The sequence below is a fragment of the Phyllostomus hastatus genome, unplaced genomic scaffold (genome assembly GCF_019186645.2).
Source record: "Phyllostomus hastatus isolate PE091 unplaced genomic scaffold, TTU_PhHast_1.1 phas_contig_34, whole genome shotgun sequence".
NCBI classification, from domain to species: Eukaryota; Metazoa; Chordata; class Mammalia; order Chiroptera; family Phyllostomidae; genus Phyllostomus; species Phyllostomus hastatus.
The window spans coordinates 3,818,960-4,395,675 of NW_025333857.1; the positions used below are offsets into that span (position 1 = coordinate 3,818,960).

Here is a 576,716-nt window from a genome sequence, read left to right on the forward strand (position 1 = left end):
CAACATAGGCACTGTATATATCATCTATCCTGTAATAAGCCAAAGATTAAATAGTCTGACCTCCACATAACTTGAGCCACACAAATAATCTCCCTCCAACTTCTCATGACCTCATGTGCATAATCACAACACTGACTGATAGTTTCTATCACAAACTCCAACTTAGCATTTACAGCAGCATGCTTTTAGTATTCAAATCTGACTTCAAAAATCATTTTTTATTTTTCTCAGTTTATGACTTTCATCACTCAATTGGAATGGCATATATTAAGGCCTAACAAAGTGAATACGAGTTACAACAAACTACATGCTATGAAGGGGTACAGAAGTCACAGAGTTTGATGAGATGACAGCTTTTATTGGAATCATAAAGAAAACAGACATCATCATCATAATAATAAACAATAATATAACAACAATGACAGTTATTGAGTGGTCTGCTAGGTGTTGGACAAAATTTTAGGTGATTTTCACGTCTTACTTCTATTTTTCAGAATAGCCTAACACGGCAAGTATTCCATTTCTCTTTGTAGTAAAGGTCAAAAAAGTAAAGCAACGCCTCCACATTCATCCATTTTTTAAATTAAATTTTATTTTTTTATTGTTGTCCAAGTAGTTTTCTGCCTCTTCCCCCACCCCTCCCAACTACCCCAGCCCTCCCCACCGTTCTCCCCTGTTTCCACCCTCCTCTTGTTATCATGCATATGTCCTTTATAATTGTTCCTGTAAACCCTTCACCCTTTCCCCCCATTATCCCCTCCCCTCTCCCCTCTGGTCACTATCAGCCTGTTCTCTATTACAGTGTCTTTGACTATATTTTGCTTGTTTCTTTGTTTTGTTGTTTAGGTTCCTGTTAAAGGTGATATCATGTGGTATTTGTCTTTCACTGCCTGGCTTATTTCACTTAGCATAATGCTCTTCAGTTCCATCCATGCTGTCACAAAGGGTAAGAGTTCCTTCTTTCTTTCTGCTGTGTAGAATTCCATTGTGTAAATGTACTATAGTCTCTTTATCCATTTATTTACTGATTGACTTAGGTTGCTTCCAGCACTTGGCTATTATAAATTGTGCTGCTATGAACATTGGGGTACATAGGTTCTTTTGGATTGGTGTTTCTGGGTTCTTAGGATATAATGCTAGAAGTGGAATTGCCAGGTCAAAAGGCAGTTCCATTTTTCATTTTCTGAGTAAATTCCATACTCTTTTCCATACTGGTTGTACCAGTCTGTACTCCCACCAACAGTGCACTAGGTTTGCCTTTCCTCCACAACCTTTCCAACATTTGTTGTTTGTTGATTTGCTTATGATGGCTATTCTGACTGGTGTGAAGTGATAACTCATGTGGTTTTAATTTGCATCTCTCTAATGTCTAGAGATACTGAGCCTCTTTTCATATGTCTCTGGACCCTCTGTATGTCCTCCTTGGAGAAGTGTCTGTTCAAGTCCTTTGCCCATTTTTTAATTGGGTTGCTTGTCTTCTTAGGGTGAAGTTGTGTGAGTTATTTATATATTTTGGAGATCAAACCCTTATCCAAGATGTCATTGGCAAATATGTCTTCCCATATGATTGGTTCTCTTTTCATTTTAATGCTGTTTTCTTTAGCTGTGCAGAAGCTTTTTATTTTTGATGAAGTCCCATTTGTTTATTCTTTCCTTTATGTCCCTTGCTCTAGGGGACATATCTGTGAGAATATTGTTGCGTGGAATATCTGAGATTTTCCTGCCTGTGTTCTCCTCTAGGACTTCCATAGTGTCACGGCTTATATTTAAATCTTTTATCCACCTTGAATTTACTTTTGTGTATGGTGTAAGTTGGTGATCAAGTTTCATTCTTCTGCATGTAGCTGTCCAGCTCTCCCAGAACCATTTGTTGAAGAGGCTATTTTTGCTCCATTTTATTTTGTTGCCCCCTTTGTGAATATTATTGAACATAGAGACTTGGGTTTATTTCTGGGCTCTCTATTCTGTTCCATTGGTCCATGTGTCTATTCTTATACCATTAGCAAGCTGTTTTGATTACAATGGCCTTGTGATACAGTTTGATATCAGTTATTGTGATCCCTCCTACTTTATTCTTCTTTCTCAAAATTGTTGCAGTTATTCGGGTCATTTATGGTCCCATATAAAGTTTTGAAGTGTTTGTTCTATATCTATGAAATATGCCCTTGGCACTTTAATAAGGATCGTTTTGAATCTATAAATTGCTTTGGATAGTATGGACATTTTGATGATGTTATTTCTTCTGATCCATGAACACGGTATATGTTTCCATTTGTTTGTGCCTTCCTTAATTTCTTTCTTCAGTGTTTTGTAGTTTTTTGAGTACAGGTATTTTACCACCTCGGTTAGGTTTATTCCTAGGTATTTATTACATTCATCCATCTTTAAGAGCCATGTAAAGCTGCTTTAAGACATAATAGATTTTACTGCTTCTCATTTTGAAGTGCCCATTCTCAATACATGATGCAAAGTAAAATATATTCACATATCACATTAAGTATAATGGTATTTATTTATTTATTTATTTGGGGCGAGAGAGAGAGATTGATTTGTTGTTCCACTATCTTATGCATTCATTGATTGATTCTTGTGTGTGCCCTGACTGGAGATCAAACCCGTAACCTTGTTTTATCAGAATGATGTTCTAATCAACTTAAATACCCAGCTAAGGCCCCAGTAATATTTGTAAAAGTTTTCAAGTTTATTATTGTAATTATTTAGCTTTAAGACATCCACTCAATTTATGATTGGCTGTGATTTCTCAGAAATTTGGGGGTATACTTCACACTTAATGCCTAGTTTATTTTCAAATATAATATTTTATGAATATCAAATTTAATAATTATATAAATATAATACATTTGAAGACATTGAATTAAATATTTATTACTTTTAACTTTTTATATTAAGCCAATATATATTTTTCTGGTCTTAAAATATCTTTGTACTTTTATTTTAATGCCTATCAAAAGAAATGATGACCCTGGAGCTGGGACTGGAATCCAGTTTTGTCACCATTAAAGTATGTGCTTTGTATCTATTCTGACTGTTGAGGAAAAACATTATTAAACACAACATGATCTATCTAGTATGTATTGTATACTATAGAGCAGGGTGTCAAACTCATTTTCACTTGGGGCCACATCAGCCTCGAGGTTGCCTTCAAAGGGCTGAATGTAATTTCAACTCCATAACAGTTAAGGAGCAGTTACATTTATAGAGTCCTAAAATTATTTTGGCCCATTGAAGGCAACCTCGAGGCTAATGTGTACCCCAGTGAAAATGAGTTTGACATCCCTGCTGTAGAGCATATCTGTAAGTGCTGAAGACCACCGGAATAATGGAATGTATTTTGTTTATCACTCAGCATCACAGAAATCTAAAGTTTTTATTTTATATATCATATCACCCCAAAAGATGTTGGAGAATGTGGATCCTATTCTACTTTTACTGCTTCTTCCACAGGAGTTAGTTCAAATTACACACATTATTTAGACTTATTACATACTGCCTGCCTTCAAAAATTAAACCATGGCTTCTGAGGAAGAGTGTACTGATGAGGTTGCTGGAGACACAAACATTCCCTAGAAGAATATATAAACAGATAATGGGGTCATGACACTATTATAAATGCAGTATCTTTATATGTATAAATTCCTTTTATTATAAGGTAAAGGGATAGCCTAGATTAGGAAAATACATGCAAAATACATGGTGGCTCAGCCTGGTTTTCCATCAAATACAAGAAAACCAAACTCTCTTTTCCTCTCTGATCTCACAGCCTACTCCTTTAGTCTCTGTGCTAGAGGATCACCTTTCTCTCTAGGAAGCTGGGCAATTTATTTGTTTCCAACATCTCAGGCATATTTCCACCTCAGAGCCTTTGTACTTGCTGGTCTGTCTGCTTGAAATGTTGTTCTCTGAAACATTACACGGGTGGGCCTTTAATTATTCAGGACTTACTCAAATGTTTCTTCCTACATGAAATAGTGAACTCCAAACATAACACAGAAAATATTAAATAAAGTAAGCACATATCCTAACTAGACTATATAGAATATTGATCCCCCATCTACATCTATTTACTTACTTGAATTTACTTTGCACATTATTCATGGCACTTAAATATAAAACTTTGTCATATGATTCAATGAGTCAATTTATGCAAAGTGCTTTGAAACAGTGCTTGGCGCCTGGTAATTTCTATGTAAATGTCTGTTGAATATACAGTATAGTTAATTTACCACATTTTGCAGAGAGGAAATGGAGTCTCAGAAGTGAAGGGCCCCACATCTGGTTGGATGGGATTCTCAGTTTCTATTATATTACCCAAGACTCAGTGTGATTATGGTAGTTAACTGACCCTTTCTTCAGTCTCCTCCTGCTGGATGAACATTCCACTTATCAATGTTTTTACCTGAGACAAATAAATAGGAATGTGATACAAGGTACATTTCTGGCTTTACCAAACAAAATTAAATATTAGAGACCAAAGGGTCTAATATTAATTTTTACATACAAAAAGGAAAGATTTGCTGAAATTTCTGCAACCATGAATGTCTCGACCACCAACTGGCAGTGACCACAGACCACTGCGGATGGCTCGTCGAAACACGAGAAAAACATACACATGGAAAAACGAGTCCTGTGGAGAAATAGGGACAAAATGGCCACTCTCTCTAGTGGGGAGCACCCCATTCTCCCACCCAAACAGGCTTTTATTGGGTTCGTTTGCATAAGAATTCAGGTAAAGCTCATTACTCATTGCCAGGAAGTAAGGATCAAACAATAGACAAGGAAGTCTGAGGGCCTATTCTGAGTCAGAATCAAAGAGCTGTAAAAAAGTTTAAGGAACAAACTTACTTCTTCCTTGGACCCTTATCATTCAACTGACACCATTTTAAATAAAGCAGGTTTCACAGGATTTTACATATTCTTTCTTAGGCCTGATCACCCAGGGAACCCGCCCTTTCCAGCACAGGGCTGCACCACCCTGTCATTGTTTCAGGCTTAGGTGGAGCACAGGAAGTAAGGCAGCCAAGAGATTAGGAGATTTTCTCGCAGACAATGAGGACTCAGGCTATGTCAAAGCCAAGGGGTGAGGGTCCATCACCCCCTTTTGCTGTAGCCCCCAATGTCCTTCCTTGGGGACCTCCGATGTGATCTTGCCTGTCTTAGGTCATTCCCCCCTTGGGGAATCTTAACCACCATTGGCTAACTGACCAAGCATTGGGGGACAGGCAGGGTGAAGTAAAAGGAGCAGAAGCGGTGCTCCTGCCAGGGAGATAAGCTTTTATCTCATTTCTGGCTTATGGTCCAAGGTCATTCCCTCAGCCTTAGCCTTGGCGGGGGTTAAGCTTCTGATACCAGGAAGGCCAGTTCCCAAAAATGAATACCAAGTTCTATAAATACTATTTAGCCTTTTCCTAAAATGTATCCTTAGGACCAGAGGCATAATCTTGACCTATGGAGGTTGGTCTAAACCTAAATGGACCAAATGCAGTCATAAAACTTATCTGAATGCTAATGTTTAATCTCAAGAAGTCATAAAAATTTTGCATTCAACTTTATACAGTATCCATTTTTTAATGAGAAATAAACTTTTATTGCATTGAGTTTACTTTAACTTTGAGTTGATTGTTTTACTACAGGCTAGTTTATCATAACAATAGATAAATTAGCACCAGAAGTAGAGTGTGTTATGATCTAAACCTCAAATACATGTCATTTTGTGTGTACCTTTATATATGAATAATGCTCTAAGTTACTTACCACTAATTAAAACCAGCATTCCAAGTATGTACTAGTTTTGTACATTGACTTGCCATATTTCCTGCCACACTGATATTCATCCAGGGGGTCAGGCTTCCCACTTTGGGCAGCAAGTACTTAGATTTTGTTTCACTTCTGTTATTGCAGAGGAAGTTTGTTCTCATGTCTTTGTTTCCATATCATAGTTGAAATGCTTTGGAAATATGCATTATGCAACAATATCCACATTCTTGGCTACACATACATGTTCTCTCTTTTAAACTTCACACTAATATATTCACATTGAAAATGGGAGAAAATGTCAATTTAGGGTGAGTAATATCATAATTAACAAAATGACATTTTCTAGCACACCTCACATTGAATTTAATAGATAACATTTGTCTTTTATAAGTTATTGGCATACTTGACTTCTGTCATATTTTTGTTTCTGATGAGCACATAATTGACTTGCATTACTTTGTATTTAGAGTTTACTTCAAGGGATAGAATGAAAGAGATTTCATCTGTATACTTCCCATGGGGACAGATCATGGCCTAGGATCATGGCCCGGCTTGCCAACAGGAACTTTATAACGCACATGTAAATATTGTTTCCTAATCTAGTGATTCTGTGTGTTTTAATAAAATAAGAAAGTCTGCCCTATTCCCACATGCCAAGACAGGTGATTGTTTCAGCTCTGATAATCTAATGAATGAGATAGCAATGGCCTCATACCAAATGGGGACTAGGTACAAAAACTTGATGAGTTGAGTTTGGTTCTTCTACCTTGTAATAAATTTAATATATTCTCCACCTCTGTTCATTTTACTAAAGAAAGAAATGACAAGGGGTTTGGGCTGTGAATTCTATTGTTAATTTTGTTCTTTCTTTTAGCTACACTGTACTCATTTGGAAAATGAAAGGGATTATTTCCTTCACAGAGGATTTTCCTTCTTAATAAGAATCTATGTGTATTATATTGGGTAATAAAAAAGAGCTCTAGGTACAGCTCAATGCTAATAATTTTTTTCTTATGTGGTACCTCTGCCTACCTCTTCTGAGATGTAGGTAAATCTTCTGAGAAGCTTAGAAAACAAAAGACATCAAGGGAGGAAAGATGATATTAATCAGCACTCATGTTTCTGCCTACCTTCCTAACAAAAGAAACATCTTCTTTCAAAAGGACTATGATTTTAGGTAAGATTGTGTATACTATAGGGAGAAAAGAAGGAAGGAAGAACAGAGGGAGGAAAGGAAAGCAGGAGGCAGGACAATAGGAAGGAAGGGTTAGAGGAGATAGCGAAAACACTGGAGGTAGCAGCAGCTGGGAAAGGACAGAAGCATTCTTCATTGTGATTTGATTTTGCATCTGTGATGGAAGAAAAAATATCCATTTGATTTGAAAGCAGAAACTACATGTATTACTCCTGAGAGCATTCAGAATTAGAAAGTACTGATGGTGAAGTCCTCAAAGGGAAATGAGCCCATGGATTGTGGTTCAGTCTTTATGCAGAGTGAAAAACACTCCCTTAGCAAGAGATTTAAGGATATATCAGATATGGCTCTCATACTAACCCATTAATTGTAGGACTACTGGCAGGGCACCCTTCTTTAAATGAGTTAATTGATTACTTAGTCTCCCCAGACAAAGACTTTGGTGCAAAGATTCTACTATAGGGAATTTATTTGGCAGTTAACCCCAAGAATTATTGGTAGAAGAGGAGGGAGTAAGACAAAGAAAAGAAGGGAGATAGTAAAAGGTGATATTAACCAAGTTAGCCTTTCTGGTATCTGGAGCTGAATCCTGGTGGGGAACTCTGGCAGCCAGCATGGGAAGTCATTCCTCATAGTTATCCCACCCAGGTGGCAAATGATATGTATATAACCACTCCTATTAGTCATTATTTGATGGTTACTTGAGAAAGGGCAATGAGTGCCAATTTCTGGCATCTCTGGCCTGCCATGCCACACTGAAGCTCTGTATTCTCTAAAGAAAGCTACTGAGCAGGGAAAAGGAGTTACAGGAACCTGAAAGTCAAGCTGAGGTGTTTTGTGTGCTAAGGTTCAAAGTTAGCATCTCACAATTAATATTGCCTTACATTCTACTCTATAGCTCTGCATCTGCCTTTTCTTACTACCAGCCCCTCCAATCTTAAGAATAAATGTTTGGTCTTGCCTTGTATTTCATTCTATTGCTATTAATGTGATCATGCCCTCCCCCCATCCAGAGTTATATTTGAAGTTTTTATTGATTTAGCAATCAGCAAAATACCAAATTTTGATTTAGGTGAGGTAGGCTACACTCTTGGATGTTCAATGTACTATCTTAGTAACCCAATTTCAGCTTCCAGTTTCCTTGCCTATGAAATAGGGACAGTGCCATTCACCATGCTAAATTCCTACAGGAGTTAATGAGATCATAGAGAGAAAGTACGATCTACCAAACATCAGTCTTCTTACCCTGTATTCTAAAATATGAGCTCCATGAGGGCAACATTTGTGCTGTTTATTGCTGCAACCCTGTGGATGATACCGGCCTGCAGTATCTATCTTGGCTGCAGATGCTCGTTGAATCACGAGAAAAACATACACAGAGACAACCAGGGCCTGTGGGGGAATAGGAACAGAAGGGCCACTCCTCACGTGGGAAGCACCTTTGACCACCCTCTCTCCTGGAAGGCGCCCCATCTCCTTCTCCAAGCAGATTTTTATTGAGAATACAGACAGTTTGTGGATTCACAGTCTGGCAGAAAAGATTAAAAGATGTAGGTGACTTACAAAGGTGCAGACAGAACTCCTGCTGTGATTCTGGGCAAAGGTTTGGGGTTTTAACATATGGCTCAAAGGGCTAGTTTTGGTTTCCTGTCTGTGCCTTCAAATTCCAAGTTAACATCCGCCAGCAAACATATCTCACAGGATCTTGCATATTCTATGTCCCAGGCCTGATTACCGCAGGGGCCCACCGTTTCTGGTCTGGGCTGCACTGCCCCTGCAGGCCTGAATTTTTTTTTTTAATTTTATTTTAATCATTGTTCAAGTACAGTTTTCTCCCACTTACTCCCATTCCAGCCCACCCACCCAACTCTCCCCTCTTCCCCCCAACTACCCCCCACCCCTAGCTTTTGTCCATGTGACCTCCAAATTTGTTCCTGTAAACCCTACCCATTCCCCCCTGAAATTCCCTCTTCTCTCCCCTCTGGTCACTATCAGTCTGTCCCCTATTTCAGTGTCTTTGGTTATATTTTGCTTGTTTCTTTGTTTTGTTGTTTAGGTTCCTGTTAAAGGTGATATCATGTGGTATTTGTCTTTCACTGCCTGGCTTGTTTCGCTTAGTATAATGCTTTCCAGCTCCATCCACGCTGTTGCAAAGGGTAGGAGCTCCTTCTTTCTTTCTGCTGCATAGAATTCCATTGTGTATATGTACCACAGTTTTTTGATCCATTCATTTACTGATGGGCATCTAGGTTGCTTCCAGCACCTAGCTATTGTAAATTGTGTTGCTATGAACATCGGGGTGCAAATGTTCTTTTGTACTGGTGTTTCAGTGTTCTTAGGATAGAGTCCCAGCAGTGGAATTGCAGGGTCAAAAGGCAGACCCATTTTTAGTTTTCTGAGGAAGTTCCATACTGCTTTCCATAGTGGTTGTACCAATCTGCAGTCCCACCAACAGTGCACTAGGGTCCCCTTTTCTCCACAACCTCTCCAACACTTGTTGTTTGTTGCTTTGTTTATGATGGCCATTCTGACTGGTGTGAAGTGGTATCTCACTGTGGTTTTAATCTGCATCTCTCTGATAGCTAGCGATATTGAGCATCGTTTCATGTGTCTTTGGATTTTCTGTATGTCCTCCTTGGAGAAGTGTCTGTTCATGTCCTTTGCCCATTTTTTAATTGGGTTACTTGTCTTCTTAGAGTGGAGTCGTGTAAGTTCTTTATATATTTTGGAGATTAAACCCTTGTCTGAGGTATCATTGGCAAATATGTTTTCCCATACAGTTGGTTCTCTTTTTTATTTTGATACTGTTTTCTTTAGCTGTGTAAAAGCTTTTTATTTTGATGAGGTCCCATTTGTTTATTCTTTCCTTTATGTCCCTTGCTCTAGGAGACAAGTCAGTAAAAAAGTTTCTGTGTGAAATATCTGAGATTTTCCTACCTATGTTCTCTTTTAGGACTTTAATGGTATCACGGCTTATATTTAAGTCTTTTATCCACCTTGAATCTATCTTTGTATAAGGTGTAAGTTGGTGCTCAAGTTTCATTTTTTTGCACGTAGCTATCCAGTTCTGCCAACACCATTTGTTGAAGAGGCTATTTTTATTCCATTTTATGTTGCTGCTTCCTTTTTCAAATATTAATTGACCGTAGAGACTTGGGTTTATTTCTGGGCTCTCTGTTCTGTTCCATTGGTCCATGTGCCTGTTTTTATGCCAGTACCAGGCTGTTTTGATTACAGTGGCCTTGTAGTATAGTTTAGTGTCAGGTATTGTGATCCCTCCTACTTTACTCTTCTTTCTCAAAATTGCAGCAGCTATTCGGGGTCGCTTATGGTTCCATATAAATTGCTGAAGTGTTTGTTCTATGTCTGTGAAATATGCCATTGGTACTTTAATAGGTATTGCATTAAATCTGTAAATTGCTTTGGGTAGTATGGACATTTTGATGATGTTAATTCTTCCAATCCATGAACATGGTATATGTTTCCATTTGTTTGTGTCTTCCTTGATTTCTCTCCTCAGTGTTATGTAGTTTTCTGAATACAGGTCTTTTACCTCTTTGGTTAGGTTTATTCCTAGGTATTTTATTTTTCCTTTTGCTATTTCAAATGGAATTTTTTTCTTGATTTTTGCTTCTGCTGTTTCATTGTTGGTGTACAGAAATGCCTTTGATTTCTGCATATTGACTTTGTATCCCGCTGTTTTGCCAAATTCATTTATTAGGTCAAGTAGTTTTTTGGTGGAGTCTATAGGATTTTCTATGTACACTATCATGTTATCTGCGAACAGTGACAGTTTTGTTTCCTCCTTTCCGATTTGGATTCCTTTTATTTCTTTTTCTTGTCTGATTGCTGTGGCTAAAACTGCAGGCCTGAATTAACAGAGAAGACAAAGGCAGACAGGAGACTTGGATTTCTCACAACTAAAAGCAAGGACTCAGGCTTTGACAAAGCCAAGGAGGCAGGGATTGATGTCCATCGCCCCTTCATTTCCACAGCCCTGAGTCTCTTCCCAGAAGCCTTCACATGATCATGCCTGTTTTAGACGTTTCCCTCTGTGGGAAATCTTACCCGTCATTGGCTAACTAATCAAGCCTAGGAGGTTGGGCATAGAACAGGCAGCGTTCATGCCAGGGAAGTAAGTTTTGTCTCTTTCAGTGGCTCCTGATCCAGAGGTCTTTCACTCAGCCAAAGTCACAAGGGGTTACAGCTTCCTGAAACCAGTCAGGGTGGTCCCCAACACACCCCAGTGAACCTAGAGTAGTACCTGCCACATAGTAGGAACAGCACAGATATAAGAAATGTTCATCAAAGAAGGTAAACATTATAATAGATAGTCTCTGGTTGAAATATTAGCTCAACTACTTGGCTCCTTGATTTCAGTCAAGGTTTATATCTCTCTAAGAGCCTTTTTCTGAGACACTCATCAATTAAATGTCTCATAAGGGTGTCTTAAGAATTAAAATTGGCCTTAATGATATATTCTCCCTCAATGCCATTCCATCTCACCCCTGGCATGAGCATTCCTTGAATCTAGTGTTGGAAAAAAGAATAAAGTGTTAAACTATCCATTCAATTCTAATAGTCAAATCCACATTTTCCCACTGAATGCAGTTGCAATCACTTTATTTTGTTGATATTCTGCTCTGAATTAATAAAAATTAACTTGCTCTAGAATTTTGTATTTGATTACCCTATTCACATTTTGAAACATAGCTTTATATGATTAAAATTTATTATATTAAACATATCTTAGATTACTTCTGACATATTCTTAAATTAATATATTTCTAACATGATGCATGCAGTGGGCACTTAATGATAATAATGACAGTAATTAAAATAACTATATTATTGAGCTCCTGCTAGGTGGCAGTGTCTATCTGAGCATTTTACAAATATTGTCATTTCATATCAATCATACAAGGTAACTGTGATTATCCTATTTCAGAAATGAAAAAAATGAGCCATGAATATGTTAGTTAACTTAGCCAGCATCCTAGTTCTTGCCCAGAGAACTATTCAGATGTGAACTCTGGTATTTCTGATGCCAAGGTTTATACTTAATCCATCACACTAACAACTGTTTTTTTTCCTTTTCAGATAACATAAACACTTTTTTATAAGCCATTTATTCTTTTCTTTCATTTTTTGTTGTTCTATTACAGTTGTCCCAATTTTCCCCTGTTGCTCTCCCCTGCTGCCCACCCCCACAGTCAATCCACACCCTGTTGTCCATGTCCATGAATCATTTATACTCATTCTTTAACTAGGCCCTTTATCTTCTCTCCTCCCTTATCCCCCTTAACCATCCTCTCTGATCCCTGTAAGTTTGTTCCTTGTCTCCATGTCTTTGGTTCTATTTTGCTCATTTGTTTGTTTTATTCATTAGGTTCCACTTATAGATGAGATCATATGGTATTTGTCTTTCACTGCCTGGCTTATTTCACTTAGCGTAATGCTCTCCAGTCCCATTCATGCTGTCCCAAAAGGTAGGAGTTCCTTCTTTCTTTCTTTCTGCTGTGTAGTATTCCACTGTGTAAATGTACCACAGTTTTTTGATCCACTAATTTACTGATAGGCAGTTAGGCTGTTTCTCGCACTTAGCAATTGTAAATAATGCTGCTCTGACTATAGGGGCACATAGATTCTTTTGAATTGGTGTTTCAGTACTTGTAGGGTGTAATCCCAGCAATGAAGTTTCAAGCCATTTAATCTTATGTCATCCAAATAAGGCTGGGGCTATTATTATCTTCCTTTTACAAATTTGGAAATCACAGCTCAGGGAGGTTATATGAATTATAAGTGGACGAAGAGCTGGTGAGCAGCACAGACAGGACCTAAAGTCTGTCATCTCTCTCCAAAATGTATTGAAATAGAGCATGATTTTATCTCAAAGAGCCCTTCTTCCTTCACACATATTGTCAACTGGACCCTAATTAAAAGAGTAAATATTTTAATTAACTAAAGATAGTAATATCTGAGGTATTATTTTATAGACACATAATTGTGAATTCAATGAAGTAGGATTTCCTTATTTAAGCATTATTTTTCACCCTAAGATCTCCAGTACAATGCAGTCCACCTTACTATAGTAAATACTTAATAATGTATAAATGAACCAGCTATTGATTGTATTCTAAAAATAATTATTGAGTACCACTGTATTCCAGAGAAGTGTCAGGCATCAGTTAAGAACATACCAGCAATAGAAAAAATATCATTCCTAATTCTGGAATCACAAGTCTAATGATACACACACACACACATATATACACACACATAAATATATTCACTTACACAAATAAATGCATACTTAAAAAACTGTGATAAAAAGAATAAAGGAAAAGAACAGGCAGGGTGTGATAAGAGAAAATAATAAGGCCTTTATTATTTGGGGAGGGCCTTTTTGAGGAAATGGTAACTCATAAATAACAGAATAATAGATGATTCCCAAATACACCAATTCCCATCTACTAGGCAAGAATTTGGTCACTGGATTTTTGAATACAAGATAATACTCCCTATGTCAATTGAAGATCTAATTTCTAATGAGTTAAAACTGGGTCTATGAAAGAAGCATGAGGGAACTTTCTGATGGGATGGAAATATCATATATGCTGATCACTGTGATAGTTATCATTTGAATTTATTAATTTTCACAGTTCATTGATGTTTACAGTTCAACTGTGTGAATTGTATTATATCTAATTTATACCAATACAAAGTTGATTAGAAAATAAAACTAGATTTAAGTTAATGCATCAATAAGCCAGCAAACTGAAGATGAATTAGAATTACTCTGACAATTACCTACATCTGTGTTTCAGTGGTTTTACATGCCTGAGAGTCATATATTGTTGGATTAGCGCCAGCATATAGAATAGATTACTTTTCCATCAGTAACAAAGGTTCCTTCTGACTTGTCAAGTGTATCAGCCACTTTTAAAACTAATGCTGCTAAAGTAGAAGAGCAAAGAAGATGAAAGCTTTTTCAATGATGTGCTAGGCTGGATTTTTTTTCATACTCTAGCTGCATTTGGAAGGTTTTTATAGCACAAGTGAATAATAGCACAAGTATCAATGCTAATGCCTTTTGTTTATAAAATTCTTAGCTCTGAAATAACCAATTTACTCTGCATACATGTCTTAGTTGAATTGTTTCTGCCTACCTGAGAGAAGTTAAACGTGTATTAGCCCATTTCAAAGGGAGGAAATTGGAGCACAGGAAAGTTTAAGAGATGACAGTTTTATGTGAATAGGAAGTTGCAGTGAGGCTGTGATTATTAACTCCTTTGTGAAAGTGTCCTTTTTTATTTATGTGACATTCAGAAGAAATCTTTTTATATTCTGTGTGCATGTGACAATTTAGTAGCGAGAGCAACAGAAGCTGTTTATAAAAACCAAAGCTAGAAAAATTGGTGATGCCATTTCTTTATTTCAAATTTGATAGATTGATACATAAAGTGATTTAACTAGATAATTATTAAATAATACAAGGCTTCAGGCTAACCACCCATTGTGCATGCATGTGAATTAAGATTTCACAGTAAAAGTTTCCTCCATTGTGATTTGCCAAACGTTTTGAAACTTGTTTGTGCTGAAAGACATAATTTAATTCTGTAGCCATCTGCTGGATTTGAACAATGGAGAGGCTATTTGCTCACAATGTCTGGTAGCACTGTGCTGTGTAAGGCAGAGACTGTGCAAGCAGTGACCTCAGGTGGAATACAGCTCAAGCATTTACTAGCCAGGCAATCTGGAGCCATCATGAAGAGTTGCAAGATTTGGATCAGTGAGTGCAAAACGCTAACATGTTGGCTGGCAGATAGTAGACACACACAAAATGGTAACTGTTATTAGTAAAGTGGCCCATGAAGCTATAGAAACTGAGTTTTATTCTAATAAAAATAGAAAACACATTGCTCAGTTACAAGAGAAATACATTTTTCCAGACCACAAAAATATTCTCCATGTGACATCATAATACTCAGGGAAACTTAGCAATGTTCCATGCTCTGACACAGGCAGAGAGGAAGGGGAGTATGAAATGTGGAATGTGGTGCCAGTGACAGAGTGAGGCTTTATTTAGTCCAAATCTAGAAATGTATGGTGCCCCTTATAGTAATTGAAAATGCATGTACCTCTCAACTGCACAAAAACTAAGGATTTTGTTGAATTTAAAGTAGTTTGTAGGTTTTCTAATTGCAAAGTTCTGGATGCATTTATCAGAGTGAGATATTTTTCTTTTATGTAGGGAGCTGAGATGCTGGGTTGGCTTGTTCTCTAGGAAGATGACCAGGCTCCCTGTGGAGTGATGCTTTACTGAGTGGGGGTGACTATGGAATCTTCTAGGAGATGAGGCTAAAGTTGGGGATGCTGATGTCTAGAGGTCCTGAGTAAATGAATGGGGATAATGTCTTTGCAACATGGTTCTCGTGCCCAGGAATCTGGGAAACTAAAAGGCTAAACCTTTGTTTTATAGTAAATTACCATTGGCCATGTACACTCCAGGTAATAGCAAGAATAATTGCCTTGAACCTGGACACTGATTGAGGAAAAAATCCTTAAAAATTTTGGTAGCCATAAGCAGGCCCTCATGTATGGTTTGCAGCCTGAATTTATTCTACTTGGGGGATCCAAATAAACTCTCCAGCCAAATGTTTCAAGTTGCTACAGCTCGATAAGCTTATGATAAGTGTCTGGAAAAAAATGCAAACTCTATTTGGATGAACCCACATTTGGCTCAGGCATCAAAGAATTCCCACAGTTAAAGCTTCAAAAGATATGAACTTAAGGTCTAAAATCAAAACATACACAAAAAAAAAATACCTTGAATAAGCAGGGCACAGATGAGAATCATCATGTATTTTCAATCTCATTAATTACCAGAGAGATACACATCAAAATCAAGAGTGAGATACAAGACCGGCAAAATTAAAAGTCTCATATTATCAAGGTTTGGCAAAGACATGGGACAAACAGAATTTTTTAATGCCATGGTTCAAATAAACAGATTTGGAAAATAATTTGGCAGTAACAGTAAAATGAGCATATGCATACATATGGCTCAGCAATTCCTCTCCTAGCTACAAACCTAAGAGAGACTATTACTTGTGCATCCCACCACTCTTGAGCCAGAAGGCACATGCATAAGAGTTAACTGCAGCAATGTTCACAGCATCACAAAGGTAGGGGAAATCGCAAGTGCACATCCACAGTAGAATAGAGGGGGAGATGTGCCAGTCACATCAGGTAGTACTCACAGAGCAATAAGAGTGATAAGCCATGGTGGCATGCATCTCTTAGGGGCATGGATTGAGAGAAAAGGCAAGTATAGTTACATAAATTTTAAAAATGTGTAAAGTAGGATATTATGTTTGGAGATATTAACTGGTATGGTAAAACTATGAAGAACAGTGAGAGAATGATAAAATACTAAATTTGGTGAATACGGTTGCTTTTGGGGCAGGAGGGTTCATAGACCTGAAAGGACCTTAAAATAATGGAAATTTTTATTGCTTAAACTGGATAGTAGGTACATAGTGCCCATTTCATTGTAGTTATTTATCCCTAAACAATGTTTATAAACTTTCTTATTGTATATTCCATACTTCATTAAAAAAAATTATAAACTGTGTACTCAAAACATGCTTGATAGCCTTATTATTCCAATATAAAATATAAAATCTTCATGTTTACTTTTATCATTTTTGGAATCAAAATAAACACTTGTTACTGTTTTTCCTACATATTCATGTTTATGAAGTATCCTAAGAAACCTCTACTTTATAATAAGGCTTTCTAGAATAGTTTCTTTAAAACCTAGAAGCCCCCATATTGAAGAATGTGTTTACATACCTTTGTTTGTGTCTATGAGTTTTTGTTTGTCTTAGTCATTCACTTGTTGCTTTCAGTTTTATATCTCACATATGAATGAAATCATATGGTTTTTAACTTTTTCTGTCTGACCTATTTTGCTTAGCATAATATTCTCAAGATCCGTCTGTGCTATTGGAAATGGCAGTATATCATCTTTTCTTGTGGCTGAGTAGTATTCCTGTGTGTGTGTGTGTGTGTGTGTGTGTGTGTGTGTAATTTTATTAACCAGTTTTTATTTTAATACATTTTATTAAAATAAAAATGTCTCACATAGCACACATGGTTCTGTTGTGTTGAGGTGACCAGCTATGATCATTCCCAAAGGGTTACATTTTATTGTTTGAAAACCTATTCCTTCAGTTTTATAATTATTCATTGGGTTATGTATTAATCTTATCTTCCTTTATAATTATTTAAAATGTATTTTTCCAATTGCTATGAGTGGGAAGCGGGTATGTGCAGTTTTAGGTGAATAGGAAGCAGAGGAAAATGAAGTAAACACACACACACAAGTTGAGACACTCTTTCTCAGGTAGTTAATGGCAAATGAAGGGGCTAACTAGGTGCTACTAGAAAACTGGCCTCTGTCATGTGCAGAGCAGTCACAGTCAGATTCAGCAGGATTTAAACAGGCAGTCCTTGATTTCTATGAGAACACTAAGTAACCTTTACCTTTAAAAGAGAGTTAAACTGTATCTGATAAAATCTTTGCTAGCAGGTGATCCTCAGGCAGGCAGAAGGATATGTAAGCCACGTGTTATTGTGTTAGGTTTCCAATATTGAAGTCTAACTTAGTTGGAAAAATAGACAGTTGGTGCTTGTTGATATTCCTCTGAAAGTCAATGATCATGTTTGAGTTCCCAGAAGGCCTGTCTATTTCATTCATGATATGTTGTAATAAGATATATATCAAATTGCATTATTTGATTAAAAATAAAGTTCACATAGTTTTCAAGGATATTCAAGTTTCCCTAGTAAATTCCAACTGTCATTCTTTTCCCTGAATCTGTGGCTGACGTTTGTTACAGTTATCCAGAAAGGTAGCTAATAAAACACATATGTATATATTTGTCTGTGATCATATTCTATTTTATGGAAGGGAACACAATTCATAGAGGATTCAGTGCATTTGAGACTTCCAGGACAAGCTTATATTTTGAATATTTATTTTTTATTTACTTCATTTCCTTCTGCTTCATAATTTTCCCCTAGCTGTACAAAACTTCCTAGCCACAAAGACTAATTTTATTTGCCTATAAAGAAAAAAAAACAGCATAACGCTATTTGTGCCTTCTCTACATGTCTCAATTCAGAGTAGAGGAATAAAGTAGAAAACAGCAACCTCTCCTCCCAACTCTGATTGTGGGTTCTCTTTATATCACACTAACCTCTGCATAAATTTACTTCTGTATAACTTTTCAACAGCTATGAGAAAACAATCTAGTCTAGGTAAGTCACATGAACTTTGAATCATTTCAGGTGAGGTTGTTGATGATCTAGCACAGGGGTGTCAAACTCATTTTCACCAGAGCCACATCAGGGGCCACATCAGCCTTGTGGTTGCCTTCAAAGGGCTGAATGTAATTTTAGGATTGTGTAAATGTAACTACTCCTTAACAGTTAAGCCAGAGCTCAGCACTGCAGAGTAGAAACAAGGTGCCAGGCTGGATAAAACAAGGTGGAGGGCAGGATTTGATCTGTGGGCCTTGTGTTTGCCACCTGTGATCTAGCAGGAACAGGGAGCTAGGAGTAGAATTTCAGGTAAAGCAAATGGTATAGGCATAGAGATTCTGAGCAGAGTATTTAAGAGAATGGAATAAAGATAACACTTGCCTTAAGACTGGCCTTAAAAACATTTTCTAGCACATGTTAAGTGCATGCCACTAGAGACAACTGCCAAGAATGTGTATGCCTCTCTGGTTCACTCCCATCCTCCAGTACCTAACTGAGTGCATTGTACAGAAGGCATTTAGTATATGTTAACTGAATACAAAATGAACAGGAGGTAATGATCACATCAAAGAAACAAGAATCAGTATTACATCAGATCCTTCAAGTGCAACATTAGATGGAAGAAAACTATAGAGTTTTTAATTCATTAAAAGCACTAAAGACCTAAAAGTTGATGCCCTGCTGTTATTTAAATGTGAGGACATTGTATTCTTTATCATACAAATCCTCTTACACTTTGCCAAAGACCACACTGGGAACAGTTTAGATAAAGTATTTCATAAGAAAATAGATAAATCCTAGAAGATGTTGAACATAATATATAGTGTTTTAAAAGTTATTTTATTGTTTGTTAAAAACTATTGTTTTAAGAGTTTCTAAGAGCAAACAAGAGGAGAAACTATATATAAACTAATACAAAATTGAATGTGTGGAATTAGAAGCTTCATAATATCAAAATTAAAAGTCTACAATGATAATACCAGGAGGTATGTTTGAAGAGTGGAATCCAATGGATGTGATATGTGCAGAAGTGTATGTTTAAAAAAGAATAATTAAAAATACAAGGGGAGAGCACTACTTTTAAATGTGTAAAAATAAGATCAGTTGAAGTAATTAAAAATGTGGAAGCAGATATATATATATTAATAAGTATAATAAAATGCTAACTGGAGAAAAGAGTCCAAGTGATTACAACATGATTACATTTACTAAGTGAGAAATGTCATCCACACACATGCAAATATACATGTTTTAGTATGAATGCTTATGGATGCAATAAGACTATATAAAGTGAAAAGGAAAGGCAATAATAAGTGTGGAATTCAGAATGCTGCTTGACTGAAGAAATAGATTTATATGTTTGGGGTTAAGGAGGAACATAATGTCAAATTCCTAGTTTTTATTTTGACAGTGTGTTGCTTATTACATTTTTAAGAATTACTAATTATCTAAACATAGCTATCATATTATCTAATTATAGTTTATGATACATTTATCACTAATTTAATATTAGTAAATTTGCACATATCTTCTATTATGTAATATTTTATTGTAGTGAATATGTAAATATATAAAAAGGCTTTCATAGATTTAATCTCGCCATCAAGCTTTATAACCTCATTTTATGCATCAGTATAAGACTGGACGTTTTCTACTCCAAATTCTTTTACCATAAGATTTCTAGGCAAACCTAAACACTGCAACTGAAGTGGAAGAAAATGCTTATATAAAACAGATGTATTTTCCAATTCAGAGATTCCTTATATTAAAGTCCCTGTTTAATTAATTTTATACAATATTATCTGCTTGACTTATTCCCTCTCTCTAAGCACTTCTGGGAATATCTGAAATATTGTACAGATGCTTTTACAGAGAATTACATTAATGTGTCATTAGCAAAAATCAGCATTCAACATTAATTTAGTGGTTGGAGCTTAGAGGTGACACACCCCTCTTTTTTTTCACGTACATCCAAATCACTGTCTATGTTAGTTGCTCTGTGCACTAGATTTTCTATATAGTGTGCTTCTTTTCCCAGATATGGATCTTGTGAAGGGCTTCTTGCTGTCTGGAACCCACAGGCCTCCCTGTTGGTCTCCACTGCCTTGAATATTTTGACCTTTTTTGGAGACCCTCTTCCAATGAATCCACACACTTCCTTTCTTAAAACTTTCTCTACTATACAGCCATTTATGGGAAAGTAAGAAAAGGAGAAGAAAGCATTCCAGGTCAAGAAGGGGTTATACATAAAGACAAGAGGCAGAGTAGAAATCTAAGATATTTTGAAGAAAAAAAAAGATTGGATTTCTATAATGTTTCAATGGAAATGAAAGGGTGAATGCTGCCTGCAAGGTGGGCAACGGCCACCCCACGACCTGCCACAAATGTATGCTAGTGTGAATAATCTTCGATCTTTCATAATGAAGCACAAAGGAAGGATTCACCAGGGCCCTTGGGTCTGGACTGGGCTTGAGGAAGATCAGCTCTATGGCAGAGTAGAAGATCCCTCTAAAAAACAACCACCATATACTCTAGGATTCCTATTCTTTTTGTCCTTTCTGTTCCAACAATCAAGTATGTCGTAAATCTCCCGAAATCTGGTTTAGAAAAAGGTGTGAAAAATCATGATAGTATCTATTTGGTGGTTTCAATGTATCAAGTGCTTTAATTGCAGTTTCTCAATGGATTCTCACAGTAGCCCAGTAAGGTAGATACTCTTTATTACAAACCCCATTTTACCAATCAGGAAAACGAAGCACAGGGGTCAAATAACTTATCAAAAATCACACATCAAGTTAAAGAGCTATGTCAAGCCTGTCTAAAGGGAGAACATGTAACCACTATGCTTAGTGCTTTTCACTGAAACATATAGTGTGGTCTGTAGAACTTAATTGTAGTATTCCTACATGAGGGTTTTAGGTATTGCTAAAAATGAGCTGCCTATAAGGGGAGCCTAATCAAAACAAACAATCAAGCAAAATATAACCAGAAACATTGAAACTAAGAAAAAACTGACAGTACCCAGAGGGGAGGTGGTAGGAGATAATGGGGGGTGAGGGGGAAGGATTTTCAGGAATATCTAGAAAGGACACATGGACAAAGCCAAAGGGGGGTAGGATCAAGAGTGGGAAGTGGGAATGGCTGGAGTGGAGGGGGGATGTGGGGAGAGGTAAAATGGAGACAACTGTACTTAAACAATTAAATAAAAACACATACATACATACACACATACATATGTAAATTAAAACAATGAACTGTAGATGGCATCTGAAAGAACCCCATGAGATTAAGGCTTTGCTTTAAATGTTGCTGACACACAATATAAGAAATAGGAAATGTATTTATTGGTATCCAGTGAACTGTCCCTGTGGATATTATTTACATCTGTAATATAAATGAACATCTATTAATGCTCCATAGTATTTTGTAGGTGGTTGGCTAAACACAGTAATATATAATTTACTGATGTGATTATTTCACAAAGACATATCTACTAAGTTTTTTTTTCATGTGAATCTTTCCATGTGATTCATGCGGCACAAGCACATCTGTATTTAAATGCTAGCTAAACATTGGAGATGTTCTAATAATGCTTTCGTATTTTGACTCTCACAGTCGATAAATGTGACTAGCTGATATAGCTTAATAATCAGAAATAGTATAAAAGAAGAAGCGGAAGTAGTATTAATTTTGCATGTAATAAATATCAGGTGCCATCTGTATAGTATCTTACTGATTTGCCAAACAAAACTTTGGGTAGGTATAATTACCCCCATTTTATAGATAAGGAAACTGATTTATCTGTGAATGAGTAGTAATGTTGGTACATGTGAATCCCAAACTGTGTTCTTTCCACTGCAGTGTATTTACTGTGTTAGGCTTATTCTGAACATTAAAAGTGTGTAGACATCTGTGGTGATTATATATATAGACATACACACATATGCACACATATACACGCATGATCTATATATATATATATACATGTGTGTGTGTTTGTATATATGATATATAAAACAAAATTTGAGTAATGGCTTGAGCTTATTGACCCAACAAGGCAACATTCTAATGATAATCATTTGGGTAATTGATACCTAGGCTAAGGTACAAATTGTGTCTTAGCTCTATATTTCCAGTTTCTGATACATGTTAGAAACTTTGTCCATGCTTGAAACATGTTTGCTAAATGAATGGGTAAATGAATGAATTAATTTTGTTTATCTCTTAAGGCAGAAGTCAGCATTTTTTTTCTACAAATGGTCATATAGTAAATATATCTGTGGGGTTTCTGGTCTCTGTCACAACTGCTCAACTCTGCTATTGTAGCAGGAAAGCAGACATAAACAATAAAAGAAAAAAGAACATAAGGAGTGTGGCAGGATTTGGCAGGCTATAGTTGTCAGCTCCCATCTTTAGGCAAAACAAGCCATTTCAAGACACTTTTTAGTATTCTTCCTTGTGTTGCTTCTGATCTCTCTAGCTAAAATTTTATGGTACTTGTTCTGATTCTAAAACAGTTGGCATGTTTCCTCTGATCATGTTCAATTGCTTCAGCCATTCCTTATATTATTTTGAATTTCTTCACTAACTTAGCCTTTCTTCCAAATTGTGTTCCATTTGTTTGTGGAACACAATCTCATAAAAGCTAGTATTCAAAACAAAAAGCAGTGTTACATATTGATATGGAAACTGAAAAGTAAAGCAGGTTCAATTCTTACTTTCCTGTGTATACTACAGTTGTAATAATAAAGCCTAAGGTAGCATTAATGTGTGGGAGAGACATCAGTCACATTTCCTGTTGATTCAGAAGTCATACTTTAGTTCTATACTCTTGTCTAAACTGTTCTATATTAAGGCATGTTTGGGGGGGAAAGGGTAAGGACCAAGTTCAGAATCTCATATTTTCCATTATATTGCTCTTATTTTTATTTTAAAAGATTGAATGATATCAAGTACTAGTTTAAAAATAATAGAACACCTATAATGATATTCATTCAATGCATCATGTTACATTTAGTTCATTACTCAGTTATTTGTTTTCATTTCATGTATTTCATGAACACACACTTGTTCACTCATTCTAAGATATTTATTGACTGCTTCCCAAGTACCTGTTACTGTGCCAGACTCTGGAGACCCAACAGTGAGAGAGAGGGACACATCTCTTTTGCTCGGAGTCAGCAAAAGTCAGCCTTGACACCAGGTGAAACACTGGATGAACTATGCAATTTCTAAAACAATCAACACAAGTTTTGAACTTCTTAGTGTTACATATAATCTCTAGGATCTTTCTCACTTGTCCTAAGATAATATTATCATGGTCCAATTTTCTCTACATTCCGTGGCTCATATTTATGGTCCATTTCTTCTTTATCTTCCATTTAAGTCTTATCTTCAAAAATATTCCATTTGGTTCCTATTCAGGGACACTGGCTAAGATTCACTCTATCAGCTGTCCTTGATTTGGACTACATCAACTTGTATACCCTTCATGTCCAACTTGCCTCTTGAAACTTAACTTGTTACTCAAGTCAAGGGAAAATTTCAGGCAGAGAGAGTAACCAGTTGGAGCCAGAGTGAAAACCATGACCCAGCTTCCAGATTCTCACCCAGTGTTCAGGGTTTATTTATTTTCTCGTCCTCTTCCTCTTCCTCTTCCTCTTCCTCTTCCCCTTCCCTTCCCTTCCCTTCCCTTCCTTTCCCTTCCCTTCCCTTCCATTTCACCACACCACTCTACTTCCCCAAAGTGGGAGAAAAGTATAATTTCAAATTACTGAACACAGGCAACACTAGTGGCCCTATCAATATGATTTCCCCAAACAAACATACTGAAAAACAAATCTGCCTTACTCTCTTACAAGTACCACCTCTGCAGGTCTTATAAACCTTTTCACCTCCACACCATTACCCAGGCTTCAGGCTGACACCAGTTCCTTCATAATTTATCCTAAAAATTATGACATTTTCCACCCCCTCTGTTAGTTAACTTAAAATACTTGTAAAAATGCATCAAAATGATATTATTAAAACATCAGTCTGGTGACATCTGTCCTAAAGAGAAACCTGTGTTACAAAGTGTATACCATGCCTGCATGTGTAAGTCTTTATCTGTTTGTTGGTGTACTTTTTTGGTATGTACCATTGTGATATACCATTGTGATGTCAAGTATAGAGTACCATGTCACTGTATCGACTTGGCTACACCAGTTCTGGGTGTCATGAGCAAAAATGGACTCTCTTGAATCCAAAAATATTACTCACAAGAAATGGGGGAGCCATTTGCTGAAACCAGATGCACTGGAGTTGTAAGTTAAGGTGATCTCCTTGCAAGTAGGTCATGTACAACTTTGTGTCTTTTCCAACCCCAATTAGAATAATGAATGAACTGATCTGTGTGGAATTCTTTCTGCAGCTCACAGGTTTATATAATGATTCTGCTTAACAAAAATAAATGACCCCAGAATAAATTTAGAAAGCCTGACTGTACAGTTCTATCAGGAGGTAAGCAATAGTTTCATAGAGGTGTTTTCCATGGTCTGGAAGAACCCTTGACTTAAAGGTTCCTGAGTAGATTATACTGTGCAAAACCCTCTTATGTCTTGGTGAGGGTCCCATCCAGTAGTTTCATGTGTCATCTGAAGTGTTTCCCATGCTTCTTGCTTTGCTTTATGGATGCACATCTCCACAAGGGCCACACAGTGCAGCTTCTACACGCAACTCCCATCCTAGTTCCATACTTAAAGCTTTTTACATCTTCTGATGTTTAAGAATTTCTCAGAAAACCTGTCCCCCAAAATGGTTTAAATAACCTTTTGAAGATGAGTAAAATATAGAACTAAAGCTAGTAAGGTATTCCTTGATGTGTAAAAACCACTTTCTGCCTCAGTGCGACCAGGTTAAATATGTTTCTAAGAATTTTCTTATCTCAGTTTTCTGTTAGATGAATTTTCCTGACACCTTGTGTTTATTTATCATGTTAAGTCCTTAATTCAGTAATTCAGTACAGTGGTGGGATAATATCACTAATCCAATGATGCCACATACATTTAAATAGAAAAGTAATGACTCAATCCAGAATTAAGAGTTGGTAACTTAAATAAAGAACTGGTGATGCAGAATTTCTTCAGGAACAGAATGAAGAGGTACAATGTTTTCCAGACAAGAGACTATGGAAAGGTGTGACCAGAGTTGCATTGTTCACTAGTTGTAAAATCCTAACTGCATTCTCTTCAAATTACATAGAATTAGGTAATTCCTTTCTTCTGACTTTAAAGACTGCCTGAAGTAATATTTTACTGGATTGCAAATTGTTCTGACTCCATTTCATGACTGATAAAATTCTTACATTTATGGTAGAAAATGTAAGTCCTTGTTCTGTAACTAATCTTGTAAGTTTTCTGAAACAGAGAGGTCTTGAATTTTTAGTAGAAAAATAGCATGATTAAAAGTATCATTTTGTTCTTTGAAAATAGGCTGGCATAATTAGAGGTTTGGTTCAAACTAACCTTGAAATTAGTTTTGAGATGTATTTTATAGGACATATATCTTAATATTACAAGTTTGCATGTATTTATATATATAGCTACTGATTTACCCATGTTTGGATTTCAAGAGATATACATACATTAGTTTAATGTTCCAATGGTGGAATAATTATAGATATTATATAACACTGAAGAATGTTTTCTGACTTACAGGCTTAAACATATCATTATTGACTGCTTACTGCCTAAGCAAAAATATGTTCAAAATTACCATAAACTTATTTATGGGCGACAGGAAGATATAATGGATAGCCTATGGGACTTGGAGTCAGTCATATCTGGGTTCAGTTCTCAGTTTCATGACTTCTGAATTTTTTAAGCTCGTCTAAGGTCAATTTTTGTGAGAAACAGACTCTGAGATAGAGATTTTATGCAGGAAGTTTGTTGAGGACTGTGTTGGGATCAACATTGTTATAGATATCCCAAGTAAAGAAGAGGTCCCGGCCTTTGTACCCCTATATTGGTCAGTTATTGGATGTGAGCTGCCTGTGGGGAGTGAATGCTCTTGGGTAAGGCAGTTCTCTTTGGTGGAAGGAGGAAAATTCCCAGAGGGCTCAGCAATGAGCCATTGAAAACCAAATAATGTATTTTGTTAGCATTTTGAAAAACACAACAACAAAACAAGCAAACAAAAACTTGGGTAAATAAATTAATCCACAGAGCCTTGTTTTCCTCATTTATAAAATTGAAGTGACAATGTTATCTTACAGAGTAATGGGATTTTTTAAAAGTCTACAAAGTACCGTACATGGTAGGTGTTCAACATGGCTTCTGAACATTGAAAAATCCCACACAATCACTGCCAAGTTAGGGAGGAAAGAACAGGGCTTCCATCCTTGTTTGGGTCGCAGAGATCTGGCAAAGTAAAAGTAAGGCAGGCAGATGAGATGCTTCCCCATCCTACCTAGTGGCTCACCAAATAATATTTTCCAGGGATTAACTTGGCTTTTATTTGTATCTTGGCATTTTTTAAAATATAGAATAATTTGGAGGTTTATTTCTTAATGCCCTTGATTCTTTCTCTCACACATTTAAAAATTTATTTTTGTTTGCCAAAAGAAAAAGCTAAAGAAAGAAAACATGTTGCCAGAAACATCTTGCATGTTGAGTTTTCATTTATCATGGGGGACAAGTTTTCTCCTGGACCTATTAAAAGAAAATAACTACTTTTTTTCTAGATATTTTTATGCAAAATCAGATGCTACATTTACATAAAAATACATATGTTTTAGCAAAAGCAGGATCATATTATGCATACTATTTCACAACATATTTTAATTTATTAGTGTTTCATGGTTATTTTTCTAGAACACATAATATGAATACATGATTTTAATAACTTTAGTGTTCTATTACATTCTATTGTACCATAAAATATCTGGTGGATATTTGGGCTACTTCTATAGGTTTTCACTATTTAAAACAGTGCTATAATAAGTGCATGAGAAAATTTAATATTAATGAATAATGCCAAATTGCATCAAACTTTACTAGCAGAAGTTTTATTCCACTTTCAGGGGTCATGGTGAAAATTCTATTATTAGGAATAAAGGTCACAGCCAAGTGTTTATCTGCCATGGAACAGACCACACTGCATAGGGATTGAAAAATCTCTGTTTTTAGTAAAGAGAGATTGTGGTTGAATCAATCACCAAATGTGCACTAGTGGCATTTAATTAAAATAGAGGCCCGTGACAGTGAGCTCATAAATAGATTTTCAAGTCTGGTTGACCTGGGTTTAAATCTTGACTCTAATACTAATATTACTTACCTTGTGGTATTAGTATATATGTTCAATTAAAAACATGTTTAATTCATATACACCTGTATGTAATACGCATGTATATCATACACATGTCACCCTGATTGTGTCATGCTTGCCATAAAGCAAATATTAGGTATACATTATTATTATGCTTCTCCAGAATGCATATCTGAGATTTCAACAGGATGTTTTATTTCAGTGTTTTTCTCTGACCTCCTCATTTCTCAAAGAGAACAATGGCTAGAAAACATTGGTTGGGTAAATAATGCATTATCATAATTACAATTTCCCTGAGAAAAGTGTCTTGCTATTTGAATATTCAGCATCATAATTACAATTTCCATAAGGAATGTAGAACAGTTATTATAAACAACACAATAATCACTTAGTCCATAAGGGGGAACTGATTATTGGGGTAGCAAGGAGGCAGAAGAATCAAACACTGTGTTCTAATCAGTATTCAAGAGTAGAAATACAGAAACAGAATAAATTATATCTCTTAAAAGACTCTTGTCTGAATTTATTGAAAAATCTTATTATGATGGAAATTTCCATGGGTTGATTAAGTGCTGCCTATATAATTTTTCCTAATATATAATTTAGTTTTGTCATTTTTATTAAACACCCCCTCTGTACCTCTACTTATTGCTATCCACAATGGCTGTACCCCCAGAAATTTTAAAAAGCAAACCATTACAAAATACAAAAAGCACAAAATATTTTTAAAACAGTTTAACAGGAGAGTTTCATCAGGATATTTCTCTTTCCACAGTTAAATGTCTCCTTTGTCAAGGAAAAATAGGTGAAGGTTTTTTTCTTTAAATGCTCTTTTAACTGTGTTGCCTTAATTGGCTTTCACTGAAATTTTCTTTTTCTTACTGTCTTTTTAATTTTTTAGGTGAGATGAGCAAAACAGAATGCAGCTTTCAAGGTTGGTACTTTTCATGGTGTTTTAAAGCCTCTCATTAATATGAAACATAATATGAAAGAAGCAGAGCAAAATATGTCCCTAGCTTTTCACAGATAGTGATTATAGGATGTTATGTTTTTATTTTTCTTACTCATGGATGGAAAAGTACAACATAGACTATAATAGAATGCAATATAGCAATCAAATATAATACCTCATTTAATCCTTAGTGAAACTGTGAAATTAGAAATATCCCCTGGCTGGCATAGCTCAGTGGATTGAGCACGGGCTGGGAACCAAAGTGTCCCAGGTTCGATTCTCAGCCAGGGTACATTCCTGGGTTGCAGGCCATAACCCCCAGCAACCGCACATTGATGTTTCTCTCTCTCTCTATCTCCCTCCTTTCCCTCTCTAAAAATAAAATAAATAAAATATTTAAAAAAAAAGAAATATTCAATATTTCCCCCTCTCTCCATCATCCATACATCGTTCCATCATCCACCACTCACATTTTTCAGTTGATATTTATTGCACACATACTGTGTGCAAGGCCTTGTCATCTGATTTCCTTCTATTCATATGATTTTTTGGCTGACTTTCCCCATATTCCCTATCCCTTACGTGTTTCCAGCCCTTCTTGCTGTCTCTGACAATAAACCTTCACTGACTATGACAGGTCTTCAATTTAACTTGCCATATCTGATAAATGAGTTGCATTTCCACAACATTGCTCAGCTAATATGTATTCAGATATGTCTACTCCCAAATAATTGAGGCAAAGAGAAAATCATCAGTGTGATAATAAGGAAAGGACTCCTCTCCATGTAATAATGAACTGTGTAATGTTTCCACAATTGTGTGATGTATATTATTATATAGAGATTACTATCACATATTTAGTACTATATTTATATATAGCAATCTATAATATCAGTTACCTTTCCTAAAAATTTTAGCATACTGGTCTTCTTTCCCTATACCATTTCATCAGTCTTAAGACTTTCTGAAGAACAGGTTTGTTAGTACCATAAATTTTAAAACAAGGAAAGCATTCCAGACACACATGAAATGGCTTTTTAAAAGAATGTCAGTGGCAGATTCAAGCAAACATCATGGAACCTGTTAAATCAAAATTAATAACAGAGTACTCCTTATAGTAACTTAAGGTTAATAAATATTGTTTTAATCTTGGGGAGACTGCAGGCTGGTGAGAGAGAGGAAATCTTTCTGAAAGGTTGAAAGTCATTCTTCTTGGTAATAGAAGTGATAGGAAATCTGAAGGGCAGAGTGGGAGAGCAGTGTAAAGGAATAGAACCAAAGTCCTTTTGTTTTGGAGAGATCTGTGGAGGGATGTGTGTGTGTGGTCCATGAGTATCAGAGTATATGAGGAAAGAGTCCTCCCTCAACTGAGACTGACTGATTACTTCAGACCAGGTCATCAGTAAGCAAAGACCATGTAGAAGCTACCTCTTGGTGCTGGAGCTCATAGTGAGCCTAAAGGCAGTGGATCTGAGTGAAAGGTCCCATCTTGTTTGACTTTTTTGAGCGAGGCACCTGATAGTCCAAAGCCCACTAGATTGATGACGTAAGTAAGGGAGCTTGACAAACTTCACATACAAGCCCCTGGACTCATTTTGATGCACATCCTGGAAAGTGTGTAAACATGTCAGACTTAGACTCTCTGACATAGTGAAGAAAATGACATTGGTAAGTTGATGTCATTGAAATTGTCAGTTATGTCATAACCTAAGTAAAACAGGATAGTACTAAAAATTCTTAACCTGACTTCTGAGGTAGCAAGATTCAAAACTGAATTTATGTGTGGACACACTGGCTGAAGGGTTTGGGGCTCTGCAGGTTCCATCTACAAGGATCAGAAACACACCGAGTTGAAATGGAATCATGGTCTCCACACCGGATTTCACAAATAAATGGTAAAGCTTTATCATCTTCAATCTTGTAAAACTACAGTGGTTAAGGAGAAATTAAAAAAAAAAAAGAACTTGATGGCTCCAGACCCACCTCCAAGAAATATTTAAATATTTGATTGGAGCAGCCCACTTTCAAATCTGCCTGTGACACTCCATTTATCCCTTCAGTGTCCCGTGGGTGCTCTGCATGTGTGTTTATGCTCTATATAAATGTTTTCAGTGGCTTTTGTTAGACAGTCTAGGTATAGCCAGGCCCTTTTCATGAAAGGATATAGTGATGGCAGATTTTTATATCTAAAAGTACTACAACTATTTTTAACTTTAGTTATTTTTTTTCACATAATAAAACTCAAATCCTCAGAGGTTAAGCATGCTATTCAAAACCACAGGGTTCACTAGAGACCAAATGGGGACCACAATCACATCACTTAACTTCCTCCTTGACTTGGGCTTTCTCAGACTGTTTGGTCAAGAAGACAGGAAGGTCTTGTATAGGGATGAAAACTTCCTGAAACACTGCAATCTGTGTCATCTTGTTGTATGAATCTCTTATTTATCTCATCTCTTGTCCAGCACTTCTTAAATGTTCTTATTTCCTAGACTATATCATGACTTCCATATGGGAAGAGCTCATGGCTACTATTTCTTTGTATTTCACCACAGGTATAAGGTTCCAAAGAAATATTGTGCAGTTTATTTTGATTCTAAACCTTGTGAGAAACACTAAGCCCCTACTTCCCTTTCAGCTCAGTAAATTCCATTAACATTATTTGTAAAAGACCCAAGGTGACCAACAGCAAAAAATAATGTGGTTGTGTTTTGTTTCTGGTTTTGGGTTGGCTGTTTTGCTTTTTGTTTGTCAACTCTGCTACAGGGTTGGAGAAATAATATATCAAAAATGAACTCACTGGAATATAGTGTGCTTACATATCTGTATATTTTAGAATGTGATGAGGAGAAGGTGGTCATAAAGAAACATTTAAATGATTTCATTAGCTGAGATTACTTGGGTTTAATGGCTTTCAGACTAAGCCAACGGAGAGACTGATGAGGACAGAGAATGCCTGTTGAAATATGCATGTATCTGGGCAGGCAGCAAGGAGGGCCTGAGGTTTAAATGTTGGAATGAATGGACTCATTTTTTAAATACAGAAGAAAGGTTACAAATAAGAAAACTAATTTTTATTACAGTTTCTAAATCTAATTTCCTTTTTTCCTTCCTGTGTATTTGAAAATAGGATGTGGCTTTTATTTTCATGTAAGAGCTGTTTAATATTTTCACACTGGGAGAATTGTGTTTGGATTCGAGTACCACAAATTTGAAAGGCTATAAACAAACTATTTTGCCATGCTTCTGTGTAGTTATACAAAGAAGCACAGATTAAATAACTGTTAATTAAAGAGAAGTTCCAATAATCAATTAACTTTTTCAAAGGTCATTTTGGCACATTCTATGGTTTTTCAATGAGAAAAATTAAAAAATTAAGGCAGATTGTAGAAATGTTAGTAAGTCTGGTCCCAGCCACATATATATACATATACAGCAATGAGGATGGTGATGGACTCAATGTTATTGCTATTGATAGAAGGGTTGGGCAGAGCCAGCGTGTATAGTGGACAGAACAATGGATTTGCTTCTAGTTGAATCAGGTGATGAGTTAGGTTATGATTATTAGCATATTATTACTATATTATGATAGCAATATGATTATTAGCATATTATTACTATATTACTTTAAACTATGAAGCTCTGTTACCTTGATAAAAATGAATGCTAAATTTAAATCTTTTTTAATGTAAACAATTTTGTAATTTACTCTAGTTCAAATCCTGGCCTTATCACTTACTTTGAGGAAATAATTTATTCTTTTTTTATTTTTTTTGGCTTGTTTGCTTATTTGTTGGGTTTTATTTCCCTCATAAAAGAGCTATTTTAGGTGCATGATCCCAATTTCATGTTTGACACAAAGCAGTGAGCTCTTCTACAATTCATAACTATTTTTCTCTTTGAGGAGCTGAGAAATGTGGTACCTGTTTTCAAATATCTGCAGTCTTGTGTGGAAGAGAGATGTAATTAAGCCTAGGGCTCCAAGTGATAACAGAAACCAGAGGCTCCAAGAAACATATCCAGCTGAATATAAAGAGGAAATTTATTGTAAAATGTATCTGTCCCAAGGCACAGGTAACTTGAGTTCCTCCACGGCAGTGTTTCAAACCTAGGCTTACTTTCATATAACAGGGATGAGCTATAGAGAAAACACTGGCCCTAGGAGGTGGGCCAGGTAAAGTTCCAGGTTCTTCTTTCCTACAGACTGGATAATGCTATGCCCTGTTTCTACTCCATTTGTGCCAAAACCTCCCAGGGAAGCAGCCTGCAATTGTTAGTGTAGTAGCTGCAGAGATTATAAAACAAAGCAAAAGGCTTTGACTGTTTTAAGAAGTAAGAAAAATGTAAACAGTAAAATAACAATCTGATCCAAATTTGACCACAGATACAACATTGTGGAAAAATCCAAAGACCCTATAAGCATTAAGAGTGATGTTCTCACACCTTTGAAAACAGTGCAGCTCTCCTGGAGGACTGACTGAGGGCCCACTTCTACTATGGACACCATGCTCCCCTAGTTTAACACAAGCAGACTGCCTCTTGTATATATCCTTTGCTCAGAAACACCCGTCCTTTCTCTTGCTGCTCTGGACTAGTCTCAAACTAGGTACACTTAACACAGGAAGAAGAGGGGAGAAATAGAAAAGGCCGAAGAGGAATTTAGGTAACAGTTTATACCATTTCTTGAAGGATTCACCCCCATATTTTGGCAATAAAGCTTCTTGAACCACCATAATAAATAAATAAATAAATAAATACCCACCACAAGGAGGAACTTTTACTTCCCAGCTCTTGTCTTTATTCTTTAACTCTGAAATGGAAAGTTAACCCACCAAACAGGATGAGAAACCCTAAACACTCTTCACTTCCTGAGGCCTCATATTCTCCCTGCCCTCCCCAGCTGAGCTTTCTCCCAAGTCCTTTTAACTACACTCCTCCTCACCAGCTACCTTTGTGTTTGACCCCCACCCAGGTGAACAGGAGGCTATTTTTAGAACAGGGCTGTGTCTCCTGGATTTTGTTTATTGGGACTTTGCAGATTTCCTTTCTGGTAATGGCCCTTCTTGTATCCCCCCACATCCTGTTCAAAGACAGAGACTGTATCTACAACCCAGATTCTGCTCTTAGCTTTCAGCCATATTTCTATTGGCCACCCAATACCTAAGCAATTGATTCCAGTTATTAATTCCAGTTAAGTTTTTACATTCTGATCCAAGTGACATATCTAATCTCCAGTTCTGATCTTCCCCTACTGATCTTCCTGTTTTCAACTATGCTAATCTTTTCTCATTCCCTCTTTTAAGAATGCCCCTCTTTTCATCCACTGGCTGTGTGACCTGAAATATCTCCTGCTCCTCTGTGAAATCTTCTCATACTCCCTTATTAAAACTTAGACAGGAATTCCTGTGTGTTCCCAGGACATCTGGCTCATACTTCTACCATGACACATAACATGTTGTGTTATAATTGATGTCTTTGTGAGTTTATCTTCCCTACTTGTTTTCTCAAATAAAAGCATTTTATTCTTTTTGGTACTCACAGTATCTACCATAGTGTGTGATTCACAGCAAGAACCCAATAAATGCTATTTCAGTGAATAAAATAAATAAGTAAATGAATGAGAATATGTACTACAGCATGTGCCATTTAAACAACCATCTAAAGATTAGTCGTTAAACAGAGAAAGCTTCAGTTGGCATCTTGAACATCTGGACAATTGTAATGTAAAATATTTACTTAGGAGGCAAAAAGATAGTCTCTTTTCCTGTGAAAATAGGGAAGAATTTTTGTTCCCAGGAAAATTACATTGAAAAGAAAATAACTGCCTACAGTAGGAGAGACTACGTTTATATCTTTGGGGACATTCTCTTGACTTTTTATATTACAGGAGTGAGCAAGATTTATACCAAGCAGCTAGTGTGATGATGTTGCCAGACAGCTAACAAAGAGGAAGATTAGACAGTTGTAGAAAATGGCAGGTGCCTTGGCAGATTTCACATCTTAGACATTAAACAGAACAAAGTGATGCTGTTTTCTGAAGACCACCAAAAGTGCTTGATGTCAGCTTCAGCAGTATGGTGCCATTTTGACTGTGGTGTTCATCTTTCCTTGGGTCCCGGTTATAAAGCAATATAGAGAAAGAATAAAGCAAACAGCAGTACATAGCACTCAGAACAGAGAGAGCATTTGAAACAAAATCAACCCCTTGCAAAAAGGAATGAAAACTTTTATTTCTAGTCAGTAACTTGCAACATATCCTTTGCTCTCAGAGAGGAGAATCTCTAATAGTGTAAAACATCTCAAAGTCATCTTCAGAAGATGTCTGCATTGTACAACTCACTTTATAATTCATTTGCTTGGGGAGCTGGAATTATTATTTTAAAATAGAAGAGAAGTGAAGTGGGCAGTTTTACTCCTGATGACTCACATGACTACCAGGGATCAAAACCATCTTTATTTAGCCAAAGAGCAAATGCAGAAAATACTTCACATGTTTGTACCTAATGAACATAGCTACAACAAATATTTCAGCTTTTGAGCTTTCTTGACCAAAAAGGCAACTTCAAAAAAATTTAGTTGGAGATAAAGGCAATGCTGGGAACACAGTGTGCATCTGGGCTGGAAGAGAAACACAAAGCAAAGAGGCAGGCATGGGCTGTATATTAGAGAATGGTCTGGATTTGGAAAGGAAGAAAGGAAAGAAATATTTCTTAGCACTCCTGAGTGCTAATCATCGTGCTAGTAGCTTTGCAAATAATAGATTGCTGCATATCTTTGTCTACTGTGATAATATTTTAATAAAAATATCAGTGTGAATAGCATAGAACAGTATTGTAGATAAAAACTGAACCTATATAAGGCATTAATATGTGTAGAAGAGTTATCAGTTTATACTATAAAAACTCAAACAACAGTTCATATATTAAATTTACTTTCAGGTTTGGGAGTCATGTCCAGGAATCCAAATTGTCTATAGGAGAGAAAGCTGAGCATACAAAACAGTACAAAAACTCGCTAGCCTTCAACATATATACATAAAACATTACCTCATATATTTTAATCACATGCCAATTATTATATAACACAATATTTAAAAGTATTCATCTGCTTAAATCCACACAAAAAATGTCAACCTCAAAGATATCTAGTGAACAAAGAACAAAAGTCTCAGAAATTGATCATTGAGACAAGAGTAGGAATGATTTTAATGTGTAGTTTGTCTTAAATGACATATTTTCTTTTTCAGATAAACATATCTACAAAGTATTGTTTAACTTGTGAATGCTAGTGAATCTACTGATTGGTGGGGAATATTAATCTGAGCTTGTCAAAGAACAAATAATAATAAAGCCCTGGTGTTCTACCTTTTGTAACTGTTAGTACTGTATAAGTTTCTCCATATTTCTAAAGGAAACCAAAACTCTGTTGGTGTGGCTGATACCTGAAGGTGTGCTATTAGGAACCAAGGATGTGTTAGAGGTTTGTCCTGAATTGGCTCAAACTGATTTAATTCCCAGCAGAAACAAATATACAGTGCCCCTTCCTGGTAAGCAATTGCCAATTCAACCTGGTTTTCTGGTTTTCTCATATGTTGTTCCTCCTCTCCATTTTCTTACCCTTGCTTTATTTTTTCTTCCCAAAGTACTGTTACTTATGTGTCATGGTTATTCCACTTATTTATTTGAGAGTCAGTGGAACAGAAGCCCTGGAGATTCTATCTGGGACTTTCTCCCAGTTTTTTAACCATTTATCTTTTGACAAATACATTCTAAGAGTTTCATGAATATTAAAAAGGATGATCTGTTTTTCTTGAGTGATGTGCAACAGATAATAATTGGCATTATCATTGTAATTATATGATTATGCTGATGTAAGGTTAGACACGTGTAAACTGAGTTCCAAACTGCTTAGCTTTCTCTATACGTTGACCATATGCATACACAGTTCCCTTCAGCTCGGCTTAGATAATGCAAATGCAACAGACCTTTCTTCTTTTGCTCAGATGCTGGGAAAATTGGAACTAAATTAATACTGTCAGACTGACTGAGAAGAAAAACTGTTCAAAACACTTCTGTTTATCACCTTAGCTACTAGAATTCTTAGAGTCCAATTCAAAGAAAGGTGACTTTTCTTACAGGCTTAGTTCCTCTGATTCTTCTATTATTCATCCTTTGTTCTTGGTTTATCTATGATTGTACAGTTTTCATTTGTATTTGACTTCTGTGTTCCCAGAAGTCCTTACATTAATTCGTCCCCTCCTCTGTCCTCACTTCTCTAGGGGAATTTAGAGCTTCTAGTGGAATGATACGCTTAATTAGTCTATTCTACTTCTATGGGGACATATTATAAATGCATATTCCCATATCTGGCCCTAAAGATTCTGATTCTGTAGATCAGGGTGAGGTCAAAAATCTTTATTTCTTTAGAAAGTACCATTTATCCAAAACATTCAGATTTAGGTGACATTCTACCACTTTTGAAGAAGAAGTGGACTGTGTAGTATAAAAGGAAAGAGATGGAAGTGAGTCCATCTGCTAAAGCAGATCCAATCCCTATCTGTGTGATCTTAGAAAATCACTCAACCTATCTAAGATTCAGTTTCTTCATTTTTAAAAGTCATAGGAATCTATAAATTTCTGTTCTACATAACTAATAAAGTTGCTATACAAATAAATGAAATGATATGTGTAACTGGAAGAAAAAAATGTATGTACTTAGTATGTACTAATTAAATGATTATCTAGTTTCAAATCCTAGGAAAGAAGCAATATGAGTTTTTAAATTTATTTTTATTGTATATTTTTTGCATTACTATTTTTCCCCTTTACATCCTCGCTCCCCCCACAATCACCACACAGTTGTCTATGTCCATGAGTCTTTTTTCCTTTTTGCTTAATCCTCCCACCCTCCTCACCTCCCCATCTCTGAGAACTATCAGTCTTCTCTCCATCTATGAGTCTGTCTCTTGTGTGTCAGTTTAGTTAGTTCATTAGATTCCACATATGAGTGAAATCATATAGTACCATATATTGCCATGTACAATGCACACTTTTTGCCTAATTTTTGAGGGAAAAATAAGGATGTGCACTATACATGGGTATAATGATTACATACCATGGGTATAATAACTCCATGTATAATATACACAAAAACATGGGTACACATTATACACAGCAAAATATGGTAATTGCCTCTCTCTGACTGACATTTGCTTAGCATAATGTTCTCCAGGTCCATCCATGCAGTCCAGAGGGTAAAATTTTCTTATCTTTTTATGGCCCAATAGTATTCCATTGTATAAATGCCCCATAGTTGTTTTGTCCACTCATCTATTGATGAACACTTGGACTGCTTCCATAATTTGGTGATTGTAAATAATGCTGCAGTGAACATAGGGGTGCTTATGTTCTTTTGAGTCAGTGTGTTGGTTTTCTTTGAATAAATTCCCAGAAGTGGAATTGCTGGGTCATAAGACAGTTCCATTTTTAATTTTTTGAAGTATCTTCATACTGCTTTCCACAGTGTCTACACCAAATTACATTCCCACCAATAGTGCAAAAGTGTTCCCTTTTCTCCACATCCTCACCAGTACTTGTTGTTTGTTGATTTATTAACCATAGCCCTTTTGACTGTTGTGAGGTAGTATCTCATGGTGTTTTTAATTTGCATTTCTATGATGATTAGTGACATTGAGAATCTTTTCATATGTCTGTTGACCATCTATATGGCCTCTTTGGAAAAGTGTCTATTCAGCTCCTTTGCCCATTTTTTAAATTGGATTGTTTGTTTTTTTGGTATTGAGTTTTATAAGTTCTTTATAAATTTTGCATATCAACCCCTTACCAGATGCATCATTGGCAAATATGTTCTCCCATTCAGAGGTTTTCTTTGTATTTTGTTGATAATTTCCTTTGCTATATGAAAACCTTTTAGTTTGATGCAGTCCTGTTAGGTAAGATAGTTAGTAAACTAAGGCAGGGAGGAGGAGGGAGACATGTCTCACCCATTAATTCAGTAGTCCTAAGCCTTGTCCCATAAGATTGCTGGGCATCCCCAAAATTGCAAGCAGGGGTAGCATAGGAGAAGGGGAGCCCTTGAGACTCTGTGCTGGAAAAGGGAGATTCTGTAGCAATTTCATTAACCAAGAAAAAGAGCCCTTACTAACTGAGAAAGAAATCTTTGTAGCTCTACATTACTCCCAGCATTTAGAAGGGGAAGAAGGAGGGGGAACTTAGAAGCTGACTATTATAAAACCTTTGAATCTTAGTAGTTAGCATACTCAGAAAACTGAGTGCTCCCTTGTAGCCTTGGCTTAAGTGAATAGAACAAATTTACTAACAACTTTATTTCCTCTATATGTGGGGCATTCAGACTAGCCAGGTGCCTGCTTGCAGCTTTGTGCTCCTATGTATTTCATAAATAAACTTGCTATTCCATTTCCACCATACATGCTGTCTCTGACTTAAATTCATTTCTTGCAAATGAGGAGAGAACTCAGGAACAAACTCTGGGTGAGAAGGTCCCCTGACTCGGGTCTCGGATCAGTAACACTCACATTTCTTATTTTTTTTCCTTTGTTTTTTACCTGAGAAGGTATATCAGATAAAATACTGCTATGCACAATGTCTGAGATTTTACTGCCTATATTCTATGGTTTTTATGGTTTCAATTCTAACATTTAAGTCTTTAATCCATTTTTAATTTATTATTTTTATGGTGTAAGAAAGTGGTCTAGTTTCATTTTTCTGCACATATCTATCAATTTTCTCAACACCATTTATTGAATAAACTATATTTAGCCTACGGTAACAATCAGACAAGAAGAAGAAAGAAAAGTCAATCAAATTGGAAAGGAAGAAGTAAAACTGTCTCTATTTGTAGATGACATGATACTGTACATAGAGAGCCCTAAAGATTACACCAAGAAACAACTGGAATAGATAAGTGAATTCAATAAAGTAATAGGGTAGAAAATTAATATCCAGAAATCAGCTGCATTTTTATATGTCAATAATGAACCATCAAAAAAGAAAATTAAGAAAATGTTCCCATTCATGACTACTTCAAAATGAATAAAATATCTGGGAATAAAGCTAATCAAGGATGTAAAAGACCCATACTTAGAAAATTATAAGACACTGAAGGAAGAAATTGAAGATACAAATAAGTGGAATCACATACCGTGTTCATGGATAGGAAGAATTAACATCATTAAAATGTCCATACTACCTAAAGCAAGATTCAATCCAATTCCTATCAAGATTCCAATGACATATTTCACAGAAGTAGAACAGATATTTCTAAAAATTTATATGGAACCACAAAAGGCCCTGCATAGCAACAGCATTCCTGAGAAAGAACAAAGTTGGAGGAATCACACTATCTAATATCAAACTGTACTATTAGGCCATAGTAATCAAAACAGCATGGCAATTGTATAAAAACACACACATAGATCAATGGAACAGAATAAAAAGCCCAGAGATATACTCACACCTTTATCGTCAATTAATATTGGACAAGGAAGCAAGTATATACAATGGACTAAAGCTAGTTTATTCAATAAATAATGCTGGAAATGTGAATTTTTAAAGGCAGATAGTATCTTTAGTTTGAAAATCAAGACTATCTAGCTGGGATCCCTGACTGCTCCAGATAGACATAGGGGGTCTAAAATACTGTGTTAAATTGCAGGCATGAATCAGAGGATTGTGAAATCAGTGTGACAATACCTCCAGAATTTTAAAAACAGACTAGAATAGAGTAGATGGAATGGAATAGAATAAGAAATCATAGGATAGGAGAGGAAAGGCAAAACAGGCCAGGACAGAGTAGGACAGCATAGTATAAGATAGGATAATACAGGGTAGAAGAATATCAAAGAACATAGCCCACAGGAAGAAGTTTAAAATAAGATGTCTAATATTTAAACCTAGCTGTTTTTGTGCAACCCTGTATCCTCACCCTACATATTCTGTCTTGTATTTAGAGATCATACTTAGGAATGGGAGAGGTGAAGTAGTGGCCAATGGGGGCAATAGGGGTAGAGGCATAAAACAGGGCAGCCAGCAGACAGCACCCATAGATGAGACTGTGTGAAGAAATCAGGAATATAAAGGGGAAGGACAGGAGAGTATATGCCCTAGTGCCCTCAAAAGTCTTGTGGAAGGCCACTGGACTTCTGAAACCATGTAAAAAGAATTTATGGAACCATTTAATTTGGAATTTTTTAAAAACAGTGGTTCTTGTAAGCTGGGGGTGGTGGTAAGCAGTTCATGTGTGCAAGGTTTGTAAACTATATAACGCACTACAGAGGGAAGATTGCACTTTGCAAGAGTTATTCATTCCTAATTACCTCTACTGTAACCAAAGTCTCAGGTTCCAATGAAGGTTGGAATCTTTCTCTGTCTATTCTTTTGAATAGTGCTCTAAAGTGAGCCTTGAAATTCTTGTTTTCTCATTCTTACTTAATAAGTATGTATAGTTACAATAATGATTAGTATGTACTATTTAGTAGTTATATTAATAAGCACCATATTGTGAGTTTATATTATGTGCTAAGTTTTGTGCTAAATAGGTTACAATTATAGTCTCTTGTTTTTCTAGAACTCTAGAGGAAAAGTTTTAGTGTACACATTGCATAGATGACCTTTTTGAAGCTCAAAGAGATTAAATGATTAACCTCATTCCACATGAGTAGCAAGTGATAGCACAAGACTCACCCAAGCCTCTTACACTTGTAGCTACACTTCACTGCTTAGCTCCTAGTGTGAAGTAATGCTTATGAACTGGTCTGGAAAGGTCATTGCCACATAGGGCATTGGTTCTAAGAGGGAAGCATGCCTGCAGAGAGTCAAGCAATTAAGTTAAACAAGAGTACTGTGCATTACCCCACTGCCTCTACTGAAAAGGCTGTGTTTCAACATCTTCATTTTATAACTATACACATTGTGTATTCATTGTCTCTTTTTCTCTCTGTGGATTCTAAAGGGACTTGGGGGAAAAGCAACTGATTATTCTTTTCTCTTTTAAATATTAATTTTGCGTCATGCTCCAAAAATCTATTTGCATTCTGGCATGCAAATGGTAGCGATTAAGATGAAAGATGCACCCTGTTGCAAATATACAGTATTTCTGATTGTACAGGGAATGTAGTCAAAAATGAATTGTTTCATATGTTTTTGTAGTTACAGAGTCATGATTAGGGCAGTGGTGTGGACCAGGGAAGAGAGTCGTTATGCTGGGATCAATTTTTCTTCTTGTTTGTTTTACATTTGGCAATTAAGAAAGTTGGTGTTAATTGGACCCATAGATTATGCTACATGGAAGGAAGTATTCCTTGTAGAGAGTATAATATCCTCTGGAAAACTTGTCCCAGAGTCTATTTGCTGTGTGCATCCTGTGAGACTTGAGATGAAAGCATGAGGCAGCTGGGACTGGCTGTCAGAACTACAAGAATCTGGGGGGATTGTTCCCCAGTTATCCCAAATATTGCATGGTAGAGAGCAGTTTGATCACCCCCTATTCAAAACTGTGATGTCCACTCTTCAGTCAATGCTTTTGAAAGTGGAGTTTTGGATTAGGTGGAGGAGGCAGGCAACAGAACTTCTGATTGGCAAGGGCATCTTAGCACATGAAAATTTGCATTCTGATTCTCTTCCTTCTCCCTAGTGTCTGAGAACAGTCTGGAATTAGCAAGGCTTGACAACATCTAATGAGAATGAACAGACACGCAGCTTCCCTATTTGCAGCAACTGCATCTAATCTTTACACGGCAGGCAAACCAGCCTAAATAATGTCTTTTTTGAATGAATAAAAAGATTTCCTGGTCTGGACTCATTGTGTACTAAGAAGGGAGTCAGGTAAAGAAACTGAGCTGCAGGAATGGCAATAACAGCTGAGATCTGTGGAGTGTTTATATTAAGCCCAACATATGGTTTTCACATCAACCCCGTGGTGTGGCTACCACCACTACTACCAACTTCAGGTTTTTTAATGAAAACCTTTTGCACAGAATTTGTAAAATCCTTTACTCCATGTGATATTCTCCACATTTTTCTACTTGATTTTTTATTTTTCTCTTTACCAGTTATAATTTACATTCAATATTATCTTCTATTAGGTTAAGTATACAGAACAGTGATAATGTACTTTACAAAGTGTTCTCCCAGCCGCCAGTATTTCCAGTACCCACCTAACCACATATATAGTTACTATAATATTATTGACTACATTTCCTAAGCTGTATACAATATCTGCATAACTATTTTATGACTACCAATATGTCTGATGTATTTTTAAAAACATTAATATGGAATTACTATAGTTAGCATTGAGTTTGCCTATACATGATGCTGTAGAATACCAGATGAATAGTACTCATTATTGATTGAAATGCCATTTGCTCTATTTCTGCAGTTTATCTGCTCATGCTAAAAAAATCATTATTTAAAGTAAAATGTTACCATATAAATATCTGTATCCCAATTCTTATATTAATTGGTTATAATTGTTTACAAACAAACAGAAGTCTCAAATTTAAAACAGTACATTTAAGATTATATTTGGAGGCAAATATTTGTCATTACGGAAAAAAACATCTACGATGAGTGTTGTACACAGTGTTCCTAACACTGAATGTTTACTCTACTAAATTAGTCACAACCTGTACCACATAATGAAATTATATCCCTGAAAGACCAATGAATAGCTGCCTGTAAAGTAAAATATTAATTTTTTCCTTAATTTTTGAAGGTGAAAGACTTCTAGAGGTTTACACAGTAAAAGGCTGTAGTATACTCTAATTGTTCCCATTTTACAGATGGTAAAGTCTATAGATTAAGTAAGCTCAACTCACTTTGCAAGCTTGAAAGACCCCATACCTTAGAAGTCTTAATGTACTTCATCTGTCCTAACTATTATTCATACCAAATGCTCACCAAGACCTCTGATTCTGGAATAGATAACAACAAATGATGTATTCTGTCTGGAATGCATTAGTGCCCTATTCATTTAGGGAAATCAGTTGTGTAGGAACCTAGATATGTACATTTAAATAAATATGATTTGACTTTCAAGCTAGTATGTAGCACTTTTAAAATTATTGAAGCAGGTTTTATATTCCCTTTCATAGTTTTGTTCCAAAAAATAATGTCATGACTCAGTAGAAGAAGATATAAACTCCAGTGTTTCTCAGAGGTTAGACATGGGATTTAGTAGTAAGAGCTGTTGGTAGAAAGATTTTAGATCAATAGAAAGATGAGTTTTCTGATAATGTATCTATCTCTAAGTACATTCTAGCATTAGGTAATTAGATATGATCAGAGTTTTTAAATTTTTAATTATTTTATTTTATTTTATTTTATTATTTTATTATTTTATTTTGTGGGGGGTGGATTATTTCACATAGCCCAAAATGTTGCAGTTTAAAATCTAGTAGAGAAAATGCTCCAGATATTTTCATTTTAATCCACCACAGTCCTAAACTATCTTGTTTCTTTGTATTTTTAAGTCAATTGTAAAACTGACTCAATAAGTATCAAGTCAATAGTAACAGTGATTTTTTTTTGCAATGAGTTTGTAGATCAAATTTAGAAGTAGTAAAATTTGGAAGTATTGAAGGTATATATTTGCTTATTATTGGAAATACTGAGTTTTGCATTAAACGGACATAGTATGTTCCTCAAAAAAATAAATAAATACATAAACCCGAAAAGTGGAGTAGTGACCAGCTGCCATTGGGATTATTCAGGCAGATATTTGGTGATTATCACATAGGGATGTGATAGCAGGAGTAACTCAAGTGCTAGGACATTTAATTAAATGATTTCACATTTTCTTATAACTTTAGGATTTTATTTTTGATTGTAGAAGTTCTTGTTGTGTAGCTCCAAATTGGTTTCCATGAAAAAATGAATGCATAGTGTAGTGATTTAAAAACACCAATTTTATGATAAAAACACATAGACCTAGGATCTTGTCCTGCTGCCATCAATTAGTTGAGTGACCATAAGACACTTATTCAGTTTTCTCACAGTTTCTATTGTTGCAAAAGGAAAACAATATCTACTAAGTGAGTGGTGCAAATTGAGTAAATTCATGTTAAAATGTCTCATGTGTAGTAGGTGTTCATAATGTAATTGGGTCTGGCTCAAAAGACTGGGGAGTTCACATCTTTCAAAGGATAGAGAAAAATGATTGAGAAATGAGTCCTGGTTGGAACTAGGGAAACAACTCTGGTATTAACTGATTCATTTTAATCTGTGTATTTGTTTTAACCTATGGACGCATTCAGGGCGATATGGCTGTAGACACAGTGAAAGACAAATATTCTATAATCTCACCTATAAGAGGAATCTAATGAACAAAATAGAACCACAAGTGTGGACACAGGGAACAGACTGACAGTGGCCATAGGGGAACAGAGAAGAGAATAATGGTGGAAAGAAGGGGAAAGGACTACTGTGGTTAAAGAACATGTATGAATGCCCCATGGACATGGACAACATTGTGGGAATTAACTGTGAGAGTGGGGGATGGGATGTGTGGAGTAAGGCAAAGGGGGGAAATTGTGACAACTATAAAAGAATAATTTTTAAAATCTTTTAAAAATTATTTATTAAAAGTGGTCAAAATGTTTTAAAAAATCTGTAGTGTCATTGGACCACTTTGATACATACATATTTAGGTTATCATAGCCAGAAATAAATATCATTGTGACAGATGTATGATAGTTAAGACACTTTAACAACTGCATGGATGAGGGATTTACAATTGATTGCTTCCTTTCAGAATAATTTCATAATCTATCACTAAATCAATAGCTCTTCCCAGATGCCACAAGTGGTTAAACATCTAACTAAATACTATAAACATCAATGTAATTTTCTGCAATTTGGCTGTCACATACTCTCTCATTCATATTTATCACTCTTTGACCAGCAAAACTCACCTGAACAGTAAAGGCTTTCTTGCATACTTGTGTTGCATAATGGTACTCATGCCTGTGGCAGTAAATTAAAGTTCTGCTGATACATGTTTCCTCTTCATGCACACAGACACATACATGCCTTTGTGCAGGCCTCATGTCCTGAGAGTATGATGTGAGTATTATGTGCTGAGACTACAATAAAACAATCTTTCTTAGCCTTGACTTTCCATCCTTCACTGACAGCACTCTTCGAGTTTGTTAATCAACATGCAGAACCAAGCTCCATAGAAGTATACAGATCTCTAGAGGCTTCTGTCCATCTGTTGGGGGGAGAAAGGCTCCATATATAATTTTTCAGAGCTGTCCTCACTTATTCTTCTCAGGAAAGCTTTTGTTACCTCAGAAGTAGAAATAGATGTGTGTTTCAGTTGGTGTCTAATACATTTAGACAGAGAATTCAAAACTGAAAATGTTCAGCAGTTTACTTTAGGGGCCAAATGTTCTTTTGGAAAAGAAAACTATTCCAAAACAAAGCGTACACACACACACACACACACACACACACACACACACACACACACACACACAGAGCAAGGCACATTTGGAGTCTGAAATTTGTAATGAATCCTGGGGCATTCAGAAAAAGGAATGGATGCAATATAAAGACAGATATAGAGAATTGTAGATGTCTGTGCATTGCACTGATGTGTTTAAAAGATCTGTGTCCTCTGAACTAATGTAGGTGACTTTCTCTTCTATTAAAGGTAGTAGCTTCGGTGTTCCTCCAGAATGCCTGTTGGCACCATTGATAAGTTAGCACATTTCTCTTAGGATGTGAATTAAATCATAGTAGGAGCTGCTGCATATCATTTGGTTCTGGTTTGCAGTATAAATTCAGCAATGCAAAATAGGAAGCTGTTCAGGTTTCAGTTGGCATTTCATTTTCTACATGATATCATTAGAGTTTATTTGGCGGCATTTAGCTGCTGACAACATACCTTACATTAAATGTACTATGAATTAGAAATGGAAAGATGTGGAGTTATATTAAAAGAGTTTTAAAGATGAATTTATATATGGTAGGACAATTCATAAAAACAATTGTAAAAAAGTGTTTTTAACTTGTTTACTGTTTGGTCAAACAAAAGGATACAATTTATATGGTGTCATTACATTGCATTGTGGGTATTGAGGATATTGAATGTCACAGAAAAAAAAAACCCTTTGTAGAACATTCCTTTAAAAACTCATTGCACCCTGTTTGTCTTGAGCAGGATTTTTGACATTTCATTTTATTACTACTGCTTGAAGATTTTTGCATTTATGCCTCAAAAAATTTAAAAGTAAAATTGCATTTAGATTTCTGAAGTTTTAGAACTTCTAACACCAATATACAATTATTTAGGTTCTAAAATGGTCCAATGTCATATTTGCTTTGTATTTCTGATATAATAAGCTAAACTTATTTGCATATTTACCATAAAATAAAGCAAAATTAATAATAATGAACATCAATATGGAACATTCTCATATTTCCTAAACCTATTGGTATGAACACTATCCCTCCTAAAAGGAAAAACCAATATAATATTTGAAAAAACATGGCAAATCTTAATTTTAATCAAAATTCCTATAATGCGAACAACATAGAGTATTTGTGTTTTTATGAGATTTCTTTTTCAGGTTACAATCCCAGCTCATATTCACATTACCTATAATCCTACAATTTATTTATTTAGAGACTTGAAGAACACTTATGCTTTTGAGAGTAATGTATTCTAATATTTGAGGATCAATGTCATACTTTACATCTAAATCCTTTTAATGTGATATTTCCATAAATGATGATACTTAACTACCTCAAGAGAGGAACAACATATAGTTGAAATATCCTGGAGATGCCAGGAGACTTCACACTTCTCAGTAGTAATTCTCAGCACTTGGAACACTTGTAATTACTTGATCAGTATATATTTTTCCACTCCAGTGGTCTTCCACATTGGATGCACATTGGAATTACTGTACTTTTAACAAAACAGTATTGTCGCCTGGATGGAACTCTACAGATTCTTTTATTTAACTTTATATTTTATTATATTTTAAGTCTATTTTATTGATTATGCTATTACAGTTTTCCCAATTTTTTGTCACCTTTATCCCCACTCCAGCCTGCATCCCCATTCCAGCATTCCTCCCTCCATAGTTCATGTGGATGGGTTGTACATGTAAGTTATTTGGCTCCTCTGTTTCTTAGACACTTCTTAACCTCTCTCCATCTATTTTATGCCTACCAATTATGCTTCTTCTTCCCTGCATCTTTCTCCCTCCATTCTTCCCCTCCCCCTCCCTGTTGATAACCCTCCATGTGATCATTTCTCTGGTTCTGTTCCTATTCTAGTTGTTTACTTAGTTTTTGTTTTTGCTTTTTAGGTTCAGTTGTTACATTTTATTGTATTTTTAATTAATCTTAGAGATCAAGATTTTCAAAACCTAGTATTCTGGTTTATTATAACATCTAGCCAAGAAAATCATGGATTTGACTATAAGTTTAATGGCAGAAGGAACTTCTCTTCAGTGAATAACTTACTGTCTGGCACAAAGCAGACCCTAAGCAAATATCAGATGGGTGGGTAGATAGTTGGTTCTTGACAAGTTCTCTTACCTTTATAGAGCATGGTTTTCAGTATGTATATCAAGAAAGTTGAACAATATACCTCTCTCTTCTATTTATTTTTTCATTGTTGTTCAAGTATCTCTCTTCCATTTAAATGACTTACTTGAGAGCCCATAGTAATGTGCCTTTCCAGTCATTGTCTCCTAACTTGAAAGAACCTTAATAATAGCAACTAGGAAATTTTTTATTGCAAATGGCAGTGTTTCATCTTTTCTTATGGCATTGTATAGATGCACCACATCTCCTCTATCCAATCATCTATCAAATGACACTTCAGTTGTTTCCATGTCTCGGCCACCATGAATAATGCAGCAATGAACATAGTGGTGTATATATCTTTGAAAATAAATGTTTTTTAAAATTTTCAGGTAGATACCCTGAAGTTACTAGATCATATGGTAACTCTATTCTTAATTTTTTGAGAAATCACCATACTGTTTTCCATAATGGCTGTACCAGTTTACACTTTCATCAACAGCAAATGAGAGTTCCTTTTTCTCTAAGACCTCCTCAACACTTGATATTATTTGTCTTGTTAATAATAGCCATATTGAAAGATGTGAGATGGTATCTCATTGTAGTTTTTATTGGTAATTCCCTAACAGCTAGTGAGGTTGAGCATCTTTTTTAATATATTTTTCATATATTTTAAAATATCTTTCCAATTCCTTGCTCTTTCTCTTCTCCTTTTGGCACCCCTATGAGGCAAACGTTGGAATACTAGAAGTTGTCCCAGAGGCTGCTTATAATTTTTTTTCTGAACTACCAGTAGCTGGTCTAGATTCACAGCATGGCTTCACTTAGGAATCTCCAACCCAGCATAAGGAGCAACCATCTCAGATTGCTGTATAGCTCAGGCAGGTGGCCCCAGGCAAAACACCAGTAGTAGTTGACTTTGGCCTACACCACCTGGGAAACTCCAAAGCCTGTGCACCCAGTGGACAGCTACAGACCACGGTGGAAACACTACCATGATGCACCTGCACAGCTGATCTTTTACAGAGGGCAGAGTTTGGTGGTCAGTGGTCACAGCCAGTCCTTGCAGCTGACCGGCCAGAGTAAATCCCTCCCATTGGCTTACCAACAGCAACCAAGACTCAACTATAAGAGGAGGGTGTACTCAGCCCACACAAAGGGTGCACCTCAAATACCCAGCTTAGGTGACTGGGGAGTCTGTGCCACTGCACCCTACAGGGTACCTACTACATTAAGCCACACTACCAAGACAGGGAGTCATAGCAACCTTACCTAATATACAGAAACAAACACAGGGATGCTGTCAAAATGAGGAGACAAAGAAACATGGTCCAGATGAAAGAACAGACCAAACTCCAGAAACTAAGCAAAATGGAGATAAACCATCTACCAGATGCAAAGTTCAAAACACTGGTCATAAGGATGCCCAAGGAACACTAATTGAAATAGAGAACAATTTATAGGGAAACAACGATTGAGCGAATGAAGCTGAGGAATCAAATCAATAATTTGAAACAAAGAAGCAAAAACCAACCAATCAGAATAAGAAGAAAAAAGGATCCAGAAATAATCTGTATTTTAAAAAGTACCTTTCATTAACAGAACAGATATTGATTCCACTTATTTATTATATATGTTAAAATTAAATGGTCTTTTTATCTTTGAGCATAAAAGTCAATGTAAACAATTTCATTCAATGCAGAAAAGCAAATGAAAGAATAAAAATAATCTCTAACCACACCATTCAGGAGCAAATAGCATCAATTGTGTGTATATACACAGACACATTTTCCTAATTATAAATAAATGAACAATATATGTGTTTCATGACTTTAAAAAATGGTTTTATACCATTTTACAATCTGCTTTAGTCACTTAATCATATCTGTATATTTTAGATGTTTCTAAGTATGTATATGTATGTATATACATAAAAATCTACATGCATGTATGTATATTTGTATATAAAATGTATATGTATGTATATATAAAATATATTTTTGAGGTCTTTCCAACTATTGTTAATATAACAAGAATGAATTGCAGAACATTGGTATAACCTGGTAGCCAAAAATAGTGGACTGGAATATGTACACTTGAATAAGGATGACTTCACTGTACTAGTAAGTAGGTGTGGTAGATGCTATTGAGTGAGAATGTGTACCATATGGCCATTGAATTCAAAATGATTGAACAAGTAAGGCAACAAACCTGCATCAAAATTTGCATCAAGCTTGAACATTATTCTGCATAAATTATTTGGATAATTCAAAAGCCTGCAGCTATGGACAACTCATGATTGGCAACTTCACCACAACAACATGCCTGCTCATGCATTATGTCTCATGTAGAGTTTTTTGGCAAAATATCAAATCACCCAGGTGACTCAACCCCTTTACAGCCCAGATTTAGCACCCTGAGACTTCTGGCTTTTCCTAAAACTAAAATCACCTTTGAAAAGGAAGAAATTTCAGACCATCGATGAGATTCAGTAAACTATGATGGGGCAACTGATGGCAATTGGAACTGTATGAAGTCCCAAGGTGCCTACTTTGAAGAAAATCGAGGCATCATTTTCCTATGTACCTTCTTCAATAAACTTCTCTATTTTACATATTACTGACTGGATACTTTGTGGACAGACCTTTTATATTGGATGTGTGTGTATTTATGAAGGGGGATCAAAAAATTTTATTTATAAAAATAGTGTATTTATTCCCAAATGCTTAAGCTTAAGTCACCTTCAAGGTACTAGCCACTTAGTGCAATACACCTATTGACACATTTTTTTCCACTGTTGAAAAAAAAAGGTTTTGAATGTATCAATGTTGATACCTTTTAGTGCTTCTGCCATGCTTTGTTTAATTTCTTTGACATCAGCAATATATTTTCATTCGAGGACTTTTTTCATCTGGGGAAACAAAAAATGTAACGTGGTGAGATTGGGTGAATAGGGAGGGTGGGGTATGGGGGTCATGCTATTTTTGTTCAAAAACTACTGAATACATAGTGCTGTGTGGGTAGTTGTGCTTGTAAATCACCCATTATAAAATGGGCAAACGTGTTGAAAGAGTATTAAAAAAAATAGTGAAGCTGAGCACAGCCTCTCACAACAACACCAGCTACTTCACTGATACAGATGGGTTCCTAGAGCACTCATCCAGCTGTGGAAACCTGTATATTATAAGGGGCCTGCCCTTCAGAAGTTAATTCTAGTTTTGGGGGTTTCCTCTCTCTATATGTACATACATATATATGTACATATATATATATTCAGATATAAATATATCTATGTATTTAGATACATATTATACATAGACCTCTCTATGTATATATAAATATATACATAGATATTTAGATATATGTATATATAGAAACATCTATGTGTATATAGACATAGATATACATAGACTTGGATGTGGGTATGTATATATATACATATACAAATATATATGCATACATATAAACATTAAAAAATTAATGACTCATAATATTTCACTGTTTCATGGTCATATATTTTATTTAATCATTTTTAATTGTTAGACATTGGATTATTTTGAATTTTTTCTACTGCAATGCAATAGGTAATAATAGTCATTATAATCAACCTGTTGTCTGATTCCTTCCCCAGGAAGCATTCTTAAAATGAAAACTACTTTAAAGTATACAAACATTAGAAACTATTTATATATTACCAATTTTCTTTCAGAAAAGTTTTATAAATGTTATTAATGGGTAGCCCCAATAATATGTATTAATAATTCAATATTTGCATTTGTTTGGAATGCCATTTTTACCATATAATGAATCATTGATGTCCATTTATTTATTTGAATTTTGCATTATTTTCCATGAATTTCTTTAATATAGTGACTTCAGTACTATGATTATTTATTTTTCCTTTACAACTGATTTTAACATATGATAATGTAGGTTCAACTACTCCCCAACTCAGTTTTATTGTGTTCTCTGTGTGTGTTTATCTTTTTTTTTTAGTGTTTATACCATTACAGTTGTTCCTGCTTCTTCTCCCTTTCTCCATTTCTACCCATACCCACCATCTCCCCTCCTTATGTCAATCCCCATGTCATTATCCACATCCATGGGTCACACATAATGCATCCTCCTACATTATATCTATAAAGTTACCTTCTTCACTACATCATCCCTCATTAAATGCTGTTAGTATTCTAGTTGCAACTGAGGAGCATTTATGAATTAATTTTGGAAGAAATATCTGCACAATAGTAATTGGTTTCTCACAGAGAGTTATGTCTCTTCACTTCCTTTGGTGTTCAATATACATTTAAAAATTTTATCTAGTCTGTATATTTCCTAAGTTTAATGAAGATTTTGTATTTTTGTATTTTATTATGAATACAATTTTCAAAAATATTTTCTTAAGAATATGTATTTGGTTATAATTAATATAGGACACACTTGTTTAAAAATGTTTAAACAAGTCTTATTGCTAAGGTAATATTTCAATATTCATACCTAATCTATTATCATAATACAAATTAAATAATAAAATCAATATAAGTATTTCTTGTCTTAATCTAGAATTCATCTGGTGTTTTATCATTAAACATACATCTGTATTTGTTTCAGATAAATTCTTTTTCAATTTAATTAAAGTTTTTTTATTTGTTATTAAAGTTTTTATATTTCTTTTATTTATTTATTTTATTGTTGTTAAAGTACAGTGGTCTCCATTTTCACTCCACCACAGCTCCCTGCCTTCCACCCTCAAACCTACCCCCTTTGACTTTGTTGATGAGTCCTGCATACATGTTCCTTAATGGCCCTTCCTCTATTACTCCTCCCCACCTTCCTCTCTGGTTACTGTCAATTCGTTCTTTATTTCAATGTCTTCGGTTGTGTTTTCCTTGTTTTTTAATTTACTTTTTAAAGATTTTATTTATTTATGTTTTGATAGGGGAGAAAGAGGTAGAAAGAAACATCAATGTGTGGTTGCCTCTTCAGTGCCCCCCTACTGGGGACCTGGCTCACAACCTAGGCATGTGCCCTGAATGGGAATAGAACCAGCAACCCTAAGGTTTGCAAACGGGTGCTTAATCCACTGAGCCACACCATCCAAGTGTGCTTGTTTATTTTAAAGAAAGGATACTGAGCCTTTTCATATATTTTGGAAATATCAATTAAAATAAGTCACATTTTCCTTTGCCTTTTGAATGTGAAGACTTATTAATGTAATCTATCTTTCAAGAGCAACTGTCTTTACAATGCTAAGATTAATCCTATTAATGTGTTATCCTTTTAGTCTATTGCTGGATTACACTTGATAATTTTCAATTAAGATTTTTGCATATGTAATCCTAATGAGATTAATCTTTAATTTTCTCTGTGATTTATCATGGTCAGATTTTGGTCCCTGGCTTTATGTAATCTTCATAAAATGAGTTGGGAATGTCTACCTGCTAGGGCAAGAGTGGCAACTACAGCCTGCAGGCTAGGACCTGCCAAACACCTTTTTTTTTTGTAAATAAAGCTTTATTGAAACACATCATGCCAGTTGGATCACATGTTGTCTGTCTAGGCCTGCTTTCATCCTATGGCAAAAAGTTGAGTATATAGAAAAAAAGACATCAGGCTCTCTAAGCCACTATATTAATTATCTGACATTTTACAGAAAAAGCTTGCTTCCCTTGCTCTAAAATAATTAAAGGTGCCTGGGATTCTCTTGCACTAAAATAACTAAAGATGCCTTAACAACATGGCACCTTCATGTTTTTTTCTTAAGTTTTACAGAACTCATGTGAAAAATTAAACAAGGCTTTACCTAATTTTCTTGTGAGAGAATAGCTTTTTGAGTGTTCTTCTTTTGTAATGCTTGTTTCAATGATGTTTTGACTGGAACTTTCCAGATTTTTATATTTATTAGTAAGTATTGAATATACTCTATTAAAGCTTCAAGTTTTTCTATGTATATTTTGTTTGTTTTTGAATAATGTGTATAAAAATATTCTTTTTTGTTCTTGATTAGTTTTATGGAAGTTGTTTTATTGTCCTCTTAAAGAACCAATTATTGGTATATGTAAGGTCAAAGTTCATCAGTTTTATCTATGTTTAATCTATTTATGAAACTATTATCTTTATTAATTTTTTCTTTAAAATGTTTTGAGTATTTCATTGTCTTTTTTAATTTCTTAAATATAATGAATACTTAGTCAAGGTATTACAGTTTTTATTTAAATATGAATACATTTAAGATTAAATTTTTTTCTTTGTGTACCACTTAGGCAAATCCCATTTGTATTATAGTTCATATATTAAAAACTCTTAAAATTTATTTTGATATTATCAGATTCATATGAGGATTGTTATAGTTGTTAAAATATTACTAATCATTTGTTTTTGTTACTATTAATAGTAGTATTGTTTCATTTTATTAGAAATTATTGACTTTTTAGACCTAATGTGATTGTTTTCTAAATACACTATTTTTATATGAAAGAAAATTTATAATATTGTTTATAGGTACCAACATTCAATATATAGTACTAAATCAAGCTTGTTAGATATTCTATATTGCTACTTATGTTTTGAATAATTGATCTATTTGACTTAAGCCTGTATGTTAAACAATTCTTCAAGCATGTTTTAATTTTGTGTTTTTCTAGATAGCTTCTAAATAGCTCCTAAGTTTTTGTATGTTTCTGTCATGTGCATAAAGGTTTATTGCTTAGTTCTGTATTATGGTTTATAGGTTTTTAACAGTAGAATATTAAAAATATTAGCTGTAACTTTTGTTTTCAGTTACTAATACTACTCATTTTTTACTTTGCATTTGCCTAACATATACTTACTACATGTTTATTGTTATCCTTTTCACAATATAATTTCCTTTAAGTGTGATTCTTATTAATAGCAAACTGCTAAAATTTCATATGATCATAAACTGAATTCACCTTTTCAAAGGGAAATTTAAGCTATTCACCTCTATTGTGATAATCAATGTTTTTATTTCATTTTTCTTATTGAACTTCATATTATATGTTGTTATGACTTATGATTTTCTTCTTTTAATATCCTAACTTTTCTATGATGATCAAATATCTTAGTCTTCCATGGTTTACAACTATTATCCTGCCAGTCCAATGACTTAAAGATTTTACATTCCAGTTCTATTTTATGTATCATTACCTTTAAAATTTTAAATATATATATAATATATTTGCATATTTTTTAACAATTTCAAGAATGAAAATGTATCATTGGATTCTTCTTTGAATAAATGGAATACTTTTGCAACTCATTGCCTCCTCATCTTCTCATCTATCACTGAAATAACATGAAAGTTTTGTTCTTATTTTTTACACATATATCTAATTCAGGAAAGATGTCTTTGCATGTAAATTAGGCTCAATCACTAGATTAGCAACTGAGAGTACAGTACAAGATTCAGTGATTTAACTAATATTCATTAAGTCCAATAGGAGATTCTAATTACAATTGGTTTCATTTTTCCATCTTTCTACATGGTATCTTCCCTTTCTTGAACCTTTGTCTCATTGACTTGCTGATTGGAATACCTTTCAAAGGGGATTTGTTTCATTAATTCATCAGAAGAACATGTGAGCAATACATAGTCTAACTACTACAAATCTGAAAGTGTCTTTCATTTCCCCTCTCTCATGAATCATACTTTTACTGGATATGCATATCTTGAGTCATATTCTTTTCTCCTCTGAAATTTGCAAATGTTGTTTTATTATATTATGCAAAGGAACTGAAAAGATTGATTTTCATCTAATTCTATTTATAGGTTATATGTATTTATCTGAGTGAAATAAGCCAGTCACAGAAAGATAAATAGCATATGATTTCACTCATACATGGAATCTAATGAACAAACTGAACTAACAAGCAACATAGAGACAAACTCAAAGATGGAGAGCAGGCTGATGGCACTGGCTGGGGGAGGGGCGCAGGTGGGGGGATTGAGCCAAAAAGGAAAAAAGTCATGGACATGGACATCAGTAGTGATTGCAGGAGAGGAGGGTGTTGAGTGGAGGTGAAAGAGGTTATGGAGGAATAACTGTTAATGGAAAAATACAATAAAGATGAGCTATATGATTTTAAAACAAAGAAATTTTATACAAAATGGAAATTCAAAAAATTGTTTAGGATCATTGTTTCTGTCATGTTTTGTTACAAATATAGACCATTAATGTTTAAGTTTATTGCAAAATTTCTTTGACAACTTAGAGAGTCCCAGTAGTTTATAGAGCTGGGGGAAATCTACAGACAGGAAGAGACATTAGTGAATTCAGGAGAATAACTTTTCCTGAATTTTAAATTTTTATTCTTGGCAGAAAATTTTTTAAAACTTTAAATTTTTAATCTTGCTGCCTTAAGATAATTGAGCCAGAAATTGTGGTCCTCCTTTTTATTTGTAATGTCTTGTAAGCTTACCAGGCAGTCTTATAACCTATAGACTGAGTATTGGCTGTAAAGTCTCCATGATCCCCAGACCCCACAGATAATGTGAATCAGTAGGAACTCCTTGTGTTCTGTAAAGCTCTCTTATTTTTCCCCTGCACCATTCTTGCCTAAGGCCTCAAGAATTAAAGTATGTGAATAAGACCTTTAATTCATTTGCAGCAAGAATATGGATGATTTTTCTATTTTGTTGGTTGAGTCATTGTAATGATAAATCGGACAGCGTTTATGATGCTCTAAATCTCAAAGATGAGTTTGAATTCACCTCGGTCCAAAGTACTTTTATCATCATGGTTATAAATAGTTATGTAGGCAGGACAATTTAGATCTCTTTGATTTTGTTAATTTGTCAAAACCCTCAAAATCTTTACTTGTCAGCTCACTCTTTATATTATTTTCATTACATAATAAGGAGATCTGAACACTATAATCAAAGAAATAAGCTGTACTATTTGGTTTATTTGTTAGTTTGGGGTGTTGTGTGTGTGTGTGTTATCAATGGCATTTGATGTTATTGGCAATTTATGTATAGACTAGAAGTAAAATATAAGTTTAATCTGTCATTGTCTCATTACAAACCTTCATTACATAATCTATTGCCCTGACTATACTGAATGATACACACACTACTTACCTGTTTGACCTCATGCTTGTTTCTGTTTTCTAAGTCCTCTGTGGGAAACACTGATGAAAAGTGATTGTAATATGGTTTATAAAATGACCATATAGAAATTCTGTGCTATGATTAGAGCAGGTATTTATATTCATTTTGTAGTCCCTTGGAATTTGCCATTCTCCCAGCAGAAGGCTTTATCTGCCATCAAATGTCTCATGATAAAACTAATCACTTGAAACAGATGAAAGATTTGATCACCAGGAGCAGTTCTAGATCGCCAGTTCTAGTTGGTTTAGGGGAAAGAGGTGTTTTATTTCATCTTGTTAAATGAGGAGAACATGCTCATTCACTAAGGTCTTTCTGGTTGTCCCTTTCACTAGAGGAGGATAAATATTGTGCATGTTCATGAACCATGTATGTTCATTTGCAAGCAATATTAAGATATCTAAACTAAATTTTTGAGTCCTTTACTGACACAATGTCCTCTAAGATATGTTTTAATAACTGACAGTTTTTCCCTGCATATAGTTCTTACGTGATGTTATTTTCTCATGGAAAAACTTTGATATCATTGAATTGAACTCTAACATTTTACATTAGGAGAAGTCAAGCAGAAAGAGAGGAAAGGATTTCACCAAAGATCTAAAGCTAAAAAGCAGCCAAGAGAAGCACTGACAAAGTTTTTTATTCCAGCACAGCTGGTTGTTGGGTCACTGCTGTATTGCCAAGACCAGAACTGTGCATCTTTGGTTGGCATGGGTGCAAGGGGCTGGGGACAGCAAACAGGGATGAGATGTTTTCTGTTTTATGGACTGTATATCTAGAATATATATATACACACACACACACGTGTCTATATGTGTACACACATGATTTCACACACCTCACAGTAGAAATATCTGTCACACAGTGGAAACATACACTTGAAAAGATAAAAGACTGATAAGGATATGGATGACAAGGTTAAGTAAGTCTGGCAAAAAAAGAGCACAGGCAGACAAGCCATGTAAAGAATGCTAGTTTGTTGCAGATTTTGCCTTATATATCCTTAAAGTCCAGAAATGAGAGACTAGTCATTTCTACAGTCAATATTAATCTCAGCATCTCAGAAGTAGTAGAGCTTTCCAAGAGTATTTATTTTAGATATTTTGGAAATATTTTCCTTTTTTTGGTGAGGGGTAGTTGGAAGCACATTGTAGAGAAGGCTTGTACCTTCTAGGCAACTTGTTCAATATTCATCTTAATTCTATTCTGTGATGAAGAAGAGAGGGTAGTAAATGTATACTTAGTCACAGAAAGAATCTGAGGTTGGCAAAAGCTTAAATATGCTATTCAGTTGTGGGTGTATGGGCAAGTTCTACCATTTACAGTGATGGGACACTACAGTTGACCTGTTCATGTGAACTCTGTGGTGAAATGGAAAGAGCTAAGAACTTGTAGTTAGGAAGCCAGTCAGGATAATTGTCTACTGTGTGAGAATTAGAGGAAGCAACATAGACTTTAGGATTCATACAATGCTTAAATATAGTTGAATTTTTAAAATATTTTTTAAGGTGTAAATCAAGGTATACCTCATAATCATTATCCTTTTAGGTACTGAATATTATCTTCAGAAAACGGCAAATACTGTACAAGTCATATCTTTTCTAAATATATTTATTGCCAGCATAGTTTTTTTGTTGTGCTTTTCTCAAATTGTTTTATTAGCTGCTTTCTATGGAGAATTGAGTCTTCATCACTATGAAGTGTGTCTCTCCTTGGATAGTGTTCAATCTGCACTATGTTTTAAAAGTCACTGTCACAGAGTTGTATTTCACAGAACAATATTATTGCAACAATAAAGAGTTGATTTAAGTGAATCTGAATGGCAAAATATAGCAGTAACACATGACTAAAATGATTGCTAACATATATAGTAGTGACATATGACTGAAATAGCATGCAGTATATAAGATAGAAATGAGACTCTATCCTCGGACCTTTATTAGATTGCCAAAATACCTTTACTAGTTATCTCTGTTGTCAGCATATTTTTAAAAAATAAAGTTACAAATTTCACTTTTTTGTATATGATGGAGATAGATTTTAAAATGGCCTAGGCATATCTATTGTATTGGTTAAAGAAAGAGTTATCTCAGCTGAAAACTTGCTTGTTCTACTTATATGAACTTTGTTCATGATACAACCTAGATAATGGTATGTAATGAGGAATTAGTCCTCACTCTCCTTAGTTTTTGTTTCATGATTCACGATATATTTTTCTTTAGAGACTCATTAAGTTGTTTTATTGCTATGCATTATATTTGCCCTTTAAAAAGAGTGAAAAAAGGCTGCATTGGGCTCTTAAACTTATTGCTAGATTTTCTAAGAGCATAATGGCATGAAGGAATGATTCTGTTACTAAAATACCCTTGTGATTATTTTATTCTTACTGTGCTGAGTGTCCTAAAAACAAATTTTTATATTAAAATGTTCTTATTACATTACATGTTTTTTATAATGAACATCAGAAAGCTATGACTTTTCTTTGTGCTCTGAAAATGAGCTGTTGTCTCATGGAGCATTTTTACCTTGAATTATATTGAACTGCTTAAGAATTAGCCAAACCTCTCAGGAATATCCACAATTTGAGTTTAAGTAAACCATCAAAAGGGGGCCTTTTACTAAGTCACAGCTGTTCGGAAAGTTTGTCAGGTATGTGGCAATAAAAGATGTCTCTCACTCATAGATTTCCTCTTTCTTTTCAATAAAATTCCAAAATAACCATTGTTCTATTTCTTTCAGTGTGATGTATGTTGGAATAACACTATTCTGACTTTAAATCAGTTCTTTTTGTGCTTATAAATACTTTATCCTCCATTTAGAAAGAGTGTAATATTTTTTTAGCTTTAGATATATATAAGAATACTGTTTTATTCATGTCTTAATTTAACAAGATTACATTACAAAATTTTTGTTATGATGTATTCTCCTTGACTTTTGCATTTTTTTCTTTTTTTTAATTATTTTTTTAATCATTGTTCAAATACAGTTTTCTCCTTTTTACTCCCAATCCAGTCCCCCCCTCCCACCCTCCCCCACTTCCCTCCCATTATCACCCTCCCCTTAGTCTATGACCATGTGTCCTTTAAGTTTGTTCCTGTGAACCCTTCCCACGGCCCCCTTAAATTCCCTCTTCTCTCCCCTCCGGTCACCATCAGCCTGTCCTCTATTTCAGTGTCTTTGGTTATATTTTGCTTGTTTCTTTGTTTTGTTATTTAGGTTCCTGTTAAAGGTGAGATCATGTGGTATTTGTCTTTCACTGCCTGGCTTGTTTCGCTTGTGTAATATGTTTTAAAGTATTGCATATCTCATGAAAAGTATGCTCTCCTTTGTTATTTCATGTTTTAATAAGTAAAAAACCAATCTCTGAGGGCTTATTTTGTATATACCCGACATTGTGTTTGAGATCTTTGTATAATTTATCTTGTTTAATCCTCACACTAATCCTGTGAGTTAGGAATCACCCACCTTATATCTGTAAGGAAACTAAGACTGAGATAAATTACACAGGTTCCGCATGTTCACAGAGGGAGTGTCAGATTCAAGCTTAGGTCTACCTGATTGCAGAATTTCCACTCTTTGCTAGAATTCTGCCTGATGGTGAATCAATAGTGTGTCTACATTATTCTCCTATTGGACTGAACTGCAGTTACTGACCAGGACTTTTTGAAAGCAGAATATAGCAAGGAAGGAGGCTGACCAAGGGCTTTGAAAGCAGACTATAGCTAGGAAGGAGGCTGACCAAGGGCAAGAGGCTTTGGGAGGTCTTGTGAAACAAAATAGAGCCTGAAGACACCTGTAACTAAATGGGCTACAGTGACAGAGGGGAGAGCGTAGGTACAGTGGCCCCAATCAACAAGTGCCTAGGACCTCTTTTTGCAGTGAATAGAGCTTCCCACCTTTGAAAAACAAGGATGAGAAGTTCTTGTAAAAGGTTCTTATACTGTAATAATTATTGTGTGGAAATAATAAATATTATTCACTATCATTTTCATATACATACTGATTTTATTATAATAATTAAAATACAAATTCATTTTAAAGCATAATTAAATTCAGTGTTTTTTAAAATTTTCTCAGTTGATAGATACTAAAATTACTATTTAATGGGTCAGGTTCAGAAAATGTGTTGATATTAAAATATTTTTCTCACACACAAGAAAATGTCTAGAGCTATAACACTACTGGACTTATATAGTTCTGAATATTTACTGAGGGCTTACTATTTTGCCAGTCATTCAAATAAGCACATTAAATGCACAATCTCATTTAACCACTTAACCATCTATAAGGTAAATTGTATTATTATCTTATTTTCCATAGGTAGAAACTGAGCCTTAATTTCCAATTTCTAAGTACTAACTATTATAAATAGTTTTGTGGACATTGAAATGTACAATAAATTTAAAACAGCACAGATGAAACCCAAGGCAACAATTATTATCTATTATTGGTAGTGGCAGTAAGAGTCGTGGTTTTTACTAATTCCATTGAAGTCACAATCCATTAATTTTACTTGTAAAATTCATTGATAATATATAGCTTGTCTATTCCAAAGAGGGGTTAAGAAAGTTAGCACAAAGTCATAGAGGGGCACTTTGTTGTGTCTAGAGAGTAAACAGCATCTCTTAAATTTTATTTTAAAAAGAAAGACTTGAAAGGAGTTTCATGCTTACAAATTGTGCTTTTTAGTTGATACTCCAAGATGTATGAGATACCAGTTTACACCCCTCTGGTATCATTTTAATGTTTGTTTGTTTGTTTTAGTTTTGTTTGCTTGTGTGTATGTATGTGGGGGTAGGAGGGTTGTCAAAATTAACATGGGAATCAGTAGTATATGACTGAAACATAGTACATGGAAAACAATCTTGTATTAGAATAGTCAGTGATTAAAGCTTATTAAAGCGGTATTTTATCTTTTCTTAGGGCTGAGTGGTATATATATAAATGGTGATAGAAGAAGGTTTGACTTAGGGTGGGGGGCACACAAGGTAATATAGTATATGTACTACATAATATATATGTACCACATTTTCTTTATCCAATCATCTGTCAAAGGACACTTTGGCTGTTTCCAAATCTGGACCGCTGGAAATAGTGCTGCAATGAAAATAGGAGTACATATACCTTTGCGAATAATGTCTTTAAATTTTTCAAGTAGATACTCAGAAGAGGGGTTGCTGGATCATTAGGTAACCCTATTCTTAATTTTTTGAGGAGCCTCCATACTGCTCTTGAGAATATCATGCTAAGTAAATGTCAGACAGAAAAACTCAAGAACCATATGATTTCATTTATATGTGGGATATAAAACTGAAAGCAACAAATGAACAAACAAGATAACAAACAAAAACTCAAACACAGACAGCAGTATAGTTTCCAGAGGGAAGGGAGCTGAAGGAGTAGTAAAGGGTAAAGGAGATCATTTATATAAATGGTGATGGAAGAAGGTTTGATTTTGGGTAGGGAGCACACAAGGCAATATACAGGTGATGTATCAGGGAATTGTACACTTGAAACCTATAAATTTTATTAGCCAATGTCACCCAAATAAACTTAATTAAAATAAACATTATGAATCAATATTAACCTAATTAACAATTTTGCTCTTTCATGGAAGGTCAGTATTATAGTCACTAGCAAACTGGGACATTCAAACATTTTAGAGTTTTCATAAAGAGAGGCTGAATAGAAAATAATATGATTCAAAAAAACCCATGCACCACAATGTTCACAGCAGCACACCTTAAATTAGCCAAGTGCTGGAAGCAGCCCAAGTGCCCATCAGTAACTAAGTGGATCAAAAAGCTATGGTACATTTACATGAAGGAATATTACACAGCAGAAAGAAAGAAGGCGCTCCTACCCTTAGCAACAGCATGGATGGAATTGGAGAGTATCATGCTAAGTGAAATAAGCCAGGTGGAGAAAGGCAAATACTGTACCATCTCACCTATAAGTAGAACCTAATCAATAAAACAAACAAGAAAGCAAAATATACCCAGAGACATTGAAATAAAAAACAAACTGACAGTAACCAGAGAGTGGAGGAGAGGGACAATGGAGGAAAATAAGGAAAGGGCCATCAAGGAACATGTATAAGGACACATGGACAAATCCAAAGGGAGGTAGGTTTGAGGGTGGGAGATAGGAATGGGTGAGGCACAGGGCGTGGTGGGGTGAAAATGGAAACAACTGTATTGAATAACAATAAAAAATGCAAAAAGAAAAAAGAAAAGAATATGATGGTTGAACTTGAGTATTTAAAAATGACCCTTTAATAACCATGCTTAGCTATTAAAAACTACATGCAAAACTGCAGTGTCCTCTTGTCCTTTCAGTGCTCTCCTTTCAATGCAGTTTGAAATACTTGTTTTCTATCCATTAAATATTACAAAAAATTATTCTGAATTCAGGGTGAAGGAACATTTTAGTTTGCAACCTCTTAGAACTATCAGGTCTTTGCATCTTTGTTTCACAAAACCCAGGAAAATGCTTTAATTATGGATAGTGTTCAATAGGCTTTGAGAGAGAGAATATGAATGAAGAATGAAACCTGGACCCTGCTAATTTAGTAGAATTACAAAGTTGTTTGTTTTACTGTACATTTTTTCAATATTAAGTTTTTGTTTTAATTTAGAGGGTCATTTTTTTCCAGTAAAATCCCAACATTTACATTGATTTTATTATTATTATTATTGTTGTTGTTATTATTATTATTATTATTATTATTTATTTAATACTTATTGCTCAATTGTCTTTTTTAACAGGTTTTAGAGAAAGAGGAATAGAGGGAAGGAGGGGGAGAAAAGGAGCAAATTATTTGTTGTTCTACTTATTTATGCATTCATTTGATGATTCTTGTATGTGCCCTGACAGGAGATCAAATCCACAACCTTGGTATATTGGGATGATGCTCTAACCAACTGAGCTATTTGGCCAGGGCCCTAGCATTTATATTTAAATATTGATTCCTTTCCATTTACAAAAGAAATACATGAGCATAGTAGAAATTTTGTAAAATACAGAAAAGCACAGAGAAATTTGTAATAAAGTGGATCATATTGTATTATAGTAGAACAGTTGGCTACTTAGAGAGTTACTGATAGAAGTCATTCTGTGATTTGTATGATCAGCCCAAAATTATCTTAAAAGCTGTGATATTTTTAAGTATGCAATTTTCTTAATTAAAAAAGCATACTGATAATAAGCAAAATATTTTAAATATTTTGCTGTACAAAATGAGGTTTTATGGACACAATTTACACTCATAAAGATTAAATACTTTTATCATAATCATGCTCCTTAATCCAGAAATATATGCACATAAATATACTCAACTGAATTTTGACAAAGGTGAAAATTCATTTCAATGAAGAAAAACCATTTTAACAAATGGCTCTAGCACACTGGACACCCCTAACATGCCCCCTCCAAATGAAACTCAATATAAAACTATGTTATAACAAAATATTTGCTCAAAACGGATTATAGATCTCAATGTAAAATGTTAACTGTAAAACTTTTTTAAAAGCATGTAGACAAAATCTTTATGATCTAAAATAATGGTTTTCCTAGAAAAAAAATAAAAAGTTTTTCTCAGTGAATGGCCCTGTTAAGAGAATAAAAGACAAGTCACTGATTGGGAAAAAATCCCAAATCTAATGTCCAGGAAAAGACTCATATGTGTAATATATAAAGACTTCTCTATCCTCAATAATAAGAAAACAAATGATACAATTGAAATGTAGTAAAAAGATTTAGATTATTTTACTAAACATCCAAATAATATATATGAATGGCAAATAAGCTCATGAAAAAAAAAGATGTTTAAAATCATGAGCCATCAGGAAAATGCAAAGTAAGATTGTAGTGAAATAGCATTACACTTCTACTAGAACACCTGAAATAAAAGATAACATCAGGCCCTGGCTGGCGTAGCTCAGTGGATTGAGTGCGGGCTGGGAACCAAAGTGTCCCAGGTTCGATTCCCAGCCAGGGTACATTCCTGGGTTGCAGGCCATAACCCCCAGCAACCACACATTGATGTTTCTCTCTCTCTCTCTCCCTCCCTTCCCTCTCTAAAAATAAATAAATAAAATATTTTTTTAAAAAAAAGATAACATCAAATGTTTCAAGCAAATGAAGACATAGATCTTCACATTGATCTATTCTGAGTTACACAAAACAGTATATAAAATGGAAGAGCCTTTCAATGTGGCAGTTATTTAAAAATAATCTGAATATATAATTACCACACCCAGTATTGAACTCCTAGACATTGATTTTATACAGAGGAACATTTATGGTAACACAGAAACCTATACATGAATGTAAATATCAATTTTAGTTGTAATAGCCAGAAACTGGAAACAATACAAATGGCTTTCAGTGGATGAACAGGTGAACTGTGGCACATGCATGCCAATTATACTCAGCAATAAAAAGGAACAAACTTTTGATTCTTACAACTTAGATGGATCTTACTGAGAAAAAAAAAGCCAGTATCATAAAAGTTTCATATTGCCGGACTCTTACAATGACACATAAGGGGTTGCCAGGGTAATGTGGAAAGGGAGGAAGGATGCCTATGAAGGGGCAGCGTGAAGGAGTTCCTTTGTGCTGGTGGCACAGCCTTGTACATTGATTGCAGTGGTTGTTACATGAGAAAATCTCTTAGAATTGTACACAAAGACACTTAAAAAATAATTGCATGCAGAAATGGCAACGGTGACTTTTCCCTGGATCACAGAGATCACAGACTTCTGAGTATCAGCTGTGACTTTTCATTTGAGTTTCATATTTTTCAGCTTGTTAACCTTTAGGGTGTATTGTTTCTACCATCTAAGGAAACAATTTAATGAATATCTTTAAAGAGAAAAAAAGGAATGTGTTTCTCAAACTAGGGTAAGATTACAATGAAGGAATCCCCACAGCTAAGTGCTAATCAGTATACAAATCCAAAGCACACTCACATCTCCCTGGAATATCAATTTTCTTTGAAAATTGGAGGTAGTAGGCACATGGGATGAACTTTATTTTCACATTAAACAAGCATGAATATTCTGAGTAATAAAATGTGAAATTCATGTATATATTTGGCATATAACAAATGATTACAAAGATGTGTCTTGCTTGAATTAAGTGCCTTAGGGCTATACTCCAGATCCCTGGGATTTTTGCACTCTTCTCTATTTATCTTCTCTTCTATAAGAAAATGTAGGAGGGAAAGCATTCCCTTAGCACAGGTACACATGGAACATAAGGATGTCTTTTGTCATTTATCTATCTGTCATTCTGCAGGTGTTGGGAATGTGATGCTGGCTCTGGCCCTAGACCTCAGTGCAAGTCCTCTGCCTGAGAAGTCCTAGAGAGTGCAGGTGAGAGTTCATGGCTAACTAGAGAAAGAGGGGAGTGATAAAAATAATAACAATTGTAGTGGTAAGAAGGTCATTTCACCAACATAGATAAGTGAGAAATACTAAATGTCTTCGTGATCTCTCAACTAAGATTTATTCCTGGCTTTTGTCTCACTGGTCAAGAATGCTTGCTCAGTCATTTCCTGGACTTCTTCCAGCAAACCCACACCTCTTCTGCTCTGTCTTCATGCCTGAATTCTGGTGTTTTAAATAATGCCAAGTTCTAAAGGAGGTCCTTCTTTCACACCTATTTGGACACTGTTGCAATGCCCACTGTCCTAATGCTCAGGGCATGGGAGGAGCAAGCCCAGCTCCAATATTCATGCTTCTAGAAAGCCAGAAATAAGACTCCACACACAGTTCTCATCCAACCACTGTCTCTCCCAACCCCACCAGAAGCACATTTCCTAAGGAAGATGCTTATTTAAAATGTACTGTATACCAGGCATTTTGTTTATGAGTAAGTTCTTTATCACTAGTGACTCATTTATTCTTACAAAAATTCTGTGTGGTAGATACCATTATTACCCCATTTCCTAGATGAGAAGGCATGCACAGACTTTAAGCATATAACTTTAGATAAATAAGCTTACACTATTTCATTGAACTGTATCTTTTGGATATTTGACCAGTTATATTTGTTAACTACTATGCAACTAAAAAATGTACATTTTAATTGCTTCAATAGTATGTATTTTACAGCGCTTTTTAGTTTGCCAATTTTCCATCTAAATAGTATAGATATAAATGAAGAAATAGAGTATAGGTTATGAAAATAGAGGATGTTCACTCATGCTTTTTTCACTTATGTATCTTAATTTCCTAAAAAAATAATGAAAGCAAGTGTTGAGGTGAAACCTCTTATATTCCAGTAAATTTTTTGTTGCTTAGCATGCATGTGTCTCCACAAGATCCGTCTGCCAGAACAACTCCAGTGTGTTCAGACAAGGCTTCAGGGCAGAATCAGCTCTTGCTTTTGCAAAGAACCAAATCTTACAGCAATAGTGGAGGCCTATAATCATACCTTCAAATCTGAAATATAAATCAGCATTATATAAATTCTTTATAATTTTTCTAATGTTACTGTGCTCTAATATCATGGTTTCCTTTCTTTTATGAAACAGTAAGCTGACAAAATTATATAATAAGGTCATTTGTAAGCAATATCTTCATTTCCTTTGCTCTTTTCAAATGGATATAATGTTGGGTTTAATGCACTGAGAGGATGTGTGTTCATGTACACTTTTTAAATAACTTGGAGTAAGAATGATACCCTTTTACAATGTCTAACATAGTATTTTTGTGGTTTTCACAGAACTATGTAGGCATAAACCACAGTGTATAGCAAGGCCTTGACATTGTTGCATTTTCAAAGTACATTAACAATATTCTGAGTAGACCATAGCCTTAATATAAACACTTGAGAATTGGCTGATTTTCAATTCAGTTTAATTTTCTGAATAGCAATGTACAGTTTTCATTTGACATACTTTGAAAACTAAGAGTGGCTGGCTTAGCATTGGAATGGAAGGGAAAATGTCTCTTCTCTTCATAGTGCCATCAAGTTATTATTGCGTCTTGTCTTTGCTGGCACCTGTTCTAAGTGTCTTATTGTTTGGTATTTGAGTGTGCCTCAGCCTTGCACCCAGATAAACTGTACACAAAGCTGCCCTTTAAAAGTCTCTGGTGTGTCCTTGTAGAATTGCTGATTAATCTACATTACCCTTACCCTGATGGTCTCATTCTTTTAAGGAAGCCTTGAAACAGCAGTTATTTTCTATCAGATTAAGGATTCTTCCTGTTTAATCATATGTGTTGCAAAGAATAAGTATCTACTTTCAATTATTGAAACATAGAGACATAGGCACAATGTTTGCCTGACTCAGACACTCCTATTTTTATGTAAGCCATGATTTACGAAAAGGCTTGTGTTGTAATGATCCCTGTAGATAGGCCTCCACTTTCCATTGACTGATTTTGAAGAGACCAGCTAGATTCTGATCAGTAAAACTGCACAAATTAAACACAAGTATCTCTGAATCATGACATTTACATTTTTCTGTTAAAATAGCTAGCTTTAAACCTCAGAGGTGAAGACATCTACCTCATCCTCATTTTTTCTTTGGCCATCAGATCACAGAACTAGAAAACATTTCAAGAGGTCTTTGAGGTGGCCCCAGCCCCCACGCTAATAACTGCCTTCAAAATTTGCTTCCTATGGACTCTTCCTGGGCCAGAGTCTTACAGGTCTCCCTAAGAAATCTATTTAAGTATTTAAATATTCCTCCAGGCATGATCCAGTATTTTTATGAGGAAACAGGGCTCATGCTTTAATCAAAATCTGTTCATTTCCTGTTGTTTTATTCTCTGCAGATGGGAGAAAACTGTCATATTTTACAAGATACAACACATCTATATATTGAGGTTGGCTGTTACTATAATCTTTCCCCATCCTCTCTCCTTGCAGAAATTAACTCCTATCTCATTTCAACAGGGCCTGTTCAGTAGTACCATAGTAGTATGATTTGAGAAGTGTCCTTGAAAGAGATTTCCACCATTGAAAATGTGTTCTCTTTTTACATTTAGAGAACCCCAGATGTGAGTCTCGGGCCAGGTACCATTAGAAGAGGGAGCTCATTGTAGTGCCTTGAAGTAGAAGCTATAACCCTCGTCATGCAGCATCCTACTGGCCAGATAACTGTGGGCAGGTTCTTAAGATCTAAGTCTCTGTTTCCTTATTAATAAAACAAATAAGATTCATTACTTTTTTAATGTAATATTTGATGAATATTTCCAAAATGTATTGGTTAGTGTTTTTTAAAAGATTTAATTTTTAGAGTAGTTTTAGGTTTATAGCAAAATTGAGGGACAAATACAGAGATTTCCATATACCATCTCCTCTCACACATGCATATCCTCCCACATCATCAACATCCCCAAAAGAATACTACTTTTGTTACAATTGATTTTACAGTCTACATTGACCCATCGTAATCATCCAAAGTCCCTGGTTAACCTTATGATTCACTCTTAGACTTGTACATTTTTTGTGTTTGGACAATTGTGTAATGACAGGTATCCACCATTATAGTATCATAAGAGTAGTTTCGCTGCCCTAAAAATCCTTCACATTCCCCCTAGCCATCCCTTATTCCCCTCCCCTAACCCTTGGCATCAACTGATCATTTACTCTCTCCATAGTTTTGTCTTTTCTTTTCTTTTTTTAAGATTTTATTTATTTATTTTTTAGAGAGGGAAGGGAGGGAGAGAGAGAGAGAGAGAGAAACATCAATGTGCGATTGCTGGGGTCTGTGGCCTGCAACCCAGGCATGTGCCTTGACTGGGAATCATACCTGCGACACTTTGGTTTGCAGCCTGTGCTCAATCCACTGAGCTATGCCAGCCAGGGCTAGTTTTGTCTTTTCCAGCATGGCCAAATGACTGGACTCAGGACAATTTTTAGCTTTTTCACACTGGTTTCTTTCACTGAGTATGAGGGAGACACTGAAGAGATATTAGGGGAGTAATTTTGTAAGAGGTAAGGCCTAATATTATAGGGATGGGAATGAGAGCCTGAGAAGTTTGAGTGAAGGACATTACTTTTATTCTATTAGCATTCACTAACTGTTTCAAGTCAGGCTACCCAAATCAACAAAATGTGGGATTTTACTTGGAAACTCTGTTTTGCCGAATGACATTAGTGTTAATTCCAGTGTGGCATTGTTCACATTATTTTGTAGTTGAGCAATAAATCTTTTAGACCTTTAACTGTGACCTACCTATCACTTACTCACCTGCTCACTGTGTGATACTGAGATATTCTTAGCTTACTAAAAAACTTTAGTACATAGGATTCTGTAACTTATTTGAGTGCAGATGGATTACCTACAGTGTTTTATGTACATTGAATTACTTTCTTAATGAAGGATTTTTTTTAAAAAAGTGATCTGGCATAATATGATTTTCCTAATGTTGTGTTTAGTGCCTTAAGCTTCTTAATGAGTTGTTTTCATGTGCCATTTCCAAGACTGAAATTAAGGTTAGCATTCTAAATTTCTGCTGTCATTATGCTTTTTTTTTTTTTTTACATTTCTATAGATAGCTTTTTGTCCTTTTCTAATCTCTCTGAAAATGCCTCCTCCCCTCCATGGCTCTCAAAATAATAGTCATCTATTCAGGTATAAAAACCACATATCCCACAAGGATTTTGAAGGCCTGTGTTGTAAAACTGTCTCACATATTCCCTTTGCTATTTATTTAGTGTTGTCCTTTCTTTCAAACTAATTCTGAACTAGTTTTCAGAACACATTGGACTTGTTCATAATGATTGACTTAAGTATGTCACTGACAGCCTTTTTCTTTCCTGAAGCTTTATTGTTAATATCCATTCTCTTCCTCTCAAAATGCAAATAAATGTTTTCTTCAAACTTGCATATTTACCTGAGAACTATTGTCTTGTTCCTATTATACAACCTATGAATGAACCATGGAGTCTTTTCTCAGTGATTTCTCCTGGATTCACTCTAGAATCTTCCTCCTTCATCAAGATCTTCCATTGTGATTCCTCTTGTTTCACATTAGTTATTGTTCTCTTGCCAAGAGCTTTTAGATGCATGTGGTAATAGAGTCAGGAAGTTTGTAAAGAATATTTAGGCCCCTGGCTGTTGAGTGTCTATTTTACATTGACATAACTTTAACTATTCACAAGTGACTTTTACATTATCATCATGGTTTTGTAAGAACAACTGCTAGCACATATCATCTGATGAAATGAGAATCAACCAACTGTTCTACTGCAATACAAAACCCATACCTGTCTGAACTTAATGTAAGTTTAACACAGGGATGGCAAGAGAAAGAGCCTATACCTGTGATTTTCAAAAAAATATAATAATAAAACATGTGGTGGACACTGGCCAGCAGTATCCATCCCTGCTGCAGATGCTCGTAGAAACACAAGAAAAACATACACAAGGACAGCTGAGTCCTGTGGGGAAATAGGGATGAAACAGCCACTTTCTCTAGTGGAGAGCGCCATGGCCACCCTCTCTAGTGGAGAGTGCCCCATTTTCCTGCCTAAGCGGGCTTTTATTAAGAATACAGACATGGTTTGTGGATTACAGTCTGGGAGGGAAAATCAAAAGGGATAGGTAATTTTCAAAGGGTCTGACAGAGCTCCTGCTGGGATTCTGGTCAGAGTTTGGGGTTTTATCACTACAGGACCTAAAAGGCTAGTCTCGTTTCCTGCCTGTGCCTTCATATTCTAATTCAATAGTATCCTCCAGCAAGCAGATCTCACAGGATCTTGCATATTGTATGTCCCAGGCCTGATTACCCTGGGGCTCCGCCAACTCTGGTCTGGACTACACTGCCCTTGTTATTTCCACAGGCCTGAGTCAACAGAGGAGACAAAGACAGGCAAGAGACTTGGATTTCTCACAACTCTTTTCCCCTGCTCTTTTCTCAAAAAGAGCAAGGACTCAGGCTTTGACAAAGCCGAGGGAGCAGGGATTGATGTCCTTCACCCCTTGATTTTCAGAGTCCCGAGTCTCTTCCCAGAAGCCTCTACATGATCATGCCTGTTTTAGGCATTTCCCTCCATGGGAAATCTTACCCATCATTGGCTAACTGATCAAGCATAGGAGGCCAGGCACAGAACAGGCAGCATTCATGCCATGGAAATAAGTTTTGTCTCCTTAGTGGCTCCTGGTCTGGAGGTCTCTCACTTAGCCTAAGTCACGGGGGGGTGGGGGGGCAGGGGCGGGTTACAGCTTCCTGAGACCAGGCAGGGTGGGCCCCAACAAAAACAAACAAAATTCTCGGGGGAGAGTTGCTAGTGTGATGTAAAAAGAATTAGGGTCTGTGGTTACTAAACTCTAGGACAAGAGCCCTCCATACTCAGGGACTTTCCTTGAGAGAGAAGTGGTATTGAATTGTATTTAGAAGGAGACACACATTTTTCACAGTAATTCACAAACTAAGCTTGAAAGAACATTCTTGCTTATGTTAGTATCTTCTTCAGGTCTGGCTTCTTGCATTTCCTGAGCTCCTTTCTTCCTGCCCACATACAGTCGTCCCTCACTATACTGCGTTCACTTATTGTGACTTCACTGTATTGCGGGCTTTAAAAATCCTGCGATACAGTGAAGCCACAATAAGTGAACCGTGATATAGCGAGGGATGACTGTATACTTCACTGGTGAGTACCCATATAGAATTTTATATGTTGTTAAAATTACATAGGTTTAAGAGTGTAGAAAGTGTTTAAGAGCATATGAAGTGTTTATAAGAGTGTGGGAAAGGTTTATAGGAGTGTGGGAAGGGTTCATAAAATCTTAAAATACATATAAATAATAAAATAAATATAACACTGCTACTTTATGGATTTTCAGCGATCTCGGGGGTCTCTGAAACGTAACTCCCACCATAGGTGAGGGACCACTGTAATACTTATTGAGCTGTCAGTGGGGATGGAGGCAGTAGACTTGTGGTTCTGAAGGGTAGGAGGTCCCCTTCTACCTTAATCCTTTCCTTCCCCTAGTGCCTTTCTCAGCAATGGCATCTATGTGCCCAGGACTGACCTATGCAATCAGTATACCACAATTCCAAAATAAATTATGTTTTGTACTAATTCTCTTGTGAATACAATCCCTAAGGAATATTGAGCTTTTTTTTTTTTAAGATTGTATTTATTTATTTTTAGAGAGGGAAGGGAAGGAGATGAGAGAGAGAGAGAGAGAAAGAGAGAGAGAGAGAGAGAGAGAGAGAGAGAGAGACATCAATGTGAGGTTGCTGGGAGTCATGGCCTGCAACCCAGCCATGTACCCTGACTGGGAATCGAACCTGAGACACTTTGGTTCACAGCCCACACTCAATCCACTGAGCTACGCCAGGCAGGGCTGAGCATTCTTAATATTTATGGATCACAGGGGCTATTCTTTATAATTAGAAAAATACCATTGATGCCTTTTAGTCAGTAATTTATTTTTTAAATATTTATTGAGTATGTACTATGCATTAGGACACTGTGTTGGGCTTTGAGTATAAAAAAGCAATTAACAATCCAAATATGGTTTCTTGTCCTGGCCACCATCTGGCAGTGACCGAGGAATGCTGCAGATGGCTCATCAAAACACGAGAAAAACATACACAGAGACAACCAGGTCCTGTGGGGAAATAGGAACGGAACAGCCACTCTCTCTAGTGGGGTGTACCATGGCCACCCTCCCTAGGGGAGGGTGCACCTAAGGGAGATCACCCCATTCTCCCGCCCAAGCAGGCTTTTATTGGGTTCCTTTGCATAAGAATTCAGGTAAAGCTCATTACTCATTGCCAGGAAGAAAGGATCAAACAATAGATAACAAGGAATTCTGAGGGCCTATTTTGAGTCAGGGTCAAAGAGCTGTAAAAAACTTTAAGGAACAAACTTACTTCTTCCTTGGACCCTTATCATTCAATTGAGAGCATTCTAAACAATGCAGGTTTCACAGGATTTTACATATTCTTTCTTAGGCCTGATCACCCAGGGAACCCGCCCTTTCCAGTATAGAAATGCACCACCCTGTCATTGTTTCAAGCTTAGGTGGAGCAAGGGAACTAAGGCAACCAAGAGATTAGGAGATTTTCTCACAGACAATGAGGACTCAGGCTATATCAAAGCCAAGGGGCGAGGGTCCATCACCCCCTTTTGCTGTAGCCCCCAAAGTCCTTCCTTGGAGGCCTCCCACGTGATCATGCCTATCTTAGACCATTCCCTCCTTGGGGAATCTTACCCATCATTGGCTAACTGACCAAGCATTGGGGGACAGGCAGGGTGAAGTAAAAGGAGCAGAAGCCGTGCTCCTGCCAGGGAGATAAGCTTTTGTCTCCTTGCTGGCTTATGGTCCAAGGTCATTCCCTCAGCCTTAGCCTTGGCGGGGGTTAAGCTTCTGATACCAGGAAGGGCAGTTCCCAACAGTTTCTAACCTCATAGAATATATAGACTAATGTAATAAGTAGGTGATAAACAGGAAAACAACAAATAAAGTAATTATTAATTGTGGTAAAAGCTAGATAAGAAATAAACAAGGTACAGTGATATAAAAGGGTAAGTTTTTATAGACAGGAATGTCAAAGAAAGTTAGATTGAAGTGAACACACAAAGAAAGTGAAGAATGGTAGAAGGACAGAAGAACAAGGTTGAAGACTTTGGGGAAAGGAAAGAAAGACATTGATATGAACTAGAACTAAATGCTTTATCTGTAGCATTATAGAAATAATTTGTGTGTCTATATTGTTGAAGAAAATATACACTGGGTGGAGCCAAACAGGCAAGGATGCATGTATTTCATTCATGGTGCAGTTTGCGAGAGAGATTAAACTCAACTCACTGAATCAAAAGGGAGAAGAATTTTTAGCCCTGGGTGAGGTAGTGGCCAAGGACTGGAAGACATTAGGTGGGAGGTTGGTCATAGTGAATAGACCATGTGTGTTTACAAATTTGTGCTAATTAGACTCTTACCCTCCCACAGAGACTAGGAGATATGAGCTCTAGGTTTTTGAAAATTACATTTCAAAAGGATAGCTCCCAGGTTTTTGAGAAAGGCCTTCCTGAATTGTAATCTTGACCAGAGGCTGAGAGAAGACTTACATCTCAAAAGGGCAAAGAATGAATTTATAATTGCAAGATTTCTAAGGTAAATACTCTCAAAATTTTTTTTAAACAAGAGGTCAGGGACCTATAGTTAGGAAGAACATTACTGCCTAAAGTTGAGTCAAGGTGAGGGGAATGATAACTGTGTCTTAGCAAATATGACAAAAAGAGAAAGAGTGGGAAAGAGGGAGAGTCAGAAAAACAGAATCAGGGATGGAGAGACAGAAAGAAAGGGAAGTGATTGAGGGAGATAAAGAGAGTGGAAGAGATGTGAGAGATTAAGATAGTGTGTTTGTAAGAAATTGGGAGAGGACTGAGGTAGAAGGGAGAGAGGGAGATGGCGGGGAGAAAGTGAGAAGAGACAGATGGTAGATAGATAGATGATAGATGAAGATAGATAAATAGATAGATAGATAGATAGATAGATAGATAGATAGATAGATATAGAGAGGAGGGGAGAAAGTTGTGAAATTCAGCTCATCACTCTAAAGTCACACTAATAGTAATGACTATACCTGGCTGTCTTACTATTAAAAATCCAGTACTAAACCCAGAGGCAGATTCAACTTTTGTGGGGCCTAAAACTTATGCAGTTGGGGGAAGGGAGTGTTACTTTTAAAAGGAATGAAAAATTTCTAATACAAAATTAAAAACTAGAACTTGACAGGGCCTCATGCCAGCCAAGGGCTCTGAATCCTAAATTTTCTTAGCTTCTTGGTTAATCCCATTCTGACTCTAATTAGTCACCTCATTCATCTGTTTTGCTTTTAGACAAGTATTTTCCCAGTATTTCACACCAATGCTTTGATTACATAAATGCTTGGGACTTTCTATAGAATCCACACAGAAAGGAAGATGCTTACAAAGTGATTGTATCATTTAGTTTCCTTGTCTATTTCATTATAAATGTCTATATTATCATGCCATAGATTATTTCTGTCAGGCATGTTACTAATCATGTGTCTGATTATCCTTCTCACCCTCTTATTCTCCAGACAAAAGTGATGATTGCAATTGGTCATGCCCTGTGTCCTTGTCAGCCCAAGGTGCTCTGAAAGCGTATTTGCTTTGATGATACTCTTAAGTATTTATAGATTATTTAAAGACTACATTGAGTATTTTTAGTTTGATACTTATGTTCTTTTATCAGAGTTAATTTAGTTATATTAGCAAACATGGAATTTGACTAAAGAGTATAAGAGTTACAGGTAATCCTGGATAACATTAGGTCTACCAAGTTTTAATTGTAATTTTTTTTAACATGTTTTAAGAATTACACAATTTTTTCTTTACATATACATCTTGTAAAAACTGTCTGTTAGAGGCTGTAATAATCATAAACAGCCTACTATCTGATTAATGTTATACATAAAAATTTAACATATTAGAGACCAACACTGTGTGAACATATGCTTCCAGGTTAACTCCCCTCGGGGCACAATGGGAGTAGATCATTTCCTGTCACACTGACAATGGTGAGTATCCTGAGATTTGAAGGAAGTCGGTTTTGAGAAGCTCACTATTTGCTACTGTATGTACACACATGTATATTTCTAACATAAGCAACCAAAATCAGTTATTAAAATGTATGTTTGTCAGGGCCTTAATACTCTCACTAGTTGGTTTCATAATAAAATAATATATCTTGGAGCATATGGAATGGGCATTTTATTTATTTATGTTTTTTAATTTAAATTATTTTATTATTTTTCAATTACAGTTGTCTGTATTTTCTCCCAGCCCCTCCAAACCCACTTCTCTCCCTTGCTTCCACCTTCCCCCTTGGTTTTGTCCATGTGTCCTTTATAGTAGTTCCTGAAAACCCTTCTCCCCACTGTCCCCTCCCTCCTCCCCTCTAGCTATTGTTAGATTGTTCCTAATTTCAATGACTTTGGTTATATTTTGTTTGCTTTTTTCTTTTGTTGATTAGGTTCCAGTTAAAAATGAGCATTTTAATGGTATTCTATATAGTATTTCATTTAAAGAGCAAAAATTCTGCTGCATAAAAGTGAAAAATCTTTTTCCTGTCAAGTGACTCACCTCAAGTCACACAGTTAATGCTACAGAATCAACATATGCCAGCATTAAAGATCCTGACCTTGGATCCAGATAAACCAATCTGACTTTGAGTTATACCATACATAAATTTCTCTCACATGTAAATTTGTTAACCTTCATTACATTCAGTGTTCTCCATGTATGAATGGCCCATGGACATGGACAACAGTGTGGGGATTGACCTTTGGAGTGAAGGGTGGGCTGGGTAGAGGAGGGCAAAAGGGAAAAATTGGGACAACTATAATAGAATAACAAAAAAATTCAGTGCTCTCTTCTAAAAATGGAAATAGTAATGCCTACTGATAGAGTTATTATGAGAATTATGTATCTAATAAATACTTTTTGAGTGCCTAATATGTGCAAGAAATGTCCAGTATGAAAAGAGGTTTCCTACTCTCATGGAACTTTATGATTTAGTTGGGGAAAACAGGCAATACATATAAAGCAGTGAATATATACAATGTGACATGACAGAAAGTCACCAGTGAATTTTCAGTTGGGTGATCATGGAAGACCTGTTTGAGGAAAAAACATTTGAGGTCCAATAATAGGATTCATCCATGAAAAGTAAGGAAAGATAAATATGCCAGGAAGTAGTGCTGCTGATAGAGAGGCCCAAGACTAAGATGAGTCTGGTATGTCTAAAGAGGAGGAAAAGCCCCAGTGTTTCAAGTTCAGTGTATAAAAAGGGAAATTAGAAGAAAAAAATGGAGAGGAGGCTTAGCAAATCATTTGGATTATTCTAAGTAAAATAGGAAGCTATTAGCATAATGTTAATTTTATTTACAAAATAAATCTCATTAATAGATAGGTGAAGAATCATGAATTAGATTTAAATAGTTGTTTTTGTTTTTGTTTCCCCCACCTAGCATCTCATTCCTCATCCTAATATCAACTGGAATTTTGGGGGGGAAATTAAGTCTTTTGTTGATGAATGTAGATGGGTGGGCTCCGACCTTCCCCCAACCCAGGACGTGTCTTAAGATAAGTTGAGCATGTACTTCTGATCTGCAAGTTGAATATGAAGCAGATTGACAATGAAACTTAAAATTCTTGGTGTCTGTTCACAATGAATGGACACTTCCTAAAGTTTCTACTCCCTGGTTCTATCATAGCTCTTACCTATTTTGAAATCTGCCTTTCCATCCCACCAGTTGAGTTGATAAGCTCCTAATACAATACATTTCCAATACATTTTGTTTTGCCAGTGACAGTTTCAGTTGCTTGCAACTAGAGTCTTAACTAGTATGGTACATAAATTACCTGGCAGGCCCTCAATAATGGTTATGATTAATGGTAGAACTGAACTTGAACTCAGGCTTCCTAATTTCAATTTTCATTAAACTTGCTTGTGTGTCTTTTATGTAATTTCTGCTTGACTATCAGCAGTCAGTTTCCTCTATCTATAACATGTTAGCTCTGTGGGCTGAATTATCTTTATACCTTATTTATAAGCAACATGTCTGCCAAATGTTTTGTTTTCCAAGCAAATCTCAGGCTTCTTGATTCTTAAATTGCAGTAGGCAATTTGTTTGGGTATTTTGTCAGGACAGTTATAAACAAATATATGGAACAGTTCATGTTCAATTCTTCATTAAATATTTCTTTAATCAAAGTGAGTATTTTGAAGAAGGGTGTGAATGAGTGCAAATGCATGTATTCCTTATTATTAAAATTATTTTAAAGTAATAAAAAATTGAAGCAACCTAAACTCATTCATCCTAAGAAGTGTGAACTATCTTTTATGCCATGGATTGGCAGCTACAAGACAATGTATGTGTCATTATTGATGCTGTTAATCAGATCATATATGCTATAGTTCTGTGCTGTAAGGATTTGTTTGTTTCTTGGAGCAAGCTGAAAGTGCTCCCTGAGCTTTAGTGTCCTGTCATGATGAAAATAAGGTTTTTTAACAACAAGAAAGAAACAGAAAGGGAACAGATGTGCAAAGGACTTGGCAGGTAAACAAACCCTATTCTGAGGCTGAATGAAAGTCCTGTGTTGAATTGCATCTTTGAGAAGAGATCTTTTGAAGGGAATAAAGCTGTCATTCACAGAGAGAGTGATCTGGCTCTACTCATTAAACCATGCAATATATCACTGGCTCTGCATTTCCATTTCTGTGCATTGTGCCAAAGTTACCTTCCCCTTCTCATTCCTAGAACACATTGGCAAAGACAACACTGAAAAGTATCTGGTTGTTTGACTAATGCCTAAGTCTAACGCTGTATAACTATTCCTCCAGGGTCTAAGAGCAGTATACACATCTGGAAAAGTAAATGTAACTGCTAAAATTGTTTCCAATTATGTGTGCTAACTTTAGAGCAATTCCCAATATATGTGGTTTGCACAGGTGTCTCATTAATGCTTAGGTGTAGGGATTGACAGATACAATTAGAGTTCCCCTTAGATTTGTAGATTCCTTCAGTTCACTGGTAGAATATTTGACTGTAGCTGGGAAACCTGAATTCTACTTCTGACTCTCATGATAATGAGATATGTGACCTCAAGCAAATTACTCAAACTCACTGTTACTTTTTTTTTCTTTAAAATTATGGAAATAAGCTATGTGATCTTTAAGAATGAGGGCAATTATGTTTTTAATTTAAAACTGAGAAAATTGATATGTGATGAAATTTTTCCTGAGTTTAAGAAGTGTATTTGCCTGTGAAAATAAAGTATATTGGGAGCAAGGTTTGAAATCAGGAAAATTATTTAAAATCAGAAAATATTTGAGAGAATTTTGAAATCAGGGAAACCTCAGATAATTACAAATATAGTCCCACCATATTAACAAGGTTGCCCTTTAATTTTAAAATTCTAGCAGTTTTCCATTCAAGGTGACTGTGAACTACTGGTACTTTTTTCTTTCATAGTTTAGGAGGGGGTGCGGGATTTAGGCTTATGATACATAGTAAAATTTGCACACAGTAAAATTGATCTTTTTTAGTGTTTAGTTCTATACATTTGACTAATGTAGTAATATAACCACCACCACAAGAAAAGGATCGAATGTTTTCATCACTGTAAAAAGTTTTGTCAGCTCCTGTGTAGTCACTCCCTTCCTCTCACCCACTGTCCCTGGAAACCACTGATCAGTGTTCTGTCTCCGTAGCTTGCCTTTTCCAAATATTATAAATAGAAGAATGCAGTATGTAGCATTTTCATTTAGCATGGTCCAAGTGGGATTGATCTGCATTGCTGTAATTTCCTTTAATTACTGAATAGGTGTTGTGGTTGGCAGTGAATGACCACAATCCCACCTCCCAAAGTTGTCCACACCATAATCACTGAAGCCTATTAATATTTTACCTCATGTGGAAAAGCAAATTTGCAAATATTAGTATCATAAACCTTGAGATGAAGAGACTGTCCTGGATTATCTGGGTGGGTCCAATCTAATAATATAAACCTTTAAAAAGAGAGAACCTTTCCCAGCTATAGTAAACAGGGAGATGAGATGGAAGAGGAGAGATCTGAAGCATGAGAAGGACTCAACCCACCATTGTTCCTTTGAGAGGTGAAGAAAAGAGGACCACAAATCAAGGAATGTGATGGACTATCTCTATTATTTTTGAAATCTATGTGGAAGCCATAATTTTTCATTTCATATCATGTTCAGTTTGAAATCATCTGCATCTCTTGACTGTTGCATTAAATGTTCCTTTTCCCTCTGTCTGTTGGGCAAATACTTTTAATTAATACTTTTAATTATTCCTAATAAATATAATAGGTAAATACTCACCCACTATAAGGAGTTTTAAATTATTAACTAAAGGGCCCTGGCCAGTGTGGCCTGGTTGGAGCCTCCTCCAATAACTGAAGGGTTAGGGGTTCAGTTCCCAGTCAGCACACATACCTAGATTGAGTTTGTTCGTGGTCTGACAGTGTGTATGATCCCTGTGCTGGGCAAGTGTGGGAGGCAACCAATGGAGGCTTCTTTCTCACATCAATGTTTTTCTCTCTCCCCTCTTCTCCCTCTAAAAGCAATGAAAATAATGTCCTTGGATGAGGATTTAAGAATGAATTATTAACTAAAGAAACAAGCTTTTAAGTCAGCCCTGGATTCTAAAGCTATATTTGCCACTCACTGACCATGTGAACATACCAAGTAGCTGAGCTTCTCTAAGCTTCAGTTTGTAATTTGTATAAGATGGAAAATAATAAGGGTTGTTTTGAGAACTAAACAAAATAATGTTTTCTTAAATGTTTGCATAGAACAGCACCTAGCCTAGAGAAAGCATTCAAGGAATAATGGTTTTATTATTACAATTTTAATTACATGAACATTCGCAAATGTACATTTTTATGAACCCATGTTTTCAAACGTCAGGGTCTCTTTAGTGGGACACACCCTCTAATTAGATATCACAGGTTGGTTGTGCCAAGCGGAATGCCATCACTGGGACAGTCTGTCTTTTCCCCTTTGAAGCTTGTTATCTAAAGAGGCGGTTTTTACTGTAGCTGTGGAGGAGCATGAGCTTCAACTGCAGCCTAACGAGTGCTATATGCTGTTGCTTGCAGTTGCAAGTCCTGTGGCCTGTGGCATGCCATTTATTCTCTTCGAAATTGGTAAAAATAACCACTAATTCCTAAAGTTACTGTGAGACTCCTACCAAGACATAGTACAAATTTTGCAAACATTAAATTTCTCCTACAAAAAAAGAAATTTTTTTCATACATAACAATTCTTTTTTTCATACATAACAATTCTTTTTTTCATACATAACAATATGATGCATACCTGTGAATAAATCAATAATGTTAATAGAAATATGGATATAATTTGATGTTTGTGCTCTGCACCTAAACTTTTTCAAGTTCTAGTTTGCCATGTGGAGTTTTGACTCAATTTATGATGTCCTGAGAAACAGGGAAATTAAAGAAATTCTATCCTTTGCACCTCTTAGGTGTTTATGAGGGTAGAAGTGCTTTGAGTCTTTCTTGTTACAATTGTGAATCAAATTAGTCTTGTTGTAGCCTGGCATTAACTCAGTAAACCTTGAAAGGACATGGGAATCCTGGTGGGATGAAGAGCCAGGTACCTGTTTCAACTCACTTGATTCGTGTATGGCTGCAGCATATGAGTATTACTTGCTGGTGGGCTTTTGATGTGACTCACTGCACAGACGTCTGAGAAAATCACCATCCAATCTACCTCTTTATCTCTTCTTGTTTTGATCTGCTTATTTCCAACAAAGGCTAGTGTTGGATTTGACTGGAGTGCATTATTAAGGCTCCAAAAGTTGGCGTAAATCTATGTGGCAGACAAACGTGTGACTTAAATTAGCAGACTGGGAACCTTTGAAAATTAGTAACTGCTAACACAGCCAGGTGTTCTTGCACTGTGTATGGATTAATAAAATATTTTGTCTTCACTATCAGTCTACTCTTACGTGAACATGGACAACAAAAGAGGAAAGGGCCAAGTAAAATTAGTGCCTGTTGACAACTTCTCTTTTTCTTTTTTTTAATATATTTTATTGATTATGCTATTACAGTTGTCCCATTTCCCCCGTTCACTCCCCTCCACCCTGCACACCCTCTCCCACCCACATCCCCCCCTTTAGTTCATGTCCTTGTATCAAATTTATAAGTTTTTTAGCTTCTACATTTCTCATACTATTCTTACCCTCCCCCTATCTATTTTCAACCTACATTCTATGCTACTTATTCTCTGTACCTTTCCCCCGCCTTTCCTCCTCCCATTCCCCTGTTGCTAACCCTCCATGTGATCTCCATTTCTGTGGTTCTGTTTCTGTTCTAGTTGTTTGCTTAGTTTATTTTGGTTTTGCTTTAGGTATGGTTGTTAATAATTGTGAGTTTGCTGTCCTTTTACTATCCATGTTTTTTTTTTAATCTTCTTTTCTTAGATAAGTCCCTTTAACATTTCATAAAATAAGGGCTTGGTGATGATGAACTCCTTTAACTTGACCTTATCTGAGAAGCATTTTATCTGTTTCCGCCCCTCCTACTGTTCTGGATGAATGGGGTCTATTTCAACTTCTTGGCTGTCTGACTTCCATTCAGATCAATTTTCTGTCAGTTCTGGATGTTATTCCGCCTCTAAATTGTTGTTGTTCTAATCTTGGTTGTGCATGGAGGTACAATGTGTCCACCTATGCCTCCATCTTGGTCGGAAGTCCTCTTTTTATTTTTTAACTTCTGGTTTTCAATGTAAGGAATGACAATTCAGGCCATTAAAATTTCAACTTCATAATATTCATATTTCAAGTTATGTTTAATTGAATTTTCATGGTCACTTTCATCCTTATTTCAGCTAGAATAGCTCTACTTTTAGCTATCATACATATTTTATTTCTAATATTGATCTGAAAAGGTTTCACTAATAAAATAAAGTCATAAAACAACATGTGTAATCTAACCTAGAAACTTTTTTCAGCCACTTTTGTAAGATTTTTACTTAATTCTTTTTAGGATATTATTGTTGACTCCTAAAAGAACTTAAACCCCTATAAGACAAGATTTGTGTCCTATTAATTTTGAATCCCTTCAAATTCTTAACACAGAGCTTGCATACAATAGATGTTCATTTTTACACAACTACATATTGCCTTATCTATTCTGCCTTTCTAGATATATTTAATTGTATAACCTTACCAAAATTTAAAAATTGTACTGCTTTCAAAATATATATAATTATTGCTCTTATAACTAACATTTATCTGGTGTTTATTATATGTCAAGTGCTGTGCTAATTGCTTTGTGTATATTTGCTCACTTAAAGTTTATGGCAATCTTATAAAATTAGAAACATTTATTACCCTCTGTATTTACAAATGAGGAACTTGAGGTGAAGAGGAGTTTAGAAACTTGGCCGACAATCACATGGGTAAGTAGTAAGTAAGAGAGCCATTTTACTTTATTTTATTTTTAAGTATATTTTATTGATTATACTACTAGTGTTCCATTTTTTTCTCCCCTTTATTCTTCCTGCCCTGCATCTTCCTCCCACCAGCATTCCCTCCCTTTGTTCCTGTCCATGGATTATACATATAAGTTCTTTGGTTTCTCCATTTCTTATACTATTCATAACCTCCCCCTGTCTATTTTGTACCCACCCTTTATGTTTCTTATTCCCTGTAACTTTTCCCCACCATTCTCTCCCTGCCCATTGATAACCCTCCTTATGATCTCCATTTCTGTAATTTTGTTCTTGTTCTAGTTGTTTGCTTAGTTTGTTTTTGTTCTCTTTAGGTTCAGTTATTGATAGCTGTGAGTTTGTTGTCACTTTACTGTTCAATTTTGATCTTTTTCTTTTTCTCAGATAAGCCCCTTTAACATTTCCTATAATAACCATTTCAAACTTTAAACTCAGTCTGGCCCTGGATCCTATGTAGCTTAACTGATAAACTCTTCTATATCTCTATGAATCATGTATCTCTATGAAAACCTATAAAGAAAATTGTGTACATTGAAGGTGATATTCACAGTTTTTACTGTAATAAATATGTGTAAAGTAGAAATAAGAAAAAAGTAAAGTAAAAAATGTAAATGAAATTGTGGAATTCTCTTGCTGATTTCCAGAGGGTGCTCTTGTATATCCTTGAGAGTGAAAACTTCCACTTGGATAATATTGTTAAAATGATCTAATGCAGTATCCAATCAAAACTTGCTAAATTAAATTAGATTAACCATTTCATCACCTTTTTATTAAAACCTATGCAATATGAATATAGATTGGGGGAAAGTGGTTTTATAGTTGTATGTAAAACAAAGTTTAATTTTGTATTATTTATTATTGTATTATTTTCCATATGAACAACTATAAACTTACTTTTACCCCACCTGTATAATGTTTTCAAATGATAAAAATAGTTTACACTCTGATTTTACTCCTGGGTGGAATCTAATGAACAAAATGAACTAACAAGCAAAATAGAGACAGACTCATAGATGGAGAGCAGGCTGATAGCTGTTGGGGAGCAGTTGGAGAAAAGAAGCTCATGAATAGGGACAACAGTGTGGTGATTGCTTGGTGGAGGAGGTGAAGGAGGATATAGAGGAGTACATGGTGATGGATGGACACTTGACTTAGGGTGGTGAACACACAATACAGTGTACAGATGATGTGTTGTAGAACTGTGCACATGAAACCTGTGTGATTTTTTAAACCAGTATCATTCCAATAAATTCAATAAAAAAGAAAAGAAAAAGAGCTGTCCAGTTATAAAGATTCCAGAAATATAGAAGCATAAGGTGTTACAGAAAAGGCGACTCAGACGGCTTCAGGGTTTATAAAGTGGAGTTTTATTCACGCATGTGGACCCAGAGGAGGCAGTCTCCAAATTCTGGGCCCTGAGCTCAAGCTGGGGCTTGCTTGTATTCTCACAGCAAAGGCAGAAGCAGGAGAAGGGAGGAGCACAGTCTCTGGCAGGAAGCAGGCTTACAGAAGCAGAATTCAGAGGTTAGAGTGAGACCTTGAGAAAACTGCTATCTAAGAATGGCTACTGCTCAGTTACGTCCTGTCACAAAGCAATATATCTAGGGCATAAATGTTCTATAAAAAGTCGCACTACATCAGACTAAGAGTGTGTCTCTCTTGCTCTATCTCTGATTGTGTTGTCACTAATTTTGGGGGGATTATTATATCATAAAGCATTCTCTTCTTCTAAATCTTTTTCATATTTTAATCTTTGCTATTGATTTCTACTGTGGTGTATAAATTCTGATTTTTAATGTGATATAACATGACAAGCCAAAGAACAATTGACTGCAGAACTCAATTTTATGATGGTCAAATAAAAAAGGCCCACTTACATAAATCACTTTGGGGAAGCCATTTTATCTGTTTGGATGTAATTTCTTTACCTGTAAAATAAATTCAATATCTTAAATACAGAAGGTTTACCATTACTGCCTGAAAAAGAAACAGGAGAAAAGTGGAAAGGAGAAGTTAGAGCTTTGGACTTTGATCATTTGAGGATTCAGTGATCAGTACTTTTTGCCCATCATAACCATGGATCTAACTGCATTCAAGTGTGTTACTCCATGCACATCTTATTATAGGACCTAACATAATCAAAGGTCAGTTCTCACTGGTCATAGTGTCTGAAGTTCTCCAGATGTTCAGCACCTTCATCTGTCCATCCACATTTCAAGGCTTTCTTCAAACAATAGCCATTCATATGCTCATATAGAGAACCATCCAGCTGACTGATAATATGAATAGGACTTCTATTACTATGCACTGGCACTCCTCACATTCTCTTAGTTCTCACTCTGCATTCAGAAAAGCACTTATTACTTAACACTGATCTTATTTAAAAGCTTGAACCTGAGAAACAATTTTTGTCAAAGTAAAATTGGAGATAGACAATGTTTGAAGGTGTTTCTGAGAGCACACAGCCTTTCTGCCTGACAATCTCAGAATGGGCTGCCTTATAGATGATGATGGCAGTTATTGACAGATTTCAATTCCTTCTGATCTTTGCACATGCAACTTCAGGATTTGAATCATTCTTTAAAACTGAATATTTTCACTTTTCTCCAAATTTAATGAAGCCTTCAGAGTTAAAGTTTAGCAAAAAAAAAAACTTCCTTCACAAATTAGTATATACTGTCTTACAGACTAAATTATTAGTCCAAAAAGTATAAAAGTCCTGTCACTAGGTCTTTTCAATCTTGCTCAAATTGGACCTATGATTTTAAATGTGTAAACAGGAGCCCAGAATCTGCTTTCTAAATATACACCTATTTTGTGTGTGACAAGCATCCTCTTGAAGTGATTCAATTTGCTAGTTTAGTAGTCATGCTTCCAGATATAATTATGTACTAGCTGAGGATATGAGTTCTCTCACTTGTGATTATGTGGGCTCATTAGGAAACTGGCTGTGCGATTGGAAATCAGTGATTAAACTTTCGTTGAGCATAGTTTCTTCATCAGTCCCTGGAATACATGTCAGATTTATTCTCTGTTGGTATTTTGTTGGTACCTAGACTATTAATCAGTTTGCATGAAAAGCTGGGATGATATACTCTTTCTGGCTTAAATTCTTATTTTGTGAGTTGTCATGGCATTTAATATAATACATAACTCCCTTTGGGTCATTAAAAGCAAGAAGGTCAGGCCTTTTTTTTGCTTTGTTATGTTTTGGTGTTATTTGTTTCTCCTGACACAGCAGAGCTCTGAGTAAGTATAAAGGCACAAGGTGATTTCTTCCACTGTGACATCTCCAAGGGAAAGAGAGTAATGTAAATGACTATTTGAAATGGAAACAACTGTAATAAGCCACTTGTGAGTTTATTTCACATCAGCACATCCTAATAAAACTGTCAAAGTTTTCTCAGAACTTTGGTAGTTGTACTCTGTCTTGTGTAACAACAAAAACACATCTTTGGTAGGAGGGAGACAATCTTACTTAAACCCAACCTAATAATTTTGTAAATACTACAAAGTCCCTTAATCAAAATGAAATACTTTAATACTACACAGTGCTCTGTGCATGTTAATAAGTCTACTCTTGTAATCCTCTTATTCAGTTACTCTGCAAGTTACTGTGAACTTAAAAATTGAATTCATAATCATCCACTTTAAGTTTTCCTGTTATTTTTTGTTTGTTTTTCAAATTCAATATCCACAAATTATTGTCCTGTTCCCTTCTCCTCATCTGCTCCCCTTCTTCTCACTTTTAAATTTTAAAAGATAGACAAATTTGTTAAAAGCCAATGTCAACAGTTTTAATTCAAAATCTGCAAGTGGAGAGGATAAGCTAGCCAATTAAAATATTCTCTCTCAGTTAAAAAACTTTCAAAGTAAAAGGACTGATTGGATAATCATGGCTATCTGGATACAGGATAAAAGAATAATGAGCTAAAGAACATTATACACCTGACAGCCTACAGGGGGCTACTTAATTTCAGAAGGGACCTTACTATTTTCAAGTTTATTAGAAATTACATGAGTATTTTATCAGAATTGAACATTTCTTCCTAGAAAGTTTTATTGCTGACCATATTTGGGTCATTTTTTTTTTACTAATTACTAGAGATAGAAGAAACTTATTTTCTAAGAGCTTCTCAGATTAAATTTTATACTTATATCTCATCTGTTTTTTGATGGATCAACATCTAATTTTGATGCATAAATCATCAAACTATTACCACAGTTAAGATAATGAACATATACATCACCCTCAGACATTTTCTTGTATGTATTTTTAATTTCTTCTTCTAGCTCTCCATATCATGAGGCAAACGGTGAAGTACTTTCTGTAATATAATTAGTTTGGATTTTTCTTTTCCAGAGTTTTCTATAAATGGGTCCAAAGGAGTTGTACATATTTTAGGATGAGGGAGTTTGACTTCTTTCATTCAACATAATTATTTTGTAATTCATCAATGTGTTGTATTTATAATAGTTTATTTCCTTTTATGGCATAGTAGAATTTAATTCTATGAATATGACACTGTTTGCTTATTGATGGACATTTAAGTAGTTTCCAGCTGGTGGCTAATACCAAACAAACAAACAAACAAACAAACAAAACAAAAAAACCCTGCCCTGAACAGCTATGTATGAGTTTTTGCAAGGACATAGGATTCATTTCTTGGGAATAAATATGTAAAAGTTGAATGACTATATCAATAATTTTTAAGAAACTTCAAACTGTTTTTCACTGGTTGCCAAGAGCTGGAGATTGAGGAAAATAGAAAGAGGTTAAATGTTGATGAATTCTAATTTACTAAATTTTTTAATGAATCATGTTTTTGCTATGGTATCCAAGAAAACTTCACCTGACCCAAAGACATGTTTTCTACTATTTTCTTTAAGAAGGTTTGCAGCTTTAGTTCTATGATCCTTGAATGGATTTTCTGTATTGTACCGTATGAGATAGAGAGTAAAACTATTTTCTTTTTAAAAATGTTTTGGGTCCTGGCTGGTGTGGCTCAGTGGACTGAGTGACAGCCTGTGAACCAAAGCATTGCTGGTTCAATTCCCACTTTAGGGCACATACCTGGGCTGTGGGCCAGGTGCCCCCAGTAGGGGGCACTAGAGAGGCAACCACACATTGATGTTTCCTTCTCTTTTTCCCTCCCTTCCCTTCTCTAAAAATAAATTAATTAAATATTTTTAAAAATAAAAAAATAAAAATGTTTTTGTATACAAACATTCACTTGTTCCAGAAGCAATTGTTGAAAGGACTAGCCTTTCTTCACTGAATTGTCTTTGTACTTTTGTTGAAAATCAATGATCTATTTGCATCTGGGTCTATTTTAGACTCTGTTTTATCTTATTGAATCTACCTGCCAGTCCAGACACCAGACCACACTTCCTAACTTGATAAGTGTAGCCTCTTAATTAAGTCTTGAAATAAGATATCATTAAAACTTCAGTTTGGTTCTTAATTTTCGATGTTTTTTAGGAGGTTAGTCTAAGTTCTTTGCACTTTCATAAGAATTTTAGAATCAATCTGTAATTTCTATAATAAATTCTGCTGAAGTTATGATTGGATTAAATACATAGATTAATTTGGGGGAAATTGATATCTTAATAAGTTTTCTAACTCATGAGCACTGTATATGTCTACATTTATTCAACTTTTTTCAGCAATGTTGTGTAGTTTTCCATGAATAAGTATTGCATATCTTTTGTGTAAGATTTTTTCCCATGTATTTTATGTAATTTTATACTCTTGTAAATGGTATTGAGGCTTTTTTGTGTGTGTATGTAAACTTTGATGCCTAATATTTTGGTTGCTAGAACATAGAATTATAATTAATACTTATATGTAGTTCTTATATTTAACAACTTTGTTAATCTCACACATTAGTCAGTTCCAGTACTTTTATGTCATCTGCAAATAAAGACAGTGTTACTGTATCTTTTCCAATGTGGATGCCTTTTTATTTCTTTCCTTGTGGACTAGCTAGAACTTCTACTACAATAGTGAATAGAAATGATGGGAACTAATATCCTTGCGGTTTTTCCCCCTGATTTTAGGGGGAATACAATCTTTCAACATTAAGTATAATGTTATCTGTAGGTTTCTGTAATACCCTATAACAATTGGTGAAACTACATTCTATTAACAGTTTGCTCAAAGGTAATTTTTTTTTTTTGTATCAGGAAGGGGTGCTGGCTTTTGTCAAATGCTTTCTCTGTGTCTACTTTTGTTACTATGATTACACTAATGACATTCCAAATGTTAAATCAATTTTTCTAGGTTTATTTTATAATAATGGACTTACAACATTGTGTAAGCTTAAGGTATACAATGTTGATTTGATACATTTACAAAATGACTATTATCATAGCATTAGCTAACACTTCCTTCAGGTCACATAATTAGTTTTGTTTTTATTATCTGTTTTTTTTTGTTTGTTTTCTGGGTCTGTGTGTATAATGGAACCATTCTTTGATCTATAAAAGGTAAAAACTAAGAGAGGTTTTCTGAAGGGAGTTATTTAGTTTAATCATGAATCACCTGCAATTGAGGTGCCTGAGTGGTACCCAGGAAACATGAAGGATAGGTGTTTGGAAGAAAAGGTCTGAAGTCCAGAGGGACTTGGGCAGTCAGGAGTTACAGATTTGCAGTCACAGTTGTTATATCTAAGTTTGAGGAGTCCTAAGTGCACCAAATCCAACCACAAAAAGACCTGCTTCACACAGCTCTGGAGATCTGAATGCCCACCCAACTGAAGTTCATACCTGGAGCAAAGAAGTGTTGTGTCCATTGTAATGATGACAGAACCATGGTGAGTGCTCTCCCCCAGTGAGATGAGCCTTAAACAGTATTCAGTTGCAGCAGGCATCATCTACTATAATGTGGACACAGACCTCACGGGCAGCATTACAATGCAGGTAAAACTCGGAGTTGCAGAGAAGATACTTCATTCTGATGATTAGTTACATAGAAATCACATTTCTCCTCTTATATAGGAATCAATATCAAATGGTAAGACACAAAAAAAATTATTTTAAAATTCACAATGTTCCCTGGCTGGCATAGCTCAGTGGATTGAGCGTGGGCTGCAAACCAAAGTGTCTCAGCTTCGATTCCCAGTCAGGGCACATGCCTGGGTTGCAGGCCATGGCCCCCAGCAACCACACATTGATGTTTCTCTCTCTCTTTCTCCCTCCCTTCCCTCTCTAAAAATAAATAAATAAAATCTTTTTAAAAAGTCATAATGTAGGCCATTTGTGTGCAGTCAAAATGTGAAAGTGGCTTGTCATAAAGGGAGATGATGCTTTGAAGGAAATATTTTAAACAAACATAAAAATCTAGTGAATAGTGGAATATATCCCATGTATTCACCATTATTCAGTTGAACAACTTTTGGCATGTTATCATACTTGGTTTAGATCTTTGGTTTTCATTTTTGTTGTGTAAGAGATAAACCTTGGCAGATACCACTGAATCCCCCTTTGCAGCCCTTTTTGCCTCCTGCTCCTGGTGTAACCAGTGACCCAAATTTATTGTGTATTTCTCTTGTCTACATTTTAATATTTTTACTCTATATGCTTTGTTGAAATTATCAATGATAAAAGCATGCATCCATTTCTAGATTTTCTATTGTTTTTAATTGAACAATTGTGCAGTAGGGTGCTCCCATTTTAAAGGATTTACGAGTATGTTTGTTGGTGAAGCAACTCACTTCCAATTTAATATAGCTTTACTGTAAGATTGCTCTAACTATCCCATCATGTCTGGAAATCATTCTCAGTGTTCTCTTTTTTAAAAATTGACAAACTGCATAATTAAGACATCTGCTAAAATATCTGATTTGAAACTCAGTAAAGATTTTCCATTTTGTTGGTAATTTTACTAGATGCATCATGACTTTAGCCACAAATTTTGTTTTTTCTGCTTTTAGTTTTTTGTTGTTCTTTTAAGTATACTTCATGTTACTTTGGGTTAGCCTCCTTGCTGGGCCCTAGTAGATTTTCATTTTTAAAGAGTAAATTTGTGTGTCAGAGTTCTTAGTTATAACTATTGGGAAATGATTCTGGGTTTCTTAAACAGAAAAGTGGTTTAGCTGAGGAGAAGTAGGCCTCACAAAATAGGCATATAGATAGCAAGGAAGCTTAGGAAGCAAGGTGCTAGAAAAATAAAGTAGATCACACTGCAGGAAAGCTATGGGGGAGTTAAATTAACATTATCAAGATATAGTTTGCATACAATAAAGTACATTTATTGAATATTTACTTTAATAGAGTACATGTTTCCAAAAATAAGAGCAACATTTATCTTTAAAGGCATGATTTTAGGCTAGTCATCCCAGTAATAAGCAGAGATTCAGATAACAGAAAATTGGAAAATAGAAGAAAATCAAACCATTTCAAAACCATATTGATTCTAGTGAAAATCATTTAACTTCTAGTAGTATTTTAAAAAGGACTTTCTATGTGTTATGTGTTCATGCTTCTATTTTATAAGCTGGTGTATTTGAGGAGAAATAACTGAGAGAATTATTTTTTTAATATTTTATTTATTTTTAGAGAGGGAAGGGAAGGAGATAGAGAGAGAGAGAAACATCAACGTGCGGTTGCTGGGAGTCATGGCCTGCAAACCAGGCATGTGCCCTGACTGGGAATCGAACCTGCGACACTTTGGTTCGCAGCTCGTGCTCAATCCACTGAGCTACGCCAGCCAGGGCGAGAGAATTATTTTAAGAATTTTTTATTCTGAGCATTTTTCTTAGATTGAAGGTCCTACCAATGTCATAGAATTAGTACTTGTTATGAACACCTGTTGGACTATTTTGAGGAGAATACATACTAATTTTACATATCCTCTTTGAGAAAATATATGAATGACAATACAAACATCTGTGAATCAGCTTGTATAAAACAATCAACTTCTGCTCCCCAAAATATGTTAACATGTGTTGTAGATCACACAGGATTGTATTGTAATGCCTAATATCCATGTTTGGGAGGCAGGCTTACTGGGAAAGACTTCAGGGTGACAGAAAACCCTTATATACACTAAGAACTTTACATGAGTCCCCGGTGTGAACTGGTCCTTTTATTTTTTAGCTTTGCTCTTAGCCTGTAGTGCTTTTTTTTACTCACTGAAAAACTTCATAAAGTCCACAATCCAGTCACATAGTGGTTGGTATATAACATAAAACCAATTATTTTGATACCTTTTGTGGATACAAATATATGTCAACAAATCAGTGTAGAATAGATGCTAACCTGTATAAGGGAGGAGTATGTGTCTTTTCATTTTGTATCTGAGCCCCTAATCCTATACTTGGCACAACTGGATTAATTAAAATTTCTGGAATGAACAATTGTCTGAATGAATAAATCAGTGATATGTGGTCTGTGAAGAATCATCACTACTGGAAACCTACATCATCAAAGAAGAAATCAATAACATCTTCTCTGTATAATAAAATATGGCCATTTTGGAAAGCAAGTAGTTATTCTGATTTACTTATTTGTACTCCTTTAACTGGCAGAACTAAACTATGTCACACTACAGCACAGATGGGTGCTTTGAAGGCAAGTAGCTTTCGAAAATTCCTTACTTTATAGTAAGTTTTGGAACTTAGAGGTTATGTTTATAAACACTCCTCTGTCATGTGGTCGACCAGTGTATGATTTCTTCAAATAACCTGCATGGTAACCAAGAGGCTAAAAATAATTACCACTCATGAAAACTTATTTGTTTTATGGGGGAATTGATAATTTTTGGAGTACCCTCAAAGTAAAGAGATAATTTTTGGCATGAATAGAAACACTTTGCTTCCAGAAGCTTGCTAAAGTTTAGTTTAACAAAATATCAGAGCTTAGATCAATAGATTAGAAAAGTTTAGCCATTTGTGTGTGTATTTATGTATTTAACTAATAGCACCAAAATAACACTCCTGTTTTGAATTGCAAAACGGTCATTTTGTGTCCAGGTACACATGTATTTTTTAAGGACTTATTCTGTAGTGACATGTTTGAGTCTGAGGTATGTGCTTGACTTCAGCCCTTACTATTCTTGCTGTAATAGCACAATTAGATATCTTACTATGTGTCTTTGTTTAACAAAGTCTCCACATTGATTTCTGGGAATACTTGAATTTCTAATCACTGGTGCATGAAGATATATCAGTTTGTGGCTTGTTAATATCAGTTTTTGCACCTGTGCCCATGAATCTGCAGCACATAAAACCACTCACATGAGGCCTCTTACAGACATCATAAATCCTCAACCATTTATCTTGTAATACTTAGAAAATAATAATAATATATTTGTTTTTATATGTGCATAACTAAATATGGTTGTTGTAGCTAAAAATTTTAAGTTATTAAAGGTTATTTTGAAAAGGCCAAGAAACAAATCTGTTCATTAATATCTTTCTAAATTTCTCTTGAACATGTTTACTTGTGTGGGAGGTATCAATACAATAAGGGTTGCTGGTTGTTCATGGATTTTTCTTCTTGAATGAAAGTTAAACATGCCTAAGTAGTTTAAAGAGCATATTTACTCATATACACACAAATAGTTGAACCATTAAATATGTGGTAGATTGCACTAAAATTAATTATCTAATTACTTTCTTGGGCATTTGTGCCCCGAACTCTGGCTACAATATGTTTATTTTGGTGACTGTCTTATAGTCTGTATCTTGATATAGATAATGGTGGCTGCTGAATTCGCAGCACCTCACCTATGCCCCTTGAAACAGTTGTTTATTTACTGCCCTATAGAGATGATGCAATTGCTATATCAGGGATGTTGACATTGACTACAGTGTCAGACCTCACAAAGGAAACCCCCCTTGATCTTCATATTGATTTTCTTCTAGATGCTAATTTTTCTCTAGGTTTTGCCCTGTTGAACTTCATTGTTCAGTTACTCTGAGATTATTATGAATAAAGTCAAAAACACTCTGAGTACTCCAAGTGGTCACCCACATGGAGAAAGGATTACATACTATAAAATGAATGAATTGTAATACTAATAGTGTTTATTTATACTGACAGCTTTAATAGAGTGGTAATTTCATGAAGAATAGGTAGGATGCACCCTACAAAAAACACCTTCTATAGAACATAAACGTCTGTCTTCTGACTTTGTTTATCAGCATCTTTAGAGGTATTTATAGCCAATCACACACTCCTCTATTATTTCTTTACTGATTAAGTAGTGATATATTCTGGACCTAAGATATGGTTCACTATTTTCCATTAAAATGAGGAAACACCTTGTTTGTTACAGGTTCATTCCAAGCAGTTGGCTTGTGGAAATCTCTGAGAGATGCTGCTGTCCTTGACATGTTGGAATTATCATGATCATCTACTCAGTTTGGATTTCACTCAGTGACCAAGAGATTTGTATGGTAGACAGCAAGGACTGGATTTTTAATAAGAGTAAACCAGGTAAGATTGAGGGAGACATCTGATTATTTATCACTTACTCTATGGCTTTAGTATACTGCCAAGATGTATTGGATAACATATAGCTTTGCCATTTGTTTTCTAAGTCTACTGAATGGGTTGTTAAAGAATGGTGATCCCTTGGATTCAGGAGAATATATACAGTAATAATTGAGTCCATTTTTTCTCAAGAGGAAAGAGCAGTTATTTTAAGATTTATATAAAGCAGACAAGAATGCTATGGATGCTAGTTTAATGCAATAGCCAAAATTGCAAACTATAGAGACTTTCTCTTTACATTACTACTCTGAACCACAATGGAATTAACAGTTGTAGTTTTGAAGGTACAGTAGAGAAATGTGCTGCCATTAGGAATTTATATTATAGAAAGGTATCAGTTTATAGCATATGATCTTATAAATATGTTTCAAGGTTACTCCAACTTAGAAGAGTATATCATTATTTTGCCTTTTATTTTTGAAAGTATTTATCATTCAAAATTGTTCATCTAAGCATTATTTAAAATGGTGATACAGTGACATACTCTGTTGTTATTGTGGCTTCTGGAATTTAAAATAGTGTATTCTTATCCAGACCTTCTTTTTATCCACTTTTGCCTACTGCATTCTGGAAATAATTCTCAACTATTAACCATAGTTTGATCAGAGCTTCTTATCTCTCTGTTTAACTCTTTTCCTTCTCTATTATGTAAATTTGTTATCAATAGTTACCTGAGGGAACCACAAGTTATTTTTGTCCTCTGACTTTAAGACCATTAAAACTTTTACAGCTTTTTTGAATTTTATGCATTCCAAAGCAAGATTTTATTTTCATATCAATTATAGAAACAAAAATATAAGTTAAAATTATTAATTTAGAAAATAATCAAGGAAGATTATTCTAGGTCACTGGAACATTTTTAGATTCTTATTACTATAGTTTCCTTACTTTCTGAAAATGAACTAAATGGAACTCAGTCAATAAATTATAGCTTAAGATAATTATTTGTATACAGATGAGAACTTCTAAAGTACTTCAATAAATATTACTTTCCAACTCCCTAAGGATGTACTTGTCTATAAGATTAATTCTCATGAGAGTGCGAAACTCAAATAGTCACAGCATTGAAATGTGTTGGAAATAGTACAGATCACCAAACTCATGGCAGAAATCTTTATTTGATGAACTGAATTAGTAGATAATTGTTTGTTCTCTTAAGCAGTAAGGTATGTTACCCACATTTCGAAGAGTTCTGCCAGTCTGTATATAAAAGTCTGCCAGTTTGCATATCAATATGCAGTGTGCATTTGTGGGATTACGCTTGACCTAGATACATGCTTCATAGCATTAGTATCTAGCAAATAATTATAGCAAGACTGCTTCAGGATAGACTTTCCTATTTCTAAGCTTTTAAGTCTTTTTTTAAAGATTATATGTATTTATTTTTCGACAGAGAGGAAGAGAGAGTGAGAGGGAAACATCAATGCATGGTTGACCCTCATGTGCCCCCTACTGGGGACCTGGCCTGCAACCCAGGCATGTGCCTTGACTGGGAATAGAACTGGCAACTCTTTGCTTCACAGTCCAGTGCTCAAGCTACTGATCCACTCTAGCCAGGGCCTAAGCTTTTAAGTCTCATTTATAAGCCTAAAATAATTTCACCCTGATGATGTTTATTTCAATATTTTTAGCAAAATTGGGTTCCATGTTAAAACAACATACTTAGAAAGAAAAAGAAAAAGGTGGGAAAGGGAGAAAATTAAATCTATTTCAGAGGTAAACAATCATGTGATAATGTAATCATTTGCATTTATTAATGTCATCACAAAACATTCTCTTCCATTTGTCAAATATGTGTTTTTATTCTTTAGAATAATTTATCTTTATTATTTGCATAAGGATTATTACAGAAAAGAAGGTACAAGTCTTTTGACCCAAGTATTAAGAAACATAACTTCTCTTTTTGTCCTACATCTTTTGAAGTGAATCCTGCTGATTAAGAGCACAGAGATAGTAAATTCCTCTGTTCTGCATAAAAACATATGATTTAGAAGGGACCTCTGCACATAAAAGACATTAAAGTGAATTCATATATTTTCCTACTTAAAGGATAACTTTTAAAATGAATGGAAAAATTATGTAGTATAGTTTTATAGCTTACATTAGTTGAAATTTAGTTTTATTCTTTTTTGTAAGAATGACAGGTATATTTTTTTATGGTGATGCACATTAGATTTTCCATAAAGTAAAAAGAATGTCAAGATTTCCCAATTCTATTTCTCAGAAGTTTATAACAAAGCCATATAAAAATGTGCACTGTTCCTTAGCTTAAAAGCAATTTTTCTTTCTTAAAGCATTTTTAAAGTGAACGTTTGCCTACCTTAGGATTACATTACCATATGCTTGTACTCAAAAGGAATATTAAGCTATAAAGACAGATATAAAAGGTGAGATTTTTCAAAGCACTTCTGATCATAGCATGCTACATGTAACAGGATATGAAGTCCCCAAGGTGTTTCATAAGAAATATTTACGTAGCACTTGTGTGTCCCTTACTCTTTGCAAAGCTCAGTGAACACTCTTACCTGTGCAACTATCCTTATTCTGAGGTCTTCTGAAAACAAAACCTTGAGAACTTAGGGAGGCAACTAATTCCATAACAAAAAGTTTCATGTGAATCTTAAGTACTTTTTGGCTACATATTTATGTGCTCTCCAGACTTTTTCCTTTTTTTTGCATGTCAACAACATGTAAGGCAAGTATGCGGCAAGAAACAAATTAGCAACTCCTCCTGCCCTGCCCTCAAGTAGTTCACATTCACAGAGTAAAACAGACATGTAAATACCTTACCTGAGGCAAAATGAACTGAATGTTTTCATGATACGTCCCAAGCAAAATTCTCCAGAAGCGAAGAGGCAGGACTATGAAACTGAGAAGAGGATAATAAAGTCTTTGAGGACTGCGAGGCATTTCAGCTACATAGCTAAAAAGTGGGGAGAATTTTAATTGATGGGAAATAAGTGTGAAGACATTCTAGGCTAGGGGACAGTCTGGCCAAGTCACTATAAGGTAAAAATAAAAGTTACATTTAGAGAACAGAAAGCTTAACAATGCAGCATGGGGAAGAAAGCAAGAAAAATTTGAGTAGATGGGTGAGGGCAGAAATGGAGCATTTTGCATGCCCAGCTGTGGTGGTTATAAACATGAAGGTGATGTAATATACCTTAAAAAAAAATTCTGGCAGAGAGTGTGGGTGTGGGCAAGGAAAGTATTTGTAAGAAGAAAGGATACACTAAGAGCATTCAGTTTCATGAGTGTAGAAATGTATGGTGTGTAGCACACTATATTAACAGTAGAACAGTTTCTGCCCGTCATTGATTCCATTAGTCTCTGTTGAATGCTGCCTAAATGAATGTCTCTTGGGGATAGTCAGTAAACTTCTACATTTGCACCTTTTTCCTTTTTTAGAAATCATTTGAAAATTCTTCATACATAGGATGAGAATAATTTAACTTACATGTTTTCACCTCACATGTATGTATACACACATACACAAACACACACTACACTAAACTCTCTTCCAGCACGTGCTTGAAATGAAACCGGCAGTCCTGTTCCTGAAATGTATCCTTCAGTAAGAATGGGACAGCTACTACCCTACTTTATTTTCATTTTGAGACTTTTATCTCTCAGGCTTTATCCTTCCCTTCATCATTTTATCATCACAGCAATCACTGCACTTTGTTCCTCAGGAACACTGCATGCATGTAAGGCACATTTTTATGGCTAGAAAGCAAATCTAGCCACCCCCCCCCATTGGCATGTATTGCTTACTTAAACCTAATTAAGTAATTCTGCTGAAAGTATCACATCCTTTCATCACAATGCACATTTGGTCAAAATAATAGGGAACACTTGAAAGCTTAGGAAATAACTGGGGGAAGAAGCCTGAAAAAAGACACAAAATGAATGAAAGTGAACTTCAGTCTGACCTTCTTTGGCATAATCCTCTAATGAGCCAGAGCACATTAACACCTCTACTAAAGGAAACACCTAACTCAGGCATCACTTTCACTCCCATTATTTTATTGAAAATTACTATTGTCATGAGGCTCCCCAGCAGTGCACTAGACTCAGTACATTTTGTATGATTGAGTCATCTATTTTCAGAGAAGTTCTGCTATAGTATGGAAAACCTCCAACAATTTCTTTCTAAATAAGCATACTTAAGGAAAGGTAGCTATTACTCACTAAAATGCAATATTTGAGACCAGAATCTTTGTCTTTCTTCTCTGAGATCTTAATTAAAAAGATGCATACATATTCAATAAACATATCTGACTAGTGAATGTGTGAATAAAAATCAAAACCTGTGCTTCAGTTCAAAATCATAATGAGTAGATCAAGAAACATTGTGTACATTTACACAATGGAATACTATGCAGCAAAAGGAAAGAAGGAACTCCTACCCTTTGTAACAGCATGGATGGAACTGGAGAACATTTTGCTAAGTGAAATAAACCAGTCGGTGAGGGACAAATACCACATGATCTCACCTTTAACTGGAATGTAATCAACAAAACAAACAAACAAGCAAAATATAACCAAAGATATTGAAATTAAAAACAAACTGACAGTAACTAGAGGGGAAGTGGGAGGGGATAATGGGTGGGGGGAAGTATTGTCAAGGAACATGTATAAAAGACACATGGACAGAGCCCAAGAGGGGTGGGATCAAGGGTGGGAAGTGGGGTGGCTGGGGTTGGGGGGGATTTGTGGGGGAAAAATGGAGACAACCGTACTTGAACAATTAAAAAAAAGAAAAAAAACACAAAATCATAATTTTTGTATTTTTAACTATAGGAAATATTTCCATCTTTTGTTAGGGTCCTGTTGATACTTGGTTCATCCTGTCCATTGTTAGATCAAAGGTATCTTATCTTACTATAGTTTGCCAAAATTATTGAGTCACAGACATTTTTAAGTCACATAGTGATGTAATAGTACCCAAATATTCCCTAATATTTGGAATGCTTGGGGTATGGAGGATTTAATCTAAAATAAGGGAAAACAAAAAAAGATATTCATTCATCAAATGACTTATTTTCCTCATAAGTAAAGTATGGTTCTCTTTTACATGCTATCACAAACTTTGAATTTTTATTTTTATAGATCTTAAGTGTTTGGTAGAAAAAAAGTAAAGTTCTGTCTCTTTCCATGCTGATGGGTATAGATTTCTCTAGGCAGAAGTCATTGGAATGCAGGCATCCTAGAAAGCTACCCTCTTTTATTTTGAAGATGCTGGCTATTGCAAATTGTGGTTGAAAATATACTATTACATTAATAGTGATACTGAGTTTAACCGACTCAGTATCTGTTTTTAACTGAGGCCTGGACTGACTGAATCCCAACTCTGACACTTAAAATTTATGTGATCTTGAGCAAATTATTTTTTATTTCAGAGCTTTAATTCCCAATCAATAACATGAAGATATTAGTAGTGTCCCATGGTGCAATTGTGAGGATCAAGTGAGATATGCAACATTTAGTAGAATGTCTGACATATTATAAATGTTATTGCTCTAATTATTATTATTACTACTACTACTACTACTATCATTATTATTTACTGTTTATATATGTAGCCATTCTACCTCAAGGTCCATTTATTTCAGCCAAATGTTAGAACATTTTACCCTTGTTCCCCAAAAGTAGATGAGGTAAAGTGCTCAGCAAAACACCTGATACCACTTAAGCACTAGTGTTAGTTGTAGTGGTGGTAGTTATTATTATTATCATTATTTGATTATATAAACAATTTTTCATCTTAGGTTTTTGAGAAGATATTAGTCTACTCAATTTATATCAACAATTTCCTTCTTAGGGTGATGATGGGTCTGTTAGTTAAATTTAGTGTCATGACTTTGAAATAATGTCCTGTTGAACAGTTTATTATTGTTCATGTTATAATTGTATAGATGGATGCCTTGATATTGAGGTAAATGGTATTTATTTATAACCAAAGATCACTAGAATGGTTTTTCATACCAAATTATAATTTTAGAATCAATAAAATACATCGAAAGCCACTAAATGAAACATCCTTCATGGGCAAACAAATCATCCTGATGTGTTGACATAATTCCCTAACGTGGAAATACCACTTTAATGTACACTCATAGACACTGTCTTTAGCAGTCTGTGACATTAATCAAGCATTGTACGTATTTACACCTTTAACCTTTTTTTGGTTAAATGTATTTTATAAGAAAGACTCTTATTTTGAAATGAAATTTTAGAATTAAACTACATTTAACATAGTAAAATAACACTTTAAAAATTGATGGTCATGTTTAATCCTACATGTCTTCTAAAACTCTACTAGGAGAAGAATAGAAGTATAGCCAAGACAATTCCATGAGTTTCTGGTCAGTGCTTTGTAGACCGTTGGTTTTGGGTAGCCCCAGTCTTCTCAGTGAAAGGCAGAAACTAGATTATCAGTTGAGGTGTGAAAGAAGACAGTAGAGACCAGAAAATTGCAGTGGAAGGTGGAAGTAAGTCAACTGGGGGTGAATGAAAGGGTTTCAGGCTTTGGAATCAGAGAGGACTCTGGGTGTCTGCAACAAGCCAGGACTGAGAAGCAGTGCATCTTCCTTCAGCAGTGCAGTATTACCCTCAGTACAGGACAGAGGAAGCCGGTGATGCAAAGGAAAGCAATTTGGGTGCACTGTGGTTAAGAAACTGGCACTGAAATGGTTGGCTGTGGAGTTCTGCGGAAAGTCAAGCAGAGTCATGCCAGGGGCTAATAGTTTGATCAAATATATGTAAGAGATTTTGGACTGAGGGGTAGGAAATCCCTGAGTGAGCAAAGGGAACATTTCATTAAAAGGGATTTATTCATTCTGAGGATAAGACTTAGCATGAAATTAAGTTACTGCTGGAGAAAATCTTGCAAAGTCTCTTCTGCAGAAATGTGAAAGGAAGGATAGATAACCAGTACCTGATTATATCATGTTTCTTTCTATTGAATCCAACATAACAACAGCAGTGAAATAGTAATGATAATCATCCTAAAATGAATATCAGGATCAATGTAGGTCTTTTATATCTGTAACACTGCAATGTATAGGTATTTATTATACACATATTTAAAATGAAGAAACTGAGAATCTGAAAGGTTGCTAATGTTCCAGGCTTACACAGCTAATATGTGTCAGGATTAGTTTCTCTCCAAAGATCCCCTCCTTATAAAATCTGTGAGTTTTCCATTATATTATTATTCTGTTTTGGGGGCTCTTAAAACTAACAGTCCAAACCCTACGCCATTAAACATGTGCAATTTTTTTTTCTATTTACAGTAACACTTTATAATAGTATGTAATTCCCTTCTTATTGAATGTGTGTGTCTTTGATTTTTCATGAATTTGAAAGTACAATAGCTTAAGAATGGAACTTGAGTTTGTTTTCATGGAAGACACATGACTACTATTTTTAGGCTAGATCCTGTTTGCTGATGATTATTGGTATGTGAATAGCTTCTTCCTCTTCTTCAAAGAAGAGAAGAAAACTTTCATACAGATTTCATATTCAATTTCTGTCAAAAAATGTTGTGTATAAGTTTATACAACTATAATTTATTGAATATTTACATGTGGAAAAATTTTAAATTATTTGAATAATACTATGTTGTTTTTCATCTATATAGGATTTTCATTCCTCTAATAGCACCAAAGCAATTTCACATTATTTTCCAGCATTTTTTTGCATTTTTTATTAAATCATTTTTATTTCATTCCATTACAGTTGTTCCAATTTTTCCCCCTCTGCCCTCCTCCACCCATGCCAATGCCTGCTCCCACAGTCAGTCCCCACACTGTTGTCCATGTCTGTTGGTCATTCATACATGTTCTTTGTCTAGTCCTTTCCCCTTCTTTACACTCTTATCCCCCTCCTCCCTCCCCTCTGGTCACTGTCAGTCTGTTCCATGTTTCCTTGCCTGTGGTTCTAGTTTGTTCATTAGATTCCTCTTATAGGTGAGATCATATTGTATTTGTCTTTCACCAGCTGGCTTATTTCACTTAGCACAATATTTTCCAGTTCCATCCATGCTGTTGCAAAAGGTAGGAGGAACTGTTTCTTCCTTTCGGTTGCATAGTATTCATTGTGTAAATGTACCAGAGTTTTTCGATATACTCATTTACTGATGGCACACTTTGGCTATTTCTAGCACCGGGCTATTGTAAATAGTACCTCCGCTATAAATATGGGGGTGCAGAAGATCTTTTGGATTGGTGATTCAGGATCCTCAGGGTATATTCCCAGCAGTGGAATCTCTAGGTCAAAAAGCAGTTCCATTTTAGTTTTTGGAGGGTTTTCCACACTGCTTTCCACTGTGGCTTTCTCAGTCTACATTCCAACCAATAATGCACCAGGGTTCCTTTTTCTTTGCATTCTTACCAACACTTATTGTTTGTTGGTTTATTAGTGATGGCCATTCTGACAGGTGTGAGATGGTATTTCATTGTGGTTTTAATTTGCATCTCTCTGATGGCTTGTGATATTGAGCATCTTTTCATATGTCTATGGGCCATCTGTATGTCCTCCTTGGAGAAGTGTTTATTTAGATCCTCTGCCCATTTTTTAATTGGATTGCTTGTCTTCCTGGTGTTGAGTTGTATGAGTTTTTTATAAATTTTGGAGATCAAACCCTTGTCTGATGTATCACTGACAAATATGTCCTCCCACACAGTCGGTTCCCTTTTCATTTCAATGATGATTTCTTTAGCCATGCAGAAGCTTTTTAGTTTGATATAGTTCTATTGGTTTATTTTTTCCCTTTACTTCCCTTTCCCATGAGATATATTGGCAAAAATGTTGCTACATGGGATGACTGTGCTCTATGGAACACTAGTCTGGGGGTATATGTTCATGGACAAAGGGTTTCCTAGCCAAATATATTTACTGGTGCATTAATTTATAAGGACTGACTCAAAAGAAAGAATTTAGGTTTGCCTGCCATATGAGGCCCTTTTTTTCTGTATAACTATAGGATTGTTTGTAATCAGAGGAAAGTGAATGTTTTTGAGCCATCTTTTCCCACAGATTTCAACTCTGATATTATTAACATAGGCCTTGGCCATATGCATTCTCATTCTCTTTTCTCCTCTCTCTCTCTCTTCCTTTTTCTCCTCTTTCCTTCTCCTCACCATTCTCCCTCTTCTTCCTCTTCCTGCCTACTTACATATATATTCTTCCCTCTCCCTGCTCTCTTTATACCCTATGAACAGGAAAACCTTTTTTCCCCCTGGGCTTCTCTGTGTTTCAATCAAAACAGTTCATTATCTCCTATAATATATCCCTCCTCTGAATCTGTTATAGCCATAAGTGGGGTTATAATTTTTCCATTCATTCAAGCAAAATGTGGACTCTCTTCTCCCTCTCCCTGGTTTTGACCAGAGCAGCACTGTAATTTTAACACAACCCCTTTTACTGGGGAATTGCTTTTCAGAGAAAGTGCTCTCACACTCTTAGCAGTACAACTCTATACACAGGCTTCATTTCACACATTCAAAATGCAGCCTAATTGTTAAGCCAATGCCTGTTCTACCAGTCTACATTATTATTATAGTAGATAATAGAATATATTATCTATTCTATAGATATATAGGTAATATATAATATAGAATAGAATATAGAATATATATTATAATAATATATGTAGCCATCATCTTGAGGATTTTGCTGATAATCTCCTTTGCAGGAGCCTGGGCCACATGAAAAGTAGCAATTTCTGTCTTCTTTGACAACTCTAATCTTAAATATTAACTTCAAAGAGTTATAATGCCAATGACAAACAGAGAAGATATATCATATTACCAACAAAGGAAAAAGTCAGCACTATACTGTCTGGAAAGAACTTGGGTAGATAATAAGAACTACAGAGTTTCAGAGGAAGAAAAACTCATAGTGTGCTGGAGGCTTCAGGGAAGCTTCATGAAGGAGGTAGAATTAGAGCTAAGCCTCAGATTAGAAAGAGTAAGTAAGAATTCTCTTTTTTAAAAAAAGTCTTTGTTATAGTAATCTTTTAATGTTTTTCTGTCTTCAGTTTTGTCTGTAACCCATTCAAACCCATAGCTAAAAGCAAACTCAGCATGTCATTCCCATACCTTGAGGATAAACACTCATATCAAATGTATCATAGGAAACATTCTGTGATCAAACTTCTACTTATCATTTGAGACTCAGGCCTCCTGTGCATGCACCTGATTTGGCCTTATTATTAAGGCACAAAGTTTGTCATGCCCTGATACACACAAAGTCTGTCTAGAAGGTATCCGGCCATGTAATATAAAAAAGATAAATTCATTGAAGAAGATACAAGATACAAGAAACATTGTATGTAGGACAATGACTCGTCAGTCCCCTTCAAAGTAGGCACCTTGGGACCTCACATAATTCTCCCACTTGCTATCAGCTGCCCCATTGTATTTTCCTGAATCTCATCAAAGGTCTGAAATATCTTCCTTTGCAAAGGTGATTTTGGTTTGGGGAAAAGCCAGAAGTCACAGTGTACCAAATCTGGGCTGTAGGGGGACTGAGTCACCTGGGTGATTTGATGTTTCATCAAAAACCTTTGCACAAGATGTGATGCATGAGCAGGCGTGTTGTTGTGATGAAGCTGCCAATCACCAATTGCCCATAGCTGCAGCCTATGAATCATCTGAATGGTTTCCATGGAGGAATGTTCAAGCTTAATGCAAAATTTGATGCATATGCTTTCCTCTACTGAGTTACTTTGAGTACGACGGCCACACAGTACATATGCTCATTCAATGGCTTCTACCACCCCCCAGTGAAGTCATCATTGTTCACACATGCAAATTCCAGTCCACTCTCCTTGGTTGCCAGGTTACATCAATGTCACACAGACTGTTCTCAGTATATTAACAATGGTTGGACTTTTTCTGGACAGACCTCATATATCTGGACAACTCTTATTTTTCCTTCTTGATTCCTTCAACACATGTTTCCTACATCTGATTCTCTCAGTAGAAGGTGAGTCCTCTAAGGCAGGGGCCAGTTCTTATTTATTTTTGTATCTCAGAGAGCTGACATGTAAAAATGAATATATGCCTTTTGTTCTCAATTATATCAAGACTAAGCCACACAAGTAAAGGCAATTTTGATGACTGGAAATCAAACCCTATTCTCCTACTTGCCTTTACTTAGCTGAAATGCCATCATGGGATGGTTGAAAAGAACAGTGAGTTCTAGAATGTCTAGTAAAAATGTTGTGGGCTAGAAAATATGATCTAAATTACCAGGATTGGAAATAAAAATTCTATCTTTGGCACTGGAAATATTGCAAATGTTATTGGAATGTAACTCAAAATGTGATTTTTAAAAAATGATAGTAATTCAAAGTAGATTGAAAACTAATTCTGATATAAAAGTTTTAAGGGTTTAAATCCTTTTTTCATGATTCTATGGTACTGGAATTTAGCTAGGCTTTAAATCTCAGTAAATTTTCTTCAGTATATCCTACTTGGATTAATACATTATCAGTATCATATATATGCCATCTCTGTCTAGATTTCTAATTTGAAAAGTCTTAAAGTGAAGACTAACCCTTCACAATGTTAGCTATACCTATGAAAAGTTGTACCTAAAATCTTGGATTTCAACATTTTTCTTCCCTGGCACATAATTTTCCTACTTCCGTGGTGCAGGTAAAAATTGTAATAAATAGAATCACAAGGATTACAAAAATTCCATATATAATAATTGAAGTACAAAGAGTACATTGTTTTAGTTACTGAGAGTTAGATTGTAAATGTTGAAAATGATATCAGTATGCAATACTTAAAATCATTGTGTATGGGTTTCTAGCAAATCTGCAGCACTCAAGAGGCACAAAAGAATTTCCTAGCCCAGAATCCCAACTTCTGGTAATTCTCAAATTCATACTTAATAGAAATTCTCCTTCCCTATTCTTGAATATCTTCTGAACATAGTTAATGCAAATTAGATGATCAAATCTGATTAGTGTAAGCAAAGGAAGTACAGTTATTATAATACAATGTCTAAGCTAACTTATAGTAATTTTTCTTTAAAATTAATGTTAGTTTCCTGGCATGAGGCTGCAGCACAAAGAAAACATGCTGCTCCAGCCGAAAGAGTAGTGTTTTCTCCATCTGATCTTTCATCAAATAGAATTCTTAACCAAGCCAGAACCTTCTGAAATACATAATTAGAAGACCAAAAAAATGAAACAAAACAAAACAAGAAAACAACAAAAGGAAAACTGTCCTGAACGAGATGGTGAATTACAACTGGATCTCCTTTGTCCTGAGTTCTGGACGGCATTCTCCTGGGAGTCACAGTTGTCTCACCTCTCTGAGACACGTTCCATGACTAGTTCTGGTCAACATAATGCCTTTACTAAGAAAGAATCATATCTTGAAAGTAACTTGACTGTTTCAAACTGTGGTCTCTGGATAATCAAAGGGTAATTGAATGAAGCACCTTCTTTGCTGCTGCCATGTATCATATTCTGCCACGGTGAGTCAGTGGCTGGCCTCTGTATCTGCAGTGCTTTGTGAGATTTAATCAAGGGAATGATTTAAAAAGAACTCTGGGACTGGACATTGAAGTTTCCCCAAATGTTTGGGTTATAAAGATCAATAGCAAAAACAGCTTGCCTTTTCCACAGGCATTTTGTTTCTGGTTTGGAAACAGTAAAAGTTTCAAGCAAATTTTTTTCTACATGCAAAAACCCAGTAACTGTGGTTTGAATATAAGAGGGAAGCATTTACAGTTCAAGTCCAAAAACAAATCCGTCACAAATTAGAATCAAGTAATGCCGGTGGTGTAGCAGTGAATGTAAATATCTGTCATATTGCCTTAACATAGTATTATTCAGTTAGTAACAAAGTATAATTACTTATGACTCTCCATGTAATAACTGCTATCCACATCTCTTACTATTTTTTCCCGTACCAGACTATCAGCATCTTAAGGTTGGGCACTGGTTCTTTCCAGTTGTATCGGTCTTCACTGATAAAACAGTGCCTCACAAATGGGAGATACTGGTAACTGAGTGACTTTTTTAAAATGCCTGGCACTTAATAGTCCCTTGATATGTTCCTATAAATCAATAAATAAACTGATGAAAAAATGAATATGTGTATGACGTTTTATTACAGAGAAATGTGTTAATAGTCAATTGAGCATTTTAATGGTTAGAAAAGAATATGAACTTCTTATTAGACCGTAAATTCATATTTAGATACTGCACTTGAAACTTTGAAAGTAAAATTTCTTGCCAATATTTCCAAATTACAGTTTCTATTATTTTTTAAAAATCAAAGTATCTTCCTACTGGCAAAGAGTGACATCACAGTATATTTTAGGTGTTTGTAAATTTCACTCTCTTTTATCCATGCACCAACTCTCACTTTATCTTTTGTTCAGTAACCCTCACAATGTTTGACAAGAAATTAAAGCAGCCACTTTTCACAGTTTTCAGGGCAGGTCGGGTATTTTTGTATCAAATGAAATTTTTAAAAAGGGTTATTGCAACCATTTAATAAATATTATATTGTTTCTGTCACTATTATTAATGGGAAAATAAAAGATATAAGTGACATGGGTGTTATGTAAGAAAACATAACTATTCTAATATGAATCAATTTGAGGTCTGACTATCCCAGAGAAGATTCAAGAACTGGCTAAGTGGCTTGTAGGGAAATATATTTTGCAATTGTCTGATAGAAAATCCAATGCAGAAATGTAGGCACTGATCTGGCACATTGCATTTACCCACTTGTCAATACTTTCCCATTCATTCATCCTTTGTGAAATGTACAAGAGCACCACCATGTCTACTTACTGGGTACATAAGGATCAGCTCCCAAAACGTTACCAACTATTCAGGTCACCTTGACATCTAAACAACTTTTGGGTGTTTTACTTCCACTCTCAATCCTCCACAGTGAAGAAGAACAAAGGGATGTTGTCTTTTTTTAAAACTACTTTATTGAGATATGATCAACATGCAAGAAGTTGTACATACATAATGTATGCAATTTGATGAGTTTGAGGCTAACTCTACACTCATGAAACCATCATCACGGTCAAAAAGGCCTTAGGCATAAGGAATGTTGTCTCAACTGTTACTAAACTAGCAGTAGCTGTATGTAAAGGAAATCACCCAGAAATGATCTCCTAGTGATCTAATAATTTCATTAGTTTTAAGTGTTTATTTGTAACAATTTAATTTCACAACTATTTAACATTATTTGGTTTCTTTGCAGGTTTTTGTTCTCATATTACCTGAAGTTTATATCTGTTACAGTCATTAAGGCATCAAATTGTATTTTCAAATATATTTAACTCTTTAGTTAGACTGAGAGCTCCTTGTGGCCACTGTTGTGACTTATTTACATGGAATTTCAGACCCCAATGAAGTGCTAAACATTTAGTAGCTTCCCCATAAAGATTTGCTGAATTAATGAATGAGAGTTTTCTTCACACTCTTTTTGCATCATCCTCAGGTGCCCCATTCTTTGACTTTCATCCATGTTTTCAAATAACTTAGAAATTCTGATTATCACTGCACTTAACATTCCCTCAAAACTCACCCAGAAAGAATATTTATTAATATCTCCTATGTCATAATGTATCACTGTGCTTCCCTTTATTGTCCTGAAAAACAAAAACAATTTATGATCTAGATACAGAGATGAGACAAAACTACACACACAAAAAAAACACTAAACTAAATTACAAAATAAAGGAGTAAATGATTAGGAGTAATACAACATCATAAATGATATGAATATAGTGTATTCTCAGATTATGCCTAAGTTAGGTCTATTCTGGATTCATACCTGGAAAAGTCTGAGGTTCTTTGGTGGCAGTGGCCAGAGTGGGTGTGTTTGAATACTGAAGGAGGAGTCTAAACAAAGAGAATGAGAAGACATACCTGACCCGATAACTAAGTGTTAGCCCTGAGAGGGAGCAGTTATATGATGAGTGATATGATGAATTTTTCCTTAATGAAGTAATCTGTCCCTAATGTTTCCTTCCACCGCTGACTTATACAAGAATCTTAGAAAGAAGGAGACAACTATCACATAGAACTGAAACTACTCTGTAAAATATAAATATTCATGAAACATTACTCTCATATCAATAAGGTACTGGGCTCGAAGTTTGTGTGCTTTAATAAAGGATAGCAAAATTGGAGGGAGGCTTTGTCTCCACTTTGTCTCAAGAATACTGTTCAGTTTGGGGAAATGGAGGGTGCAATTATTCACTGGATAATATGCTACCCACACAAGGAGTGACTGGAAGTATTATAGGTGTTGTGCAAAGTCACCAGAACCCAGTGGAGGGATCAGTACTCAACTGAAATATCAGTGCTATGGACAAAGAAGAGAGAAGGGGCAGAAGAGTGGGGTAGTAGCTAGGCATATCTTAGAGTCCTTGGTGACTCTTTTTGGTGATCACTGAAAATACCTGGAGCAGGACTCAACAGAGGGAATCAGCAAGTGACAGGTTCCATCCATAATAAATTTTTAAAGGATGGTGAGGTGACTGAGCCACAGAGCAGTCTGGGAAAACGTCATGAAGCAGGAAGAATTGAATCTACATCAATAAGGAGAGATGATCCCTGGCTGGTGTAGCTCAGTGGATTGAGTGAGGGCTGCAAACCAAAGTGTCGCAGGTTCTATTCCCAGTCAGGGTACATGCCTGGGTTGCAGGCCATGACCCCCAGCAACTGCACATTGATGTTTCTCTCTCTCTCTCCCTCCCTTCCCTCTCTGAAAATAAATAAATAAAATCTAAAAAAAAAGAATCTGAAAATTAGGGTTAAAAAAATAAAATAAGGAGAGATGAAGGTGGTGGGGAGTGATGGCACTAAAAGATGAAGCTAAGCAAATACAAAAAAGCCATCTGTAGCCTGTATGGGAGACCATGACCAAACCTCTGTGTTTAGCACTGTGACTGGCTGCAACTCTGTGTACATTAAGAGAGAATGACAAGCAACTGGTTTAGGAATGGGTGGCAAGGCCAAAGTAAAGAAGCCTATAGCTTCATCACCTGAAGTATCCCAAAATAGCAGGCTCTTGATATGAAGATTATAGGATTTCAGAGAGTAATATTCCCTTGACCCATAGCCGTGCTGTAAGCACTTTACGTACTTTATCTTCAATCTTTAAAATATCTATTATTATTTTATATTTTATAAATAAAAATTGAGACTCAGATAGTTTAAGTACCTGGCCCTTCATGACACAGTAAACTTTGAGTCAGGATTCGAGACCACATGTGTGTGCTTTTACACACCACTGCAATACGTTGCCATCCTTTTCTACTTTTGCTCTGTTAAGCTCTCTGATCTCAATGGAGTCTCATTGGCATTGAATTTTCCCCACTCTGTTCTAATTTCTTGTATAACGTAATGGTGATTCCATATTACATAAATATAGAAAAAACACTAACAGCAGATCTCTAACTTTAGAAATAAGTTATTTTAATTATATTCACTTTACCTGATTTTTCTTGAAGATACTGGCCTTGAGTTTGCAGGAGTTTTTTTTTCCTATTTTGGTGCCTAGCCAAGACTCCCAACATCAGATATAATTGAGTAGCTCACCTTGCTATGTTAGTGTTACAGGAGATAATAATATGCCTGGTATGAAGACACATTCTTGTGCCCTTGCTGACCAAGAGGCAGAGTTTGAGTTAAAGGAGATAAGAATAGGGAAAGGAAGTAAATTTCATAGAGGAACATAAGGCAGGCAAAAGTGTTGAAGATGGATGAGGCTGAAATTAAGGACACCGTGAGGTTGGAGCAATTACACTGAACCTCACAAACTTTGAAGATGGACTTCAGAGTTGACAAGTCCAGCATTCTGGACTGGAAATAGACATGACTTGGGGGCTAGAGATGAAAACACCCACACTGACAAGAAATCAATAAAGGCTTTCTCTACTGCTGAATGAGGAGGAACTTCTATCTACTCTAAATATGTGTGAGGACCTAACAGTTAGTTTCAAAGACCATGTTAGAGTTGCTCTGTGTCCTCTTTAGAATCATCAAGGGCATAAGCTACTGTTGTGATGACCCATCTTGGGGAAAGGTATCAGCAAGAACTGGGAAATTTTGTTCATTAAGTTGGTTGGAAGAAACCAGCACCTTACCATTTTGGGCACCTGCAAGGGAACAAGCAATTCTGCTGCCACTTCTGCCAAAACATATTTACTATATTTTTAAGACTATAAGACTCACTTCCCCCATTCTAAATTTGGGAGAAATAATGGTTGTTAATGCTACTGTTGAATTATATTTACATTTACATTGATGAAATATCATGTTATTTATGTTATTAAATATTTTACCACATTTTTTGCTTCAAAAATTTTTTTCCCATTTTCCTCCTCTAAAACCTAGGTGCATCTTATGGTCCAAAAAATATAACCACATTTTATCTTGATGAATCAGTTTGACTGAGTAAGAATAGCCCCTCACAAAGAAATTGCATTCTAATAAAAATGTGTGCAAATCTGTCTTGGAAGGCTGAAATAATTAGTAGATAAATCTGATTTTAAGAGGTAAATGAAAGAGAATCTTCAATTACACAGTTCAGATAGCATTATGCATGACATAGTTTTCTTCGTATAGCATTATGGGTAGAATTTTCCAAGTTATTTATCAACTCAGTGAAAAAAATTAGAGTGTGCTATCAAAGACATCTTGATGTCAGTTTAACCCAAACATTAGTCACATATTTTCAGATTTCCAGGAGAATAAATTATCCTTATCAATGAACTTTAGCTACTCTTTAAAATGTATCCTCAAAATTGGGCCTTGCAATAACTAGAGTTTTATGTAAGGTACCATATTGGAACAGAAGAGATAATGGCTTAAAATAAATTAGTCTCTAGGAAATATTATTTGGATACTTATGGTTGGAACTAATTTTGTATGCTTTGGTTACTAAATTCATATAGTAGTATGCATTCTAAAAATATATTTACATATGCCATCACATTGTAATGGCCTCTTAACTATTCTCTATAGCTCCAGTCTGGCCCCTGCTTGGTCTGTTTGCCATCAGATGGAACTTTTATCTGGAGGAAAGTGTAGTTTCTCTTTCATCTATTGCTTTCTAGGTAGGGGAGTAAAGCTGTGCCTGGTGCACTTGCTAAAGAAATTAGTGCTAATCCTGTGTCTGGTTTATGAGACTAAACTTTGTTATGTCAGAATAGCACAGGGCTTCCTTTAGGATTACTGTCTAAATTGGAAGGCCAGGAACCGCTCACTCAGGGAAGGCACTGCTAATGGATTAAGCCCTAGTGTCAGTGTTCATGTTACCTTCCCTGCCCACACCTAATGAGGCTTGACTATCAGAACACTAAGGGAAGGGTTTTCCCTAAGTGAAAGGTTCCAGAGAGTTTTTGCAGCTTCCTTTCTCAAGGTAAATGTTAGCCCTGATTCATTTGCCTATACAAAAGAATCACTAAGCTTTTTCCACTGGCAGGATTAGGTGGTCATTAAGGCCATGAAAATGGGATCATGAAGAGCCTCATTTATTGGGGCTGCATTCAAGAGCAAAATAGCTAGTTGATATGAAATAACTGAGGACCAAGGTCAAGGAGCAAGGTACACATAGTCAGCACACATGATAGGCTGAAAGACAGGAACCAAATGTGTTGGATGCTTGCAACAGACTGGTTTCCCTTTTTAAATAAAATTCCATCCACAATTATTTAATGAGCTCCTAACATATGAGAGACATTATCTTAAGTTTTGGTGATGTTAGGGAACCAGAAAAATCTATCCTCATGTTAAGGATTTTAAGAAGTTTAAATTTAATGTAGGGAGGCATATAATAAATGATGTCAAAAGAAACAAATTTAAGTGACTCAAAACAAGAGTGAATACTTGATTCAGCAGATGTATCCCAAAAGCATCTGAAAGCCAGGCAACTCTCTAAGTCAAAGCAGGCCTGGTATCTGTGGTCTGGCCCAGGTACAGTTTTCAATTTCAGCTGCTGTAACTCTTCCAGCTGGTATAATAAATACTGTTTTTGTTTCTTCAGGCCTTTTGCTGAGGGTTATTATCATGAAACCATCCAAAAAACTGTCAGAACATTTCTTTTGAAAGCTATTTTTATGTACCTTTTGACTTTTTGGTTAGTCAAGGTTGAGGGGCAAGAAAGATGGGAGAAGAAAGAGAAAAGGAACTAAAAAAGAAGCAAGGAAATTGTCGAAGGCTGCTTTCCTTCTTTTATAGAAGGTTACAAATAAATAAAATATCTTCAGGGTTTGAAAACTGAATAAAGACAGTGACTTTGAAGAAACATGGAAGAGAGTTGTCAGTAAGGCCTCTCTACAAAGGTGATCAGGTTGAAACCTGACTGTTGAGAAGGAGAAAGCCACATAAATCTATAGAAGACTGAGCAACTACAAGTGCTCTGGAGCAAGAATAGGCTTGGCATGTTCATGGAGAAGAAAGAACAGGGAGACATGTGAAGAAAAGTTTACAGGCTGTGCTTTGATATTTGGTGACATGGGGAGAGAGGGAGAAGTACGAGTACAGGAAAGTTCATACTTGACTGGAATTGTTCTGAATTGACATCAAGCCTTGCTGCACTTGGCAGGTGTTTAGAGCAGACTCACGTGGAGTTTTTGGAGTGCTGGTTCCCAAATGTTGGTGTGCTGAGAAAGTGTTTGGGCATCATGTGAAAATGCAGATTCACAAGGCCTGAGATACGGCTTGTTAGTCTACTTTCTAGTGAACTCTGAGTAGGAAGGCTTCAGAGGCTTCTTTGGAGACCCCTGTCTGCTCTCCAAGTCCTTCAAATACTTTAGTCATCAGAATAGGTATACCCAGGTTTTATTCTCTTCTTCACCATTTGAGGTACCACAAGAAGACTCTTCCTTAATCTATTTATTAGTCCACCTGAAACCATGATCTCCTTCAAGGGTTAGTTCTTGGTAAATTTCCCATTCAAATTTTAAAATGGTAGAAGCCATTTAAATCACCTTCCTTCCAGGTATCTTTAATTTAATATTTTGAGATTATTCTATCATATACTACTTACAAATTCTATGTTGTATCTAAGTGATAGTAATAATTGTTAAATGAAAAATACTTGATTTTTCACTTATTTATTTATAGATCTGTGTCTTTGTTTATTGTGCCCGCCCCCCCCCCCACACACACACACACACACCGGGAACTCTTTTAGACTGCAGAGTACAGATGATGAAAATATCTGCTCCACTATACATACGGGAAATTCTTTCTAAATTATAAGTAATTTAAAACTATTTTTAGCAGGGAAAAAGCATTTGTAAATGCAGATATATAAATGTAGTGATGTGACTAAAACATTGCCTAAGCAAGCTAGGAACAACTGCAAAAACTTCTTTGGTGCTCTGTGATTCATCGATTTAGAAGTCCTAAGTATTTTTAATGATTTCTTACAAATATAGAATAAGGGGGAAATGCCTATTTTGCTGCATTATAAGAATATCTCATGAATTTATAGGTTGCTTAATAACTGGTGTTAGAGAACAATATTCACGCTTCTGATTATCCTATGTTGGTATTTTCATTCATTTTAGAAAAGTATATTATTTAAGAACAACAGGTTTAAAGTACTAATGGGCATAATGTCCCCTCAGCTACCTAGTACATGTGTGAACTTTAGTGAATTGGTAGGCCCTTCTGAACCTCAGACTCCTCACCTGCAGAGTAGTACCTCATGAAGTTTCTGATAATTAAATTGGATGCACGTAAATTGTAAGCATTGTGTCTGGTACACAGTAAGCTTTCAATGGATATTAGGTATTAATATTAGCAGTATACCTGCTAATTATTATTTTCTCAACAAAAACAAATCTAACTCAAGAAGATCTGGTTGGCAGAAGCTTCAAAACATATTTGCGATCTGAAGTTCACATACAAGCTGCTAATTCACTTATTTCATTTGATTTTTCATAGTTGCACATAAGGGAGGTGGATGGCAAAAGCTTAATTTATTTGCCCCTTTTTTTGAAAAATGTGGGTTTTGGTTCTCACACTATTTTAAGGCCTGGCCTGGTGGTAGCACTGGGGATGTGCACAGTTTAGGGAGGTGGGAGGATTGTGTAGCTCTCCTGGTGGCTCTGGCGTCTTTCTTTCCCCAAGTGCCCATCCTAGGTGCTGCATTGCCAGTGCTGCCCGCCAAGGGCCTCTCCTCCCACAGATTTGGAACACATGAACAGAGCCATGACTCACTGGCTACAACTTTTTAAGCTGCTTGAAATAAGCACTGATAGGCTCAGCTCTCCGGTTTTTATAGCCCCACAGGCTGACTAGAGGGGAAAGGGCTCTTTGGTTTTTAAATACAGTGCTTTCTGATGATAACTGAGAACAACTGAGGGATATGTGGAGAGGTTAGGACATTGTTCCTGTTGCCTTTCTGGAGTCAGTGGAAAGGATGATCTGGGGTGACTCCAGGGTGTCTTCAGGTCCTTAGAGGCATGGCATTTGAAGTCCTCGCAAACCTTTCTTTACAAACTGTCAGAGTCCCTGCTTTTTCCATCATATTTTGTACATTTCTCTGTACAAAATTCTCTGTAGCACTTAACTCACCATGTCATCTTTCACTGTGGTAGTTGTTATTGAGGACTGTCTTCTGTGGACTGCATGCTTGCTTGGTTGAGGGTAAGTCTTCTGCTTTTTTAATCATGGGATCTCCAGCCCTAAGCTCAGTGCCTGGTAGACAATAAGTGCTTAAATAGCAATTATTGGCTACATGGATGGATGGATTGGTGAGTGGGTGATGAATGGCTACACTGATCAATTTCGGGAAAAGTAAATACTGCAGCACAGTCCACTGTGATCCACGTGTTAATACTCTTTACTTGTCAGATGGATATTGGTGGGAGGAATTATTGATTATAAAGGCAGTTCTGAAATTCAGAAAACTTACTTTGCTGTCAAACTTACGGCCATAATATTAAACTTGAGGGCAGCTATTTTGTCCATAACCCACCCCCTAAGTAATTCTGGCAAGAATTTGTTTGTTTGTTTGTTTTATTTTTAGAAAGAGGGGAAGGGAGGGAGAAAGAGAGGGAGAGAAACATCGTGTGGCTGCCTCTCACAACCCCCAACTGGGGACCTGGCCCGCAACCCAGGCATGTGCTCTGACTGGGAACTGAACCAGCAACCCTTTGTTTTGCAGGTCAGCACTCAATCCACTGAGCTGCACCAGCCAGGGCAATTTTGGTGAGAAATTAAAATGAAAAAGAAAAATGTCCTTAAAAGTATAAATGGAGGTCTGTGACCGATATGACATTTCAAGTTAACATTAAAGCAAATTTTGTATGTTTAAAGTTGAGGTCTGTTGAATCTGTAGGAGATTTACACAGAATGAAAGCTTAATGATCCATTGAAAAAAGTGGTAAAAGTTCATCCATGAGGTCACTGAGTGTTTTTTAAAGGCATACTTTATACTGAATGCAATGGACTGAGGGATGAATTGATCCACATCTTAGTGCTCTGGATCTTCAGAGTTAAATCAGGAAGTAGACATGGAAATAAGTAATTGTAATAGTGGGAAAATAGAGGTAGGATCATGGCACTATAAAAACACACGGATAGACTTGTTTGACCCTGCTCAGAATATCTAGAAAGAGAAAAAGGTGAAATCTGAACTGGAACTTGAAAGATATATGAGTTTACCATAATAGGAAGGAAAAAGACATTGTACATGTACAGAGATAGAAAAGCTGGGAAGAGCATGGTGCATTCTGGAAAGTGCAAATACTGCTATGTAACCACTGCATTGGCCTGTATGAGGGAAATGAGTAATTATGATCAGAAACGCAGGTGGAGACAATCAGTCAGGACTGCTGCACAAAACTATCAATTTAAAATGTGTCCCTCCAGGTAGATTACATGTAACTGAAGAATGTTGTAATTGGTGCTAATTGCTTCTCCAGATATTGAAGTGTGATGGCTAAAGAGTGTACTGCAGTTTATGTTAACAGGTAGGGAAAATGTGGGTCCAGTGGTTACGCAGTCTTGACCTCATGTACTTTTAATTATGTTGGTAAAGGCAGATGATTTAAAACATAACAATATGATTTCACTTTGTACTGTCAGTTTGATATATGTCATTTTACAGATCCGGAAAACATCCTGGAAAAAAACCTTTCATTGCGATTTTATTTTAAGAAACATGAAGAATCTTATTATTTTCAAAATAGACTAATTGATAAAATCAGGAATAAAATCTAAGACCCCTGGTTTCTTGACCTTGACTGCCTTATGAGATCACCCTGCTCAATAAATGAAGTATCCTGAAAATGGAAGGTGGTGGTTTATCTCTTAGCTATGTTGTGCAAAATCTGTTCTAAGGCTAAATATCACCAAATTGTCCTGCATGACTTTAAGTATCTGTCTCACAAGATTTTTCATTCTTTACCTCAGATAACTTTACAGATTGATCTATATGTAATTTAGTTTAAAATTTTATTTATCTTTAGTTAAATAAATGATTAACCAGATATCATCTTGTTAAAATTGTCAGTGTGTAAGAGAAATTGCTCTTAAAAAATCAAGAGCACATCTTCAAGCTGCCTGGATTTGTTTGATATTTGTTTGACCTATATTTTCAGAGTTTCTTAATGCAAAGCACTGTGTTTGCATGGGATGGTGCTATGTACAAGTAACACTAACGTGGGGAAATACTAATGGTAAATACTGTGTTGCAAGGCATTAGTTTGAGTGCTTTTTATAATAACACGTTTAGTCCTTATGTATAAAATGGGTGCCTTTTTAAATCTCCATTTTATCAATGAGAAAACTGACACTCAGATAGATTAATAAGTAACTTGCTGAGATGATGAATCAGGAAATAGAGGAGATGAGAATCGAACTTGTGTTATCTGGGTCTACAGCCTGTGTCCTTAGACATTGCTGTATCCCTGCCCTAGAAGGACAGCATGCAGCCATTCAGGAGCTGCAATACTTCAGGAATTCAGACTCGGAAGAGAATTCCTATCTGGGGTGATCATGAAAATTCCTAAAAGAGGAGACATTGTGACTAGGCCTAAAGGATTGGTGGAGTTTCGTCAGGTGGAGGTTAAGGTGACCCTGCAGGCTCAGAGTTGTCATTAGCAAAGGCACCACTGTAGAAGAGCACAAACATAAAGGACAGAGCAGGAAGCAGTTTGTTGGGAGGGGAGCAGAGAATCCTTGTAAAAGGGCAGGAGGAAAGTTGTACTAGACAGGAAGTTATAGCAAATTCCAGAGAAACTCAGTTTGAAATTCATTCTGATGTGAAGGCTGTGAGTAAAACTGTTATTTATTTACTTACTTACTTACTTACTTACTTACTTATTTATATAAGCAAAGGAGCAATATAGGTCAGTAATATATAGGACTGATTAGATGGAAAATGGGAAAGATTTGTAAGCAGAAAAAGGTTGGTATTCAAAAGAATTTAAATACTTCCACAAAAATAAAATTTTAAAAGATCAAAGACTTCTGTGTACCTTAACTCAGATGAAAACTGAGACAGTCTGAAACTGTGCTATAGCAGATGTAGCATGGTAACAAAGATACTGTCTTGCCATCCCCACACAAACAGGATCTCTCGCACCATCTAGATATTTGGAAGAATAATCCACTTTTCAGTTCCTCCCTCTGCTCAGAAGCCATGAGTGATGTCATTCCTTAACTTTTCCTCTGTATGTTGATGACAGGTTTGTCCATGACAGGGGCACCAGTAGTACATTATCTTTGAATATCTGTGGCTGCCCTGTGGTCTAGAGTAATGATGTGTGTGCTACTCTGGGGTGGGCATTAATAATGGTTATAGCTTACTCGGTACACAAAAGACCAGGAATGACTGAGCCTGGAGAAGATGGTCAGGCAGTAACCAACATTCTCACCCCTAAGTCCCTGTAGTTTCTGAAGAGGCAGAAAGTGAGGATATGGACAGAATTTTGGGTTCAGCTTTCTGATGGGACTGCCTGTGCCTCATGGGGCCATAAGCATGCAAATATCAGAAGTTGGGAGAGAACCCATGAGATATACATATGAAGAGAACTCTGAGGCTGAGAGTTCTACTTCAGCTTTATAGTCATTGGACTTGGAATTATTCGGCATCTACCAAATGTACATTTTCCAGGAAGCTGAGTTTTGAGAGAGATCTAGGAGATTCCAGGTTGGCTCTATAAACAGCAGAACTGTGTGAACTTTTCTTTCCTAGGTGGGTCACAAATATTTGCATCAGAGAAAATAGCAGGAAACTTATTCTAGAAGTTATAACCTTGTTGTGCTAAGATAAGTAAAATTTATTCTTGTGTAACATTGTACTGTTTGACTGATGCGCTGCATTTAAATGACAACTTCCTTACAAAGCCCTAAAGTATTACAAATGGCCCTCTGGGGGTACTTCGTCAAATGGGGTTTTGGGTGATCTTCATGTCTCATTTCACCCAAGAGGTAGCTTTAACAAGTTAGAATTTAGGAAACATCCTGAAATGATATATAAGTGACTATATTGAAGAAAAAAGAGACAGAGTTTAAGAGTAATTAAACTACATCCATTTTAAAAACTAATATTAAGTCATTTAAATATGAGAATATAAGCCTGTGATGGAGAATGACTCCATGCTTCTCATCTTTAAACTCCATTATGATAATTTCATGTGCTGTCCCCTTCTTTCCACCTTAAATGTGTCTCTAGGTTCAATCAGTTTGTAAGGAAAAGGATTATCAATGAACCAAAAGGCTAAAGCCTTTATGCTTGGCTGAGTTACTTCTGGTACTCAAAGAGAGGTGCTAATAAGCCCAAGCAAGGCTTTGGTTGGGACCATCTATGCCATTTTACTTACATTTTATTTTGCCTTTTTAAAAATTTTGTTTTGGAATAATCTTAAACATACAAAATGTTTGAAGAATCATACAAAGGGTTCCTGAATCCTCTTACCAAAATTACCTATTGTTAACATTTTTTCACATTTGCTTTATAATTCTATATTTACTACATATTTCCACAACAATTTGAGAGTAGGTTGAAAATGCATGCCTCTTTACCCTTTAGTTATTTCAGTGTATTTTTCCTAAAAGCAAGAACATTTCCTTACATAAATTTACTAAGGGTGATACTTTAATTTATAGTCAATATTGAATTTACCAATTTTCCCAATTATATTATTTATATGGATAAATATAAAGTCTAAAATCTAGTCATTGCATTTACTCTATTAGAACTCTAATAGGAGTGGCTAAAGGAAGATAATTTTTATATAATATTTGCAAATGGCCTATAGGAGAGTCAGACTTATTGAGTGCCCTTTTTTCCTCAGAAGAAGTATATCCCCATAAAGTAGTCTATCAATTAGGGTTCCTCATAGAAACAAAGCCAATAAAATATATCTCATAGGGTATATATATATAGATAGATAGATATAGTTTCTCCAGAAGTGTCCAGCCATGTAATATGTAAAACAGAAACATTTTTGAAGAAGATACAAGATACAAGAAACACTGTACATAGGACAATGACACCTCAGTCCCCCTCAAAGTGGGCACCTTGGGACCTCACACAGTTCTCCCAATTGCCATCAGCTGCCCTGTCATATGTTCTTGAATTTCGTCAATGGTCTGAAATCTCTTCCCTTTCAAAGGCAATTTTAGTTTTGGGAAAAGCCAGAAGTCACGGAGTACCAAATCCGGGCTGTAGGGGGACTGAGTCTCCTGGATGATTTGATATTTCACTGAAACCTCTGCATGAGACATGATGCATGAGTGGTCATGTTGTTGTGATGAAGCTGCCAATCACCAGTTACCCATAGCTGCAGCCTCTGAATCATCTGAATAGTTTCCATGGAGGAATGTTCAAGCTCAATGCAAAATTTGATGCATGTTTTTTGTTCTATGATGCAGACACTGGCCTGCAGTATCCATGTCATTATGAATGAAATGAGACATTCACATGGACTACTGAGTCTGGTGGAGGAAAAGGGATAGCATGGCTTTTCTTTCAAGGGGAGCAAAAGCCTTGGCCCTTGTCATGACCAGCCTTTATTGGGTTTCTTGACACATTACATGATGGTCCTCATTTACTATCCACAGGTTTGCTTTAGGCAGTTACCTTTTACAGAAAACAAAGGAGCCAATGCTGCTAATCACATCACAGAAGAGGAATATTTGCAGATGAAAAGGCAAAAGTGGTTGAACCAGTTGCACTCATGTTTGGAAGGTTTAGCATGGATTTTAGGAAGTTACTTTGTAGTAAATGTCCTCAATTCAGGGTGAGGGAGTTTTTTAGCAAAAGCAAGACTCAAAGTTGCCCATTGCAGGCCTGATTCCCCATGGGAGAACCTATCTGTGGGCCTGGGTCCTGTGCATCTCTGAGTGGAAGCTGGGCACACGCCATGCAGAATGGTCTCCTACAGCTCTACTCAGTCATTTTGAATGCAATGGCCACACAGTACATGTGCTCACTCACTGATGTCTACCGCCCTTACTGACTAGTGCAGTGAAGTCTTCATTGTTCATGCATATGCATCCCAGTTCACTCTTCTTACCTGCCAGGTTACATCAATGTCGTGCATACTGTTCTTGTTATATTAACAATGCCTTGACTTTTTCTGGATAAAGTCATATATCCTATAGGGTACATATATGTTATATATAAATGTATACTATATTTAACATACATATATAATATATTAGTATATAATATATAGTAATGATAATAATGATTAAAATATTATTGTGACCCCAATGGAAATGCCATGATCTTTCTTAGAAACTTGTGATGTCACTATTCCTGGTGGAATTTAAATGTGTTTGGGAAAAAGAATGAGATGGAATATATCTCTGCCTAGAAGATTTTTAAATCCATTCCAATTCATAACTGTATCTGTGTATCTATGAATAAATCTATACCTGGAAATAATGGACCCAGGCAAGGCAAGTTAAAGACCAGTAGGTCAAGCCAGGGGATTGGAATCTCTGCCAGGAGTTGATTCTACTGTAGTCTTGAGACTAAAGTCTTTCAGGCAGGCTAGTGGGCTTGAAACTCAGCAGGAATTGATTGAGTGTTGAGGCACAATAGTGTTAAGGCACAATTTCATCTCCTCTATGAAACTTCAGTTTTTGCTTTTAAGGCATTCCAACTGCTTGGATGAGACCCACCCACATTATTGAGGGCAATTTATTTAAAGTCAGTTAACTGTAGATTTTAGTTACATCACAAAACAGGTTTACAGGGGGAAAAAAGGTTTATAGAAACACCAAGATTCATGTTTAAGTATATAATTGGCCTAGCCAAGTGAACATCATCACCCATATTTTATATACGATGAGTCTGAGACTTAGCACCACTGTGTTTACTGAGGACATTCACTGTGCATGGCTGAGCCAGAATATCTAGTGTGTCTCACTCTGAAAATCTGTGCTCCATGACAGTCCATGTCCAGACTTCAGCGTGAAATGATTTAGGAATTGGTCAGCTTCCAGTCACTGATGGTGTCTATACAAAGGCTGAATCAGCAGCTAGCAAGAATGTTCCTTATATACATGGCCAACAGATACGTGGAAATATACTCAACTTCACTAGCTATTAGGGAAATGCAAATCAAAACTATAGTGAAATACCAACTCACATCTGTTAGAATGGCTGTTATTAACAAGACAGCTAGTAACACATGTTGGAGAGGTTATTGAGAAAAAGTAATCCTCATTCATTGCTGGTGGGAATGTAAACTGGTACAGCCGCTATGGAAAACAGTATGGGGGGTCCTCAAAAAATTAAGAATAGAGTTACTCTGTGACCCTGCAAACCCTCTTCTGTGTAGCTACCTGAAAAACTGGAAAACCTTTATTCACAAAAATATATATACACCTCTGTTCATTGCAACACTATCCACAGTGGCCAAGATATGGAAACAACCAAAGTGTCCTTTGATATATGACTAGAAAAAAGAAGAAGTTGTGACTGACACATATAACAAGGAAATACTACTCAGCCATAAGAAAAGTTGAGATACTTCCATTTACAACAACATGGATGGATCTTGAGAATATCATGCTGAGTAAAATGTTAGAAACAAAAAGTCAAGAACAGATGACTTTACTCATATGTGGAATAGAAAACTGAAAGCATCATATGAGCAAACAGGAAAAACAAACAAAAACTCATAGACACAGAAAACAATATGGTTGTTACCAGTGGGTAGGGGGGTGAGGGGTAGTAAACAGTAAAGGTGGTCAAATATATATTGTAGAATTGGAAGATCTGACTCTGGGTTTGGGGTACCCAGCGCAATATACAAATCATGTATCATAGAACTGTATGCTTAAAACCTATATGATTTTATTAGTAAATATTACCCTAATACATTTGATGAAAATCATAATAATAAAGCATGCAGTCAAACTAAAATAATGTTCCAGAAATAATTCAAGCTTTAATGAAAGCTGAGCCAGATGATTTTTAAAAATTGATTGGAATTTATGAATCTACAGTAAGTTTTTCAGATGTGTTTTGAGTTTTCTTGTGTTGGAATAAAACATTTTTATGCACAGATACCTTCACATTAAATTAGCATATCTAACCAGAATAGATTGGTAAATTGTACCCCCTCCTGTTCTGTTTCTTAGGGCTTTATTATTTGTAGTTTTCAAAACAGCATTTCAAACTAGTGCTATTATTTAGTGGATCTATTAAATGTTCACAAAGAAAAATATGAGATTTTATTTAAAAGAACTATGCTGTTCAAAATCAATCATATTGTAAATATAAACTTCATATATCCAAATGAGCTCCTTGCATCATTAAATTTTTATTCCAAGTATTATTTGATGACTCAGTTTTTTTCTTTACTTCCTTCATAGACAGCAGAACTATAATCAGAGCCCATGATTTACCTTGATAATTATTCTTAATATTAGAAAAAGTTTCATCTTTTGGAGGGCATTTTAAGTAACAAATAGTAATCATACAAGTAATATTCACTAAGCCTTATTAGGTATCAAGTATTTTGTTAGTGGTGTGTAAGCATTATACTTTTTCTTTATAGCAACTCAAACAAGGTACTATTGTTGCTTTCATTTTAGGATAAAAAATTAAAAAGCAGGCACAGGAAGATTAAATAATTCTAAAAGTAACATCTTACCCTGATGATGTACATTTGGATATTTCATTTTTTAAATTTTGCTTAGTGTTTTACATAAATGGAACTATTTTATATTTAATTCAAATCATTCTTTAAAAATGTGAGCTTTCTTATTTCAATAGCCATAGAGCAGAGTAATTAAGTGCCTTGTTCATATCACCAGCAAGATGACTGCCAACTTAGAAAATCAATTTTTGACCTTCTAACATGCAGTACAAAGTTTGCCTATTAAACTGTGTCTTCTTATAATAAAACACCAGTGTTATAACAGCTTAACATACAATATTTTCTATTACTTTGCAAATATTAATTTTTATATGGCAGTCTATAATCACTGTCACTAGGCGATTGCATGGTTTTTTGCTTGAGTAACCTGTTGTCATCTAACATTAAAGCAGATTATTTTTTCTCTATGGGTATTTCTTTCTGAATAAGGAATAAAGGGTGACTCTTCATGACTATAGTGAGATCTTGTAGATACAAATATCCTATGTAGCAGAGGAAATGCCTGCTGGGTTCAGATTCAAGGTAGAGGTAATGATTCAAATGCTGCAAATATGATGGAAAGGATATGAGTTTTCTTAGTAACTTGTGATATCACTATTCTGGGTGAGATTTAAGCATGGTTGGGGAAAAAAAGGTAAAATGAAATTTATCTTTGCCTAGATTTTAAAATCTCTTCCAATCTAAATAGTTTTAAATTCTGTTAGTCTTCATTTTTAGGTAATAGACAAGGCCCCCCTTATTATGTTTGCCATCATAAACAAGTAAAATTTCCATTTTATAAATTACTCTGTTACATAGGAATTGAATTGTATGAAATTGTTGCTGTTTTTACAGAATAATCTAATCGTATTTCTGGAGGTATAACATAATGGAGCATTTACAAGGCGTCCGTGATGAAGTAGTTAGGTCTAGGGCATCTTGTTCCACATTTGCCTGATGCTACTCTTATTGGTGCATTAAATTCTTAACCAACCAGACCTAGGATTCCAGATGGTGACATATGATTTTTGATGGTGCCACAAGGGATGTTACTCAAGTCTACTCAGACAGCACTCAATGTGGAAGTTATTATCATACTGCTGAACCCCTAGTTGGCTTTTAAACCCTAATCATCAACTGCATTGCAGAGAAAATAGAATGTGAGACTAATGAAAAAGCTGTCCTGAAGTAAGGCATTGGTTATTTTCAAAAGAGAAAGTAAATAAATAGGTCCATCTGTACCAGAGCTACAGGTATAGATCTGGCTGGAGAGAAAGAACTCTTTGGAGGCAGATTTCTTTGAATATACGTTTCTACCACAAAGATCTAAATGTGTGTGCCTCTCTGAGCCCCACACCCTGATGTGAGGGAGCAACAACTACTAATGATAGCAGAGCACTTCTGCCTTCAAAGAGCCTGTCTTGTAAGACTAAATGTCCATGTTCAACTGTGAGAAGACACTGTCCTGAAAGGGGATCTAAGTGTCTTAGAGAGGCTAAGAAATCTCTAAAGTTAGTATTAAAAGTTCTAATTCACGGTAAATGTGGGGGAGTCAAGTATATAGTGATGAAAGGAGACTAGACTTTGAGTAGCAAGCACACAATAAAATATACAGATAATGTATTATAGAATTGTACACTTTAAACTTATATAATGTTATTAAACAATATCACCACAATAAATGTAATTTAAAAATGAACATGCAAAAAATGTTAAAAGAATCCAAATAGATCTTCAGATTTATTTAAGTAAAAACAAATGGTTCTAATTTGGTCACCATTCTGGTGCAGATCAGCAGATCCAGATAGGGTTTAGAGCAACACAGAAAGTATCATTTTTCAAGAACAGAGTTAGTCCCCTTAGGCAATTCAGCTTAAATGTCTCATCAGTGTCCAAGTTAAAAAAATTATTTACACACACACACACACACACACACACACACACACACACACACACAGTACATGTATGTCACCATCGGATCCAACCCTCAATAGTAGATATGGTTTTTTATATTAATAATTTCTTTCATTCTTTAGGGCAATTAACATATTAATTACCCATTGGAGTTATCACCATCCACTCTCTGATTTTATGAAATCTGAAGTTTCTTCAGGTATGTCCATCCTACCTTTAGTATAAGTGTGGGAGCCCACTGCTCATTCTTGCTCTTACAGGAGTCTAGGGCTTCTTAAAAATGGGTTCCCACAGGAGACAATATTGCTGACATCCTGCTAAAATTTGTGAGAAAACAGTCATCATTTTTGCTGGGTGATCAATCAGTGAGGTGTTAGTCACTGGTGCAGAAGGGAGAGTCAATTGACCAAGGATTTGGATTTAGGAGAGAGGGTCTTATTCTAAACAGGGCTGGTGGTTGCTACGTTTTGACTAGGCTACCATTTGGCTTCTAGACTTTTAGATATCTCTTTCAGTGTTCTTTTCGAATTTCACTTAGTCTTTCCCTTCTTGAAAAATTCTCCTTGGAGTTTCAGGACTGATTTATACCCTCTCCCACCACATATACCTCTAGTGGTCTCCTTTTAATATAATGAGAAGCCTTTTCTCTGTTTCCTTCAATGAATCAGTTTCTCTGTCTTTCTCTTTTTACTTTTTCTTCTCTCCTTCTCCCTTCCTCCTTCTATCCCCTCCTTCTCTCTCAAAGCCTTCTTCTGTTTCCCTAGTAGACCTTATATGGCTCACAAATCCAGATTCCAAACTGTTAGTAAACCAGATTGTCACTTCTCATGCAGGGCTTGGAGAAATTAATCTCCAAACTTTTCCAGGTAGTGGAGAAAAACATTTTCATGCCCTTCTTCCAGTACAACATATAAAGAAGAAAAGGGAAATAATTAGACTTTCAATTTAAAAAGCCTGAGTGTAATCTATATTACCACAATCATACTTTTTGGTTTAAGTTAATCTCAGCTAAATCTTATATTATCCTGAATAAGTGCCAAGTTTAGGAACCTCTGTGGGTATTATAAAAAAGAAATTGTGTGTATTCTCTTGTTAAAGATCATATTTATTTTTTATTTTTTAAAAAGATTTTATTTATTTTTACAGAGGGGAAGGGAGGGAGGAAGAGAGAGAAGCATCAAGGTGTGGTTGCCTCTTGCGCGCCCCCTGCTGGGAGCCTGGCCTGTATCTGAAGCATGTGCCCTGACTGGAAATCAAACTGACAGCTCTTTGGTTCTCAAGCCAGCACTCAATCCACTAAGCCATACCAGCCAGTGCTATATTTATTTTTTTAGAGCAAGGAGAAGGAAGGGAGAGAGGGAAAGAAACATCAATGCAGGAGAGAAACATTGATCAGTTGCCTCTCAGGTGCCCTCAACCTAGGCTCTGGCCTGCAATTCAGGCATATGCCCTGACTGGAATCGAACCGGTGACCTTTCTTTTTGCAGGCTGATGCTCAACCTGCTGAGCCACACCAGCCAGGAAAAATTGTGTGTATTGCCTTTTAATAAACTGTCAGATTTATTCAGGATTCTAGTACCAAAACTAGGAAGATCAAGTAAGCACCTGAACAAAGCCTTTTTCATCAGGGTATGCTATGCATTGCACATGCATATAGATTTATTCTGGGAAGGGAAAATTAAATAATAAAATACAAACAAAACCTGTACTCATTTACCCAAAAGATGAATAAAGGTGGCATGGGACCTATCCTCCTGTGATTTTCTTGCCTCAAGACTTACATTTCTTAACTTATGAAATATTCACTGCATTATTTGAAAAGTTAAAATCATGCATGCCCAGACTTCCAGGCTTCCACATAAAAAGCAATTCCTCTTGGATATGACTTATATACATTGTATAAGCTTTGGAATAGTTGGTAAGTCAGTGAACATACAGATGAGAAGGGGAAAAATAACACCCCAATGATAGTCAAAGATGTTTTGTGTTGTAGTTTACAGCCTAGGTAGAGCTATGGAATTCAGAATTATTTCTAAACCTTTCTGAAAATGCTCTCTGGTGTTATAGCTGTTAATCTCAACAGACAGAGAAAAATTTTTAGAAGATGTTTTTAATGAAGCATACATAAGAAGCCTATGTTGGACAGAATATTAAAGGAAGTTTGGCACATTTCTAATGGGTGTGTGTGTGTTTTCTATAATGGTCTTTTAATATATTTGTATGACAATGTAGATGGGGAAAAATAATGTTCTTTCTACCCTTCTAAACTTTTGGGGCTGATGTAGCAATTAAATTGAAGTGAAATTGATGAACAGAAGAAAATAACCAAACTGACTATGTATATACATACAGGGGTTGTATAAGAAAATGGGACCTAGGACAGATCAAGCAGTTAAGGCTTATATGCAACTTGAGCTTCAGAGAAGGGACTGAGGATTAAGCTTCAGAAGTTCAAAGGGAATAAAGTCAAATAACGTGGAGATGGATATGAAATGTTTGGTGAACAAGTGTTTGGTGGGCCATCTTTAACAACGGGACACAGAGAAAGTTTTGATCAAATAGTCCCTTTCCATCACACATAATTCATACTAAACTATAGCTATCTATGATAATAGCTGCCTACCTGAAGTAAGTCCTTCATCTAAATTCTTGGGAGAAGTTCAAACTTTTTCCTGAGTTTTTTATTTCTTAAAAATAATCAGCTTAATCAATATGTCAAAAAAGGCATATTTTGAGGTTGCAAACTCTGCTTCCCATCAATAATAAGGTGTTTACTAAGTTTTAGATAATTTGTACTTATTTTAGTAACTCTACATTGGTTTCTCAGTCCTATCTCTTGGAAAAAAAAAGATAAGAGTCATGGGTAGTTCCTCTCTTAGGATAAAAGAGAAAGATTTTTCTCCATTTTTATAACCCTTTGTTAGAAATAGGCACAGATTTTTTTCAAAAAGCATTTTTACTACAGTGAATGTAGCAACCTTCTCAATATTTTTATAGCCTTTGTATTTGTGAAGTGCTTTAAAATGAGCTTGATCAGACACACTCCATCATCTAAGAAAAGAATCAGTACAGGGCATAATTTCCACTTGACAGATAACACAGATGCATTATTATTGGGTGTATTTATTAGAAAGAAGTTAAGTTACCTGTTCCAGTTGGTCTTCCAAGTCAATGAAAGAAAAAAGAAAAAATTATGTAGCTTCTAGTGTATTGCCTTAGTTGTTCAGCTTTTTGTCTGCTTTCCATGCATTAATCAACAACATCATAATCATCAGGAATGACAATCGCACACAAATAGTTCATTATTCAACATAAGTACATAAAAGGATTAATGGTACGTGGGCTGTATAATATGAAGAAGAAAAGGTCACTAAATGATGTATTAGATCAACCATGATAACAGAACAACAAATTAAACCTAATAGGAGAGATTAGCATTTGTTGGATAAACCTAATAAAAATCTTGTACTTTATCAATGTTGTTCCCCACTGGGTAGAAATAGCTCTAGGGTAAGATAGAGAAAAAAATAAATGAGCATGGGGAAATCAAGGTAGTCCAAAGTAAAGCTGTAAGTGCAAATATCAATAGATCCATATCAAAATGTTATACATTTGGAATTAATTTCTGTTGTGAATTGTAAAGAAACCAACATTTTTTCTAAACTCTGTATTAGAGACCCTGAAGTCATAATTTTAGTGAGTCTCTCGAAGGCTATTTTCACTAAAGATATCTTTAAATCGCAAAAGGCTCTTTCTCCTTTAACGACCATTCTCCTGCAGGCTAGAATGGTTTTCTCTCTTGATGAATTCTTTTAAAATAACATATAAATGTGTAAACATATGACTGACACAGAAAAAATAGTAGATTCATAAAAGACTCTTGAAAGATTTTGTTTTATACTGAATATGCATTGAGTCTAGTAAGACTTATCTAGGCTCTATGTCATATTGGCGTTTAAGATCAAAATGATTTTCAATTCCAGACTTACCATTTAAGAAACTATACAAAAATAAAGACAAATATATTTCCATAAATATTTTAATTGCAAATTCTATTTCATAGGGAAAATAAACAAACAAACAAACCCAAAAACCCAGCATATGATTGATTACATAAAGGATAATACATTTGTATGACGGAATAATATGCAGACATTACCAATTGTGTTTAGGAGTAGTTTTCATGTCCAGTAAGATGTTCCTTATGATAGTTAACTTCAAAAAAGAACAAAAATCATACACAGCAGAATATTTTATACCTTTTCATTTTCTATGCATGTATCTAAAAATTCTGGAAGGAGGTATACCCAGCCAAAACTTTTAAAAGGCTTTATGTGAAGTGTTTATTTTATTTTTATATTTTCCTGTATGTTCTAAATTTTCTACAATAAGAATTATAAAAGTGAATCTAAACAACAACATAAATGAACAAACAAGATAAAAACAGACTCATACATGCACAGAACAGACTGATGGTTGCCAGATGGGAAGAAGGTTGAGGGACTGGATGAAAAGATGAAGAAAATGAGAGGTACAGATTGGCAGTTCCAAAATAATCATGGAGATGTGATATATACCACAGGAAATGTAAAGTCCTCTCCAGAAGGTATCCAGACATGTAATATGAAAAATAGAAACATTAATTGAAGAAGATACAAGATGCACGAAACATTGTACATAGGACAATGATGCCTCAGTCCCCTTCAGACTGTGGGACCTCACACAGTTCTCCCAATTGCCATCAGCTTCCCCATCGTATTTTTCTGAATCTCATTGATGAACTGAAATCTCTTCCCTTTCAAAGGTGATTTTAGTTTGGGGAAAAGCCAGAAGTCACAGAGCACCAAATATGGGCTGTAGGGAAGCTGAGTTGCCTGGGTAATTTGATGTTTCACCAAAAACCTCTGCAGAAGATGTGATGCATGAGCAGGCGTGTTGTTGTGATGAAGCTGCCAATCACCAGCTTTCCATAGCTGTGGCCTTCTGAATCATCTGAATAATTTCCATGGAGGAATGTTCAAGCTTAAGGCAAAATTTGATGCGTATTTGTTGCTCTACCCAGTCATTTTGAATGTGTTGGCCACACAGTACACATGCTCACTCAATGGTGTCTACTACCCCCAACTGACTAGTACAGTAAAGTCATCATTGTTCATGCACACGCATTCCAGTCCACTCTCCTTGGGTGCCAGGTTACATCGATGTCATGCAAACTGTTCTCGTTATATTAACAACAGCTGTACTTTTTCTGGACAGATCTCATTTGATCAATAACTGTATATGGTGTAGGTCAGTAATGGAAATATCAGGGGAAACTCTGTAAAGTATATGATTGTCTAACTCTTATACTATCTACCTAAAACTAATACAAAATAATATTGAATGTAAACTCTAATTGAAAAAAATAACAAAATAAAAGTAAAATATTAAAGAAAGAATAAAATGTTGCCTTTCAGTCTAAAACAATTAAAATTTTACTCTGTTGTCATTTTTAAGGAACTGCTTCAGTTTCTCAAACATGTAAAGATTATTCTTTGGTGCTTGTTATTCCTACTGTCTGAAATATTCTTTTCCCATTCACGTGGCTGGTTGCTTTATATCATTATTTGCCTATGCTCAAATATCACTCTCTTAGCGAAACTTTCCAACAGTACCCCATGGAATGTACCATGCTCCCATCATTGTTGTCCCATCATCTTGTTTTATTTTCCTCATGGCACTATCTGAAATTACATTATTAATTTATTGTGGAATCTAATTATTTGCTCAGTTTCTATCCATTGCATTAGTAGTCAAATTTATGAGGAAAGGAAGGAAAAAACTTGCCTGTCTTGTCTAATTTTAAGTCACCAGGTCCTAGAACCCTGTTTGGCATAAAGGAGCTATAAGATTTAAATTAGCTAAATAAAAAGATGTGCTCTTAAAAAATAATCAAAACTTCAGGTATACTAAGAGAAAAGAAATTAACATAAACCTACTACATTTTTGGCCACTGGAAGGGTTAAATGCATTTTGCCTTGAAGGAGTATATGAAGCTTAAGAAACCAAAATTAGAAAAATGAAGCAATGGATGGGGATAATTTATATAATGAGTGCTAAGAAATCTATTCAGATGCTATAGTTGGGTCACAAATCTGCCTCAGAACCAGTAGTCCATACCTTTTTATGTTACATTATACATAACTTTGAGGACCTAATAGAAAATCTGAAACATTCCCTCAGAAAAATACTCATGCATATCTGTTCATGCACACAAAGTTTTGCTCACTGTTTCTGCAGATTCACAAACCACTCTTAAGTCAAAGATGAAAATTTGTCCCCCTGCATTCGGTAGGTCAATGAAATTTTCATGGGAGAGATGGTATCTAAGCATTATTTTTTCAGAACAGTCATAATAATAAAATAATAGCTGGTGTTTATCAAATACATTCCACTTACTAGATGCCCTACTAAGTGCTTTACGCACATCACATTTTTAAATTCTTACAATAATTCTGATTTATAGGAAAATGAACAGAGAATTAGAGTGGTTTAGTAACTTGGAACAGGATATTCTAGCAAAAAGTGGTAGAGAAGCCCTCGGAAGTCTAGCTCATCTATCTTTGCCACTGTAGAGCACTGCTCTTGAGAGGGAGAGAGCTGCATCACTGGGGAGGAGGGGAAGGAAGTTCCAGTGAGGAGACACTGTAGCCAGTTGTTACTGTATGCCTAGAAATAGCTAAGTAATTTTGAGTGCTAAGAACACCTTAAAGTTAATTCCCACCCTGGCTGGCATAGCTCAGTGGATTGAGTGTGGGCTGCAAACCAAAGTGTCGCAGGCTCAATTCCCAGTCAGGGTACATGCCTGGGTTGCAGGCCATGACCCCCAGCAACCACACATTGATGTTTCTCTCTTTCTCTCTCTCTCCCTCCCTTCCCTCTCTAAATATAAATAAATAAAATCTTAAAAAAAGTTAATTCCCTTGCGTTATAAATAAATCTATTTTCACAAGAATCATGGCATAAAATGGAGAGAAAAAATATTACTTTCCATGATAAGTACTGGAGGGACTCCAATAAATGAACAGTTTAGCGTATTTAGGTTTTACATGAATTTATGTGTTACATTTAGTAGTCTTGTTGGCTGCTTGTGAAATGGTGGTTCAAGTGACAGCCTATAGGGAACTTTATCTTCTAGCCAAAAGTAAAATTGTCTTCCAGTAAAAAGACATTTCCTGGCACCTTTATAAACAAGTTGAAAGGTGGAGATGATGGAAGTGAGCCCTCTCATGGGATTTAAAGTGCCTCTAAAAACTATCAATTGCTACGAACTGTTTTGTTTTGTTTTTTTCACCATTGAGTATCATCATGATACATTCCTTGTGCTGGATTTAAAATAAATACATTTGTGCCTATCTTTTTATCCATGAAAATAAATCAAATGCCCCAAAGTAGTCTCTTTATTCTGAAAAGCTGAATAGAATATATTAAGAAGTAGTTGAGAGTGGTGGGGGGCAACTTTTGTGCATTTTTTGTCATTTTTAAGGCCATTTCATTGCCATATTCCAATGAGACAGTGAAAATATTACCAAAGTACAAATATTCTTTTATATGCTCTGACACATTTTAGAAATAATAGAATTATTAATATTAATATTAATATTAATAATAGCTGAAATATACTAAGCAACTACAGTATTTTATACTAGGAAGTATGCCAAGCACTTGTATATATTAGAATTTAATTTACACAGTTATGCTCTGAGATGAGCCTTTTATAATTCCTATCAAATGAATGAGCAAGCTGAGACTTGAGACCAGGAGAGAATGATTAGTATTTGGCGGCCCCAGCTGAGACTTCCTAACCAGGGATTTTTAATTCCTACCATCTTAATCAATTTTGTCATTTGTATTTGAGAAAAGACTTTCTTCAATTTAAGATTTATTTAATTTCCAGGAGGACCTATTAAAACATTGTAACAAAAATCTAATGCAAGTAAAAGGAATTGTTAGCTTACCACTGAAAATATCCAGGAATATATTTACCTCCTGACTGAGTGAAGGAGATAAGAATGTCCTTGCTCACCTACTATGACAGACTTATAAATTCTAAAATAATTGGTATGCACTAGACTTTGTTTTTAACTTCCGCGAGGTCACAGGGCATGCCTTTCATCTCTTTTATAACGTCTCATTGTGTTTAGTGAAGTACCCTGCAGAGTTAAGTGGTCACAAACTGCTTGTTGACAGACTTTCTCATCGGGCACCTCTCAGTATTCCACAGTGTACTTTTAAGACTTAATGAAACTGTACTTTTGTAAAAAGAAATGTGCATCTGTTATAATACCCCATGAAGATCAATAGATGCACTATAATGACTTGAAAACATCCATTAGTTCTCTATTTTATTTTTCCACCTATTTGAGGAAAGTAATAACTATGTATCTTTTTAGGAAGTTGAAACATGAGGAAGTTTGGCTTCATAATTGCTCTGAAAATGCTTTCCCTATTTGTTGCTAAACTTTTATTTCAACAGGTAGCTTATAAAACCTTTATTCTTTACATGCTAGTTTTTTTTTCATCTATTTACTTTGAATATGGGGCAAATGAGGTTGTCTATTAAAGTTACTCTGTAATTAATGACCAATCTCACATTATGACTTGTCTGTATTAGTGATAGCCTCCATACAGTCATAATTAAGTACCAGATTTCCCTCATGTTCTCCTATTACTACTCACTATAGAACTTTAACTCTCTGTTATTAATTTCCTCACAGGTCTAAAGTAGATGCTGAAGGATATCATTTCTAAGGTTTTCATAGTGTGATATTTTCTGATAATATGAATTGTATATGGTATATACTACACATGTAGTAAATATAGTATATATTTTCACTTATTCTCTTATTTTACCAGATTTTGTGTTAAAATATGCTGGTTCAAAGTTAGAGCTATGTTAGCTTAGAGTGAAAATATGGTCTACTGAATTATTTCAGCTATGGTTCCCATTTTTTAATAATTCACATAATCATTTGTGAATTTGGGCATTAGGCTGAAGGGTAAAATTTAATATGTTCTGAAAACATTTTAAAAGTGATATGCCACCTTCAGAGTAAGATGTTTACAATATGTTTTATTCAAAAACTTTTTGACTGTGGTTTCTAACCTCTATCCATCTATATAGCTATATAGCTATATAACAATCACTGTATAAATCATTTCAGGTGTTCTTAGAAATATAAAAAATCTACTTAAAAATTATCATCATAAATGTGTGTGCTTGTTCTAAAAATTATTTATTTCCAGGACATAATAAAGCTTATGATCTCAGAGAGATCTAGAATTTTAGAATGGAAGGAAACTTATAGATCATCTGTCTAATCCATGTTTTACAGAAAATAGAATAACTGAGGGTCAAGGAGATTGAATAAATTGTACAAGGTCACAGAGTTATTTAGTGTCAGAACTTGCATAAGAATCAACTTCTGCTAACTCTTGCCCTGACCAGGTAGTTCAGTTGGTTAGAGTGTCCTCCTGATAGGCCAAGATTGAGGGTAGATCCCTGGTCAGGATGCATGCAAGAAGCAATTCTTTCTCTCTCACTTTCTCGCTCTGTCTCTTCCTCTCTTCTTCTCACTCGCTAAAAAGATCAATTAAAAAATCTCCCAACTCTCTGATATTCCTTCCTGTACTTCTCCATGATAACAATTTTTGATATACAGTCTCATCCATAATATATTTGCATATTTTGTAACTCTTTGTTTGCTATGTGAACATTTAGTATTGCTATATCTTCTTGAAGGATTGACTCTTTTGTCATTATATAATGCCCTCTGTCTCCAATTTTTTTTAATCTTAACTCTACCTATTATTAATTGTATTAGTGTTCTCTATTTTACTATATTGTATTATATTAGTATGCCTTAAAATAATACAATAGCCATTTTGTTCTCTTTTGAACTCTTTGAGAAATATAATTCAAAATAAAATCTGCCACTCCAGAAAAGTTCACAGAGGTGGAAGAGAAAGGAAATAATTTTATTACTTAACAGCATTAAAGCACAGTAGATACACAGCACAGGCAGTCCTCTAAAGACATGGCAGAAATAGAAAGAAGCTGGCCAGGCAGACACAGTTTGTTACATTCACATTTTCATGATAAACAACAGCTAATCCTCAAGTAGGAAGATTTAACATTTGTCACACATTGTTCATCTTTTTTTAATATTTTATTGATTATGCTATTGCAGCTGTCCCATTACCCACCTCCATCCCCCTCCACCCTGCACACCCTCCTCCACTCACATCCCCCCTCTAGTTCGTGTCCATGTGTCATAAGCTCTTTTGCTTCTACATTTCCCATACTATTCTTGCCCTGTCTATTTCCTACCTATCATCTATGCTACTTATTCTCTATACCTTTTCCCCCTCTCTCCTCCTCCCACTCTCCTGCTGCTAATGCACCATATGATCTCCATTTCTGTGGTTCTGTTCCTGTTCTAGTTGTTTGCTTAGTTTGTTTTTGTTTTAGGTGTGGTTGTAACACATCGTTCATCTTTAATTTAACTGGTAACTAAGGTGACAATTGGTGTTTACTAATTATCTTTATCCAAATAAAAATTAAACTCATATCTTTAGAACAAGAGGTCATTTTTTTTTGCAATTGCCCTGAGAAATTTAGGTTCCTGTCCTTCCATGGAAACTGGGAGATAGGGTGCTATATTGTTCGGTGATTACACTTCAAAGGAATGGTACCAGGTCCTTGTAAAAAAAGATTCTTGGGTTTTAAAACTGGCTTATTAACTTTAAAAGGATGTAACTACCTCTGAAATGGCAGAGAAAGAAATCACAATACAAGTTCTTAGATCAAATGCTCTAAGCAAAAGGAGGAAGAAAGAAACATCTTTTTCCCTTTGTGTACCAAGGCAAAGTTCGTATTTTTCCTTTGTAAATTTCCATTTATCTTTACAGGAAGGGAGAGGGCACCTCATTACTGCCAAGTGGAGGAACTGAATTCCGGGTTCACCACTTGGCCTTCAAAGACTCTCGAGAGGGAGCGTCCCTCATTACTGCTGAATGGGATGGAAGTTCTTGCCCCCACATGATCTCCACTGAGGCCACAGTCCTGACTCTCCATCATTCCCCTTTAGAAATCCCTTCACAAGAGCACAGGAGGGGTACCTCATTACTGCAGGGTGGGAGTGGAAATGCAAATCTCCACATGGCCTCCACTGGCAGGGACAGAACCTCCAGCTACCTGCTCGACCTTCTCTGACACCATTCTGATGAGGGTGTTGGGGTACCAAGTACAGCCGCTCAAGGGGGGAAGCCTCACCTCCCCACTAGCCTTTGCTGGCATGAGTGGAGGTAGGGCCACTGATTTTTCTATGCTGTTTGGCTGTAGTAGAGCAATTCTTTTCTACAAGTTTCCTGGTCCTTTCACTAAAGAGCAGAGGTTGGGGAGGGAGGGGGCTTTTTATTTTCTGCATCTGTTGGTGTTTCTGTGTTGCTGGCTTATTCAGTTCCAAGTCTGGGAAATACATCACATACAAAGAAAACCCAGGGAACTCACCCTGAGATTAAATGTCCCAGTCAGTCATCCTGCTCTCTGCCTTTCAGAGCCCTCATACATTTGTGTTATAGGCCCTAATCATACTTAGTAGTAGAAGTGAAAATATGTAGACTCACTTCATCTTCCTGAAGCAGAAGCCTCTGCATATTTTGAAAAGCATGACATGGAAGTCATTGGAGTAATGAGACACCCAAAACATGTTATTAATATCCAAAATCCCATTACTTTCCTAACCACTAAATTGTAAGGTGCATAAGGACAGGGGCTGTGAGTTATGCTCACTCTTAGGCAATTTTTAGTCCTTTGTTGTTGGTGAGAAAACAAAACATTTTCATGTTTTTATAGTCAGGTTTTTCAGATCCGAGAGTGCATGCCTAATGAAGAATAGTCATCATGGCACCTGAGTGTTGTTCCTCCTGTCAGAATATGTGTAGCACTCAGGTTGAAAACTCGAGATAATTGTTTTATCAAAGAAAAATTGGCACTGTTTTAATTGATTAAAATTATCTATTTCTTCTATTACTTTAAGAAAGAATTTTAAAGGATTTTTTAATATAAAATAAGTTAATGGTAATAATAGAGGAAGAATTTTTACTTCTGACTAAAAGAATAATAACTCATTTTTTTCTTTAATGAGAACAGTCAGTAAAAACAATTATTCATGCATGCTTGCCATCTCATTTAGCATTGATATAAAATTCTCTCGAATAAAACTCAAGTGGGTTTTTTTTTTAGTTTGGAATTTAAGAGGTTTATTATTTTATTAGGCTGTGGAATTTGATTATTTAATCAACTTACTTCAATCCGAAAATAATCTCTTATGGCCCATTAATTTAAGGAAACTTCTTTGTTTCCTTTCTTCCACTTTTATTCTTTGTTTTAAATAATGTTGCAATTCACTTGCCATAAACTCATTAAACATATTTCTAGCCACAGTTATCCTAAAACTTAAATAATAAAAATTAATATACTACTCCAAATTCAATTACTGGCCTGAACATATCATTACATATTAACCTTCCTGTCAGCATAAAAGTGTATTTTCACCAGAAAAAATGTACATGTCTAGGTTTAATTACTCTAGAGGGTTTTGGGTAAAACTTTAAGGTTTTTCCAATGACAAAAATAGCCACAGGAACTAAAGTGAATTTAAGAATATACATAATGTTGAAAAAATATTTCCCAAAGCAAAATATACTCTGCTTCCTAGTTTTTAAATATCTTTCCACAAGTCATGTAAATAAATGTATGACTGTGCACATTTGTGTGTGTACATGGTTGGGGGAGGGAAGGGGGAGACATTCTAAATGGCAGCTTAGTCTATAGCAGCACTAGAAAACTTACTGTATAGCTATTCCTTTCATAGATGACTTAGATTAAAAATAACTATCTCCCAGCTTTGGATATTCAAAGATCATTGAGGCCTGATCTCCAATTTTGGTTAGTTTATGAAAATTGCCATTTCTCAACACTTGCATGGTTAAATGCTTGTGTTGAATCAACACAGGAACATTTAATAAGCGCTAAATGGAAATGACCCTGTAGGTCAAACTCACACTGTATTCTATAATGATAAATATAATTTTACTTTTCATTTTTAATTAAGTAAGGTTTTTATATGTATATAGGTTGTACATCTTGCCATAGGATTTTATGTTAGGTGTTTGGCAGTGCCCTTCCTCTGCTCCCAAAAATCTCTCTAATGGCAGTCATCATGAGAGATACACCTAAGCTTCTGATAATTTGACTTATGACTGCAATGGCCTTTGTAAAATTAAAAAAAATTCAAATAGAAAATGGTGATATGTTTACCTGAATGAACTCTCTGCAGCTCAAGTTGTTCAATTAATTAGGACATCTATCATTTTTACAAGGTTGGAGCAGAGGACGAAAATATTAGAATAATATATCTGTTGTATATATCAATAGAAATGTGACACACATGTATTTTAAATGTCATGTTGCTTCTCCTGCAAGAAGTGCAGGCCCTTAATTTATTACCTTGATTATGGAGTCATAAAAGCCATCATCTAATTTTGGATGACCCTAGGGTATTTCCCATTAAAATGGGTAACTAGTTATTAATATTCACAGCAACAGAATTGATACAAACTTTCCAATTAACATTACCTTTACAGAATGATCTACTAGAATGGGGTTTAGATTTGAGAATGTAGAGATGATGTCTGCATTAAACTTTTTACTTTCCTTTAAAAGTAAGCATTAAATATTAATATTGAAAATATTAGAGAAACAAATTAGTGTGAAGAGTAGGGGTCAATATATAAGTAATGCATGAGAAGTACCCTCTTTGGTAAAATGCCTAGCAATCAGAATATTTTTTATCTTTTCATCATAAGAGCTCTACTGTGTCTTCTACTAAACATTGAAACTGAGAGTCTTGATGGGTTCATCTGTGAAACACAGATAATCTCTCCTTTTCCTTACTTATCTTACAGGGATATGGGGAGGCATAATGGATGTTTCAGGGAGCTTCTCAAAGCTCATTACATAAACACGGAGTTTCAGGTAGTATGCTTTGAAAGCCATTAAGGATGAGAGTGTTGGACATAATAGAATTCAGTTTAATATCTAATGTTGGTGTTCAAATGTATGAGATTTCTGGAGATACCAATCTTACTCATTTTTTAATTTTAGAAGTTAGGATAATTACTAAATTTTAGAATTCTCACTCTCCTCTAATAAAAATATCCAAAGTTTCTTTGATATTTCAGAATTCTTTAGTGTTTGGCTTTTCACATTATTCTTCCCAAACTTCAAATTTTCTTTGAAATGGCTTATCAGTTAATGCCTTATATCCAGGGAAAACTCCTCTCTCCTACATATGCCACTTTAAGTATATATCTGGAACTCACCCTCTAGGTTAGTGATATCCCTGCATATCTTTACCATTTGTAATGATCATATAGGTGGTATTCTTTCTTTCCTTTAAGGCTAACCTCTTGATCTCATTCTTCTCAATCTCCGACTTTCCACTGCTCCACCTTGATTTGTTTTCCAACTACACACCGAGATCTCCATGTGCCATGTTTTCACTACCTGATATGATAGGCATTCAAGACATGAGCTGAATAAATAAGGGTCAGAGTTTGAATTCTGATTATGACAGAAAAAAATGATTTCTTTCAGTAGTTAAATCGCTTTGTCATCTTTTTTTTTGTTAGCATTATCCTACATGCCATTAAAAACAAGCAAGGTAATATGATGAGAAAATTTTTGATGTCAAAATGTATAAAACATACTTAAGGTTAACCATAGTAAGAATATTTGGAGTGTTGTGGAGAAAAAGCAAAGCATTATTGATAGGCATACAAGAAGAAGGAAATAAATTGGTGTACAAAATTATTTCCTGCATGAGAAGATAAAATTTTATGAATGCAAATTATTTCCAAATTTGTAGATTTATTGCAATTCAAATTAAATCTTGATAAATATTTAAATTTCAAAACTGTAAAATTAAAATGTATCAATAATAAAAAAATCAATGTTTGTATACAATATACTGTATATCAGTAAGATGGAAAATTGCCCTACCAAATATAAAATCACATTATAAAGCTACAGTAATTGAGACATAGATGTTAGGTTATTTTAAGAAAGATATTATACCTCAGAAACAGAACTGATAGTATAATTTCATGTAGAGTGAAGACATTTATTCTCATTTCCTTCCTACTTTTAGATCTGTCTATACTTTTAACTTTTTTCTTTTTTGTTCTTTTTTTAAAGTAGTAATATTTTATTTTTAATTATATTTTATTGATTATGCTATTACAGTTTTCCCATTTTTCCTCCCCTTTATTCCCTCCTCCCTGCACCACCCCACCTCATTCTCCAGCATTCTCCGTCCCCCCACACATACACATAGTTCGTGTCCATGGTTCATACATATAAGTTCTTTGGCTTCCCCATTTCCTATACTATTCTTAACCTCCCCCTGTGTATTTTTCACCTACCTATTCTGCTTCTTATTCTCTATACCTTTCCCCCATTCTTCTCCTGCCCCTCCCTGCTGATAACCCTCCACATGATCTCCATTTCTTTGATTCTGTTCCTGTTCTAGTTGTTTTTTTTAGTTCATTTTTGTTCTTCTGTTTTTAGGTTCAGTTGTTGATAGTTGTGAGTTTGTTGTCATCATACTGCTCACAGTTTTTTTATCTTTTTCTTAGATAAGCCCTTTTAACATTTCATATAATAAGGGCTTGGTGAAGGTGAACTCCTTTAACTTGACCTTCTCTGGGAAGCACTTTGTCTGCCCTTCTATTCTAAATGACAACTTTGCTGGATAGAGTAATCTTGGATGTAGGTCCTTGCCTTTCATGACTTGGAATACTTCTTTCCAGCCTCTTCTTTCTTGTAAAATTTCTTTTGAGAAATCAAATGATAGTCTTATGGGAACTCCTTTGTAGGTAACTGTCTCCTTTTCTCTTGCTGCTATTAAGATTGTCTCCTTATCTTTAATCTTTGGTGACTTAATTATGATGTGTTGTGGTGTGCTCTTCCTTGGGTCCAACTTTTTGGGACTCTCTGAGCTTCCCGGACGTCCTGGAAGTCTATTTCCTTTGCTAGATTGGGGAAGTTTTCCTTCATTATTTGTTCAAATACATTTTCAATATCTTGGTCTTCCTCTTCTCCTTCTGGCACTCCCATGATTTAGATGTTGGAATTCTTAAAGTTGTCCCAGGGATTCCTAAGCCTCTCCTTATTTTTAAAAAATTCTTCTTTTTTCATTTTGTTTCAAATCATTAATTTGAGTCCCTGTGTTCTTCCCTTCATTGCTGGTTTCCTGTATATTTTGCTTTATTTCACTTTGTGCAGCCTTAACTTCTTCCTTCATTTTGTGACTGAGCTCAAATCTGTGAGCATCCTGATTACTCACAGAATTCAACACAGAGTGTTTTGAACTCTGCATCAGACAGGTTGTCTATCTTCTCGTCACTTAGTTCTTTTTCTGGAGTTTTGATCTGTTCTTTCATTTGGTCCATATTTCTTTGTCTTGGTGCACCATCTGGTGAATATTTCTTTAATTCCTTTGTTGTTGGACTTCCATACAAATGTTTTCTGGTAGTTCTGCTGGTTGTTCTTTGTTTTAAATTTGTTGTTATCCTTCTTTTGGTTGTGGGAGGAAACAAAGCGTTTCTGCCCATGCATCCATCTTGTCCATAAAAAAACCCTATACTTTTAACTTTCGAGTAGCTTTTCTAGCAGAGTTTACCTGTTTTATTTTTATGTTTTCAAAGAATTATTTTTTGAATTAATTTATGGATTCAACTCTGCTTTGCATTTTACTTAATTTCTTTTTATATATAAGTATTTTGGTATCATTTTTTCTTTAGTGACTTTAGGTCAGATTACCATTTGTACAAGGTTCCCTTTTCCAGAACTAATTAAATCATTTTTATTTTGCTGTAAAGTCTATTAGCAGTTTTTATTAATTGTATATGGACACATGAAAGGGTAAATTATCTATCAGGGTGGTACAAGTTCAGATTTATTTCATCAGTCTTATGAAATCTTCTGTTACCTAATTTTTCATATTTGACTTGGTCTTTGAGAAAACTGAGAGAGAATGTGTTAGATTTTTCTACTAATAATATATGTAGGTTGAATGATCATTGTGTTTTTACAGTTTTGTTATATACACCTTGATGATATCAAGTTCACAACAGTTTGTGACTGTTATGTCAATAGGTATCGTGTGTGGGGGGGTGGTCTGTCCAGAAAGTATCCAGCCAGGCAGTATGAAAAGTAGAGGCATTTATTGAAGAACATACAAGATAAAACAAACATTGTACATAGGAAAATGACATCCCAGTCCCCACCATAGGCACCTTGGGTCCTCCACAGTTCTCCCAGCATCTCTTCCACTGTTCAAAACACTGCAAAATCCTTTGTTGGAATCATCATCATCTGCCCAGTCCTATGGTCTGAAATCTCTTCCCTTTCAAAGGTGCTTTTCATTTTGGGAAAAACCAGAAGTTGCAGGGTGCCAAATTTGAGCTGTAAGGGGGCTGAATCACCTGGGTGATTTGATGTTTTGCCAAAAATGTTTGCATGAGATGTGATGCATGAGTGGGTGTGTTGTGATGAAGCTGCCAATCTTCAATTACCCATAGCTATAGCTGTTTTCATATTATTGCATCTCTCAACCAGTTGAGAGCATTGATATAGTAATCCTTATTAATTATTTGGCCTGGAGAAGAGTAATTATGGTAGACAACATGTTCCCAATCAAAAGACACAGTTAACACAGTCTTGATCTTGCTGTGACTTTGTTGCACCTTCTTTGACCATGGAGAACCTGGAGACTTCCATTGGAATGACTGGGCCTCTGTTTCCAGGTCATAGCCATAGACCCACAATTCATCTCCGATTTTTACCTTCTTGGCGAAATGTGGTTCATTGGTAGCAGTTTGAATCAAGTCATTAGCAACTGCAGCATGGTGTTTCTTCTGCTCTGATAGCAGAAGATGTGGAATAAATTTAGCCACCACACATTTCATGCCAAGATCCTGTGTCAAAATCTCAGACACAGTAGGTTTTGGAATCCCCAGATCAGCTCTAGTTCTTGTACTGTCAGCCACCAATTTCTGTGGATTACAGCCTCTACATGTTCAACATTCTCAGGTGTTCTGCATGTTGCAGGCCTTCCAGAACATAGATCACTTTCAACAGATTCTCAACCATCTTTGAAGTGTTTGTGCCACACTTTTATTTGAGCTGCACTCATTGAATTGTCCCCCCAAACCTTCTGAGTAATCTGAATAGTCTCCATGAATTGATGTTCAAGCTTAATGCAAAATTTTATGCACATTAATTTCTCTACTCACTCAGTCACTTTGAATGTGACCACCACACAGCGCATATGCTCACTCAATGGCATCTACCACCCCCACTGACTGGTACAGTGAAATCATCATTGTTCACACATGCACATTCCAGTCCACTCTCCTTGGCTGCTAATTTGCATCAATGTCACACAAACCATTCTTATTATATTAACAATGGCTGGACTTTTTCTGGATAGAATACACACACACACACACACACACACACACGTATATATATGCTTTCTTTTGTGTATTTACTGTTTGCCTTATTTTCTATCTAAAATTATCCTGTCACTCCTGGGTTTCTGTTTCAATTTGTTTCTCTAATATTTGTTCCTAACTTTATTTAAAAAATAAAGTGATTTTTTTAAAAAATAAACCACATACATTAGGATTTTCTTTAATAATGTTTTTGTTCTAAATGGATCAGAGGCTTTTATTGGGTAATTCAGCACATTTATTTTTATAACCCAATAATATTTGTTTTCAGTGTTTTAGAAGTTATACATACTGTGTAAAATTAACTTTTACTTGAAGAAAATATGTACATGAAATTTTTAAAGTAAAAGTTTTTAAAAAAACCACCTTTTAATGAAATAAGACAAAATGGTATCATAGCTTGTGCTATATGTGAGAGGAAGAATTTTGCATACTTTTCCCTTTTTATTTTTGGTAAATATGTATATTTAGAATTTCAATTATTTTAAAATTATTGTTTTAAACCCCTACCATATTTTAAGAATAATTTGACACATATTTTAAATACATGTTCACCTATTTTTAGATTTCTCTTTGTAACTAAGTAGCTTTGATATTTATCATAAATTAGTTTATTTAAAAATCTCTCCATTTTTAGTTTAGATTAAAATTTTTTACTGTTTTCCATAGATTGCTTTATTTATTCTAAACTGGAGAATTAAGTGATCAAGAAAGGTTTTAGAAAGTTTCATCTGGAAGTGGTATGTAGTGTGGATATTAAAAACAACAAAACCTCCACAAGAGTTAAACTGAATTCTAAGCACACTCTTGTCCTAGTCAGGTGTCAGCTTAGGCTGAGCTTGATCTGGGTGGTGATGCTGAGGATTGTGAATGATAATTTTGTCTAGAAAAGATATATAATTTAAATTCTGACTTCTCTTTCCCATTATTACTTTCTTGTTTTATCCCAGTTGCTGACTTTATAAAATTGCCAACTTACTTAGCTATGTCCTCCACCTTACCCTTTAATCAATTATTTATTAAGTTTGTTTAATTCTATCTTTGTAGGTGAAATTTTTAAGCTACTTGATATATATTTAAAGAGTGACTCAGAGAAGTAAGATTTCTTGAACTTTTTGCTTTATCTATGAATATCACTGTATTGCTTGTTAATAGAAACAATAATGTTCTAAGTATAAAGTTTTAAATCCCAACCTTTTCCCCTGAGAGATTAGACATACTTAAGCCAAGGTAAGGAATACATATGATGGGTAAAGTCATGATATTGTTGTGTACAAAAGGGATCAGAGTTATCGGTGTAATTTCCACAGGGCAAAACTAAGATTGAAGGGTAGAAGCTATATAGAAAGTTGGCTGAGTAAAAAGTTGATCTCTTTAACACTAAGAGCTTTCTAAAGATAGAGGCAGAGATGCTTTACAAAGTCATAAAAAGTAGCAAAGTGTTCCTGCAGTGATTTTGTGTCTAACTCAAGATATGGTGCAGAGGGAGTTTATACTAAATACTTTTTTAAAAAATATATATTTTATTGATTATGCTATTATAGTTGTCCCATTTTCCCCCTTCACTCCCCTCCACCCTGTACACCCTCTCCCACCCATATGCCCCACTTTAGTCATGTCCATGTGTCATACTTATAAGTTCTTTAGCTTCTACATTTCCCATACTATTCTTACCCTCCCCCTATCTATTTTCAACCTACATTCTATGCTACTTATTCTCTGTACCTTTTTCCCCCCTCTCCTCCTCCCACTCCCCTGTTGCTAACCCTCCATGTGATCTCCATTTCTGTGGTTCTGTTCCTGTTCTAGTTGTTTGCTTAGTTTCTTTTGGTTTTGCTTTAGGTGTGGTTGTTAATAATTGTGAGTTTGCTGTCCTTTTACTATACATGTTTTTTCTTTATCTTCTTTTCTTAGATAAGTCCCTTTAACATCTCATAAAATAAGGGCTTGATGATGATGACCTCCCTTAACTTGACCTTATCTGAGAAGCACTTGATCTGCCCTTCCATTCTAAATGAGAGCTCTGCTGGATAGAGCAATCTGGGATATAGGTCCTTGTCTTTCATGAGTTGGAATACTTCTTTCCAGCCCCTTCTTGCCTGTAAGGTCTCTTTTGAGGAATCAGCTGACAGTCTGATGGGAACTCCTTTGTAGGTGACTGTCCCCTTATCTCTTGCTGCTTCTAGGATTCTCTCCTTCATTTTTACCTTGGCTAAGGTAATTATGATGTGCCTTGGTGTGTTTCTTCTTGGGTCCAACTTCTTTGGGGCTCTCTGAACTTCCTGGACTTCCTGGAAGTCTATTTCCTTTGCCAGAATGGGGAAGTTCTCCTTTATTATTTGTTCAAATACGTTTTCAATCTGTTGCTCCTACTCTTCCCCTTCTGGTACCCCAATAATTCGATGTTGGAATGTTTAAAGATGTCCTGGAGGTTCCTAAGCTTCTCCTCATTTTATTGAATTCCTATTTCTCCATTCTTTCCTGCTTCGTTGTTTCTTGCTTCCTTCTGGTCCACTCTATTGTTTTGAGTCCCATTTTCCTTCCCATCACTATTGGTTCTCTGTGCATCTTCCTTCATCTCTTTTATGGTAACCTGAATTTTTTCATCTAATTTGCTCCCAAAATCAACCAATTCTGTGAGCTTCCTGATCACCAGTGTTTTGAACTGTGCATCTGATAGATTGACTATCTCTTAGTCACTCAAAAGGATGAGTCCTAGGGCATTGATCTGTTCTTCTGTTTGAGACATGTCTCTCTCTCTCTCTCTCTCTCTCTCTCTCTCTCTCTCTCTCTCTCTGGTCTGGTCGCTCCTGTTACGGTGAGGGGCAGAGCCTTAGGTGTTCACTCGGGCTAGGCACCCCAGTCGCTAGATTGTAACATTGTATGTGGAGACGGGGGCGGGAGGGAACAACGGCAGTAGCTCCATTCTCCTGGGACCTCAGTCCCTTCTCTGGTATCCTGGGTTACAGGCTCTGCCCTGGTCCACAGTCACTACCTCAATGGGTCTGCCAGCTGCCGCTTGCATACTCAGGGTCCACTTGCTGCGATATTGTGCACCCCAGATGCCTTACGAGCTCCTGGTTGCCTTATGCACCCAGTTCTCCCTGTTTTCCACGCTCCTCGACCTGCGCCCGGCTGCTCCTCTTCGCCCCTCCTACAGGTCTGGATGAACGGGTCTACTTCAACTTCTTGGCTGTCCAACTTCCATTCAGATAAATTCTCTCTCAGTTCTGGGTGTTATTCTGCCTCTCAATTGTTGTTCTAATCTTGGTTGTGCGTGGAGGTACGGTGCATCCACCTATGCCTCCATCTTGCTGGAAGTTCCCTATACTAAATACATTTTTAATTTTAGTTATTAAAATTTTTAATTATAAAAAATAAAAATTTTATTAAAATTTTGGCATGGAAAAATCTCACAATATAATAAAAATTGACAAACAACTAGTACAGTATGATCTCATATATATACACACATATGTATACATATAATATTCATAGGAAAAAGTCAGGTAAATACATCAAAATGGCAACAGTGATTGTCAGCTATTTATCGGTTATGGGCAACTTTTCTGTACTGTATTTTTTTAATTTCCTACATTTTATGTAACAAGTTTACACTTTTTTATATTCTAAAAACAACCACTAAAGTGAATTCTTAACTTAATGCTTATCAATGAACTTCTCAGAAAGCAAAAACATCACAAACTCTTCTAAGGTCTTATAGCAGATTGCTGACTGACAGCAGTAAGAGGGGATGGGGAGAGAGCTGCCTGAAAGAATGGGAAGGGATTAATCAAAAAACATGTATGAAGGACCCATGGAAATGGACAACTGTGCAGGGACTGACTGTGGGGGCCAGGATGGGTTGAAGGGGGCACGGGGGGAATGGGACAACTGTAATAGCGTAAATGATAAAATACATTTAGAAAAGAAAGTGAGTGCTGAATTTTTTTTAAGATAAAGAGCAACAGAATTAAAATTAAGTGATAGAAACTGGGGAAACATACATTTGCTGCTGCATTTACATTATATTTTGACTTCAGAACAATACATCAAATACTTTTATAATTAAGAAAATCAGCTGCTGGAGTGTTATGTTTTACGTTCTTTTGGTGTGTTAGACAATCTATGGGCTCATGGGCAACTCAAGGTTGTGACTTGTATGCTAACATATGAAAACAGTTTGGCAGAGCTCAAATTAAGTTCCATCCCACTCATTCGTCCATCAACAGGTATGGGCCTTGTGTGACTGGAACTAGCCACCCTATTTAAAATGGTTGGCCTCTGACCATCCACTGCAAACTCAGTTTTTAGGCTGCATAATTTTAAGAGCTGGGGACTTTTAAGGTAGGTACCCGATTCCAAAAATAAAGAATTCATCTTTTTTTATCAGACCTATGTGTTGCTCAGTGCATTGTAGTTAGAAGGAATAATTATAATGAGGTTTTGTATAAATTAAACATTTATTTATTTACTTACATTTGAGAAATAATAAAGCCCTACTTTGGGTAGTTAACAAATAGCTAACTGTCCACCACAGTGTCCCAGGCTTTTGTTCCATGGTAGAATGGGAGAGCTTTGGCCCCTCTGCTGCCCTCTTTCCTGAGCCCTCTTGAAAGCTGGGTGGATGGTAAACTAAGGATGCATATTTGTTACACTGGGATCCTCCAGAGAGTTGTAACCTGAGCAAAAGCCCTCTGGTGGAAGATCTGCTTATAACTCTATTACCTAGTATGTGACTCTTAACTAGAGAGAAACTAAACAGTACTTTTAGGAACCATTTCATGCTTTTTAAAAAGTTGCTTACTTTCCAGTGTTACTTGATTATGTAGTCTAAATAACTAACATTTAACATAGAAGAAAAAGAGAGAATGCTGCTTTTATTTTTAAATACCACATCCCTACCAATATTTCCTCTAGATTGTCTTGATGTTATGTTTTGAAAGAAATATTTTAGATGTGCTCATAGACTTTGTAACTTAGGAGGGAAGAATAGAACAATAATATAGGTTTTACATTTCCATTTTAGAGAATTATAACCAAATGCAAGGCACCATTTTCACTTTTAAGTGGGACATAAATTATAGCTGGACCACATGACATAAAATAACCTATAAGAAAAGAGCAATGAGATATTGAAATTCTATTTTTCCTTTACTTGAACTCCTGCTCTGTCTGCCCAGCCCAGAAGTTGGGCATAGTTAAGGAGGGCCAAAACTTTATTAGTGTCTAAAAATAGTTTGATGACCTCAGGGAATTTCTGAATTTTAGTTCTTATTCTGCCACCTCCTGTTGACTTTGTGTTCATTATCAGAGTTTTGAATACCTCAACTGAAAATTGGAGGGGATAAGCCATATAATAATAGCTATTGATACAGTGAGTGCTTACTATGTGCCAAGCACTATGCTAAGCACTTTACATGTATTATTTCATTTGATCTTCACAAAAAACCCAATGGGTCAGAGATTTTCCCCAACTCCTCTTAGAATATAGACTATAGATTCTAAAATACTCTTCTTAGAATCTTAGCTTCCCTAAAAGCAAACTGATATATTTGAAAACAATATAAATTTTAAACTCTAAAGTTTTATGAGAAATGGCTTAGTATTTACTTCAGATTGCCTGTTTTTGATGAACTGATAAGCTAACCAAACTCCTCCTGGGTAGCTTGGCATTCTTTCACTGTTAGAAAGGCCTTTGGTCTAATCCTCTCCAACCCTTTTTTTTCTGTGATTCATTTTGTTTCCTTATTAGAAAATTCACACTTTAATTGCATTTAAAACTGTCAGTGTTTCCTCTAGATTATCTTGGTGTTATGTTTTTTTTTTTTCAGTTAGCTATAATCACTCCTCAGATATACCTCATTGGCTATGATGCTGCTACTGCACAAAGCTTGATGTTATGTTTTGATTTTATAACTTTATCAAATGGTGAGAAAAGTCCTTTTGGAATTTTCATCAGCATTGCATGTAATATGAACAGCAATTTCAGTAAATTAGACATCTTTATATATTTTCTAAATATTCAATCTTACCACCCAGGAACATAACATATTTCTATATTTATGTTTTTAAATTTTTCATCAATATTATTTATATATTTCAGTAATAACGTTTTAGAGCTAACATATTTCCTGTTAAATTATAGGGATTTGATTTTTATTGCTATTTTCCTTCTCATTTATAGCCTCCTTTTCCTGCTCCTTTCTCTGTTCCATCAAATATGAACATTCAAAAACTTCCATCTTTGTCTGCTTGATTATGCTGTCTTATCTATCCCAGAGATTACAACTATAGTTTTTAAGTAGGTACCTCCACATTTATCTGTTGACCCAGGCTGTAATTACGTATGGCCTTCTTTATCAAATATCATTAGCACTCCAAACTTAAGATACTCAAAACCTAACTCATTATGTTATTTCGGAGAACAAATTCATATATTTGACTCACATATTTGGTTGATATTACTACAATACACATCCAAATTTAAAATATTAGATCTAGCTTCTCTGTGTCTGTGTGTTTCTGTCTCCCTTTCTGTATGCAATCCACAGTCAGGTCTCTAAGTTTTAAGTTCTAAGAAGTTTTCAGCACCTGTCTTTTTGTCTCCATTTCCATGCCACTATCATAGTTTGTGATCTGCTCAACTCTTGTCTGGATTGTTGCATTGGCCATTAGGCCAATTTTTTCTCCTTTCCCTGTATCTCAAACAGTCTAATAACCATCTTATTGTTCTTTCTATGACACAACATGGCTTCAGTCTCTCCTCTGTTCAGGGCCTTTCAATGGACCACAGTGGCTGCTTGCCTGATTTCAAGTTCCTCACTTTAGAAGACAGGAAACACCTTTTTACTCCAATTTTCTATTATCCTTTTAAGGTGAGTTTCTTATTCAAGCCATTACACTATACTGCAATTGGGCTATTTCTACTTACTGTGAATAGTTTTTTTTCTCTGCCCAATTTGACCATACTCTAGTTGCTCCGCAGAGTGCCTTCTTGCTCACCTCTACCTAATGAGTCCTACCTTCTTTAAAACTGTATGTTTTGATGAAGCCTCATTTGTTTATTCTTTCCTTTATGTCTCCTGCTCTAGAGAACATATCTGTGAAAATATTGCTGCATGGAATATCTGAGATTTTCATTCCTGTGTCCCTATGTTATATTTAAGTCTTTTATCCATCTTGAATTTATTTTTGTACATGGTGTAAGTTGGTGGTCAAGTTTCTTTCTCTCTTTTGCATGTAGCTGTTCAGCTCTCCCAAAACCATTTGTTGAAGTAAAATACATTTTCCCTGTATTTTACTGCCCCTTTGTTGAATATTAATTGACCATAGACACTTGGGTTTATTTCTGGGCTTTCTATGCTATTCAATTGATCTATGTGTCTGTTTTTATGCCAGTACCAGGCTGTTTTGATTACAGTGACCTTGTAATATAGTTTGATATCAGGTATTGCAATACCTCCTCCTCCTTTGTTCTTCTTTTTCAAAATTGCTGTGGCCATTAGGGGTTGTTTATGCTTCCATATAAATTTTTAAAATGTTTGTTCTATATCTGTGAAATATGTCATTGGTATTTTAATTGGGATTGCATTGAATCTATAAATTGATTTGGGTAGTATGGACATTTTACTGATGTTAATTCTTACAATCCTTGAACATAGTACATGTGGCAGGGGTCACGGGGGAGTGGTAGGTGGAAAAAGGAGACAACTTTACTTGAGCAACAATTTTAAAAATCTTGAAAGAAATAAAAATATCTCTTAAAAAACTTGTATGTTGTCATCTCTCTCTGCTCCTATCTTAATTTTGGAATGGTATGATTTGAATATAATGCTAATTATATACTTGACTGTTAATCTATTTCTAGATTTTTAATCTCATTAACTACAAAGATTGATCTTACTCATCTCTCATTCTATTCAGCATTTTGTGCACATTTTGAGTCTTCAAAATATTTATTAAACCAAATTAAATAGTCCCAATTATCATAGGAATTGCTGGTGGTTTAGACTAAAATATAAATTCCTGACTTTGATTGAATTCAGAGGGTGACTTGGTTAAAATAAAACCTGAGGTAATGCTGATTTCTTCACAGTGCCCTTACCTAACTCAAGTTTTAATTTAAGGTGAGCAGCTGAGAAACTTTGATTACAAAATCCTGCATGGGAGTGGGTTTTTATAGTTAAAATGGCTTATTTGTTAGAAATGCATCATTGCATCTAGATATTTGATTCAAAAGCTGTGATTTATGACTCAGACTCAGATTTTATAGGAAGAATATAATACCAAAAACTGCCATTTATTTTCATGCACTATTTAAATTACACTTATACCAAGTTACAGCAATACTTAAAAAGTAATATCAGTGCTTCCTTGCATTTGCCACATTTTTTATCACTGTAGAATTGAATTAAAATTACTGAATGGAAAACATTTCTGCCACAAAACTGTTACTGTTGAATAATTAATCAAACAAGAAACATATTCAGGTGTATATTTTTGTCTTTGTTCTACGAATTTCATTTTTTATTTTTAAATAAATATATTCATGCCCCTGGATTTTCCCTTTCGAAATGGGGTTCATAACATATCTCAAAACTAAACTCATAACGCATTTTACAAAAGGTAATATGAATGCATTTTTCTGATGAATACTGTTTTTCCAAAATGGAATGTATTTATAATTCAAACTAATAATTGAAAGTTGAATGTTTCCCTTTATTAGTAGTAATTTATAAAAATTGCCTGATTATTTCTTAAATGATTATGAACCACAGAATAATCTGTCTTTGTGTGGAGGGTGGTTCTATCTCCCACTCCTCCACCTACCCCTAATTAAATATGTTTTGATGCAGAATTTTTGTTGGTTGGTTGGTTTGCTGGTCTTTTTCCTTGGGGTGGAAATGTATATGTTTGTTTTGCAACAGAAGTAAAAGTTTGCCATGGAATCAGTGGCATCTTCATCTCCATTTCCCTACAGGTCAATTGTAGGCATTTATGAGGAGTCTGATGGCAATTTTATAGGTCAGAATTAAAGAATTTAGGTACCTTGTAGAATGGAACAATCTAACCCAACCTACATGGGAATTGAGCTTAGAACTAACAAGCCAAATGGGTGAGGTGACAATAAAGGAATCTTTTTCTCAATTTATTTGAAAAGTTCATAAAATGCAACTCTTCTAAGCCATACACAGAACCTTTAGCCAAAAAAACTCTGAATACAACTCCAAACAATAATATTTTAACAAATATCCAAAGCAAAATTTTATTCACTTATTTGGGCCTATTTAGAGAGTGCCTACTATGTGCTATTGATGCCCAAGGGCCCCCTTTCTCACAGAATTTACTTTTGCATGATAGTAGACAAACAAAAAAAAATCAAGATAATTTCAAGTGTTTAACATGGTCTGAAAAGTAGTACGCATCTTTTTTTTAAAGATGTCATAGCTAAATAAGTTTTGGAAATGTGATGTTAAATAAAGTTAGACTTTTTTTTCTTACTGGACTACTTAGAATTTTTAATGTTTTAATTTTCATTGTTAATATCTAAGAGGGAAGTATATGTATCTAAGAGAGAAACATATAGTAAAATAAAAAATGTCACTAGCCTATGAAAACTTCTTTGCACACAGTGTGTAGCAGCTGCAGTGTTTTGTAGAACACACTCTGTAGAATGTTGTCTACAACATGCATTAGTAACTATGACTGATATAAATACAAAAATTCACAATAAGAAAGCCACATATCTAAACTATGTTTCATGATAGCTTTTTGCAAAACGTTAAACTGATGTGCCAAAACAGAATCCTAATATAATCTTGATAAAAGATCTATGTGACAGGTATTCTGTAGGAAAATTATAACTTGAGGAATATGTATTCACATTGCCTCCAACAAGAAAATAAATATATTGACAATTTGACAGCAATAATATGAAATTTTACTTGGAATTTTTTTCTATTTATGAGGCCTTAGAGAAGAACCTTTAAAATAAGGAATAAGGCAAGCATATCTATCATTTTGAAATGTAATGGAGTGTAAGTAAACAAAAAACCCCAAGGTAAATATCCATTCTTTATACAGGCTAAGGAAAGAGCAAGTATGGAGACAGTAGATAGTCCTACTGAGAGTTAAGCTTCTTGAAAGCAGAAATTATTTCTTTTTTAAAAAAATTAAATCTCACCCTGGCTGGCGTAGCTCAGTGGATTGAGCGAGGGCTGCAAACCAAAGTGTCGCAGGTTCAATTCCCAGTCAGGGCACATGCCTTGGTTGCAGGCCATGACCCCCAGCAACCGCACACTGATGTCTCTCTCTCTCTCTCTCTCTCTCTCTCTCTCTCTCTCTCTCTCTCTCTCTCTCTCTCCCCCCCTCCCTTCCCTCTCTAAAAATAAATAAATAAATAAAATCTTTAAAAAAATTAAATCTCTTAGGGTAACATTGTTTAATAACATTATATAAGTTTCAGGTGCATGGTTTTATAATATATTAACTGTGTATTGCATTGTGTGCTCACCACCCAAAGTCTACTCTCCTTCAGTCACCATATACTTCTTTCAAGCTCCTTTCTATGTGCTCAAGACCTACAAAAGTTCCTGGTGCATAAAGCTATCCATAAATATTTCTTTAACTACGTCAGTGGAATTTGGGAATTATCAGGGGATAGTTTATAGGAATGGACCGCTCAGGCATCAGAAGCCATTGAGTCAGGTTATCCAGACTGTGAAAGCCTATTCAGCTGTAGACACTACTGAAGAAACCTGAGTCTGCCTAGCTGATATGATATCCAAAGGGACAAGTGATTAAAACTTCTGGCAAATGTCACCAATGAACAAAAGTTTTAGGTTGTCCAAGCAAATGGGCAGGGTATAGTCAAAGGAATTTTGTAGTGAGTAACAATCAGAAAGTGAAAGCCTTATTCTTGAATCTGAAATGACGAATGGCCTACCTGTGATGGATGAAGATTCAAAGAAGGATTTCAGCTTCCAGGGCAGCAATAGTGAAACATTAGCATATAAGGGTCTCATGTTACTCTAATGTTCAGGGCAGAAAATCCATTTTAAGAATTGTGGCAAGGAATATTGGGCTGTGAAATCATACAGAATTCCAAAGGCTATGCTTATTATCTCTGTTCTTCATGAAGGAGAACATGTGAATCTTCTACCTGAGGAAAGTTTGGTTTCCATGACTTGGATAGAGCTGATTTTTAAGCTGTGAGCTGACCTGCCCAGACTATTAGGTTGGGTATTAGATTAAGTCACCAAAGATGTACTTCACTTTATAAGTGCATACTTAGCTAGCTTAGAGACTTTGTTTTTCTTTGAATATACTCTATCCAAACTTATACAACTGAAGAAACTGAATTGGAAATTCAGTATTAAATTCTTAACTTCATGTATTAGAGCTATTTGCATATCTGTACTTCTACTTTCACCTCTGTGCCTTTCCAAATTAAGTTTTCCATTTAGTCTATATTTTAAAACATTTTAAGAATAGATTTTTTCCAAATTATTGCATTAGAATCTATAATTTACTTATCACCTTAATTCTCATAATTGGTAATTATCCTTTTTTTCCCACACTTGGATACCTTATTTTTAGTAACAAAAAAAGCATCAGAAAATCACATACCCATCCTTTAGTGAAGACATATATTTTTGTTGTTAATGGTAATCTCAAACATTAAAAGCAGTTTCTATTTAATGTAGTCATAGGTTTTCTCAATACCTGAGAGCTATAATGTTATAGGGCAGTTGGCGGGGGAGGGGGGGGCTTTGGATCATTATAAATCAACAAATATCTTTTATAGGCCTCAAAATGTGAAATCTATTTTACACATCAGGGAAATAAAGAAGACACTATAAACCACCACTTGGGAAAATAAGGGCATTTTTAAGAGAAATATATAAGAAAATATTTCAAGAAAAATTGTTTCCAAGACTCCATTTTAAAACAGTGACTTATGTGTTTTTTCATAGAGAGGAAAAATGTGAAAAGCATTCTATGAAAAGGGTATAAAGTGAACTACTATGTTTGGAAAGCATGTACAAGATTATCAAATCTATTTTTCTTTTCACCTTTGCTTTTATCTCTTCTTGTTTTCTTTTTTATGTGTATATTTGACATCTTTATTTCCATTGGAGAAGTGTCTGTTGAAATCTTTTGCCCACTTTCTTTATTTTTTAAATTGTCCTTATTTTCTTAAATTGAAAACTTCTTTTAAAATTTCTTAATAGTATACTATCCCAGAGAGACACAGGACTTATGTTATTTAAGTTTGGTGTTTGTTAACTTAAAGGCTAAATTACCTCATCAATTTCGCTGGGATTTCTTATTTTAGAAGTGCACCCTGAATATGGTATTTTGATTTTAAAAAATTATACAAAAACAATATACTACACAATGCACTTATATGTATTATGTACATATAATATATATACACACGTACACACAGTAGATATGTATTACATATATTTAACTTTAATTGACAATATCAGCACTGATGATTTTGTGTAATTATATTAATGATTTTTAATTTATTTGACCCTTCTGATTGATCTCAAACAAGTATATTGCAGTTTTTTCTTTTTTATTTATTTTTAATTATTTTAATTTTTTATTGTTATTCAAGTACAGCAGTCTCCATTTTCACCCCACCATGCCACCTCTGCCCCACCCATCCTACCTTCCACCCTAGATCCTACCACCCTTTGGCTTTGTCCATGTGTCATTTATACCTGTTCCTTGATGGCTCTTCTGTTTTCCCCCAGTATCCGTCTCCTGTTTTCCCCCAGTATCCCTCTCCCCACTCCCTGTCTGGGTACTGTCAGTTTGTTCTTTATTTCAATGTCTCTCGTTGTATTTTGCTTGCTTGTTTGTTTTGTTGATTAGGTTCCACTTATAAGTGAGACCATATGGTATTGGTCTTTCACCACCTGGCTTATTTAACTTAGCATAAGGCTCTCCAGTTCCATCCACGCTGTCGTGAAATGTAGGAGCTCCTTCTTTTTTTCTGCTGTGTAATACTCTTTTGTGAAAATGTACCATAGTTTTGTTTTGTTTTTTATCCACTCCTTTACTGGTGGGTACTTAGGTTGCTTCCAGCACTTGGCAATTGTAAATTGTGCTCCTATTAACATTGGTGTGCATAGGTTCTTTTGAATTGGTGATTCAGAGTTCTTAAGGTATAATCCCAGCAGTGGAACTACTGGGTCAAAAGGCAGTTCCCCTTATAGTTTTCTGAGGAAATTCCCTACTGTTTTTGACAGTGGCTGTGCCAGTCTGCATTCCCACCAACAGTGCTCTAGGGTTCCCTGTTCTCTACAACCTCACCAGCACTTGTTGTTTGTTGACTTGTTTATGATGGCCATTCTGACCAGTGTGAAGTGGTATCTCATTGTGCTTTTAATTTGCATTTCTCTGAGATATAGTGATGCTGAGCATCTTTTCATATGTCTTTGAGCCCTCTGTATGTCCTCCTTGGAGAAGTGTCTATTCAGGTCTTCTGCCCATTTTTTAATTGGATTGTATGTGTTTCTGGAGTGGAGTCATGTGAGTTGTTTATATATTTTGGAGATCAAACCCTTGTCCGAAGTATCATTTGTTGTGACTTATATTTATGGCTGTTATCCACCTTGAATTTATTTTTGTATATGGTGTAAGTTGGTGATCGAGGTTCATTTTTTTTTGCATATAGCTGTTCAGATATCCCAACACCATTTGTTGAAGAGGCTGTTTTTACTCCATTTTATGTGTCTGCCACCTTTGTAGTTATTGCAGTTTTTAAGTACTATTTTATGTCTATAAATTATAAAGAATGTTGGCATTAAAATTAAAGTTCTTATGTTCAGAAGGGAATGAACTTTAAAATATCATTGGAATACCTTCAAATATCTTTTTTCTTTCATAGTTCAAGAAATTTCTCATTTATCATTCCATTTATTAGACTGAATGGTATGTTATGTTAAATGCGGCAAACTATGAAAGGCAATAACTTTTATAATGACCATAAATGAGCTATTTGAGCACTAAAAAACTTTGCTGCTAGTGGAAGCCCTTAGTGTATTTTAATTTTAAAATCAATAAATAATATGCTCTATTCCATAAATGTTAAAAATAAATATTTGAATATGCATTGTTATAATTTTTGTTTTGCATGATGAACCTACTAGTTGTTCTTCCTCTGCAATTTGCCAAGAGAAAAAGGATGAATAATGTATTCATTTTTATGGGTGACTTTAGACTACCTGCCATTGAGCACATTTCACTGAATGGCACTCATAGTTCACAGTTTTTGCTTCTTACATCTTTCTTTGGACTACATTAAGCCACTTTTTGCTGTAGGTATGGCTTTTGTTCATCTGCAGGGATGTTTATGCTGTCAACACAGCAGTCAGATTGAAGAAAGACATTTGACAGTGCTGAGACATTACCAGAGAATTATGTTCCATATTCATTTTTCTTCCCTTCCTTCATTTAATTACTTAATAGCACTTTTCTATTGACCACCCTTCCTTCCATAGTAATTGAAATGATATGCTGAGAACTTTATAGATCTGCAAAATTCCAAATTTTTTAAAGGTCTGAAATGTCATCTTGATAGAAAATGTCATCTGCAGAGTCCTAAATTTAAAAAGCCATCTATGGGTTTTGGGCTATGGGGTCATATTTATTTATTTTGACTGTTATGGATATAATAAATCATTCTAAAATAATGTTGACATTTATGCATTTGGCTAACATGGCAGTTTAACAGCCTGCTCTGTATACTGCTGCTGGAGTTACAGATTTGCTATCACGTTTTCCAGTTTAGTTCTCCCAATCATAGCAGACAGAGTTAATGTCAACTGCAGAAGTGCCAAGAGAAAAAGGATGAATAATGTATTCATTTTTATGGGTGACTTTAGACTACCTGCCATTGAGCACATTTCACTGAATGGCACTCATAGTTCACAGTTTTTGCTTCTTACCTCTTTCTTTGGACTACATTAAGCCACTTTTTTTTTCTTTGCTGTAGGTATGGCTTTTGGCTTGATTTAATCCTGCTTTCTCTTTCTACTGACAGGTACACAGACTGCATTAATAAGAAAGATATCATAATTGAAATCAATACTGTGACTTTGAAGAGTGTTTCTGTGATGAGTTCTGGCCCTGAGTATTTTATGTGCTACCATAACCATGCTGATGTAATGGATTAGACATTTCCATCAATTCAGTTCACTCCAACCACACACACAGACACAGACACCTGACTAACATTTCTTTTCTGTTGAATTTATTATTTAGCTCTTTGGCCTGTCAGTTGTTTGATTAGACTGAACCAACCATTCAAAACATCAAAACACGTGCTGTTCTTTCAGGTCTAAAATGTAATTCAAGCATCACCGTGAAAAAATTTTGCTTTAATTATCATGAGTCTAATTCACATGTGCAAATGAGCATACATTTCAACTTATAACTACTACTTGTATAAATATTCCCTCCGGACTTCTAATAATTTTTGACCCTTGAAACCTCCATGGTTAACACTACTGCTCCTATTTCTCTACAGTAATTCATTAGGTGAGCCTTTCCAACACTTTGCCTTGCTGTTGTGTCCTGGCCCCCTAAGGCACAAACTTTGAAATCTTGCATAGGTGAAGTGGGGTGATGACCTCCTTGTGCCTTACTTTACAGTGTGAAATGTATGCATGAATTCTAAAGGATAATCTTAATATTGGACACCAGGGCCAGACAAACCATCTCTGGCTTTGGGAGAATCTTCATCAGCTGGCATCCAGCCCTGGTAACAGAGGAGTGACAGTAGCAGCCACAGGCAGGTATCCCTGCTTTGCTTGTAACCAAGCAACCATAAAGAGAATCATGACACTTACTGGAGAAGCAAGAGAGTCTTCACATTTAAAATTCTCCATATTAAATGCACAACAGGGATTTACAGAACATGCCATTTCATTCCCTGGGTGCTTATATTTATATTTTGTCTTTCAGAGTCTTGGAATGTGGCCTTACTGGTAGTTATAATTAAATTTTATTTTATAGACAAGATGGGATATAAGCTGATTTGTCTCCATTTTGAGATTAGTGCCTTTTCTGGTATAGTACCAGATTGCCCAAACACATGGAATATATATGAATACCATTGACCCTATTCTCAAAGAATGAATTTTCACTTATATGTAGACAATTATGACCTACAGCTTTTCTGGTTGTTTTACATATATTTCATACAATAGCTATATTAGTACCTTTCATCATTTCATTAACGTTTTGCAAGGGTCCTATTCTAGGGCTCCCAGTATGGGCTGGTGGGAATAAAAGGGAAGAAATAGGCCTGACGGTCCCTTAGTAAACATCTCCATATTGTCATTCAGACAGATTCAGAAAGGTCCCCAGAGGGGCCTTTCTGAAATACACTCTAACATTTTCTCTGGAGAAAATGGAATTCAATAGTTGGGATGAAATAAATTTTCATTGGCAAGATGCTAAAATTCTTTAGTGTATTTTTGAGTGTACACAGGACTTTCCATAGGTTGGTACAATATTCCTGGATAAAAATGTGTATAAGTGATTGGAAATTATCTACATGACTTCAAGGACTGTCAGCTGGCAGAAGAGTAGACACTCACACAAAGGGAATACCACAATCCATCAGCAAATTTCATTCTGATGTTTTAATGCATACAAATACAAAAGCATCCTTAATCAAGAAGAACTGATTTTATTTAGTGCTAAAGATGCCAACATACTTTTATATATATATAAAAGTAGATATAGATATATATCTGTCTTTAGCTCTTGTTCTCTCTATAACCTAATATTAAAATTTCATCCCTCTATGTCTCAAATTTTGCTGAGGTTAGGAAAAATATTTTTTCTTCTGTTCCATTTATTTATATTTTCTGAATATAAATGTCAAACCATCTTTTTTATCTCTCATAGCCATGTTTTAAGTTCATACATAGTAGTAAAGCAATGTCCATTCTTTTTAAATGTAGATGTTGAAGGGTGAACTAGAAAATATTGCATACATGAAATGTAATTGCTAACTGCAAAATACAAGCTGGAGGGTAACTGTTTTCACTGAAATATTTACCCTACTATGCTAATAGTAAGATTTGAAAAGCTATTTTCCAGAGGTAAGTGAATCCAATACCACATACATAATAAATAAAAACATAAGATGTTTAAAATAAATGTATAGCTTTAGAAGACATTTATAATGTTTGGTTAGTCCTACAAATATTTATCTTCATTAAGTATTTGACAAGTGACTTCTTATAAACTAAGGTAATAATTTTACTTTTATTAACCAACATAAAAAAAGATAATAGTATTTACACAAATAGCCACTATTTCTTTTTTTAAAATTTTTAAAGTATATTGTATTGATTATGCTATTACTGTTGTCCCATTTTTTTCTTCCCCTTATTTCCCTCCTCCCTGAACCTCCCTACCACCAGCATAACCCCTCCTTAGTTCATGTCCATGAGTTGTACATATCAGTTCTCTGGCTTCTCCATTTCCTATACTATTCTTAACCTCCCCTTATCTATTTGTACCCACCAATTATGCTTCTTATTCCCTGTAGCTTTTCTCCCTCTCTCCCCCTCCCTCTCCCTACTGATAACACTCCATGTGATCTCCATTTCCATGATTCTGTTCCTGTTCTACTTGTTTGCTTAGTTTTTGTTCTTTTTTAGGTTCACTTGTTGATAGTTGTGAGTTTGTTGTCATTTTACTGCTTATAGTTTTGATCTTATTTTTATTAGATAAGTCAGTTTAATATTTCATATAATAAGGGCTTGGTGATGATGAACTCTTTTAACTTGACCTTATCTGGGAAGTGCTTTATCTGCCCTTCCATTCTAATAGCTTTTCTGGATAGAATAATATTGGATGTAGGTCCTTACCTTTCAGGACATTGAATACTTCTTTCCTGCTTCTTCTTGCCTGTAATGTTATTTGGGGGGGGGGGGGCATCAGCTGATAGTCTTATGGGAACTCCTTTGTAGGTAACAGTCCCCTTTTCCCTTGCTGCTTTTAAGAGTCTTTCCTTCTCTTTAATCTTGGGGGATGTAATTTTGATGTGCCTTGGTGTGTGCTTCCTTGAGTCCAACTTCTCTGTGACTCTCTGAGCTTCTTGGACTTCCTGGAAGTCTATTTCCTTTGACAGATTGGGGAAGTTTTCCTTCCTTATTTTTTCAAATAAGTTTTCAATTACTTGTCCTTCCTCTTCTCCTTCTAGCATCCCTATGATTCAGATGTCGGAATGTTTAAAGCCATCCCAGAGGTTCCTAAGCCTCTTCTCATTTTTTTGAATTCTCATTTCTTGATTCTGTTCTGGTTGAATGTGTATTTCTTTCTTCTGTTGCAAACTGTTTATTTGAGTCCTAGTTTCTTTCCCTTCAGTGCTGATTCCCTGTATATTTTTCTTCATTTTATTTTGCATAGCCTTTACTTTTTCCTTTATTTTGTGAGTGTACTCAACCATTTCTGTGAGCATCCTGATTACCAGTGTTTTGAAATCTGCATGTGATAGGTTGACTATCTCTTCATTTCATAGTTTTTTTTCTAGAGCTTTGATCTGTTCTTTCATTTGGGCCATTTTTTGTCTGGGTCCACCTGTTACCTAGTAAGGGGTGGAGACTTAGGTGTTCAGGGTGGGGGGCAACCCACATCACTGTGTTTTGATGCTGTGGGGGGGGAGGGGTCCAGCAGGGCACAATGCTGCTTGCTTAGCTCTCTGCTGGCTTTCAGTCACCTCCTCCTCTACTCACAATCAAACTAGGCCCTTCTGGTACTGATTCCCAGGTGGATGGGCTTGTGTACCATTCTAAGACCAAGTGGGTCTCTCCAGCAAACTCTCCTGTGAGGCTGGAAGTTTCTCCCACTGCTGCCTCAACTCCCACAGGTGTTTTCAGTCAGAGGCTTTGAGGCTTTATTTCCCCACTGGAACCCTGGGTTGCATGGTCTGTCTCACTCTCCAGGTGTTCCTCCCAGTTTATCTGCACTTGAATGTGGGGCTGCCAGCTCTGCCAGCCACCACCTTGCTGTGAGTCCTCTCCACCCCAGCTGCCTGTTTCTTCCCCTCCTACAGGTCTGGATGAATATGTCTTCTTTAACTCCTTGGTTGTCGAACTTCCATACAGTTTGATTTTCTGGCAGTTCTGGTTGTTTTCTGTATTTAAATTTGTTGTCCTTTTTTTGGTTGTGCAAGGAGGCAAAGCATATCTATCTATGCCTCTATATTGGATGAACTTTAAATCGCCACTAGTTCTTTAAAAAAACAGGACCCAGGTACAATATATGTGTGCTTTAATAAGACACTATTATATTACTAGTTGCTAGATCCTCAAGAAACCAGGCAGAAGAAAGGCATGGTGATTTATTTCATTTTTGGTGCTTATTTGTTACTTTTCTGAATTATTTGACCACTAGGCTTTTTATTTCCCCTAACTTTATGGCTGTATGAACTATTTCTGAAGATTGGTTTGATATATCAGGATGCTACCTCTCCTGTCTTGTTAAATTTCCTGTAGGAAAACATAGGGGTTCTTAACCATACTGCTTTCTTCCTTTATTGAAGCTTCTCCAATAATTGAACTCCCTAGGAACTTTCTAATAATGAAGACAACTAATGTTTTACAGGCCTGCATGTATTTTGGAGTGTTCAAGATTAGACTCTATTGAAGTGGATAGGTAATAACATAGGAATATATCTGCTGTGCTTTGTTTAAGAGTGTTGTTGCACATTATAAAGCTTTACCTACAGCATTAGATTCAGGGTGACCATAAAGGAAAAATATTACAGAATGAATTTTCTCTCTATACATTTGGTTTGCATAATTGTGAGTATATGTATGTTTGTGTGTGTTAGGATCTGATATAAGAATTTTCAAATTAAGTGCTTTCTCTTCTGTGACAAAGAATTTGCTCTAGTCAAATCCCTTGATAAACAAATTTCTTCATATTCCCATTGAAATTTATTTAGTTTAGTGTTGTCCACAAGAACCTTCTGCAATAATAAAAATGTTTTATATTTGTTCTGTTTATTATAGTAGCCACTAGCTGCATGTATGTGGCTTTTTTGTACTTGAAATGTGGTTAGTATGATCTGAATCTTAAAATTTTATTTGATTTTAGTTAAGTTAAATATATATAGCTGCTTATAACTGGTGGCTGCTATATTAGACAACACAAGCTTAGTTGATTATGAATGCAATATTTTGTTCAGTGTATACGCACAGCCAAGTATCTTTGGAGACTCAGAACTAAAAGAAGAAATACAATTCTTTCCCTAAATCCAATGTGTGTACTCCTGATGCATGAACAGAATGAGCAAAACCTGTGATTACTTAAGGGAACATGCAGGAGCCATCCTAGATAGTGCTTCAGAGTGTAGGCTTTAGAATGTAACAGATTTCAGTTCAAATCCTATCTCTGATCCTCTTGCCATGATAACTAGAGAAAGTATTTCAATGTCTTTGAGTCTCATTTTCTAAGTTGTATTGTCTATAATGGACTTATCACTCACCACAGAGAAGTGATGATGGTGATGATGGTCCTGCTCATGAGACTGTTATCTCATATTAAATATATTTGGACTCATTTAACCCTAATATCACTTCTATTAAAAATACTATCTACAGCCCTGGCTGGTGTGGCTCAGTAGATTGAGTGCCGGCCTGTGAACCAATGCATTGCCAGTTTGATTCTCAGTCAGGGCAAATGCCTGGGTTACAGGCCAGGTCCCCATTAAGGGGTGTGCGAGAGGCAATCACACATTAATATTTAAGAAAAAAGAAGAAGAAACTACTATCTACATTCCCCACCTGGGAAAATAAAAGCTCAAAATTATTATTTTCAAGATCACTTAGCTAATCCAAAATTTTAATTTTAAGTTTAATTCTAAAGACCTGTTCTTTGCAGCCTGCCACATTGTCTCTTTTGGTGGTAAACTGTAAGACCTCTAGTTAAAAGTCTAAACAATTTATTCTCAACTATAAGTATCTCACCTTGCAGGTGACATGTAAGCCACATTTAAGTATAAAACTACTAAGCAGGATCTTAAGCTGGACTTTTAAAATAAGGGGGGAAAAGCAAACCAAGAAGGGAGAAAGAAAGAAAAAGGAAGGAAAGAAGGAAGGAAGGAAGGAAGGAAGGAAGGAAGGAAGGAAGGAAGGAAGGAAGGAAGGAAGGAAGGAAAAGAATAAAGCAAGCAGAAAAGAAAACAGAGAGTATCTCTCCCTGAATTTGTATTGGGTTGGCCAAAAAGTCCATTATATTTTCTCTGTAAAATAGCTCTAGTAGCACTTAGTTGTCTTTAACTGCATTCAATACTGTTTTGTTAGATTATATTGTGACAGCTGTCATGCATTAAAAAACTTATCAAAACTGGTGAATTTTTGTGCAGCCATTGTACTATTGAAGGTGGAAGAAGATATGTAATGTTTTGGGGTATTATGCTTTATTATTTCAAAAAAGGTAAAACAACTGAAATGCAAAAAAAAATGTGCATTGTGTGGCGAAGGTGCTAATCAAACATGCCAAAAGTGATTTTCAAAGTTTCTTGGTTCTATTGACATTTTGACCAAATAATTCTATGCCTTTGGGCTGTCTTATGCATTGCAAAATGTTTAGCAGCACCCCTGGCCTCTAACCACTAGAAGCCAACAATGAAAAATAGTCAACATACTCAAAATATCTAAATCAAGAAAGTTACTGGTGAAAATGAAAACTGCCTTTTATTTTATGGAAAAAAAGTGTATCAGACTTTTTGGTCAACCCAGTATTTGAAGAATGTGTATCTCCTTACTTCTGAGAGAAAAAAAGTGAAAAAGGTATGAAAGAGGAAGAGAAAAATATGAATCACACAAATATGAATGACTTGTTTTAAAGATTTGAGCTGTCAGGCTCTCATTATCTCTTTCAAGCAAGAGATACTGAAGAAAGGGCAAGAAGGGTTGCAGAATGTGAGATCTTGCCTTTTTAAAAAATCCTTGCTGAAGGACATGCTTATTGATTTTAGAGAGAGGGGGATGGAGGGAGATAAACATCAATGTGAGAGAGAAACATCGTATGTGCTCCAGCTGAACCAAACCCACAATTAGGCATGTGCCCTGACCAGAAATTGAACCCATGACCTTTTGGTTTATGGGATAGCACTCCAGCCAACAGAGCCACACCAGCCAGGGTGTGTGATTTCCTACCTTTTATAAAACTTAACTCTGGCCATGTCTCTTCATTGCCACCATTATATCAGGCTCAGATTAAGCACAATAGCAACTCCTTTCTTGGAGCAGGGCTAAGGTGACAGAAGCCTGACCTTGAGAGAGACCAACATGTCTATTCTCCTATGTTTGACAGTGCCAGAAAGACCTTGGAAATACACCTTCAAAATTATTGTATGTATTATTCTACCTGAGTGGTAAACCTTTTGACAGGTGCTCTCTAGAGAGGAAAGTGATATATGTTATAACTCAATAGCAGGAAATGAAGTTTCCTTATAATTCAAAAAAAATAACAATAGAACTGACATTTTTCTTAGAAAATTCAAAAAATCTAGGTAATGATTCCTAACTCGTAAGTACTCAGCCCTGATGGGCTAAACTAATTAATTGCAAGGGCTTTAGTAATCAATGTTTGGTGCACTGTATAAATAAATATTATCCTGTACATATTTCTTATAATTTTTAAAAAGCATACAGATGTGATTTGATTAAGAAGGAATTGATTGAAAACAGGGAATTCAGAGAGCCTATGAAATTATGTATTTTTTCAATCAACATACAAGAAATATGAGCAATGGCATCTTGGGGAAATCCTTACTAATCAAAGTTCGATGTGAATAGTAGACTTCTAGGCTAGAGCTCAGTTCTTGACTCAGTTAGGTGTTCCTGATAGGTTTTTTAGGGATGATGCTCCTTTCTTGATTATATGGTCATTTCTCTTCCTGTCTAACTGGATAGAAGTCTCATGAATATATTAATTTAAATAAACAATATTTCTCCAAACACCACAAGGTATCCACAGAAATAATCAGTATCCAACATGTAGATGTGCATACAGCATTCTTAGCACTTGATCAGTTTTATAGCTGTACAAGTTTTATATCAGTGCAGAAGCTTGTAATTTGGTCATATGAGACACACCACATGCAGCTCTTCCATTTGAAATAATATGGTTCTTTTATGAGAAGATTTATAAAACTTGCTATTTATTAATTATTCTATCATAGAAACATTATTTATAGCCATCTCTCTCCAAGCTCATTAGCTCATATGAATAACATCTGTTATAAAGAAAATCAATTGTTTATTTATTTATTTTTTATTCTGGAGAAAGAGGGTGGAGGGGGTTGGAGGAGTATATAGCAGGAATAAATGGTGATGGAAGGAGACTTGACTTGGGGTGGTGAACACACAATACAGTATTTGGATGATGTGTTGTGGAATTGTGCATCTGAAACCTGCATAATTTTGTTAATAGCATCATGCCAATAAATTCAATAAAAAGGAAAAAAAAGAGTTATCATACTCATAATGTTATCATATTAACATTATCACATTAAACTGATGAAGTTCAAAGATAGGAAACAATACAATACCCAATTGCTCTATTAGGTTCTGCTTTACAAATTTACCATCCAAAGTCTACTAAAATATGGAGAGATATTTCAAAATTTTGTCTGAAGCTTTACTTATTTAATACCTACAGATTCAATACTTTAGGTCATTAAGAAACATAGCTAGAGCTGTAGTTACCACCAAGAACCCAAAGCTATTTGAAACAGGGGAAACATTGAAATAATTGGGGCTGGCTAGAGTTTAATACAACCAAATCAATGTGTTTTATATTTGTTGCGTAAAGAACATGAATTGTTTCTGCCTTTAAAGGGTGAAGGAAATTCATTCAGGATTTCTTTTTGTTTGCATTAAAACAGCTTTAAAGTAAGTTAACTGGAAATTCTTCTGAATAATTTATGTTCTTTGCCCTAGAGCAAAGAAGATAAGTTAGTAAAATTTTTTACTTTTGTGTGAGTAGTTTCACAGCTTGTCTTCCCAAGATTATAAGCCTGGGATGGTGACTCACTTTTTTTATCTGTTGAAATAAAACAGAAGACACATTAGGAAAGGTGTTCATTACTGAAATATTTCCAGTATCTGGTTAATCACACCATAATATTACCTCATTCCGCCATAATCCTGAGACATTCTAGAACAGTTGTGATTTCCTGTAATTGTTCTCTTTCAAAATGATAAATTTACTACCTATATACTTGTACTTTGTTTCTCCAAGACATAAATATCTGTATGTTTTTATGCTAGCTTAATGTTGACCCAGAATTTTGAAAGTTATTATTAAATTGAACTATTACTAAAGGTGATTTGATTTTTATACTTTCATTAAAATAAATCCACAACTCAGGAAAAAAAGTATTTTTTAAGACTACCAAACTATATATCCTGTTTTAATTTCAGAAAATATGGCCACTGTGACCAGAGAGTAGCAACACGATCATGAGACCAATTTCAGTATGAACAGAAATTCCCAGAGGAAACTAGTGCCATAAGCTATTGGAAGAGTTCTTAAGAGTTATGTGCTCAGGACAGGTGAATCCAATCAACACAGTGAGACAGAAAGAATGACATATACAATGAGCCTAACAAAATGTTTCCAATATCTAACCCAGTTATCATATATATCAGATGTTCAATAGATGTTTGATGTATGAAAATCTTTAATGTGTTAAAACAAAAGCCATTATCATCATAAAAAGTTTAGAAAGTGGTTGCTTTAAAAAAATTAGTGGAGATTGTCAGTACAATTTCATAACTGTTTTCAAAATTATATAAGCTTATGATATTTTTGCTCTCTGTAACAAATGGATTAGAAAAAATATGGATTTACACACATTTATTTCTATTCCCTCCTGAAACGTTACTGATATGTCTATAGAGGAACACACCCAAAAGGAACAAAGGAAAGAAAAGAGATGACAGCATAGAAGTGACAAAATGATGAGAAATGGAAACTATATGGCCAAGTGCTAAGGACTTAGCAGAAGAGAGAGGGATAGGAAGCCTAGATTCTTGCAGAGGCGAGCCATGTGTGAAGTGAGCAGATTAAAGCTGTAAATCCCTGAATGCTCAGAAATTATAGACATCACGTGCATATGAATACACAGATGAATGATGAGACTGAAAACTGGGGTATTGTTTGAAAATATATAAAAAGCAGTTAGAAGCCCAGATTTCATTACCTAATCAAAATAGAAGCTTTATTCTCCTTATAAATTAAATTAGGAAGATTTTGTATATTCCAAGAAACCAGATAGAATAAAGGGAAGGGGGAGGGACAATTTTGAATGTAGGGAATGAGAATTAACTGTGACTCTCTCCCACCCCACTCACACATGACTCTTTACCCCTAGCCAGTCCCTACTGGAAGTTTGCAATAAGGCTTATAATTCCAGTCTCCTCTTATCTTCTTTTTTTTTCTCTGAAGAAATTAGCACAATAAACAGAAAATCCACCACAAGATGTATCATGATAAAATACTTTAAATAAGTTTAACAAAATATTTTTATCAAAATATTAAGAGTTGTATATAATCTTTCCCAAGGAGCAGTTAAATGGTTATTATTTTTGGTTCTAAATCTTGTGGTGATTTTTAAATTCAAATGGAAAATTCTAATCTCAAGGCTCCCTTAATTGCATTTGGAATTGGCAGTTATGTCCTTAGGAACAGCTGTAAGGGTGATTCTTTAAAAAAGAAAAAATCCTCATCTGAGACTGGGGAAAGAGGGAGAGAGAGAGGGAAACATGGATGGTTGTCTCCTTCACCTATCAAAGGTGCGTGTCCTGATTGGGGATCAACACACCACCTTTTGGTGTAATGAATAGCAGCCCAACCAACTGAGCCACCTGGCCAGTGCCAGCTGTAAGGTTTCTTGTATTATTTTTAATAGAAAGTAAACCAGCCACAAAATAATGGACACTGGTCCAATATTGCTATAAAAGGAGCTATATTCTGAGGTGGACTTGGGAAGTAGTTCCAATGGGTACCATTCACTTAATCCAAAAAGCAGACCTTAAATATCCAATCTACTTAGTCATACTTCCATGGAAATATTACCTGGGTCCTATGAAGGCAAAAAGCAGCCAAGTTTCGTTAAAAAGAAAAAACAAAACCTCAAATTTCTCCTTCAGTTCTTTAAATATTGGCAGACACTGAAAGTCTATATTTGGAATTAAACATAGCTAATTATTTTTAGGCATGGCACAAAAAGCTTACGGTCTTCAGATTCAGCAGTTTCCAATACTGGGTCTGGGCTTTTATTTTGAGTCCCTATAGTTTGTAATCCAGAGCTGGGATACATATATAAATGTCAAACATGAGATCTCATCATAAAAATTAATCAAATTCTTAAAAAAACAATAAAATTTAGGAATAAGTTTTTAAAGGCATTAATTTTCTTGTGTAAAATTCTTATAAATCATTTACAATTTATGTAAAGTAACTTAAAAGTTATTAAATTGTATTTTAAGAATCTTAAATGGTATGAAATACCCTTAATCTTCTTAGCAGGCTATGATTATTTCCATTGACTGTTTACAGTGGGAAATTGGAAAATGTATTTGAATGAACTTCAGTACTAACCTGGAAGTAACTTTCTTGAATACTTTTATTTATTAACAATCATATTTTTTAAAATGGTATGTATATAGAAACAAATCACCATAAAGTTGTCATCAATAATAGCAAATAGATAATGCATAAGACTTAAATCAGACCCTCTGATTAAATTTTTAATTTTGTATTGTATAACTTTTAATGCTATTTTGTGTCTCTGTCAGTGAAAATAGAAAAGTTGGAAAAATATTTTATCTGTACTCCAAAAGAGGCACATAATATGTCTGAAACTAATTACCTATGGTCTAAAACAAAATCACACAATGTATTGTAATGAGCAAAATCTGCCAAAACGTATAAAAATAGTTGGGATTGTATTACTATGTAGGCAGAAATCAGTAATTAAGCCATTGGATTAGTAGTAATTTATAAGGTATTTCAATAATTTGTTTAAAGTCGTAAACTAGTAAGTTTCTTGCAATAAAGCTTTAAGACATTGCATTACACCCTTCTGATCTTAATATATTAGTGCTTCAGATTGTACAAACTGGTATAGTTCTTTTCAAATTTCTCAACATATAAAGTTTTCATGATTTGGGGATTTTAAAAAGATAATATTTTATTTATCAATGGAAATATATCTATTAGTTAAGTACACCGGCCAAAGTTGTATTCCAGAGGTATTCTGGTCAGATATCAAAGAAAATCAGAGGTGAAAAACTAAATAAGTTTCTATAATGTGGCGACTCATGTCTCCAGGTAGATTGCCTTTAGTCTCCCCATGATATGTTTTGAAAACTGAGGCAGTAGAGAAATGAAATTTTCCTCAAAATGACTGACATTTTCAACAAACACACAGAACTATTTAAAAGCATTATATTAGTATCAAACAGGGCATTTTCATATTTTTATGCTTGATAGAAACATTACTAAAATTTTAGAACTCTTCTAAAAATATTCTGTATACTTAGAATAGGTTTTCCAGGGTAGCTAAAATTATTCTCATCCCCCAGCCCCTTTGGCAACCATCAGCTAGTCCTCTGTATCTATGTTTGTTTCTATTTTGTTTTATTTATTCAGATTCCATGTATAAATAAAATCATATGGTATTTGTCTTTCTCCAACTTATTTCACTTAGCAGAATACCCTCTGGGTCTATCTATGTTGTCACAAATGGCAAGATTTTATTCCTTTATTACTTCTAAATAATATTCCAACATCCATTCATCTACTAATGGACATCTATGTTGTTTCCATATCATGACTATTAGCAGTAATAATTCAATGAACATATGAGTGAATATACATTTTTGAATTAATGTTTTAGTTTTTTTATAAATACCCAGAAGTAGGTATTTCATTGTGGTTTCAATTTGCATTTCCCTAATGATTAGTAATGTTGAGTACCTTCTTATGTCTCTTGGCCATATGTGTGTCCTCTGGAGAAGTGTCTATTCAACTTACTGTTAGGAAAACAATCCAGGGTAACTTTTTTTGGGTGATCACTACTTTTCAACTTATTGGCCTGAGATTTATAGGACAATCAATTAAAATTATAGCCAGAGGTTATTCAATGCAAGGAATCTGACTTGACATTCTAAAATTTATAAGATATGGGAGGGAGACATGGAAAAGATTCTTTCTTGAAGCCCTCAGAAAGAACCAAACATGCCAACATGTTGATTTTGGATTTTCAGGCTCCAAAAGTGTTAAGACAATAAAGTTCCATGTTTTAAGCCATTCACCTTGTGGTACTTTATTACAGAAGCCCTAGCAAACTATATAAAGGGGACCCTGCATTTTAAAGCAAGTATCCCAGGTGATCCTGATAAACTAGAATCAGCTTATGAGACAGAGAGGATGGCAGCAGGTGTAGAACTAGTGCCAGAGGGTGAGCACATTTATTTTAAGACCTGCTTTTAAGGTAGCAGGGAAATTTATAGAAGAAGAGCAATAGGAGCAGGAGGAGAAAAGGCAGGGGAAAGGAAGAAGACAGGATAGTCAGGGGAGGAAGAGATCGACATCAGGGTACAGCCTAGTTCAAGTGGCAAAAATTCCTCAGAAAAGGAAGAAAGACAGTGGAGACATCAGAATCTCAAAGAGAACAGTATGATTTCAAAATAAGGAAGCAGTAGAAAAACAAAGACAAAAACCTGAATCTTCCACCCCACTAGTTAAAGCTAGTAACCAGAGCAGGGTTCTTACACAGTGATTTAATTTAAAAAATAATTTCTCGCCCTGGCTGGCGTAGCTCAGTGGATTGAGCACGGGCTGCGAACCAAAGTGTTGCAGGTTCCATTCCCAGTCAGGGCACATGCCTGGGTTGCAGGCCATGGCCCCCAGCAACCACACATTGATGTCTGTCTGTCTGTCTCTGTCTCTCTCTCTCTCCCTTCCCTCTCTAAAAATAAATAAATTAAATCTTTAAAAAAGAAACTAAAAAAAAATAATTTCTCCATAGAATTACCTTAGTATTTAAATACATGGAAATTGATCCATTGTTATTAACCAAACTCACTTTTAGTCACTTTCACTTTATTTTCAAACGTTTTATCATTGCAATTTTTAAAATGATGATATTATTCTGCATGTAAAACTTTGTAGTAAAAATAGATGTTTGGAGGGTACTTATTTACTTATGTATCACTTCTTTCTATGTTAGACAGACCATTGCAATTAAAATACTCAACTCCACAGAACAACTAAATTCACATGCAGATTTTTATCAAGAACACCTTGTAGAGCATGAGTCATACCTTTGCAGAAAATATATTCTAACTAAATACTGAATTTTTAGGAGTGATTGTACTGTTGAAGTCATATGTAAATGTTTTGTTTTTCCTTAAGAAGCAGTCTCTGCTTTGAGAAAATCTTTGCTCATGGAGTGAGGATGCTACCCCAGATAAACACTGTGTAAATCATTGTGGAAATGTGATTCTTATTTCTTCTTCCAAATTTGAAGGCCTTTTTATCTTTTTTAAAAGGAAGATAATGATAAAAGTGAAAGGAAGTTTGAGAAAGCATTAAGTCCAACTTAAACCTTGACAACTGCACTTTGTTTTTGCTTAAAATAATGAGGAAAAGTTATCTACCCTAGTCATTATTTGCGGTATAAAACCCTTATTGCAGAAACATTGCTTAAATACTTATTGCACCATATACTTCTGAATAGCTCTGTGTTACTTGAGAATGTAAAACTCATTTTTTTCTTTTAAAAATTCCATTATGAAAAGAGTGTTTTGTTTGCTGCTTTGTTTTCTAATTAGATTTTGTTTTATACAGGAAGTCTCTTTTTTTCCTAAATGAAGTTTAACTGATATTTAAAATTGAATTTCTCTCACACAAAGCAACCTCAAAAGTATATATTTGGTTATTTTTATGACCCATTGTTTAGGAGATCATAAGTACATTATAATAATTATATTATCATTATTATTACTATTATCCTATGGTAATCATTTTGGGGAACTACTATTTTTTTTTTGCATTGGATTCACTAAGATGATATGTCATGAGTGTTTTATTATTAATATAATGTCAGTTTGAGATAGGAAATTTACTAGCATTTGTTAATTCAGATTAATAGAAACAGATATTGACTATGAGGGAGACATTCACTTTAAATATGAAAATCAAGCCAAATTGCCTACATGTGAAGAAAGTAGTCCATAGTCTTCCAGCTACTGAACATATTGGAAAAACTAACCCTTGGATTTAATAAAACACATACCTTCATCACAAAGCATTTATTAACTACCTATTATGCACCAGACAATGTGCTCAGTAGGCAGTGGGAATTAACATAAGTAACAATATAGAGGGAAGTCAGATAAGTAAGTAGGTTGCAATGCCCAATTTTATTAAAACATTACTCCTGTGTATGAGCACATCAAAAATCTTTGCTTATATTTTTCCATCTAAATTTTAGATTTAACTTGTCTAGATTTTTAAGAAATATATGGGTATTTTTGTTAAATTCCATCAATCTTTTTTATTAACTTATAAAAATTGATATACTATACTGTTTAATCTTCCTAAGAAAATGCCATATTTTTTATTTGTTTAAATCTTTTTTATCAAAATTAAGAATTTAACCCATTTAAATTCTTTACATTTTAGTTAATTGTGTTCCCAGATATTATATTTTTGTTTCTATTGTAAATGAAGTCTTTTCCTCTAATTTTCTTTGTGAGTAGTCTTTGTTTATATATCTGTACAGTCAGTTTATTTCAGTATGCTACTTTTGAGCAATGTCTTACACAATTCTCTGATCTCTTTTTATAATTTTAAGTTATTCTCTGGGCTCTTCCAAATATACTAAGAGAGGCCTAGAAATTTTGATGATTATACCGTTTATTTTTAAATATTTTTAACTGCCAATTTTTTCTCTAATTGCTTAGGCTAGTACCCCTGGAGCAATATTTGATATTTGTGATGAGAAAGGGCATCTTTGCCTTAATCTTGAATTTAATGTAACTGTTCCACTGTTAAATATAATGATGTAAGTGTATCTTTGTGTATATTTTATTATATTGATGATATCTATGTATTTACATTTTATCAAGAAATTTTGTCAAAAACAATATTGATATGTTTGCATATTTATCACAGACATATTTAACCAAGTGAGTTTTATATTAATTTATTAATATGAAAATTATATAAATATTTTTTTATGTTGAAGAAGTCTTTCATTACTACAATAAGCCATAGTTTTCCATGGATTATCATTACTTTAGTGTATTGTTGAATTCAGTTTGCTGATCACTTACTTAGGAGCTTAGCATTGCTATATATATGAGTATGTTTTGTAGTTTTGTGTATGTGCACATTTTTATTTTCCTCCCCTCTTCCTCCTCCTCTTCTTCCCCTAAAAAAATGTGAAATCTTTCTTTTCTGTGAAGCAATTTAAGTGGAACTGGACATTTGTGTCCCTGAAAATGGTAGAATTATTCCTGTAAAATCATCCTGGCTATAAACCATTTATTTACAAATAAACAATATATTAATTAATTTTTAGGGTGGAGATGGGGAAACTCTTCTGAGATCAGATCATTCTGCCTATAATAATTCATATGTTCTGGTAACACTATCTTCTTAGAAAATCCTTTTATTTTCTAAGGCTCTCAATTTTATTTGTATAGAAATGAGACAAGTATTTTTAAGTGATTTTCAATATTCTACTTCTAATGTTGTCTTCCATTATCATTTTTATCTTTTAAATATTTATATTTTTTCTTTTTTTTCTACACCAGATTGATTAATGGCTGACCAATTTTGTTGCTGATAATATTGTAACCAAGGCTTGTTTTTTGAATTTGTTTACTAGTTCCATAATACATTAAGATAGTAAAAAATAAACAAGAATAAAGAGGACCTAATTAATATGATTATTTAATGTGGGTTTAATTAATAACTGTCAAATTTCATGTATTTATTTGTCAGCTCTGTTTAGTTGGCTCCCACACATTTGATATAGTGTTTTCACTATTCTTCCTAAACATTCTGTCATTCTAGCTTTGATTTACATTTTGACCAAAAGTTATTTAAGAACATATGTTTTCCACTTTTTTCTGAAAAGTAAATATTTTTGGTTTTGTTGTTTACTTTTTCCTGGCCTTATTAATAATTACTATTTTGCTTATTTGTTTGTTTTGGTCCACTAGTTCTGTTAAGGATAGTAGGAAGTGAATTAAATATCCTACTATTATTGTGTTTCAGTTCATTACTCCATGTATTTGCTGTAGTTTTGCTCTTTGAGCATTGATGCTATGTTATTTGGTACACAGATATGAGAACTGTTGTATCTCAGTGAATTGTACCCTCATCATGGTAAGGTCATTTCCTTGTCTGATGCCTTTTGCCTTGAATTAAACCTTGTTGAAAAGTGCTTTTAAGTTGTATTCACAGGTGTGTTTTACCCCTTCTTTTCTTAATTCCTGTGTCACTTTGTTTTGTGTACATTTCTCAGGTAAAATTTAGTTGGATTTTTCTTTTTTATTGAATTTGAGAGCTTTTCCTTCTAACTAGTGGATTTAGCAACTTTTCATTAGGATACATAGGTTAGGTCTTCATTCTGTCCTTACGAGAAAAATTTAATGGAGGGATAAAAGAATATATTCAGGAGTCAGACTGTCTTCAAATCCCAGCTCAACAATCAGTTAGCTGTGGAGCCTTTGTCAATTTATTTTACCTCTTTCTTCAACTTCCTCGAATACAATATCTGGACACTACTGATCTTTTTCTCAGAATTATTGTGAGGGTTAATTAGGTTAATATTTGTAAAGAATTTAGAAGTCCTTGGCATATATTGTTTGCTACTATTATTACATCTTATGCCATAATTCACAATTCAATTTGTTTTATTATGTATTCCTTCTGACAGTATTGAAGGTTTGCCAAATAGCGTTTTCCACAGATTGACACAAAACTGTTTCCAATTCTATATGTTCCTCTTGCAATTTGACTTTGACAATTCTCTTTCAGAAACATGGGGTCTGTGTCTCCTCCCTTTGAAGCTGGACTGGCCTTTAACTGCCTTGACCAATAATTACAGTAGAAGAGATGCTATATGATTTCCAGTACAAAGTCATAGAAATTCCATACACTTCCATGTTATTGTCTTAGGTTGTTCAATCTGGAAAAAGCCAGCTGCCATATGAGCAGTGTGATTGCACTACCATGCTGTAATGAAGACCAGACTAGCTTATAGACACCACTTAGAGAGAGTCAAATGTCTGAACACCTTCTAGCTGCTCTGCTCCTTGTTTCTCCCACATGACTAGAATAACATAAGGGACCGGAATCAGACTGCTGAAAGTGATTTGCAAATACCTTACTCATAGAACCAGAGATACTAAAGTGATTGTTGCTGTTGTAAGCCAATAGCTTTTGAGATGGTTTGCTATACAACAGTAGTGAACCAGAACAAACAGTTTGTACTTTGGGTCTAGTATTTACAACAATAAATTTGTATAGAAATTTTTAAATTTATTTTTATTGTATTATTTTCAATTACCATTTATCATCCTTATACCCTCACCCCCCTCACTCACCACACTGTTGTCCATATCCATGAGTCCATTTTCTTTTTTGCTTGGTCCCTCCATCCCCTTCCAAAGAGCTGTCAGCTGGAACTCTGTCTATGAGTCTGTCTCCATTTTCTTGTTAGTTCAGTTTGTTCATCACATTACACATATGAATAAAATCATATGGTATTTGTCTTTCTCTGACTGGTTCATTTCACTTAGCATAATGTTCTCCAGGTCCATCCATTCTGTCATGGTAAAATTTCCTTCTTTTTTACAGCTGAGTAGTATTCCTTTGGGTAAATGTCCCATAGTCATTTTATCAACTCATCTATTGATGGACACTTGGGCTGCTTCCATATCTTGGCAATTGTAAATAATGCTGCAGTGAACATAGGGGTGCATAGCTTCTTTTGAATTAGTGTAGGGTTTCTACAGATACAAAATTAATATCCTAAATCAGTTGTATTTTTATATGTCAATAATGAACTATGAGAAAGGGAAATTAAGAAAACAATCCCACTCACAATTGCTTCAAAAAGAATAAAATACCTAGGAATAAACCTAACCAAGATGTAAAGACCTGTACATGAAAAATTATAAGACTAAAGAAAGAAACTGAAGAAGATACAAATAAATGGAAGTATATACTATATTCATGGATAGGAAGAATTAACTACACAAAGCAATCTATAGATTCAGTGCAATTGCTATCAAGATATCAATGATGTATTTCAGAGAACTAGGACAAATATTACAAAAATTTATATGGAACCACAAAAGGCCTTGAATAGCAGCAGAGATCTTGAGAAAGAAGAAAAAAGTTGGAGTAATCATTCTACCTAATATCAAACTACAATATAAGTCCATAGTAATCAAAATAGCATGGTACTAGTGTAAAAACAGACACATATATCAATGGGACAGCATAGACACCCCAGACATAAACCCACACCTTTATAGTCAGTTAATATTTGATGAAGCAAGCACATACAATGAGCTAAAAATAGTTTATCCAATGAATGGTGTTAGAGATTGGACAGATATATGCAAAGAACTGAAAGATCACAGGAATAATGTTCCAGAGACCTCGAGATAGGTGAAAATCTATGAAGTAGTGATGTTATATTTATTTTATTATTTGTATATATTTTAAGGCTTTATAAATGCTTCCCATACTCCTATAAACCTTTCCCACACTCTTATAAATACTTCATATGCTCTTAAAAACTTTCTATACTCTTAAACCTATGTAATTTTAACAACATATAAAATTCTATATGGGTACTCACCAGTGAAGTATACAGTTGTTTTAAAAAACACACAATACAGTGAGGCTGCAATAAGTGAACCATGATATAGTGAGGGATGACTGTAGACCACATGCTTACATCACACATACGAGTAAACTCAAACTGGATTAAAGACTTAAATTCAGACATGAAACATAAAAATCCTAGAAGAAAACATAGGAAGTAAAATTTTGGATGTTGCTCATAATAATATTTTATCTGATATATCTCCTCAGATAAGGGAAACAAAAGAAAAAATAAATAGGACTACATCAAACTAAAAGTTTTTTCACAACAAAGGAAACCATCAACAAAATATAAAAAGACAACCCACAGAATGGGAGAACATATCCACCAATACATCTGGTAAGGGGTAAATATCCAAAATTTATAAAGAACTTATAAAACTCAATACCAAAAAATAAAGAAACCCAAAACAATCCTATTAAAAAATGGGCAAAGAACCTGAATAGACATTTCTCCAAAGAGGACATGCAGATGGTCAATAGACATATGAAAAAATGCTCAAAGTCACTAATTATCAAAGAAATACAAGTTAAAACCACAATGCAATATCACCTCACACTGATCAGTATGGCTATCATCAATAAATCAACAAACAAGTGCTGGCAAGGATGTGGAGAAAGGGGAATCTTTTGCCCTGTTTGCAGAAGTGCAGACTGGCTCAACCACTGCAGAAAGCAGTATGGAGATACCTCAAAACATTAAAACTCTTAATTTTCTATTTCTGGAAAAGTATCTATTGGTTTATAAGTCTTGATATAATTAATAAATTTCTACTTTTTCCCTTATATTATCATCTGATTAAGGTATACAATATATATTTTACTTAGTACTTACTTTTATACCTTTCAAACTCTTTAAATTTCTACTTGCTATTTTCTTAAAAATCTCTTTATCCTAATGATACCACCAAAATGGTATAATACTGCATTTTCTTGCTAAGTCATGCTCACTGTGTGCATATGTCTTATTAATGTACTACTTTGCTGCTGAAAATATTTTAAAAGTAGAGATATCTTAAGTGCTTTTCAAAAGAACATTTCTGCTTGACAGCAATCAACATTAATGACAAAGCCTGTCTATTTAAAATGCATTTTGAGTATCTATCATTCAAGTAATCTTTTATCTCCATATGTTTTTTTTTGCTAAAAAAGATTTTATTTATTCATTTTTAGAGAGAGGGGAAGAGAATGAGAGAGGGAGAGAAACATCAATGTGTGGTTGCCTCTCACGGGCCACCTACTGGAGACCTGGCCTGCAACCCAGGCATGTGCCCTGACTGAGAATAAAACTAGCAACTCTTTAGTTGGCAGGCAGGCATTCAATCCACTGAGCCACCCCAGCCAGGGCTCCATATATTTTTAATATTTAAAATCATAGGAGACATTAATTTCATTTTCATACATTCAAATAACTTAGTTAAGAAAACTGAAGAGCAACATGGGTGTTTGAACAAGAAAGCCCTAATTAATTATATTTTCCATTAAAATAACATTGTAAATAGAAGACAGCCTTGGTAAATGTGAATCCAGCTGATATATATAAGAATGACTGGGACCACTCTGAGGAAAATAATTGGGGTTGAAACCATATTTATGATATTATTAGTCATAGCATGACACAAATATCATAAACCCTTTGGTCTCCCAGCATAAATTTTTTAAAGCATCAGGGTAATCTATCTTTGTGTCTTCATTCCTCTAGGAATAAATTAAATTTATATTATATTAGTAACTATCAAATATAAACAATTCAGCAGTATATATTATTATACACTAGTTAGATTCTTCTATTTCTTCACAATTATTCCTTACCCTTAATGTCTTTAGTATGTGATTCAATGGCTACTGTTAGAATTGTTTTTTCTTGTGTCCCCTGGGAAAGAGCAGCACTTTGAAAGACAAATATTTAACAAAGAAAAATGTATTTTCAAAAATATACAGCTTAAAGCATATATCAAATGTTATGTATTTGTGTATACACTGTTTCCAAAGAGAAACCAGCCTAGCCACTCTGATAAACTGATTAATCAGAAATAAAACCAGTAGTGTGCTTAAATATTTAGTACTTTAAAAGATTATGACCCATAGACTCTTGGCAATGATAACATTTAAAGTACATAGAAATACTGATTTTGGTTTAAAGCACCTACACCAAGTGGAGTACAGGTGACCACTAGAGCCAGTCAAGGGATGATGGCATACCTACAGACAGATTACCCAAAAAGGTGAGAAGGACACAAGGGAATATGCAAGAACTATCCAGCAATAAGCCAGGGGTCATGTAGTCAAATATATAGGTAGACGAGCCACCAATAATTTGAAATTTATTTATGGGAGTTGCTTATGCTAAAAACTCATTTATTATCTAAGTAATTATTTCAACATTCATTTGCTGAATTTCTATTTCTTGGCCTTGACTAATATAAAAAAACTGCTAAAATACTAGTGTTCCCTATCTTTATTTACACACACACACACACACACACACACACACACACAGATGTATCTTCTGAGTTCATACATATATGAGTATGCATATACTGATATACACATATATTTGAGAGATGACTTCTGTTTTTGACTTGATCAATGGGAGAAGGGTGGTGTTATTTAATATGATGGGGAAAAAATGAGAAGGAGACATTGAGTTTAGGTTTGTTTTTATTAAATCTGAGATTCCTTTCAGATATACTTATTTAGATTTAAAGTAGACAGTGGGATAAACAAATATAGTGCTCAGCAGAGAGGCTGAGGATGGCTATGAAAATCTGGGAGTCATTAGCATATAGATAGTATATAAAGCCCTAGAGCTAGAGGAGGTAACTAAATAGAAAAAAAGAAGGTGCCTTGGACAAATTTAGAGGTCAAGTATGATATAAAGACCAAAAAAAATCAGATTGCAAAGTAATTTGTGTGTCAAAGAAAAAAGCAGGTAATTGTAATTTTATGAAAGGCAGTAGAAAATAATGGTTGAAGAAAGGGATGGTTAAATCTTCAGATGCTGCTGAGAGGTCAAGAAAGAGAAGATGTAAATGTTACTATTGGATTTATCATTGAAGTTATTGGTCATATTTATTCATCCTATATACTTTTTCTGAGCTCATATTTCCCTGATATTGAGTATGTACATAATAAATAGTTATCAAATATTTGTAGAGCAAAAAGAAAGAAAAAAAGGAAGAGAAGGGAGAAGGAAGGAGAAAAGAAATGGAGAGAAGGGAGAGGAAGGGAGAAAGGAGAAAAAGAAGGAAGAGGTGTCTGGATAAAAAAAAAGCAACTAATAATGATAATTTATACCTCCTTCTTGCCTAGACAAAAACTGGGATTTAAATTTGTGAACTGTTGGTTAGGGAATAAAATCTCAGGCAGCCGACCTAGGATTATGGCTCTTAGCAGGTTTAAATGATCCCAGTTTATCAGCAGATTAGTACTTGAAAGCTATGAGTTATATATAATGGTGGAGTTTTATACAGATCTCCAACAAATGGTCAAATGTCCAGGAAAGAAAAATGGCAGTCTGCAAAGTTGGTTATAGAATACTTCCTTCCTTCACCACTGTGACTGGGAGTTATTTCATTCATTTGTCTCTTTTAACAGAAATGTCATCTTGGCAGTATGCCTAGCCTTGAATGCCTAGAGCAAGTTTAGCCATGGACTTTTTTCCTAAAATCCATTCAGGGGGCTATAATTTGGGATTGGCAATTATTTTAAAGAAATTAAAAAACAAACAAAGACTGAGCAGCTGCTTTAATGCTTAAGACAAGCTGCCTTCAAAATGCCAATTGGCACCTGACTGGCAAAGAACAAGATAATTCAGTTTCTCTACAGCAAGAGAGAGGATATCTGTTTGGTACATAAGTTATAAAATTCTCTTAATACTTTAATATTATCCTACCTAATTATCTTTATTTTTCAATTACAATTGACATTCAATATTATGTTAGTTTCAGGTGTACAGCATAGTAGTTAGTTATTATAACTTACAAAGCAATCCCCTGCCGATATTTCCAGTGCCCACCTAGCACCATACATAGTTATGGTTGCACCTATGTATGGTGCCATACAACATTATTGACTATATTCCCTGTGCTGTACTTTATATCACCATAACTATTCTGAACTATCAGTTTGTACTTCTTAATCCCTTCAATTTCTTCACCTAGCCCCCCAATACCCATCCTATTTGGCAACCATCAGTTTGTTTTCTGTAACTGTGAGTTTCTTTTTGTTTTGTTTATTTTGTTTTTTTTAGATTCCACATATAAGTGAAATTATATGAATTTGTCTTTCTCTGACATAAAATAGGATGGAATCTTACCATTTGTGACAACATGGATGGGCCTAGAGGTTATCATACCTAAATGAAATATCATTCTATTTTTATTTAGATGTTTCTTTAGCACAAGTATAGGTTATCAGTTAATTTGGTCTAGTAGTGTTATGCCCTTTCCCAACCCCTAATGGATAGCTTACCTTGTACTTTCATATAGAGAAAAAAAAATAGAACTGTGAATACCAGGAACTTTGATTTCCTTTGATGCAGTACTTTTTTGTTAGGGAAACCTGGGATAATCTGCATAATCTATGGATTTTTTTCCTAGAAAATGGCAGATACATTCCAAATTTTACAATTTGAGAAAGTTTATCCACTCCATTTATACACAGATCAACTCGGAAATTCTGATGGTATGGACAAGACAACCTGGCATCAGAATCCCTGTGGATCTGAGATTATTGAAAACACAGCTTTCTAAAGAATTTCTATGCCAGTTAAAGGATTGGAAACCTTGTAATAGTACAATCTGAATAATCCTGCCTAGGGATACATGGACACTAGTTTAAAAATTCATAGTTAGCTGTACCCTCTCTAAGAAGTCCTGTTCTTAAACAAGAATTCTTTTTCCTCCCCTCTTTACTCTCGTCTTCTCCTATCACTATATCACTACCCTTGCCCTTGACCCCCTTATACACACAAACACACTACTTCAGTGCGTGTGCGTGTGTGCATGGGCGGGAGCAAGCGTGTGCACACTTCCCCACCCCCTCGCCCCCACACTGCCCCAGACCTGAGTGACTGCCTTGATTGCAACAGTTTCAAGGTTTCTTTTCTTCATGAAATATCAAGCACTGGTTAAAGCGCTGGAAATGTAATTTTTTAAATCTTGCTTCTTTCCCTCCTAATTAAATTAGGGGGGTGGGAATTGCTGCTTGGGCTTTCACTTCTGGTTGATGTATAAGATGGACTTCAGGAACTTTGTTCTGAACCTGTAGGATACCCTGTGCCTACCACAACGTTGGCCTCGTAATTTGAACTTTCTAACACAAAGTCTCTAATTTTGCAATGATTGTCTTCCTTATTTATACAAATGTTTAGACCTATCTTATATATATTTTTTATTTTTCTATACCCCCTTCCCAGTCTTAAGCAGTGGCTTAAGATAGTTTTTCTTTATAAGCAATTAAATATAGATGGTGTTCCAGAAATCAATTTAAAAGTCCTTTGCTTTAAACTTGGAGTGTGCTGTATCATAGTAATCATACATAAGTGATGATGTGCAGTCGCAGCTTTAAAAGCCTCTTTCACCCATCACAGTGTCTATAACATTATTTCTTGATTCTGGAAACTGGGAACCATGTGCTATAGATAATGGTGACCGTTTCTGCATTTTTCTTGACTTGTCCTCATATTCAAACATTGTATTTAGAAAACATCAGAAATTTGAAGACATTTTTGACATTTTTCTGACTGCCTCTTATATCCAAAGGTGGTAGGGGAAAAATCAATTAATTTTGGGTTATAGAAAAAATAGTAGATTTTCCTTTCCTGAAGTAGAACTTTTCCCAGGAAAATGTATAGGAAAAATAGGAGTCCCAGTCTATTCCCTTTGTCCCCATCCCTCCTACCCCTCATGTCATCTCTCTGTTCCAAGTTGGTGGTAAGAGAGCACAGCCATTCATAGTAGGGACTGTGTATAAATTTGAGGTTCACAAGTCAGGATATGCTGCACCTGAAATAAGGCAACAAGTTAGCTTTTAAAAAATATTGTATTTTATTATTATCAGAAGAAATTATCTGAATTATTAAAGAAGCAGGTAGTCAAGTGTAATGATTACTCACATGGAAGGAGAAGCCCTGAGCAAATGAGTAATCTGAGTTACCCTGGGAGCAGCTCATCCAAAAATCCCTTTATCCATTTATTTTGACACAAAAGTTTTGAGCTTTGAAAAGCAGAAGAAATGATTTAGCATAAAGAAGGGCCAGGTAGAATCATTTAGAGTCCAAAGCAAATAGCAGAGAAAATTTTTAAAGAATGAATGAACTTATTCTAAGGAGCAAGTAATTACAAGCTTGGCTAGCTGAGTCCAGAAGTTATGTAAGTATCTGAGGTGACCAGTACAAGGGAGAAATATACAGAAGCAAATCACAGTTGGGAATTATAAGGCAATTACCTAGTTCTTCAGAGTTTGGGTGTCTTAAAATTAGTTCCAGTTTTAGCTTAAAATTCAGTCTGAAATCTAGACTATAGAAAAACCTTAGAGATCATGCTACCATGTGTTAAGAAGTAATCAGTTACATACCATTGTCTACATCAGCAAGTATGCATGTGTTGCCCAAGATAAAGCTATATAACTTCTTCCTTCTGTCTTTAATTTTAAAACATGTATGTCTACCCTACATCTTTACTGTGAACTCTAGACTTTAAAAGCACTGCAAACTTAAAATGTCAGAAATTAATCTCCTGATCTTCACCCCCAAATTTTCTACTTCTGTAGTTTTTCCCTTCTTAATTAATGGCAGTTCTCTTTATCTAGTACTATAAGCCCAAAACGTTGGAGTCATCTTTGAGTCCCCTCTTTATCTTCCATCCATCAGGAAATTCTGATGACTCTTAAAAATGTACCCACATCTGCCTCTACATGTCTCAGCCACTGATCGCAGCCACCATTATCTATCTCCCGGAAGACTGTTGTAGTCTCCTAATTGGTCTCCTTATGTGTTGGGTTGTAACCACTTTTGGAGCTTTCCCCAGGTATTTCAAAACCTGTCCCCATACAAGGACTGCAGGGAGAGACCAAGAAAAATGTAGAGCACTTCAAAAGGTAGGGAGCAGATTTAATAAGCAAGGGGACTTCAGAGGCTTGTCTTCAATACCCACAAGAGCTACAAGAGTAGATCTCCACACCCACTCACCAGAATCTTGAGAGTTTATATGGGGGCCCTAAGTGGGGTCAATCATGCCCTAAGTCCAGATATTCTCAACACCATACTTCTATCTCAGAGCCATATCATCAGAGCAGCTTTTGGGGACAGGGAAGGCAAATGGAACACACATTTGAAAAGGGGGCAGGAAGTGGGAACCCTCTAATTGCCTTGGTCCAGCTCTGTGGGTCAAATGCTCAGTCACACTTTCTTGATGACTTTCCCTAATACCATGTCTATCACTGACCCCTTCCATCTGTTCTCGACAAAGCAGCAACAGAGATTCTATTAAGCATATGTGAGATCATGCCATTTCTCTGCTCCAAACCTCCAAGAAATTCATACCTCACTCCAAGTAAAAGGAAAAGAAAAATCACAATACCCTAAAAAGTCCCTTAGACTGTATCCAAATCACTTCTCTGACCTCATCTCTACTGCACTTCTCCATGCTCACTCTCTCCAGCACCCTGGAGTCATGGCTGTTTGTCAAGGAGGACAGCACTGCTCTCTCCTCAGTGCCTTTGCACCTGTGTTTCCTCTACCTCGAACCCTTTTTCTCCCCAAATATCTGTATGGCTTCTTTAATCTTTTTTAAATTCTCACTCATTTAAATCTTCCTGGACCACCCTACACAGAATTATAATTCCACACCTCCTACAATCCCCAACTTTCCCTACTCACTTTCCATACTTTCTTTTCTCCATAAATAATTTCTCTATGTAACCTATTATATATTGTTTTTGTTCATTTTGTTCACTGTTTGTCCCATTCATTTATAACATAAGCTTCATTGGAACAAGGGATTATATATCTTTTTATTCACTGCTGAGTCCCTAGCACCTAGAGCAGGCTTTCAAAAGTATTGGCTGAATGAAGCACTTCTCCCATTAGTGATGACAATGACCTATGCAGACAATAACTCTACTTGTTGCACCTCATAGTACCATAAGTAAGATAAGAGTTTCTGTGGGACTTGCCCTTCATATTACGAGCCTCTTTTCATTTAAAGAAAATCAGTTTGCATAGAAGTTCCCTCTTTCCAGACTTCTTCAATTCCTCTATTAGATGAAGTCAGAGCAAACAGAAAGATCAGGAAGTATGTGAATCAATCAGTAAGGACAGCTAAACAGGAATCCCAGACTCTTTTCTGGCAGTCCCTTTTTGATCTAGAATTATAGATGAAGTAAAGTCATTTTTATTCCCCTTTCCCCCTCTATAAGCGCAAAAGAAACCTAAGCCCACTTATGTTTGTGTGGACCCCACAAATCAAACCTGAATACAGAACTTGGTATCCATAGACTGCTTGGAAGGAAGAAGCTACATTTGTGAACCCCAGGGAGATGGGTGGGTATCAGACTTGCTTCACTCAAAAGTCAAATAATCATACAATTAGGTCAAGATGTCAAGGACATGAAGCTGGATCCAGAATAGTATGATGGGGCCAGGAATCAGAGGGTGAAAAACAGCTTTTTCTAGATAAATGGAGGATGAAGAAGACAGGTGGGTAAGGACAAGTCTGAAAGAATCTAACATCTGTGATGAAAAGTCTGTTTTCTGATTTTACCAAATCCACCTAACATAAGATAATTTAGTAATCAAAACCTGGTCTTTCTAGATTGGACAGCCTTTTATCCCCTTTATGCCTCAAAATACAGTCTAACCAATGACCCATATAAAGTATTTGCCAGACTATAAAAGTGCAGGTTCCTGACCACTCCTTAGAGTAACTGATTCAGAACAATGTCTAAAGACTATTTTTAAAAGTCTTCCAGTTAATTCTTATGGACTATGAAGTCATAGGAGTATCCTCAGCCATCAAAGCTTCTGCTGTGACTAAGAAAAGAATCTGTGAAAGGAAAGAAGTGCTGGGGATATTATGGCAGCCCAATTTCCAAAACTGTATTCCAATCTTCTAATGAATGTTACTAGTGAGGAATGGGGGTGAAGAGTCTCTTGGACAAACATATTTGATCAAAATTTGTTAAATATCATTACTATAGGACTTCTCAGAGCCATTTACAACTCTTTCTGATTGTGACATACTATGAAGGAAAAACTAGACAACATCTTCCACACCATTTTTTTTACCATTATTCCTCTTAATCAGACAAAATTATATAGAATGAGTATTCTAGGAAACATATTTGATTGGCATAGCATCATGGCATTTATAAGACAGAATTTAGTATTATAGTAAAAGCATGTAAGGATGCCTCAAACATTTCACATTGTATAGAACACTGGAAAAATTAAAATTTACATGGCAAGATATTATTACCCACCCTTTATTGTTTACACACTGGTAAATTCTGATTGAATGTGTTATCACTGCCAAATTTATTTAGCTTTTAAAAGAAACCCAGAAGAGGCCAAAGCTTAGATTGAAGGAACTATTTTCAAATGATCTTTATTTGAGAAAAGCATTACCTAAAATGGGTGATAGTTCAGAGTAGCCGTGTCTTCCTAATAGTTCTCAAAGCAATCAACCACTTCACCTACCCATAAATCCAGCTCCACTCTGTCTCACCCAAGTTCTGGAGTTTATTTTTGAAATTTTTCCTCCTGTCTTTCATTAGCCACATCATTAGTATGCTCTCCAGAGAATGAAGAATTTGTACATGAATATTTGCCTCCTGGGTCAGACAAAGAAGCATGTTTCCTTATGCTATGTGTAGGGGTACAGTTATTTTAGTCCTTTTTCATCTTGCTTCTTTCCCAATAATTTAATGTAAAGTTTTCTAGTGTTGTTTGCTTTTTCCTTTGAAAAGAGATTTCTATATACATTCTGAATTATGTCCAAAATCTGTCTCTCTATATTTCTCTGTCTCTCTGTCTTTCTCCCTCTTAGAATTAATCTCATGCCCCTCCTTCCCTCCCTCTCATTCTCTCTTCCTCTCTCTTGCTTTCCTTCACTTAGATAAGCTATACTGTCAAATTCAGTTTCAAAAGTAAAATGTAGGAATAGTGTAGCCTTGGGCAAAAGAATGAGTAGCAGAAGTGGTAGCAGGAAAATGTAGGCTTTAGTGTCAGACAAGATGTGCTTCATATATCACTTGTTGACTAGTAAGTTACTTAAGAGCTATGGGTACCATAGAAGAGGGTGATGTCTAATTGGTGGGGGTATAGAGAGAATTATTGAAAAGGCATCTATGAAAGTTCCTGGAATTATCTTTTCTTTCCCTTCTAACTCCTCTACACATTAAAACATCCCAGATGAGACTTCTCCTTCCTGATTACCCTCCTGGGTCCCCTACAACTTTCTCACATAGATTCTAAAGAGCCACCTCAGGATGGCTGACAAGTTTCCTCTAAAGCACCGACTCCAAAAGAGTGGTAATGGCTGCCTAGAGAGCTGCATTGAGAAGAGAAGTGAGGACTGGTTAGAGCTCTGAGAATAGAAGCAACCATTATTGGTTGCCTTTTGCATGAGAAAGATGTTGCAACATATGGATTTGCCAATCCTACTCCAAACCCATTTCTTCTCTTGCCTTTCCAAACTAAATTTTACTATGTAGACCCCATCTTCTTGGGTCCTTGCTGCAGCTTCCAAAATAGCATATTTCTACATAAGCTCATTCTCGAGAAGATACCAGTTTCAGCTGATGGTAACCTGTCTAATTCCTTCCAGGGACACTTACATACTTATAGGCTAGATCTAAATCTAACAGTGGGATTTTAAGCAACATCCTTGCAACGGTTTCCCCTGACCATGTTATCTGATTCTCATCGCCTGCTATAAAGTCTCTGCTGCAATTTCTTAGTTCTGCCATTGCTGCATGAAGGCCATCATAGACACTAAATAAATTAATGTTCTGCTGTATTCCAAAAAAAATAAAACTTTATTTACAAAAACATGGCATGAACTAGATCTCATCCACACATCATGGTTGCTGACCCCTGCATAAAAGGTACATTTCTGTGCACACCAACTCACCTGTGATTCTGGTCATTGGGACATGAGAGTTGGCCCTGCCACTGATACTTTCTGAAAATTAGAACAACCCTTAAGTTCTATGACTTCCAATAAACTATAACCAGGGTATGGTCCTTGCTGTCAGTTTGAAAGCTTTACATTTGGCTTTATAACATTGCCTGTAACAGTGGTTCTCAACATTGAATGCACAACAGAATCCTTTGGAGGGCTTATTAATACACCAACTGCTGACCCCACCATCACCATTTCTACTTCAGTAGGTCTGGGTTGGAGCCTGAGAATTTATATTTCTAACAACTTTTTAGGGAATATGGATGCTGCTGGTTGGGGATCACATATCAAAAGCCACTAGCCTGAGCCATTCTTTTTTTCCTAGAAAATCCAAGGCAGTCAATAATAAGACAACATTATTAAAGCAACAATAGAAGTGGTTAATCCTTCAAACACTGCCCATAGAAAACTTCTAGCACAATATTTCTAATCAATCAGTTTGTGCCTCCAGTTGATAATTTGGGTGCCTATTGCAGGCAGCCCAGAAAGTATAATGTGAAATCAATGGATGTACTCATTGGTGGTAAGAGTTACAATTCAAAGGAGCTCCACACCAGCAGGCTTCCTGTACTTTCTGTCTTCTACCAGGTCCTTCCATGTCTGTTGGCCAGTAGTAACAACTTACTGTAGCTTCTAGGGCAGAGGATTAGAGGAATTAGTCTCTATTAGACTCTACTAGTTTGATAAAAATCAAACAATAGATTTATTTGCATATTAATACAATCTCAATTTTCCATGTGATTTTTTTCATGAAAGAACATAGGAGACTACATTGGCACATAGCTATGAAATGGATTGCTTATTTCTGTCTTATGCAAATAGTATGTGTGTGATAGATGAGGTCTGTCCGGAAGAGGTCAGACCTCTCTAATCTAATGAGAACAGTTTGTGCAACATCAATATAACCTGGCAGCCAAAGAGAGTGGGCTGGAATGCCCATGAACAAACAATGATGACTTCATTGTACTAATTAGTGGGGGTGGTAGATGCTGTTGAATGAGTATGTGTACTGTGTAGTCATCACATTCAAAATGACTGAGCCAGTAAAGCAATGAATTTGCAGATTTTTCCATAAGCTTGAACATTACTCCAAGGAAACTATTTGGATGATTCAGAAGGCCTCGTCATTGGTCATTGGCAGCCTCAAATGGTCATTGACAGCTTCATCACAACAACATGCTCACTCATGTATCACTTGTGCAGAGGTCTTTGGAGACGAAGTATTAAATCACCCAGGTGACTCACCACCCCTAAAGCCAAGATTTGGTGCCCTGTGAGTTCTGGCTTTTCCCAAAACTAAAATCACCTTTGAAAGGGAGGAGATTTCAGATTGTCAATGAGATTTAGGAAAATACCACAGGGCAGCTGATAGCAATTGGGAGAACTGTGTGAGGTCCCAAGGTGCCTACTTTGAAGTGGAATGAGGCATCACTATCTTACGTACAATGTTTCTTATATCTTGTATCTTTCTCAATAAATGTCTCTATTTTTCACATTTCATGACTGGATACCTTCTGGATTGACTTTGAATGTGCCATTCTAGGGGTTCCGTTTTTGGAAGAGGAAAGAAAAAAGGATATTTATTGAATATATGAAATTGACAACCATCCTGTTTCCTCCAAATTTTTTTCCACTCACCAGCTAGTGCCTGAATTCTATGTTTTGAACCATGTTTTTTTCCTCTGGGGGGGTGGGTCTGGGAAAGCTGACCTTTAAGCTGTTAGCAATCACTTATACATAAGCAAGGAAAAGAGAAGATGAAATGAAAGGAAGAACACAAGATAGAGAGTGAATGAAGGTAAAGAGAACAGTATAAAAAGGAGATGCTAAGTACTGACCTATATCTGCCTTTGCCTAAGAATAACCCTAGTGATAATTATGCTAATGCTAAACAGAGGGTAGAATTTGTAAATGCTATTCACATATATGTAGCTTTATACAAAGATATATGTAAGAGATACTTGAAAATTTATTTGAAAATTCACAAAATAGAAAACTTCACACTAATTAAGAGGACAGATGCTCCAGCCAGGTGCTGCTGAGTTCACTGGGAAACTTTCTTATCTCTGAAGATATACCTGGCCACAGAGCAACCAAAAGAAAGTTCACCTGAGGAAGTCAGCACATAGGATGGAGGTAGCCCAATGGTGGCTGATAAAACAGACTCTGCCCTACTTTCCAGTGCTTTTTTTTTTTTTGTACCTTGAAGTGTTACCTGCAGTTTATAGAAAAGTAATCTGTATTTACTTCTTTAATCCAAAATGAAGCACTAGAAGACTGCTCCCTGCCCAAGATCACATAATGAGTAGGCAGATCAATGATGGGACAGAAAATACAGATGTGAGGGCTAATGTTATCATAGTCTTTTAAGACTTTGATTACCTAAGTTGTGCTTATAATGAAGAATTCAAAGAGGAAAATAACTGCTCTACTTTAATAGTTCATTTTAGGAGTTATTTGATTCTTTTTTTTCTAATTTAATATACCAAAGAGTTCATATGCCTGACTAATAGGCACTCTTAGAAATCACAATTTACTAGTAAGGAAAAAAAAAAATAAGAAGAGAGCAAAATGAGTAAGATGTAAGCTAGGTTTCTGTGTGTTTCAATAAGCAATTATTTAAGAGAAAATGCTATATATTTGTGTTATGATGTACAATACACGTGACAAACAAAAGGCCCACAGACCAAATCTGACCTTTCACCTTGTTTTATCTGGCAGCAGTGCCAAGCTCCCTGTCCCTAGTCAAGGAGTAGTTACATTTATACAGTCCTAAAATTACATTCATCCCTTTGAAGGCAACCATGAGGCTGATGTGACACCCAGTGAAAAAAGGTTTGACACCCCTGATATACAATAAAATGAGCTAAAATTGAATGCTTCCTCACACACAATGGTCCAGTTCTAAGAGATTCTATTGGCAATTCTATAAATCCTTTTTAAGTATCAACTTCCAATAAAATATGGGAGGATCTTTAAATAAGTGATTCTAGCAGACACAAATTCCATGTATTAAAAAAAATTAACACTTGCTCCAAGCTGTTACTCAATTCATTTCAGTGGGTTTTATTATATCTTCAAAAACTGTATTATCTTTTGAATCTCAATTTATCTCCTTTTAAATTGATTTGGCTGGTGTTAAAGGTGAAAACTGATATAGCTTAATGGAGCATAGATTCAGAAAAAATGAAACTATAGTGTATATTATTTCTATCTTAGAAATAAGCTAATAGAAGCTACTTTGCTGCACTAGACTTCTCTTTCCCATTGGTCAGTTTCTTGGATTAGAAACCCTCCAGCTATCAATAATAATGTCTACAATATGCATTTGACTAGAATCAATTATATTGTAATCACTAGAATAAAAACACAAGAATCTGGCTTTGAAAAGAACACATTTATAAAATAAAATCCAAAGTCTAAAGGGAACAAAATTTTCAGGGTCAACTTCAACTTTCAGAGATGGAGAGCAAAATGTTCTCTGAACATTGAGGAGATAATTTCCTGTTATCACCAAAGTTTTGTGCATGTTTCTTCTCTGGTTATCAAATCTTATTTCTCCAATGAATATTAATGCTTATAGCACTTTAAAACCAAAATATCCCTGGTATCTAAATTAACTGAGATTCTTTATCCACATTTAATATTTAGCAGGTTTTGCAGAAGCATGTATTTTCATTTTATTATATATTTTGAAGGCATTTATTCATGTGGAGCACTTCATCCTCTAAGTTCAATGAGACTGTAAACTGGTTTCAGGTTTCCTCTCAATATATATGTAAGAGCCCAGGCATTTTAATATAATGTATACACTGTCTTCTCTGAGTTGTGATTTAATTTTATCATAACACTGTGGGAGCTGTTAGTGTTTGTAGCTTGATTTTACCCCATGATTTATGTCCTAAAGGGTCAGGCAGGTAGAAAACACAGTGTCAATCAGTTTCAGCTGGTTAAAGCTCAGGGGGAAAGGCAGAGAGAAAGTGATGGAAAGCTGATGGTTGACAATGATTTACAAATAGGCTTCATAGTTCCCAGGACTTCAGGATCTGTCCAGAGGGCAGTAAAATGAAGAAATATCTCTATGTGCATCATTTCTTGTGTGACTTCAAAACACCTGGTGGAGATTGGATGGTCTAAAACATGTGATGCCCTTTTCAAAGAGTTGAGTAAAAAGCATAGAGTAAGTGGTTGGCTGTACAATAATCAATTGTTGGTAGTGTCATCTATGATAAGTAATAGTGAATGAGTACCACTTCTAAAGCACTCACTATTTGGGCTGTGGTGTCCTTGGCTAGAAAGTGGGGATGCTACTGAAATTTACTTCATAGAGCTTTTGTAAGAATAAGATAAATTGCCTAGCAGGGCACCTGGTCCCTTGGATTTCTGAATCCTTGTCTTTTTATTTCTCTATTATTTTATTTCCACCAGAGTTAATCATAAGAATATTTATTGGGCATTTAATATGTTACAGGCACTATGGCAAACTTTACATTAATCATCATATGCCATGGAAAAAACAACCCTATGAAGTAGGTACTTCTTTTATATTCATTTAACAGAGAAAGATACTGAGGCTCAGAGAGGTGCTTAAAGGTTAGTAGTAGGTTGGAGATTCAGACATATATCTGTTAACCGAGAGGTTCCTGAAGCATCTGATTCTGAGAAACTAGAAGGTGTATATTCTGATTTCCCTAGCAGTCCTGGGAGTGGCTGGGATGAATAAAAAATTGTTTAAAACATTGGCCAATTCCATTTCAGAAACTTTCTGTAAGCCTCATTTTAGCAACTAGTTATACTCAGGGTTTTCTAGCCTGTTTCTATTCATGTGTGTACTGAAAGACTCCATACTTTACAAAAGATTGTCAATAATTTCAACTAAATACATAGCACAGTGGAATATCTTATCAGGAGATAACAGAAGGAATCTTTCATGTTGAAATAAGAAATGCACATTCCATAGCTGCAAGCCCATCTTTTCATAATAACATTTAGGGACTGCATTTATACAGTCCCTAAATTATAAGAGATGCCTAGGAGTAAATGCTACCTCAATAATTTCAGAATTCAGGAGGCTTGGCAAGTAGGTAACTATTATGGCTCTAATTTTATAGGAAAGGGCACCAAGGTAAGGCCAGAACCATATCTTAATTCATATGTGTGTACTGAGTTGTAAGGAAAGATTGAAGACATTATTCTTGAGTTTTAAATGATTGAATAGCATATATGATGTACAGGCTGCTAATGTCAAGTTTAGGAATGAAGACTACATATTTTTTTTTTGTTTTCTGTGAAAGCATAGAGAGCCTGAGCCATCGGCTACTGAGCAATCAATCAAGAAGTATTTATACTGTTTTGGTGTGCTGAACAGATCCTAAATATTCATGAGTTATAATTTCCTCATCTGCAATATAGTAATAATAAAAAAAACCCTGCCTCACTGGGTTGTTATAAGAATTAAGAGAAATAATGCATGTGAAAGCATTTTATAAATGCAAAAAAAATTGCAAATGTCAGATATTTTATTAAATTTAGACAATTAAAACCTTTTTTTGAGCATAATCCACTTGGTAATAGGAATCCAAAGACTAACATGTATGTTATTTTACTCTTAAGAATATTACTATTTAATAAAGAAAATATGTATCTTATCTAAACAATAAAAATTCAGTATGAAAACTACTCAGATAGCTGTGTAAAGCATTCTGGGGCTGTAGAAATAAGGGTCACAATTAACTCAGGGCAAAGAGGCCATTTGTTAAAGAACTTTTAGTTGAGAGTGTTATATGGAGCTTTCTCTGAAAACTATGATGAAAGTTTTTTAAAAAAATATTCTAGGTAAAAGTCTCCTAGCTGGAAAGACTGTGTGAGCATCAATACAAAAGTATAACAAAGCACTACTCTCTTGTGACTGGACTGTCAGAGGCATATGAAGAACTGGGAAGAGATGAGTTTATAAGATATGTTTGAAGATTGTGTGTGAAGCTTTTTGAATGTAATACTTAAGAATCAGAGTGTCTTAAGAACCTTGAATACTATGTGATGTCATGGAATATTTTCAGCAGGGAAGTACCACATCTCTCCCTTTCTTTCCTTTCCTTCCACCCTCATTTCTCCCTCTCTCCCTCTCTCCCTCTCTCCCTCTCTCCCTCTCTCCCTCTCTCCCTCTCTCCCTCTCCCTCTCTCCCTCTCTCCCTCTCTCCCTCTCTCCCTCTCTCCCTCTCTCCCTCTCTCCCTCTCTCTCTCTCTCTCTCTCTCTCTCTCTCTCTCTCTCTCTCTCTCCCTCCCTCTCTTTCTCTCTCTCTCTCCCTTTCTCTCTCTTCTTTCTGGTGAAGTAGTAAGAGTGAAAGTTATATCATTCCTGCCCTTGAGATGTTTATCTTCAGACTGAGAAGGTCATATCATACACACAAGCATGCTGGCTCCTTAGCCATCTTCAGCATCAGGACCAGAACCTAAGAGCTTCACCTGAAGTGTGCCTATATCAACAAAATCAGTTCATTACTTAAGAGATCCATGAAGTCTTATCTGATGACCATAGTTTATACCCATGTCCCTTTTTCTCTAGTATCTTACTGTACTTGCATTCAATATCATTGTTTTGTGTCTTTTTGCCTCTGTGACTGAACTAGAGATTTCTCTATGGTAGAACCAAGATTTCTGGTGTTTCTAGAATTGACACAAAGCATTGAGGCAGTAAGGAATACCTAAGAGAATATCTTTCTTAATTTTTGTTCTTCTTAAAAATAATTTTTAAAATATGGGCATACTTTTAGATTTACCAAAAGTCACAAAGATAGTACAGAAATTTTTCTATATGCTCCTCAAACAACTTCAGTACCCAATGTGATGTTACCACCTTCTGTTACGATGGTACCCTTGTCAAAACTAAGAACCAACATGGTATATTACTATTTGTTACACTCCATCTTGTTTTTCATCACTTTTTCAATTAATGTCCCTTTTTTCTTTCCAGATCAAATTCAAAAATGGTGTTTTTGCCTTCATAGTTTGAAGGTAAGAATATAAACCTATGTCTTGGATCATCTCGATGACCACTTTATAACAGAGTCTCGGTGCCTGGTTTTGATGATCATGTTTGAAATTATAATAATGACAAATAATTCTAATTTTATTGCCCTAAACTAATGAATAAAGGACAAAAAGTCACTGGAGAGAAAAATGAAATATTACCACTAAGTATTGCCAAATGATGTCACTGCCTTAACTATGGCTGTACAGAAACTAAAATAGAGAAAAGCACTCAGAAAATTTATTTCTTTATTAATTATACAACTTTTTAGCAAGCACTAACCATGTGCAGGCTAAATCTAGGATAGAGCAATTGAAAAAATAGACAAGGTATCTCTCACCTCACCTCACCTCACCTCTCCCGTTTTTTTCTCTCTCTTTCTACCTCACTCCCTGAACTTATGTAACATAAGATATAACAGTATTTGCATTCCAAAAAGCAAAAGCCCTGACCTGTGTGGCTCAGTTGGTTGGGCATAGACACAAAGAAAAGGGTTGCTAGTTTGATTCCCCATCAGGGCACATGCCTGGGCTGCATGTTCAGTCCTGGTCAGGCACATACAAAAGACAACCAATCAATGTTTCTTTTTCATATCAATATTTCTTTCTTTCTCTTTCTCCCTCCCTTCCCTTCTCCCTGAAAATAAAAAATAAAATTAAAAAAAATAAAAGCAAAAGAAACTTCCCTAGCAATGACTTCCACATTCTAGTTACAAATGATTTTACTTTAAAAAAAGTCATTCACTATATTTAATTTTGTTAATTCTAATTTTATTGGACTTTCAGCCTTATTTGCATTTAAATTTATTTTATAGTCATATACCTATAGATCTTTAAACATTAGTAATTTACATGTGGCTATAGTATATATTCATACAATTGAACAAAAATTGCATTGATATTATTTTTTCTTTAAAAAGATCCTGAATTTGAAAAATATCATTTAATACATCATTTCTCATGTGGCATAATTATAGGGCATACTTGATGCTTAATAAACCTCTATGATTGCCAACAATAACAGGAAGTATAGGGCAGTTAGAAAATTCATGGATTTCTATGTGGTTTTCCATTTTTTTCTCTTTATTTTTATTGTTAACGCTGTTAGAGATGTCCTCAGTTTTTCTCCATTTGCCCCTCCACCCAGCCCCCTCCCCACTCTGGCTATCACCACACTGTTGTCTGTGTCTATGGGTCATGCATATATGTTCTCTGACTAAGTCCTTCCCCTTCTTTCATCCAGTGCCCCTTTCTCCCTCCTCTCTGACAGCTGTCAGTCTGTTCCATGTGTCCATGTCTCTGTTTCTATTTTGTTCCTCAGTTTATTTTGTTCATTAGATTTCACATATAATTTTAAAGGCTACTATTTGGAGGGTTTCTTCTTTATCTGTTAATATAGAAGTTTGAAAGGTATGACAAGTCAGAGGCTTACTTTGTCAGAGTTCCCAATTGGCCACATAGATGAACAGACCCTTATAGGCATGGCTCAGTTCCTCAATTCACCCTCACAGGGAGGCTTGCCCTCCATTTTGCAGACCCGCAAATCTGATTCATACATGTATTGAGAGTAGGAATGAGGTTCTCTCTCTCTCTCTCTCTCTCTCTCTCTCAAACACACACACACACACACACACACACACACACACACACACAGTCACTCATCATAATGTTCTATAGTTCATCTGCAATCAGAGGTTTGCTTTGGAGTACCAGAACCAGACCCAAAAGAGTATGTTATATGATTCAAATGTCTAATCAGGCTTAGGTATCCTGACATACTCATTTCAATAGTGAACATGTATCTATGACTGAACCAGAGGACTGCAGCCTTGGTGAGGGGGCAGGCCTCTTCTCCCGGAGGCACTTTGAAAGGGCAGTAGTCCCCTTCATCTCTCTGACAATCATTTTTCTCTTTCTGTCATTGGCCAACCTATCCTCCCCTCCCCTCCAGTGACTGGCATATTTTGTCGTTAAATACATTCATCGAAGTTATTTAATTTGAGCACTAATTTTATAAGGATTTATTGAGTACCTTTCACAGAGCAGAGACTGGACCAGGTATATAATAGATATGGTTCCTACTCTCAGCGTCTATGGTCTCCTAGGAGATGCAGACAAGTATTCAGGAGGTCAGCATGCAGTGTGATGTGTGTTGTGAGCAGAGTATAGGATGCAATAAGACAACCTAAGAGAAGTTCATGATAACAGACATAAATCAGAGTCTTCTCCCTGTATGAAGTTATGTCAAAACTGAAATACGAAACTTCAGCAGTAACTAGCTAGGAGAAGTATATGTGTTTATGTGGAATGTGTGCGTGCATGTGTGTTAAAGAAAGAGGTTTGGGAGCAAGAGGGAAGAGCATGCATAAAACCTCAAGAATAGGTGATATTTTGTAAACTAAAAGCAAGAAATTTCTCATAAAGCTATTCTGACCCATTGTGTAGTAATTTCATTGTTTATTTCTCTTTTTTAAAAAAGGAAAATTTCTTTTATTGCACATTTACAATTAATGCAGAAATGAAGGCTTATAATTCAGAGTGTGTCCTCATTTTAGAAATGTCACAGCTCACACCAAGCAGCTGTGACCCACACTAAGCTAAATCATCTTGAGAGCAAGAGCAAGCAGTCTTTGGAATAGCTTAACTGAAACATGGTATGTGCATTTTTTTTCATTGATCTGTAACCCTGTAAAAAGCTAGTTTTGGTAAGCCCTTACTTAGTGTGTCCTGCTTGATTGCTTAGCAAGTATTTATTTTACTGTCTTTTATCTTAAGTGAAAAGATCTTTACTTTTTAGAATCAGCCGTTTCTAATACTGTGTCTATATTTTAGCCATTGAAAGAGTTGGTGGATAGGGAAGTTAAGACTTTCTGACTTTAAATTAATAATTTAAACCTCTAAAAGACACAGGAAATTACCAGTGGCTAAACCAGATAAAACTCATCTGGCATAATGCATATCAGACTCTTAATATATACATGCTAGTCTAAAAAATTAATGAAAAATATTTCTTCACTAACTATACACAGAGTAAAACTAAAACACTCTGCAGTTAAAAGGCCTTGTGTCAGAGCACCTGTGCAACATTTCTAAGTCAGGACTGGTAGTTCATGATTTCTCTGCAGAGAATATCCATCAAAAGTTTGATTAGATGGGGATGTGTCACCACTGTGACACCATCACCCTTGGAAATGAACCTTCTCCTTACCTGGTGAGGTAAGGTAAGGTATAGATGAGTTGCTTGTCTTATGGTCTCATAGTTTCTGTATATAACTCAGAAAGGTGGTTCTAGCCTTTTAAGCCACTATAAAGAGCTTTTTCTGTGATATCTTTTCTTCTGTTAATATCTCACCATCCAATTTTTCACTCCCCTAGACAGAGTTCTCTAATAATCTGCCTCTTAGTATCAAGTTCTGTGGTAAAAGAGAGAAAATGGCAGATGTAATTGCATTTTAAGGAGAGTTGTCTGCCAGGTCTTTTTGGAGCTCAAGGTAAAGAATGTGGGGGAAATGAAGCAGAGATTTAGGCAGATTATTATTAGGTACTTCATTGTTGTTTTCTACTTCTAATTCACTTATAAACTCCAGTAATCTGATAGCATTCAATTTTTCTATAGGATAAAAGACACTTAAAATATTTAAATTGTCTTTAGAACTACAAAAAAAGCATTTTAGAGGGGGCACTGCCTCTGCTGAATTGGAGCCTTCAGGCCATGCAATTTTAAAACAGTTGAGCACCCAGGTGCTGAACCTAATAGCTGCAATCAAAAAACAATCATTTCAACAAGTTTGTAATTACATAATATGGGCTCTGGGAGTTTGGCAGTACCAGTTACTCCAGCCGGAATGCTGAAGAAATGGGTTACACAGGCCTGGGGGCAACAGGCCATAGGCAAAAGGCAATATTTCAAACAATGTTCTTTTCATTAACATTCATTTGTAGAAGATGACAAAGCAAGAGAGTTCTGTCAAAGGCAGAGAGGGAGAGAGAGAGAGAGAAATTCCTAGTCATGGACAACAGTGTGGTGATTCCTGGAGTAGGGAAATATGGGGGCTGGGTGAGGTAGAGGAGAATATGGGAGGATAAGTGGTGATGGAAGAAGACTTGAGGTAATAAAAAGAATATCAAACCAAAAGACAATGAATTGAAGGTAGGCCATACCCTCTCAGCACTGTGTATTGTTAGAACTTTCTTTGTCCTTTACCCTTCCCTGGAAGTTTGTCTTCAAAGTTCCTTTTTCATTTGCAAACTTATGGGTTTGATTATGGATTTACTGTTCTAGGATTAGTGTGTTTTTAATCACAGAAATTTCCAACATATAGGTTCAGATTACACCACTGTTGAAATGTTTGAAATGAAGATGATGGTGCTTTCTACTGAGTAGGGTTCTTGCATGAACTTAGTGAGATAATACACAGAGAGTGAGTACTGCAGTGCCCGGTGAATGCTCAGTTATGTCAGATATAGCAGCAGTGACAGGAGATGCTGTTCTGACTGTATTTCAGCCATGAGGGCTTCACAGCATCCAGAGGTTCATTTCTTTGGTCACAGGACAATGTTGGAATTGGGAGGAGAAAAAAATAACAACAAATTGTTGATTCATAAACACCCAATATATATTTGGACAATATGCAAATCTGCCAGTCCTGGATTTGGGGACGTTCATGCATGCCCTAAAGGTATTTTATCTTTTTAGTGTTCCTGGGAGCCTCCAAGTCACACACTCTCTGGAATGTCTGCAACAACCATTCTCCACAATTTGATGGGGTTTTAGCATTGGTGGAGGGCCTTCCAGATACAACCTTCTCCCTGCCCAAGGATAGCTCTAACAAAAATTGTTCTGGTTTCAGGGAGCAGAAATTCTAAAGATAGATTTAATAAGGAATAAAGATATTGTTAATGAAGGAAATCCTAAAACTCTGCTTCCCTCTTCAAGTTTGCTCCATTCTTCTCTCTACAGAGTTTTTCTGTTTCCTCATCATCTCCAACCCTACCCCTCTCTCCCCTTTCAGGCTGTACTTGGGTTTACAGTGGTGACTATGGCCTTGCTTCTACAAGAGCTTTAGACTTATCACACAGCTAACATTAGTACCTTAATAACCAAAACCAAATTTTTGGAAAATAAAGCTGATTGGTCCATCTTAGACTTCTTGTTCAGAAGCTGTTGTGGGATCAGGATGATGGTCATCTGTCTTAGACAGAATAATGTTTTCCCTCAAAGAATCTCAGTCCTCAGAATTTCTGAATATGTTACCTTACATAGGAAAAGGTACTTTGCTGATTTCATTAAATAAGGATCTTGAGATATAAAGATTACCCTGGATTTTCCAGGTTGGTCAATGTAATCACAAGGGTGCTTGTACAGCAAAGAGGGAGGCAAGAGAGGCAGAGTCAGAGAAGGGGGTGTGACGATGGGAGCAGAGTACAGGGGGCATGCAGGCCAGGAACCAAGGAGTGCAGGAAGCATCTTGAAACTGAAAAGTCAAGGAACTGAATTCTCCCCTAGAACCTTCAGAAGGAATGAAACTCTGAGAACCATTTAAGACTTGTGATGTCCACAACTGTATAAGAGAATAAACTTGCATTGTTTTAAGCCATGGAATTTTTTAAAGAATTTATTTAATTATTTATTTATTTATTTTTAGAGAGGGAAGGGAGGGAGATAGAGAAAGAGAAACATCAATGTGCGGTTGCTGGGGGTCATGACCTGCAACCCAGGCATGTACCCTGACTGGGAATCGAACCTGCAACACCTTTGGTTTGCAGCCCATGCTCAATCCACTGAGCTACGCCAGCCAGGAGCCATGGAATTTTTGGTAATTTTGTTATGGCAGCCATAAAAATCTAATCCACTACCCCTTTCAGAAGTAGAGACAGTTGCTAGAGGAAGTTACTGCTAGCCACCATCCTCTGTAATTTTAAGACTCAGAAAAAATTTTTTTAATAAGAATAAAGTCTAGGGACCTTTTGCCTTACATTTTCTAGCTTTTTTTCTGCCTCTGAGTAGGCTGAATAAATATCCATTAGGTTCCTTTTATGTGTCAGTAGAAGCTATCTTTGTTTCCTGGAGGTAATTATAATAACTGCTTTCTGAGAATTTTTGTGAGGATTAATTTAGATATACACACATGTAAAGTTACTTACAACAATGTCTGGCACAGAGTAAATATCAGTGATTATGAACCCTATTAGTAAGAGTCTTTGAAATCTTGATGGCTGTCACTGAAACATGTGACGATACTGAACAAAGTCAAAGGCTGTATGTATACTTGCACACCTGCATGGCTCAAATATTTTTCTACACGTCACTCATTTATACTTCACAACAACGTGGTAGGATGTATTATCTCCATTGTATAGCAATGGAGCAAACTGAATCTTAGAGAGTACAAATAGATTGCCAAATTGGGAATGTCAGTGCTAGAATTGAAATGTAGGTCATTTTGCTTTAACAGTAAGCCTCTTTCTAGGTCATCATGCAGAATCTTTCTGTGCAACAAACCACTAGCCCCCAAAGCACTGCTCCCATTTCTAATGCATGATATTTGAAAAGGTGATAACTGACATAAAAAAAGCTGTAAACATTAAACATGAAAGCACTGGATATGCAAACATTGTTGCAGATTCTGTAAGTATACACATTGATATGGATGGAATTTAGTCACCCTAAAATTCGTATATTGAAGCCCCAACCCCCAACACAACTGTGAGGAGGTGAGAAAGGTGAAGCGAGGTCGTAATGGTGGAGCACTAACCTGATAGGTCTGTTGACCCTATAAGAAGAGGAAGCATAAATTTTCAAGTAGCATGAATTTTGTGATTTTCTTCTCTCCTTTATCCCACCTTAGCCAAATGGTAATTCCAAAGTTAATTTGTTAAAATGAATGATGTTATTCAAGTAAAACAAAGATATTCTGCAAGTACTGAATATATGAGGCCTGTCAGAAAGTATCCAGCCATGTACTATGAAAAATAGAGACATTTATTGACGAAGTTACAAGAAACATTGTACATAGTACAATGATGCCTCAATCCCCTTCAAAATAGGCACCTTAGGACCTCACATAGTTCTCTTAGTCACCATCAGTTGCCTCATTGTATTTTCCTAAATCTCATTGATGGTCTGAAATTTCTTTCATTTCAAAGGTGATTTTGTTTTGATGAAAAACCACAAGTCACGGAGCACCAAATCTGGGCTATTGGTGGACTGAGTCACCTGGGTGATTTGATATTTCACCAAAACCTCTTCATGAGATGTGATGCTTCATGAGTGGGTTGTTGCAAAGCTACCAATCACCAGATGCCCATAGCTGTGGCCTTCTGAATCATCCAGATAGTATCTGCAGAGAAATGTCCAAGCTTACTGCAAAATTTGATGCAGATTTGTTGCTCTACTCACTCAGTCATTTTGAATACCGTGGCCACACAGTATACATGCTCATTCAATGGCATCTACCACCCCCACTGACTAGTACAGTGATGTTGACATTGTTTACGCATGAGCACTCCAGTCCACTCTCCTTGGCTGCCAGGTTATATTGATGTAGTGCAAACTGTTCTCATCATATTAACCAGTGGCTGGTTAACTCTTTCCAAATAGACCTTGAGTATAAGATGCTGAGCTAGGTCCTAGGTTTGCAGAAATATATGAGACGTTTTTCATTAGGACAGTGTTGTTGTTTTTTTTAACCACAGTTTGCATTTAATAGCAATCTATACTGGTTTAAGATGCACTGGTTTGCAAAGTGGCTGGAAAACTATGCCCTTTAGAGAGTACCCCCCCATGCTTCCCCAAGCACCTACCTGGCCCCATGCACCATTATCTTAATATTATTGACTATATTCTCCATGTTTTCTTAAAAAAATGAAGAAACACCAGAGTTCTTTCTGTATCCACCATATGAGAGCACAGCAAGAAGACAGCATAATGCAAGCAAGAAAGAAAGCTCTCACCAAAAACTAAATCATCCTGCACTTTGATCTTACACTTCCCAGCCTCCAGCACTGTGAGAACCTATATCTCTGTTGTTTAAGTCTACCAATCTATGGTGTTTTGTTACAACAGCTCAAGCAGACTAGCACACATATATAATAGTGGTACAGTTAGTTCTGTATTGGTTTCAACTCCTGGTATTTCAAGGTGTGTTTCTATAAATATGAAACACTTTTCTTCATTTCATGTATTACATATCTGCATTCATTCCACCAACATTTTTTGAGAGTAGAACCTGTACTGAGTGATGGAGATGCAAAATAGGGAAAGACAGGTCATTGGTATTATGATGAAAGAGCAGGGAAGATTTGTGGGTTTTAAGGAAAATGAATAGAAAGGTTCAGCCATGCAAAATTTTCAGGAGTGAATCTTAACTCTGCAAATAACATGCTTGGCCACTGGAAGGCATCAAAGAACTTTTTATGCCTTTTCTCCTAACCATAGTCACAATAGTCACTGTCACCTGACTTCAAACTAGGGTCCTTCTTTCCATCCTTAATGCCATTATGCATTTAATTCATCATCACCTAATGCCAAGGTACCTGTTACCAGTATCCACATCCCATTTTCTCCAACAGCACAGATAAATCTCATGACCCCCAGTGTAAAAGCCTTCAGTGACTCTCCCTATACCCTATATCAAGTCCAGTGTCTCTCCTACCATTTCATTTTTCAGTTCTGGCTCCCATTCTGTATATAGGTTATATCCTTGACTATGTATGATATGCATGTATTTATTTTGTATTTATTTGCCCCATGTATTCCCCCCCTCATAAATTCTAAACTCTATAAGGACAGGGATTTTTATCTATTTTATTTGCTGCAAAATCACCAGAACCTGGAACAGTGCCTAGATACATAATAAGCACTTGATAAATATTTTAATGAATAAATTAGTGAATAATACATCTTGAAAGAATGAATGGGTTAGAATTTCTATGCTTATTGTCCTGCTATTATTAAGTATATTTTCTTCTGGTTTTGTTTTCATAAAGTCATAAACTCTGAAAGACTAATTTTGGCTTCTGTACTATTATATTTAAAATACAGTATAAATAAACCTTATCTACAAAGAATAATGCCTTAACTTCTCTCAACTCTACTTATTTTAAAGAATATTTCAATGTCAGTAAAAAAAACAGTACATGGATGATTGTTGGAGTTTGATCAGGTGTGCTTTTTTGTTCTGCGTGCTGCTGCCTCAGCTATATGGGAAAATGAGCTTAATTGTCAATAATACAATTTAAAAATAAAGAAAATAATAAAACTCTTTATATCTTAAATGTTTACATTTAATGGTTACAAAATGTTTAGTACACATGTCAGTCAGATAAGTATTTTTTGGAGGGTAGGTGCTTTGTTTTGTCCTGTTGCTTATTAAAAGCCTGAAATAATTAAATTCATGGATATAGTTGTTGATATTGATTCACTTGTAAATGGATAAGGTATGCCTACAGGGTGAGATGTCTAAAGGAATTCTGAGTGATGAAACCACGCATGGTTATTCTGTTGGCCTTTATGAAGACACCTTCCACTGTGTAGAGACATGGATGACAATTTTGTTTATTGACTATATTGTCCCAAGTGTAATACATGTGTGTCCTGACGTTTTGTATTTTTAAAAGATTGTATTATTTCTTTTTAGGGAAGGGGAAGGGAGGAAGAAAGAAAGGGAAAGAAACATCAACGTGTGGTTGCCTCTTGCATGCCCCCTACTGGAGACCTGGCCTGCATGCAACCCAGGCATATTCCCTGACTTGTAATCAAACCATGACCCTTTGGTTTGCAGGCTGGTACTCAATCCACTGAGACACACCAGCCAGGGCTTAATTTTTTTTTTTAATTCTAGTGCATGGAGTTTAGGTCCTACAAACCTTTAGGCCTTGGTCTCAACCATTCATGTAATCACTACTGCATGACTCCAAAGCAATACATGTTATATTTGTATTCCATATACATAGCACTACAGATGGGGCACTTGGCCATATTAGATCCCAATTCATAGCCACTGAGAATTAAGTGACTGCCTTTGAAAAGCAGGCTATTAGCAATAAAAATTAGGAATAAATAAAACAATGGTGGCTTTATTATGTTATTTGAGCTACTTAACACAGGAGGTGCATACTATTTTTTCATTTTTTATTTAAATTAATTATCCAAATTTTTTGAAATGTAATGGATATATATCATTATGTAAGCCCAGAAATAAACCCATGTTTCTATGGTCAATTAATATTCAACAAAGGGGACAGAAGCATAAAATGGAGTATAAAAAGCCTCTTCAACAAATGGTGTTGGGAGATCTGGACAGTTACATGCAAAAAAAATGAAACCCAACCACCATACACAAAATAAATTCAAGGTGAATAAAAGACTTAAATATAAGTCACAACATCATAAGAGTCCTAGAGGAAAACATAGGCAGGAAAATATCAGACATTCCATGAAGCAACATCTTCACGGAAATGTCCCCTAAAGCAAGGGACATAAAAGAAAAAATAAAACAAATGGGACTTCATCAAAATAAAAGGTTTCTGCATGGCTAAAGAAAACACCAGTAAAATGAAAAGGGAACAAACTGTATGGGAAAATATATTTGCCAAAGATACCTTGGACAACGGTTTGATCTCCCAAATATATAAAGAATTCACATGACCACACCAGGAAGACAAAATCCAACTAAAAAATGGGCAAAGGACCTGAACACACACTTCCCCAAAGAGGACATACAGAGGGCCCAAAGAGATATGAAAGGATGCTTAGCATCACTAGCTATTGGAGACATGCAAAGTAAAGCCACAATGAGATACTACTTCACACCTGTCAGAATGGCCACCATAAACAAATCAACAAACAAGTGCTGGCAAGGTTTTGGAGGAAAGAGAACACTACTGCACTGTTAATGGGAATGCAGAATGGTGCAGTCACTGTGGAAAACAGTATGGAATTTTCTCAAAAAACAAAAAATGGAACTGCCTTTTGACCCAGCAATTTCACTGCTGAGATTGTACCCTAAGAATCCTGAAACATCACTTCAAAAGAACCTATGCGCCCTGGCTGGCGTAGCTCAGTGGATTGAGCACAGGCTGGGAACCAAAGTGTCCCAGGTTCGATTCCCAGCCAGGGTACATTCCTGGGTTGCAGGCCATAACCCCCAGCAACCGCACATTGATGTTTCTCTCTCTCTCTCTCTGTCTCTCTCTCTCTCTCTCCCTCCCTCCCTACCTTCCCTCCCTAAAAATAAATAAATAAAAAAATTTAAAAAAAAAAAGAACCTATGCATACCAATATTCATAGCAGCACAATTTATAATAGCCAAGTGCTGGAAGCAACCTAAGTGCTTATCAGTGAGTGGATCAAAAAACTGTGGTACATTTACACAATGTAATACTGTGAAGCAGAAAGAAAGAAGGAGCTCCTACCCTTTGCAACATCTTGGATGGAACTGGAAAGCATTATGCTAAGTGAAATAAGCCAGGTGGTGAAAGACAAATGCCATACGATCTCACCTATAAGTGAAACCTAATCAACAAAACAAACAAGCGAGCAATATAGAACCAGAGACATCAGAAATAAAGAACAAACTGACAGTGACCAGAGGGTTGGGGGGAGAGGGATAATGGGGGAAAGAAGGGAAAGGCTCAAGTCAAGGAAAACATATAAAGGTCCCATGGACAAAGACAATGGGACAGGGGAAAGAGGAGACTGAATGTGGAAGGGGTGGTGGGTAGGTCAGGGGAGAGTTATGGCAGGGAAGTGGAGACAACTGTTATTGAACAATAATAAAAAATATTAAAAAATTTAAAAAACAATGAAATTAAATAAAAATTAAAAAGAATGAGCAAAGGACTTGAATACACATTTCTCCAAAGAAGACATACAAATGATCAACAAGTGCATGAGGAGTTGCTCAAAGACACTAATCATCAATAAAAAGAAAATCCTCACCACAAGATATCACTTCACACCTATTAAAGTGGTTATATCATCAAAAAGACAAGAGATAACAATACTGTGAAAGATATTAGGAAAAACAAACTCATGTACACCGTTTGTGAGAGGTGGGTACTAAGTTTAGAGACTCTACAGATTGAAGGTCAAAAGAAACATTTCTTTTCTAGTTTCTAGGTGGTTTTTCTAAAGAATCCCAGTTGTTATGCACATCTTGGATGTGCAGAGTTGTTTTTTTTAAACTCATACTAGTGGTATCAGGATCTTATGATTCTTGAAAAAGGCATATTTCCTGCTCTTGTTTTACAAGCAAAATAGAATATAAACTAATAAGAAAAATGATATTGGCTAATGGACCTTAAATTTCCAGAGCATATAAGTCAGGGCACAAATCATTTCGTTAAGACACTCCTCAAAACTACATCACACCAGATTCCCCACCAGAGAGCAAAAGGAAAATATTTCTTCTAGAAGTTCAAGCAGAAGTCTGACAGAATTAAGTCATGATAGCCAGAAATGTTATGCTCAGGAGCCAACGTGTGATAAGCATGGCCCCATGGGAGAAAATACTTAGCAAAAGAAGCTGAAAGGATGGTGGCTGGCAAAACCACCTTCCCACTCTTAGGGCTAAACTTCCCAATGTGTAGGGAAGGAGGTGATGACTATACCCAATCTAATTGTTTGCAAACTTGGCTTTCTATGAGAATCACCTGTATGTTTCTCAATCAATAGGGTGCCTATTTGAGCAACTTTTGCTTCAGCTATAATGGAATAAGCTGGAATCACACTTATTCTCCCATCATAATCAACCAGAAAACTGGACAAATACATAAAACAACTTTCAAAAATGAAACAGAAGCCAGAGAAAGACTATAACTCCTTAAAGAAGGAAAACAAGCAAAATAAGTTTTATGATTACCCAGAATTTATGCCTGAAGAATTTTACAGATCATGGTGTAGAAATGAGGATCTCTAGCAGAGCATGGGGGTCTTAAGATGATAAAATGTTGACTAGATGGAATCATATGTTGGAAAATCTGAGGCCTCTGGAATTTGCAACATAAAGAGCTGGAGAAAAAGGAGCTACATTGAGAAAAATCTCCAGGAATCTACCTATACACTGTTTTGCATGATAGACCACGTACACATAGGTTTATATGTCACAGGGTGGGAAAAAAACAAGTAGGAAGTTTTATCTTAGCTTCCAGAATCACGAAGAATTTGGAGAAGTTTGAGTTTTGGTTGGACAGAGATGAGACTACCTCATTGACCATCTCTGGCATTTCAGTACAGACCCAAAAATAGTTACACTTGATTTGGTAATTAAATGAGCACTGAGTATTAGTAATAGGAGAAAAAGCAGTTCTTACTTTAAACAGGAATTGATAGAAACTAAATCCCCATTTTTACTACAAGATATGAGGACTCAACTTTAAAATTGGGAGGAAAATATTATTGATAATACTATTGATTAAAGCAAACCACATTACATGTTTGTGCAGTGTCAAATTTTACAGTCCTGAAATGTGACACTTCTTCCATTTTCCTAATTAAAAAAAAAACAAACTTCTACACTCAGTTTGAAAACTCTTCTGTTTTCTGTCCCATCTCAATAAATTATCATCATATTTTTCCTTTACTATGTGTCATAAATGCCATAAAGCCTGAAAATCCTCCTAACACCAAACCAAAAAACAAACAAAAAAACATTTCCTCTGAACCATTTCATTTGAATATTTTATGTCTTTGAAACATTCACGAGTGCGTATGAGAGTGTTTCAGTGCCATTGAGTAGTAGCCATCCCAACAATCATATTTCTCCATTACTGTGGGATGACAGTACTGAGTTAAGTGCAAGTGCACCTTATCTCATTTACCTTTAACAAGGGACATGTGGACCGCTAGCTCTTACTAATCCTCCTCTCTCCACTGAGGGAACTGAGAGGCAGCAAAGCCAGGAGTTCAACTAAAACAGTTGGGTCCAAAAAACAAGTTTTTTAACTCCACTAATGATATATTGTAAGTACATATTTTGCCTCTTGATTAGAAGTTCCTTGTAGACAACAACTGAGTCTTTCTATCTTTGTATGCCCTGAACTTAACATAGTGTTTGAGCTGCACTTGGTTATTGGCAGACATTAATTGATTGTGTACATACAAGCCGAATAACAATTATAAGTATCTTTTGAATGGTGATGCTATTATAAGTCATATTTATGTATAACTGAGGCTTCAGGGTAGCAAGTTTATTCTTGATGTGTTTAGTGATTTTGTGTTTGGTAAATAACTATTTTGCTGAATTGTTTTTAAGCTAATTTATTTGTGTTCCTATTGTGCTAGGATTTGAAGCAAAATACATATTTGACATATAAAGTAAGTTAGGTTCTCAGAGCTGGCAAATTTAGTGATCAATATTCTAATCATTAACTATAAAATTCCTTTAGTAGAATAAGACTTGGCAAATTGAGAAAGAAAAAACTAAAGCCATTGAAAGGAAGCCTCCCTCAGCTTTTTCTAGAAGAAAAAGGCCAGTTTGAATGGAATAAAGAAAAAAGGGAAAACAATTACAGGAGAATGCATAAGCTTTACAGACTCATTGATTTTTTTTATTTCAGAATTCATTTCTTGCATTTATTTTTCCTTCCTTTAAAACTAAAAATGATTAGGGAATGACATGGTAATAACGAATTTGAGATTGCAAATTCTTTTCAGCAAACCATCATGTGGTTTGTAAAGAGAAAAGCAGGCATCTTTGTGTAAATCCGGGGAGGTGGGGGGTGGGGAGTAGTGAAAAGAGAGTGATGAATTATCCCTGACCCTTTTCATACCTCTCTTCCCTCCACAGTCAGATTCCTTAGCCCCAAACTCTGGGCCCTGGCTCTCCCCAGCATGTCACAGAGTTCCTGCAGAGAAGTGCAGCAAAGTGACAAATTTTCCTGTACCATTAGCAAAGGTTTTACTTGGCAGGGAAGGCACCACTTAAACTATTGATCCACTTGTGGTTTGAACAAATGTACAATGAATCATTAAAATATTATTTTTTGAGAAATTATTAAGTTTATAACTCTGCACTTGTCCTTATTTTAGAAACATGGGTTTGCACTTGAAGTACCTGTGTCAAAATTAGAAAAAAAAAATAAGAGACCAATATATCTCCTCTTCTGCATTAGAGATTAGCTGGGAGGAAAAAGGGCCTAGCCTGGGAGTTGCCCAGAGATGAGGCCGTGGCCTCACTGCCTCAAAAAGCCCAGGTGACTCCAGGTAAATCTCATCGAAGGCCCCTCTGGGAGTCATACTGAAGTTGAAAAGCCAAACATTGTTAGTAGAAATAGGAGTAGAAATATCCAGATTCTATAAATGCCTCCTTTTCAGTACCTCTCAAATCAAGCAGTAACTAAATAATTTTGTCAAGAACAGTTATAATAGGCTTAAATGATTTCTCTGCCTCTAGTTTCTTGCTCCTCTTATTAACCTTTCACACTCCTACTAGAGTTGTTTTCTAAAACACAAATATGAATATAACCTTCTCTAGCTTTAAAATGTCTAGGGCATCACTGTTGCCAAAAGGGTAACATCTAAATATTTTAAAGTGTTAGAGTGTTTCAGAGCTTGGCTTCCCCCAAGCAATTCCCCTGCTTCATTCTCATCAGGGTTGAACAGAGCACTCAGAAAGGCAGTCTCATATTTTTGTGTCTATCTTCATTGTGCTACACCGTATTTTGTTGTGTTAGTATACAGGAACAATTGTATTTAAGTTAAGCCTCATGTAGGCAATAGCTTCTACAGTCACATATTGGGGTCCTAGGGCCCCACCACCACTGCCGCCATCAAGCCATCCCCAGAATAGAGTGATACATAAGGAAATACAAATAACACTGAAAACAATGTGTCCCTGAGACAAAAATTTTAATGCATAGTAAATAAATGATCGTGCTTCTCATTAATGTAATAGAGTCGATGATGCTGTTGTATGTCCCCACTATTTGTTCCTTCAGTGAGAAAGGCTTTATTCTTTTCCTGGAGCCATGTAGCTCTGAGAGGGCTTCTGTATCATTCCATATTGCTACCTCATTAGGTTTAGTTGGTTGATCTAGCACAGGGGTGTCAAACTCATTTCCACCAGGGGCCACATCAGCCTCCCAGTTGCCTTCAAAGGGCCAAATGTAACTTTAGGACTGTATAAATGTAATTACTCCTTAACAGTTAAGCAAGAGCTCAGCATTGCTACAGGAGAGAAACAAGGTGCTGGGCCAGATAAAATAAGGTGGAGGGCTGGATTCATTCCGAGGGCCTTGCGTTTGCCACCTGTGATCTAGTGTGTTTCTGACTCAAGCCAGGTGAGTTAGAGTCTTTACCTGTAATTTTTTAACTACTCTCTTGCATGAAAGACAACTTCCTTCATGCCAAACATAGAAAGTATGAAAGATGAGCACTAGCAGTGTTACAAGTAAGCAAGCTTAAGAGATTGAAGTTCATTGAATTCACAGCAGAGAAGAGGTTTGGGGGCTACAGAACAAGAATAGGAAGGTTCAGACTTCATGTCATTCAGGTCCCTGATAGAAATGGCCCCTGAGTCATGCCCTGTCTGCCATTGCATGAAGTTTCCCTTGTTGTCTGAATTTGTCTGGTATTAGCTTCTGTTGTTTGTAACCAAAAGACTATAGGCAAAACACAGTTATATTATGGATTTGGACCCAAAATCTTTTTGAAATTTAGTATGTAAAGTAACCTTCAAAGAAATTTTGAATTCACAGCAGACCACTCACATCTTTCTGCATCTCTCAAAATATGACCTCTATTTTACTATATTTGAGATATTTTTATTGTTGTGTTGAAGTTTTATTGAGGTATACTTGGAAAATAAAAATGTGTACAGGGGATTTTTTATATTCATTGCAATGTCAAGCTAATTAACATATCCATCATCTCACATAGTGAACAGTTTTGTGGGTCTGTGGAAGAAAACTTAAGACCAATTCTTAGCAAATTTTAAGTATTGGTTTGGCCAAAAAGTCTGTTTGTTTTTTCCATAAAATAAAAGACACATTTTTTTTTATTTTTAGCAATGGTTAATGGGATATTTTGAGTATATTGACTAGCTCATGCTACTGGCTTCTAGTGAGTAGAGGCCAGGGGTGCTGCTAAACAACTTCCAATGCATAAGAGAGCCCCACAGCAAATAATTATTTGACCAAAATGTCAGTAGTACCAAGAAACTTTGAAAACCACTTTTGATACATTCAATCATAGCACCTTCTCTATATGCTGCACAAATCTTATTTTGCATTTCAGTTTTGCATTTTGCATTTTTATCTTTCTTGAAATAATAAAGCATAATATTCTGAAAATATACATATCTTCTTCCATCTTCAATATTAAAATGGCTACACAAAAAAATCACCAATTTTGATGTATTTTTAAATGTACACGGACATGACAGCTGCCACAATACAATCTAACAAAATTGTTTCAAATGAAGTTAAAGAAAACTAAACACTACTAGATCCATCACCTGGAAAAAACTAAATGAACTTTTTTGCCAACTGAATATATAACATAGTATTTTTTTTAACTGAAGTGACCATGCTCTATATTAGATCTCCAGAACTTATGTATCCTGCACAACTGAACCTTTGTACTATTTGGCCAACATCTCCTCACTTTCCCCACTCTCCTAGCCCCTGGCAACTACCATTCTACTCTGTTTTTATGAGACTGACATTTTTAGATTCTCCATATGAGATCATGCAATATTTGTCTTCATGTGTCTGGCTTATATAATTCAGAATAATGTCATCCACGTTCACCTGTGTTGTCTCAAGTGGCAAAATTTCCTTGTATTTATTTTTTATGGATTAACAGTGTTCCACCATATTTATATATACCACACAGTCTTTATTTATCCATCAATGGACATGTATGTTGTTTCCATATTTTGGCTATAGTGAATAATGCTACAGTTTATATGGGAATGTAGATATCTCTTTGAGATACTGATTTCATTTTATTTAGATATTTATCTAGAAGTGGGATGGCTAGATCTGTGGCAGTTCTATTTCTAATTTTGTGGGGGACCTTGATAACACTTATTTGTCATTTTGATAATGGCCATTCTAACATATTGGATTCCAAACAGTATTCCATAAATGTTTTGATATTTATCAAAACATTTATGGAATACTTTTTCATGGCACTGGGAAAACTGTTAATCCTTCTCCTTGACCAGTAATAAACTGGAAAGTTTGTTAGCATTAAATAGTTAGAAAATGTTGCTCGAGTCTTTAGAGTGATAAAATGAATGAAATGTTGAAAAGAGGTGGTATTGAAAGGGTCTGGATAACCATTTGGTGATAATCTCACAGAACCTGCCCAAGAATGAAATCGTTTGTTTCTGAATTCTGCATCCTACTGAGTGATGTAAGTTACACTCTGCGTTGGCCAATTCCTATTATACACAAATCCTTCTTTCTGAGTTTGCAGTATTAATGTAGATGGGCAATTATAATCATCGATTTCCTTTTTAGCTTTAGGAAGGTCATCCAATATCTATTTTTTTCTATCAACAAAAATTAAGCTAAAACTGTGTTTTAGTTTGTATTGCTACCAAGTAGTTTGTATGAATTTGTGTTTAAAATATATATTTATTTAGTTCATTGTTGCATGAAATATCATTATACTTACTTACATATTTTATATTTTAATTGGCTAAATAACTGTGAATAGTAATATTAAAGTTCACTACCAACATTTTTTCCTTCTTAATTGTATTCTTAGGATCAAACATCCAAATGTCTTTTTTTTCCTCTACTTAACGTAAGCCCATTTTTTTGGATGGTTTATAGCTTCGTTGTTTTTTCTATGTGGTCCTGAGGGCCTAGGGCACAAATGACTTTACTTGAGAAATTTTACTGGCAATTTAGTATTATAGATAAGAATAAACATATAATTATAGAATTTAAAGCCTCTATATTAGAAATTATTTCACTCAGTAGAAGTATTTATATACTTATATAAAAGTGTTTATATTATTATCTTAACCTTGCCCTCTGTGTCTTTCTACATTTGAAAGGAACATTGTGTTGATGCAAAAGGATTAGATTCTGTGGGGCCCAGGGCTGATTTGGGAACCTAAAACCATTGGAGAGAATAAAACGGGAAGATTGAGTAACACCAAACACTGTTCAGGGACATAGATGTCCAAAATGCTCAGAAGGGAATCAACAGGACAGTAAAATCCTGGTGAACCACAGGGTAATAAATTGGAATAAGGAGCCAAAAATCAGATATCAGTATGGTGCCTGCATGCAGTTCATTTCTCCACCCAGTAACTATTGTTTGATGATGCCATGCACTGAAGATAGAATAATAAACAAAATAAGAAAAACATACCCAGAAACTATAATTAAATAGTCAGTGAATAGATAAATGGCTGTAGAATGAATTAATTAACAATGAACATTTGTAAAGTATCAAATCACAGGTGAAGAGTAAAAGTAACAGATGAGCTAAGGGTAGAACAGAAAAGACAGAGATTCTGATTTTTGTGTTTTATGGGACAACATGGATTTGTGAGTAGAGCCTGATAGGAAGAAACAGAAAGGTAGCAAATGATCAGGATAAAATTTTGTCCCTGTTACTGGATGTAGATGAGGCAATAAATAATGTGACAACCAGAAATTATTTTTTCAGTTTTCTTGTTTTCTCATAATTTATTTTTTAATATGATAGGTCTGAGAGGTCATCATTCCCTTTAATGAGTGGATGCTCTCACAGAAAATTCAGAGCTCTCTCAATATGTCACACAAGATGGATATTAACTCTACTGGAGTCCAATAGACATGCTCAGTTCAGCAGACCTTTCCTGCCTCTTTGAACCTTAGACAATGATCCTCTCAACTTAATGTGCTGTAGTCATTAATTTTCTTAACACAGTTGCTATAGATTTCCTTTTTTATTAAATGTATTGGAGGTAATATTGATCAACAAGATCATACAGGTTTCAAAAGTACTTTTCTATAACGCTTTATCTCTACATTGCATTGTGTGACCACCCACCCAAAGTCAAGCCATCATCTGTCACCATATGTTTGGCCCCCTTTACCCTTTACTACCACCTGTTTTTATAAAGCAGCACTTCCCAGGCAATCATAATATCATGTCAGCAATCATGAGAACAAGCAACTCATGGTCAGTGTCTGGGTTATGAATGTCCAGTCAGTTATCTCTGTTAAACAGACTTTTGTCACCTTTTATAGTTAAAAAAAAAATGCTACCACACGCTGTGGGTAATAGGTTACCTCATAAGAGAGGGCAAAGAAACTATATACAATTATAGCAAATATTCTTAGTTACCTGAAGCTTATTTGAAATAATTGCCATTGTTTTTATTTAGCTGGAGAATTAGGTAAAGTAAGAAACCTACCACTCAGTTCTTGTTTGATTAGATTTCCAAATAATCCCAGAAAATCCCAGAAGTCCATTTAAAAATTTTAAATTTTATTTGTATTTTTAAACTAATATTTTTATAATGTTCAGGTATTAAAATCATGAATTAATTACCCAAGAGAAAAAGAACTTTGCACATATGTCCTTTAAAATGTGTTTGAAACAAAGAACTACTTTCTCTATTTTTTTAATCTAAAGGGATCTTTAAAATATGCCATTCTATTGTTTCAGCATCTTCATTCTTAGTGGATTTACCTCAAATATTTATAATACTTTTAGGAAAATATTATGCAAACCACTTCTTCAAATAATTCATAAAGCAAAATTAAAAATTTTTCTATTATATACAATTTTACAATCCAGATAACAAAATAAGAAAATATTTTCAATCACCACTGTTATATACATGTGAAGCAGTTTGCTATCCCCTCAAATCAAGCATGAAGATGATAGATTAAGGATATAGCAGTTATTCAAGTCTGATCTTGTGAGCTTGTCTGTGGGCAACTCCTTTTAGCTTTGTTTTATTGTTCTACACTTATTTTTCTCTTTGCTCTGATCTTTTTTATTAATTTGTATACCATTCCATTATATAGATCTATTTTGAAATTAAAATAAAAGAATGAGGAATGATCTAAATAAATAAAGCTATGTTTCTCAATTTAGTTCTTTATAAATGTTCGCAATGGAAGTGAAAATTGGAACTAGTCAATTCTTCCTCAGTGAGTACTTTGTGAAGGATGGTGCCTTAGCTGCATTGCTCCTGAATAGTCACACTGTTTCCCTGTGAGACTCATCTTTGGGAAGTGCCATATACCCATGCAGAAAAGCTCTAAGTAAAAATAGCAGTTGAAAAGGCAATCCCCTCTTTCTATGCCTAGGATGGCCCTTCATCACCCCCAGAGATAGCCTAATGCATCAGTATGTGATTGGAATGTATTTATTCTGCCATTTTAATGGAGCATATTTTACAGAAAAAAAAATATCCATTCCCACAAGTATATATTAGGCATATCTTATGTGCAAAAGTTTCAAGCAGGGAGAAGCAGAATCAATTTTGCATTTTAAAAGGACTTACTCTGATTATTGAGTAGAAACTGAGGAAAAATGTATGAGTAGACATATGTATAACTTGTTAGGATTTTATGCAAAGAGAAAAAGAGAGCTTAAGTGAGAACATATGGATGCTCTTAAAGGCATAACTTTTCAAGACTGAGCCTTTGATTTAGCACGTGGCTCCTCAGAGACCATGTTTCCAATTAATTCTGTATTCCTGACTACATTCTGGGTTGTTGAATTTGCTGGAAATCTAAGCGTAGAATGATTGTATTCTTAAAGTAAACCGATTATATTATCAAGACAAGCTTGTTACCTCAAAGCTGGAAAACATTATTTGACAATGGCTTACATTGTCAAATTTTACATTGTCTTTTTTTCTTTTTTTAATGAGTATTAATGCTCTCAGAGAGATTATCTACAATAAACTACCAATAAAGTACTAATAATGAGAATTTCTGACCAGAATTCTCACAGGAAACTTCAAATCCAACAGCAGTTGCAACGGCACCACTATTTTTCAGTTCTGCCTTCTAAGACCTGAAGATTCAATGGTTAAAAATTAAAGCAAGATATTTCTAAAGTTTATCCTAAAAATAAGAAATGAAATAAGATTTTTTTTCAATTTTCTTCATTAGAAAAAATATTGTTTTTCATTCCCAAATGTGTACTCTTCCTTGTAGTCTAATATTGGGGCATTATTAGAGTGAGATTATCATCTCTGTAAATGTCAGTGGAGCACATTGAAAGTCGGTAGGTGTTTGAAAAGGGAATGCTACAAAGTGAAAATTCATAACATTTAATTATAAATTGCACAGTATCATTCATTAGAACATAAAGGCTTTCTTTTCATTATGAAAACACAGGGATTTAATACAGGTAAAAAGTAATTTTGGTGCCCAGAAATATAATATTCTGTGAATAAAACCTCATTTTATCCACAACAGGGAAATAATATCCATTCTGTTTTACATCTTTGTAAATAAAAAGCCCACTTTTAGGCATGTGTCCAAGCAGACCAAATACAGAGGTGGAAATACTATATTTATTCCTAGAATTTCTTTAACATTTGAATCAGTATGTGTTCATCTTTGATTTGCAACCTTTACAGATTGAAATTTGGCCCCAAAAGGGAATGGAGTAGGCTTTATTTTAAGGAGAAAAACACTGCCTTAGTAGTTTGACCCCAATACTCATTTATTCCTTATGGGTGAAAAATACACAATTTGTCACAGTAATAAATATCAGGCTATAAAATTATGTTTTAGATGGAAATTTGGATTGCCTCAGCCAACCTCAACCCTCCTTCCTTCACTACCAAGCAAAAAGCTACTATGTCCTCAACTAGAGGCACCTGCTATACAGTGATATTCATCATGGCAACAGAATAGAGTAACTGAAGCAAGTTCAAGTCTTGACTCTACATTACTTATTGTGGGGCCTTTATTCTTTCTAAACATTAGAAAGATGTTCCCATCTTAAAGATATAAATAGAAATTTAAGAAATAAAAGTGTATGTGAAAATGCTTGCTAAAACTCAGTTCATGAAGTTGAGATAAGTTTTATTTCAGTCATATTTGCTTTCTTAAGTGAAATTTTCTTAGCCATGCTCTTCTTTTTTTCCTTCCCAGGATATAAAATCATTGTTGTCTATACTGTAGTATCTCACTGCCTAATTATTGACTTTTTAAAGATTCTATTTATTTATTTTTAGACAGAGGGGAAGGTTGGTAAAAAGAGAGGGAGAGAAACATCAATGTGTGGTTGCCTCTCACATGTCCCCTACAGAGGACCTTGCCTGCAACCCAGGCATGTGCCCTGACTGGGAATTGAACCAGTGACCCAGGCCAGTGCTCAATCCACTAAGCCATATCAGCCAGGGCTGCCTAATTATTAATTTAATCACAACTAATTTAAGTGTAAATAACCCTCTATAGCATAGCTCTAGTATAAAGGAATAGAGTGCTCTCTTCCTATTTCAATCTTTCAAACACAAACATTTGCATGTTTATTGTTAAACATGTGAGAAAGTATAGAAGTGGACTAATTAGAAAGGAAAAATGTCTTGTAAATTAAAAACTACTGGGCCACTTTTAAAGAGTTATACTTTTTAAAGATATCTGACTTAATGTCAGATGCTATTTTATAATTTACTTTTAGCATATATCAATATATTTGTTCATTCAACATACAAACATTTATTGAACAGTAAATGCCAGATAATGTTCTAGGTTCTGGGTTATAACAATAAATAACCTAGATAAGGTCTATCTAGTTAGAATTATTACCATTTCCACACATAGGGCCCTATCTCCATATATATAGATATGCAATAATGAATATATGCAGTCTTCGCAAATGAAAATTCAGGTTGTTTCCAATGCCTGACAATTAAGGGCAAGAAAAAAATCACAGGAAAGTCTCAGTATGTAAGTCTTTCTATACTTTTACAAATGTTCACTAAGTTATTAGATCAAAGTTATTAATATTTCCTATTTTACTAGACATCGCCTGGTTGCCTTTGAGGAGACTGTGCTAGTTTAAACTCCCAGAAATAATAAATATCATATGATACAGATCCTTTGCTTCTGTGATAAACTGAACAGTTAGCTCTCTGATTAAATTTTTATAACTTTATTAATAATTTGAGCATTGTCAGTCACTTGTCTTTTCCTTATTGATATGTAGGCATTCGATATATCATGTTGGCCAAAAAGTGTGGCTCTAGTAGTGCTTGGTTATCTTTAACTTCATTTGAAACAATTTGGTTAGATTGTATTGTGCCAACTGTCATATCAGCGTGCATTAAAAAAATAAAAACTAATCAAAGTTGGTAAACTTTGAGTACCCATATTAATATTGAAGATGGAAGAAAATATGTAACATGTTTGTGATATTATGCTTTATTATTTCAAGAAAGGTATAAACATGACTGAAATGCAAAAAGAAAAAAGTTTAATGCAGTGTATGAAGAAGGTGCTGTGACTGATGGAACATGTCAAAAATGCTTGTGAAGTTTCATGCTGGAGATTTGTCACTGGACAATGTGCATTATTGTATATTTATTCTTCTAAATCAATTTGAAAACAATTTTGTTGGTCTTTTTATGAGAGGGCAACATTTTATTTTTAGGTTATTTAGGAAACATTGATATTTTTATAGCAATAAATCACCTGTTTCAAAAACAAAATATTGAGGAGGATACCAGCCTGCAGTATCCATCTAAGCTGTGGATGTTCATCAAAACATGCTAAAAACATACACAGAGACAACCAGGTCCTGTGGGAGAATAGGAACAGCAGGGCTACTCCTCACCTGGGGAGCACCTTGGCCACCCTCTCTCCTGGAGGGCGCCATGACCACTCTCTCTCTGGTGGGGAGAGTACACTGTTCCCCCTCGGAGAGGCTTTTTGTTGGTTTCGTTTGAATAAGAATTCAGGTAAAAGCTTATTACTCATTTCTAGGAAGTAAGGATCGAACAATAGATAACAAGAAAGTCTGAGGACCTATTTTGAGTCAGGGTCAAAGAGCTGTAAAACTTTAAAGAACAAACTTACTTCTTCAGGTTTCTTATACAAGAAAAAACCTTATACAAGATCTTATATATTCTTTCTTAGGCCTCATCACCCGGGAACCCACCCTTTGCAGCACAGAGCTGCACCACCCTGTCATTGTTTCAGGCTTAGGGGGAGCAAGGGAAGTAAGGCAGCCAAGCGATAAGGAGATTTTCTCCCAGACGATGAGGATTCAGGCTATATCATAGCTGAGGAGCGAGGGTCCATCACCCCCTTTTGCTATAGCCCTCAAAGTCCTTTCTTGGGGACCTCCCACGTGATCGTGCCTGTCTTAGATCATTCCCCCCTTGGGGAATCTTACCCATCATTGGCTAACCGACCAAGCATTGGGGTTCAGTTATGAATGAAGCAGCAGAAGCAGTGCTCCTGCCAGGGAGATAAGCTTTTGTCTCCTTGCTGGCTTATGGTCCAAGGTTGTTCCCTCAGCCTTACCCTTGGTGGGGGTTAAGCTTCTGACACCATGCAGGGCAGTTCCCAACAAAATATGACTAAGTCTAATTTATAATTTCTTCAGCTTCTGTATTTTCTTAAGTTCATTCTCAAGAATGTTTATGGTTTTATTGTAATGGTAAAAGGATATTTTCACTAAGTTTTCTTATGAGTCATTGTTTAGACTATAAAAAATCTTTAATAAGGTCTATTAAATTTTAAATGGTTTAATTAGTTTGGGTTTTCCAGTTACAGTCATATTAACTTCAAATGATTATAGTATTTTCTTCTTTAAATAGTCATAGTACTGTTGTATTTGTTGGTCCATACAGAATAATATTAAATTACTCTGTTGATAAAAGATATTCTCAAGAAATTACAGAAATGGACTAATTTATTTCAGCAAATGCTGAGATTACTGTGGATGGTAGGTAGTTTGATTTGTTGATGTTTCTTCTTCTTCCCAATCTTGATGCATTCTGATAGCAGGGATTGTTGAGGAAAGAGGCCTAGGGGTGGAAACCACTCTATTTGACTATCCAGGCAGTTAAAAACTGACTATTCACTCCTGGCCTGTGGGCAGTTACATCTGAAGGGGGTTGATTGTCATATATTTGGCAGCTTACAAACAATGAGGGCTGTGAACTCTTGTTGTGAATTGTGCCATACAAGGGGTTGAGTGGGGACAGAACTTTCTCTTGAGATTTGATTTAAAAATAAAAATGAAATGTTATTAAATCATTTTTGACAGTGCCATACAACTTTGTCCCTTCCCATCTGTCTGCTCAACAAAGATATGGAGATCAGAGCTAACCTCAGTGCAGAACAAGTCAGTCAAACAGCCTCAGGCCTAATGTGGGGGTGAGAAAGAGCCTTTATTAGAAAGAACTTTGATAAGCAATTTTGGTATTAGCATGGGAAGAAGAAAGTAGTTTTTGCCACACTTGCAGAAGCTATTCATGGAAAAAATGGGAGAAGGAAGAAATTTTTAAAGATAAAATTATATAAAAAATTTAAAGAATGCATAAGACTGGAGGCTTCAAGATTCCGTGTTGGAAGTTTACATGTTATGAGGAGTGGTGGATTTGTGGGAAAAGAGGAGGGAAAAAAATAACACATGGTTGCTCAAATATGGAACAAAAGTTTTTCCAAGTGTTCACAATAGGTCAGAAGCACATCTCAGAATAGAATTAGAATACAGACATCAAGTCCTAACTAATTATAAATCAAATTTCATTCTTTTTTTTAAAAAAAAACATGATAATGTGGTAATCTTGGAAAAAGCAATTTGATGTTCTTAGAAAATATTATGTAAACATATTATTTTGTAGGCTACTTCATAATCTGCAGCATTAGAGAATTGCTTAATATTCCCAGAGAATCCATAGTACCCCATAGTGTAGGCCAAGGGTGTCAAACTTGTTTTCACTGGGGGATGCATCAACCTCACTGTTGCCTTCAAAAGGCCAAATGTAGTTTTAGGACTGTATAAATGTAACTACTCTTTAACAGTTAAGTGAGAGATCAGTGCTGTCGCTGGGTAGAAACAAGGTGCCAAGCTGGATAAAACAAGGTGGAGGGCCAGATTTGGCCTGCAGGCCTTTTTTTTGCCACCTGTGGAGTAGGCTATAAATGATGTGCTATTTTAAAAACTCTCTATGGTTATCACTGCATCCTCTCTCTCTCTCTCATCTTCTTCCCCAGCAACTCCCAATATCCTCTAATAATTATTGGGGGTTTCTCATATCCCTTCCTCTTGAAATCAGATAAGAGCAGAGCATTTTTTTCTATGACCTAATAGTCCTAGTTCAGAGAAGATTGCAAAGATACAATGAAGGAGGAAAGAAGGTGGTATGCCATGATGTTTGGATGGTCTCCTTCATGGCCTGATAATTTCCGACACTTGTTTCTCTCTCTCTTCTTCACTATGTTCATTTCTTTCAGAGGGCTGAATAGCTGGGTATTGAAATCTCACCTTTCAAAGATCTCTAATGCATAATATTCTGCCCACTGGGCTAAGTTAGTTATGAGTCTATCAGTTTTTTTAACTTTGGTTCAACTCAATCCCACAGTGATATTTCTTTTTTACCTTCTTGTTCTACTTCCTCAGTCCCCAAATGCTTGATCATATACTGTCTTGCATAAGCTTCAATTTGTCTTTGTTATTCATGTTTGTCAAACCAGACTAGAAACTCTTCCTCATAGACAAGAGTCTTAACTTTTGATGTTGTTGTTGTTTGATATTACTACCTGCCTTTACTCAGCCCCCAGCCCCAGCACTTAGCAGGAGCTTCACCTTCAAGTCAGTATGCTTTAGGCCACTGTTGGGGAACTGAACTGAATGTACCTAGCAGATAAAGTATACCACTTACTGTTCTGATTCCCCCAGAGCTGAAATTGACTCTTTGAAAAGCTTACATAGTGAAATCCTTAATCTTGAAATTATGGATGTTGTTATATGAATTCCTGGAACCATAACAATCTCAATAGTGCTTTTTAAAACTCCTTATTCTCAGACTCTGGCTCTGTGAGATTGTTTCAGTGGGTTGGTATGGATCCCAGGAATCTGTATCTTTAACACACATCCCAGGGTTTGTAGCCAAGCTGGAGAAACACTGTACTATGTAAAATAAGCCTACGTCTAGGAAGTCCTGAAAAAAATATTTTTTCATTCATGATTATTTATGACATTCACAACCAAACTAAAAGGAAATAGTAGATATTTCTATACTACAAGACCCTTTATGAAATTATTAAAGGACTTTTAAAATCAATGAATTTTCAGAGGGTTTTAAGCTAATTTTATCTCTTTTTATCCATCCATCTACCTTTCTCTATCCATTTATTTGTCTGCCTACCTACTCAGTTTTTTATTTATTGGCATCCTATGTATCCACTATTAATTTTGTTAATTTAAGGAAATCTTAAATTATGCATATGCTATAGCAAGAAGTCACAACCAAAATTATCATAAGAGTGAACTTGACTCAAAGGTTTTAAGTATTATCTCTTATTTCACTGAGTTTTTTTCTCCTTTGAATTGAAATATGTCTTGGGTATCTGAGTTCTTTGTTGCCCCTCTTATGAGTAACTTGAGTAATCTAATAGACAGATTTTGTGATTAGAAGTATTTACCTGCTCTTTACTCTAAGGCTTCATTTTCATCAAAATCTTTTTATTTGTATGCATTAGTTCTATACTAAACATCTCTTTCTCTGGATGTTTATCTTTCACAGGTAAAACTAACCTGAAAACCTTCTGAGTCACTACTAAGTCTATGTTGCAAATAATAAATAGTTTGATTCGCTAGTTCATCTTTCTATTTCCTTAACGGACTTAAGCCTGTTTACTCATTTACCTTCTCTTTTCAATTTATTTTACTGCTGTGATCTTCTGTTACTTGAAACTAAAGAGGTGTTTTATTAGACTTCCATACCAACGGGATTATCAACTTCAAGGTGTGAAATATCTGGAACTGATCAAATTGAAATCTACCTGAATAGATTTTCAGTAATAAAACTCCATATAAACTAGATAAAATGTTATTAATTCATAATGAAAATTAAGACTGCCAACTGAACTACAATGCTTAGATCATCTGTTTGGCACATCCACTTTGTTTAGGAAAATGAGAATGAAAAGGCAAAGTAGACACTTACTTGATGAGCAGGGAACTAGATAAATGGAATTATTGGTGATCTAAAGGGCCACTGTCCTTATCCTAGCTCATGCAATTATCAATTCTTTGAGATATTGCTGCCAATCAAATCAAAATCCTCAGGACAGAAAGAGAATCATCACAGAATTCTCTTCTTAACTTAATTATAGCCATTCATTAATAAATTAAGAGTCCCTTCACTTTGTTTCATTGGCTTGATATTTCTGCAGATATATAAACAGTATTGATAAGGTGTTTGCTTTCTTTGACATTAACCATCTTATCCTACCTTTGTTTTCTGATCCAGACCCTTTTCTATATACATGAAACATACTATGTTACCTAACCCTGAACAATAGCACTGTGAGGCCTTTTGAGAAAAATGAGGTCAGAAATGTTAAGCTATTCACCCAAAGCCCCTATGTAATACAGGCTTCCTCCGCTACGTGAGTGTTCTAGATCCCATCCTTATCAATGTACCAGCTGGTGGTGGTGTTGTGAGAGGCTGCATTCTACTTCAATGAATTTTTTTGAAGACTTTCAGTGTGTTTATCCATTACATGATAGGTAACTTACAAGCACACCTGCTCACACCGTGCTGAGTGTTCAGCAGTTTCTGACCAAAAACAGCATGACCCCTGTGCCCCACCCTCCCTATTCACTGGATCTCACCTGGAGCAATATTTTTTGTTGTTTACCTGGATGAAAGAAGTCCTCAGAGGAAAACATTTTGCCAATGTGGAAGAGGTGAAACAAACAAACAAACAAACAAAAACAGCAGAAGCACTAAAAGGCATCAAAATCAACGAGCTCAAAAACTGCTTTTGAGCTGTGGAAAAAACATCTTGATAGCTGTAGTGCATCAAAGTGAGAATACTTTGAAGGTGACTGAAATTTAAACAGGTACAAATAAATACACAATTCTTTATAAATAAATTCCAGGGTTTTTTGTGTCCCTCCTCATATATGTTAATACAGTATGGTATATAACTTTAATCACCAAAGAGGAAGAAAGTAAACTTGAATCAGTTTCAGAGAAAACATCTGGTCTTGTGAAGTGTGCAGGAAAATAGAAAGTTGGATAACAAAGGCAGTTTCTATTAGTAACCCGTCCATATATTTCTTCTTGGTTTCATGGCAACCTGGAAATATGCTGAAGTATATCTATTTTTTCCTTAGAATTTTCCAGCAAGAGTACTACTTGGTTAACAATTCTAGCTCAGGATTGTACTTGAAAATGAAATACAATTATATGCATAGACTGACATGAGGAGATTGGAAAGCATTTCATTCTGCAATCAAGTCTATAGAAGTTAGTAATATAAATCAATACAAAATGACTCTCGGGTTATTTAAGTATTACATAATGCAGTATTAAGATTTTAGAGTGGACATTTATTTTTTGTAGGTTTTCCCAAGCATTGCAGAACACTGAACATCCCTAGCTCCTGGTTACTATTAAATGCATCCTCCAGACTTGTGACAACCCATGTCCCTGTGCCACATTTGCAAAAACCTGTGGGTAGGCAATTCTGCACCCAGCTGACAACCACTGAAAGGAGGCAGAAGCATACTTAGTAAAGGGAACATTTCTAATAATTCAAAAGTGATAAGCCAGGCCCACAGTTTCAGAAATATTAGTAAATGCTTTTTCTGTTTTCCAACTCCAGCTAATATCATAAGAAATAAGTTACCCACTCTCTAATCAGCTAACAAGAACTTCCTTTTCACATTCATGTTGAGTAGCCAAGGAAATTTTTTTTTTACACTAGGATACTAAATCAAATGTTAATTTCCATTACTGAATTTTGGACTCAAGATTTTATGTTTCCAATATGAGCTCTAACTTGATATTATTGATGATTGATGGTTATATTAATTATATTATGGGATAAGTAAACTAGCAAAGAACACTTTTCAATTACTTGAGAAAATAATCGTGATTTTTTAAAAAAGATTTTATTTATTTATTTTTAGAGAGGGAAGGGAGGGAGATAGAGAGAGAGAGAAATATCAATGTGCGGTTGCTGGGAGTCATGGCCTGCAACCCAGGCACGCACCCTACCTGGGAATCAAACCTGTGACACTTTGGTTCGCAGCCCATGCTCAATCCACTGAGCTACGCCAGGCAGGTTTAATCTTGATTTTTTTTTGCAATGTGCCAAACCCTGGATAAAGCATTATAGACACATAAATGAGTAAGAACTATTCTTTTTTTGTGGAGCTTAAAACATAGTATGGAGGGTAGAATATTAACCCAATAATAACAAAATAGTTTGCTAAATAATATAGAAAATGTGTGTATAAAATGTTATGGGAAAATTCAAGGAGCAGTGATAACTCTGCGGAGTTAAAGAGAATTTCCAAGATATTTAAGTTTGGACTTGATGTATGAGAAGTTTGCCAGATGGAAAATGGCTTTCTGTGAGAGAGAACTTGATGGGAAAATGCACAGAGGTAGTAATAGAAGTAGTTTCATGGATGGAATAGAAAGAGATGACAAGAAATGAGACTTAAATGATGAGTGTGCATTTAAACAAATAAATGATAGGAAAAATGGCTTTGGTAAATATGAAGCCTGCTGAGGAATTTTAAGTTATAGTGACTTAATTAGTTTTTCAAGGGACTTAATTAGTTTTCAAACTTTGTATCGCTCTATCATACACATTAATCATATCTGGTTCACTCAGTAAATACCTCTGAGTTTCTGTTACAGACTAAGCTTTTTATTTTCTTGGAAATTTGTGAAAAGTGTTTCTGGTTGCCTGTGGTCAGATTGTTCTGGCCCCCTTAGGCTCAATGCCTATGGAGGATATTAAGGAGCTTTTCACACTATCACAAAGTTTTATTTCCCTCTGTCTTATGATATCTGCTAGTTTTTTAAGCCCAACTTTTTAGATCTTTAATATTTAGATATTCTTAAATGAAACATTTAGATTCTGTTTTGAGGAACTCAGGTTACCTACTATAATTGTATACATCTACACGCACACCATTTTTATGTGAAAACAATTTTTACTTCAAAGACATTTCAAGAAATTTAAGAGAAGTGCTGTAAAGTCAGTTGAATGGTATGGGATACTTTCAATTCCTAGTCACATGACTACCTTTATTCAGCTGCATTAATAAATAAGTTGAATGGTCCTTTGGATAACTCAGAATAATCTAATTTTACCTTTTTCCCTGCAAATGGAAACATAGATATCTGTAAGCGTATATTTTCATTTTCCCCTATTTTTAAAATTTTGTGATACTTTGAGATGTGTATGTTGGAAATTGAGAAAGGTATTTTACAAACAATTTCTGTAAACCTTTCTGGCAATAAAATTTATATTTTAAAATTAAATCTCATGGTAGGAAAATAAATAAATTCAATGACGAGCCAAATAAAGAATCTAAGTTTTTCTATTGTTAACCATAGGAAATACTTTACTTTCTGCACTTTAGTTTATATCTACATTTCTCTTAACAGTTTTTTTTATTTATTTTTCCCATGTATTTCTGTTGGGGACCACCCTGCCTGGTATCAGAAGCTGTAACCCCCGCCAAGGCTAAGCCTGAGGGAACGACCTTGGACCATAAGCCAGCAAGGAGACAAAAGCTTATCTCCCTGGCAGGAGCACTGCTTCTGCTGCTTCATTCATAACTGAACCCCAATGCTTGGTCGGTTAGCCAATGACGGGTAAGATTCCCCAAGAGGGGAATGATCTAAGACAGGCACGATCACGTGGGAGGCCCCCAAGAAAGGACTTTGAGGGCTATAGCAAAAGGGGGTGATGGACCCTCGCTCCTCAGCTATGATATAGCCTGAATCCTCATTGTCTGGGAGAAAATCTCCTTATCGCTTGGCTGCCTTACTTCCCTTGCTCCCCCTAAGCCTGAAACAATGACAGGGTGGTGCAGCTCTGTGCTGCGAAGGGCGGGTGATGAGGCCTAAGAAAGAATATGTAAGATTTTGTGAAACCTGCTTTATTTAGAATGCTCTCAGTTGAATGATAAGGGTCCAAGGAAGAAGTAAGTTTGTTCTTTAAAGTTTTACAGCTCTTTGACCCTGACTCAAAATAGCCCCTCAGACTTCCTTGTTATCTATTGTTTGATCCTTGCTTCCCAGCAATGAGTAATGAGCTTTACTTGAATTCTTATTCAAATGAAACCAATAAAAAGCCTCTCCAAGGGAGAACAGGGCACTGTCCCCACCAGAGAGAGTGGCCATTTCCTTTCTACTTCCCCACAGGACTTGGTTGTCTCTGTATATGTTTTTCTCACGTGTTGATGAGCCATCCGCAGCATTCCATGGTCACTGCTGACAGGTGATCAAGATATATTTCCTTCCTTCCTTAGTTTTTTTTTTAAATTTATTTTTAAAGAGAGAGAAAGGAAGGAGAAACAAAGGGAGAGAAACATATATTGGTTGCCCTCTGCATGCCCCCAAATGTGCAACCCCGGCATGTGCCCTTACTGGGAACGGAACCAGTGATCTCTTGGTTCACAAGCCAGGGCTCACTCCACTGAGCCACACCAGGCAGGGTGTTCATCAGTTTTGAATTCTGCATTTGTGCCCTAGTGAATATCTAGTAATGTAGCTGATATACCAGGCTAGTGTCATAATTGGATGAATAGCAAAAGTGAATACCTTTTAAAAAAAGATAGGTTTGACTCATATAACTTGAGTTAAGGAGACCTTATTCCAAATGCTTATGGACATACACATCGTGTGTGTATTTGTGTACGTGTGTGTGTATATATATATATGGTGTATAATTCCACTTCCTATGATAGCAACTATGCTGCACACAACCAAAAATGCACTAACCACTTCTCCAGGGGAGGAAGTAAAGTCCTTGAATTATTTTTTTTTACTCTTTGATATTTCATAACTTAAATACTATGATGTAAAATTAAGAATATTTAAACAGTATGACATGCATATTATGTTACATGATAAAGAAATAAGAGAAAGAAGAAAGCATTATATACACACACTCACGAAATAAGGGAGAAAAAGTCATGGCAGTTACAGTTCTTGATTGTTAACATAGTTGGTATTTATAAATATCTCCTTCTACTGTTCATTCGGTAGCCCCTTTTGCCTTCAGCAAGCACCTCAGCGGGTCATTGTTCTTTACCTTGGTGAAATGACTCACTACTTCATTCCTGAGGGCCATTCATAGTCCTGCCTGGACTGGGTTGTTATAATTTTCCATTGGCATTAATTATAGGGGATAGTTATACTGGGAGATTGGGAGATGACCTAACAGATCTCCTATATTCCAGACATACTCTTCTCTACCTCGATTGTAGAGTGGTAGACCAACATCCCATTGGGAATCAGGATGAATCATTCTAGCCACCACAATAACTCTCTTCTTTTCCTATGAAGAGGCAAGAGTCCCAGCTGGCCAGGTAGTAGCCTTATCGGCCTGTTCTATGAAATCAGTGTATCTCCTACTGAAAGTATTCTTCCTTTTGGAACTAAGACTTCTAGGCCAGCAGGGCATCAAGTCACAGGAACAGGAGATAAAAATCTTTCTAGTGAGCCACTGGAGGTAAGAGGGAGTGGTGTCATGTCCATTTCTACTCCTGGATTCCTGACTTTATGAGTTCTGCCTGTGGGAGAAACATTACCATATATTGGACACTGATTCAAAGCATATACAGCCTTCTAAAGAACCTTCCTCAACTCCTGCAAGATACTGCCAACTAGCTGGCATTACTATTACAGAGTTTTCAACAGACAATTCTACCATTCTTTCAAGCTACCTGCTTTCAGGATGGTGAGGAACATGGTAAGACCAGTGAATTCCATGAGAACAGGCTCATTGCCACACTTCTTTTGCTGTGAACTGAGTTACTTGACCAGGAGCAATACTGTGTAAAATATTATGATGGTGAATAAGGCATTTGCTAAGTCCACAGATAGTAGTTTTAGCAGAAGCATAGCACATGGAAAAGACAAATTTATGTCTGGAGTATCTGTTTCAGAGACAACAAAACACTGCCTCTTCCATGATGGAAGTCATAATTTACCTGCCACTAGGTAGCTGGAAAATTAACCCAGGGAATGGTGCCATACTGGGAATTTAGTGTTGGTCTCTGCTGCTGTTAGATTGAGCACTCATTGGTGGCTGTAGCCAAGTTAGCCTTGGCTAACGGAAGTCCATGTTGCTAAGCCGGTATAAACTCCATCCTGCCTCATGGCCACTTTGTCCATGGGCCCATTGTGAGATGAGAGGAATGGCTAGGAAAAGAGGCTGATTGGTATCCACAGAACAGGTCCTCCTATCCTTCTTGATTATAGTATTATCCTGTATCTATAGGGGTTATGTTCTAAGACTCCCAGTGGATGCCTGAAACTGTGGGTTGTACCAAATCTTATGTATACTATGCTTTTTTCTATACATACATACCTATGATAAAGTTTAATTTATAAATTAGGCACAGTGCTTGCTTCAGCAGCACATATTCTAAAATTGGAATGATACAGAGAAGATTAGCATGGCCCATGCACAAGGATGACATGCAAATTTGTGAAGTGTTCTATATAAATTAGGCACAGTAAGAGATAAATAATAATAACTAATAATAAAACAGTATATTGTAATAAAAGTTAAGTGAGGGTGGTTTCTTTTTCTCTCAGCAAATTAGCACAATTTTTTTCTCTTCTTTATAATTTAATGGATAAAAGATTTGTTCTTATTGTAGATCTTAGAAACATCAACATTTTTTTCTTATTAAGTCTAGAACTTTCAACTATTTACTTGAAGAATGCATTTTATAGCCTCTCTTTTGCATATCTAAATTACCAATATTACTATTCTTGCATTTTAGGTCCATTTTTAAGAAAAATAAGGGTTTTCTGAACACAAGTACTGCAATCCAATGACAGTAGGTCTGATGATAGAGACAGCTAGTGAGTGATTAGTGGGTCGGTGGTATATGCTGAGTAGGAATGTTGAACAAAAAAATGATTCATGTCCTGGGTGAGATAGACTGACACAGCACAAGATTTCATTACACTACTAATAAAGACAGACCATTCAAAATTTATGAATTGTTGATTTCTGGAAATTTCCGCTTAATAATTTTAGACATGGTTGACCATGAGCAGATGAAACTATGAAAGCAAAATCCACAGATAAGGAGGGACTACTGTATTGAAATCCTCCTCTGCTGAAGTTACACTTTGGTGAGCATTCACATGGGACACAGATATCTTCCTGTTTACTGCCCATTCAGAGAGACCTATCCACATATCTTTCCCCAAAATTTACTCATCATCAAATTTCCAACCATGTACCTTTCCAGCCCCTGATCATCTAGCCAAACCATCAGCCATAACCTGTGAATTGGTATTACACATTTTGACATTTCTCCTTCTGAGCAAAGTGAACAACCAGGGTTCAAAGTTCTACCCACTGGAAAAATTACCACTGTTCTTCAGGAATGTTCCAGAAAGGGACTATAGTGCCACAACTGCCTACATTTAGGTGGTGTCTTCATAGTTTGCAAAACTATCTGTAAACTAGGCCCAAGCCTTCTCTTTCCCTATCAGGTGAGCTTAGAGAGCTTGGCATGAGGCCATAGGGGCAGGAGAGAGAAGGTAGAATATCAGGAATGGGAACCATGGGCATTTGGGTACTACTTCTTCATGTAACTTGTGCTTTCAGAACCTTTTGGACTTGACTGTGTATATACCAAATCCCATTTGCTGATGGAGTGTTGCTCTATTCACCTAACTTTATGGTTGGTGGGTCAGATGACAACCAGTTCATGATTGCTTAAGTTTCATGGTAACTTGGTGGTAGTGGTTAAGGTTCAATTTCTATTAAGGCCCAGTAGCAGACCAAGAGTTGTGTCTCAAAAGGAGAGTGGTTGTCCACAAAGAATGGCAGGACTTTGATACAAAATTCTAAGGGCATGAACTTTGATTCACATATAGGAGCCTGTCAAAGTCTCTAAATAGCACTACCATCTGCTACTGACACTTTATGCACCATTGGATCTGCTGGATCAGATGGCTCAAGTGGCAGAACAGCATACCCAGAAACCTGGACCTGTTGTAGAGTCTCTTCTTGTTCTAGGTCCCAGTTAATACTAGCAGCTTTTCGGGTCACTTGGTAAATAGGCTAGAGAAATGCATGTATCAAATGAGGATATATTGCTTCTAAAATTCAAAGAGGCCTACCAGACACTGTGCCTCTTTTTTTTTTTTTTGCTTGGTTGTGGGAGGGGCCAGATGCAACAACCTATCCTGCTTAGGAGAGATACCTTAATATTCCTCATGCCACTGGATCCCTAGAATTTTAATTGATATAGAAGTCCCCTGAATTTTTATCACCTTTATTACCACCTTCTAAACACAAATATCTTGCCAATAAATCTTGAGTAGTCATTACTCCGTGCTCCATGTAATGATCCATTACAGATATCTTATGGAAGGTATCCCTGTGAACTAAATTATGACATAGGTTTGGAGCATTGCTATATCACTTAAGATAGTATAATTGCATTGCTGGTCTTGCCAACTGAAACCAAAAGACTTCTGGTGGGCCTTATTGATAAGTATGGAAAGAAAATCTTTTATCAGATCAATAGCTATGTACTAGATATCAAGGGATGTGTTAATTTGCCCAAACAAAGGAACCACCTCTGGTATAGCAGAGCTGCAGTTGAAGTCACCAGGTGGTTAAGTTCATGATAATCTAGTGTCATTCTCCAAGATCTACCTGTCTTATGTAGAAACCAAATAGAAGGTTTGAATAGGATGTAGTTGGACTCCCCACACCTGCATCCTTCAAGTCCTTGATGGTAGCACTAATCTCTGAAATCCTTCTAGAAATATAGTATTACTTTTGTTTTAATATTGTCTTAGACAGAGGTAATTCTAGTGGTATCTACTTGGTCTTTCCTACCATAATAGGCCTCACTCCATAGGCCAGGGAACCAATATGGGGATTTTGCCTGCTTCTAAATATGTATAGTCCAGTTATACATTTCAGAATTGGAGAAATAACCACAGAATGGGTTTGAGGACTCACTGGGCCCACTGAGAGAAGGACCTAAGCTAAAATTCTATTGATCACCGATCCTCCATAAGCCCCTACTCTGACAGGTGGACCCCAGTGATGTTGTGGGTCTCCTGGAATTAATGTCAGTTCAGAGCTAGTGTCCAGTCATCCCCTAAAGGTCCAATTATCTCCTTTTCCTCAGTGCACAGTGATCTTGGCAAAGGCTGCAGGTACATTTGAGGAAGGCTGGAAGAAAGATTGACAATATTATTTTCGGCAGTGTACTGAGGTCCTTTCTGAAGGGGACCTTCCCTCCCCTTCATTGAAAGACTCTTGGGTCTCCAAATTGGCTCAATTCTGGGAATTGATTGAGGGGCTATGATTTACTTTTTATAATTCAGATTAGACTTTTATTTACTTAATCTAGAATATTTCTGCTTATACAAATCAAGTGAGGATTTAGTAAGCTTCTTATCTATTTCACTCCTACGCCTGGATTAGTGCTCTGACTTTGCTGTCTGTTACAGTACCTATGTCCACTTTGCTTCAGGCAGTTGAGTGCTATCACTTGGCTCCTGCCATCCCAAGATTCAATTACAACTGTTGCATTTAAATTTCCCAATTCAGTGCTTTAGTTTCCACTGGTCTAGGTAGAATAATGATCCCTGAGCTCTTTAAAAATACCAGGGCTCTGCTCACAGATTTGTTATCTTGTAGCAGTGGCAAGAGAGGTAAAGTCTACCAAACCCTTCCAGTGCAGATGATGTGGTTTTACATACAAATCCACTCTAACATTCTAATCTCCATAAGCCCTTGAATCCTTTCCTCTACCAAGGTAGGTCTGGCAGTTCTAATTTATTCACTGTGGGTCACCTTTTGGTTCATGTTACAGACTATCAACCACATTGTTGGAACCCTTCCTAACTCCCTGAGCTGCAACATTAAATGTAGAATCTCTGCTTAATGAATATGTTACTGGGTAGACCAGAGTCAAAGGGCTCTCTTCTTTGTTCTTGTCTTGCTCACAAGAGAAAAATTCAAGCAAGAGACATGTATAGTGGAAAAGAGATCGCAAGTTTATTTATGAAATATATAGAGTAAATAAGGTATTAGTAAATTTGTTAGTACGTTTGTTCTATATACTTTAGCACCTGGCTGCAAGTGGGCACTCAGCTAATCTTAGTGTCCGACTACTGGGGTTCAAGGTTTATACACTTTAGTCAGTTTCTAGGTTCCACATCCTCCTCTCCCTTTCAGACCTTGTGACAGTTACAAAGGCTTTCTTTCACAGCTAGTGAAGATGACATACATAGAATTTCAAGGGCTCCCCTCCTCCTGCACTGTGATATTTTTGCTCATGATGTTTGTGATGCCTGGTAATCTTAACGGACCAGGCTCAGAACTGCTGGGTTAATAGGTAAGACACGCTTCCTTTTGGTTTCTATCTTCATCTTAAGTGCTTTATTAGATTGTAATGGTGGGGGCCCTGCTTTATTTCCTCTCTGGCCACTCATTCCTAGCTACTACTTAAGAAATCCATATTAATTAATTCATCCAGATTCAACTTTATATTCCTTTCACCATTATTTTACAACTTTAATATCATTACACATGTACTCCAGATTTCTCTCCATAAATTTGAAATAGAAAGAATTCATTTGGAGTATAGAGCACCTCCTCATGGGCCACACTTTGTACCTCATCTTTAGGACTTGAATTTAGTTATAGGTCAAGAAGCAAAAATAGCTGGTGAATGTGGATCCTGAGGGGAATCAGCTTTGTCTTACATGGCAACTGCCTTAGGTGAGGACATGACAATTTCCTCAGGCAATGCAGAGTTAATCCCATTAGGTGGGACTAGAGCAGCTACTACCACTAGGGCTGGGGAGGTCACTTCTGCTGGACATTGGGAGGCTACTGGGGATGGAAGGACCTCTTCCACTGGCTAAGATTCATCATAATGTTAAGGTGAGAAATATTCAAACCTGTAGAAAATTTTGGTAAGGGTTTGAACCAAACTGATAATGAAAGATCTCAAATACTTCTGAGAATAACATTTTACAGTTTCTTTTATTCATTTAAAGTTAAGGAGAGGAGTAAGAAAGATTACACAAAGGTGGGAGAAAGCAAGGCAGAGATTGGATTACAAGATCGTTGAAAGATTGTGTGCTCTCTTGAGGGTTTTTTCAAAGGTATGTTATGCTAGATACACAAGAACAGTGGACAGGGATTACTTAAAAACCTTTTGTTGAAGCAGTTACAGGCCTAGTGTGTGACTACCCACCATGATTTGCCCAGTTCAGAATTTATGGCTTATTACAGCGCTCCTTTTTCATCCACAATAATTTAGGAGCTAAAGGTCTGCAGCTTCATTCCCACTCCAACTTGTAGAATCCCCTTCTTTGCCAATCTGTGTTTCACTTTGATAGTAGACAACACTGAAGATTGGAAGTTGAACTTGCCTTGTAATTTAGCTAGTCACAGAAAGACATTCTGCTTTTGATTTTCAACAAGCTTAGCCCTATGGCTACATGAGATAAGAGTCTTCTTGGGGCACACACAGAAAATTTCAGGTCATTTATGCAAGCTTGAGCTGGAAGACTGAATCCCGGAACTCATTCTTTTCTTTCACCACTTTGTCCAATAACATTATTAGCAACCAGCCGATCTCATTATATTTTTAGTTTTCTAAGGATGTTCAGATGTATTATATACACAATAACTCAGTTTCTGGCTTCTTATAAATGATTGATTAGATGTATCCAATAGAGATATTTTCTATCCTCCTATTTCCAGATCCTGCCATGTACTGTTAGTATTGTCTTTACTATTGAAAATAGTTGTTAACATCTTTAAGTCTAATCAGATTAGAGAGCCAATTCCAGAAACTCCAGAATGAAATGAGAAAACTTATCCTTAACATATTTATCTATGTAAACATAGATAGATATATGTAAAATTAGTGATATAATTACTAGCTTGATCAATCAATGTATGCAAAAAAAAAGTTTGTTATAATATTTTGGTGGTGTCTGTCAGCCTTTAAAAAAGGAAGTACTGGATATAAGTACTGGTACATTAGAACTAGCAGGAATCCTAGAAATATGTTATTTTGTCTTCTTCTAGTCATCAGACTTTATCAGGTGCTGCTATGTGCTAGGTGCTGGACTACACCAGCCTCTGTTTTGGGGGCACCTGCATTTCTGTGAAGGGAGAAAAACATCATCTAAATAAACAGTATAATTAAGAAGATAATAGTGGTTGTGGTAAGGGCTATGAAATAAATTAATAAGATGATGGAAAAGAAGATCACTAGTAAAAACCATAGATGTTGGTAAGGGAATAGATGTTGGTGAGGGGATGGATGTAAGGTCTTCATATGACATTATGTTGAGACTTGGCTGCAGAAGTTCTAGAGAACCATGGTGGAACTTGGAACAGCAATATAAACAAAGGAGTGAGGGAGGAGTAAGACTTGTTATTGGTAACAGAGTGGAACCAACTCCACTGCAAGACAGACCATGGTACATAATTTGAATTTTATTCAAAAACCCTCAGTAGGCATTGGAAGGTTTGAAGGATGGTAGTGACATAATCTGATTTTTTAAAAATTTTCTTTTCTTGTTTTGAATTTCATTTGAGTAGATAATAGGCCCACAGGTTTGTAAATAATAGAAGTTTTGTTGTCTTTTCTCATTTCTGTCCTCTTGATTCCACCTCTTTGTTTTCCATCATTTATATTCTTCCCTTTACTTCATTTATTCTTGCCTTTTTTATTTAGTGATTTTATTTTTTCTTCCTTGGTGATGTATTGTAGGTAGCCTTTCAAGATGTGCAGTTCAAAAGCTCCTCCTTCTTTTCCCCAGATTTAGACTGTTTCCTTCCTGTATAACTCAGACCCTTTGAGTTTGTATGTGTATAGCCAGTTCTTTTTTGGCTCTCAAAGCCCAAGGTATCTGGTAGCTTCTACTGCCAGCTCTGCATGTCCTTGTCCCAATCCCTTCACTAGTGACAATGGCTAAGGGAAATATGCTTTTGGTCCAAGGTGTCAACAAACTCCAGGAGACCTTTCTGAGGGACAAAAGAGAAGTGTGTGTGTGTGTGTGTGTGTGTGTGTGTACACATATCTGAATACACATATATATCATATACATGCATGTATATGTGTGTATATATACACATGTATATTAAATATATATATATATTTTTGTTTGTTTGTTTTTGTTTTTGCAAACCAGAGAGGCACAGCTTTCAGTGCAAACTGATAATGTACAAACTGATAATGTGCAAACTGCTGCTCTGTAGCAGGTGCATCAATGGTTGATGTCATTGCATATGCTCAGTAGCACCACTTCAGTTTCTTTGAGAGCTTGCAAAATAAAGTTGTAAATCAAGCCATGTTGTTAAATGGACATTATGCAGAATGAAATTCCTCTCCTATGCAGAAGTCAGAATTCACACTGCAAAGCTGCTTGGTCACTCTAGCAGAATTAGATAAATTGTTAAAAAGTCCAAATAGTTGGCCACAAAGTTATAAAGTTATGAATTTTTAAGTCCACAAAGGCAATCCTTCAGATGGAGGATGTGCTTTGGTAGCATTGTCTTTGAAATGCCACTGCTATTGAACACCTCACCTTGGCAACTGCTCTATAAAGCTGTTGGAACTCAATCCTGTCGATTAGAGCTCCAGTGTCAAAGTTAATTTTTGCTTTTGAAGTCATTCCTCACACTTAGGGAGTGTATTTCTGTGGTGCTTTTTGAAATCTGCTCTCTCTTGGTTTCCAGGCACTTTTCACTTAGCTGCTTATGCTTCCAGGGAGCTCTGCCAGATTTTAGCAGCATTTGGTAAGGTAACATATTATTTGAAGCTGTAATTTCTCTGTTTCCTAATATTTCTGGAAATTAAAATTGAGCAATTTTTTTCTTTACGTATATTCATTGCTTTGTTCTTCTCATGCTTAGTAGCTTCCAAGAGGAGTGATGAGTTGTTCTTAGGGAAACTATAACCATATGAGAGATCTATAACCATTTTTATACTGATTTTTTTCTCTTTTACTTTTTTTTAAATGATCATTGGAGCTGCTCAGTGAAAAATGGATTGTGGAGTACAAGAGTAGAAATAAGGACAAGAACTTGGAATGACTTCAGTAGTCCAGGCTACAATAATTGTGGCTAAGACTGCAGTATGGCAGTGTAGATGATAAGTAATTTGATTTGAACTGTCCTTCCAAATTAGAGTAGAAAGGACTTGGGAAATTGGTAGTAGTGTTTAAGGGAGAAAAAGTTATCCAGGAAAGTTCCTGTCATTTTAGATTGTGGGGAACAGGGTGGATGGTGGTGCTATTTATCAAGAATTCTTTTTGGACATTTCTTTTTAATATGTTGGATAATAATTTAAGACATCTTAGAAATGTCAAGTCTAAAGTGATGGCTCTGGACTGAAGATTTAAATTTGGATATCAATGAATTGCAGATGGCATTTAAAATAAGAAATTTGATGAAATCATATTTGGAGAAAGTTTAATGAATATAAAGGCCCTAATATCAAACCCTAAAGGACACCAACACTTAAAAATGAGGAAAAGTAGAGGAGCCAGCAAGGAGATCAAGAGGAATGGCACTGAGGTAAATGGAAAACCTCATTTCACTTAAAGGGGGTCTGGATCCTGAGACCCATACCTTCAAGCTGTCCATCACTGCTCTCCAAGCTTGTCTCTGAACACACTGCATTTCAGCTCAATGATCTAACATAATTAACACTTCAAAAACTCACTCTTGGTATGCAGGTTTGCCTGGCAAGTAATTTTTGTAATATCTTAGGTTTAATTTTTAAAATTATCTGTATCTTGTTAACTTGAATTTCATATCTCTATTCCAGACCTTTTCTCAGAGTTCATATATTTCCAGTTGACATTTATACTTGAATGTCTAATAGACTTTTAAATACATATTTTTATTATAAATGTTGAACAGACATTTAATATATAAAATAGGTAATTCTTTCCTAGCTTTTTAAAATATTTTTTTAAATTTAATCCTCACCTGAGAATATATTTTTATTGATATTTGGAGAGAGAAAAGAACAAGAAAAACATCAGTTGGTTGCCTCTCATACACACCCTGACCAGGGATTAAAGCTTACCCCTGATATGTGCCCTAAGAATCAAACCTGCAACATTTTGGTGTATAGGACAACACTCCAACCAACTGACCCATCCAACCAGGGCTATTCTAGTTTTTGGTGACAAACCATAGATGTATTCCCTCCCAAACTTAAATAATAGACTACATCAAAGTTGCCTAGTATATAATACACACTGTTAATATATCTGGTATGTCCTTAATATACATATTGTTTTTTACAACATAATTAAATCTTTCAAATTTTTGTTCTTTTATCTTCTTAATCACTTCAAGGGTTACTTTTGATTAGAACAATCTTAGTGTTCTTGATCAATTTTGTTAAAATAAGATGCCTATTGCTGCCTTCATCTGTATTTTGTAAAACTTAAGTTGCTTATTCTTAGAAAATTTATGCTAAAAAATGTATGGACTGAAAGCCTGACCCATAGCTCACTGAGTTTTCTTCATGAATGTGGAGATCAGCTATTGATGGACAGGAGTGTCTGCTCACATTGATGTGATATCTCAGTTTGAAACAAGTGTATGCCATTGCTATTCACCTAAGTGCCAGTTGAAAGCAAACAGCTCAAGGTCAGCTTTGTTTTACCCTCAAAAATCATACCATCCAAAAGCAGGGCATGAAATTCTATGGGATGTTAATGGCACAAACTATGTCCTACTTCATGGAGCAGCAGGTTTAAACTCAATCTTTTCAGCCCTGGCTGGTGTAGCTCAGTGGATTGAGTGCGGGCTGGGAACCAAAGTGTCCCAGGTTCGATTCCCAGCCAGGGTACATTCCTGGGTTGCAGACCATAACCCCCAGCAACCGCACATTGATGTTTCTCTCTCTCTCTCTCTCTCTCTCTCTCTCTCTCTCTCTCTCTCTGTCTCTCTCTCTCTCTCCCCCTCCCTCCCTTCTCTCTCTAAAAATAAATAAATAAAATCTTAAAAAAAAACTCAATCTTTTCATTGAGTCCATATATGAAAACCAAAACCATTTGTAGTTTTGCCGCATGTGAAAAACCTGGTTTATTAAAATGGTGGGCTTTAGAGGGAAGATGGCGGCTTTACTCTAGGCAACGTTTTTCTCAGCTTCTGTGAAGAGGGGGGAAACTCGCGGATCTGTGGAGAAACAGAGCAAGTGGGCTAGGTTACCGAATCACTTTTGAAAGCAGGACATCAAAAATTATTGCACTCACTGGAAAACCAGATGGTAAGGAGATGGCTACAGGACAAAAGGGGCCCAGGGATCAGTGTGGGGTCTAGGGTGTGCAGACCCCAGGCCCGCCCAGTGCTCCAGGGTCTGCCCCAGGGTCTGCCCCAGGGCTCCCGGGAGAGGGAAGTTGCTGCTCCCTCCCCCAAATACGGGGGTGAGCAACTCCAGGGGAGAACATCTTGCTAAAAGGAACAGATTGGCCAGTTGGACTGGAAAAAATCGCCCAGGGACTATGAACACCCACCCAGAGACCTGGGAGGAGTGAGGGACTCTACCCGACAGGACCAGGGGCAGCCTGGAAGGGCGCCTGCACCCCTAGCCCGGTTGAAGTGCAGATCGGTGGAGAGTACAGAGCCGGGCCGCGGCTCTGCTCGCACCCCATAGGGAGGCCTGAATCTTGTGCCGTGATCCCGGGAAGGACGTGGCGCTTGGTGCGTTCCTACAGTGGTGGCTCAGAGATTTCCAGCCAGCCCGACCGGGGGAGCTGGGAAAGGCACCAACACCCGGTTGGAGTGCAGTTTGGCAGGGAACACGGAGCTGGAAAGGGCTTGGCTCGCACACCATCGGGAAGACTGACTCTCCCGTGCTTTGATCCCACAAGGGTCCCGCGGCTTAGGGCGATCCTAGACCCCGAATCTCAAAAGTTTGGGGGAGGGGCGTGCCCTTTTACGATCCCCAGGGAGGGCACAGTGAATCCCAAAACGTCGCGGGTGCCTCCTGAAATCATAGAGCTGGAAACCTGCAGGACCCCGGAGTCCAGAAGAACATAGAAGTGAGATACAAAGAGCCAGTGTGTTCGGGAGCGCCTAGGCTACCTGACAGACTTGCTGAGATCTGGCTGGGAGAAAGAGAAGCATTTCAAAGGTCCCTCAGCCAGCTGAAGCCAGCAAGATCAGAAAAACTGGTCTGGCCAGTTAGAAACCAACAAGAGGTTTTTTGTGGGTTTTGTTTGTTTGTTTGTTTGTTTGTTTTGGTTTTGTTTGGTTTTGTTTTGTTTTTGTGGCTGATGTTGGTTGATTGATTTTATCTTGTGTTTTATGTGACATTTTATTTTTTAATTCTTATTATTTTTATCTTGCAATCCCTTATGTTTCTCTTCCATTCATCCTAATATTATTCTTTCCACTCCAAACTTATCTCTCCTGCACTACATCTTCTGCTTTTCTTTCCTTTTTTTTTAATCTTGCAAGTTACTGTAAATTTGTATTATCTTTTTCTCACTCTTCCGACATTTTTTATTTTAAAAATATTTTGGTATTCTTTTTCTTTCTGTATAATCTTCTTTGCTTGGCTGGTTATACTGTCATTTGATAGGTTCCCCCTGGTATCTCAGTCACAAGGTGTTGATAAGTTACTATCCTTCATCTGTGTTCCATTAATACACCTCTCAAGGTTCTATACTCTTTATTCTTGTTATCTAGACCTCATCGATTCTGCCACAAGACTGTCACTTTACTATTACTACTAGTAAGACCTAGTCTATACAATCATAAATGCTTCTCAATACCCCTACCTGATCTCAGCCCACTTTGCAATTTTCTGAACTATACTATTGTGGGGGTTGTCTCTATTGTTTTACTCACTACTCTTATATACTAATCTTTAGTCCAACCCTACCTTAGAAGCTGACCTCCCACAGCCTCACAGCTTTCTAGATCCAACTAACAATCCTCTTGTCCCCAATAAGAGTCTTACCTTCTTTCCATCCTTTCTAAAACGTGGATAGTGGGGTGGAGGATCACGGTTAACACTATAAGGAGCCAAAGGATAACCCATCTCTTCTCTACTGGCTGCTAAAGTAAATATCATAGTATACTGTCTTGCTGTCTTAAACCATTTTGCCTTACTCCTCCAACTGATCACAAAAAAGAGTAGGGGGAAGCTGTGAGCACCAGGATACACGAAGGAGATTGCACCACTGAATCTCACAACTATTCTACCACAGAAGTTCACACCATAATTACAGGGAATCAGAACAGATCAAATTAACAAACAAGAAGAAAAAAAGAAGAAACCCATGAACAATGAGAAAACAAAAGAAAACAACCCCCCAATTGAAGGGAAATGAGGAAGCCTCAGGAAAAATGCTAAATGAAATAGAGGCAACTCAACTATCAGATAGTGAGTTCAAAACAATGATTACCAGGAAGTTCAATGAACTCACAATGAGCTTTCAGAAATTAGAAGGGAAACTACATCAATCTCACTGCAAAACTATATAAACATGAAAAAGGAAATAGAAACTCTCAACAAAGGTCAAGAGGAAATGAAGAATACAATTTCTGAACTGAAGAACAGAGTAGAAGGAATGAGCAGCAGGACTGATGAAGCAGAAGATCGGATTAGCGAGCTGGAGGACAAAGTAGAAAACAGCATCCAGAAAGAGCAAGAAAAGGAAAAGAGGCTCACAAAGAATGAAGAGGGATTAAGAGAAATGCAAGACAATATGAAACGTAATAATATCCGTATAATAGGGATACCAGAAGGAGAAGAAGAAAAGCAAGGGATCGAAAACTTAGTTGAACAAGTAATGAAGGAGAACTTCCCTAATTTGATGAGAGAAAAAGTCACACAAATCCAGGAAACACAGAGAGTCCCAATCAAGAGGAACACAAAGAGACCCACCCCAAGGCACATCATAATTAAAATGACAAAATTTCAAGACAAAGAGAGAATCTTAAAGGCAGCAAGGGAGAAAAAGGAAGTAACATACAAGGGAGCCCCAATAAGGCTAACAGCTGACTTCTCAATGGAAACACTTCAAGCCAGAAGAGAATAGCAAGAAATACTCCAGGTAATGAGAACCAGAGGTCTACAACCAAGGCTACTATATCCAGCAAGGCTCTCGATCAAGATAGACGGCCAAATAAGAAGCTTCCCAGACAAAAGAAGTCTAAAAGAATACACCTGGACCAAACCAGCTCTGCAAGAGATTCTAAAAGGACTGCTTTAAGGAAGGGAGGAAAAAAGAGAGAGAGAGAGAGAGAAACACACGTACATAAAAGACAATGAATAAGTACCTATCAATAATAACCTTAAACGTAAATGGATTAAATGCTCCAATCAAAAGACATAGAATAGCTGATTGGATAAGAAAAAATGACCCACATATCTGCTGTCTACAAGAGACCCACCTCAGGATAAAAGACCTACACAGGCTGAAAGTGAAGGGCTGGAAACAAATCTTCCAAGCAAATGGACAGGAAAAAAAAAGCCAGGGGTAGCAATACTCATATCAGACAAAATAGACTTCCAAAAAAGGTCCATAAAGAGAGACCCAGAAGGTCACTTCATAATACTCAAGGGAAGAATCCATCAAGAAGACATAAATATTGTAAATATATATGCACCCAACATAGGAGCACCGAAATACATAAAGAAAATCTTAGAGGACTTCAAGAAAGATATGGACAGCAACACAATTATAGTGGGAGATTTTAACACCCCACTATCAAAAATGGACAGATCTTCTAAACAAAATATCAACAAAGATATTGTGGCATTGAACAATACCCTTGATGAAATGGACTTTACTGATATATACAGAGCCCTCCATCCAAAAGAAGCTAAATATACATTCTTTTCAAATGTACATGGAACATTCTCAAAGATAGACCACATGATAGGACACAAAACAAGCCTCAAGAATTTCAAGAAAATTGAAATCATACCAAGCATTTTCTCAGACCACAAGGGACTGAAGCTGGAAACCAAGCCCCTGAAGGAAAAAAAACAAAAACACTCAAAATCATGGAGATTAAATAGCATGCTATTAAACAATGAATGGGTCAAGAATGATATTAAGGAAGAAATCAAAAGGTTTCTGGAAACAAATGAAGACGAACTCACAACAACCCAAAACTTATGGGACACAGCCAAGACAGTCCTGAGAGGGAAGTTCATAGCGATACGGGCCCACCTAAAAAGGTTAGAAACATTCCAAACAAACAACCTAACCCTACGTCTACAAGAACTCGAGGAACAACAACAAAGACAGCCCAGAGCAAGTAGAAGGAAGGAAATAACCAAGATCAGAGCAGAATTAAATGACATGCAGACTAAAAACACAATTCTCAAGATCAATGAATCCAAGAGCTGGTCTTTGAAAAGATAAACAAAATTGACAAGCCTTTAAGCAGACTCATCAAGAAAAAAAGAGAGAAGGCCCAAATAAACACAATCAGAAATGAAAGTGGAGAGATCACAACAGATACCACAAAAATAAAAAGGATTGTAAGAAATTACTACAAAGAGCTGTATGCCAAGAAATTTGAAAACCTAAGTGAAATGGACAACTTTCTAGAAAAAATATAATCTTCCAAAACTCAATGAAAAAGAAGCAGAAAGCCTGAACAGACCAATAACAACAAAAGAAATTGAAGCAGTAATCAAAAAACTCCCAACACACAAAAGCCCTGGACCAGATGGTTTCACAGGAGAATTTTACAAAGCATTTAAGGAAGAGCTAACCCCTATCCTTCAGAGACTATTCCAAAAAATCCAAAAAGATGGGAGTCTCCCAAACTCTTTTTATGAGGCCAACATCATCCTAATTCCAAAACCAAATAAAGACACAACAAAGAAAGAACACTTCAGGCCAATATCACTGATGAACATTGACGCTAAAATCCTCAACAAAATACTGGCAAACCGCATCCAACAATACATTAAAAAGATCATACACCATGACCAAGTGGGATTCATTTGAGGGATGCAAGGATGGTTCAAGATTCACAAGTCAGTAAATGTAATACATCACATAAACAAAAGCAAAGACAAAAACCACATGATCATATCAATTGATGCAGAAAAAGCATTTGATAAGGTACAGCACCCATTCATGATAAAAACACTCGGCAAAGTGGGAATAGAGGGAGCATTCCTCAACATAATAAAGGCCATATATGAGAGACCTTCAGCCAACATCATACTCAATGGCCAAAAATTAAAATCTTTTCCACTAAGATCAGGAACAAGACAAGGCTGTCCACTTTCACCACTTCTATTCAATATAGTACTGGAAGTTTTAGCCACAGCAATCAGACAAGAAAAAAGAAATAAAAGGCATTCAAATCGGAAAGGAGGAAACAAAACTGTCACTGTTTGCAGATGACATGATAGTATACATAGAAAATCCTATAGACTCTACCTAAAAACTGCTTGACCTAATAAATGAATTTGGCAAAACAGCGAAATACAAAGTCAATATCCAGAAATCAAAGGCATTTCTGTACACCAACAATGAAACAGCAGAAACAGAGATCAAGGAAAAAATCCCATTTGAAATAGCAAAAAGAAAAATAAAATATCTAGGAATAAACCTAACCAAAGAGGTAAAAGACCTGTATTCAGAAAACTACACAACACTGAAGAAAGAAATCAAGGAAGACACAAACAAATGGGAAACATATACCATGTTCATGGATTGGAAGAATTAATATCATCAAAATGTCCATACTACCCAAAGCAATATACACATTCAATGCAATACCTATTAAAGTACCAATGGCTTATTTCACAGACATAGAACAAACACTTCAAAAATTTATATGGAATTATAAACAACCCCGAATAGCTGCTGCAATTTTGAGAAAGAAGAGTAAAGTAGGAGGGATCACAATATCCAACACTAAACTATACTACAAGGCCACTGTAATCAAAACAGCCTGGTACTGGCATAAAAACAGGCACATAGAACAATGGAACAGAACAGAGAGCCCAGAAATAAGCCCAAGTCTCTGTGGTCAATTAATATTTGACAAAGGAGGCAGCAACATTAAATGGAATAAAAATAGCCTCTTCAACAAATGGTGTTGGGGAGAACTGGACAGCCACGTGCAAAAAAAATGAAACTTGAGCACCAACTTACACCATATACAAAAAATAAATTCAAGGTGGATAAAAGACTTAAATATAAAATGTGACACCATTAAAGTCCTAGAGGAGAACGTAGGTAGGAAAATCTCAGATATTTCACGACAGAAACTTTTTTACTGACTTGTCCCCTAGAGCAAGGGACATAAAGGAAAGAATAAACAAATGGGACCTCATCAAAATTAAAAGCTTCTGCACAGCTAAAGAAAACAGTATCAAAATTAAAAGAGAACCAACTGTATGGGAAAACATATTTGCCAATGATACCTCAGACAAGGGTTTAATCTCCAAAATATATAAAGAACTTACAAGACTGCACTCTAAGAAGACAAGGAATCCAATTAAAAAGTGGGCAAAGGACTTGAACAGACACTTCTCCAAGGAGGACATACAGAAAATCCAAAGACACATGAAAGGATGTTAAATATCGCTAGCTATCAGAGAGATGCAAATTAAAACCACAATGAGATACCACTTCACACCAGACAGAATGGCCATCATAAACAAAGCAACAAACAACAAGTGTTGGAGAGGTTGTGGAGAAAAGGGGACCCTAGTGCACTGCTGGTGGGACTGCAGACTGGTACAACCACTATGGAAAGCAGTATGGAACTTCCTCAGAAAACTAAAAATGGATCTGCCTTTTGACCCTGCAATTCCACTGCTGGGACTCTATCCTAAGAATACTAAAACACCAATTCAAAAGAACCTATGCATCCCAATGTTCATAGCAGCACAATTTACAATAGCTAGATGCTGGAAGCAACCAAGATACCCATCAGTAAATGAATGGATCAAAAAACTATGGTACATTTACACAATGGAATTCTATGCAGCAGAAAGAAAGAAGGAGCTCCTACCCTTTGCAACAGTGTGGATGGAGCTGGAAAACATTATGCTTAGTGAAACAAGCCAGTCAGTGAAAGACAAATACCATATGATCTCACCTTTAACAGGAACCTAAATAACAAAACAAAGAAACAAGCAAAATATAACCAAAGACACTGAAATAGAGGACAGGCTGACGGTGACCAGAGGGGAGAGAAGAGGGAATTTAAGGGGACAATGGGAAGGGTTCACAGGAACAAACTTAAAGGACACATGGTCATAAACTAAGGGGAGGGTGGTAATGGGAGGGAAGTGTGGAGGGTGGGACGGGGGACTGGATTGGGGGTAAAAAGGAGAAAACTGTATTTGAACAATGATTAAAATAAAAAAAATGGTGGGCTTTGACATAAAGGAGTAAAAATGTATAAAGCAGTTTCTAGCTAATTCATTTTAAACTGTACTTAGAGATATTTATCTGTCCAACCAGGTGACTTCAGAAAAGATCTGGCCACAGAAATGAAAGTTATCTAGGTGAAGCATCTGAAACAGTTAAAACTCTGGCAGCCAAAACCCTTTGCATCTGCCTTCTTGTCTTAGAAAGTCTCTGTAAATCAGGCTTTGATGGGAAGATATAATAGAGTTGAGGGAAATCATATTTATTAAGCTATGTGAAAATTTGGGACACCACATTTTATCTCCTAATAACTCTACAAATAGGTATAACTTGATTTATGTATTTATAGGCTCTCTAAGTCTACAAAAATTTAGAAATGGTTTTCAATTATTCAAGCAGTATAACAAACTAGAAAAGAAATCAGGGCTGGTGGAAACAGATGGCATAGAGGTATAAAATATGGAAAGAGATGATATACACATAGGCAAGCTTTACATGTCTGAATTGCATTACTCATGTTAAGCTGCATATTTAACTCTTTGACACTAAGTACAAATTCACATCTTTTACAGTGGAAGAGTTTGAAGTTCAGAGAAGTTACTTAATTGCTGCAGGGCACAGTGATAGAACCCAGTAATGGAGCTGAGATCTGATCTTGGATTTCAAGGTTTGATCCTTAAAATCTATGCTCTTTCTATCACAATGTGCTGAGCAGTTTTCAACCTTTTTAAATTCAGGTTTTCATCCTTGGTATCTTTTCTTCTTTATTCAATCCTTGTTTTTCTTTTCCCTAAATGCAAATGTCCCTGAATGCTCCTTGGAGGTGTAATGCCTTGACAAATTTTGTTGCCTTTGATACTTTTTAAACTGAAGGACTCAACCCCTAGATGGTGGGGCAGCAACCTATTATTATCAGAATATGTGAGTGAGAATGTATTAAAGGCCTCTGCCCTCTGGCACCTGATTATGTATGAGGATAAAACCAATATATTGTACATGTAACCTTTGTAGAACAATTACCAGTACCAGCTGAACTCTATTATTCATGCCTACATAATCCATCTGCAATTTACTTTTTTAGCCTTAGATCCTCCTTCTTCCCTACATTATATTCAGTTCATGAAATATTTATAAAGCATATACTTAGTATGCTAGGCATTTGGGGGAGATAAAACATGATTTAGATACAGTCTTTACTTTTAAGGAGCTTAAGTCCATTCCTAGTGATAAGCCAAGTACAAGCATATAAAATGGAATAGGTTAAGTGATGTAAAACTAATAGAAAATTTGGTGGAGATTTTAAAGAAAAACATGCCCATCTGATTAAGAACCAAAAAGCTTTATGACTCAGGTGGGTACTTTCTCTAGGCTCGAACAGTGTTGGCATTTGCACTAGCACTTCTAAAGTCACACCGAGGCTGACATCACTAATCGATCATGGATTTTTTTTTTTTGTTTTCTTAAGCTGAAAGTGACTTTAAAATATTTTCCCACATTACCCCAAGAACCCTGTCAATTTATCAGAGTGGTCAACAGAACAAATTTTTTCACTTATTTAATCTTCATCATGAGGAGATATGGAGGAGGGGTAAGAGGACAGTAGAAGATAAGGAAGAAACATCAGCAAAGGTATAGATGGAAAAGCATAAGCATGTTTGGGGAATCGGGTCCCAAGTATACCAGGTTGGTTGTCCTGCAGGCTATGTATGGAGAGAGAGAACTGACACAAATATAGATGCAGGGCCCTATTTTGGGAGGCTCGGAATGTCTGCATAGAAATATGCATGTGTAAACTCCCTTCTGTAGCTAAACTGGGTTACTTGGAATCTAAACTTTTTCCATCTCTGGATATCTGCTAATAAGAACATCTTATTCCTTTCTAGTATCTCAAATTCTGGCCACAATAGCCTTAAGGTAACTCCCCTACCTTTTAGCTTCATACTATGGCACAAACTATTGTTATACTAATGAATTACATTTATGATGTGATTCCTGGTATTGTTTATATTAACATGTAGCCTGTTTTGTTTTGTTTTATTTTGTTTTGTTTTGTTTTCCAGCTAGATTATAGGTCTTTCAGCTAGGGATAGGAATAAATGTCCTATTTTTACACACTCTTCTAACAGAGATTAAATGATTGTCAGTGGTCACATGGTAAGAGGCTCACAGAAATTTAACTCAAATTTAGATCAGGAAGAAAAAAACTTAAATTTTATCAAGTCTGACACTGTCTCCCAGCATACCCTTCTCGATGTGAACACTAAATATATTCTACAGTCTCATAGCTAGAGGGAGAGTTGAATATCAGACTTATCATTGGCTGACCTTCTTAAATAAAAGAGTAATGCAGTAATAACAGAACGTATACAGCTGAATCAAAAAATAAGTCGTAAGTTTCAAAAAACTGATGATAGGTTTTAAGATAAATTTTAGAGGGTCTAGAGTTCAAAATAGCATTTAAAATTGAAGGATAACTCTAAATTTACAAAACTCCTCTATTGTACACTAGAATCAATGTCAAAATTGACAAAATCCCCAAGAGTTTACCTGAAGATCAGTAAATAAATTTATAGAACCCTGAAGCATGTGAAATTGTTTGAAGATGTTACTCTGTGACTTCTCATATTTGGGGAGGTGGAGAATCAGCTAAAATAGAAGTTCAGTGGAATATAAGTTATACCAAAAACACTCATATGTTCTGTGTCAAATCAAATATCTGTTTAGAGTTATTTCTGTCTATATTTAAGAAAGCATGTTCTCCTATATGCTTTTCCAAGTGTAATGAATGGTTTTAATTTATAAAACAAAAATAAATTTAAAAATTCAGTTATAAGTATTTCTTATATATTTCAATCACCAGTACTAGCTGTATGGCACATATTTTTACATCCAGTCAATGAATTTTTTTTTAATTTGCAACTGGATCACTAATAAAAACTAATTAGCTATTAAAACATTTTCCCCATATTGTCCTAGTTTAGGCAATTAATGAGTCTTAGCTGTTGAGTTACTAGAATACAGATCAAGTGAGTTTTGGAGGTGAGGGGTATGGTCCTAGATCTGTTCATTTAGGGACAATCTGGCCTATTCTGGTGACTGACTGTAAAAATGTAACTGGATAGGTCATTCCAGTGATGAGAAATGTTGGCTAATCAAAAGTGTATAGTTGGGAATCTCTCATTAAGTGATGAGTGTTCAGACCCCATGGTAGATGTCAGGAAAATTGGGGGGACTGAGGCAGGGCCCCAAGCTTTTTGGGAGCTATGGGATTATTTGGTTACATAAGGGAGTAACAACCCAACATGAGGGAAAAAGGAAATCTCATATAGTTGGTCATGTGGATGCTGAGAGTTCATCAGAGTTCATTGTCAGCGCTGGTGCAGCCCAGGTCATTAGAGTACAGAGGTCAAGTTCAAGAGACCAGAAGCCAGCTTTGGAATACTACATTCCAGGAAGAGTGAATTGCTGTCAAAAGCCCTAGCCCAGCTTTGGCTGAGACTTTATAAATATTTTCTCCTTAAGTCAGGTCTGGGAATAAGTACAATAAGTAGGGAACGAAGATTAAAGAAAGGCAGGGGAAATTAGTGAGGCTGAAAATTACCTCCTATACATAGAAGAGAAATGCTAAACAGTTTGATTTTTTTTTTTGCACATATTGTGTATGACAAAATTTAATTTAGGCACAGTAATTATCAACTATACTAACTCTATGATATTTCAAATTTTATTTTCTTCATCCAAGAGAAGCTTCAGTTTTTGATAGACAGCCCTCACTGAGGAGTCAGGAAACTTGATCCTGGTGCCTGTTTGGTCACTCCCAAACTGGGTCTTTTTATACAAGTTACTTGCTCTCTTTGGACTTTTCTCTCTCTTTCTCTCTCTCTTCTCCTCTGTGAAGTAAATGGGTTGAGCTAGATGATCTCCATGGTTATTTTTTTCATCTATAACCCAATGACTCTATTAAGCAACCTGACATCTGACCAAAGCTTTCCATACATTTTCTAATGCAATGCCTAATTATATTCTACATGTGAAGGTGTTGGAGAATAGAAATCTGATTAGATTTTTTTAATGGAGATACTTAATGAAAAGGCTATATGAACTCTCTCTTGGCTTTCGAAGAATCATACTTTCTTCATTCCTTTCCACTTTATTTTCTGATCCAGTTTTGTTCACTCTCTTCCAGCCTAGAATTTTCTTTAAGCCTTCTAATTCATTTATTCTAATTTTGATTCATAGCCACAGGAGCATGAGCAATAAATGATAATAACAGTAACACTCTCATACATGCACATACACTCAGATACTTTCATTTAATCCTTGCAACAACTCAATGGATTAAAGATCATTGCCCCCATTTTTGTTCGTATAAGTAAGAAAAGTAAAGAAAGTTTTTAAGATCATAGAGTTAGCCAGTGGCAAGCCTCTACTCTAAACCAGGTCTTTTTGGCACCCAACTTTGCACTCAATCAGAAAAACCATAGCAAAAGTGGCATTCAAGTATACAGATTTCAGTTTTATTTCCATGCTGGGAAATTGTTGTTAGATATGGAAAGGAACATGGGAAGCCCACCATAAAGAAAAGATTCTTCACATGCCTGGTCAGGCATTCCCTATCCTTAGATGTCTTTTCTGATCCTACATGAAATGTCTTCTATGTCTAAACTCCACGTGTGTGGCATTTCAACAAAGAATCTCTCCTTTGTGAATTGTCTACCTCTTCTCTCCAAGGAAAGTTCTTTATGGTAGTAGACAGTCTAATATTACAGTGTTCATTAATAGAAGAACTCTTGCCACAGTTACTTGTTTTGGTTGGCTGGAATCAAATATCAGTGACAAGAAAGTTGAGGCAATATAGCTCAGGAGTTCAGAGTGAGACTCTGATATCAGACTACCTGATATTGACCCCAGAACGACAACTTTCTAGCAGCTAAATACTTATCATCTCTGTGCCTCATTTTTATCACCTGTACAATAGAGATTAAACATAATACCCAATGCACAGGATGACTGTGAGGATAAATGCCCTAAAACAGTGCTCTCACCATGTACATAGGCACTGAATGCACTTTTGCTTAAAATAGCAAGAACCCTTAGAACTCTTCTTTTCCATTGACATATGCTGAGCACTCTTTGGACTGAGCCTAATGTTCCCTTCCCAAATTATGTACTTAGCATTTTCTCTGAATGAGACACAGTTCAGGAAGCCAGGATAACCAGGGAGTCCAGTGTAATGTGATAGAAATAGCCAGCCCGAAAGTTCATTTGTTTTATTCCATAAAATGGCTCTAGTAGCACTTAGTTGACTTTAACTTCATTTGAAACAATTTAATTCAATTGTATTGTGACAGCTGTCATATCAGTGTGCATTTAAAAAAACACTTATCAAAACTGGTGAATTTTGAAGTAGCCATTTTAATATTGAAGATGGAAGAAAATACGTAACATTTTTGGCATATTATGCTTTATTATTTTAAGAAAAGTAAACATATAACTAAAATGCATAAAAAATATTTGTGCAGTGTATGAAGGAGGTGCTGTGACTGAGCAATGTGTCAAAAGTGGTAGTGATCAAATTGAGACATTAAGAAAAATCAACATTATACCTTGCGGCAGATAGCTGACATACTCAAAATATCCAAATCAATAACGTTATTGGTGAAAATGAAAAAATGACTTTTATTGTATAGAAAAAATATGGACTTTTTGGCCAACTCAATAGTTATCTGTTACTGTATAACAGCACTCTTCAAAACTTAGTAAAATACCTTAGAACAACAATGTCCTTCCCCTCCACCACCCATGATTTGACAATTTGAGTAGGGCTAGAGGAAATGGCTCATATCTGCTTCATGTAGTGTTGGCCATGACAGTTTGAATAGGGCTGGTGCAAACTCTCATGTCCATGGTATAGATGAACTTCTCATAGTTACTGTTTTACAAGCGTGAAAATAAGCACTACAAAACCTCTTCAGTTGGGGCTTGAAGTCTCAGAACATTACTTTTACTATATTCTATTAGCCAAACTATCACAAAACTATCTCAGATTTTAGGGAAGAGACATTTGTTTCCACTTCTGAATGGGAGCAGTGGCATGTTCATACAATGAGGGAGGGAATTGGTTGTGTCCATCTTTATAGTAACATTGGAAATTCATGAGCTCTTTGTAATTTCTTCCACCCAATACTTAAGGGACTTCTGTGACTCTTAATTTCCTCATCTTTGAAATAGGTCATTGTAAGATTGTGAAGACTAATATAAATGATGCATATAAAATATCTAACACAGTTTTTCATTAATAGAAAATGCTAAGTATATATTTATTTTAATGCCCTACTGAAGAACAAATCAAAGAGTATTCCAACTATGGAGCAGAGTAATAATCTTACTGCTTACCATTGAGTTTCTCCAGTTGAAAATATATTAATTATTTAAACAAATTTAACACATTAAACCAAAGAGTGCCACTACCATAATTTTCGATTTGTCACATATTTGAAATTGATGTTTCTTCAGTCTCTGCCAACTGTGAGTCAGAAGCCTGTATTGTGTGACTATTTCTTTGAGGCACCCCAGGACACCCCAAAGTGAACTTAATCTCTGCCTACTAGCCTGTTGCTTGTCAAACCATCTCAAATATGCAATGCATATTTAGTAATATGCAGGATTTTCACATGGATATGGTGATAAAGGGACAGAATATCATCTCAGCGAGGCAGATTCATTATGAGAAGGTATAGCCCCATAAACAACTCTCAGTGCACTATCTCAGCCTTGGCCATTAGCCAGGATGGCTTTTCATTCCCCTTATAGGCATCATTTTTGGCTACATCCTTCTGATCAAACCTATTCCAAATACCCAAACAGATGGGATTTTTCAGTAGTTATTCTAGGTTTCACATTTTTATGGTGGCCATAGTCCATAAAAGAGAGTTTCCTAGAATTTTGAATCTTAGGAAATAAATGATTATTGTAACTCACTTTGCTATTGTAAAATACAGCACTGGCTATGATAGTATGTGATATTATCACATACCAACTGTGATATGTGATATACCAGTATGTGATATTATCACATACTATCAGCACAGAGAAATTAACATCACAGACTGTTTCAGAGGAGAGAAATTTTCTGACCTTTCACCAGGATTTTTCTTTCTGACATTATAGTACTGCTTAATATTTAAGGCTCTTTAAGTTAGCCATGCTAAGATGAATTTGAATAAATTGAATTTGAGATTTTATTGATACGGAGTACAGGTGCAATTCAGTGAGTACTTATCACAAATGATGGAATAAGTAGGCTGGCAATTACAGGCATTTGAGGGATGTAAAACTGAACCTGTGGAATTGGATTTGGAAGTAACTGTTCTGTTCTACATTGATCAGCCTTAGGCAGTAGCATAGTCCTTCATTAATGTCACCATTTAGTTTCATAGATTCAATCCACACTCTTTGTTTCTCCCACCCAAAAAACATCACTCAATTTTTTCACCGTCTTTCTTATTTCTCCAAGTTCTGGTCTTAGAAATCTAAGTGCACATTAATGATCTGGAAATGAAATCTCTTCTATTCCTGGGGTGAGACTATGAAAAAGCTCAGCAGTCACCAGCATATGTTTATAATGTTGGATCTAATTTGCCTCTAGAAAAATACTAGGGGAACCATAACAACCTAGCTTCAGCATTTGTGCAGACGTTTCTACCACACTCTATGTCCAGAGTGTCACTAAAATATTCAACAAGGATATGTGCTAAAAGGAGGTTTTTATGTATGTTACATTTCAGTTGTACTACTGTGTGCTGTGTAGAATACCCTCTAAACAAATACACAAGATCTGTCCAGAAGGTATCCAGACATGTAATATGAAAAACAGAGGCATTTCTTGAAGAAGATACAAGATACAAGAAACATTGTACATAGGACAATGATGACTGAGTCCCCTTCAAAGTAGGCACGTGGGGACCTTACACAGTTCTCCCAGTTGTCACCAGCTGCCCCGTGGTATATTTATGAATCTCATCAATGGTCTGAAATCTCATCCCTTTCAAAGATTATTTTAGTTTTAGGAAAAGCAAGAAGTTGCAGGGTGCCAAATCTGGGCTGTAGTGGGGCTGAGTCACCTGGGTGATTTGATGTTTTGCCAAAAAACTATGCAAAAGACATGGTGCATGAACAGGTGTGTTGTCTTGATGAAGCTACCAGTCATCAGTTGCCTGTAGCTGTGGCCTTCTGAATCACCTAAATAATGTCCATGGGGGAATGTTCAAGCTTAATGCAAAATTTGATGCAGATTTGTTACTTTACTTGCTCAGTCATTTTGATTGCGATGCCCACACAGCACACATGTTCCCATACTCACTCAAAGGCATCTACGGCACCCACTGACTAGTACAATAAAGTCATCATTGTTCACACATGTACATTCCAGTCCACTCTGCTGGGCTGCCGGGTTACATCAAAGTTGCACGAACCATTCTTGTTATATGAAAAATGGTTGGACTTTTTCTGGACAGACCTTGTATAATGCTGAAATAGGTAAATAGTTCAGATCAATAGTTATGTTTAATTGTGAAAGAATCCACATACCCTTAAATTCCCTTTAAACAAATGGCTTGTCATACTTCTTGGGCTTTTGAAAAGGTCTTAAGAAATGTATTGTCCCAGTTTCCCTCTGATACTAAAAAGCTTAAATAGCTATATAGCCCATGAACACACATATCATTCTTCCTCCAACTATTCCTTCCAGCATGTCTGTTGAAGAATATATATGTACTTGACTGTGTGTTTTCCACCTCCAAAATTCCAGATGCTCTACCAGAAGCACAATTCCCTCTGACACTGAGAGACTTAAAATGGCATTCAGGAGACTTTTGGCTGTGGCCTCTTTTTTATTGGGTATTGATCTCATTCTATAGGTTTAGAATGAACAATACACAGTCCACTGTTTTATGACACAGCATGTAACCATCTTTACAGTATTACTGATATTATTTATATTTATTCACTACAGATTATTGAATTAAATGAAAAGCCAGGGCAATGACCATAGAAGAAAGTCATGAGCTTTCCTTTACTCTTGTTTTTCATTCCCCTGCACTTGTTCCACCTCTTCTAACAGATGGCCTCTGTCCCAACACATTGCTACTGAGTGTTGGCTGCTGCCTCGATAGTAATCTCATTTCTCAGGTAGCCAATTAGGTATTACCAATGAGGTCAATATTCCAACTCACTGGGGGAAAGAAGTTTCAGTTATATTTACTTGGAAGTAAATAAAAAAATGGTATCTGGACCATATCTGTAAATTATTAAAAAAAAAAAGAAGGAAAGAACAAGATAAATATACGTTGTTCCCAAGGTCCTGTGTTCTCATCTTTTAATAGGAGTGTGCAAATACTATGATATACACCATTAGTAATTGTAAATGTCTGTGCTCAAGAAAACTTTATTTCTTTGCAACTGTTTGATTTTGAGACTACCAGTGATAATAAACAATTAAAGTTCATCTTCCATGCCTATGAAAAGAAGTAAACTTGTACACCCAAAGTCCTATATTATATAGTATTTCTAAACTTGTGTACATAATTTTAACAGGCTAACTTCAAACATAGTTCTTAGAGTAATAGGGTATAATTGGATTTCTAGAATCCAGATGGGGTTAGAACTGTCAATTGTGATCAAGGTTAATGGCTGTTAAGCCACATGGAATTCTTTTAAAACTATTACCAAGCACATTCTTCAAGGAATAAAGCTACTTGTCTTTAAATCCATGTCTTGAGAGAATCCATAATAATATGCCAACTACCAATGACATTTCCATCATAGTGGGAACTGTATATCTATTCCTCAAAATGGAGTCAGACAAGTACTATCACATAAGATATCCTATAAGATTATTGTGCTTTTTTCCATGCCAAGAATTGAAAATTTTTTAAATGTCATTTTTTGTCACATCAAAGTTTAGTTGTCTTTTATAGAAAGGCTTGCATTGTAATTAATCAGAAGATTAATTACAAAAGCATTTTGAATGCGAAGTCTGTGCCAGACATCATACTCTGTGCCATGAGGATACATAGACAAGTGTACTCTTAAATGAAGATAGGCCCCCTGTATTTGGAAAAGCTATCCTCACTCCACAGAATGCAGCTTTGGGAAGGACATACCTGCAGCTGAGAAAAAGGAGAGAGAGGGGAAGAAGATATTGCAGACCAGATATATTAGTGGAATCAATGCTGAAATTAAACCCAGATTGCCCACATGTTTCACATAGTCAAGTAAATCTAAGTTTTTTTTCTTATTTTCAGATTTATTGAGGGATAGTTAGCAAATAAATTTATAAGATATTTAAAGTGTACATTATGCTGATTTGGTATATGTATACATCATGAACAAATCCCCCCCCATCTAGATAACACATCCATCCCCTCACATATTCGTCTTTTTCTGCTTTTAGTGAGAACATTTAGGTTGTAATCTCTTAGCAAATTTCAATCACACAGTACAGAGATGTCAACTATAATTACCATGTTTTACATTAGATCCTCAGACCTTATGCATCTTATAGCTAAAAATTTGTCATGTTTACCAGCCTCCCCCTATTTCTTCTGGCCCTGGCAGTGACTTTTCTACTGTTTCTATGAGTTTTTTTTTTAAATATTCTACGTATTAGCACAGGATTTCTTTATTTCTCATAACTGAATAATATTCTGTTGTGAATAATATTCCATTCAATTCCACATCTACTTTATTCATCCACTGATGGACACTTAGGTTGTTTCCATACCTTAACTATTGTGAATAATGAAGGAATATAAATTGAAGTTTATAGGTGTTTGCTTCTCCTTATTTTGTTAATTAAATTTTCTTTTTGAAATCTCAATATGATTCTACCACCTCCTTGAAGCTAGGAGAAATATTACTCCTTTTAGTTTTAATTTTAAAAGCCTGGGTCCTTTGGCTATTTTTGATTTTTTTTTGCTTTTTTTTAGTTGTATGACTTATTTATATATTTTGAATATTAACCCCTAGTGTTGGTGAAGATGTGGAGTAAAGGGAATCTCATGCATTGTTGGTGGTAATGCAGATTAGTGCAGCCACTATAGAAAACAATATGAAGTTTCCTCAGAAAATTAAAAATAGAACTGCCTTATGACTGAATGATTCTACTTCCAGATATATAATCAAAGAAACACAAAACACTAATGTCCCTCAAAGCAAATGGTCGCTGGTTCAATTCCTGGTCAGGGCACATGCCTGGGTTACAGTTCAGTCCCTGGTTGGGGTGCATAGGAGAGGCAACCCATCAAGGTTTCTCTCTCACATTGGTGTTTTTCTCCCTCTCATCCCTTCTCTTATAAATAAATAAAATCTTTCTAAAAAGTAGTGGTACATGTATAATGGAATATTACTCAGCCATAAAAAAGAATGGAATCTTACCATTTACAATAGCAGAGATGGACATAGAGGGTATTTTGCTAAGTGAAATAAGTCAATCAGAGAAAGACAAAATAGCATATGATTTCACTTACATGGGGAATCTGATGAACAAAGTAAATGAGCAAATAAAATTAAAACAAATTCATAGATAAAGAAAACAAACTTTTGGTTGCCAGCGGGAAGGGGTTATGCTGTATACCTGAAACTAATACAAAATATTATTCAATGTAAAATAAATTAAAAATAAAATATAAACCAAATCAGCCTGGGAGTTCTTAAGTGGTCCCTTCCCTCTGATCAACATTATTCAAGCTGCTTCAACTGTTTAGTTCAATCCTTGTCCCAACAAGAAATACATGAGCACAAAAATGAGAAGAAAATACTGACAGGTAACTCAGTATTTCGAAATGCTGAGAATTTAGCCCAAAGATTAAGAAAAATACATTTAAATTATTAAAAAAATACATTATTTGTATGTCACATGTATATTCTGGTAGATTGAATATTTCTAATCTTAGCATCAAAAAGCAGGTGCCAGAAAGCACATATTCTATATATGTACATCCTTCACAACAAATTACATAGGACTAGAGAGTTACAATACTTGGAAATGTGATAGAATTCTCAAAAGTAGATGAAATAAGCTACATAAATTACAAAACACAACTTGTGGTTTTCTTAATACTGTGATGATAGTGTGGAAATGAAAAAGTCAAGGAAAAGGCTAAGTCACCATCATTTTGAGATGATTTGCTTTTTACTCCCAGGAGGAAGTCCAGGAGGAATGACTGCACAGCAGTGATTCATCCTGAAACTCACAGCGTCACTCTGCTATAGCACTGTATGGGGTATAGGAACCAAGCGTAACTGCTTCTGATTCTGCCTGGATCTGTATCATCCTGGAGCACTTGAGGAAGCTTTCTGATTCTCTGTTTTCTCATACAAAATAATAATGCTGAGACAAAACCTACAAGATGTGACTTTTGGTGAGATTCTATGTTTATATGGCATGTGGTAGACACAAAAATTACTTTCCTTCTCCTAATTTCTGTGTTTATAGGTAGAGCTGTCTCACTATAAATTTTTAATATATTTCAATAGTACCAAAAAAAAGGTTGTACTGCTAATAATATCACATGGCTTATGTTTATTTTTCTTAAAATTACCTTTAATGTCTTTTCAAACAAGTTATCTATCCCCAAAGCTGGACACTAAGAAAACACAATACTGAGTGTTTTATTTTAAGCTTCTTTATATACTATCTCAAGACACTTGACAATATTGAAGTTATAAAATAAAGAGAAATGTCATTTGCTAATTTCATAAAAGCCAGATCTATCATCTCCAAGCTCTACTTTTCCAGGTAAGTTAATTAAGTTGTGAGCTTTAACTCTCCCATATACAAAATGAAGATGATTATGATGGCATTTATTTTTGGCAATGTTATAAATTTTTCAATTCCTTGGAAATTAAAAGAGCATTAAATTTTACATTTTTGCAAGTTATTTATTTTTAATAGTACAAAGGCCGTATTTATAATTCAATGGTTCTGAAGTCTTCATGCATATTTTCACTGATTCATATTCTGGTGGAGAAATGAGAAGAAATTGGATTTTTTAAGTGCTCACTTTCTCTTTATTCACTGATCTCTAGAAAAGGTTTTTTTTTATTTCCCATAAATAAAACAATATTCTCAAAGATATATTTCATAAGAGTTTGAATATTTCTCTGAAAAACATTTTGTAAGAGACATTTTAGACTCTATTGTCCTATTGTCTTCTGTGACACTCTGCCTGGAGGCCCAGCTGATTTCATTTAGATTGCCTATCTATTGGCTGCAGTAGCTCCAAGCACAAAAAGAATTGGGTGCTATTGTTTTCCAGAATGTTCCATGGGAGTACTTCCAATATAAAAAAAATTCAGAAAGAAGTAAGGATAATCAAAGATAAAGGATTTAAACTTTGGGGAGACTGAATTTCTTTGCAAGATCAGGGAAAGAACAAAAGTCCTAAAAGTACATGTTTGGGTTATGCCATGTGGATGAAATCAAACCAAAGACATGCACTAATATTTAAAAACTACTTTTAGTTTAGGGACAACTAAGTAAATTTGTCAAAAAGTCTGTAAGTGATGTGGGGGAGGAAGCCTGTGTACTAAGGAATAGAATATACACACTCTCTTCCTATCATTTTTCTCCATTTATTTTCCTTTTTTCTTATTTCTTTCTAGTTTGTTTTACAGGATTTTTTCCCATGAATTTGAAGTCTGTATTTTATTTTGGCCAAGGGATCCAAAGATCATCTATTAGTGTATCTAAAACATAATTTTGAGAAAAATAACACAGGAAATTGAAGCTGAAAATAGCAGATTCTAAATAAATTAATAAAGAACAGATCTTTTTAGTATGATGCTATGAAGGTTTTCCTTTTTAAAAAATTCAGGCAGGTTTGTGTTTTACTTTTTCTCCTATTTTGCATAAAATACTCACTGTTGTGAGCCATTAAACAATACCTCACAAAAGTACATACATAAAGTCCTCTGATCTGGGCAAGAAGAACCTGTACATTGAAACAGTAGGCTTTTTTTCCCATAAGCTGGCTTGAGCTGTCAGAAGGATAATCATGTATTGTTTCCACTGGAATCAAACAAGGATCTACACACATTTTTTTCACTTCTAATCTAAAATTGCTGTGAATGATAATCACTATATTGCTGTATCAACTGAAAAATCAAACTGCTATTTGGTAGAGCATTTAAACCCAATGGGATGAAGAGAGGAGGGTGAATTTATAGTTCTACTTTAAATCATGAAACCTCAAATGGACCCTTTAACAATGAATATCTCCAACAAACTCAGGGTTACAATTTTTTTTTCCTTTTTGGTAGCCTGCATTCATTGGCATTCAGCCACTAGAAATTAAGACCTGGTTTCCCTGGCAACAATAATATTTCATAAGTCTTCACAAGAGCTACCTCATTCAGATTGTTAGCTACACAAATAAAGTTCCACAGAGAAATTGCCTCAGAATAAAAGAATAAAAGAAATACCATCCCCATCTATTGTGATGGGTGTTAGGGTATTATTTGCAGTACCTTCAATTGGACAATGTGTTTTTGTGATTAACTGAATTACCTTAGATTGATATTCCACATCGCTTTGTCCTTGGGATAGCAGCCTAGGCTTTTATAGTCTAGTTCCATCCTCAGTTCCAGTAGCATCAACCCTACTTCTTTCCAGTTTGTTTTAAGGGAAATGTACTAAAGTTGTCACATTGCCTTTTAAGGGACCACTCCCAAGTGAAACTTAAGTATAACTCAAAGCTTTCAAAATGAAGCTGCATTTTTCATTTGTTCCACCTTACCCCTATCTTCTCCATAATATGTATATGATGAGAAAGGAAATAAGTATTTTAATCTCTTGTCTGACCTGTAAAATAAGTGGAAGTTGAATTGTTTCAAATTTAACCAGAAATCTGGAGGGTATTTTCTTTGTTTTCCACAGGTAATTTACCCATATTTTTAAGGGTATAAGTAATAGAGGTGACTGGTTTAAATTTTACTGAAGAAAAATTGATAAATATATTTTAGACCTTTAATTAACCACGTGCTCTATAATGTTCACCAAAAATAGTTAGCCAGACTGTATGTCAACAGGAAGAATTAGATAGAAGACACAAGTATGATAAAAATCAGTAAAAATTACTCTTCATTGAGTGTTTACTCTATGCCATCCACAGTGCTAAATACTTTACTTAGATACTTTATTTAATCATCACCATACCCCTATGAATGAATTTATATTGTTATTATTAAGCTCATTTTTTTAAATGAAGAGGAAATAGAGACTTAGAATATACAAATCTGCCCAAGGTAACACATGTATTAAGTAGTAAAGAAAGCTATGGGTCAATTCCAGGCAGTCAAGTTCTAGAGTCTATGCTTTGAACTAGTTCTTTTTTTTGCTCAGTTAAAAAATGTAACTTTTAAGTAAAAGTCCAAATTCTTCATAGTTTTTCTTTTGAAAATGTGACGAGCTACTTACCATAGCTTATAAAGAGTCTAATATGAACCAATTTGCGTACAATTTATAACCCTAAACTCAGCCTTTTCAATGTGGGTCTCTAATTCCATGAGCCAAAATAGGACTGCACTTGATACAGACAATTTCTAATGCATGAACATTGGAATTCCAAAACAGGCCCAGATGGATTGACCAATGGACTGTGAACTGTGACTTTATCCTGTATAGTTTTAAAATTAATCATTCTCATTAATTCCATAGGAGTTCAACTCATTCAGTCCAATGAATTCAAATTTGTTCAATTGATAAGTTTATTCCTAAGTTCTTAATATGTACAAAGCTTAAGCTTATGAGAAAATGGCCTAAATATGTTTTTAGCATTCAAGGGTTAATTTAGAGCTTTTGAGTGACAGAATACAAGGGGAACAGAACCAGAGAAGGTGTAATGACACCTGGAAATTAAGTCAATCTTGGCTACTATCTGAGTAAGCTTATATTGTGGCTATTGGGCTTCCGTTTTCTCATCCAGAAAATGAGATTTTCTGGCCACTTTATCTTCAACAGCCTCTGATTCTGGCTTGTTTTTCAAGTAATTGATTGATTGATTGATTGATTGATTGATTGATTTTGTTGTTCAAGTACAGTTGTCTCCATTTTCACCCCACCAATTCCCCTCTGCCCCACCCCTCCCAACCTCCCACCCTTGATCCTATCCCCTTTGGCTTTGCCCTATAAGTGGGACCTAATCAACAAAACAGACAAGCAAACAAAATATAACCAGAAACATTTAAATAAAGAACAAACAGATTCTGGCTTTCTAAGATTCGAAGTTTCCTAAGTTGGGAGCCCTAAGAAGATCCTGGGTTTGGTGATTGCTACCTCTGGTGCTGCAATCATTTGACCCACCTGTGGTTGATGTTCAGGACTTAGATTTTGCCAAAATTTATTCAAAGTGTGTTATGACAAACTCAAAGAAGAAATGGGCTTCTTAAAAAAGAAAAGCCCTAATTTAAAATGTACTTCTAAAGGTAAAATTTTATAATCAAGATTTTTCTGAAGTCAGACTGGTAAAATTTCAAGGACGGGCAAATTATTTTCAAATTAATTTCAAAGCCCTCACCATAAATATGTAGTATCAAGTCCCATATAAGATGTCATATCTTTTACAGTTTTTTTTTTTTGCCTTGGGTAACTAAGTGAAAGAGGGTTCCTTTGCCATTTATATCCCAGATTCATGGCAAGGATCATGTCTATCTTGCAATATATTTATTGTGTATTTGTATTTTGTCCTCTTGCTATATACTCCATATACTAGGTTAGAACCTTGCATGATATATTTCAGTAAATCTTCTAAAAATGATACAAACTAATTAACACTAAGCATACAGTTAATATTTATAGTAATATTGAATGTATATACACATACATGTGTGTACCACAGTTGGAACTTACCCCATCTTCTATGAAGATTACATAACAGTCATTAAGTCTTTCAAAATTTACAATCTTCTCATCATGTTCATCGTCAAGCTCTCTGACTCCTTATATCCAAGACTTTCTACTTGAAACCATAAAATTGTATAACTTATTACATATGTCATTGCACTGTTAAAAGCACTGCCCTATCTTTATTTGACTAAAATTATTCTTATAATTTAATTTGGATGAAAATAATAACCTTTGTCCAAATTAACTTATCTCTCTAATAATAAAGAGACAACCTGATGTTTTGTGTTATATATTATGTGCCACCCAAGAAGGTCAAATTAGCATAAATAAATCTGTTCATTTTGAGAGAAGTAAGACATACAATAGTTTTCTGTCAGTCTTCCACATTCAGTCCATACTCCTGGAATCTCTGATTATTTCATGCTTCATGTCTTTATCCTTGCAATTCCCATTTTTTGTTACCATTTTACTCATCTGCCTGATCTCAATAGTAAACAACTATTCTATAAGATGTGGTTCAAATACCACCTCATATGGCATGACTGACTTCTCCATACATTTTTTATCCCTCTCCTCACTATATGCCCCCCCCCCGAAAATCCCTACATATCTCTATTAAAGCACTTTTTTCTATTTTTAATAATAGAGAAAAACCTCACTTCACTGAGCAATTTATATGGAAGGCTTTTACATGCTGTCTTATTAAGTTATGCTGGTTGTACTACAATTATTAATTCCCCCTTTTCTAGTAGATATAAGCTACTTGAGGAAAGGGATAGCAAATATTTCTTAAATAAATAAATACATATGTACATACATACATACATACATACATACATACTTACCGTTAACTGACCATATTCACTCTGATTATTACCTTCCTAAAACATGATTAAACATGAATAAGACAGTTGGACAGAGTTTGAAGTTCTCTAGAGCCATTTTACTCCTTGCAGTTCCAGTAGGTTCACAAAGGGAGAAAGCAAGTTCTTTGTTTTTTCCAGCATAGAGTGGAAGAAAAAACATAGGCTTAAATCTCAGACTTGAAATGGCTTTGAGACTGATTCCCATTGTGAACCTTAGCATTTTGTTATATAGTTTCCTTGTCTGAAAAGCATGGGTAAAAAAAAAAACATTTATCTTTCAGGGAATATCCATCAAAATGTTCAGAATGCTGTTTGATACTTAATATGTTTTCAAAGACTATTATTTTTCATCCTTTGAAACCCTTATTGCAAGAAACTAATAGTCCAGGTTGATTCTATACTATTTATTGCTTTTTCTTGTTCCTAACAAACCTAACAGGAAAGTAACCTGAGCGGCACAGAGAGGCCACTGGCTCACAAAATTATACTCCTGAATAAGAGTCTAATGCTTCTTTCTGTTCCCTCTCTCCTTGCTAGGTTTGATGTTACTCTCAGACCTTTCTAAGTGAGATGAAGGCACCATAGAGTACATATAAAAGATCAATGGCCAGTGTAAGGAGAAAGGAATTTTCCAGTGTGCTATCCTTACACAAAGTGTACTAGAGCATTAAATCATTGCATCAGGTGTGACATGCCATTTAATAGTTCTAGCACGCTTGGCTGCTTGAAGACTCTTCAAAGGTAATTATATCTGAGAAGAGAGACTTGGCATACACCTTCTTCCTCCAGTCTTTTCATTGGGGAAATAACCTAATTACAACTTTAAAGGGACTTCAGAGTCTGTGTTCTTTTTCAAAGATGGCATTCACTATTGAGATCCTGGGTATTGTAGCTGTGAGAGAGTTTTCAAAATCAAGTGCAAAGGGAAAGCTCATTCAGGGAATGCTGGAAGGCCGATACGTACACCCATTTGAACAAGGTCTGGCAGTGCCACTGGCTTTTTGCTCACATCTGTGACTGAGCATCAATGAACTTGCTCTGCTGTTATTTTCAGATCTGTGTTTCTTTTTGAACAACTCTTACAGACTACACTTTAGGCCCTTCAATTCTATGTCCTGAAATATGAAGTGGTCTCTAAAATGACTGCCATTTTTCTTATAAAGGATAAGTGTAGGAGAGGTTTCAGTGGCTCTGAATTTTAGGCTTTGATCACTCATGTATTTCCAAGACTGGTCAAGTGTATGGGATGTTTCATAACTAAAAAAAATATGTACATACTGACCCTAGGAATGAAGCATAAATAAGGTCAAGCAAATCAACCCATTTGAAGTTTCCATCTGAAATTGTATTGGCAAATTAGCACTAGTCCTTCTAGCTTTGTTTTCTCTGTGGCTAGGAAAGCACTTAGCCTTTCAAATTAATGTTCAAAAACACTCTGCCTGTAGCTATCACAAGTAAATGACTTTTTAAAAGTAAAACAGTAAAACTCATTGACATTAATATATGTGGTGAGGTAGCTCAAAAATATTCAAAGTCATAGATTTTTTAAATGTAGAAGAAACCATAGATATTTACTAACTTAACCCCATGATTTACATATTTTTAAAAAGATACAAAACTTCCCCAAATCATGATATATTATAAAATATGACATTTTAAATGATAATACTAAAGAAAATTATTTAAATGATTTTAAATGTTATTAAAAATATTTTGTGCCTTTTATATACTAAGCACTTTGGCAGGTGCCAGGGATATAGTATTGAACAAAATAAAATGAATTGCTTCCCTCCTAGAGGTCTGATTATTGAGTTAAAGAGCTCAAACAATCACACAAATAAGTGTAAGGATACAATTGTGATGCGTGCTGTATGTGAGGGGCACATGGTGCTGTGAGAACATATTAACAGAGGACAGAGCTGGGATATCAGAGAAACCATCTGGAGGGGTGAAGTGAGATCTGAACAATAACAACAAAGTAGACCAATCAGGGGGAGGAATTAAAGAATGGAGGAGAGGTGCCTGTAACACCTGAGATAAAGAAATGCCATGAAAACACTGTGAGAAAGCTCAGACTCTTCTGCTTGTGTAGTGAGTAGTTATGAGAGACAGGATTAAGACATGGCAGAGAAAAGTATAAGTATATAAAATAACACTCATTTTGCCACTTTTATTTGTGTTATTTTATTCAATCCTCCTAACAGTCCTGTGCTATAGCTATTCTTTTCTTAATTTACAGATAAGGGAAGGAAGATTTGTGAAATAAGCCAGTCAGAGAAAGACGATTACCATACAATTTCACTCACATGTGGAATCTAACAGAATGAACTAACAAACAAAATAGAGACAGACTCAGAAAGAGCAGGCTGACAACTAGGGGTGGGGGCAAGCAGTTGGGGGATTGGGGAATCTAGCAAAAAAGAAACTCATGGACATGGAAAACATTGTGGTGATTGTGGGGAGGTGGGTGGATGTAGGAGAGCATTTGGGGGGCAAATGGTAATAGAAAATAATACAATAGAAAGTGAAAAAAATAACTGGAGAAAGCTTCACACCCACATAGTGACAGAACTACCAGACTATTAGATTTCAGCACACACTTGGTCCTCTGGGGATGGCAGGGATTGTAGGGAGGGAGGAAGAGCAAGGGAGGGAGACAGGCAGAGAGAAAATGCTGGAGAGAAAGGCTGAATGAAGAAGCAAGTAAGGCTAGAGCCATAAACTGGGAATGTGTGCATGAACTAGGAATATGGACATCAGTCTATAGCTATTTAACATCTATAGTAAATTTCAAGGTCAAGAGTGAGATAAAATAACTTTTCCACCTGCTCAGATCTCTTTCATTTTCTCATGGTATCTACTAGAGAAGACAAAGCAATTAAAATTTTTGAAATTTATAGTAAGAGCAATGATCAGACTTGAATAGTCTCTATCTTTGTGTCCAACTTAGAAAAAAGACATTTTCTAAAGATTCTTTCCGAAATTGTGTGAGCTTGTCTTAGTCTGCTTTAGTCACCACAACAAAATACCATAGGCTGAACTCCTAGAAAGAGAGAGTAGAATGGTGGTTACCAGGGACCTGCTGGGTGAGGAAAATGGGGAAATGTTAGTCAAAGAGTACAGACTTCCAGTTATAACATAAATAAGTTTGGGGTGGTGTAATGTATAATAATGTATAATTATAGTTAATAATAATGTATTATATACTTGAAAGTTGCTATAAGAATGGATCTTAAATGTTCTCACCCCCAAGAAATGATAATTCTGTGATGTGAGGGAGGCATTTGCTAACACTGTGGTGGCATAACAAATTAGTATGTTGTACACCTTAAACTTACCTAGTGTGATTTGTAGGCTACAACTCAATAAAACTGAAAAAAAAAAAGAACCCATAGTCTGGGTGACTTAAACAACAAAAGTCTATTTTCTCATAGTTATGGAGGCTAAAAGTCTACAATCAAGCTGCCAGCTTCACATAGACTTTCCTCAGTTTATGAACATGGGGAAGAGGAGGAGAGAGATCATTATTTCTCTTCTTAAAAGGCCAGTAGTCCTATCAAATTAGAACCCTATTTAACTTTAATTACCTGCTAAAGATCTATCTGCAAATGCACTCATATTAGGGATTAGGGATCCGACATACTGATTTGCGGGAGACACAATTCAGCCCAAAGACTCTGTTTACATGCTTCCTGCTTTTAACCATCTATTTTTATAGGTAGCAGTTATTGCTCCTTGGTGTTTTTCTTGGGCACTTTTTTCCTCTTTGATTTTCATTATTATATCAATCACTTCAGAGTAGAATTTAAAGATTCACTGAAGCATTATTTGTGCTGTTTATAATGATACTCTCAGAGCCTAGAACAGTGCCTGATACAAACAGGACACTAGAGAGTATTTGCTGAATTAAAAAAAAAAAAAACAGCCTCTCTATGAAAACTTCACTGGAGAGCATATTGCTGAGCACTTCCTATTAATGTGACTTCTCACTAGTAAAAGAAAAACCAACCCCTGGTGTTTCAGAACAGGAAACAGAAATAGGACCTGTTTTGTCTTTAGTTGTTTATACATTTTAGTTGTGTATACATTATACATTTATACATTTAGTCATTTATACATTATCTTACCTTCTCTCGAAATATACTTTACTGCATACCCAGAGAGTAATGTGTGTTAATCTGCCTTCCTAACTCTAATTGCAATCAGACTGCAATGATGAGATCGGAGTGATACCTCAGAGGACATGCATGTGGCAGGCTGGTCAATGCCTAAACAAGGGTGCTCTCAGTTATACACTGAGCCCCACAGTTAAAGTTTCATATTAGCATATTTTATGAAGGAGAGGACTCTACCTTTTATATTTCCATACTATATTTTATCATTTAATTTTGAAGAGTGAAAATAGAACATTTCTTTCTTTTTAGTTGACTTGTTAAGTCTCTATTTTTTATCTATATTTGTGAGATTAGTTTGTAGTTTGTTCTTTTTTTTAATTTTAAATATTTTTTTTACTTTTCAATTATACTTTACATACAATATTATATTAGTTTTAGGTGCATAACCCAGTGATTGAACATTGCATAACTCACTAAGTGATCACCCCAATAAATCTAATACCCATGTGACACCATACATACTTATAACAATATTACTGACTATATTCCCTATGTTGTATTTTACATCCCGATGACCATTCCATAACTGCCAATTTGTGCTTCTTAATCCCTTCACCTTTTCTACCCATCACCCCAACACCTTCCCATCTTTCACCCAGTCCCCTAAGACTCCTCCCCTCTGGCAGCCACGAGTTCTCTGTCGGGGTCTATGATCTGTTTCAATTTTGTTTTTTGTTGTTTTGGAGTTTTTCTTTTTTCATTTTTATTGTTGTTCAAGTATAGTTGTCTGCATTATCTTGCTATCACTCTCCCCCACCCCACCCACTCCCACCTCCCACCTTCAATCCTTCCCCCCTTTGGCTTTGTCCATGGGTCTTTTATGTATGTTCCTTGATGACCATTCCCCTTCTTTCCCCCATTATTGCCCTCCCCTCCCACCTCTGGTTTCTGTCAGTGTGTTCTTCATTTCAGTGTGCCTGGTTATATTTTTCATCCTTATTTGTTTTGTTGATTAGGTTCCACTTATAGGTGAGATCATATGATATTTTTCTTTCACTACCTGGCTTATATCACTTAGCATAATGCTCTCCAGTTCCATCCATGCTGTCATGAAGGGTAGGAGCTCCTTCTTTCTGCTACATGGCATTCCATTGTGTAAATGTACCACAATTTTTTTAAGATTTTATTTATTTATTTTCAGAGAGGGAAGAGAGGGAGAGAGAGAGAGAGAAACATCAATGTGCGGTTGCTGGGGGTCATGGCCTGCAACCCAGGCATGTACCCTGACTGGGAATTGAACCTGCGACACTGGTTCACAGCCCATGCTCAATCCATTGAGCTATGCCAGCCAGGGCTAATGTACCACAATTTTTGATTCTCTCATTTATTGATGGGCACTTAGGTTGCTTTCAGCACTTGGCTATTATAGATTATGCTATGAACATTGGGGTGCATAGGTTCTTTTGAATTGGTGTTTCAGGATTCTTTGGGTATAATCCCAGCAATGGAATTGCCAGATCAAAAGGCAGTTCCATTTTTAGTTTTTTGAGAAAATTCCATACTGTTTTCCACAGTGGCTTCACCAGTCTACATTCCCACCAACAGTGTACTAGGGTTCCCTTTTCTCCACAGTCTTGCCAGCACTTTTGTTTGTTGATTTGTTTATGAAAGCCATTCTAACCATTGTGAAGGAGAGTCTCATTGTGGTTTTAATTTCCATCTCTCTGATGGCAAGTCAATTTTGGTTATACATTTATTTTGTTCTTTAGATCTCACATATAAGTGAAATCATATGGTATTTGTCTTTCTCTGACTTACTTCACTGAGCATAATACCTTCTTGGTCTATCTATGCTGTCACAAGTTGTAAGATTTCATTATTTTTATGGTTAAGTAATATTCCATTGTATATCTATCTGTACCACCATTGCTTTTTTATCCACTCATTTATTGATGGACACTTGGGTTGCTTCTATAGCTTGGCTGTTGTAGATAATGATGCAGTGAACATAGGATGTGTCTATATTTTTTTCAAATTAGTGTTTTGGGTTACTTCAGACAAATCCCTAAAAGTGTAATCACTGAGTCATAGGGCAGATCCATTTTTAATTTTTTGAGGAAACTCTGTACTCTTTTCCATAGTGGCTGCTCCAATCTGCACTCTCACCAAAGTGCCCAAGGGTCCTCTTTTTTTCTACATCCTCACCAACACTTATTGATTCTTGATTTATTGATGATAGCCATTCTGACAGATATGAGGTGATATATCATTGTGGTTTTATCTGCATATCTCTGACTAGTGACATTGAGCATCTTCACATCTATTAGGCATCTCTATGTCCTCTTTGGAGAAGTGTCTGTTCAGGTCTTCTGGCCATTTTTTAAATTGTATTGCTTTTTTTTATGTTGAATAATATGAGTTCTTTGGAGTTAACCCCTTATCATGTGTATCACTGGGGAATATGTCCTCCCATTTAGTAGGTAGTCTATTGATTTTTTGTTGGCTTCTTTTGTTGTGCAAAACTTCCTAGTTTGATGTAATCCCACTTGTTTATATTTTCTTTCTATTCCCCTTTGCTCAGAGAAATATATCACAAAAATATTGCTGAGAGAAATGTCAGAGATTTTACTGCCTATGGTTTCTTCTACAATTTTTATGGTTTTGAGTCTTACATTTAAGGCTTTATCCATTTTGAGTTTATTCTTGTATATAGTATTAAGAAATGGTCTAGTTTCATTTTTCATAAGTATATGTCCAATTGTTCTCATTTATTTTATTATTAGCATAATGAAAGGAGAAAGAACATCAAGGGTAGCAAGGATGAATTATAGCCAAAGAATGGTAAATTCAGGAAGAAATGTGCAAATCCTTGTGGAAAGAGATAGAAGGAAAACAGTCAACTGCAGAATGATACTATTTTTATCATAAGAATGTAGAAGATAAAGTGTCCCATCTTATGATACTGACATTATAACTGAAAAGAAATAATGTAAATGACATGTTTATTAGAGGTAGTGCCCTGAGTAGGTTCTGTATTGGGGGAAGATCTTGGGACGATTTGGATCAGGTTTATGCCTAAAACCAAAAGTGAGATCATTAGAGTGAGAATTTAAATTATTTACAAAGGAGCTAATTTTAATGACTATGCTAAGGGGTGGCTCCGAGAAATGCAGACCCAATGGCCAGTCAGTTCAGCATCTCTGCTTCTTGGGATTTCTGGCTGTTGGCTATAGGGACATGACAGCAGCTAGGTCATGTATCTTTCATCATCTAACAAGCTAGCCTGATTTTGTTTACATGGTGGGAACCCAGTGGCTCAGGGTTTAAAGAGCCACTGCTGAATAGATGCAGTCTCTTGGGGCCCAGGGTAAGAACTTACATGGCCTCACTTCTACCATATTCCACTGGCCAAAATAAGTCACAGGTCAGCCTAATTCCAGAGATGGAGATATGGACTCTGCCTCTTGATAAAAGGAGCTTCAAAGAATCATGACCATTCTGTTATCTGTCATAATACATATAAACAAAAATGCAGTCTATTTTTCTTTACTTTTTCACTTAATTATGCTTTTCAACTGTCCATAAAAGTTGAAGGAATCTTAGATTATATCTTAGGAGGTCAAATACTTTCAAACACCTTTAAGTTAGCAGAAATTGGTACCAAGAAATCTTTCTAAACTCATGGTTAATATGAATTTGGAAGAATGCTAATGGCCTAGATTGAAGCATATTTTAATTTGAACCCAATAGAATATGTAGTAAGTCAAACCAAGGAGTGTTTTGAATTCCCTATGAATTCTTTGTAGCTAACATTCCAGCTTGGCCTCTCAAGCACAACTTGGAATAGTCACTCTGAAACATGCTGCTTCTACAGTTCTCCAATTTCCAGATCTTAGTTCTTTAGTAAATATCAGACTACCAGGCTCTTCCATGGCAGGATGCCACTTAACTTTTTCTGTGTCCCATTTTTAAATTAGTCATAGTAGCTACAATCTATTGTGAATAAAAGCTTGAGAAACAGGCTAGTGAACCATTTTTTATGCATATGAATGATCATGAGGGGTCTAAGTTGTATGCCTTTTTATAGTTTGAGATGCCCAGTTTATCACTGAGGCTGTGGGTTTTAAGCATCTGTCAAATCTGCGTTGAGCTTATTTATAAGCTGCTCCATTAAAAGATAAAAACCTTTGCCTTGCTGTTCGCAGTTTCTCACACTAATCATTGTTGTGAAACTAATTAAATGCATAGTGTATTTAAAATAAAATTACTGATCTGTTTGTCCTCTTCCTATCTGTAATATCTTACAAATGTTCTCTTGCTTAAGGCAAGGTTGAGTTTTAGAAAATAAAGATCTCAAATAAATTCATCTTTCACCGCATTTCTGGCAGCTAAGCCCATTTCTGGTTTGTGTTTTTCCATCAGAATTAATACATGAATTTAAAGTAGTATTGTTATTTCCACACCAGCTTTCTGTGCTGCCAGTTTCCCACATGGTTGTTTTGATCTATCATTCAAGTACATATACAGTTTAAAATTAAAAGCTGTGTTTTCCCTTAGTCCCACCAGAAATATTTTATAGGAGAAAATGTCACCTTTTCCAGGGCTTCTTCTAAGTTGATTTTAATTGACTGCTCCAGCCCAGGGACAGGCCAAAGCAGTTGTGATTCCAGCGTGGTCTGTGGCAGCCCACCAAAGCATTCACAACACTCAGTGGGAGGGATCAAGGAGAGTTGGAGACAAAGCTGATGGAAAATTGGAAGGCAGAGGCTTCTGTATGTCACACCAGTCTACAGTAGTGTGTTCATCAGGGTTTATATTCCTGGTGCATGCTCCTAAATGTCAAAGTAAATTATCTCAGAGAAAATAAGTGAGTTATCAAGGTTGACTCTTTTTTACTTTCTGGACTTTTCAAAAACTCTGTCTCCTCCCAAACTAAATTTACCATCAGTTCAGTTTTGATGGCAGGGTAATGTAACTTGCATTGGCTTTTAGCAGTGTGTGCTGATAGGTACCATCACTGAGAGATTCAGCAAATACAGGAATAACCAAGACAAACCGCTATTAAAATAGTTTAACTCTCCCAGAGACAAACATTCCAGTGTCAGTGGGCATTCTTGCAACCACTATGCAGGAAATTTAATTGAAAAGCTTAAAACACATAGAAGCAGTGGGAGAAGTCCCCAGGAATTTAGGAATGATGAAAAAGTTTAATCTTTGTCAATGAAAAGTTGTTCTAATTTACTCTTCACACTGTGAGGTAGTAGGCTGTGTAGCATTTGCAATAGCAAGCAATTAGAAGCCTTTTTCTCCCCTTAGCAATAGCCTTGAAGTGACCTAGTTAAAATGATGTTTATAGTTTATTTTGAAGTGCTCTTTACTTTAACTGTGTGGATTAATACTTGGTTTCTCTGTTAATAGATATATATGACTTTTTTTTCAGCTCAACTGGAAACTAACTTTTCTTTTTTCTTTTTTTTAAATATATTTTATTGATTATGCTATTACAGTTGTCCCATTTACCCCCTTTACTCCCCTATACCCTATACACCCTCTCCCACCCATATCCCCCCTTTAGTCATGTCCATGTGTCATACTTATATGTTCTTTAGCTTCTACATTTCCCATACTATTCTTACCCTCCCCCTATCTATTTTTAACCTACATTCTATGCTACTTATTCTCTGTACCTTCCCCCCCTCTCTCCTCCTCCCACTCTCCTGTTGCTAACCCTCCATGTGATCTCCATTTCTGTGGTTCTGTTCCTGTTCTAGTTGTTTGCTTAGTTTCTTTTGGTTTTGCTTTAGGTGTGGTTGTTAATAATTGTGAGTTTGCTGTCCTTTTACTATACATGTTTTTTTCTTTATCTTCTTTTCTTAGATAAGTCCCTTTAACATTTCATAAAATAAGGGCTTGGTGATGATGAACTCCTTTAACTTGACCTTATCTGAGAAGCACTTGATCTGCCCTTCCATTCTAAATGAGAGCTTTGCTGGATAGAGCAATCTGGGATGTAGGTCCTTGTCTTTCATGACTTGGAATACTTCTTTCCAGCCCCTTCTTGCCTGTAAGGTCTCTTTTGAGGAATCGACTGACAGTCTGATGGGAACTCCTTTGTAGGTGACTGCCCCCTTATCTCTTGCTGCTTCTAGGATTCTCTCCTTCATTTTTACCTTGGCTAATGTAATTATGATGTGCCTTGGTGTGTTTCTTCTTGGGTCCAACTTCTTTGGGGCTCTCTGAGCTTCCTGGATTTCTTGGAAGTCTATTTCCTTTGCCAGAATGGGGAAGTTCTCCTTTATTATTTGTTCAAATACGTTTTCAATCTGTTGCTCCTCCTCTTCCCTTTCTGGTACCCCTATAATTCGGATGTTGGAATATTTAAAGATGTCCTGGAGGTTCCTAAGCTTCTCCTCATTTTTTTGAATTCTTATTTCTTCATGCTTTCCTGCTTGGTTGTTTCTTGCTTCCTTCTGGTCCACTAGATTGTTTTGAGTCCCAGTTTCCTTCCCTTCACTATTGGTTCTCTGAGAATCTTCCTTCATCTCTTTTATGGTAGCCTGCACTTTTTCATGTAATTTGCACCCAAAATCAACCAATTCTGTGAGCTTCTTGATCACCAATGTTTTGAACTGTGCATCTGATAGATTGGCTATCTCTTAGTCGCTCAAAAGGATGAGTCCTGGGGGACTGATCTGTTTGTCTGTTGGAAACATGTCTCTCTCTCTCTCCTTTTTTTTTTTTTTTTGGTCTGGTCGCTGTTGTTATGGTGAGGGGCGGAGCCTAAGGTGTTCACTGGGGCTGGGCACCCCAGTTGCTAGATTCTGACGTTGTATGTGGGGGTGGGGGCGGGAGGGAACAGTGGCGGTAGTTCCGCTCTCCAGAAGCCTCCGTACACCTCCCTGGGATCCTGGGTTGTGTGCTCTGCCCTGGTCCACAATGCCGCCTCACTGGGTCCACCAGCCGCCGCTTGTGTACTCAGGGTCCACCGCTGCAATCTTGCGTGTCCTGGAAGGCTTACGAGCTCGGTTACCTTATGTGCCCAGTTCTCCCTGATCTCCACATGTCGTGACCCGCACTTGCTCCTCCTCTCAGCCCCTCCTACCGGTCTGATATATTTAACTTTTAGCAAATTCAGGACTGGTTAAACAAAAGCCAGAAAAGTATGGCTTTATACTGAAGATTTGCATCTAGGATAAAGACCCATCCATAGCATAGTGAAAGGCTAATAACAGAATGAATCCAGAGGTGGGAGGGGAAACAGCACCTGTGTTGCATTGTATTGGGAGTATGTATGCATTAAAAACCAGAATCATTCTACTTCTCTGTCATTGTCTCATGGCCTTGGTTTTGCAATGTCTTGAGTAACTTATTTTTGTATTTTCTTTAAAAAAATCATGTGAACATATTACCTTTTCTCGAACTTTTAAAATTATATAATTGTATAAGGTATTGGAGGGAAACAGTTACTCCCTCAGCTTCTTCTTTCCTCTACCCCCAACTACATGTCTTTACTCATTCTTATATTGACTGCTGCAATAGCTCTCTAAAATCTGTCATCAAAAGATAATTTTCATTGATTTATTGATGATGGCCATTCTGATAGGTATGAGATGGTATCTCACTGTGATTTTACTTTGCATTTCTCTGATGATTAGTGAGCATCTTTTCATATGTCTATGGGCCATCTGTATGTCCTCTTTGGAGAAGTGCATATTCCGGTCCTTTGCCCACTTTTAAATTGGATTTTTTTGTGTGTGTTTTATATATTCTTTATAAGCTTTGGATACTAACCCCTTATCAGTTATACCCTCAAATATGTTCTCCCATTTCATGGTTTGTCTTTTTATTTTGTTGATGGTTTCCTTTGCTGTGCAAAAACGTACGTGGAATCTAATGAATGAACTGAACTAACAAGCAAAGACAAGACAGACTCATAGATGGAGAGCAGGATGACAGCTATGGGAGGTGGTTAAGAGGTAAAGAGAGCAAAAGGGGAAAGGGACTCATGGACATGGACAACAGTGTGGCGATTGTAGGGTGGAGGGTCATTCTCATTCAGCGTAAGAGGGATAAATGGTAATGAAAAAATACAATAATTTTTTTAACACAATTTTCAGGTGTGGGAAGAGACAGCAAATCTAAAAGTAGAACTAAAGCAAACATAATCATAGGCAAAGCTCAATATCAGTACAGAACTCAATCCTAGACATTAGATATTGAAAGAGTTTATGAGATAGATGTTAAACCAACTCATTGAAGATAAGACAGGTGAAAATGGAGGATGAGAGATTGATGTTCCCTGAGATGAAGAAGGTAACTGCATCTGCAATTTCCACAGGGGTCTTTTTGCTTAGGTCTATATTGATGAGACACTATTAATGGCTGCAAACAGTCCTAGGTCAGCAGTGTTAGCTCAAGAGTCTTATCTTGTTATGAACACTGAATACTGTGATTTTCATTTTAAGACTCATTTTATATCCTTATTAAAGAATGAGTTTTGAATTTCTCATTCAGCGTTTGTTTTTTTCCCTCTACAATCCATTTAACATTGTTCAAATCCTTGTTAATATTTATTAAATTATATTCTGGTTGGTCTAATTCTGCTTGATCTATTTACTCTTCTCTCTGCCTACCTTCCCCACCCCCACTAAACTAGCAGCTTGCTGTTTGAACATAAGGAGTATTGCATTTTCTTTGTGTATCTAGTGTCTAACACACCAAGAGCCCTAGTAAGAATCTCTTGATTCTCTAGAATAGGTGGTCCAGCTGGCATTACGATGGAAGAGGCTCTCATAATGTGCTTTTTACTGATTTTATTCATTTCCTCAATTGTCAAATAATTTTTGAACTCCCAATGCTCAGTGTGAAGCATGTAACAGTGAGTATGACAGTCCCTATCCCTGAAGCTTAGAATAGAATAGAAAAAAAAACTGTTGAAACAAGTTATTGCATAAATAATATTTTGAATTTGTGTTAATTACTAAAAGGAGAAATACATGGAACTATGAGCACAGGAAACATAATAGATTCTTAGGCAAGAGCATGTCCTTTGTAGAAGTGATAGTTAGGGTCATACTTGAAGAACATACAGCAGTTGACACAGTGAAGAAAGAATAAAAGAATGTTCCAGATGGAAGGAAAAGCACAAGGGAAGGGCTTAAGTTGAACAAGAAAATAAGAGGGGTTAAATCCTCCTATAGTGACTTTAGGGGAGAGAGGTGGAGGATGAAGTTCAAAAACTGAACAGGACTAGATTATTCCTGGCTTCAAAAGCCATTTTATTAATGTGAGTTGATATACAAAGAGCATAGTTAGCATTTTAGGAGTATTAAATAAAATGTTCATGTGATCATATTTGCATTTTACAGATCATTCTGGATTTAATATCCAGAGTGGAGCAAAAGTACATATGAGCCTTGGCTGGGAGGCTCAGTTGGTTTGAGCATTGTCCTGTACACCAGAAGGTTGCTGGCTGGATTCCCATCAGGGCACACCCCTAGGTTGTGGTTAGATCCTTCTTGGGCAGGTACAGGAGGTGACCATTTGATCTCTCCCCACCCACCTCCCTCCCTCTTTCCTTCTCCCCTCCTCTGTCTCTGAAAATCAATAAAAACATCCTAGGGTGAGGATTTTTTTAAAAAAGTAAGTATCAGATGATAGTGTTATCATATTGCTTCCCCACTGGAAGCTGACCCTACCCAGGCAAGGGATGGTCCAGGGCCTTTCACATCTCAGGTGACCTCCAGGTTTTTGATTGATGCAGGACAAATTTCAAGAGAGGAGTCCAGGTGAAAGTAACTTGGGACAGTGAGGGAAAGTAAGGGCCCCTTGAAACAGGATGACATTTTATCCCTGGATGAGCTGCTGCTGCCCATTGCTCCCCTGGGTGCAAATATAGTAGGGACCCTTAGACTGAGTTTAGTATAGAAAAAGCAGAGTACACACCTGAGAAAAAGGGGGTGTGGGCAATCTCAAAGAAGAGCATGAGCAAATGTTCTTTGTCCTGAGGGTTTTATCTATTTTCTATAGGTGGGAATTTTAGGAGAGATCCCAGGAAGTATCTCAGCAGAATATTCATTAGATTTCAGCCTGTGTCATTTAATATGCTGATGTATTAAAACGAGTATGTAATGGAGTCTGGGTGGGTTTTTTGGTTAGCTTTACCTTTATCATGGATTGGTCTGACTCTGTTTTCATTGTTGTTGTTGTTTTTGTTGTTGTTGTTGATCTCCATGTCTAAGGTGGTTTAAACCACCTGCTCTTAGATATCTTTGGTTAGAGAGGATAGGGTCCTGTGATTTATCAGCAACTGTTAATTGCTCAGCTGTTCCACCTGGATGTTCAGCAATTTGTCTCAGTTTCCTCATTCCACTTGTCAGGAAATTTACCTAGTTTCTTAATAACCTGCCACAAGAAGAGGGCATTATCATAATCCAAGTGAGATGCATGGTTGGCTTGGACCAAAGCAGCAGCAGTTAAAGTGGAGAGACTGGACAGTATCAATATATACCAAGGGGTGAAATCAGCAAGACATATTGTATTCTTTGAAGCCTAGGTTTCTTCTTCTTTCTTTTTTTTTTTTTTTGGAATCCTCACTTGAAGATAAGTTTATTGATTTGAGAGAGAGAAAGAGAGAGAACATCAATGTGAGAGAGAAACATCAATCGGTAGCCTCCTAGACATGCCCGGACTGGGGATGGAACCCACAATCTGGGTGTGAGCCCTGACCAGAAATCTAAGCCACAGATTTTGGGTGCACAGAACAATGCTCCAACCAATTAACCTACCTGGCCAGGGCATTTCTTCTATTATTTATCCACACAGGTCTGACAAATTACACACATTTTTTTTTAAGTAAAAGCCTTTTTTTTTCCTTTACTAATACTGTGTTGTAATAATTCAAATGACCATTCAAAATCATTACTAGATACTTCAACCCAATGATATTCTTAGTCTCAGGGACTTAAGCTTTTCATTGTAGAGGTAACAAGATAAAAAAAAAAACCTTGATTTTTCAGGAATTCACCTGGAGGGGTCTTTGGCTAATCTGTTACTCTAACCAGTAATACCTTATTACTGCAATACTGTAACTGTTATTGCCCCACACAGCCTATGTGGTCTTTCTATAGTCTAAGCATAATGTTTTGAATTAAAAGTCAACATAACCTACAGTTCTAGGGTTTGTTTTAATTTGTGATGCACCCTAGCACCTTTGTAGCATGAAATGCAAGTACCCATAACCTAAAGTTAACTAAAATAGTCAACTGTTACTGTCTATATACAGACACATTCACCATTTCCTCCCACCACGTTGTCATCCCACTATCAAAATGTTCCATATCCCAAGAAAGCCATGGGCCCTTGGCAATATGGGTACAAACTTTGCCTGTGCCACATGCTGTGTCCCATTTAATATTCTTTTCTTGTAAACTCTTAATATCATAACAGCTACCAACTGGTACTCTAAACATGTGCATATATATGGAGCTAGGAAATCCTGACTTGTCCAATTCATATGTGCCTTTGCCAGTAACTAATGTCCCCACATAAAAATACCAGAATTACACAGAGGATGGCTAGCATTCAGAGGAAAGGAAAATCTATGTTCTGAGGATATAAGTATACTCTATCCGGAAAAACTAGGTGCTAAGAAGTATATAATCTGACACAAAGGCACTATAAAGAAGGACAAAATTGAGCTGAACACCAGTTAGACCAGTGGTGCAGATTTAAGAAATAAATAGTGATGAAGAAATGTGAACATCATAGATTTTTAAAATTTGCTTTTAGAACAAATGGAGAGAGGCATTGCCCAATGCTTTAGATATTCTTTAAGCTAGAGGCCCAGCATAACTCACTCTGTTCCTCTCAGCTCTGCAACCCCCCACCAGTTTTTAAGTCTTTGTTAATGTCATTTACCGTGTACTTCCCTTGAGAAAACATCCTTGGTGCTGAGGTTGATAATAGTATGGGGGTGTGGGGCTGGTGGCAGGTGTGGGGGGAGATTGTCCTTGAACTAATGCTAATTGAGTGTGAAGATAGCAGAACATCTCAGTAGTTATGGGCCCTGCTGGCAGGTATATATATTCTTATGCTAATACTGTATTTTTCTTTATTGACTTTTATAGGTCACACTGAATGTGTTACTCTGTCTCTCAGGAAAAATAAGATATTTAGGTTGTTTTGAAAATTTGAATGGAAAATTTCTGGAGTTTAGTTATAATGTGAATGTTAAACTTTTAATTATAAAATTTTAATTAGATTATTGAATTTCTAAAATATCATGTTACTGGTTTAGATATGTCTGATTATCTCTAATTACTTCTAAAATGTGTTTTATGCAGTTAGTGTCCATCTATATCCTATCTCCTGTTTCTACTAAGAGGCCACCTAGTGTGTGTTGTCCTTTTGAGTAACCTTAATTTAACTGAAAGGACTTCTGCTATTAATCTCTTACAAGAACTTCACAATTAACTTTAAGTGCCTGATAGAATGGGAGAAGAGGAGTCCTCCTTTTCAGCACTTTTATCTCAAGTGTTGTTAATAAAAGACATGAAAATTGAGCACTAGTCTAATGTGTAGCTTTGGAAATATTTTAGGATGATCACTGGAAAAAGATATCACCTTTAGCAGGCATAGGATCTCCACTATAGGTTATTAAATGTCTGGAGTCGTCGTAACAGCATCAGAACAGATTTTTCTGGTTTAAAACATATAGATAAACTGAAACATATTTTTTCTCTTGAATTGAGAGACTCTGGGTTGAGGAGGTGGGATAGGGACCTTACAGAGACCAGACAAACCACTTTCTGCAGTTTGCTAGAATATGAGCAACAACAGTATGCATTCATTTGGCAAAACCTAACATTCTTTCCAGCCTTTTACCTAGATAGCCTTTTAAATTAAGTTACTCTTCTCCATTGGCAGTTAATAGCTATTTTCTTCCCTAAATAGGACACATCTATTATACCAAATTTTGTAAAAATAATTCTAGTTCTCACAGTTATTTCACACTAATTATAGCTTTTGGGCATTTCAAAGAGCTCCTCGTTCAAATCACACTTACTGAGTGTCTACCATTTGCCAGGTCCTCTGCTGGGTACCAGGGTTATCTTCCTCAAACATGTACCTTCATTACAACCTCCTAAAGTGTGTCTCTGGCCAGATCTCCAAAGTGATGCACAGCTGTAGATGACTAAATAAAGAGTGTGTTGCTTCCAGGAAAGGCATTCACATTTCCAGATTTTCCAAGATGAGGTTAGCAGTCCTTGCTTTCTCACTCCTCAGTCAGCCAACACTAATGCTTCTGGTAGAGAGTGTAAAAATGACAGTCTAATGGCAAGGGACTATTTATGCTAGCAGCACACTGCATTTTCAGACTTGAAGCTGGGACTTTTAAAATGCCATTTTTCAGAAACAAAGGAGTTTCTCAAGTGTTGAAAAGTTTCATAATGTGATTGACATTTATATTTATTAGAAAAATATTAACAGTTTTGACAAAGGTGACAATGAAAGGAAACTGATGTTTAATGAGCACTTACTATGTGCTAAATGCTACAATAAAAACAGTCTGTGAGTGATTCCTTTTTAGTCTCGCAATGACCCCAAGATGTTGATATGATGAAAGCGAGTTATATTGCAGTGTCATATAGCCTGTGTCACCCAAATGTCCATCTTTGTCATTATCAGAACAAAGAAAACTTTGCTTCTTGTGGGAGATTGCTGCTAATGCTCCTGGTGATGACCAGCAATTTTTTTCCACAGAAGTGTCGGCAGCACTGTGACAAGGAAATGAGTCCTTTCATTCTGGAAGAAAATGTACTGTATAAATTGCCTCCCACAATCCTCTCTCTTAGACAGCAGAGTCTAAGAACTAGTTTCAGAATTCGTGTAAAAGCAGAGCCCAAGCCCCACTGCACACTGCAGCCAGGGCAACAAGCAGACAAAGAGCATGGCCTCGGAGGTCTGTCTCCCTGGGTTTACATCTTACTTGTACAACTTGCTAACTCTGCAGCCCTGGGCAAGTTACTTAGCCTCTCTTGGTGTCACTTATCTCTGTCCAAAAATGGAAATGCTGATAGTACTTAACTCAAAGGTTGTGTAAGAATTAAAAGCATATAGAGCATATGAAACAGTCCAATGCCTGGTGCATAATGAGAGCTTGATAACTATTTTTATGGCCCATAAAAAACTATCATGAAAGGATTTGGCATCCTTACATTTTTCACACAAAGAAGCTGCTTGGTCTTGAAACTGCCTTTGAGTTTTTCGTGTTTGACCTTAATCACATGCTAAGGGCTCTGTTTCTGTGGTCACCAGTATGCCATATATTATATGTTTGTCAATACTCAGAAGACTAGACCTGAGATATTCCAGGTGGTGCAGAGTGGAGGGAGGAAGCCAGAACAGGATGGAGCACTGCTTACCATGGTATTTGTAAAGTAAAACCTTGGTTTTAAATTTTGGCTTTTATTAGGTTGACGATGAAGACCAGAATCTGGGCACAGCTGTGCTGGGCAGAGTCCAAATGTTCCTACTAGAGACAGGTCTGGTGTGCTGCCTAGAGCATATCTGAACTTCAGGTGTCAACAGTACTGCCATTTATTCAGCCCTTAGTTGTAGTAAGCCATTGTCATTATTACATATATGTAACTATGTATATGGACATATAAAGTATAGAAAATGTTTATAGACAATTTACTGATCTAATAGGTTTTCATTCAGTGATTCATGAATTGAGCAGCATCCAGTCTAGCAAACCAAAAGGAATTCTGAAGTGTTGGGGACCACCCTACCTGGTCTCAGGAAGCTGTAACCCCCATGACTTAGGCTGAGTGAAAGACCTGCAGACCAGGAGCCACTAAGGAGACAAAACTTATTCCCCTGACATGAATGCTGCCTGTTCTGTGCCTGGCCTCCTAAGCTTGATCAGTTAGTCAATGACAGGTAAGATTTCCCATGGAGGGCATCTCCTAAAACAGGCATGATCACGAGGAGGCCTCTAGGAAGAGATTCAGGGGCTGTGGAAATGAAGGGGTGATCGACATCAACCCCTGCCCCCTCGGCTTTGTCAAAGCCTGAGTCCTTGTTCTTAGATGTGAGAAATCCAAGTCTCCTGGTGCCTTTGTCACCTCTACTCAACTCAAGCCTGCAGAAATAGGAGAGGGTTGCAGCCCAGACCAGAGACGGTGGACCCCTGGGGTAATCAGGCCTGTGACATAGAATATACAAGATTCTGTGAGATCTGTTTGCTGGAGGATGTTATTAGATTAGAATTTAAAGGCACATACAGGAAACCAAAAACAGCCCTTTGGGCCCTGTAGTCCTTTCAAACAATTAAACTCCAAATTCTGCCCAGAATCCCAGCGGGGGCTCTGTCAGCATCTTTGAAAGTCACCTGTTTCTTTTGATCTTTTCTTCCAGACTGTGAATCCACAAACTAAGTCTGTATTCTCAATAAAAACCTGCTTGGGAATGGTAATGGGGCACTCACCACTAGAGAGAGTGGATGTTCCATCCCTACTTCCCCACAGGACCTGGTTGTCTCTGTGTATGTTTTTCTCTTGTTTCGATGAGCATTCCCCAATCACTGCAGGCCTGTGAGCATGCGACACTGAAGAGCTCTTCAAGGTGAGAGATACTGTATAGGCCAAAGCAAAAAATAATAAGTATACTAGACACTTGCTGATTGTTTAAAGCAGGACTACTTCCCTTTCAAAGAGCAAAGGGAAGTCTTGGAACTGAGTTAGATAATGTGCAATAGGCTGGCAAACTCTGATGGGCTAGCCTAGGCCTTTCTTTTCTGGGAGAGTCAACACAGAAACATAGTTAAGTTCCTGTTTGCTGATATGGGGTCTAGTCTATACATTAAATATATATTTTGTTGGGAATGCTTCAACCAAAGGGCCCCTCCCACTGGTGTTAAAGTCTTATCCTTGCTAGCAGTGAAGGAAATTGGGGCATATTGAAGGCTAGCAGTTATAGCTGGATCAATCATGTCACGGGTCTGGGAACATGAACCAATGAGATGCTGTTTCCAATATGATTGTCTCAGGAACTAGGTAAGGGCCTTCTATCTGCTTGGCTCAAAGCATCTGACAAAGGCATGGCAGTAGATGGAGGGAGGAATCAAGATGCATGTTGGGTTCTGCTGGCAGGTTCCTGTGTGTGAGTGCTGAACACCATATATAGGGATCTATTCCTATATATGGTCATTTAGAAAAAAGATCACCAGGTAGGACCAAGACTGAATGGAGAATGGAAGAATCTTACTCTAATTGACAGGTAACCTTTCAAATTTAGGGAACCCAAAAGAAAAATAACTTTCTCATAAATATATTCTACTTATACTCTGCTCAGAAGTGCTTATTTTTTCATCAACAGAAATGTTTATACAAGTGATTATTAGAACATATATTAGTAAAAGACACATGTTTTAAAAATGACTCATTTTCTTACCATACAATTTACTTCTTGTCGCATTAATGCTGCATGACAAACAACCCCAAAGTAAGTGCTTTAAAACAACTAGTTCTTATTGTTCATGAGTCTGTGGGTCACCTGGGCAGTTATGATGATTTGACCCAGGCTCAGTGAATCTCAACTTATCATGGCTGGGGGCTGGTATGCACCTGTAGGCAGAAGGCAGAGAAGGAGCTGTCTGGTCTGTAATGGCCTCCATATGAGTGACTGGGTCCTGCACATGTTCTCTTATTCTCCAGAAGGATAGCCTGGACTTGTTCTTCTGGCAGAAATAAGAGAGAGTGAGCAGAAGTACAGATGACCATGTGAGGCCTAAGCTTGAAACTGGTACCCTGTTACTTCATTACATTGGATTTGCTAAAGCAAGTCATGAGACCAGCCCCAATCCAGATGTTGGAAAATAGTCTCTTTTAGCAGAAGGAACCTCAAAGTTATGTTGCAAATTCTGTTGATATGGGGAGAGAAAGAACCATTTTATAATTAATCCAGCACATTTGCTATACAAATTGTCCCAGTGCTGAAGGAAACTTCAGAAAGATTACAACATTGAATTGGATGACATGAAAAATGAACACAGCCCTGGCTGTTGTGGCTCAGTGGATTAAATACCAGCCTGCCAACCAAAGGGTCCCTGGTTTGATTCACAGTCAGTACACGTGCCTGCGTTGCAGGCCAGGTCCCCAGTAGAGGGAATATGAGAGGCAACCACACACTGATGTTTCTCTCCCTCTGTTTCTCCCTCCCTTCTCCTCTGTCTAAAATAAATAAATTAATTAATTAAATTAAAAAATTAAATACTTAAAAAAAACTGAACATAGTGACTACACTGTGGTCTCACAAAGATGTGGCCACCTTGGTTTGTGGCCACATTAGAAGTCAGGTTTTTGTTTTCCCAGTCATTCAGGGTTCACTGCAATGTGCATAATACTGATACCATTTAGGACATGTCTTTCTCTCCCTCTGTGTATACACACAGATACATATATGTGTATATAGCTATATATTTAAATTACCATCAAGCTCATTACTGATACATACAAATTCAGAGTTTTTAATGTTGAGATAAAATATGCCTGAACTAGTTTTATTAAGCAAAGAAATGAGATTGGGACCTCATGAAGCCCAACTCACTCAAATTGCAAATTCCATAAATGTATTCCTTGCTTCAAATAAGGAAAAGCAATAGAAGGGCTTGGGAAGGAAAAGCTGCATTTCCACGTAAGTTATATTGTCTGCCTATCTTATAAAGATTGAATCTCAGGACTCATGGCTTTGAGTAGAGAGCAATGAAATGCAGGCTTTTTCTTTCTAGTCTGAGTTTTATCCTCTTTTTTGAATCTGAACCAGCATTATCTTTTTAGTCTGAAAATAGTGCAGCATTTCTCCAGAGCTGGGTTTATTTTTGTTTGTTTCTTGCTCAGACATATCTGGGCATGTATACACACAAATGTTTTCTTTTATTATTAAAATCATTTATTTTCTGTTAAGGTAATGTGCTTGTAGTATAACATAAAAGAGCATTCACACTGCTATTCACCAGGAACTTAACTGGATGCCAACAGAATATATTCTTTTAGGGTTGTCCTATGTATATATAAGCAGAGGCAAATGTTTGTATACAGCTGTGTATATCATCAAATATAAATGTGAACATACTACACCTACACAGAATCCTTTACTTGTTTCACCTAACAATTTATCCCAGAGATTTCCTCATCTCAGTACACAGAGAGCTCTCTCATTTTACTTATAATACATATAGTTTTTCAAGTATCCTCCTGCCCAATACTTCCCAGGCTCCCCTTGCTCTGTCTCCCTCTGCCTGCTGGCCACACATTTCCATTTCCATATTAGGGCCTTTATCTGTCCCAGATGGATCCTGCTGTCTTGGTTACATGCATGAGATAATAAGGTGCCCATTCTTCTCTCCATGTCCCATTTTCTGGGACAGCTGGGTGTTTTCTATGACACAGTAATGATCTGCCTCTGCTTTACCAGTAAAGTCTGAGACTGACCAAAACTGGTTCCAATAATGCAGGGATCAGTCAGTAGAAGTATTTTCTGGTTTGGTTTTGTTTTCTTTCTTAAAAAAATATCAGAAATGCATTTCATCAGTGTTAAACAATTAATCTTACTATGGTGGCTTATTCAGGTCAAAGCCAGACTGTGACAGATCTTGTGCCTCAGAGACCCTCAGAAAAGACACCACAATGTAGAAAAGCCCCATTTAAAGTTCATATGTCAACACTGTACCTCATCCACTTTGTGTTACCCAAAAGTATTTTTCCCTTTTATTGCATTTATTGGGGTGATACTAATTACAAGGTTATACAGGTTTCAGGTGCACAATTCCACAACACATCAATCTGTACACTGAATTGTGTGTTCATCACCCCAAGTCAGTTCTCCTTCCATCACCTTTTATCCCTCTTATACCCTCTCCACATCCTTCCACACATCTCCCCCTGGAAATCAAAACACTGTTGTCTGTGTCCATGAGCTTTTCTCTCTCTTTCTCTCTTGCTCAGTCCCTCCACCCCTCAGCTCCACACCCCCACCAAAGTTTTTGAAGACATCAGGAATGGGCCAGTTGGAAGGCACCCTTCCCCTTCTATTCTCTAGTCTGGGCATTTCAGATAAAACAAAACTTTCCAGGGTCTGCCTTTTGTATCTCAATGCAATCAAATTTATGGTTGATAAGCATCTTATATTATAGAATACAGTATAATATCTAATTGAGAAATACAGTGTAATGTTCATAAGCACGAACTTCAGGGATAGGCAGGCCCTCTCTGCCCTTGGACAAGTTATTTGGCCTCTCTAAGTCAATGAGTCATCATTTGTAAAATGAGATTAATAATACTTCCCAGCTGAAGGACTATTTTGAAGTTGAAATTAGATATTTTGTACAAAATGCTCACAGATGTTCGATACTGCAGTCAATGCTAGCAATAACCTTCAACCAAAGGCCAGTGTGTGGGCTCCTGCAACACATCCTCTCATACCTTTCATCTCCCAGCAGCTTTCAGCCATTTTAAATTCACCCTAACATCTGACTTTCTCCACTGTAAAAGGAATTATTTATGCAGACTCTGCCCCATGGACCTCAGCAGTGCCCAGTAGTGCTGGATGAAGCATCTACTATGTGCAAAGCAACATCTTTGGTATTAATTTTGTAACTAATCAAAATAATTTTATTTAGGGGTTTTGGGGTTTTTTTTTGTAAATGCCATACCATAGTATAAATGAACATCAGAGGGTTTGGATTCTGGCACTTTCACCTACTACTGTGTAATGTTGCACAAAATGATCCCAATTCCTCATATATTATATTATATGGGATGATAAACACCTATACTTCACAAGTTTTTTTTAACAAAATATCTTAGTTAATTCAAGCAATTAAGTAACTTTAATAAGTAATGAGCACATACTATGTGCCTGTTAACTGATATTTCCTTCCTTCACTTCCATGTGTGCGATTGATATCCTTTTAGTTATTTCTTTAGAACGTCTCTTTTAGAAAAACCAGACTATTATAAATTCTGTAAGACAGTATGTGAGGGCTGTGTGCATAGCCATTTTCCTCCCTACTCCTGCTTTTCAGAATACACCGATTCTCTTTTAATTAATATTTCATCATATTGTACTCTAAAGTCCAAGAAGGTCTAGGAAGATATGCACAATACAGTAAAGTGACAGCATAATTATTATTAGTTAATTAAAAAAATGGATTTTAATCTTGAGGTGACACACAATGTACAATTACTCTTATTATGTGAATTTCCCAACATGTGTCATCTTCACTCTTCCTTCTTCATTTTGACTTATACTAGGTCAGTTCCAGATTTGGCTATTATTACAGTTAACACTTTTCAAGGAAAAGTGATCACTATTGATTAATGAATATATCTGATGGCCTTTCAATGTCATACATTTATTAGATTCAGCATGAATGCTCTTAATGTGACATCAGTATCCAAAGTTGAAAAAGAGAAAAACACCTGCAATTGATTAAATACTTACAGCATGCTGGGCATTGTGCCAGGCATTTCACATGTGGTATTTCATTGGTCTTCATAGAAGCCAACTCCAACCTAGAACTATAAAGAGAAAAGGAGTTTGTCTGGCCACGTAGCTCAGTTTGTTGGAGCAGCATCCCTATATGCCACGGTTGTGGATTCAGTCCCCAGTCAGAGCACGTACAAGAATCAAGCAATGTGTGCATAAGTGGGTGGAATAACAAATCAATGTTTCTCTCTCCCCTCCTCTCCCCCCCTTCTAGCCCGACCTCTCTCTCCTCCTCCTCTCTCTGTCTCTCTTAAGTCAGTAAATTTTTAAAAAAGACAATTTTTAAAGCCTTTTTAAAGAGGCTTTAAAAAGCCTCTCTTTTTAAAATTTTTTGAAAAGAGAAGGGTATTCTGGGAAGTGTAATTCCTGGCTTTCCCTCTGAAATACATAGGCTATTTTAGAATGGGGTGGCATCTATCCCGATTCAATAACAATCTGTAATAGTCAACCTATTATGAGAACGGAGTGACACCATTTCTTGGATTCTGACCACTGTGAAGAAGAGTCTTTTCATAATTAGAACAAAAGCATCTCGTGGAAGTAGTTTCTCACACCACCCAGTGGATTAATCATGTGAGAACATTGATTTCTTCTCTGGAGCAATTAGACTTGGTCTACAGAGTCAAAATGGCTGAGGCCTCAACCAGGGATTACAGAGCCCCAAAGTGCTGTCTTGGGGCACATGTTCAAACTTCCTGCCTACAGAATGTTCTTGTGCTCACCAAAAGTGTGCTGTTTGAGAATCTTGTTCACAGATGTAATGTTTAGCAAATCATGAATCTCAGAGTGTAATTCTATTCTTGAACATAGGCACTGAAACCTGGGAGGTGCTTTCAGTTTAGTGGGGAAGCAGACAAGGAAGGAGAGTTATAATGCCATGGATGAGTACTGAGACAGGTAAACCCCTGGGGCAATGGGAGCACCCACATGTACCTGCACTTAGGGACAATATATGACAAGTATCTGTCACTAAGATGATGCCAGAGAGAAAATTTGAACCCACTAATTTAGATCTTAGGTGCACGATTGCTAAAAGTGCATTGGAATTTTGATTTTCCTGACTTAAGGGTGATGAGATGGCAGGACAGTGCTGGCAAAGAGGAAACTGTGAGTCCGAAAAATCCAGAGTGAAAGAGAGAGGTCTGGGCAAAGTGTGAAGGGAAGAATAAAATTCAAAGAGTTAAATAATAAAAGTCAGATTAGATAAATTACATAATAGAGGCTTTGAAAAACCCTGCTGAAATCTTTCAAAGACTACATTACATGCCCATTTATCTGCTGCCATTTTCAAAATGTTTTATTATAAAGCCCTACCTGAATGTGATGCCAATGTTTTATACTTTGAGAGGAGATTAAATACTTTGATTAGCTTTAGACTTTATCAAGTAATGTATGTTCCCACTTTAATGATATCAACTAACAGAATGGAAGTAGTATATAAACATCAAACCAGTAGAGGGAAAAAAATAAGAAAAAATTTAATCAATCAAATGTTTCCAATAAAAATCCTAATGTAATTATAAAATATATACAGAAGAGCAAAGGATGAGGGAAAGCCAATTTATGAAGAAGGAAATGTTTCTGGTGGTACCAAATATCAAAAATTAATTAAAACAAGAGTAATTAACAGATAAACACATTGGTTAAGGAATAGACAAATAGACCATAGAATAATATGACAGACAAAATGATGTCTAGGAAAAAGATGAGTCATTCAGGACGTATTATTAGAACAATTGTTAATCTGTATGGAAAAACAAAAGCCTGAATATTTTTCTCAAACTAACATACAATAAAAAAAGCAGAAATCATAAAGGAAACATTAATGAGTTTGACTACCTTAAAATTGTAAACTACTCATCAGAAGATATTTAGAAAATGAGAAGAGCAAACAATGATAGAAGATATTTATGATGTATAAAACCAAAAAGTAACTAGTATCCATGATATATAAACAACTTCTTCAAATCAATAAAAAAGACAAACTACTTCAAAAGGAAAACATAAAGGCAAAAGAATAAACAGGCAATTCTTAGAAGAGAAAACTCAACATTCCAATAATACATGAAAAGATATTGTCTCATTTTTAATGAAAGAACTTCAAATTCATACCACAAAGATACACTGTTATAGCCACTACATTGGAAATTGTAAAAGAGTAGAATAATAAGTATTGGTGAGGCTGTGGAGAAAGGATAACTTTTATACATTTCTGGCATATGTGTGAACTATCAAGGAGTGTTACTGATGTGCATATTTAATGATCCAGCAATTTTTTCATATATGAATATATACACATACATATATATGTGTGTGTATTTATGTGTGTGTGTATATTTGGAAAAGTCCTACATGTGTACAACAGAGTAAATGCACAGCGTTGATTGCAAAAGTAAAACTGAGAATCAACAAGAGAATAAATAGTTACAGATAAATTTTGGGTTAGTGATTACTAAACAGCAGTGAAATAAATAAAACATTTTTATCAGCATGAATCTCATAATCCTAATGTTGAGTAGCAGAAAGTAAGTCATGAAAATAATACATATGCTTTGATACTGCTCATATAAAATTTAAAAATATGCAAAACTAAACAATATTTCAGACTACATACATATGTATTATAACTATGAAGGAATGCCAAGTACTGATAAGAAGTTTTGAATGTTGATGACCTTCAGGGGGAAGACAGGGAGTGACCTCACACGGGCTCTAATGATCTGTGAAATACCCTATTTCTTATGTGAGTGTCCTTTTAGCACTTCTCATATATTTTGTATATAATATATTATAAATATAATTTCATAGATATGAAATATTTTATAATTACAAAATAAAATTTGATAATTTAAAAGAATAACAAAGTTAAATTGCATTACAATGTCATAAGTATAAAATATCTTATAATTAAAAATAAAACTTGATAATTTAAAAGAATGAAAGTTAAATTGCTTATCCATCTCCTTACCACTTATCCTAATATGAAATAAAACCATCAAAATGAATGCATTATGAATGTATTACAAATGCAGTCTTTTAATTCAAGTTTATTAAAGCAACAGCATTAATCTTTTTTACTAAAGTAGCTTCCTAAAATATTCCAGAAAAAAATCAACATAGAATACATGCAGCTATCATTAATTAGTTCAAATGTCTGGCCTTGAGTCTGGCACTAATCTCTCCAAGCCTGATCTTCATTTGTCAATTGAAATGATTGGATCAACGGACTTCTAAGAAACTTCCTGCAGTGAGTTTTATGTACCAGTCTTGTATCTAACTTGAATGCCCTCTCCATTAAGCAGGAGTACACATTATAAACTGTGGTGTTCTAGAAGGCAGAAGCCATGTCTTTCATTGCTGTACCTTCAGTGCCTAGTCGAAGTACCTGGCATAATGCAGAGAGTTAAATAAAGGGCAGTAGATTAAAGGACTCTGGCATTATATGCTTGTGAATGCTCGACATACTAAAATCTCCTTATATCCTGGAACTCATTACAAGACAAATTGGATGACTTTACACCACCATGACAAGAATCATGGATAACAAAATATCAAAAAGTTACAATACTTATCAATTCTAAGATACACATTTTTCACATTTTTGTCTTTACTGCAGACAAGATGGCTCTTGTAATTCATGACACCCTTTTCAACTGTTGTGAGCCAGCCAGCAGTTATGATGTAGTTGTCATTTCCTGATTCTGAATAAATTTAGGTGTTATTCCCCGGTGGCATGATACACAATAGAATTCCCTTGTTGCTTCACTCAACAAATCACTTAAGGAAAGAATGAGTCCTACTTGTCCTGTGTGAAAAGCTTCCATTGACATATTCTGATATATTCAAGAAAACCCAGCTTCAAAACTAGTAAAACAGGTTCTGGCATTTTAAAAGAGAATCTTGAAGACAATGGTAAAGTACCCTTTAAAGAAAATCTGCATCAAAAAATATTCTTAATGACACAGATTGATTAGAAAAACACAGAAATAGAGAAATCTGAATTGAAAGAAAAATCAGAAGGGTTGGACTTCAAATGTGACTAGACTTTAGGAAATCTTCAACCAGTTTATGTGGCTTATATTTTCTCTATATAAACAAAAATATATTTTTATACACAGTTTCTCTTATCACTGATCTACTCATGGATACTATCAAGACTTAAAGGATTAATTCCCACTGTTATGTCATAGTTACAGAAACTGGGAGCCTGAGAGGGCAGCAGAGAACTAACCTGAAAAGTTTTGTTTTGTATTGTTTTGTAACTCTATAAAGGGCACATTATAGTACATGAAGCTCTTTCATATAAAGTGTCCAGTGCAAATAACACCCCTTTTTTATTATGAAATCATAAGCATGTAATTCTGTAACATAACAATATCACACTCAAGCACACCATATGACATTTTAGGTTAAGTGTTCAAATTAAAACTATAACTCATTACACCCATATTATTACCCTACCAATAACAACCAAGCAGGCATTACTTCTGTGGGACCCTGTATATGAATTTGTGGCACCCCCACAGTAAAAGTGGGGCAGACCAGTAATTTCCATCCTCACTTAGCAAACAGGGATACTGCAACTTAGAGAAATTAAGTGACTAATTTGAGATGGTCCAGCTAAGGGGTGGCCCTTGACATAAACTAATGAGGATAGCTGGACTTAAGTGCCTTCCTCTCTATCAAATGCTGGTAAAAAGCTTTGAGAATCTCAATGAGTAGTCAGGAGGAGCACTGGACAATGGTTTGGCAGAGATCCTAGTCAGCTAATCCCAGGACCAGGGGGTGTGGTGAAAATGACATGATTTAGGATGAAAACGTGAACTAAAACGTCAAACCAAAGACCAAGGGAGATTGAGTTAATACCAAAATAGTTCATTATCACTAGACAGCAGGGGTAACTCCGAATCAAATTCAGGCAAGAGCCAGAAGAAACCCCACAAGGTATGTTCTGCTATCAGAGAGCACACTGAGTTCTGATGGGGTCTCAAATCCTGCTCTTCCTGGTTTTTAAGTGGCCTGGCCTCAGATATATTGAAAAACAGAATAGCTTCTCGCCCCTTGGCAATAACAGTGGAGCAAGACTCCAGGGCATTTTGTACGGGTGAAGTTACAGATGAAATGAACAGAAGATATTTGCTGTGTTCCTGCCTCACTGCCCAACAATTAAAAAATAAATCTAGAGGGAGAGTTTCTGCTCCTTTTACCAAATGGTTATTGTTTTAAAAGCTCAAGTCAGGAAATGGAATATTTTGAAGTCCTACTGGGAAGGCATATATGATTCTTCTCTCCTAAGAAATTGCACTGAACCTTTTGGCCTGAGAGATATAGTTTAGGTGAAGTGTTACTTTATGATATCAAGATCCATTTCTTTACTGGGCAGTCACTTCACAGAGTAGGCTATGTGGCTGGGATTCTGAAGGCTTTTGCTTATGGAAACTCAGAACTGGGAAATGTTCTGAGGCAAATGAGTACAAACTTCTACTTAATGGTTTTCTACTTAGCCAATTCTTGGGGACACCCCTGAAGAAGGTTGAAAGATGTGCCTGCCACTGTGTTTTCTGAAAGGAGATGGGTCCCAGAATGCAGAATAGAGAAGCAGAGCTTCCAGAGCCTTTCCATAGTATAGTCAAGATATCAACTGCAAAATCATCAAATACAAATGTTATAGTAGTCTTCTGATCAGAAATCATGCAAATTGGGAAATTGAAGAATTCAGCATTCTTTATTATTTATTTGGAATAAATCGTGATTTGTTCTGGGTGACAGAAGAGAGGATTGCATGTAGGAGGTTGATGGCAATAGGAGTAGTATTTCTTGTTCAAACAAATTCTGTGCTTCACCCAGACCATTACGTGCACTTTCTGAGGACTTATGCAGCATATAATAGGATACGAATACATCAAGAGCTGAATGGTTCAAACTCATATGATCACTTTCTTAATAACTTGTCTTGAACTCTCCTTTTGTTTTCATTCTGGGATAAAAAATGCACTTCCTAAATATATTTTTATACCTACATCTATGTTCTTATCTACATTTATACTTATTCCCAGAGTAAAGAGAGCACAGCCAAGAAATAGCTCAAGCTTTAGAATTAGATAGACATGAAGATATTATATATATCCAGTTTTTATCATCTATTTATTGGTGAATTTTGCTCAAGGTAAAAAATATCTTTGTACCTTAATTTATTATCTATCAAATAAAGATAAAAACCCCACAGTATAGTATTCTTAAAGGAATTAAATTAAGTATTTTCTGCATGATCTTTAGGTCAAAGCCGTTAGCATTGCATGTCTGTACTACTTCTGACAGCTCCCACAGACCCCTCTCAAGCTCTATAGCCCCTCCTTTAGAATGTCACTCATAGTTTTTTCTTTCTTTCTTTCTCTTTTCCTCCCTCCCTCCCTCCCTCCCTTCCTTCTTCCCTTCCTTTCTTTCTTTTTTGAAATGTTTCCACTGCTATCTTTATTCTTGATAATGCTCAGAAACTCCCATTTCTGGTCAATAAGAGCCCCTTCAGGTTGATCCATATCCCTCTTTTTAACTTTATTTTTATTGTTAATACTATTATAGATGTCCCCATTCCCCCTCCCTTTGCCCACCTCCACACAGCCCCCACCTTGAGTTATTTTTGTTTTATGCCATTAACAGTTCTAGGAGCTTAATGAAAGACAAAACCCTTTTCCTCAGGAACTGCCAGTATGGTGAACTCCCTAGTTCCTCTTTTTCTTTCTTGTTTACATCTTCATTATGCCTACCCTCCAAACTTCACCTCAAGGGATTCCTTTCTTTCCTTTTTTTTTTTTAACCAAAAATTGTCTCTGTATCCTTTGAAAATCTGTAGCATTTTCCTGCTTTTGCTACTCAGCTTTTTGTCTTCTGTTTCCCTGGTTTTGTAAGGTTTTATGTTTGTTTTCTTTTGGGGTTTTTTTGTACGTGTTCTTTAGAAGTTTACATTTTAGGAGGTGAAAGGTCTGGAATATTAGCTTTAAAAGGGCAGCATGATTCAGTGTGTTTTATTCACAGTGTATCCCTAGTAACCATAGAGTGAAAAAGCAGTTCTATAAATATTTGTCATGCATGTGAATGAATGAATGAATGAATGAGTGAATGAATGAATGAATAAATGAATGCCTTGCATCCCTCCCATTACCTTGCTGTACTATATATGGAAAATTAGATTTGGACGTAAAAGTTCTAGATTGAAAACCAAGCTCAGAAGGTGATTTTTCCTCTCTGAGACCCAGATTCCTAATATCTAAGATGAAAATAAGATTTTTGCTTTATTCATATTACAGAATTGTTTTTTAAGCTCAGATAAGTGTGCTGTATATGGAAAGAACTTCTTTGTTCACTGCTGAATTGAATAAAACTTATTACAACTAAGCTTTTAACGATTACTGTTGAATGAGTAAATGCATGTGTTACAGGCTAAATGTTTCTATCCTCTCCAAATTCATATGTTGAAGCCCTAACCCCAGAGTGTGATAGTACTTGGAGATGGGGCCTTTGGGAACTAGTTAGGGATAGAAGAGGTCATGAGTATGGAGCCTTCCAGAAGAGATTAGGCCCTTATAAGATGAGACATGGGAGAGAGAGTTCCACCAGCATCCTACCTTGCATGGGGCACAAAGAAGTTACATGAGCTAGATGCTGGCTACCTGCAAGCCAAGGGCCCAGAAAGAATGAAATCTACTTGCCACACCTTGATCTTTGACCTTCCAGCCTTCAGCAATGTGATAAATTTCTGTTGTTTAAGCCACAGAGTCTAGAGTATTTTGTAATGGCAGCCCAAGCTAAGAGAGCATGAATGAATGAATGAATGGGAAAAAATATGGTTCTTTGAAGTCCAAGCAATTTAGGGATTCAATTCAGAGGTAAATAAAAGAACTCCAGAGGGAACAGAAGCTTGAGTCATTCTAGAGAATTAAATAAGGCTTAAAAGTGCTGTGCTGTGATTTTACTGAGTATGTTGCCTAAAATCAGCTTTGTTTAGAAGTTCAGGACATCATGGAAAGAATTAAACTGTCTATTAAGAGACTGAGGTCTTAGTATATGCCTCTGGGCAACTCACTTTAATTCTCTGATCCTCTATTGCCTTATCTATAAAATAAAGATTACAGTGCCCAACATAGCAGCCTCCTACCATTGTTGCGGTGATCAAAGAACTTTATGTGTTGAAAATTTTATGCGGCTTGTAAACTGTTAATTGCCAATAAAATGTGAGATATTACCAGATGTAGCATGTTATTAAAGAATTTGTGCCATATTCTTTGCTTCTCAAAATTAACTTTCTTACTCAAGGTTGACTTATGACCAAGAAATTTCTAACACTTTGGAATTTGCTGAGAGTGTTACCTTTTGACTCCACACCCCAATCCTGTGCCATACTTCACAGAGAAGAAACTGTCCCATAGAGGCACAGTGATTCATCTAGGGACTCTTAGCTTGCCTATGGCACAACTAAGTTCCCAGCATGTGCGCAACAACTCCAGATATGGAACTCTTTCCATCAAAGCACAAAGATCTGTGTGATCTTGTCTTTAAGTACAATAGCTTTTATTTTCAGTGAGACCTAGTGTTCCTTATTATTACGTTCAATCCAATAAACATAATGCATGAGATTTTATAAAATTTTCTACTACATTTAAGTTTTGGTTAATATGTCATATTCTCATTAGGAACTTGTTTTCAAGGTATAGTTTAACAACGGGCCCCTGGAGATTAGATTTGGAGGGCACCTACCTTTGTTACAGATATTTATCTTTTTCCACAAAGATTTTTAAATGGCCTGTTACTATAAAAATGTTTTATGCTTATTAATATCAAAAAAGTTTATGATCATGTATATTTTGAGACTTTGATTGCTGGCATAAAACAAGAGGTACATTTTCCATATATGCAGATATTATTAAGCAAATACTAAGATGGGTAGAAGAGTCTAGATTGTATTTAAATCTCTGGAGGCAGGATGGTGATGAAGTGAAGAATTTCAAAATTGGCTTTTGAATGTAGCCTGTAACTAGACACATGGTAGACATTAAAGAGAAATTGCTTCACTAAGCACCATTATTCTAAAGAATAGTAAGAATAGCAAGTGAAGACATCGATGACCTCAGAGGAACATGAATAACACATTATGGCTCAGATTATATCGACAGCCTAGCCTGATTCCCAGGAATTTAGAGCAAATTTTGTATTCAGAAGCCAGATGGGTTTCTTTAAGAACCCTTCCATTTTTAAAAGATCTTGTTAAGTCAGTCTTAGAGGAAGAAAAGATTTTTTTCTGAAGTGAAATAAATTTTCTTTCTCCAAACTGTATCACTGAATGGCAGTTCAATAAGGAAAGTCTAAGTCCAGGACTTTGAATGTAGTGTGGAAGGAGAGCTGGCGCAGTTCTCAGGAGCACTCCTATTCTCCTCGCAAACCTTTCCACCTAGGAAGCTCCAAGGGGACTAAGGTCATGATGCACTTTCAGGACCACAAGAAATCCAATGGGAAGTTTTCCATCTAAGCATGAGATCATGGCCTCTGACTGTGATGGCCACTGTGCCATCCCAGAACACAGATTTAAATCATCATGATAAACAGGCAGATAAAAGCCAGGATCTCAGTATCCCTTTGTCCAGGGGAAACAAGCCAGACACTGATATTTCCCAAGTTTCGTTCTCTCCTGCTGATCACAAATATGTTGAAAATATAATGTGTGCTAACTGATCTGACAGTCAAAATCATGGAGAAAATGCTGGCTCTCCCTGTGCTACCAAGTCAGTAGGTTTCATTTGCTTCCAAATAAGGTAAATGAAGGTAACCAGGGTGCTCATTCTGCCACATCAAAGCCATCTGGCCTTTGTGTTCAAAGGTCACATCAGACAGCTGCATCCTTGTGCAGGACACACCCCTCTAATGTGCTGCTTTGGGTAAAGTAGGAACCACAAAGGACCCTCCTTGGTTAGATTTTATTTTTCATATATTGTCAAGATCTATATCAACATCTTTATGTATGTGTGCACATGTGTGCATGTGGACAACTGAGTCAAAGGTCTTTCCTGTTATTCTGAACAGTTGAATGTTGCTGTATTTATTTTGTGAGCTGATGCCACAACATAAATTTTCTTCCTCATCATAATCAAAACTTTATCATCGCTATCTTTGTTATCATCATCACCAGTACCATCATTACCACTAACAATCACTGAGATTTTTTTAGTCTAATATATATGGGGATAAAAGTAGCTTTGGTATTAGCCCCATTTTATAGGTAAGAAATTTATGGTTTGGAGAAGTTAAACAAGTTTTAAAGTTCATGTAGCAAAATTTGGCAAAGTTATATTCAAACCAGGGTCCATGGCTCCAAAGGTACTATGTTTTACCATCATACCACATTGTTCCCACATGCCCACCCTTACCCCCAGAAGACCTAAAATCTGAAAATTAATAGAAGAGTTTTGCTTATTTAGTAACCAATATCTTGAATTCTACCATTTTAGACTTTTAGAAGATGTATGTTTTGAAAATATGACAATATATATGCTGGGTCATCAAACATATAATATACATATTTTTAAAGGTAATAATGTCCCAACCATAATGTATGAAATTAAATCATTGTCCTTTTTACCACACAACTCTCAAATATGTACTTTTGGATGGTTGCTGCCCACCCCTATGCTTTCATCCACAGTAGCCTCTTTTTAGGTCATTCATATATTTATTCAACAAGTGTTTGGGAAGTACCTGCTGTATATCAGTCACTGTTTTAGGGGCTGGAGTAATGAAAAACAAATGCAAATTTCATCATAGTACAGAACAAAAATGTGATTATTAAAATTGATCTTAAGGCAGTGGTTGGTTTTATTTATTTTTCTTTAGAGTCCAAGAAAACCAACAAGTTTTATCTCTTCCAGTCTCATTCTAAAACAACCACACCCACTGTACCTGTCCTGCATGCAGGGCTTTATGCTGAGATCTGTTCAGACATTAGAGAGAAAACATGTCCTGCTCTCAAGTAGCAAGGGCAGGAAAGCTGTGCTTCCAAGAATTAGGATTTTCCCAAGACTCTCTCTAGGACTCATTCTCCAAAACATATCCTTTAATGCCTTAGTAAATCACTCTTTAATATATGCCCTGAACCCTGTGTGTTTTCTAGGTGTTCTTTGGTGGAAATCTTCAGGGATTAGTCATTTCCACTTGCCAATGCCATGCCTAGCAAGATGTGACGCAAAAACCATTCCCCCATCATGCCAGCTGGCAAAGGCATGAGCTGAGGTTTTGTTCAGGCCAACAGATTAGCCCTCCAAGGGTTAATTAGAAAGCAGCCCCTTTCAGGACCTAGAATTGTTTACTTCAATTGCTTTCTTGCAGACTGCCATGTTTCACTTGGGTACTAATTGTGCCTGATGGACCCATTATTTTGTAATCAGAACAGTTCCTTGCCTAGCTCTCTGGGGGTTAATTATATGGATGAGGTAGTGCCCCGGATATTACTAGCAGACAGGACCACTTGAATTTCTCACCAATCTTATTGGAGAAAGTCCTGTTACTATGAACATTCGGGTTTCTCAGCACCAGTGGTGCCTTTCACAGTTGGAGTTTATTAGGTTATTGTGCCAAGACAAGCCCGGCTGATGCATCAATGCAGTCCTGCCTGGCTTGGCCCCCTTTCTGCTCACAGAGGATTTGTGCCAGTGGACTCTGGAATCCCAGTCTGCATATAGGCAGCCCTGTTCACTGCAGAAGATGATTCCTGCTCCGGGTTAAATGTGTACACCTCCTGGAAATGTCGGCGCCTTCAAGCCGAAGGCACTTAAAAGCTAAAAAAAAGCGGCAATCTACCCTGAAACGTACTGTACTAAACACAGCAAGAGACCACAATGATTGGTAAGGTGAGGAGACATTTCTCTGATGTTGTTATGCCACTCTGGCTGCTGATGGGGGCTGACCTTGTAATCTACCATTTCTTTTCCCCTTGTTTCACTCTCCCTTTACCGAATTTCCAGCTCAAGGCACTTATGTAAAGTGATTGCACATTATTTTTCAGTGTTTTTTTTTTTTATTTTACAACAAGCCCACTGGGATTTAATAACCAGGAGAGAGTATTGTGTATTGAGGTGTGAATTAAGAGAATGGTAAATTCCAGAGCTCAAATATCTAAACCCTTCTGCATTTGGGACCACTAGGGAAAACAGCAAACCAGGAAAGAGGGACTTCTTTAGCCCATGAGGCTTGGTACTGAAACTCACTATATCAAGTGTAGTGAAGTAATTCTGTTGCATGTAGAAATGTCTGAACTATAATCATAGTTAACTTAGGAAAACAATCTTGGAGAAGTACAAATTGTTTTTATAGGGTTTGTTCTTGCACAGAGTCTTTCTTTATATAAGAATAACTGGTTCTCTGTCACATTAATGTTTCTCTCTTCCCTTTCCTGTCTCTCTAAAATCAATGAAAACATATGCTCCAGTGAGGATTAAGGAAAAAAACAACCATGGTTGTTTAGGGGTAGAAAATGCAATATGATGGAAAGTGCTCATGATTAGTGTGAAGACCTAAAATCAACTCTTATTTCTCTCATGAATAAACTGTGAGATTTGGGACAACTCACTTTACATCTCTGAATATCAGCTTTCTTCTCTTTAAAACTGGAGTAATAATACTGACCTACTTTCTGCCACAGAAATGGTATAAGAATTATGCATAGTGCTTTGCATTTATTACATGGACTATTTAATATAATGTGAATGAAGGCTAATTGGATTTAAAAAAACAATATTCTAGAAAAATTTTCCAGAGGCATTAAGTATTTATAATCATGTATATATCTTAACAACAAAAGAATTTATAGTGATAGATGACATTTTATTACATTTCTCCATTTCTATACCCACAAACAAAACAGTATGAATTGTTTGTATCTTCATGCTGCAACTTCAAGATTATTTTAGATACTAGACTGATATTGAAGTCTGTTTGCCTAGTTTTATGATTTCCTGTGTCAGAGCAGAGTTCTGTTCTTCTGAAGCCAGGTAGAATTTTTCAGTGTTGAATAAAGAATAAATGTAGTACTAAAAATATATTAGATATGTAAAGTGTCCAGAATGGACAAATCTATAGAAGCAGAAATTTGATTAGTGGTTGCCTAGGGCTGTGGTTTGAGGGAGATAGAAAGAGAATGACTGCTAATGAGTACAGGGTTCTTTAGGAAATTGATGAAAACATGGTGATGGTTGCACAACTCTATAAACACAGTGAAAACCATAGAATTGCACATTTTAAATACATGGATTGTATTATATGTAAATTATATCTCAATCTATTAAAAGATACATTTAGAAATTATGTATATATTTGGTGTGTGTGCACAAACACGTATATATACATACATGTATATCTGTGTATTACATTATCGGCATAAAGTAAACAACTGGATAGATATTAATGGATGGGTGACTCTGAAATGGAAAATGCTGATTCCTTAATGAAGTGCTTCAATTAGAAAAGAGGAAGAGAGCAGAAATTAGTCACCAATCCCGTGGCTCTGAAGAGTAATGCTGGGGATGACTGTGCTCCATGAGAATCTGATAAAGTTTAGCAGTTTCAATTCTGAATCTGAAGTTACTCCATATCTCACTTTTTTTTTCCAGTGTTGGATTCTTTTTTTCATTTGTTTCTATAATGCTTAAATATCTGGACTCTATCAAGCCTGTCTCTCTGTGAGGTTCAGACAAATTATTGGTCCTAAAGACTCTCTGGCAATGAGACAAGAAACCTTTCATACCTTAGAGCCATATCAATTATTCCCAATGCTTAAGATATATTTATGTAATGCCTATAATGTAATAGTATAACACATTATTATAGTAATATAGAACACATTGTGTATAATAACTATTAAAATTTAAACTTGTTAAAAAGCTAAGAAAATACAACTACTTAATAGTAGGTTATATTAAGTTGGAATAAGTTATATTTTAATGTCTTAATATTACAATGTCTTTTTCCCATCGTCAGCTAGTTTTAGCTAATCTAATATATTGATAAGAGTATAAGTCCATATATTTTGTGACATTTATTTAGTTTAAACCTACTAATAGAAACAATAAATTTACTTCAGCAGCTGAACTATGTTGAAAAAACACATTAAGTCACCACTTGTACACCTATGTGTGGCAACACTTCCTCCCTTGCCTAAAAATATCTTGGGTACTTGTGCAATATAGAAAACATATGGGTGACAATAAGTATGTTATATATTCATAAAGATTAAGGTTAGTTTATTTTATTTTGTTATGGCAGTAATTGCATTGCATCTGTCACCCCCACCACTAGTGAGAGCATCTTATTCTGGTGTCCACCAGAATTGAGTTTAGTGATGATGGCAGCAAATGCTTTGATCCATTAACATTTTTAGTATCAACTAGCAGTTGGAGTTATTCATTAGCAAGTATAAGCAGCTAAGAGAGATGAGTTTCCAATTGGCACAGCCATTTATTGAGAACTTACCAAGTTCAGGCACTATGCTTGTCTCTAGAGATATAATAATCAAGTCATGTTTTGGCTTTAGAGTAGCTAAAAGTTTAATGGTGGAAATAAATGAATAAAAAGAGAGTGATGATGCAGTAAGATATGTGCTGTGACATAACAGCACACAGGAGCAGAGAGGACACTAGGGAAGGTGGCAATGTTAGAGCTGATTTTATAAAATGAGAAGTTAACTACATGTAAAAATAGGCAGAGAGAAGATCCTATTTGATTTTCACCAAAACCTACATGGTAAAATATTTAAAGAGGTTGTTAGTAAGTGAAAGAGCTGGTATTCACATCCAGGAATTCCTGATCTTCCATAACACTCCCTTATAAATTGCATAAAGAAGAGATCTCTTCTTGGACAGTTCTCCTACTATGCATTAGTAACTGGCAAGCACTGTATACAAGGCTCATTTTAACAACATAGGCTGGAATTTTACAAAGTGTATCTTGTAGAATAGCTGTCCCTGAAAATGTTTAGTGGCAGATGCTGCCATGGTTAAATAAGCTGAATGCTCTGTTTTTTCTCTTGTAGTTTATAATACACATTAACATAGAGTTCTGAGAAGTTCTGAAATTGAATGAATGAATGAAGGAAGGGAGGAAGGAATGAATGAATACTTTAACTTTGTTTAAATTGATTATTCCAAAACGAGTCATGGAATATATTTTACCCCATATAAATTTGAATACCATGGGAAAAAATTAGTGTAGCCAATACCATATCAGGACAGACAGGGACAATTTGGTTTAGGATAGTTTGAGTTTTTTTGGTAATGGATTATCAGTTATCCCAGTAACAGCTCCAATTTCAAAATGAGAGTAACAAACATTATATCATCATGCAGATTTTTTAATGTTATTATATGGTCCTTTTCTACCATCTATGTAAAGTTATCTATGAGAGTAGTTCTGAGATTAACCTAAATCAAGATATTCTCTTAAAATCTAATATACTTCTCTATATAATTATACATAATTATAAAAATATGTACAGCATTTTAATCTAAGGTCATATTAATTTCTGTCATTATCATAAGAAAAGAATGGACTGAGTTAGTCAAAGATACTGTGTCACTTCATTGTAAAAGAAATGCCAGCATCTCAGCTTCTTTCTGCTTATATCAGGACTTTTTGGAGTTGCAAATAGCAAAAGACAACTCAAATAAGGTGAAGACATAGACCCTGTTTCTTCCATTCCATGCACCAACAGAATGGCCATGGCAGCACCCAGAGCAGTCTTAGAGCTGTAGGTCCCAGAGTGTGTGATCCTTGACAGTTCCTGCCATGGGACGGCAGACTTGGGCCAGTCACTATGCCAGGACTAAAGCTGTCCAGTCAGGTCTGAGCATGTGCAAATTGCTGGGGCATCCTTGGAACATGAAGGATGGGGGCAGACCAGGGGAATCGCCTGAATTCTTTGTATTTATTTAAAAATGTATGAAGGGAAATTTTCCCATTGAAAGAGTAATAAACAGGACAAAAACATGCACTCAATATTTGCTGTATACCTACTCCAAAACCAATACAGGTGTGAGTGACCACATAGACTAAGTAAGACTTACTTTTCTTTTAAAACAAATTATATGCTTAGGCTTCAAATAGGACTAAATAACAGTATTAATTTTAAGAAAAATAAATGTTGAGTATGTATCTTTAAAAAAAGGTAACTAAAAGTTTTTAGTAAATAACACAGTAGATGGCTAACAAAGGAGAATTTTTCGCTTTTTTCTTCCTAAAAATCTAAATTAAACTCAAAAGCAAACCTACTTTTTATGCAAGTCCATGATGCAGATGAAAAGTTATGAGAAAATATATTGAAATCCTAGTGTTCCAATGAAGCATCTAATTCAACATGGAAGCCACAAAAGTTCTTCACAATTTACTGAAATTATGTCTTCTTTAATAACTCCTTATGCTTTATGCAAACAGTCTTGCTGCAAATGCCACTATACCTGACACAGATGCAATGTTGAATATGACAGAAGTGGGCAGTGCCTAGAGTGGCCTGACAGAGAGTCCGTGGTGCAGACTTGTTTACCTGCACCTTTCCCTGTCTGTGCCTGATCTGTCAGGACATTAATGAGCCATTTGAAAACAGAAAGAACCATCAATCAGAAAAAAAAATGCACCCCTATATTACTTGCATTGTTATTTACAATGGCCAAGATCCAGAAATAGCCCAAGTGCTCATCAGTAGATGAGTGGATGAAAAATGGAATTTCACATGGCTGTAAAAAAAAAAAAAAAGGAACTCTTACCTTTTGTGACAGCATGGATGGACCTGGAGATTATTACTCTAAGCAAAATAAGCCAGTCAGAGAAAGACAAATACCATATGATCTCACGTATATGTGGAATCTAATGAACAAAATAGAAGCAGAGGCATGCATACGTAGAACAGACTGACAGATCTCAGAGGGAAGGAAGTTTGAGGGAGCTAAATAAAATAAGATGAAGGGATTAGCTAAATAACATATATGCATAGCCCAGACAACAGTGTGGTGAAGGCCAGGGGAGGGGGTGCAGGGGCTGGGTGGAGGTGGGCAAAGGCAGAAAGTGGGGGACATCTGTAATAGTGTCAACAATATAAATAAATTAGTAAATAAATAAATACAGAGAGGACCATATTAACACAGAGAGAAGGAAAGGAAGTTGAGCCCTTCTAATTCATAGCAAACTAAGTCTGTCAGAATGTATGAAATTAAGCCAGTTCATACATTAGGATAAATTACAAGGAAAGGAAGAAAAAGAGTTTTCAGTATTTTGTTTTCAAGTATATTTTATAAGTAAAGCCTATTATGGTTTCTGGAAATTCTTGATTAAAATCTAGCTTCCCTCTGATAGGGACATATATTTTGGTTTTGGTTTGCATGGTTTATTTTTGTTTTGTTTTGTTTTAATCAGAAAACAAATTATATTCTGGTAATGTCAATGTGAAGGAATTCCCATTTTAGAGGATACTTTCATTTGTAGTATTAGGCATGTAAGCAAAAACTAAGGAATATATAAGAGTAGTATTTGGATAGTTGAAAAACCTATATTTCTAAAATAACAGCATAAAAACTTAAGTAAATATTGAAAATTAAAAACCTTTGGAAATTATACCTTGTAATATGATCATCTCTCCTTATGATTCAATATTCATAGAAAATATCAATATGATGTTTTGGGGTTTTATTTATAAATCTATTTACTATAATTTTCTATGAATTAGTTCACAGAACATAGAACCTGTTCACCAAAATATGAACTCAAATTGATGTCTGTTCCTCATTCTGTTTGTTTTATAGATAGGGAAACAGAGGGAATAATAAAAGACTTAAGTTTCTTGTTCCTAAAATTTTGATAAATATAGACTGAAGAACTTCATGCTTCAGCCAACAAAGATAATATATGTTAGTTCTCCTAACTCCACATTATACACTATGTTACTTAAGGTCTACATGAAAAAGTTATATATATATATAATATATGGGTGTGGAGAGTAAAGCAGATTTTATGAAAGGTCTGTCTCATTTATCATCTACTGCTGATCTTTCCACACCTTCTCTAGCCTCTAACTGAAAGTGTTCAAAATAACCAAACCAACAAAAATGCCAAGTCACAAAGAAAAACTCAGTTATAACCACAGCTCCTTTGGTTCAACTGAGTGAAAGCAAAAGAAGGTGAGAGAAGGTTCCAGGTCCTCCATGAATTTGTCTGTCTAGCACTCTTTGTTTTCTTGTGGTTAATATTTCTCATATGACCCTAATGATAAGTACATGAAAGGCTTACATCCCCAATGACCCTCTCAGGCAAGGTATCCATGAGTTGAGATGGATACTCATGTTGAGTATCTATACTCATGGATACTCATGTTGAGTTGAGATGGATACTCATGTTGAGTATCATGTTGAGTATCCATGTTGAGTTCTATAACAGCACCAGCCCCCAGTATCACACTTACACAGGGCCTATTACATCAGTGAAGCCATGCCTAGGGTTTTGTTCCTGTCACTGGGCTATATATACTCTGTTTCTCCTCTGCAGAGAGTGCTGGCTCACTGGCAGAAAGTGGGCTAAGTTTGCCCTGTGTAAGAGGTGTTTGTAATGAGTGAAAGTAAGTTTATAGTTATTTGTATAGAAAATAATACAATAATTAATAAATAATAATGCAAGATTAAATCCTGTGTTTTACATACTCACAACAATAAATATACTTTTGCCCCACTCCATGTATTTTTAGTAGTAGTACTGGAAAGTGGAGGGGAAGAAGTTTTCAACAAACTAGCAAGTGAGTCATCTATTTCCCAAAAGACAAGATCTCCCTGAGGGGAGTTGTCCATGCCATGCCTTTGGGCAAATCTCATGAACATTCTCAGCATGGAGTACTGGAGAGAGTTTCTACCTTCTGAGTCTGATCAGCTTTGTCTTGAATCACATAATGTTATGACCCCATGTAAGTAACTTATAGCTTAATTTTCCTCATCTTTACAATGGAGATTAACTCATTCATTTAACATATATTTATTAAGCACCTACATTGAGACATATTGTGCTGAGCACTAGGGATACAAGGGTGTATACAGTAAGTTCCAAATAACTGGTAACTGATATTAAGCACAGGTTATATAATACATAGCCTTTCTTTCTCCTCTGTAGCTACTGTTACCAAATACTGTTTTTATTTTATTGAGTATCTGTTCTGTGGCTAGCTGTAGAAAATGAAAATGAAAATGAAAATAATAATAATAATAATAATAATAATAAATAGCAGGAGCCAAAGTCCCCATTTGTAAGCAGTTCATGATCTAAGAAAACAAAATAAAATCTGAGAATAGAGAATAACTTGGATTCTTTCCTGCCTTGAGCATTTACTTCCCTTCTCTTTAAAATTACCAATATCCAATTCCAATATAGACCTATTAAATCAGAATCTTGGGGTAATACCTGGACATCAGTTTAAGATTCCCCAGATGATCCTAATTTGTGGCCACGGTTGAGATCCACTAGTCTAATAGTTTGCAACCCCCAAGACTGGCCACAGTGCCTTAATTATAAACCTACCTGAACTGCAACAAACTGATATCCCAGGAAAGAACTCAGTATTCAGCATTATCAGGTAAATTGGGATTAGTACCTCTTTGAAAATTTTACTGGATTCAGTTTCTATACTATTCATTTTAATAAAAATACAGATAAATACCATTTATTAAATTGTATACAATTAAAAGTTCTTTAGCAAATATATGCTTGCAAAAGTAGTATCTACTCCGCAGTCATTTGTTAGCTTGCTTCTCCTTAAAATTTGTCTCCTTGGATTCTCCTTGCCCATGTGACCAAACCATAACCACACTGCCAGCAGGTTCCCAGAGCTGCCACACCCTCTCTCTAGCCTTTTGCTCACGTTGTTGCTGCTGCCTGAACCGCTCTCTCCACCTCTCTGTCATCTAAATCTTTTCCTTTCTCCAAAATTCAGGATGGATATCACTTAGTCTAGTAAATCTTTCCTATCCCTACATTGGGTTAGGGAGCTCTACCTCTCAACTCCTAAAAGGAGGGGAAAACATACCTTATGTTTCCCCTCCTAGGGCCTATCACGTGGTCTTGCCTATTTATTGTTCCCTATTACTCTCTGGAATATTTCAAAGGCACAGGAAACATGACTGTATTAGTCACCATTGTATTCCCCTTTTCTGTATAGTGACAAGCCTATAGTAGATGCTTAATAAATATCTGTTGGATTAAATATGTCTGAATACAGATATTTATGTGTGCACATACACGCTAAGTGAACTGTGGTATCAATTAGCCAGCTTTTTCACACCCAAATAACTCTCAGAAAAAATTTCCAAATAACTCATATTTTTCCGTGAGATAACCCTTTCATGCCAAATTTCATGCTTTTGATAGCTAATAGATATCCCTTCTTTCTGCTTACCTTTGACCTCCTTGAGCTTTAATTCATTATCTGTAATTGAGACCCTTTTTCTTAAAAAGTTTGGAAATGAATAGCATAGGTCCTTTCTAGGTCTAAAAGCTATGATTTCTCAGTCCCATTTTTGAGGACTGACATATGCCACATAGTCACATAGGAGACTCATGCTGTAACATTAGATGCCTGCTATCCCAAGTGTTAAAGGACTTCCTGGGCTGTACCGTAGCCTCTCTGGCAGATGGTGCTAGTGCACCTCTGGGGAATGAGGTACTCTGTACTAAGAACCTGAAATCCCAGCACTATGCTCTTTAGCTTCTCAGAAGCCCCCCAAATTCCTCACTCTAGATATTGCATCCTATGCATGCAGTGGGAGCAATGTGCTTTGTGTTGAAGCAGAAATAATGTACAAATGATAGCCTAATAAACTAGTCATTACTTCTAATTGCTGGTATTAGTATTTTAAATTTCAATTCTCCAAGATTATTGTTGTTTTTATTATTAACTACCTTTAAACTTGTAGCACTTTCTGATTTTGTGAAAGAGCAAAGTTACCATGGGAATATATTTGAGCTGACATTTCAGAATTCACAATTTTGTTGCTCATTTCACTGCAAAGAACTATGTGCTTCTCAAATGAATTAAAATTTAAGTCTAGAACACTGGCTGGGCCCAATTTATACCCACTGCTGATTCAAAGCTTCTTATCATATCAAAGTCATAAGAGCTGTAGAGCACAGTGCAAACAACCCAAACTGAATAATGAGAGAGAGGCCACATGGAGTTTGAGGCAATGCCTACAGTGCCCAGGGCAATTGTACTTTTGAATATTCTAGACTTATTTTTATTGTTAGGTACAAGATATTTCAATACTTTACTGTGCAAACTCTGTGTCTCAGACTCTCTTGCATATTCTAAGGCAGACAGTATATCTTTTTTTTAATTCGAGTTCTATGAAAGCTATAAATGGAAGTTGCTAGGACTGCTCCCAGAATTCATGGGAGACAGAAACAGTCTATTACTACTCAGTAGACAAAACTTAAGAATATAGAATGCTGTACAGAGACACTTGAAAATGGATTAACTTTTCTCCAGGAGATTGAGAATTTTTCATATGCCTATAAACTTGTCCCAGTAATATATGTAACTGTGTCCTTTCTTATGGGCTCAGTCTTCCCACTGGAGAAAACAATGTCTGTACTGGTTGTGCAGGGGTGAGGAAATCAATGGTGTTTGTCTCTGCTTTATAATGGAATGCAACTCACCTAACTGTGACAGCCAAAAACCTTCTGAAATGATGGTTTTCACACAGCATTACCTGTAGAAAAATGAAATCATGGAGAAAACCTTAGAAAATGATTAACTAAAAACAGAACTTTCATCTTTGTTATATTTCATCTACACTCATTACTGGTATAATAGCATGTTGAACCCACCCCTATCACAATATGTACCTCATGTATTTTCCCATTATTTTATTTTTAAAAAGTTCAAATCTACAATTAGTTGAAAAAGTGATAAAATGAACATACAATACTCTTCATCTAAAATCACTGAATTTGATCACTTAGCCACATTCACATTGGTAGGTGCATTCTCCACATATATTCATAATATCTATTTATGAATATATGAATATTTCAAATAGCATAACTATGTGAATAAGTTACAGACATCATGGCATATTACCCCAACTATTTAACTATTTCAGCATTTATGTCTGAATATCTAGAAATCTCCTCTATGTAACCACCATAGCATTCGTATACCTAAGATTTTTAACAGCAACATGATATTATTTTATTTATGGTCCATACTCAAATTTTCCCAATTATCATAGTAATGTTCTTTTAACTGTCATGCAACAGTGGCATTATTAGTATCCAGTCAATGATCAAACATTGCATTCAGTTGTCCTGACTCTTTAGTGTCCTTTAATACTTACAAAGTATATTTTTGTCTTTCATGACATTAATGCCTTTGTTAATCTTTCCCTTTATGTCCATCAAGATTTACCTCACATGTATAGGTGCTCATATTTTGGGTGTGTAAATGGTCAGTAGGGTTATATGCTCTTGTTGGATTGTTCCTTGTGTCATTAGGTAGTATTATTCTTTGTTTCTTACTATAGCCTTGGTCTTAAAGTCTATTTTTTTTATATAAGTACTGCTATTCCAGCATATTTTCTTTTCCAATTGCATGAAATATTATTTTCCATTCCTTTACTTTTAGTCTGTGTATATCTTTCAATTTGAGATGGGTCTCTTGAAGGCAGCATATCTATGGGTCTTGTTTTCTTAACCATTCAGTTACCCTATGTCTCTTGTCTGGGACATTTAAGACATTTACATTTAAGTTGATTATGTATAGATAGATATGTAATGCCATTTTATTGTTAGATGTTTTCCTCTGTTTCTTCTTCTCCTCCTCCCCTCCCCCTCCATCCTTCCCTTCGCCTTCCTCTTCTTCTTCTTCTTTCGTCTTTCTTCTTCTTCTTCAAGCAAGCCCTTTAACATTTCTTGAAGTACAAGCTTGGTGTTAATAAACTCCTTTAGCTTTTTCTGGTTTGGGAAGCTCCTTATTTCTCCTTCAATTTTAAATGATAGCCTTGCTGATTCATGTAGCCTTGGTTATAAGTCCTTGCTTTTCATCACCTTGAATATTTCACACCACTCCATTCTGGCCTGAAATGTTTCTGTTGAATAATCATATACCAGCCTAATTGGTGGTCCCTTGTAGGTAACTACCTGCTTTTCTCTTGTGGCCCTTAGGATTCTCTCCTTGTGTTAAAGTCTTGGCATTTTAATTATAATGTGTCTTGGTGTAGGCCTGTTTGGGTCCAACTTGTTTGGGACTCTCTGAGCTTCCTGGACTTGTGTGTCTTTTTCTTTCACTAGATTAGGGAAGTTTTCTGTCATTATTTCTTCAAATAGGTTCTCAATCCCTTGCTCACTGTCTTCTCCTTCTGGTATTCCCTTGATGCAGATGTTGTTATGCTTCATGTTGCCCAAATTGTTTCTTAAACTCTCCTCCTTTTTGTAAATTCATATTTTTTTTGCCCTGCCTGGGTGTTTCATTTTTTGTTCGTTTGTTTGTTTGTTTTTTACTTTGTCTTCCAAATCACTGATTTGATCCTCTGTTTCTTCTAACCTACTATTTATTCTTTCCAGTGTATTATTTATTTCATATATTGCTTATTTATTTCTGACTAGACATTTTTATGGTTTTTATGCTTTTTTCATGCTGTTGAGTATCCTTATAATCATTACTTTAAACTCTCTGTGGATAAATTGCTTGCTTCCATTTCATCTATTTCTTCTTCTGGTGAATTCTCTTGTTCTTTCATTTGTAGTCTGTTTCTTTGTCTTCCCATTTTGGCTGCTTCTTTGTATTTTTTGCCTTAGTTGTTAAACTAATCAACCTGTCCAACTTAAATATCACAGCATGGGGCATGGGGCTATTGCTTCTCCTCAGGCTGATGACACTTGGAAAAGAGTGCTGTGCCTGAGAAAGATGGCTTCTGCAGTATGGAAGAAAGATGACTTAGCACAGGGATCCTGATGAATGTTCCTTCAGTTCTTTCCCCACAGCCACCAACCCCAGACTCTCCTCAATCAGCTCTAGTCTACTCTTCCCTCCCTTTGCTGGAGTCTAGGGTAAATGGCTACAAATGAAATTTTGTGTGTTGGCCCTTTAAGAGTCTCTCTGAGTCTCCAGCTATCTCTCCCTGGCAGACAGAAACCCTTTTGCTTTTCATAGCCGGGTGTTATCTGGGTTTCTTTCCAGCTCTGGTGCTATAGGGTAGGAAGTCTAGCTTGGGGTTTAGATCCCACATTTCTCTGACAGAACCCTACAGTCTCTGAATTATCCTTCTGGAAGTACAGCTGCCACCCATGGAAGCCCAGCCAGTCCTCTTGTGCCTCCTCCACAATCCCTAAGAGTCTTGTTGTGGTGAAGTGGTTTCTTCTGTCTGTACTTGGTTATAAGGCTTCTCTCCAGCTACTGTTCATTGGTTATTAATGATTTTTTCTCTACAACTTAGCTGTAACTCCACATTGGTCCTGGGAGCAGTTAGTGTAGCTTCCAGTTACTCCTCCACCATCTGGGATCTTCATTTGTCATTTTAGTTGTTCCACTACCATCTACTCAACCACCCATACCAGAAACCTAATTACGCTTGACACCTCAATGTTCTCTCCTTTTCTCTCACCCCTAAATAATAAAAAAAACCCTACCTGTTATACTGGTTGAACATTTCTCCAAACATTCCCCTCACTTATATTTCCATTTCAGGCTTCCATCTCCCTCTTCAAACTATTAGATCAGTCTGCTAACTAACCTTTCTGCTATGCTAGTCTTGGTCCCAACAAATTCAACTTTAAGCCAGTTTGCAAAGTGGCCCATTTAAAAAGCAAACCTGACAACCTTTCTTTCCTGATAAAAACTTTCAGAGACCTCAGGTCCAGCCTGATAAATTAGCCACCTATAATATGATTTCCCCCTCCCTCCTATCTCATCCTGCCTTATATTTTTGGTTACAGTAACACTGAAACTCCTGAAATAGCATTGGTAGCCTTGATTTGTTGAGGGCCAACCACGTCAGTCACTATAGCGATTGTTTTATGTATATGCTCTCATTTAATCTTTATGTCAATTTGTAAGGTGGTAGAATTATTTGCATTTTATAGATGGGGAAATTGTTTGTATTACCCAGCTAATGAGGTAGAGCTAGAACTTAAACATAAACCTGAAACCCCTATCTTTTCCACCCTGCTAATGTTGTCTCAACTCACCATGCTATTTCTTACCTTCATGCCTACTTTCTGCATGTAATGGTTTCTTCTCAACCACTTATTATTGTTGCCTAGCTAACTCTGCTAATCCTGTTGGACTCAGATATAGTATCTTTTATTATCTCTTTGTTAGATTATATAACCCTTTGGCACTTTCAAAATAACCTAGCATAACTCTAGTGCTATACTTATATTGTTATTTAACTATCACTTTACATGACTATAAGTCTATCTTCTTCACTGCAACACCAGGGCTGAGACCACATTGTGGTGTTCTTAAACATCCAGGGTAGAGTCAGAGTAATAACTCCATAGATACTTGCTGGGTGAGTGCATGGATGATAATGGTGCATAGAGCTCTCAGTGCAGCCCTGTTGCACATCACTGACTTAGATAAAGAACTTTCATGCACTTGTCAAATTTTCAGTCACAAATTTTCAGTCAAAAGAAATGACTAAGTTGTGTGACAGAACTTGAATTCAAAAGCATCTTTAACTTATGCTGAAAACAGAATTTAAACTTTTAAATAATAATGCTTAAGTAATTATGTAGAAATTAACATAATCCTCCTCTAATACTATGAGTACATTTTACATTCACACCCATTTACTTTGTTACACTTAGGATGGAATACATCCTATGTGCCTGTAAAATGCAGAAAGAACACTGAATATTATTTTCATGATTATGTTGTTCTAAACAGCTCTATATATCCTTCATATTATTTTAAATACTGCATAATATTTTACTGAGTTGGTTTTATTCCTTTAATCTTGGACATTTATGCTTTTTCAGTCTTTGAAATCATAGATGATCACAAGAATAAATAAAAAATAACAGATTCATTAAGTTTTTACCAGCAACAGGTACTTTAGGTGTTTAAAGATACCTTCAGATTTCTTCAATAATGGCCTTTTCCCATGTTTCTTTATTGTTATTTCTCTGTAATTTTTGTTTTCATGTCATAGCCTATTCAGTGTTTAGGTCCTTGAGATTTTCTTTCTGAATTTGAACCCATTCTTCATATATTATAAATGTTCATTTGTTTGACATTTTCAGTTCAAATATTTATCTCAGTCAATTGTTATATAAAAAATTGAATTTACATCATTTTTAAATTAATGAAGTCTCTCAATTTCTGTAGATTCAGCTGTGGAAATATGTTCCATTGAGTTTCTTCTATTGATTTGTGTATTGGTTAAGGCATGGCTCTAACACTTTGGTTTTCCAAATTGTTTTATTTTTCTTAGTATACCTGAATAAATAAGCCTTCTTTGCCACTTTATTTTGGGAAAATTACTCAATTTTTAAAATATTTTGGGTTTATTTCTAATTGTTCCACTTTCCTGTTGGTGTGCCATCTTGCATTTGCACCAGCACCACACAGCTTTAAGTTCTCATACTTTCTATAAGCTTACTGTCTGATCTGAGTAATTTCCTTCTCATTTCTTCTTTTCAGATTGTCTGTTATAGTTCCAACTTTGCTCACATTTTTCATACAAATTTTGAATTCCAAAAAAATCATATTGCTATTTTTTATTATAGTTGTGCTAAATCTATAAGTTTCCTTGGAATGAGCAGATAGATTTATAATTGTATCTATTTATTTAAAAAACTTCTAATAAGTGTTTATAGATTTCTGCAAAGTAGCCTTTGCACTTACCTTATTCAGTATAAACCTTAGCATTTTAGATTGCTTTTAATGAAATAATAATAACTAATATTTACCAAGCATGTAATATGTACTAGACATTATGGTAAGTGTTTCTTACATATTATCTCATAAAAGGCCTCTGCAAGGTATCCATAGTTCTTTCCAAAATACCTATGAGAAAACTGAGGGGTAGATTGGTCACATAATTTATCTAGAGCCATGTAATTATTAAACAGTAGAGCTGTAATTTTCACTCAGGACTGCCTGACTTTAAAGACCATGATCTTAATCACCATCCTATACTAAGTAAACTGGAATTGTGAGCTTTTAATGTAATGAAATTTAGCCAGAATAAAAGCAAGATTCTTGTGCTGAGGTCAATATTTCAAATGGTTAAGAAGATGAAGGCCAATATCTGTTCAGAATGTAAAAAAGAGCTCAATTGTTTAGTAGATCTTTTATACATTATTAATTAATAAAGTGACATGGTTACTTTAAAGAAACTAATGAAATCCAGTTCTGCATAAATTCATATATGACATCAGTTTATGGAAGGGGACAGTATTAACAGATCACATCTAGAATCTTGTGCTCTCAGCCTCATGTCTTAAGAGAGGCCTTTACAGCTATGAGTTTCATCAGGGAACAATAACATGATAATGAGGAATTGCATAGAATAAGTGGTTGAAGGATGAGAATTCTCAGCTTGGTTAAATGAAGACATCTGAAGAGCTATTGTGAGCAAGAGGGAATAGACATGTAGTGAACAGAAGTTTCAAGGAGACAGACTCTGGCTCCAGTAAATTCTTGAAGAATTAGCCTATCCAACAGTGAAACTGATTTCCTAGCAATTTAGTGAGCATGTCATCCTTTGAAGTATTTGAACAGAGACCAAAAGTTACAGAAAAGGAATTCTAGGACCAAATAATTAGCCAGAAAACACAGTAGTTAGAAATGCAAATTAGTGTACCTCATCCCAGACTGGTGAATCATAAACTGAGATGGGCAGCAATGTGTTTTAAGAAGCCATCCTGATGACCTTGAGTCATGATAAAGTTTGACAACTACTAATCTAGATAAACTCTATTATCCCTTAGAACTCTAAAATTTAATTCTTATTCCCATTTGTCAGGCAATACATTTTCATCTTTCATCATTCAGTACTATAATCATTGTGCATTGCATCTAAGGAAAGTTAATTATTGACATAACAAAGGGACCTCATCATAAAGTGGTTTCCTCAATAGATGGTTTTACAATGCCAATCATCCTGGAAACAGTGTTTCAACTGAACTTCAGCTATCCCAATAAATGGTTGAAGTTCTCCCATACATACACACCAAGCCATGTCCACTAGTGAAGGTATGGATCATCAATGTTATGGGTCTACTTTTTCTTAAAAAAAAAAAAGAACAAATAAGTAAATGAAGAAATCTCGTTTTCATCCTAGTTTTATTTATTTATTTTTTCATGAGCAAACTCAATTAAATCCTCTGGAGGTGAGTTGGAATACATAGGAAGAACTTTAAATTTAATTTCACTTTTTAATGTTTTAATTTTTATTGTATTTTTCCCTACCATTTAATCACCTTATAACCATCCTACAACCACCATAGTGCTGTCCATGTCCATGAGTCCTTTTTCCTTTTTGCTCGATCCCTCCACCGCCTAACCTTCCTTCCCAATAGCTGTCATGCTGCTCTCTATCTATGAATCTGTCTCTATTTTGCTTGTTAGTTCAGTTTGTTCATTAGATTCCACATATAAGTAAAATCATATGGTATTTCTCTTTCTCTGACTGGCTTATTTCACTTAGCATAATGTTTAATTTCTTATGGCTAAGATACAATAGAAGTTACTTACCCATGCTATTAATCCTTCGGTATTGAGGCCATGTCTCATCCATCTGGGTTTGAAAATGTTATCTAATGTAAAATCAAAGTATTATGATTAAATAAAACACAGAAGACTAGAACCCTAGGCTTCCCAAACCAAGTGCAATCACTATTTACATTTCAGAGTAATACCTCTTGATCTTTTTGCTCATTTTCTAAAGCTTTGTTTTAAATGGTTATAATCATACATTGCATAAAATATTGAATTCTGCTTTTTTGCTTTATCATTCTATATTAAGGAATCAAATTACATGACACACTCTCATGTACAAAAAAAATACAGCTTTTTTAATTGCTAGAGCTAACTTGATCCTTTTCATCAACCAGGAAGTAACTGGAAAAGTTAAAAGTTACAATCAATAATGTCTGAGCCTTTCCCAGCTAAACAGCATATGTCTGTAAAATAGTAAACTCCAACCCTCTCTTCAGGGTTGAGTTAAATAATACCTTGGATGACTGAGCTTATTGCAGTTAAATGCTCAATGTTTCAGATTTCCTTCCCTCCCTTTGCTTCTTTACAAGGTGGCACCTGGATGGGGTTTATTGGGGGAGGAAGTGGAGCAGACAGGTAAATGGTGTATGTGAGATCATGGTGTTGGGGAAAGAGGTCTCAGATTTTTTCCATTGTTCTAATGCTTGGCTTCGGCTGGTTTACTGGCCTTCTCAGAGACCACACATCCCCTCTTCTAAGTCCACTGAGATATTGTGGCTCCAGAATGCACATGCAGGATTTGGAGGGAGCCAGGGGATCTTTTATGGTCAATAACCATCTTCATCAATGAGTATGACACCAAACTGCTTGGGACATGGTCTTGATAAAGGTAAGATTGTTCTAAATGAAGAGAAGGAAATAGTCCTGTGCTTTTAGCTTTCTCTTCAACTTGTAGAAAAGTCTCCTCAGCTCTTAAAACATCTACCTCAGAAGAGAGGTTAAGACATGTGAGCTTTCCACCAGTTTTCCCTAATTTGTCTCCCTTTTGTTTGGCTGTCCACTATGCCAGTATGGGTAAGATGGCTCCCTCCTCTTACTCTTCGGTTGGAACTACCATACCATGCTGTTTGTCCTGTGCTTTCTGTGCACTTACGGAAATGAAACCAAACAGAAAACACTTTTATAAGGCCAAACTCATGATAGGGAGAAAGGGAAACTTGGAGACTTAAAAACCCTTGCTTCTGCTCCCCAAACCTCACTTTCAGATTGTATATATCTTAGAAAAGTCTGTTTTGAGACTTACAGCTGATCAGCAATGTCCTGTCATCTGAGGTGGTGCCCATTCTCTCCTTCCCTGGGACAACAACTCCACTGTTCACCTGTAACCTGGCATGATTTGAAGGAGAAACAAAATATATCTATTTAAAGTTTCTAAGCATTGTACTTGGTAAAGTTATATCAAAAACACTCCTGCATATTCTGGTGTTATTTACTGAGCACCATGATAGGAAATGTACATATTTTAATTTATTTAATCTTTGAGTTTAAGTTATTCAATCCTTTATTCTTATTTTACATTATTACATGGAAGCTCAAAAAGAACTTTCTCCAGGTTTCAGAGAGGGCATCCTTTCAACTACAGCATGTACACCATTTAACCAAATATACACAACACTATGTATATAACCATTACTCCATATTTGGACTTTTGAGTTGCATAAGGGTTTTTTTTTAAATAAAGTTTTACTTTTCAAAAAAAGGATGGTAGGGTCATTCCCACCCTTGGTGTCGCTGGTGTAAATTACTCAAGCTCTATGCTTTGAAATGATTTTAAATGCAAGTCCTTACAAAGGAGCTCCTGAAGGGGGCTCCCTCCATGCTCTCAGGGACAACAGCTGGGGCTATAAGGTTGTAGTTGGGGACTTTTCTTATAGAGTTTGATATATGTCATTTTGTCAGACAAGACTAGGTTATTGAGCTTGTCCTAAACTTCACCATTAGATCACTTCTTTTAGAAAGATTTGTTCAATGGGTCTCTGACTTTCTGGACCCATTTTCCAGCATCTTTCTTCTTGTTATCCTTGGGTGGCCCCACCTGCCATGAGTGCCAGCCAGGCAGTTGTGGGAGCCTCAACTGCACGCCAGCACTCCTACTGCAAGAACCTGGGGCTAGGATTCAAAGGCTTCAAAGGCTGCTTCAAACCAAACAGGAAAAAAACAATAGATTAAATGAAAACTAAAAAATATACCCACAACCAATTGCAATTCAACAATCTAGTTGAACCTTGATTCAAACATAATGTAGAAAAAATCAATTGGGGAAATTTGAACATTAACTAAATGGACAATAATAAGGAATTATTGATGATAATAAGGAATCATCATTTTGTAGGTATCACTGACTTTGAGAGAGTTCTTAGAGATGTATATTAAACTATTACAGATGAAATGAAATCATATCAAGATTATTTCAACCTAATAAAAGGATGAAGTATTGGATAGGAGTGAGGAGGGTAGATAGAACAAAATTGGCCATAATGTGATCACTGTTGAAGCTAGGTGATGAATACAGGGGTGTTTATTATCTTATTGTTTTGTATTTGTTTGAGATTTTTCATAAGACACCTTTTTTTAAATGTGGTAACAACTAGAATAGTATTCTGTGTGCTTCCTGAGTTTTGAGCAGTAATGTTATTAAGCACTTGCATGATTTCGGTCCCAATCACTATTCCCCAATGCCTTATCCTTAACCATATTTCTTTTACATAGTATGTATCACTTGATAAATTCCTTTAGGATGAGCCTTGTTAGATGAAAATTCTTCCTCAATGCAGAGCAGACAGCATCATCAATGCTCTTGAGTGGAGAGAGAGGGAGAGAGAGAGAGTGTGTGGTAAACACAATGGTTCTCTGAACTAGGCCTTGTGGGAGCCTTGTTATCGCACTTCGTGCTGCAATTTTATCATGTGTCTGGAGAAATGTTTCCCCTGCTAGGCAGGAAGGAAATTTAAAAATAAGTGCCAGCTTCAAATACCTGGGAGGCACACAGTGACATCTTCTACTTGTCTGGTTGGTGAAGCCCTGTGTCCTGCGGAGTGTCTCATTAACACCAGGGGCTTGGCCAGGCAGGGTGTCCCAATTTGAGCATGCGTACTACCTGGGCACAGCTTCTATTTGATTCCTGAAATGTACTAAAGTCACATTGCATTAGACCCCCAAAGTGCACTTGTTTTCTATGGAAATGTTTATACAATTTCCTCTCCTCCCCCAACCCCCAATTCCACTGAACCAAGTACCTGACAATTCCAGCTCCACTGTCATGAGAGGAAGCAACATGTCATTAATTACTCTTCCCCTATCAATATTACTCATAATTGTCATTCCTATAAATATCAACATTTGCTCATGGAAAGGGGCAAGGAGAATATACATGCAAGAGAAAGAGAGGGTGATTAAGAATGTAATAGATTGTTCATTGCAGAATATGAATGAAACAAGTACATTATCATCTTGAGATTCTAGTGAAATTCTGAAATGGAGATGAAACACTAAAAATTAGATTAAAGATGTGAAATTTCCAAAAGGTACATGATGAAATTTAACATGTGGGGGAAAATTCCCTTAAATTTTATAGTTTCCTCTCATACAAGCTAATGCCAGGGTGACAGTGAAGGGCCTTTTGTTCTGTCATTCTCTGTCATAGCTTTTCTGCAAAATTCAAAGAAATGAAGAACATGTTATTAAAAATACTCACATGACAGTCAGTTTAAGACATATCTCCTCATCAAACTCCCAGTATATGTCAGTGGTTTTTTTCATATCTTATTCTTCTCAAATCCTATCATTTGCCTGGCCTTTTCAGTTTAATACAAGCTGACAATTTGATATAGGCATATTGGTTTCTGCAGTGTGGAGCTACAGAGAACCAGTTGTAGGTGGTAACTGTAGTGAAGATTAACAGGTATTAATGGGGTGGATTTTCTACTCTAGTTCTTTCAAACACATATTATCAGCAAATGTTTCAGAGTTTTATTTATTTTTTCCTCTCTTTTTTTATTGTTGTTCAAGTACAGTTGTCTCCATTTTCTCCCCACCAGTCCCACCCACCCAAGCCACACCCACCTCCCACCCTCAATCCTAGCAACCTTTGGCTTTGTCCATACATCCTTTGTCCATTCATCATCCTTGATGACCCCCCTTTTCCCCCTGCTATCCCCTCCTGCCTCCCTCTGGTTAATGTCAGTTTGTTCTTTAGTTCAAGGTCTCTGGTTCTATTTTGCTTGCTTGTTTGTTTTGTTGATTAGGTGTCACTTATAGGGGAGATCGTATGGCATTTGTCTTTCACCACCTGGCTTATTTCACTTAGCATAATGCTCTCAGATCCATTCATGTTGTCTCAAAGGGTAGGAGCTCCTTCTTTCTTTCTGCTGCATAGTATTCCATTGTGCAAATGTACCAGTTTTTTGATCCACTCATTTACTGATGGGCACCTCAATTGCTTCCAGCACGTGGCTATTGTAAATTGTGCTGCTATGAACATTAGGGTGCATAGGTTCTTTTGGGTTGGTGTTTCAGGATTCTTAGGGCATAATTCCAGCAGTGGAATTGCCAGGCCAAAAGGTAGTTTCATTTTTAGATTTCTGAGGAAATTCGATACTGTTTTCCACAGTTGCTGCGCCAGTCTGCATTACCACTAACAGTATACTAGTATACTAGGGTTCCCTTTCCTCCAAAACCTTGCCAGCACTTCTTGTTTGTTGATTTGGTTATGATGGCCCTTCTGACTGGGGAGAAATGGTATTTCATTGTAGTTTCAATTTGCATCTCTCCAATAGCTAGAGATGCTAAGCATCCTTTCATATCTCTTTGGGCCCTCTTGGGGGCCTCCTTGGAGAAATGTCTGTTCAGGTCCTTTGCCCGTTTTTCAATTGGGTTATTTGTCTTCCTGGAGTGGGGTCATGTGAGTTCTTTATATATTTTGGAGATTAAACCCTTGTCTGAGGTATCATTTGCAAATATATTTTCCCGTAAGTTTGGCTCCCTATTCATTTTGCTGATGTTTTCTTTAGCCATGCAGAAGTTTTTTACTTTGATGAAGTCCCATTTGTTTGTTCTTTCCTTTATGTCCCTTGCTGTAGGGGACATATCAGTGAAAATATTGCTGTATGGAATATTTGAGATTTTCCTGCCAATGTTCTCCTGTAGGACTTTTATGGTGTTGGGACTTATGTTTAAATCTTTTATACATCTTGAGTTTATTTTTGTGCATGGTGTAAGTTGCTGGTTGAGTTTCATTTTTTTGCATGTAGCTGGCCAGATCTCCCAACACCATTTGTTAAAGAGGCTATTTTTACTCCATTTTATGCTTCTTCCTCCTTTGTCAGATATTAATTAACCATAGAGACTTGAGTTTATTGCTGGGCTCTATATTCTGTTCCATTGATCTATGTGTCTGTTCTTATACCAGTACCAGACTGTTTTGATGACAGTGACCTTTTAATATAGTTTGATGCCAGGTATTGTGATCCCTCCTATTTTGTTCTTTTTTCTCAAAATTGCTGTGGCTATTTGGGGTCATTTATGGTTCCACATAAATTTCTGAAATGTTTGTTCTATATCTGTAAAATATGGCATTGGTATTTTAATAGGGACTGCATTGAATCTATAAGTTGCTTTGGGCAGTATGGACATTTTAATGATGTTAAATCTTCTGATCCATGAACATGGTGTATGCTTCCATTTGCCTGTGTCTTCATTAATTTCTTTCTTCCATGTTGTGTACTCTTCTGAGTACAGGTCTTTTACCTCCTTGGTTAGGTTTATTCCTAGGTACTTTATTTTTCTTGTTGCTATATCAAATGGGATTTTTTACTGATTTCTGTTTCTGTTTCATTGTTGATGTACAAAAATGCCTTCGATTTCTAAATGTTGATTTTGCATCCTACTGTTTTTGTGAAAATTGAAAGAAAATGGAAGAAAAGGATGTATAAAATATGCAGAACCTGACTTATTTGTATACACCATTTTTACCAGTCTTAGGCAGGAACTAACATTTTTACTAGAACTAAGTTTGTGCTTCATGCATTTTATTTAATGAAAGCTTTAGAAGCATGTAGAGAGCTAAATTTATTCTTTCCCTTTTAATTATGAGCAAACTGAAAATTTAGAAAAGTTCAGAAACTTACACAAAATCACACAACTAGGAAGTAATGAACCTAAGCTTCTAAACCAGCTATGTCTGACTCTTATTTGTTTCTTTTCTGCTGCACTTTGTTGACCCTGCAAAGGAGATCATGCTAAAGTAGTTTATGCATTTTCAAGGAAGAAGTTTTTTCATTTGTGGTTGATGCTTATGTCTTCACTCCTTTATTGTTGATTTGTACCTAAGTCCAAAATTCTGGCTGCTTTGTATGAGCCTTTATTGGCCTCCTCCACCTTGAAAACTGGAGAAAACTGTTGATGAAGTACAGTAGAAGGATGGATGGATGCTAGACTGAGACCTAGCAGGTCTCAGATATATTCAGGATATATATCATTTTTCAGGATATATTGTTAGCCACCCACATTGGTAACTTTTAGTATTACACTGTATTTAGATTCTGGATTCTATACAGAAAATGTTACCATTTTTGCTGTGGCATAATTACACCTAGTGAGAGAATAAACTCTTAGCTTGATGAAGTCTTTCTGCCATTGATACCATCAGTATGTTACTGTCTTTCCTGCCAGACTGATAACTTCTGAAGAGCAGAATATGCATCCCAGACATCCCTTTATTGCTACAGCACCCAGCTCATGCCTGATATGTAGGGGGCAGTACATCCAAAAAAGAGCAGCAAGTATTTTGTAGTGGAAAGAAAACATAAATTTTGTAAGGAGGCATCCCTGAGTTAAAAGTTCTGGTTCTGCTAATTAGTCTGTGTGTTTTGCAAAAAGTTGATTAAATTCTGTGAGACTTAATTTTCTTATCAGTAAAGTGGAATTAATAGAACTTCTTTGGAATGTTTCTTAAAGTTCAGAGACAGTATAGGCAAAGCAGCCATTCAGTAGTTGGCTCTCAATGGGTGGCAGACAACAGCAGAAATATTTGAAGTAGGCAATGCTAACTAATGTTGGAACAATAGAACAATTGTAAAAAGTTGGTTTATAAACCACCTTGTCATAATGGAGAAAGAAACTCCTATCAACTATCAAGAAGAAAGAATTTTCACACTTAAAATACAAAGAAAAGCATTTTAACAGTTGAAAGTGATCTGTTTTTTAAGGTAGCAAGACACACACACACACACACACACACACACACACACACACACACACACACACAAAAGACTTCAAGCAGTGTTTGAGCAGCCACATTGGACATTGCTAGGAAACTTTCAATTCAGCCATTTTTAAAGTTCAATTTCATTTTTGGTAGCAAATGCTTCCCCATCCAACACCAAGCCATTTTGTTAAAGACACATTATTAGAAATTTGCCTTTGTTGCAATGGCATAAATTATTTGGCAGAACAAAGGAGACCACAAATAACTTTTAATAAATGTATCTGTTTTGCTAACATCAACAAAAATTAGTAAGAAAGAGGGTAAAATTTAGTTTGTAAGGAGTGAAGCAATAATCATTTAACATTGGATTTGCACACTAAATACAGTGAATATGACAAAATAGTTTTGAAAAGTCTCCCAGGATCCAAATTAAATAGTTCACTTGATCTTGTGATGATTAGCACACAGGTTCAGGCCCAGCATATGTTTTAATAAAGTTCCCACTCTTGAGGACGGTAACAAATGTGTGAAGGAGAGTAAATTCATCTGTGCCTCATGGAGCCAATGCTCCAGCAGAACATGCCAGCAGTGGACAGAGGGAGACAGCAAAAATGACCCTCTCATGTGCCTCAACACTAGACAAGAGGGGCACTGAAATTTGTGTCTGTTTAGGAACACGTTTCAATCAGAAGCTTATTGAAAGACTAAGTTTTTGTCTCTGGTCAAATGATGTCAGAATTGAGACTTACCATGACTGAGCTAGCCCTCACTCAGAGAGAGTACTCCATGAAGTTGCAAATATTCTCATCCCTTCCTCTTCTGGGGTAAACAGCAGCTCTGCCCAGATGTGCAGATGTTTATACACAGCCCTAAAGGCTGTTATGATTCCATTGAGTACATATGGGATCCCATTTTTATTGTGTCCTACTCATACTTACACCACACACACACACACACACACACACACACTCACACACACCTCCTATGTTTCAAGGGAATGTAGATGGCATTTCCTCAGATAACTTTTATTTCCCCTCCCCAACTCTAATTGTGTCTATTTTATAAATTAGAATGTGTATGCAGTAATATGTTTTCTTACATTTTTCCCAAATAAAAATCTCAAATTGTCTTTGCACTTAAGCTTTATTATGTAGAACTTTAAAAGCTTTTTTTTAATTGGTCAAACTATTGACCTTTTTCTGTTAGCCAAATTTCTTCAAATTAAGGGCACAGCCTTATTTCTTTGAGAAACATTTATAGAAAATTATACTTCATGAATGTCCAATTTGCAAGCCCCACAGTCAGCTTAGCCTTGTTTTTCAATTCTGTGAGATGGAAAATCAATTGCTGATTAATAGAAGTCCCCTCGCCCTTGCCTAGACAGGATTCTGGCTTTGCCCTGAACTTCTTCCCCTCCCTGCCCCCAGGAACATCTTCCTATGCCAAGATCTTTGGGATCTCTCTTCCTTGGGGGGGAGGGGAGATCAAAGTGGTAGATTTGGGGTTTTTTGTAGCCTTAGTTCTCCAGGAGGTACATAAATATGCCAAGGTAGCTTAATAGGTATCATTTTGCTTTTTTTTCCTTTTTTATTGCATTTATTTATAACACTAGTTAACAAAATTATACCAGTTTCAGGTGCACAATTCTACCACACATTTTCTGTACACTGTATTGTGTGTTTGCCACCCCAAGTCAAATGTCTGTCCATCACCAATTATCACCCTACACCCTCCTCTACCTCTCCCCTCCCCACCTACCCCTGACCTCCAGGAATTGCCACACTGTTATCCATGTCCATGAGTTTTTCTCATTTTTTGCTCAATCCCTCCACCACCCCACCCAGCATCCCCCTCCCAGACAGCTGTCAGCCTGCTCTTTTTCTATGAGTCTGTCTCTATTTTGCTTGTTAGTTCATTTTGTTCATTAGATTCCACATATGAGTGAAATCATATGGTATTTGTCTTTCTGTGACTGGCTCATTTCTTTGGGATTTCATCATACAAAGCCAAGGATAATGGGAGATTCAGAAGGTTCATTCAGAAAATATTTAGAGAAAAATGCTAGGCAGCAAGCAACCTTGATTTTAAAGAAAATGAATACAGAAAATATAGGGAATTTAATAGATTGCTGTGGTTTGTGAATATCCTTCATCGTGTTTGAAAAATACAAGTTAAAAAAAAACTGTGTTTATTGAAAATTCATTCTGTTTGTTGAAGTGTTTTTCTGTGATATCAACACTGCTCTTGTGTACTACATGAGTTTTAATTTTATAAGCAGTGCTTTTCAATTTTATGAATATGCATATATGTTGCGCGTGGGTCACCGGCCAGCAGTGACCACGGAACGCTGTGGATGGCTCGACGATAAACACGCGAGAAAAAATGACACATGCACAGAGACAAACTAGTTTCTGTGGGGAAGTAGGGACAGAATGGCCACCCCCCCTAGTGGGGAGCGCACCGATTTACAGTCCATACCTGCTTTTATTGGGCTCATGCTGCATAATAATTCAGGTAAAGTACAGTACTCATTAGGGGAAGTAAGGAACTATAGAAAACAAAGAACTCTGCCGGTCTATTGAGTTGGGGGTCAAAGAGCTGTAAGACTGAGGAACTAACTAACTTCCTCCTAAGACCCTTCTCATTCAACTGAGAGCATTCTAAACAAAGAAGGTTTCACAGTAATTTACATGTTCTTTCTTAGGCCTGATCACCCCGGGAAATCCGCACTTCTCAGTACCGAGCTGTACCAACCTGTCATTGTTTCAGGCTTAGGTGGAGCAAGGGAACTAGGTAACCAAGAGATAAGGAGATTTTCTCCCAGACGCTGAGAACTCAGGCTATGTCAGAGCCGAGGAGCGAGGGTCCATCACCCCCTTTTGCTGCAGCCCCCCAAGTCCTTCTTTTGGGGGGCCTCCCAAAGTGATTGTGCCTGGCTTAGGTCATTCCCCCCGTGGGGAATCTTACCCGTCTTTGGCTAACCGACCAAGCTTTTGGGGGTTCAGTTATGAATAAAGCAGCAGAAGCAGCATTCCTGCCAGGAAGACAAGCTTTTGTCTCCTTGCTGGCTTACAGTTCCAAGGGCGTTCCCTTAGCCTTAGCTAGGCGGGGGTTTCAGCCTCTGATACCAGTCAGGGTGGTTCCCAACACATATATGCACAGCTCTACAATTTTCTATATGTTCCCAGTACCTCATATTCTTGGTTTCCCACATCCTTTTCTGTTTCTCATTAGAGGCCCCTTCTGGTCTCATAGTGGTTTCCTTTTCCCAGCCACTTAAAGAGAAGTTCCTTAAATGAACCATGATAAATGTCTGTCCTGCCATGATCTCAAATTAAATTTATTATAAATGTGGGGTTGCTTAAGCTAAAATGTTTCACCACCACAGAAAATGAAATTTCAAGCTCATTTTTTTAGAAGTAGCTAAGAATCTGCACTCATAAATCCTCTTTGTTATGGTAGTATACCCTGGTGGTTAAGAGCTAAGCTCTGAAACTCATTCTCACGGTTCAATCCTCATTCAGCTCCTACTGTCTGTAACCTTGGAAACAGTATTTGGCCTTGCAATGTCTCAATTTCCTCACCTAAATGAGAATGTTAATAACACAAATCTCACAGGGTTCTTTGTGACAGTGTGAATGAATTAGTTCATGTAAGGAACGCATAAGAGTAGTAGCACCTAACGTAAAAAATTGTTAAATTGAAGGTGACCATACTTGGTGATCTCTATTTGAGATGCTGGGTTCTGATTCACCCATTCATTCATTCCATGCTCATTCATGGAGCCCTGCTATTGCAGTTCTGACACTGTACCAGCAACCATGGCACGGAGATGAATAAGAAACATGTGCTGCCCCCAATGAGTTCACAGACTACAGAGGGAATGAACACGTAACAAACATATGAAAATGTAGTGGGAACATGCAAGAATAAAATAATCCTGTAAGGTACAAAGCCAGTGTAAAGGGAGGACTAATTGAGATTGTCCAGAGGCTCTTGGAAGACTTCCTAAAGGAGATGAAAGATTAGCCCTGGCTGGTGTGGCTCAGTGGACTGAGAACCAACTGGCTTGTGAGCCACAAGGTAGTAGGTTCGATTCCCAGTCAGGGCACATGCCTGGATTGCAGGCCAGGTACCCAGTAGTGGGGTGTGCAAGAGGCAACCATACATTGATGTTTCTCCCCCTCTCTTCCTCCCTTCCCCTCTCTCTAAAAATAAATGAAGTCTTTTTTTAAGAAAGATTAGCTAAATTGTTGAAGAGGAGCAGGTGCCCCCAGACAAATAAGCAGAAATCAATTCCAGGCAAAGTAAATACTGTAGAAGTTATGAAATAGCAAGCAACTTAGCTGGGGTCAAAAGTGTGAGTCAAGGAGTGACCAGAGACGGTGATAGAGCAGTAGACAGGAGCAGTGAAGGCCTTACGGGCCTGCTCAGAAGACAGATTTAAGTCAGAGAATCCTGATGTTTGCTGTAAAGCTGGTGTTTTCTTAACTAGGGTGACAGTTCAGATTTGCCTCCATACCCTGAGCAGACACCAGTTATTACCAGGCAGCTATTTGCTCCCACCCCTACTTATGTTTTCCTATATTTAGGACCATTTGAATGCAGTGCTTGAATTTAGAACATTAGAAACAGTAATTTACCCAAAATAAGCAAAGTGGAAACATGGATGAATTACACACAGATATATTAAGGTATGTGAGAGGCCCTGATATAACTAATTGCAATGCATTACACCTTTCTCATTTAAACACTAATTTCTCAAAAACACTAATTTGCAAAAACATTGTTTTCAAATTTTGGAGTCCATGTTTTCATTAGAAACTCTTGTCCAAACTAAGCTATCATCACTTCCTGGGTCTAGGAATAGTCTGGCTTCTCCCTTCCTCTGAAATTTTTTTAAAACTTGTTCTTCATCTCATACATGTGCATATTTGCACTTTTCCAATCATGGTATTTCAGTACACTGCTGAAAGAAACAAACCACTTTCCTCCATCTAATTAAGGATTTAGGAGGCATCTTAGTTTACATTGCCCCAGACTTTGGGCTCACACATATATCCCCCTTCAGTTGTTTGTCTTTGCAGCATTCTGAAGCAGCGCTTTTTCTTTGGATGGTTTTCTAATAATGAAAAGCACTTTTGGCCAAAACATTATTGCTTTCATCAATTCCAAATTCTACCCTCTAGACAGGGTAAAATGCTCCCCGCCAGAGGTCTACTAGAGCTAGATCGATAACTTCAATCTTTCTAGTTTTCCTGACAACGATGGTTTGACTAACCAGAGCCCCAATAAAGAATATGGCTCCCCAGTTAAAGCTAGTTTTGTCCCTGGGTGTTATATGTCTCCACATGTTCTACAAGCCCCTCTCTTTTCCCAGAGGGTTAATCTGGAGCAGCTGTGTGTCTTTTTGCTTTTGATAAGAAAGAATAACTAATTATAGTTAACTGTTGGTAAGATTATCTGCCTCAGAATAGCATATCATTTCTATATGGTCATTGCCTGCTTTCCCTTCCAGAAACTTCCCTTTTCTCTTACAAATGGTGAGCACAAGACAAAATAGCCCCATTTCTTATGTGATGCTTTGGCTTTTCTTCTAATTGCTGTCTCAACACTAGAAAACCCGTTAGGGCTCATTTAAATTCTTTAACTCTTTCCTGTCATGCTGTCAGCCTTAAACCAATTTATTAAATAAACAAACTATATTTCTGTCTTTGGCGCTGTTCGAACAATAATCAATTTTCTTTTTTTAAGTATTTTTATTGATTATGCTATTACAGCTTTCCCAATTTTCCCTCTTTATCCTCCTTCTGCCCTATACCCCCAGCCCTCCAGCATCCCCTCTTAGTTCATGTTCATGGGGTTGTACATATAAGTTCTTTGAGTCCTCTGTTTCCCATACCATTTTTATCTCTTTCTGACTATTTTATGCTTACTAATTATGCTTCCTCTTGCCTGTACCTTTCCCTGCCATTCCTCCCTTTGCCCTCCCCACTGAAATCCCTCCATGTGTTGTCCATTTCTCTGATTCTGTTTCTTTTCTAACTGTTTGCTTAGCTTTTGATTTCATTGTTTTTCTTTTCTTTTAGGTTCATTTGTTGATAGTTGTGGGTTTGTTGTCATTTCATTGTTCATATTTTTTATCTTCTTTTTCTTAGATAAGTCCCATTAACATTTCATATAATAATGGCTTGGTGATGATGAACTCCTTTACCTTGATCTTATCTGGGAAGCACTTTATCTGCCCTTCCATTCTAAATGATAGCTTTCCTGGATAGAGTAATCTTGGAAGTAGGTCCTTGCCTTTCATGACTGAGAATACCTCTTTCCAGCCCCTTGTTGCCTGCATGGTTTCTTTTGAGAAATCAGCTGATAGCTTTATGGGAACTCCTTTGTAGATAACTCCTTTTCTCTTGCTGTTTTAAGATTCTCTCCTTATCTTTAATCTTGGGTATTCTAATTATATGTGCCTTGGTGTGTTCCTCTTTGGATCCAACTTCTTTGGGACTCTCTGGGCTTCCTGGACTTCCTGGAAGTCTATTTCCTTCACCAGATTGGGGAAGTTTTCCTTCATTATTTGTTCAAATAAGTTTTCAAATTTTTGCTCTTGTTCTTCTCCTTCTGGCACCCCTATAATTCAGATACTGGAATGTTTCAGGTTGTCCCAGAGGTTTGTAAGTCTCTCTTCATTTTTTGAATTCTTGTTTCTTCATTCTGTTCTGGTTGGGTGTTTATTTTTCCCTTTTGTTCCAAATACTGGTAGTTGCTTTGAGTCCTGGTTTCCTTCCTGTCACTGTTGGTTCACTGATTTTGCTTTATTTCATTTTGTGTATCTTTCATTTGTTTTTTCATTTATTGAGCAAGCTCAATAAGTTCTGTGAGCATTTTGATTACCAGGGCTTTAAAGTCTCCATCAGATAGCTTGGCTATCTCCTCAATGCTTAGCTCTCTTTCTGGAGTTATGCTCTGTTCTTTCATTTGGGTCATATTTCTTTGTCTTGGAGCACCTGTTAAGCTGTAAGGGGGTGAGACCTTGGGTATTCACCTGGGCAGAGCAACCCTCCGTGCTGTGCCACTGCACTGCCTGTGGGGGAGGGGCCAGAGGGGAAACAGTGCAGCTCCTCTGCTCATCTCTAGCCCACTTTCCAACAGACTCTCTCCTGTGAGACTGGGAGTTTCTCCCACCAAGGCATCCACCCCCATAGTCCATAGTCAGCTCTGAGTCCCAGTTCCTATTCAGCTGGCCCCGCCTGCATGGCCTTGCTGAGGGTTCTTACCAGTCTAATTGTTCTGGTTGATTTTTTCTTTAATTGCTTGGTTGTCAGAGTTCCATGCAGTTTGATCTTCTGGTACTTCTGGTTGCTTATTGATTTTAGGTTGGTTGTTATCCTCCTTTTGGTTGTGTGAGGAAGCAAAGTGTTTCTACCCAAGCCTCCATCTTGGCTGGAACTCCCAACAATAATCAATTTTCAGAATGAAGGATACGTATTGAAAGACCACATCAGACCCAATACCTGAATAGTCAGTATTAAATTTGCATTGCATATGTGTGTTATCTAGTTTCTATTGTTTCCATTTCTTCTGTATTTAAATAATGAGGAATCCAAAGCAAGAGAATATTAAAAAGATAATTTTATAAGCTTTTACATTCATGTGTAACCTTCTAATTAATAACTAACCATGCATTTTTAGTATATATACCCCTACTGTGATGTCAGCTGTGTATGTTTGAAATATTGATTTGACTTCAATTTAATGCCCTAAGAGAGTCTTAGAATTTTAATAATAATTTTACCCCTAAAATACATGTAATTATTAAGGGAAAGGTCAACAAGATAGGTAAAATAAATGTGTAAATTGAACACAAACATGTATAACATTTATTAGGTTAATGTATAATGGGAAATAGCAAGTGTGACTAATTATCAAATTATGTTAAATTTAACTGAAATTATATTCCAGTTGGTTGTTATTACACTGGATTTTATTATATACTGCAGAATACCAAGAACACAAGTATAATTGCCCAAGGTAGTCATGTTAAATGTGAAAGGTTTCCATAAATGAGACATCAACCTTGAAATTATTTATTGAACTATACTGAGAAAGACATTGACATCCAAGTGAGAACTCAGATTCTAAATTCAAGGTAAAGGCATGGGGGTGAGGGTGGAGAGATTGAGCAAAAAAGAAAAAGAACTTGTGGACACAGACAACAGTGTGGTGATGTGGGGTATGGAGGTTGAAGAGGTTATAGGGCATAAAAGGTAATGGAAAAATACAATAAAAGTGAACTATTTTAAAAGAAGAAAAAAGACTGCTTTATATTAAGATGAAAACAAGTAATTTGGAAAAATAAAATTAAAATATTTCCTATAAGGAAATTTGTGGCTTTATCCCTTTTGCCTATACAAATCCTTCCGAAGACTATAAATCACAAAACAGAGAAAGAACACATATGACCTGGGGGGCAGTGTGCTGATAAGAACTAGGAAAATAAAAGCAACTTTAGACCATTGTGCCAAAAGACCCTGAGGGTAAAATTTTCTAGAGGGAAGGTGCTGCAAGCTAATATATATTTTCTGTTTTGGTAGAAAATATCTGAATACCAAAATAGCCACCTTAGTTAAGGAGCTGCACTGACATGGTTAGTTCTGTGATTTGAAATAGGTGTGGAGTGGGGACTCCAGTGACAGCCACTTCATCTGCTCCATGCTCATAGCTAGCCACAGTCACCTGTGTACTCAAAACCTGCAACTGACACGTATTAGAAATTCCTAAGGGATCCACCAAAAATGTTAGTTTGGCTTGGCTTCTAAATACTGGAGCCAAAACAAGAGGAAATAAATGGGTTTCTAAAGAAGAGAAGATAGCAATTATTGGCCTACATATTGCTTTTCAGCCCCTAAGAGAAAATAACAGGTCCCTGAGAATTTCTTCCAAGGGATAGGTCCTTATTCTCCAAATCAGGAAGGGATTCATTCTCTAGTCTGTCCTACAGCCCAGAGACTATCATTGTTTTATAGGTTGACTTGCAAAATCCCATCCTTCAAGTATCACACATAAGGATACTTTAGTTCATTGTGAATTTGCTAAAATTCTAGGCTTCTGGAATACAAAGAAAAACCAGACTGACCTTTCCGAACTGGGACATATATAAAACCTCCAACTAACTGCCTGGAATATGTACATTTTTAGAAAACTCTCTCTAGCAAGGGAACTAAGTGGAATGGGCTCCTGGGGAAGCATTCTAAGTAGGAGCAGGATCCCAAAGCAGAATTTCCAAAGGAAAGAAAATGAATAATCAGCTTTCTTCTGCCCTTCACAGCTTCCCCCTCCCTATTCAACAACCAGCAAAAGAGCTATGTTGTTCCAAGCTGGGCGCTGGGGAGCAGAGTAGCATCTGGTGTGCAGGCTGCTAAATGCCCTGGCCAGCCCTGGCCCCAGGAAACAAACCCCTTACAAGTCCAACACAGAGCAAAAGCAGGGCACGGAGCTGATTCACCTAGGTAGAGCCTCCTAGACTGTGGACAGAGTTGAGAGCCCCAGAGCAAATGAAGCTTTGTGAAGGCATTTCTTGAAAAAAGACCTACAGAAGTTTATAAAAATAAACTGCCCCTTTTTCCAGAATGTGATATTTGAAGTTTTACAAGAATAGAACTCACAAGGGCCCAGAGGAAAGTGATGGACTGCAGAAGGATGAAATAATTATCAGCCAAAAAAATGCCCTTCAAAGGGCCTGAACACATGACTGGGGCTGAATTCACACCAAGTTCCAACTAACAGGACTCAGCCAAGTCTTCTGCTCTCTTCCTAATAAATGTAGGTGATCCTTGTTATTTCTTAGTATTTATTAATATTTCACACAGGACATGAGCTCATTAAGAATGGTATTAATCCTAGATAGAAAGAAAAGACTTCAAAATTTTGAATGTAATTGTTGGGATTTTGCCAATATGAAAGTAATCCATTCTCAAAATTTTAAAAAAAACTGAAAGGAATAACAAAATCACTCCATGAAGAAATTACCTAGTTGGTATTTTCATGTATTTACTTTCCAGGAGCCTTTTAAAATTATAACATGGCAACTTATACCCCTATTGCTATGCCTTGCCCCACCACTAACAAGCTGTGTGCCTGGGTTCAGTGTGGCAAAGAGGAGAGCCATCGCAGGTGGGCAAGAGCCTTTGACGGCTCCTAGCAAGAGATCCTCCTCCTAGAAGGGCTGCCATGTCTCCAATATGCTCCCATTGCAGAGGGCAGTGATTCTATCTTCACTCCCAACTTCCCATCATTACTGAGATTCTTTCAAATACAAGAATTTAATAAATACAGTCCTAAGGACATGCAAGGAGTTCAATGGGCATTTTTTAAAAGAACTTATTAACACTTACCTAGTTAGTGTAACATACTGTACTGGGCCCAGTGCACATGTGCAAAGGGACTGAAGACACATCTAGTCTCACATTTACAATGGACACAACATAAATAACTACTACAGGTTTTCTAGTATTAGTTGCAATACTAGTGGATTCTCTTTGTGCTTGTCTTTTAGTTTTCTAGCACATGGCTCATCAGTGAGAGCTGCAGGAATTTCCTTTGGATAAAGAGTCAGAAAGGTTAAGGCCAACAAGGATGCTTTTGAGGAAACTTTTGAGTTCAAATTTCTTTCTCAAACAAGAGAAAGCAACACTTGGTAGAAAATGTTATTTTACAGCCCTGGCTGGCATAGCTCAGTGGATTGAGCATGGGCTGCGAACCAAAGCCTCACAGGTTTGATTCCCAGTCAGGGCACATGCCTGGGTTGCAGGCCACGGCCACGAGCAACTGCACATTGCTGTTTCTCTCTCTCTTTCTCCCTCCCTTCCATCTCTAAAAATAAATAAATAAAATCTTAAAAAAAAACAACTTCAAGAAGAAAACACAGGAGAAAATTAAAAAAAGAGAAAATGTCATTTTACAATTGTATCACTTTTGCTGCGCCCTGTCTATAATTGGTACTCCTGATCAGACGACTTAGCTAAAAGCAAAGCAGAACTTTTGGATGACACTATATTTGTTGTTACATCTTAGAATTGTGGAGAATGTTTCTGGCAGGATATGCCTATGTCGATGTATGTTCAGTAGTGAGTCATGGATTCTCTTCCAGGGCTCCAGATCTGTCACCAGCTAGTTCAGTGACCTTGGAGAGGATGCTTGACCCCTCTGGGTCTAAGCGTTTCCATCTGTAAAAGGGGCTAAGAAAATCCATGCTTCCTGCCTCAGTAAACTGCTTTAAGGAGGCATTGGGAGATAGAAGCTTTTACTGTACCGAACTCTGTTACCACTGAATCCACAAAGAGTTGTGTGCCTGGAATCATGAGGCATGAGCAGCTAGTTATGTGAATCCTATTTAATTGTCAGCAAGGGCAGCATCTCCCTCTTCTCCCTCAGCGGAGCCCTTCTGTGGTCAGCACCCTGCAGTCCTGAAGGCTGGAGGGGTCTGGGTAGTGAGAGAGAGGGCAGTGTGTGCACTTTCAAAATATAAATAGAGCACCAAATGCCTCCTCAAATGGAGTACCAAGAGAAAACAGCTTGCACCTGGCCCTAAGCTTTATCATATTTTTTTCAAAGAATTGGATTAGGCCCTGTGCGGAATTGTGTGTGCCGTACACCTACTCCCTGACAGGACAGCAAAGCAATCTGTTTTCAAAGGCCAAAGCTGTTTTTCCCCCCAGCTCTGCGGCTTTTCTCTCCTCTTTTCATCCCAGTGAGGCTTTTTTTTTCTTCATCATTTTGAGTCAGCAGCCTGCCGCTAACAAAGGTAACCAGCTGTTCTCTGAGTTCTAATCTCCAAACAACTTTTAATAGGCACTGCCTGCCTTCCACGCAGTTGGCTGCCATAATAACACACCAGATTACAGGTATTTTAAGGAGGATTCTGAGGATTACAGTGAAGTGTGGTTTTTCCCAACAGTTTAAGAACATAATGGCCACTATCTCCCTATAACGGTGTGTTTTCCATGATAGGTGAGTGTGGGTCCTGGGCAGTGCTTGTCGCCATATGGCACTAAAAGGGAGCAGACAGAGTCCTCCCAAGTGCAGCCCACAGCCCTGGACAGATGATAATCAGAGCAGATCATAGTGTCTCAATTCTCCTACCCCAACAACAATGCTGTGTGGCAGATATCTCATTGACCTCACTGCACAGATGAGAAAATTGAGGTGTTGAAAGATTAAGTAACCGCGGTTACACAGCAAGTATATGGTAGACCCCAGGTTCCAATGAAAGCAATCTGACTCAGACAATCATCCACCTCTACTGAGGTGGGTAGAAGCATAGACAGATTGCTCAATTTACACAAAATAAAACAAAGCAGAACATAGTAAGAGGGTCCCATTTTAATGAGTGTTTCCAAAACCTAATAAAGACATTGCTGGTATTTTGAATACATCAGAAATATCATATCACGCACATGGTCTCAGTCTCCAGGAAGAGTTGTTATTCAGGAAAGATCTCTCTCTCTCTCTCTCTCTCTCTCTCTCTCTCTCTCTCTCTCTCTCTCAGAAGCTCAGCAGCTTGTCAAATGTACACAAGTGCATACAGCATTCAGGATTTCTGCTAAACAGAATGGGAGGGTGGGCTAAAGTGTACCTTTGTACCAACTAAGATGATGTTTTAAGCAAATTGTTGGCATAAACATACTTGCAATGGAATATTTAAGCTACTTAAGAGAATAAATTGCTCTCAAGCATCCATTCATATGCAAATGATCGATATAGTAATTATAAGTAAGTCTTAACTTTTATTGGCTTATTTTCCCATATTTCTTATTGTTGTTCAAGTACAGTTCTCCATTTTCCCCCCACCACCCCGAGTATCTCTATTACGTACTTTATTAAAGTCACTATTCCTGAATATATAGAACAACATCTCTGTTTAAGGGAAACTATTTTAATGCAGGTTTTCTATTGGTTTACATAGGCTTCTGGCCATCCTATCCCCAACGCAAATTAAATATTTCACCAAGAAACATATATTGAGTATATTGTACATGCCAAACACTGTGTTAGGTGCTAGCAGTCCAAAGCTGGGTGAGCTATGATTCCTGTTCAGAAATGGCCCACAGAAGTTTAATGTGGTTCTTTCTTCTCAGGAGGTCACACGTTTTCCACTCATGTGTAAGACAACATGGGCATCACTGGGATGGGGAACAAGCATTACAGAATCATCAGATGATATCTAATGTCCTCTGAATAACATGACTCAAGAGTCAGCTGCACTGTGTAGACCAAATAGGTTTGTAAACTGCCACATAAATGTCAGTATTATCCCACATACTAAGAAATTGAATTTTAATTTCCATGAGTAGTATTACAATTTAATTTCAAGTAGAAAGGAGCTTTTAAAGGGAAAAGCAGGGCCTGGTTTTGAAGGACAGTAGTGTCTCTTCTGGCCAACATCTATGGGGATGGAGGGTATCCAGGGACAGAGTTTTCCACTCAGTTGAATCCTCAGGCTTTCAAGCTCCAGATTTGGTTTTATCGTCCCCATTCTGAACTGAAGTATGTTTCAACAGGTGAAGTACAGCTGCAGAATTGTTGAACAGCTTGTACTGGCTTCTTTCAGCCTTTTCATTGTTCAGCCTGAAAGCCTGGGCATCAAGCTCCAGCCTTCTCTTCCTGTCACACTGCATGTCAAGTCTCCCTCAACATCTATCCAGAACCTGACCACTTCTTACCTTCACCACCGCATGGTAGAGTAAGGCACATCATCTTTCATCTGGATTTTCCCAGTAGCCTCTAAAAGCTTTCTGTGTCAGACCTTGATCCTTAGAATCTCTTGTGACCCTTTAAAACTGCACAACATGTCAACACCTGTGACTGTTTTGCATCCAATGCCAGTTGAAGAGTCTATAGAGACCTGCATGACTCAGCACATCTCCACCTGTCTCCCTGTGCTTTCCCTCTTGCTCTTGCTGCCTCCTCCTCATTGTTTCCCACCCCACCAGGTCTACTTCTGCCTACTTCCGTATCTGCTCTCTACTACTAGTATCTGCCTACTACTTTCGTATCTGCTCTCCCTTTAGTCAGCAGTGGTCCTCTTCCAGGTGTCACCTCGGCTGCTGCCTCATGCCCACTATGCCTCTGCTCAAGGCAATCATTTTACAGGGAGGCCTTCCTTACTTAGCATCCCAGAAGAATTGCTGTCCCCAACTCTTCCCCCCACTCCCCCTTTCCTGCCTTATTTTTTCCTACTGTGCTTATCACTGACAGATGATACATGGTGCTGGATTATTTTGATGTTCTCCACACATCAGAATGTAAGCTTCATGAAGGCAGGGATGCTTCCCTTTCTTGTTTACTGCAGTTCTAGCCCCAAGAAGACTGCCTACCACCTAGTGGGAACTTATTAAAATCCTGTGTAATTAATCTGTGAATTGAGCAGGTCATTGTTTACTGTTACGTACACATCAGAATCTCTGTGGGTGCGAGGAAGCCTGCATAGTTTGCAAACAAAGCAGTGCTATGGCCCATTGCTTTGATTTGTTTCCACATTTCAGAAATAAGGGTGTGTGTTTATAATGTTTTAGAAATAGCAGTTTCATGACCTTGAATCCGTGTCTGCCTTTTACAGATTTTTTGTTTCCTCCATCATTAAATGGTAAGCCCCTCTCACTTTTTGCTCATAACCAGTTTCACCTTCTCAAACTACATTCTTGCCTGTTGTTTATAATATGTTGTAGGTTTAGAATATGTTAGAATTTGACCCTAAATAATTTTAATTACTTTTGGAGAAAATTTGTGAGTGACTCACCTCTGGACACTGAAGAGGTGAAACATTACTGCAGGGTCACTGTGCTACCAGGACCCTGCACCACCACTGAACACCTGCTATTAGCCAGTTAAGGCAGGTTGGCTGCACAGTAATTTCTTTTGACATACATCAGTAGTTCCCATTTTCAAACTGTTTTAAATATCTGTGATTGCCAGATAATTAGCTCAAAAAGGAGAGAAGTGTCTCTGGCCCTTTTGTTTCATTTTGGGTGCAATCAAAAATTTTTATATTTCCAGAAGTTTTGTAAGATGTTTTCTAAATTCCTTAATTACCAGTGAACCACCTATTAGTTCAGGGTGTTATAGTTTTTAGTCAATATGTAAATATAAAATGCATTAATTGAAACTCAACATTATTTGATAAAAGGATTTAAGATAAAGTAAATATGCACTTGGTTTTATACTTTTCTGCCTCAGAAATGGCCTCACCCAACAAAAGTGTTTTCTCATGTTCTAGTTTGTGTTGAATGTGAATCATTCAAGCCCAAGTTCATACCTACCACTACTTTTTCTTCCCTCTTATTTTCAGCTTTACCTGCAACTGTTACAGAACAGCCAGTGGGGTTCTACTGCTCACTACCTATAGGCAAAACTCTGGAGTTAGAAGTTTGGTGGAAAAGGAAAGGTGTTGCTTACTTAAAGGCTATATAGTTTTGGAACAATGGCACGTTTCTGCCTCAAAGCCCCTCTCCCTCTGAAACACCCAGAGACTAATAATCCTGCCACCTTTTGCCAGGACAGACCAGTTCAAGGAAGTGCCTGGAATCCCTTCTCCCACTCCTAAAAGTACTGTCCTTCGAGAAACACGGATGTCTGCAGCATGATCATTCAGGCACCTCAATCAGGGCACCCCCCCCCCCCCGCCCCCGTTACACAACTTCAATGACAGCTGGCTATGGCCTAAAGTATAAGGAGATTTTGCAGATCAGAATACCTTGTCCTTAGAGATCAGAATCTGACCACTTCTTACCTCTGTTTCTGATCTCTGGTGACCTTACATCATCCTCACAGATTTCTGGGATTCCAGATTCATTTTCTTGTGCTCATCACTTGAGATTTGTGCTCTTTTTGAATAGGAATCTTACTACTTCTCTCGGGACTGTAGAATTATTTTGTATTTAAGTTTTGCTCTCTGACCTATAACCTTGATTCAACCTCTAGGAAGGGCTTTCCAAGTCATATAATTGAGCATTCATAATTAAATGAATACAATTTGTGAACAATGTCTACTTGCAAGAAACCATTCTAAGAGCTTCTCACACACTATTGTACTTACTCTTTGCCCCATGAAATTTATCCTTAATATCTAAAATAGCAATACATCCCATTAGCGAGGGGTGAAATTGATGTGAAACCTACAGCATTCATATATGGGAATGTGTATATGAAAAAATGTTACTTTATACAGTAAGAAAAATTAATTCTACTTTAAGTAAGAAAATAACAATTCAGAGAAATTTTTAAAGAAACCAAAATCTAAATAACAATCTACTACCTATTTACTAATTATTATAAGCTTTGAATATGTAAATATAAACTTTCTAAATTTATCTTTTATCATGACTTATTTCAGGTCATTTTTCCTATTTCCTGCCATCTTCTTCATCTTAATTTTGACTATTCTTTGTAAGTGTGGTTCCTTTCATAGATCTTCCTGCTGCTGGCACTGAGTGCTAAATTTTCCCACCTGCCTCTCATTTTCTAAGTGGCTTGAAAATTTCTCATGACAGAGAGATCAACAAGCCTTGAAATGTCTTTCTCCTTTTTGTCTTCTGAGTAGTATGAGGAGTACCCTGCTTGTTTTTAATTTACACTTTAGTGATTCTCAATATGTTGGCCACAGGTCAAAGGCAGTAAAACAGCTAGGATGCTTGTTAAAATTCAGATTCCTGGATCCCATCCTCAAGAAAGGATATTTCAGTTACTCTGACCTTGCATTTTTACAATAGTCTCTAGTGATAGAAATATGCAATAAAATTTTAAAATCACTGTTCTAGATAAAAAATTGTCTTATCACTTTACTCTTAGAGGGGACTTATTTGTGGGGCATTTTAAATCACCAAACAGAATAAGAAACAGATTTCTTCATAGGGAGAAAGACACAATTTGGAGTTTGTCTACATAAAATGGTCTGTTATACATTCACTCTTATCTAGCCTGACAGTCCTATTTCTGAAAGCTTCTGTGAGCCTTTCTAGTAAGCATCTAATAAGTGCTTGTCTATGCAGTGTTTGCTGGTTGCCTTGGAGCCTGCTGCGCCAAGATTAAATTGGTCCCATAGGCCCAGAAGAGGTAAATTTCGGAGTCTTACAAATATGTGCTATGTGTGTGTGTATGCATGCACACACACACATACTCAGCACATATAAATGTACATGCAGAACTGCTCCATTCAATGACCATATTATGTATATTGATACTGTCTTCTGTGGATATCAAGTATATACATTTGTATGTGAGCAAATGTAGTATGTATAGAAACCCAAATCCTACTTTTACCATTTGTATTTAAATGCTCATAAATATACTATCAACTCATTATGGTATAACTTTGTTGCAGTGGCAGGCAGAGTAGCTTGAAAAGCTGAGATAGTGAAAGATGAGAATGGATGGAGTATAGATTTTATAGGACTGCATTGTCCCTGCCTAGTTGTTAGAAGGCTATATCAATGACCTACCCACTCAAGCTCTCCAGTTTCATTCAAATGTCAGTTTTTTGGTGTATTTTCCAAACAGCCTAAACTCAGCACCAGAATCATTCTTAACACAGTGGTCAAGATCAAACATAGCATGAGTAATGAAAAAAGTTTGAAGAGAAAAAAATGCAAACAATATTTTCCTTTTCTCTGAATTCTTAGTGCTTAGAATAGTTTTTAACACTTAAATACCCAAAAAATAACTATTAAATAAGTGAATTTTTTTAAAAACTTAATTTGTGAATAATTTTGTGACTCTTAAGTTTGATTTCCTGTTTGGATCAGTACACTGTTCCTGTATAGCTTTTGGAGCCTACCCTAGACATAACTGGTATTCCATCTCGGATATGTTGAGTCACTATTTGTAGCAGCTAAATTCTTCATCCAACAGTATCAATACCAATTCCTGTCTACTGAACAAATAGAAAAATTACTCAAGGTCAGGGACAAGATGATGACTCTCATCTATTAAGGAGGCATGTTGTTTGTTACTGTGATAAGTGCTTTACATACACCCTTCACATTTAATCTGGGCAGAAACTTGGGAAACTAGAGTTTATTTTCCCCATTTTACTTTTTTAAAGATTTTATTTATTTTATTTTTAGACAAAGGGCAAGGGATGGAGAAAAAGAGGGAGAGAAACATCAATGTATTGTTGCCTTTCACATGCCTCCTACTGGGGGCCTGGCCTTCAGCCCAGGCATGTGTCCTGACTGGGAATCGAACTACTGACCCCGTACTTCACAGGCAGTCTCTCAATCCACTGAGCCACACCAGCCAGGGCTATTTTCCCCATTTTAAAGATGAGGAACAGAACACAGAAAGGTTGAGTAATTCCCTCAAGGTCACATGGCTCAGAAAGTGGTGGAATGTGGATCGTCTGGTTCTATTTATACTACTAGGCTGTCTCTCATCTTTTGTGCTATCGCGAGCCTTGCTTGATTCGCCAGTCTGTCTTAGTTCCTGACACATAGTAGGTGCTCAACAAAAAATTTGTCTGTGTATGATTGTGTGTAGCTCAAAAAACTAACACAGACAGATTCTAGGTAATTTTAGGCATCATTTGGGGTACTCCTCTGCCAGTATAAGATGATAGGTAAAATCATGAATTCCTGTAACCAAATTCCTGGGTTTGAATATTTGAGCCACCATTCGTGCGACCTTGGATGCATTACTTCTCTGTGCCTCAACTGCCTTATCTGTAAAGAGAATCCATGGTGTAAGGATTAAAATCTGATATGTGTAAAGGAATTAGAAGAAATCTGAAGTGATTAGAAGTAATGCCAGTTAAGTGCTTTCTAGGATTATTATTATTGTTGTGTATAGAAGGGAAATCTGGTGTTCAAGGATTTCTTTGTTCAGTAATGTTTTACAATGCAGCATTTATGGGTCAAGTTTACATTAGTAAGACCGGTGTGGTGTTTGCCACTATGCAGCTGACAACCTTTCAGGAATGATGGACAATTGGGTTAAGTGCAATAAGCTGTGAGAATTCTTGTGTTGCACTGGGGGCAGGTGGGAGATATACATGGCAGGAAGTCCAGGTTGTAAAAAGCCCTGTATATTGATTATCTTCAGCAAGATTTTAGATAAGGACAAAGCATAGTCATAATGGTCTCTGAGGCACTCCATACTGGCAATAAAATAATTTAAGGGACAGTCAATTTGGGGGACAAGAAAATGACTAGGATGTGGTTATATAGTCCACATGTAAGCCTATAGTGTCCCCCATCCAGAAATACAGCAAAAGAGAAGGAGCAGAAAGATATAGGTGATATGACCAAGAGTGAAGCAAAAGAATTTATTGACCAGAAAGAAAATATAAGGGATTGCTTAAGGACTTCCAGCTGGTTAGATGGATCCACAATGTGAATCTCCTGACTTGAGGTGTGAATGGTGAGAATACAGCTGTAGAAGTGCTACCCTGTGTTGTGCGGTTCCAGCACCACCAGGGAACTCGTTAGGAATGTGAGCTCTTGGTCCTACTCCCATGAGTCAGAACCTCCAGGGGTCCAGAAATCTGTGCTCCCCCCACATCATGCTGATACCCAAACAGTCTGAGATCCACTGCTCTCTTTCATTCACTCATTCAGCAACTGTTTACCCAGGGCTGGCATGCCTTAGGACAATGCATTTGAGAATTGCAGTCCAGGTGCCCTTGAGGAGTTTATAATCTAGAAGAAGGACATGAACATCAAAAATGTCAAATAATAAAAAAAAAGACTGACACAAAAATGTACATGAGCACATTTAATAGGACTTAGGCTTGCCAGAACAAGTAGGAAAAATGTCCTGAACAAGTGACATTTAGGATGAATTATGCTATGAGAACAAGAGCTTCTCAGGTGCAAACACACCGATGAGGACAATTAAAGAAGGCCTGAGTAGCTGGAGCAGAGGGAGGAGGGCAGCAGGAGGCCTGACCAGGATGAAGCATAAGCAGAGACTGATCACACAGGCTCCTCAGCCTTCATCCCATATAAAATGGTAAAGCTATTAAAAGGTCTTGAGGAAAGGAGAAGCTTGATAAGATTTGCATTTTTCAAAGACCACTTTGACTCTACTTGTGTAGGTTATACTTAATACCCCTGTAATCTACACAGGTCTGAATTCAGCCATCTTTAGCTGTGCCCCTCACACCCACAGAAGTCTCCAGTTTGTCTGGCCCTCCACCTTCTGGTTGGGAAGCCAGCTCCGATGCCTCCCTTCAAATCAGTGTGCTTTTCTGATCCTAAAATTCTCCTGACTAGTTCAAAAGCAGTTATTAAGTTTGAGTTTTAAACTGGCCTCCAACCATGAAACCACTAGAGTTTCAATTTAATTTCCCTTTCATGCCCATTCACACCTTGACTCCTTTTGAGAAAAACCAACTATTGATACTGATAATAAGCTCATTTTATTCTTTGGAAGGGGAAAAAAAAACCTCAGCTGAATTCACCATTAAATACACTCCTCTCATGATGGAGTCTATATTTAAGTCAGGCTCCTATTAGCTGAGAAAAGAGTGTCTACTGAGGTATGAAATGTTTATTGTAGCTGATTCCTGCAAGGGCTGCCAAAAGAGATAGTATTTTCAATGGCCAAAAGCTGCAAAGCACAGGACATGAATTATGTATGCCTGTCTCTTTAAAAGAAATCAACATAGATTATCCCATAGGGCAGACTGCAGGACTGGGGGCCCCAGACAGAATTATATTGTCTCAGTCTTCTCAGCATCAGAAACTTTGGAATGTGAAAGTAGTGACTGAATGAGATTCCAGATCACAGCCTTCATTGTTTGAGCAGGGGAAAAGGATAGGAATGAGCAGTGACCTGCATTTCTGAGCATCATCTGTCAAGGTACCAATAATCAACATGTGATTATTATTCTCATCAGCCCAAAGCATAAAAGTAAATTGAGTGAAAAAAATCTTCACATTATATGAGATGATTACTGCCTTTGAGCAATAACATATAATGATCTTGCCCTAGTGCTAGGCAGCAAAACAAATGAGGGCTGCCTGCTGCTGGCACAGTGCTGGAGTCATTACCAGATTCCAAGGCCATGGACCCCTCCCTTCTAGTAAGGGCCCCATGTAATTGTCAGGGCTAGGAAAATGCTGCTTAAATCCCCCTCTTAGGTGCAAACTTTGGCTTCATGTTGAGAAAGTTGGCTGCCTTGCATAAGCTTCCTCTCCTGAACTCAAGTTCATATTTGCCAGTTGGCTTTCCAAAACAATGAGCGTGTCCATTAAGGGGCTGTGATTGTGGAATACTTGTTGCTTTCAAACATTGGTTGTCAACCAGGCTCTTAGAAGGCAAGAGGCAACAGGAGACACAATAAAGGCTGAAGGAATTGGTAGTGGAGGCTCTGATCTTCCCAGAGAGTAAGGTTGGAAATTAGTGAAGCATCTAAAATGACTCCCTACTGATGGTACTCTTCCACTGAGCAATCTCTCAGCAGGGTTGAGAAATTCTAAAGGTGAGTCCTAACTTGGCTGGGAAAAGCCTTTGAGTAGCTAGCTTCACAGGATGGCCATAATTGACAAGTTCAAGCTTGGATCTCCCTGCATAACAGGGTCAGCTGTCAGCACACAGGGCACCTTTGTACAAATTCAATGCCAGCCCTTCTTGCCTGCTAGGCTGGGTGCCCTTGTATAGAGCACCACCTTCACAACTGTAGGCAGGAGGCCTGAAAACACTGAACTGCTTAAAATTATTATATATAGTTTGCTCAAAGGTATCACTAGATATATATAAAATTATGAAACGGAAGGGGCTTCTTCTGATCTTAGTTATGACTTGTAAAGAGTTTAGTGGTGGTCAATCCTATGCTTATGACTAGAAAAGCTGAACAAACTAAAAATCTATGATGTTTCTTGTATGCATCAGAGAATTGAAGTTGAAGGGCAAACTGCCACCCCGAAATCTGGAGAGACAGGTTTTCTTAGTTAAGGCTGTTGTAACAAAATAGCACAGGGTGAGTGGCTTAAAGAAAACAAACATTTACTTCTTTCAATTCTGGAACCTGGAAGTCTAAGATCAAGGCACTGGCAGATTTGGTATCTGTCTGGTGAGAGCTCACTTCCTAGTTTTCAGACAGCAGACTTCTTGTTGTATCCTTATATGGTGAAGAGAGAGATCTCTAGTCTCTTTCTATCCTTATAAGAACACTAATTCTAACACAGAAGCTATACTTTCATGACTGCACCTAAACCTAATTGCCTTCCAAAGGCCCACCTCCTAATACCGTATATGAATTTTAGAAGGACACAACATTCTGTCAATAGCACAGGTGGATCTGAAGTGGCACCGATGAGATATGCCTGCCTGGACAGAAGCTCCTGGAGCCATAAACTGGTAGGAAAAGTTAAATTGTAGTCCTCATGATTTGCTGGAGATTGAGTATGGACTAGCTAAAGAGTGAAAAATTCCTGGGGATCACAGTCTTAGATCTCCATACTTTTGTGGGTTTTACCTCCAGAAACTTCACCACATTCTTATAGTGAAGAGCCAGGAAATATTTCTCAGCTCTGGTGGGGTGGAGGAAGAGTAAAAGTGACCATTGTGAGTTGTGCCCAGAGTGCTCTCTATAGCAAATGTCAGCCTCTTCAGAGAAGAAGACAACCAGAGTTTCTTCCCATGAGGGGAAAGGACATTTCTCTCACTGGTACTCTGGTACACTCTAGTTTTCTTGCTTCTGTTGGTGGGTAAGGAAACTAAGAAATAGATGTGAAGATCATGGCCAAGAAACAGAGGCCTACTGAAAGACTGAGATTTGTTCATGAGATTACAGAACATTCCTCGTCCCCACACCTTACCACCACACTAATAATATTCCAGTGTAATTGCATTATATTACAGCTCAACATTCTTCAATGTGTGGACTCTATTTAAAGAGGAGGCAAAAACAAGGTGATTAGAGGAATATGAGGCCTTTGGTACCTGCAGATTCAGTAAACACCAAAAATAACTCAGCTAGATAAATTTTATCTAGACAGATAAAATTAAAATTATAGGTAAAAGTTTATTTACCTCAGTTTCTCCTACCTGAAGAATTATGTCAATCTTTAATAAAAAATTATAAACTATGCTAAAACTCAAGGGAAAACACAGTCTTCAGAAACAAATTACGCATCAAAGTCAGACTCAGATACGATACAGATTTGGAAATATGCAGGGAATTTAAAATAAATATGTTAAAGTCTTTCATGGAAAATGTAACAAGCATGCAAAAACAATTAGGTAATATAATCAGAAAAGTGAAAACTGAGAGTCAAAATGCTATAAATAAAAAAAGATGATGAATGTCTTTGATGGGCTTATTAGTAGACTGGACACAGTTGCAGAAAGACTCAATAAACTTGAATATAATTTTTATAATACTTTTACTATTTTTGTAGTCTTAGAGTAAAACAGTTGATGGGAAGAAAGTTAGAAATGTAGACAAAGCAAAAAGAATAAATAAGGAATCTGTCATAGCTCTACCACTTCAGGATAAACCCTGTTAAGTTTTTACACATCTGACCACTTTTTCTTTTGGACTCATAAATTAAAGATGTTTGATTATATTATGTATCACTCATAATACTCTTTGCTATTGCCTTCATTTCTTTAATTGGTGAGTGTTGTGTTTGCTCAAATAGTAATGTGAAGAGCTTGATCAGAGTTCTGTTTTTCCTTTGCTTCCTTCCATGGTTGTTTACCCAGTGCTCCCTATTCATAGTGAGCTTTTAGTGTATGTTTCCTAATCCATTGCTAAATAATAAGAAAAAAAATTACCTAGGTCCCAAAATTTAGAAACTGGTATTTCTCAGTATACAAGCTTCAGCCTCTGATTGGAAATGTCATGTTTGTCAAATGCATATCATGTTCTCCTTCCTAGTCCAAATACCACATCTAAGAATTGAACCCTTTGCTTAAGGTGTCAGAGTAGCCTAGGGGATATGAGGGTTTGCAACTCTTGTCCTCAGATGGTCTGATGTAAATGTTTGGCAGTGGTGGGAACTTGATCAGAAACTGCTTCTGCTTAGAGTGCCACCTAAGACCCTGTCATTGTACCCACTGCCAAGTTGTCAAGTAGTTTTCAGTACCATTTGGAACCTAATGCAAATACCCTGAAATTATCACTCATAGTTATTAGCCAGAATGCAGAGGAAAAAGGAAGTTGGAATCAGTAAATGCAGGTCATCGACTACAAAGTTAAAATCAAATGCTACTTCCCCTAAGAAACCTTCTTTGAACCTCAGAAAAGATATTTCAGATTTTCCTGATGTGCCTTTTTTTTCCAATCCCTTTTACATTTCCTTCAAAATGGCTAGCACAGTTGCTAATTGAATATTTGTGTAATCATTTGACTTCTTTTGTAAAGTCAGAGTACAATTTCTCACATTGAATCCCAAACATTTAGCAGTTTGTGGTGTGTAGTTGCATCCAATATATATTTGCACAATGAAAAGTCAACAAATAAGATCTCTTTCTGGCATTAGCCTAAGGCAAGTTGGGATCATCATTTTAGTAATGGCTTCTCTTCATAAGGGAGAAAGAAAGAGACAGCTCCCATTTAATGATTATTCCTGTTTTCCAAAAAGCATATACTGACTTATTCTGTTTATTAAAAGCAAAACTACCCTGTTTAGTATCTCTGCCCTTTGGTGGAAGGATCTTTGATTCTTTCTAAGACCTGTTTTTCTGGTGTAATGAGGGCTTTGAAGCTTTCAACGTCACAAGTAATACTTACCATGTAAATTTGTCAGACAATCTTAGACATTTTGAATTTCAGAAGAAAAGAATAATGGTCCACTTTTCTTATTTAAACATTAAACCTCAAAATTCTTTCATTTAGGATTTGCTATTTATAGACTTTGCAATAAAAATTCTTAATTAGTTTAAAATTTTCAGTACATTACTGTCCCACTATATGCTTGTCCTATGTATTTTTCTAATTCAAATATTTACTAATTCTTCATTTAGAAATCCTGGGCTCCAATTCTGCACATAGTTCTATGAGTATTAACATATAAAACAAATACCTAGACTCTTATAACCATATTACAGACAGAATTATCTCATGGGGACCCTTGGAAATCAGACCCTCCTAACATATACTCATATGATTACCGTGTCACCTAATAATCCAATTTCTAGGAATTTATTCTGGAGAAATGAATGCTTATGTTCACATAAAAACTATTACATCATTGTTTATAGTGGCATTACTGGCACTACTCATAATCATCAGGACTTTAAAAAAGCATATTACCACAAACTAAATGTTACCTTTGTTATATTCTTTCTTTTCTTTCCCAGCATGAAACCATTAACTAGTATATCAGTTGGAAGCTGCTTGTCGTTGCTCATATGCCCAGAAATTGCTAATGGTAGGGTGGTTAGGAGTGCTATTATATTGATCTAATTCAAAGCACTTGAGTGCAGTTAGATAATACTCTGATATTCTTCTGTGCTCTAGTCTAGGTGCTTACAAATGTATGAAAGGGCCTAATGGATCAGTGGCAGGAATTACCAAAACGCTAAGTAGCTCTTGTATCAAGAGACTTTTGTGCAATTATAATTAAAAACCATTAGTCACTGGAATTTTTGTCACTTTTTCCCCTTTGGTGAGTGTTCTTCATTTTCTTCTAGCTCGGTAGGCTAATTCTAAAGAATAATTTAATTTTCCAAATGCTCAAGAACACCAACTGTGTTCATGTATTCCTAAGAATAATTTAATAAAGCCTTTAAATTAACTTGCTATAATTTCTGGTGATAACCACGTCCTACATAATTGTGGTAGGAAGTCTGTACATGCTAGAAATTATTATTTACATGAGGGCTTGCAAGCTGTCAAAGCATTGAGAACTTCACTACAACAATATCAGAGTATGTACCTCTTCACCTTAGCAATATAATCAGTTTCAGTTCTTAGCAGGGATTAAAGACAGAATTGAAAAGAAAATAAGGGCAATGAATGCCCCAATTTTTAGCTAGAAATATCCTTACCTCTAACAATCAAAAGGCTAGTTAAAACCCTATCATCAACAAATTTACAGTGCTAAGGGGATGAAAATAACAATGATCTTGAATTTATGGATTTCCAACTCCAAGTAAAATGTGGATATCAAAAAAATAAAAGTACAAATCCCCTCTTTGTGGAAAGCCTCTACTTCCTATCAGCAAGCTAGACCCCTGCTGTAAAGCAAGGTACAGCTTTCACAATGGAAAGCCCATGTAGACTTGAGAAACTGTCAGCTTCTGTTCACCTTCTGCCCATTTTCGCACATTCCTTTACACAGGTGTATTTAATAGTTGTTAAAAATACTGATAAAAGGGTCAAGCCAAATAGGATGGACATTTGGATGAGTTGCTAATTGATTGATTGGTTGGTTGATAAATTGATTCCTGAGTGACTGGCTAGAAGAAGGAATGACCACAATAGTTTAAATAGCAGAGCTTTTAACTTCCTTGGTGCCTCTTTCTCACACCATTCCTATTATAAATTCCAGTCATTGGGAATGTGGGGAGTTCTTCTCTTGACTCAGGCTTGGCACAGGAGGAAAGAGAATCAATGTGAAAAATTAAAATAAAAAACAATAGAGGAAGGTCAGAAATGGGGAAAAATGCATGTCAAATGTTTTATTTGTCACCACCCTAAAATATGATTATGCCTATAGATGTAGTGCCCAGAAAAGAAATAATTGCAACACTTTATAGTTTTAAAATTTGGAAAGCAGCAGTTCTCAATGTGTTATCCCTGGACCAACAACATCAATATTACCTGAAAACTTGTTAGAAAAGCTAATTCTCAGAAGGCCCCACTACATACCTACACAATCAGAAACAGGGTGCAGTCCAAGAATATGTGTTTCTATAAGTCCTACATGTGATTCTAAAATTTTCCAAGGACAGAGGCTCACAGAAAAGCAACAGAAACTTAGAGAAGATGGTGCTTCTTTTAATAGTCAATTTTAGGTTGACAGTTTTGTTTTGTTTCATTTTTAAGTAAATGGAAAAACAAGAAGTAGACTCCTTAGAAACATTATTGGTTGTTACCCACAGAAGTGGCAACTAGAAGCAAAAGATCATCCTGGGGAAGCTGTGAACACCAACTAAAATAACTCCGGACTAGCCCTTCCAGAGTGACCTGTGGAGTAGAGTGGCTTAGACAGGCAGTCGAGAGGGGTTGACAGGAGATGAGTTTAGTGACGAGGAGGGGCTGTTGCACTGGAGTGGTTTTCTTGAGCATGAAATCAGACTAAGTCAAGTGAGAATCTAGCATCAGCATCACACTCCTTTCACTGCCCTTGAATGGGCCTTTGTAAAAGCTGTAGAGAAGGCTAGAAACTATAAGACCCTGACTTTGACTAAAAAATCCTCTCTCTTTTTTTAACCTTGAATGGTAGGCCATGTGTAACCTATAATTATTTTGGTCACACCTAAAAAGTAAGATAAGCCAGCATTTTTAAAACTCTCCATTCTCTCAGAAGCCACAGGGACACATAATATCAAACCAAGTCCTACATACCTTCACAAGCTCCTCATAAATAAACTCACATATATGTGAACTCAAACACACATCTCAAAATTACCCTTTCCTCACCTTTTCCCAAAAGACAGAGAAATATGTTTTATTTACTATGAGAAGAGGAATCCAATTCCCTCTAGTGACGTCGTAACTCAACTCACATGGGGGAAAAGGGGGTGGATTATATTGATGGGAGGATGGTTTAAAAGAAAATAATCACCAAGCTCCTCTGGGCCCTGGAAGAAAGCATACATTTATAATCATCTAATCATAAGAATGACAATGATACTATCCCTAAGATACTTAGAGTTGGCCAGTAAGACGCACTGATCGCTGGACATGGAAGGCAGTTGTTAGCGCACATGGGCCGGCTTGGGTCCCACCCAGTTCATGCTTTGTTTTCGGCTGTCTGCCGCAGGAGGCAACCTCCTCACCAGAGCACTTCTCTTGCTGGGAGAAGCCTGAAGCTTCCTCATAGTTCATGACTACAGGTATTTAATCTCTCCAGCAAGACGACAATGCACAGGCCTCATCAATCCCTCTAGCCACGGAGCTTCAAGTCCATGTATACATAAAACAAAATTCTCACTTCTGATGCACACAACTGAAAAAATGACCTATATAACCTCACCCATCCACCTGACCTTCTGCTGTTAAACCACCAGTCATTTGTGTGTGCAGCAAAGTTCAGTCAGGATTTGGAGGACTAGAAAGGGGTTTACATCACAGAAATCCAAACTTCTTTCTGTTCTTAAAAAGCTTTTCAGGGGTCCATCCATGTTCCCACTTCAGGGGTTCTTATTCTTTTCCCTCCCTTCACCCTCCTAAATTCCTGCTACTCTGCAATACAGATTAATTTACATAGTATTCGATTCCTTTCCTCCAAATACTCATGCCTTTAGGGCCTCACTTTCTATGCCCAAAAGACTGATATAGGAATTTTCCTAATCAAATGTATTTTCCTTCCTCAAAAAAACTCTAGTGCCAGCAGTTGATTTTTTTCATGTCACAAAAATCCAGCCTTTGTTTCTCACTGCTGATCTGAAAATCAATGTCACCTGCTCCCTTACTTTTTACTTTATTTCTTATTCCCTTGCATCCCACCCTACTCACAGCCTCACTCTGCAGACCAGTGGACTGATTTAATGTCACAGATGTTTACCCAGCCCTTCCTGGTCAGACTCAATTGGGTGCTAAAACCCCCATGGTGGTAGGGAGTAAACACTACAATGGTAAGGTTGGGATGCATCTTTTAGACCATTTAGATGGACTTGAAGAGTATTCTGTGGGACACAGTAGAGTCCACAGTGTTCCCAACATGTAAGAATGAAGCAGGGGCCATCTCAGGAAGAAACCTACGTGAGTGGGATCTAGAAACTCCATCCCCATTTGAACCAGGGAAATGGGGTTCATAATATTTTATTCCAAAAGAAGTTTATGATGCTTAAAAAATAACCACCAGGTGTAATATTGGCGAGGGAAACTGTGAGACCCAGAGGAGATAGCTCTCAGTGTCTAGGTGCCCAGGTTACAAACTAGGTTAGGGCAGAATCTGGCAGATTCAAGGGTCTTACAATTCAAACTACCTGCCTAGGTATCGGTTATACTTAACTTTAAAATAATATATTTTAAAATTTATTTTTAAAGAGAGGGAAGGGAGGGCGAAAGCGATAGAGAGAAACGTGGATCAGTGCCTCTCATGTGCCCTAATGGGACACCAAACCCACAACCCTGCCAGGGAATTGAATCAACAGCTCTTCATCTTATGGGACAATGGGCAACCGACTGAGCCACACCAGTCAGGGCCTTAACATTTTTTTTTAACTAGAACAAATTTATGCCCAAAATTTGTTAGATATATAAAATGTGTGATTTTATGGTTTTTAAAATATTCACAAGGGTTCAGTCATCACCACAATCAATTTTAAAGCATTTTTATCTCCCCAAAAAGAAACGGTGATACAAGGAGACTTGACTTGGTGTGGTGAGCACACAATACAACATACAGATGATGTATTATGTTTTTATACACCTGAACCCTATATAATTTGATCAATCAATGTCACCCCAATAAGTTCAATAAAAAAGTTAAAAAAAAAACAACAAGAAAAGAAATACTTCCCTGACCGGCTCAGTTGGTTGGACATTGTCCTGTGAAGCCCAAGGCCGCTGGTAAGATTAGTTCAATTCCCAGTCTGGGCACATGTCTGGGTTGCAGGTTCTGTCCCCAGTCAGGGAAGAAACAAGAAACAACTGATGTTTCTCACGTGGATGTTTCTCTCCCTCCCCTTCTTCCTCCCTTCCACTCTCTCTGAAAATAAATAATTTTTTTTTTAAAAAAGAAAGAAATGCTCTACCATTTGGCTGTCACCTTCTTATCATACCTCAGCCCCTGGCAACCACAAATATACTCCCTGTCATGGTAGACATTTTATAAAAATTGAATCATGTAATATGTTGTCCTTTGTGACTGATTTCTTTTCTTTGACATAATGCTTACAAACTTTATTCACATTATAACATGTATTTTTTGTTGCCCAAACTAATCCTTTGTATAGATATATTGCATTATATTCATTCATCAGGTGATGAACATTTGGGTAGTTTCCTCTTTTCAGCCACTATGAATAATGGTGCTATGAATATTCACATACTAGATTTCATGTAGGTATACATTGTCATTTGTGTGGATATGTATTGTATGGCTATATGTTGTCAGAATGTATCCATATAGGAATGGAATTTCTGGGTTATATGGTAAGTCTGTTAACACAGTAACTTTTTAAGAAACTGCCAAACTGTTTTGCAAAGATGATGTAGTTTTATATTCCCACTTGCAATATGAGGGCTCTCATGTCTTCATGTCATTGCCAATAATTTTATTATCTGTCATTTTTATTTAGTCCATCCTAGTGTGTATCTAATAGTTTTGATTTGCCCTTCCTGGTGGCTAAGTATTGAGCACCCCTTCATACACTTAGTAGCCATTTTTATATCTTCTTTTTAGAAGTATCTATTCAAATCCTTTGCTCATTTCTAATTGGGTTATCTTGTAAAATTGAGTTACAAAAGTCCTTTGTATAGTCTACATCAAAGTTTCTTATTAGATATATAAATGATTTACAATTTTTTTTACCTTCTTTGGGTTACCTATTTAGTTTATTCCTGATATTCTTTGTAGTACAAAGGTTTTCCATTTTGATGAAGTCCAATTTTTTTTTCACTTGCACTTCTGGTGTGTCTCAAAAGGCTTTACCTAATCCAGGATCATGAAGATGTGTTCCTGTTTTCTTATAAAAGTCTATAGTTTTAGTACTTACACTTGGATCTATGATTCATTTTGAGTTAATTTTTTTTTGTATACTGTGAAGTAGGAGTCAAACTTAATTCTTTTGCATATTGGTATACAGTTGTCCTAGGATTATTCATTTAAAAAAAACTGTTATTTCCCCTTTGAATTGTCTTGGCACCTTACCAAAAATCAATAGTTATAAATGGAAGGATTTATTTTTAGACTCTGTACTCTGTACCATTGGTCTCTATGTTTATCTTTATGTTAGCACTACAGTGATTTGGCTGCTTTGTGGTAAGTTTTGAAATTGGGAAGTGGAAGTCTTCCAACTTTATTCTTCTTTTTCAAGATGGTTATGGGCTACTTGTGTCCCACCTAAGAGGGACACACACTTTCTTGAATACTTTCTTAAAATTATTTTCATATGAACTTTAAGATCAGCTTTTCCATTTTGGCAAAATAGGCGATTGGTATTTTGATAGGGATTGAACTGAATCTGTGAGTGACCTTGGAACAATTTAAATCTTCCAATCCACCAATATACAGTGTCTTTCCATTTACTTAAGCCTTTTCTAATTGTTTTAAACACTTTCTTCTGTTAAATATATTCCTAAGTATTTCATTCTTTTTGATGTTATTGTAAATGAAATTGGTTTTATAATTTCATTTTCAGATTGTTCATTGTTAATGCATACAATAAATACTATTGATATTTATGTACTTATATCAAGAGTATATCTTGAACTCATTCATTAGTTTTAATATTTTAGTGGATTCTTTTGAATTTTCTGTATATCATATCATATAATCAAAAAAGATATAGTTTTACTTCTTCCTTTACAATCTGGAAGCCTTCTTTTTTCTTGCCTAATTGTCCTGGGTGGAAACTCCAGTACAATGTTGAACGGAAGTTGCAAGAGTATAATTATAATTAACTGTGACATGGCCACTGTGATTTGGAAAGGTATCACTGTGCCTTACTGATTATATTTGCATATATTACATTATAAATTATATAAATTATTTATTATATAGGTGATAGATAGATACATGTATATTGTGTAAAAGCATACAAGTTATGGTTACAGGGTGGATAAATACCATAATGCTGAGAAAAAAAAATCATATGGGAGTTAAGTTAAACTTTAGTATTTTCCATCAGTTTGCCACTCAATAAAATAATCTTTGTCTGAGTCTCCCTGGTTTGTAGTTCACAGAAAGCCTGTCCACCTTTGCAGGCCTCTACTGAGAGTGGGGCGGAGTAAGTTTACTGACAGGTATTGTAATCTGGGAGCATGTTAGATCAAGAACAAAAGCCCCTGATTTCAACAGCAACAAAAAAATTGGTGATTCAGTAAGCATGCAGTGAGAATCTGCACTGCCCAGGCTCTGTGGAAGATGCTGCGTGAATGGTCTCATAAGCAAAGAAAGAACCTACCTGCTGAATCTTTTGGATACTGGGTGTTTGTAAGTGGCACCGTGACACAATGGAAAGAAAACCAAAGTGGGAACCTGAAAACCTGGTCTAAATATTATTGTTTTTTTTTAACTTTAAGTCAGGTAAGTGTTCTCATCAATAGAATAGAAATTGTTGTGGTTGTCCATCCAGCCATTAGAGGGTTACTATGAAAAGAGCAGGAGATGATAATCCTTAGGAAACCACACATTGCTCTGTAACTCTAAGGTGTGGTTGTTTCAGTTGTGCAGATTCTTATTAGGTATGAGTTAATTTTATACCTAGGTATAAAAAGAATACAAGTTATTATCTATTTTTTTCAAGTTTTTGTTCTATGAATAAGGGCATGTAAGATGTGACTGAGAGAAGGCCCTCCAAGGGCATCTCACTGTAACTCTCAATAGAGCCTTTTCAGAGCTCCTGAAATAAAGATAAGTGGGGTTGTCACTTTGGAGAGAAAACAACTAAAAGGACATTTGCATAGTCAGTTTTACTGCTTGTTTTTGGAGCACTGAACTGAAGGCTCTATTAGGTACTGGACAGTTTCTTTGCTTTAATCATCTATTGCTCTGTTGTTTTGCTCTTTCTGCCTACCTCTTACACCAATGCAATTATTTTCAATGCTATAAATAATTCAGTTAGTTTTCAGTTTTATTGAGCATGTCACCATTTCTCTGGTTTTAGGCCTCATTGTGACACACACTACAAGGCTCCAAACAGGTGACTCTATATTTTCACATCTCTCTTAAGGAATTGAATTAGGTGATCTTCCTCTGAGCTTTTTAAAAATTTTTACTGAATTTATTGGGATGACATTAGTTTGCAAAACCACACAGGGTTTAAGTGTACAATTCAATAAAACATCATCTGCACACTACATCGGGCACCCACTGCCCCACACAAAGTCTCTTACCATCCCCATTTCCCCCTTTGCCCACCTCCACCTACCCACCCCCTTTTTCTCTGGCAATCATCACACCATTGTCTGTGTCTATGTGTTATGTGTATATGATTTTAGTTAATCCCTTCACCTTCTTCTAGCCAGTCCTCCAATCACCCTCCCTGTTTGTTTCCTATCTATCCAAGATCCTTTCTATCTATAAGCCTGTTACTCTATGCTTTATAAGTGATTTTGTTTGAAAAAGGAGTTATTGGCTTTAGAAGACTTAAATGCAAACTACCTGACAATGAAATGGCTTACTACAAGTCACAAGAGTGCAGATGTCTGTCTCATCTGTTTGTGCACTTCAATATCCTCAGTACTTAGTCCAGTACTTAACACATAATTAGGTGTTTGATAAATAATTGCTGTATGAATAAATGAGTGAATGAATGAAACAAAGGAGACCAGCTCAGTATGTGTGGATTAGCCGCTGCCTAAACTTGTTCATTCATAAGTATTTATTGGACAATGGTTCTGTTTTAGTGGAAGGCATTTCTGAGACACGGAACCATGAGGTTGATTGTGATAAATTATTTTAGCATCCTTTGATCTAATAGCCCCTGAACTGGCTGATTCCTTGGAATTTTTATTTTAGACATGGTGCCTTTAAAAAAGAACAGTAGGAAGTGTTCCCTAACAAAATTTCATCTTTCTTTGAAAAATTATTATAGACATATTGGGGCAAAAGATTCTGTGGTTAGAAGGGTTTGCTGGAATTAATATCATTAATTAATCATCACATTCATCATTTAAACTTATTTTATGGACAACTTGGTTTTCCTAATTTAACAGAAAATCTTCCTGAGTCATGAGTTTTTTTCTATTTTTTATAGTTCTATTCTATTGCAAGCCATTTTATACAGTTCCATAAGTTTTCCATCTTGCTCTCAATGGCAAATAACAAATTATATACATTATTCCAATCCCAAATCATTTGTAAAAGCAATCTCTTTGTGATTTTTCCCTCTTATAGCCCCTCTCTATTTTGATCTCTGGTAAGGATTTTCTTTTAATCTTTGGTAAGGATTTCTCCCCTTAAACCCTTAGAAGGCCCATGTTTTCTGTGGCTCTCCCCCTCACCCATTTAAAATTAACTTTGTGATTATATTTCAATTTTGCATTCAGAATTTCACATTTTGATTGGTAAGTGTTTACAAGAAATATAATCTCCCTTTATGCTTTTCTCTTCCTTTTTTTTCCCTCCTAGAAGGAGTTTACATGGGTAGCAAAACTCTCCTGATAACACTGTAAGTAAATCCCAATGTTTTTGCCCTGTGATAGGCCCAGACCTTATCATTCTTCTTTTTAGTTCAGTGATAATTGCTTATCAGTACATACAGGCATATTTGTGTGTTTCTGATGTCACTGAGTTTACCTTACTAGGAAGATGTAAACTGGCAGTCCACTGAATTCATTCTTAATAGCTTTAATAGAAACCACACACAGAAGGAACTCTGACCAGGTTGAGCATTTCGAAGTGATAAGGCCATCTATGCATCCTGGATGCTTTCTCACGAAGTTTTTTTTTTCTCTCTGCTCTGACGTGGCTGCCCTGGAGAGGTGAGGATTTGCAAAATGCATTTCTGTCAAAGCTACAATAAAATTATAAAATATTATATATTAAAAATATATCTGAATTTGCTGCTATTCTACTTCTTTCAGCAGCTAAAAGGAATCTCAGACAGAAATCACCCAAACATATATGCACTAAAAATATATGGGCCTGCCGCCCAACGGGACACTTGGGAGCACCCACATTCTTGGAATAAAACTTTGGGGGAGAAATGATTGCACATTCCACATACAAAATAAGTGCACAGATTTGGGATATTGGATACTAAATGTTCTGGGATGTGTAGAGAATCATATAAACTGTGAGGAAGAAAGGAGATAGAAAACACAGGTAGCAAAAGAAAGGATGGGAGAAGGAGAAAACAATGGGGACTTGAGAAAAATTTTGGAATCCTATCCCATTTGCTCTGATGTCACCTCAGAGTAGCTGGGAAGTACAGATATGAGATCATTCGCTCACCAGAGCAAGATAAGAACCAGAACCATGGCCAACAGATCACCTATCATTAAGAGGGCTACACATGTTCTAAAGTTCTGAAATGTCCATGGTGGACACAGAACATTGTAGAATAGTGGAAAACGTCTGACATGATGACTTGACTGAGAACCACTGAATGTGTATGACCTCAGCGGATCATACCCTCTAGGAAGGAAACAGTTTACCCAGGTGAGAGTCATGTGCTTCTGGAAAAGCTGGTTACATTTTTCCTTTTTCCAGAGGAGGAAAACATGGGTAACCTGCCACCTTCAGAAACACCGCCTACTTAATATGCATCATGGAAATTTCCTCTTCTTGCATAACAAAGGCAACGTGAAAAAAAAGAAACTCATGCCTGTGATTGTTCAGTGTTATTGGGCTCCTTGATGGCTTTAGAAATTACGTCAGATAAAAACACACATCTGCATCTGGATGGAACTCCTGTTCTGCACATACTGCTGAAAAGACAGGGAGGTCCCTGCTGAGTTAAGTGTACTTCCTTAGGGTCTCCCCTAATATTTCTACCCCCACCCACACCCCCATTTCAAACCATCAGCCCATTTGGTGTTCTTTTTTCATCTTGTTAGGTCAGTTTCTCTTACCTGTCTTCAAAACTCAGCTCAGATTCTGCTTTCTCTTGCATTTCAGTAATTTATTCAGCTACTTTTTTTGGATATTCACTTGGGCCAGAGATGGTGCCAAATTCCAGAGATAAAATAATACAGAAACAGAATAAGACCTTCTCTCATGGTCACTCCAGATGCTGAGGGAGATACACACTAATCAGATAACCACACAAATGTATAATTACAGATTGGGGTGGGTGTTACGAGGGAGCCAGGTCTCTAAGAGAATATGGCAGAGGCCTCTTGTCCAATCTGGAATTCTTTTCTGACCTCAGAATTCTAAAATGTATGCTCTCCATACTATAAACGAATGTTCGGCGTTGGCTGGTGTGGCTCAGTGGGTTGAGTGCTGGCCTGTGAACTGAAGGGTCACTGGTTCCCAATCTAGTGCACATGCCTGGGTTGCAGCCAGGTCCCTAGTAGGAGGTACCCTAGAGGCAACCACACATTGATGTTTCTCTCCCTCTTTTCCCCCCTCTCTTCCTCTCTCTAAAAATAAATCAATAAAATATTTTTTAAAAAAATAAATAAATGTTCACAAACTCATTCTGAATTTGAACAGAGGGACAGGATATAAAAGGTCATGTGGTTGAAATTTTCCTGGAGTAAGAGGTCAGTTAATTGATTAAGTGCATGATTGAATTACCAAAATTACTCAATGTAATAACTTCTCAGATCCTAGTGCATATATTTCACCAGCACAGTTGAATGGCAAATGCCCTAAATGACTCATCTGGTATCAGAATTTAGGTTACAAACTGGCTTAGATTTATCAGGAAGCCATGTCTCCTGGTATATTATTACTTTGAAGCTAAAATCAATCTAGTTCAATGAACATATACTATTTGTATAACACTGTGCTGCAAGTTGTGAGGGAAATAAAAATGAATCAGACAAAAACTCCTACCTTTAAGGAACTAATAGTCTGTCCTCTATTAACAAATATGTTAAATGTAAACAATACACTTTATTCTGATATTTTAAATACAAATGTATAAAAAACACAAAGAGTTCAAGAACCTATCATAGGCAGTGATTAATTACTATTAGAGAGGATTAGGTGGATATTTCATTTGTAAAAGACAATGCACTGTATAAAAAAGCTAGGATAATGAGGAGCTACTGACCCCAGTGTCCCAAGACAGATATACAAGTTGTACTGAAGGCTAATTCAGTTATTCTATTGTCCTTAAAAAGAAAGCATGATAGTGTTTAGTTAAATTATTCATTCAATGGATTCAAGTTCACCCTTTTTTTTAGTGGATAATTTTTTAAATACTTTGAAACCAGCAGCATTTGCGTTTTCTGTGTCTGTATACAGTAGGGTTCAAAACAGAGACAAACTTGGCCCCAACCAAGATGGCTAGTTTTCACATAGTACTTACATCTCTCCAAGGACACTGGCTTGGTTTACACTGACAAGAAACTAGGTAGCAACATGGGCAAATGTTTACAGCATGCAAAGTGATCAGAACAAAAGGCAAAATCACATGACACATCATAATTTCAACTATTTTTAAAATAGAATATAAATAAACTGGGAACACAGATGAAAAGAAACAGTTGTAATACAAAGATGAGAATGACTTTTTTCCTTTTTGAAAAAAATTTATTTAATATCTTTATGGCTTCTAACAGTAGAAAGCAAGTGAATTGGCAAATTAGAAAATCTGTTTCTGATTTCTCAGTTGTAGTGCTTTCTAACTTAGAATCACTTACTAATGGATAAGTTTTATAGGAATGGGTACACCATTGTCTTAAATATGAATAGAATTTTGAATCCAAATTGGTATTAAAGATTAGGGGAAAAACAGTATGTTTCTATGTAGTTGGTGATTCAAACCACACACACAATGCATGCATTTATATACAAATCGAGACAAGTTGAAGTATAAAAGAGAAGCAAGAAGGAACAGAGGGAGGAAGGGGAAGATCACTTCCATCTGTTGAGCACTGACAGTGTGACTTCAGGATGGACAGAAGCAAGGCTGCTGTACAGGGCTGCCAGCACCACGCACCCCCAGGACTCCTTCGCCTGCGTTCAGGGCTGTCCACCTCGGTGGTGCTCACACTGTAATACACAGTCTGGTGACGGCAAAGCTGTGCCCTCACTCAGCTCTGTGTCTTGAGAAGCAACACGTGCCCCTCCCAATGTGTATGCAAGTTTTGGTATAGAGTAACAATTGAGTTTTTTTTTATTTGATTGTCAGATTATGGTCTAAATATTATTTTAATCCCACTTTGATAATGGGGCAGCAAGTTTGCCTCATATATCTGTATAACTTCCAATTCGGTGGGTGTATTCAGTTGTTCTGGGCCTTGCTTTTCTTATCTGGGAATTGAGGGGAATAAATCAATGGAGCCCTAAGGTTCTTCCTGCTCTGCAATCCTGCATTTGTGATTGTCTCTAAGATATCTCCTGACTTAAAAATTCTACGAGTCTGTGCTCTGTTAGATCAGTAGCTGTCTGAGACTGCTGGGTGGGGCCCAGGGGGTCATGTGGAGGTGCCCTGGGGCTGCTGTGGTGTGGGGAACAAAGGAAGGGGGAGCCAGGCAGACTGCTTCGATCACAGCAGCTCGCTTTGATCTATTTTAGATATTGGCCTTCCCAAGTAAGATTTTGTTTGAAGAGACGTTTTTATGATTTTTTCAAGAAAAGTTTTGAAAACCTCTGTACTAGATTTAAAAACTTTTAAAAAAATTGTATAAAAATATGTTGATGGTGATTATGACTCCTAAACAGATCATGTCTAGAATGAAGAAATAAATTGCTATGTAATGAACAGTCCATCTAAAATATTTTATGATAGTAATTTGCAGTTGTCTTGAATATCATTTTAATCACTACACAGCTACTTGTTAAGCTGACATGTCAGGAAAAAACTACGCAGTTGGGAGTATTTTTAATATTAATTTTAGGTACTGCACAGAGCAGCGACTCCCAACTGAGAATCTGGGTGAAGTTTCCACTACACTGCAGTGAAGAATGACTATGAGAATAGATAGCAGTTGTTTTCTTTTTGGTGCACTTTCTTGGCAAATGAAAAAGACTCATCAACTTTATGGTAGTTTCCCCACTTTTAAAAACTCCAAGTCTGTGAGGTTCAAAATGCCACAACTATTGCTCTACAGCACTTAGCACAGTGTGAGGCATTCAGGTCATTCTCCATAAATGACTGTCTCATGGATAGGTGTCAAGAATACAGAAGTTTGTTCCAGTAAATGAAGTTAGACATTTGACAAGCATGGAAGCACCTTAAAGTCCTGTGTCTCATGAAAGGATTTTCAACACTCTCTTTATTTAAAAATTCATTCAAGTCCCATTGACTTAGATTTTAAAAATATTAAAGAAGGAGACAAAAATAAAATAATACCCAACTTCATTTTCTTTGTCTCTCTCCTGTCAGGCCTTTGAATACTACTGCTTGGTCCCATGTTATGTTGTCTGTTTTCTGAAGGTTGTCCAGTAAAACTAACCACCCTATGTGATTTTGTTTCAGTTAAAACCATATTGGAAGTTAGAAAAACTGACTTATGATTTGACTTTGGAATAGTGCCGTTTGGTATTTTGCTCCTATGTCTCATAGTTTAGTGTGATCCTCTCCATAACACTTCAGTGAATGTATGGTATTCATATTCTCTTTCACTCGCATCTGCTTTTTTCATTGAGCTTGTCTTGTTTAGTATCTTAAATCAACATCATAATGGTTGTTGCATATCTGAGAGTTTTTAGAAAACAATCCAGTCTCCTCAAAAGCTCCTTTTAGGTACACAAATTATTTGGTACCATTTATAGAGGATGTAAATATTGAGTAACAGGAGAATTTTGTCATTTAAAATCCATTCTGCCCTCTATTTATGTAGTTATTTAACAGACATATAATTCATACAAGAAAATTATATGTCTGTTAAAAACATGTGTTTGAGGGTTCCAAAGAGAGCCCTGTCTTGAGTTATAACATTCCTTTGAATGGCTCTCTTTTACTGGATATAGGCATAATCATGATAATGCACTTCTCTAACATCCCAAAGGATGACTCTCGGCAGGGCATTCCAGAAGCCTGAGAAGTGTCTGCCATGGAAACATCAAAGGGAACATCAGAGGAAACAAGTCACCCACATAAACATACTGCCTCCAGGGCAGAAGCCCATTGGGTACCCTCCATATTGGGTCTGTCACACCTCTACATAGGCATTCCTGCATGTGTGTGCATGTAGGCAGACAGATGTGTGTACCCTCCTGATTAGACACTGTGTTAAGTAGAAGGTGTCTAGGGAAATTGCTTTCTTTTCTCCACCCAAGATCCTCACGCAGCCATTCTTCCATTACAGTGTGTATGGTTTATGCTTTCTGATGATGGCCTTCTGAAACCATTTTGGTTTCTCTGTCTTGGTTTTTTGTTTTGTTTTGTTTGTTCTTGTTCACTTGACTTTCACTCAGGTGCACTAACTAACCTGGAAGCTGAGGTCCAGGGCCCAATGTGCCTTTCTTCCTCTAGGTACAACAGTGTTCAGGCTCTATGGACCTTTGATTCTTGCTTCTGTGTTCCTAAACATGCCTGAATTCTATTCTGCCCAGATTTTAACCAGTACAAAAAGTAAGAGGGAACACTAGGCTGATTCTCTAATCTAGCCCTTCTAGTAGAATCTAGTATACTGAAGTAGCATAAGAAATAAACTTCTACCTACAGTATCTTCTGAGCTTAGTGTATTTTCTATTTATCTGACATAACAACCCACCCCAAATGCAGGGGCTTAAAATAATAATTTATTCTTCTCTCCCAAGCACTGGTAGGTCGAGGCCTCAACTGGGTAGGACTTGCTTCGGACTCACATAGCTACAATCAGTTGGTGGTTGGTGAGACAGGAGTCAGCGGAAGCTCCCTCCCTAATTCTTGGGCTAGAAAGGCTGGCACAGCTGAGGCCCAGCCAGGCAACTCTCCCTAAAGCTTCTTCACATGGCTGGCTTGGGCCTCCTCACAGCATGAGGGTCTAAGAGCATCTGGGCTCCTTCCATGGCAGCTGGTCCCCCCTAAAGTGGGCATTCCAAAAAGTTCAAGCACAGGCTAAGAAGCTTCATGTGACCTAGCCTCAGAAGTCACATGGCACCACTTTCTCTGTATTGTAATGATTAAACTAGTCATAGGCTAGCCCATATTCAAATGGGAAGAGAAATGGACCTTCCTTTTCAAGGGCAGAATGGCCTGTGTGTACAGGGGGGAAAAGTATTGATGGCTGTCATCTTACAAGGAACTAACACATTATAATTTTTAGCAACTAAATCATAGACTGATGTTCACTTTAGTAAAAAAAAAAATCTTGTGTGAACTCATTTCCTGAAATACATTTAGAATAAATACCTAGAAGCCCACATGTTGAAAAGGATATCAGCTGCTCCTCTAAACACAATTTGGGAATAAAGGATTTACTTGGCAGTTGTAGAATGACTGCATTAAAGTAGTATCCAACTTGCTTTAGAACTATTAGGTCTTAGAAAAGAATAGACTACTGGCTTATCAGTAGCTTTCACATAAGGCAAACATATTTTAGCAAAGATATCTTCATTCTGGTTAAACCCAAGATGGCTTAATTTCAGCCAGGTACACAGTGAAAACTCATAAAAACATATTGCCTGGCACATGGTAAATACACAATAAAAATTAGCTCTAAGTATTTGGTTAAATAGTAGAGAATCATAGTCTGAGCCGAAACAGTACCTAGCGATGCATTAGTAAGACAACTTTATGTTATAAGCAGGAGTCCGAGGTCCAGTAAGGGGAAAGGATCTACCAAAGGGCACACACCTTTTAGGAGCCAGAATAGAGTTCACCTGGACTCAAACCCTCTCACTTAGGACAGGAAAAATCACATCTCAAATTGCTTAATGACCTGGGAGTTTTACCTCAAAATGAATGCCATTATATTTCAGCTGGAGTTTTGCTGAATTCTGCAGAGAACAGCTTGATCCCAATTAATGAGTGTTAGCATATCTTAAGTCTTTCATATCTGCCAGGTGGATGCAAATACAGATAATTTGCCCTGACCTTGAGTAGCCTACGTGGTTTGCCCAGTTACAGATGTTGCAGAAAGTTGTGCTGGGATTTAATTAAATATGGCATAACACCAGCAAGAACCATTATGTGTCAGATGTAAGTGATGGATTTGTAAGGAATCTTGCTTAATATAAGTACATAAATATTAAATCCCTCTTTGGGAAATTAAAAATTCAATTTGACATATTCCTACACAATAGGTTGTTTGAAACCTGTGTCAGCTAAAGCTGAAAACAACAGATATGTATGTATGTGTGATGTAAAAGTCTAAATTAATCTTTTTTTTAAATAAGCATTTAATGAGCGCTTAACCCTAGTACCTATGCTAGGTACTTATACCTATGCTAGGTACTAGGGTTAAGTAATAAAACATAAAATGACTCCCTTTAAAGAATTTACAAGTATAGTAGTGAAGACCAGCACCTATAAATATTCAGACACCAAGAAGTAATCAATTATTAAACTATGTCTAAAAAGGCAAGAGTTAAGAAAAAAATAATTTTTTAGGTTTATTATTGACAGGAAATATTTCATGGCATTGTAACCGAACACAGGTCCAGCTGCCTGTCACTACAGAAGTCAATACTCAAGAGGCAGGTGCTGATGTAAAGGAAAGCTGTTTCTGGCAGGTGCTGACCATCTGGAAGATGGGGACCACAGGTCTCAGAGCCCATCTCCACATCTCAGTGGAGGCAGAGGCTTTTATAAAGAGGAAAACAGAACAAAGAGATCAAGGGAGGGGGTTGAAAAGTTCTCTACATGCAGACTAGCACAGTCCCTTCCTATAGGGCAAGTGATGGTCCACTGTGTCTCATCCTGGTTTAATTATCTGGGCCCCACGTCATCCTGACTCCATGGATGAAGGTCAGAAAATGTCCAGGAGCTGGAATGCCTGAAGTTCAGAGTTTATATCTTTTTAAGTTAGTTCCTTGGATCCTTTTACAAACATGCTGTTTATCTACAAGCTACATATTAGTCAGAGTCAAAACTTACAGACACAACATCAAAAGAATGGTGGGATGGGTTACAATTTCCCATTATAATTTTCCACTGTTACAGAAGGAATGCAGCTTGAGATGGATTTTTAATGATGAATAGGATTTGAACATGAAGAAGGAAGACATAGATATGAGGGCATTTTTCATGAGGAACCAAAGACAAAACAAAAATTTATCCATAACCCAGCCTCAAAACCCTACTGTTACCCAAAATAAATGAGTAAATAAGTTATTTCTTAACCTGGGATATATGTGAAAAGCCAAGGGAAAGAGTGGAAAAAATCACCAAATGCAGCATATGATATTAGAATGCTAAATTCACCTGCATTTCAGACATTCATCCTGCCTCCAGAAAATTAGACAAATGTTAGCATCATTCATAAATTTAGCATGTCAGTCAGTAAATATTGTGCATTAACCATAGTCAAGTAATTCATATCTTTTATCCATAGACTTACTGATTCTACAGTTGGCTTCCCAATGACAACATATTCCAATTCATATATGGAAAATAAAAAGAGTTTCCATCATTCTTCAAGTGGCTTTTTCAGTGGCATTGAAATTGATCCACACATCTACTTCATGTGCCTATCATAGGAAGCCCATCAGTTTGCTTTTGTACCTTTTCTTATTGGGGCAAGATCCGTTTTAGAAAGTGATGCTTCACACAAGGCTCCATGTACATAGTTAATGTCCCCTCACCAAAGTTTCAATTGTTAGAGAGAGATAGGCAGCGAGAAAGAGGGATGTCAAACATGACAGGGACAACAGTGTGGTAATTGCAGGGTAAGGGTAGGGGGTGGTGGAAGAGAGTATGACAGAACTATATGGTCATGGAAAAAAATTAAAATTAAAAAACAATTTATAAGAGAGCAAAACAGAAAACCAACCATAGAGCTGCCACCTCAACCTTTCTGTATCTTCTCTCATTGCCTTTTAATGCCTGTCCATATACATTTACAATATGTTCACAGTATTAATCCAATTTTATTCATTTTAACTTTATATTACATCACTAAACTCTTTTACAGTTGCTACACAGACTTCTATAATTACTAGTTTTCTGGCTGCATTAATCATTTTCTCAATTTTCCTATAGTATGGTATTCTCATCTCCATTATCACATTTACCATATTCTATAATGCTTTATTTTCCCTATGCTAGGCTATTTCTACCAAGAGACAGTTTTCTTTGCCTTGGCTCTAGCAATTTGCAGAAGGTATGGCACATAGATTCAATGAATAATTATTGAGGAAATTAATGACAATGCATGTATTATTTTGAGTCATTATATCGTAACTTATGTAGCTGTTGTTTCTATGGCTGAGATTTAAAACGTTTCCTATTCTTTCCCCTATCTCTGTCACTTTGTGGGATTAGTACTCAAATTTAAGAATATAAGGGTTTGAGAGAGTATATTAAAAAATATAGTCAGTAGTATGTTAGGGCAAAGGACTGGAAGGGTGTTTTGGGTCAAAATTCATCAAACTGACAGTGATTTCTTTGGGGCCACAGAAAACTGCATTATCATTTTGTTGAAATAGTTTGGTCAGTATCTCAACAAAAGCAGAAAAGTTATAGAAACCAATCTGAATACCCACATAGGAGTTTCCTATAATCAGGGTGTGGGGTTAGTTGGGGATGGCTGTGAAAATGAATGTATGATTTTGATGACACCTGAAATCTTTTAGAAATTGACAACCAGGTCAAAGAAAATGGGGAACAAAGTTTTTAAAAATGGAGGACAACTCAGCCTACTAGTAGCAGGATCTGAGACATAATATTGTGATATGATTTACCATTCCCCACAAAATAAAGCTAATACATATTGGGACTTCTTTTAACATAAAATAATATTTCTCAATGTTTGTCTTCAAAAATGCTCTACTGTCCCTAGGAATCCTCTGAGGTGAGAGAGACAGCCAGTGGTAAAGTCTGCCAAGTGAGAAGTTTATACACACACACACACACACACACTAGATTTGCACAGTCAGTGCTTTAGTTGTGGTTGCATGTGTTCACAGTTGCCCTTTATGTTGTCTGCTTCTCCCTTTCTGTCTGCCTCCCTTTCAATGGCTTCCAACTCCGATGTTCTAAAAATAGGGCTGCTCTGACACCTGGCACCTGCCCGGCCTTCAGAGAATTGTGCTAAAGATGGTTGCGGGTGAGAAGAGTGCAAGTGAAGCTTTGAACTGCCTTTGTGTTGATTTATCACCTGAGCAAAGATCTTGAGGACTTATGGAGTAATCTTAGAGGTCACCTGGTCCATTTGTTTGCTCTGAGGAAAAGGACCAAAACCACAAATGAATCATCCTGGAGAGGAAAATTACCCTCTCTCTAAGTTCTTTAGAGAAAGCTATAGACATGCTCAATAATTTACTTTAATGCAGAGAAACCCTTCTTTACACTTATTTGTTTATTTATTGTACTTCACCAAATCCCTTATGTAGTGGTGTGAGTACCTGAACATAAGTACTCTGAGAAAGAAAAACTGAGAATAACCACTAGGGTTTGTATTATTTTTCCTTGATTTTTGATGTTTTGTTGGCTCTTCTGTATAGTGTAAGGTTTACCTGTGATGGCCCTAACCTACTCAACTCTGTTTAATAGGAAATAGACTGAGAGATGCTGCTCACCCCATTCAAAGTGGCTCTTTATACCAGTGGTCCTGAAGTCCTTGGCTTCTTTAAGCAAAGCAAGATGAGTTCTCTATCTTTAGACACAGTAGGGAAAATGAATGCCAGTAACAGAGTTAGTGTATAAGGCTTGTTTCAATGAAACCCCAAATGTCTTATTCCTACAGAAAGCAAAGCACTTAATTCCTCCTTGTTAGGATGATGTGGTATATCAGACTCTGTGTCATACACACCTGGGTTTAATCCTGACTCCTCTACATATTAGCCTGTAGTATTCGTCAGCTAACTGTAACACTAAATGCTTTAATTTCTTCATCTGTGAAATGGGGATGGCATTCCTTCTCATAGGACTATTATAAAGACTCATTGTGAGAATAGATATAAAGCTTAAAATAGTGCCTGGAACATAGTAAATGTATTTATGATTTTTTAAATAGATGTCCTTGCTTTGAATTCTTTTAATTGGCACACACACACACACACACACACTGAAAACTTCAGTAGATGAAGATGTCTACTGAGGTCAAAGTAATAGGAAGATTGATCCCATTAGTGTGGTGCTTTGCAGAGTCACTAAAGCCCAATGGTATTTATAAAATGTATCCAATGTGCTGAGAAATATAGGCCATCATGTCTTCCCCCTACATTTGCATGAGGGACATTGTATTTCTGCTATCATCTAATATGAACAAATATTAACCAGTCAAAAAGTAGTATAGACAAAGGGATAATAGATGTAACTCCTGCCTTCCAAGAATGTACCTTCTATTAGGTTCAGTCATGTGGAATTGTTATTTTTATAGATTAAAAATGGTAGGGAGAAATCCAAGATAGTGGAGGAGTAAGTGGAAGCTACACTAACCTCCTCCCAGGGCCAATCTGGAATTAAAACTAAATTATATAGAAAGCAATAACCAACTGAACACTGGCTGGAGAGAAGCCTTATAACCAAGTACAGGCGGAAGAAACCACTTCACAACAACAAGACTGTTAGGGAGTATGGAGGAGACATGAGAGGGCTGGTTGGGTTCCCATGGACAGCAGCTGAAGTTCTGGAGGGATATTACAGCAGCAGAAGGCTTCCCCCTGAGACGTGTGGGGTCTAAACCATAAGCTGGGCTCCCAACCCTACAGTCCTAGAGCCAGAAAGAAACCCAGATAACCCCAGCTATGAAAAGCAACAGGGGTTCTGTCTTCCAGAGAGAGATAGCTAGAGACTCAGAAAGCCTTTTAAAGAACCATCATGCAAAATTTCATTTGCAGCCACTTACCCTGGACTCCAGCAGAGGGAGGGAAGAATGGACTAGACACACTTGAGGAGAATCTGTGAAAAGAGAACTGAAGGAACAGTGTCCAGGATCCCTGTGCTGAGTCATTCCCAATACTGCAGAAGCCATCTTTGTTAGGAAGAGCACTCCTCTCCACGTGGCATCAGCCTGAGGGAAAGCAATGGCCCCACCTACAGGAATTACTCTGCCTCAGCCTATGGAGGTTAAGAAGAGCTGCTAATCACAGCTTAAGGCTATATCATTGTTTCATTTAACAACTAAAGAAGAAAAGACAAAGAAGCAGCCAAAATGGGAAGATAAAGAAACAGACCCTAAATGAAAGCACAAGAGAATTCTCCAGACAAACTAGATGAAATGGAGGTAAACAATTTGTCAGACAGAGAATTTGGAGTAATGATGATAAGGATACTCAACAGAATGAAAAAATACATAAAAACCATAAAAAAGACCAGTCAAAAATAAAGAACTCAATATCTGAAACAAATAATACACTGGAAAGAATAAACATTAGGTTAGATGAAGCAGAGGATCAAAATCAGTGATTTGGAAGACAAGGTAGATGAAAACACTCAGGCAGAGCTGAAAAAAAAAGGAATTTAAAAAAATGAGGAGAGCTTAAGAAACATTTTGGACAACAGGAAGCATAACAACATCTACATCATGGGAATACCAGACAGAGAAGAGAGTAAGCAAGGGATCAAAAACTTATTTGGAGAAATAATGACTGAAAATTTCCCAAAGACATACAAGTTGAGGAAGCTCAGAGAGTTCCAAACAAGTTGGACCCAAACATGTCTACACCGAGACACATCATAATTAAAATGGCAAGGCTTAAAGACAAGGAGAGAATCCTATGAGCTGCAAGAGAAAAGCAGGTAGTTACCTATAAGGGACCACCAAGTAGACTGGCATCTGATTTCTCAACAGAAACATTTCTGTTTCAGGTCAGAAAGAAGTAGCATGAAATATGCAAGGTGATAAAAAATAAGGACCTACAACCAAGACTAAGTTACCCAGGAAGGCTATCATTTAAAACCAAAGGAAGAATAAAGAGCTTTACAGACAAATAAGAGCTAATGGAGTTTGTTAATACCAAACCAGTACTGCAACAAATGTTAAAGGGCTTGCTTTAAGAAGAAGAAGAAAAAAAAGGAAAGAAAATTAAAAAGAGGAAAATAGTATAGCAATAAAATGGTATATCTATCTAAATATGTGTCTATTAATAATCACCTTAAATGTAAATGGTTTAAATGCTCCAACTAAGAGACATAGATGGGCTGAATGGATAAGAAAAAAAGACCCATATGTACACTGACTCCAAGAGACCCATCTCAAATTGAAACACAAATTAAAAGTAAAGGGATGGCAAAAGATATTTCATGCAAATGGAAGGGGAGAAAAGCTGGGGTAGCAGTACTTATATCTGACAAAATAGACTTTAAAACCAAGGTTATAGTAAAAGACAAAGAATGACACTACATAATGATAAAGGGAATAATCCACCAAGAGGATCTAACCATAGTAAACATTTATGCACCCAACATAGGAGCTCCAAATATGTGAAGCAAATCTTGATGTAACTAAAAGGAGAGATCAACAGAAATACAATCATGGTCAGGGATTTTAACACCCCATTGACTCCAATGAATAGATCTTTCAGAATAGTACAGCCACTGTAGAGGGCAGTATGGAAATATCTCAAAAAAATAAAAATGTATCTGCCTCCTGATCCAGCTATACCTCTTCTGGGAATATATCTGAAGGAACCCAAAGCACTTATTTGAAATAACATAAGCACCCCTAGGTTCATTGCAGCATTATTTATAATCACCAAGTTATGGAAGCAGCCCAAATGTCCATCAGTAGATGAGTGGATAAAACAACTATGGGACATTTACACAATGGAATACTACTCAGCCATAAAAAGGAAAAAAAATTCCCTGACAGAATGGGTGGACCTGGAGAACATTATGCTAAGTGAAATAAGCCAGTCAAAGAAAGACAAATACCATAGATTTTATTCATGTGGAATCTAATGAAAAAGCTGAACAAGAAAATAGAAACAGACTCATAGATAGAGAACAGGATGACAGCTAGTGGGGGGAAGGGTAGAAAGTGGAGGGATTGAGCCCTGGCTGGCATAGCTCAGTGAATTGAGCATGGGCTGGGAACCAAAGTGTCCCAGGTTCGATTCCCAGCCAGGGTGCATTCCTGGGTTGCAGGCCATAACCCCCAGCAACCGCACAATGATGTTTCTCTCTCTCTCTCTCTATCTCCCTCCCTTCCCTCTCTGAAAAATAAATAAATAAAATATTTAAGAAAAAGAAAAAAGAAAGTGGAGGGATTGAGCAAAAAAGAAAAGATGCATGGACGTGTACAACAGTGTGGTGATTGCTGGGGGGAGGTGGTATAAATGGGCTAAATGGTAATAGAAAAAGAATATAATAAAGATTAAGCTAAAAAATAAAATGGTAGAATATTAATGATTTCATAAGGTTCAACCTAATTATTGGACAATGTATATGATGAATAAGAATGGAAAAAACATGTGCTGTTTGTTAAATGAGAGTTACTCTTTTATTCAAGGGAATGACTACTTAACACATGCTGTATCTATAGAGGTAGATTTATAGAGACATGAGGATTATGAGGTCTCTAAAGATATGACTCTTGCCCTGGCTGGCATAGCTCAGTGGATTGAGTGTGGGCTGTGAACCAAAGTGTTGCAGGTTTGATTCCCAGTCAGGGTACATGCCTGGGTTGCAGGCCATGACCTCCAGCAACTGCACATTGATGTTCCTCTCTCTCTCTATCTCCCTCCCTTCCCTCTCTGAAAAATAAATAAATAAAATATTTAAGAAAAAGAAAAAAGAAAGTGGAGGGATTGAGCAAAAAAGAAAAGATGCATGGACGTGTACAACAGTGTGGTGATTGCTGGGGGAGGTGGTATAAATGGGCTAAATGGTAATAGAAAAAGAATATAATAAAGATTAAGCTAAAAAAATAAAATGGTAGAATATTAATGATTTCATAAGGTTCAACCTAATTATTGGACAATGTATATGATGAATAAGAATGGAAAAAAACATGTGCTGTTTGTTAAATGAGAGTTACTCTTTTATTCAAGGGAATGACTACTTAACACATGCTGTATCTATAGAGGTAGATTTATAGAGACATGAGGATTATGAGGTCTCTAAAGATATGACTCTTGCCCTGGCTGGCATAGCTCAGTGGATTGAGTGTGGGCTGTGAACCAAAGTGTTGCAGGTTTGATTCCCAGTCAGGGTACACGCCTGGGTTGCAGGCCATGACCTCCAGCAACTGCACATTGATGTTCCTCTCTCTCTCTATCTCCCTCCCTTCTCTCTAAAAATAAATAAATAAAATCTTTTTTAAAAGATATGACTCCTTATTCCTCCTCTCTTCTCTTCTGTTTTATTCTACTGAGTTTTTCTAGCATTGGTAGCTACATAGAAACAACATTTAAGAGGAAAACAAAGTCATAAAACCTGTTTTTAAATTCTGACTCCACCACTTTCTTGTATGAACTTGGTCAAATTAATGTTCCAGGTCTCTAGTTACTTATCTAGCCTAAATGAGAAAGATATCAGTCTTATTAGAGTGAAGCTAAAGAAGACAATGTATATGAAACTGTGCAGCACACTGACCCATAGTTTTCTGTGTCTTTTTGTTGTGGTCATGGATCTTTAGTTTCACATAATAATAATGCCACACATAATAATGAGACAATTGCCGAATAAATGATGATGGTGCTGGCCTTCTGGAAGGACATCACGTCTGCCCAAAGTATTTCAGCATTTCATTCCCCAGTGCCTGCCAGAACATTCTGCTCATGTATATATTTTTTCTATGGCTTCTGTACACACACACACACACACACACACACACACACACAGTTCAGGCTGTCATTCATTCAACAAGTGCTTATTGAAAACACACTATATACTTTGAAGATGAATCGATGGATAGAATAAAGTTCTCATTAATATAAAGCCAATATAAAAATGTTAAGGCACCTACTATTTTTCCCTCTTCTTCTCATATACAGCCAAGCCAAGACACTGTAGTTGGATCCTAGAAGTTCTTCACTTGCACACTGGCCTGAACAATCAGGTGTGTATATTTTGGTACATTACACAGCTGTGTATATTTGGTACTAAACATAAAGTCCTCATATTAATGAGGGCTTTATTCTACATATTCAACATATTCTGTTGGGAACTAGGCAATCAAAAATGAGCAAACAAACATATAATACAATCTTAGGGCCTAAGAGAGGCTTGGAAAAACATTAAATTGGGGATGAGTGGAATAATAAAGGGCCTTTAGTCCTGAACTTCGTGATGAATATGCCATGTAAAGCTCTGGGAACAAGCTTCCTTGATAGCAAGAAGAAAGATTTCAAATGTTTCTGTGTGGGAAGGATCTGACTATTTTTTAAAATATCAATAAAGTTAGTGTAGCTATAGAAGAAGAAATAAAGGAAGAGGATAGGAAGATGACCATATCAGTCTTGTAATCCTGGTTTTAAAAAAATGTAAGAGTTTCTTATGTGTACTTGGAAATAATAAGAGTAAAGAGTTGGGGAAAGGAGACCTGATTGCTCTAGATGTTGCATGAAAACTAGAAGGGCCAGCAGGGGAGCAACTATACAGAAAAGAGATGAGGAGGCCACCGCAGTCACCTAGGTAAGAGGTAATTATGGCTTGAACTAGCGTGGTAGTAGTGGGAGTATTGAAAAATAATATATGATGGGGGACCCCAAAATAGGAAGTTTATTTATAAAAAAAGTGTATTCATTCTTCTATGTTTAAATTTCAATCACCTTCGAAGTATTCTCCATTTGATGCAATACACCTACTGAGATATTTTTTTCCACTGCTCAAACAGTTTTTGAACCCATCAATTTTGATGCCTTTTAGTGCCTCTGCCGTTTTTTTGTGTCATCTCTTCAACATGGGCAAAATGTTTCCCTTTGGGGACTTTTTCACACAGGGAAACAAAAAAAAAAGTTGCTCACGGTGAGATAAGATGAACAGGGAGGGTAGGGCATGGGAGTCATGCATTTTTGGTCAAAAACTGTTGAGCACTCAGCCCAGTGTGGACAGCTGTGCTCATAAATCACCCATTATGAAATAGGCAAATGCACTGAGTCTCCAAAAAAAATTTTGCTGAAGCTGAACGTAGCCTCTCACAACAGCGCCAGTTGGTCCACTGATATAGATGTGTTCCTAGAACACTCACTTGGCAAGAGAAGCCTGTACTACAAGGGGCCTGCCCTCCAGAAGATAATTTCATGTTTGGGGGGTCCCTCTCTGTATGTATACGTGTGTGTAGATAGATAGATAGATAGATAGATAGATAGATAGATAGATAGATGATAGATAGATAGATAGATAGATAGATGATAGATAGATAGATAGATAGATAGATAGATAGATAGATAGATAGATAGAATTTTTTTAAGAAACAGCAGTTAATCCTACTGCTGATAAATTAGATGTGGGGGTGTGAGAAAGAGAGTAATCTCTGCCCTTTGCCTCAGTGACTTTCTCTCTCTGTCCCTCTCTCACTACTTCTTTCCCTCCTTTCCTTTCTTTTCCTTTCTCTCCTTTCTTTCCCTCCCTATCTTAATTTCTTTTCTTTTCTCTCTCTCCCTCCCCCTTCCCTCCCTCCCTCCCTCCCTCCCTTCCTTCCTTCCTTCCTTCCTTCCTTCCTGCCTGCCTGCCTTCCTTCTTTCCTTCCTTCCTTCCTTCCTTTTTCTTTCTCTCTTTTTCTTTTCTAGAGAATATACTGAAGATAGCACATGGTGGAGGGTCATAAGGGTCACTAGGAGATGACAGCAGACTATTTTCTGTCCTGTGTGTCTCCTCTTATTTCCTCTCTCCCTCTTCAGAAGCCATTCCAACCCAAAGCTTGTACACAGTAATTCTGCCAAACCTGGTACTTCAGTGTCTCATCATCTATCAATAAGCAAAATACTTACCCCTAAAGAGAATTCCCTTTCTAAGAAGCATCTCTGACAGTAACATTCTCTTTGTTATAAACATGGTTTTTGAAAGTTCCCCAGTGGAAAGAAGTTTCTCAGCTAAAGGAATTAAGAATCCTCAGTTCCAGTCAGTCAGAATGACTAAATCACATGTTCAGTTTGATTTTTACCATCAATCCCTCACCATGGCAATTCTTACCTCACTTCTATCTATTTGTACTTGCTATCTTATCTCCTGCTCTGCTTACTGGAATATTCAGGGAGATGTTGGAAAATTACAAAGAGATTTTGCATATGCAGACTATTTTCTCTCAACCAATAAAATAATAGTAAAATAATAAAAATCATAATAGTGATAACAATAAACACTGATTAAGCATTATAAATATTTCCTACCTAGTATGTGTTTTACATTGTGGTAAACTTTTTATCATGTTTTGTGAATTAATACCAGTAATACTCCTGAGAGTTGGGTGTTATCATCCTCAATTTACAGATGACGAAACAAAGACTCAGGATGTTGGTATCATCAATGTACCAAAATATACACAGCTGATTGTCCAGGCCAGTGTTCAAGTGAAGAACTTCTAGGATCCAACTACAGTGTCTTGGCTTGGCTGTTTATGAGAAGAAGAGGGAAAAATAGTAGGTGCCTTAACATTTTTATGTTGGCTCTATACTGTGAACTGCTTACCTGATGCCTTGTTATGGACATGCTAAATTTTTTAAAAGAGGGAAATAGAATCATGTTTATTTATTTTTCCAGATTTATTGAGGAATTGGTATACAGAAAACTGCACATAATTAATGTACACAATTTGTTGCACTTGAACATATGTATATACTCATGTTATCATTACTATAATCCAGGTGATAAACATTTTCATCACCTCCAAAAATTTTTTTTCTGTCCTTTTATTTTTTTGTTTTGTTTTGTGGTAAGAACACTTAACATGGAATATACCCAGATAACAAATGTTGACATATACAATAACTTGTGTTAATGATAGGCACTGTCTTATAGAGCAGACAGATCTCTACAACTTATTATCCTGTGTAACTATAAATTTTGAAATACTATTTTGACTAACAAAAATTATCACACTTCCATATCAAAGCAGATTCAGAACCAAAAAGAAGTGAGAGAAAAAATAAATACATGTTATATAGACATGATGCACATGGCTGATGTGTTATGACACTCATCTTGAGGAATGAGGAGCTCCTGGTAGACCCGCCCTCCCTCCTCCTTCAAAAAGAAGGGTGTCACAACAGCCTGTTGTCTCATTTCCATGTATTTACCTCACATCTAAACTGTCAACTGAAACAGTTCAGAGAGCCAAGACACATGTGCCTAATTTCTTTTTTAAACAGAAATGCTTACTTCAGTTTAACATCTTCCCCTTCAAACATCATTATTTATGGCTGTTATTTTGTAATTAAATACCCCATTCTCTTTTCTTCCCCAACTGTGATAATTACAATTTGAACAAGTCATTTATTTATTTTTTTAATTTTATTTATTAACTTTAGAGAGAGAGAGGATTGGGGGAGGAGTGAGAGAAATGCCAATTTGTTCTTCCACTTTTGTATGCATCCATTGGTTGATTATTCTATGTGCCTTGATCGATGATCAAACCTTCAAGCTTGGCATATTGGAATGATGCTCCAACCAACTGAACTACCCATCCAGTGCCTGAACAAGTCATTTAAACTAAGTCTGTCCTCATTTGCAAAATGGGAATACCATTAATATCACCACATAGGGAGTTGTAAAGATTTTTTAAAAGAGGATGAATATAAACTAGTAGATCTCAGTAAAGGCCAGTCTTCTCACTCAACTCTGTTTCTAGAATGTAAAAGTTTAAGGGACAAGAGCTAGCTATGATGTCTACTTCAGAGCTAGAAGCACAGAAATAAGATCAAACATCATACTGACTTTGTCACTACCCTAAAATAGAGTGCCATCTTCTCAGTCCAGATAGAATAATGCTCTTTCTGTGTCCCAGATCTTAACCCAGAGCCCAAAGATCAGGCTAGTTTCAACCACCAGGTGGTATAATAAAGAAATGATAGACCTGATAGACTATAGCTTTGTTTCTCTTCTAACATAGAGTTTTGAAGGGAGTTTTAAAGTAGCTAGTTACACTTAACAACACACATGTTCAGAAGACCCATTCCATTTGCTGATCCCACTTTCCCTGATAGATATTAGCCACTTGTGCCACAGCTAATTAAGTGCTCACCTATTGGAGATGCATCAGAAAGGTCCACACACAAACTTCCACAGCTAATGAGATGAAGCCATGGTGGTTGTAAGACTCACAGACCTGTGACACTCACAGATCACTTTCAGAGTGATATTGTGCTTAAATGATCACATTCCTAGCAACCAAGAATATTTTAAAACAACTCAAACCATCATTACTCAGTACTGTGAAAAGGACAGGATATACCCAGCAATAAATTTCCTTTTTGGGTTCTTTTCAATCCACTGCTCCACACAATGCAATTCCCTTTCTTGAGCCCATGAAAACTCCACCAACCGTTGTCCTTGCCTCTGCCTCATTGCCCTCGAGCCTGCCCCCAGTGCACAGCTCAGGGACTGTCCGAGACTACACCCCTATGGACAGGAAGCAGGGGAAGGCTCTGATGTAGACCTTGCCAGAAATTTTTAGTTGGTAAACAGAAAAAAATCTGGGAAATTCAAAAATTAATCACTTATAACTCTTTATAAATTGGATAAAATCCCTATCTAAGATATATATTTGTAAAAATATAGCCAATCTGTGGCTTATCTTTTTTAAAAACTGTATCTTTCAAAGAGCAATCATTTGTTATCTTGGGGAAAAAAGTGATATGGCAGTATAAAGTAAAGCCTGGCTGAAGTGAGAAAAAATAATCACTTGCATCTTGACATATAGTAACCAAACTTAAATAACTGCAACAAACTGTGCTGTAAGTTGCAAAATGAATATTCAGATCTACCTGTGGAAAGCACTGAATTGGAAATCTGAAGTTTTCTTCCCAGTCCTTTCCGTGACACCAACCAGCTGCATGAACTTTGAAAGGAGACCTCACCTCTCTGATTCTCCACTTGGTTCCTTTCAAAGACATGGAACCCAAGGCTTTTCTTAGTGAGATGGAATGACTGATAGAAGGTCACATGGCTAGTGGGTGAGCAGGAAACAAGAATGAAGGCAAGAGCTCTGTCTGTATGTGCTTTTGTATCTATTGTGCCTGGCTGACAGGGCTGGGCACAAAGTGAGCATTCAATGGCTTTTGGAAGGACAGAAGATTTATACCTGAGTTTTCTGAGTCCAGAGCCTGTGGTCGATCCCACTTGGTATCTCAGTTACTCACTTTGCCACTTTTCTGTTAAAATACTATGTCAAATGATTGACAAGCACATCTAGTCTATGCACTTACTACCAGTTTCATTGTTTTGGTGATGATAATAGCTCTACTATTAAACACTTTTTGAGTTAATGCTTAGATTTATAGGACTTCTCACTTGTGTGCATTTTCCATAACTCAACAGCAAAATTTGCTCCCATTCCTCTGAAATTAATCCCTCATTGTCTCTGAGACATATAAGGATGTATTAATTATTTGCTTCCTGGTTTATGAAGATATTTCAGGGACCACTTGTATGTATTTAATTAGAAATTGTTATTTTTAAGTGTTCCATGTTCTCCTGTGTCTGGTTTGTTGTGGGGTGGACTCAGGCAGCAGAGGAGAATGAAATGGGAAAGACAGTTCCTGTGTGCTGCATCTGCAGCTGCAGCTGATGCATACAGCACTTGACAGTTTACAAAACTTCTGTTTTCTGTTCACCTCTTCTCAACTATCAGAAGGGGTTGGTGTTACTGTATTATAAACCACAGTTTACAGATAGGAAGAGAGGCTGAGCGTCATTTAAGTGACCTGTCCAAGATCACAAAACCGAGACTGATTCACACCTAGGTTCTCTGCTCTCAGGATAAATCTTGGGCAAGGATAGTAGAGTAGTTAAGGGTACATCCTCTTTACCCAGATTGCTCAGTATTAATATCTCAATTTCTCTCCTTATCTGTGTGATCTAAATAAGGAAAATCACTTCACTGATTTATGACTCAGTTTCCTATTCTCAAAATGGGAAGAAAAGAACACCTACTGCATTGGGTTGTTAGGGGAATAGAGTTAATGCATATAATGTTCTCAGGTCGGCACTGGCATGGAAGAAGCCCTTAATAAGTGTTAATGTGTCTGTATGTGTGCACACATGTGTCTGTGTGTTTATTTGATTTGCATACCTGTGCAGGTTTTCACTAGACTGAACTGTTTCTCACATTTCTGGAAATCTCTCACATGTTAGCTCCTGAAGTATATTTTATTTCCTTTATACAAAAGAACTGATTCCTGTCAGTGGCCTGGTTATGACTTATGTGTAGTATATTTATGAGCAACTTGTTGAGTATGCATCAGGCCATCCATTTGGGAACAGGGCACCAATGTGTAGAAGCGGAACCAAGACAAAGTTCTGACCTCTAATACAATCTTCAATAAGTCACTTCTTAGATAAAATCCTGACGCTCCAGGAACTGATTGCCACAGTACCCCTGCAGCCTGCATAACACAATGCAAGCTGTAATTTAAAATTCCATGCAGGAAGGAAAAGTTACCATTTTCACAGGGAGTCTGTAGATCAAACACAAGGCAAGAACTAAGTGTCTGCTCAGTGCATCAAGCAGGGAAGCGGGCACTATGGCTTTTGAGTTCTTTCCTAGTCAATTTTATTGATTAAACCTCAAACAATCTAACCTGGTGCATAGCACTTCGATGTCTGAAATTCATCTTTGAACAAAAAGAGGAGACTCAATCTAAACAGTCAGGGAGTAGAAATACTGTTTGAAACACTATGTTTGCCTTATATTCACCAAAAACCAAGTCTTAAAACTGAATCTTAAAAGATTTTAGGGTCACATGTGCTAAATTCTTTTCTTGTCTCAGAGTTGCTGTGTTGACTTGCTGGCCCTTTGCTAACATAGATGAACATGAAGCTCTGTTCTCTGAACAAGGCAGAAGCAGCCACCCGCAGGCCCTCCTGGGTGGGTGAAGTCAGCTCCTAGACTTACTGGTCTAGATGTATATCCTTATCAGCCTCATCATTTATCCTTTCCCATCATCATCATTCAAATAAGGCCATGCTACAAAACAAGCATCTCTCTGCATCTGAGAGAGTCTGGGATTGCAGAAATAACATGAACTTCACAGTCAGAGAAAACCAGGTCTGTTTGAGTCCATATTTTGCTTTTTCTTACCATTGTAATAAAGGACAAGTTACTTAGCCCCTCTGCCTCAATTTTCTTATCTGTAAATGGAAATTAAAAATATGACCATACAATGTTGTTAGAAGGCTTAGATGAAATAATAATATATGGGAAAGTGTTTGGGACAAATCAGGTACTTGAGTGTTCAGAGAAAGAGAAAGAAATAGAAGGTAGTAGAATTAACTGGCTTGTAGAAAAAGAGGACTTCTGGAAAAATACAGATGGGTGTCTGACTTGTTAATAAATTTTTAATTTGACTGAGATCAATGACAAGCTCCATGTGTTAACTATAAATACATACTCATCAGTAGTCCCAGGGAAAATCTATCAGGGTTATTTCCTTTCATTAAAGAGCAATATAAATATTGATCAACTCTCCTAATTGACCCATGGTTTGCTTTCATACACTAAACGTCTGTTCTGCTCAGAGGGCACAAATCTTCCAATTACCTTTATTTCGTAATTCATTATGTCACATTAGAAGCTAAACATGAACACAGGGTCCTCATCTAGAAAAAGTACCACTTAAAGAGCACTTCCCTTATTGCCTTCTTATGCCCCCATCTCAACCTTCCTGATCCTCTTCTAGGATGATGTGTGTGGAGTGAAGGAGACATCCTCACCCATCCCAGGTAGGACAACCTCTTACATCTGAAATCAAAGCAACTGCATGGCAGAGCCAAGAAGCAGCCCCCTCACTCAAGACCATAAACAAATAGCATGCCAACTAATAAAAGAGAAATATTGGGCTGGATGACACAAGGAGAGTTGGAAAAATGCCAAGACAAACATCTGTTTCATAAAGATGGCTAAAGGCATGCTAATCATCTGCTAATGGTGGTCAGAACACTGAAAATATTCCATTTACAAGCAATGACAACACATTATGTCTCAGGTATTTAGAAGCAAAAAAATATTAATTTATAATACTGGCTACCCACAATCCAAGACACTGTGCCTCTAATGGCTATGTCTTGCTGTCTTTTTAGAAAGGCAGTTTACTTTGATGAGCTCAGATTTAACCATTGAATTGATTATTAATGAAAGAATTTCTTGCCTGTTCACTGAAGAAGCATTCTTTTGTGGACATAAAACAACACTAGTTTTCACTGATTTTCATTTACATTAAGGGTTCTGTTTGTTAATTCTAAGAAAGAGTTGGTTTTAGTTTTTTTCTTTTGTAAGCCTTTGTCTTTGATATGTGATAATAGGTGATTTCCACTTATTATAATGGAAAATCTGTCATTTTAGTATTGTCATAATTATCAAAGTAGATTACAGAATCAATTACTCTGCTAAATTTTGGTGGCTTTGCAGAGGCAAGCTAAAGGAAAAGTAAATGGAGGATTCTGCTTTATGTAAAGATCACATATTTTATTATACTTCCCTTTTATTTCTCATTTTCAATTGGGTAGATTACTAGTAGAAGGAGAATATAAAGCAATATAAAACAAAATTTTCAATTTAAAAATGATTTAGTTGGTGAAATAATTTTAATATACAAGGTGGGCAAAAGTAGATTTACAGTTGTGAATACATGAAACAGTTTATTCATGTACTATTATTTATTAATTATTGTATAATTTTCCAACAAACAACTGTAAACATACTTTTCCTACCCCTTTATATATTTACCTATAAAGGCTTTAACCCCCAAATTCTAATTTGGGGGTTCTTTGAAAGAATCGAATTCTTTCCAATCATGCAATAGCCCCCTCTTTATCCCAAGGGGATACATTTCAAGACCTCCAATGGGTTTCTGAAACCACAATAGTACCAAACCCTATGTATACTATGTTTTTTTTTCCTATACATACATACTTTCTCACTTACAAGAGGCACTTCATGGCTTCTCTTTGGCATATCCAAATGGCCAGCATCACTATTCTTGTGCTTTGGGGCCATTATTCAGTAGAATAAGGGTGACCTGGGCACAAGCACTGTGATTTCAGTACAGTAGATCTGATCACCCTGATAGCTATTAAGTGACAAACAGGCAGAGAGTGTCTATAGTGTGGACATGCTGGACAAAGAGATGATTTATGTCTGGGTGGAATGGAGTGGTAGGGTGTGAGACTTCATGCTACTCGGAATAGTGCACACTTTAAAAATTATGAATTTTTTATTCCTTGAATTTTCCACCTAATATTTATGGACTGCTAGTTACCATGGGTAACTAAAACCTTAGGAAGAGAAACTGCAGAGATGGGGGACTAAAACAGAGAAAGTGATGACTCCAGGATAACTCAATGAAATAGTAACCAAGAGTATACTAATCATAGGGAGTTTCCACTTATTGCATTTCCTTTCCATACCTGTTACACTCATAGGAAACTGACACAAGAAATAGAGATCAGTGACTGAGAGACAGTAAAAGGGAAGTAAGGAAGGCAAATCCTGGCAGGAGAGATGCCACTTACTTTGCACTGCTAATTGTTCTGATCCTGCTGAACCCACACACAGCCTCAGAAACCATCTCAACTCAGTGCTTCAGGCCATCATTCCCATGTAACAGAGTTATTGCACAGTGTGAAGCATATTTCCTATTTCTGGTGTAGCAATCAAGTGCATGGAGTTTAAGATAACATTGATCAACATTTAGATTCCACTTCCACCTCTTACTGGCTATGTGAACTTGAATGAGTGACTTAATTTCTGTAAGCCTTGGGTTCCTCTATAAAATAGAAATAATGTTCATTTATTCTTAGGTTGTTAGATGATGTGTAAAGTCCTTAGTACATTATACAGCATATAAGAGTTTCAATCAATAGTATCAATTAGTAGTCTGAAAGAATTAATCACTATATTTGCCACTTTCCAGCTTTGCAGCATTAGATTTAGTAAAATATCTGTGGGAGAGTTTTATAGAGCTTCCTGATGGATCTTAGGCATTGGTGCTAGATTCTATATTAAAGATCATTGTAAGTCAGTCTAGGAGAACTGCACTTAGAAATAAAGTCTAGCTATTAATGACCTGCCTGGTCCCTTTTCAGCCACATGCTCAATGTCTCTCCAAAAGGTATCTGTTGCACTGAATTGTAGGCCAGCTAAAGATGGCTCATTGAGAGTCTAAAGAAGCCTGGAAAGTTTTTAGAAAATAGGACCAGATCAATGCCAAAGCTGAATATGGAGCTGAAGTGCTCTTACATCCCATCCCAGGAGCAAAGGGTGCAAGGGACAAACAATGCCCAGAGTGTGGCCAGGTCTGAGGGGCTCTTTTATCGGGTGCTCTTTCCAGAGACACTAGACAGGAAGAGGGAACTAAAAGCAGTCAAGCACACACTCAACTGAACCAAAAATGATATTTTCATCAAAGCCCACTGGGGCTTGTTTGCAGAGCCTGAATCTGGGGCAAACAGCTTGCCACAGCCATTAATGCCTAGTCTCAGCACTTATTTAACATGAGTCTATTTCTTTCCTATTAAAAATAAAAACCATCTCAGTCACTCTTAGGCATGATTATTTTCTGGAAAGCATTGTGCTAATATGGGATTGTCAGAGAGTTGTATGCAGACTGACATTCAGATTCCCATGTGACAGGGGGAGCAGTTCAGATAATCATTTTAAATATTCTACTAACACAGTAGTAAAATATTTTTAAAATGTATAGTGATAGCACTGCTGTTTAGCATACATTCTTTTTATTTCCAATAAAACTTGTCTTCTGAGGATATACAGTCAAGAGCTCTCCCTAGAATATTATCATTTGTAATAGATGCTCCTGAATACTTTATGTTTATTTATACTAGTAGCTGGGGAGTCACAGTAACCTGACGAACTGCAAAAACAAAAACTAATTTTTGATTAAGGAGGTAAGGGTAAGCCCACAGAAGAATTGCTGGGTACCCCTGGAGTGCTCTGTCTGCTGAAGTAATAAATTAGTCATCCAGGAGGACATGACTATTCCCAGAGGTTGAATCCTCCTGGCTGTCTGGGAGGCTTCATTCTCAGATACTTCCCAATAGGAGTGACTGTGAAATGCCTCTCCCCCCTACCCCCACCCCATCTTTGTTTCTATGGTGTGACTGTGAGTGTCTTTTCTCCTTTCTGGTCTTCCACTTTTTGAAAGAGAGAAAGCATTGAAAAAGTCCAAATTTTAGCATGATGCCCAGAGTATTTCCATGAAAACTGCATAATTATTGAGAGATAGCATCTCATGAATTTTCAGGTGTTTGCTTCCTATTCATTTTTTTTAACATTTACATAAACAGTTGATTGGAACACAGGTATTTGTTGTTGCCTTAGTGAAATCTCCTTATGGGATTTCTCACAGGGATTTTATAGGCTTGGAACCAAACTTAGATATAATAATATATACAGAAGTTTCTGCAAAATATCATGGGAGTGGTCCAGCTAATGGCACATTCTTGTCACACAGATATCTCCTCCCACCAGGCTGACTCCCAGCCCAGGATTCACTCACCTGGGAGCTGGATAAAGTGTACAACATTTAAATGTGCACCTGCCTACAACTTAGAGACTCTCCATCCTACAGCTTAATCCCTTTAAAAAAGAGAGTAAAATTTTCAACAGTCTCTTTTTAGAAGGGGGCAGGCAGGTGGCGGCAATGGTGCAGTGGATAGAAATCCAGGTGACAGAGCCAGACTAGCATGTGCATTGGGCACATTTCTTAGATGCTCTGGGACTCGGTTGTTGTGCCTGTCAAACAGGGATAAATAGCGTGACCTCATTTGTAGAGCTATGGGGACAAGTAAGAAGATACACAGGAAAAAGCCAGGACCATGTCTGACATATATAGATTACAATTCTTATTTTATTTTTAAGGGGTTTTCTTAATTCATGCTGTTTGGTCTCAAAATTATTCTACAGAAAAATGAACTCTGGACCTGCTAAGTTGAAACAAGTAGTTTAAGTTGCAATGTGACAATTCTGTTGCAAAGAGAAGACACTGCTTCAAAACTGGAGAAGAATGTAATGTCTTGTGAGAATGCACCCACTTTTCTTTCCAGTAGGGCAACTTTTAGGTAAAGATGTTGAGGACAGTAGCCCTGGTAATATTCAACCCCAGATGCCAGCTTCATCTACTGTAACAGAGGCTAAACAAGGCAGGCTGTACTGTTATAATTCATTGCTCAAGCCATTGCTTAATTTATGAGACTCTTATGTTTGGGCAAGTTCATGTATGGCAATTTTATAGCCTGTGGAAAGGTGAATCCATAATAATTCAGATAAAGCAAATGCTTCCCTTTTGGTAAGGGTATTGTAGGTACATTTAAGTTGAATGTACCCAGTTTTGTTGGAATAATAAACTCTTTCATAGTATTAGAGATACTATAAAACCCATATACTTGTACAACCTGAATGGGATTAAAGACAGGCAATTAATCTCCTCTGCATTTCCTTATCAGGGAAATAGATTTTTAGACATAGCATTGTATAATTTTTAAATAATTTAGAAATTCATTTCCTATTTATTATATAAGATATTTCTGTCCCAACTAAATTCAAAACATTAAAATGTTGTAAATGTGTAATCAATCTATCAAAGCCAGATTTAATTACCTTTTACATCAACTTTGCACTTTACAAATGGTGTCAGATCTAATCCCATTTGTCACAGTGAGGTAGATAGAACAGCCATTAATGGCCCCACTTGGTAGATAAGAAAATGGAAAGAATGGAAACATGAAGGGTCTTACAGAGTTACCCAGGTAGGGGCAGGGCCAGGTTAGGACCCAGGTCACCTGTTGCAAAGTCCCAACAATATCCCACCAATATGTACAGGCTTTCCAAGTGATACAAGCCATAATAATGCCTTCCATTCTTTGCATATGGAGATGTTGCCTTTGTTCTATTAGCCCATTGAAGAGAGCATTTCAGGTCCCATCAAACCAGGAGCACAGCTAGAAAATGGCTGTGGTGGAAATATTCACACTGTGGATGTCAGCAATGGGCTAGGTGCTGCCTATGCACCGTCACAGCAACCAGCACACCACATATTCTGGAATCTACTGCAGGGGTTCTGACTTGGCAGGTTTTATGCTAGATTCTGATTTAATATGTTTTCGGTAAAACATGTAGATTTGTATTTCATATATATTTATATTTAATAAATTAAATAAGTAAAATACAAATTTATTTACTTTATAATTATAACATCATTAATTTCAATGTTTAAAAATTTTTGAAATTGTATATCATTCAAGATTTAAAAGGGACAAGAGTAGATAAAATAAACATTTTCTGACCCAGCCCTGCCTCACATCTACCCAGTTCCTTCCCCTGAAAGTAACCAATATTACCTGTGTGTTTCTTCAGAGCTATTTTATTCATGTACAGGCAAAAATCTATTGTAGAAATTTCTCATATTTTACATGAATGTGGATTATTTTAAACAAGCTCTTCAGGTGACCCTGGTATAGGCAATGTGAAGATGATCAGTGACCTTTTCTGGAAAGAATGTTGCCTCTTCCAGAACACATGAATTCCCACTGGCAATGTGAAACAGTGTTTCTCGAACTTCATTCAGTGTGTGTTGGAACTTCCCACAGGGCTTGTTAAAGCATAGATTTCTCCCCTCTACTGTGAGAACCACCAATGTAAAGCAATATTTACTAAATTCTACATTCATAGCTTTAGTTAATAGTCTTCCCAAAATACATTATCAGTGACCATAAAAATAGCCATATGTGGTTTTTACGAGTTTGTGGACACTGTGCTAAGCACTTTCCATACATAATTTGTTTGAGCAGTAATTGTATGAGGTAGATACTGTTATTACCCTATTTTACAGAGGGAAAATTGAGGCAGACAGGTTAAGTAACTTCCCCAAGTTCAATAGTTCAAGTGGTAAGTGGTAAGTAAGCCAGCCTGACTCTGGAATGCACAGGCTTAACCATCAGTCTGTATTGCCTTGTTGCCCTCAAGATGAGGCCTAATAGACGCATCCTTTTGAGTCATCAGCACCAGACATAATTATGAGCCTCTCTCACCCCACAGTTCCACATTTCACTATGCTCCAAATGCAAAAATGTAACACAAAAGATAAATAAGTACTTTCTTAACAGGAGAAATTTTTATTAAGACAGGCAAATAAAGTTCCTTTTATTGCTCCTGTAATGAAATTGAAAAATTTTCAATTCACCTGTAGCTCTTCAAAAACAGTTTTGTAAAATGAGGCATACCATTATTTTTAACCCAACAACAAATGCTTAAAAATACAATGGGACTTCTGGCCAAGATGGAAGCGTAGGTAGACACAGTGTGCCTCCTCACATAACCAAAACTAAGGACAACAAAAATTTAGAAACAAAAAAAAAACAACCAGAACAGACAGAGAAATGAACTGTATGGAAGTCTGACAACCATTCATCCAGACCAGTAAGAGGGGCAGAGTCAGAGGCCAACCAAGAGGGGTCCAGCAGTCCCAGGAGGAAAAAGTGGTGACTAACAGATGCGGGTGTGCAGGGCACAAGCGACAGTTAGTGGACAACAGGTACGCAGGGGCAGCTGATGGACCCAGTGGCAGACCCTGGGTGTGGGAGGCAACAATCAGACCCAGGGAGGCGCGCAAGGCAGCTGGCTGTCTGAAGTCACACATTGGTGCACAGATAAACCAGGTGAAAAATGGGCAGTGACACAGACTGCGCAACCCAGGGACCCAGCACGGGAAATAAAGCCTAAAAGCACCAATTGAAAACACCTGTGGGGGTTGAGGTGCCAGGAGAGACTCCCAGCCTCACAGGAGAGTTATTTGGGGAAACTCACAAGGTCCTAGAACATACACAAGCCTACCTGCCTGGGAGCCAGCACCAGAATGGCCCAATTTGCTTGTGGGAAGCAGCAGAGGGGACTGAAGTTTGAGAGAGAGTGGAGAGAGATTGGAGCAAGCATCATTGTTCCCTCCCTTACCTCACCCCAACATACAGCATCACAACCTAGCAACTGGATTGACTCACCCTGGTGAACACCTAAGGCTCTGCCCCTCACACATAACAGGTGCAACCAGGCCCCCCCCCCCCAAAAAAAAGAATGGCTCAAACAGAACAAATCATAGCCCCACAGCCAATACTTTTAAGCGACTAAGAGATAGCCAACCTATCAGATGCACAGTTCAAACCACTGGTGATCAGGATGCTCACAGAATTGGTTGATTTCGGTCGCAAATTAGATGAACAAACAAAGGCTACACTAAGTGAAATGAAGAAAAATGCACAGGGAACCAACAGTGATGGAAAGGAAACTGGGTTTCAAATCAATGGAGTGGACCAGAAGGAAGAAAAAAACAATCAGAAAAGAATGAAGAAACAAGAATTCAAAAAAAATGAGGAGAGGCTTAGGAACTTCCAGGACATCTTTAAACATTCCAACATTCAAATTACAGGGGTACCAGAAGGAGAAGAGAAAGAGCAACAAATTGAAAACTTATTTGAACAAATAATAAAGGAGAACTTACCCAATCTGGCAAAGGAAATAGACTTCCAGGAAGTCCAGGAAGCTCAGAGAGTCCCAAAGAAGTTGGACCCAAGGAAGCACACACCAAGACACATCATAACTACATTAGCCAAGATGAGAGATAAGGAGAGAATCTAAAAAGCAGCAAGAGGAAAAGAGAGTGTTACCTACAAAGGAGTTCCCATTAGACTATCAGTTGATTTCTCAAAAGAAAGCTTATAGGCAGAAAGGGGCTGGAAAGAAGTATTCCAAGTCATGAAAGGCAAGGACCTCTATTTGAGATTGCTATATCCAGCAAAGCTTTCATTTAGAATGGAAGAGCAGATAAAGCACTTCTCAGATAAGGCCAAGTTAAAGGAGTTCATCATCACCAAGCCCTTATTATATTAAATGTTAAAGGGACTTATCTAAGAAAAAAAAGATAAAAAATATGAAGAGTAAAAACACAGCAAACTCACAGTTATTAACAACCACATCTAAAACAAAAGCAAACTAAGCAAACAACTAGAACAGGAACAGAACCACAGAAATGGAGATCACATGGAGGGTTAGCACCAGGGGAGTGGGAGGAGGAGAGAGGGGGAAAAGTACAGAGAATAAGTAGCACAGAGGGTAGGTAGAACACGGACAGGGGGAGGGCAAGCATAGTATGGGAAATGTAGAAGCTAAACAACTTATGACACATGAACATGAACTAAAGGGGGTGGGGAATGTGGGTGGGAGGGGGTGGGCAGGTGGAGGGGAGTGAAGAAGGAAAATGGGACAACTGTAATAGCATAATCAATAAAAAAAGAAAAAGAAAAAAATACAATGGATTTGTTACCACAGAAAATTTATGTGCAAATATGTAAAATATATATAAAATATTGCCCTGGTTAATATGTATGGATCTATATAATTTTTAAAAAAGTAGAATCCAGTTACTATGTGTGTTGTATCCAACTAATATCAGATTTACCAAAGTCAGTTGTTAATTTTTCACAATTTTATAAATATGCTAATGCCACAGTGTCATCTAGATGGCTATGGTGGGAATATTTACACCACAGAAATCAGCAAAAGCTAGAAAACAGGGTTTTTCTTTGGATAACTGGCTGTTAAACATTGACCAGCATACCACTGTTTCAGTAGATCTTTTATTGCAAATAAAATACATACATTTTCCCTAACAGGGACTTTTAAAAAGGAAGATATTTTGAATAATACATAATTACTAAAGTTGGCACATTAAATAGAATGTTGATCACAGTATTGAATTAACTTCAATGACTGAATTCTTGCTAGTAACTAAAAATGTGGATTAGACACAACAGAATTTATTTTTCACCTATGAAGTATAGAAATAATTATCTCTGTATTCAAAGTCCCTAAAGCTAAATACATGATGAGAAAAAAAGTGCTCCCAGGTCCTTGCTCTGATAGTCCTAGAATACAAATCACAAGTCTTGGGGGTTAATTACTCCTCTGGCAACAAAATGAACAAATGTGAAGTGTGTCTGGGGCAGGTTTAATAAGTTAGTAAAGTGCTTCTAAATCTCCTGTCTGGCTTTCCTTGCAAGTGTTTCCTAAAAGCCAGTAGCATTTGGGATTTTCTAGCCTTATATAGGTTTGCATTTCTCCCAATTACGTTGAGATTATTGATACAATTGGCCTATTGACTCTTTCCCTAAAAGTGATAAAAAAACATTCTCTTTACTCACTTCAATGAGTGATGGTTGCAGTTTCAACTAATGAGTAAATATCTTTGATGGTATTTTAATTACCTACTCCCTCTTTGTTAAACCCAACTGTTGCTACTCAGTTATTCCATTCAGTGAACAGAAAGAATAACCCTTTGACCCTGGGAACTGTTAGTGCTGCAAAAATCCCTGAATACAAGAGTGTAACACTGCAGGCAGTGACACAGTCATGGTGACTGGCAATGAGAGGATGGTGCAGCAGGACTTTTAAGGGCTTTCCGGTTATCCCAAGGGAACCTGCAGGCCTTTGGTGAACTGACTCTGTCTTCTGTGTTCACATATTCCCTTTATTCAAAAATACACTGAATCCCCAGCACTGAAAAGCCACCCAAAAGCTTTTCCTAAAGACCTGTATGACTTCTAATGAAATAGTGTAGAGAAATAAAAGTTCTTCATTTGCAGCTGTTTTTCTCCATCCCAGCAGAGAACAGAGGAACCCACGGGGACAGGTCACTTAGGATTTCACATCAGGAGAGGGTCTCCTGAATCCCCACTGTGACATCCTGGGACCCCCATCCTCTCAGGTGCAGAAAGGACAAAACCAACTCCCTTATCAAAGTTCTGCACTGTGTGTGTACATGCATTTGTGAAGGGCGTGGCAAGTCATTTTATACCAGTCACAGCAAAAGTGTGGAAGCTGGTGAATGACTGCCCAGATTAACAAGCAGAGTGAATCAATTATTCTTCATATAATGGTATCATTTTTGCTTATTCATAAGTGCATCTGCAGAGAAAAACTGAAAAGGTAGAGTTATTCCAATATATTTGATCTATGGGGGGACCCAAAAAACCCACAATTTATTTATTTAAAAATGTGTATTTATTCTTACACATTTAAACTTCAGTACCTGTGTTGCCACCCTTCAAGGCCAGGCAGGTCCATGGTATTCACGAAGAGGGGAAAATATTCTCGAAGCTGTTGGAATGTCTGGCATGCCTTTATTCACTGGTGTGTGAGCCATGCACACTGCAAGCTGTGTGTCTATCTGCATGTCTCATGTCATGGCCCCTGCTCCCCAGTGTGGCACCCTTCATGGTACCTGTCCCCTTGCATGTCTCTCATCATCATCACCCCCAGCAGGGAGTCCCTACCTGTTTAAGTACTAGAGGGGAACAAAGCCAGAAAACTGCCAAACCCTTATATAACATACTAGTTCTGCACATGTGAGCTCACTTCATGTTATGGGAACAGTTTATCAGACCCAGTCTCAAGGCTCTGAGAACACTGGTTATCAGGCCCCTTCAAGGCTATGGGAACACTGCTTCCCCTATTTACCCAGACACCTGGGTGAGGAAGCCAGACTGCCTCCACTTACCCTACAGTTCCTGTCAAAGTACTCTCCATCTGAGGCAATATACCTATCAAGACATTTTTTCCACTGCTCAAATCAGGGTTTTTGTTGTTGTTGCTTTATAACCTTTTTCTTTTCTTTTTTTATTGTTCTATTACAGTTGTCCCAATTTTCCACTGTTGCTGTTCCCTGCCCCTCTTACTGCCTGCTCCCACAGTCAGTCCCCACCCTGTTGTCCATGTCCATAGGTCATTTATACATGTTCCTTTTCTAGACCCTTCCCCTTCTTTCTCCCCTTACCTCCCACCCCTTTCTCCTCTGATTGCTGTCAGTTTCAAACTGATCAAACTTTGATGACTTTCAGTGCTTCTGCCACTTTTTGTCTCACTTCTTTCACATCAGCAAAACATTTCCCTTTGAGGACTTTTTTCATCTGGGGAAACACAAAAAAGTTGCTTGGGCAAGATGGAGTGAATAGGGAGGGTGGGGCAAGGGGTCAGGCCATTTTTGGTCAAAAACTGCTGAACACTCAGCATGATGTGGGCAAGTGTGTTCATAACTCACCCATCATTAAATAGGCAAACCAACAAAAGAGTATTCAAAAAAATTTTCTGAAGCTGAATGCAGCCTCTCACAATGCCAGCTTGTACAGATTGGTTAGAACACTAGAACACTCACCTTGCAGGGGAAGTCTGTACTACAAGGTGCCCACCCTCTAGAAGATAATTCCATTTTTTGGAGGGACTCCCTCACATGTTACAGACTCACAGTCTGGGAATACACCATACAGCAATACTAGGATCTGTCTTCAAGGACACCTAGTGTCCCCTTTCAGAAGAACCTCAGTACCTCAGAAGCTGCATCTGAAAACCTGAGGGCTGGGCTGCAGCAGCAGTGACTGCCCCACTCCATCCAGTGAGTCTCTTCCTAGGCAGTAACTGACCTTTCCTCTAGAATGATTTCCTTAAATTTTTCAGATCTCCAGTCTCACAACTATTTCTGTAAGTCAGGGACAGAATTCCACCTGTTCCTGAAGTAAGACTTCCTCAGAACAGAGTTTTCATTCTGCACTAGAGCAGATTCATCACCTGAATCAGAATCACCTGAAAGTACCTATTAACAATGAAGTCCCATGGGCACTTCCTGAACCTAATAACTCATAATTACCTTCCCCACTCCCTGACCTCTGAGAATGATTCCTTGATGCACTAAAATCTGAAAACCCCATGCTTTAAGTTAACACTCACAATTCTGCAGGTGTTCTTCAGGGCAGTGTTTATGGAAGTGAGGGAAAAAGCTGTATGGATAAATTGAGGAAGAGCATTCCAGGTATAAAAATTGTTTTGATTTCTGCTATAATCTTCAATGTCATTTTATATGGAATACCCAGAAATTTCTATTGGCATGAAAAATACAGTAAAGCCTTTTATTCCTTGAATTGGCCTCATTGGTAAAAAGGATCTAGGGTTGGTGGTGAGCTAAGTTCAAATCACAAGGTTTCCAGCACTGCACAATTCCGTCAGTGTTGATCCAGACCTTACAAAGCAGGGACTTGTTTTCAGCAGACTGAAGTTGTTTGAAGATTCATTTAGGAGGATTTTTGTGAGGATAGGGAAAGGAGGATTGTGGTAGAAATGGGAAATTTTCTCTTGTTATACAAACTTGCATAGTTTGAAAGTTGCAGACTTGCATACTTGAAAGTCTTTCTTGTGACCCAGGTTTCCCAAATGTTACTGTTCTCATCAGACAATTTTATCTAATTAGCATCTATTTTTCACTTCTTTATGCAGTAATCAGCATTCAATTACCGGAACCCAGCTGCTGATACTAAAAAGCATTAAAAAATAAATTCATACAATAAATCCTTAGGTGCCCTCACAATGTCTTAAACTAAGACAAAGGAGTTTGATTCCTTGACTTCCCTTTCTTTCTTTTACCTACATGGATTCATTTCCTTTATATAGATCCTTCTGTGGCTTTGGCTCCATCCCAGGGCCCATTAGTGAAGGTCACAGGAAGAGGGTCAAAGAACAGAATAAAAACAAATGTTGAGCACTAACAGAAATCACCATCAAAAGATAGTAAGAGACAAATATTAACATATTGTAATCTTTTTAATTTGGTTTTAAAGAATCAAACTAATGTTGAAGACATTTTATCTAAAGTTAATCTACATGTATCTATTTGTTACAGAGAATTGTATTGTCTAGAGGAAAACTGTGGTCATTGCTTTGCACAGTCTTTGTGTTAGATTATAAGGACATGGTCATTGAAATCCTTCTTCAAAAGCCTTATAAACAAACTTGACTTATGCTTCATTAAGTGACTATTTTGATAATAATTTTTTAAAGTCAATTTCTAATTCTGTCAAATTATTTTTCATGTGCACTATGCATATTTTATAATACTTTGGCTACCTTAAGTCTTTCTTGAATGAGAAGGGAGGAAGGGAAAGGAAGGGAAAGGAAGGGAAAGGAAGGGAGGGAATGGGAACATGGGGGAAGGGAAAGGAAGAGAGAGAAAGAAGGGAGAGGTGGGAAAAAGAGAAAAATAGGAAGAGAAAAAAGACAAAAGAAAGAAAAGGTAAAAAAGAAAATGGAGGGAAAGAAGGAAGAAAAGAGAAAGACAGATTGTGTTTTTTTATGTGATTGATGTGGAAGTACACTGTAGATATAGAACTTGGGGATGTGACTTCGCTGTTTTGCTGTTTTAAGTCTGAAGAGAGGAATGGAGAACCAGAGTGTACAAAAGGCTTGTTTCCTATATGCCAACTATTTTATGTACCTCACCTTATTTAACAACCTTAAGAAATAGTTTAAAAATATATTTAATAAGATATTAGCCTTGACATAGGGAACTGAGGCTCCACGAGTTTACATACTATTATTAACATCATTATCACCAGTTGAAAGTCAGGCATTAAAGCCAGATATGATTGTCCAGAATTTTCTATTCCCTTTCCATGCTGTCTCTTTCATGATTGTGCTTCTGTTTCTATAGCTCACCATTATGTCTATGATTTCTTTTTTAAAAATGTATTTTTCAATTACAGTTGACATACAATATTATATTAGCTTCAGGTATGCAACATAGTAGTGAGACATCTGTATAACTTATGAAGTGATCACCCCAATAAGTCTAGTACCCACCTGGCACCCTGCACAGTTATATTATTGACTGCAACCCCTATGCTGTATTTGTATCCCTGTGGCTATTTTTTTAAATAACTGGTCATGTGTACTTAATTCCTTTCACCTTTTCACCCATCCCCCAATACCCTTCTCATCTATCTAGCAACTGTCAATTTGTTGTCTGTATCTATGAGTTAATTCATTTTGTTTGTTCATTTATTTTGTTTTTTTATATTCTACTTATCAGTGAAATCAAATGGTATTTATCTTTCTCTATCTGAAATTTCACTTTGCCTAATATCTTCTACATCCATCCATGTTAATACAAATGGAAAAATGTATGTTGTTCTTTTTCATGACTGAGTAATATTCCATTGTATATATGTACCACCTCTTCTTTATCCATTTGTCTTTCAGTGAACACTTAGGTTGCTTCCAGATCTTAGTTATTGTAAATAATGCTGCAATGAACATAGGGGTATATATAACTTATAGAATTAATGTTTTAGATATTTTCAGATAAGTACCCAGAAGTGGAATTGCTGGGTCATAGGGTAGTTCTATCTTTAATTTTGGAGGGAACCTCCAAACTGTTTCCCATAGTATCTGCACTAATTTACAATCCAAATAACAATGCACAAGGGTTCCTTTTTCTCCACATCCTGACCAACATTTGTTGATTTGTTGATGATAAGCATTCTGATGAAGTGACATTGTGATTTTCATTTTCATTTTTTCTGATGATTAGTGATTTTGAGCATCTTTTCATAGGTCTGTTGACCATCTGTTTGTATGTCCTTTAGGGCAATATACACATATTTTCTCTGGGGTTAATAGAATCCATAAGCATCACTGTTGCCACAGCAAAAACAGAACCCAAATATCAATGTTTTACTTAGGGTTAAAATGCAAACACCTTAGTATTACAGCCTTCTGTATGTAAAGATAACAAAGTGGCTTTGGACCTCTTACTTGATTTTAGACTATTTTTTCCTAAGACTAGATTAATCAATTACGATCAAAGAAATATTTTTTTTCAGATTTACATTGGAAGTAGTCAATTACTTTTGAGATCAGCATCCAGGAGAATAGTTATAACAGAATCCATGGACCCAGGGATGACATGACTATCAGTAAGAAATTCTACATGTTCCCAGGATAGTGGCCATCTCTCCTTCTTTGTTTGGATTTTTCACCTGTTGCCCAGAATTACTATTAATAGTACCCCAACCCCTTCACATAAATTCCCCAATTTGGATGGTATATTCTATTCTCAGTCTACCTGTAGAAAACCTAGCTCACCAGAGCAGATGCAAATGCACCTCTTTCCCACGTTAGGCTTTGCCATGCTGAGAACATGCAATATTAATACACTATAAGACTTTGATAAAATTAAAACCAATAAATTATACAATAAATTCTGCTTATGTAATTTAAAAAATATGTTGAGAGTTAGTACTTCTTTGTTTCTCTGCTATGGCAGATATATATTTTTGTAAAGATGAGCATAGGAAATGCAACTAGGCTATGGAGTCAATGACAGACGGGGGTTAGAATCCTAAACATGTCACTTAGTGCATGAGTGGCCTTGACTTAGTTGCTCAGATCTCTCTGTGCCTTAATTGCATATTCTGAGAAGGGTATTAGAAATACTACCATCTACCACCCAGGGTTGTTTTTACCAGAGTAACTGGGGCTTAATTTAAGACTGATCATTGACAGAGGGGAGTGGGGCTGGGAGAACTGGGTGGAAAAGGTGAAAGGATGCAGAAGTACAAATTGGAAGTTACAGAATAGTCATGAGGATATAAAGTACAGCATAGGGAATACAGTCAACAATATTGTAATGACTGTGTATGGTGCCAGACGGGTACTGGGAATACCAGGGGGACACTTGTCCAACCACCATGCTGTATACCTGAAATTGACACAAAATAATATTGAATGTAAATGGCAATTGAAAAATAAAATGTAAATTTAAAAAAGAAATAAAGGCTTTAGTTTAAATCACACTTCTTTGATGAATGTGAACTTGTATAATTTAACATAACCTAGAGACTCAGTTTCCCCATCTATAAATAGTAACATGACCAGTTCCTATCTCAAAAAAGGTTGTTTTGAGGACTGAATAATGTAATACATATAAAGGAAGCATGTCATAAATGTATTTATAATTTTAATGTATAATATGAGAAGATAATTAATAAGTCCTATAAATAATTTATAGCTGAAATTTAGTTAATATTGCCTTTATTTCTGGCCACATATTATGAGCTACTAGCAGGCCTAGTTTAAATTACAGTTTTCTTATCTGAAAACCAAACTAAACTTTCACTTGGTTTTAAATACTCAAGTGAAGGTTTTGCATAAACATAATGTGTGAATTATACGCCTAAAGTTGCTGAGTTAAGACTTCAAATAACACTGCTTTCTATAAAACAAAGTTAGAATTGCTAGAATTATTTCTTTATGTAAGCTGTTTTATACTCTCTCTGAGCTCTTTCATACTTTATCTGTTTTTTCACCTTCATTTTTAGTCATGAAAATCTCAATTTGCTGAGCCTTTTATTGGTTTTCTTTCAAGATAGTTTACCCAGATGAGGATAATTAGCATGTATATTGCATGAAGGTAAACATAATATTTAAGATACTGTAATTCCCTATGATTCCAGAAATGCTTACCAAATACAAATAAACTGGTATATACCCATGTATACAAACTTCCCTAGTATGTGTGTATCTGTACTATATAGTGTACATATATATTTGTTTCTGCATGTGTATATGTATGTGTGTACATATAACATGTATGTAGTGTGTATGTGCACATATATATAATCTCTAAGGGGACACATAGGTACCAACTCAAACTCACACACACAACACATGCACACAAATGCACATATATAAAAATTATTTTTTATTAAATTTATTGGTGTGATGTTTCACAAACCATACAGGTTTCAAATGTACAACTCAAATAAACATCATCTGCACCCTCTATCAGGCACTCATTGCACCAAGCAAAGTCCCCTTCTGTCCCCATTCCCCACCCATTTTGCCCACCTCCACCAACCCTCCACCCCCTTTTCCCTCCATCACCACATAATTGTCTTTTATACACATACACACACATATATGATTTTTGCTTAATCCCTTCATTCAGCCCCCCAATCACCCTCCCCTTTGATAGCTGTCAGTCCATTCTATGCATCTATGTCTCTGTTTCTATTTAGTCAGTTTATTCTGTTTATTAGATTCCATATATGAGTGAAATCCAATGGTATTTGACTTTCTCTGATTGACTTATTTAACTTAGCATAAAAATCTCCAGGTCCATCCATGCTGTGACAAAAGGTAAAACTTCCTTTTTGTTTTCACTTTTTTAAAAATAGCCAAGTACTATTCCATTATGTAAATGTACCACAGGTTTTTTATCCACTCATCCACTGATGGTTGTTTGGACTGTTTCCAGATCTCAGCTATTATAAATAATGCTGCAATGAACATAGAGGTTCATATATTCTTTTGAATTAGTGTTTAGGGTTTCTTAGGCTTTATTCCAGAAGTGCAATCTTTGGGTCATAAGGCAGTGCCATTTTTGAGTTTTTGAGGAAGCTTCATACTGTTTTTTCACAGTAGCTGCACCAGTCTGCATTCCTACCAACAGTACACAAGAGATCCCTTTCCTCCACATTCTTACCAACACTTGTTGTTTGTTGATTTATTGATGATGATAGCCATTCTGACAGGCATGTGGTTGTATGTCAGTGTAGTTTTAATTTGCATCTCTCTGATGATTAGTGATGTTGAGAATTTTTTCATGTGTCTATTGGCCATTCATATGTCTTCTTTGAAGAAGTATTTATTCAGGTTCTTTGCCCACTTTTTAATTGGGTTGGTTTGTCTTCTTGGTGTAGAGTAGTATAATTTTTCATATATTTTGGAAATTAACATCTTATGAGATGTATCATTGGCAAATATGTTCTCCTATTCAGTGGGTTATCTTCATTTTGTTGACAATTTCTTTTGTCAGGCAAAAACTTTTTATAATAGTTTAATGTAGTTCCCTTTTGCCTTTGTTTTCTTTACCTGAGGAGATATATTGGCAAAAATATTGCTATAAGAAATGTCTGAAAATTTACTGCCTGTTTTCTTCTAAGGTTTTTATGGTTTTACAACTTATATATAAATCTTTCACCTATTTTGAGTTTATTCTTGTGTATAGTGTAAGTTGGTGGCCTAGTTTTATTTTTTGAATTTATCCAATTTATCTCATTTTAATAAGACTATCTTCACTCCATTGTATGTTCTTGCCTCCTTTGTAAAATATCAATTGACCATAAAGGTGTGGGTTTATTTCTGGGCTCTCCATTCTGCCTCAATGATCTATATGCCTGTTCTTCTGCCAGTGCCAGTCTGTTTTGATTACTATGGATTTGTAATATAGTTTAATATGAGATTATTTGATACATCCAACCTTGTTTTTCTTTCTTAAGGTTGTTGAGGCTATTCAAGGTCTTTTGTGGTTTAATTTAAATTTTTTTGAATATTCTAGGTCTGTGAGATTGGTATTTTAATAGGAATTGCACTGAATCTGTAGATTGCTTTGGGTAGTGTGGACATTTTAATGATGTTACTTTTTCCTATCCATGAACACAGTATATGCTTCCACTTATTTGTACCTTCCTCAATTCCTTTATTCAGGATCTTATAATTTGCTGAGTACAGGTCTTTTATTTCATTAAAATTATCCCTAGGTACATTATATTTCTGTTACAGTAATAAATGAGACTACTTTATTAATTTCTCTGATATTTCATTATTGTTATATAAAAATGCCACTGATTTGTGAATATTAATTTTGTATTCTGCTACTTTGCCAAATTCATTTGTTAGATCTAGTAGTTTTTTGGTGGAGTATTTAGGGTTTTCTATATACAATATCATGCCATCTATGAATAATCACAGTTTTACTTCCTCTTTCCAACTTATATGTCTTTTATTTCTTCTTCTTGTGTGATTGCTGTGGTTTCCATGGTACTTCCAGTACTATGTTGAATAAGAGTGGTGAAAGTGGACATCTCTGTCTTGTTCCTGATCTTAAGGGAAACACTTTAGTTTTTGCTCAATAAGTATGATGTTGTCTGTGAGTTTGTTGTATATGGCCTTTACTATGTTGAGGTATGATCCCTCTATGCTCACTTTGCTGAGAGTTTTTATCATAAATGGGTGCTGGAATTTATCAAATGCTTTTTTCTGCACCTATTGATATGATCATGTGGTTTTTATTCTTCATTTTGTTTATGTGGTGTATCATGTTTATGGATTTGCATAGATTGTACCAGCCTTGCATCCCCAGAATAAATCCCACTTGATTGTGATGTGTGGTCTTTTTAATGTATTGCTGGATCTGGTTTGGTAATATTATGTTGAGGATTTTAACATTTTAACATCTATGTTTATCAGAGGTATTGGCCTATAATTTTCTTCCTTGGCAGCATCTTATCTGGTTTTGAAATTAAGATAATGCTGACCTTCTAAAAAGAACTTAGAAGTATTCCTTCCTCTTGAATTTTCTATAATGATATGAGGAGACTATGTGTTAGTTCTTCTTTGAATGTTTGTTAAAATCTGCCTGAGAAGGCAACTAGTCTTGGTTTTTGAATTCTTCCTGATTCAGTTTTGGAAGATTGTATGTTTCTAGGAATTTACCCATTTTCCCTAGGTTGTCTAATTTGGTGGAATATAACTGTTTATGGTATTTTCTTACATTCTCTGTATTTCTTTGGTGTCATTTGTTACTTCTCTTTAATTTCTTATTGTATTTATTTGGGTCCTCTCTCTCTCTCTCTCTTTTTTTTTTACCTTAGTGAGTCTGTTTAAAGGTTCATCAATCTTGTTTATCCTTTCAAAGAACCAACTCCTGGTTTCATTAATGTTATATATATATATAACATTACAAAATATGTATATAAATACACAAAATAATATGTAATAGATATTATATATTATATATAGTATAAGAATTATATACATATAATCAGTCCTATGTATTTATTTTCAGCTGAAAGAAATAAACAAAGAAATTGATTAGGATGTAAATTCTCTGCTTATTATAAATAACTCAATTGAAAGAAAGATAATATTTATAAATACTGTATCTGTAGGGACCAATGTCAAGCTTTGAGAGGAGAATGTTGGAGAAAGAATACAGAAATGGTAGAATGTTGAGAGTGTAGACAGAGAGTTTTTGTGCAAGTCTCATTTCAGCATTTGTTAGTTATTTGACTATAAGAACTTATACTTTCTGTGCTATTGTTCTTACAGAATTCTGATAAATGAAATTATCTGAAGCAAAAAGTTCATTGTATAAGTCTTTAATGTATTTCCCAAGTGGAAATACTGTGAGAGGCATTCAAATGTGATACTCTAATTAGGAGGAGCAAAATGTTTAGAAACACTGAATTAATGAAGATACAGCTATTCCTTTCTAAGTTTATTGTCAATCTCTGATTACAATGAGGAGAAAGACTTGGTTTTAACACCTTTTTAATCCTAGCCATTTTCCCAAATGGAGAAGGGGAGAACCAGAAGATTAAGAGCCCTGGGGAGGTAATTTTTTTTTAGCTAGGACATAACATTATTTTTTTTCCACTGTATAATTTTAAATTACTTTTCAGTTGTTACTTTCCATTTTGATTTTCCATTTGAAATTATAAATTTTTACTTTTAGAGTATTTAGGTTTTTTAAGTGAATTGATTTAAAAATAATACATTTTAAAATAATAATAGGTGCAGGTGATTCAAGGAAGGTCTGGACTGTTATCAAATGGCTGGCATTTGAAAGCACAGTGCTATTACTGTTACCTATCAGTAGAAGGTTGCCACTCTCCTTGATTAAGGTACTGTGTTGAGCAAGAGCACTGTTCTCAACCTTTATTCCTTTGGGAAACAAATAGGCATTAAAAGTACATTTATATATGAAAAGAGCTACTGCACAGATTTTACAGGCTAAAGCTGATGTGTAGTTGCCTTTGTAGTACCATTTGTAGTGCTATTGAGTCCTTTCTTTCCTACTGACTTACGCTACACTTGAGTGTTGGAGGCACCACAGATGAGAACTGCTGTTCCAAAAAGGTGGATAGGTACTAACTTAAAGAGCATGGATTCTAGTAGAGCAGATAAGACATATTCATACATAACATATGGCAGCAATAATAAGGTAGTGATAAAGCACTACAATATCCACGGGAGAAATACAAATAATGACCAAAAATGGGACTTATCTTCTGCCCTAACTTGGTCATGTGACCAATTAATTGATGAGAGACATGGCAGGCAATGTCTATGTGTTAGTTGTCCTCTAGAACAGAGGTGTACTGTGATTAAATTTCAAAGGGTTGTCATATTTTATGTTTTTTTCAAAATTAGTATAGTATAATGTACATTGAAAATCATTTTTTTAATGACCCCCCCACCAAAAAAAAGAAAGCAGGACTGATGGAATAAATACTAATGACTTGTAGCACAATCTAACATGTTGGTGTTTTTTGACAATCTATATTCATAATATAGGTCCAAATTTATTTTATTTTTAAAGACCTATTTATTTTTTCATTTCCATCATTGCATCCTCTCCCCTTTAGAACCATCAACTTGTTCCCTGTATCTATGGGTCTGTCTCTGTTTCATTTTATTTATTCATTTATTTTGTTTTAGATTTCACATATAAGTGAGATCATATGGTAGTTGTTCTTCTCTGACTTATTTCACTTAGCCTAATACCCTCTAGGTCCATCCACATTGTCGCAAATGGCAAAATTTCATTCTTTTTTATTGCTGAATATTACTCCATTGTGTATATGTACCACATCTTCTTTATCCATTCATTTTTTGAAGGACATGTAGGCTGCTGTCATATTTTGGCTGTTACTTGTAAAGATACAATGAAATAGGTGTGTATATATCTTTTTGAGTTAGTATTTTTTTAAATACCTAGAAGTGAAATTGCTGAATCATATGGTAGCTCTATTTTTTAAATTTTGTGAGGAGTCTTCATATTGTTTCTCAGAGTGCCTGCACTAATTTACAGTCCCACCAGTGGTATACAAGGGTTCCCTTATCTGCACATCGTCACCAGCACATGTTATTTGTTGATTTATTTGGTGATAGCCATTCTGACAGGAATGGGGTATATTTATTCAGATTCTCTGCCCATTTTAAAAAAGATTTTATTTATTTATTTTTTAGAGAGGGAAGGGAGGGAGAAAGAGAGAGAGAGAGAAACATCAGTGTGCAGTTGCTGGGGCCCAGGCCCTGCAACCCAGTCATGTGCCCTGACGGGGAATTGAACCTGTGATGCTTTGGTTTGCAGCCCTTGCTCAATTCACTGAACTACGCCAGTCAGGGCTCCTCTGCCCATTTTTAATCAGATTGTTATTTGGGTGTTACCGGTAAGTTGTATGACTTGTATATTTTGGATATTAACTGTTTATCAATTGTGTCATTTGTGAACATCTCCCATTTGGTCACTTGTCTTTTCATTTTGTTGATGGTTTCCTTCACTATGCAAAAACTTTTTAGTTTAATGTTGTTGCTCTTGTTTATTTTTTATTTTTTTTGCCTTCCTTGAGGAGAAATACCCAAAAAGATATCGCTAAGAATGATGTCAGAGTTTACTGCCTATGTTTACTTCCAGGAGTTTTATGGTTTAAGGTTTAACATTTAAGTCTCTAATCCACTTTAAGTTTATTATTATATAGGGAGTAAGTACAGGTACACATCTTTATCTTACTTTTTTTCACTTAATATTTTTATATAAAAAATTTCCAAGTTATTAAATATCTCAATAACCATAATTTTAATTCCTACATAATAGTCTAAGGAGATGTATCACAGATAATGCACTTATTTCTCCATAACTAGACATTATTTTTGCAATATTTTAATATGTTAAATGGTGTAATAAAATGTATCTTTGATGTTTAAAGTTATAATTTCATTCCAACTTAGAAAAATATTAATATCATTAACTTGTTTACTGGACAGGATTTTTCTACTAGACTATTAAGTGTCTGAGAATAAAAATTGCCTTTACACACTTATATGTCCTCAGCTCTGCCTTGCACATAGACAGTAACTAGTATGTATTTATTGAGTTAAATTGAATATACTTTCCTCTCTGACAGTTTCCCACTCTCTTATGGAGGGAATTCAAGCAATCAGTTGGCAGCCATGAGTTACTAAAAATAAAGGAAAATCCCCAAATATCTGTTAGGAGTTTTCTTAGGATGCAAAGAATTACACATTCTTTCTTAGACTAATCCATGGCCTCTAGATTGCCTATCCCTAGAGGTGACTTATATCAGGAAAATATTTTAGTTTGTCATATAGCTATAAAAATGGCATTTGCCTTCATTTTCTCATCTAAAAAGCTATAAAAATAATAAAATTTCTATCATCTAGGAACTTAATAATGGCTTAGTATTAATTAAGAATAGGCACAGAAATGGGAACTTTAGATGCAATTCTCTGTCTAGCAAAGATAGAGAATTGGTTACATCAATAAATGTCAAAGTTGAACTACAGTATGGCAAGATATGATTGTTTTTTTCTCTAACATGGGGAGGGGGGCAGAAGCTAGAATTATTAGAATGTAGATTTACATCAGTGATTTTTTAAATAGATGGTCAAAATTTTAGATGCCTAAATCCTTTCTGAAATAACTTACAAATAAATAATGGAAGCTTAAATATACCCATAAAAATAGATATTTAATGCTAATTTATATTTTTTTCAGCAGAGAATGGCTAATTACTTACCAAACCTGCTTTCTCTTCCTCATACGGACATAGATATACTCACATGACTGAGTTCTGGCCACTAAAGTATGAGCAGAAATTTTGAGTGCTATTGTCAGGTCTGATGGAATAGAAAGGACTTAAAAGATCTAGAAGAAGGTGCAGCTGCAAAACACATACACATAGTTCCCTCAGTTTCCATGGAGTAGAACTAATAAAACCACTGAGGTCCTAGGGTTTATCTGTTACAAAATCTGGCAGAAATGTTTATTTGTTCATTTCCAGGGTCTTTCCTATGGGATTTAAAATACCTATCTTGTCTGAACAGCTTTAAACAAGACAGAAGCTAAAATGTCTAAGTGCCTTCCACATCAAGTAATTAAAACCTGATAATTTCCAGAGAGACTCATTCATGGATGCCCATACCTCAAAGAGCCCTGTTTTCAGAGAACCATAGGTAAAATTGAGGAATCTGAAGGGGAAACTACATAACAGAATTCTCCTTCATTTGATCTTACTTTCCCAAGTAAAATGTAATAATCTTACAAAAGAGAAGGAGCTGTCTTCTGTGGTCACACCTTTCATCAAGATGGGCCTGAGTGGATCTTGGGACTGAATGGTTAGCACTGAAAAGCCAATGATGTTCTTGTTTGTTTGTTTCTTTCTTCATGCCAATGAGAGAGACATATTTTATAATTTTTTCTAACTCTATCTTCAGAAATATTTGAGGAAGTTATCAACAGAAGTTTTTTTGTCCTTGGTTGTTTTTATGTCTTCTCATTTGTACTATGAGATACTTAACAGGCCTTAATATCTACCCAGATAGAATAATCCTGTGCCACCAAATTGCCTAGGACAGGGGTGTCAAACTCATTCTCACTAGGGGCTACATCAGCCTCATGGTTGCCTTCAAAGGGCCAAATGTAATTTCAACTCCTTAACAGTTAAGTAGTAGTTACATTTATATGGTCCTAAAATTATTTCAGCTCTTTGAAGGCAACTGCAAGACTGATGTGGCCCCTGGTGAAAATGAGTTTGACACCCTTGGTCTATGAGGTAGCTACATCAGGAAAGGTTTTTAGTATGTCCTTCAACTGAGAGATGTTATGTCTAAGAGGCATCATTTGCAATATTCTCTTTTTTCTACATAATAATAACCAACATGTATAGAGCTCTGACTTTATATACACTATCACATTTCATTATCAGAATAACCTTGTAAGATAGTTACTATTGTTCTCATGTCAGAGATAAGAAAACTGAGGGTAAGAGAGGGTTAAGATTCATACACATTTCTGTCATTGTGTATCTATGCTCTCAGCCATCAGCTGAAGCTGCCTTCCAGGTTTGGAGCATGGAGTATCACATTTGTGAGGACATCTGCATCTTAAGCCAACCATCTTTTAATTAATAATAATTTCAAACAGACATCTCAAAACTAGACAAAAACCACTTTTATCTTTAAAAGTTTTAAGTGAAATAGGCATACTATATGGCCAAGTATTTCTATGTAGGCCAAAAAGAGACCCAAAACTGTAGGAGAAGAGCAAATAATTTGCATTTCAAAGAGATAAAAATAAACACAAGAATAGAGAGCTCTCCAGTTTTAGGAAAGATTAACAAGCTATTCATGAATGACTTAGGATAAGCTTTGCTAATTGTTTACTAGTCACACAACTACCAGAAGAACTCGTGTTTTGAAATAGATACAGTCCGGTGATTTGGAACCATGAAAAAAGATGCCAAAGCATAGCCAAAAGGAAAGATGAGAAAATGTTAAGTTTTTCTCTTTTTAAAAGGAAGCATTACTACAAAAATTGTTTTTTAAAAAAATTAATTATATTTACTATCTTAGATGAGATGCATTTGTGATAATGTATACCAAAAGATGGAAGAAGTACAGGGTAAAGGTTAGGGTTCTGCTTTTGAAGTTAAAAAATTCTGCATAGAAATATTGGCTCCATTATCACTAGGGCTAACCTTAGAAAAATGACTCAACAAGCTATAAGGGTGCTTTCCCCTTCTTCTGAAGTCAAGAGACAAGTGCTACAAAATAAGACTTGTGGAATTTTTCACAGTCTTTCACCATAGTGAAACAAATATTAGGTTAGATAGCCTCTTTTGTGGTCAAGGAAGTTGCTGCTATAATAAGACTATTCTGCATTGACAAGGGTTTCCTGGGCAAATGATGTTCCCCAAGCCAAACCAGGGCAACATGCATGAAAGAGCCAGAATGAGAGCTATCTTAGGTCCTTTCAATAATGCCATCATGGAGGGTAATGCAGCCTCAGTAAATACAGCAAATACTAGCTGGAACTGAGTATTTCTAGGGACTGCAGAATGACTACTAAACAAACCAGAACAGAGGTTTACTCATCGAGATCAAGGAAACTGCCAATAAGATATCTCTTAATTATGGGTCCCAAAGAGCCCCAGAAATTGCCCCATAAAAGGAATTATCTTTAAAATCTGCCAGTCCCATAGAGCACTAAGTTATCCATGACAGTTCCCAGGAAATAAGAACTTTTCTGATCTCCTCACCTCACCCCAATAAATTACAAAGAGACAATAGAGGAAAAAAATAAGACATTATTTGATTACCTTCATGAGTCTTGCTTGCTTGATTTATTAGTTGTATACCATTTTATATTAATTTCACTGCATTAAATCATACAAAGACCTAATTTTGATACAGACAGACTCTAACATCTATATAGGATTCTAATCAAATGATAATTGCAAGCATTTATTGGTCTGTATCCAAGAAACTAGAAATCAAAATGCTATTTTCAGTTGTTTACAGAAATGTTAGTTTGCACATGGTTAATTGGGAAGTATCTACAGTGGTGGGTAACTGTTTACCTACCTGCATGAGCCACCAAGTAATTTTATCATTACCTTTGTAAGTTTTGCTTTAAAAATAATTTTCTTATAACATAAAACTTATTGGGTATTTTCTAAATCTGGCTTTCATGTTGGCTATTTCCATCTTGAATGTTCTTCAAGTTGAGCCTTAATATTGAAAGTTTTCATTTCCTCCTTACCAAAAATAAGTAGAAAGAAAAAGGTAAAAATATAATGCTTTGGAGTATAACCAGAAACCATATAGAAAGATAAATTTTATTTAGAAAACTAGTTCCAATCCAATGCTTCCTGCCCTGTAGGGAATTTTGGGGTTCAATCTCAAGTTCACTTAGGTCCTTCAAAGAACTTAGGTAAACCTAGTAACTCAAGGCTTGCTCACACTAAAAGTGATTTCTCTTAGTTTTCAAAAGTTTTATACAAGTTTCACAGCTCTTCATTATCTAATATAGGCACAGACCACTACTTCTGAATTTACAGTATTAGACATCTGGAAGTTAGAACCTCAGAACCTCATATGTATTTTGGACACCTTTATTCATTAAATCATTTTTTCCACCTCATCTCTCTTATCACCCACCTCTCTCCATTTGAGAAATAACTTTACTGATAAAAAATCCTATCATCAGCTAGTGTGAGGGTTTAAAGAAATTTCTGTGCTATCCATTTATTGTTCTGTGCCCATGTTCAATTGCCAGAGAACTAAATTAATCTTAGAATTCCCAGGCTAAGCAGTTTATCATTACCCTATCATCCATCAAAACAGCTATTTCTCTTCTAAACTTTCTTCTTAAACAACATACAACCATCACCTCTTTCCTGTTTTTACTTGTGTTTTATAAAAATGGTGGCTGTCTGAAATTCTCCATTTCTCCTCCTCCAGTCTACCAATCGATTTCTCTTTATCACTGTATCAGCTATTTGAGGATCTCCTTTTCCAGTGTCCTCCTAATCTGTCCCCAGAGAAAATCCATGCCTTCTGTCTTGCTGGATATTGCCTCAATTATCTCATAAAAATTATAGTAATATCAGCTATTATTTATGTGCTATGCATCTGATATATACCACCTGTGATCCTTTCTGCTTTGTTTTCAAAGACTAACAGGAGATGATGAGACCATAGATGTTATCAGCCTACCCATGTCCCACAGCTAACAACTGTTAAACTCAGAATTTGAGCCAGATATTATGGAGTCCAAATTTTTGCTATTTCTATTCTTCCACATTGCTTCTTTAAGTCTACTTCCTGAAGTTTTTGTTCATTTTCTTTCACTAATAGAATGAGCTATAAATAAGTATCCAGAACACAAAAAGTATAAGTATGACAATACCCAACTTCATATACCAATCATTGTGCCTGAGTGTCCCTTTGATCAGAATCAATGGAAAGTCCTATATGACCAATATGGATATGACTAATAACACTGAATATTATAGTTTTCTGCTTTATTCTTAACAAAATGAAGTTCTTCTTGTCAAACCTTGGACATAGTTGGACATTATGATAAGGTTTTGATTGTACAACTTTTACTGACAGTGAAATCTAAATGGAGTCAGCAATTTGTCCTTCTAGACTAAAACAGAAATATTTGAGATGAGAATAATAATGTGCAACCTTCCTAAATAGTTTTCAAACTACTTCAAAAAACTATGATGAGCTATGATCCAAAATGATCTCTGTCTTCCTGAGACAGTACTAGAATGGGAGAAGTACTGAAACTGGGGAAATGACTAGTAAGTCTGACTACCCACCACATGAAATCCAAACTCATGCGGTAGGTACTGGTTGAAAAGGAAAGGGGTTTATTCAGGAGTCCACTATCTGAGAAGATGGCAGGCCCATACCTTCAAAACCATCTTTGCATCTCAGGCATCCTGGCTAGGTTATATATGGGAACTGTGGGAAGGGAACATTGCTGAGGAAATTCTGGTGACTTGCAGTTTCTCAGCTCTGCACTTGGGTGGTCTCATTGTGATCTCCTGCATGCGTCATCATGTAGGTCCACTGCTCTATTTCCAGTTTTACTGCTGACATTCAGGAGCAGGGTGTGCAGACAGCCTTTCTGCTGGTTCTGATGTGAATTGCTGACATCTGTCCAGTTCTTGTAGTCAGGATCGTTCCTTGAACTATGATTACTGATATTTACAAATTACTCATAAGGAAACTTTTAATAGATGAATCTTCTATAAGTCCATTAGTACAACTTATTCTATGATTACTACTTGATTAGTATATTATGTTTTTTTTTAATTTTCAATCACTGTTAGAGTATTCTAGATCTGAAGGGAGTTTGCTGCCTACTTGCTAAGTACTTATCTATCCTTCTTTGTAATTGTCTTTCGCTTTGACTGGAATCAAAATAACCATTTCTTAGGGGAAAAATGCTAATACTATCTACCTAAGTTGTGCTCCTGCCTGGTTAAGTTGCTGCTGTGATTGAATTAGATACTGTCATTTCCATGTTAGACACACTCAGGGCCAAATTAAAGGGTTTAAGCAATAAAATGACTTTTCCCTAAATCATTAGTGAAATAGATCAGAAATAGGATGTCATTTATCTCCTTATCTAATAGTAATGTGTATATTGAACAAACACTGCCAGAAAAGACTGTACTCTTCAAATAACAAGCATAAACAACCCATGATGTGGACAATAGTGTGGGGATTGACTGTGGAAATGGGGATGGGCAGCGCAGGGGAGAACAAAAGGGGGAAATTGGGACAACTCTAATAGAACAACAATTAAAGACTGTACTTTTCAGTGAAAATTTTAAAAGTAACTCATTCTTTACCAGCAATTTCAAATAAACTGAAAAGGGCAATGTATGTAATAAAACTTTTATCTTGAACATAGTCATATAATTGTAATAGAAACTATATTTTTCTTGTCTTACCCAAGAAATACTAAAAAGTATTTGACAAATTTTATTTTAAAAAGTATAAAATCATTACTCTGCCCAGGAAACCCACACGTCTTAGCCCAGTGTGGACACATTTGAGGGAACCAGGAATTCCTCATTTTGTTATTGCTATTAAGCTTGCCATCTCAGGGAATGACCAGGCCCAATCCACTTGACAAAAGGCAAGCAATCATCTTTGCCTCTTCCTCTCCTCACAGTCAATCTTTAACTAAAGCATTTTTATTCTGCTTCAAAATCTCTCTTGAAACTGTCCATTTATCCAAGCCCACTCCTATGACCCTGATTGGGTACCACTTTTATTCTGGCTTCATTTAATGTAACAGCTTTCTGCATTTCCAGCTTCAAGTTTTTCCCTCCTGAAAGCTGATTTTTCATGCTGCATTCAGATTAATCTTCTCAAAATGTAAATCTGATCATACTGCTATTTTTCATAAAACACTTCAATGGCTGATCATCGCCCTCAAGATAAAGTGAAAACAGCTTATTACAGTTTGTAATTCATTCCCCCAATTACCTCTTCAGCCTCTATTCTCTCCTGTTTCTTCTCCAGCCATTCCGGAATACTTTAATTCCCCCATCACAGCACATTCTCCATCATTTCCATGTGTTTGCACAGGCTGTTCACTTTGCCTAGAACACCTCACTCCACCGAAAATTGGGGGGAAGGGATATATGGAAATACACTGTTGCAAGGCTGCTATATATTTTACCTGAAGCAATTTGGTAACTCTAAGTAGATTGTTGTAAACTAAAGATGTAAAGCACAATCCCTAGAAAAACAAATAAAAATAATATAAATAAGTATATAGGAAAATTACTAGAGAAATTGAAGTGTAATACTAAAAACTAATTGATTAAAATAATAAGACAAGAAAGGAGAAAGAAAGGAACAGAAAAAATCAAGCCACAAATACACAACAAATAACAAAATGGCATACCTGAATGCAACTTTAGCTTAAATGGACAAATCAGTCTAGCAAAGGCACCGATTACAAAGATCATCAGATGATTCAAAAGCAAGAACTAGCCACCTGCTGTCTAGAGGAGCTCTTTAACCTGTCTGTGCTCCCAAAGACAAATATGGAAAAAGGTTGGAGGTGGTGGGTATAATATAGCATAAATATATATTTCCAAATATAATATTGAATACTTATCTCCAAAGTCAGGTCTATATATTAAATATGTGTAGCTTTTTGTATTGCAATCATACCTCAACAAAGTTGTTATAGTAAATTTTTTCAAGTAACAAAGAAAAAAGACATTCAAGAGAATGAACATGTTAAATGTCAATATGTTGAAGTTTAATATATTAATTAGCCTCCTCTTTGCTGTATCTAAACTCTGGAAAGTTGTTACTAGTTTATATTCCTTCTATCAGTTCCTTCTTCCCTTGTTAATTCTGGGTAAAAATAATTATTGAACTTTGACAACCTGGCAGACAAAAATGATGTAACTCTTATTTTATTTGTATTTCTTTGCTCACTAGTGAAGTTGGTGATCTTTTCATATATTCATTAATTGTTTTTAGTTTTTATTACATTCACCTCTTTTTCTTATTGATTAATTGTTTATTTAGTACTATTTTTAATCTCTCATCTATTAAAAGTCTAAAATGTATTCTACAATTTAGCAATTGCCTTTGTGTACGCATTGTTTAATTCTTGTTATACTATTATTTTTAAGTGCATAAAATTAAACAGATGGTTGTTTCCTTTCATGAATTCTAGCTTTAGTCATAGAAAATGTTTTTTAACTCTATAATAAAATTATTGAAATTTCTTTTAGTACATTATTTTTTCTTGCATTTTAACTTCCTAATTTACCTGGAATTTATTTTATTGAAATTTATTTTAGTGAAGTTTATGTACTTTTCCTACTAAATATTTAGCCAATTACAGCCAATCATCTATACTTTTCTCACTGAATTAAAATGGAACCTTTTGTGTATACTGACATTTCAAATATATTTAGATATAATTCCTTATGCTTCTGTTTCATTAACTGTATATTTTTGTGTTAGTGTCATGTTGCTTTATTATTTGCATTTTTACAACTTACATTTAATATCTTGTAGGGTAAGTCTGTTTTCACTACTATTTTTGTTTCTGATTATTCTCATGTATATAGTCTTCTGAATGAACTTTTAGAATTTTGGGTGAACTAATCTTTGTAAAATATGTATTTATTGAGGAAGAATCATCTATGTAATATCAAGTCTTTCTATTGAAATATATACTATGTCTCTTTTTTGAAAAGTTTTGTCCTGTGAGTTCTGTGTATTTCTTATAAAGTTTATTCTAAAGAATTTGGTTTTATTTTCAAAGATGCAGTGACTGAAATCATTTTTTTCAATAATATTTTCTGTGTTTTATATATAAAAATTATATTTTATAACATTAACTTACTTAATTCTCCTTTGTGTTAGAATTTTTCAGTTGATTTTCTGTTAGCTTTCAAAATAGACATTAATTATAACTCTTATGTTCCTATATAATTGATTTTGCTAGCAATTCTTGTGTCTTTGCCTTGCTTCTACATTTTGGAAAGCATTTTTCTAGTTACTCACCATTAAGTTTGATCCTAGTTTTGTTTTGTTTTTTTTCGGATGATTTGTTCAGATGTAGATAGATATAGCTCTACCAAGAGACATAGACATATATGTAAAAACTGTGACTGGAGAATTATACTCTTACTAACTGTCCTTTTACAATTCAGTAGTAAACATTGAAGTTTATCAAATACTTTTTATCTAAAAAATATTATCTTAAACTTACCTTGCATAAGATAGAGTGTTTGTGGAGGAAGTGTACCCCTAGGGGTCTCAGGTTGAGAAGCACAGCTCAACACACCTCTTGTCATTCAGCTGAGCAGTATGGTCTGGTTTGCTAAGTATCTACATTTAGAACATACTCATTTCTGATCTCACCTGATACCTATTTGATTTCAGTTAACAGGTTCACAGGGTTTGAATTTGAATATGAAAGAATGATAGCTCATTTGTTATTTAAAAATATTTTTCTTCAATTATGATTTTTCCCACTCTTCAATATTTAACCTAAGAACTTAAGGAAGCATTTTCATTATCATACTATTTTGGTGCCTTGATTCTTTCCCATCTCTATGCAAACACAAAGAACACAGAGTTTGAGGATCATTTTGTTTATGTCAAAATAGAAAATCTTTTCATAAATCAAAGTTACTGAATTCTGAAAGGTATACCACCTAATTGAAAGTTCTTTTACTATATATGTAGGAAAAAAAACCCAAGCTCTTACACTGAATGTAAACTTTGTTTTGTCCTTTGAACCTAAGGGCCAGATGTTAAGTGGAGCTTCTATTAGTTTTATTTTGAACACAGGATGATGTCCCAAACATTAGAAATGCAGACACTAATTCAAGCGGAATCAGTTTTCTCTTAGAATTCGACTTCTATTTTATCTGAATTCAGCTTAGAGCCTTTTGTAAAATATGTGTTGCTTTGCCTCACAGTCTGTGCTATACACTGTATTCGTTTCTTTTATAATTGTCAAATACTATAATTGTGGTTACTCTAGGGAGCTTCTATTATCATTCTCATTATTTGCATTTTATAGCCAAGAAAATTGGAGTGCAAGGAGGTGAAGTAACTTATCTAAGACCATGTTGCTAATACTTGAAGCTCTCAAAGTTCAGATCTGTGTGATGCCAAATCAAGGGTTCTTTCTATTATATGTCTGCCTTATTTATGTCCTTTTACCATTTCATGTCCTGACTCAATGTTTCTTCTTCTCTCTCTTGCCTCTTCTCCTGCAGGCCTCTGACCAAGGTGTAGACTAAGAGGTGGAGTCATGCTTCACACGGCCATATCATGTTGGCAGCCATTCCTGGGTCTGACTGTGGTATTAATCTTCATGGGATCCACCATTGGCTGCCCTGCTCGCTGCGAGTGCTCTGCCCAGAACAAATCTGTTAGCTGCCACAGAAGGCGACTGATTGCCATCCCAGAGGGCATTCCCATTGAGACCAAAATCTTGGACCTCAGCAAGAACAGACTGAAAAGTATCAACCCTGAAGAATTCATATCATACCCTCTACTAGAAGAGATAGACTTGAGTGACAACATCATCACAAATGTGGAGCCAGGAGCATTTAACAATCTCTTTAACCTGCGTTCCCTCCGCCTAAAAGGCAATCGCTTAAAGTTGGTCCCTTTGGGGGTATTCACGGGGCTGTCCAATCTCACCAAGCTTGACATTAGTGAGAATAAAATTGTCATCTTACTGGACTACATGTTCCAAGATCTACATAACCTGAAGTCTCTAGAAGTGGGGGACAATGATTTGGTTTATATATCACACAGGGCCTTCAGTGGGCTGCTTAGCTTGGAGCAGCTCACCCTGGAGAAATGCAACCTAACAGCAGTACCAACAGAAGCCCTCTCCCACCTTCGCAGCCTCATCAGCCTGCATATGAAGCATCTCAATATCAACAGTATGCCTGTGTATGCCTTTAAAAGATTGTTCCATCTGAAACACCTAGAGATTGACTATTGGCCTCTACTGGATATGATTCCTGCCAATAGCCTCTATGGTCTCAACCTCACATCTCTCTCTATCACCAATACCAACCTGTCCACAGTACCCTTCCTTGCCTTCAAACACCTGGTATATCTGACCCACCTTAACCTCTCCTACAACCCCATCAGCACTATTGAAGCTGGGATGTTCTCTGACCTGATCCGCCTTCAGGAGCTTCATATAGTGGGGGCCCAGCTCCGTACCATCGAGCCTCACTCCTTTCAAGGGCTCCGCTTCCTTCGCGTGCTCAATGTGTCTCAGAACCTACTGGAAACTTTGGAAGAGAATGTATTCTCCTCCCCTAGGGCTTTGGAGGTCCTGAGCATTAATAACAACCCACTGGCCTGTGACTGCCGTCTTCTCTGGATCCTGCAGCGGTATCCCACACTGCAGTTTGGTGGCCAGCAGCCCATGTGTGCTGGCCCAGACACTATTCGTGAGCGGTCCTTCAAGGATTTCCACAGCACTGCCCTTTCTTTCTATTTTACCTGCAAAAAACCCAAAATTCGTGAAAAAAAGTTACAGCATCTGCTGGTGGAAGAAGGGCAGACAGTCCAGCTAGAATGTAATGCTGACGGAGACCCTCAACCTGTGATCTCCTGGGTGACACCTCGAAGGCGTTTTATCACCACCAAGTCCAATGGAAGAGCCACTGTGTTGGGTGATGGCACCTTGGAAATCCGATTTGCACAGGATCAAGACAGTGGAATGTATGTTTGCATTGCTAGCAACGCTGCTGGGAATGACACCTTCACAGCCTCCTTGACTGTGAAAGGATTCACTTCAGACCGCTTCCTTTATGCGAACAGGACCCCTATGTATATGACCGACTCCAATGACACCATTTCCAATGGCACCAATGCCAATACTTTTTCCCTGGACCTTAAAACAATACTGGTGTCTACAGCTATGGGCTGTTTCACATTCCTGGGAGTGGTTTTATTTTGTTTTCTCCTCCTCTTTGTATGGAGTCGAGGGAAAGGCAAGCACAAAAACAGCATTGACCTTGAGTATGTGCCCCGTAAAAACAATGGTGCTGTTGTGGAAGGTGAGGTGGCTGGACCCAGGAGGTTCAACATGAAAATGATTTGAAAGTCTACCACTCACACTTATTGTTTCTGAGTCATTGTCAGTAACCAGTAGGACAAGCTGGCACAGTAAATTACTAGGTTAAAAGGCAGCTTAGCGTAGCTGCCCCTGTGACAAAGCAGGGTCCATGGAAGCAGGAGGACTTCTTATGGAGACTCTCCACCTAGAGGCAGGCAGGCATGTGTCAAAGCCCTTCACACAGTGGGATACTAATTGTTTGCTTTGCAAATATTGGCATTCTGGGGATCTCAGTAATGAACCTGAACCTTTGGCTCATACTCATGGACGGTTATTCAACATTTTCTACCACTGCAGAAACAAAAGAAAAATTAAAAGGAACAACCTACAATGTAGGATTTACATATTGAAAGACACATTTGTCTAAAATATACTCTACAGAAAAATTTGTATCTATGATTATCATTTATTAAATCCTTGCACCATACCATATTGTCGGTTCAACACCACAAAGAAATCAATATATTCTTTACTCTTCCATTTTTTTGAAACATATATGCTGTATATGTTTTAAAGCAATATGAATGAGAGGTTGTGCTTTTAGTTACCCACCACTATAGCTCCAAGTGTGATTTCACCTTCCTTTACATACAGATAACCTGAAACTAGATCCCCAGAGTTGTGGGTGGAGATACATTGAAAGATGTGCTTGTCTCATGTAGGATGTCAAGAAACAAGACCCAAGGCAAAACTGTTCAACTCTGTTAACTCCTGTTACTTTAAATAAAGGCATGTGCCTAGTTTTGATACAGAATGGAATATTTTTATACTTGTGATATCACACTGGACCAGTTTACTGTAACAAAGCCCTTGGTTTCTCCTGAAGGTGGTAGGCCATTAGTTGTACCTGAAAAACACAAGGTAGGTGGTAAGAATGAAAATGATCCATTTAATGACAACTTGATTTTACTCCCATCAGTTGCTACTAATGGGTTAACAGAAAATGAAAAATAATATAATTGTTATATAGTATACTCATGGGGTAACATTTATCTCATAGCTTAGATCCAGAATTCAGATGTTCAAAAGCTCTCTGGATAAGAAGTTCTCAGATGCCAACACAAAGCAGGGTGACCCATGTGTAACATGATGTTAATGTGATTAAGAATCTGTCTAAAACACGATAGCTGTCTGAAGGCTGGATTGTCAGTCAAAGGAAGCATCTAGCCACTCTTACACTGTCTATTGAATAGACTCTATTCAAATGCTACAGACAAAGTATTACCATGAATGGGCAACTTCAGTGTTTCTCCCTGCTTCCTGACTAAGCAGAAAATTGGATTTTATTTTGAAAATTATCATGTGTAGACCAAGAGAAACCTGTCTTGTTTTTAAACAAGTGAGGAGAAACAAGATAGATTAAAAAACACTTATCATATTTTCCTCTAATGAGGAAAAACTGAGATAACGGCCCTATGAATATGTTAAATTGTGTTGACACTTTTACCCCTCTAACTCAAGGATGTTGCCCAATTCAATTTGTATTAATAATTGTTACTCAAAGTTAAAATATTATAGTTTTTTTAAATGGCATCATACCATTGCCACCAGTGATTTAGTTCAGGAAGATATAATTCCATTTGGCTAAATGTTGAGTGAATGAGTTTTCAAAGCATATATTCATGTGATCTGAAAAAGCATTAAATATAGAGTGTAGTCATGAAATGTGATATATTTAATCAGCATAGAACATAGAGGAAATCTCTACACTTTATACATTTTTAGAGGGAACTGAAAATGAGCTTCCTTTTGAACAGTCTATAAACTGGGATATAAGCTTTTTTTCTTGGCATATCAAATTGGGAGTTTGACTTTCAAAAAGCTGGCATTTGTTTTAATATTTAAAATTTTGAGCAATATCAATAAAATTAAATCCCCCCCAAAAGAGTGACAGGTCCAGAAACTGTTTTGCCAATTGGATTGCAGCATGGTTAAGCCCATTTCTCTCTTAATAAAGGGTGGAAAATGACATAAAGATTGAAGAATTGCTCTTTGAGTCATTTTTAATTTGACTTTCTTGATGATTGTCATAGATCTTTTAGAAATTAATCCCCCACTTATGGCAATTACCAAATTCATGTGTAAGAACACAGATCAATATCTGTTCTAAATTCTAGCAAAATTTCAAATTGTGTGCAAAAGAAATGGGTCTTTCAAATTAAAAAAAAAAGAACAAAGTTAAAGTGGAGACATAGTCTCCAAAACTGAATAGGAAATACTTTATCATAATTTTGTAATATTGTGTGAAGCAAGTGCTTAACTAATTGTCCAACTATAACAAAAAAGAGAAAGGGTGGGGGAAACAAAGAGAGAGAGACAGGAGGGAAAAGAAACACTGAGCAGTTAAAAGGACTTTGTAATTTAACTGCTGTTTTCTGTCAAAATTATCCAAAAATAGCTCATAAAATTGGATTAAAGTTAACCTATCCATGAAAAGATTTAGTTAAAATAAATAATTATTCCATTGGAAGAAGAGAGGATATACTTTCTCAGGTGATTCCATACTTTGATCCATGGAAAAATATTTACTTAAAATATTAATAAATGTTCTTCCAAGAAAGAGTGCCATAAACTAATAAACATATGTGGAATAATGCCACATTCTGTAACCATTTCTTGGAAGTCAAAAAATCTATATGAGCCTAATAAATCCTCTGAAAATTCCTGCAAACAAGAATTCTGTTTAATATTGTTTGTTTTGGAGTTTCTCTAACTTCTCTGAGCATGAAGCACTTCTTTTCATGTTGTAACTGTTATCTTGAAAAATGAGTTCTGCAGAACCCAGTTTGGTTAACATTAGACTTAAAGTAGTACTCTTCTGAAATATCCTCAAACCCAAGGTTTCTAATAAAACTAAGATTACACATTTGAATTGGGCTCCAGCAGATTACAAAAAAACATAATTTTCTTTACAACTGATATAATTATAAAAATGTACTGGCCGTATATTTCTAGGAAAATCTTTCTGCCTGAAACATGATAGTAATGGGTTTATAGGTAGTTGAATGGCCACTTAATTTTCTACTTTCTCACTATTGGTACAGATCTTAAGTTCCTTTATATATCTGCAAAGCTCTGATCTTGGGTTCAAATGACTATAGTTCTGGAGCTCTAGTTAGTATCCAGTTTCACAGAAGGACCTTTTTCTTACAACTTCAGGTTTCCTCTTTGTTAGATCAAACGAGACCATGGTAGAAACTAACAACTTAGACAAGCACATGGGCCAGATTTCCTCTCTAGTAGTCATCTCTGAGTCATCACCTTCCCACAGAATTTTTCTTCTAGGAAGAAACACAATGTTTGTTCAGCATTTAGCTCTTGGTTGACCAGTTCTTTGTTTCTGTGTATATAAGTATTTTCAGAAAAGTATTTATTCTCTCTAGACATTAAATCTCTAAAAGGAAAAATCCCCCAAATGAGATCCCTGATGGTCTGAAACAATTGACTCCTGCTCCCAAATGTCTGAGACATATGTTATTAGAGTTTGATAACTCACCAAATTATTTAGGTTAATGTGTTCCTGGCAAGAAATATCTCCTTTTGCAAATTATCATGTTACTCACTTTTTAAAACTGCTTTCATTTGCATTGTGTTTCTAATTATGAGTTTTCCAAATATTGTCAAAGTTTGAAAATGTAAACTAAGTATTGCCAAGATTTGTACTTCCTAGTTCTTGAAGACATTTTTCAGAACTCTGTTTTTGCTCAAGTTTCCAGAAATTTTGCTCATCACCAACAACTCCCCCACAGTACAAAGACATTCAGAATTTGCTCTATAATGTGTAAGGTGGATTATTTTTTCATTGTTCTGTCAAATATTCTGTTCTCTTCAGTTCTGAGAGGAGCCCAGAATTACAACCTTCTATGACATTTTTTAAAAGGGATTATTTAAATCACACATGCATTGAAGCCTGGCTTTTGTCATTTTCCAAGACTCAAGTAGGAACAAAGATATTTTTAATTAGAAGGTACAGAGAGAAGATGTGATCTTGGACAAGAAAAATTGAGTATAGCCCCATGTAAATTAACTTCCTTTTGAGGGTATCCCTTTATCTATATGTCATGACATTTGTTTTAACTTCAGGGACTGTGCTCAGAAGCTATTCAACATCAAGAATATGTCTTGAGACTTTCTAGGAAAGAAAAAAATACATTATTTTCAGCTTACAAGGCTAACACCTGATGAAAAGATATATCAGGAGTTTAAATAAAAGTTAGAGGGAGATACTTGGATCCATTTTAATTATATCTTCCTTATTACTAATTTTTAAAAGATTGTATATTTTATTTATTTTTAGACAGAGGGAAAGGGAGGGAGAGAGGGAGAGAAACATCAATGTGTGGCTGCCTCTCCTGCACCCCCTACTGGGGACCTGGCCTGTAACCCAGGCATGTGCCCTGACTGAGAATTGAACCAGCAACCATTTGGTGCTCAGTCCACTGAGTCACATCAGCCAGGGCTTTATTACTAATTTTTATAGTTATATTCCAACTGAAGAAAAATCTTAGATTATGCTTTTCTTTAACTCCTATGAGTGTCTTTTTTATACCAATTCACTATTCCTGCTCAGCTTTATATAGCTCACATGAGCTATTCCACATGGATTTGTGGCAAGTGAACTTAGAAATAAAATCTTTGGAGCCAAAGCCATTCATTCTACTCAGTGATCAGGCAAATATTTATCATCTCTGCTACTGGGATTAAGTAAGGTCCTAGAACACCTGATTAGACTAATATATCATGTGCCTGGTTATTTCCATTGACTTTGCAACATTGGCTTTGGAAGTTCCATTCTTTCTGATAAAATCTTGAATATTTTCTGATTGAAGAGTTTTGGAGTTATTTTGCCTCTGTGTATGGAAAGCCTTGAGGAGTGAAATATCTGACTTGTTGATTTTAGAATTGCATCTTCTGTAATTCAGAGGGTGCTGCTTGGTACTTTGGTACACTTGATCTGAATCTCTCAGTTACTCTTTCCTTAAATCCTTCAAAAGCCATTCCCAGGAAAGACTTCTCCTTCTCATTCCAGCAAATGCAGGACAGCAGGGAAAGAACAACTTCATAACCTAAGTCCACAAGATCAAAGTGATAGCTAATATACCATAACATTTAGCCAAGTTACCTAACAAAAACTTGGTCTGGGGACCATAAGTGTAGACTTGCAAAGTGTTAACCTAGTAAATTATACTTTAAATTAATAATAATAGGTTTTCAAATCTGAAGTTGTTTTGTCTGTTTTGGGAGCAGTGAATGTAGCAGCAAATGTTCTCCCAAAAAAAGTTAGAGAATGAAAACTCCTTATTTTGTGTAAGTTTTTTAACAGGTTGCCTGGAACAAAATATTTTCAGCTGTGAGAAAGGGGGAGAGAGAGACAGAGAGAGAGAGAGAGGAAGGAAGGAAGGAAGGAAGGAAGGAAGGAAGGAAGGAAGGAAGGAAGGAAGGAAGGAAGGATGGATGGATTAAGAAGTTTGTAAAAATTTTATTTTTCTTAAGCAGGTCTGGAGCTGATGTTCCTCTTTCGAAATATGGAAGTATGATCAAAAGAAACTTGCATGTGCCCCAGACTGCCCTTTTCCAGTTTGCCACATTCTTTAATACCTCTTCTGCCTTCCTGCCACCATCTCCATGGAGAACATCCTGAATAGGAGGAGGAAAAAAGCAGAGACTACCAACTGCCCTGATACAGCCCACAGAGAGCAGAAAGCTTTGGTATCCCCCATATCCCTGCCTCCTTTCCTGATACCACAATTGAAATGATCCCTCACTCTGCCTTACAACTGTCCCATTCCAGCTGCTGTCATACCTCATCAAAGGATGCTCTCTCCAGAGATGTCTTCTTTCACTGGTACTCAGAAATTCTTGGGTAATTGTTAAACTGGAAATTGCTTTTTTAAAAAACCCTCCAGACTATCTTAAATAACACTTTAAAAGTTTAGACTTACTATTCACATAATCACACTCTGACAGCAATCTGCAAGTTAAGTGATTCTGATTTTCTCTTCTAGAAGCAGGTGGGTTAATATAATGTCAACCTTAAATAGAAGCTTTATTTATAGTCTTTAGCAGAATGAGAAAAGAGCTGGCATAATCAAGAGAGTCCTGCTTATTTTAAGGAAGTCTTTAATTTTAATATGCAAAATAGCCATTAGAAGACAACAAAATGCAAATTTGCATTCTATTAAATTGGCTAACTATATTCCAATAAAGTTCAAAAGATATCTTCCATACTGAAAGTGTGTTAGAGTCAAAGATTTGTGCCTATCCTATAAGGGCCAAAAAACTGGTAGACATTTTGTTGCCATGTAAACTTTATTCATTTATTGCACACCTCCTATTCTAAATTGCTTTAATATCTTTACTCTCCAATATAATCAATATAATTTACAATCCCACATAGTTAATAAATAATAATTAAACAAGAGATTAATTAGACTTGCAAAAAAATTTCCCAATCTTGACAACAACATGTGTCCAGCAACACACAAATTCATGAACATATCTGGGAACTGAGTCATGGATAAGCATTGTTTAGAGACTGCTGGTAAGACAACATGCTCTTTCCTCTCCAGTTATAAAATTAAGTACGCCACACAAATATGGGTTGTTTGATATTCAAGTCAATTGTCTTCTTTTGTTTTCCATTTGATGTGGAATACCCCAATCATAATTAATTAAAAAGCTATTGTTTATATATACATATATAAATATGTGGGGGGCAGGGTTTCTTTTTATGTGTTTAAAATGTAACTGTTTTAAAAGTTGAAAAACTTGAGAAGGAAGGGGAAAAAGAACATAATGTGTGTTTATGTTTTTCTTTAATGTCTTTTACTACAATCTATTCTGGGAACATCCCATGACTGAAAGCTACTAAACCAGCAACCTACAAACTTTTTTTTAATGCCTGTTACCTTGTTTTTGTTCTCAAAAAATTATTGCTAATGACAAGAGTATAAGAATTTAGGTTTGTGCCTCATTGACTATTATTGATTTATTGTTGTGGGCATGTTTTTAATATGTAAAAAGTAAGTTCTTATTAATATGTAAAGTAAGTTAAGAAAACAAAGGGCTTAAGCATCTAAAATCTCAGTTAAATTCATTGGGGTATAATTAAGACATGAAGAAAAATAAAAGACAATTGAAGTCACACAGAGAATAATTCCTTATTGAGAGAGGTAGGTTATATGAGCCTTACAGGAAACATGAGTTTATTTAAATATTGTTAGCACTATTATTAGATCAAATAACCTACAAATAATCTCTAGTCAGAGAATAAGCAGGTCCAGTGGAATCTGACTCTAAAACATGGTGTGTAGAGACCACTCAGAGAGGGATTAGAGGCCAGGCTATCTGGTTCTTCTACCAAAAAAACTCCAAGGGGCCATGGTTTGACCTGCTGGGTGTATAAATCCAGGTACTATCAACCACACTGTAAAGAAATTCTACTTTAGTGAAGATAAATTCTTTGACACTTGCAAATTATCTCAAATTGACTTGGTTATATAAACCAATAACTTTAGATATGACTTTAGATATAAAATAAATTTGAACTAAAAAGTTCAACAAGCCATACATACAACACCATCACCTACTTTTTCTCTCTGAGTTAGTTTTCACTCAGACAACTATCAATGACTCAAGACATTGTGTAAAATAGGAAGCACAAAAAAAAAGAGAAAAATCATTTAATCTCATTTTCAGTCAAATTGGTAGTAAGGGAAACAGAAGGCTATCTAGTATGAAAGAGGAGAATTGAAAATGTAAAAACTACATTTGTACAATCTTTTTGTTGAGAGTGAAAGTGCTTTCTCCTTACCTTCAGTACTTAAAGAAATAGGCTTAAGGGAGATGAGCTGAGTAAGTGCTCATTCTATGGTATCATTTACACACACACACACACACACACACACACACACACACACACACCTTCCCTTATTAGATAACTTCCAGTGAGTGAACAGAGAGTGGTGGAGAAGAAAGCACAAAGCTGACAGAAATGGTACCTGGAAGCCATATTATAAATGATAATAAAGCTCTGAATTCACCTCCCAGCAGTAGCAAATACCCAAATGCTGAGACCATTAGCAAGAAATTTACAAAATTTCCCCTTAGCTCTTCTTTATTGCAAAATGAAGAGCTTGCTGGCCAGGAAGACATTTCCTTCTCCTTGAAGACTTCTTTGTAATGTCAGAGCTGCTTGAGGAAAAGTCACATCTTTGACAATGGGCTGTTGTTTCATATTACTAAAGTAGCATGACTAAAACAAGGAGATTTTCATGGACATAGATTTGAATGTATTAGATATATCCCTATTCCAACAGATATATCATCAAGCTACGTTGTCTGGTGAACTCATTGATCAAGGAGAAGATGATTCCAGCACTTCAGGACTTGTTCTAAAACAATGGGAAAAATATCATATAAAGAAACCAAATTTTCAAATGCAACTAAACTTACATTTAACTCAGCAGCCTCACTTCTGGCTCTGTACTCATAAAGACATTCTGGCCATGTGCTACTTCATGTATTTGGAAGCCCATCATAGTTTTGTGGGGTTTTTGTTTTGTTTTGTTTTCCCTCTCATTTTCCTTGGTCACAAGCATACTGCTCCAGCTAGTTGCCTGTTAATGCTTCTGTGTCATTTGATGTAGTCAAAATAAAAGTCATGAGTTCCTACCTACTCTCTTTAATGCAGATACACTTATTAGATAACCTAATTTTTTCCTAATTACCTTATTGTCAGCCCTAAAATTCAGGACATGGAGATTAATGTGGATGGAGGTCAAGCTAAGGAGGAAATAGAGAAACCTTAGTGGGATTGCTGGGGGGAAATTCACCTAGGAGTTCTGCCACTGAATGGTGGAAAACCGGAAAATATTGGCTTCTAGGGTTTGTCACTCTGGTGCCTTTCATCAACTCTTAACAACAACAAATGCAAAAAGTACAATCCTCTATCAAAAAAACTGAATTGAGAAGGAAATCCCTTGGTGTAGCTATGCAGATTGTCTCTTTCCATAATACTCTAAACTGGGTAAATCAGAATGTCAGGATATGTCAATAAATCTCTCGAAGCAGTACATATGTTTTAATGCCATACACACATATAAATGCATATTACTAAGAACCATCTGGAGAAAGATAACAGAAGAGAAAATGCAGGTGGAAATATGTGGTTTATCTACAGATTTTCACTATTTTGTTTGTCATCTAATAAGCAAAACTATACCAGAACTCAATCACTAAGAAGTCAGGGTCTGAGAGATAAAAACGAAAAGGAGAGTCTCCACAAAAAATAACATACTACTAGATACGTTACCTCCTTGCTTGAAAGACCTAAATCTTATATGGGATTGCAGAAGTTAGATATATATTGAATATATTGAATAATTTTGTTCACTGTCACATTTGGGAGATAAATCTATTTATCAGACAGACCCCAAGAGGTACATTTATATGAGCCCTTTCTAAACACAGCATCACTAGCCGTATTCTTAATCACGATTGATCAAACATGCTAGTGCCATACATAGCACAGAAGCAATTCATTACATTTAATCTACTCCTCTAGCCATGAGCTATTATCTGGATGTACAAAAGAATAATAGGTTACATCTATTAGATGCAGCCAGGGCTAGTACACAACTTAGATAAACACCTTAAATACACATACAAATCCATATCATGGTATCTAGAGTTTCTTTAAGCCTCACTGTCTATCAGTTGAACATCATATTGGGATTTAATCCATTAAGCACAGAACAAACGTGTGATGCAGAGAGCTTACAACTCAGCTCCACTATCTGATTTATATAAGATAAGCTCTTCTGTTTTAGTAACACCTGAAGAATCCAGCCGCCTCTACTTTAGTGGTCTCAAGATCCTTTTATGGCACTGAATAAGAAATTTGCTGGTGTTAATGTGGGACTGGTTTCAATACATGGTAGCTGTTTTCTGTCTTGAGTCTTTAGGAGAAAGAAATGGATTCACAGAAATGGAAAGTAACTCAAAATATACCCTGGTTGGTGAGTCAACAGAAAAGTAGTTCATTGTTTTAATTCAATGTATTTTCAAATTAACATTTGATAAGAACTTGAAAGCACACACTTTTCCAAAGAACAGCAATGAGAAAATAGGTACATACAAGAGAATTTCATTTTGAAGGAAATGGATGGTGTATATGTATGTGGCACTGCCTCTAACATTGATCTTCATAGTGTGGGTTCCAAAACAATAAGTACACAGATTCTATATTAAAAATTATTTTAAATAGCTGTGTATTTACATCATTTTAATGCTGCAAGTATTAGCTCAAACACATGCCCACAGAAAATTCAGAAATCTAAATTCCTTTCTTCTTCTCTTTGATTAGAAATTGAAAATCAGATTTCTCCAGCTTTTGTTTTAAAGTATGAAGAAACCTGGCTGGCGTAGCTCAGTGGATTGAGCATGGACTGGGAACCAAAGTGTCCCAGGTTCAATTCCCAGCCAGGGTACATTCCTGGGTTGCAGGCCATAACCCCCAGCAACCGCACATTGATGTTTCTCTCTCTCTCTCTCTATCTCCCTCCCTTCCCTCTCTAAAAATAAATAAATAAATAAATAAAATATTTAAAGTATGAAGAAAAAATTTAATTGTCTGCTTATCTAAGCACAATCTTCTTTCATTCGTTCATCATTCATGCATTCATTAATTAGATCATACAACATCTACTGAGTATCAGTTATCATATTAATAGAATAGCACATCAGTAGATAAAGTAATTATCAAATTGTCATACAAACTTTAATCCTGCCTTTCTCCAGATTAAGTTCCTTGGCTTCCATGTTGATCACAACCTGTTTATCATCCTATATTCCAAATCATATGATTTAGAGCTGGACTGTAAGTGTCCCACTGGCCAGGCACTAATCTGGCTGTAAGACCTACCTGTGTTAATGATCCACTCTCAGGGAGTCAGAATAATTAATAGACAAGGATCTGGAGTAAGAGTCCAGAGGGCTCTGTCACTGGATTCATGTTTCTTTATGGACAAGCTACTTAACATCCCTGCATCCCCATTTCTCAAAATGACCGTAACACTACCTACCTCACAAGGGTGCTGTGAGGTTTACTGTGAAAGCATGAGAGAATGGAATGTAGGATTGGGGACCTATTACAAAGGTGCTACAGTATGTAGAGCAGCTGGACGAAGTCATTGAGTATGAGCCCTTCTCCCCCTGGGAGTCCCAGGTCTATGGAGATATGTCTACTCCCTTTACAACTAGCATTTAAAATGGCATTACTATCAATTGGCTTGGTTTATCTTTAATATTGATCTCTACATGAATTCTACAAGATTTATCTCAACCCCCTTCCCTTTCTCTTTGAGAAATGTTGGCTTAGAACAATTATTAAATTAATTTTAACAAAAAATAATAAAATGATTCACTTCCAGGTGCTGAGTGTTGGGGAACAGTTATTATTTCAATATGAAACAATAGTTTGAATGGATAACTTCAAGGGGATGTATTTTATTGGGGAAATTTAATGCCTAGGGTTTTCTCTTGTTTTTAGTATGACTCCCTAGCTTTCTGTACCATTGTTTTAACATACATCTCCTTCCCCTTTTATTGCAAAGGAAGCTATCTGTAATCCTCTTCATTTCATGATGATTCTTCATGCTGTCTGTTTTGCTCAAAGGACAAATTCTTTTTAACAACTGTTGTCATTATTTTCTTAGAGGACCATTTTTAATTGTCATATTGTTTAGCTAAGCCCTATTGTCTTGGTGTCCTTCAAAACTCTCAGTTGCTTTAAAATAGAGGGGAGGGAGGGAGGGAGGGCGCTAAGAAACACATTGTAATTGATTTGTACATTTGAACTGTCTTATCAGAAAACAAGGTTATGAATTTCATCTATTGTGACACAAAAATAAAATACTTTCCTAAAAAATTGTATATAGTTTCAAATGTTCCAAAACATCATTTCTTCTCTTCTTTTTAATGTCTCATTAATAGCGTTGCATTATTAATCATATAATGTAAAAGAAGCTTAGCCTTCTACATTCATTGGCATAGCTCAGTTCTTTGTTATATATCCTTGGGAAACAATAAAATAAAACTGTTCAAGGTTTAGAATTGAAAGGAATCAAGAAGAGCCCATTCTGAGGGATCTGCATTCAAGGCTGACCAGGGAATTATGCAAACATATGGATGTAAAGAAATAAGCTACCCCAGGTATATGGTAATATAACTTCTTTTATTTTCTGTGAAAAATATTCACTGCAAGCAATGAGAAATAATCAGGATGTACTGTTTCTGTCAGCTAGGAAATTTAAGAAATGAGACAAAGATAATTGAGCTTGACTTTAAAAAAAGTCTCTGTCCCAGGGTTTGTCACGGTAATTTACAGAAACTTTAATTTAAAAAATAAAAAATAAAACATCATTTATATCTTAGCTTGGGCTACCATAACATACCATAGACTAAGTGGCTTAAACATCAGAAATCCGTCACATTTCTGGAGGTAGGGAAGTCCAAAGTCAAGGTATCAGCAGAGCCAGTGTCTGGTGAGAGCTCTCTCCTTGGGCTGAGATAGCTAGTTTCTCACTATGTCTTCACACAGCCTTTCCTTGGTGCATGCACACGAGGAAAAAGGAAGGTATCTGTTTCTCTCTCTTTATAAAACCCGGAAGTCTTATCAGATTAGAATGCTACCCCTATGACCTTATTTAATCTTAATTTCCTCCTAAGAGTCCTATCTCCAAATACTATCACATTAGAAGTGAGAGCTTCAACATATGAATTTGGGGGGACATAAAGCAGTCTATAGCAGTTGATATCTGCATATTAATTGAAGTACTACACCATCTTTATTTACCATAAGCATGAGAGACAGTATATAATATTAGGAAGACAAGTTAGAGAAGTCAATAGGGTAAGGTGAACATAAAATGAAAAGGCATATCAACAACTAGCAAAAATCCACTCTTTATTTAACTTTTTCCAGACTCTGGCATAGTTTGGGGGCTATCACATAAGATTTTTTATTCTGTATCACCAAAATCCTTAAAGAGCCAAGCTTTCAGATTGCTCACATCATCTGCAGAGTTATCATTCTCAAACATCTTAACCTCTTAAAGTTCTTTCTCTTTTATTCAAAAGCATTAATTAACTTCTTTCTGAAATATCTGTCCCTCACTTGATGCTTCCATCAAACACTTAAGTTCTCTTTGGACTATATCTTCTACCCCATCCACTAAGAAAAGCATTATACAGATTCCATGTTCAAGGAAAAAGATGGCTCTATTTTCTTCATGGTTCAAAATTGGCTCACATTCCAAGTCAACAGTACCATTTTCAGTAGGCAGATTGGCTCACCCATATCTGTGTTAAGACCATTTGTTTGACCTAAAGTGTCCTAGCGAATAAGAGGTAGAGACCCATACTGTCTGTTTGAAGAAATTAAGTGATTAAATTAAAACTTGCTCAAGACTCCCACACATTCCCCAACAGCTCTTGCTATTGGATTTGCAGATAGTGCAGAATCAGGGTGCCAGTCTCAGTGTGATAAGCCAGCATTTATCTGAATTATTCATGAGGTTCCCAATGAACTAAAATGCTGTGTCAGAGGACACATAGGAATATAAAGTTCCAAAACTTAGAGGAAAGTCAGGTAGAGAGTCAGACCCTTCTTGCAAAACCATTTTATTTTTTAAAGATAATATTTGTGTTTACTAAGCTAGATTCCCTCACAGGAAATACTCTGTTCTTTGCCAAGTGTGAACAGTAAATGGGTCAAGAGTCCTGGCCTATCTTGACTGTGGTAATTTCTGAGGCTGTTGTTTGAATTTCTAAACACCTCACATGCTATGTGTGTACACCTGACCATTTAGCTAAGCTTCTCACACATTACTTTTTCAAAAGTCCAGAACAAGATATATGACACTGAAGTAGTTAATAGAAGGTCATTTCATTTTATTATTCCTAATTATAAAATAATATATCCTGGCTCATTGTAGAAAATTTGGGAAATACAGAGAGTCTGAGAAAAAAATTATGTGCCTTCTTTCAACAGCAATCAGTTATAATTATAGTATAATTCCTTTTGATCTTTTCAGAATAATAAACTAGGTTTTAAAATAGAGATTTAAAATGTTTCACTGCTACCATAACTCCTTCCTCTCCCACTGATTCTTCTCCTCCTCCACCTCCTTCTCCTTTTCTTCTTCCTACTTCTCTCCACTAAATATTCCAGAGCTTGTCATGAAATGCCAACAAAATAGCTCACAAAGTGGAAATAACCCACCTACTTTCTCCCCATTCTCATTCAGGTTGTCAGAGAAGGGCCAAGGGAAAATCCTCTGAAGTGATCATAATGGGAATTGTATCCTTAAACATTTATTTTCTTAAAAAAAAGCACTGTTACTCAGACCAGTCTATATGGTCCTTTCAGAAATTTAAATAAATAAACTAGAGTCAACAATGGCTACTGATTCCCAGGTACCTACTACGTATCTGGGATTTTACAGAAACAGGCTCATCAGTCTTCCCAAAAGCCACAGAGTTAAGCACTATCTTTATCATGTTATAGAATCCATCCTCTTTCCACTCCACCACACTGCCCCTCAACTCTCAATCTTTTCTAAGTAGAGCAAAACCTTACCATCATATCACAAGGAGGCTTCTATCATACATATACTATTCAGCTTCCAGCACTTCCTTTGCTGTTCATTGAGATTCTTTTTTTGTGTGTGTGCTCCCCTTCCACCTCCACCCCTTGAAAATACCATGGACACCCTCTATCTTTTATTCATTCCCCAGGAATTCTTTGCAATAACATCCATCCAGGTGAACTTTCTTATTGCTAATGTAGATCTAGCAAGGGATGTTCTGAAATGCAATTGTACTTTAGTATTAATTAAAAACTAAATGATAGTATAGGATACTCCCTGGTTGCCTGCTTGTAAAAGCTTAGACTGTCTTAAAGGTCAGAGGGTCATTTTTCTGCTTCTGAAGTTATCATCTAGTAATTGTGATCACAGCCACCACAGAGAAAAAGTTTTTTGCTCCTCTTCACCTTCCAAAATGTCCTGCCTTCATGTTGATAAAGCTCCTCTTTATTAGCTTATTTGGTAAATTGGTTATGTACTTCATATACAACAGAGTTGTCTGAGTTTGTTTTTTTTTCTCACATATTTTTCTAGATGACAATGGGATTTTCCTGGAATTGAAGTAAAACAGATTATAAAACTAGACTTTTCCTCCTGTAGATAGAGAAAATCCCATCTACATTTTATGGAAAATCATCTCTGTCTGTTCTGCAGAACTCCCATTTTTTTATAAAGAGGAAGTCAACCTGGGGGTAAATGAAACACAGAAGCATATTTGCCTAATTTGGGAACATTGGGTATTGAGTCAGATTGAAAAGTTTTGCAAACTTGAAAAGAAATAGGTAGAAACTGCTCTCTCCTCCTAGAAGTTAATGGTGCAGATGGACACCATGTGGCAATACTCACCCAACCATTACAACCACCACCCCCAGGAGGATGAAAACTTCCTCCCAACTACCAGGAAAGTAAAGATCATTAGCAGTGGCTGCCTGCTGGTGTTGAATAAAGCAGCCTAAGCGCACCGCTGGAACTCATCTCACTCAGGGACAGAGTAGCAGAATGACAGTGATTTCAACACAGAAAGTATAATATCTTCTTTCGGCTTCCAATTAAAGGCCTGCATGTTAAGCAGGGACAAGGGCAATTGTTCATGGATGCTTTGCAGTCAATACAACATGGATTATTCATGTACCTTCTCATGTCTCATTTTGTCCCAGCATGCTCTCACTTGTCAAAGTTATTACATACATATTATGCTTCCCAGATTTTCACAAGCACACGAGTTGGTGCATGGAGAAACCCAGAAAAAGCATTCCAATCTTGAGTGCTTTCAGTGAGATTAGAAACAAGTGTGCTAATATCTGGCCTCTTTGTAAATCATTCACTCAAGGATTTATTGAATACCTATTTTGTGTCAGCTAACTGAGGGACCTACATTAAACAAGACACTTGAAAAAGGAGATAGCAAGTCACTCACTGACCATTCCTTAGCTACTGCTCTATCTGAAAGCCTTTTGGTAGGTTGTCCTTTATTCCAACCTGCCAATTTTGTAAGGTGGAAAACAAGGTAGATATATCAGCTCTGATATGAGAAGCTGGACCAGGCACAGTCTAGCAGCATAGTGAGGAGACCTCAAACAAAAATTGTTGCAAGCCAAAACTTCAATTTGACTACCAAATAACAGATCTATAGGAATAAATAAATTAATGAAATAACTACATTAAAAAATGAAAAGTCTTGGGATGGGGTTAATAAAAACACTTTCCACTTCAGAAATATCAAGAAAAAGGAGATAAAGTGATGTGTGAAAGTCACTTCTCTGTCCATAAAAATGTTTACAATGGTGGTGAACGGGTGTCAACATCCCTATGGTATGGGAACAGCATAATATAGAGTTTGGCCTAAAATAGGTATTACATAAATGTATGTCAGATAAATGTTGTACAACCTAAAAAAAAAGGATACACCATGAGGAACACAATGTATTTATAAACAAGGAGTAGTAGCTTATCTGCATGAAGAACTGTAGCTGATCACCCACTTTTTGGAGGATTTATTTTTGTGAATTTTTAATAACACAAATATATAGTTCATGATAGAAACATTAAAAACAGTAAACAAATTTTTATAACTTCAACATGAAGAGATAACTACTGTTAAAATTTAGCTGGTTAAATAAACATGTATTTTATTTATTTTTTGTTTTAATCTTTTCTTTTTTTAAACATTTTTTATTGTTGTTTAAGTACAGTTTCCTACCTTTTCCCCCATCCCTCTCCACTGCCCCAACTCTCCCCTCTCCATCCCCTATTTCCATCCACTCTTGTTATTATAATTGTTCCTGCAAACCCTTCACCCTTTTCCCCTATAATCCTTTCCCCTCTCCCCTCTGATCAGTGTCAGTTTTTTCTCAATTTCAGTACCTTTGTTTATATTTTGCTTGCTTGTTCATTTCATTGATTGGGTTCCTGTTAAAGTTGAGATCATATGGTATTTGTCTTTCACCGCCTGGCTTATTTAATTTAGGATTATGCTCTCCAGTTCTGACCATGCTGTAGCTAAAGATAGGAGCTCCTTCTTTCTTTCTGCTGCATAGATTCCATTGTGTAAATGTACCATCGTTTTTTGATCCATTTATTTACTGATGGGCATCTAGGTTGCTTCCAGCACTTGGCCATTGTAAATTGTGCTGCTATGAACATTAGGGTGCATAGGTTCTTTTGGGTTGGTGTTCCAGGGTTCTTAGGATATAATCTTAGCAGTGGAATTGCTGGGTCAAAAGGCACTTCCATTTTCAGTTTTTTGAGAAAATTCTATACTGTTTTCCATAGTGGTTGCACCAGTCTGCATTCCCACCAACAGTACACTAGGGTACCCTTTTCTCCACAACCTCTCCAAAACTTGTTATTTGTTGCTTTGTTTATGCTGGCCATTCTGACTGGTGTGAGGTGATATCTCATTGTGGTTTCAATTTGTAACAATGTGAGGTGATATGTCATTGTGGTTTAACTCTCTGATAACTAGCAATACTGAGCATCTTTTCATATGTCTCTGTATGTCCTCCTTGTACAAGTGTCTGTTCAGGTTCTTTGCCTATTTTTTGATTGGGTTGCTTGTCTTCTTGGAGTGGAGTTGTGTGAGTTCTTTATACATTTTGGAGATCAAACCCTTGTTTGAGGTATCATTGGCAAATATGTCTTCCCATATAGTTGGTTCTCTTTTCATTTTAATTCTGTTTCCTTTAGCTGTGCAGAAGCTTTTTATTTTGATGAGATCCCATTTGCTTATTCTTTCTTTTATGTCCTTGCTCTAGGGGACATAACAGTGAAAATATTGTTGCATGGAATATCTGAGATTTTCCTGCCTATGTTCTCTTCCAGTACTTTAATGGTGTCATGACTTATATTTAAATCTTTTATTCACCTTGAATTTATTTTTGTGTATGGTGTAAGTTGGTGCTCAAGTTTCATTTTCTTTTGCATGTAGCTGTCCAAATTTCCCAACACCATTTATTGAAGAGGCTATTTTTACTCTATTTTATGCTGCTGCCCCTTTTGTCAAGTATTAATTGATCATAGAGACTTCAGTTTATTTCTGGGCTCTCTATTCTGTTCCATTGGTCTCTGTCTGTTGTTATGCTAGTACCACACTATTTTGATTACAGTGGCCTTGTGATACAGTTTGATATCAGGTACTGTTATCCTTCTTACTTTGCTCTTCTTCCTCAAAATTGCCATAGCTATTCAGGGTCATTTATGGTTCCATACAAATTTTGAAGTGTTTGTTCTATATATGTGAAATATTCCATTGGTACTTTAATAGGTATTGCATTGAATCTGTAAATTGTTTTGTGCAGTGTGGACATTTTGATGATGTTAATTCTTCTAATCCATGAACACAGTATATGTTTCCACTTGTTTGGGTCTTCCTTAATTTCTTTCTTCAGTGTTGTGTAGTTTTCTGAATACAGGTCTTTTACCTCATTGGTTAGGTTTATTCCTGGGTATTTTATTATTCTTGTTGCCACATCAAATGTGATTTTTTTCCTGATTTAGGCTTCTGATGTTTCATTGTTGGTATACAAAAATGCCTTTGATTTCTGGCTATTGACTTTGTATCCCACTGTTTTGCCAAATTTATGTATTAGGTCAAGCATTTTTTTTTTTGTGGAGTCTACAGGATTTTCTATGTACACTATCATGTCATCTACAAACAATGACACTTTTGTTTCCTCCTTTCCAATTTGAATGCCTTTTATTTCTTTTTCTTGTCTGATTGCTGTGGCTAGGACTTCCAATACCATGTTGAATAGAAGTAGTGAAAATGGACATCCTTGTCTTGTTCCTGATCTTAGTGGGAAGGATCTGTTTTTGCCCATTGAATATGATGTTAGCCATAGGTCTGTCAAGTATGGCTTTTATTATTTTGAGGAAATGCTCCCTCTATTTCCACTTTGCCGAGTGTTTTAATCAAGTCAGTACTGTACCTTCTCAAATGCTTTTTCCACATCTATTGATACGATCATGTGATTTTTGTCTTTGCCTTTGTTTATGTGATGTATAATGTTTATTGATTTGCAATATTGTATCATCCTTGCATCCCTGGGATTAATTCCACTTGATCATGGTATATAATCTTTTTAATGTGTTGCTGGATACAGTTTGCCAATATTTTGTTGAGGATTTTAGCATCTATGTTCATCAGCAATGTTGGCCTGAAGTTTTCTTTCTTTGTTGTGTCTTTATTTGGTTTTGAGATTGGGATGATGCTGGCTTCATAAAAGGAGTTTGGGAGTCTTCCATCTTCTTGAATTTTTTGGAATAATTTTTGAAGGATAGGGGTTAGCTCTTCCTTAAGTGCTTTGTAGAATTCTCCTGTGAAACCATCCAATCCAGGACTTTTGTGTGTCAGGAGTTTTTTGATTACTGCTTCAATTTCATCTGCTGTTATTGGTCTTTTCATACTTTCTGCTTTTTCTTCATTGAGTTTTGGAAGATTATATTTTTCTAGAAATTTGTCCATTTCACCTAGGTTTTCAAATGTCTTGGCATACAGTTCTTTGTAGTAATTTCTTACAATTCTTTGTATTTCTGTGGTGTCAGTTGTAATCTCTCCTCTTTAATTTCTGATTGCATTTATTTGGGTCTTCTTTCTTTTTTTCTTGATAAGCCTGCTTGAAGACTTGTCGATTTTGTCTGTCTTTTCAAAGTACCAACTCCTGGATTTATTGATCCTTAGAATTGTGCTTTTAGTTTCTATGTCATTTAATTCTGCTCTGATCTTGTTTATTTCCTTCCTTCTACTTGCTCTGGGCTGTCTTTGTTGTTGTTCTTTGAGTTCTTATAGGTCTAGGGTTAGGTTGTTTATTTGAAATATTTCTATCTTTTTTAGGTAGGCCTGTATCACTATGAACTTACCTCTGAGGAATGCCTTGGCTGTGTCCCATAAGTTTTGGATTGTTGTGAGTTCATTTTCATTTGTTTCCAGAAACTTTTTGATTTCTTCCCTTATTTCATTCTTGACCCATTCATTGCTTAATAGCATGCTATTCAATCTCCATGATTTTGAGTGTTTTGGGTTTTTTTTCTTTGAGATTGGTTTCTAGTTTCAGTCCCTTGTGGTCAGAGAAAATGTTTGATGTGATTTCAATTTTCTTGAATTTGTTGAGGCTTGTTTTGTGTCCTATCATGTGGTCTACCTTTGAAAATGTTCCATGTACATTTGAAAAGAATGTGTATTTAGCTTCTTTGGGATGAAGTGCTCTATATATATCAGTTAAGTCCATTTCATCTAGGACATTGTTCAATGCCACAATATCTTTGTTGATATTTTGTTTGGAAGATCTATACATTCTTGACAGTGTGGTGTTGAAATCCCCTACTATCATTGTGTTGCTGTCAATATCTTTCTTGAAATCTTCCAAGATTTTCTTTATGCATTGGGTGCTCTTATGTTGGGTGCATATATATTTACTAGGTTTACATCTTCTTGATGGATTCTTCCTTTGAATATTATGAAGTGACCTTCTGGGTCTCTTTTTATGGCCTTTTTTTTAAGTCAATTTTGTCTGATATGAATATTGCTACCCAGGCTTTTTTCCTTCCTGTCTGTTTGCTTGGAAAATTTGTGTCCAGTCCTTTGCTTTCAGTCTGTGTAGGTCTTCTGTCCTGAGGTGGGTTTCTTGTAGGCAGTATATGTGCAGGTCATGCTTTCCTTATCCCTTTAGCTATTCTGTCTTTTGATTAGAGCATTTAATCCATTTACATTTAAGGTTATTATTGATATATACTTACTCATTGCCATTTTTTCATACCTGTGTCCCTCTCTCTCACTCTTTTCTTTCCTTTTCTTAAAGCAGTCCCTTTAGAATCTCTTGCAGAGCTGGTTTGGTGGAGGTATATTCTTTTAGACTTCTTTTGTCTGGGAAGCTCCTTATTTGGCCTTCCATCTTAATTGAGAGCCTTTCTGGGTAAAGTAGCCTTGGTTGGTTGCAGGCCTCTTGTTCTCATTACTTGGAATTTTTCTTGCCATTCCCTTCTGTTTGGATTATTTCCATTGAGAAGTCAGCTGCTAGCCTTATCAGAGCTCCCTTATATTTTGCTTCCTGGTTCTCCCTTGCTGCTTTTAAGATTCTCTCTTTGTCTTGGAATTTTGCCATTTTAATTATGATGTCTTAGTGATCCTCTTTGGGTTCCTCTTGATTGGAACTCTCTGCATTTCCTGGATTTGTATGACACTTTCTCTCATCAAATTAGAGAAGTTTTCCATCATTACTTTTTAAAACCAGTTTTCTACCCCTTGCTCTTCTCCTTCTCCTCCTGGTATCCTTGTTATATGGATATTATTATGTTTTATGTTGTCCTACATTTTCCTTAACCTCTCTTCATTCTCTGTGAGATTCTTTTCCCATTTATTTATTTATTTATTTATTTATTTATTTGCTCTTTTTGGGTGTTACTTTCACTTTGTCCTGCAGCTTGCTGAACCAATCCTCTGCTTCATCAATTCTGCTTTCTATTCCTTCTGTGTTCTTCAGTTCAGAAATTGTATTCTTCATTTCCTCCTGGCCCTTGTTGATAGTTTCTATTTCCCTTTTCATGTTGATATAGTTTGCAGTGAGTTCATTGTAGTTTCCCTGTATCTTTTGGTAATTCTCTGTGAGCTCATTGAGCTTTCCGATACCCATTGCTTTGAATTCAATCTGATAGTTGACTTGCCTCTATTTCATTTAGTATTCTTTCTGAGACTTTTCTCCTTTCTTTTCATTTGGGGATTGTTTCTTTGTCTTCCCATTGTCTGTGAGACTCTTCTTCCTAGCCTTTACTTCTTAAATTGATCTGTTCTGACTCCCTAGGTTTCTGGTGTGAACTTCTATAATAGAAGACCTGTGAGATTCAGTGATGCTGTCTCCTTGATCTCCTGAGCTTGCTGGTCTTGGGCTGTCATTTATGTTGGCTCTCTGTATGTCTTTGGGTTTTGATTGTTTTGGGGTCTTTCTTTAGTGGATCCTTCCCTCCATCTGGTTAACTGAGAGTCACTCCATCTACCATGTGTTGTATTCTGTTGTGCAGGTGTGAACAGGTTGTGTCAAAAGTGGTTCTTCTGTGTCTATGAGGTTTTGTGGGTTCTCTCTCTCTCTTATTCAGTTGTTTGTTCTGGGTAATTTCTCCACCATTTACTTGTATTTCTGATAAGTCCTGGATTGAGGTTATTGTGGCCTCTACTCCCTCCTTCACCTTCTTCCATTGTTATCTGTTGGTGTTTTGTTTTGTTTTGTTTTTTGATAGGTTTCCTCTTCTAGCAGGTATACTGCTGTTCACAGCTCCCACAATCTGATTTTTCAATGTCCTCTACAATTTTTGGTCTCCAATATTCATATATGCTGGGATACCATTGGCTGTTTGCTCTGTTCCTCAGAAGGTCGCCTAGGTGTTTCACCCATGCACTGGGGAAAGTGGACTCCACTCCCTCCTATCTCACTGCCATATTCCTAAAAGTCTCTGATTTAATCTTTATTGTATTTTTCCATTACCATTTAATCCCTTTACAATCCCTCCCCAGCAATCATGAGACTATTGTCCATGTCCATGTATTTTAAATGTGTACATGTTGTTTGATAAACTTTTTCACTTAGCATTTTATTATGAACCTCTTTCCATCTTACATAGCTACACAGAATTCCATTGTTTAATTTACTGTAATTCATCCAACTAATGACCTATTATTGGATGTTTAGATTATTTCTATTTATTTCTTACTATAAATAACTGTGTACTGGGTATTTTTGAAGATAAATATTATTTATGTTCATAATTACCTCCATAATTTAAATTATCTGAAGTGAGATTGTTGAGTCCAAAATTAACACAGCTTTTTGAGATTTCTGATAAGTAGTGATGCCAGAAAGGTACCAATTTACAGTTTGAGCAGTAGGGTGAACAAGGGTTATTTTCCCTGAACCCTCATGAACGACTCTAGGTTTTGATCAAATCATGTCTAGTAAAGATGATCACCTCTCTTTTTTAGGTGAAGTACACTTAGATCCCACCTGAGCCCATATCATTGTCCTACAGTAATACAAAACTCTTTGTATTTTTCATTGTCCTGTGCGACTTTCTCTCAAGTTCTTGCATTAAGTGGCATGTGTCTAACAGGTCCTTTTGAGTTTAATAACTGGTCAAATCCAAATATAGGATTCACTTGACTGTAAGCCAAAAATATTCATTCATTCATTTACCCAATAAATATATAGTGAAAGCTTTTAATTCCCCAGGCACTCTTTCAGACTATGCTATAAGGACTGAACCAGATAGATAAAATGCATAATCACAAGAGCTCATATTTTCATAGATAAGAAATAAAACATTCAAATAAAATACAATATAATGTCAAGTAGCCGTAAATGCTATCTGGTGTTTTAGATAAGGTAGTCAGAGAAATCCTTTCTAAAGAGATGCCTTAAGTGAAACCTGGATGAATTAACTTATCAAACCATACTTACATCTTGGGTAAAACATGGTCAGAAAAAAAAACAAGAGCCTGTGCAAAGGTCCTGCAAAGGAAGTGAGTTTGACATATTCAAATAACAACAGGAATGACAATATACAGAGCAAAGTGGAAAAGACAGATAGTGGTAAGAAATGAGATTGAAGAAGGGATAAAACCAAGTTGGGCCTGGTAGACCATTTAGAGAACTTTGAATATTCTCCTATATGATGAGAAGCATTTGAGAGTCTTTCACAGGGGTGTAATGAGATCTGATTTGTATTTTCTAAATCTCATTTGGATGGTTGAGTGTACAATATACTATAAGCCAAGAGTGAAAGTAGGAAGACAAGCTGAAATAAGCATTTCAAGTTCTTGAATACTATTTTTGGGAGGAGGCGAGAAATTTAAAAATGACATGAATACTTATGGTTAAAAGCAGAATCCAATCATTAAATTACCTGGCTCAGTGACTAAATGATGCCTGATCATCTCCATATTCTACTATTTATCAGATTGGTTTCCACATGAAGATGTCTATAAAGTAAGTGATGAGAATTCCTAGGGCACAAGAGAACTCTTTCAGCGTAGTCCAGCACATATCTAGACCAAATTGTCACAAAAAGCCTGACTCATCATATCCTCTTAAGAAAGAAGTCAAATTATTGGATAGGACTGTAGGAAATTCTGAGTTGCTCTTCCCCTATGACTCTTGGCAGTCTTGCTATTGACCGTGCTGAGCTCTGGATTAAGAACTGAGTTGAAAGCAACATCATCACACATGTAAGAGTCTAGTTATTGAGCTATTTATAATCAAATGTCTTTTAGTAAATATCATAGAACACTTAAATTAAAAGTTTGTTCTTATTTCTAGAAACCTGTCACTGAATGTTATTTAATCTTTTGACAGAGTAAAAGCACAATTAACTGCATCATTTTAAAGGTCATTAAATTTTTTAACTATATGATAACAGGGCATAGTGTTTTTCTTTTAAAATGACATATACAAATACAAAGACTTCTGAATCCACAAGGACATAGACTCAGCAAAAGTCTTGGCAAAATAAAAATACATGGTTCTCTGTAAATATGTCTTTTTAAATTTTTCCTTTGAATTCCTTCTGACATGAATGTGTAATGCTGAGAATCTATGCTAATGCAGAATGTATCCACAAGATGCATAATGCATGCCTTTTCATTAGTTCTGCTGATATAATTAATTAACATTTTGCCTGTGCAATATTATTACAAAGGATGAGAGGTGCAACACTATGCATCTAGTCCCTGTAGGGAAAAAAGAAACACTGAACACTGCCATTGTATAATATCTGCACTACCAAAGCAAGCATGTGTATTCCTATTGTAATTCTGTTGGGAGGTGCTTTAAGCAACCTGGAAAGAAGCAGCAGAAATAAAAGACAAAAGGAAAGGGCAAAAGGCCTAGAAGTGTGAATATGAGAAGTGTTATAAGAGGAGGGAAATAGATCAAGGAGAATATGAAGAGTGTGAAAACCACCATAATTCCATAAGGAATCTGGGGCAGATGGAGGAGATAGAAATAAAAGCTGAAGAAAGAGATTTTGAATGCAGATTGTACGCACATATGTGTATATTGCCATATGTATATGTTCAGGGAAGCATATGTAGGTGAACACATATGAGGTCTGTCCAGAATAAGTCCAGCCACTGTTAATATAAAGAGAGTGCTTTGTGTGACATTGATGTAAACTGGCAGCCAGGTAGAGTGGACTGGAATTCGCATGCCTGAACAATGACAGCTTCACTGCACTAGTCAGTGGGGGCAGTAGATGCCTTTGAGTAAGCATGTGTACTATGTGGCTGTTACATTAAAAGTGACTGAGGAAGTAGAGCATCAAATTTTGCATTAAGCTAGAACATTCCTCTGTGGAAACTATTTGGATGATTCAGAAGGCTGCAGCTATGGGCAGCTGGTGATTGGCGGCTTCATCACAACAATGTACCAGCTTATGCACCTCATCTCCTGCAAAGTTTTCTGGTGAAACATCAAATTGCCTAGGAAATTTAGGCCTGCTACAGCCCAGATTTGACACCTGTAACTTATTGCTTTTCTCAAAACTAAAATCACCTTTGAAAGGAAAGAGATTTCAAACCATCAATGAAATTCAGTAAAATATGAAGGGGCAGCTAATGGCAATTAGGAGAACTGTGTAAGACCTCAAGGTACCTTCTTTGAAGGGGACTGAGGTGTCATTGTCCTATGTACAATGTTTCTTATATCATATTATCTTTTTCAATAAATGTCTCTATTTTTCATATCACATGGCTAGATATCTTCTGGACAGACCTCATATATGCTATTGTATGTGGAATAACAATGATAGATATTATGTATAGAAATATAAGTCTCCAGAACAATATGGAGCCTGCTGATTCAGTGACTTCAGCCAGGGCCAGAGCCACCTTAGGCAGCATTTCCCGCAATCACATACCCACCCCTGCTTGCCCAAGCTGAAAGAAAGGGCCATCTATCAGTGTCTCTCAACCATGTAGAGTGTGTCCTATGTATGAACCTGCACTTGGTGCTAGGGAGACAGCACTAAAAACGGGAGAATTTTTTGCTTCAAGTTGATTACAGTCCAGTGGGGGAAAGGACAAGGAAACAGGGAACTAGGGTGCTATAACCTCACAATGGGAGAGCAGATAGATATAGACTGCTAACACAAAGCTTGGGCAACTCAAGGAAAGAATTTGGTAATTTCTATCCTGAGCCAGTTATATGAAGAGTGGGTGGGGCAAAGGATAGTGCAGGTTAAGGGAATATCCTGCATAAAGGACTTGAGAGCAGAAAATTTCTGGCTTCCACGACATAAGTCTTCTGGTTTCCTCTTATCTATCTGTGATCTCTTTGTCAGCCTCCTATGCAAATTTAGTCTCCTCCTTACACTGTTAAATGTTTAAATTTCTCAAATCTCAAACTTAGTTCTTCAGTCCTCAGCCCACTCTCCATCCTTAGATAGATATGTCTATTTCCACATTCAATTGCATTTTGAAAATTTCTTGAATTTCAATGCTCATCCCAGTTTTATTGCCATCAGTCTACTACCATTTTCTCCTACTATTGTTGTGCCCCCAACTGATCTCCCTATATTGTCTTTGGCACCCTTACAATGCATTCTCCATGCCATAGCCAGAGGGAAAGTTTTATAAAGTAAATATCATTATGTCAACCCTTTTTCCTTCTGTGCATGCACACACACACACACACACTTAGAACATTTTTATAGCTTCCTATCCTTCTTAGGTTAAATACCAACAATACTTAACATGTTTTATGCTCTATATGCTCTTGCCCCTTCTTATATCTCCACCTTCATTTTATACTTCTTTTTTGTTCAATCTCTATGCTTCACTATACTATTATTCACTGCTAGGTTTCTTGAAAACACCATCCTTTCTCCCACCACAAGCTCTTTGCCTATTCTATTCTCTCTGCCTAGAGCACTTATAACCTTCTCTCCCTTTATCTTGCAAATGTCTTATCATAATTTAATTCTCAATTAATTGTAAATTACTTAGAGATGCCTTCTGTGATGACCAGTCTCTCTATCCTAAACCCTGTTTGAAACCAGAGGTCTTATTCTGTACCTCATCATCAAAAAGTAGATAATGCTGAAGAATATTCAACTACATCATTGAAAATGGATACAGTTCAAGCTGGGAGAAAATATCCTGTAGAGTTGGAATTATCTCTAATATATATGCCTGAACCAATGGCCAATATATCATCATGTCTTTTTTTCCTGCAACCAAAATAAAGCATATGGGAACCAAGCTATAGAAATATAGAGGGTACTACTTGATGATACATCTACTGGTCCTCACTTAAAATGTTGGCATCTTGATCCCATACTCAGTACTCCACAAGTCCATGGGTTTAATTCCTGTGGGAGAGGCATTCCTTTTACAGAAAAGATATTTCCATTAAATGAGAACTGAATTGCAGTGTGGACATTTGGGTACCTTGTACAAACAAGGATGTCATGGGGTTGGCTGGAGTGATTGACACTGACAATAACAGAAAATGTTCTTGCTACACAATGGGGGCTGCAAGGATTTTTGAATCCCAAGGATACATTAAACCACACCTTTTGTATGCTAATGTTATGGGCAGACTCTCTCAAACTACATATAGCTAGGACCTCCCCAACTTTGCCTTCTCAGAAAAAAAAATATTTAGGTTATCATACCAGACAAGGAATCTTGACTACTTGAGATACTGGATAGAAGAAAAGGGGCTGTGGAAGAGTTAATAATGGAAAACTAAAACAGCAAATAGCTACCGTGGCCTTATGACTCACTATAGAAATAAGTTGTGGTGTCTACCTGTGTGTCCTTGCTTGCTTCTCTTTCCTCTTCCTTTCTCTTAGCACTTACATTAGGTATATTGCATTGGTTGTCCTTCCCATTTAGTCCATAATGTGCAGAATATTGAGATGGATTCATGACAGAACAAAGTAGAAAGGATATTAACCAGAAATCCTGGATGTAAAGAACAGAGATACCCTATTGCTTCTGTGTGAGTTTTGGAAATGAACACTTAGATCATTTACTCATTAATCCATCAATTCAACAATACACCTAAAATAAATACAAACCTATTTATGGCAGTCCATGAAGTGCTATGTCAGGAAAGGTGGTTTTCAAGCTGGACTCCTGAGATCTCTCCAGCAGGTTATAGCAACACTCTGCACTGCCTAGGTTATGGAGTTTATATTTACTGTGTCCTTATAAACAAGGGCAAGGTCTTCAGCAGCACATAATTACATTTCCTATCTCTTAAATCACAAGTGTCTTTATATGAGTGCTATACACTCTGTTTCAATCTTTGCATATTTTATAGTTTGTGATACTACTGTATAGGAGGGTAGGCTAGGAAGCTCATGATCAATTCCAACAAAATTTCCTGCATTTTTAATAGATAGCAGAATCTGATCTGCAGATGAAGACAGGAGAGACCAATACATATTTCCCTGGGCACATTGCTATGTTCACCATGTGTCTAGAGACAATGCCATTTAGGTTACAGGATTTTCTGCAGAAGTTTTATACTTGCAAGCCAAATGTGGATGTTGCTGTTGGTATTCTGAGGTTTGAAAGGGAAAAGCTCATGTCCTAGAAGGCTTGGATTCCAGTGCCTCCACATTTCCCAGAGAAGTTGGACATTGAAGGTGGGGAGAAAAGTCCCTTCATCAGCATAAGTATTCTTTGTAGAACTTGTTAACCAAAGGAAAATGAGGAACTTTTATAGTGACTTGGCCCATAAAGTTACTCAAAAATGTCTGGGGACAAAATCAATAGTATTAATTTATTAAGCACCCATTATGAATCACACAATACCCTGAGAATTTAGCTCCAAATATAGGAAAACCAAAAAGCTACTCATTTGAAAATGTTAATTATACATTGTGGCAAGAAACTGAAAATAATCTTCATGCCCAATAATAAGAGAATAGCATGGTAATTATAGCCTATCAACAAGCTAAAAATTATGTAACTGATAAAAAGGAAGATTTTCAAGCTTTTATAGATGCATGGATTTATTCATGATGACATGGTAAGAGGAGAAAAGCATGATTCAGAATGTACTTGCAATGAGATGGGCAAAAAAACAAAGTGGTAATATAATTAAAAACAAAAATAGTTCTTGGTGAGGGTTAGTAACTTTAAAGCTTTCTTTTCACTTTTCAAGTAGTAATAAAATATTGTTGATTCAAATCTGTTCCATTATAGAACTATAAACTATCCAATAATCATGCAGTACTTTTAGAGCTACTAAGCACTGTGATTTGTTGGCAGAGGAGGAAGGTCGTCAGAAGTACAAGTAAAATCCTGCCCACCTCCTGGGTGTTTTGGGTCTATAAATTTCACCAAACACATTCAAAACATTAGTGAACAATATAAGATCCTTTATCATAAAGTTCTAAGCTCACAGAAGAAAGAAAATGAACATAAACAATCAATAACAGTTTCACGAAGGAGGTAGTACATCCCACAGACCTTGAAGAATATAAGAAGCCTGACTAGGCAGAGGTATGAGAGGAGGACATTTCAGCCAGGGCAGTTACACACAGAGCAGAGGCCCTGGCACAAGAATTATGGCAGCCTCATTTTATATTTGTCTGCTCTGACAAGGCCTAGGCATAGATAATGGGGAAAGAAAGAGTATCCTGATCAGAGGAGATGACAGATGCTGGAGATTAGGCTCTATTTCTACCTCCACCTCAGACACATAAATAACTGAATAAACTAGGGTTTCTGCTGTGTGTTATGTGCTTAGCAACTAAGAACATTATATTCTTACAGCCCCTTCAAAATCACTAATATCCAGATAGGTACTCAATTGCTGTTGGCTGTAAGGGAGTCAAAGTTTACAGCAAAGTTGATCCCTCTTATGCAAAACTTGCTCTCTGAAGGACTGTGGATATGGAGTGTGCAAAGAAAGGGGTGGCACTTGCCATTCTGTGAGGCCTATATCTACCCTAATGCCCATGAGTCCATGTAAATATAACCATTAGCTAGTGGACAAAAATGCAACAAGTTGTTCATCTTGCTTGAGTCAAAAATACCATGTAAAATAAGTCTTAAAATTTATGGATTCAAATTACAGCAGCTAAAATCTGGACAGAATCCTACAAAGGCAGCCCATTATCCATTAGTGTAAGGTCACATCAATCTGCCATGGTAAAAACGTTTACAGTTTCTTTTTTACCTTAAATTCATCCCTTTTATATTTGTCAATGCTTACCCTTTTTGTCCCAATCCACTTCTCAACCAAAATAGAAAAAGAAGAAAAACTAAGGCAGAGATAGACCAAAAATACTACTTTCGTACCATAAAGCTGATATTGGAAAATGTGGCTTAAAAATGTCTGCAACAGGGGGGAGAAAATAGCAGCCAAGAAGGTGGAAGCTGAGTCCACATGCTCTTGTCCCCAACTGGGATTCTTGGCTGATCTTCTGACAAATAACCTGAACAGTCAACGGAATCTTAGCTGCTATGACATTTTGAGCCACAGAGAACAGAAGACACTTCACAACAGGTGGTAAGGAGAGTTTATAAGTTGAAGGGGAAATACTCCAGGTGTGGCTCATGTAGCAGTGGAGAGATTAGTCAGAAATTGCAGCTTTGTGACTCTCTCCCTTCCCAGATCAGGGGGCCCCAGTCCTGAGGTGGAGGGAGCCCACAGACTCAGTCCAGGGATGACTTGGGAGAATGTATGAGGTCAGGAAGATCCAGGCTACACCCACACAGTGAGCAGATCATCATCCTTAGCCCTAGCACCAACATCAAATGGGAAAGTGCCAGAGAAAGAGAGGGACTTTATCTGCCCCTGGTTCAGGTGGAGCATATTGAGTCTGTTGTGGTTTTTCTTCAATTTTGTTGCTATTGGTTCACTATTATTTTTTAGTTTATTTCAAAACCCATATTATCCTCTTCCCTTTTCTTAAACCATTTTGCTATTACCCTTCCCTTTTTTACTTAAGTTTCAAATTTTATTTTCCCTTTCTTCACCTTATTTCTTTTCCCTTTTTATTATTGCTCCTCCCTCTTCCCTCTCAAAATAATTTTTCTCTCTTTTATTCATATCATATTCCCTTTTTTCTATCTTATAATATTACTAATCTCTTTCCACCTTTATTTATCTTTGCTCATTTGCTATTGGTATTGTTCATGAAGTAGGAAGGTATTTTTGCTGCTTCGGTTTACTTTTCTGGATAGTATTACTTTGTTAACTAACACCTGTACAACAGCATACAAAATGTGGCAGAGGTTATGACTTCCAGTCAGCCAGCTAGAGGGGAGAACCCACCAAAAAAAATGAGCCATCAATAGTCAAAGCCCAAGTACATCAACAGAGCCCACATAAACTGAATAAGGGGACTCCCTAGAGCATCCAGATAAAAGAGACTACACCAATGAGTCCCACAGAATTCTTGCCACATAAGGCCACCCCATGAAGACAGGGAGTCAAAGAAGATCAAAAATCTTCTGAGACACAGAAACAAACAAAAAGAGTCACCTAATGTAGAGAGACAAAGAAATAACTCCCACTTGAAAATAATGGAGGAATCCCCAGAAAAAAAGGAGCTAAAGGAAGTTGAGGCAAGCAATCTATCAGACATAGAATTCAAAATAATGGTTATATGGATGCTCTAGGAACTCAATGAGAATTACAAGGAACATTATGGGAGCTACAAGGAACTTAGTTGGAAATACAGCAGAATGAAAAAGGACATAGAAACTATGAACAAGAACAAGGAAGAAATGAGGAATACAATATCTGAAATGAAGAATACACTAGAAGGAATCAAAATCAGGTTAGATGAAGTAGAGAACCGAATCAGTGAGCTGGAAGACAAGGTAGGAAAAAATACCCAGTCAGAGCAACAACAACAACAATAAAATGCCTCAAAAAGAATAAAGATAGTTTAAGGGAACATCAAGACAACAAGAAACATAACAAAATTTGCACCATAAGAATATCAGAAGGAAAAAAAAAGGAGCAAGGGATAGAAAACCTGTTTGAAAAAATAATGACAGAAAACTTCCCTAACTTAGTGAGGGAAAATTCACAAAAATTCAGGAAGCACAAAAGGTACCAGTAAAGATGAACTCAAAGAGGCCCACTCCAAAACACACAGTAATTACATGGCAAAATTTAAAAAACAAAGAGAGAATGTTAAAGGCAGAAAAAGAGAAACACCTAATAACACCAAGGGAGCCTAAATAATGCTAACAGCTGATCCCTCAAGAGAAACACTGCAGGCCAGAAGGGACTGGCACAAAATATTCCAAGTACGAAAAACAAGGATCAAAAACCAAGACTACTCTATCCAGCAAGGCTCTCATTTAAAATGAAGGTGAAATAAAGTGCTTCCCAGACAAAAGAAAGCTAAAGGAGTATATCTCCTTCAAGCCAGCACTGCAAGACATGCTAATGGGACTGCTATAAGGAGAAAAAAGAGAGAGAGACAGACAGACAGACAGAGAGACAGAGAGAGAAGAACACAGGTATGGAATAAATGGCAGTTAATAAGTACCTATCAATAATAACCTTGAACATGAATGAATTAAATGCTCCAATCAAAAGACATTGGATAACTGCATGGTTAAAAAAACATGACCCACATACATTTGAACTACAGGCCCATTTCAGAATAAAAGATCTACACAGGCTGAAAGTGAAGGGATAGGAAAAAAGTATTCCAAGCAAATGGACATGAAATAAAACACTGGGGTAGCAATACTTGTATCAGACAAAATAGACTTCAAAACAAAACCATAAAAAGAGACAAAGAAGGTCACTTAATAATACTTATGGGAGTAGTACAACAAATATATATTGCCCTTATAAATATATATGCACCCTAAATATAAAAGAAAAACCTTACAGGACTTCAAGAAAGGTATTAACAGCAACACAGCCACTGCAGGGGATTTTAACACTGCACTGCCATCAATGTATAGATCTTCCAAAAAAAAGAATCAACAAGTATATTGTGGCATTGGAACACTCTAGATGAAATAGACTTATGAATCTACAGAACTTTCAAGCCAGAAAATATATATATATGTATATATACATTCTTTTGAAATGCACATGGAATATTTCCCAAAATAGACCACATGGTAGGACTCAAAACAAGCCTCAACAAATTCAAGAAAACTTAAATTATATCATACATGTGTTCAGATCACAGTGGCTTGACACTAGAAACCAATCTCAAGGAAAAAACTCAAAAACACTCAAACTCATGGAGACTGAATAACATGTTATTAAATAATGAATGGGTTAACATGGAGATTAAAGAAGAAATCAAAAAATACCTGGAAGCAAATAAAAGTAAAAACACAACAACCCAAAATCTATGAGACACAGTGAAGGCAGTCCTGAGAGGGACGTTCTTAGCAATAGAGGCCTACCTAAAGCAGGTAGAAAGTCTCAAATAAACAACATAACTCTCCATCTTCAAAAACTAGAGGAACAATAACAAACAAAGACCAGAGTGAGTAGAGGAAGGATAATCAAGATCAGAGCAGAATTTAATGACATAGAGACTAAAAGAACAATTCAAAGGATCAATAACTCCAAAAGCTGGTTCTCTGAAATGATAAACAAAATTGACAAACCTTTAACCAGACTCATCAAGAAAAAAAGAGAAAGGATCCAAATAAATAAAATCAGAATTAAAGAGGAGTTTCAACCAATACCACAGAAATACAAAGGATGGTAAGAAATTACTATGAACAACAATATGCCAAGAAATTAGGCCACCAGAGTGAAATGAACAAATTTCTAGAAACATGCAATCTTCCAAATCTGAATCAAGAAGCAGAAAGCCTGAATAGACTGATAATAACTAGTGCAATTGAAGCAGTAATCAGAAAATTCCCCAAACACAAAAGCCCTGGATAGGGTAGCTTCACAGGTGAATTTTACCAAACATTTAAATAAGAACTAACTCCTATCCTTTTCAATCTATTCCAAAAATATCAAGATGAGAGATAAATCCCAAACTTATTTTACAAGGCCCGTATTATCCTAATTCCAAAACCAGATAAAGACACAACAAAGAAAGAAAACTACAGGCCAATATACCTGATTAACAAAGATGCTAAAATCCTCAATAAAATATTGGCAATTGGCATTTATTAATACTTTAAAAAGATCATACACCATGATCAAGTGAGATTCCTCCCAGAGATGCAAGGATGGTACACTATTTGCAAACCAATAAATGTAATACATCACATAAACAAAATGAAGGACAAAAATCACATGATCATATCCTTAGATGCTGAAAATCATTTGATAAAATCCAGCACCCATTTAAAATGAAAACACTCAGCAAAACGGCAAAACAGGAATAGAAGGAGCATTTCTCAACCTAATAAAAGCCATATATGAGAAATCTACAGCCAACATTATACTCAATGGACAAAAACGAAAACTTTTCCCCTTAAGATCAGGAACAAGATAAGGGCATCCACTTTTACCACCCTTATTCAACAGTACAGTAGCCACAACAGCAATCAGACAAAAGGAAAAAATAAAAGGCATCCAAATTGGAAAGGAGGGATTAAAACTGTTATTATTGCAGACAACATGATACTCTACATAGAAAATCCTACAGTCTCCACCAAAAAACTACTCAACCTAATAAGTGAATTTGGCAAAATAGTGAGATATGAAGTCAATATTCAGAAATCAAAAACATTTTTGTATACCAACAATGAAATATAAGAAAAACTAGGAAAGAAATCCCATATACTATAGCAACAAGAAAAATGAAGTACCTAGCAATAAATTTAACCAAGAAGGTAAAAGACCTGTATTTGGAAAACTATAGAACACTGAAGAAAGAAATAAAGGAAGATACAAGTAATGTAAGCATATACCTTGTTCATGGATTGGAAGAATTAGCATCATCAAAATGTCCACACTACCCAAAGCAGTCTATAGATTCAGCACAATTCTTATTAAAATACCAATGACATATTTCAAAGATCTAGAACAAAAATCTCAAAAATTTATATGGAACCAAAAAGGCACTGAATAGCCTCAGCAATCTTGAGAAAGAAAAAAGAATGAGGGGATCACAATACCTGATATCAACTATACTAGAAGTCCACTGTAATCAAAATAGTCTGGTACTGGCATAAGAATAGAAATATAGGTCAATGGAACAGAATAGAAGCCCAGAAATAAATCCCTGTCTCTATGCTCAACTAATATTTGACAGACAGGGCATGAGCATACAATAGAGTAAAAATAGCCTCTTCAATAAATTGTGTTGGGAGAGCTGGACAGCAACACACACAAAAATGAAACTCGTCCACCAATTTACACCATACATCGGAATAAACTCAAAATGCATAAAAGACTTAAATATAAGTTTTGACACCTTAAAAGTCTTAGAAGACAACATAGGCAGGAAAATCGCAGATATCCCACATACCAATATTTTTGCCAATATATCTCCTAGGGTAAGGGAAATAAAGGAAAAGATAAACAAATGGGACTACATTAAATTAAAAAGATTCTGCATGGCTAAAGAAACCATCACAAAAATGAAAAGGGAACCTACCATGCGGGAAAACATATTTGCCAGTGGTACCTCAGACAAGGGTTTTATCTTCAAAATATATACTATGCAGCAGAAAGAAATCCTAGCTTTTGCAACAGCATGAATGGAACTGGAGAATATTATGCTAAGGGAAATAAGCCAGTTGATGAAAGACAAGCACCCTCTGATCTCACCAATAAGAGGAATCTAATGAACAAAATAACAAACAAAATAAAACCACAGGCATGGGAACATGGAATAGACAATGACCAAGGCAGAGGGGGAAATGGTGGAAAGAAGGGGAAGGGACTGGTCAAAGAACATGTGTGAATGACCCATAGACATGGACAACAGAGTGGGGGTTGACTGTGGGAGTGGGAGGTGGGATGGGTCTAGGAAGGCAAAGGGGGAAAAATGGGAAGAACTGTGATAGACTAACAATAAAAATTATTAAAATTAGAAAAAGAAATACTTCAACACCAGGATGACAAATAATCCAATTAAAAAATTAGCAAAGGACCTGAATAGATACTTCTCCAAGGAGGACATACAGATGGTCCATAGATATATGAAAAGATGCTCAACATCACTAGCCATCAGAAAGATGCATATTGAAACCAGAATGAAATACCACCTCACATCAGTTAGAATGGGCATCATTTATAAATCTACAAACAACAAATGCTGGTGAGGATATAGAGAAAAGGGGACCCTAGTATACTATTGGTAGGAACACAGACTGGTGCAGCCACTGTGGAAAACAGGATGGAATTTCCTTTAAAAACTAAAAATGGAACTGCCTTTTGACCCAGTGATTCAGCTGCTGGGAATATACCCTAAGAATCCTGAATCACCACTTCAAAGGAACCTATGCACCCCTATGTTCATAAGCACTATTTATAATAGCCAAGTACTCAAACAGCCTAAGTGCCCATCACTAATTGAATGAGTCAAACAACTGTGATACAATTTACACAATGGAATACTACATGACATAAAGAAAGATGAAACTCCTAGTTTTTGCAACAGCATGGATGGAACTGTAGAATATTATGCTAAGTGAAATAAGCCAGTTGGTGAAAGAAAAATACCATATGAGCTCACCTATGAGAGGAATGTAATGAACAAATAAACTAACAAAGAAAATAGAACCACAGGCATGGAAACATGGAACACACTGACAGTGACCAGAGGCCAGGGAAGAGGGGGGAAATGGTGGAAAGAAGGGGAAGGGACTAGTCAAAGAACATGTATGAACAACCTATGGACATGGACAACAGTGTGGAGACTGACTGTGGGAGTGGGGGTGGTGGGATGGGTGGAGGAGGTCAAAGGGGGAAAAATTGGGACAACTGTAACAGAATAACAATAAAGACACCTAATAAAAATGTCTGCAACAGAGTTTCTAATAATTGCAGCTAGAATTCCCACAATTACTCATGAATACCCACATACACACACATCCTCAATACCACAGCAGGGAGGGGTAGAGTAGAATGTGTCCTCCTTGCAGACAGGCAGCTTCCAGAAGAAGGGAGACAGGATGGGGCAGAGCTATGATATGTGTCTGTTTCTCCATTCAAGCTCACAAGTTAAATCTGTCAGTCCTTTCAACATGGAAGAAAGCCTCAGAAATATAAAGAAATGATACCCACTCTCCCCCAAGAGATTTGTCTTGGCAATTTTTTTTTCAAGCAAATTCACAGCATAAATTCCTAGCAAAGAGACTTGTAGGTCATTGTTATCTTCATAACTATTGCTAAATTTCCCTCTAGAAAATTTCCAGCCATTTTTCTAAGCAACAAAGTGTGAGGCTTCCTGGTACCTACCCTCTCACCACTAGTTCCAGATACTTAAACATTTTTCCTTTCTCCCATCTAATGGGAAGAAGGGAGAATGGTATTTCATGTTTGCTTTGATTTGCATTTTCTTAATTATGAATCAATTTAAGGTTCATTTCATTCTTTTGTGATTTGCATTTATGTTTTACTATAAACTGCATTTTATGGACTTTTCCCCCTTTTCAAGCTTACCCATCACTTTATTAGTGATTTGTATGAGCACATAGTGAACTAAGGGAGTTAGTCATTTGTCTTGGTTGTTGAAAATCTGTTTTCCTAGATTGCTATTCTCCTCTATTTTTTGCCATTATGTAATTTTAAACTCATATGTAGGTAAATTTATCAATCTTTTCTGTTATAGTTCTATGAATATAATGCTTGTTTTATAGTGGCTCATCCAACTAAGTGAACGTAACAAGTGTAGATTTAACTGAATTTCTTTCCCAGTCTTGACAATAAGTAATATTGCCTTCCTGTTAGACCATGTGCAAGGCTTCCACACAGGCTAAGGACTGGACCTGTAAGCCATTTACCTGCTTTTATAGAGCAGGTCAGATTTTATATATTAATGGTGTTCTATATGAATTTTCATTTTAAAGAGAAATGAAAGTTTCTAAAGGAGCAGAGAGGGGGTGTTGAATTTCATTTGTCTGTTCAGTTGTGATTTAGGAAACCGACATGGACATTCCCAGTCTGCTCTAAAGCCACACTGCCTTATAAGTGCCATGCACTGAAGGTTGTCATCCATTTACCCTCTCTTATCCCACCTCCATGGAGTCTCCCACCTCCAGGTCTAGCTAATGCTCCTTTCTCTGATGATGCAGGAGGGCACATTAACCCAAGCCTGTGCTTTACTCATTCACACGCATTCTATGTTTTACTATTTGTTTGATAAAATGGTAGAGACTGTGAGCAACAGGACTAGAATGAGACAGAGCCAAATAGTCATCTTTTAGCATCTGCCATTAGAGACTCTCTGGCAGGCAAAAATGACTGAATGCACTTGAAGCCAGACACAGGGACTGAGAATCTCCCATGGCACCAATACCCAACTGCGGAGGACACAATTCCTAACTTTCAGGTGGCCATTGGTTGGAAGGTACCTCTCCAAATGGCTGTGTTTCAGAGGTCCCTAAAAAGAACTACATCTTTTACTTAATTGTGTGGTGCTTGACAATGAACACTGAACTCCCATATACAGACTTTCACCACAGTATAATGACAGTATCATTGGACTTGGCATCTGAAAATGTGGTTTCTGCTGTAATACTCTAAGTCATTTGGAGATAGGCAAATGTGTCTTTAAGAGAACACAGGAAACAATAGCAATGAAAATATATATATTAGATTTCATTAAGTTTAGAATCTATTAATCAAAAGAAATTGATTTTCTCCTTTATTTAAAATACATATGACTGCTTGAATTAAAAATTATAACATAGGATCATGGGGGTAAAGTGGGTTTCTGTGGAATACATATAGTTAGGTCTCTTCTAGTGAGTCTGGCAGTCTCTATTTTTAACTAGAATGTTTCTACTATATATATATATTTAATATAATTATAAATATCATTAGATTTAAATCTACTATCTTATCTGTTTTCTATCTCACCCTTCTGGTTTTCTGTTCCTCTTTTCCTACCTTACTGCTTCCTTTGGGCTGACTATTTTACACAATTCTGTTTGTCTCCATGATTGACTGGTTTGATTTACTTTGTTTTATGTTTCAATGGTTATGCTGTGCTTTACAATATGCAACTTCAACATAGCCCAATTTTACTTCAAATAATATTATAACATATCAGGTAAAATGTATTGCATCTATATTCTATCCTTTGAGCTATTGCTGTCATATCTTATTTCTACATATATCATAAACCTCATGCCACATTGTTACTATTTTTAACCATTTAATTATTTTAAAGGAGACTTTAAAAGGAGAAAAACTATTTTATATTTATAGACACAAATTTTTTTTTAAAGAAAGTGGTTTCTTTTTTTTTATTCATTTTTTTTAGGGAATGAAGGGAGGGAGAGAGAGAGAGAGAGAGAGAGAGAGAGAGAGAGAGAAACATCGATGTGTGGTTGCTGGGGGTTATGGCCTGCAACCCAGGAATGTACCCTGGCTGGGAATTGAACCTGGGACACTTTGATTCCCAGCCCACGCTCAATCCACTGAGCTATGCCAGCCAGGGCTGACACAAAAATTTTTAATAAAATAATTCAAATCAACTGCAAAAATATATATAAATTATATTGCATAATTATTATTACGGATGATTTGCCCCACAAATCTCGGTAGTCTTACTATTCAAAATTCAATCATTGTAATTTGCCATATTATTAGAAAAAAGGTAAAAATTCATATAATCATATGAAAAGATATAGGGAAAACATTTGGCAAGATATAATGTCTATTCATAATAGAAAATCTCAACAAATGGAAATATAAGAAAACTTCCTAAGTGTCATAAAGGCAATCTCTGAAAAATCTTGAGCTAAAATCATTCTTAAGATAAAGTATTTAAGGGTTTCTTTTTAAATTATATTTTATTGACTGTACTATTATAGTTGTCCTGATTTTTCCCCTTCTGTTCACCCTCCACCCAACACCCCCACCTTCCTCAGGCAATCCCCACACCATTGTTCATGTACATATGTCTTACGTATAAGTTATTTGTCTAGTCCATCTCCTATACTGTACTTTACATCCGCATGGCTATTCTATAACTACCTATTTGTATTTCTTAATCCCTCACTTCTTTACCCATGCCCCCACAACCTCCTCCCCTCGCCTCTGGCAACCACAATGCTCTCTATATCTATAATTCTGTCTCCGTTCTTCTTTGCTTAGCTAGTTTTTTAGATTCAATTGTTGATAGATTCGTTTTTATTGCCATTTTATTGTTCATAGTTTTTATATTCTTCTTTTTCTTAAGTAAGTCTCTTTAACATTTCATATAATAATGGTTTGATGATGATGAACTCCTTTAGTTTTTTGTTATATGAGCTCTTTATCTGTCCTTCCATTCTAAATGATAGCTTTGCTGGGTAGAGCAATCTTGGCTGTAGGTCCCTGCTTTTCACGATTTTGAATATTTTTTGTCAGTCACTTCTAGCCTGCAAAGTTTCTTTTGAGAAATCAGGTGACAGTCTTATGGGAACTCCTCTGTAGGTAATGAACCGCTTTACTCTTGCTTTAAAGATAAAGATTCTCTCTTTATCTTTAACCTTTGGCATTTTAACTATGATGTGTATCGGAGTGGGCCTCTTTGTATTCTTCTTGTTTGGAACTCTCTATGCTTCCTGGACTTGAATATGTATTTCCTTCACCAAATTAGAGAAGTTTTCTTTCATGATTTTTTCAAACAGATTTCCAATTTCTTGCTTTTTCTCTTCTTCTGGGACCCCAGTGATGTGAATGTTGGACCTCTTGAAGTTGTCCTAGAGGCTGCTTATACTATCCTCTTTCTTTCGGATTCTTTTTTCTTCTTCTTGTTCTGATTGTTTTATGATTCCTTATGTTCTATATCATTGATTTGATTCTCAGCTTCATCCACTCTAATGTTGTTTCCCTGTAAATTGTTATTTTAATTAGTGTGTTCTTCACTTCTGACTGGATCTTTTTTGTGCTTTTGAAGTACTAGCTAAGTTACTTGAGCAATCTTATAACCAGTGTCTTGAACTCTGTATCTGATAGATTGCTTATCTCCATTTCTTTTTGCTTTTTCTGGAATTTTGATATTCTTTCATTTGGGCCATCTTTCTTTGTCTCCTTGTTTTGGCAGCTTCCTTGTGTTTGTTTCTATGTACTAGGTAGAACTTCTTTGACTCCCTTTTTTGGTAGGGTGGCCTAATGTAGTAGGTGTCCTGAAGGATCCAGTGTCCCAGCCTTCCCTATCACCCAAGCTAGGTACTCAAGGTAGCCTCTGTGTAGGCTGAGTATATCCCCCTCTTGTAACTGAGCCTTGGTTGCTCTTGGCAGATCAATGGGAGGGATTTACCCAGGCCAGTCAGCCGCAAGGTTGCTTGTGACCACTTACATCAACCTCCACCCTCCACAGAGGATCAGCTGTACAGGGTCAGGGTGGTCGTGCTCTGATGTGGTCTGTAGCTGTCCATTGGATGTGTTGGTCCTGGGGTTTCTTGTGTATTGCAGGCCAAGGTCAGTCCCAACCTTTTTTTGCCCAGGTCTGCCCTTCCTGAGCTATAAAGCAATCTGAAATGGCTGCTACTTGTGCTGTACTTGGAAATTCCCAGGTGAATCCAAGCTGTGAAACTAGGCTGGTGGTTGCTAGTGCCAGGCCAGAGGCTCACTGAGGCCAGCTGTTGCTTGTTTGATAGAGTTTAGCAAGTTGTGAATTGTGAGCCAAGACCAGCCATTCATATGTAAAAGTAGCTTGGGTGGGTCTGTAAGTTGGGTGGGGCAGGGTCTCTGCTGTTATACAGGTTGATGGAGTCTCATATATGGTACCAGCTTGCTGGCTCTGTGTGGGGAGGGTTTAGAAAAGGGACAATGGCCTCTGCTCACCTTGATGCCAGACACTTCTGTTTCTTGCTATATACCACTGGTGCCTCTCAAGCTGCTACCCTGGTGCTAGAGCTCAGAAGGAGTGAGTCTGGGTAGGTGAGCCTGTGTGTGGGTTCTTTAAGAACTGTTTTGGGCTTCAGAAGTTTCTTCCACTGACTCAATCCCCACTGGTTTTTGCAGCCAGAAGTTGTGGGGACTTATCTACGTGACATTGGAACCCTAGACTGGGATGCCTGGTATGGGACTGGGACTCCTCGCTTCTGAGATATCCCTCCTGAGATTTTATCTGACACACAGGGTGAGGGACCCACCTGTTCCACATCTGCACCCCTCCTACCAGTATGGACAAATGTGTTTTTTTTTTAATTCTGTAGTTGTCAGACTTCCATTCAACTTGGTGTCTGATAGTTCTGAGTAATGGTTTTTCTATATTATAGTTGCAGTTTTGATGTGGTTGTGCAAAGAGGCAAGCCATGTCTGCCTATGCCACTATTTTCCAAGGGTTTCTTCTTGAAACTTAGAACAATACAAGAATGTCCAGTCTTGGCCCTGGATGGCATAGCTCAGTGGATTGAGCCTGGGCTGCAAACCAAAGTGTCTCAGGTTCAATTCCCAGTCAGGGCACATGCCTGGGTTGCAGGGCACGACCCCCAGCAACCGCACATTGATGTTTCTCTCTCTCTCTCTCTTTCTCCCTCCCTTCCCTCTCTAAAAATAAATTTAAAAAATAAATAAAAATTAAAAAAAGAATGTCTACTCTTGATATATTTATTCAACATTGTACTATGTGTCCTACTAGTGCAATAAGGCAAAAAAAAAAAAGGAAAAATCCAATCAAAGAAATCAACTCTCTATTCCAGATTACATAATTACTTATGTAGAAAGTTAAGTTATTTAAGTTTATTTAAGTTTATTATTTTTAACATCATTTTTTATTGTTCTTCAAGTACAGTTGTCTTCATTTTCCTGCTACCACTTTCCCCCACACCACCCACCCCCACCTCCCACCCTCAATCCTTTCTCCCTTTGTCTATTACTTTAAACAACTATTAAAATGCATACTTAAATTTAGCAAGATTGCAGGATAAGGTCGATAGTTAAAAAATCAATTACATTACTTATATACTAATGGTGTCAACTAATAAAAGAACATTTTATTTATAATGGCATCAAATATATAACATACATTCTAAGGAATAAAATAGTATGTGGCTTCTGCAATGAAGAGTAAAAAATTCTGCTGAGAGTGACTAAAGACGATCTTAATAAATGAAGAGATACACCATACTTATGGGTTAGGATATTCAATATTTCTTAGATTTCAACTTTGCCCAGAACAGTCTTGCAATACCAGTCATAATTCCACAAGGCTTTTTGTAGAAATTGACAAGCTAATTTTAAAATTTTATAAAAATATTAATGACCTAGTTTACAAAAAGCTATCTGAAAAAGAATAAAATTGAAAAACAAATACTGTCCGATACCAAGATTTACTGTAGTTACAGGACAGTACAGTATTAGCATAAGGACTGAAAAATGACAAAATAAAACAATAAGAAAAATAGAACTAGAGACATGGAAACATGGAACATACTGATAGCTGTCGGAGGGGAAAAGGTGGGGTGGAATGGTGGAAGGAAGAAGAAGAGACTAGTCAAAGAACCTGTATGAATGACTCTTGGACATAGATAATGGAGAGAGGGGATTCACTGTGGAAGAGAGAGATGAGCTGGGTGAAGAGGGCAAAAGGTAAAAAAAAATTGGGACAACTATAATAAAATAAACAATAAAAAATAAAATACCATATTTTTCAGACTATAAGATGCACTCCCCTCACCAATATTTGGGAGGAATAATGGTTGTTAATGCTGCTGTTTACATTTATATTGGTGAAATATTATGTTATTTATGTTATTAAATATTTTACATTTTTTTGCTTCAAAACTTTTTTTCCTATTTTCCTCCTCTAAAACCTAGGTGCATCTTATGGTCCAAAAAGTACCGTAGCATTCTTTGCTTTTAAAAAAAGAAAAAAATAGGTGAGATCATATGGAACACAATCAACAAAGCAAACAAGCAAGCAAAATATAACCAGAGACATTGAGATTAAGAACAAACTGACACAAACCAGAGGGGAGGAGGGAGATAAGGGGGAAAAGAAGGAAAGTGTCTCTGAAGAACATCTATAAAGACCCATGGACAAAATGAAAGCAGGGGTAGAATCAAGGGTGGGAAGTGGGGATGGCTGGGATGAGGGGGGAGTGAGAGGGGGAATGGAGACAACTGTACTTAACAATAAAAAAGTAAAAAAAGAGAATAAATAAATAAACAATGGTGTTTGAACCCTGAAAAGTTTTTCAAAAGAATAAAATAGAGTCTAGAAATAGAGCCACATTTATATAATCATTTAATTTTTTTCATAAAGACCAAAGCTATCCTTGAGAAAAACAAAGTCTTAACAAAAATCATGCTAGAAAAATTGGATATTCATACAGAATAAATAAATGTTTACCTCTACCTCACATTACACACTAAATTTTATTTAAGAAAAACTATAGATCTAAATGTGAATGCTAAAACTGGAAATCTTCTCAAAGGAAAAAAAGACTACCAATTAGAAATAGGAAATGTTTCTTCAACAAAATGCAGAAAGCAATAACCATATGAAAATATTATATTAAACTTCATTGAAATTAGAAACTTGTGTTTATCAAAGATACCAGTAAGTAAATAAACAGGAAAGTGACAGACTGGGAGAAAATATTCACAAAACATACCTCTTATGAGGACTGTTAATGAAAATATATCAGAAATTTCTATAACACAATAATAAAAAACAACACAATTTAAAAATGGACAAAAGTCTTGAACATTTTTCAAAAGAAGATATGAAATGGCCAATAAGTACATAAAAAGTGCTCAGTATAATCATTCTTCATAGAAATGCATATTAACACCACAATGAGATATTACTACATATCCACCAAAATGACTAAAATTAAAAAGACTAATAACTCTGACTGTTGAAGAGGAAGTGTAGCAACAATAAAATAACTCATAAATTACAGGTATTTGCCAGAGACAAGAAAGCGTGTATCCACAAAAAGGGCTGTAGAAGAAATTTCACAGTAGATTTACTCATACTAGCCAAAAACTGGAACAGCCCAGATATTTATCAACTGGAGAATATATATATTTAATATATGCTTACTTGTGGCATATTTGATAAAATACTACTCAATGATAACAAAGAATAAGTTTCAAAAATATTATGCTGAATGAAAGAACCTTTCACAAAAGGATTCTACATATTCTAGACTTCCACTTATATGAAGTTCTACAATAGACAACTAAATTATGATGAACAAAACATCAGGACACCATTGCCTCTAAGGGTAATCCCATGACCAGGAAGAAATCTGAGGGAGCTTCCTTTGGTAGTAGGAATATTCTATATCTTGATTGTGGTTTGGGCTACCCAGGTGTACACATTTGTCAAAAGTCCTAGAAGAGCACACTTAAAGATCTGTACATTTCATTGCATGTAGTTTTTGTCTACATAAATACACTTTAAACAAATCTATAATGAACTATAATTAATAATATCATACTGCATATATTTAGGGATAATGATTATTAATATTTGCAACTTACTTAAGAATACAACATAAGTTGATTAATGCACCCTGGCCAGTGTGGCTCAGGTGGCTGGAGTGTCATCCTCTAAACCTAAAGTTTTCAGGCTCAATTCCAAATCAGGGTACATACCTAGGTTGTGGGTTTGGTCCTTGGTTAGGGCGTGTGCAAGGGTCAACCGATCAATGTTTCTCTCTCACATGGATATTTCTTTCCCTCTCTTTCTCTCTTACTTTCCCCTCTCTAAATTCAGTAAGTATGTGCTTGGGTAAGGATAGAAAATTTGAAAAAATTTTCAAATCCATTGAAAATTGATGGATAGACAGGTATATAATGGAGCAAGTATAGTAAAATATTAATGGCAGAATTGAGATTGTGGGCTTATGGGTCTTCACAATACAATTCTTTCAAAGTGGTCATATTTTTGGAAAATTCCAAAATAAAATGTTAGAAAAAACAGTGCACATGAGAGCACTGTTTGGAGTCTGTCAACTCCAAAGTGCTGGACAAATAAAACATTCTTAACATTCCACTTAATTCTTGACACCTTCTGACTCTGGGAGTTTAGGTGTTAACTCCTACTCAAAAAAAAAAAAATCCTGATATGGCCTCACCATGGGTTCTTACAGGGGCCTCCTGAGATAGAATGGTGAAAGTAAATATAAGAAAGATAACTTTTTGAAAGAATAGCAGAACATTAAAGTAGGTTAAAACACTTTAAGCCACTTAAACTAAAGTCTTTCTGCAATATCTATGATAGGTGATCCTAACAATTATAGTTTGTTAAGTTCTTGTTCTGTTTCAGTTTATAAGGATCATTATGTATTTGTTTACTTAACAATCATAATCACCTTATGTGCTAGGGATTACTGCTCCTGTTTTACAAATGAGAGAGTTGAGTTTTCTGAGGTGAACACATACCCAAATCATACAACTGTCGTGGGTGGAGCAGGATTTTAAACCAGCATGGTGTGTCTCCACATTTTCAACAGCTATGCTTCATTTACTTGGTCTGAATGTCAAGCAATGGGACAACTCACAATCTTCTTGGATAGCCTGTTCCATTGCTTGACAAACTTCTTTTCCTTGAACTGTAACTAGACCCTGAAACATCTATAAAATATATAGCTACATTTTGCCAAGTTGTCCTTCTTGTCGAAATCAAGTAAAAGTTTGTTCCCTATGAATATAACAGGAGAAAACTTGAAAGAGAGAAGATAGAGGAGAGGGAGAGAGAGAGAGGTGGCCCTAATGTCGGGAGAAGCAGGTGTCTAACTGTTGGCCAAAATGTTAAATTACTAAACAATTTAATTTCCCAGTTTGCCAAGATGCCAGCTACTCAGAAGTAACAAAGACCTGCATATGTCAGCAAACAGCTGAAGATAATTTTCAGCAACACTGTGCCCAAAGCGAAGAAAGGCATTCTAAATATCTCATTAAACCTTTAGAGCCTGAATGATCAACTGATTTCTTTGTAAGCCACGACTTTGCATACTGCATCCTCCAAAGCATCTCTCAAGTCAACATTTTCTGGGAAAATGATGTGTCACCCTGAGCAAGCCTACTTGTCAGGTCTTGGAAAATTGATCTGTATAGTTGCTCTCTCAGAAATTTATGAAAGAATTCCTTTTATCCTGTTTTGAGTGTAGTATTATGTGTTTTAGGATCTGTACTTCCCCAAAGTACCAAAATATAAAAGAAAGTTCTTTGGATCTTATTTTTCACCTGTCACCTTTCAAATGAGTGAGGCTTTTGATCTGACTAATCCATCCAGGCAATCAGTAACAAAGATCTCCATCCTTTCTTTACATTGGTTTCTCACCTCTTTTTTTTTTACATTTTATTTATTTATTTTTAGAGAGAGGGGAAAGGAGGGAGAAAGAGAAGGAGAGAAACATCAATGTGTGGTTGCCTCTCAAGCACCCCTCACTGAGGACCTGGCCCACAATTCACAAGCCAGGCATGTGCCCTGACTTGGGAATTGAACCAGTGACTCTTTGGTTTGCAGGCTGGTGCTCAATTCACTGAGCCATACCAGCCAAGGCTCCCACCTCTGTAATTAGGCATAGTAATATCTTCTCATATTATTTTAAGATTTTAGAGAATCAGTGTGAACTTCTTAGAGAATAAATAAATTGTTCACAGGTGTTTGGCCTGGCTGGGAACCATTCGGTAAATGGTACCATTGAAGCTATATTTTAAGAGGTCTGGTGAGGTCCTCTCTCAAAATTCCTTCACTGCATATAATAAAGCACAAATACAACATACACACACACATACACAGAGTACAGCAATTCTTACTCACTAAACAAGTAACTGTGTTCAAGGTGAAATATTCCTCATTAGTCCACCCTTCCTGCTCAAGGAGCTCAGAGAAAAGCAGTGGCTCCAAATCAGCGGCACTTTTTTCCATGACTCCTCAGACTCTAAAATTGATGGGAACCTTTTTTTCTCCCTCTCTGAATAGTTCAGTGAGGCCAAGGTCAATGTTAAAGCTACCATACTCCTATTTCAAATGTTACTCAGAAGGTAGCAGGAATGCAGAAACAGGACAAGTATCAAGAAACTTCATTTGAGGGCTGAGTTCCACTGTGAAGTAGAAGTTCACTTTGATCTCCTCACCTGTAACCTTCAGTTCAACAAACCACCATATCCACAGTGTGCCTAGGTCTGCACCTTCCAATGTAGTCCAATCATTGACTGCAACACTGGGTGATTTGACTGACAGATTGTGAGTCAAATCATCCATTCCCCAGTCAATTTTTCTGGCCAGCTGTGAGCTCTTGAGTGTTATGTCAATTTAGAAGGCAGAATTTATACATTAGTTCAGAAAAAAAAACATTTTTATGAAAAATAGATTCTAACAAAGCAGAACAGCCTCAGACCTGTTTTAAAAAGAACCTTGACTAGTGAACCAAGCCTCAATCTCTAAACGAATTTAAATGGCATTTGACATAAACAACAAAAGCTGTATTCGCTCACAGATGTATAAGGAAAATTCTTATAATAAAGATCATTTTTTGCCTTCCATCAACCATACATGGGGTGGGAAATAGAAGTTCTTAATTGAATTCAGAACTTTTGTTCTGTATGTTTGTTTTTTGTTGATTTTTGGTGTGGGCACTTCTGTTGCATTCACAGGTAATTGATTCCTTTTAGAGTGAGATGCTATAAAGGTAGAAAGGCAGCAGGAAATGCCACAGCTAAATTTCCTTGGCTATTGGTTGAGCAAACTTGTTTACCAGCACTACAAAAAGGTAAATTCACTTTCATATTCAGAGTGCCCCCCACCATGCATTCTGATGCAACAACAAGCAACCTCAGCAATACTTATGTCCAAGTCAAGACTAGCTTTTTCAATTACCACACACTGCATGGTTTTCACCTTGAGTTGTCTGTGGCAAACTGAAACTACTAACCAGTATTCATATAAAGATATTCTGGGAAACCAAAGACTCATGTTCAAATTATGCTTCATTCGAATTTTGCCTGGAGGGTAATATCTGCTGTTTTCCTAAATTTAGAATCAGACCATTAAATGCAGGGGTCAGATTCTCATCAAAATAAGTCATGCAGAATTCCCTTTCTTTGGAATTTCTAAGGGAGAGTTGATAAGGGACTCAAGACTTAGAAAATTTTAGCTTAAGGTTAAAAGTTATGAGTCTAGCAAATAATGTGTATGTTAATGTTTTTGTTTCAGAAACTGCAGTTAAGGCCCATCCTGGCTCCTGGGAAAAAGATCCGACCTCCTGGGGCACTGATAGAAGATTACCCCATGGCGACATCCAAACCTTTGTTCCAGGGAGAGCAGAAGACCATCCCTCCCCCTTGGGATCAGCTAACTGCCCAGGACAGGAATGTTGCGGCTTCTGAATCTCAAAGCCCTCACCACATCTTGATTGTCCTCCCCCACCCCTTATAAAAGATCTGGCCAGGAAAGAGAAGAGAAGATGGTTTGTTAGGGTATGAACCCGCCATCTTCTCAGATCACCAGCCATCTGAATAAAATGCCCATAAAAGATTCAATCGTTGTCATCACTTATTGGATTTGGTAATGACAGGCAGCCTGAACTCCAGTGTCTTTTCTGGTTACAGAGTTTTTAAGTTCTTCACATGGGAACAAAGATTAAACATTCAATTTTAAAAATTCGCCTTCTTAGGAGAAAGCACATCCTCTCCATTTATAAAAGGTGCCATAGACTTGTCAAAGTGAGTGTTCTGTATATTCCACCTCAGGATTACTTACAGGGCATCCTAACAAAATTCAAATGTATTTATTTCTGACAAGACAAACATCCAAAATAAATTACAACTTTTCATCCTTTCTGAATCTGTTAGTTCTATTGCCATCTGTGTCAAGATCATGAACAACTGGGAGCTTCATTGTCTGTGTGATACAAGGAGGCTACTAGTCAGTGAATGCCAAATCAAGACAGAACACTGTCACTCTCCCTAGTTACAGGATATAACAGTCCCCTTCAAAAGAGGAAGAGCACAAAATTGAATGAACTCTGGATTGGAAGGATGCTGGTTTGGATTCTTCCAAAGGACCCCAGGTTCCCAAGAGAACCTGGAGCAAATCACATTACTTTTCCATATCTTAGCTTATTTGTATAGTCAAGTTTTAATGTTAAGCTTGTTCTGCCTGCAGGTGAAAGAAAACCAACTCAAAATACCATAAGTAAAAAAAATGAACTTATTATTTCACATAATCCAAATTTCCAGGTAGCTGACTCAGGAAAGGCTGAATCTAGGTGCTTAAGAGGAATTCGAGTGAACAGTCTCTCTTCAGCCCTTTACTCAGTGTTCCTGCCTATTGACTTCATTCTCAGGAAGGCCCTCCTCAAAGGGAGTGAAGAAGGTCTTGGAAAACCTCAGACTTATCTGTTAGATAAGGTTCTATCTGCTGGGTAACAATAGCAGAAAAAGATGATGTGTTTCTCAATAGTATCAGTGAAAGTCCTGGAGCTGGGTTTCATAAGCTGAGCTCACATCAACTCCTGAACCAACAACCACAACCAAGATGACACATGTTCACTTTGGCTTTAGTTAAAGTCACATGTTCACCAAACACAACTCAAAGGAAGTCAGTCCCTGGTGCCATTAGAAGAAAAAACACAAGCAGATGTTATTGGTGGGAAAAAATAAAAGCTATCAACTATGAGAAAGAAATAGATTATGTGATATTAAAGCTCTCTTCATACTCTAATAAAATTGTTCTAGTTTTAAAATACTCAGAAATAATGGAGCAATACAAAGCTTAACTTCATTATTTGCCCAAATCAATTTTAATCTCTTTAAGTAATGAATAACAAGTTATTCTAATTAAAGTCATTAAATAAATAAAACACTGTCTCCAAATGGGATGGTTGTCAGTTGTTTGATTAAAAAGAAAAAAGCAATGATGGTGAAATTTGTCAGGATTTTTTCCACAAGATTTTCCCCTAGGAAACACATGGGCACCACTAAAAGCCATCTGTGTGCCCAAAGAGCAGTTTATTTTATTCATAACTATAAGCAATTAAAAATAAAATTGAAGATACTAGTACATAAAAATCATTTGTTCTCGCATGGAGTAGGTAAAACTTACAGATACATCAGGAATGAAAGGCACCATTCTTAATAATTGTGGAAAAATTTTCTGGATTTTCACTAGATGTGTGAACCAAACTCTTGTCTGGAAAGCAAGATGAGAGGAGTTAACAGGGATTCCCAAAGGTATAATCTCTGACTGTATGAGTCAATGAGAGAGACACCAACATTCATACAAGGAGAAGAAAAATTGGTAACCCCACAGATATCTGTGGGGTTATATTCTAATCTGATTATTAGAATATTAAAGGATAGTGATTGTGATGGTTAATTGTATGTGTCAACTTGACTGGGTTGGGAATGCCCACAGAGCTGATGAGATGTTACTTGCAGAGATCTGGGGTATTTCTAGGGTGTTTCTGGAAGATATTAGCATTTGAATCTGCCAAGTAAAGATCTGCCCTAACTAATGTGAGTAGGTATCAGTCACCCTATCCCTTGAGGACACAAATAGAAAAAAAGGCAAAGAAAGAGTTGATTCTTTTTTCTTGAGCTCTTCTAGTTCTTCTTGATCATCTCCTCCTGCCTTGGACATCAGGTCTCCTGGTCTGCAGGCCTTCAGACTCTGGGACTTATACCAGTGGCTTTCCCCAACCCACAGACCTTCTCAGGGAGTTATATTATCAGCTCCCCTGATCTTTAGACCTCCAAACTCTGAGAGAGTTATACCAGCTTGCAGACAGTGAAGGAAGATCATGGTTTATCTCAGCTTCCCAAATTTCATGAGCCTATTTCCATAATAAATCTCCTCTTTTATATCTACAACTACTATCTATATCTTTATCTATACCTATATCTATATCTGTTATCTGTATCTACATCTATTATCTGTATCTATGTCTAACCTATTGATTCTGTTTCTCTGGAGAACCATGACTAACACAGTGTTCATGTTTCACTTTTAATTGATGGTTACATAAATGAAGGTCCCGATTGCTTCTTTTCTTTATTAAAAACTATTCCATATGTACTCAACATTAGCTGTGTTTTCCCTCTCCTTACTAGTCTTAGCCCCTTTCCTTCCATTTGTTATAGAACAGACCCAGGGCAGGTGAATGATACACTATTATTGAAAGGATCTCCGCTTTTTGTCTGGGTGTTCCACTCCCGTACTAGGTTCACTTTGCCTGCTGACAGGGGAAAGACATCTCTCAATGCCAGAGATTGGTGAAAAGGAAAGGAATTAATTATTTAAAAGCTATACAGACTTAGAGTAATGACTTGATGTCTTCATTAAAATACTGAAGTCCTTTAGAATACCTACAGACACACACAGTCCTTCCTTCTCCCTCTGCCCAGTACGGGGTACCGTATATCAGGAAAAGAAATAGAAGTCCGTGGTTCAGGCAGCCCCTCAGTTCCAGCACCATCTGCTGTGCCACTGCCATGATCTCTAGTTAATCCAAAACCATGTGGCACCTTCTTATGGCTCACCAGCAAGAATTCTTTTACCCCTTTTCTTCCAGGCAAAGTCTCTCCTGCTCCCTAAGCCATGTGGCAAGAAGGGCACACCCTAAAGCTACAGTTTCAACTTTCACCAAAGTTGTGTGGTCCCAAAAAGCCCCTCATGGCTGCCAAGCCTGGGTTTAAATCCCAGTGCCAATTTTCCTCTGCAGCCTCAATTCCAACTCTTCCCACAATCCGCTATACCTGCCAGCATTCCTCCAGTTTTACTGGACTGCCATAGTAAGTCCAGGCAGGCATGGCCCCATGGCATGGAGCCAATCATCTCCAAGCTCTCATGTAGGTGCTGTAACCAAGGGGAGTTGCCTCTCAGTTACATCCTGGGTCACTCCCATCCCCCTGGCTCAAAGCATGGCCACAGCTGTTTAACATATCTATGAAACCAGTTAAAGGTTATAGATGTGTTAAATGACCATGCCAGAGGTTACCTGCAAAACTGTTGCTATTCAAAATAACTCTCAATGGCCCTGCTCTATGTGTCCCATCCTCCAGCTCAGACTTGTGGGGGTAAGGACGTCCTATATATATGTATATTTTCTGATATATCCTGGATACCCTGAGTTCTGGACCCCATGAAAAACCCCTATTTTGGGGACCCCACTTGGCTGTACCCTGTTACACATTTACTTAACAATTCCTAAACCCTTAAAGTTTTCACTGTACCCTTGGGTTTTCTCTATCAAAGTCATATTTGTTGGAAGCATCAGCTCTGTAGAATGCAAAACTTTTTCCTCCTAACAGAGGTAATCACCCCAGTACCTTACTGATATCACCATTATATACGCCAGTAATGGATATGATAGTTTTCCAATGCTTCAGAATGTCTAAAGAAGCAGAGATAACTTGGTAAGAAATAATTGCTAGATTTTGTAGAGTCAAAGAAGGTTAAATGACCTTGAAATTCCTTTCAATGTTTTCTACAGTATGTTATATATGTATGTAATCCACTTTCCTGTTGCTACAAGATAGCCACAGCCAGTGGCCATAGAGCCAGGGTACATTTCTTATTGTAAGCAGAGAATAACAATAGATAAAAAAGTTTTCCAAGGAATGGGAAAGACTTCCAGAAAAAACTCAGTCCATATATTTTTCACTTATCTCTTACATGCCATCAAAGTCTAAAAACATATGCAATCAAACCTGTGGAATTTTAAAGAGAGCATTATTTTATCGGCAATATGCAGTCTCTCTCATGCAGCTAGCATTTTGTGCATCTATATACATTTGTGCAATAGTAGGTAGTAACAAAAACCACTGAGAAATAACATTCATTTAGGAGGTTGCTATAAAGTCTGAGCAGGAAATTTCTGTACTTTTAAGGCTGAACTTGAAACAAGAGTAGCAGAAGCTGAGCACATTGTAATTGGTAAATATACATGTGACCTGTCTCATAGGAAATGGTGTCTGGGGGTGTGAAATGTTACATTGCATGGAGGTTAGTCGTGAAAGGCTAGATTATGCTGCAGTAGAAATCTCCCAACTCCTAATGGCTTCAACAACAAAGACTGATATTTTATAGTACATATTCATCATGGGTCTGAAGGGAAACTCAACACTAGGGCAACCTGTCTGATGGAGAAGTTACCTTCTCAAGTGTTACCAATCCAATAGCCATCCCAAAGGGAAAAGAACACTTTGCAGAATTTCCCACAAGTAGTTAGAAAGTCCTCATGGAACTGGTACACGTCACTTATGCTCAAAACTCCTTCACCCAAATTGTCCACAACATCCCTACCAAAGTCACAAGGTCTCTATCAACCACAAGGAAGCCAAACAGTACAATTCTATCATGTGTCTGGAAGGTGGAAAACTGTATATATTCTGTGGGAAACATGACTATGACAGAATGAGATTGCAACGGAATAAAAGCAATGAAAACTGAAATCAAAAGAGTGACTATATTGCAGTTTGCAAAAAATAGAGGGTCATTGGAATCCTGATGAGAAGGAATTGGAAGCGAACAGAAGGAATACACTTGTACATTATAAACTATTTATTAACTATTTAATATGCACTGTTTAGTTCATTCTATGGCTTTATTCCTTCTATACTTTTTTGTTATCTTTACAAAAACTTGAAAAAAAAACCCATCCCATTGGTAATTTAAGGAAATACTTCTGAATTTCTAAACTAGCCAATATATTTCTGTGTAAGATCGAAACAGACGGTTAACATCTGCCTGATAATATTGAATAATACATTCCTATGGGAATGGGTACCCCTTACCTAGGCACACCTGAAACATGCCATCACTTTCTTCCTTGGTGCACAAATTATGAAATTAACTAACTTAGTGTCAAATATGTTTTGCGTATTATAGGAATGTATTACAGGAAGCTGTTAGACTGAATCTCAGACCTGATCTCTGACTTGAAGTATCTTACTGTGAAGCAAATCCATCTTGCTGCTTCCTTAGACCCACACCCCCAATCTTATGCTTCATGGGGGAAATGGTTTCAATCAGCATATACATCTTCACTTAAGTAGTTTTTAAAATCTTGTCACATTTACTCCATCCTAGGAATATAGAACTTCTCTATTTATCTCCTCTCACAGGTATTTTCACTATGCCAATATTTAGCTTCCAGTGTGATTACTTGAATGATGTCAATTTTAAGACTGCTGACAGGATGTTTTGGTCCATGGAGCAGGTTGCATTTATTTGGCCAATAGTATGAGACCATTATTTAAAAAATGATGGAAAAAATGTCAATCCTAGTAACATTTACAGAGAAGGATAAATGATAAATATAAAATAATTGAATAGCCCCTTTTGCTTCCTGACTGCCTGCTTGAGTTGGTATATCTCCTCTCATCTTCTCTGATTTTGGACTAGCATTCAAACTGTTGGCACCCCTGATTCTCAAGCTATATCACTGCCTGTCTGCATCTCCAGCTTGCAGATACCAGATCATGGCACTTCTCATCCTCTATAATCACTGTCCTTTACGATCCCCTGCCTGCAGAACTCTTCTTACTGATGGCTTCTTGTAAAGTTTAAAGAGGTTAGTAACTCCAAAGTGCTTTGAATTGACTTTTGTCCCTAGCAGGGACTCTGGTCCAAGATGGCAACATAGGAGGCTCCTGAATTTCCTGCTTCCCATGGACACACCAAATATTAAGCTACACGTGGAGCAAGTTCCTCTATGAGAAATTCCCTTGTTGAGTGAGACATACACACTGGGCGACTGAGAAAATCCCCACACTGAAACAAATAGGAAAGGCTGAGACATCCTCTTAACCCTGCCCCTGGCATAGTGCCACAGCATCTGGAAGGAACACAAAACTCCCAGCTTCTCTCCAAGGAGCAAAGAGTTTGGGCCACAAATCTAGTACCCCAAATTTTAAGGTGGCCACCAAGGGATGGGACCCCAAATCACTTAGCTATGAAAGCCAATGGAAGCTTACATTCAGGAGTCCTGTGGGATTATAGCAAACAGTTGCTAATGGTTACTTGAGCACTTGCTAAGTAAGGCATCCCCAAGTGCTCAGCACAGAGGAGGCAAAAATGCCCCATCTCCCAGTCCTTCCCTGGGAGGGGTCTGACAACTACTTTAGAAACTGTTGCCTGAGAGTCTGACTTCTAATAGACATGCTTCTAGGTGCTGACTGTGATTTTCCCCAGAGCCTGTTTTTGTTGAGTTTTAGAAACTCTTAATATATTCTGAATGTTAATTGCTTATCAGATATATAATTTGCAAATACTTTCTCCCATTTTGTGGGTTGCCTTTTTACCCTATGAGTAGTATTTTTTGATGGGCAAAAAGTTTTTAATTCTAATGAAATCTAATTTTTCTACTTTTCCTTTTATTGCTTGTGTTTTCCATGTCATATCAAAGAAATCATTGCCAAACCCAATGTTGTGATGCTTTGTTCTCTGTAGTATTCCAAGCAGTTTATAGCTCTTAAGTTAGTCTTTGGTCCATTCTGAGTTAATTTTTGTATTTGGTATTAGGTAAGGGTCCTATTACATTCTTTTGCATGTGGACATCCAGTTTTCCCAACACCATTTGTTAAAAGACTGCCTTTTCCCCACCGAATAGTCTTGGCACCTTGTCAAAAATTATGTGACCATATATGTGAGAATTTATTTCTGAGATCTCTCTTCTGTTCCACTGATCTACATATTTGTCTTTACCCCAGTCCCTCACTTTTTTTATTATTGTAGTTTTGTAGCAAGTTTTTTGGTTTTTTTTAAGATTTTATTTATTTATTTTTAGAGAGGGAAAGGAGGGAGAGAGAGAGAGAAACATCAATGTGCGGTTGCTGGGGGTCATGGCCTGCAACCCAGGCATGTGCCCTGACTGGGAATCGAACCTGCGACACTTTGGTTCACAGCCCATGCTCAATCCACTGAGCTACACCAGCCAGGGCTGTAGCAAGTTTTTAAATCAGAAATTGTGAGTCCTCCAACTTTGTTGTTCTCTCTCAGGATTGTTTTGGCTATTTAGAATCCCTTAAAATCCCATATTAATTTTAGAATGAGTTTTTCTTTCTCTGCAAAAACATTGTTGGGATTTTTATAGAGATTGTGTTGACTTTGTAGAACTCTTTGAGTAATATTGACATCTTTACAAGAATGTGTTCTAATCCATGGTGATATTCTAGCTTTTATTACTATTTAATTTTTCAGCAATGTTTTATAATGTTCGTTGTCTAAGTCTTTCATCTCCTTGGTTAATGCCTAAGTATTTTATTCTCTTGATGATATTGTAAATGGCATTATTTCATTAATTTATTTTTCAGATTGTTCATTGTTAGCATATAGAAATAACACTAATTTTTTCAATATTATTTTATATTGGTTTCAGGTATACAACACACTGGTTAGACAATCATATACTTTACAAAGTATTCCCCCTGATATTTCCAGTACTCGATTGGTACCATACATAGTTATTACAAAATTCTTGACTATATTTACCATACTGTACTTTATATCCCTGTGACTATTTTGTAACTACCAATCTGCACTTCTCAATCCCTTCACATTTTTCACCCAGTACCCCAAACCCCCTCTGGCAACCAATAGTTTGTTCTCTGTATCTATGAGGCTGTTCCTGTTTTGTTTGTTCATTTATGTTGTTTTTTAGCTATCACATATAAGTGAAATCATATGGTATTTGTTTTCCCCTGACTTACTTACTTCACTTAGCATTATACCCTCTAAGTTCATCCATGCTTACACAAATGCTAAGATTTTGTTCTTTTTATGTCCAACTAATATTCTCTTGAGTATATGTACCACTGCTTTTTAATTTAATCATCTACTGATGGGCACTTGGGGGAATATAACTCATTTTTTGAGTGTTGATTTTTTATTTTGCTACTTTGCTGAATTTGTTTATTAGGTCTAACAGGTTTTTTGCACAATCTTTAGAGTTTTCCACATGTAAGACCATATCATTTGCAAACAGATAATTTTACTTTTTTCTCCCCAAGTTGGATACCTTTTGTTGTTCTTATTTAATTGCTCTGGCTAGAATTTTCAGTACTATGTTGAATAAAAGTGCCAAAATTGAGCACCCTTTCCTTGCCCCTGATCTTAGAGAAAAAAATATTTTAGTCCTTCACTGTTAATTATGATGATTCCTATGGGATTTTCATATACAGTTTTATGTTTAGGTTGTTTCCTTCTATTCCTACTCTGCTGAGTATTATTACCCTGAAAGTGTGTGAATTTTGTCAAATGCCTTTTGTATATCAATTGAAATTACTGTGGCTTTTTTTATTCCCTTCATTCTGTTAATGTGGTGCATTATACTGATCAATTTTCAAATGTTGAACAATCCTTGCATTTTGGGAATAAATCACATTTGGTCATGGTGTATAATCCTTTTAATATACTGATAATTTTGGATTGGTAGGATTCTGTTGATGAGTTTTACATTAATGTTCATAAGGGATATTGGCCTGTGGTGTTCTTATAATGTTTTGTCTGGCTTTGAATCAGGGCAATGCTGGACTCTTAGAATGAATTAGGAAGTGTTCTTTACTCCTCAATTTTTGGAAAAGCTTGAGAAGGGCTGGTGATAGTCTTTTTTTTATTTTTTAATATATACTTGGTAGAATTTACCAGTGAAATCATCAGGCCCAGGATTTACTGGATAAATTTTGATTACTAATTTATCTCCTTAATAGTCATAGGTCTATTTGGGTTTTCTATGTCTTTACAATTCAGTCTTGGCAGGTTTTATGTTTCTAGGATTTGCCCATTTCATCTGGGTTATCCAACTTTTTATCATATAACTTTTTAGAGTTCACTCTTATAATCCTTGATTTTCATAGCATTGGTAGTAATGTTCCCACTTTCATTTCTTTGTCTTTCTATTGCAGCAAATTTTATACAAAGAATTTAGAATACTTGAGGCATACTACATGATCACAGTCAGTAAACTTTTTAGCTTTTGCTTCTTTTTTCTTTAAACATAGATGCTGACAGAAAAAAAGTGGATTAGATACATCTTTTTCCTCAATCAGTTATTTTGTAGAGAATTATAAACAATGAAATTAAGCTGAGGAAATGTTGGAAGTATTTTAAGTAGCATCATAACTTCCAGTCACACTGGTACATATTAGAGCCCCAAAGAAGTTTGGAAAATACTTCTGAATTCTTGAAATCACTTTTTGACAAACCATGATGGAAGCGTCTCCTCTTCTCTCTCTTATTTGTTTATTTAGTATTTATTTATTTATTTATTTGTTTGTTTGTTTGTTATTTAATATATATAATTTTAAATCTTTATTGTATTTTTTTCCATTACCATTTAGTCCTCTTATAACCCCTCTCTCTCCAATAAAAAACACTGTCATCCATATCCATGAGTCCATTTTCCTCTATTCATATATTCTACTGAGACAGCACAGGGACCTGGGCTCAGGACCCAAAGGCCTCCAGAAAAAAATAAGCATAATGTTGGTGCCACCCTGCTACCCTCACCAGGATTCTAGGCACACCAGATGGTGAAGAAACAAACAAACAACATGCCAAATAAGCCAGCCACAAAAATGTAACCACCCCTCCATTTAATATTAAAAAAAAGTTTTATCTCCCTCCTTACCACTTGCTTCTCTAACCTTAACACAGAAAATTTTACAAGCCACTTTTTTTTCAAAAATCCTTTTTTACCCATCCACTTTTTTGCCAGTTTATAAAATTAGCCCAGCAAAGCCAGCCTCCACTGAGCCAGTTCAGAGGATTTTTGTCTCCTCTCTTCTCCCTTCCTTGTGCTGAACCATAAAGTTTAATAAAATCTGTCTAAAAATTTCCCTGTGGTTTCCTCCTGATTCCTATCTTAGAGAACCCAAGAGCCCCAGTGGTGGTGACACTACAGATTGGGAGAAAGTGTAGTGTCAATATATAACCATTCTGGCTAAGGCTGCCTCTGAGCAACTCCAGGTATTGGCAACTCTCCTATTCTACCATGTACTTGGGATTTAATGCCACTAACAGATGTGTATAGCAGTACACCCCATCTTATGGATTTTCCAACTTCATCAGGACTTCTTCCAAAGCCCACAGTATTGTCACGCTGCTCTCTCACACTGTGCAGCCACTCTCAACTGCACCAGGGTAGAATCCAGATGCCAATCTCCTCCACATTGCTTTGGTCACATTCTTGGATTAAGACTTGGCTCAAGTATTGAAGATCAGGGACAGACAGCTTGTGTTGTATAGGAGGACTGGCCCTGAGAAAGAGTAGAAGAAGCTGAGGAAGGTTTGATTTCCCACCAGGCCTTACCCCAGGCTGATGAGCCAGTACAGGTACAGGCAGGGCAGTTGACACAGACTTGATTGCTGGCCTCCACCTTTATTTCTGATTTTAGTGAATTGAGGTTTCTCTCTCTTTTTCTTAGTCCATTCTACTAAATATTTGTCAATTTTGTAGATCTTCTTGAAGATCCAACTTTTAGTTTCATTGGTTTTTTCTCTTTTTTATTCCATGTTTCTTTTATACCTGCTCTAATGTTTATTATGCCCTTCCTTCTGCTAGATTTGGGCTTAATTTGTTCTTTTTCTAGTTCCTTAAGTTCTAAAGTTAGGTTGTTGATTAGAGATCTTTCTTGTTTTTTAAGGTAAGGATTTATAGCTATAACTTTCTTCCTTAGCACTATTTTCACTGTGTCCCATAAGTTTTGGTATTCTAGTTTTTGGTTTCATTTGTCTCAAGCTGTTTCCTAATTTCTCTTGTGATTTTCTTCTTTGACCCATTGGTTGAGTATGTTTTTTTAATTTCCAAAAATTTGTGAATTTTCCAGTTTTCCTTCTGTTATTGGTTTCTAACTCTATTCCACTGTGGTCAAAGAAGATATTTCTTATTATATCTGTCTTTTAAAATCTATTCCAATTTAATTTTTGTCTACTCTGCAGAATGCCCCATGTGCACTTCAGGCAAATGTGTATTTTTTTTGTGGTTGGGTAGTGTATTTCATATAAGTTAGACCTAGTTGGTTTATTGTGTTGTTCACTTCTTCTATTTCCTTACTTATCCTCTCTCTGGTTTTTGTATCAATTCCTGAGAGTGGGGTATTAAGGTCTCCAACTGTTATAGTAGAACTGCCTATTTTTCACTTCGATTCTGTTCATTTTTGCTTGATATGTTTTGATTGTCATTAGGTATAAAAATGTTTGTAATTGTCATATCATCTTGCTATATTGAAACTTTTATTAATATATAATGTTCTTTGTTCCTTGTAACCTTTTCATTTACAGGTTTTTGATTTAAAGTCTATTTTGTACAGCCATTCCTGTTCTCTTTTAGTTACTATTTGTGTGAAATATCTTTTTCTATCCTCTCACTTTAAATGTATTGGCTGGGGTGGGGGAAGGGAGTGGTGGGGGGCAAATGCAAACAACTGTACTTGATTAACAATAAAATAATTTTTAAAAAATAGAGGCATAAGTAAAAATAATAATTAAAAAATAAATGTATTTGTGTCTCTAGATCTAAAGTGAGTCTCTTGTAGACAGTATAGAGTTGACTATGCTAGTTTAACTTTTTATCAATCTTTGTTTTTTGATTAGAGTTTGATCTATTTACATTTAAAGTGATTACTTACTGAAAAGGAGGTTTATTTCTGTCACTTTTTATATGCCTACAGCTTTTTTGTCCCTCATTTCCTACACTACTGTCTTCTTTCATGCTTAGCTGGTTTTCTGCAGCAAAATATTTTAATTCTTTTCTCATTTCCTTTTGTGTATGTATTATAGACATTTTCTCTGTGATTACCATGGGAACTACATTTAACATCCTAAAGTTATAACACTCTAATTTGCATGTATGTCAGCTGAAGTTTAATAGCACACACAGTTCTGCTTCTATATGACTCTGTGCCCACCCTTTTCAATTACTGATGTCACAAAATGACATCTTTATACAGTATATGTCTAAAAACACATACTAGTAATTGTTTTTGATGTATTAATATCTTAAATTTTATAGAAAACAAATGTGGAATTATAAACCAAAGTTAAAATAATACTAGTTTTTATAATTGCTTATGTGTTTACCTTCACAGACTTCTTTATTTTTACATATGGCTTTGAGTTACTGTCTAGTCTTTTTATTGCAACTTGCAGTACTCCTTTTAGTATTTCTTTCAGGACAGGCCTAGAAGTAATGAATACCCTCAGCTGTTGTTTATCTGAGAATGTCTTAATTTCTCCCTCACTTATAAATAGTTTCTCCAGATTCAGGATTTTTGATTGACAGATTTTTCTTTCAATATTATATCTTTAACTACATCAGCCCACTGCCTTCTGGCCTCCAAAGTTTCTGATGAGAAATTTGCTGATAATATCTGTTGGGGCTATCATGCATGTAAAGAGTCACTTCTCTCTCACTGCCTTCAAGATTCTTTCTTTGTCCTAGGCTTTCAACAGTTTCATTACCATGTACCTCAGTGTCCTCAGTGTGGGTCTCTTTCAGTTTATCTTACTTGGGAGCTTCTTGGAAATTTATGTCTTTTTAAAAAAACTTTATTTATTTTTAGAGAGAGGGGAAGGGAGGGAGAAAAAGAGGGAGAGACATATCAATATGTGGTTGCCTCTTGCACACCCCCTACGGGGGATCCAGCCTGCAACCCAGGCATGTGCCCTTGCCTGGGAATCCAGCAAGCGACCCTTTGGTTTGCAGCCCACATTCAATCCACTGAGCTATACCAGCCAGGGCAATATTTATGTCTTCACCATCATAAATTTTACATGTAGTTTTCTAGGTCATTCACTACTATTTTAAGTAAATATATTCATATATCTATGTAATAATATATAGTATTGCTTTTGTATGCAATATTGAAAATAATATGTAAATGTATCATATATGCAGTAAAAATACCATGCTCTTCTGCAATCTACTATTTTTACCCCATTATTTTTAAAAATCTATCTGCATTAATGTGTTCCCTATAATTTCTTTATATTATTCCATCACATAAATTTACCACAATTCACATCACTTTTCATTCTATTTTTGCATTTATGTTGTTATTTTGCTGTTAAAATATTGCTTTATTTATAACACTGAGACCATGATTTCTTGTGTACACATATAAAGATGTCATTAAAGTTTATTCCTATGAGTACAGTTGCTGAGTCATAATATAGGAACATTTTCAAACTTTCAATATATCCAGTTTTGAAATACACTAAAAAAATGCCTAGATAAAAAAAACTAATTAGAATTACAAGGAAATTTAGAAGAATAACTTTGAGACAATTTAATTAAGACACAAAAACACATATATTAAAGGAAAAAAGACTCCTAAATTTGATCATATTAAAGCTGAAAACATCTGTCCTCAGAAAAAGTCCATAAACAAAATTAAAAGGCAAGTAGAAGACTGCAAATGATATTTATAATATGCTTAAAAGATAAAGGATTATAATAAAAAACATATAAAGTAATTCTTTAAAGGAAACAAGATAAATTTGTTTTTTAAAAGGCCAGAATATGAAAGGCAAATCACAGAAGATAAAGTATGATTGGAAAATAAACAGATAAAAAGCTTTTCAACCTTACTAGTAAAAAAGAGCATTGAAATTAAAATAATGAATGCCATTTTTCACTCATCATGTTGACATTAACCAAAAAACTGTGATAATTGCAATTGCCCCCAAAAATGTGAAGAAATGGGAATTTTCACATGCAGTTGTGGCAATGTAAATTGATATATCCTCCTTAAAAAACAATTTGAATGTATTAAAAATTTGAAATTGTGCATATTGTTTTATTTTTTTAAATAACTTTAGTTTCTTAACTTTATTTTTATTGTTGACACTATTACAAATGTCCTCCCCTCTTTGTCCCGCTCCACCCAGCCCCTGCCCCCACCCTTCCCTCCAGCCATCACCACACTGTTGTCAGCACCTATAGGTTATGCATCTATGTCCTTTGGTTAATCACTTTGCCTTTCATTCAGTGCCCCCCATCCCCTCTGAGAGCTGTCAGTCTGTCCTTGTATCCATGCCTCCATTTCTATTTTGTTTGTTAGTTTATTTGTTGATTAGACTCCACATATAAGTGAGATCAAATGGTATTTATCTTTCTCTGACTGGCTTATTTCACTCAGCATGATAATCTCCAGGTCCATCCATGGGTAAGATTTCCCGTATTTTTATGGCTGTGTAGTTTTCCACTGCGTAACAAAGCACACATGCCCAGCACCAGAAAATGTGCATATTCTAAAACCACAATATTTAAAACAATGCTCCAGTTTAAAAACAGACAAATAAATAAATGAAAATTAATGGAAAGACTAGATATATATGCTTGTTTTTAGAAAAGTGTATGTTAATGTAAAAGTAGCATTCTGAATAAGTGAGGAAATGATAAGTAAATATACCCTGGCCTCTGTGAACTCCTTTTACCAAGACATCTCCCTGCTGTACTCCCAAGTAGTCTGGGCAAGAGAAGTTACTACCAATAATCTTTCATTTCAGAGAAAACCACTTGAAGCCTGAGCTTATTAAACAGTATAGCATAATATTACAGGAACTCTATTGTAAGGGAAGGTATAATTTGGGTGCCACAGCACTGCTTTGACATATATGATGCAGAATATGACTGAAGAGAGGCAGACACAGTGCTGACGATTCCAGAGGAGGGATCCTTCTGGCCAAAGGGCAGTTCAGTTGACTTCACTGGGGTATCCCTACTGATGAAAGACTCTGCAGTGAAAACAATCTTTTACCCAGGAATGGCAAATCACATTGGGTTTTAATCCATGCAGGATTAAGGTATGCTATGGAACTTGGGGTTAGTGAGGGTCAGTATTACTTAACTATATGTACTGGTTTTTCTTAGGTGTAAATAGATGTTCTATCTCATACTTTAGTCCTCTGTACTTTTGAGGCATAGAGTTAGTATTGTTTTACTAGGCTCTCTATTGAGAGATTTTCTCAGGTGGAAGTGTAAACCAAGAGAAGTATAGCAACTCTACAAAGAGATTCCAGCCATTCAGAATACCAGCCTTTCCCACACAGGTTATACCTCAACTTGACTGCTGAGATAAACAAAATGAAAGAGCTTGGTTGCAGTTTCCTTATGAACATGCCCAAACTATAACTAAATTAAGAACTAATATTTCTTAGTAGCAGCTTAATACTGAATGTTCCTTTCCTCCTTTATTATAATGAGTAAGATAATAAACTTTGCTATGCTCACATCTTCAATTAACTGTGAAAGTGGAAATGCTACCTAAGGACAGCTTTCTTACCCATTGTTACACCTGTCTCCAGTCTAGGTAAGTTACCCTTCCTCTATACTCCCACAGCACTCTGTACATCCTTAATCATTGCAATTTAAATACCATATTATGATTGTCATCTTAGTATACCCACTCACTAGACCATAAATCTCTTAAAGGGTATTTACCTACTTTCTGACTCTATCATCTGGACTTAGGATAGTGCCTGGCATAGTGTTTACCCATTAAATATTTACTGGATGCCAATTAGTTAATACAGTCAGCACTTAACACATTTTATAGTGTTGCATATGGCTGGACACATACCATGCCAATAAAGTTATCTGATACAGAGGCTAGGCAAGGAGTTTTGGTTTTTTTTTGGTGCCTAAAGTAGGGTGGGGGTGGGGGTCAAATGAGGATCAGTGGAAGAAAGGATGAGAAAGAAGAAGGAATAGAAGGTATTCAGAGGTAACTTCTGCACTGATTTTGCCAAATACAGGCACTGTCTTATACACATTTGAAATTCAAGTTGCTGAATACGTGCTAATGACCCCTTGCATGAATCTCTCTCTCTTGGAAAGCTATTTGTCTTTCCCTAACAGTGGCTGCTTCTCCTAAGTCATTTCTCAATGTCTTCAGTGGTCATAATAGCAATCTGTCAGCCCCTAAAACCTTTACCAAGAATGCAGAATAAAAGGCTGAGGAAATTCATTTAACCAGTCCTAGAAGTTTAACTCATTGCTGTCAGAAGCCAGTTTGCCCTGCTCAGTTTTATGTCAACCTTGTTGAGACAGAGGAAATATAATGTGATATACCACCCACCATGGGAGTTCAATACAATGTTTTTCTTCCAAGAAACTGCAAATATTTTAATGCTGTTTTGTTTCTCAATATTCTATATTTTAATAAAGACAATCATTCTACATATGAAACCGTGAAACATTCAATGTATTTCAAAATGTTCTGATAACCAGTTAGTAAACCATGTTAACTGCTTATAATGAAATTCATTGGTAATTCAAGAACAAATTATATAGTAATCCCTGTTACTACTTGTCTTTTAGCTATTTTAGTGCTTTCAGTTTTAATTAGTGCTTGGAATAATCCAGGTATAAGAGAGTACAAAATAAATGAACAAATAATAATATCTGTAATTATAGATTATTCTGTATAGCACAGTTTACACATCACTATTACCTATATTTGTCATTTATTATGATACTTTTAACAAAAGTTTAAGTATTACTCCCAATGTAGAGATAAGAAAACTGAAATTGAATATTGAAGAATTTTCTGAGGTCTTACAACAAGAGTATCATGAAAGTAGGGTTTAAATTAAAGTTTTTAATTCCTAACCAGTGTTCTTCTATTCTCTGGGGAAATCCACAGGTGTTTTTATGGCTCTGAGAGTCTCTCTTACTTAAAGATATATCAGTGTTATGGGTTGAGTTGCGCCCCCCTCCCCCCGAAGATGATAAAGTTCTATCTCTCAGGGCCTGTGAATATAGCCTCATTTGGAAATAGTGTCTTCATAGAGGAGAAGATCAAGTTAAGATGAGGTCATTAGGATGGGCCCCAATCCAATGTGACTGATATCCTAATTCAAGGGACAATTTAGACACAGAGAGAGATGTGTACAGAAAAAAAAAATGATGTGAAGACACAGAGAAAATGCCATCTACAAGCTAAGGGATGTCTGAGGCTAACAGATGCTAAGAGAGATGCAGGGAATACATTTCTCCCTTACAACCTTCAGAAGGAACCAACTCTGCTGATGCCTTGATTTTGGATTCAAGCCTCTACAACTGTAAGAAAACAAGTTTTTTGTTTAAGCCACCCAGTTTCTGATACTTTGTTAGGGCAGTCTTAAAAAACAACACAATCTGTGACAACCATTGATCAGTTTGTAGTATAAGTGTGACTTTAGAATTAGAGCTACTAGTGATAAAAATAAAGTATACAACACTACACTGTTCCCACTTAAAGTATTTAGAACATAATTAAGGAAGCTCTTTTACTTCATTGAACCTCTGCCTATACAGATATTGAAGCCAATCCTGAGCAAGACAGAGTTTTTTAGGAAGTTGATCACTATCAACAGAATTAGCTTTATTGCTATAGGCCTTTCATGACAAAAAAGCTGGAATGCTAACTTACCCCATCCACCAGGATGCTTATCTATAACTAGCCCATAACTTGCCTCAAAAGCCTTCTCATCATTCTAGAAACACCCTATCAACATAAGGAATTAGCAGCAAAGATGACAGTTGCTTGCCTTCCCTGCTCTAGGTCCTTTATTGTATGTTTACATCTGTGTTCATGTATATAGGGATGAAACTTGGCTTTACACACCCATCTATAGCTACCCCCTAAACCTTCACACTATGTTGCTCTGTTGGTTCCACCTCTAAACCTGAGTTTCTGGCTCAGTTTTCTCCCCTATATTCTGTCCCTGCTGGAAATTAAAGTTTTCTGTTAAACTAAGCCCACATTTCTGGACTCCTGATACCCAATCTAGCCTTTGTCAATCTTATCCCCAAAGAGATTGGATGTTACCACTGGATAAAATTATATTTCAAAGTGTAATATATACCAAAATTTTGATAATGTTGCCAATCTTTTTTCATTAGTCATTGTTCTCAAAAATCCCAATTATGTGTCCTACTCACCCTTAGATGAGGTTTCCCAACTATATCAGGACCAGGTTCACCATGTAAGAGCTTCCAGTCATTGAAGGGTTCTTAGCATTACTATAGAAGATGCATAATTTATATATATCTTACAATAACCATAAGAGATAGGTACCCTGTTATCCAAACTTTAAATAGAAACATAAACTTTAAAAAGTTAGTAAAGATTTGCCTCTCACCCATCTCTAATTTTATCATGTTTCATTGCCCCAATTGTAACACTATCCAGCATGTGAAACAAATGGATGATTTAGATATTAGTATTATGTTGAGAATATGAATGACTCTAATGACTGGAATTTTTAAAAATTCTCTTGTAAGTCCGGAGTTTCCAGTTCTTCCCTTTCAACTAGGCTGGCTGAAGAATTTATCAGTTGATAGCTGTTCATAAAGAGTGTTTTTGATGATTAATCAGTATGTGATTTTTGTCATGTCTCTCAAAAGGATTTCGAAGTGAGTGACCATGTTTTAATAAAACTTCTTCCACTTCTACATACTTTTAAGTAAATAGTATTTCTCAGACATGAAATAGAAATAAAATTAATGTTGATCTTTATGTCATTTAACAATAACATAAATACTAATAAACAATAACATGAACAATAACATGAACTAATTGAAAAAAGTGAGGTCCCACCCATCCCATTGAAAGATGTATCTCCAAAAATATAATGACCCCGATCAAGAGATAAAAGAGCTAGACTAGCTCTCACTTACTGGCAGGAATTTTCTGGGTGACTCAAATGATCTTCATCAAAATCAGTGGTGAAAGTTCTGAACTGAGAATATTACATCTTTCAAGTAACTCCACAGAGAACAGTCACCTTAATCATCATAACCAGTAAGAGAAACATTTGATCAAATTTGAATAAGTGACAGCTTATGAAATAAATCTGATTATTTCTATCTAAAGAAGGTCTACATAGGTCAACAATGATCATTATTTCTTTCTCACTAAAGTTCAGGGGGCATGGGGTATAAAAATATTACCTAATGGCCCTATTTAAAAGTTTTCATGGTCTGTGTTAAAACTGTCTGCTCAGATATATCAGTTTAGTGATGCACCATAATTTTCTATTCCAGCAACCATATCAAGAATCTAAATTGGGACAAGTAATTCATTTCTGAGAATTTAGTTCTGCGTCTTAATAATGGGTCAAATTGCAGGTTTTTATAAGAATTAAATTTCATAAGACATGTTATGTAAAATCCCTACTATTTAATTTGTTGGAGAATTAAAATATATGTAGTATGAAGACTTAATTTTTTCACTCAATAAGTACTACATAAAACACAGATATTTCTTCACTTATAAGATCACATTGTTAATCTTAAAAGCAATTAAAAGTAAAAATTGATGGCCAAGAATGAGGCATAGGTAGACATGCTTCACCTCCTCGAACAATAAGGATAACAACCAATCTAAAAACAAAAAAACAACCAGAAATGCCAGATAATCAAACTGTATGGAAGTCCAACAGCCAAGAAATTAAAGAAGAAACATTCATCCAGATGGTTAGGGGAGATGGAGATTGGCAGCTGTGTTGGAGAGGATGCAGGCAAGGTGGGGGCTGGAAGCAGTCGGTAAAATGGGTAATCCCACATTTACATGCAGTGGATAAAAACCAGGAAGGACAACTACCGAGTAAGCAATCCCAGCACCAAGCCAAACAGTGCACCCAGCCTACTCCTTCAGTCCACCAGTTGCACTGTCCTTGAGGTGCACCAGTTAGGGGCAACTCACATACCACCTTCTGGCTCTTTGCTGTCCCAGATGCTAGGGACTCTCAGTGCCCTTCAGGATAGTTCAGCCCTGCACTGAGTTAAGTCTTTCTGGGGACTGATGACTCCCTCAGCCCTACAGCTCTCCTCTGTGGGGTTGTCTCTGCCTTCCTCTTAGAGAGCCAGTTGGCCCTGCAGGGCCCTGTGTGCAGGGGCTGGGTGAGAGGTGCCTCTGGGCTGCAAGGTCAGGAGCACTCTGTCCTGGGGCTGTGTGCTGGGCCTGAGCACTCAGCCTCACTGCTGGGGTGGGACCAGCCACCACAGGGTCACAGGATTGGGTTTGCACTGTTCCCAGTGCTTTGGGTGTGAGCTCCCCACAAAGCTGGGGTAGGGGAACAGGAGGCAGGGGTGGCTGCTGTGGAGAATTCCCCAAACAGCCACTGAGTGACTCTTTTTTCTTTTTTTTTCTTTTTCTTTTTCTCTTTTTCTTTTCCTTTTTCTTTCTCTTTCTCTTTCTTTTTCTTTTTCTCTTTGAAAGATTCCTTCTGTTCAAGCCTGCCTCTCCAAACAAGCACCCGGCCTCTCACAGAGCCCCACTCTCCAACCAGACTAGGGACTGACCAGGTCAGGATCTATGACTGCCAAATTCTTCCCAGTCAGCGTCAACAAGTCTCAGTGGGTGCACACTGCCCCTGTGTATTTGCCACTTTATCTTTATTCCCTCTCTGTGACTTCAAGCATCCAGATCCCTCCTGGTGCTGCTCAAGCCTTGTTTGGCAGGGGAGGGAGTCGTTGACCTGGCTCTCTCCCAAGTACCCTGAGGCACACTCAGCCTGGGGCTGTAGCTGCCCTGGCCCCTCTGCTAGTCCCAGGGACCTTGTTGTCCTGAAGCACTTTCCTTACCATCTGATTTTTCTATGTTCTCTACAGTTTTGGTCTCTAATCTTCAAATATACTGGGATAATGTTGGCTGTTCACTCTGTTCCTCAGAAGATCAGCTAGGTGTTCCACCTGGGCACAGAGGGAGCAGACTCTGCTTCCATCTATCTCGCCACCATCTTCTCTTCCCAACATGCCTTTTTTAAAGATTAAATTTCATAGATAGATTTCTCTTTTTTCCAGTTTTATTTAAAAATAATTGATGTCCATGTATTAAAGATATACAACATGATGGTTTGATTTACATATATTGTAAAATAATTACCATAACAGGTTCAGCTATGAAAAGCTAACATCAATCTATCTCATGTAGATACAATAAAAAAAATAAAAAGGAGAAAAAGGAAATAAAATTTCTCTTTCTGATAAGAACTCTTAAGATACAATTCTTTTTTAAATATATTTTATTGATTATGCTATTAGAGTTGTCCAATTTTCTCCCTTTTATTCCCCTCTGCCCTGCACACCCTCTCCCACCTTCATCCCTCACCTTTAGTTCATGTCCATGGGTCATCCATATAAGTTCTTTGACTTCTACATTCCCTATACTATTCTTAAACCACCCCCTGCCTATTTTCTACCTACCATTTATGCTACTTATTCTTTGTACCTTTTTGCCCTCTCTCCCCCTTCCACTCCATCACTGATAACCCTCCATGTTATCTCCATTTCTGTGATTCTGTGCCTGTTCTAGTTGTTTGCTTGGCTCATTTTTGTTTTTGTTTTTAGGCTTGGTTGTTAATAGCTGTGAGTTTGTTATCATTTTACTGTTCATATTTTTTATCTTCTTTTTCTTAGATAAGTAGTCCCTTTAACATTTTATATCATAAGGGCTTGGTGATGATGAACTCTTTTAACTTATCCTTATTTCAGAAGCACTTTATCTACCTTTCCATTTTTAATGATAGCTTTCCTGGATACAGTAATCTTGGATGTATGTCCTTGCCTTTTATGACTATGAATACTTCTTTCCAGACCTTTCTTTCCTGCAAAATTTTTTTTTTGAGAAATCAGCTGATAGTTTTATGGGAACTCCTCTCTAGGTAACTGTCTTCTTTTCTCTTGATACTTTTGACATTCTATCCTTATCTTTAATCTTGGGTAATGTAAGTATGATGTGCCTTGGTGCGTTCCTCCTTGGGTCCAACTTCTTTGGGACTCTTTGAGCTCCCTGGCCTTCCTGGAAATCTATTTCCTTTGCCAGACTGGGGAAGTTCTCCTTCATTATTTGTTCAAATATGTTTTCAATTTCTTTTTCTTCCTCTTCTTCTTCTGGCACCCCTATGTTTCGAATGTTGTAACATTTAGAAATGTCCTGGAGGTTCCTAAGCCATTCCTCATTTTTTTTTGAATTCTTGTTTGTTCATTCTGTTCTGGTTGAATGTTTATTTGTTCCTTCTGCTTCAAACCATTGATTTGATTCCTGATTTCCTTCCTATCACTACTGATTCCCTGTAGATTATTCTTTATTTCATATAATGCAAACTTCATTGCTGCCTGGGTCTCTTTTATTTTGTTGAAGTACCCAGTGAGTTCCTGGAACATCCTGAAACCAGTGTTTTGAACTGTGCATCTGATAGGTTAGTTATCTCTTTGTCGCTTAGCTGTATTTTTTTCTGGAACTTTGATCTGTTCTTTTATTTGAGCCATTTTTTTTGTCTCAGTGCACCTGTTACATAGTAAGGGGTGGAACCTTAGGTATTCACCAGGGCGGGTTCCCTTGTCGCTGCATTGTGATGTTGTATGTGGGGGAGGAATCTGAGAGGGAACAGTGCCACTTGCTCTACTCTCTTCCAGTTTTCAGTCATTTCCCCCACTAGCCATCAAATTGGGCCCTTCTGGTGATGACTCCCAGGTGGGTGGGCTTGTGTATGTTCTAGAACTCTGTGGGTCTCTCCAATGAACTCTCCTGTGAGGCTGGGAGACTCTCCTGCTGCCTTCTCAACCCCCACAGGTGTTTTCACTCAGAGGCTTTAAGGATTTATTTCCTGGTACTAGAATCCTGGGTTCTGTGGTCTGTCTCACTCCCCAGTTGTTTCTCCCAGTTTATCTACACGTGAAAGTGAGACTGCCCAGTCCACAAGCCACCATCTTGCCCAGTCCTCCAGCTACTGCCTTGCTGTGCGTCCTCTATGCCTGCCTACCTGTCTCTTCCCCTCCTAGGGGTCTGGATGAATGTTTCTTCTTTAACTCCTTGGTTGTTGGACTTCCATACAATTCAATTTTCTATCAGTTCTGGTTGTTTTTTGCTTTGAAATTTGTTGTTCTTCTTTTGGTTGTGTGAGGAGGCACAGTATGTCTACCTACACTTCCATCTTGGCTCGAAGTTAAGATACAATTCTTAACAACTTTCTTATATATCATATGGCAGTGTTAACTATAACCATCATGTTCTATATTACATCTATTATACTTATTTATCTTATAACTTTACATTGATACTTTTTGAGCACCTAAGAGTTCATTTGAATAGCAGATCAAGTAGTATCTCCATTTGTTCCCTTCTCACTAAAATGCTTCCATCTCTGGTGTGAGCCATATTGACACTGTAACAATCTACAATTGTAAAACTCTTGAAAATAAGGCATTATTTAAATTTTCCATCTTGACTTAATAGAGATGACCCTGAAATGATCCTAATATATGAGCAGTGCCTGCAATTCCATTCCTTCATTAACAAACATTTGTTAAGTACTTGATAGGTGTCAGAAACAAGGACTATAAAGCTAAAGAGAAAATTAACCTTTACTTACTCCTGAATAAGAATTAAAATTCACAATTTGATATGAGATATACTTTCATAAATGTATATATGATGGCAAAAATTGTAACTAAAAGAAATGAGTAGGATCACAAAAAAGTGATATTAGAGGTAATAGAAGATGTTGTGGATATTTCCAAAAGGCAAAAAGAGAGACCATGGCTTTCCTATTCACTACTGAGATCGCACATTGTTGTCATTCAATGATTATTTGTTGTCAAGAAATCATTTATTAAATATTTGGCAATGAATTAATTAGTGTATATATGGAAAAGTCTGTATGCTTCCATCTTAATATGAATGTTGGCTGACTTCAGATAAGCTGCAAAAGTGTTTAGGTATCTTTTGTGCAGGTCTGTCTATAACTGCTGTTTTATCATGAAAGCAAAGGGTGAAGAGCAGGTCTCTGGATACATACAGAACAAATTCTTTTTTCTAGTGAACTCTTACTCTACTTGCATAAGTTCCAGTCTTCACTTTTCTGACTTAAAAACACCTAATGTTATCAAGCATTTTTATCTGATGTGAATTCTAGTCCCTTCCCTAAAATTGTATTTTTTCTCTAGATATGCACCAATTTTCTCAATGTCCACAGTGAAACAGGGTACCCAATACTCAAATATATCATTACAAATATGGGAGACAGGAGCACAAATGACAGTAGCTTTGTTTACACAAACTGGGCAAGATGATTTTTTTGTCACGGTTTGCCAAATATTGTTCCCTTTCTTTCACTCTGTTTTTTCTGTTGTTATTAAGGAAAACCAACCATATTCTGGTAAAAGAATGCAGTTTTAGCATTGGGATAACCTGTTCATTTCTATGTGACTTTAAAAGACAGAACATTCCTTAGACTTCACTCAGAAGTTCAGCAACCTTCTAGCCATAGTTTTTGCCCAGATAAGCCTCAGAATATAGAAACTACTAAATCCACAATTGATGATGTCTTATCTACCAGATGGCACATCTCCACAGTCTCCTTGATCCTGGTCTGAAGCAAGTTGACAGCCCTGCATGGAGATGCTCCTGGACCCTTTGCATGCTCAGACTTGCCTTCTCCCTTTTTCTCACTTTGAGGCATTCTAGAGTTTCAAATATTTTCTCCCTAAAATGTTATAGAAGTCCTCTCTTTCTGGAATTGAGATCATCTCTAAGACTTTTGTAAATAGCACAGCTAAAGCACTACAACTTCTTATCCTCGTTAACAATCTAGAGTAGAACAAATAAGTAACAGAGGCAGATGCCACAGAGCTCTGAAACTAGTGACTTTGTATTAATGCATATGAATTATGGATTACTCTGTGTTTTTCTAATATTCTAGGTGGGCATGGTCACCCCTGGAGACTGTCATCAGGGGAGAAGGTGAGGGCTGTTCTCCTCCATGCCACCATATCTTGCTTCTGAAATCCAAGTGATCTGCCATATGCTTATAGAAGCCAGTCAGGTCCTATAAACCATAGTTGCATGTTATTCTGCATTTACTTCTTGTTTTATTGTTCCCCAACTTTCATATAAGTCTTACATAAATAATGTAAACCTCCCAACTTTGGCCTAACTGTTCATAGAAGGTCATATTCTCTCTTAGACAAGAAAGTTCAAAGGAAAACAGCACCTATCACATATGCTTATCATTGAGAAGTTCAAAAGAAACACCCTAGAGAGAGGAAAAAACTCAGGCCCTTCAAGTGCACCTGGGACAAAGATCTGGGCACAGAGTGGCAAGCACAGGCTTTTTCGGCATTTACTTTAAAGATGTATTTTTTGTACACCAACAAGTGAAAACTACCTTTTTAAAAAACACTAAATTCAATCTCAACATACTCAATGCTCAACCTGGCCACTAGTTGTTTTTTGTTTGTTTTTTTCATTTTGGCAATCATGTTGACACAGAATTTTGAGCCATTTAAAATGAATTAGGAACAGCCTGCTCAGAAAATATATCTCAGTATCAAGAAATGTTGTTCCTGCATAGGATCTGATGATCAATTTACAGATACTTCATCATGAATAAAATAGAGAGGGGCTGTAATAAACTAAAGATTAAATAAATTGGACAGATCATGTTCATGGATTGGAATATTCAACATATTGTATCAAAGATGTCAGTTGTCCCCAAATTGCCCTAGAAGATTAAAAAATTCTTAACAAAATCCCAGTAAGATTTTCTGCAGACACAAACTATTCTAAAATTTATATAAAAATGACAAAGTCCTGCACTTGTTGAATCACATTTTGGAAAAGAATAATAATGTAGAAGGAATAGTCTTTCTGATGTTAAAGCTTACTGTAGTACCAGAGGTGTCCAACCTGCAGCCCAGGATGGCTATGAAAGCAGCCCAGCACAAAATCATAAATTTACTTAAAACATTATGAGATTTTTTTTTGTGATTACATGTTGCAATATATTGAATGTGTGGCCCAAGACAACTCTTCTTTTTCCAGTGTGTCTCACATATACCAAAAAGTTGTACACCTCAATAGCCAGTATTCAGAACTTTGTGGTATTGGAGGAAAGATAGACACATGGATCAATAGACAAAAATAGAAAATCCAGAAATACACACATAAAAAGTATGCCTACTTGATTTTTGACAGAAGTACAAAAGTAATTCAGTGGAGGACAAATAATACAGAAAATTGGATGTTCAAACAAAAAAAAATTAACCTTGACTTAAACCTAAAATCCTACATAGTAATTAACTAAAAATCCATCATTAACTTAAATGCAAAATGTTATACTATAAAACTTTTAGAAAAATGGAGAAAATCTTCAGAACTTAGGACTAAGGAGAGAGTTCTTTTACTGGACACCAAAAGCATGCTCCATAAAAGGAAAAAGGATAAACTGGATCCCATCAAAATTAAAAAGTTCCTCTCTGTGAAAGATATGATGGTGATGAAAAATAAGTCAGGGAATGAAAGAATATGTATTCAGACTACTTATCTAAAAAGTATAGAATAGAATATATAAGGAAATATCAAACTCAACATTGATAAAAATAAACAATTAGAATCTAATAAACTTTGCAAAAGAAAAACAGAAATTTTATTGAAAAGGTTATACAAATGGCAAATAAGCATATGAAAAGACACACATCATTAGGCACTAGGGAAGTGGATGTTAAAACTACAATGACTTATCATGACACACCTATCAAGACAACTAAATCAAAAAGTGACACCACTGATGTCTGGTAAGGATTTGGGAAAACTGGATCATTCATCCATTGCTATTGGGTACACAAAATGGTACCATCACTCTTGAAAGCATTGGGGAGTTTATTTTGAAATTAAAATTGCAGTTACTCTATGATACAGCTTTTGTACCCTTTGGTTTTTATCCCAGAGCAATGATAACTGGTGTTCATGCCAAAACACTTGCACCTGGCCCTGGCTGGTTTTGCTCACTGGATTGAATTCCAGCCTGCAAACCAAAGGGTTGCCAGTTCGATTCCCAGTCAGGGCACATGCCTGGCTTGCAAGACAGGTTCCCAGTAAGGGTCGCAAGAGAGGCAACTACACATTGATGTTTCTCTCCCTCTCTTTCTTCCTCCCTCCCCCTCTCTAAAAATAAATAAATAAAATCTTAAACAAATAAATAAACCCTTGTACCTGAATGTTCATAGTGGCTTTACTCATATGAGCCAAAAAATGAAAACAGCCTAAATGGCCTGCATTTGGTTAATATATAAACAAACTGTAGTGTATCTAGACCTTGGAATGCTACTCAGAAATCAGCAGAATGAATTATTGATGCATGCAATAACTTGAATGACCTTCAAGGTATTATACTGAGTAAAAAAACTGATCCCAAAATATTACAAACTACATAATTCCCTTTCATTATATTTTTGAAATAACAAAATTATAGAGATGGAAGATATATTAGTGGCCATGAATTCAGGAAGGCAAATGAGCTAGGTGTGGCTATAAAGATGTAAATTCATGGAACCTTATGGTAGTAATGCAAAGCTACACATGTAAAAAAAATGCATAGAACCCACCCCAGAGAGAGAGAGAGAGATGAGTACATGCATAACTGGAGAATATAAATTAACTGTATGAATTGTATCAATGCCAATTTTCTTGTTGTACTATTATATTATAGTTACGCAAGACGTGGACACTGCAGGAGAACAGGTGAAGGGTGCATATAACATACTGTAAATTTCTTAGCAATGTCCTATAAACCTATAATTATTTCAAAATAAAAAATTTATAAATCAATCAATCAATCAACAAATAAAATGGAGACGGCTTCCTCTTTCTCCCATACTGATTAACATTCAAATTGGTATAACCTCAGCCTTAAAAAGACATATCTCACCATTAGCCATACAAAGCAGAGTGCTTGAGATACATTGAATTTTCAAAAGCATTTGAGTCTATTTTGTGTGTACATACACTGCTTCAGAGGCTAAGATAAACCAACAATTTTAGCTCGTATGTTATTCTGTTTAATCAACCTGCACATTAACATTGAAGGACAATATTGATTTTTCTAAATTTAGTGCTGTATTAAAATGCTAAATATGTATTTAAGAAAGCTAGCTTGTAAGTAATTGCCAAACATTTCTAGCTTAAAACGAAAGCTGGGAGAGAAGACAAAAGGTAGACAAAGGTGCTCACTGTGCTACACGCGTTTGAGAGAGAAACATGGGAGCATGTGCTTTTGTTGCAGCAGCCTGGCTGGCAGACTGTGGGAAGATGAAAGTAAGACTCGGGTAAGGAGGCCATGTGGTTGTACTAGGGAGACGCACCAACGGTCTTGATGATGGAGTCAAGCTTTAAATGTTTATATTAGGAAAGATGAAAAGTAAAAATTAATGCTAAAATCAGAAATTAGTAAAAGGCAAAACAAAGGCTTAAGATGATCCAAAAAATCAACAGTTGATTCTCTGAAAAAACAAGCTATCAAAATAGATGAATTTCTGAAGAACATGAGTATCGATAAATCACTAATTAATCTATAGACTCAATCCAACTCCAAACAAAATCCTGACAGGGACCTTCACAGAAGCTGACAAGCGTACTGTGAAATTTATATGGAGAAGAAGAGGGTCAAGAATTTTCAACAGACTGTCTCTTGAAGAATGTGTGTGGAACTTATCTAACTATAAAATGAGAATAAAAGAAAAGAAGAAAGGAGTCATGTGTGTATGTGTGTATGTATTCTGTCTACTATAAAATGTATTTCACACTGAGTTGTGATAAAAGATAAAAATTGAAACATCCCAGTCAAGAGAACTTTTGAACATGTGAAGAAATACATTCAATAATGTCCATAACATCACTAGTGGAATAACAACAAAAAAATTTTTAAACCCAAATGCCACCAGTAAGAACATTCTTACAATGTATTTGTAATGTGGAATACTATTCAGCAGAATAGAAAATAAATCATAGTTATATATTATCGACATGAATCATAAACATTTTAATGGAAAGAAAAGTTGAAGAATACTCACATTGCAACTGCATTTACATGTAGTATTGAAACAAAACTAAATTTGTCACTTACAAATGCAACTTTTATAGTAATACTATAAAGAAAAAAATGCAACCCCATGGGAGAGGAGAAGTAAAATGAAAATACCAAAGGGAAAGTTACATAAACGGCTTCAAAAATATTGTTTATCTATTTCTAAACTGGGTGTTAGGTACAGGCATGGTTGATATTCAGAGTATGTAATAATCCGAACTGAATACCAAGAAATCTAAAAAGACAACTGCTAGGGTAATTCATCAGTCCAAACCATGCCTACTTCCAAGGCATTATGTTTTTAGAACTGGATCTTAGAGAAATGAAGGAGCAAGCAGCTGGGGCATTGGGTTTGGGGGTCCATCTCAGCAGTTACCTACTAGCCAGTATATCTATATTGCAACAATCAGTACAGACATACTAGTGCCTACCATCTGAATAATAAATATCCCTGGAATGTGAGTGTTCTTTTAAGCTTCATAACATATAGTATACATTATATTTTGTATATACACATTTATGTGTGTATATGTACACACATATACACACATATATGAATACACTCCCCAATAGTAATATAATGTGAGCCACAAATGTGAACCACATATGTAATTTAAAATTTTCTTTTAGGTACATTTTTAAAAATGAAAAAGATGAAATAATTTTAATAACATTTTGTTTGACTCAATTGTTTCAAAAATATCATTTCAAGAGGTAATCTGTGTAAAAATTGTTAGTGAAGTTTTTGATATACTTTTGCACTAGGTCCTCAAAATCCAGTATGCAATTTACACATATGGTACATATCAAGCTGAACTAGCCACATCTCAAGTACCTAATATAGCCAGTGGCTAAGATATTGAATACAAGCACAGAATATCTCACACATTTAATACAGAATAATAGAAATTTTTGGAAGTGTAGATATGGAAAATTTTTTCAAATATATTTAATGAAAAAAGATGTAAAGTGTGCATAAAGACAGTGTGAGCCAATGTGCATAAGATTATGGGAAACACATTTTTTCCTGGAAAAATTAAAAATGATTAACAATGGTGTTTCTTGAAAATAAGAGGAAGACATTAAGGATACTGTGACATTTTTCCTCTATTTTTATGTCTCTATGAACTTTAACTTTTTAAAGTGTGTATATGTTTTATACATACACACACACCTTCCCCCTCCTTGTCCATGGGTACTGATATATATACACACACACATGGAGTGGGGCAAAAATAGGTTTATAGTTTTGAGTCCGCAAGAGTTTATTGCTATATTATTATTTATTATTGTATTACTTCCACATGAAAACTCTAAACCTACTTTTGACCAACAGTGTTTGTCAATTTTTAAGACTAGAGACACAATTAATCAATAAGGCATTTAACAGTGGAAAATATTGTGAAATGACAACAGTTAATTTAAGGGAACCTGGACTCGCATTTCCTACCAAGATGCTAAAACTGCTAATTCTATAATTATGTGATCATTAGTCCTTCTCTGCCACCTGTTTTGACAGACAGGCATCCTAGACAGGACACTATGATCATTTGCCCTGTGAAAATTCTACTTTTCTCAACATTGCAACTCCCGATCTAACTGAAGATGGATGTATGATTTGGAAAGTAAGTAAACCAAGAAGAAAAGATATCTATAACCTACCTGGCCTCTGTCTTTAAAGAGTTTTTTTTACTTGTTGCTCAGTTATAGTTGTCCCCACTTCTCCCCTTTATTCTCCCCCACCCTACCCAAGCCCCACCTCCCACATTCAATCCTTCCCCCTTCTTGTCCACGGGTCCTTTATACATGTTCCTTGATGACCCTTCCCCTTCTTTCTCCCATGATACTCTTCCCCACCCCCTCTGATTACAAATGCATTGGTACATACAAGGGGAGAACAACAAAATGGAATTTACTTATAAAAAATTGTGTATTTATTCTTATATGTTTAAACTTTAGTCACCTTCAAAGTACTCTTCATTTGATGCAATACACCTATCAAGAGGTTTTTTTCACTGCTCAAAACATGAGTTTTGAACTCAGATTTTGATGCCTTTGAGTATTTCTGCCATTTTTTGTTTCACCTCTTCTACACTGGCAAAAAAAGGACTTTGAGGACTTTTTTCATCCAGTGAAACAAACAGAAAAAATATTGCTTGGGGAAAGATCAGATGAATAGGGAGTGTGGAGAGTGGAAGTCATACCATTTTTGGTCAAAAACTGCTGAACACTCAGTGCAATGTGGGCAGGTGCACTCATAAATCATCCATCATGAAATGGGCAAATGCGTTGAGTCTTTAAAAAAATTCACCAAAGCTGAACTCAGCCTCTCACAACAGTGCCAGCTGTACACTGATAAAAATGCATTTCTAGAGCACTCAGCTAGTGGGAGAAGCTTGTGCTGTAAGGGGCCTGATCTCCAGAAGATAGTTGGTTTTTGTGGGGTCCCCCTTGTATAAGATGCCCTAGATCTACACTCCCCTGGAACCACTACTTTAGTAGGCCCTTTAAAAAAATGAAGTGAACTTACAGCTGACTTAATTAGTTCTGGAGACATTCATGTTTGTCATTATCACTTCCTTTTAAGTAGATCTATTAAAACTTATAAGAAGAACTTTATTAAAGTTTTCCTGGGGGGGGGGCCCATGAGCATTACTGGATAATATTCCAGAGTATTCTTATTTTTTTCTTGGAATTCAGGACTATATGTTTCCACCTTTACTACTGACCCCTTTCTTGATATATGTAATATATATATTTAGAAACAACAGCATTTGTCAGGAACCTCTCCTAAAAGTCTTATCAGATCAGTGTTCTTAGGTTAATATTGATCAGGAGAGTTGAATCCATTTGTGGTGGTCCTATTCTCCTCCATTTCTTTAATAATGGTAGTTATGTGATTTTTAATCTGTAGTGCATTTTTATTGGAAAAAAAAGAGAGACTTAGGATTTGAACAAGGCCTCCATATTATTATATGTTACTATTATACCACTGGTCCCAAACAGTAAGATTATTGCTTATTCTCAAAAGGAAAAAATTAAAAATTATCCTCAGCTTAATCACTGTGACCAAGGAAGAGCCCACACCTCCTGATTTCACTGATCATGAATCCACAGAAAATTAGGAGTGCACCAAGCATGGCCTGAGCCAAGGGGTATTGGTAGTTTCATTAATTTATTCAAATTTATAAATAAACTAAAAAATTAATTTCACCTTTTAATCTGGTATGTTTTTGTCCATTATTTTTTGCTGTATGCCATGTAGGCCATCATTGCCAAAGACCCAACCCAAAAGTTTCTGATTCAGAAGATCTGGAGTCATGTCCAGAAATTTATATATGATCCAACACCACAGCTGACTCTCATTCACATTAAAGTTTGAAAACCATGTCTGATTCCTGAATGAATTCCACACAGTTTCATTATTCCATCTTCTTTTATCTTATATGCTATAGTTTCATTTTTCTTCATAGTTGCTAATGTTTTAACTTTTATCTTCCATTAATTTTTCTTCTTATGGCTCTCAGAGTCTTATTCACTCTCCCTTGCAAACCTACTTATTCAGCTCTAATTTGAGAAGCAATAGAGTCTAATAGAAAAAGCATAATAGGCAATGAAATCAGGCAAATTTCCCCAAGCCTCAGTTTTCTCATTAACAATATTAAAGTAGTACATAATATAGTTGACATGAGGTTTAAGGAGATAATATGTGTTACTACTTAGAGTAGTGATGATATAAATGAAGATTCAATAAACATTAATGTAATTCATAACCTTCCCTAGTATCCATCTTTAATTGTTCTACTTTGAAAAACAAGGACCCAGACCATCTTGCTGAGTATGCTATTGTTACAGGTAGAGGAAAGAAGAGCACTAGCCCTGCCTGAGAGGAGAAGGAGGTCTGAATGGAAAGAAGAGGAAAAGAAAAGAGTAGCAAAATACTGAGCTCCAGTAAGAGAAAACAATTCAGTTGAGCTACAGACATCACTAATATATAAAAACTGCATTTAGAAACATTCACTGCTGGTAGCAATGTAAACTAGCATGACCACTATGGAAAACAGTATGGAGGTTTCTCAAAAAGTTAAGAATAGAGTTACCATATGACCTAACAACCCCTCTTCAGGGTTTCCACCCCAAAGCTTGAAAACATTTATTCTTATCTGTATGTTCATTGAAATATTATTCAGTGCCCAAGACGTGACAACAACCAGTGTCCCTCAATAAATGATTGGATAAAGAAGATGTGGTACATATACAAGTATGCAATGAAATACTACTCAGCCATAGAAAAGACAGAATACTGCCATTTGCAACAACATGGATGGATAGAAGCAAAATAAGTCAGACAAAAAAAAGTAAAAAACTATGTGATTCCATTCATACGTGGGATATAAAACTGAAAGCAACAAATGAACAAACAAGACAAAACAAACAAAAACATATAGACACAGACAACAATATGGTGGTTATCAAAGGGAAGAGGGATGGGGGTAAATAGGGTAAAGAGGGTCAAATATTATATTGTGATGGAAGAAGATTTGAATTTGGGTGGTGGGCACACAGGCAATATGAAGATGACATATCATAGAAATGTACACTTGAGCCCTGGCTTAGTACCAGGGCCAAGCGCATGAACCAAAGGGTCACCAGTTTGATCCCCAGTCAGGACACATACCCGGTTTGTGGGCTGGGTACCCAATAGGGGGAGCATAAGAGGCAACCACACATTAATGTTTCTCTCCCTCTCTTTCTCCCTTCCTTCCCCTCTGTCTAGAAATGAGTAAGTAAAATACTTTTTAAAATTTTAAGAAATATACACTTTGGATTCAAGATGGTGGGATTACTCTAGGCAGCGTGTTTCTCTGCTTCTGTGAAGAGGAGGGAAAGTCACGGGTCGTTGGAGAAACAGAGCAAGTGGACTAGGTTACCAAATCACTTTTGAAAGCAGGACATCAAAAATTATTGCAACCATTAAAAAAACAGACAGTAAGAAGACTGCTTCAGGACAAAAGGGACCCAGGGATCAGCGCAGGGACCAGGGGTGTGCAGTCCCCAATCCCGGTGCTCCTGGGTCTGCCTCAGGGCTCCTGTGAGAGGGGAGTCGCTGCTCCCTCCCCCAAATACGGGGGTTGAGCAACTCCAGGGGAGAACTTGTTGCTTGAAGGCACAGAGAGGCCAGTTGGGCTGGGAAAAAATCACCCAGGGAATGTGAACACCCACCCAGAGACCTGGGAGAAGTGAGGGCCTCCAGCCAGCATGACCAGGGGCGGCCTGGAAGAGCACCCGCACCCCTAGCTTGGTGGGAGTGTGGATCGGTTGAAAACCTAGACATTGCAATCCTGATCCAGGAAAGGGCATGGGCGTTCTCAGGTTTCGGGAGCCTGCGGTTCTGAACTGTGGAAGCACATGCCCCATCGGGAATCCTGACTCTCCTGCTGTGAACCTGGAAGGGTCGCGGTGCTTAGGGCATTCCTAGAGCCTGAAACTCAAAAGTTTGGTGGAGGGACTCGCCCTTTTATGATTTACAGGGAGGGCACAGTGAACCCCAAAATGTCCCGGGTGCCTCCTCAGATCATAGAGCTGGAACCCTGCAGGGACCTCAGAGTCCAGAAGAATGTGGCAGTGAGCTCCGGAGAGCGAGTGTGCTCAGGAGCGCCCAGGGTTCCTGAGACACTTGCTGAGATTTGGCTGGGAAAAGTGATAAGCATTTCAAAGGTCCCTCAGCCAGCTGAAGCCAGCAAGATCAGAAAAACTGGTCTGGCCAGTTAGAAACCAACAAGAGGTTTTTTGTTTTCTTTGGTTTGGTTTGATTTGGTGTTGTTTTTGTGGCTGTTGTTGGTTGATTGATTTTATCTTGTGTTTTAAGTGACATTTTATTTTTCAATTCTTATTATTTTTACATCTCTCAGTCCCTTATGTTTCTCTTCCATTCATCCTAATATTATTCTTTCCACTCCAAATTTATCTCCCCTGCACTCCATCTTCTGCTTTTTTCCCTTTTTTTCAACCTTGCAAGTTACTGTAAATTTGTATTATCTTTTTCTCACTTTTCCGACATTTTTTATTTTAATAGTATTTTGGTATTCTTTTTCTTTCTGTATAATCTTATTTGCTTGGCTGGTTATACTGTCATTTGATGGGTTTCCCCTGGTATCTCAGTCACAGTGTGTTGATAATTTACTATCCTTCATCTGTGTTCCATTAATACACCTCTCAAGGTTCTATACTCTTTATTCTTGTTATCTAGACCCTCATTGATTCTGCCACAAGACTGTCACTTTACTATTATTGTTAATAAGACCTAGTCCATACAATTGCAAATACTACTCAATACCCCTACCTGATCTCAGCCCACTTTCAAATTCCTGAACTATATCATTGTGGGGGTTGTCTCTATTCTTTTACACACTACTCCTATTTACTAATCTTTAATCCAACCCTACCTTAGAATCTGACCTCCCACAGCCTCACAGCTTTCTAGATTCAACTAACAATCCTCTTGTCCCCAATCCTTACCTTCTCATCTTACCTTCTTTCCATCCTTTCTAAAACGTGGATAGTGGGGTGGAGGATCACAGTTAACACTATAAGAAGCCAAAGGATAACCCATCTCTTCTCTACTGGCTGCTAATGTAAATATCATAGTATACTGTCTTGCTGTCTTAAACCATTTCGCCTTATTCCTCCAACTGATCACAAAAAAAGAGTAGGGGGAAGCTGTGAACACCAGGATACACGAAGGATATTGCACCACTGAAACTCACAAGTATTCTACAAGAGTAGTTCACACCAAAATTACAGGGAACCAGAACAGATCAATTTAAGAAACAGAGGCTAACAAGAAGAAACCCACGAACAAAGAGAAAATAAAGAAACAATCCCCAATTGAAGGGAAATGAGGAAGCCTCAGGAAAAATGCTGAATGAAATACAGGCAACTCAACTATCAGATAGTGAGTTCAAAACAATGATTACCAGGAAGTTCAATGAACTCACAATGAACTATCAGAAATTAGAGGGAAACTACAACAATCTCACTGCAAATTATATAAACATGAAAAAGGAAATAGAAACTTTCAACAAAGGCCAAGAGGAAATGAAGAGTACAACTCCTGAACTGAAGAACACAGTAGAAGGAATGAAAGGCAGGATTGATGAAGTAGAAGATCAGATTAGCGAGCTAGAGGACAAAGTAGAAAACAACATCCAGAAAGAGCAAGAAAAGGAAAAGAGGCTCAGAAAGAATGAAGAGGCATTAAGAGAAAGGCAAGACAATATGAAACATAATAATATCTCTATAATAGGGATACCAGAAGGAGAAGAAGAAGAGCAAGGGATCGAAAACCTAGTTGAAAAAGTAATAAAGGAGAACTTCCCTAATTTGATGAGAGAAAAAGTCACACAAATCCAGGAAACACAGAGAGTCCCAATCAAGAGGAACCCAAAGAGACCCACCCCAAGGCACATCATAATTAAAATGACAAAATTTCAAGACAAAGAGAGAATCTTAAAGGCAGTGAGGGAGAAACAGGAAGTAACATACAAGGGAGCCCAATAAGGCTAACAGCTGACTTCTCAATGGAAACACTTCAAGCCAGAAGAGAATGACAAGAAATACTCCAAGTACTGAGAACCAGAGGTCTGCAACCAAGGCTACTATATCCAGCAAGGCTCTCAATCAAGATAGAAGGCCTAATAAGAAGCTTCCCAGACAAAAGAAGTCTAAAAGAATACACCTGCACCAAACCAGCTCTGCAAGATTCTAAAGGGATTGCTTTAAGGAAGGGAAGGAAAAGAGAGAGAGAGAGGGGAACACTACATAAAAGACAATGAATAAGTACCTATCAATAATAACCTTAAAGGTAAATGGATTAAATGTTCCAATCAAAAGACATAAAATAGCTAAATGGATAAGAAAAAATGAACCCACATATACGCTGTCTACAGGAGACCCACCTCAGGATAAAAGACCTGCACAGGCTGAAAGTGGAGGCCTGGAAACAAATTTTCCAAGCAAATGGACAGGAAAAAAAAACCAGGGTAGCAATACTCATATCAGACAAAATAGACTTCCAAAAAAGGTCCATAAAGAGAGACCCAGAAGGTCACTTCATAATACTCAAGGGAAGAATCCACCAAGAAGACATAAATATTGTAAATATATATGCACCCAACATAGGAGCACCGAAATACATAAAGAAAATCTTAGAGGACTTCAAGAAAGATATGGACAGCAACACAATTATAGTGGGAGATTTTAATACCCCACTATCAAAAATGGACAGATCTTCCAAACAAAATATCAACAAAGATATTGTGGCATTGAAAAATACCCTTGATGAAATGGACTTTAATGATATATACAGAGCCCTCCATCCAAAAAAAGCTAAATATACATTCTTTTCAAATGTACACGGAACATTTTCAAAGATAGACCACATGATAAGACACAAAACAAGCCTCAAGAATTTCAAGAAAATTGAAATCATATCAAGCATTTTCTCGGAACACAAGGGACTGAAGCTAGAAACCAACCTGAAGAAAAAAAACCAAAACACTCAAAATCATGGAGATTAAATAGCATGCTATTAAGCAATGAATGGGTCAAGAATGATATTAAGGAAGAAATCAAAAGGTTTCTGGAAACAAATGAAAACGAACTCACAACAACCCAAAACTTATGGGACACAGCCAAGGCAGTCCTGAGAGAGAAGCTCATAGCGATACAGGCCCACCTAAAAAAATTAGAAACATTCCAAACAAACAACCTAACCCTACGTCTACAAGAACTCGAGGAACAACAACAAAGACAGCCCAGAGCAAGCAGAAGGAAGGAAATAACCAAGATCAGAGCAGAATTAAATGACATAGAGACTAAAAGCACAATTCTAAGGATCAATGAATCCAAGAGCTGGTTCTTTGAAAAGATAAACAAAATTGACAAGCCTTTAAGCAGACTCATCAAGAAAAAAAGAGAGAAGACCCAAATAAACACAATCAGAAATGAAAGAGGAGAGATTACAACAGATACCACAGAAATACAAAGGCTTCTAAGAAATTAATACAAAGAACTGTATACCAAGAAATCTGAAAACCTAGGTGAAATGGACAGATTTCTAGAAAAATGTAATCTTCCAAAACTCAATGAAAAAGAAGCAGAAAGCCTGAACAGACCAATAATAACAAAAGAAATTGAAGCAGTAATCAAAAAACTCCCAACACACAAAAGCCCTGGACCAGATGGTTTCACAGGAGAATTCTACAAAGCATTTAAGGAAGAGCTAACCCCTATCCTTCACAGACTATTCCAAAAAATCTAAAAAGATGGGAGACTCCCAAACTCTTTTTATGAGGCCAACATCATCCTGATTCCAAAACCAGATGAAGACACAACAAAGAAAGAAAACTTCAGGCCAATATCACTGATGAACATTGACGCTAAAATCCTCAACAAAATCCTGGCAAACTGCACCCAACAATACATTAAAAAGATCATACACCATGACCAAGTGGGATTCATTCCAGGGATGCAAGGATGGTACAATATTCGCAAACCAGTAAATGTAATACATCACATAAACAAAAGCAAAGACAAAAAACCACATGATCATATCAATAGATGCAGAAAAAGCATTTGATAAGGTACAGCACCCATTCATGATAAATACACTCAGCAAAGTGGGAATAGAGGGAACATTCCTCAACATAATAAAGGCCATATATGAGAGACCTACAGCCAACACCATACTCAATGGCCAAAAATTAAAATCTTTTCCACTAAGATCAGGAACAAGACAAGGATGTCCACTTTCACCACTTCTATTCAATATAGTACTGGAAGGTTTAGCCACAGCAATCAGACAAGAAAAAGAAATGAAAGGAATCCAAATCGGAAAGGAGGAAACAAAACTGTCACTGTTTGCAGATGACATGATAGTGTACATAGAAAATTCTATAGACTCCACCAAAAACTGCTTGACCTAATAAATGAATTTGGCAAAACAGCAGGATACAAAGTCAATATCCAGAAATCAAAGGCATTTCTGTACATCAACAATGAAACAGCAGAAGCAGAGACCAAGGAAAAAATCCCATTTGAAATAGCAAAAAGGAAAATAAAATCTCTAGGAATAAACCTACCAAAGAGGTAATAGACCTGTATTCAGAAAACTACATAACAATCAGGAAAGAAATCAAGGAAGACACAATCAAATGGAAACATATACCGTGTTCATGGATTGGAAGAATTAATATCATCAAAATGTCCATACTACCCAAAGCAATTTACACATTCAATGCAATTCCTATTAAAGTACCAATGGCATATTTCACAGACATAGAACAAACACTTCAAAAATTTATATGGAATCATAAATGACCCCGAATAGCTGCTGCAATTTTGAGAAAGAAAAGCAAAGTAGGAGGAATCACAATACCTGACACTAAACTGTACTACAAGGCCACTGTAATCAAAACAGCCTGGTACTGGCATAAAAACAGGCACATAGACCAATGGAACAGAACAGAGAGCCCAGAAATAAACCCAAGTCTCTATGGTCAGTGAATATTTGACAAAGGAGGCAGCAACATAAAATGGAGTAAAAATATCCTCTTCAACAAATGGTGTTGGAAGAACTGGATAGCCACATGCAAAAAAATGAAACTTGAGCACCAACTTACATCATATACAAAAATAAATTCAAGGTGGATAAATATAAAATGTGACACCATTAAAGTCCTAGAGGAGAACGTAGGTAGGAAAATCTCAGATATTTCATGAAGAAACTTTTTTACTGACTTGTCCCCTAGAGCAAGGGACATAAAGGAAAGAATAAACAAATGGGACCTCATCAAAATTAAAAGCTTCTGCACAGCTAAAGAAAACAGTATCAAAATTAAAAGAGAACCAACTGTATGGGAAAACATATTTCCCAATGATACCTCAGACAAGGGTTTAATCTCCAAAATATATAAAGAACTTACAAGACTGCACTCTAAGAAGACAAGGAATCCCATTAAAAAATGGGCAAAGGACTTGAACAGAAACTTCTCTAAGGAGGACATACAGAAAATCCAAAGACACATGAAACAATGTTCAATATCGCTAGCTATCAGAGAGATGCAAATTAAAATCACAATGAGATACCACTTCACACCAGTCAGAATGGCCATCATAAACAAAGCAACAAACAACATGTTTTGGAGAGGCTGTGGAGAAAAGGGGTCCCTAGTGCACTGTTGGTGGGACTGCAGACTGGTACAACCACTATGGAAAGCAGTATGGAACTTCCTCAGAAAACTGAAAATGGATCTGCATTTTGACTCTGTGATTCCACTGCTGGGACTCTATCCTAAGAATACTAAAACACCAATCCAAAAGAACCTATGCATCCCAATGTTCATAGCAGCACAATTTACAATAGCTAGATGGTGGAAGCAACCAAGATGCCCATCAGTAAATGAATGGATCAAAAAGTATGGTACATTTACACAATGGAATTTTATGCAGCAGAAAGAAAGAAGGAGCTCCTACCCTTCACAACAGCTTGGATGGAGCTGGAAACCATTATGCTAAGCGAAACAAGCCAGACAGTGAAAGACAAATACCATATGATCTCACCTTGAACCTGAACAACAAAACAAAGAAACAAGCAAAATATAACCAAAGACACTGAAATAGAGGACAGGCTGACAGTGACCACAGGGGAGAGTTGAGGGAATTTCAGGGACATTGGGAAGGGTTCATGGGAACAAACTTAAAGGACACATGGACAAAAACTAGGGGGAGGGTGGTAATGGGAGGGAAGTGGGGAGGGTTGGGAGGGGGGGCTGGATTGGGAGTAAAAGGGAGAAAACTATATTTGAACAATGATTAAAATAAAATTAAAAAATAAAAAAAGAAATATACACTTAAAAATCTGTACAATTTTATAAGCAACCTCACCCCATAGATTTAATAAATAAATGTAAAAAAATGAAATAAACAATAATGTAATATTTTAACTCCTAAAGCTCCTCTACATAGATCTTGAGCCCAAACTGAGTAGTGTCTATACCAAAGGTTTCTAGAAATTGTCATGGTTTATTATTTATATGAGACCAAAAACAATCAAGATGAATTTATTTTTGATAGTTTTAATTATTAAAATAACTGGCAAACCATCAGTATTTGCCATGGAGGCAACCTCTAAAGCAAGCAACCACAAGCTTATATCAATATTGTGTGTGAAAATATAGTCCAAACACAAGAAAGAAAGAAAGAACAAAAGAAAGAAAGAAAATGTAGATCACAAATCAGAAGCCAAATTATCTGTTATTCCGTGCAGTTTAGTAGAACATTTCAAAAATGAAAATTAAAAGAAATTATTAATTTAGCTCAATGGCTTACAGCTATAAATAACTTTACTAGATCTGTCAGTAATTCCCTTCACAGCATAGACCTCTAATTTCAATGACCAGAAGAGTGATTGGAAGGATCAGGCAACTACAGAAGCATTTTAACAATTTTACTTCAAAATTAAAATTATTTTTTCAAATAACAGCTCCAGATGGAAAGGTGATTCAAGTTTTTCCACATCTACTTAATACAATGCAGTGAGGTGGCATCTCTTCTTTGAACCTCAGTTTCCCCATCTTAAAGTGATTATGAGAATTCAAACCTCACTGAACAAGTAGAAAGCATATCAGATCGTAGCTATCCAATTGTAAATCTATATTGATACTCTCTCCAATCTTTCCTTTAAATCACATAGTGACCTATGTAATATTATGTCCAAGTATAGATGTCAGTGTTTATAATCCTGCCTTCCTTTAAAGTTTTTAAACAATATGTGAACTAAAGTAATTCATTTCTTTGCTGTACTTTTTAACACACTGTTGGAAAGAGATTACTGGTACTTATTAGTAGCTACTGAATTTTATATAAAGAGATTTTTAGTAATTTTCCCCTTGTTCTTTCATCATAGATATTCAACATTTACTGAGTTCCTTTGGCTGGTTAATTTAGCAATGTAGATCAAAGCACATGGAGTTCAAAATCATGGAACTCATTAGGTATAATAAAAGAACTCATAGGATGTAGTGAAAAAGGAACCCTTCTACACTGTCAGTGGGAATACAAATTGGTACAGCCATTATGGAAAGCAGCATGGAGAGTCCTCAAAAAGTTAAAAAATGCCATTTTATCCAGCAATCCCATTTCTGGATATATATCTGAAGAAAATGAAATCACTATGCCCAAGAGATATCTGCATCCCCATATTTATCAGCATTATACACAATAACCAGGAGTTGAATATAACTCATATGTGCACACTCAGAGGAATGGATAAAATGTGGTATGTACATACAATGGAAGAATATCTAGCCTTAAAAAAAAGAAGGGAATTCTGCCATTTGTACAACACAGATGAAATAAGTCAGACATAGGAAGTCAAGTACTTTATGATCTCACTTATATGTAGAATCTAAAAATAGTCAAACTTATGGAAACCGAAACTAGAATAGTATTTTCCAGGGGTGGGTAGGGATGAAAAATGGGGAGGTAATGCTTAAATGTTACAAAGTTTTAGTTATGTTAGATAAAGAAGTTGTGGAGACGTGCATAGCACAGTGCTTATAGCTGTGAATACTGTATTGAATACTTAAAATTTGTTAAGAGTATAGATCTTATGTTAAGTATTTTTACCATAGAAAAAATAACACAAAAAAAAGCCAGGAAGAAACATTAAGGTTTCAAAGATGGTAGTGAGATAGATGGAAGTGGAACCCACTTTCCCCTGTGCATGGGTGAAACACCTAGTTGATCTTCAGAGGAACAGGGCAAACAGCCAACCGTACCCCAGCATATATGAAGACTGGAAACCAAAAACTGTAGAAGACATTGAAAAATAAGATGGTAAAGAGAGTGCTTCAGGACAAAAAGAACCCTGGGACCAGCGCGGGGACCAGGGCGGCTGCAGCCCCAGGCCTTGCGCCCACCTGGTCTGCTACAGGATTCTTTGGAAAGAGCCAGGTCAATGGCTCCCTCCCCTGCCAAACAAAGTTTGAGCAGTACCAGAAGGGATCTGGATGCTTGAAGTCATTGGGGAGAATAAGTATGAGGTGGCAAACACACAGGGGTGGTGTGCACCCACTGAGACTATGGATGCCCTCTGGGAAGAGCTGGGCTGAGACGGACCCTGACCCGGATAGTCCCCGGTCTGGTTGGAAAGTTGAGCTGTGTGAGTGACCAGGCACTTGTTTGGAGCAGCAAGCTTGAATAGGAGAAATTTTTTTTAAAGAAAAAGAAAAAAAAAAGAGGCACTCAGCAGCTGTTTAGGGAATTCTCCTAGGGCAGCCACCCCTGCATCCTCTGGCTGCGCCCTGTCAGCCTCCCCAGCCGCAGCCATGGGCCCATCTCTGCTGTCAGGACTGCGACTGTGCCCCTAACTGCTGCCATAGCAGTGGAGGGCACACAACCACGCCTGTGACCCTAGCAGTGAGCCATCAACCCAGCCGCCCCCCCCCCACCCCGCTGAGGCTGCCGCAGCAGCTGCAGAGGCTGGCTCCTGCCCCCCACCACAACCCCTTGACTGAGCTCCTGCTGCAGCATTGGACACCTAGTGCTCACGCCCTCAGCCCCAAGAGTGGAATGCGTCTGACCCCACCTGCTGCTCCGCAGCAGCAGCAGCAGCACTGGAGGCCCTGGGGACAGCACGCAACCCATACCTGTGGTCCAGCTGATGCCCATCTCACCCTAGTAGCAAAAGCTGAGCAATCATGCCCACAGCCCTGGGGATGGAGTGAGTGCACCTGACCCTGCTGCCCAGATGTACCTCACACCCAACCCCATTGCTCAGGGCAAAGCAGCACAGGTACACACCCACATCCGCTGTGGCAGCCATTGAGACATCCCTGCCCTGCAGGGCCACCTGGCTTTCTAAGAGGAAGGTGGAGATGACCCCAAAGAGGAGAGCTGCAGGGCTCAGGGAGTCAGCAATCCCCAGAAACAGTTAATTCTGTGTGTGTGGCGGGGGGGGTGTTGAACTACCCTGAAGAGATTCTGAGAGTCCCTAGCATCTAGGACAGCAAAGAGCAAGAAGGTGGTATGAGTTGTCCCTAATTGGTGCACCTCAAAGACAGTGCAACTGGTGGACTGAAGGCATAGGCCAGGCACAGAAGGGCACTGGGGACCCTGCAGCAAACTGAGAAACTGGGCTGGAGGCTGGGCAACTGCAGAGAGTGCGGCTCAGACCTGGCCTCTTTCACTGCAAAACCATAGGACTGCGAAAAGTGAAACCAATCCCCCCTCTGCCTGCTGAAGACAGGAAGACCTGCAGAACTGGCTTGGTTTGTTTAAAGCCAGCAGGAGGCTTATCTTTTTTTATTCCCTCTTCCTTCCTTTCTTTTTTTTCTTTCTTTTTTTTATTCCTTATTCCTTCCTTCATTTTTTTTTATTCCCACAAGTGAGACAATAAAACCTGGAGATGTGAAAGGACCAGAGTTAGACCCAAAGAGGGTCATCCCAATAACTGAGACAGAGAGACAAATTTCACTTTGCTACTCCAGAGAACTCACAAGTTATTTTATATTTGTATTATTATTTTTTCATTATTCTTACATCTTTTATTTTATTAGCACTTTTTATATCTCTTCTTTCTGTTTAATCTTCTTTGCTTGATTTGTTAAATTGCATTATTTGATTGGTTTCCCTTGTTCTCTCTTTCATAGTGTATTTTTAATTTTCCATCTTTCACTTCACTTGTGTTCCAATAGCACACTACTCTAGGTCGTGTACTTCCTATTCTTGTTATTCAGATCACATAGATTCTGTCATATATTTCTTGCTCCATTGCTATTGTAAATAATTGCTGTTCCACACAATTGTAAATACTACACAGCACCCCTCCTGGATCTTAGCTCACTTCACTGTTTCCTGAACTTTATTACTGTGGTAGTTAACTCTATTCTCTCGCACACTATACCTATTTTCTATCTTTGACTGTCAGTTTACCTCATAATCTGATCTCCCACAAGTTTACTGCTTTCTAGATCCAACTTACAATCCTCCCCCATCAACAAGAGTCTTATATTTTTTCTGCCCTTTCTAAAAAGTGGCTAGTTGGGTGAAATACCACTGTTACCACTATCCATATCCAAAGGATCTCCTATCTGTTCTCTAGAGATTGGTATTTTAAATACCATAGAATACACTCCTATTGTGTTAAACCATTTTGCCTTCCCTAACCAACTGATCACAAAAAAAGAGTAGGTGGGAACTGTGAACACCAGGATACCCAGCTAGAAGAGGAAATCCACCAACAAAGGAAACACCAACAGATAACAATAGAAGAAGGTGAAGGATGGAGTGGAAGCCACACTAATCTCAGTACAGGACCTATCTGGAAATACAACTAAATGGTGGAGAAATTACCCACAACAAACTGAACAAGAGTGAGAGAGAACCCACAAAACTTTGTACAGACAGAAAAACCAGCTTTGACACAACCAGTCCACACTTGCACAACAGAATACAAAATTTGGTGGATGAAGTGACCCTCAGCTGGTGAGAAGGACCCACTAAAGAAAAACCCAACAACAATAAAAACCCGAAGACATACAGAGAGCCAACATAAATGACAACCTAAGACCAGCAAGCTCAGGAGATCAAAAAGACTGCACCACTGAATCTCACAGGTCTTCTACCATAAAAGTTCACACCATAAACCTAGGGAGTCAGAACAGATCAATGTAAGAAGCAGAGACTAACAAGAAGAGTCTCACAAACAATGGGAAAACAAAGAGGCAATCCCCAAATGAAAGGAAAAGAGGAAGCCTCAGAAAGAATGCTAAATGAAATAGAGGCAACTCAACTATCAGAGACTGAGTTTAAAGCAATGGTTATCAGGAAGCTCAATGAGCTCACAGAGAAGTACCAAACCCTATGGGGAAACTAAAATGAACTCACTACAAAGTATATCAATATGAAAAAGGAAATGGAAACTATCAACAAGGGCCAGGAGGAAATGAAGAATACAATTTCTGAACTGAAGAACACAGAAGAAGGAATCAAAAGCAGGATTGATGAAGCAGAAGATCTAATCAGCAAGCTGGAGGACAAAGCAGAAAATAACACCCAGAAAGTGCAAGAAAAGGAAAACAGTCTCAGAGAGAATAAAGAGAGGTTAAGAGAAATGCAGGACAACATGAAACATAATCACATCCATATAATAGGGATATCAGAAAAAGAAGAAGAGCAAGGGATAAAAAAAAAGGTTGAAAAAGTAATGATAGAACACTTCCCTAATTTGATGAGAGAAAAAGTCACACAAATGCAGGAAACACAGAGAGTCCAAATCAAGAGGACCCAAAGAGGCGTACTTCAAGACACATCATAATTAAAATGGCAAAATTCCAAGACAAAGGGAGAATCTTAAAGGCAGCAAGGAAAAAAACAGGGAATAACATACAAGGGAGCCCCCATAAGAATAACAGCTGACTTCTCAATGGAAACACTCCAAACCAGAGGGGAATGGCAAGAAATATTCCAAGTAATAAAAGCCAGAGGCCTGCCACCAAGACTACTCTATCTAGCAAGGCTCTCAATTAAGATGAAAGGCCACATAAAGAGCTTCCCAAACAAAGGAGCCTCAAAGAATATACCTCCTCCAAATCAGTTCTGCAAGAGATGATAAAGGGTCTGCTCTAAGAACAGGAAGAAAAACAGTAAAAGAGAGAGGAACACATATGAAAAATGGCAATAAATAAACACCTATCAATAATAACCTTAGATGTAAATGGATTAAATGCTCCAATCAAAAGATGTAAAGTAGCTGAAAAAATAAGAAAGAAAGACACTTACATATGCTACCTACAAGAGACCCAGCTCAGAAGAAAAGACCTACACAGGCTGAAAGTGAAGGACTGGAAACAAATATTCTAAGCAAATAGAAAAAAAGCAGGGGTAGTAATACTCATATCAAACAAAATAGACTTCAAAAAAAGGGTCCATTAAAAGAGAACCAGAAGGCCATTTCATAATACTCAAGGGAAGAATCCATCAAGAAGATATAAATATTGTAAATATATATGAACACAACATAGGAGCACCCAAATACATAAAGAAAATCTTGGGGGATTTCAAGAAAGATATTGACAACAACACAATTATAGTAGGGGATTTCAACACCTCACTGTCAAAAATGGATAGATTTCCCAAACAAAATAACAAAATATTGTGGCACTGAACAATGCCCTAGATAAAATGGACTTAACTGATATATATTGAAAGTACCTTTCATTGCAAAGAAACAAAATATGCATTCTTTACTAATGCACATGGAATATTTTCAAAAACAGACCACATGATAAGACACAAAACAAACCTCAACAAATTCAAGAAAATTGAAATCATATCAAGCATTTTCTCAGGCTGCAAAGGCTGGAAAATAGGAACTAAACTCGAGAAAAAAACTCAAAAACACTCAAACTCATGGAGGTTGAATTGCACGCTATTAAACAATGAATGGGTTAAGAATGAACTTAGGGAAGAAATCAAAAAGTTTCTGGAAACAAATGAAAATGAATTCACAACAATCCAAAACTTATGGGCCACAGCCAAGGCAGTCCTGAGAGAGAAGGTCATAGTGATACAGGCCTACCTAAAAAAGACAGAAATATTTCAAATAAACAACCTAACCCTAGACCTACAAGAACTGGAGAAACAACAACAAAGACAGCCCCAAAAAAGTAGAAGGAAGGAAATAACCAAGATGAGAGCAGAATTAAATGGCATAGAGACTAAAAGCACAATTCTAAGGATCAATAAATCCAGGAGTTGGTTCTTTGAAAAGATAAACAAAATTGACAAGCCTTTAAGCAGACTCATCAAGAAAAAAAGAGAGAGGACCCAAATAAACACAAGCAGAAATGAAAGAGGAGAGATTACAACTGATACCACAGAAATACAAAGGCTTCTAAGAAATTACTACAAAGAATTGTATGCCAAGAAGTTTGAAAACCTAGGTGAAATGGACAAATTTCTAGAAAACTGTAATTTTCCAAAACTCAATGAAGAAGAAGCAGAAAGCACGAAAAGACCAATAATAACTGATGAAACTGAAGCAGTAATGAAAAAACTCCTGACACACAAAAGCCCTGGACTGGATGGTTTCACATGAGAATTCTACAAAGCACTTAAGGAAGAGCTAACCCTATCCTTCACAGATTATTCCAAAAAATTCAAGAAGATAGAAGACTCCCAAACTCTTTTTATGAAGCCAGCATCACCCTAATCCCAAAACCAGATAAAGACACAACAAAGAAAAAAAACTTCAGGCCAACACTGCTGATGAACATACATGCTAAAATCCTCAACAAAATATTGGCAAACAATATCCAGCAATACATAAAAAGATTATATACCATGATCAAGTGGGATTCTTCCCAGGGATGCAACGATAGTACAACATTTGCAAATCAATAAACATAATATATCACATAAACAAAAGAAAAAAATCATATGATTGTATCAACAGATGTGGAAAAAGCATTTGATAAGGTACCTCACCCATTTATGATAAAAAACACTTAGCAAAGTGGGAATAGAGGGAGCATTCCTCAACATAATAAAGGCCATATGTGAGAGACCTACAGCCAACATCATATTTAATAGGCAAAATCTTAGAGCTTTCCCACTAAGATCAGGAACAAGACAAGGATGTGCACTTTCACCATTCCTATTCAACAAAGTATTGGAAGTCCTAGACATAGCAGTCAGAGAAGAAAAAAAAAGTCATCTAAATTGGAAAGAAGGAAGCAAAACTGTCATTGTTTGCAGATGACATGATCGTGTACATAGAAAATCCTATAGACTCCACCAAAAAACTACTCAACTTAATAAGTGAGTTTGGCAGAACAGCAGGATACAAAGGCAATATTGAGAAGTCAAAGGCATGTTTGCACACCAACAATGAAACATCAGAAGCCAAAATCAGGAAAAGAAACCCATTTGATGTAGCAACAAGAAAAATAAAGTACCTAGGAATAAACCTATCCAAGGAGGTAATACACTTGTACTCAGAAAACTACACAACACTAAATAAAGAATTAAGGAAGACACAAACAAATGGAAGCATGTACCATGCTCATGGATTGGAAGAATTAACATCAACAAAATGTCCATACTACACAAAGCTATTTATAGATTAAATGCAATCCCTATTCAAGTACCAATGACATATTTTGCAGATATAGAACAAACATCTCAGAAATTTATACGGAACCATAAATGACCCTGAATAGCTGCACCAATTGTGAGAAAGAAGAACAAAGTAGGAGGGATCACATTACCTGATATCAAACTGTACTACAAGGCCACTATAATCAAAACAGCCTAGTACTGGCCTAAGAACAGACACATCAACCAATGGAACAGAAGAGAAAGCCCAGAAATGAACCCAAGCCTCTATAGTCAATTAATATTTGACAAAGGGGGAAGAAGCATATATGGAGGAAAAATAGCCTCTTCTGTAAATGGTGTTGGGAGATCTGGACAGCTACATGCAAAAAAATGAAGCTCGAGCACCAACTTACAACATACACAAAAATAAATACAAAGTGGATAAAAGACTTTTATGGTCCTGCCACCATAAAAGCCCTAGAGGAAAACATCAGCAGGAAAATCTCAAACATTCCATGTAGCAACATCTTCACTGATATGTCCCCTAAAGCAAGGGACGTAAAGGAAAGAACAAACAAATGGGACCTCATCCAGTTAAAATGCTTCTTCATGGCTAAAGAAAACAGCATTAAAATGAAAAGAGAACCAACCATATCTGAACACATATTTATGAGTGATACTTCAGACAAGGGTTTGATCTCCAAAATATATAAAGAACTCATATGACTCCACTCCAGGAAGACAAACAACCCAATTAAAAAATGGGCAAAGGACCTGAACAGACACTTCTCCAAGGAGGACATACAGAGGGTCCAGAGACATATGAAAAGATGCTCAACATCACTAGTCATCAGAAAGGTGCAAATTAAAACCACAATGACATACCACTTCACACCAGTCAGAATGACCGGCATAAACAAATCAAATAAGTGTTGGAGAGCATGTGGAGAAAAGGGAACCTTAGTGCACTGTTGGTGGGAGTGCAGACTGGTTCAGCCACTGTGGAAAACAGTATGGAATTTCCTCAAAAAACTGAAAATGGAACTGCCTTTGACCCAGCAGTTCCACTGCTGGGATTATAGCCTAATAACCTTGCAACACCCACTCAAAAGAACCTATGTACCCCAATGTTCATAGCAGCACAATTATAATGGCCAAGTGCTGGAAGCAACCTAAGTGCCCATCAGTAAATGAGTGGATAAAAATCAATGGTACATTTATACAATGGAGCATTATGCAGCAGGGAGAAAGAAGGAGATCCTACCCTGTGGAACAACATGGATGGAACTAGAGAGCATTATCTTAAGTGAAATAAGCCAGGTGGTGAGGAACAAAAACCACATAATCTCACCTTTAACTGGAACATAATCAACAAAAGAAAAAAAGTAAGCAAAATATAACCAGAGACATTGAAATTAAGAACCATCTGACAGTAACCAGAGGGAAGATGTGAGGGGACAATGGGGGAAGGGTTTTCAGCAACTACTATGAAGGACACATGGACAAAACCAAGTGGGAGGGTGGAAGCAAGGGAGAAAGGTGAGTTTGGCTGGGTGGGGGAGAGTTGTGGTCGGGGGGAAATACAGACCACTGTAATTGAACAACAATAAAGTAATATTTTAAAAATAAAAAATACAAAAATATAGAAATAAAAAAATCAAAATTAAATTTAAAACAAATAAATAAATAATTATTAAAAAGAAAAAAAGAAACATTAAGGTGTTTATGTTTATGGTCTTCATGGTGGTGATGATTTCATGAATGTATAGTTATCCCCAAACTCATCAATTTTTACACATTAAATATGTAAAGCATTTATATGTAAAACATACCCCAATAAAGTGGCTTTAAAAATAAAATAAATTTTAAAGTAAAAATTAAAAATGACTGCTATATCCTGAAAATCCTTACTATTGATTGCAGACTATTGGAGCTTGGTTCACAGTTGTATTCACCTCATCTGAAGTCTCACCAACATCTTGAGTGATATCCAACTGCAGATGGACAGTTAGCCAAACATCCTGCCTCACAAAATCAATGACAACCTCACTGCTCAACTGACACAATTCACTTCTTGTCATGACCCACTACTGTCTCACCTCTGAAATCCTAAATTCTAGTTTCCCACACTAAATCAGTGTCCCTATACTTCTCTCAATCATCAATTTTATTATACCTATTCTTTGACATTATTAAAAGCTCAAGTCCCTTGAACCATTCTCCCAAACCATGAATCCTATAGTGAAATCATTCCCTTACATATTTAGTCCATATCTCACCAATCATGTTCTCTGGCATGATGACCTTGTATAGACCTAATCACCTAGCTTCCCTTCATCCAAATGGCTAAGTGTTGTTAGACAAAAATGCACAACATACAGAATCATATCACCACAAACTTTCATGTTCTCGAGCCTCAATGGACCCTTACTGTGCAAGGCAATCCTTCTCCTCCCTCACCACCACTCTTGATATCTTTTTCAAAGAGTCCACAGCAAGTAAAGTAATTTCTCACCAGATGAGTTCTCAGCAGAATTTCAAAATCACAGAGAAAAGAGAGGCCGCCATGTCTTTCTCAATGCTTTTATTCTTCTCTGTTGGACTTTTATGGGTGGAGGGGAGGAGATGGGGCAGGTTAACTGAATACTTTTAGTATTCCATTTTACCTACTCTTTTGGTTTATTAGGTATAAAACTTTATTTTTTTATTTTAAGTCCTTTCTCTAGGATTTATAATATATATTTCAAACTCAGTGTAGTCTGCCTTCATTAATATTATCTCACTTCATATACAATATAAGACCCTTATAATAGCATACCCCAAGGCTCTAACTTCCCACCAACTTTGGTATTATTGTTATAGATTTCATTTCTATATATGTTAAAAACTCCACAACACATGGTTGATTGTATATGTTATTTCAATATATGTTACAAACCCAACAATACCTTGTTGGTTTAAATGCTTAATTATATTTTCAACAAAAACTGGAAAGAAAAGTCTTTTATATTTATCCACATATTTATTATTTTAGCATAGTTCATCTTTGGTAGATCTAACTTTTATCTGGTATTATCTTACTTTAGTGAAAAGAACTTCCTTTAATGTTTCTTGTTGTATAGGTCTACTAACAATAAAATCTCTTACATTTTACTTGTCTAAAAATGCCTTCTTCCCTGGACAGGTAACTCAGGTGATTAGAGAATCATCCCAATACACCAAGATTACCAGTTCAATCCCTGGTCAAGCACATGCAAGAAGCAGCCAATGAATGAATAAATAAGTGGAACAACAAATCAATGTGTTTCTCTCTCTCTCTCTCTCTCTCTCTCTCTCTCTCTCTCTCTCCCCCCAACCCACCCTCATACTCTCTCTCTAAAATCAATAAATAAACATTTTAAAAATTAAAATGGCTTTTTTTGGCTTCCTTTATATATTTTTGTTGAAGATAAAATTCTAGTTTGATATTTTTCACTTATATTGAAGCCATTAAAAAAGTCATTCCTTCTTCTGGCCAAGATGGAGGAGTAGGTAGTTGCACTGTGCCTCCTCACATAACCAAAAGAAGGACAATACATTTAAAAACAAAAAACAACCAGAACTGCCAGAAAATCAAACTATATGGAAGTCTGACAACCAAGGAGTTAAAGAATAAATATTCATCCAGACCACTAATAAGGGCAGAGACTGGCAGCCAGGGTGGAGAGGACTTGCATCAAGGTGGTGGCTGAAGGACTGGGGCAGGCAAGGTGGCAGCTGGCAGAGTGGGTGGTCCCACATTTGTATGCTGATAAACCAGGAGGATCAACTGGGGAGCAAGACAGAATGCATGACCCAGCGTTCCAGCAGAGAATAAGCCTTAAAACCTCTGAATGAAAAAAAAACATGTGTGTGTTGCAGCAGCGGGAGAAACTCTCAGCTTCACTAGAGAGTGTATTGGAGAGAACCACAGGGTCCTAGAATGTACACAAACCCACCACCTGAGAATCAGCACCAGAAGGAACCAATTTGCTTGTTGATAGCAGAGGAAGTGACTGAAGGCCTGCAGAGAGCAGAGCAAATGGCACTGTTCCCTCTTCGACCCCTCCCCCCTGATACAGCATTACAGCAAAGCACAGTGGGTTGCCCCCTGGTGAATACCTAAGGTTCCACCCCTTACCAAGTAACAGGTGCATTGAGACAAAAAAAAATGTCCCAAATGAAAGAACAGATCAAAGCTCCAGCAATGAAGAGATAGTCAACCTACCAGATGCACAGCTCAAAACACTCATAATCAGGATGCTCACAGCATTGGTTGAGTATGGTCGCAAAATAGAGGGAAAAGTTAAGGCTATGAAAGTTAAATAAATGAAAATACACAGGGAATCAATAGTGATGGGAAGGAAACCAGAACTCATATGAACGGTTTGGACCAGAAGGAAGAAATAAACATTCAGCCAGAACACAATGAACAAACAAGAATTCAAAAAAAATGAGGAGAAGCTTAGGAACCTCCAGGACAAATTACAATATTCCATATCTGAATCATACGGGTGCCAGATAGAGAAGAGGAAGAACAAGAAATTGAAAACTTATTTGAAAACATTATGAAGAAAAGTTCCCCAATCTGGCAAAGGAAATAGACTTCCAGGAAGACCAGGAATCTCAGAATCCCAAAAAAGCTGGACCCAAGGAAGCCTACACCAAGGCACATCATAATTACATTACCCAAGATTAAAGATAGGGAGAGAAACTTTAAAGTAGCAAGAGAAAAGGAGTTCCCATAAGGCTATCAGCTGATTTCTCAAAAGAAACCTTGCAGTCGAGAAGGGGCTGGAAAGGAGTATTCCAAGTCATAAAAGGCAAGGACCTACATCCAAGAGTACTCTATCCAGCAAAGCTATCATTTAGAATGGGAGGGCAAAGTGCTTCCCAGATAAGGTCAAGTTAAAGGAGTTCATTATCACTATACTCTTATGATATGAAATGTTAAAGTGACTTATCTAAGAAACAGAAGATAAAAAATATGACCAGTAAAATGACAACAAACTTACAACTATCAACAACTGAACCTAAAAAAAAAACAAAACAAACTAAGCAAACAACTACAGCAGGAACAGAATCACAGATGTGGAGATCTCATGGAGGGTTATCAGCAGGGAAGTGGAAGGGGTAGAATGGGGCAAAGGTACAGGGAATTAGAAGCATATATGGTAGGTACAAAATGGACAGTGAGAAGTTAAAAATAGTATAGGAAATATAGAAGCCAAATAAGTTATATGTACAACCCATGGACACGAACTAATGGTGGGAGGTGGATGCTTGTGGGAGGGGGATTGCAGGGCCGAGGGGAATTAAGGGAGGGAATGGGACAACTGTAATAGCATAATTAATAAAATATATTAAAATTTAAAAAGTCATTCCATTGTTTCCTGGCTTATATTTTTTTAATGAGGAGTCAAAAACAATTATTATCTTTATTTTCCTGTATAAAAAGCATGCCCCTCATTCCCTTTGGCTACTTTTAATATTTTTTCTTTATCACTGAATTTCAGAAATTTGATCCTGATGTGCCCTGATATAGTTTTTGTGAGTGTGTCTATCTTATATTCTTTTAGCTTCACAGAGCTGTGGGTGTATAGTTTCAATCAATAAGAAATTTTTATTTCTTTATATATTTTTTTGAGACTCCCTGTTGTGGAACACCAATTGCATGCCTGTTAGTTTGCTTGACATTGTCCCACAGGTCAATGAGATTTTGTAGCTTTTTCTTTTTTAGCTTTTTCTGTGTGACTACTTTATAAAGCTTTTTGTTTAAGTTCATTGATCTTTTATTCTCTAGTACCTTACCTATTGTTAAGACAAGGCACTATTTTTTTCAGTTTACGCAATGTGTGTTTTAGCCTTAGAAGTTCCAGTTGGTTATTTTTTTATATATTCTAATTCTCTTGTCAGCACTTTCATACTTTCCTTTAAGTCTTTGAACATTTTTATAATACTTTGTTAATTCTTTGTCTGATGATTTCATTATCTTTGTCTTTTCTGGATCAGTTTATATGAATGTATTTTCTCTTGGATATAGATCACATTTTCCTTTGTATGTCTAGAAATTTTGTATTGTATAATAGGAATAGTATGTTTTATGGAAAGGAATGTGTGAATTTTGTTGTATCTTTTTCTTTTTTTATTGTTGCTCAAGTACAGTTTTCTGCCTTTCCCCCATCCCTCCCTACCACCCCAACCCTCCCCACCTCCCTCCCCCATTTCCACCCCCTTGTTGTTGTGCAGATGTCCTTTATAATTATTCCTGTAAACCCTTCATCCCTTTCCCCCATCATCCCCTTCCCTCTCCCCTCTGATCACTGTCAGCCTGTTCTCAATGTCAATGTCTTTGGCTATACTTTGGTGCGTGTTCATCTTGTTGATTAGGTTCCTGTTAATGGTGAGATCATATGGTATTTGTCTTTCACTGCCTGGCTTATTTCACTTAGCATAATGCTTTCCAGTTCCATCCATTCTGTCCCAAAGGGTAGGAGCTCCTTCTTTCTTTCTGCTGCATAGAATCCCATTGGGTAAATATACCATAGTTTTTTGATCCATTCATTTACTTATGGTCACTTAGGTTGCTTCCAGCACTTGGCTATTGTAAATTGTGATGCTATGAACATTTGGGGTGCATAGGTTCTTTTGGATTGGTGTTTCAGGGTTCTTAGGATATAATTTTGGCAGTGGAATTGCTGGGTCAAAAGGCAGTTCCATTTTTAGTTTTTTGAGGAAATTCCATACTGTTTTCTGTAGCAGTTGTATTATTTTAAATAGCATTAAGTATTTTTGACATACAGATTTCATCCTGATATTTTTTAGCCCCATTTTAACATTTTAAAGGAGATCTAGAATTCCACCATAGGAATAGGTAAGCCCTACTACGAAGAAGTGATCCTTCTAGCGTTTCTACTGAAAGTGCTAGGCTCTACCAAACCTCTCAACTCTAACTGGTCAAATTCAAATAACCCCCAACCTTTTATAACTTCAGGGAATTATTCAGCACACATCTACCACTTGGTGGTTTTTCCTCTGATAGTTGTTCTTTGTACTGAATATAATAGGCCTGCTTTCTTTATAAATCTAAGTCTATACCAGTCTCACCTTGGCTTGAAGATGATCAAAAGAGGAGAGGATAGATGTATCATCCTGACTATGCTGCATAATTTTATGCATAAAGTATACTATAGCTGTTGTACTAATTGTAGGCCATTTATATAAAATTTAAAATAATTTTACACTGGGTCTGGCCAGGTTATAACCTCTGATTTGGTCAGTTTTATTAATCAGGCTTATCACATTCTTACTCTCCATGACCCTCAAGGAGAAGGTTTTGAAGAACCTAGAAGAGATTCAGTTTGTTTTTAAATTCCTAAATAGTCTGTAGAGGTTAAATACACATAGTTAAGGACGATTTTTTTTCTTTTTCCTATAGAATTGGCCAATAGGCTTCCTGGGAGCCAAGACTCATCTAATTTGAAGGAGACAGAATGGTGTAAGGCTGCCCAGTGGTTCACATCTAATACTTGCATATAGTCCTTTTTTCTCCCTGCAACTTAAAGACCTTAAAAGATCCCAAAGGACATTAGAGACCCCACTGGTTAAACACCCATTTAGTAATATGTGCTCCATTTTTACTGGTGTCTCAGCTGTAGCATGGCAATTATATTACTCTTTCCCAGCATAGAGGCATAGCCTGAGACAGAAAAAAAGAAAATAATTACAAAGGAGTTAGTGACTGTTTTCACTAATATGAAAAAGCAAAGAGGAGAGAACTATCAACTTTCTTCTTTGTTTGGAAATCTAATTTAGCTATAGAAAAGGCTTGACCATGCATTGCCCTTGGAGGTAAAACACCACCAAAATTTTTACCTCCTGTGTGCTAAACACCACAGATTTTTAAGGAATTTATCACTGGCCTACAAATTTATGCTTTCTTAGTTTTTTTTCTAACTTCCTTAAAAGAAATCTGGCCACCAGGGAGCAGAAGAAACCAGACATGATCTCTGTGACTAGCTGAGGACTCACTGCCACCTGGAATTGACACCTAGAAAAGTCAATTCCTATTATGGCAGGTCAGGGTATCATCAAAAGATGGTAAGCATAAATCTTCACCATTCCTAGTGGAACTAGAAACATATGCTCTATAGTTTATGACAAAAGAAAAGATCTAAGGGAAGATAACAGTGGATCTTTTAGCCCAGAACTTCATTCCTACATTTACTTTTTACAGAAGATCTTAACTTTGGTGGGACCTGGATGCCTTTGGGAATCTCATGAAAACTTTGTGTCCCATTCACAAAAATGCATACTCACATGCATAAAATATGTTTATATCTTTGGTTTCTCTTCCCTCCCAAAACTAACTAACTCACTCTCTCTCTCTCTCTCTCTCTCTCTCTCTCTCTCTCTCTCTCTCTCTCTCTCTCTCATATTCAGGATCTCTGTAACAAATGGCTCTAAAATTTTTGCCAATTAAAAACCATCACTACCATGAGAACTCTGAGACAGAGTTGATTCCCCTTCAACATTCTGGTCCAAGAGAGAACAAGTAATTTTCTTAACAGCGGAGTCATGGCTGGAAAACGATGACTTAAAAAAGGCTAGGGGATATGAAAACAAAAATAAACACAAAGTAAGTTAAAGCTGCTTTACCAGGCATGTTTGCCTTCCAGGGAGACTGGCTCCATCATCTCAACCCTGCAAAAACCAAACTAAACAAAGGAGACCCAGAAAAAAAGGTAATCAGAAATATAAGCTTTTCTGAAGGACAGAAAGTCCATTTTGTTACCTTCTAGGGCTTTCGAAATATGGTTACTAATAGGCTTTCTCTAACTGCATGACCAAACCTAAAGTGGTCATTAACATATGTGAAAAAAATCTATTTTTTCTACCACATTTGGAAAGCCAGGCCATAAACTCAGAGTAGAGATAAATACAGGCTAGAAGATAAGAATTTCAAAGAGTAACAAAAACATGGATTTGCCTTCACCTCAAGATGACTTAGAAGGCAAAACCTGCCATGACATTTTTGGCACTTAAAAGATTTTGGGAGGCAGTTTATGAGGAATCTATAGCTGAATTGGGGGAAACTATCTTTTTATGCATTCAGTAGGAGCGAAGGATAGCAGAGAACACGGGGAAAGTAAGTGGTGTCCCTTGGAGATGGGGAGATAGCTGTGGTCTGAATTAATACAAGAATTAATGGGTTTTGACAACTAAAATGACAAAAAGTGAAGGCAGAGTATTTGAAAAGGGGATTTAGGAATTTCCTACTTTATCTTATCTTTCCACATCTACTCTCAATTATAACAGAGCCCAAGATGCCATAAGAGAGTGGGGTATACACAGCAGAAGTAACTGTACTAAAGGACTTCAGTCCAAGTGTGTCTCTGTGACAACACCAGCTCCAAGAGGAAAGACATGCAGCTGTCCCTTGCAGAGAGATAAGTTTATTAGTCTCCTGATGACTATGAATGGAGGATGAAAAACCTGGAAGGCTAAGGGAACTATGAACCTATAAGCAAGAGAATATTAAAGTGAGATGGCAAAGAATAAAGATATTTTATAAAGAAATTAACATCCTCTCATGTCAATATTCTTTGGACATAGGCAAGAAAGAGTGCTAAAAAATTAACTGAGTGGATCACTTAGCAGGTATGCATATGTTGAAGCAACTTTAATGGGGCCACTTGTTGGATCAGTGGGTGTATAGGCAAACATATGGTTCCCAGCCACTGAGGTAACTTAGTTCATTTAATGAGAACCATCATTTTTAAAAAGAATGATTACAAATGCAGGAGGTGTTCAAACAGTTGAGAGATGATAGTGCTTCAGCCCATAGGCACTCTGTGAAGAAAAGCCCATGGCTGACAAAAGCATGAGAGAGCCTTCTCAAACAGGAGTATATCAAGGTGACAGAGTCAGAATTTCACACTGTGAACACCTTTAGAGAGACAGGCATGCATAAAATCATGTGTTCTTTTTGCTCAGTGCTAATATGATCTTTCAATCCTTCATCTTTTCAGCTCGAAAGAAAAGTTAGGTAGAGAATCACAGACTTGGAAGAGCCCTTAGAAATGATCTAGTCAAACTTTCATTTTATAACTATAGAAACTGAATGGGACCAGAGGAGATGCAGTGATTTGCCCAAGGTCAAATACATGGCTGGTTCATGAGAGATCTGGAATTTAAGCCCATAGGTCACCTCTTCTAGTCTAATATTTTTTGCAAGACACTCTCATTTTGATCTTAGCACAAATTTATTTAACAACTGTAAAGGTAAAAACTTGATAAAGGGAGACAGTATGCTACCATAGATGTGTACCTATCTGACCTAAGAACAAATAAAATCAGTGAGTGATGATGTATGTGACTAGACAAACTGTAACTGCCATATGTAAATTAGCCAGTCCACTTGGGACTTGTACTGAAAATGCACAGTTTTAAACTTGTCCCAATAAAAGACTTAACTACAGGAAAGATTACCAGTATATGTAGAACCTTAAAGATTGTTAGCATGTTGACTTACAATTATAAGAAAATTCCTTACACAAGATATTTTACAATATAATTTACTCTTTGGGATTTATCTTTAATAAGGAGAAGAAAAACATAATAAAATATCAAATTTTTCTTCATATAAGGATAAATTTTGGCTTCTATGGTTCTCAAAAACAGATCCCAAATACTTCATCAAACATCATAAACAGAACACAATACAGACTTTTTAAACTTTATTGATAACAAGTAATGTTACTATCACACTATAAGTACGTAGATTTTTTTTAGTATTCCTTTTTGCATATATTCATTTTCTATTAAAATATTATAAATATTTAAAATGTATTTAATAGTTTTTATTCTCACTTAGTACATGAAAATGCTGCTTTTTAACATAATAGCTAACATAAAGTTCCATTAAACTTCTGATTTTAGACATTTATAAGTAAAGCAACAAAAATAACTTGTTAAATTTGCTCATATAATATGCATTCATTCTAATAATTATAAAATAGAAGTAAAAAGGCTTAAACAGTCACATAAACTCTGAATGAGATGCTAAGTCTTTATGGCCTCTAACTGGTAACTAAATACACTAAGAAATAAATACTAGAAGGCTAATTAGAATATTAAATTGTCAAACTTAAACCTCCATATGTTGTGCTATACCCTAAAAGCTTGGGCACAAAAAATTTACCAAATTATCTCAAATTATATTATATAGTACCATGTTGACTGCTCACTTGATTGAAGATATGAGGAGGGACCCCCAAATAACTGGAATTACCTTCTAGAGGGCAGGTCCCTTGAAGTACAGGCTTCCCACTAGGTGAGTGTTCTAGGAACCCATCTGTATCAGTGTACCAGCTGGCATTGTTGTGAGAGGCTGCAATCACCTCCAGTAAACTTTTTTGGAAGACCATTTCAGTGTGCTTACCCATTTCATGATGAATGATTTATGAGTGCACCTGCCCACACCACACTGAGGGTTCAGCAGTGTTTGACCAAAAACTGTATTATCCCCATGCCTCACCCCTCCTATTCATCCAATCTCTCTCAAGTGACTTTTTTTTTGTGTTTTCCCAGATGAAAAAATCATCAGAGGGAAATATTTTGCCAATACATAAGAGGTGAAACAAAAAAGCAGAAGTACTAAAGAGCATAAAAATGGAGAGTCCAAAAACTATTTTAAGCAGTGAAACAAACCATCTCAATAGGTGTAATGCGTCAGATGGAGAGTACTTTGAAGGTGACAGAAGTTTAAACATGTAAGAGTAAATACACAAATTTTTATAAATTCCATTTTGGAGTGTCCCCTCTCATACAAGTAGGAAAAGAAAAATAAAGGCAAAAGTCTCATACTGGATATTCTTGTCTTTAACAACACATATAAGTGGATATTTATTCCTCTGTAATGACTTTAGGAAAAATTCATCTTATACAACCACAGTGTTGACAGTATTTACCAAACAAAGAGAAGAATTCACCTAAAGATACAAAATAGCATTTGTAAAAGTGGCACTCCAAGGACACCAAGCCTGGTGAAAGTTTCCCATAAAATGGGTGCATATTGCATCACCTCTGGTTTGCTAGGAGACATCCACACTGTCTCATTTAGGGAGGACTTTCTGGAGATTAACCCACCCTGCTGCTTCTCCAAACAGCTGCCATTGGGCCAAAACTGACACCTGCACCTCACACTATGCATGGTCTGCTTGTAGCATGAGGCAAGCTAGTCTATAGCCTGGCTTTGTCCCCACTCTACTTTCTCCATTCCTTCTCTTCCTTGATCTGCTCTCTTATGCTTCCTTGTTCAGGAACTTTTCAAGGAATAAAAAACATCAAATAGAAAAGTGAACACAATACTGAAGAAAGAAATTAAGGAAGACACAAACAAATGGAAGCATGTATGTGTTCATGGATTGGAAGAATTAACATCAAAATGTCCATATTACCCAAAGCAATCTACAGGTTCAAAATAATCTGTATTAAAATACCAATGACATATTTCATAGATAAAGAACAAACATTTCAAAAACTTATATAGAACCATAAACAACCTCAAATAACTGCAATAATTTGGATAAAGAAAAACAAAGTAAGAGAGATCACAATACCTGATATTAAACTATATTACAAGACCACAGTAATGTCAACAGTCTGACACTGGCATAAGAACTGACACATAGATCAATGGAACATCAAAGAGAACCCAGAAAGAAGTCCAAATCTCTATGGTCAATTAATATTTGACAGAAAGGGAAGAAGCATAAAATGGAGTAAAAATAGCTTCTTCAACAAATGGTATTGAGAGATCTGGACAGCTACATGCAAAAAATGAAACTAGACCACCAATTAACACCATACACAAGAATAAACTCAAGAGGGATAAAAGCCTTAAATATAGATCACAACACCATTAAAGTCCTAGAGTAGAACATAGGCAAGAAAATCTCAGATATTCCATGTAGCAATATTTTTGCTGATATGTCCCCTGGAGCAAGGAACATAAAGGAAAGAACAAATGGGACTTCATTGAAATAAAAAACTTCTGCATGGCTAAAGAAAACATCAGCAAAATGAAAAGGAAACCAACTGTATGGGAAAATATATTTGCCAATGATACCTTGGACAAGTGTTTTATCTCCAAAATACATGAAGAATTCACATGACTCCATTCCAGGAAGACAAACAACCCAATTAAAAAATGGGCAAAGGACCTGAACAGACACTTCTCCAAGGAGGACATACAGAGGGCCCAGAGACACATTAAAGGATGCTTACCATCACTAGTCATCAAAGAGATGCAAATTAAAATCACAATGAAATACAACTTCACACCAGTCAGAATGGCCATTATAAACTAATAAATAAACAAAACATGTTGAACGGGATGCGGAAAAAAGGGAACCCTAGGACACTGTTGATGGGAAATGCAGACTGGTGCAACCATTATGGAAAACAGTATGGAATTTTCTCAGAAAACTAAAAATGGAACTGCCTTTGATACAGTGATTCCACTTCTGGGAATGTACCCTAAGAATCCTGAATTACCAGTTCAAAAAAACCTATGCACCCCAATGTTCATAGCAGCACAATTTACAATGGTCAAATGCTGGAAGCAACCTAAGTGCCCATCAGTAAATGAGTGTATCAAAAACTATGGTACATGTACACAGTGGAATACTATGCAGCAGAAAGAAAGAAGGAGCTCCTACCCTTTGGAACAGCATGGATGGATCTGGAAAGCATTATGCTAAGTGAAATAAGGGAGGTGGTGAAAGAGAAATATCAATGATATCACATATAAGTAGAACCTAATCAACAAAACAAACAAGCAAGTAAAATATAACTAGAGACACTGAAATTAAGAACAAACTTACAGTAACCAGAGGGGAGGTGGGAGGGGATTTGGGGGGCTTTAGGGAAGAGGATTGTCAAGGAGCATGCATAAAGGACACATGGACAAAGCCAAAGAGTGTAGGATCAAGGGTAGGAAGTGGGGATGGCTGGGGTCGGGGAGAGTGATAGGGAGAAAATGAAGACAACTGTATTTGAACAACAATTTTAAAAAGCTAAAAAAAAAGAAAAATAAAAGAAAAGAAACAATGATATTAGAAAAATTCCAGGCTGGGAAAAATCTGACATCAAAAAATTCAGCAATGGTGAAAGATTACACCTGACTGGAAAAGTTTGATTTTATTTTAACTGCTGATTTTTTATGATAAGGGAAATGTGTAGTATTTTTTTTTCTCTAAATACCACTTTGCTTAAAGAATATTATTAGAAAGTAATGTGTACTTCCTTGTACCATGAATTGTGATCAGAAAGAAAATATGATTGTCATTCTCTTTCAAAACAAATCTACAATGCAGAAACAGTCATATGAAATTATAGTTGATTCTAGACCAGGGGTGCTTGTTCAAATACATACAAAATTAAAAAAAAAATTATTACATAAGAAAATCAACTCTGTATTATTCCAGGCACATTTCATCACCTAAGTCCGTTTTATCTAAATGTAATGCTATATTTTATAGTGATTGACTCATGGTAGAAAGATCTGTGGCTTCTATCTTGCTGCATGACCTTGGGGAAATTGGCTTAAAAGTATGAAAGGATATTTCAAACATTGACTCAGACTAAATAAATGTGCTAAATGTGAAAGAGAGCGAGAGAGAGAGAGAGAGAGGGAGAGAAAGCAGGAAGGGAGGGAAGAAGGAAGGAATGAAGAAAGGAAGGAAGAAAGAGAAAGAAAGAAAAGAAAGGAAAGGGAAGGAAGCAAGGAAGGAAGGAAGGAAGGAAAGAAGGAAGGAAGGAAGGAAGGAAGGAAGGAAGGAAAAGAAAAGTGAATTAGGAGGCTGGAATCAGAGTCCTGATTTTGTCTGTGATTAGCCAAGTAACCTTACCCAATTCACTCTACCTTTGTCTCACTTTCCTCATATGTAACAGTTGGAATTATACTTCCTGTGATTTTTATATGAGAATCCAATAAGATGGGGTCCAGTAAAGCATTTTGAAAACAGCAGTTACTTAAGCAGTTACTTAAGCACAAATACTCAAATCGTTTTCCCATTATTGTTTAGCCTTCAAACACTAATACTGATATTGTTCTGAACTTTAACAAAAAAAAATACAAACTGAAACACTAGCAGTGGCATTCTTAGCATAGTGCAAGGGAGAAAGAATCATTAGAACTACAATGTCCTCATTCTGTGTCTTAGCATTTTCCTAAAACACAATGAAGGACCTCAATTCCTCTGCCATTAATCTTTTGATAGAGAGAAGAGGTTTGAGGTTGGAAATGGTCTCAATCTGTGACAAACTGAAGAAGATGTGATTCAAAGGGTGCAGGAATATGTCCTGGCCATCAATTATCAAAACGGATGAAAGCAGATTCTTGAAGTTTTTATGGAGGCACAAAATTAGACTGAGACGGATACTGGCCAGCAGTATCCATCGCTGCTGCAGATGATCATCAAAACACGAGAAAAACATACACACAGACAACTGAGTCCTGTGGAGAAATAGGTACAAAATGTCCACTCTCTCTAGTGGAGAGCGCCTTGGCCACCTTCTCTAGTGGAAAGCACCTCGTTCTCCCACCCAAGCAGGCTTTTATTAAGAATACAGATACAGTTTGTCAACTACCATCTGACAAAGAAGATAAAACAAGTAGTTAACTTTGAAAGGGAGTGGCAGATCTCCCGCTTGGATTCTGAGATTTTGAAGTTTTATCATTTAAAAATACCATAGGACCTAAAAGGCTAGTTTTGTCTCCTGCCCGTGCCTTCATATTCTAATTAAAGAGCATCCTCCATCAAGCAGCAAGCAGATCTTTCATATTCTATGTCTCAGGTCTAATTACCCTGGGGGTCCGCTGACTCTGGTCTGGACTGCACCAGCCCTGTTATTTCCATAGGCCTGAGTCAGGCAGAGGAGACAAAGGCAGCCAGGAGACTTGGATTTCTCAAGGACTCAGGCTTTGACAAAGTCAAGGGGGCAGGGGTTGATGTCGATCATCCCTTCATTTCCACAGCCCCCCAGGTCCTTCCCTGAGGCCTCCACACGATCATGCCTGTCTTAGGCGATACCCCCCATGGAAAATCTTACCCATCATTGGCTAAATGACCAAGCTTTGGGGGCCAGCACAGAACAGGCAGCATTCATGCCAGGGAAATAAGTTTTATCTCCTTAGTATCTCCAGGTTCAGAGGCCTCTTACTCCGCCTTAGTCACAGTGGGGTTACAGCTTCCTGAGACCAGTCAGGGCAGACCCCAACATTAGACTGTAGGGTGTGAGAATATGAACTATAAAAGAAAAAGAATGGATATTAAAAATTATTATATTTTAAAGAGCTGCCTCAGATTTAATGAACCATTGATCCTTTGAGGAAGCAATAAAATATCCTATAAAAGGTCACAATGTGGTCCTTTTTTAAGTTTATTTTTTATTTTTTTAATCCTCACTTGAGGGCATTTCCTTTCATTGTTTTTAGAGAGAGACAGAAACATCAATGTGAGAGAGAAACATTGATCTGTTGCCCTCCTGTGGATCGGGGATCATATGTACTGGACCATGGGTCAAATCTACAACTAAGGCATGTGCCCTAATCAGGAATCAAACTTGCAACTTTTTGGTTATGGGAAGGCACTCCAACCAACTGAGCCACATGAGCCAGGGAGGTCCTTTTCCAACACCATCACTTTGTACCTCATCTCCTATACCCTCTGCTGCCACCCCCTTGACATCCCAGGGATCCCAGAGCCAGCCTACTTTCTTCTGTTTTTCATGCCTTTGCATGCCTTGAAATATCTGTCTGGAATTCCTTTGTTGGATTATTGGCCTGACTGCTGGAAAAATTATAAAGCCTTTGGTCAAAGGAGGAACTCCATATTTGGACAAAAGGAGTTGCTCCTAAACTTGCCTCCTTTGAAACCACAGCTAATGGGTCACAGGTATCCCCGTTCTCTAACAATAGGAGTCTGATACCCTAGAGGACCTGCCCATAAGAGAAAGTGAAAACAGTTATGGGACCTCTGTCCCTTCTGTCACTCATCCAAGAAGGCTAGAGAACCATAGGGGAAACTAGTAAGGACAGATTTATTTGAAGTGATTTAGTTATTGGCCTAGGAGGGTGAGTCTTAGGCATTTTCCATCACCTGTTCTCCTTTGCCTGGAGGTAAGTAAAAGGAGCAGAAGAAGCAATATTGTGTGTAGGGTGTGGGGTGGGAATAGCAGAGTCCTTGCCAGAAGGCACACTGCTCTCTTACCTCCGAAGCCAGATGTTTGGGGAGTAGAGCACAAATACTCATTGGCCTAGCTTCAGAGCTGAGTGAGAATAAGTCCTTTGAAGCAGTCACCCTTGCTGAATATGCCAAGACAAGGATGCAAATATTTCTTGGAGTCCAAATGACATGAAAAGTCAGCAAGTGTGAGTCATCTCAAAACCTTATTGCTCAAGAGGATGGCCACCTGAAAAGATAAGCCCATCAGAAAGGGGGATGCTAGGTTTCATGGGGCCTGAAGAATTTGGTGGACTTTTTTACATATACAAAATTAGGCACAAAAGTAAACACTTAGAATGAGAATAAAATACATATGCTGGCAAATGACACAAACACCATAAGGCTAGAAATAATATATTTTATTAATTATCCGGCATCACTAGCCTCTGCATAAGTCAGCTTCCATTTGTCAGTTATGCAATTGAAATAGAAACTGAAGAGGAGTGAAAGACATCAGCTAGAGAATGCATAACACACATCAGGAAATTTTTCATTTCTAAGACCCAGAGGCCTCCACGAATCCACTAAGACATGCCTGAAAGGGCATCTGAATGTCTGCCTCAACAAAGGGCATTAACTGTCAAGAAAAACAAACTGCTGCAGCTAGGTGAAATGGCATGTGTGCCACTCCCTCTCTCTTCCCAACCTTGGAGCATCCCGGAACAGCACAGTGAACTAGAGAGGAGGGATGGACTAGAAATGGGAGAAAAATTAAAATAGCAGGTTGGGCTGGACTAATATGAAGCAAGTGAGGCACTGAAGGAGCAAAATTTAAGGAGACGCTCATGAAAATTCAGCTCTGAGACCATGCCATATCCCCACCTACTTCTAGGTCAGGTTTTAGCTCTAGTGAAGGGCAGATGTCCTTCACTGAATGAGAAATTGGAATTTTGACTCATAGCACATTGGAATTTCTTTTTTTTAAATTGTTTTACTGTTGTTCAATTACAGTTGCATTTACTCCCCACCACTCCGCCCCTACCCCAGTTATCTGCACCTCCCTCCCGTGCTTCCACCTCTCCTTGGTTTTGTCCGTGTGTCCTTTATAGTTGTTCCTGAAAATCCTTCTGCCCATTATCCCCTCCTACCTCCCCTCTGGTTGCTGTCAATTTGTTCTTAATTTCAATGTCTCTGGTTGTATTTTGCTTGCTTGTTTGTTTTGTTGATTAGGTTCCAGTTAAAGGTGAGATCATATGATATTTGTCCCTCAATGCCTGGCATATTTCACTTAGCATAATGCTCTCCATTTCCATCCATGCTGTTGCAAAGGGAATTAGGTTCTGATCATTTATAAAAGAAAGTGACAAAAAGCTATGAAATCTTCCCAATTTAAGCAGAGAAACAGCAGATTGAGAGGACAATGGTGGAATTAAGCTCCTTCCTGATTGTACCCTAATTAGCACTTCCTGTTTCATCAACAGGCTAGATTTAAAGAACAAAGCAGTCACTCTTGTTGCATACAGAACTAAGAAACTCCCTAGCTTGTCATACAAGAGCTTCCATCTTATTATTTTCTGCCATCCTCTCTGGTCTATCTGCCATTGTCACCATCCTAATGCAACTCATCAGGCCCTTTCAGCACTCTGCCTGGGTCCCTCGTATGACCTCTGCCTGAATCTTGTCTTCTTTTCCTCCTTTAGAGCCAGGTGAAACTTCACCTCCTCAGGGAAACTTTGCTTTACAACCTCAGACAGGTGATTAGCTCCATCCTCTGATTTCCATCCACACTCTTTTTGGCCCGTTCTTAGTATCTTTTATTATTTCCACTTCTGACTTATCCCCTAGGCCAGGGGCATCAAACTCATTTTCACTGGGGGCCACATCATCCTCACGGTTGCCTTCAAAGAGCCAAATGTAATTTCAACTCATTAACAGTTAAGGAGTAGTTACATTTATACAGTCCTGAAATTATTTCGGCCCTTTGAAGGCAACCACAAGGCTGATATGGCCCCTGGTGACAATGAGTTTGACACCCCTGGCCTAGGCTGTGTTATCCTCTAGGTAGGGAGTGTGACATATTCTATCTTGTTCTACAGTGTTTTGAACACAGATCCTGGCACATGTAATTTGTTTCAATAAGTCTTAAATACACTAGTGAATGTCTTTTTATCCCTCATGTAAAAACTGAAGAATAAGACTGCTAACTGTGTATGCAAAAGATCCTTTTGCTTCCTGAATACATTTACCAATTTATTGCTACTGCTTACAGATGCTCAAGCTATCCATCCCCAAAGATGTCATAATCAAAGGTGAAACTCAAAATAAACTCTTCCATTTGTGATAATTACATTAAGTAAGTTATTCCAGTTTAGAAAAATTCCCAGTTAGGCACAGATAACAAGGAATCCTCCCTGCCAGGCAATATTTTAAACTTAACTTTATCATAGGGCTCTGGTAATTTCATGACAGGGAAAAAAAATGCTCTTAGAGTCAAAGATTTTGGATTCCTAAATCAAAATAATAACTAAGTTATTGACTAAACAAAATTTTCCCCAGGCAAGCTCTCTGTGTTCTTCCTCTCCTTCCTTCTGAAACACAGCCAACTCCTCTGAGGTGCTAGGTCTTCATTTTAACTAACAATCTAATTTGCCTTTAACCAAAGTATCACAGTCAGGCAAATTGAGAAAGCATATTTTAAGATTTTGTTAAAGAGTAGATGTAGATTTTAGAGATACTCTGATTAATGTACTATTCCATTGATTTCAATCCCTTGATATCTTCTATCTTCCTTTAATCCTTAAAATTTAAGCTCATCCCAGTGTTAGAAAACCTCTGCTTTAATCAAGTTTCTAAAAGAAAAGCCAGATAGACTTGCTATTCCTCATATGAATTTGTCTTAAGAACAGGGCAATGTTTGTAAGAAACATGTTGTAACAGCATTCCAGACCAAAAAAAGCATTATAGAATCTCCTTTTCAGAGTCTGACTGAGAGTCATAACTGGAAGATCATAACAACATTCCAGAACCTTGATTTCGACATGCATCAGTTTTCAAGATTATAAAACACAGGCTACAGGGCAATGAAATATGGTTAGACTTCAACTAGCATCTTTAACGAGCATAATGAAAAAAGTTTTGCTGGAGTATGCTTGTATATATATATATATATATTATGCATCCCTTAACAAAATCAGATTTGAGTGAGAAACTTTTCTTAAGCCTGTTGACCACTTTTCCACTGCACATGGGACTTGGGAGAGACCAGCTTCTCTCTCTGTCTTAAAGCACCAGAGAAAAACTGGGTGAGAAGGAGAGGGAGTTAGAGGGAATAAGGCTTTAAGTGCTGGTTACTTGAGATGAAAGACAAACTCTATCTCTCAATACTCCTAGTTCCTATCAGACTGAGGTAACTGGTAGGGAGAGTTCATTGAGGGTGAGGTACACCAGTAGGCGCTGAATGTGATTTGTTTGTGGCACATAAAGTGACTCCTCTCCCTTTCTTTTTTTATCAGAATGGTTGTGTTTTTTTATTCCACATTATTTGACAGCTGATATTAAATCTTTTTCCTTTTTTGTTTTATTTTTATTTTTAATTATTTTACTATTGTTCAATTTATAGTTGTCTGCACTTACCTCCCACAACTCCCCACCCCACCCCAGCCATCCCCACAACACATTCTAATATTAATTGCAGATTTTCATTTTATTGAAAGAGAACTGCTAAAAAGAAGAGCACTCCTATGTATGCACATTCTAACTGATTGCAGTTGTAATGCCATTATTCCTTTCTCTCCCTGGCCCCAGAACCATTTCTCACCACCACCTCTACCTCACTGGTGGTTGTATGCCAAGATACAGCCATCCTCAGAGTCAGTCCCCAAGTTTTTAAAAACTGAGCTAAACATCCCTCCTCTTCTTCTGTACCATTCTGTGGATACTTTTATCAGAACACATCCACCACACAATAATAAACCTCATTATTTCTTTCTGCCTGTCTCCCTTGACTGTGAGCTACTTAAGATCAACAACCATATCTATTTAATCCTGTATCCCCAAAACCTAGCGTAGTGCCTGATACAGTACTTGCTCAATAAATATTTACTGAAGTCATGAGTAAAAGAATAAAGGAATTTGATAGGTATCAAAATAAATACAAGTATATTTAAAACTTTTTAAAGAGTTCTTAGTTTATTAACCCTTTTATTAAAAACTCTGCACAAGCAAGCTAATGGTCAGACTTCCAGTCAAGATGGCAGCATAGGTAAACACAGCTAACCTCCTCCCACAACCACATCAAAACTGCAACTAAATAATAGAACAAACATCACTCAGAATCATTAGAAATTGAGTTGAATGAAAGCCTGATAACTACAGAATTAAAGAAACCACATTCATTCATACTGGTAGGAGGGGCAGAGAAATGGAACAGACTGGTCAAACATCCACATGTGGTGGATAAAAATTCATCAGAGATATCTCAGGAGTGAGGAATCCCAGCCCTGATCAAGGTTCCCAGTCCAGGTGCCAGTGATAGGAAAATAAGTTACTATATCTTCTGGCTGCAAAACCCAGTGGGGATTGAGTTGATAGAAGAAACTTCTGGAGTTCCAAGCAGTTCTTTTTAAAGTGCCCACACATGAACTTATTCAGATTCATTCTCTCTAAGCTCCAGCACTGGGATAGCAGCTTGAAAGCCACCAGTGGCATACGGGAAGGAACTGAATGTTAGCATCAAGGCAAGAGCTGGGGAACAGCTTTCTCCCAGAGAGAAAGGCAGGAAGAGGCCATTTTCCATTTTCTGAGCCCTCCCCACTACAGAGCCACAGAGCTGGCAGGTGGGTTCCATATCTGAGACATCATTCACCTGGCTAACACTGTTTGCCCTACCCTCAAGGTCCTTTGAGACTCCATACCACCCAACTTATGGGCCGACCTACACTGTTACCCGTGACTTCTCCAGATGAATGGCTTGTCTTGGCTCATGCTTCACAACTTCCTAAATCCTCTCAAATAAGCCACAGCTGGCCTCAGTGAGCTCCCAACCCCCATACCTCTTAAGAGGCCTCGAGACCAGCACTAGCAGCAGCTAGCCTAGATTCACAGCTTGGCTTCACTTGCGAATCTCCAAGTCCAGCACAAGTAGCAGCCATCTAGACTGTTTTGTAGCTATATGATCCTGAGAAAAACAGGTGGAGGTTGACCTTGGCCTGAACCACCCAGGAAATGACAGAGCCTGTATAACCAGTGGACAGCTATAGACCAGATCAGAGCACCATCACCCTGCCCCTGCACAGCTTATCTTCCATGAAAGGTGGAGGTTGGTGGTCAATGGGCACAGCCAGTCTTTGCAGCTGACTGGCCTAGGTAAATCCCTCCCATTGACCTGCCAACAGCAATCAAGGCACAACTACAAGAAGAGGATGTACTCAGCCCACATAGAGGGTGCACCTAGAGTACCCAGCTTGGGTGATAGGGGTTTCTGTGCCACTGGATCCTACAGAACACCTACTACATTAGGTCATGCTACCAAGACAGAGAGTCATAAAAGCTCTGCTTAATACATAGAAACAAAAACAGGAAGGCTGTAAAAATTAGCAAAGAAACATGGTCTAAATGAAAGAAGAGATCAAAATTCCAGAAAAAGAACTAAACAAAATGGAGATAAGCAATCTATCAGATACAGAGTTCAAAACTCTGGTTATAAGGATGCTCAAGGGACTTAGTGAAGACTTCAATAGCATAAAAAGACCCAGTCAGAAGTGAAGAATAAACTAATTTAAATAAAGAACAATTTACACAGAAACAGCAGTAGAATAGATGAAGCTGAGAATCAAATCAACTAACTGGAACATAAGGGAGCAAAAAACAACCAATCAGAATGAGAAGAAGAAAAAAAGTCCTCCAAAAAGAGGATAGTGTAAGCAGCCTCTGGGACAACTTCAACATACAAATATTCACATCATAGGGGTGCCAGAAGAAGAAGAAAAAAAGCAAGAAATTGGAAATCTATTTGAAAAAATAATGAGAGAAAACTTCCCTAATTTGGTGAAGGAAATAGACATGCAAGTCCAAAAAACACAGAGAGTCCCAAACAAGATGGATACAAAGAGGCCCACTCCAAGACACATCATAATTAAAAGGCCAAAGTTTAAAAATAAAGACAGAATCATAAAAGTAGCAAGAGAAAAGCAGTTAGTTGCCTACAGAGGAGTTCCCATAAGACTCTCAGGTGATTTCTTAAAAGAAACTTTGCAGGCTAGAAGGAATTGACAAGAAATATTCAAAGTCATGAAAAGTAGGGACCTACATTCAAAATTGCTCTACCCAGCAGAGCTATTATTTAGAATTGAAGGGTAGATAAAGAGATTTCCAGATAATAGTAAACAAAAGGAGTTCATCATCACCAAACCATTATTATATGAAATATTAAAGAGATTTATTTAAGAAAAAGAAGAAGATCAAAACTAGGAGATCAATACAATGGCAATAAACATATATCTATCAACAATTGAATCTAAAAACAAACTAAGCAAACAAGAAGAACAGAGAGAGAATCATGAATACACACAGTATTTTGGTGGTTGCCAGATGGGAAGGGAACATGGGGGACTAAGTGAAAAGGTGAGGGGATTTAGAAGTGCAAATAGGTAGTTACAGAATAGCCATGGGGATGTGAAGTACAGTACAGGAAATGGTGTAGCCAAAAAACTTATACACATGACCCATGGACATGAACAACGATGTGAGATTACCTAAGGGAGTTGGGGTGCTGGGTAGAAGGAGACAAAGAAGGAAATATTGGGGCAACTATAATAACATAATCAATAAAATATAATTTTTAAATGTTCAAAAAATCTGCACATTAACAACAGATATTCACTGAAGAATCTTTATGCCTTTTTTTTTTTTTTGGCCAGCACTAACTATTCCTTTGCAATCTTCCTGACTTTCTTCATCCTGTTCCTGTGCTCCTTTCATTGTTTTCACGAGGTCTTCTTCTTCTTCTTCTCATTCAGGCCCTGTCTTGCAAGTCTATGGGTAGGTTTATCTTTCTCTGTGTAATCCAAGGAATAATAAGTTACTCCAAAGCCAGTTTTCTTGCCACCACCAAAATGGGTTCTTAATCCAAACATGAAGATGACATCTGGTGTGATGTTATACATTTTTGCTAGTTTTCCCCAAATTTGTCTTAGGTACTGTTCCTTCAGAGGAAGAAGAATGTCAATGACCATTTGTTTCCTTTCACTACTGGTCTGGATAGTTGCTGTGTTGCTCATGATAGTGGCTGATCTTTAAGCAGCCAGGGAGGAAAAAAAGCTCAAACCTTCAAGTATGCTTTTCCTGAGTCTTCCTTGTTAGGCCAGTGATTCAATACCAACTGTCCTCAACGAGGTCTTCAACATTTTTCACAGGTTCATCTTATAGGTCTACTTAGAGTGATTCATTATCCTCTGCAATTAAAATGGGAAACCATTAAGGAAAGCTACACCAGGACTCATTGGGATTGGGCTTGCTCCATAACGTGGTTCCTATGATGAAAGTAGAACATCGTAGGACTAATGTTCATGTCAATGATTATCTAATTGTATTTTTAAGGTCCTTGTGTCAGAGGAGCTTACCATCAGGGCAAAGGATTCAGTGTACCTAGAAAGGGTGGAATCTGAAGGACAGGAGTCTGATGACCTCAGAAATAAGAGATAAGAGAAGGAATTCAAGAGAATTTCTGGTATCCATGTCCACAAAACGGAGTCAAGGGTAAGGGCTGTAGGAACTCTGTAAGATTTCTTAAACTTCTACAATTTGTGAGTGTGTAATTCTTCTGTTATGTCTTATTGCTATGACAAGGGAGTCAGTCACCAAAAGGAAAAACAAAACTCTGTGAAAGGGAGCTCAGGAAGGATCACCTACTCAGTCAGGCCTTCCTACTCACTTGCTTGGCTGAGGTCCCCTTAATTAGCCTGCTCCAGTCTCCCCTGGGGATGGGCCCCTGCCCTCCTGCTTTTATCCAGCACTATGGAACAATGCTCTATAGCAGCTTCCCTCTTTCTCACCCCAACATCCTCTGAACAGCTACTGGTCCCTAAGCCATGCCACCACATACAGGTACTCTTAGATCTCTTCCAGTGCATAGAGAGACCAGTAAACCCCTCATTTTACCTCATATCCAGATCCATACATTTCTGAAAGTGAAAGGAGCTGCTAGTCATAATCATTCCAGTATAATAATAATAAAGTTCTGTTCATTCTGTCATTAGGCTGACAGAATGAACAGAAATGCAATCATGATTTAAAAACAAACAAAAACAGGGTCCAATTTAAAGAGGGAGAAAACCTTCCTGTCTCTTCTTCCTAAGATTTGCTGCTTTATAATATACCCAATCTCTCCTAAGAAACCACCTTCCATTGGAAGTCCTATACGTATTATTCACAGCAAATTCTTCTCCCCTTAGGGATAGATACTTCCTACAGAAGTCCCAGCCCAGGTGACCTCTCATACCCCAAACAGAGATCTAGGAGAAGACCATGTGCTGGCCTTTCTTCTACCTACCTATACATCTCTAACAATGTCCTCAAGATTTCTCAGTAAATAACCCAAGAACTTCTAACAAAGTTTTTCCTTGACAAATGGGCCCTGCTGGTCAAATTTCCTTTATGTTTACAGCTTCAAATAGCAGTGTTTAAAATATAAGTCAGTTTTATATAAGCCAAATTGTGGTGTATCCGATTGCTGTTAAATAAGCCCACTATTCAACAACCAATAACAGCTGACCACAAAAGCAACATTAAATCAGAACCAGAGAAGAATTTTTATGTTTACTTTGAATCTTTAGATCTTATTGTTTTAGTCTAAGAAATTTACCTTTTTTCAGAATATACTTAGTACATTCCCACTTTCAAAAAGTGTTTGAGCAGCTCACATTAAAATATAAGCATATGTTCAAAATATTCATTAAAATAAAGTTAAGAGACATCAGAAAGTATGAAAAACAAAGGTTTCATCTGAATTTTTCTAAAAACAAACAGTAAAGTAACTTTAAAATGTAAAAAGTAGAAATTTGGGAACAAGGCAAAGACAAATATCATTATGTCAACAAAAAGAATTCACCCTTTAGTTTCTAGGTAGGAGACTTGAAAAACGTGGTCTGTAGGAGTTAAATTATTCTATCAGAAAATACATTTTTCCTTAGAAATTATAGAAAACTATGCCCATGATTGGCTGTTATAAAGTTATATCTGAAAGAAATCTGAAACACTCCTTTCCCTCATTTCATCCCCCAAGTACAAAATTGTCCTCTTGCCTAATCTTTTACTCCTCTTAGTTTAGGGCATAGTATTGTATCACACAGGAAAGATATGATTTTCCAGAACTCTCAGACAAGGCAATAGAAGATGGCATTTTGGAAAACAAGAGGCCAGTTACACTAAATCTGTCTCATTGTCACTGTGACAGGAGTAGAGTGTTTATTAGGAACACCAAAATGAATCATTAGGGAGTTAGTGTCTTGAGAGGCAGGAAATGAGAGGGCAGAGGAAATATGAAATGCATGATTTTGAGCTGATAACATTAGCAAATCTCTGACCACCTAAAGGTTCAGGTGCTGGCAAGATAGAGAGAGCAATGGGGGAAGAACAACAGCCCAGATTGATTGACAAGTTTCCAGGGCAGAGCAGTAGAATTATTTAAAAGTACCTCAAGTGGGATTTGATTGCACATCCTCATGGAGTGCCCACAGAAATGATTCACATTTCCTGGCAGCCAGAATGGTTGCACAACTGACCAGCAATCTCTTGTCTCAGAGGTTTTAACATTCCTGAATTCAAATCAGCACCACCTGGTGAGTCTGAAGATCTACATCTGATGAATCCTGTAATTAAAGGCCCATACCACCTTTGAGCAGCCACTCCAGTGCACATTTACTTTTTCACTTGAGCTGAAAAATCTAATTATATGAACAATAAATAGTGTTATTTTTTCCCTCTTGGCAAAAGCCCTGTGTTAAGAGTCACCAATTACTTAGCTAAACACAACTCTATGTGTGGCAGGGCTAATCCCTTAACAGCATCATCTATTCTGGGTCAGGAAGTTCACTCTCCCTCAGTTGCTAATGAATTTCTTTTCTTGGATTCATCATGTAAACCTCAGCAACATGTCAAGGAGTTACTTTAGCCTTAAAATTGTCTCCTGGATAGACTACATTCTGTACTAGGTAGAAGTAAGGGCCTTTAAGTTAGAACTGATCAAGTTCAAATACAGTAGACTTATTTAAATATTAAAAATCTTCCCATTTGAGAGTTGCTATTCAGGAGGTATAAAGTTTCAGTTACTCAAAATTATTAAATTATAAAGATCTGCCCTACGACACGGCGCCTATAATTAACAATGCTGTGTTGCATACTTAAAATTTTATCAGGGTAGATCTCACATTAAGTGTTCTCACCACAATTAAAGCAAAATGTAGCAAATGATCTATTTATTGAGAGCCTCCTAGGTACCAGTGCCATCACTTCACTCTTATGTAACATGAGAAAACAATCTCAAAAGCCTTATTTTCTCCAAATGCAAAACAGATACAACAGTACTTCAAGCATATGGTTATTTTGTCAAGACCAAAGAACACAATATGTGACAATTATAACTGCTACATTGTATTTAACATATTTAGCGCTGGCTTTGTGCTAAACCCTATGCTAATATTCCACTCTATATTAGCATAATATTAGTTTATAGTAGCTACTCAAGTATGTTTATTTATTTCCTCCTCTTCCTAAAAGCTCTCTGAAAAAAAATCATTCAAATTATATTGGCACTGTTTCTACAGGCATTCTCTCTATTTTTCAGAAAAGCTTACGCTGCTCTGCTTCTTCGAGACAAAAAATCCAATTCACTGTTAGCATGGGAGGTGAAAAGCCCATCAGGAAGATATAAGTATGTTATAGTGCATGTATACCCAAGGAGTTGGATGATTTCAAAATAACTTATTAACTCCTTCTTTTGCAGTCTATTTGAAATAAGGAGGCAATAGCAGTTTCCATTATGAAGCTTCAAATCCATCAAATTAAAAAAAAGAATAAAGGAGGAATGAGAAAAATATCTAACACATCTTGCAGTTCATTTCCTTGCCACTCTTTACTGGGTTTTTACAGAGGATGTCCGCAGGCTTCACATTTCCTAGCGGCAACCCCTCTTTTCACATAATCAGCTTATTTTGGATATTGTCCCCTTAACTTCCTCTAGTTTCCCTATGTTTTTATAAATGTTACACCCTGTCAAAAAATGCCTCAGAAATTCTCAGTTGAAGCATGACTTGACAGACCACACAGCCCATGGGTCAAATTCAGCTTTGGCCTGCATTTCTATGGTCCATGATATAAGGATGTTTTTTACATTTTTTATTTTTTTATTTTTTAATATATCTTATTGATTATGCTATTACAGTTGTCCCATTTCCCCCTTTTATTCCCCTCTGCCCTGCACACACTCTTCCACCTGCATCCCCCTGCCTTAGTTCATGTCCATGAGTTGTACATATAAGTTCTTTGGCTTCTACACTTCCTATACTGTTCTTACCCTCCCCCTGTCTATTTTTTACATTTTTAATGGTTAAAAATAAAAAGAGTAATATTTCATAAAGTAGAATACTATATGAAAACCAAATTTCCATATTCATAAATAATACAGGTGATACCCCAAAGATGGCAACATAGTTTTTTCCTGACTTCACTCCCCCTCACAAGAAGAACAAATATCAACTATCCATAGACAAGACACCACTGAGAGAATGCTAGAGCACAGAGACCAAGAAAGATTGCATTAGAAGGGTAAGAGGAGTGGTTCCATGCTGACTGCATTACCCCTCCCCCAAGCCAGCACAACACCATATTTAGAGGTCTCCCCTGAGACTGTGGTTCCTGTAGGGAAAAAAGAGAACATGGGGGTGGGGGGCATCCAGATCCCCCAGCATTGTGGGTCATTTCTTGGGAGCTCCCATTTTGTATTGCCCCATGGAGAGCTCACAGGAATCTATGGGGCTTGACCACTGGGAATCTGATTGTAATGGAGAAAAGGGAAAGGGGCTTGCAAAAACCAGAATTTGGATCTTGGCAGACCAATTTTCTACCTGCAGTGTCCAAACAGTAGTCCCAGCTAGCAGTTTTGCTCATCTGCAGCACCAAGATGATGGTCCAGTGTAACCAGAGAACTTACTAGTGTGCAGGTCTGATTCAGGTACTCAAACACAAACCTTTCTAGCCCTGGGGCCTGATCTGGCCCTACCCAGACAGAGGAACTGAGTCACAGACCATCTCATTGCTAAGTGTATCTCCTGACTCCATATGACCACAAAGGTTGGCCAAAACACCTGGAAGCTACTTAAGTCTGTAACACTGGAGAAGAGAGTGCAGCAGGAAGAGCAAGGCCAGTCTCACCTTTGGCCAGACTGGCCAAAACACCTGGAAGCTACTTAAGTCAGTAACGCTGGAGAAGAGAGTACAGCAGGAAGAGCAAGGCCAGTCTTACCTTTGGGAACAGGCTAGCCACAAGCAAAGAAACTTTTCAGTCTGGTAAGGTTCTCCTGCTCCACCCAGGCAACAAGAAAGCCTGAGCAGGAACATCTGGGAGGATGCCTGGAGTGGCCTCTCTATTTAGCTCAGATAGGGTGGCTAATTTATAGCCTGCAAGAGACTTACTTCAGTCTTAGATACACATGTAGACAGAGTGAAGGGAAAGAAAAACATATTTTAAACAAAGAGTAAACACCTTCTTCTCCCTCCACCAAAAGCAGGGTGGCTATACTTACATTAGACAAAGTAGACTTTAAACTAAAAATGGTAAAAAGAGACAAAGGTCATTATATAATAATAATGTGGTCAATCCACCAGAAGATAGAACAATTTTAAGTATTTATGCATTGAACATCATAGCATATATATGTATAAAGCAAAAACTAACAGAGCTAAGAGGAGAAATAAACAGCAATGCAATAATATTTGGGGATGATAATACTCCACCTTTAACAATGGATGAATCATACAGACAGAGAATCCATAGGAAACAGCAGATTTGGACACTATTAACCTAATTGACCTGACATAATATAGAGCATTCTATTCAACAGCAGAATACACATTCTTCTCAAGCACACATGATACATTTTTCAAGATAGATCATTTGATAGATCACAAAACAAGTCTTAGAAAATCCAAAAATATTGAAATCACACCAAGTATTTTCTCTGACAGCATTAGTATGAAACTAGAAATGAATAACAAGAGCAAAACTGAAAAAATTCACAAATACTTAAAAATTAAGCAATACTCTTCACAATCAATGGATCAAAGAATAAATTGATGTGAAATAACAAAGTATCTTAAGACAAGTGAAAATGGAAAGACACATACCAAAACTTATGTAGCAAAAGCAGTTCTAAGACAGAAGTTCATAGCAATAAATGTCTACAATAAGAAATATGAACAATCTAACACTCTGCCTTAAAGAACTAGAAAAAGAAGGACAAACTGAGCCCAAAGTTAGCAGAAGGAAGGAAATAATAAAGATTAGAACAGAAATAAATGAAATGGAGAGCAACAACAGAAATGATTAACAAACTAAACATTGTTTCTTTGAAAAGAAACTAAATTGATAAAACTTTAGCTAGACTAAGAAAGAAAAAAAGAGAACCCAAATTAAAAAGATACATTACAACAGATACCACAGAAATACAAAAATAAATAAATAATTAGATAGATAGACAAATGGATAGATAGATAGATGATAGATAGATAGATAGATAGATATCTACCTACTATAAATAGTTATATGGACAACCTAGAAGAAATGGAAAAATTCTTAGACACATACAACCTACCAAGACTGAATCAAGAAGAAATAGAAATATGAACAGACTAATTTTTAGTAAGGATATTGAAGGATCAGTAATCAAAAATTTCCCAAAATAGAAAAGCCCTGAACCAAATGGCTTAACTGGTAAATTTTAAAATGGTTAAAGAAGAATCAATGCCCATTCTTCTAACTTTTCTAACAAATCAAATAAGAGGAAACTGTCCCAAACAAATTTTTTGATGCCAGCATTACCCTGATATCAAAGCCAGAAAAGGACACTACAAGAAAACTACAGGACAATATCCTTAATGAATATGGATGCAAAATATCTCAGTAAAATACTAGTATACTGAATTCAGATGCACATTAAAAAGATCATTCCAAAAGAATCAAGTGGAATTATCCCTGAAATGCAATGATGGTTTAACATACAAAAATCAATAAATGTGATACACCACATTAACAGAATGAAAAAAAATTATATGATCATCTCAACAGACAAAGAAAAAGCATTTTACAACATCTAACATTTATTCATAATGAAAACTGTTAACACATTAGGTATAGTATGAACATACTTAACATAATAAATGCCAACATACCTTAACATAATAAATCCCAATATATGACAAGCCCACAGCTAACATCATTCTCAATGGTGAAAAGTTGAAAGCTTTTCCTTTGAGATAAGGAACAAAATAAGGATACCTACTCTTATTACTCCTATCCAACATAGTTCTAGAAGTCCTAGCCAGAGCAATCAGGCAAGAAAAAGAAATAAAACTGTCAAATTGGAAAAGAAATAAAATTGTCTCTATTTGCCCATGACATAATTTTACAGAGAAAATACTAAAGACTCTACTGAAAAATTATTAGATGTGATATTGCTGGATATAAAACTAACATACAAAAAATCAGTAATATTTTTATATACTAGAAACAAATTATCTGAAAAAGAAATAAAGAAAATGATCCTATTTAAAATACCATCAGAAACAATAAAATGCTTAGGAGTAGATTAACCAAAGAGGTTAAAGATCTCTACACTGAAAATTATATTACACTTATGAAAGAAATTAAAGATATAAACAAACAGAAAGGTATCCCATGTTCATGAATTGAAAAAATTCATATTGTTAAAATAGCTATACTGAATTATCTATATATTGAATCTATACATTTATAGATTCAATGCAATCTCTCTCAGACAAGATTCCAATGGCATTTTTAGAGTGGTATAAAAAATCCTAAAATTCATATGGAACCAAAAAACAATCCTGAGGGGGGAAAAAACACAAAGTGGAAGCATCACACTTTATGATATTCAATCTATGGGAAAACAGGATATTCACATGTAAAAGAATTAAAATAGGCACCTCTCTTACACTAGTCACAAAATTAACTCAAAATGTATTAAAAATTTAAGTGTAAGAAAGGACACCACAAAACTCCAAAAAGAAAACAGAGGAAAAAAAGATCCTTGACATCAGTTTTGGCAATGACTTTTGGATGTGATACCTAATGCTCAAGCATCAAAATGAATAAGTGAGGTTACATCTAACTAAAAAATTTCTACACAGCAAAACAATCAACTTACAGAATGGGAAAAAATATTTTCAAACCATATATCTGTAAGGAGTTAATATCCAAACCATATAAAGGCTCATATGATTCAATAGCAAAAAAAAATCTAATAAAAAAATGAGTAGAGGACCTGAATAGACATTTTTCCAAAGATGATATGTGAATGGCCAAAGAGTACATAAAAAGGTTCTCAACATCATTAATCCTAAGGAAAATGCAAGTCAAAATCACAATGAGATATCACCTCATTTATTTGAATGACTATCATTAAAAGCCAAGGGATGACAAATGCTGGTGAAGATGTGGAGGAAAAGGAACCCTTGTGCACTGTTAGAGGCAGTGTAAATTGGTACAGCTACTATAGAAAACAGTATAGAGGATCCTCAAAAAATTAAAAATAGAACCACTATATGATTCAGCAATTCTACTTCTGGGTATATATCCAACAGGAATTAAATTACTAACAAAAAATCTGCACCCTCATGTTCACTGAAGCACTATACAATACCAAGATGTGGAAGCAACCTAGGTTTCTGTTGACAGATGAATGAATAAAGAATAGAATAGGATTCAGCCATTAAAAAAAGAAGAAAATCCTGCCACTTGCAGCAACATGGATTCACCTTGAGGGCATTGTGCTAAGTAAAATAAGTCAGACAGAGAAAGATAAATGCTGTATGATCTCACTTAAATGTGGACTCTAAAAAAAAAAGAAAAAACAAAACAAACAAACAAAAAAAAAAACCTTACAGTAGAAGAGATCAGATTTGTGATTACCAGAGCTGGGAGGTGGGGGAATTGGATGAAGGTAGTACAAAAAGTACAAGATAAATAAGTATAAAAACTAGTCGTAAGATAATTAGTTATAAAATAAGTTATAAGTTAAATCAGTACTAAAGATGTCACACACAGCATGATGATTATAGTTAATACTGCCGTATGATATGTTTGAAAGTTAAGAGAATAGATCCTAAGAGTTTTTATTGCAAGGAAAAAAACTTTTTTCTTTTTCTCTTTTGTATCTACATGAGATAATATATGTTAAGTAAACATATTGAGTGGGGGTGCTCTGTCCCACAGAGCTCCCCTGGCTGCTGCAGGTGAAAATATGGTAAGTCTACCAAGACATGATCTTTTTGGGGAGGAAATGCTGACTGGTCTCTCAGGGATGAAAGGCCTTGAGCCTCTTTCTCAATGGGCTTTTATTGGGTTTAGTTTGCATAGGAATACAGGGCATATATGTAAAGCTCATCAATTGTTGTCAGGCAGTAATAATCAAGGAATAGATAACATTCAAAAAACTATAAGGGCTTATTCTGAGTCAGGGTCAGATAGACAGAGTGACACCAAAGGGCCATAAAACTTTGGGAAACAAACTCTTTTTATGCTTGGACCCTTAATATTTAAATTGAGGGCATTCTGAGCAAAGCAATTTTCACAGGATTTTATGTATTCTTTCTTAGGCCTGATCATTCCTAGGAACTGCCTGTTCTAGCACAGGGCCATGCCCACCTCTGGCATTGTTTTAGGTTTAAGTCAGGTGGGGGAAGTAAGGCAGTCAAGAGATTAGGAGACTTCTTATAGATAGAATGAGGACTCAGGCTATAACAAAGGTGAGGGGTAAAGGTCCATCACTCCTTTTCTGTAGTCCCCTAAGTCCTTCCCTGATGGCCCCTTCATGACCATGCCTGTCTTAGGTTGTCCCTCCCTTGAGGAATCTTACCCATCATTGGCTAACCAGTCATCCACCTGGGGCCAAGCAGGGTGAAGTAAAGGGGGCAGAGGCTGTGCCCCTGCTGGGAAGATAAGTTTTGCCGCCTTAGTGGCTTATGGTGCCAACATCTTTTTACTCAGCCTTAGCCATGGAGTGTTATAGCTTCTAAACCAGGCAGGGTGTTTCCCAACAATATTGCGGGAACAATTTCACAATATAAGGGTATGTAACTCAAATCACTATGCTATACACCTTAAATCAGTATATTATATGTTAATCTTATCTCAAAACTGGAAAAAAAAGCAAAATATTAAAAAAATGTATGGCATTATAATTCAAGGTATAATGTATCCATGAGTCCATATTGATCTAAAAATATCCGTAAATAAAATTTTATTAGGAAACATCCATGCTTACTCCTTTTCATATAATTTATGGCTCCTTTTGCCAAAAACAATAGAGTTGAGTGGTTGCAGCAGAAATCATATGACCTGTAAAACTTAAAATATTTACTCTCTGGCCCTAGATAACAAGTTTGTCCACACCTAAGTTAGCTTATAGCTAAAATTAACTCATATATAAGGTATAATGATGTACCAAGCATATATAAATCATCTCACTGAACAATGGCAAAGCTTTAAAAACTAACATGGCAGAAGGCATATGGAGCACAGGCCTTTGGCATAGCTAATTGGCTAAATCTACCAAGGAGGACAGTTTGCCCTTGAATAGTAGATGGAGTTGTCAATGGAGGTAATTTTGATTATTTGAGGGGTATGTAAGAAATATTACTATTTCAGGAGTGTGATGCATTTGCCTCTGATTTATGGCTGCTGGTGACCTGCCCTTGGCAGTGTAGTCAAATCTGGGCTGTACCCTTTCTCATGATTTTCAGCCCTCTGTAAGTCCACCTTAGATGAGCTTAGCTAACCATGGGGACTACTCTCCTTTTGATTCTGTATCATCAACTGAATATCTGCTTTGGATATTGGCTGTATAGTAAAAGCAACTATGTATCAGAAAGAGGAGGAAGTCAAAAGTATAAAGGCAATCAAAAATACATTAGAAAACCTGAAACCCATGGGAAGAAGTCCCATGGATAATGGCAGTTAATTTTAAATAAGCAAGTGGCCTTTTCTCTAAGGTAATGACCATTTCATCTCTTCCTAAAGTATTCACCCAGGCACAACAATGCATTTTAGTCATTATTCACACTTTGCTGTTATTGGCCAATAAACAGTCAATAGAAATGCTATTAGTTATGCCTATTATTGCTGGAAGTTAGGTCTCTAAAGCTTGAGCTACTTTATTTGCTATCTGAATCTTTGTCAGCTTTAAACTATGGATGAGACATTATAGTTTGGCAACTTTGTAACAGGTTAGAAATCCTCACACAAGCTGGTTACATCTGGTATCTCAGATGCATCCAGATAAATTATTGTCAGGCTATTAATAAATCAGTACCATTTGGGAGGGAGGGTTATCCATGGAAAGGCAAGATGGCCTATATTAAAAGTACAGGTCATATTCTGATGTGGTAAATGCAGAAGAGCCATCTGAACACACATACATACACTTGAGAGTTGCATTTTGAAGATATACAAATGTGTTGTTTATGATAAACAGTGGGCATTTATTGCCATCTAAACTTAAAGGGTTTAATTATTGTAAAGGACAAACAAAATGGTGAAATTAAATGATCTTGTAATGATTTCTGCATAGCTTCATGAGAAATAATTGGACTATAGCTTACATCATTAATTTCACGTCTATTTCTACTCCTTCTGAATTCCTTTGAGGCTCTGTAATACCAGTTAATTGTTGTGCTTAGTTGCATTCCTATATTGACTATAAAAGAAAATGTGCTGTACATATGACTATAAGAACCTTATTAAAAAGTCTGGAACCAGATGTCAAGCCCAAGAGTTGAAATATTTCCATCAACTACTGAAATTGTTTAGAAATGATACAGTTATAAAGTTTAAAATTTTAAGTGAAAGAAGTTGGTGGAAAAGGAGGCAGCAAAGTATGATAAATGTCTTTAAATCTTACATGGACAAGAACACTCATATTTTACTCTGAAATAAAATCAAGAAGACAATTTTTCAATTATGTTATAATGCTAAAACTCTTAGTGTTTTGTGTTTTTACACGCTGTATATCACTTACCTATAACCTAACAACATCCATTAATTCAACTGGCAGCTAAGCTTTTTTTCTCCCTCATTTATAGTTTCAATAAGAATCTGAAGCTTTCTTTAAAAGCCAGGGCCTTTAAAGAAAAGGAGTTAAATTCCCTTATCTAGAAATTCTTGAGTTTTTCTGCCCTCAGTATATGAAAGTATTAAATATACTCTGTAAGTCAATACAAATTGGAACTCCTTTAAATTTAAGAGTCTTTAAACTTCCCCAAAATAATTAACTGTATTTCAACCTATTTGCTCAGAAAACCATGTGTACTCGCACAGTGAAATAAGCTGATCAATATCCTGGTTAAGATAGAAAAATTTGGAGATATGTATTCTATGTAATGCAAAGCCATTTTCCTTGGTGCTGATTCTTAGGTAGGATTCTCAGCCTCAGGAAAGAATTTCCTAACTCCAATGTTAGGAATTTATGGTTAGATGTTTCTTCCTTTTTCAGAGAAGCTATTTCTCTAACATTTGTCCAATTGGATTGTGGGTTAAGATCGGCACTTAATTCTCAGATTTATTTATACTCTGTTCTAGCCACCCAAAGGTTTTCCTCACATCTTGATTTAGCTCATTTGTGCATTTCTATAAATTTTTTCTTTTATTTTCAAGAGAAATAAGGAAAAAAACGTACATGGAGAATACTTCAGATATTTTAAGTATTAATGAGGAGACATGAAATTCAGGATAAGCCAGAAGTAATAATTCCCATCTTCATTTTATAAACATATTCATAATTTTTACACAGATATTACAGAAAACAAGTCAAAATCATTTAGAATTCAGATATGTCTGGTCTCTAAACCAAACAAAAACTAACTTGATTATTTAATACTTTTGATCTTTGTATATACTTCTCTTTAAGTGGTGTACTTTTCTAAATAAGATATCCCTGAAATGCACACAAATGACGAGCTACTTTTAGTAATTTTCAAAAGTTCCTGGGAGATAAAGAGAGAGACAGAGAGGAAGGGAAGGAGGGAGATGGAGAGTAAGAGAGGGAGAGGAAAGGAGACAGAGGTCATAAATGTGAAGGGGCTGTTACGAGGATCAAAAAAGTCTCTTTTTTAAATTTATAGACATTTAGACATAGAGACAGAAAAAACTGATAGCTTTAGCTTCACATTTGTATCAAAAGCAAACACAGGCACCATATGTCTATTACTTTATTTGCCTTTTGGAAATTTCATAAATTTCATATACAAACAGTGTCTAGATTTCCAGAGTTCATACAAACATGCCAGACAGACAAAGAATTATATGAATGATGGAAAAGCAAATGGTCACTGGTGTAGAAAGTGACACAAGCGACTTCTCAACCCTATGACTGAGAAAGCTAGCCTATGATCTGAATAAATGCAGTCAGTTTAGTAGCAAAGAGATATATGTCTCAAATGTCAAGAGATGACACAATCAAGACAGACAAATGTAATAATCCTAGCATTAAGAGATGGGCAAGTTTTCTGACTGTTAATGTTTGATAGATATTACCTGGTTTTGGACCACTTAATTACAGAAACCAGATGATCAGAACAAAACAACAATACTATCCCATATTACTGCCACTAGTATAGGGAAAGGACTATACAAAAATCATAACCAGGACAAACCTAGACTTGGCCAGGAACCAGATTCATGCACATTGAAAGTTATCTACTGATTAAAGGGAATTCTTCAAGATAAGGGATGATTAAAAATAGAAGGGTCACACAATTTTAAAACAGACAATGGATCTGAATAGACATTTCTCCAAAAAGGATATACAGAAGACTAACAGGTACCTGAAAAGGTGCTCAATATCACTAGTCATTAGAAGAATGAAAATTAAAACCACAATAAGACTTCAGCTCGTGTCTCTTAGAATGGACATCATCAAAAAAATAAGAAATAAATGCTGGTATGGATATGGAGAAAGGAAACTTTGTATACCTCTGGTGAGAATATAAATTGGTACAGCCACTATGGAAAACAATATCCTCAAAAAATTAAAAATGGAACTACCATATGATCTAGAAATTTCACTTCTGCAAATATATCCAAAGAAAATGAAAACACTAATTCAAAAAGATATATGCACCCTTATATTCATAGCATTACCCACAATAGCTAAGACATGGAAAAAAACCTATGTGTCCTAAGTGGCCATGGATGGATGAATACACACACATACAATGGAATATTATTCAGCTACAAAAAAACTAGAAAATCCTACCATTTGCATGACATGGATGGGCCTTGAAGGCATCATGCTTTGTGAAACAAGTCAGACAGAGAAAGACAAATACTATATGATCTCACTTACATGTAAAATCTAAAAAAAGAAAAAAAAGCAACTAGAAGAAAAAGAAATTACACTCATGGTTACCAAAAGCAGGGGGTGGGGTGAGGGGTAATTGGGGAAAAACTTCCAACTATAAAATCAATGAGTACTAGGGATATAATGTACAAGATGATGACTATAGTTAACACTACATAGCAAAGTTACTTCTTAAAGTATATATTTTTAAATATATTTTATTGGTTATGCTATTGCAGTTGTCCCAATTTTTGTCCCCATTATCCCCCTCTTCCCTGCATACCTCCTTCCATCAGCATTCCCACACCTCACTTCATGTCCATGGGTCAAACGTGTAAGTTCTTTGGTTTCTTTATTTCCTATACTATTCTTAATCTCCCCTTATCTATTTTGTACCTACCATTTATGCTGCTTATTCCCTATACCTTTTCCCCCATTTCCCCCTCCCCCACCCAACTTATAACCTTCCATGTGATCTCCATTTCTGTCAATCTGTCCTTGTCTAGCTGTTTGCTTAGTTTTTGTTTTTTTTACATTCAGTTGTTGATAGTTTTGAATTTGTTGTCATTTTACTGCTCACAGTTTTGATCTTCCATTTCTTAGATAAGTGCCTTTAACATTTTATATAATAAGGGCTTGGTGATGATGAACCCCTTTAACTTGACCTTACCTGAGAAGCATTTTATTTGCTCTTCATTCTAAGTGATAGCTTTTCTGTATAGAGTAATTTTTTATGTAGGTTCTTGCCTTTCATGACTTGGAATACTTCTCTCCAGCCCCTTCTTGCCTGCAAGATTTCTTTTGAGAAAATCAGCTGTTAGTCTTATGGGAACTCCTTTATAGGTAACTATCTCCTTTCCTCAAGCTGCTTTTAAGATTCTCTCTTTATCTTTAATCTTGGGTAACTTAATTATGATGTGCTTTGTTGTGTTCCTACTTTGGTCCAGTTCTTTTGGGACTCTGTGAGCTTCTTGGAGTTCCTGGAAGTCTATTTCCTTCTCCACATTGGGGAAGTTTTTCTGTTATTTGTTCAAATAAGTTTTCAATTTCTTGCTCCTCCTCTTCTCCTTCTGGAAGCCTTATGATTCGGATGTTGGAATATTTAAAGTTGTTAAGAGAGTAAATTCTGTGTTCTCATCACATGGAAAATTTTTTTATTTTGTCTCTTTCTTTTCATTTTATGACATGGATGTTAGCTAAACCTACTGTGGTAATCATTCCACAATATATATATATATATATATATATATCAAAACATCATGCTATACACATTAAATTTATACAGTGATATATATAGATATAAATTATTTCTCAATAAAACTGGAAAAAAATAGTAGAATCAGTGGTAAGCCATGAACCTAAACCCTACATAGAGTTAAATCCAATGGATAATGATAGACTGTTTAGAAATATAATTGTACTATAATTGGGGAATACAGTTATTTCATTCCATTTTATCTTAGAATTTCTAGAAAATGCTGTATAAATAGAAAATAAATCAATTGGTTAAGTATTTTAAAGATGTTTTTGCTCATTATTTTACTGTATACCAAGAAAATTCATAAACTCCGGTAAAAAAAAATTGCTTAGATGTACAAGAGAATTTAGTACATTAGATAAAATGTAAATTTAATAAAATGTAAATATAAAATAAATATTAAATAGCTTCTCTAGTATTAACAGGAAGCCAGTAGAAGTAAAAAATATTTATTAACAATAGTGTTGAGATTTTTAAAAATTAAAGGGATATACATACACACACACACACCCAACTATTTACCACAAACATAAAAATTCCAATTATGTCAAATATGTTAGTCTTGAGGTGCTGCCTGAGGGGTAATGTTTAACTTTAAAGACACAGATGATCGATGTCTGTCCAGAAAATATCCAGCCATGTACCATGAAAAACGGAGGCATTTATTGAAGAAGATACGAGATTTAAGAAACATTATACATTGGACAATGACACCTTAGTCCCCTTCAAATAAGGCACCTTGAGACCTCACACAGTTTGCTGCCCTGTTGTATATTCCTGAATGTCACAGATGGTGTGAAATCTCATCTCTTCAAAGGTGATTTTAGTTTAGGGAAAACCTAGAAGTCTCAGGGTGCCAAATCCAGGCTGTAGTGGGGCTGAGTTACCTGGGTTATTTGATATTTCACCAAAAAACTCTGCATGGAACATAAGGCACAAGTGGAGTGTTGTTGTGATGAAGCTGCCAATCACCAGTTGCCCATAGCTGCAGCTTTCTGAATCATCCAAATAGTTTCCATGGAGGAGTGTTCAAGCTTAACACAAAATCTGATGCAGATTCATTGCTCTACTCGCTTAGTCAGATGAGTAGAGTAGTCTGCTCTACTCATTTTGAATGTGACAGCCACACAGTACACACACTTACTCAACAGCATCTACTGCCCCCACTGACTAGTCCAGTGAAGTTGTCATTGTTCATGCATGCACATTCCAGTCCACTCTCCTTGGCTGCCAAGTTACAACGATGTCACGTAAACTGTTGTTATTGTATTAACTAACAGCAGGAGTTTTTCCAGATAGACCCTATATGTGTTGTAAAGTTTTCCTGCAATCAGAATATCTATTAAACAAGAGCAGAGGGGACAACAGTAGGGAGGCGGTGATGACCATGTGAGTAGAAGATAGAACAAATTGATACATCAAGAGAAGAACAGAAAATATCAGCACTTCTATTTATGACTTTGTCCTTGTGTTAGAGAAATACATACAACCTATAGCAAGCCAACTGTCCCAGAAGGTACATCAGAGAGAGGGGTAACAGTGAGTGGCATCCTCATTCACTGGTCCACTTTTGGCATCTGGGTTGTGTTTCACTTCAGGTCTGTGTCAGTTAATGGACTTGCAGATTATATTACCTCAAACATAGAAACAATGCAATGCTTTGTAATGAGGTAGTGAGTAACCATAATTTTTTGTACCACACAGATATTCACTGTTAAATTACCTGACAAAGTTTTTTTTATTGATAGCCTTCAAAGATGAATTTTACATTTTTCATTTTCCAAATATAAAATAAAAACCAAATATTTTATTATAGGCTGATCTGTTCTGTAATGAAAAGTCATGATCAGTGACTTATTACCTAGCAGCTATTAAACAAAACAAAGCCTTTACTTTCAAATTAAATGTGACATTTTAACATTGAACAAGAAAGTAACTGTTCTTGGAATTAAATATGTAAAATAAATAACATCTTCTGATTTGCTTATAGAAACGGCACTGATGGCATCAGAGACAGTGGGAATTTAGAAGCCAAATTTCAACAAAAGCCTTTGCATAGTTGGTAGATGGAGCAAAATATCCTCAAATCTAGTAAAGCATTTCCTAGTATCTGACTGACACGAAGAAGCTTTTTAATAAGCGTCTGTTAAATAAATGAACAGAGTCCCACAGAGCCTCATTTTTTTTCTGTATATCTGTAATGTCTCAGTCTTGACATTTTATCCTTTTCAGGTACTCAGTAAATTGTTACAGTCAGGCCATTGAAGATTGTCAGAGTTGAATGGATTATTGGATTTTTTTTTTCAGGGAAATTAAATGACTTTCCAAAGAACATAACTCTTTCATCTGATTCTCAGAGAAAATCTGAAGAATTGAGGTATTAATTTCAAAATATTTTTCTATTCTCTGAGAGACAATCTGATGTTCTGAAAGAGCACAGAAATTGATGTCAAATTCCTGTCCTCCCTATCAGTTATTTCTGCCACCTCTGGGCAAAACACGTCCCTTCTGAGCTTTAGTCCCCCAACTAAAGAACAGTGAAACTACTACTGATACTCCACATATGTGTATAGTATGCACATGGCTGATACCAATACCAGTTTTGGTTTGGATTGTTGTTATTCCTCAGTTGCTCGCCTCCTTCAGATATTCCCCAGACTATGCTCTGAGAAACTGGCTCACCAGTTAGGAAAGTACTAATTGGGTTCCCTGTGGGGAGGCTTAGATTTGCCTGCAGCACTTTAGCTTCTTTTTCTTTGTTCCATTTATCTTTCAGCTGTGAGTGGATTTTCTTCTCTTAATGTTAGTTTGGCTATTTTACAGTGGACAAATGCCCCTGGCTATGTCTGTATGTATAACCCAGTCTCTCTCCAAGGAGAATCAGTTCTCTTCCCCAACGAGAGAAAAATACTTTGAGAGGGGCCCTAAACTATCAGTGTTATCACCTCCTGTCTTGTTTGTTCTATGGCAAATTCCAAGGTGTCTCATTTTTATTTTTGTTCAATCCTTCATCTCCCACCTGGAAAGAGCTTGCCAACACCTCCGCTTCATAAAAATTGCTTTTTGATTCTGAAAAAGCATTTACTCTCTGATACATTCCTCAGACTTTCACATGTTCCTGAACAGAGAATTTTCTCTCTGTTGCTTTTCAAGTTTGGAGAAAAACTTCAATTAATCTCAGCAGCTGTAAATCCTGGCATTGGTAAATGCTTCTGTTTCAGGTAAATGTAGAAGACATTTATTGAGCACCTATGACATACTGAGTATTATACTTGGAGTTAAGAGGTGAGCAGAGCAGTTTCTAACCTTCAAGGAGTTTACAGACTGATGTGAAAATAATCACATGCCACAGTAGGGAGATGGGCTGAATGCTTAGCCAAACACTTTTTTATTCAGTTATTTCTCTCCTGCCCATTTCAGGAGATATCTGTACTTCCTCATGTTGCTATAACTGGTGCATGCCTTCTCAGAATCTTATATCTTTCTTAGCTCATGTATTGCATTTTGGCTTATCCCTTGGATTATTTTAGCATAAGCTCCACCTGTGCCTTGAGTGATCACTGAGTCAGAGCCAGACAAAGTAAAGACAAAGTGCAGTCATTCTACTACCATTTCAAGAAGGAGCTTTGTGGAAGTTGGAACAATTTAGAAGATAGCCCCCATGGCTAATGAGAGAACCTGGCAAGGTGGTAACCAGATTGAAACTGTTTACACTGAAGACAATAGTATAAAGTCACATGATAGCTGGTATATTATTTTCCTATTGTTCAACAAATTACCATATTTAGCAGCTTAAAACAATAGCCATCTGTTATCACACAGTTCTGTAAGTCAACAGTGTTTCTGCCTAAGTTGAGATCTTGACTCAGAGTCTTGATCTCAGGACGTGGGGCCAGTTGGGTTCTCTTTTGGAGACTCTGTGGAAAAATCCAATTCCAAGCCCATTCAAGTTGTTGAAGGAATTCATCTCCTTGATTTGATGCTACATGCATGAGGTCCTCTCTTCCAACTACCTGTTGGCTGGGGGTTGCTTTCAGGTCCTTGTAGATTGGTTTCCTCATATTCAAATAGAGCAATGGACAGTCTCCCTCCCATGAAATCCATCTCATGTTTCAAACACTGGACTTTAGGAAGAGCCCAGTCACTTTGAAGGATTCACTTGACTGGACACGTCCCTGACTGGGAAATGTCCACAAAGGATAACCTTCCTTTCCTAAAGTCAATGATGCGAAGTGACATACCCTAATCAGGAAGTACTGTCCCAGCATATTCACTGTCATGCACACCCTCAAAGGGAAAGAACCATACAAGACATATACCAGAAGGAAAATGGGGGCCTTCTTAGCATGTCCCCAACCAGAGCTGGGTTCCATTTTTGGTGTTGAGAGAGCCATGAGTAGTAGGACTTTAGAAAAGGAAAACAAGTGATCATGGACAGAGGCCAAGAGGGTTATATGCTCTGACAGACAAGAGATAGACCAGAGAAAAAGAGCATAGGAAATTCTTATGTACCCCTCAGAGTCTCCTCAGAATGGAGATTATGATTTTATTAAAGATACTATGTTATAGTAGGCATTTTCAAGTATATCAAAGCTCTCTTTGCAAGAGAAAAAAAAGAAAGACTTTGGAATCCCTATTCTAACAATCTACCAAGTGTCCTAAAAAGATTTTATGTTGTATTCAACTTGGAGTTGGAAATAAATCTATATCCTGTCCTGGTACATAGTCAGAACTGTACACATTTTACTTAGGTGAAACATCTTGGAAAAAAGTAAAAGCTATTTTAGGGTGCAATTTTTCTTAACCTCATGGGCAAGAAATGGAGGGTAAGCCAATTTTAAGTTCCAGCCAGGTGACCATGGTGGGGTCTCAGCAGAGAGCCTCATACATCATTAATACCTAGTAGGTATTATTACAATAAACCCTAACTGAAGATAATTTTAGGATCTACTAGGATCCAAGGTCTTATGATGTGCAAGGACCTATGCTGAGCCTTTTGGGGCATCATTCTGTTTAATTTCTAAAACAGCTTAATGACACAAACAATGTATGTTAGTGGAGGACATGCATACAGACCAGAACACATACCCTTTGCTCAAAATTAGAGAGAGCCAGCAAGAGATCCTACCAGAGCTTTCATGCAGGGCCTGGATTTCTAAGGGACAAAGAGAAAAACCTTAAAAGTGCTTGAAAGGCTTTTGTAGAGATGAGGAAGCAGACTCATGCTGCTCAGCTGCAGAGGTAGTGGTGTGCTGGCAAAGACTTAACAACCTGCTCTCCAAGGATTTCCTGATTTGTAGCCTTTGCAGAGTCCCTTGATGAAAATATTCTCACTGTGGCCAATTTCAAGCTCCTACCTAAGGTTACTGAATGCAGACTTATGAAGAGAGGGGACTTCAAGGAAAAATATATATAGAATCAGATTTTTACTTACATACTGAAGAATTTTGCAATGGGCAAAGCAGTGAAATGGACCTGACTCTCTCAAAAAATAGGGGTTCCCAGTACTCCTGGTAATTAAAGCAGATTTTTGATGTTTTCAGGGGTAGCTACAAGATGAAACCCTGCATTGTAAGGTTAAAAAGATAGGTGTGAAAGCGGAAGGGTTTTATATCTGGTAATTTCCTGTTCCTTCCATAATATCTGTGGCAAGGTCTCTCCAATTTGCAAGTAAGACATTTTCCCATCAGCAACTGAAGGATAGAGTCTGCAGGACTCCCTGAGTTAATGATCTCAAGAGCAATGCCAAGGTGACACCTCAGCTCTTTCCACATCCGAAATCTGTAGTCACTCTCACCTTTTTGTTTCAACATTTCAGGCTTGGAATTTTCAGACTATACTTCGTAAAAATCACATTTTTGGCAATTTTCTTCACCACTGTCTCACAAAGATTAGAACTATAAATAATAGAAGACATTCATTACAAATTTCTTTTTTAACACAGTGTTTAGAGATGTAGTGTTTAAATCTCCATAAAATTACACCTTTGAAATTACTTAATTGTGTTTTTCCTGCCAATTTAAGTTGCTCATAAAGGGAAAAATTTTTAAATATATAGAATTAAAAACTAATCATCACAGTAGTGTTGCTTGTGCAAATACTGCAAACATCAGCAAATTGAGGTTAGGCCCACACTGGTGTGGGAGGAAGAGGGAGGAGACACTTCAATCTCCTGGTTTGGTTTAATTTATGTCTAATGGATTAAAAGAAAAACACCCACTTAAAAGTTTGGTTCTTACTCAAAACCTTGCAGTTAAGGCATATAATAATAGTTGTAAAAGGCTTTGTTAAATATCCTTACAAAGATGTTCTCTAGGGCAGAGGGACCTGGCTTTCTTTTTAATTGCAATTATTACTGCTAGGCTCATTCCTTTGCTTAATAAAAATAATCATTTGCATTTATACAAATTTCTTTCTTCCTAGGAGCTACCCTCATGAACTGTAGTTCACTCACAAAAAACATCCTGCCACCTGGACAGATTTGTGAGCCAGCAGTCTAGTAGATGTTTACGAAAACTCTTAACCTCTGTGCCCAGCAGTCCAGTGTGCTAATAGGGCAGCTTCAAAGATCCATCGAGTGCTCTATGCTCTGGTATAAAGGCCACCTTCCCAGGTTTTGTGAGCTACCATTACCAGTCAAGCAGTTGTACCACATGTAGCTTTACACACTTCTACAGCAAGAAAACAAAGGAAGAAATAAGAAGTGCCAGATACTTTAAGAGTAAGAATTTGTAAGTGCAGAAATGCTAAAAAGCATTCAACATTAGCCTTCTGCTCCCCTGTGCAGGATGTAAAATAGCAATTGGTTTCTTGCTAGATTTCAGTATATTACATATATAAAGAACACATATTCTGGTGATTCTCAGACCTGGCTGCATTTTAGAATGAGCTTAGAAAAAAACCTAGTGAGCTTGTAATAACCCACAATTGCCTAGTCACACAACCAGCTATTCTGAATCAATTGATCCTGACTTTTTAAAGTGCATCAGCATTATTTCAAGCTCCCAGGTGACTAATGCACAGTTCGACGTTGGGTATCATTTGTCTGGTGAAAACAACACTGGATTGTTTTCAGTAAGCCATTAACTAGCTATGTGATCCTGAGAAAAGCATGAATCTCTCTGGGCCACAGAATATTAGCCTGAAAAATTAGATATTTGAATTAGAAAGAATCTCCTTTCATCTCTACTCTCCTATGGTTCAAAACAACAAAAATTAACAGTTCTAACCATGTATTGTAATTCTCAACACATTTATACTCAGCATTTACAACAGGGAAATACTGCAGGGGGAAATATATTGTTGGGATTTTAATCTCAAAAACATATAATAAACTGTACAAACTATATGGGAGACCAAAGACTGCATTTTTAAAAAGTCACAATTCAAAGTAGGATGCCCTAAGTATGCAGAAAGGATCACTGTAATGTTGACCATTTCTTTAGAACCGGGTTTACTAGTGTGAAAGAAAAACCGCACTGACCACCTCAGCAGGCAAGGAAGACTTTATGCAAGACAGTCGAAAAGGTGGACAGATTATGAACTCAGCTCCCCCTGAAAACAAAAGGCAGGGGGATTTTAAAAGCTAGGTTAAATAGTGCAAGAGTACCGAAGGATTTTGGCAGAGAGAGTTGGTCAGTGTAACTCCTCATCTGTGTTAACTAATTGGCACCCTCCCACAAAAACTGGGAGAAGGAAGTGCTATTTCTTCAATAATTACATTTAAAACTTCAATGAAGTTTCTGAGTTGTAGACAATTTACATTTCAAAGAGGCAGAGAAAGACTTTATAATTGCTAGTTTTCTAAAGTACATGCCCTAAGAAAAGGAAGGTCAGGGGCCTACTGTCATGAAGAAACCTGAAGTTTGGTCCAGCTGAGGGGACCTTTAAGGCCTCTCTGTTCACTAGCTTTCTGCTTCAATTCTCTCTTGTCATTGGACCTAAAATTCCTATAGACAGAAGGTTTTCTCATTTCTTGGCTCTTCAGGCTGGTGAACTGTCATTTTCTTTCACATTTTAATTTTTCCAAATTTGGAATGTGTTTTATAATCTATGGTGTCTTACAAATACTGTTGGTCAGTAGCAGGGGTAGCATATCAAGTGGCATAACTTGTCAGTCTTCAAAAAGACTCTACATCACTAGGCATCAGAGAGATGCAAGTTAAAACCACAATGAGATACCACTTCACACCAGTCAGAATGACCATCACAAACTAATCAACAAGCAATAAATGCTAGCAAGTTTGTAGAGAAAAGGGAACCTTAGTACACTGTTGATGGGAATGCAGACTGGCAAAGCCACTATGGAAAACAGTATGGAATTTCTGCAGAAAACTAAAAATGGAAGTGCCTTTTGACCCAGCAATTCCACTGCTGGGACTATACCCTAAAAATCCTGAAATACCAATCCAAAAGAACCTGTGCACCCCAATGTTCATAGCAGCATAATTTACAATAGCTAAGTAATGGAAGCAACTGAGGTGCCCACCAGTAAATGAGTGGATCAAAAACTGTGGCACATTTATGCAACGGACTACTATGCAGCAGAAAGAAAGAAGATGCTCCTACCCTTCCCAAAAGCATGAATGGATGTGGAAAGCATTATGCTAAGTGAAATAAGCCAGGCAGTGAAAAAAAATACCATATGACCTCAACTATAAGTGGAACCTAATCAACAAAACAAACTAGCAAGCAAAATATGACCAGAGACATTGAAATAAAGAACAAACTAACAGTAACCAGACGGGAGAGGAGAGGGAGATAACAGGGGAAAGAAGGGAAAGGGTCATAAGGGAACATGTATAAAGGACCCATGGACAAAACCAAAGTGGGGAAGGATGGAGGGTGGGAGGTGGGGGTGGATGTGGCAGGGGAAAGTGGTGGTGGGAAAATGGAGACAATTGTATTCAAACAATAAAAAAATTATGAATAAATAAAAAAGATAAAAAAGACTACTATTATTTGTTCATTGTTAGAACAGAGTCATTGTTAACATGAGACACTACATGTAAATTTGATATTATTAGTGAAGTACATACTAAAGTCAAAGCAATTATTGAAACTCCCTATGTTTATGCAAGACAACAAACAAGTTCTTTAGATAAAGCTACAACAAGAGGTAGGTAAAGCTGTGTTATTTTTGTTATTGGCGCATGTGCCTCTCAAGTGCCAGGGGATAAAATAAAGACAGGAGAAATCATCATTATCATCAGAAAAAAACAGATATATGTCAAAGCTACAAGAGGCTGATGTAACCAGTTGCTGGCATCTGCTCTTTCTTAGTGATACGTTAACATCAAATGGTGCACCTGAGAACCAGTGGAGTCTGAGATGTAAGAAAATAGGGTAGGTAGCTTTGCCTAGCCATGACTGCTGAGCCTAAGCCACATGTGCAGTCTGTTATGTTTGCCCCTCAAAAAGCAAGATTGTTGGATCTGTATACACTTTGAACAGAAGATGTCTCAAGCAGTTGAAGGAAAGGTACAACCAAGAGGGATATCCAGAGAAAAACAAATGATTTCTGTGATTTTGAAATGTTATTAATCCCTTCTTAATCTAGCTCCTCTTTTTGTTATTTTACTTTCAACAGAATCTATACCTCAGTCTCTCGTCTGTCAGACATAGAAAAGCCCGGACACTGCCTATGCACACCACCTGATGACAGCTCTAATTATCAATGCGGGAGAGCCTTTGGTGTAGTCTTCAAAACTCAAGGCTCAAAAATGCCTATGCCATCTTTCCATAAAAAAGAAATACTACATATGGGTTTATGGTAAAAAAAAAAGTCATTGATTCAGCAAAGCCACAAGCACATAATGGCTTTAGTTTTTTCACCTTAATCCCAAAGGAGGATGGTATAAAGCAAGCTGAATTTTCTTTTTAAAATGCCCTAATTCAAGTTCAAGTAAAACACTCCTTAAAGTTCCTGAAGTGAGAGACCCTAAGGGAGTCACTAGCAACTTGTCAGGGGCTATCTTAAATGGGAAATTTTGAAAGCTGTTCTTTTCTTTCTTCTTTTTTTTCTCTTTGTTTTTTTTCTGTTTTTATTGAATTTATTCAGGTGATATTGGTTAATAAAATTATATATGTTTCAGGTGTACAGTTCTATAATACAACATCTGTGTATCGATTACCAGAGGGAAGGAGGGGTAGGGAAGGCAAAAGAGGGTATAGTAAAGATAAATGGTGATGAAAGGAAAAGGTTGTATTTCTCAAACAGGGCTGCAAATCCCCTAAGGCCTTAAGAGGCCCCTTGCCTCATGGCCTCTGAGGAATTCTCAGGTGTGGAGGGCATAGCAGGGGAAAGTGGCTAAGTCTAACTCTGTACTCCCAACAGCTGTCTCCCAGGGAGTTGGAGGGGCAGCTTGGTCACAGCATTGGCTGCTGTGCCCTGTCTCCCCTGCTCAGCAGTGACCTCCTCTTGCCTGGCCTTTGAAGTCATAATACTTCTTTGGAAATGAGTCTACATTGAGGGGATCTTCAGTGACACACTGGTGAAAGATAATCATCTATATCCTACTTATGTTGTCCTACTAAGTATGTTTACAATTCCATAATGCTTGCTCTTGACTTCACATAAAAGCTTAGAAAACAAAACAAAATCAGCCCTGGCTGGTGTGGCTCAGTGAATTGAGCATTGGCCTGTGAACCGGAGGACTGTTGGTTTGATTCCTAATCAGGGCGCGTGCCTGGGATGCAGGCCAAGTCCCCAGTGGGGGGGTGCATGATAGGCAACCACACCTATCCACCTATGTGGATTGATGTTTCTTTCCCTCTCTTTCTCCCTCCCTTCCCCTCTGTCTATAAATAAATAAATCTTTCTTTTTAATAAACACAAAATCTAAGTGTTGTGGCAAGAGCACTTTATTTGGACCAAACATTTGGGTTCACCAACAAACTATCTGAAGTTGGACAACATGTTTAACATCTCTGGGTCTCAGTTTCACTGAGCAAAAATTTGGAAAGGCTGTTATAAAAATGAACTGTAATAAAATGTGTAAAATTTTTCAAACTGTAAAGTAATCTATCCATGTGAAATGCTGTAGAATTTTGACAAGAAATGCCAACATCCCTACCCTTGGATGATCCACAATACTAAGGATAAGAGAGTTAAATGTGTGCAGCGGAAAGGATGTTCTTTGCAACAGAAATGATAGTTTATTTTATAGTGAGCATAACAGTCCACACCATCTTACATTGGATTTCCTCAGCAGATCTTTTAAGAATCCTTAGAAGATGCTAAGTGACTTGGTCAAAGACTTATAGCTGTAGAGGAATAAATAGACAACAATGAAAAGCTACTTCACAGAATTAAGGTGTATAGGTGACTATTTACAATATTATACTCTGGCTGAGGTTATTTTAGAATAACACTTAAGTTGGTTGCTCACCTACCATACATAATTGAACAGTTTGAGGACATGACTCCTGAGGGGCACTTAAACCATAAATGTCACATTGTCAAAATCCTTAATGTAACATAGTCCTTTAAATGTGTGCATCTTTTCTTCTTGAAACACAGTTAGCATTTTAAGTACTAACAAACTTACAGTCTAGATTGGAGGATTTCTGAATATTCTTTGAGATCCTGAGGCCCAGCTATACCCTCATTCTCTCTCTGGAATACTCCTGGCCCTAACAGAGTTAAACAGGGGTCCACAATATTTACTTATTTTTCTCCAAACACATAGAATTTCAGAACCATTAACAGAGCTACTGCACCCTGAGAACAGAGCACTGTTGGAGAGCTTTGGCGATCCGATGAGATATAATGCCTATGAGAGTGTTTTGTAATCTGCAAAGTGCTCTAATAATAATGGCCAACTTTTGCTGTTGTGTGTTGGACACTGTGTTAAGGTCATTTCCAGGCACTATTTCATCCAAGCTTCACATGAAATTACCATAAGAATATGATAATAGGATAATGCCACAATAGTATTTTTTTAAGTAATTTAACAGAAAAGTAGTGAGGAAGATAGAACCTCAATGCCTTATTTACAGAAATAGAGCTAGTTTTAAAGGAGAGAATTTGACAGAGGTACTCAGTCTCAGAGGCCAAGGTCTGAAATCCTATGTTCCAAGCATTAGGGGATACCTTTCATGATAATGATACTAATGGAATTGTCTCCCTCAGCAGACAATTTCTAATCTTCCTTTAAGCGTTGATTTAAATTTGCTTCCCCTGGAAACTTTCCCCAATCCAGCTGACAGGTCAAATCTCTCTTTTTTGAACACACTCATAGTGCTCTGTACCTCTCCTTCACAGGAGTGACCACACTGGTATTTAAATAATGCTCTGTATAACTCAGCTTCATTTCTATTCTGCCCACAGCTCACTCCCAGATGGCAAGGTGGGTGATCCATGAGAATTAAGACAAAGAACAGAGGCATTCAAAAGGCTCTTGATGCTTCAAAACTCCCATGATGAACCATGAAAATTGGAGAAACTTAAAAGGACCACGACACAGCCATCGTCCTCTTGCAAAGAAAACAGGACTTCTTCCTGGTGGTCAGGAAGGCTCACTTCACCTGTCTGAACTTGATTTTCTTTTTTTTCTGAATCCTAAGAAGAGCCTAATCATACAATCTCTTGCCATATGTAACTGCCTGTCTGGACATCCATAGGCCTGAAAACCTCTTTAACATATGAAAGTAAAAAAGTGAAAATTTCTCTCAACTTTGGCAAAAGGATCTCCAATTAATTAAAATTTGTGGAAAAACTCACAGATCTGAAGAAGATATCCATTACTGAAAATCTTCTTCCAT

At 36.5% G+C, this 576,716-nt stretch overlaps 2 protein-coding genes, 1 non-coding gene and 1 pseudogene across 3 annotated transcripts; 2 read left to right on the top strand and 2 right to left on the bottom strand.

Moving 5' to 3' along the window:
• The first annotated feature begins 95,624 nt into the window (after window positions 1-95,624).
• Window positions 95,625-425,293, top strand: LINGO2 (leucine rich repeat and Ig domain containing 2). The gene is made up of 2 exons (XM_045840676.1): window positions 95,625-95,718; window positions 422,751-425,293. The coding sequence occupies exon 2, from the start codon at window positions 422,786-422,788 to the stop codon at window positions 424,604-424,606; it is 1,821 nt and encodes a 606-aa protein (XP_045696632.1). The 5' UTR covers window positions 95,625-95,718; window positions 422,751-422,785; the 3' UTR covers window positions 424,607-425,293.
• LOC123819838 lies at window positions 234,239-237,914 on the bottom strand (annotated as a pseudogene).
• Window positions 235,182-235,288, top strand: LOC123820341. The gene has a single exon (XR_006785957.1). It is a non-coding gene; the product is annotated as a U6 spliceosomal RNA (small nuclear RNA).
• A 122,757-nt stretch (window positions 425,294-548,050) lies between the features above and the next one.
• LOC123819839 (40S ribosomal protein S24-like) lies at window positions 548,051-548,344 on the bottom strand. The gene has a single exon (XM_045840467.1). The coding sequence runs from the start codon at window positions 548,342-548,344 to the stop codon at window positions 548,051-548,053; it is 294 nt and encodes a 97-aa protein (XP_045696423.1).
• Between the last annotated feature and the right edge of the window lie 28,372 nt (window positions 548,345-576,716).

Coding starts and splice junctions, on each gene's coding strand:
- LINGO2 (XM_045840676.1), top strand. CDS start 422,786: ATGCTTCACACGGCCATATCATGTTGGCAGCCATTCCTGGGTCTGACT.
- LOC123819839 (XM_045840467.1), bottom strand. CDS start 548,344: ATGAGCAACACAGCAACTATCCAGACCAGTAGTGAAAGGAAACAAATG.